This window comes from Tamandua tetradactyla, chromosome 2, assembly GCF_023851605.1.
Source record: "Tamandua tetradactyla isolate mTamTet1 chromosome 2, mTamTet1.pri, whole genome shotgun sequence".
NCBI classification, from domain to species: Eukaryota; Metazoa; Chordata; class Mammalia; order Pilosa; family Myrmecophagidae; genus Tamandua; species Tamandua tetradactyla.
In genome coordinates, this window is record NC_135328.1 from 189,165,597 (window position 1) to 189,730,270 (window position 564,674).

General features: G+C 40.0%; 8 protein-coding genes, 1 long non-coding RNA gene, 2 other non-coding genes and 5 pseudogenes across 28 annotated transcripts; 7 read left to right on the plus strand and 9 right to left on the minus strand.

The window, feature by feature from the left end:
* Positions 1-3,955: 3,955 nt before the first annotated feature.
* COL8A2 (collagen type VIII alpha 2 chain) lies at positions 3,956-28,891 on the plus strand. The gene is made up of 4 exons (XM_077150301.1): positions 3,956-4,069; positions 12,281-12,325; positions 23,651-23,850; positions 24,472-28,891. The coding sequence occupies exons 3-4, from the start codon at positions 23,667-23,669 to the stop codon at positions 26,388-26,390; spliced, it is 2,103 nt and encodes a 700-aa protein (XP_077006416.1). The 5' UTR covers positions 3,956-4,069; positions 12,281-12,325; positions 23,651-23,666; the 3' UTR covers positions 26,391-28,891.
* LOC143663783 (mitochondrial import inner membrane translocase subunit Tim23 pseudogene) lies at positions 14,715-15,875 on the minus strand (annotated as a pseudogene).
* A 1,078-nt stretch (positions 28,892-29,969) lies between the features above and the next one.
* Positions 29,970-35,533, minus strand: ADPRS (ADP-ribosylserine hydrolase). Its single transcript, XM_077150316.1, has 6 exons — positions 35,315-35,533; positions 32,516-32,612; positions 32,043-32,250; positions 31,757-31,941; positions 31,329-31,429; positions 29,970-30,799 (listed from the first exon to the last, which is right to left on the minus strand). The coding sequence occupies exons 1-6, from the start codon at positions 35,511-35,513 to the stop codon at positions 30,507-30,509; spliced, it is 1,083 nt and encodes a 360-aa protein (XP_077006431.1). The 5' UTR covers positions 35,514-35,533; the 3' UTR covers positions 29,970-30,506.
* A 758-nt stretch (positions 35,534-36,291) lies between these two features.
* Positions 36,292-40,203, minus strand: TEKT2 (tektin 2). Of its 3 annotated transcripts, none has more exons than XM_077150315.1 (10): positions 40,059-40,203; positions 38,971-39,186; positions 38,761-38,886; positions 38,360-38,565; positions 37,719-37,862; positions 37,511-37,625; positions 37,213-37,320; positions 36,923-37,066; positions 36,733-36,812; positions 36,292-36,562 (listed from the first exon to the last, which is right to left on the minus strand). In XM_077150315.1, the coding sequence occupies exons 2-10, from the start codon at positions 39,124-39,126 to the stop codon at positions 36,349-36,351; spliced, it is 1,293 nt and encodes a 430-aa protein (XP_077006430.1). In that variant the 5' UTR covers positions 39,127-39,186; positions 40,059-40,203; the 3' UTR covers positions 36,292-36,348. The 3 variants fall into 3 exon arrangements, with proteins under 3 accessions (XP_077006430.1, XP_077006428.1, XP_077006429.1); XM_077150313.1 differs by having other exon boundaries at positions 38,971-39,236; positions 40,059-40,202; XM_077150314.1 differs by lacking the exon at positions 40,059-40,203 and adding an exon at positions 39,734-40,043 and having other exon boundaries at positions 38,971-39,236.
* A 10,803-nt stretch (positions 40,204-51,006) lies between these two features.
* On the minus strand, positions 51,007-279,786 carry AGO3 (argonaute RISC catalytic component 3). 8 transcript variants are annotated; one of them, XM_077150308.1, is made up of 19 exons: positions 222,785-222,884; positions 198,788-198,852; positions 183,956-184,076; positions 177,487-177,695; positions 175,484-175,620; positions 126,466-126,600; positions 122,370-122,457; positions 122,100-122,247; positions 121,416-121,535; positions 106,573-106,695; positions 106,105-106,238; positions 102,305-102,489; positions 99,994-100,153; positions 97,442-97,532; positions 87,152-87,346; positions 85,769-85,903; positions 83,085-83,186; positions 65,171-65,370; positions 51,010-64,594 (listed from the first exon to the last, which is right to left on the minus strand). In XM_077150308.1, the coding sequence occupies exons 2-19, from the start codon at positions 198,835-198,837 to the stop codon at positions 64,486-64,488; spliced, it is 2,442 nt and encodes an 813-aa protein (XP_077006423.1). In that variant the 5' UTR covers positions 198,838-198,852; positions 222,785-222,884; the 3' UTR covers positions 51,010-64,485. The 8 variants fall into 8 exon arrangements, with proteins under 8 accessions (XP_077006426.1, XP_077006427.1, XP_077006421.1 ...); XM_077150305.1 differs by lacking the exon at positions 198,788-198,852 and adding an exon at positions 279,464-279,786 and having other exon boundaries at positions 51,011-64,594; positions 222,785-222,956; XM_077150309.1 differs by lacking the exon at positions 198,788-198,852 and adding an exon at positions 191,024-191,107 and having other exon boundaries at positions 51,011-64,594; positions 222,785-222,890.
* On the plus strand, positions 169,046-169,694 carry LOC143674510 (PRELI domain-containing protein 1, mitochondrial pseudogene; annotated as a pseudogene).
* LOC143674511 (actin-related protein 2/3 complex subunit 3 pseudogene) lies at positions 187,433-187,981 on the plus strand (annotated as a pseudogene).
* LOC143675205 (U6 spliceosomal RNA) lies at positions 247,969-248,071 on the minus strand. Its single transcript, XR_013171448.1, has one exon. It is a non-coding gene; the product is annotated as a U6 spliceosomal RNA (small nuclear RNA).
* A 6,275-nt stretch (positions 279,787-286,061) lies between the features above and the next one.
* On the minus strand, positions 286,062-320,622 carry LOC143674506 (protein argonaute-1). 3 transcript variants are annotated; one of them, XM_077150303.1, is made up of 19 exons: positions 320,390-320,622; positions 315,308-315,491; positions 312,889-313,009; positions 312,236-312,417; positions 311,694-311,830; positions 311,336-311,470; positions 311,094-311,181; positions 309,863-310,010; positions 305,828-305,947; positions 305,337-305,459; positions 305,070-305,203; positions 301,794-301,978; positions 296,183-296,342; positions 295,910-296,000; positions 294,760-294,954; positions 293,177-293,311; positions 292,474-292,575; positions 291,951-292,150; positions 286,062-291,708 (listed from the first exon to the last, which is right to left on the minus strand). In XM_077150303.1, exons 1-19 carry the CDS (start codon positions 320,412-320,414, stop codon positions 291,600-291,602), a joined length of 2,574 nt encoding a protein of 857 aa, XP_077006418.1. In that variant the 5' UTR covers positions 320,415-320,622; the 3' UTR covers positions 286,062-291,599. The 3 variants fall into 3 exon arrangements, with proteins under 3 accessions (XP_077006418.1, XP_077006417.1, XP_077006419.1); XM_077150302.1 differs by having other exon boundaries at positions 305,328-305,459; XM_077150304.1 differs by lacking the exons at positions 312,889-313,009; positions 315,308-315,491; positions 320,390-320,622 and having other exon boundaries at positions 305,328-305,459; positions 311,694-311,912; positions 312,236-312,341.
* Positions 320,623-320,768: 146 nt separating this feature from the next.
* Positions 320,769-330,183, plus strand: LOC143674512 (uncharacterized). The gene is made up of 3 exons (XR_013171088.1): positions 320,769-320,811; positions 322,227-322,350; positions 330,037-330,183. It is a non-coding gene; the product is annotated as an uncharacterized LOC143674512 (long non-coding RNA).
* On the minus strand, positions 324,095-324,224 carry LOC143675385 (small nucleolar RNA SNORA17). The gene has a single exon (XR_013171610.1). It is a non-coding gene; the product is annotated as a small nucleolar RNA SNORA17 (small nucleolar RNA).
* Positions 330,184-345,034: 14,851 nt separating the features above from the next.
* On the minus strand, positions 345,035-449,512 carry LOC143674514 (protein argonaute-4). 3 transcript variants are annotated; one of them, XM_077150319.1, is made up of 19 exons: positions 449,423-449,512; positions 423,925-424,038; positions 396,457-396,622; positions 393,918-394,038; positions 393,313-393,494; positions 392,996-393,132; positions 392,764-392,898; positions 391,182-391,269; positions 382,498-382,645; positions 382,147-382,266; positions 381,890-382,018; positions 381,520-381,653; positions 367,945-368,129; positions 365,892-366,051; positions 361,068-361,383; positions 360,791-360,925; positions 354,173-354,274; positions 353,712-353,911; positions 345,035-348,938 (listed from the first exon to the last, which is right to left on the minus strand). In XM_077150319.1, the coding sequence occupies exons 2-19, from the start codon at positions 424,034-424,036 to the stop codon at positions 348,830-348,832; spliced, it is 2,679 nt and encodes an 892-aa protein (XP_077006434.1). In that variant the 5' UTR covers positions 424,037-424,038; positions 449,423-449,512; the 3' UTR covers positions 345,035-348,829. The 3 variants fall into 3 exon arrangements, with proteins under 3 accessions (XP_077006434.1, XP_077006435.1, XP_077006436.1); XM_077150320.1 differs by lacking the exons at positions 423,925-424,038; positions 449,423-449,512 and adding an exon at positions 401,733-401,805; XM_077150321.1 differs by lacking the exons at positions 345,035-348,938; positions 353,712-353,911; positions 449,423-449,512 and having other exon boundaries at positions 354,168-354,274; positions 360,749-360,925; positions 423,925-424,051.
* CLSPN (claspin) lies at positions 449,432-481,186 on the plus strand. 2 transcript variants are annotated; one of them, XM_077150317.1, is made up of 25 exons: positions 449,432-449,783; positions 453,360-453,468; positions 453,986-454,434; positions 454,997-455,158; positions 455,834-455,911; positions 456,218-456,290; positions 457,914-458,022; positions 458,213-458,790; positions 464,657-464,848; positions 471,347-471,606; positions 471,850-472,028; positions 472,126-472,190; positions 472,753-472,949; positions 473,286-473,440; positions 474,016-474,242; positions 474,362-474,473; positions 474,811-474,886; positions 475,088-475,188; positions 477,216-477,380; positions 477,479-477,600; positions 477,850-477,977; positions 478,303-478,405; positions 479,017-479,099; positions 479,356-479,517; positions 479,835-481,186. In XM_077150317.1, exons 1-25 carry the CDS (start codon positions 449,754-449,756, stop codon positions 479,943-479,945), a joined length of 4,026 nt encoding a protein of 1,341 aa, XP_077006432.1. In that variant the 5' UTR covers positions 449,432-449,753; the 3' UTR covers positions 479,946-481,186. The 2 variants fall into 2 exon arrangements, with proteins under 2 accessions (XP_077006432.1, XP_077006433.1); XM_077150318.1 differs by having other exon boundaries at positions 449,432-449,777.
* A 10,525-nt stretch (positions 481,187-491,711) lies between these two features.
* Positions 491,712-514,572, plus strand: C2H1orf216 (chromosome 2 C1orf216 homolog). 4 transcript variants are annotated; one of them, XR_013171091.1, is made up of 5 exons: positions 491,712-491,871; positions 494,118-494,831; positions 495,418-495,587; positions 505,976-506,174; positions 514,327-514,572. XR_013171091.1 is itself a non-coding variant. In XM_077150322.1 (3 exons), exon 2 carries the CDS (start codon positions 494,123-494,125, stop codon positions 494,801-494,803), a length of 681 nt encoding a protein of 226 aa, XP_077006437.1. In that variant the 5' UTR covers positions 491,712-491,871; positions 494,118-494,122; the 3' UTR covers positions 494,804-494,831; positions 495,418-496,535. The 4 variants fall into 4 exon arrangements, 2 of the variants coding, with proteins under 2 accessions (XP_077006437.1, XP_077006438.1); XR_013171092.1 differs by lacking the exons at positions 505,976-506,174; positions 514,327-514,572 and adding an exon at positions 496,179-496,535; XM_077150322.1 differs by lacking the exons at positions 505,976-506,174; positions 514,327-514,572 and having other exon boundaries at positions 495,418-496,535.
* LOC143658282 (zinc finger and SCAN domain-containing protein 4 pseudogene) lies at positions 503,528-504,872 on the plus strand (annotated as a pseudogene).
* An 11,925-nt stretch (positions 514,573-526,497) lies between the features above and the next one.
* On the minus strand, positions 526,498-527,485 carry LOC143663799 (3-hydroxyacyl-CoA dehydrogenase type-2 pseudogene; annotated as a pseudogene).
* Between the last annotated feature and the right edge of the window lie 37,189 nt (positions 527,486-564,674).

Sequence of the window (564,674 nt, forward strand, 5' to 3'; positions counted from 1 at the left end):
AATGGGTTGAATCGAGGGGGTTCATTATGCTGCAGGAAGGGTCTCCATTTCCCTAACTCCATGGGAGGGACCTCTGGCAGCTGAAAAGAAGGAAGGAGTGCTAGACAGAGGGAAGTACATCCCAGGAGTTGTAGGAGCCAAAGTCCAGTCCCCTAGCAGGCATGGGGCAGGGGTGGGATTACCAAGAGCCTGGTTATTTGGAATTTATTAACACCACACCCTCTTCTCATAGCATTTCCATCCTGGAGCCACACATCTATGCAACCATCCCTCCCCTCAGCTTGGCAGTGGAGGGAAGGGGTTGCAAGAACGTTTCATCAGGGCTGTCCCCAGGCTCCAACCTCAGGGTGGTTGGAGCCCGGAGAGTTTTCTCATTGGCAGATCAAGATAGAGATTTAGAAGGAATGGGAGAATAATGGTAATGGCAATAATGATTACTAACATTTATTGAGCCCTTACTACGTGTCAGGCTTGTGTTAACTCCTTCATATGCACTCTGTTTTTTTTTAACCTGCCCACTGAGAGGCCCTCTAGCAAGAAGCCAGCTTGCCTGGGATCAAATCCCATCTCACTCACTTTTTTTTTTTTTTTTGGCATGGGCAGGAATTGAACCTGGGTCTCCAGCATGGCAGGTGAGAATTCTGCAAGAATTCTGCCACTGAGCCACTGTTGCACAGCCCCCAGTTCATCCACTTTTACTCACTCAGTGGGACCTGAGTGAGTCAGTTAACCCCTCGACGCCTCAGTTTTGCTATCCTCAAAGCAGGGACAAAATACCAGCCTCAAAGAGGCGGTGTCAGGCTTGAATGATTTAACCCATGTAAAGTGCTCAGAAAGGTTAGCTGCTATCATCAGGGACTTATTCCCCTTTTATAGTGGAGGAATTTGAGGTTTGGAGAAATGAGGTAACTTGTCCACAGTTAGAGAGATGCAGAACTGAGATCCAAACCCAGGTCTGCTTGACTCCCCAGCCCACACTCTGAGCCCCCAGGAGGATGCTAGTGGGTGTGGTTCATTTAACCACCACCCCCTATTTGAGACTCCTGCTCAGGCCTAGAACAGTCCTTGAATCCTCTTTGGCCAGCCTCTGATTCTTGTGGTTGAGGGAACTGAAGCCCAGAGAGGGGCAGCAATTTGCCCTTGGCCACACAGCAGGTGATCACATGCAGAGCTGACCCACTGGTATTCAGATATCACCCACTTGAGACAGGTCAAAGGTCTGCCCCTGGTAGTTGGGATGGGGAGCCTGGGTGAGTCCTGGGAGATACTGTGACCTCTGCCTCCAGGACACTCATGTGTTTGAGGTTTGCTAAGCAGATAGCTGGTGGGCAAGAAGGCTGCAGGTGCAGGTCGTGGCACAGCTGTCTCAGCCCTGGCTAGGAGATGGGCAGCTGGGGCCCACCTTGGGGTTGGATCAGGCAACAGGACAGGGCCCAGACTTGGTCTCCAGGGACTGATTGAAAAAGGAAGGCGTTTGGGACCTGCAGAGCCTGGAGCAAGGGAAGAAGAAAGGGAGAGGGCTAGGGATGGTGTGTGCCTTAGACAACTGGGCCCAAGGGCTGCAGAAAAGTCTAAGGAGTGAGTTAGGAGAATCAGGGGTGGGATCTTGTAGAGAATTGGCTGAGTTTGAGTGAGTTTATATTTGAGAGTGTCTGTGTGAGTGAAGCCCATAGAAGCCCCTTTCCCTGAGCACAGTGTGACCCCTTGCTTCACCAGCCCCTCCCCACTGAGCATCCTCCCTCCCCATCCCCCATGGCCCCCCACAGCACTAAATGCTCTACCTAGCTGAACTCATTTAAGCCTCACAACAAGCCTATCAGGGCTTTTTTAAACGAGGAAACTGAGACATCAGAAGTTGAGTAACTTGCTTAATGTAGTTGGTAAATAGTGGAGCTTGGATTTGAACCCAGATAGTCTATTTCCAGAGTTCATGCTTTCCACCTTTAGTCTCTGCTGCTAAGCTCCCACCTCCTCCCTGAACACTGAGCCTCCATCTGATCCCCATCCAGGGCCTGGTTTTCACTCCAGCTGGGGAGGGCCCCACCCCAGATCTCCAGCCCCCCACCCACACCTCCAACTCTTAGGTACCTGCCAAGCAGACCCCCTTCCCTTCCTCATGCAGTGCCCCAGTCTCATTTCCCCCAGTTTCTCTGGGCTGCCCCAGGCTGGGAGGCCAGACCCAAAGACCCCTGGCAATCCCCCCAATTTGATGGGTGGGATGGGAGTAGGCCCAGGCTCTGGAGGTGGGCGAGGTGAGAGGCCCCATTGAGGAGCGGAGGGCTGGTGTGTACCTTGGCAAGGGGACAGCAAAGTGGGAGGCCCGCGGAGGGCAGATAGCAGTGGGAAGGGACCAGGGGGGTGGACCTGACCCAGAGACAGGCAGTCCTAGGCCCTCCCTCATCCTTTCCTGAACTTGTCTGAGACTCGGCTCTTTACCACTTAAAAAAAAAAAAAAAAAAAAAACCCAAACTACACAGGCTTCACCCCTACACACCTCTCTCCTGGACTCAGTTCATCTGAACTTCTACCTGCTGCCCGCTGCCTCCCCCATCTCTCCTATGGCTGATCTTCTAACCTCTGTAGCCTGGCTCCTGCCCTATCCTGCCCCCTACTCCTCTTTACCACTGATCCCTAATTGTTGGTCCCAAAGGAAACTCTTCTGTGACAGCCAACTCTGTGGACCTCCCTGGCTTTCTAGCAACCTTCTGCCTGTGCCTCCTGAGACTTCTCTGCCCTCTTGGTTTTCTTCTCCTCTCCTCAGCCATGCCTCCTCAGTCCTTTGCTGACCCCTCTTCTTCTGCACGCCCTGCAAATGCTGTCATGCCGCACGCCCTGCTCTGGCTTCCTGGTCTCCCTGCACTGTTTCCCGGGGCTATTTTCTCACCCTCATGGCACCAGCCACCGTCTGTTCAAACTCTAGCCCAGAACTCTCACTTCCAGATACCTTGAAGTCCCATAGGTGCTTCCAACTCAGTGCATCTTATTGGCCTCCTTCCCCTGGGTTATCCTGTGCCCAATGCCTACCCAGAATCGTGGGCACCATTCTTGATACCTCCTTCTCCCTAGACTCCTCACCTCCACCTCCATCTCCAAATGCTACCTGTTCTGCCTCCTTAACTCCTTTCACACTTGACCCTTCCCTCCACCTCCACTGTCCACCTCATTGCACCACGTCAGGATTATCCCAGCAGCCTCCTCACTGATGTCACTATCTGTCTTCCACACAGCAGGCCGAGAGTTCGTTCTAAAGCACCAATCTGACCATTTCACTGCCTGGCTCCAGAGTCTTCCATGGCTCCCCATTTCCATGAAGACTGTCTAACCAGCTCTAGCCTGGCCTCCAGGATCCCTGAAGCATCTGGCCCCTGCCTGCCTCTGTGACCACACCTGACCTCTCTAAACCCTGAAAGTACCTTTCCCTACTAACTTCTCCTCCTCCTTGGCTTAGCTTAGGCCATCGTCTGCAGATGGCCTCCTGATTTAGGGGTCTCAACTGCTTTGCTGCCACTTCCCTACTTTGACCGCATCATGCCTTCCTTCTCAAGGCTGGATCTCCCCCTAGACAGGGCAGGGGCCCCGCGAGAGCCCCCTCTGGGCCCCAGAGAGACAGGCACTGGGTGAATGAGGGTGAATGGGGGAGTGAGATGCCCAGATCGTGTGTGTGTGTGTGTGTGTGTGTGTGTGTGTGTGTGTGTGTGTTGGGGGGGGGCATTTCAGAATGGGCCTCGAGGGACAGGCAGCTGTCCGAGGGGAGCTGGGGAGACGCGGCCCGGGAAGGCTGGGCGGGCGCTCGGGCTGGGCGGGGCGCAGGCCCTGGCGGTGGCTGTGGAAAGAGGAGGGCGGAGGCCCCGCCCCGCCGCGCCCCTCCCGCCTCCCGGAGCCCTCCCCACCCCGGCCGCCCGCCCACTCCCGCAGCCGCGAGGGGCAGCCGGCAGAGCAACGCGGAGCCCCGCCGGCGCGGACCCCGACGCCGCCCGCGGGAGCCGCCGACGCCCTCTCTCCAGGAGCCCGCGCCGCCTCGGGCCCGCACTCGACCGCGCAGAGAGGCTCCCCGCGGCCGCCCCTGCAGGTAAAGGCGGGGAGGCTGACACCGCGGCCCCGACTTGGGGGGCTCCGAGGGCAGGACCCGGCTATGCTTCCTCCACGACTGGACCAGACAGCTGGGCCGGCCAGACGCCAGGGTGGGGCCGGAATAGAGGACTCAGGCCAGGGGTCTGCGCGCGGATCGGGGAGCCTGTCCTGCTCCCCGCACTTCCTCCCCACCCTGTCCCCTGAGCTGCCTGGGTAGAATCCCAGTTAAAGTCCCCTTCTGCCTTCCTCTCCCAGGAACAGGACCTTCAGTATCAGGCCCTCCGGTTGGGATCCCAGCCATGTGACTCTGGACATGTCACTTCACTTCTGCATCTCACTTCCACCTGTAAAATGGACATAACATAGCCTCCTTCCGGGGTGCAGGAGGAGACAGGGGTGGAGAGCCCCAGGCAAGGGAGCCCCCTCAGCTCCCACCTTCTCTCTCTCCCCTTCTCTGCCATTTTAGGTTTGCTGGCCACCTTCCAGTTTCCCCCGTTTTCTGTCTCAGCACCCAAGTCCCTCTTCTTCTAGGTGCCTTGGCACTTCCTGGCCCCAGGTTCAGCACCTCCCCTCAGCTCCAGACAGACTTGTGGGGTGGGGGGTGAGGGGGCACTTGCCTGGCAAAGAGGGGCTGGGGTTCCAGGGCCCCAGAGCAGCCTCCCTGATATCTCTGCCCTGGGGCTGGAGACACACGGCCTGAGGAGCCCCCCCAGGTGGAGAAATGCTGTTCAGCCAGAGTTGCTGGGAAGGTCTGAGTTTGCTTGTTGAGTGTGTCTGTCCCTGTGTGTGAGCCTATCAGTGTGTATGTTGGTGGGGTTTGAGGGACAGACGAGTGTCCACCAATATGACACAGTTACTGTGAGATGGTCAGTGTGTGAGAACATTCTAGCTTTCTGTCACACAAATGCCACTGACTTCCCTCAGAGCACCCTGGCAACCCAGAAGTCCGTCCTCCTGTCTCATCTTCTGTGCCCGTGTTTGGTGACACGGGTCTGTCCCCTCCTCTCAGTGATCTTAGCAAAGGCCACCCAAGAGCCCAGTGGGCATTGAAAGGCCCCGCAGCTGTGAGGCTGGGATGGCTGGAGGGTTAGGCTGAGCCCGGATAAGGGACTGAGCTAAGATAGTGCTGACGCTATCGGATGGGGGGCCCTTGGCGGACATATTCTAGAGGCAGGAAAGAGGAGCTGGGGGTGTGGGAGAGGGAGCGGGGGGGCGGTGGTCTAGCTCAGGGCAAGCTCAGTCAGGGCATAGATGCTCCCCATGGCCTCCCCCCGGGGGGATGAAAACCACAGACGCTCAAACACACGGTCACCCCAAAACAATACGGTCATATGGTCACACGCAGCTATACTCACTCCTGCAGACAGTCACACACAATCCCACACCGACCCCAGCGTTCATTAGACACATGCAGACATACTCCTTTACCGCAACTGCCGAAATGATGATGGAGAGGCTGTCCCCCAGACTCCTCCAGACGGGACATGGAATATAAGCATGTCCCAGCCAGACACACTCAGACAGGACAACGCGCACACACACACTCACACTCAGACGCACGCTCACGGGGTCTCTCTCTCCTGTTTCGCTATGCCCACCACAGTGAAAATGAGCGTTTCTGCTCTTTGGCTCAGAGAAAGGGGAAAGAAAAAAAAAATGGAAGCAAGTGTGTCTGCTAGCAAGAGGGAGGGGAAGGATACCACCAGGGCTATTAGCCTCAGCCCTTCCACCCACTCTGGGCCGGAGCCAGACAAAAGGTTGGCAGAGCCCTGGTGTGCCTGCCCTACTGCCCCCCCAGCCACTCCTAATCTCCCCACTGGCAGGCACGGGGCTTTCCTTGTAGGGAAGTGGGGCTTCAGATGAGCTGGTCCCATTTGGGACCCGAGGGCTTTACAGAGCTGGCATGGAAGAACCAGAGATGCATAGCAGCCTTTCATACAGTGCCCAGCTGTGGTCTCTTCACTAGTGGGAGATGCCATGCAAGCCAAAATGGGGTGGGGGGCAATCAGAGGAGGCAACACGGAACAGGCGACTTCAGCCAGGGCTTTTAAGGAGGAGAATTTTGACAGGTGCAGGTAGTGGGAACGGTGACTGTGCAGGCTCTCCAGGCAGAGGGAGCAGTATAGGTGAAGGTGTGGAGGTATGGAGGTGCAGACTTCCTTCAGGAGACCTGAGTACTAGAGTACTGTTGGATCAAACAGTACTAGAGTACTGTTAGGGGAGAGAAGGGTGCAGGAAGGACTCAAAACTTTGAGGCCAGATTTCTGGAGTTTTGTCCACTGCCTCAGAATGCTTATGTTCTAGGGGAGCTGGGGAGCGGTGCAATCTGGAAATCACTCTGATTGCTCTGGGGTGGGGGTGGGGGGGATGGCAAGGATGGAGGGGGATGTTGGAGGCAGGGAGACCAGTGAAAAGGCTGGGCAGAGTTTGAGGAGGAAGATGATGAGGGCTGAAGTGGTGTGGTTGTCATGGGGATGAGAGGAAGGAATGGATGGGGAGGGGAGCTACTGGGCTGATTGTCTGTGGGTGAGGGACAGTGAGGGTGAGCCTGAAAATCTTGCACTGGGTAACTGTGGCCTGTCCCTAGAGGAAGCAGGTGAAGGGGAAATGGGGTTTGGACCCTGGAGTCTGATACACTGAGATGGTTGGAAGCTAGGGCTGGGTGTGACCATGAGTTAGGGGTAGCACCTGGGACTGCTCATGTATAGAAATCTGGGTGTGTGTGAAGCCCCATGTGCACCTGTGTGCCAGATGTCAGCCATGGAAGCCATGCTCCCAGGAAGGGAATTCCAGATCCTCTTCTGCCCCGTGCGCCTTTCCAGGGTGGGTGGGGTGTGGACCTCTGACCTTGAGTGGAGGCGGCAGGTGCAGTGAGGGGAAGCACTGGGCTTGGGAGTCAGGCAGACCCTGGGTAAGGGATGTCCCATCTCCTGGACTCAGTTTTCCCATCTGGAGTGGTCTTGCCTGCAGAGTGGTGAGGCATGGTTCCAGGTCACACATGTGATGGGACTATAGCACCTAGAGCTCTCCCCCAGACTCCCGATTCCTTCCACTGCTGTGGTTGGATACTGGGAGGAGACTGGGGCTGCTGGCTGTGCTTTGGACATTTTGAACTCTTGGATATTTTGAACTGGGGGGGTGACTCTCCCCATGCAGCCTGCATGGGGTCTGGAATTCCTAGCTCTTGGAGGGCAGAAGGGGGGTCTGTGTGTGGGTATGGGGGTGGTTAGTGCCTCACCCCCAGCCTGGCACAGCTGGTCCATCTTGTGGATGGGGTTCCCCAGAGGGGAACCTGCCTGAGTCACACAGCAGCCAGGGGCAGAATCGAGGTCAGTATTCTGGGCTCAGAGACCCCTACCTCTCAGAAGCTGCCCTCGCTGCTGGATCCACCAGGGACCAGGGGTGGAGGGAACCTCAGTACCCGAGGTTATCTGATTTCAGTCCCTCTTTCTGTCCCGTTGGAGGAAGGGTAACGATAGAGCTTATTAGGCACCTACTGTGCACCAGGTCTTATGTTTGCACAGTTCATTGTCCTTGTTACAGTTCTGCAAGGCAGGGTAGGTATTCCATTTAACAGAGGGGAAATAGAGGCTCAGAGAAGTCAGTAACCTGCCCAAGTGTCACCACAGCGGAGTGCCAAGTGGGACTCACTCTCAGGCCTGTGCAAAGGCATAGCTTGCGTTCTACCCAGTGACCTCCTAGGGAACTGCTCTCTCCCAGGTTTTTGGTCTTCGTTTGGTGGGGAAAGGAGCGAAAATGTAATTATTGAGTATCTACAATGTGCCAGGCATTTTCATACACGAGGTGTATTTTATTTGAGGGAGGGGGGCATTGGGGAATAGCAGGCAGGGGCTGGTCAGTCCCAGAGAGAGCCCAGGACAGTGAGGGCTGGCACGGCATCTTCTAGTATCTAAGACCCCTCTGTGGTCCCAGGTGGGCCTGGACCTGGTCTCTAGCCTCAGTTCTACCACTGGCTCCTGTGTGACTGCGGGGACTCCTTCTGTGAGTGCCCATAACCCCACCTATAAGATGGGCCTGCAGTGGTGGCCTGGCTGTCCCTACAGACTGTGGACAGGAGAAACCTGGACCGCGGACTGGAGAGGTCACTTTTCCTGGCCTGAAAGACCCCAGGAGACCGCCCCTTTGGTCTTCGTCCCCATCCAGTGTCCACAGCCCTCACTGCCTGGAAGTTCTCCCTTCTGTCTAGCCTCCCTCCCTCCCACCGTGGTGGCTGCTGGCCGCCAAGCAGCTCTGCGTGGGCCCTCCAGGCCACACTCCCTCTGACAGGGCGACCTCGGCTCAGCTCGTGGCAAACATTCTTTTCATAGTTCCTGAAGCACAGCAAATCCGGCTGCTTAGCCAGGAATGCAGAGTCCCCTCCTGCAGCAGCAGGGACTGGGAGGATGGAGGGAGCCTGTGGGGGTCAGGCAGGAGGGGCTGAAGGGAAGTGGAGGACCACCATACACACTGGGTCTCGGCTCAGGGGAGCTGGGCGCTGTCCTCATCAGCTCCAGCCTCACTCGGACAGACTCTTGGACCATCCAGCACTGGCTGAACTCGGGCAAGTGACTTCTCTCTGTGCCTCCATTTCTTCAACTGTAAAACAGGGTTTATAATACTGACTTCACTATTGGGACATATCATGGAGATGATAATTAAAAAAATGATAGTAACTATTTCTTGAGCGTCCCTATATGCCAAGCACTGTTCTAAATCCATTCTATGAAGTTAATTTATTTCATCCTCACCAACACCCTTTGAATTAGGAATTGTTCCTCTTTAATTGATGAAGAAGCTGAGGCACAAGCAGGAGAGATCATATACAAGTAAGAGAGAGGGCTGGGGGATGGACGCGTGCACTGTCAACCCTGTACGATTTCTAAAGTAAGTCTCCCAGCCCAGGGCCTGCCCATGGGAGGGGCTCAGAAAATGGGGCCCTCCCTCTCCATCTCTGGGAGGAACCTTTCATTCATCTCACGGCCATCAGCACCCCAGTTTGGAAAGCTGGAAACAGGAAGCCGGCCTGGGGCTGTGGCCAGCCTCTGTGAGAGCCCTGCAGCCCTCAGAAGCTTGGGGGCAGAGGGAGGGCAGACTGTCCCACCCACATCTGGCCTGGGATTTAGCCGGCAGTGGGCTCTGTGCAAAGGCGAGATGTCACGGGGCTGGGGGCTCAGGGAAGGGATTAGGGAGAGTGGCTAGGAGTGGAGGAGAAGGACACAGTCCCACTGAAGTTGGCTCAGGCCTCACCCTGGCACCCCACCCACCCTGACCTCCCATATTGTAGGACTTAGGGGGCCTTGGTCTGCTGGAGTGGGCTCCTGAGGCCCTTGGGGGAAGCTGCTCACTCTGCTCCCGGTGGTGCCTGTCTCCATGGCTCTGTGGGTTGAGGCGGTGTGGGGCGGTGTGGGGGAGATGCGGGGAGCCGGGCCCCTGGTTGAAGTCCTCAAAAGGGGGTTAGCAATCTCGGGGTTAGGCTGACCTGGGTTCAAAGCCCACCCCCTTTACTTCCTGTAACCTTGGATAATAGATGTCACCTCTTTGGGCCTCAATACCCCTCCTCAGTAAAAAGGGACATCAATTCCTGCCTTGCAGGGTTATGGGAGGGTTTGATAATATAATGCCAGGAGCGTGCTGAGTGCTTTGTCTGGTACGTTGGATTTAGAAATTATTATTAATGGCTGAGATGGATGGAGAAAGGGGGAGCCAGCTTTAGGTGGGCCTGGGGTCTCCAGTTTTTTATTATACATATATTATGGTAACACAGAGACAACATAACATTTCCCATTTTAACCACTTTCAAGGATACAATTCACGGGTGTCGGTTATGTTCGCAATGCTGTGCTACCATCACCACCATCCATTACCAAAACGTGTCTGTCATCTCAGACAGAAGCTCTGTACCCAATAAGCACTAACTCCCCATCCCCCAGAACCCTGTAATCCTCCTTCTCTCTCTCTGGATTTGCATATTCTAGGTATTTCATATACATGAGGTCATAATCGTTGTCCTTTTGTGTCTGGTTTATTTCACTCAGCATAATGTTTTAAGGTTCATGGAGGTTGTGGCGTGTGTCAGAACTTCATTCCTTTTCACGGCTGAATGATATTCCGTTGTATCTATATAACTACATTTTCTTGATCCTTTCATCTGTTGATGGACACCTGGGTTGCTTCCACCTTTTAGTTATTGTGAATAACGCTGTTGTGAACATTGGTGTGCAGATGTCTGAGTCCCTGCTTTCAATCCTTTTGAGCATATGCCTTATTTCATTCAACGTGATGTCTTCATACTTCATCCATGTTGTAGTCTGTACCTGAGCCTTGGTATTTAAGGCATTTCTCAGTCTGATCCCAGCCAGCTCCTCTCACCATAAATTTTCTATCTAGTAGAGAGGTTAAGAACCAAGGCTAAAGGATGCACGGTGGTTCTGTGGTAGAATGTTCCACCTGCCGTGTGAGAGACTCAGGCTGGATTCCCAGGCCAGGCACCTCCCCCCAAAAATGAGCCCAGGCTCTGGAGCCAACAGCCTAGTTTCAAATTCAGCTTCTATCTGTCATGAGCTGTGTGACCTGGGGCTGGTTCCTTTACCTCTCTGGTCCTTGGTTCCCCCATCTGTGAAAAGGGAAGCTGAAGTAGTAGCTACATCAGCGGGCTGTCTTGAGGATTAAATGAGATAACCCGTGCAAACCCCCAGAGCGGCGTCCGGCACATAGTGCATGCACAGTAAGTGCTTGCTATTTTCAGGTCATTTTGTTTATGGGTTTGCTTTGTTTTAATGATCCCTGTCCCCTGTAGGTTCAGGACTTGCCTCTGCTTCCTTGCACAGGCTGTTCCCTCCACTTGGGCTGATTGCTCCCCACCCCCCACCCCCCAATCCCGACCGGTTTAATCCATGTTCATCCTTCAAAGCCCAGATTCGACATAAGTCACTTTCCTTCCCCGAGCCTTGGTGTGGGGGTAAAGGTTGGGGCCAGAGAGGCTGGGGTTGAGCTGGGCTGAGGACCTCCTACCCAGGTTCCATTAGCCAGGCTGGGGCCTCGGGCAGCATCCTCATGACCCAGCCCCCAGGGTCATGGTGCTCAGAATGGCAGCAATGGAGGCAGGGCTCAGCTGAGTCCAGGAGAAGGCCTAGGAGCTGCTGGCTTCAGCTTCTGGCTGCTTTTGCAGCGAGAGACAGGGCCAGGATGTCAGAGTTTCCATGGGAGTGGGCAGAGGCAAGTGAGCAGCTGGAGGAGAGAGTGACGCGGCCGGTAGGCCTCCCTGCCAGGTGGGCTGGCTGGGCGTCCCTTCCCTGTCCTCTCGGGAGTCACGTCTGGGCCTGGACTACAGCTACTGCTCCTCTGTGTACAGCTGTGTGACCTGGACCAGAACTTGGGACATGACCCAACACTGTGTTTGCTTGAGACATAAATGGGGACCCTGAACCACTCAGGGCTCCGGCATCACATTCCCTCCCAGTATCTGTCCATGGCTCCCCTTTGCCTTCCAGAGAAATCCAGGCACAGCGTTCAAGCCTCCTTGCCATGCTGTCCCATCTTGGTCAGCTCCTGCTGGTCTTCCCCAACTCCATGACACTTGTGGCCTTTCCCTGTATCTGCCAAGCTACTTCCTACAGCCTGAAATTTTTTTCTTACATTGTCTGCTTTCCTGACTCCTACTCATCAAGTTACAATGTCCCTTCCTCCATGCAGCCTTCCAGGGGAACTCAAAGTGCAGGTGTGCTCCCTGCTCTGTACTCTCATAGCCCAGAGATCTTTGTCTGATCACTTGCTTGAAGCCCCAGGCCTTTTCAGGGCAGGACTGAGCATGGGGTTGAGCCATTTCTGTGTCCCAAAGCCGGTTCAGGAACCTTGCCAGCAGGGACCGTGGTACATAGTAGGGGCCACCCCAGCCCAGGACCTCACATACAGCAGGGACTTCTCCAGGATGGACTCTAGCACCCAGAAGGGGCTTCCTCAGTCTGGCCCTGAGTCAGGAGGAATTCCACCCTCCCAGGTCCCAGCACCCAGTGGGCACTGCATATGGGGGTGGAATGAATGGAGGTAGGTGGCCAAGTGTGGGGCACACACCCTTGCTCCAGAGGGATGGACACTAGGGCTGGGCCAGTGTTCAAGCAGGGGCTTCTGGGGACTGCAGGTTGAGGCAGGAGGACCCCCCCCCCCCCCGGCTGCTGGCATCTTCCTAACTGTTTCTTTCCTTTATCCTCAGGCCCTGCCTCTGCTGGGACCTTCTGAGGCCCCTCCAACCTGAAAGGTAAGCTGGATTTGGGGTAGGTTCCCTGATATCCAAGGGCTGAGGTCCTTGCTTGCGGCTGTTAAACCTGGCTCCCTCCCCCTGCATTGGAAGCTCCTTGTGCGCTGGGCAGCCCCATGCGCAGCCCCTTTTCTGAGTGACCTCAGCTCCCTGTGGCCTGGGCTTTAAAACCCCGGCCCAACTCGGAAGCAGCTTTCTCTCATTTGTGAACTATTTTGCCCCGACTCCTTGGCGCAGCCCCATGTTTGCTTGGCTGGGCCCGGGAGCAGTGGCCTAGCCATGCTCCCGCCAGTCCCCCTCCCTGCCTAGCCCGGCCCTCCTGCTGCCGCCACTTCACGGGGAAGCTACGGAGGCCCAGGAATCTTGGCAGATGTGGAGAGGCAGCGGGCGACGGGTGGCGCTCTGGAAAAGGGCTACAAATGCGAACCAGAAGGAAGGGCTGCAGGGGAGGCCGTGCCTGGCCTGGCTTGAGGCCTGGGGGTGGCTGGGGCTGGGAGACTCAGGCCCTCGGATGCCCGGGGTATTCTGTCCAGATCAGAAGCCCCAGGACTCTATGGAGAGTGGATGAAGGTTGACATCAGCCAAGGCCTGAGCCCTGTAGTGGGGAAGGGTCAGTTCCCCTGGCGGCCAGTCTGAGGACACATGGCCACCCTGGCTTCTGCCCACTGTCAGGCTGCTTCCGGCTCATCTGCCCCTGTCAGCTGTTCTTACCACTCTGGTTACTTTGTTGCCCTGAGATGCTCCCCTCTGGGAAACAGTGGGGTGTCTAGAGTCTCGGAGATGAGCAGAGACTAGGGACCTGTGATGTGGATTAGGACAGAGCCGTGGTGTCCTTGGGAGAGTCACTTGGCCCCAGTCACCTGTGGGGAGGGAGGTTTGACCCAAGCCCACTCCTGCCCCGAATTGCGAGGGACTCGGGAAGAGCCACAGAGAGAAAGGGGCTTCTTCCCCGTGACCCCTCCAGGTTTGGCTGGAGCTGGAGCACCCAGGCTGCGGAGTGTATGGAGCATCCCCCATGTGCTGAGCCCCAGCCCAGGATAGGGCGGGGGAAGAGGCCAACAGTGGCAGGAAACATTACATTACAAGTGTTGTTCATGCAGCTCGGTGCCCCAGAGGAGAGCTGGGAAGGCTGCTGGGAGGAGGAGGCCTTGGAGCTGGGTCTTAAGTGAGGAATAACATGAGTGCCTGGTGGAGAAAGGCAAAAAGAGTATCCAGGCAGCAGGATCACGCAGGCAAAGGCAAGGAGGCAGGTTCCCGGAAACAGTGAGGTGTTTGGGGTATCTTGATTCGAGGGTGCTAGGGTGGAGCCCAGGGATGCAGTAGGCTCCTCTCCCTCCCTAAGTATGGGTTTTAGTCCAAGGGTGAGTTTGTGGCCCTTCTCCAGGCTGCAGCCACGCCTACCAATGAACCCATGTTATACTCTCCAGCCTGTTAATCTTCAAGTTCCAGATTTGCAGGTTCGTGACACCTCCCCTTAGAAGCCCCCAGGCTTTATTACTCAGACTTTTTCTCTGTTCTCAGCTTGGAATATTCTTACACCCCTACCTCTATGGACATGTTGAACTCTGACTTGTCCTTCAAGCCTCCCCCTAAACTGAGGTCCTCTGTGGTCTGGGGGCCTCACCAGCAAGGGTGAGGGCTGTTGGGCCCTTTGAGTGGAATTGAAGCCTGGTTGGGCAGACAAAGTGGGCAGGGGTTAGCACTCCTGACCTGCCAACTACCTGGTTGATAACGGGACCTCCAGGCAGCTCTGCCCTGGCCTGACCACCTCCCTTCACCCCCCACTCCCAGATTCTAGGCAGCTCTTGGCTTTGGGGCAATCCCTGCCACCTGCAAATTTAAATGGGGGTGGGGAGAAGGAGCAAGCCATGTTAGAGACTCAGAGTGATACAGAGGGATGAAGTGCTCAGCCCATGGGCACTGGGCCCCCGAGTCCCTGCCCGCACCTGTGAGTCTGCGCAGGGCTCACCCAGGGAGGTCAGGGAGTTCTGACTTTGCATGAGCAGGTGTGGACCGTGAGTGCTGGCCTTCTGGAGGGTTCTTTCAAGAGACTAACAACCAGGCATTTATAGAGATTGGAACTCAAACAGGCATCTAGGAGCAAGGACATAGGCGAGGACAGAGAAAGACCAACAGAGACATAGTGATGGGCAGACAACGTGGGGCACAGAGATGCTTGAGACACATAAGCAGGCTGGATTCAGCAATGCAGGGATGTGCAGGAAGCGAGCCCTCCCAGGCATGGGGCACACCCAACGAGGCCTCCACGGCAAGCTCGTCACCTGCTGCCCCTTTACACATGCAACTTTTTAAAAAATTTTTTAAGTTTTTTTCAACATAACATACAAACACGAACATTCTTACCTATGATCATTCCATTCTTTTTTTTGTTTTGGAATTAAGACTTTGGGTCTGATTTTACCCTTTATTGGGAATAAAGAGCAACATTACAATTTAGGATCATCAAATGACAAACTCGGTGAGTGCTGACCACGAACTTGGCCTGAATTCTGGGAGTTACATTTTCCAGTTCAGGGCATAGCAGAGTGAACATGTGCAGGATCTTCTCCCAAGGAGGCAAGAAGCATATTACTCAGCCCCCAAAAGGAATGTGGCTCCTGGGAAGTAAGTACCAGGCCTGATAAACCATCAGTGATCTTCATTACAGCAAATCAGGACATCCAATTTTTCAAACTAATTGTAGGCAGAAGAGAGAATAAGTCCAGACTGACTTATAAATTGATCTGGATGACTACTAAAATGTCCTCCATTCCCGACTCAGCAAAATCTTCAGAGTGACTGTTGGAGCAAGGAACCTTTCATATGCTCCCAGTTATTATATAGTGCATAGAGGCTGGTAAGTGTCAGTCCTGCTAAACCACCTCGTGCTATCCCCCGAAGACCACCTGTACATTTGTACAACATGCCTGTCATGGTTCCAGCCGCCACTGTGTTAAGGTCATCTTCTGCACCTCGTGTCTTCTCGATGATGACACCAAATGCACTATAGAGCAAAGCTAGAGAACCTAGAGTATTAGCCCAAAGTGCCCCTTGCCTGGTCACCATATTCAAAATCTGTACATTTCTTGGTTTCGACCAGGCCATGGTTTGGGTTTCCTTCAATCCTAGTCGTAGACCATTCATTGCCCCAAATGCAGCCCCTGTCATGCAACACCCTCCAATAGTAAAGAAGGCAAGTTCAAATCTGCCCCGGGTTTTGTTAGCTCCAGTAGGTAAAATAAACTCATCTGTATCCTGCACAAGATAGCGAGGATCCACATTTAAATAAGGAGACAGAGGGTTCATACCAGTTAAAGGAACGCCGGCCAAATCCGCATGCGAGTAGCCCGCTCTGCCGGCTCCGAAAAAGGGGCCAAGCCCCCCGTAGTTTTGTTTCCGCTTCCACCGCCGCCCTCCATGGTGTGCCTGCGCCTGCTTCCAGCCGATGCCTCAAGCCGGGGTCGTCCGCTCGGCCGTTGCACCTCACTAACCGCGGGGAGACCCGCGTTGCCACCGCCTCCTTCACACGCTCGATCATTCCATTCTTGATATATAATCAATAACTCACAATATCATCACATAGTTGTATATTTATCTCCATGATCATTTCTTAGAACATTTCCATCAGTTCAGAAAAAGTAATTTACAAAAAAGAAAACAACTCATACATACCATACACCTTATCCCTCCCACTCATTGACTGCTAGTATTTCCATCTACCCAATATATTTTAGCCTTTGTTTCCCCTATTTTTTTTCTATACCCCTTACCACTTCCTTTCATTGATCACTAGCATGTCAATCTACTAAATTTATTTTAACATTTGTTCCCCCTATTATTTATTTTTAATCCCTATGTTTTACTCATCTGTCCATACTGTAGATAAAAGGAGCATCAGGCACAAGGTTTTCACAATCACACAGTCACACTGTGAAAGCTATATCATTATACAGTCATCTTCAAGAAACATGGCTACTGGAACTCAGCTCTACAGTTTCAGGGACTTCCCTCCAGCCTCTCTAATACACCTTAACTAAAAACGTGACATCTGTTTAATGCGTAACCTCCAGGAAAACCTCTCGACTCTGAAATCTCTGCCACTGACACTTTATTTTGTCTCATTTCACTCTTCCCCCTTTTGGTCGAGGAGGTTTTCTCAATCCCTTGATGCTGAGTCTCAGCTCATTCTAGGATTTCTGTCCCACGTTGCCAGAAAGGTCCACACCCCTGGGAGTCATGTCCCACACAGAGCTGGGGAGGGCGGTAAAGTTTGCTTGCTGACACCCACAACTCTTCACTCCTCCTGGTGTGTGTCCCTCTGATTGTTGGTCCCAGGGCCTTGCTGGGCCCTCATGGGGCTCTCTGCCTGGTCTAGCCCCTTCATCCTAATGGGTTTGCATGTACCGACTCGAAAGTAGGCCTCTCCTTCCAGGAAGCCACGTGAATTCCAGCATTCGTAGCTGGAATTTATCCTGTCAGCGCTAGGGAGCCACTGAGAATCCAAAGCAGGGGAGGACCGTGGGCAGAGCTGTGCTTTACAGAAATCGGTCACCTAGAGCAGTGCTGCCCGAAGCATGGACCGTGGCAGGCAGGGTCAGCGTCACCTGGGAGCTTGTTAGAAATGCGAATGTTGGGTCCCACCCTGCACCTATGGAGTCAGCATCTCCCGGGGTGGGGCCCAGGGAACCTATGTTTGACAGCCACCTCCCCCCCCAAGATGGTTCTGGTTCAGGCTAAAGTGTGAGGCAGTATATATAGGACGCCCTGAGGGAAACCGAGAAGCTGGGGGCTGAGGAGAGACTTGTTCATGGACTATTATGATATCCCAGGGGAGGATTTGGCAATTTAATTTACAAAACTAGTACTGAGTAGCTGGGATATGCCAGGCACTGGGCTCTGTGCTGGGAGAGTACAAGATCTGTCTTAAGCAGAGGCAATCAGGAAGGAGATGAAGTAACAAATATGAAAACTGTAGAGGAGACCAATTCCATAGGTTTGGATTGGGGGTTTGAGAGGAAAGAAAGTAAGGCTGCCATATACAGTTGCATGGACTGGTTACTACACAGGGCATCCAGGAAAATAGCGGATGGGGGCTGAGTCTGTGGAAGGAGGAAGTGCGTTTTCTAATTGCACCAGAGCATGGTATGGGTTAGATTCCTTAGTGCCCTGTAAGGAAGGAAGGGTCGGAATTCATGCCCAGATTTCTGGCCTGGTCACCTGGGCGAGCCGAGCTGGGTACCTGGGGGTGGGGGTGGGGGAACAGTCTGAGTGGTGGTATTGAAGGGACAGCCACAGGGGGATGTTCAGCTGATAGTTGAAGCAAGTCGGGCTCAGGAGGGTTTGTAGCTGAAGATGGATGTGGGAGTCCTTGGTGATGCCAGCTCTCGTGGGAAAAGCATCCGGAGAGGAGAGATGAGGCCTGTGCCAGCTACTTGGGGCAAGCCTGGGTCTGCAGGGTGGTAGAAGAAGGAAGCAGAGAAGAATCTGAAGGACAGCAAGGTGACAAGGTGGAGTTCAGTGCGGGGGAGAAGGGGCCACCTAGGTGGGTGGTGGAGGGCGGAGCCAGTGGCAGGTGGGGGTCGTTATTTCAAGAGGTTGCCTGAGAAGGGCCCGGAGGGAGGTGGGGGTGGGCTGGGGAAAGAGCAGGCTGGGCTTATGTGGCCATGTGGGTGGGGGTGGGGGGAGGGAAGGGTGAGTGTCAATAGTGTGAGGCCCCCTGTCCCCAGGAAAAGATGTGGGGGAAGGCCTGGGCCTCGGGGAAGCAGAACCCCCTTCAGGAAGGGGGCAGGAGAGGGCTTTCCAACCTCCCTGAGTTAGGAGGGGGGGGGTTGGTGTGCTCAGGAACCCCGGAGAAGCCTGGAGCAGCTGGACAGGGGGGGTTGGGCAGCATGACTGGGGACAAGGAGGGCAGCTCTCTCAGACCCACAGTTTGGAGATGGAGGAGGCCTTTCCTCCATCCTAGTCCTGAGCAGGTTGTGTGCTCCCTACCCTTTTGGCAGCAAATCACCTAAGGTGTTTTTGTTTTTGTTTTGAAGCAATAGAAGGGGAGATGTTGCTCTGTGCCAGGAGGGATTGCTGTTAGACTGAAGAGAGGACTTCCTGGCCATCAGGGATGCAGGACCCGGCAGCATATCTAGAGGGGCTGGTGGCTCAGATAATCTTAGTTACTCCTTATATAGATGAGGATACTGAGGTTCGGAGAGGTTAAGTTACTTGCCCAAGGTCACACAGCTGCTAAATAGCTATAATGGGATGCGATGGGATGGGGTGGGGTGACTGCCTAGACCTAGTAGGAGGGCCTTAGGGCCTCAGGGCTGGGCTCCTAATAATAGGGAGAGCCTAAGCAAGAAATGCTGCTCACCTGTCAAGGAGAGAGAGAGGGCCAGAGAGAGAAATGGAGTCAGGACCAGAGACCCAGAGAGAGAGCAGAGAGCAAGGCTGGGTGAGTGAGGAGACAGGAGGCACTGGGAGAGCACGCGGGACAGCCGGATCCCGCAGAAATGTCTCCACAACAGGAAGCGTCTCATAACATACCTGTGGTTTGGCCAGGCCCCGGGGCTGCCCAAGCACTCTCTACTGCTCCCTCAGCTGCAGCCGCCGCGTCTGGGGTGGGGGGGCGGCTTGGAGCAGCAGGAGGCTGCGCCAGGCTGTGTTCCATCCACCCGCCCCTGAGGGGGGGCTGCTGGGGCCTCCTTGCCAAGCCTGGGCTGCCCGGGCCATGCCAGCCACACTCCTGCAGGCCCAGTGGGGGTGGGAGGCGGGGGCTCCAGACCCCCTCCTTTAGGCCTGCAGGCCTCCCTTTTAATTTGGACCTCTAATAGCACATCTGTGAAATGGGATGGGATGTGGGCAGGTTTTTAAATTCCATGGGATCACCTGGACCTCCTATGTCAGTTGCCCTGGGTCCGGACCCTTGAGAGGTGGGCTTTTGGGATGGGCCACTGACGGCTGGTGCCCCTTGCCCTTCCCTCAGCCATGCTGCTGGGACCCATCTGTCCCCACCCTCTTGGTTCAGAGGCCCTGGAGCACCCCCCATTCTCTGCCAGTCTCCCTGGCCTCCCCGGGAGGAGGCCCAGGCTGCCACAGAAACACTGACTTGGACAAAATGCTGTTTTACGGGGATTTGTTGAAAAGGGGGGGGGAATCTGCGTTAAGGACTTGCAGCTGTCCAAACACTGTGTCTACCCCGCCGCCGCCACAGCTCAATCCCCTGAATCAGCGTCTCCTGTATGTGTCCTACCTCGGGCCCCGGGCCCCTGCCAGCCCAGCCCCTTTCTAGCTACCCTGGCTCCTGCTTCTGCCTCCCGAGAGGTCACGGGGCGGGGGGTGGGGCGTGATGGCCCCCCTTGCTTGGCTTCGAGGCCGCTCTCGGCCACCATTCCCCGTGGTGAAAACGAGGAACAAACGGCTGAGCAGTTCTGTTTGCCTCTCTTCCCGGAGCTGGTCAACTCAGCTCAAGTTCTCCATTGACTGAGGCCGAGGGAAAGCGCCGTCTCTTCTGTTCTGGCCAGGATGAGTCCCTCTGGGCCTGGGAAAGGGGCGCCCTGGGCGGGTCCGACGTGGGCCTGTGCGAAATATGGGGAAGGGACTGAGCTGTTGGTATCGGTTTGCTCTGCCAATTAGTCAGTGAATTAGCTCGTCAGACACTCTGAGCGTCGCTGTGTGCCCGCAGGGGGCTGTGCTGGGCAGGGGGTGGCAGGGAGAGCAGGCAGGGGAGCTGCAGAGAGAAATAAAAGCCACCATGGGGACCCTCAGCCCCGGGGAGCCCAAGGCAGGCCTCCGATAGGCGGCCCAGGTGTCTAAGGATCAGGAAGCATTAGCCAGGTGGAGAAGCAGGAGGGGCAACAGAATGCGCCAAGGGCTCAGGGAGCCCCAGGAGGCTGGGAGGGGAGGGGGAGGAAAGGGGGCGACATTGAAAGGGGAGGCAGGTGGGTATGCGGCCCAGAGGCCTCCAGGCACCCTTGGCTCTGAGGGGGTTGGGGAAGGCCCGACCTGTTCCACTTGGGTTGCCTCGTTACACAAGTCCAGGGGTGTCGCTTCTTTTTGCAGCCCCTCGATCAACACACCCCTTTGCACCCCCGTTTGCTCACATCTGCACCCTCCCCCCCCCACCTCCACCTGGCCTGGTGCATGCATGCTGGCCCTGCTGTAACAGGGAGCTGGAGTAGTTCTTCCCTTGTCAGACCCATGGGCTGGGTGGCTTGGGCTTGCCTCTCTCCCTCCCCCTCCCCCACTCCTCCATTTTGCCCCCCCCCCACTCCCCCCATGGCAGAATGTCATCATGGGCAAGAGTTCATGAGCGACAGCTGCTGCTCAAGCCTGGTCCCACCGCTGCGGCCACAGCCAGGTACATCTCGCTCTCCTTCTTTGAGCCTCAGGACTCGGGATACCAATGGCGCTCCTTTCTCAGGGCTGCTGTGGGGATTATGTCACATATTAACCGGAAAGCCTCTCTGAGGGAGGCTGGCGGGTGGCCGGCACTCAGCAGCAAGTCTGTGAGCCGTCACCCTCATCCAGGTGCTTGTCGCCCACCCCCAGGACACCTGCCCTGGGGCCCCGCATCAGGGCCCTGCTCGCCTCCGGGGGAGTGGGGGGGTTGCAGGCTGGATGGGGTGAGCTCAAGGGGCCACGCAGGCAGTCAGGGCAACTTCCTAGGTAATTAAGAAGGGATGAAAGGTGGGGAGCTCACTGGTGGGGCTCCCAGCTAGACTTGGGGTGCCCTGCAAGGGCTCCGCTGCAGTCCTCCTCGCCGTAGCACCCTCAGTGAGGCCTCAGTGCAGACTGGGAAGACTCCCCAGAGGCAGGGCTGTCCTGGGTTGTCTTGGGGCGGGTGTCATGCCCCTGGCCTTTGGTACCCTTGACCTGAAGCGACTCACTTCCCTCCTGCTTGCTGCTGCCCACTTGGCCCCCTGCACCTGTTCCCCCATCGCCGCTCTGAGTTCCCCTTACCCCAGTGGCCCCCGCAGTGCAGGGGGGGCGGGGGGCGGAGGCCCCAGCGGTAGGCTGCCTGGCTCTGGGTTATGATCAGGAGGTTTATAGCATGTGACCTCACTCCAGGTTCCTGATCTCCAAAACTGATAACACAATATCTGCCACACGCAGTTGTGTGGGGAGTATGCGGAAAAGACTCTGGACAGGGCCTGGCAATGTGCTGTATCAGCATCACCCACGCTTAGACCACGGCCTCATGGGCTCCTGGCCTCAGTCCCATCAGACGAGGCAGGTGGCCCAGGGCGAAGGCGGGCTTGGGAGAAAGCACTGATACTTCCGGGTCCAGCTGGCCTGGGTGAGATTCTGAGCCTGGGCTTTGTTTCTGCATCTATAAAATGTAGGAGAATAATCGCTTGAGCCTCATGGACTCATGGAGAAGATTAGGTGAGAGGAAGCCAGCAAAGCCCTGAGCGTGGGCCTGGCATGTAGAACCCTATAACTGTTCTGTTGAGGCTCAGAGAGGTTAAGTCCTTCCAAAAGTCACAGAGCAGGTTGTTGGCGGAGCTGGGATTTGAACCTGGGAGCTGGATCAGCAGCTCCTTGGATCTTCCCCAGAGCCCAGCATTCATTCTTGCAAAGCTCCATGTGGTACTGAACCTGGAGGGACTGTGAACTGCAGCCCCAGCCCAGCCCCAAGGAGGGGTTTGCTCCTCATGTGCAGCCCCAGGTGAGCACACCCACCCCACACTCACCCATTGCCAGGCACAGCTGCAGAGAGCCCTTGGGTGGGGTGAGGGGAGCTCAGAGCAGGAGTGCAAGGGCAAGTGGGACTTTCCCTGGATGTGAAGCAGCCCTGAGAAACAAGCACTCTTATCTGCCCCCCATTTAAAAAAATATACATACTATACAATTAACCCATTTAAAGTATACAATGCAAAGGTTTTAATATATTCACAGAGTGCAACCGCCACCACAATCAATTTTAGGACATTTTCATCTCCTCAAAAAGAAACCCCTTACCTATGAGTAGTCACTCCCTGCTTCCCCTAACCCAGCCGCTGGGATACCTCTGGCAACTACTAATCTACTCTCTGTCTCTACAGATTTGCTTATTCTGGACATCTCATACGAATGGAATCATACCATATGTGGCCTTTTGTGTCTGGCTTCTTTCACTTAGCATAATGTTTTCAAGGTTCATCTGTGTTATAGCATGTCTTAGCTTGCTCTTTTCTTTCCTTTTTTTTTCCTTGAATAATCCATTGTGTGGCTATTCCACCTTTTTATTTTATCCCTTCATCAGTTGATGGGCATGTGGGTTGTTTCCACTTTCTGTGTATTATGAATAATGCTCCTATGAATACTAGAATATGTTTTTGTATGCACATGTTATCTCATTTACAGATAACTTAGGCTCCCAAGAGTGGAAATCTCTTGCCCAAGCTCCCCCAGCTTGTGAGTGGCAGATCAGGGTGGCTGTAATTCCTCAGCCTATGCTTTCCCCCGAGCCAGGCCTAAAAAATGCTGTGACAAGGATAGGCCCGGGGCTCAAAGGAATGAGAAGTTAACTGACAGAAGGCTTCATGGGGGAAGAGGTGACAGCTTCTCTGGGCCTTGAAGGATGAATAGGAGTTTTCAGGAAGGCAAAGAGGGGAAAAATATTGCTGGCAGAGAAACAGCAGGTGCGAAGGCCCCGAACTGTGAGCTCCCCTAATGTTGGGGAGCTGTAAGGAGTTCTGTGTTACTGGGGCAAAGGGTTGGGGGTTGGGGGAGTTCAGAGAAAGAGGTAGTGGGAGCAGTGGGTAATGGGCTGGAGACACAGGCACAGATTAGATTTAAAAAGGTCTCAAATACCACACTATGCATCATGGATGTGATCCTTAATTAGTGCAGTGGGGCGCTTGGAAGGGCATCAGCAGAATTGGGAGTCAGACCCAAGTCAGATCCCAGTTCTTTGTGATTTTTGCTTTAGCTTTCCCATCAGAAAGTGGGAATACTACCTCATTAGGATGTCGTGAGGGTGAAATGAATTCATATATCTGAAGAGTACTTGTCAGCTAGCTGGTGGTAGTGTGGGTTATCTAAGGGGTTTTTGCAGGGGGTTGCCAAGGTCAGACTGGTGCTTTGGAAGGTGGGTCTGGCTGCAGAAAGTGACGGGCTGGGGGAGGCAGAGAGGAGGCTGTGGTCCAGGTGAGGCCATGGCCCAGGGAGGTGGCGGTAGGGATGGAGAGCCATGGGTGGATTGGGGAGAAGCTGCGGAGGTAGCTCTTGTGGACTATGGGAATTGCTTGAGAATGACATTTACATCTGATCATCTTTTTGAGGACCCCTGGGCCTGGTGTCAGACCAGCTGGGGACTGGTGTGTGATGGCCCCTCTCTGTTCCTCCTGACAGCACACGTGCAGACGCCATGCGGGGGACTCCGGCGCGCCTGTCTCTGCCGCTGCTGCTGCTGGCGCTGGGGAGTGGGCTGCGTGCCGCCGCTGGTGGCGGGGCTGGTGGGGCTGCTGGTTACGTCCCCATGAAGTACGCGCAGCCCATGCACAAAGGACCTGTGGGACCACCCTTCCGTGAGGGCAAGGGCCAGTACCTGGGTGAGCATCTCCACCCCGCGGCACCTCGAACCACCCCTGACCCCAAACCCCAGCCTCCTCCCCGGCCTCCATCAGATCATCCCAGGCCCCCGAACCTTCATCACAGCCCCACAATCCCCACCAAAGATCTCCCCACCCCCACTTTTCTTCCTTACGCTGGGCCAGGGCCTCCCATCCCTAGAGTACCTGGAAATGGGGTGCAGATGGCTGGCAGAGGTGGTCTTCAGATGGGGGCGGAGGAGGGTGGGGAGGCATTTGGGAAGTGGGACTCCCACTGGCCCTGGGCGGGCTGCTGCTGCCACCTGGTGGTTATTTCCCAAAAGGACATACAAGGATGAGAGTCTCACTCTCAGTTCATGGATAACCCCTGGCCTGGAGAGGTTTGGTGCTGGAAGCCCTGGGTGAGGCCACCCTGCAGGCCCCCAGATGTCCCCAGGGACACCCCCAAACGCCATCTTCTATGATAGCAGGGAGGGGTGTGCGGAGAGTGGGAGACCAGGGAGTCGTTTTCATGAGCAGAAACAGAACCTTGTACCCCAAGGTACCCCACCTAGTGTTGGGAAATGGGTCCCCTGCCCCACTGCCTTGACCCCTGACATCCCTCCCATCTCTCTTTCTCAGAAATGCCTCTGCCATTGCTGCCGATGGACCTGAAAGGAGAGCCCGGCCCCCCTGGGAAGCCTGGGCCTCGGGGGCCTCCTGGCCCTCCTGGCTACCCAGGAAAACCAGGCACTGGGAAGCCAGGGCTACATGGGCAGCCTGGCCCTGCTGGCCCCCCTGGCTTCTCTCGGATGGGTAAGGCTGGTCCCCCAGGGCTCCCAGGCAAGGCTGGGCCACCAGGGCAGCAGGGGCTTCAGGGGGAGCCAGGGATACGAGGGGACCAGGGCCTCCGGGGACCCCCAGGACCCCCCGGCCTTCCTGGCCCCTCAGGCATTGCTGTCCCTGGAAAACCAGGGCCCCAGGGGGTGCCAGGGCCCCCAGGATTCCGGGGGGAACCAGGTCCCCACGGGGAGCCTGGGCCTCCGGGTGATCGAGGCCTCAAGGGGGATAATGGGGTGGGTCAGCCAGGGCTTCCAGGGTCCCCAGGATTGGGGGGTGCTCCTGGACCTCCTGGCCTCCCTGGTCCAGCTGGCGTAGGCAAACCAGGTCTGGATGGGCTCCCTGGGGCCCCTGGGGACAAGGGTGAGTCTGGGCCTCCTGGGGTGCCAGGCCCCAGTGGGGAGCCTGGGGCTGTGGGCCCAAGAGGGCTCCGTGGAGTGGATGGTATAGGGGTGCCAGGGCCAGCAGGGGTGCCAGGGCCACAGGGCCCATCAGGGGCCAAAGGGGAGCCAGGGATCCGGGGTGCCCCTGGCTTAATAGGCCCCACTGGCTATGGGGTGCCAGGACTGCCAGGCCCCAAGGGGGACAGGGGCCCAGCTGGGGTCCCAGGGCTCCTGGGGGACAGGGGCGAGCCAGGCGAGGATGGGGAGCCAGGGGAGCAGGGTCCACAGGGTCCTGGGGGCCCTCCTGGACTTCCTGGGTCCGCAGGGCTCCCTGGCAGACGTGGGCCCCCTGGGCCTAAGGGGGAGGCAGGAGCTGGAGGATCCCCAGGAGTGCCTGGCATTCGGGGTGACCAGGGGCCCAGTGGCCTAGCTGGGAAGCCTGGACTCCCAGGAGAGAGGGGGCTTCCTGGGGCCCATGGGCCTCCCGGACCAACTGGGCCCAAGGGGGAGCCAGGTTTCACAGGTCGTCCTGGGGGCCCAGGGGTGGCGGGGGCTCTGGGGCAGAAGGGTGACCTGGGGCTCCCTGGACAGCCTGGTCTGAGGGGCCCCTCAGGAATCCCAGGACTTCAGGGCCCAGCTGGGCCCATTGGGCCCCAGGGTCTGCCTGGACTGAAGGGTGAAGCAGGCCTGCCAGGGCCCCCTGGAGAAGGGAAGGTGGGGGAACCCGGCATAGCTGGGCCCACGGGTCCCCCTGGGGTTCCTGGCTCCCCAGGACTCACAGGCCCTCCGGGGCCTCCAGGGCCTCCTGGCCCCCCTGGTGCCCCTGGGGCCTTCGACGAGACTGGAATTGCAGGTCTGCACCTGCCCAACGGTGGCGTGGAGGGCGCTGTGCTGGGCAAGGGGGGCAAGCCGCAGTTTGGGCTGGGAGAGCTGTCAGCCCATGCCACGCCCGCCTTCACTGCCGTGCTCACCTCGCCCTTCCCGGCCTCGGGCATGCCTGTTAAATTTGACCGGACTCTCTACAATGGCCATAGCGGCTACAACCCAGCCACTGGCATCTTCACCTGCCCGGTGGGTGGTGTCTACTACTTTGCTTACCATGTGCATGTCAAGGGCACCAGCGTGTGGGTGGCCCTGTACAAGAACAATGTGCCAGCCACCTACACCTACGACGAATACAAGAAGGGCTACCTGGACCAGGCGTCCGGCGGGGCCGTGCTCCAGCTGCGGCCCAACGACCAGGTCTGGGTGCAGATGCCCTCAGACCAGGCCAACGGCCTCTACTCCACCGAGTACATCCACTCCTCCTTTTCAGGATTCCTGCTCTGCCCGACATAACCACGGGGGCCCTGCTGCTCTAGCCTTCTCTTTAGTGGTAGAGAGACTTTTTTGGTTATGAAGAACCTCCAATTAATGAAAAAAAAAAAACAAAAAAAACCCAAAGGCTGAACAGAGGCGGCTGTGGCCTTGGCCAGAAGAGACTGACTCGTGCTCTCCCTCTCCATGCTGGCTGGGATGGTTTCTGGAAGAGGCTGGCCTGAGTTTCTCTCTCCAAGTGTCTGGGCAGCGTTGGGATGGTGTCCCCATTCCTGGCCCACCTGGTTTGGAAGCTGGGCCCCAGGACACGCAGCCCAGCTGCCCTGTCGGGAGTCCTGGGCTCTGGATGTGGCCATGAAGGCTGCTGCTCCTTCAGCGTGGAGTAGGGGGGACTGAGCGCCCCCATCCACCCGAGGCACACTCCCAAGCACTGCCCTTCCTGCTGGCTCCCGGATGGCACCTGCTCACGGGATGGAGCATGGCCTCTTTCACAGTCTTTGGCTGGGGCGTGTCTGGCTCTCCTGGGACTTTAGGCACATGATGATGGGTTTGTTTAGTTTTGTTTCCCTCCAGGGAAGAGGGAGAGGAGGGAAATCATTCAGGTGGCCTACAGTGGTGCTAGTGGTGATGCTGCGGCATCAGGCCTGCCCATGCCGGGTATAGTGTATGGCCCTCTCTGCAGGTGACTGGAAAGGGACAACCCCCTTTTGCTTCTCCAGCTTTAGCCACAGAGGGGGAGGGCTGTGGACCTGGGGCAGGATGGCAGCTCTTCAACCCCCTGTCCATCTCCTGTGCTGCCTCTACCAGCTCTGGCTCTATGCAGCGTAAGGACAGCCACACAGGCCCTAGGGACAGCCATGGGCCAGAAAGATCAGACCCTGGGAGGTGTTTGGTGCAGACCTTGGCACAAGGTGCCAAACCCAAGTGCTCCTCCTTTTGTTCCCTTTCACCTGCTGGAGGGTGAGCTGATTTTCTCATACAGAATTGGAAGGGGATCCTCGCAACCCCCGACACAAGTATCCCCAAGGCAGGAAGCCGCCTGTTTGGCCTGCTGAACAAGGTGCACGCAAGTTTGGGGAGGAGGAAGACTCCTGCTTGCTTCTCCTTAATAAGAACCGTCTGGCGGTATGTGTGTGTACCAGAGGGCTTAATCTGTAGGGGCTTCCTCTCCTTCCACCCTCTGGTTCCAATTTCCTGTTCTAAGCAGTATTAAGGCCCAGGAGGCTTATGGCTGAGAGAAAGGGTGCCAACAGACCCCTCTGGAATGAGTTGTTTCTGCCATTTTCCCCTGTCAGTGCCCCCCTGCAGGAAATAGGCAGGATCCTCTTCCCACCCCCTCAGCCCTTGGTTCAGGCTCAGTGTGGATAAAGCTGAGCAGATGAGGTCAGGGGTGGGAGGAGGGGGAAAGGAAGGCAGACATTCCTGTCCATGCAACAATGGACAGTTTCCCAGTGGCTCAAGGCGTCTCCCTCAGCCCTCACCAGGCTGACCCACTTCTGCGTATCAGGTGTGCACCGGGGTCATCTGACGTGAGATCTTGCTGAACTGCTGCAATTCTGGCCAACTTCAGTGTCCACGTTGAAAAAATGGAGGGTGAGCGCTGACTCTTGACACGCTGAGCTGTGGTTCCCTTGGGCCCCTTGCCATCCTCCTCCCCTGCCCACAACTTCTTGAAACAAAGCCGACTATGTGATGGCTCATTTTAACTTTCAAAAGGAGAAATGAAAGCCCAAATCTGCTCAAGCAGATTTTAAGGAAAGGTATTGGCTGGGGTTCTTGACATTTCTTGTTCCCCAACACTGAAGAGAACTAGTGAAGGAAAGTCTCAAGCTCTACCTGGTGGGGACCCTATGATCAACCTCCTCCTTCTCTCAGTCAAATGCAGCATGTGCAGCTGACGTTGTAGGGAGGGGTTTGATTGGCAGGAACTACTCTGCTCCTAGGGGCAGACCAGAGAACCAAGAGTACCAGGGAAGGCAGAAAAAGGACTTGTTCAGAGCTGAGTTTCTGCCAAATTTTATTTCTGAAGCCTTTAGGGAGATGTGGTTGGCATTTCTGAAATGTTTATGGGATTTTATTTCCAGGTGCCTACTTAACTGACTAGCTTTGGTAAAGTGTCAGGTTTTAACTATGAAAACTTAACCTTGTGCATTTTTATATTCTGATCCTTTTTTTTTTTTAAAGATTTAAGTTTAAATGTTTGCCATTAATAATTCACAACTTGGTATAGGAAGCTTAGTTCTCTACATACCTATTCTGTGCCCTGTATCAGCAGATTTGGGAAAAATGCACTTGGGAGTCAAAGAAATTGGGACTTCTTTTTGAAAAGAAAATCAACAGTATTACTGTATTGATAAAACCTCAATAAAACCTTTGTATAAAACAGCACTCTGATGAAAGTAACATTGATGCAGAGGTATCTCAGGCCTCTGCATTTCCCAGGGCACCCAGGGTGTTCTCTGGGGCTCTTTTGCATGCCCACTCTCAAGCGGCATGTATTCCTCCCCAGCTCCACAGGGCTGGGCTCTGTCAGCGCCACACCAGCAATGCTCTGTGATCCCAGGCTGCTGAGGCTCTGCACCAAGTAAACCCTGAGAGTCATTTTAAGAAACCAAAGGCAGGCAGTGGCTAGAGCTGGGAGAGATGGATCACGCTTCCCTGGAACATTCCTGCAAGCTCTCAGGGGTAGTGGAGCATGACAGCCAGCTCAGGATCCCAAGGTTCAAATTGCAACATCTGATACAAATTATAAATGAAACTTTGCTCCTGAAGAGGGGGTTAGTGCCAGGCCCAACGCTGAAGGCAGGGCTGGGGGTGCTGTCCTAGGCAGAAGGCACCTGTTTCACAGCCCACGGTACTCAGCAGCTTAGGGACCTGGCACAGCAGACCTGAACAGTTCATGTCCTGAAAAGTCCTGTGGGGTACCCCATCCTGGCTAAACCCCACCTTCGCTGGGAGCAGACCTGCCTGAGAGTCCCGAAACCTAGGCTAGCCGTAGAGCTGCTAACGCTTCTCTTCCACTGAGGCCGGGAAAGATGCTCAGAGAATATCACTGTAGTTTGAAGGGACATGTCCCCTATCTTTCAATTCTCCTTTTCTCATGATGGGTATTGTGGAAAACTTCTTGTGGGAAAAGGCCTTTGACAGCAGCCCAAGCTACAGAATGAGGCACACAGCACTCAGGACATTCTGAGCTGACGTACCCACTCCATCCATAGGTTGACAGCCTGGTTTCACATTCCAGGCTCAGCCAGGCCTGGACCCTGTTTGAGGAGCAACCTATGAAGGCAACAGGCACTGAGAGCAGGAAAAGCTGGCTTGTCCCTGCCCACTGCCTCTAGCAAAGCACTTGGCCCAGCTACCTGGGCCACCGAGTGATCTCCAACAGAAAAAACCACCAAGCAGGCCTGCTCTGCCCTTCCTGATCAAACAGTACAGCCAGGTAGAGGGAGAACTTTGAAGGAATTGGCCTTGACAAGATAGCAGCTCATCACCTTGGGTTCCTAGCTTCTGGGAGAGTATGGCACAGCTTGAGAAAGTCAAGCTGCTTAAGGGAGAAGAGTCCATTCATGGCAGAAGGAGAAACACAGAAAACAGTGGTGGGTATTTACCAAGAACTGTTTATTGCTCAGTGACTTCCACTGAAAGCTGTTAACAAGCCCCATGACAGCCAAGGACAGGTGTGTATCTAGATCAGCTAGAAGCAATGCCTGTCTCCTTGCCACAAACAAAACTGTTGCCTTGAGGGCCCCTGTCTAGTCAAAGACAGGATTTCTATAAACTGGCTAAAACCCAATAAGGAGAAATGATGCTACTGCAGATCATTTCCACCTCCCCAAAGCCCACATCTTAAAAGAAAAGGCCAAAAGTGTTCTTACAAAATAAAACCTTCCCTGGTCCTTCCATCTTCCAACTGAGTTGTTGAGTGCCCAAGGCTCTGCAGCAAGCCAGACACCCAGCACCGGGAGCCACCAGTACCTCACTTGCTGTCCCAATGACTTCCCTCTAAGAGACCCCAATCCAAACAGAGCACAGAGCCCCCAACTGCAGGGAGCCAGGATTAAGGAACCTCAGGGTTTCCAGTCTGAGCTGTAGTTGGTCCCACTGGCCATGGCAGAGCTCTCACAACTGTAGCCCTCACAGACTCTTCTGGAAGACTCGGTGAAGGCTCTGGGCTAGAACGTCTGTTTCCTCATAGCCCTCACAGCTCTGCTGCCAGCTCTCCGGTACCTGTTCCATCCCATAGTAGGCCCCAGCAATGGCCCCAGCCATGGTGGCAATGGTGTCTGTGTCCCCACCAAGTGAGATGGAATAGATGAGAGTCCTTTGGAGGCTATTGAAGGTAGAGGGGATCTCGGGGTCGGGCTCCATACAGCGCAGGAAGCAGTAGATGGCAGTGGGCACAGATTCAAAGGCAGCAATGCCATTCCCTGTGGGGAAGCCAGATTATTCGGTCTTGACTTCCACCCCATGTTCTCGGGTTTCTTCCACTTACCACAAATCAATACCCTCAGCTTCACACTCGGCTGTGGTTAAGATTACAGGCTCCAGAATCAGACTATTTAGGTTCAAATCCTGGCTCTACTGCTTACTGGCTGTGTGAGTAGGAAAGGTACTTGATCACTAAGATTCTCCTATCGACACTGTAGCCTACCCTCAGTGTGGAGAGGACTGCATGAGGATGAAATGAGATCATGTATGTAAAGCATTCTGCACAGTGCCCAGTATACAGGGAGAGTGCTACAAATATCACTGATCAACAGTAGCTAAAAAAACTGGCGGCTAGCTGCCAGTTCTGGGTATATTTATCTGTAAAGCTGAAGGTGCTGAGCTCACAACCCTGCACAGGGCAGAAATGTAACTGCAAGAGTGATTCCATGTTCCCCTTCCCTTCCTAAGCCCAAGGTGGGCCCTGAAGTTTGATGGGTGTGGGGAATAAATCAGTCAGAGTTTACCCACCTAGCTCAGACACTACTTCCTCTCTGGTCACCGAATCCTGCTCTAGAAGCTCTCCAATCTTCTTCAATCGACTGCAGTATGGATGCTCTTCCATACCCAACCTGTGGGTGCAGGGAGAGATTTCAGGGAGTCAGAGGCACCAGGAGGTGGAAAGAGGTGCACGGGAGAGTGAGGCGGGGATGTGGTCAGGCAGATACCCAAGCAGAGAGATGGACTAGCTTGACAAGGGAGGAAGTGGGAGAGGACTAGGTATGAGCAGGTCATTTTGTTCTCTGGGAACTTGAGAGCCTTGAAATGTACAACTGTGGCAAAGGGGCTTCGTCCTACCCTTCCACAGGATCTGCAACTAGTACCAGAGGACACCCCCTCCTCCAAGAATGCACACTGACACATATACTCGCAGCCCCACCCCCACTCCAGATACTCACTCCTTGGCATCCGAGAGGGCCTGGGCATCACTCTCCAACTCTTCCATGTGGCCCAGGAGCTGTTCGAGGAAGTGGTCACTGGATAAGTCACCCTGCAAAGCCAGGTGCACAGCCAGAGCCTGCAGGATGGCACCATTGTAACCCAGGGAGGAGGCATGTGTCAGCTGGGCCGAGAACCTGGCAAACTAGAAACAAGGCAGCAGAGGCAAAGACCTGCTATCACCAAACCCAGTCTGCAGGAAGGAGGGGGGAAGGCAACACCCTGCAGCAAGCCCGCCTTGAATACCTTCTGCACATCCTGGACACTGCTATAGGCCAGGGGGATGCCAGCTACCCGCATGGCACCTCCGTTGCCATAGGAGCCTTTCCCATTAAACTGGGCCCGGGCAGGTTCATAGACATCACGACACTTGGGGCTCAGGAGCTTCTTGAAGACAGTGACTACTCCAGCACCATAGCCCCTGTCAGGGTCTTTCTTGTATTCCTCAGCAAACCTAGGGGAGAAGAGGGAGACTGTTTAAAAGATGTCTCTCAGGATTGGGAGAGAGAACATCTGGCCGGTTTGGGAAAAGTTGAAACCTGGGGTTCGAAGGACCCTGCATGGTCAGAACTTCTAGCTTGGGAAGCTCCATGAGCACTGGAAACAGTATCCTGCTGAGGGCAGGGGTCGCAGACACATGTGGGCATCCTTGCTCTGGTCAAGGGGTGCAATGATTCTGCCCACTGGTTTCCCCCACCCTTAGACCATTGCCATCTCACCTGTGAGCCATGTCCACCTCATCAAAGGCCTCCTTGGCCAGCAGAGACTGCACCAGGGCCCTGGCCATGGCTGTGTCATCTGTGTAGTACAATGCTTCTGTGGAAGAGGGCAGAGGGAATGTAAGAGTGAGCTTCAGGGCTCTAAGGGTGAAGGCTGGGGCCTCCTGCATACTCCTTTTGTGGTTACCACATCTAAAATGACCTTGTTCCAGCCCCTCACTCCCACCCAGCTTCCTGGGTTCTGATTTTGAACAATTCCTTATCCTGAGTCAGTCACCATGTCCTGCTGGATTCTGAAGGAAAACCTTCCACTACCTTCTGGGTGAAAGCACTGCAGCTCTAGTCTTAATATGACCTACTTCAACTATCTCAAAGCTCACGCACACTCCTTACCCTCTAATCCAACCTACACATGCAGCCAGAGAGTTCCACCTAAGAGAATATCCTTTCCTCATATCACCCTACTGCTCAAAATGGCCTTCTGTTGCCTTCAAGATGAGGTCCAAATTCACTGCCTTGGCATTCAAAGCCCCTCACAGCCTAGCCCCTTCCTTCCTCACCCACCTTATATCCTACTGCTCCGCTACAATATGCTTGAAACCAGTCTTAGAGCTTGCATCAAGTCCATCCCGGCTGGGGGTGCCTCCCTTCCTCTACCCCACCCTTTTTCCTCTGAATGTCTGTGAACAATGATCTGGCATTTCTAACACAGCACCACTGGTTATGTTGTGACTTCTCAAATAGGCTACAAGCCTGCTAGGGCAGAGGCTTGGTCTGTCCTGTGTGAAGGAAGAGCCGGTTACAGAGAATGAAGCAGATTCCCTCAAGAGCTCCTTCACCATTCCTATCTGTTCTTCCACCCTCTCTCTGTGGCTCTCATGCCTCTACCTGCACCCTCCCTTTCTCACTGTTAGGTGGCCCCCACTGCCTACCTTACTAGAAAGAGACGAATGGCTACCTTACCCACAGCTGCACTCTCCAGTCTTCCTCCCCTCAGAGTCTCCCTTCCGGTTCAAATTGAAGCTCATCTGAACCAATTCCCCAGGGACCCAGCTCCTCCTCCATCTCTTCTCTTCTTCATACCCAGCTTCTCCCTCTGTGGTGAGGCAACACCTTTTCTCTGGCCACTGCAACCTGCTTTCCTCAGGGAACCCATTTTTCCATTCTCAGTTTGTGTGAGTGGGGCATGGAACTAACCTCACCTTCAGCCTGGTCAAAGAGCATTCCCCATTTCCTCCTCTAGAGATGGACATACAAACTAAGCCAAACCAATGAGACTCAATTGGGGACATCTGTTGGGATAACTGTAACCCAAATGCTGCTGGAATTGCTAAGTTAGGACCTGCCAATGGCCACACCATGGAAAAGGCCTGCCAGAGAATGAGTAAAGCCAACCCAGAAAAAAGCAGATTTGAGCAATGGAGAAAAATTGAGCCTGATGACAAGGTTTGAGATCCTGGATCCAGTTCTGCTTGAAGCCAGACCCACCTCCTTTTTGGTTATGCCAGCCAAGGAATTTTTTTTGCTTAGGCCATTCAGTTGGATTTTCTCCCTTTCATTCAAAGGGTCCTAAAATGAGCTCTCAACCTTCAACATGGTGTTTTCCAAAAAATCAAACTATAAACCATCCTTCTAATCTGTCTTCACCTTAATTCCAGCTCATCTCTCCTTCCCATCGTACTAAACCATACTATTTTCTCTTTTCCCATTTCCTCCTTAATTCACTGAAATGTGACTTCCAGGTTTCAAACTGCTACCTAAAATGCTTTACTTTCCCCTACTACACTTCTTGGCAGTATGTCACCAGAGACCAGTGTCATCTTGAAATTCTTTTTTTATTGTTGATACCCTCCTCTTCTGCATATTCTCCTCTCTCAAACCTGCTTCTTTCCCTAGTTCCTTTTCTGTCTCCTTCTTTGTCTCCCTCTTAAATATGGGTGTTCTTCAGGGTTCTATCTATGGCCCTTTTTTCCCTTACTATTCTACATTCTCTCGAAGAAGAATTACATTCCCTGCTTTACCTCAGATGTGATATCTGAGCTGAGATCTCGGTGATGAGTTGATCGTACAAGGGAAGGAAGGAAGGGGAGGGAAGATAGCTTTATAAGCAAAGGGTCTAGAGGAAGGACTTTCTGTGCCAGGACCACAGAAAGCAAGGCCACCAATGGTATATGATGAAGTTGGAGATGCCAGTGGGGGCAGGCCAGGCAGGGCCTGGAGGGATACCTTAAGAAATCTGGCTCTAGTCTAAGGGTAAAAAAATAACTTAAGTTTTATAAAGAATAGGACAAGATCAGATTTATGGTTTCAAAAGAGCACTCCCTGCTGCGTCGAGAATGGGCTGGAGATGTAGTGATTCACGAGAACTGAAGAATAACTCAGGTAATATCAGCATGGGGGTATGCGTTGGACCAGGTGTCACTAGGAAGGATGACGCCCAGATTTCTGGCTTGTACAACTGAGAGGATGGTGTTGCCGTTTCCCAAGAAAGGCGGCTAGGACGGCAGGTTCGGGACGAGACACATAAAGATGAAGTCCAGATTCGAACACGTTGAGGCCGAGATGCCTGTGGGTTATGTGAGGAATGGACATGTGTGTGTCATTCAGATCTGGCCCATGACACCCTCGCCAGCCTCATCGCAACAAACCGATTCCTTCGCACCGGGAAATCTCTGTTCCCCTCCCGGATCTCCCGGTCTCGCTTCCATCTCCCTCCCCGCGACCCCTCCTGGGGCCAGCTCTCAGCGTCTGGCCCGGCAAGGCCCGGTGTGCGTCCCCACATGCGCCTGGCCCGCCCACCTGTCCGCGCACTCCCCGGCGTCCCTGGGTCTGGTTCCAGGCTCTGGACATGACGCAAGACTGACGTCAAATGGACGGTGTCGTGCGCCTCATAGATAGCGCCCACGCAGTCTCCGAGCAGCGCGCCAGCCAGACAGCCTCGAAAACGGGACAGGGAGCGGGCCGCCCCAGCCGTTCCACAGCCCGCCGCCATCATCATCACCAGATCATGCCAGCCGCGCACAGATCAGACGCCACTTCCGGTGCCGCCGGCGCGGGCCCTATGACGCCATTCCCCAACCCCTCCCCCCCCGCCGCCCCACGGCGCCTCCCAGTGGCCTGGAGCCTTAGCGCTGCTCCTCGGCCCACAGCGCCTCCCAGAGGCCCTGAGGTGCGATGCAGCCCAGCTCCCCGCATGTGTGATGAGGGTGGACTAAGCAGCCGGTCTTGCAGCTGGTGTTGCCAGCCCTGGTACCGAGGCCCCTTTAGGGCAGCCTTCTGCTTTTAGCCCCATTCTCCCCACCTGTAAACGGCGTCACGAGGCGGTACAGCTACTGAAGTTTCCTTAGGGGTGGGCACTGAGCCAGACCATCTGGGTCACTGCAGCCTTACCTCCCAGGCCACCGTGTATCCTGCAGGCTGGGCCCTCCAAAGCCTCGCTATGTGCACCCCTGACTCCGGGCCCAGCCCTCCCAAGCAGCCCTGGTCCCCTTGCCCCAAGCCCTGCCACTGATATCCTAGTCCCCTTTGGGCCTACCTTAGGCATCTACAGGGCAGCAAGGGTCCAGCTTCACCCAGCTGGGGCAGAGCTGGGAACAGGCCCCACTGCTAGGCCTAGACCAAAGAGTGGTTCCCTGAAGGGAGGTGAAGTGACTGGATCTGCTCTGCCTTACATAGGAGGGCCAAGAGCCCTCACACTCCCTGCCGGCTACACACAGGCTGAGCAGAGAGCAGTCTGGCAGAGCAACCGGTATTTATTAGATTCAGTATTCTGCCATACCCCCCCCCCCCACTCCATTTCCCACCCAGCCTCTCTCTCCTTCCCCAGTCCAAGGCTAGGCCAGCTCCAGCTGGCGGCTTTTGAGCGGACTGAGGGTGCGGTTTGTGGTGCGGGTGAAAGTGTCCACCTCAGGCACAAACTTCTCAGCAGGCACGGTCAGCTTCCGACGGGTGTCCATACACTTGGTGTCCAACAGCATGGAGTTGGCCTTGCAGGTGATGTCAGCCTGCAGCCGGGCCAGGTGCTTGTGCAGGGCATCCAGAGCGTCCCTGCAGAGGAAGCATTAACAACCCCCCACGCTGAGTGAGGCTGGGAGGTCTGGACTGGACTCACCAGCCCTCAGGCAGGAAGACAAAAAGCCCAGGGAAACCAGCAGGCAGCAGAGGGCCCCCTGGGGGGCAGGTGTCTCCCCACCTTGCTGCCCGCTCCCCAAACCTACTGTGCTTGCGCCAGCTTCTGCTTCAGGGCAGCGATGGTTGCCTCTAACTGGTGAACCTCATCGGTGAGGCCATACTGCGCCTGGGGACGGAGGGGCAGGTTGGGGGTTTGAGGTCAGCCACACCACACTTAAAGCCCACGGGTCTGGGTGCTGCCCTACCTTGACGGGCTCTGCTGGGATACCCTCTCACCTGGTCCCGGCAGAGTTCCACATTGGGCCGGTAGGTCCTGGACTCCAGCCGGGTGTGGGATAGTTTCAGGTTCAGGTACTTTCTGCGCAGATCCTCCTCCAGGTGCCGGATGTCCTCCTGCAGCTCAGCAATCTCCTCCAGGGTCTGCCAGGGATAGCATAGGGTGGCTGGTCTCTACCACCTGGTCTCTGCCATGGTGCACCCGATCTAGGGCTTCCTGGCAGGGCCCTGGGCTCCTCATCCCACTGCAGGAACTCCGGGACCCAGGATACTAAATGGAGGAGGCTCACATTCTTCTCTTGCCACTTGAGCTCACTGTACAATTTCTCCATCTCCCGCAACCGCTTCCTGAAGGCAAATTCTGTTGCAACCCTCTGGGCTTCGAGCTCGTTATTGGTCTGAAGCACAGAAGTAGGCAGGGCAAGGGAAGCATGTAACTGCACAGCCAGGTGAAGATATTGCTCAAGTGAGGGGAAGAGGGGCCACGTGGGAGAACCAAGAGGGAACAAAGGAGAAGGGCTTGAGTGCACCCTTGCGCCATCCTGCTACTCCATTCGCCACTGGAGGAGCGGAGGGATGGTCAGTCACCTGGGCAATCGTTAGGGCAATGGCCTCCCTCAGCTCCGTGGCTGTTTTCATCTCAGCCTCTGCGTGGTTCTTGTTGAACTGGCTGAAGTCATCCCACTGCTGGAGTGTGGAGGAGCTGCAGGTGGCAGGGAGTTGTGGGGTCACAAGGGTATGGCCCGTGAGTCGGTGGCGGGAGGGAAGGAGAGACCGGTTTAGACGCTCTTCTTACCCATCAGGGATACGGGTGGGATTGACCTTCAGAGAGATGTTTGGGGAGTTGATGTTGAGAGAGAGGCAGCCCCTGTCGATCTCCAGCGTCTCCATTTTGCCCTGGTGGTCGGAGTTGAGCTGCTGTCGGGCTTCCTGCAGGAGGCTGGGGCAGGGACAGATGTGATCAGGAACCCCAGGACATAACCTCCATTGCACTGAAGGGAAACTGAGGCCCGGGGAGGCTGGGATGACCGTCCCCAGGAGAAGACAATGGGGGTGCTGCTGAGGCTGGGAAGAAGACCTTCAGACGCCAGGAGACACCAGGAGACACCCACGTGCATGCATGTACCCAGGAGGGCACACCTGTGTAGCTCACAGACACGCACAAGTCCTCGGGGTGGTGGCACTGGCCTTCTTCTCTCATACTCCCAATCAACTGATAACGGCTTCCGAGAGCAGGGTTGTGAGGCAGACTCTGAGGGCACATCTGGCCAGCAGAAAGGACGCTAGGCCCAAGTCATAGTGTTTGCCACGGGCACGGTGTGGGGACAAGGCAGCCTAAGAGCCAGTTACTCATTTCCCACAATACATGTGTGCCACATTCAAGACACACGGCCTTCAAGTGTGGATGGATGTGAAATTGACATGTCCCTCTCTTACCAGAGCTGCTCGAAGGCCTCGCTGATCTTCTGCTGCAAGGCCCTCTTGGTTGCATCAATGACCTCCACCTCTTTATGCAGCTCATCCTCCACCGAGTCCTTCACCACATCAATGTCTCGCCGGCTCTCCCGCAGGGTCAGGCACTCGATCGCCACGTCCAGAGGCAGGTTCTTAGCCTGCAGGTTTTGCTCCGCTGACTCCTTCATCTGGAGAAGACGGGGCACATGGCTGGTTAGCCAGCCACTGGAAGTAGCCGCCACCCCCTCTTTAGCAGAGAGTCCACTGAGTGACTGGGATGGACATGCCACCAATTACCCCCAGCAAGGGTCTCCCCAATGCAGAAGTGGAGAGGAAGGGGAGTCTTCACAGCAGCCTCCCCACACTCAGCCCTAGCTCCCTGCCTGTGTCAGGGCATCGATCTCAGCATCTAAATCCGTCAGACACTTGTCCAGCATTTCCTTCCACCGGTTGACAGTATCAATCCTCTCTGCCAGTCGAGTCCTATTGTCATGCTCATCCCAGATGGTCTGGAAGAGACAGATCCAGATGAGGAGGAGGCTGGTGGTTGGGGGCCAGCCCTTTGCCCACCCAACCGGGCTCGCATCCCCAACCTGGTTGTTGGTCTCATTGCGGAGGACACGGGCCTCCTGGCGGATCTGATGTGAAGCATCTCGCTGCAGCTCAGCATTGGTGGACAGCAGGTAGCTGTTCGTGTGCCAGTCGGGCAGCCGGAAGCGCTGACTTGGCTTGATGCTAAGTGTGGCCATGGCTAAGGGCCCAGAAGGGCCAGAAACCCCCTACGTTTGGTCCAAAACACCCACCTTCTTCTGGAGAGAGGGACAACCAAGTTGCAGAACACCATTCAAGAGAGCCTCTCCTAAGCAAAGAGTGCTATTAGCTTTTGCAAAAACAGGTTGTGTGATTCCCACATCCTGGCCCCTTTACTGGGTGTTCTTCATAGGCCTGGGGGGGGTGGGGAGGACGTTCCACTTGGCTGGGGTTGAGCTCCTGATCCCTTACACCCCTCCAAAGGATGTGCCCCATCCATTTTTCTCTAAGCCCCTTCCTATAGGAAGCCTTAGGAACAGCTCTTGTTGACTCAACTTTGTGTGAAGCATTAACTGTTTCCTCCCACCCAGCTGTACAAGGACACAAATCCCTGGGCCCTGAATGTCCTGTGGCAGGTACAGGGGGACAACGTGTGGTGTGAGTGTGTAGTGTCCAGCATGTACTGGGGGATTTGACTTTAGACTAGGTTGGCAGGAAAAATGGCCCTTTATCCAGTTTCCACCCCTGCCCCCAGCAACCAAGTCTTGTCTGGCTGCCCCTTTCTGCCCCCCCAGCCCTGGGCCTGGGACCGTGAGGAGACGGTACCCTATTCTCCATCCCGTGAGGGGACAGGCTAGCTTTGCAAGGCGGCCAGGCGCTGGCACGCAGGAGTGGGCGGAGCGCTGTCCCCCTCCCCATCTGACCACCTCGCTTCCTCCAATCTCTGTTGGGGGGAGGGGAGCGGTGTGTGAGGGGCCCCGGTGGGAGGAGCTGGGGTCAGTGATGACTCCAGCCGAACTCCTCCCTTCCCGAAGACAGTCAGCTTTGCTGCAAATGAATACTCGGGCTCTGGCGCAGAGAGGGTGGGTAGGGGAGCTGGGGCCTCACTGCGAGCCCCCCACCGCCCCCGCCCCTCACCTCCAAGTCTTACCTCCTTTCCCCGCTCGCACCTGGGCCTCCCGTTTCCAAGCTTCACTGTTGGCAAGAACCCCCGGTTGCTAGGTAACCGCCCCCTCCCCGCGCGGGCGCCCACGCGACCCTCTTGTTTCGCTTGGCAACCGCGGGCCGGGGGCGGGGCGGCCGGTGCGGAGGCGGGGCCCGGAGCCCTTCAGGGTAAGGAGGAGGCGGCCCGGGCGGCTGCGGCGGGGCGGGGCCTGGGGCGGGGCCTGGGCCGCAGGAGGCGGGAGGGAGGAGGGGGCGTAAGGAGAGCGTCGTCGTTTTATTTAAAAATGAAACTACCGTTTTGATGAAAGTCATACACCGACATGATTAAAGGTACGAACAATAAAGATCTCTCGCTCAGGTTCACTCCCACCAGGTATCTTCCCGAAACTTTATATATATGCATATGATTTTTATTCTAGTCACCCCGAAATGTGCATATGCTTAAGATTTACATATATTCCTATGATCCTGTCTTGCCCAACAAATTTACCCACATGCTTGAAGGCACGGAAGGAGTGATTATCGTCATTTGTAGCAGAGAGAACTGAGTAGCGATGCTCAAAATGCGACGATGTCAGAAATAAAATTAACAAGATAAAAAGAAAAAAAAAGAAATAAAAAATTCGACCATGTCATTTAAAAAGAAAAAAAATTTCCCACGGCGCCTTACCGCCCACTGCTGTTCAGGTATTGGAAACAGGCCAACATTTAGGCCTCCCAAACTAGTGAGTGCAGTGGACATTTCCGCCTTTCCGCCGGTGACCCGAGCACCTCGGAGGGATGAAACTGGCTCCAGGTGGTTACAGGGCCACTAGAAAAGCGGGGACAGAAACGCCTGGGTGGCTGAGCCCGGCTCCACACCGCCTCTAGCGGAGGCGCTGGAAATAGAGCAGGAGCCGGGGCGCCCCGCGGAGCTGGGCACTATCCTCCCCCCCATTTCACGGCCGAGGAAACTGAGGCGCAGAGCGGGGAGGACCCGTGCCCAGGTCACATAACTAACGAGCGGTGTCGCCTGGGTCCAGACCCGTGCGGCCTGGCCCCCAGAGGCCAAGCTCAGGTTTGACGGATGTCATGGTTAGGGACAGGTGTCAACTTGGCCAAGTTGTGGTACCTGTTCATCTGATTGGGCAAGCGCTGGCCTGTCTGTTGCAATGAGGACATTTCATAGGATTAGGTCATGATCACGTCAGCTACATCCACAGCTGATTCCATTTGTAATCAGCCAAAGGGGAGTGTCTTCTGCAATTAGTGATGCTAAATCCAATCATGGGAAGCCTTTTAAGGAGGACTCAGAGGAGACAGGTTCCATTCCTGCTTTGGCTGGTGAGCCTCTCCTGTGGAGTTCATCCAGGCCATCCATTGGAGTCATCGGCTTCACAGCCTGCCCTGTGGATTTTGGACTCTGAGTTCCTACGGTCACGTGAGACACTTTCATAAATTTTATATTTGCAAGTGTTCCCTGTTGATTCTGTTTCTCTAGAGAACCCTAACTAATACAACGGATGAAGAGAAAAAGGAGTTCCAGGAGAGTCCCTGAATTTGAAAGCCCCAGCAATTGCTGGGGAGAAGAAACGTAGGAAGCCAACTGCTAGGTGGGCAAGTGAGGATGAGGAGGCTTTCGAGAAGCCCTAGGGGCTCGTGGCGGATCCAGGCGCTGTCCACCAGGCAGTGAGAAACGCGAGCCTGGAGCTCAGCAGAAAGACTGAGACTAGAACATTCCCCAAACTTCCTTAAGTGGAAAATATTCCCCCCCACACAGAATATTTTCTAAACTCTAATGTATGTTGGCAAACTAGACCTGAATGGGGACTTGTGATATAGCTCTTGATACCATGTTTTCTAGGATAAAAGAAGACAAGAAGAAAAAAAGGTCTTGGATATATTAATTGCTGTAAGGAATGACCAATTTTCGGTTGATATGTTTTAAAAACATTTTACAACAGGAAGAAGTAAGCAAACATGGCAGAGCTGTGGTGGCGTTGGCATATTCCTCTGACTGTGGTGGCCCTGCTGATCGTGGCTCCTGGGATTCCCTCGAAACCCACCCAAGGGAGGAACAAGGTGATAGGACAAAAGGTCAGCCAGCTGATGGACTGGACCAAGAAAAACAGAGTGATAAGGATGAGTAACTCCAAGCTCTATCATTTTATACTAGATCCACGGAGAAACTACTCTGCGATTGTGATGTTTACTGCTCTCCAGGAGGTCAGACTGTGTGGAAATTGCAGACCTGCTGCTGAAGAATTTCAGATCTTGGCAAATTCCGGGCCACATTCCAGGGCATTCAACAAGATATTTTTTGCTCTGGTGGATTACGATGAATGCCCTGAGGTCTTTGAAACACTCCAAGTGAAGTCAGTTCCAACTTTCCTCCACTTCCCCGTTAAAGAGAAATTTACCTTAGGTGACATGTATCATTTGCAAGAAAGGGGTATCAGAGCTGAGCAAATAGCTGAGTGGGTGGTGGAGAGAACCAACATCAACATCAGAATCCAACGGCCTACGAGTTCTCCCGATCACTCCATGTTGGGGATATTTTTGGCTTTCATTAGTGGATTTGTGTATTTATTGCAATGGAATAGGAAATTTATTTTTAGCAAAATGTTTTGGGCAGTTTTAGCTTCGTGTTTTGTGACTGTAATGACTGCTGGTCAAATGTGGACTCCTATCCAAGGAGCACCGTACAGTCAAAGGAATCCTCGTACAGGACATGTGCATTACATCCATGAAATGAATTACTCTCAGTTTGTAGCAGAAACCTACATCGTTTCTCCGTTTAATATGTGCATTACCCTAGGAATGGTGATCTTAGATAAAGCTGCCACATCTCACATGAACCTTCTAAAGAGGAAGCTGCTGTGTATGATGGGTATGTGTCTAGTTGTAATATTTTTCAGTTGACTTCTGTTCTGGTTTGCTAGCTGCCGGAATGCAACACACCAGAGACGGATTGGCTTTTAATAAAAGGGGATTTATTTTGTTGGTTCTTCAGAGGAAAGGCTGCTAACTTTCCACTGAGGTTCTTTCTTACGTGGAAGGCACAGGATGGTCTCTGCTGGTCTTCTCTCCAGGCCCCTGGGTTCCAACAACTTTCCCCGGGGTGATTTCTTTCTCCATCTCCAAGGGCCCGGGCTGAGCTGCAAGTGCTGAGATGAGGAATGCCAAGCTGCTAGACTGTGCTACATTGCGTTCTCTCATTTAAGCACAAGCCAATTAAGTTAAACGTCACTCATTGCAGCAGACACGCCTCCTAGCCGACTGCGGATGTAATTAGCAACAGATGAGATTCACCTACCATTGGCTCATGTCCACAGCAACAGAACTAGGTGCTTTCACCTGGCCAAGTTGACAACTGAATCTAACTACCACAGCTTCTTTCCCTCTTTAGATTTAAAGAACCTAGGTATCCCTACAGCTTTCTGATGGATTGAAAAGGAGCTTAAAGATAGAGACGTGGAAATAAGAAATTTGAAAAAACATGAGTATATTGAAACAGAAAGATGTGAACTCATAACTTTTTTTAAGTGATTGAGATTTAACCAAAGGAGGCATGAAGTACCCTGATAATAACAGGCTATTTACTCTCAAAATTGGTGCAGTTTTGTGGTATGTATCTTTTCTGTTCTTCTCAATTTTCTACTCTCAGGAAATTTCATAGATTGCTAACTAGTGAATTTCCAGTATTAAAATCCCTAGAGGTACAACTCTTAGGTATTCAGAACAATGTTTAAAAGTACCTTAGTTAATCCTTGGCCACCTGACCTTACTCTAATATGAAAAATATCCTGACAAGTTATCTCACATCTAGCCACTGAAGGTAACTGCATTATCTTTCCTTGGATGTTTAATATTTGTACAGCCTGCTGTTTGGGTGGAGAGACCAGTTGTATTATGCTGTGCCCTAAAATTTTAAGTATCTTTCTTTAGAGTAACCTCCCAGTGCTTGGAGGCAAATAGAGCACTACTTCTCACAGGTCTTTCCTACTGAAACATGATACTATGCTTCTTGATAGTTTGTAGACATTACAAACGAATTAAACACTAGATTACATTTTTTCCCACAATTATTAGCTACTTCTTATTTGAAAAGAGTTCAGATAATTTCTTTTCCCTATTCTTGCATTTCAGGTGGACCCCTTCTAACAAAATAATGTTTCCTATTTTGGTGTTGACTTGAGTTTGGTGTTTAATTTGTCTGAGAGAAAAATAAGCATAAAGACAATTCAGAAGAGGTTACCCTTATCTGTTTAGGAATATGTTAGTCGGGGTTCATCCGAGAAACAAAAAACCCAGGAGATATAAATATTATGAGATTTGTTATAGGAATTGGCTCACGTGACAGTGGGGATTGACAAGTCCGAGTTCCACTGGGCAGGCCGCAAGTTGAGAATGCCGGTGAAGGTTTTCTTGGAGTCCCCAGTTGAAGCTGGTTGGCCAAAGCAGAGATAGCAATTCTTCTTTCTCACTGCTGAAGTCATCAGTTCTCCCTTTAAGGAGGTTACATGAGACTTCTGGCTGCTGAAGGTAATCTTGTTGATTGCAAATGTGAGCAGTCATAGGTGCCATCAACTCATGATTTACATCCACAAAATACCCTCACAGTAACCATCAGGCTGATGCTTGCTTGGCTGAACAACTGGGCACCACAACCTAGCCAAGTTGACACATGAACTTAACCATCACAAGGAACATGCTAAAATATCAAGTTATTTCTAATATGTAGAGATGCAGAACTGAACATCCTAAAAGCTGTTTCTTTCCCTTTAAGTGGAAAAACCAGGTACAAATTTGAAGACTTTTTTTCTTTATCTTTATCTTCCTTTATTCTGTCATATGTAGATAATCAAAGTTAAGTTCTAAACAGCTTACTAATGTGCTTCCCAAACTACAGTGAAGAGCTAAGCTGAAGTTTACTATTAAACCGAACATCCTTCTCTCTGGTAAATTGCTATTTTAGAAGTATGAGAAGAACTGAGATTGTGAAAATGTTTTTCAAACAATGACAATAAGTTAGTGCCACATTAGATTTCTGTTTTAAATTGGGTCTGGTTTTTGTTATTTAAGGGCAAATAACCCTCCTCCAAGTTAGAGTGGAAATTCTGAAGTTTTACAAAAGCATCGTTTGCCAAAGGAGTTGGGAACAATTGCCTCAGAGCAATTATTTATTTGTAATGGTGGTAGTGGAGTGGGAATCATTGACTGCTATCACTGTAATTTAGACATTTTTGTTCATTACTCCAGAGGAAACTTTTTTGAATGAAACATAACCACATACAAACACAAACATTCTTACCATATGATCATTCCATTCTTGTTATTTAATCAATAACTCACAATATCATCACATAGTTGCAAATTCATCATCATGATCATTTCTTAGAACATTTGCATCAATTCAGAAAAAGAAATAAAAAGAAGACAGAAAAAAATTCATATATACCATACCCGTTACCCCTCCCTTTCATTGATCACTAGCATTTAATCAACTAAATTTATTTTAACATTTGTTCCCCTATAATTTATTTATTTTTAATCCATATGTTTTACTTATCTGTCTGTAGGGTAGATAAAAGGAGCTTCAGACAAGGTTTTCACAATCACACAGTCACATTGCGAAAGCTATATCATTATACAATCATCTTCAAGAAACATGGCTACTGGAACACAGCTCTACATTTTCAGGCACTTCCCTCCAGCTTCTCCATTACACCTTAACTAAACAGGTGATATGTATTTAATGTGTAAGAATAACCTCCAGGAAAACCTCTTGACTCTGGAATCTCTCAGCCATTGACGCTTTATTTTGTCTCATTTCTCTCTTCCCCCTTTTGGTCAAGAAGGTTTTCTCAATCCCTTGATACTGAGTCCCAGCTCATTCTAGGATTTCTGTCCCATGTTGCCAGGAAGGTCCATACCCCTGGGAGTCATGTCCCAAGTAGAGAGGGGAAAGGCAAGGAGTTTGTCGTGTTGGCTCAGAGAGAGAGAGGCCACATCTGAGCAACAGAAGAAGTTCTCTGGGGGGTGAGTCTTAGACCTAATTTTAAGTAGGCTTAGCCTGTCCTTGGTGGGGTTAAGTTTCTCATGAACAAACCCCAAGATTGGGGGCTCAGTCTATTGCTTTGGTTGTCCCCACTGCTTGTGAGAATATCAAGAATTCTCCACTTGGGGAAGTTGAATTTTCCCCCTTCCTCTCCATTCCCCCAAGGGAACTTTGAAAATACTTTTTTATTCACTGTTCAAATCTCTCTGGGATTTATCAGGGCATCACTCTGGACAAACCTACAAAATCTCATGCCCCACTCAAGGTTCCAAGTATTATGGTGTTCAATTAAGCTGTCCACATAAGTTATATTGGGAAATGCACTAGTCAAAATATAAATTTTATACCAAATAAACATTTTTTACTTTACTTTCACACATAAGTTAAAGTTTTAAAATATTAATTACCATCTATTTTCAACACCCTGCAGTATTGACATTCCTTTGTTCTTCCACATGCAAAAATATTTTTTAATTTGTACATTTAGTCACTATCATTATACACTCTAGCATTCCTAGATTATACCATCTCAGTCTTTATTGTCTATCTTTTTTTTTTTTTAACATGGGCAGGCACCGGGAATCAAACCCGGGTCCTCGGGCATGGCAGGCAAGCATTCTTACCTGCTGAGCCACCGTGGCCCTTTATTGTCTATCTTTCCTTCAGATTTCATTTGTGCCCGCAGGCCTCCTCCCTCTGTCATTCTCACATTCAGCTTCATTCAGTGTTCTCACATTATTGTATTACAGTTAGGTAGTATTGTGCTATCCATTTCTGAATTTTTGCAACCAGTCCTATTGCACAATCTGTATCCCTTCAGCTCCAGTTACCCAATATCTACCCTATTTCGATCTCCTGATGGTCTCTGTTACCAACTGAAATTTTCCAAGTTCATTCACTAATGTCAGTTTGTATTAGTGAGACCGTACAGCATCTGATATTACAGATTCAATGCAATATCAATTAAAATCCCAAAAACTTACTTTTCAGAAATAGAAAAACCAATAACCAAATTTATCTGGAAGGGCAGGGTGCCCCAAATAGCTAAAAACATCCTGAGAAAGAAAAATGAAGTCGGAGGTCCCATGCTACCTGACTTCAAGGCATATTATGAAGCTATAGTGGTCAAAAACAGCATGGTACTGGAATAAAGATAGATATACCAACCAATGGAATCGAATAGAGTGTTCAGATATAGACCCTCTCATCTATGGACAATTGATCTTTGATAGGCAGTCAAGCCAACTCACCTGGGACAGAACAGTCTCTTCAGTAAATGGTGCCTAGAGAAATGGATATCCACATGCAAGAGAATGAAAGAGGATCCATATCTCACACCCTATACAAAATTTAACTCAAAATGGATCAAAGACCTAAACATTAGATCTTAGACCATAAAACTTTTAGAAGAAAATGTAGGGAAATATCTTATAAATCTTACGATAGGAGGTGGTTTCTTAGACCTTCCACCCAAGGCATGAGCACTAAAGAAAGAAAGAAATGGGAACTCCTCAAAATTAAACACTTTTGTGCATCAAAGAACTTTGTCAAGAAAGTAAAAAGACAGCCCAAACAATGGGAGACAATATTTGGAAATGATATATTAGATAAAGGTCTAGTATCCAGAATATATAAAGAGATTGTTCAACTCAACAAAAAGACAGACAACCCAAATACAAAATGGGCAAAAGACACGAACAGACACTTCTCAGAAGAGGAAATACAAATGGCCAAATGGCACATGAAAAGATGCTCAACTTCTCTGGCTATCAGGGAAATGCAAATCAAAACCACAATGAGATATCATCTCACACCCTCCAGAATGGCCATTATCAATAAAACAGAAAACCACAAGTGCTGGAGATGATGTGGAGAAAGAGACACACTTATCCACTGTTGGTGGGAATGTCAGATGGTACAACTGATGCTGCAGAAGGCAGTTTGGCAGTTCTTCAGGAAGCTAGGTATAGAATTGCCATATGACTCAGCAATACCATTGCTAAGTACCTACTCAGAGGACATGAGGACAAGGACGCAAATGGACCTTTGCATACCATTGTTTATAGTAGCATTATTTACAATTGCCAAGAGATGGAAACAGCCATCAACAGACGAGTGGCTAAACAAGCTGTGGTATATACATATGATGGAATATTATGCAGCTGTGTTTTAGCTTGCTCGCTGCCAGAATGCAATATACCAGAAACAAAATGGTTTTTAAAAAAGGGGAATTTAATAAGTTGCAGTTTACAGTTCTAAGGCCAAGAAAATGTCCCAAATAAAACAAGTCTATAGAAATGTCCAATCAAAGGCATCCAGGCAAAGATACCTTGGTTCATGAAGGCCAATGAAAATTCAGGATTTCTCTCTCAAGTGAAAAGGCACATGGCGAACACAGTCAGAGTTTTTCTCTCATCTGGAAAGGCACATGCTGAACATGGTCAAGGTTTCTCTCTCATCTGGAAGGGCACGTGGTGAACATGGCCTCATCTGCTAACTTCCTCTCCTGGCTTCCTGTTTCACGAAGCTACCTGGGAGGTATTTTCCTTCTTCATCTCCAAAGGCTGACTCTGGCTGGTGGACTCTGCTTCTCGTGGGTATGTCATTCTGCTCTGCTCTCTCTGAATCTCTCTCATTCTCCAAAATGTTTCCTCTTTTATAGGACTCCAGAAACTAATCAAAACCTACCCAAATGGGTGGAGACATGCCTCCACCTAATTCAGTTTAACAACCACTATTGATTAAATCACATCTCCAGGGAGACGATCTAATTACAGTTTCAAACATACAATGCTGAACAGGGATTAGAAGAAATGGCTGCCTTTACAAAATGGGGTTAGGATTAAAATGTGGCTTTTTTAGGGTACATACATCATTTCAAACCAGCACAGGCTATTTCTAAAAACAATTTAGCAAAAAGCGCATAACAATTTTGACCGAATCAGACATCATATTAGGCTTCAAAATCCTTAAGTCACTAATGTGTTTGCCTTATTTAAAATTATCCTTGTTAAAGGCAAATATTTTAACAGAGGAAAGTGCAAGATAAGTGTTATTCTATAATGGATCTTCACAGACTGTAGAAATTGTAGACATGATCAAAGTGACAGGATATTGGAAGTCAACTTTCTTCTACAGATAAAGCTTAAAAATTGTCTCCTTTATGATAATATTTTATCATATATTGTAAAAATGTTCACATCCTTTCCTGGTATTGACAGATTAATTTCCTAAATGCATCTGAAAGGTATGCAAATAGCAGCAGCCAAGAGGAATTTGTCAGATGATCAGAGAACTGACATGACAAGACCATGAACATCTATACTTCAAGATGTGGGCCCACAACAAAACCAAAACCAAAACCAAACCCAGTCAACAAACCTTGGGATTTTCCCTTCAGTCTACCACCTCAATTCTGTACATAAGTGTACTGTAAGTTCAGTGCTCTAAAACTCTTTTCTCTGACCAAAGTTTTAAGCAGTTGAGCTCTGTTACATACTTAAATGATTTGCCCAATTTAGCACATCTTTTTAATCGAGGCAAGAGGCTGATTAAGGTCTGCTTAGACAAACCATGGTGCTTTTCTGGCACTACACTTACCTGCACCTCAGCCTCTATGGTTTTTCAGAGCCTTGCTTCTGTGACACAGTTACATTTCCCCCACTTAACTATAGGAATTTCAGTAAAATTATTGATTTTACTTTTTCTATACCGGCATAGTTACTTAGCAAAAAGACGGCCATAAATGCAGTCCTCTTCAGGTTTGTCAAACATGTCACCGGACACATATAATTTCAAAACCGTCCATTAATTAACTAGTGCTTCTTTAATATCAGGAACACGATTCTTCGAGAACACAGTCCTGTTAGGTCTGGACAGTCTGGGGACGTGCAGCTGGGAGAAGACTGGGCTGGGACTACATAATAGCAGGAAGGGATTAGATTTCTCTGGTAGGGTCAAGAGAAATCATGAAGCGACAAGTTTTTAACATTTAAACTGGTCTGTTTCAAAACAGTGAGTAACACAACAAGGAATATGTCCTCAAAAGGAATTCTGGTACTGGAGGCCTCATCTCACCACTAGTGTTGCTTTGTGGGGCACTGTGGAGAGTCTGCCCCACCCAAAAGGGGCAGCGACTACTTGAAAGAATATCGGTCTCAAGTGGACAGACCTTATTTTCCAAGAGAAGGCAAAATCTGGATTTTTATGTGACTTCTGAGTTTTTAAATGTTGACAACCAATAGAGATACTGTAAATACTAAAAAAATAAAAATTAAAAAAAAAAAAATCCACAGGCCAAAACTGCTGTGCCTATTTGAGACCTCTCATTTTTTTGTCCAATACATTAATAAAATGGAGACAAGTGATAAACATGAAGTTGTACAGTTGTACAGTTGAGCACTGGTTTCTCAAATTTTCATCCCATGTTTTCCTCCCTGTTAAAACCTGGGTTGTGTGCCCACTTCTAGGCCTGTGAAAATTCTCCCGGTTCACTTGGTTCTGTTTTTTCCCACCCATTCTTAAATACCTTCACCTCCCGGTAGGGTTTGTGAGTCTGTCTTCTTGCCTCCGCTCCTTCCACTCCTCCCAATGTCTTTTATTTAGGAAGGGAAAATAAGAGGTAGGCAACCTCTTTAAAACCTCAGCTCCGTCCCCATGCCCAGCCTTATAAGATACTTTCATACATTATTTCATTTAATACCCCAACAGCCCTGTGAGGAAGGAAAAAATACTATTATTATTATTTTTTTAAGTACATGAAACTGAGATTAAGAAGCACTAAGAAAAACGCCCATAATGTCATGTAATCAAGGTTTGAATCGAGGACTTGGACTCTAAAGCCAAAATTCGTTCCACTGTATCATACCAGTTCCTGTCACCTGGGTCTAAAAGCTGTAATGATGATCACATAATACAAAGTTTGGAGCAAAGCTTTTTTTTTTTATTGCAGTTATTAGTGAAAGTTACACTTCAAACTGAAGTTAAGCAGCACTAAAACCATTCTTTTTTATTTATTTATTTATTTATAAAGGATTAAAAACAAATGCATCATAGAACCTTTCCAGTATGAGACGGGCAGAAAAAAGAGGAGTGTTTCTGCCATAGAACATCTTAGTGACAGTTTGGCTCAGAATTATACAATTTCTTTAACATTAAGATATTATAAGTGACTGAGCTGTTTAAAAACCCGGTTTTTCAAAAATTTCAATCTCAACCATAATCTTTTTAGTATTTTTTTTTTGGAAGATAATTTGAATGAAGGTAGAAAATTTATTACCAAATTTTAAATACTGAAAACAAACATTTTGTTTAAAAACTTTATTTGCTTTCTGCTAATCATAATTACAGTCTTAAAGGAGTTAAAATGACAACCAAATCCAAAGCCTGGCTCCCAGATACACAGTGATAGGATTCAGCATTTGGTGTTTTTAATTCTGGATACATGGTTACATATATATTATAGACTTGCCCATCCCCTGCCACCCCATTTAAAGTTTCAATATCCTTTTAAACAACTTGGCAGTCAAGTTTAGTATCATTAAGATCTTATTGGTTCCTAAAACATATGGAACTCATTCCATTTTTAACTGTTACTGTGCAACCAAATGTTAAGAAAAGGCTTGCTGATAAGCATTTTGAAATTCTGCAATCATTAAATAACTACAATAAATTGGTCTTACTCATGAAAAGCCAACAACAACAACAAAAATATAAGGCCAGTTAGCATAAGACAGGGGATAAGGAAGATGAGAAAGTTTTGAGCGTCTCATCATTTTACCATGCTGAAGCTGGGTATCAGTTGAAATATTTGGCAAGAATAGTTTGGGGAAGGAGGATGGAGAGAGAGGTTACTCTGATTTTATGTAATAATTCAATTTCAAAACATACTGGTATCAACCCTTCAAAATAGTAGTTCACATTGCAATACAAATAGGCACACATGGTCAAGATGGTTAAAAAGTAAAATTTAAAAGGCTGTTTGTCCATCTGCAAGATGTTTTGCAGGTGCCCCCACCCTCCCCACATGTCCTATATTTACATTTTATTCCTCAGAAAAGCCCCTTTGAAAAGAGTGCTATTTCCATCTCCATTATTGAGGGTTAAAAAAACAAAAAGCAGCAATCTTCTAAAGTGGGACCAGTTAGCAACACTTTGGAGTGTACATTTGCATGTCTATTGTGTGTAATACAGATGTTCTCTAGAGTGAGTTTTAGTCCACTGGAATGGTCAGATTACAATTTTAGTCCCTCCAATAGTAAAGAAACAACACTTTTTTCTATATAAACTTAGGTAATACACATAGTGTTATTATACACATAGAATATTTATACACACACTCATACACACATAAACACCACTGCTTCCCACAGCCTATGAATCATGGAATAACTTTTGCAGGGATCCATATACTAGTCCATGAGAATGATCTTAATTCACGAGACACAGTAATACTTTTATGGGTCCATAACTGAAGACACATTAAAGCTACACATTACAGCAAGAACTGTTTAGCGTATTCCTGATATATTATAATGACAGTGTTTTTAGCTATCGCACTTGACCAAAGCGGATTTATTGTTCATTTTTGAAGTATGAATCTCCTCAACTTTTTATCTTCAGTACTTGCAATTCTCATTAATTATCCTATAAAACCAAGACAAATACCACCTATGTTAGCAATGAATTAGGAAAGTGCACCTGCCTGCAACAGGGAGAGTTCAGCATCGACCGAGGTAAAAAAAAAAAAAAAAAGAAAAAGTTGAATGTATCCATACCCTGTGCACCCAAAATGCATCTTCTTAAAAAATCTTGTTTTTTGCAACAAGGAGTTACTTACACACCCTGTGATGGAGTGCCCTTTGTTATTTCCTAGAAACAGAAACCCTCTCGGGGGGAATGGGTAAACCTGTCGAAATGTAAGGTCCTGCCTATGCGCCATGAAGATGACTGGGTCAGAAACCAATATCTTCCTGATATCACCTGCAAGTGCTCAGAACTGAATTACAATGAAGACAATATTTCACTGTATTTTAACTTTTACAGGTACGTGATGCTTAGAGTTTGTCAAGTGAGATTCACAACTGTAAAGTGACAATGAGTGAAATAAGTACACTTTCTTAAAATGTAACCTCCTACTCCAAAAAAAGTTACCTACAATCTGCCAAGAAACAAGGGGATAACTACCTGGTTGTAAAACAGACTCTGATGCCAACAGGTAGCAAAAGGCAAAGTTACATTCTAAGTATCTAGTGATTTTTATCACATTAATCTAACTCAATATACAATTGCAGCTGCCATAGCACCACTAAAATGAGTTTGGTTTTTGAAAAGTTAAACTTTTGCCAAGGATTACTATGCAGAAAATTTCAGCCCGTGTGCTGGATAATTGGCAGGGGAGGAACAGAAGAGGATACATTTGCAGGTGAATGACACACCATACTAAGGCCTATATTTCTCTTATACCTGTTTCATAAAATGATTTATGGTAATTAAAGACACTTTCACAGAGGCAAACTGGGAAGGGATCCTTTATATAACAACATTCTATTACCTTGAATTTCCCAATAGCTTTTCTTTTGGCGAACCCAAGTGCTTTCACAAGCATTGTCTTATTCTTACAATTACCTTGTGAGGTAGGTGAGGGCAGGTTTTACACTACCAGTTTACAAGGGGAAATTAGGATCTGAGAGATTAAGGATGCAGAGCAAATCAGTGGTACAAGCTATGACTAAACTCCCAAGTCTGGCTCATGTTCTAGAGCCCTTTCTACACTCAAAGGCAACAAGTTTTCAACAGTTTTCCAGGAGCGATCCTTCAAAAGTTCCTGTATTTGAAAACACCTCATGTCTTCTCCCTTACAGCCCATGCTTAACCTAGGAAGTGGGTTGAGTTTTTAAAAATAATTTATATACAATTTTGCACACACCAAGAGGGTAGATGTGGAAAGAGAGCTCTATATAATTGAAGTCAGAATGAACTGAAATATAAATTAAGAGGAAAGAATAATCTGAGTATGAATTCATTCAATATATATTCTTCTATATTTAAGAAGCCATGTGTCAGAATGTCACAGATCTTTAAAAGTTTAAATCAGAGTTTGATCCACTAAAACTGAAGCCATATTGATTTCCCTTAAGAATATGAGGATTTCTGTTGAAGAGGATTACAGCCTTGACTTCCAAGAATGATTTTCTCTTATCTCTTTGCTATAACACAACACATTCCAGATGTCTATTCTATACACATAATCCCTCTATAGTTAGCAAAAATTTTTTTGCTAGAAATAATACCTGCAGCATTAACACTTTCAATCTTAATTCTCACTTAACTGAATAGGATTTCTTTGCATCTATGTGAACTAAAGTTACATTCTAAGGATCCTCATTTTATCTCTTTTTCTCTTTTACCCCCTTTTTCTTAACAGTGGGGGAAGGAATTGCACAATTCATAAATGGAAAAAACCCTACTTACATTACAAATCAGAATGGCGGCACTCAAGTAAATCAAAGAGTGGTATGTCAGAGGAAACAAACTTTAGAACACAAACCATGAAAATGTGTTAAAATGGTCTCTCAATCAAGCAATAACTTGTGGCATGTGATTCTCCTTCCTCAAGTGTTTAAAAAATTCCATTATTTATCCACAGTAGAATTCTACCTAAATTGCTTCAAAATTATTTTTTCTTTCTTTCTTTTCTAAAGCGGCAAGCAGGGTTGTACCCTGGGCTAAGAAAGGAGAAACTCCCTGCAGGAAAAAAACTATTGGAAGGTTTGGTTAGTGCTTGCTGATCCTGACTACTGAATTAGAAAAAGAGCACATGCACATTTGCTATGCCATCATCAATAATATGAGATCATTCCCTTTTGGTGAAACAGGGAGACATGCGCAGTTAATTATCACTGGTGAGCCAATGATCTTTCTGACCATTCAGGTCTGTTACCCAAACTTCTTGGGTAACGTTCTCTTGTTAAAATCCTTGGGATCTGTATCTATATATTAACCTGCTTGGAATATCTAGGCCAGGCAAAACTCCTCCTTTATTAAGATCCACCAGTGTTTCTCCCAAACCATTTTCTTTACAGGAAAGACTACCTAATCTGGAAAGCTCCTGCTTGGTGTTTTCTATGTAAAGGGGAAAGCTGAGAAGTTGTGTTGATAAAGTGTCAAGATTCTATTTTTTAAGGATAATCATTTAAGAATAATTACTTCATTTGCAATTTCCTAATTTCCCTAATTGATGAGAATAGATGCAGTATTGGGTGTGGGACAATAACATAAAATAAATTTAGATCACAGAGGAAATCTTAGATCGCTTCTGTAGTTTCAAATATCAACAGGTGCTCTTTTACTATGTGGCTGTAATAACTCAATAAATATTAAACTATTGTAAGGTTTCTGCCCAAAGATCCCAGCAAAGAAACCTTACACTCATTTCCCCCCAACTACATACTCTCACAGTCTCACTAGTCCATTTCTTTACCCTTACTTTTATTTCCACAAGTTCTACAACAGAGAAAAAGAGTCACATCTGCAACATTTTTGCATAAGGAGCTTTTCCTTCTTTGGTTAAAAAATATTATTAAAGGGCCAGATTAAGGGATTTTTGTTTGCTCTTCCAACTAAACGCCATGAAGGAAAGAGGAAAAGTTTCTCTTTTAAAGTTTTAAAGTTTGTCAGAGGAAACAAACTTTAGAACACAAACCATGAAAATGTGTTAAAATGGTCTCTCAATCAAGCAATAACTTGTGGCATGTGATTCTCCTTCCTCAAGTGTTTAAAAAATTCCATTATTTATCCACAGTAGAATTCTACCTAAATTGCTTCAAAATTATTTTGTCTTATTCTTACAATTACCTTGTGAGGTAGGTGAGGGCAAGTTTTACACTACCAGTTTACAAGGGGAAATTAGGATCTGAGAGATTAAGGATGCAGAGCAAATCAGTGGTACAAGCTATGACTAAACTCCCAAGTCTGGCTCATGTTCTAGAGCCCTTTCTACACTCAAAGGCCATGAAGGAAAGAGGAAAAGTTTCAGGCACTAAATACCAAAGTAATCACCTTCTCTACTCTCTGGCATGGCCTCTTTAACTTGCAACATAAAATGATAAATGTGCACACAGTCAATTATGAGAAAAAGTAAGTAAAGAAAAAAGGAAAGTCCTAATGACCAACACTCCCATCTATTTTCTACTCCTGACACTGTTCATGAGAGTTCTTTTTGGGGATCAACTATTACTGCACAAGTATTTCTTCAGAGGTGTACTATAAATAAAAAAAAAGTCACCAAGTAATTTACGAAGGTATTGTGCTTCTGATTCCAGGGACCTGGATTTGTGGAGCCAACTAGTCAAAGCAGCAAAATAAGTGGTATGTGCCAGGCTGCTATAAATTTTCCGAAGGAAAAAGAAAACACAGGAGTATTTCTACTTGAGACAGCCTTAAAAAAATGTTGGTCTACAAGAATTATATACCTGTCAACCTAGCACAATGTTGAAATGTAATTAACAAAACTATTAAAATGATAACCACTATAAATACCTTTAAAACAGAAAAAGAATTAAAAAGGGGGTAAATACTGGCAACAAAAATATATCTGACTGCTTGAAACATTTAGTTTTTATTTAGTAATAACAAATTCCTATAATCAGAGTACCAATATTCAATTAGTTCTTGCTGTGGGGGTGAAGAAAGTAGATTTAAAAAGTATATTATAAAGAAAACTAATTTAACTGGCAAGGAATGGTATGGTTATAATGTCTGCATGAAATCACATGCTAGTTCACTTTAAATTGCAAAATTTTACGTAATATAAAAATAACATTTTCCCATTTGTAACTGAAAAATTTCAATTCCCCCCCTCTCTGTTGAAGAATATAGTATAGTAAAATGTCATACATTGAGCCCCAATAATTTAGAATTTAAAACTCATAGGATGGGAAAATTTATCTTTTAATCTCTTACAGAAAAAAAATGGCTTAAACAAGCAAATTCATAGTGTAAAAATACAATGGAAATATTTTACCTGCTTAAGAAGAGTACATTTTTTTTCACGTACCTCTATAAAAAAAGTTAATTTGCCAATACAGTCTTGGCCTATTCACTGGGGAACTGGAGTGATCAAATATGCTTGAAATTAAGTCTATAATCATGCTTTTAACTTAATAGGCCTTCCAATTAATTCACATTCATAAGTTATTACTACTTAGTTAACATTTTAATGAACTGAAACACTATATTCATCAGCTTTTATCCTTGGCCCACCCTGGCCACTTCAAATTCTGTTTCTTCACTGATGCTCAGGAGTGTAAAATACAACTCTAAAAGTATTCTAGATCGTGTTAGCAAATCTTCCATATAATAATGGGGGGAAATCCCATTTCTAAATTAATTATCAGTGATTTCTGGATCATTCACTATTTGTCTTCCAGGTCTATAAAAATGGTTATTATAATCCTAATGCTGAATGATGTGATTATTTAAGTAACTTCAATGTAGCTAAAGTTTTTAACTTTAAGAAATATAACAATCACTTAATATTTGACACGTTGCCTGGAAATTGCAGATCAGGTAAAATAAATCCAATCAGTTAGTGTTAGTCATTTAAGGAAAAAAACCTAACTTGTAAAAATAGCCCTATCTCCCCTCCACAATTAGAAATGTCTCGAGACTGTCTTGAAGGCCCACTATATAAACATTAAACATTCTAAATTAGAAAATAGTGTAAATGGTTTATTGGTAAAAATCCATACTCTAGACTTTATGGAATTAGTAGTTTGGTTGGTACATTAATACTCCATCTTAATCTTTGCTAATATTACAAAGAAAAAAGAAAAAAGCTAGTAATGTCTATAAAAATAAAATACCTTAACCCAACCTCTAAGCAAAATATAAAAGTTGCACACAAATGCCAATAAATATAAACATCACAATAGAAAAATTAATCTTAAAAAAATAAACTCATAATTGCTATTAAGACATTATAAAAATGAAAAGGTTCAATTTGCATGTATGTTTGCAAACAGACACAATACACTCCAAACAATCAATATAATTTTACTATCATTGTTACATAATGCAGCATACAAGGTTACTGAGGTGTGATGTTTTTTGCTGTTAGTCTCTCCTTTTCTGGAGGAATGCTCACCAAATCCACAAGAATCGGTTAGGTGATCATTTACTGCTGTTCACTGTTTCCTATTCGAAGAGAAAATTGCTTTCTGGTAGACTGCTAAATTTCTAATCAGTATGAATGGTACTGCTATTATCCTTCCTTCTACTTATTTCCTCCAAAGCCCAATTTTGCATGTTCTATTTCTGATGAACTGACCATACTCTTTAAAATGCACTGTCATCATTTTTCATAGTTCCCTCACTCTAGAAAAAAGAAGATGAAACCATTAAAAATATTTCCTGGTGTCTAAAAGAGAAAATTCCCCAAAAGACAGAGAAAATCAATTTGCTTTTTGCTTTTTCTCTTAAGCTGATCTCAATGATGACTTGGTTCTCCCTTTATGAATAGCTTTCCCTTAATAAAGATTAATCAGAAATAGTTGCAGACAGATATCACAAAAGGGTCCATCTGTGCTGTAAAAAAAAAAAAAAGAGGAAAGGGAGCCTATGACATATAATTCCTGGCAAGTTACCTTTCCCTTTGGGCACTTGCTACTATATCCATAATCTTGATAAGAAGTTAAGCACCTTTGCTTTCTATGTGCCTTATAAGTTATCTGCTCTAACACATCTGAGAACTGAAAGGGATAACTAATTCTCTTAAAAAATGCTTTTAAACTTGAAAAAAAAATTCGGTGAGCATTTACCTAAATACTTCACTGAATAAAAACTTTCCTTGTTTCCCTTGAACCTATTTCAAGACAACAAGTAACATTATTTATATGAAATTGTCACACTCTTGGAGTTCTAAAATAATTTATCTTTAAAATTTTTAGCCTCATGCTATTTGAAAAATAAAAATCTACAGCACCGTCTTCTGAAAAGGCACTTTCTAAGAACCGCCTTATTTTAAAGAATGATTTAAAAATTTAATTCCGAGTTTACCCTGAAGAACATCTTTGCTTTACTGAGACCCTAACACAGATATGACATTAGATTTTTGTTACTTCGGAAACCGGTTTCAAAACAGAAGCGGGCAGAGTTCTTGCCTGCCATGCCAGAGACCGGGCTCGATTCCCAGTGTCTGGCCCATGTGAAAAAAAAAAAAAGGAGCCCAATAGCTGGATAGGTGATTTCACAAGATCCTAATTTTGTCACGCTGTTTGTCACCTGACACTGCAACAGGGTTTCTCAGTGGTAAATCCTAATCCTCATATTAAATTTATTATCCTTGTATCTTTAATTCAAATTAAAATCTTAAACTACCACACTTTAATGAGACTAAAAGTTTCTTGAGAGATAATCAACAATGTAAAGCTCTAGAGTACTCTTTGATGGGCAAAGTGAAATAAATAAATTCTAACTAGCAGTATTAAATTAGCACAAGCCTTGACCCTTATATCTTAGTTTAAAAAAATTATACTGACCAACATGGAAAAAATAAACTTAAATGTACCATTTCTTAGTAGGAAAAAAAAAAAATCAAAATAATTTTTCCCTTTGTTACATGTATAGATTTTTTTTTTTCTCCTGGGAGTTGGCCTAGTTTTTACTAATCACAGTATCATTTCTAACATTGCCACTGAAAAGAATGTCCTTTGTTTGGAAAGGAATTTTTAAAAAAAGTTTTTTTTTTTTTTTTTTTTTGTATAAAATGCTCGACTTCACATTTCTGTACTGATTTTTACAAATCTATTCTGGACCTATTTTCTGACTCCAGTAAGAATCACAAAAGTGCTTTATATGACCAAACAGGCGGGAGATAGGAAAATAAAGACAGACAAGGTTATACTGCCACTCAAGAAGGCCTCACTTGGTGCAAAGTCTCCCAACTACTATTACCTAAGCTTTAAGACATCCCTGGATTCTCACAAAGAATGAAAAAGACTCAATCTTCTTATGGATAAAAAAGCCATAATAAAGATGCTAGGTCAGTGATGTCTTTTAACAGCCTGATTGATAACTGATAAAAGGTAATTTGCAAGTTACTGTTGGGGCAATCTGTCTTTAAAAGTATTCAATAAGGGAACATAGAAGAGGATCAGTTAAACTAACATTTAACTCAGGTTTAATGATTCTGAGTAAAAATTATGCAGAACTGTCAGTGTGGCTTCTTGGCAAAATATTTACTATCAAGTTTGACATAGCAAAACTACAGTATTCTAGATGAATCCAAGTGGCTAGTTTATTGAATACAAAATTTCCTAAAAATCACCGTCCTTGGCAAATTTATGTCAGCCTCTGAAAAGACCCACTATGTTCCTTGAATTGGTCACTAATCTATCTGATTACTTCTGGTGAACTGAGTTCTCATGAACTCTGAGATCCCCTGTGAGCCATTTCTACTGTATGGCAACTCAATTCCTGTTTCCCTAGGTACATCTTAAGTCTGTCATGACTCTAAGTCTGTCATACTGAACCCCATTACAGAATATACAAGTAAACATTAGGCAGTGGTGGGTCATCAGAAAACCTGGCTTAGAAAACAAGTATAGGTCTTTAGAAGGCTGGGGGTCCCTAAACTAGAGGTAGAGAATGAGTATCAGATGCCTTCTAAAGACCCAGTACATTCCTGCTGGATTCCCTTCTGGACTCTCCTCTGGGAAGAGAAATAAATTAATAGATTATAAATAGGAAGAGTTCTATAGAAGAATACTTTTTATGAGAAACTTTTAAAAAGGGAACTATTAAAAAAAATAAAGGGCATCTGTACTTCTGTGAAAATATGCCACCCAGTACTAATGAGATTGAGGTACCCTCTTTCAAAATCGCCAGGAGTCAAAATCTGTATTTCTAAAGCAAAGAAAATATCCTGATATTAAATTGAAACGAAGATGCGGCAGCACTCTTTGTTATCTTGCTTATTTCATATCCTTAGAGTTATTCAGGAAATGAAAAATGGGCCTAATACTAGCTTTGATTCCTGTTCATCTCCATATCATTAAGTGCAGTAACTGTCAATCTCTACTTAAATAAATATAGCAGCTACAGTATTATAAATGTATGATCCTCAATGCCAGCAACTTGATACTGTAATATATACTTTACACAGACACATTTGCCATTAAGAATATACATTAAACTCCCAACTCTTCCTCATACGAAAATCATTTATGCCAGTTGCTGGAATTGATATTTGAAAGTCACTTTTTAAAGATATATCATGGAAAACAGCAGACCAAAATTTACATCAAAGTTCATTATATAATTTGTGAGCAAGGATAGGGGCAGAAAGGTCACTGTGAATTTTATGACCATTAATTTTAAGAAAACTTAAAAAAAATAAAAAAGACCAGGAATTCTACACTAGAAGTCCAACAGTAATTAAAACAAAATTTCAATGTTATTTACTGCTTAGCCTTTTATTTTAAAATTCTAAGGTTCCTTGTTTGCTATACCAATTTGTTTTGAAGCAAAATAGAATTATACTATACATATTCTTCCAAGTTAATCTATCTTAAACTAGCAATGCTAAATAGTTTAAGAGCACCTAAAAAGAAATGACTTGAAAGGTAAAGCTTTACATTAAGAAATATATATATATATGCGGATATATTTCCTCTTTAAAAAGTATTTCTAAATATTATTAAATTAAGGGCTTCACTCTAGCACACATGTGACTGACTGACTGAATACTGAATACGAAGGAAAGCAGTAAGTAGGGACAAGGTTTTACAATTCTTCCCTGGACCCTAAAGTTTCCCAAATGAATGTGTGCAATTCTCATTGATAAAGGAGGGTATGCTGCTTATCACAAGCAAGCATAAGCCAATTAAGTTTTTACCATCTAGGATACACTATTTCCTTCTCTTGCCCATTATTCTAATTCAGTGACATTTCATGTAAAAACAACAGACATGTTTTATAGGAATTTTTTTGGAGGGGAGGGAGAATGGTTGGGAGGAAAAAATGTATATACTATACAAATATTGTCTTATGTAAAGCACTTTGAAACAGTGTTGTAAGTTGCATTTCAGACACTTTGATATAATAAACATACAAAATACAGTACTTTCTTAGTTTTCTGGCAGAGGGACAGAGGATTTCATGCCGGTTGGAGGACACGGGCTCAGATTTTAGGCTCAAAATACAGTAAATTGGCAATTATAGTGGATTACAATAACAGAGAAACTAAAGAGCTAAATCTGTTAGTTTTCATGTGCAGATGGGAATTCTGAAAGGCTAAAAACAATGCCCACTGGAAACATTTTGTAGTATCTATACTCTGAATCAGTGCAAAAAAAAAAAGGAGTCAAAATGTAATTTTCATAGGTTACATGGTACAAAGCTCCCCTGGAATCCAATGTTACTGATAAACTCGGTTTTGACAGCTTTATAGTACTTTTTATATCTTAAAGTGGAATCAATAAAAGAAGTTTTACAAAGCTTTCTTCACATTTCAGTGATTAAACTACTTTAAAATGTACAAAGTTTTCACTTCCTTTTGTCACCAACACCCTAATTTTAAAAGGAAAGTTACACTGGTGATAAATTAGCAAAAAAAAAAAGTTTTGAAAATATCAACTTGCATTTTCATGATTCATTTTTAGTAAATGAAATGGGCATCTAGACAGTATGATTCTTCAATATACATGATATATTTTCAAATAATTTAAATATCTTCCAAACCTTAAGTTGCTTACTGTTATATTAAATCAAAAGTACTTCTAATATTCAAGGTCAGACTTATTTAGGCAATTTCATTTCCTTATGGTTTTTAAAAGACATATTTTTAACTTGAAAACTACAAAACTTTCCTTCTGAAATTAAGGCTATATTACTTTGCCCTTTTAAAACTATGGAGGTGCCTGTTCTTCCCACTATTTGTGGTACAGATGTCAAACAGACAAGCTTTCCTTTAAAACTGCTTATTGCACTAAAAGATAGCAAAAACAGGTTGTCAGTTTTAAAATAAACATGATTATATTTCTATAAAAGATGTTGCTAATATGTTCTATAATTATTAAAGCACTATTCTAATAAATATAAAAGAAAAGGAAGCTATACTTCAAAACACATACATATATGTTTATATATATATACACACATATATATAAAAATATATATATGAAAATCACATTAAGGTATGAGAGGCAGCAAGTAAACCAGCAAAAAAACCCCAACCCCCCAACAACCTGCTTTCCCTCTCTCACCCAATTTCAGAGGCCTCAACCCTACAGATTTCTAATTTTTTAAAATATTTACCTTTTATAAAAGCTCTAAGAGATTTCCATGTATAACCCATAGAAACAGAAGGCTTCAGAATACATATCACTTATCAGAGACAAAAAGTTACAACTTCTGACAAGGTTTTACAGCAGCTTTAACAAACTTACTAAAGAAAAAGAATAGGTTGCTATTGCTTATTTACACATTGCACAAACGGCAAATGTAAGTTCAGAGAGAGACACGCACATGCTCACAAAAACATACATAAAATAATTTTGTTTCTTAAGAAAGCAATATCAAGAGTTGAGGACTCAGAATTATGTATGAGACAAGAGACAGCAGTTGGCTAAAATAAAGGCATAGGATATGCAAAATAAAAATTAAAATCTAGTTTGCCATACTTCACATTCAAATGAGCCAAGATATATGAACATTTGAACGTCACTGGCAGCACTAGGTAAAAAAAATGAAGGTGATGACAGCAAGGGAGGTAGAGAGAGAAATAAAGGTATTGGTGGTGGAGAATAAAAGAAAAAGAAAGTTCCCCAAAGGAATGAATTATAAAAATATATACACAGACACATATATATCTATTATCAGTTATGATCTAGATATATATGAAATATGCATATATATATTTAAAATATACAGACACCTTTTACAAGAATACACAAATGCACATTAATTTTTTGCACACGTAATTGTGAATAATCTTTCTGATTATTCATGTAGGTGTGTGTTTTTAGACCATCATTTACTTTTTCTTTACTTTTTTGCAAAGATAGTTGTGCTGCCAAGCAACTTGAGGTAAAGGCATTAGAAGGGTTAGACTACAAGAAGTGAAAACAAAACAACTGCAATACTTCCTACAGGAGACTGCACAAAAAAGCAGTTGGCTGGTTTCATATTGCATAATGGTGCTGTGTTCCTTGATGAAGTAAACAATCTTCCTTTTATCAACATAAAGATCCCCCACACAGTGTTGATTTCTGTATGGCTGGAGGCATCTCCACTCAACTGACTCCACTGGAAACACATGTTGTACGTCCATTCATCTTTCGTTTCTTCCTCTCAAAGAATACACTTGGACTTTTTAAGCAAAGTACATTGTGCGTAAGGTATCTTGGTGAATCTGTACGGCCTTGGCAAGTGCTTGTGGATCTCGTCCATTGCTCTGTCCTGAAACGTGACTTCCTTCAGCACTGTAAGAGAAGCAGCAATAAACACAAAAACAAAACCTATTCTGATGCAATAACTCTGAAAATAGTATTTGTAGAAAAATTTTAAAATATTTAAGAATAGAACAGTATAATGAACCCCAGTCATTAACCAATTTTAATAATTATTAACTCAAGGCCAAGTTTGTTTTACTTCTCTCACCTCCCCTAAGACTATTTATAAGCAAATCTCAGATGTTATCATAATATTGTTTCATCTGTGTGTGTGCATCTTACTTTAATTACCAACAATCCCTCAAATTATTTTAGTAAAGCAACTAAATCACTAATATCATTATATTACTAATGAACTTAAATAGCAATTTACGCCCATTTCAGTGGAAAATCTTACCTGGGGCAGTTAGTTTCGACTTTTCATATAGGTCACTGGCCCTTCTAATAGCTTGTGGAACTTTAATTCTAAATGGCAGTATTTTATGTCAAACAAAGAGGTACATACTTACATAGAAGTGCTTAGAGAAATTTCCCAAGAAAATTCTAACATGCAGACCATATTTGGATTTTGGTGAGAATCTGTATTAGTCACAGCTGTTGTATTACCTGTCATGTTCTTTGTCCACAAGATGGTATCTGGCTCTGAATGCCACCAGGTGAGCATAATACGCTGGTGCAGGTATAGAAACAGATCGTGTACAGCGCACATAAGTGTGGCAGAGCTGGTAAGTTAGCAGCTGAAGCTCATCCGCAGTAAAGCAGTTATCATCCCATAAAACATGATAGTGTGAGGGGCGACTGGTACCCTATAGAGAAGACAATGACACATTCTAATCATTTTTAAACTCTTACTACCGGCACACAGCCCTACAGGAGGATACTAAAGGAAGAAATTGTGAGGATGAGTTTAGGGTTGCTTCACTAAGAGAGAAATACTGGAGCTAGGGCTTGAAGAAGTGAGTTTGGCCTTTCTTGGGATGGTCAGGGTAAGGAGACATCAGACAGAACAACAGCCTTAACAAAAAAGCACATAACATTTTACGGCATATTTGGAGAATAACTAATAGACTGGTATGAGCAGAATGTGGGGCATGAGGGGAAACTAGGAAGTTGAAAAGAATGGAATCAGACTAAGGCTTAGAAATCTGGACCTTCCCCTGCAGGCAGCAAGGAAAACACTGCATAGTTTTTATAACAGGAATGTTTTAGGTATGATGAGACTGGGTTTTATAAAAGCAATAACAGCAATAATATGGAGGATGGATTAGACATAGGAAGAGAATGAAAGCAGAGGCTCAAGATAGGAGACTTTTGTGTTAGATCCTGTGTTAGATAATGATGACATGAACTAAGGAAATGGCAGTAGCAAAGGAGAAAAGAAAAGAGATTAACTCATACTTCAAATATTTATGTGAGTACCATTTGCCAGACACTGTGTAAGATTTGGGGGACAAAATAAAAATTACCACCAAATCCTACCTTCCCCAAATTGTATGTTTTTTTTAATTAATTTAAAAAATTAAGAAACCAAATAAAGCATCAACATATATAATCAGTAATTCACAAAGCTGTATGTTTAAAAAATGAATATATATTTGTGCATTTACATGTTCAGTAGATATTTATTGAGCCACTCACTATGTGCCATTTCCTGGACTGGGTATGGGGCACATGGTAGTAAGTTAGACAATATTCCAGTGAGGAGAGACAAATAATATGAAACAAAGCCACCACAGACTGGGCTATAAAGAGAATTAAAATGTAGGACAGTGTGAAAGACTGGGTGGTCAGGGGGAGACATGTATGTGAGCTCTGAATGATAAGGAAAGCTGGTGAGATCAGAAGAGTTTTCAGACGTGAGAAGTTATAGGACAAAAGCCCTAATTATATGGAATTATTCATCCATCTCTCATAACCATTCTAGTCCAAACCACCACCATCTTTTGCCGCAATGTGGTAACAAACTCCTAACTGATGTCTCCCCAATACCACTCCTACTCTCCACTACAATCTGTAATCCTTATCTTGACCTAACAAACTCCATACGATCCAGTCCCAGCCTACCTCTATAATCAATTTACATGCTGCAGTAGCAGTCTCAATTTAGTTCTTTCAATGGACAAAACTCTTTCTACCAAAAGGGCTTGTACATCTGCCTCTTCTCCATTCTTGGCTTGGCTGACTCCTACTTATTCCTCAAGTTTTCACCTTAAACATAATTTCTCAGGGGAGCTTTTTGGGAGCTCCCAATGTAATCAGTCCCCCTACCCTTCATTTTTCTTTTATCATATTTATCACAATTTATAAATACATATTTTTTGGTGAGATTACTTACTCAATATGTTTCCCCCACATACCCAGAATCAACACTTATCTCCCAGGAGGTATACAATAAGTATCTGTTGATTGAGTAAATGAATAGCCTCTGCCTCCTGGGACCTTTACAGACCAGTAGGAAGGGGAGAAAAACAATAACATAGTTATAACATTTGTCTAATAAGTGCAACAATGAGGTATGCATAGAGCTCTGGCAGTTTGAAGGAAATAATTATTTCTTCTGGGGGAAGAAATAAAAAATGGCTTCTGGGAGGAGTTGATGTCTGAATTAAATCTTAAAGGATGAAGGGGAATAATTTAGGTAGGGAAGCAATATGTAAGGTAAGAGAGCAGCACGAGCAAGACACAGAGTTTTGAGAAACTACCTGAAAGTAGTTTAGAACAGTTGCAGTTCTGCTTTGTGTGCATGTGTGTGTGTGTGTGTTTATATATGTGAAAGAGAGAAGAGATAGTCATCTAGGAGTGGGGGGAGAAAGGGAAGGAAGAAGAAGCAAGAGTGGGAGAAAGAAAGACTGAAAGCTTAGCAGAAGTGAAAGAAGTAGGGTAGGGAATATGAGGAATTGAGTTTATATGTTCTCCTAAGAAGATGAGCCTTCACCTTCAGTGGATACTAAGAAGAGGAGTGATTTAAGAACTTATCTATGCTTTAATTCCTCTGATGTAGAACAGACAAATGGGGGTAAAAGTAGAAGGTAAAACTTAGGATCCTTTTGCAACTGTACAGGAAAGTGATAATGCTAAGTGGTAGAGGTAAGGAAGAGAAAAATGGATAGGCTTGATAGTGAGAAGGAAGAATCTATAGAATTTTGATTAGATAAGAGTGATTGGTGACAGGATGCAGTCAAAAAACAACTTCGAGGCCTAGAAATTAGGAGAAAAGTTTATCTGTAAAAAGAGATTTCAAAGTCACAAATACTATTTAAACTTGAAATTTTAAAGGGTGGATGGAAGAAGATAAACAAAAGCAAGACAAATCAGAAGGGAAAGATGACAGATAGGAGGAAAATGCGTAGGGGAAGCCAAGTGGCAGACGGGCTCAGTAAGGAGTGAGTGACAATCAGATGCGGCAGAGGTCAAGGAGCAACAGTGGTGGGAAGAGAAGGTGGGCTGCTACAGACTGAAAAGGGATGGCATGGGAAGTCTTTTGCTTTTCTAAATGCAAAAATGTTGTAGAAGTAAAATTGTACTAAGAAATATATGTGAATTTTAAGTGTGTAGAGTGATGAATTTTGACAACATGAACAGACCCATGAAACCAGCACCCAGATGAAGAAATCGAACATTAACTGTAGTGAGAAGTCCCTTTGTGCCCTCTCCTTTTCACTATCCCACCCACCCTGTCCCTGTAAGCCTGGTAATCTGATTTCTGACACCACAGATTAGTTTTGCTTGTTTCTGAACTATCTAACAAATGTAGCATAGATATTTACATATATATTGCAACATTCTCATTGTTGTATAATATTCCATTTTATGAATATACACTATTTATCCAATCTACTGGCCACAGGCATTTGAGTTGTTTGTACTTTCTGACCACTATGACTACTGATACTAGGAATATTATTGTAGATATCTTTTATTTTATTTTATTTTTTATTTAAGAAAACAAGCAATATACTTAGAATCACCAACAATGGAGGACTTAGTTAGCTTAACCATAGGCATATTTAAATAAAGTATTCAAATAATCATTGTAAAGCCTGTGTTTGCCGCAGTAAGTTTCATAAACCAATTTAAAATTAAGGCAACATCTCTCTCTCTCAGCCAACACGGCAAGCAAACTCACTGCCCTCCCCATCTCTACATGGGACATGACTCCCAGGGGTGTAAACCTCCCTAGCAACGTGGGACAGAAATCCTAGAATGAGCTGGGACTCAGCATCAAGGGATTGAGAAAACCTTCTCGACCGAAAGAGGGGAGAGAGAAATGAGACAAAATAAAGTGTCAGTGGCTGAGAGATTTCAAACAGAGTTGAGAGGTTATCCTGGAGGTTATCCTTATGTATTATATAGATATCACCTTTTTAGTTAAGATATATTGGAGAGGCTGGAAGCGCCTGAAAATGTAGAGCTGTGTTCCAGTAGCCATGTTTCTTGAAGATGATCGTATAATGATATAGCTTTCGCAATATGACTGTGTGATTGTCAAAACCTTGTGTCTGATGCTCCTTTTATCTATGGTATGGACAGATGAGTAAAAAACATAGATAAAAGTAAACAAATAATGGGGAACAAAAGTTAAAATTAATTGACTAGATTGAAATACTAGTGGTCAATGAAAGGGAGTGGTAAGGGGTATGGCATGTATGCGTTTTTTCTTTTTTCTTCTTTCTTTTTCTGGAGAGATGCAAATGTCAAAAAAATGATCATGGTGATGAATATACAACTATGTGATGATATTGTGAGTCACTGATTGTAACCATGTCAAGAATGTTTGTATGTCAAGAACAAGTGTATGTCAAGGATGTTGGTATGTTGGCTCATTGTTCATAATAAAAGTATTTTTTTTTTAAATTAAGGCAAAAAGGAAAAAATCTACATATTCAGATAGCAAAGTTCTTAAATTCTAAGTATTAAACACTAACTTAGATACCATTTGATCAGCTGTCAAAGGTGTGAATGCTCTCAAAATATCAAGTAGAAAGTTCTTATAAATATCTGCATTGTTATAGTAATGACCTACATTACAAAATATTTTCCTGATTTCAGGAAAATATGAAAATACAAATATTTTTACAATTAACAAATGGAAATCTTAACCACCTAAAATGGATGTCTTAGTTAGCTTATCCACAGGCATATTAAAAAAAATCTAAGTAATCATTGTAATGCCTGTTTTGTACATATCTTTTGGTAAGGAGATATGCACTTCTGTTAGCTGCATATCTCAGAGTGGAAATCCTGAGTCATGGGATATACATGTATCTAACTTCAGCAGATAAAGTCAAACAGTTTTTCTGGTAGGCTGAATTAAGCACCCCAGAAGAAAATATGTTCTTAATCTATTCCTGTGGTTGAAGATCCAGTTGTAAATAAGACCTTCTGAAGATGTTATTTTTAGATAAGGTGTGGTCCAAATGAATGAGGGTGGACCTTAATCCTATTACTGAAGGCCTTATATAAAGAGAAGGCCACAGGAAACAGCTACCTGGAAGCAATGAGCTGGAAGGCAATGGAACCTGGAAGGGAAAGGAGAAGATGCTGTCATGTGCATTGCTATGTGATGGAAAAGCAAAGGATCGAACATGCCCAGCTCCTGCGTGCTGTCTCCATGGCTCTCAGTGGTGTTGCCTGCCAGAGACTGCTTCTTGCTAGATCTCCAGAGAGAGCCTGAGAGCTCCTCATCACAGTCTATAAACTGGATGGCAAAATATTAATAAACAAAAAAAAGCTGTTGACTCTATGAGAGATGTTGTGGTTGAAAACAATCTAGATATTGATGGTTTTGGCTCATGTGAGGAACATTAGCCTGGCTCTACCTACCAACTCATCTCTGAAGAGCATATATTTGAGAAGTTACAAGCAATCACTGATGAGGACAATGACACACTTGATCGAGCCTAAGGACTAATAGACATGTTGTGCTGCCAAATCTGTTTGACAAAATCTATGGCAATGTCTGTTTGAGTAACTTAAACAGTGGCTGATGGCAGACTTTCCATTGATATGGGCAAGAACTCCTAAGCTAGAATAAATAAGAACATTTTCATGAAATAAATTTTAAAAAAAAGCCACGGACCCAAGAATTAGAGGCAGCCAGCCCCTGAACATCATAGTCTTTGGGAGAAAACATTGTTTTGCTGACCCATCAATTTTGGATTTCTCCTTATCTCAAAACCATAAGCAAATACATTTCTGTTTTTAAGCCATTCCATTGCATGGTATTTGTTTTAGCAACTGGGAAACTAGTCAGTTTTCTAAAGCGTTCATATCAATTTACACTCCTACCAGCAGAGTATGAGAGTTCCAGGTGTTCTATATCCTTAATAATGTCTGTGGGTTTTTTGTTTTTGTTTTTTCATTTCAGCTGTTCTGGTGGGTGTGTTTAGGCTATTCTTTTAAGAAGTTTGGTGACAAAAACAAAAACAGATATGGGGCATATTAAAAAAGAACAGCAGGGAGAGACTTCCAGGAAGATGGTGAAATAAGATAGGCTGTGTTCACCCCTGTTCTGTGGAACAACAAGAAAAGGGACAGAAAAACGACCAGGACTGCAATTCCAGGGTACGAGTGATCAGAGGTCTTCTACACTACATAGGTAGGTTCCTGGATGCAAAAGCAGAGAAACTGAGAGAGAATGGGTAAGTATGTTTAGTGGTGACCCTACTGGAGGCGGGTGGCAGTGTGCAGGGAAGTGCCGGTCCAAGGAAAAGGTCTGTCCCTCCATACCCGCCTAGCTTGGGAGATCTCCCTGCACACTCTGTAGCCAGAAGCTCCCTTGGGGATCTCGGAAGTGCTCCCAACTGCCTGCTGGGACCAGCCACAAGGCATGTCCTGGTTGGCTGTTGCCAGGGGCGGCTAAAATATCCAGCCCCATAGCTGCAAGCAGGAGCTGCAAGCAGGGGCCACCAGACCCATCCAGCTCATAAGTGGAGTCTCCAGTGAGGTGCACAGTGCTCATGCCCCAGCCCCAGAGTTAGCGGCTCTCAGCATGCACTGAGACCAGTGTTCCTAACAGGAAGTATATACGGTGGCCACCCTGCTCAGCCCACTGCAGCAGTTGGAAAGAGATGAGCCTGCGGGGAAGAGATGTCTCAAGGACACCATCTACTAGAAAACTGCAGAAGATGCAGTTTGGCAAACTGCCTATCTGCTTAGATTTTAACAGATCCTCAAGGAGAAGGGGAATTACTGACAAATCAAGTTCAAAAAAAGATCTTCAGTGCAAACTCAGGCAAGTGAAAAATGCTAGATAAGTGAAAGAAATCAACTTGCAAAATAACCTTATCAAGATAATCTAATATCCCAAATGCAGCAGAAAATCACAAAGCACATGAAGATTCAGGCAGATATGGCCCAAATGACCAAATGAAAACACCAGTGGGGACTTGGGATTTGGAACAACTAATCAAGGATGTTCATAATGACATAAAGGATATCAGGAAGACACTGGAAGAGCATAAAGAAGAATATGAAAGAAGAAATAGAAAAACAGCAGATCTCACAAAGATGAAAGACATTGTAGACCGAACTAAAATATACTAGAGACACACAAGAGCAATTTGAAGAGGAGGAAAAAAGGTAAGCGAGCTAGGAGTCAGGACAAGTGAACTCAAGTGTGCAAAAGATCAAATGACAAGAAAGATGGAAAAAATGGAACTGTGTTTCAGGGAAATGATGGACAACACAAAGAGCACAAATAAAAGAAACATAGGTGTCCCAGAAGGAGAAGAGAAGAGAAAGGGCCTAGGAAGTGTAGCTGAAGAGATAATGGGGAAAAACTCTCAACCCTTATAAAAGACATAAGTATGCAAACCAAAGAAGCCCAATGAACCTCAAATAGAATAAATCCAAAAAGGCCTACTCCAATACAAATTCTGGTCAGATTTCAAATGCTGAAGAGAAGCAGCAAGTCCTGAAAGCAGCAAGAGGAAAGCAATTCACTACATACAGGGGAAACTGCGTAAGAATAAGTTCGGCCTGCTCAATAGGCACCATGGAGACAACAAGGCAGTGGGATGATGATGATTTTTTTTTTTATTAATAAAAAAAATTAACTAACACAACATTTAGAAATCATTCCATTCTATGTATACAATCAGTAACTCTTAATATCATCACATAGATGCATATTCATCATTTCTTAGTACATTTGCATCGATTTAGAAAAAGAAATAGAAAGATAACAGAAAAAGAAATAAAACGATAATAGAGAGAAAAAAAGAAAAAAGAAAAAAAGAAAAAAAAACTATACCTCAGATGCAGCTTCATTCAGTGTTTTAACATAATTACATTACAATTAGGTAGTATTGTGCTGTCCATTTCTGAGTTTTTGTATTCAGTCCTGTTGCACAGTCTGTATCCCTTCAGCTCCAATTACCCATTATCTTACCCTATTTTTATCTCCTGATGGTCTCTGTTACCAATGACATATTCCAAGTTTATTCTCAAATGTCGGTTCACATCAGTGGGACCATACAGTATTTGTCCTTTAGTTTTTGGCTAGTCTCACTCAGCATAATGTTCTCTAGGTCCATCCATGTTTTTACATGCTTCATAAGTTTATTCTGTCTTAAAGCTGCATAATATTCCATCGTATGTATATACCACAGTTTGTTTAGCCACTCGTCTGTTGATGGACATTTTGGCTGTTTCCATCTCCTCGCAATTGTAAATAATGCTGCTATAAACATTGGTGTACAAACGTCTGTTTGTGTCTTTGCCCTTGAGTCCTCTGAGTAGATACCTAGTAATGGTATTGCTGGGTCGTATGGCAATTCTATATTCAGCTTTTTGAGGAACCGCCAAACTGCCTTCCACAGTGGTTGCACCATTTGACATTCCCACCAACAGTGGATAAGTGTGCCTCTTTCTCCACATCCTCTCCAGCACTTGTCATTTTCTGTTTTGTTGATAATGGCCATTCTGGTGGGTGTGAGATGATATCTCATTTTTTTTTTTTATTTATTAAAAAAAATTAACTAACACAACATTTAGATATCATTCCATTCTACATATGCAATCAGTGATTCTTAATATCATCACATAGATGTAAGATCATCATTTCTTAGTACATTTTCATCGATTTAGAAAAAGAAATAGCAAGACAACAGAAAAAGAAATAAAATGATAATATAGAGAAAAAAATAAAAATAAAAAATACAAAAAATATATAAAAAAACAGAAAAAAAACATACAAAAAAAAACTATAGCTCAGATGCAGCTTCATTCAGTGTTTTAACATAATTACATTACAATTAGGTAGTATTGTGCTGTCCATTTTTGAGTTTTTGTATTCAGTCCTGTTGCACAGTCTGTATCCCATCAGCTCCAATTACCCATTATCTTACCCTATTTCTAACTCCTGATGGTCTCTGTTACCAATGACATATTCCAAGTTTATTCTCCAATGTCGGTTCACATCAGTGGGACCATACAGTATTTGTCCTTTAGTTTTTGGCTAGTCTCACTCAGCATAATGTTCTCTAGGTCCATCCATGTTATTACATGCTTCATAAGTTTATCCTGTCTTAAAGCTGCATAATATTCCATCGTATATATATACCACAGTTTGTTTAGCCACTCGTCTGCTGATGGACATTTTGGCTGTTTCCATCTCCTCGCAATTGTAAATAATGCTGCTATAAACATTGGTGTGCAAACGTCTGTTTGTGTCTTTGCCCTTAAGTCCTTTGAGTAGATACCTAGCAATGGTATTGCTGGGTCGTATGGCAATTCTATATTCAGCTTTTTGAGGAACCGCCAAACTGCCTTCCACAGTGGTTGCACCATTTGACATTCCCACCAACAGTGGATAAGTGTGCCTCTTTCACCGCATCCTCTCCAGCACTTGTCATTTTTTGTTTTGTTGATAATGGCCATTCTGGTGGGTGTGAGATGATATCTCATTGTGGTTTTGATTTGCATTTCTCTAATGGCCAGGGACATTGAGCATCTCTTCATGTGTCTTTTGGCCATTTGTATTTCCTCTTCTGAGAGGCGTCTGTTCAAGTCTTTTCCCCATTTTGTAATTGGGTTGGCTGTCTTTCTGTTGTTGAGTTGGACAATCTCTTTATAAATTCTGGATACTAGACCTTTATCTGATATGTCGTTTCCAAATATTGTCTCCCATTGTGTAGGCTGTCTTTCTACTTTCTTGATGAAGTTCTTTGATGCACAAAAGTGTTTACTTTTGAGGAGCTCCCATTTATTTATTTCTTTCTTCAGTGCTCTTGCTTTAGGTTTAAGGTCCATAAAACCACCTCCAATTGTAAGTTTCATAAGATAATCTCCCTACATTTTCCTCTAACTGCTTTATGGTCTGAGACCTAATGTTTAGATCTGTGATCCATTTTGAGTTAACCTTTGTATAGGGTGTGAGATACGGGTCCTCTTTCATTCTTTTGCATATGGATATCCAGTTCTCTAGGCACCATTTGTTGAAGAGACTGTTCTGTCCCAGGTGAGTTGGCTTGACTGCCTTATCAAAGATCAAATGTCCATAGATGAGAGGGTCTATATCTGAGCACTCTATTTGATTCCATTGGTCGATACATCTATCTTTATGCCAGTACCATGCTGTTTTGACCACTGTGGCTTCATAATATGCCTTAAAGTCAGGCAGCGTGAGACCTCCAGCTTCGTTTTTTTCCTCAAGATACTTTTAGCAATTCGGGGCACACTGCCCTTCCAGATAAATTTGCTTATTGGTTTTTCTATTTCTGAAAAGTAAGTTGTTGGGATTTTGATTGGTATTGCATTGAATCTGTAAATCAATTTAGGTAGGATTGACATCTTAACTATATTTAGTCTTCCAATCCATGAACATGGTATGCCCTTCCGTCTATTTGGGTCTTCTGTGATTTCTTTTAACAGTTTCTTGTAGTTTTCTTTGTATAGGTCTTTGGTCTCTTTAAATTTATTCCTAAGTATTTTATTCTTTTAGTTGCAATTGTAAATGGAATTCGTTTCTTGATTCCCCCCTCAGCTTGTTCATTGCTAGCGTATAGAAACACTACAGATTTTTAAATGTTGATCTTGTAACCTGCCACTTTGCTGTACTCGTTTATTAGCTCTAGTAGTTTTGCAGTGGATTTTTTAGGGTTTTCAACGTATAGTATCATATCATCTGCAAACAGTGATAGTTTTACTTCTTCCTTTCCAATTTTGATGCCTTGTATTTCTTTTTCTTGAGGCTTGCTTTTATGAAACTTATTTCAGTAGCAGAGAAGCTAAGCCTAACTTATTACGCCTGAGAGCTACTTCCAAAAACCTCTTTTGTTGTGCAGATGTGGCCTTTCTCTTCCTAAGCCCAACTCTGCAAGGAAAACCATTACCCTCCCCACTACGTGGGATATTACATTCAGGGGTGAAAATCTCCTTAGCAATGTGGGACATAACCCAGAGATGAACCTGGCCCTGGCACTGTGGGATTGACAAGTGCCTTTCTGACCAAAAGGGGAAAGAAATAGAACAAAATAAGGTATCAGTGGCTAAGAGAGTTCAAATAGAATTGAGAGGCTATTCTAAAGGGTACTCTTAGGCAAGCTTCAGCTAGATATTTCTAATTGCCACAAACCCCAAAGTTAAAAAAAAAAAAAGAATTCATCTTATAACCAAGTAACATTAATGTGGGAAATCCTTCAGCAGCAACTCAAAATTTAAAATACAGAGATATTTAAATAAGAAGAAATAACATAATATCATAGTTTAATGAAAAGTTGTGCTCACAGAATTCCCAAACAAATACTGTCATTACTCTGCTTTAGGAGCATTTCTATTATAAGAAGTCAGAATGCAGTCATGACACTGCTATTCTACTGCTAATCAACATGGTCCTGGGAGGCCTACCTGATGCAATAAGACGAAGATATAAATGTATGGATATGAAATTAGGAGACAAAATTGTTTTTTCAGCTATATGATTTTCGATGTTTAATCATTTGAGGAATTTCCAGACTGTAATGTTTGAAAGAGTATCAGGGGTTTCCCAGGTGGGAAAGTTTAATAGTTCTATATTTTTTCTCCAGTACTTCAAGGGAATTTGCCAATACTTTTTAATAATCTGCCCAACATATCCTGGGATGCATCTGGGTATTACATCAAGCAATACAGAATTACAAAACTCTTATTTCCAAATGAATTCTTTTTGTGTGCTATAAAGTGTGAATTCTGCTGAAGTTTTCCTAAATTCAAGGCTTTCAAAAAGCTTTAACGAGAATGAATTCTCTGGTGTCTAATGTGTTGTGACTTTTGGCTAAAAGCTTTCCCATGTTCAGTACACTGATACATTTTTTTCACCTGTATGGATTCTCATATGTAGAGCAAGGGTTGAGAACTGATAGGTTTTCTCACATTCATTACAATCATAGGTTTTTCACATGTATGACTTCTCATATGTACAGTAAGAGATGTACTTTGACAGAAGGCTTTCCTAAATATATTACATTCATAAGGTCTATCACCTGTATGAATTCTTACAGGTACGGTAAGGGATGTGCTTCAAGAGAAGGCTTTTCCACATTTATTACATTCAAAGAGTTTTTCTTTTGTATGAATATATGATGTTTAATGAGGTATTATGTCTGCCAGAAGATTGCTTCACATTTATTATATCTGTAGGGTTTCTCCCTGATATGAATTTTCTCATGCTTGGTGAGATCTGATTTGCCACTGAAGGCTTCCCCATATTTCTTACATGTGTAGGGTTTCTCTCCAGTATGACTTCACTGGTGCTTAATGAGCACTGACTTCTGAATGAAAGCTTTCCCACATCCTTTACATTCGTAATGTTTCTCTTCAATATGGATTCATTGATGGATAACAAGGTTTTCTTTCTGGCTAAAGGCTTTTCCACATTCATTACACCGAAAGAATTTCTTTCTACTATGAATGTTCTGCTATGAATGTCATGAGGTATTGCTTCTGGCTGAACGCTTTTCCACACTGATAGCATTCAAATGGCCTCTCTCCAGTATGAATTTTTTCATGCCCAGAGAGATATGATTTGCTATTGAAGGCTTTCCCACAGGGCTTAGATGCATTGCATAGGATTTCTTTCTAGTATGATTTCTCTGGTGTCTAATGAGGCTGGACATCTGGATAGATGCTTCCCCATTTCATAAAGTTTCTCTCCATATGATGTTTCTGATGTAAGTTTCCCTTCTAGCTGAAGCCTTTTCCATGTTTACTATATTTATATGGTGTGGTAGTTAGATTCAGTTGTCAACTTGGCCAGGGTGAAGGTATCTAGTTCTGTTGCTGTGGATATGAGCCAACAGTACATGAACCTCATCTGTTGCTGATTACATCTGCAGTCGTCTAAGAGGTATGCCTGCTGTAATGAATGATGCTTAATTGGCTGGTGCTTAAATGAAAGAACTTAACGTAGCACAGCCCAAGCAGCTCAGCTTACCTCATCGCAGCTCAGCCCAGGTTCTTGGAGATGCAGAAAAAATCACCCCGGGGAAAGTTGCTGCAACCCAGAGGCCTGGAGAGAAGGCCAGTAGAGATCACCCTGTGCTTTCCCACGTAAGAAAGAACCTCAGTTGAAAGTTAGCTGCCTTTCCTCTGAAGAACTAACTAAATAAACCCCTTTAATTAAAAGCCAATCTGTCTCTAGTGTGTTGCATTCCAGCAGCTAGCAAACTAGAACATATGGTTTCTTCCCTATATGACTTCTTAAAGGTAGAGTAAGGGATGCCATTTGAGCGAACACTTTACCACATTCAGAACATTCATGCGATTTCTCTTTACTGTGCTTTTTCTCATGCTATGTGAGGTTTTTCTTCAGTGTAAAGGTTTTCCCACATTCATTACATTCTTTCTTTCCAGTGAATTTATTCATGCTGAAGAAGATCTGATTTGGGCTGAAGGCTTTCCAATATTTCTATCATGCTCAGGGTTTTTCTCCTACAAGATTTCCCTAGTACCTATTAAGATGAGACCTGGATGAAAAACTCCAGTATTAATTCTTAGGTACCTAATGAGGCTGAATTTATGATAAAAGACTTTCCTCACATCAATTACCCTGAGATGAGATAATTACAAAAATGGATGAAATTTCTTATATTCAAAATTGTCCTTTCTTACACAGCTTCTCTCATATTTAAGTATAAATTATGTTCCAAATACTTTCAAAGTATTTGGTGTGGACTTGAAGAATCAATATCTGTGTCTAGAGGAAACTTCTCAATTTCTTAGGTTTTCTGGCTTTTCTGTCAGTCTGTATTTTAGTGGAAAGGATGAAACTTGACTTGCAAGTCTTTCATGGTGCATCCTCATCTGTTTATAAACCTACCAGGCTTCTTCTGGATAATATCTCCTTTACATTTCTTCTTAAATCTTCCATGGCTCTTGTTAGAACTGGTGACTTTCAACTTGTAAACAGAAAAGTGACCCAGAATCTAGATGTTACTGTTGGTGGTCAAAGCAGTATCCCAGAATTCAGGCTGAACCCTCAGGATCCTCAGGGTTTTTTTTTTTTTTTTTTTAATATTTTTATTGGGACATCTTCACACAAATATAGTCCATACATGGTGTACAATCAACGGGCCACATTATCTTCACATAGTTGTGTATCCCATGATTGTTCTAGTTTGTAAGCTGCCAGAATGCAATATAACAGAAATGGTGTGGCTGTTTTAAAAGGGGAATGTATTACGCTGCAAGTTTACAGTTCTAAGGCCATAAAACTATCGAAATTAAGGCACTAACAAGAGGTTACCTTCACTCAAGAAAGACCCATGAAGTTCGGGGTTTCTCTCTCAGCTGGGAGGGCACATGGTAACAACGTCTGCTAGTTTTCTCTCCTGGCTTCTTGTTTCATGAAGCTCCCCCAGGGGCTTTTTCCTTCTGCTCCAAAGATCTCTGGCTGCATGGGCTCTGTTGATTCTGGTGGCTCTCTAGCTTTTTCCAAAATGGTTTCCACTTAAAGGTCTCAGTAAGCAACTCCACCTTGAATGGATGGAGACACATCTCCATGGAAACCATCTAATCAAAAGTTACCATCCACAATTGGGTGCATCACACCTCCATGGAAACAATAAAAAAGATTCCACCCAGAAATACTGAATAAAGATTAAAGGACATGGCTTTTCTGGAGGTACACAACAGAGTTAAACCGGCACAGCAATCATTTTTAGAACATTTCCATCACTCCAGAAAAAGAAATAAAAAGAAAACAGAAAAAAAACATACATTCCATACCCTTTACCCTTCCCCCTCATTGACTACCAGTATATCAATCTATCAATCTTTTACCCTTTACCGCCCCCATTATTTATTTTTTATCCTTCTATTTTTACTCATCTGTCCATACTCTGGATAAAAGGAGCATCAGACACAAGTACTGAGGGTTTCTGACGGATAGGAAGGATAAGATCTGCATAAAGAAGCTGGGAAGCTCTGAACATTGTCATGTCACAGGAGGTGCATCCTCCCTGTCTGCCCCCTCAGCCCCCTTGTAGGCTCAGAGAATCCTTCCCTGCAGTCTCCCTGGCCTGGTTTGGGACCGTGAAGCCCCAATAATGCAAGGAGTGGAAATCAACTGAGTTTCCTTTTGAGGTAATGAAAATGTTCGAAAATTGACTGTGGTGATGGCTGCACATATCTGTAAATAAACTAAAAACTAATGAACTGTACATTTTAAATGGGTGAATTGTATGGTATATGAATTATATCTCAATAAAGCTGTTTTAAAAAACGAATAGGAATTTTACCTCAAAATAAAACAAGGGGTGGGGGAAAATGGAACTGAGTTGTATTAATAAATAAATTCTAAAAGTGTCAAGAAACTATGGAATTTGGTCAAAATGTCATTAAAGAACCTGTTATTCACTGATAAAGTTAAAAGCAGTGATTAGAAAAAAATAAACTCTTACACTGGTTAGAAATGATTAGGTTTTAATTTTAGCTGGTAAAAAAGAAGACCCTTTCTTTTTATCTGAGAGAAGTGTGAAGATTCTAATAAGATGGGAAAAAGTGTAATCAACACAATCTTTAGTCCCTGCTAAGTATTCTTGGTTATTTGTCTACTAGAGCAGAGAGTTGGTGTATGTTTTAGTTTGCTAAAGCTGACGAAATGCAGTAAGCCAGCAACAGGCTGACTTTTACAATGGGGATTTATTAACTTACAAGTTTATAGTTCTGAGGCCAAGCAAAATGTCCAAATCAAGGCATCATCAAGATGATACCTGGATTCTGAAGGCAGACTGCCAGCACCCGCAGCTCCTGTCATATGGGAAGGCATATGGTGGTGACTACTAGTCCTTCTCCCAGGTTTCATTGTTTTCAGCTTTTGGCTGCTCTGTGTGCTTTCTTTCTGAGCTTCTGTGTCCAGAACTCAGCTTCTCTTAGGCTTTCTTCTTTGAGCTTCTCTCAGGCTTTCTTTTCTGAGCTTCTCTGTGCATTTTATCGTCTTATAAAGGACTCCAATAAGAGGATTAAGACCCATTTGGGGCATGCATCAACTGAAATAACCTAATTAAAAGGTCCCACCCACAATAGGTCTACGCCCAAGGAATGGATTAAAAGAACATGATCTTTTCTCCAAAGCATCACAGTTGCCCAAAGGAAAATTGGTCATTAAAGTTCCTGATTAAATACAGTGGAGAAATATTCCTGTCTTGAAGATTAAGATTAAGACCATTAGCATATCAATGGTCCCCAAAATTTCTAGAGTAAAAAACTTGTTTAATCAGCATTTACATAATTTATTTTAACAAAGAATCATTTATTCCATCTGTGCTGATATTTATTAAAAGCCACAGCACTAGTAAGCAGTAATATAGGTTCAATATCTAGAGGTAACATTAACTTTTGTTTTGTCAAGAACCTGAAATAGTTTTGGGCTATATCCCCTCGGATGTTCTGGGAATGTAGGTTCACTCTCTGCTGTTAAAATGTTTGAGAAGGACTGAATTAAACTATATATTCTACTTAGTATAGCTAACAAATTAATAAAAAAGATTTTCTGAAAAGACTGAAAATTATTTAACACCAGCACCACTGAAATGTCTGTAACTGTATAGTTGAGCTCTTTCATATGTTCAATATCTGCCAGTATGTCAAAGTTTTCTATGACCTATTATCATTAAAAAAGAGATATGTCAAAAGAACAATAATTTAAAGGTACTTTCAACTTTTTTGAAGTTGTAGATCAAATTAAGGAATCACTTTAGAGAGATTCATTATTTTATTTAAATGCAATTTTATTGAGATATAGTCACATACCATATAATCATCCAAAGTGTACACTCAATGGCAATACATATAAGAATAAAAATAAAAATGAAAAAGAACACCTAAAACATCCCATACCCCTTACCCTCCCCTATTATTTATTTTTTGTACTTATTGTTTTCTCATCTGCCCATACATCGGATAAAGGGAATGTCAGCCTCAAGATTTTCACAGTCACACAGAGTCACACTGTAAAAGTTATATAGTTACACAATCGTCTTCAAGAATCAAGGCTACTGGAATACAATTCAGCAGTGTCAGATATTTCCTTCTAATTGTTCTAATCCACTAAAAACTAAAAAGGGTTATATATGTAATGCATAAAAATGACCTTCAGAATGACCACTTGACTATTTGAAATATCTCAGCCATTGAAACTTTATTTCATTTCTCTTTCCCCTTTTAGTCAAGAAGGATTTTTCAATCCTATGATGCCAGGTCCAGGCTCATCCCTGGGAGTCATGTCCCACGTTGCCAGGGAGATTTACACCCCTGGAGTCATGTCCCATGTGGGTGGAGGGGAGGGCCATGAGTTCACCTGCTGAGTTGGCTTAGAGAGAGGCCATATCTGAGCAACAAAAGAGGTTTCATCGGGTGACTCTTAGGTATAATTATAAGTAAGTTTCCTAAGGGCAAGCCCCAAGATCGAGGGCTCAATCTCTCAAATTGGCAGTCATTAATGCTTGTGAGAGTATCAGGAATTTCCCAGGTGGGGAAATTCAATGTTCCCACATTTTTCCCCAGTCCCTCAAGGGGGCTTTGCAAATACTTTGTTATTCTCTGCCCAGATTACTCTGTGATATATCAAGGCATCACACTTATCGGTATGAACCAACAAGATCTCACTTTCTATTCAAATTTCCATGTAATTATGGTATTCGAATAAACTGACCACAGAAGTAAAATTAGTGTGCTACAAAACATATAAATTCTGCACCAAATGAACATCTTTTCCTTTGGTCTCATATGGAAGATGAAGTTTTAAAACACAGTCAATATCATTCTTTATCCTTTAGCCTGATTAACCTTAGTCCTAATCAGACTGAGAGTCATTCTTTTAAATTATGTATTTTCTCATATTTTCATTCTATGAAAATAAATACCTCTCATAGTAAGGGAAGGAAAGAAATTTAGTTAATAAAAGTTTCATCTAATTTCATGTGAGAACAATTTGGAATGCAAAGAAGAGTATTTCTTTTTCCTTTTTCTAAGAATTTAAAAGTAGACGTAAGAATTGAGGTTTTTTAATTAAAACATTTCATTCAAAGTGCAGGCTTACCTGTATTCCAGCATGGCTACAGAGGTAAAAATCAAACTCATATGGGTGTGTAATGTCTGTATCAACTGTTGTTCCAGCCGGGATATTGCCACTTCTTCCTACCTAGATTTGTTTGGTCAAAGTTTAAACAAACAAGAAAAAGGTAAAGAATGTATCTGAAAGCTTTTTTTAAAAATGTATAAACATATAGGCTGATCCTATGTTTCACTACTTTCAGCTGGAAATGTTACTTTAGCAGGCATTAAGAACAGATCTTATACTAGTTCTACCTGCTGGATACAAATTCCTATCCTTCCTATTCTTACATGTTGTTGAAAGCCAGAACTGATAAACAATGAGGAGTTATTTAGTCTCTACTACTGCCTAGCTGGGGGTTGCTCCCAATATAGGAGGAAGACAGTAAATAGTTTTTCAGGTTACTTTAAGTGTTCCAAATTTATGGTACCAGTGCAGAGCAGGTATTGTTAAATGTGTTTACTTATGAAAATGTGTATCTCCCTGGAGAACACTATAATATTATATTTTTAGAGAGAAAGAATGCTGACAACAATATCAATAGTCTCTATTTGTTGGGCATTTACTACTTCTAATCACAATAATCCTGCAAGTTAGGTATTATTCCCATTGTTTGGGGAAACCCAGGCTCAGAAATACAAAATAATTTGCCCAACAGCTCACAATAAAGGGCACATCTGGAAGTCATACACTGAAATAACTGTAAAGGCCCTACTCCTTTAATTTCATGCTATAGGTTTCAATATCTTATAAGAGAATAGGTATCGTGATTTTCCCTGAGTGGATATGATGTGACTAAAATGATTCACAATTCCTGATAATGAAAAGCTCCTAAGGAGAGACTTTCTTTTTTCTTTTCCCAATGAGACACTTTAAAATGCATATACATATATACCCATCTCTTCCGTATCCCCCACGACATTTAACATTATTAACTATAAATCATAGGCTTGTAAGGCCAGTAAATAAAAAACTATTTCAGTGACTCAGACATAATTTTTGTATAATTTTATGCAAATAAAGACAAAATTTTGTAAGAGATTACCATCAGGGAGTAGCTTAAGTTACAGCTGTGTGGATCAACCAGCTAGACTTTACCAAGCAAAAATAAAGGTTAACAGCTCATAATCTACTCATAATTATGTCTATCTTTAAAAATAAAACCCCAAAACTTAAATAGTAACACATAAATCATCTAATTAATACCCACAAAAAGTTGTATTCTGTTTAGAGGGGCAGTAAATACCTAGGTTTATATCACAGCACCTGCTAGTATGAGTTAAGGCATGTTATCTTTCTTTGCCTCCATTTCCTGTTCTATAACTTCTCTCCATCTACTATTAGCAGTATTATCTAGTAGTATTATCAAAGGTGAAAGAAAATCATACAAATGAAGACTGGCATGATTAATGTCAGATATTAATAATATTAAATCTAATTTACACTTGCGTAATCCTACTTTTAAAGAAACATTTGGTTTTCGAGGTACAGAAACATACTTAGCAATTCGGGGTCAAAAGCCTTTAACAACCTGGAGGCCATAATAGAACTGTAACTACTGCAATTAGACAGGTGGTACACAGCATAGTGGTTCAAAGCACTCTGGAAGTAGATTGCCTGGATTTTAATCCTAACTCTACCAATTATTAGCTTTGTAACTCCAGGCAAATTATTTAATCTCCATGTGACACAGTTTTCTCACGTATAAAATGGGGATAATAATAACTATCTCATAATGTTATGAGGATTAAATAAATTAAATTTATGAAAAATAGAACATTGTCTGCTATTATTTCAGTATTACCACCATCGCCACTATTACCACTACTCCTACAACTAGTTAATCTTTATTAGTACTTAGTTTATGCCAAACAATTTTCTAAGTGTATTATATATTTTAATTTATTTACTCTTCTCATCAACCCAAATAAAGTAGGCATTAATACTATCCATACCATGCCACAAAAGAAACAAGCACTAAGATTTTAAGTTAGTTGGCCAAAGAGAGGTATTTCTCTTTCTTAGTTCTTTCTATTGAATTATTTTCCCAAAGTGACACTAACACTTGCTTCCCTTAGGTTTCTCTGCTCCAAGATTTGCAAGGTGGGGGCAGTTAGGCAGGGCAATAGAAATGATAGCACGATTGCTAATTGCTTATACTGTACACAGGTAAGATCTATTTCCTTAGGTATTTATACCTCCCTTTCCTTGCAAATTATAAAATACATATTTATATTATAAAATGCAAACCTAATTCTGTGAATTTAAAAGGAAGTATTGTTTAAAAGGTAGACTACATGAATTTATCCTAACCCCTCTAGAAAGTTCCCAGATTTTACAGCAATTAAGTTTTGCAAGATATTTTAAAAATAGACTTCATTTTTTTTCTTTCGAACATATTGGAAAATATGAATACAAAGAACAATTTTAAAACTGTAAGGATTTCTGCATGATAACAAAAAGCAGAATGGGATTTTAAACTTTGGAGTGTTATTAGAAATTCTAGAAAGTTAAAAGTAACTTATCTTGAAGCTTCTATACTCAAAATCTGCTTTGCCAATATCTGCCGCTATATATTGGCAACCCTGATGTAGGCACGTGTCAAGAGCTCTGTGAACCATGTTTGATAAGGTAGGTTTATAACAGTAATGCAACAGATGTGAAATTACCCTTTCTGTTCTGTCAGCACAAAATAATCGAGTATGATGCCTCTTCTGAACTACGATGTAAGTTATTCCAGGTTGATAGTCTTTCTCCAAACTGATACAGGCTTCACGGATAGCTAGTAGTTCATAATATAATACCTAGAGGAGATGAAATAGAAAGATTTGATATAGTCAGCTATATAGTAAAATATATTCTTTTATGCACTTCAAAGTAAGATAATGATTTAGTCTTAGAACTTCTCAATTTCATTATTTCATAGCCAAATAATGTCTATATTCCATTGTAACTATTATCACAGAATAGTCTTAGCAATTAAAGCTTCTACATTCCTATCTCTAGGGAACATTTGAAAAAGGACATCTAATGAAGCATCAAACTTTGACTTCAGGAAATCTCAACAAGTTTTTTTTTTTTTTAGAGGTTTTTTTATTGTTCTATATATATATATACACACGCAAATAAAAGAAAGAAGAAGCAATGATTTTCAAAGTATGCTTCAAAGAACAGATTTCAGAGTTTGTTATGGGTTACCATCCCACTATTACAGACTTTTTCCCTCTAGCTGGAGGCTAGAATAAATTTTTTTTTCTTTTTTGTGAAAAATAACATACATACAAAAAAGCAATAAATTTCAAAGTATATCACAACAATTAGTTGTAGAACCAATTTTTAGAGTTTGGTACAGGTTACAATTTTAGGTTTTTATGTCTAGCTACTCTAAGATATTGAAGACTAAAAGAAATACCAATATATTGATTCAGCAATCATACCCATTTATTAAACCCTACTCTCTCTGTATAACTCCACCATCACCCTTGATCCTTCTATCCCATTTCTTAGGGTAATTGGGCTATGCCCATTCTAACTTTCTCATATTGGAAGGGGCTCTTGATAATATGGGATATGGGGATGGAACTAGTTGATGCTCTGGAGAGGCTGGCCCCTTTGCATTTCAGGACTTATCTGGTCCAGGGATCCATGTGGAGGTTGTAGGTTTCTGGAAAGTTACCCTAGTGCATGGAACCTTTGTAGAATCTTATATAATGCTCAAGCTGTTCTTTGGGATTGGCTGGAATAGTTTTGGTGTTTGGCAAATTATGGTAGGTAGCAATGTCTAACTGAAGCTTGTGTACAACTGACCTCCAGAGTAGCCTCTCAACTCTATTTGAACTTGCTCAGACACTGATACCTTATTTGTTACACTTTCCCCACCCTTTTGGTCAGCATGGCTCAACTTAGGGTGTTGGGTTTTTTTTTTTTTTTGCATAGGCAGGCACCAGGAAACGAACCCTCAACCTAAGGTTTTTAACTTCAGAAACAGATATCATATTTATAAACAAAGTAGCTGATTTAATTGTAGTATGATGAGATCCCATGGAACCAACCTGTCTAAACTGTCCTTCTGAAACACCATCCCGATAAAAGATAATACGAGTAGGTTTGAACCGAGTTGACTTATAAAACTGAATGAGAAGTTCCCGGACCATGGAGGCCAAGTCTTGGATGATCTCCTGTCGGGGTCTCTGAACTCTTACTGTGGCACAGTATCTGCTTGGGTGGGCATCCATACTACCTACAACCTAGGTTTGAAAAGATAAAGAAAAATGTAAATTAAGATAATCAAAACTACCTGGATTATGTTTATATTTGTATTTTATTATATGTAATTTACTATATAACACCGTTCACTTTGAGAGTAATCAAAAAGAGGTTATATCCAGCGAAGAACAGAATAAAGGCCCCAGTACAAAGTCAAACATTATTGTCCTGTAGGTAGGCTGCACTTTATATTTAACATTTGAATTCTAATCTATAGATATTGTTAGTAGACCTAAAGATTGAAGGAAAGAGAGACAAAAGCAGATGCATAAAAGGAATAAGAGGAAGAAAATAAGTAAAAAAAGATGACCCATTCAAACCCTTGATCTCTTTTCATATCTCTTCTACTTTAGCAATGCAACCCAGAAGCCATACTTAAAACTCTGGCATCATTTTAGAACTGCTAGCTTCATTAATTCTTTTAAAATGTTTTTTAATTGTGAAATAAAATATATATACAAAAAAGCAATACATTTCCAAGTACATTTTAACAAGTAGTTATAGAGCAGATTTTAAAGTTTGGTATGGGTTACAGTTCCACGATTTTTCATTTCTTCTTCTAGCTGTTCCAAGACACTGGAGACTATAAGAAATATCAATATAATGACTCAGCAGTCATACTCATTCGTTAAATCCTATCTTCTCTATCATACTACTCCTCTATATTTTGCTTTTTTTGTGAAAAATAACATATATACAAAAATGCAAGAAATTTCAAAGTACATTGCAATAATTAGTTGTAGAACAGATTTCAGAGTTTGGTATGGATTACAATGCCACAAGTTTAGGTTTTTACTTCTAGCTGTTCTAAGGTACTGGAGACTAAAAGAAATATCATATAATGATTCAGAAACCATACTGTATAAACCCCACCTTCTCTGTATAACTCCACTATCACTTTTTATCTTTTCTCTACTCCTTAGGGGTATTTGGACTATGCCCAGTCTAACATTTTCATGTTGGAAGTAGCTGTTGATAATATGGGACAGGGGGATGGAATGGGTTGATGTTCTGGAAAGGCTGCATTTCAGGATTTATCTGGTCCAGGGACCCATCTAGAGGTTGTAGATTCTGGAAAGTTACTCTAGTGCATGGGACCTTTGTAGAATCTTATATAATTCCCTAGGTGTTGTTTAGGATTTGCAGGAATGATTTTGGTTGGGGTTTGGCAAGCTATGATAGATAGTAATGTCTAACTGAAGCTTGAGTAAGAGTGACCTTCAGAGTAGCCTCTTGACTACCTGAACTCTCTCAGCCACTGAAATCTTATTTTTCATGGTCCTTTTCCTCTTTTGGTTAGGATGGCATTGTCGAAACCATGGTGCCAGGGCCAGGCTCATTCCTGGGAGTCATCTCCTACACTGCCATGGAGACTTTCATCCTTGATGTTATGTCCCACATAGGGGTAGGGTAAGGTTTCACTTGCAGAGTTAGGCTTAGAGAGTGAGAGAGACCACATCTGAGCAATAAAAGAGGTCCTCTGGAGGTGACTCTTATGCATATCTATAGTTAGGCTAAGCTTCTCTACTACATACATAAGTTTCACAAGAGCAAGCCAAAGGATCAAGGGCTTGGCCTATTGGTTTCAGTGCCCCTAATGTTTGACTCAGTATCAGGGGAATCCCTGATGGTAAGGTTTAATAGTACCATATTCTTTCTCCCATCTCTCAAGGGACTTTGCCAATACTTTTTGATTATCTGCTTAATATACTCTGGGATATAACCAGGCACTATATTAAGCTATAAAAGTTTAAAGGCTCTCATTCTGATTCTGGGCTCCCTGTGTTTGGATCGTTTAAATGATCTATCCGGACAAGCTGAGCTAGATTATGTGCTACAGAAAATTCAGGTACTGGACAAAATAAACCTTTCTTCCTTTGGTCTCAAAGAGTAGAAAGAGTTCTAAAATACAGACACTTTCCCTTACCCCTGTATTCTGAATTACGGTATTCCCGACTCTGTTGGCTTTGTTCTTATCTGTAAATATCAGGTTATGTTTATCTATCTATCTATCATCTATCATCTATCATCTATCATCTATCATCTATCATCTATCATCTATCATCCATCCATCCATCCATCCATCCATCCATCCATCCATCCATCCATCCATCCATCCATCCATCCATCCATCCATCCATCCATCCACCTATCAACATTCTCTCAAAATCCCGAAATGACAGTTACCATTTCAGGCTAAATGCAATTGCTATAAGAGCTTACAATCTAGGCTCCAGTTTTCTGATAAGTGTTTTCTAAATGAGATCATGCAATATTTGCTCTTTTGTTTCTGGCTTATTTTGCCTCACCAAATGTTTTCACAGGCTCATTCACATGGTCGCATGCCTCACAACTTCATTCCTTTTTGTAGTAGCACAATGTTCAATCATACGTAATACACCATTGTTTGCCAAACTGCTTCTCAGTCAGTGCATCTTTCAGCCACCTCCATCTACTAGGCCTTATGTATAACGTCCAAGGTCAACAGTCCAGCAACACTTTCAATTTTAGAATATTTCATTGTTCCCAAGAGAAAGATAATCAATAAACACACTCTAACCTAATAGAAAATCCAAACCTTCCCCTAACTCTTGTCCCTCCCCTCACTATGTACCCCTGGTACTGCTGCGGTACTGTTGATGTTTTCCTGTTAGACATAGCACATAGCATGCAATAGTATTTCCCCCTTATGTATGTGCAAGGGTTTGAGGGACTGGGTGCTTATGTGCATGTGTGCAATGCTCAGGAGGTGCAGGACATGGTTGTCTGACTGTATGGGCTAGTTGCAGGTATGGCCTGGGTATGAAGGGGAGCGCCTGCAGACCAGATGTGCAGGTGACCACCTGCATGGGGCAAGGAGGGGAAGGTGGGGGTCGAGGGGCTGGACGTAGATGTATGGGTCTCTGGAGGGGTAGGGTCGAGAATGTGAGCTTGCAGGGGAGAGGTGGGTCAGTCTGGGACAGGTCTGTATGCATGCATCAGGCAGGGATGCGTGGTGGGGTGGCAGGTGACGGAGCTCAGGTGTGTGGGATGCACAAGGAGTTGTGGGTTGTGGGGCAGAGGTGGCACACTTGAAGGCAGAGCTTCCAAGAAATGTGGCTTGGCTTACTTTCTTGTCCCCATCTCCCTGTGCACTCTTGAGGGTTCCGGGCCTCCATGTGGAAAAGGGTGCGCTAGGCTGACTGCACTAGCTGGACAGTGTCTGGTTTCTGTGTCTCAGTTCTTCCGCTTTTTCAACCACGGCCTCCCTATGTGGTGTAGAAGATCCTCCCAGGTCACTTACACCCTGGAATCACTCTCCCATTCATTTTTCTGTCATTTCTCTAGCTATTTCTTAGAGCAGGGGTGAACTCGACCTATCCTATTCCACCATCTTCCCAGAACAGATCTAGCTTCATAAATTTTAAAATCAGAATTTTCCCTCTTATTGCATTGCCCTAGACTTCTCTCTCTCCTAAGCCATCCCTCCTACTAAATAATGCTCTCCTATATTAATGATTCCTTTAGACCCCGAACTATCACCAATGCTAATAATCTATTAGCTCCTTCCTGTCTTCATTTCTTCCTGAACTCCATGGTTAGTTAACATTATATTCAGGTAACTCAGTTTCTTCATTACCTTGTTCTTTTGATGTATTCAAAACATTTTTGCATTCTAAGCTTCTATTCCTGGGCTGACAGGTACAAACAAATAATAACTTTAAAAAAAAACTCATGAATCTTTTGCTTTCCAACTTGGTGTGATTTAGGCATGCTAACTGTCGAACAACTGAGTATGTGTGAATCCTTAATATTGCTCATAGCAAACATAACTTTTTCCAATCAGCTCCTTTAAATAGTTCTTAGAATCTACTTTTCTACCTCAAGCTCCATCCTAGACACAAATTTTTATATCAAGAAAATGCTCACGAATCCTTAACTTCTTTCTGAATCAACATAACCATCTTACTGAATGTTTAAATCTCTACCTGTATTCCTTATCCTCTGTACCGTATTAGGATGTTATGCCAAAATAAACTCTTCTCCTCTTCTCTATCTCCTTTGGCTTTTCCTTATTAGTTTAATCTTCCCCATCCTACAAAAATATCCTTGGACTATGCTGCCTCCTCAGGGAATTACCCTTTTCTCCAATATCCCTTCATTATTAAACTCGATGAAAGAGTAGTTTCTTTTATGGCCTCTATTATCTGTCCTTCAAACTCCTGCAATCTGGCCTTAGCTTCACCTACTCTAATGAAATTAATTTCTCTTACATTGCTTGCATTCTAACCTTTTTCACATAATGTCATACACAGAGAATTTTTAGTTTTAAAAAAGACTTGGGATAGATATTGTCCCTATATATTCTGACATGCTGTCTATGCATCTACTGATAATAGTATTTCAAACAGACACTTTTTCTATTTCTTTTGCTTTACTGGTCCCAAAGTTAGAGTTGGTAAAATTCAGGCTGGTAAAAGAAAAGATACTGCAATTGTATGAGGTATTCTGGCTGTGACTTAAATTACCTATCTAAAGGCATATATTTATGTGTGTGTATATATATTTCTCCTTGAAACTTTCCTGCCATGGCTCCAGTAACAATGCTTTCTCTTAATCTCTTTATTTCACCATGCTTTTCTTGTTTCCTCATTTCAAGTCCCTTAGTCTTATTTATTTAGGTCAGTGTTTCTCAGTCCCAGCTGTGTTATGATCACTTATGGAGTGGTCAAGAAAAAGTATTATTATAACTATTATGGAATATTTCAAACATCTGACAAATCTAGTGGATAATAAAACAGAAGTCCATCCACCTATCACTCAGGTTGAACAAATACTAGCACTCTATTTCCTCCTCTTTACAAAAACAGTCTAAAAGTCTCTTTTATATCCCTCCTCCTAGATCCCATTCTCTTCCCTCCCTTCATGGAAATAACCATGATCCTCATCTATTTTATAATACATTTGGTACAAAAACCTTTACCTCAGATGTACCACCTGTAACAATATAAATTATTGATTTGTGGGTACTGTACTTCAAGAGCATTCATTCTTTACACGCAACAACTTTTTTTTTTTTTTTTTTACCATTAAGAAATATAGTCTTGAAACTATCATGAAAATGAAAATGGGTTTAGGCATTCAAACCCCAAAAAATTTTTTCATATAAATTATTTTAAAATAATAAAGCTTTTTTCAAATAGTCAGTTTTTTCCCTACTATCTTAATTCTTCTATAGGATTCAAATCATACTTAGTCACTGATTACATTGGTTTGAAACTGTTATGTACCCCAGAAAAGCCATGCTCTTTTAATCCAATCTTCTGGGTACAAACTTATGGGTGGGATCTTTTGATAAGGTTGTTTCCATGGAGAAAGATGTGGCCCACCCAACTGTGGGTAGGACCTTCCGATCAGGCTGTTACCATGGAGGTGTGACCCCGCCTATTTAAGGGGGGCTCTTAATCCTTTTACTGGAGCCCTGTGTGAAGAGAATAAAAGAAAACATAGAACTCAAAGCCAGCACAGAGGGCAGAGAGATGACACCAAGTGACACAGATGTTTGGAGATGCTAAGCCAAGAGATGAAATCCAGAGTTTGCCCTGTATAAGTTAAATGAGGACTCACAGATGTTTAGAGAAAAAGCCACTGGAACCAGAAGCCAAAAGCAATGATCTAGGAGCTAGGACCAGAAGACGCCAGTCATGTGCCTTCCCAGCTAACAGATGTGTTCCAGATGTGGATGGCTTTTCTTCAAAGTCAACATATCTTTCCCTGGATGGTTTAATTTGGACATTTTCATGGACTTAAAACTGTATATTTTTAACCTAATAAATCCCCTTTGTAAAAGCCAATCCATTTCTGGTGCATTGCATTCTGGCAGCTTTATCAAACCAAAACAGTGACTAAACATCAGCTGCATCATTTTTATTCTTACTTTTCCATTCAGGTTTCGTGTTCATATTCCTCATCCTTTTTAATATCAATCTTTTTCTTATTGATTTCTAAGGATTTATTTCCATTATGAATGCTGATCCATTACTAATTAGATGAATTAAAATTATCTATTAATTTTTTGTTGTTGTTGTGCATTAACAATTCTTTATTGGAGGCTCCAAGAATATGGGGTGATGCAGCAGGGTACACTAGAGGTTTAAGAACATAGGGAGATTGGTGAAGAACAGTGTGGCCCAGCCTCAGGATGCAAGCCAGATAATCCAAATTGGACCAAATTTAAATGACTTTTTCTGCAACTTTTTATTATCTATTAATTCTGAATATAGTATCTTGTATAGAAGTTTGAAAAAAATATAATGGTTTATGTATTTTGTCTTAAAGCTTTCCCATTCTGATGTCAAAAGGATATTCTTTTATACTTTCTTTTAAAAATTTGGCTTTTCACATTAAAATTTTTAACCACCTTAATTTTTATAGATTGTGTTGATGTAGGGATCGAATTATGTTTCCACATGGAAGCCAATTGTCCCCACACTATTATTTATGCTTTCCCTCCAGATCTGTAATGCTACCTTTGTCATATACCTAGTTTCCATATACATAATCTATTTCTGGGGTATTATATCCATTGTTCTATTTATGTATCAATATCATATTGTCTAAATTAGTATAGCTTTAGCAAGTTTTGTTATTTGGTCAGGAAAGTCCTTAGCCCCAATACCCCAAACCCCATTCTTCTTATATATAATTTACAGATTACTTTTGGGAGAAGAGACATTTTTATATACCAAGATACATATATTTTTCTTTTTATCTTTTTACCAAGATTCATTTTAAATATAATATTAAAATGATATCTTTTTATAATGCCAACTCTCATTTATGCACAGGGTGATTTTACTCCATTTTTAAAGCTCTTTTATGTCCTTAAATAATGCTTTGGGATCTTCCAGGTCTTATACATTATCTGTTAGATTTATTCCCCATCCTATTATGAATGGTCAGTCGTTTTTCGTTTTTTGTTTTGTTTTGTTTCCAGTTTTAGTTGGGTATTACAAGTGTATAGGAACAGTAGTGGTTTTTATGTCAATTTTCTGAATTCTCTTAGCTCTAATTGTGTGTAGATTCTTTGAATTTTCACACAGAAATCCTATCTCTGGGAATAACCATTTTATTTCTTCATTTTCAATTACCTAATTTCTTTGTCTTGGCTTACTGCATTACCTGCAACTTTCAGTACACACCTAATAGTAAAGATGAAAGGGGTCATCATTTTCTGGTTCCTGAAAATAGCAATTTTTCTAACATTTCAACAGAAAGTATGGGGTTTATATACTTTTTTGGTAGTTATACATTTGGTAGACGCCTTTTATTAGGCAAAGGAAGTTACCTTCTACTTGGAGTTTGCTAAATTTTCAAGCTATTTTAACAAATGCTTTATGTTACATCTACTGAGATGATCAAAGTGATACCAATGGCTGTGAAGGTTTGTTTATTGTACAAAGGGTACTTGGTAGAAGGGAGCTGAAATATGCACAGTCCATGTTCTGCAAGACTTCGGGCAGAGTTATCTCTACTCAGAGGGCCAGCCTTGGATTCTTTGCCCCTGCTTTAATCTGTTAATATTGGGGATTACGAAGATAAGATCCTGAGTTGAACCATCTTGGCTTTTTTAAGATAAACCCTACCTGAAGTCTTTTAGCTAACATCTCATTTTGGAATGTGATACCCACAACTGCAGGTAAGATTAGTCTATATTTTTCTTTTTCATTAGTTTACTGTTTTTGAGTGGTTTTGGTATCTCTATTATCCCTCTATTTCCTAGCCTCTTTTTCAGCAAGGTGGGTCATAAATTCTGGTTTAGTCACATGTCATTAAGACATGTAAGATAGGGATTATTTGTTCCTTAATAACTAATAAAGTGGATAAAATCAATCTATGTATATACCGTTTATATGAGACCAATCTAGAACAAAATGACAAAGAAAGACTGAAAATAAAGGGATGAAAAAGATACATATATTACATTATGCAATGCTAACTATAGGAAACTTTTGTACAACTTCCTCAATATTATTTTTTAATTTACTTTTTAAATTATTAAGACAGTTGGAGGTTTACAGAAAAATTATCCTCAATATTATCTTTAACTTTACTAATTCTTTAACTGTATCCAGGATAAATCTATTTAATATTTCAAAGACCAATGTCCAGGGTTTCTAATCGGTTCTTTTTTTTCATATCTAGCCACTAATGTTTCATTTCTGCTTGTTTTAGTCTTATAATTTTTTATCCTTTCTACTAGATGTTATTTCTTCCTTTACCTCTTTGAGGACCTAAACTTAATGTATCCTCAAGTTTTTTCAGAAGTACAACAGCATTTTTATTTCTCTAGAGTTGACTGTCTCCCAATTAATGATGCTGTTGTCTACATTCCTGCGTGTGCATTTTCTTCATGTGTTTCAGAATTGGGGTTAGCAGGTTCGCCTTTAGTGAGAGTTTGCTATTCTCTCTTTTTCTGCACTTATCTTTCCTGTCTAATGGTTTTGGGTCCCTGGGATCTCCCAGGATTCATTCTTGAATCATTTACTGTTGGATATCTTTAAGAACAAGCCACCTAATATATTAGTTTCTTAGGGCAGCTGTAACAAATTACCTCAAACTGGGTGGCTTAAAATAACATAAATTTATTCTCTCACAATTCTGGTGGCTAGAAGTGTGAAATCAAGGTGTCCACAGGACTATGTTCCCTTTGAAAGATTTAGAGATGTAACTTGGGTTGGAGCAACACAACTCCAAATTCTGCTTCTGTCTTCACATGGCATCTTCTTCTTGTGTGTTTGTGTGTACTTTTCTCTTCTTAAAAAGACACATCATTGGCTTTAGGGTCTGTTAAAGTGGCCTTACTTTAACTTGATTACATCTGCAAATATCCTATTTCCAAATAAGGTTACATTCATAGATACCCTAGCATTAGGACTTGGATATATCTTTTTGGAGGACACAATTCAATCCACTACACCTCGCCAGCAGGCAGACTGGCCTAGGTCCTCAGTGTGAGGCTGGATGTACTTCCTCTTGACTGCTTAAATAAACATTAATGAAGTCAGTGGTTCTTACCTGGGGGTGGCACCCCTGACTCCTGGGAGTCTGGACTATTTTGGGGGCACTTTGGTTGTAATGATGTCTGCATACCACCGTACAGGCTGTGTGCACTGTATAACTCCAGAAAATGACATGCCCAGAGACTACACGTCATTCACTGCTGTCTATATAAATGGCCCATACTTGGAATTGTGGTGTATATAAGCTGTACACCTATACATGATAGACCTGGACCCAGGCTACTGGCTTATAATGAATATTTTTCAGCTTCCTTTTTTAAAAAAGGACTTAGGGGAACCCCAACAAATAGTGAGTCTGGCTTCAATGGTATACTTGTAGCTTCTTTTATCCCAGAGGGTTGAAAGATGCTATTCACTTCTGCCTACTTCAAGACTTAGAGATCAGAGGCCTGAATCTATAGTCAATCTTACTGATTTGCTTTTGGGTTCTTCATCTGGTCCTTGGATAAGCTAATCTTAGTTTTAAAAGTGGCCATCTTAATTTTCTTTTTCTGTGTCATGTTTAATATTGTTATGTGTTTAGAACAAAGGAGACCATTATAATTATCTTTGCATAATGCTTTAGTTTTAACAATCCAATAAAATTATTGGTCCTTGAAAATGATAGTATCATTAAGTTTTTCACTTAACAACTCTAAAACTACTTTCATTAGCAAGGAAACAACACGAACTGTTTATATGTAATGCACCTTTCTGCAACAAAAGACACACCTGAAATATATTTTAAAAACTCTTACAAATGACAAAAAGTAGCAGAAAAATATACAGTCATGGAGAGGTCAAGTAGACGAATTAAAACAGGATACTGAATATTTGAATAATATAATAAAACTTGGTTTAAAAGATATATGGAACTTGTAGTCTCTAAATCAGAGAACAATCATTCTTTCCAAAAAACCCCATGGAACGTTTATAAAAGTTGGTTATGTGTCACACTACAAAGAAAATATCATTAAAAAGCTAAAAACAAAATGTTGATATTCATCTAAAATAAGCCTTCCTAATGACACTCACAGCAGCAATAGAAGGCTTCTTCCCATCACCAGCAGGTGGATGAGTAACATCTGCTCCCAAAAAGATGACTGGTTGCTGGAACACAGAAGGTCTTAAACACATTTTTTTAAAGAGTTAGATAATTCATTTTTTCATTATTCATTGATCTGTTTCACATAGTACAAACATAGCACAGAGGAGGTCCTTCATAGACAGTTTCATAGGGTTGAACTATTGGCAGCATTATCATCTTAATTCATCAATCCCTACCTAGTCAATGAAATAAAAGCTGTCACAAAGGGTCCATCCAATGTCTTACTCAGAGCAGTTTGCTGTATTTAGCAGTAGTGCTGGTGGTTGCAAAGGCAAATGCTACTAGTTTTCCCCATAAAAAGCACAAAATGATAAACGTCCTCATTAATTCACCAATTTTTATTGCACTTTCTTAATTTATTTACGTTTTAAACCTGTGTTATCACTCAGGAGAAAAAGAATAATTTTAGACTGGAAAGGATCATAGGAGTCTACTATTCCCCTTCCCTGGCCAAAAGTATAAATTTGAGTATCACATATTTACTAGTCCCTTACAGTACTTAGTATTTCATTTTAAAACACATCTTGTAAGAGTCTAAGGATCGTCTCTTAGTTCTGGGATTTGCTGACAAAAATCTATATTCATCACCTTTAAGAATCTCATCTCATACTTAACAGGATATGAAGCAGCATGGAAAAACTGGGAAAAAAAGGGTTTTTTTTTTTTTTTGGTCAGACACACATGGGTCTATCCTATGCCAATGTTTATTTGTGGTGCATATTAATTAAGAATCCTAACTTTTTTAAAGTTCCAGTTGTTTCAAAAGGGGATCTTTCCCACAAGTATATGCATACATTTTTAATTTAAGTTAATTTTTAAACATTTTTTATAGTGAAATATAACATGAATACAAAAAAGTGATAAATTTCAAAGTACATTTTAATAAGTAGTTTTAGAACAAATGAAAAGTATGGTATGGGGTTACAGTTCCACCATTTCAGGTATTCCCTTTTAACAGCTCCAAGACACCAGAGACTAAAAAGAAATATCAATTTAATGATTCAGTAGTCACATTCATTTGTTAAATCCTATCTTCTCTGTTACAACTCCTTCTTCTCTTTTAATTCTCCTCCCAATCTTTAGGGATATTTGGACAATGACAATTCTAACTTCATGTTGAAATATGGGGTAGGGAGATGCAACTGATTGATGCTCTTGGAGAGACTGGTAACTCTTGAGTTTCAGGGCTTATCTAGCCTAGGAACCATATGGAGATTATAGGTTTTGAAAAATAAACTCAGTGAGACTTTTAAAGAGTCTCAGATAGGGCCCCGGATTTTTTAGGGTTTACAGGAATACTGTTGGTTGGGGCCTGGTATGCCATGGCAATAGCAGCATCTCGTTGAAGCTTACATACCTCCAGAATAGCCTCTCAACTCTATTTGAAATCTCTTAGCCATTGTTACTTATTTTGTTACGTTTCTTTTCCCATTTTTGGTTAGGAGGGTATTGTTGATCCCATGGTGCTAGGGCCAGGTTCTTCCCTGGGAGTCATTTCCCATGTTGCTAGGGAGATTTACACCACTGGATGTCAAGTCCCACGTGGGGGGGGGGGGGGGAGGGTAATGAGTTTAATTGCAGATTTGGGCTTAAAGAGAGAGGCCACATCTGAGCAACAAATGAGGTTCTCTGGAAGTAACTCTTAGGCTTAATTATAGGTAGGTTTAGCTTCTCTGTTACAAATATAAGTTTCATAAAAACCAGCCTCAAGATCAAGGGCTTGGCCTATTAACTCAGGGGTCCTTAATGTTTGAGAGTATCAGGGATTTCCCAGGTTCCCACAGTATATTTTAAAGATGAAAATAAATTTTAGTGCTCAGTAAATGCTAATCCTTTCTCTATCCTTCCCTTTTTCCTCCCCATCATAGTGATATTATAGAATTAAGTCATATCATCCAGGACCATGATTCTGCCCTCCTATTAATTTCAGAAGAGCCAACTTCATAGCTACTTCCTCTTTCTAGGTTAGGATGTCTCATATTGCTTAAGAATTCGAGGGCCAGCCAATGATAACATATTTTGTCCCACTGACTGCAGAGGTTGATGTGGCTTACTTAATTGACTTGTCATATGCCTCCTAGCAGTTACCCCTGCTGCCCTTCACTTTCCGAGTGAGTAGCCCCATAAAACTAAGTTAAAGATGACTTTCAAATAAAAGAAAAATTTTTCAAGCTGGGATCTCCAGTGAGAAATAATTAAGGTTCTCAAAGTTTTAAAGCTTGTATTTTCTAGCTAGGCAAGAGGGACTTTGCATTATTAAATGAAAAAGAGGGAGATAAAGAAAATTTCACAAGGGAATTTCTTAAACTTGATAATACAAACTTTTAAAAATCTTTGCCAAAATGCCTCTTTAACTCTCATGGCAGGAATCACCAAAGCTCTCTTACACAGATCTTATAACAGTTGGTTATAGCAATATATAGAAAAATTAAGATACAAAAAATAACGAGTATTTTCATAAGTGATCAAGTTATCTTACCTCTGATGAGGGACAAGAATGTTATTGATCCCTCCAAGTTTAACATTTATCTTTAGGCACAAGTTTGAGAGAGTTTGAGGAGATGTTTTTATTACATTCTTGACTTGAACACACTGTGTAGCCATACCCAAAAGTGTGTCGCCTACACGTTTCACCTCCGCTGTGGAGCAAATGCAAATACTTCTAATTAGAAAGAAGGCCAAACCTTATTGAAAATAAAGTTACCATGTTTCCTCCCTTGAAATACCTTATTGAATTAAAGGACACCAACAATTATACTAATACTAAAACTATGCTGTTAAAATATACTGCCTTGAAGATCAACTTAGTACTTAGTGATAATTTTTCCAGTTTTCCTTTTATAAAAAAAGCATATTTTTATCTTCAGAAAATAGTATAACTACAATAATTTTAAAAATAAAGAAGAAAATATACATTGCTCTTTGTTAGCATTTTGTACTTTCTTCTATTAATTTTCTCAATGATATTATTTTTATGCACTTATAGTATTAGTGCAGCTTTCAACCTTACTCTCCTACCTTTAACTAAAAAAAAATAGTTAATACAATATAAAGAATAAAAATTACCTCTTCCTTTTTCCTTTTCTACCAGTATAACTATGATGAAGAGTTCAGAAAACAACTTCTTATATACAAAACCCTTGGAAAGTATTTTTAGAGAAAAATTCTGTTTTATTTTTAGGGTGCATGGTCTGGGAATCAAACCCAGGTCTCCTGCATGGAAGATGAGCATTCTACCACTGAAATACCTGCAAAATTCTGTCTTGCAATGTCATTTTCATCTAATAATATAGTATGGCTGTCTCAAGGCAATATATAGATTACCCTTAGTTGTTAAAACAGCAGTAGTTTATTCTGTTTAAAATGCCATAATGTATCTAACCAGTCATAGGCTGATCTATTTTTAGGTTGTTCTAGGTTTTCATTATTTCAAACAATGCTGCTATGAATAAAAATCTTTGTAGATTTATTATTATTATTATTTTGTACATCTGCAGGATAAATCTCCACAAGTAGAAGTGAGAAGTCAGAGATTATATACATTTAACATTTTGACAGATACTGACAAAACTGCCTTTCAGAAAAGTTCATTCATTCATTCAACAAATTTTAATGTGTACCTACTATATGCTAGTACCACGCTAGACTCTGGAAATACAATGGTGAGTCAACACAGATGCTGCCCCTGACCTCAAAGAGCTTGCAGTCTAGTCAGGGAAATAGGCTTTAATAAAATAACCATTCAAATTTAATACTACAATTCTGAAAGTAATATCAAGGAGAGGCACAAGGTCCTACGAGAGACCATGAAAGAGGGAGAAGTTGACATTGTCAGAAAGGTCAGATAAAGATTTCCAGAGCAAGGGATGACTGAAATTGAAATTCAAAAGAAATGTGCATTTACTTAGTGAAGGGTCGAGGATGTGATTTATATTCTTTGTTCATTAATCTAGAAGAATTTTTTTCCTTGTTAAACCTAACTGATCTATAGAAACATTTGAACTAATAATAAATTAGCCCTTTCTTGTTTTCATTTGATGCAATTATTTTTCAAATTCTATCGACATCCTTTTAATTTTGTTTATATTTTGTGGCATACAGAAATTTTAATTTTTATGCAGTCAAATCTACAATTTTTCCTTTGTGATCTCTTCTATAATTTCTGACATTAAATGATTACATTCCATTTGATGGTTTGAAAATTATATATTCTTTGTGTTTTTCCATGGTTTAATGATTTATATTTAACTTTTTAATCTTGCCAAACTTTATAATGTTTATAATAATAGTAGCTAAAATTTACTGAGGTGCTATTTTAGACTCTTCACTGAATCCTTACAATAACCCAATGGGTTTGGTATTATTAGTATCCCAGTCTCAAAGATGAGGAAACTAAGGCATAGTGTAGTTAAGAAAGCCAAAGCCATGCAAGGTAGTACAACTGGGAGTACCTGGATATTAAGAAACACAGCCTGATTCCAGAATCTGTGCTTTTAACTACTAAGTTATACTGATACTCAAATTGTCTTGATACCATTTCTATTTAATAATTCTTCTTTAACCATTGCTTTGTGATGCCACTTTAGCTACTTTAAATTCTTTTCAGTATTTCTTTCTGGACTATTTAGTTTGCTCCACTGATCTGTCTTTTCCTAGAGTAATAACACATGATTTTTAAATGCTATAGCTATAAAATAGTTCACTATTTTGAAGGTTTAGCATATGTTTTAGCATAGTTCTAAGAAGAGTATTAAGTACTTGAAGAAAATGCAGTCTTAAGATATCCTTACCATACACTGGCGTCTTCCCTGGCAGGATGACAATAATGAGCTGCAGCCCCGAGTAGGTGTTCTTGAGATGCCGGAACATGGGCTCCACACTGTCTGCCCCCTGTGCATATTTGCAGAAGCAAGGCTGGCCTTGGATGGGCATCCCTGCATCCTTAGAAATCTTACGCAGCTGGTCTGTGAAACCCCTAGAAGTAGAAACAATTAAAAATAAAATCATTGTCTAGTCATTAACATCTATCAAGTAGTAATGAAAGTTTGGGAAGAGAATGGAGGATGAAGCAGATATGTGTATTCCATAGTAAGAGGTCACCAAACTACGGATGGTAATAGGAAAGATGGATCAGTAATCCATTCTGCAAACTAAGAAGGCCACCATATAGTTACATGACATTTTGTGGTTTACAAAGGGCATTAGTAAGAGTGTGCTAGTTAACAGTTTAGCTTTAGAGTCAGCTTGGTGGGTTCCAATCCCAATCTTGCTACACACTAGCTATGAAATTTTAGGCAAATTATTTGTATTCCTCATCTGGTAAACAATTTCCAGAGTACAGTGTTGATGTGAAGATTAAATGAGATAATGCATGTAAAAGTACTTAGCATATTGTCCAAGGCATGGCAAGATTACAGTAAGTTTTAGCTATTGCACACTTTCCAATTTGATCTTAGCAAGATTCGTAAGAGGCAGGTCAGATATTATTTTCACTTCAAAGATCAGGAAGTAGAGTCTCAGGGACATTAAACAATTGGTCCAGGTCAAATTGTTAGATAAATGCAGAGCCAGAACTATGATCTGGGTCAGAATTTCTTTCCCCAATATTGTCTAACAAAAACTAGGATAGCAAGAAATATTATGCCCTCAAAGGAGATTTAAAAATATGAAAAAAAAAATTAAACAGCAAATGAGTCAGGCAGCACTTCGAAGTATTTTCATTTATACTGAAAAAAAAAACAACCCAAAGAATTTCATATTTAAACAAAATTCTGCATTTAGTCCAGCAAAAATGAGTAAGGGTATGGGGAGGAGGTGGTTAAAAAAATTTCTTTGTTTTTAAAATAAGTAAGGTCCTAAGTCAAGGATCTGAGCCATGTTTGCTCAAAAATACTCTGTTCCCCTCAGAACAGAGATTACGTTTATAGGAATTTCCTTATTAGTTTTTAATTCAAAAAGTATGAAATTAAATATTTTCAGGTATCCTAAATAAGAGCAATAGGCCTCCTGATTGAGACTTCTATTCAAGCCATGAATAACAAATGTAAAGTAAACAGAATGGATCTAAGCTTTGAAAAACAATTGGAGGTGTTTTCTTTGGCCTTAAGAGATCAATTAAGATAGCTGTAGCATTGTAAAAAACTTATTCTAAAATCCTGATAGCAGGGTGATAACTTTGGAGAAAAAATACATTATAACTGATCACTGAGCACAAATTTAGAGATTGGGAGTTAAAAAGGAATAAAGAGAGTTAAATAGGAAAAAACATCTTTAATTCTCAGATGAATAAGCAAGGTAAATTCTGAACTGACCTGGGATAAACTGACCTCTGTAATACTCAAAAATTACATTGTAAGCTATTAGTAGAGATTTGATTTAGACAACAACCATTTTTAAAAGAAAATTAGGTTCTAGAGGGGGTGGTTAATTTATACAAATAATTATAATACAAGGTAGAAAGTGTTAAGTGCAAATAGGGAGGTTATTTACAAGTTAGTATATTAATTTAGAGGGGAGAGAGATTATTTCCAGCCTGGAGAATCACAGAAGGTTGGGTAATATTCGGGTACAGAGAGTCTGTAAGAGAGCAGTGTGAGTGGAAAGGAGAAAAAATGCCAGAGAAACAGAGGAAATATAGGGCATCAGTTTCTTTGCCCAGAGTATGTAAAAAGGAAGCAAAGAGAAAAAACTTAAAGATTTCAAATGTCAAACTGATTTTGAATGTTATTCTTTGTCAGAGAGGCTTAAAAAGTTTGGGAGTAGGGGTAGTCACAAGTGGAGCTGGTGTTCTTTTGACAGCACAGCTCCTCAAACGAGGGTGAAGGCAGAAGCCCTTGAGACGGTGTGAGAGTCCCAAAGGAAGATAGACAAAGAAGAGGAAAAGAAGCCTGACAACGTGATAAAAAGGAACAACAAAGGGAAGAAAAGAGAGAGCATTAAGAAGGTAGTCTAATTATATCTAATGCTGCATATGCTTTGAGGAAAATAATGGCTGAGAAGAGACCACAAATAAGCACAAAGTGATGGACATAGAAGCCAAATTTTGGAAAGTAAGGAAGTGGAAAACAGGACTTTAACTACTTTTAAGAAACTCAATTGAGAAATAAGGAGAGAGGCTTGATAGCAGCTGAAAGGGAACCTAAAATTAAGAGAAATACATTGTTTTATTTTTTAGCTCACTTCATTTTTTCCAGCCAACATTTATTATTTTATTCATTTGTGCCACTTTGTTGGTGACTTAACTTTTTATATATTTATTTATTTATTTACTTATTAACAGTGAAAACCAAATTCTGGTTTTGTATGGAGATATATCTGATAAGAAAACTATTAAAAATCTTACATACCTATAAAATATTAGCCAACCTTAACCACAACCAATAACATTCATTTTCAACAAGACTGTTGGAATTTTCTATATCTATCGTGTCCTATGCATTCTTGTTTCTCATTCTGCAACAAACAGTTACTTTACTTTAGGGGAAAAAGTACTCTCTACCTATTTATATCACCAAAAAAGATCTTGAAATCAATCTTCAAGACAACATTCTAGAAAACACAATTCTTCTGTTTTATTTTTTTAAGGGGAGAGAAAAGCATGTTTTTGACTATGCTCAGAGAACCAAATGAGAAGAGATAGAAGAAATGAGAGACTTATGATTAAAGAAGAGATGGGATGGGAAGCGATCAAGAGCACAAAGAAACTGGCTTTGAATGGACCTGGAGGGAAAAAGGTAAAAATGGTAGAATTAATCTTGGAGTTGAAGAAGAACATCTCTTGCTTTGAACGGAAGGAAAGTAAGGTAACACAGACAAATAAATACTAAGAACATATATAGCCTCAACTTCACAGTCTAAATCATATTTTAAGTTTTACTGTTTATTTTAATAGAACAGAAGCTAAAACAAAATACAATCAAAACGTAGGGTTCCGAATTTCTTCCCGAGGAGCAACATTTTTTTCTCTTAAAAGTCTTTTGATCACAAGATTGGTCAGGTTGCTAAGACTGAAGATCAGAAATGGGGATGGGTGGCAGAACTACTGCAGGCTGAGTTATCTTCCTTATCCCATGCTCCTTAAATTTAAGAAAAGTGGAGCTTGGCAGCAGCTGCTGCTAGGAAGTTATACATAGACTTATTAAAGGAAAATAACAGCTGCAATTAATTGATTACTCACTTTATGCCAAACACCCTACATATGTAATCTTAATTAATCCTTGCCCTGTAGCAAGGCACTATTATCTGTATTTTACAAAGGTGAAAACTGAAGCATAATGAGATTAAGTAAATTATTCAATGTAATAAAGCTAGGAAGTGGCAAGGTGGGAATTAAACCTGACCTACCTGCCATCAAAAGCCAATCATGCTGCTGTTACACAACACGTTAGTGTATTAGGATATCTAGAAGAATGAACTGATAGCTTTATTACGAATGATCAATTCACAAATCTTGATCAAACTATTGAGGAGAAATTTAAAGGTTAAGTAATTAAATATACTCTATATATTAGAACATTAGCCAAGTATTTTAAACTCAAATACAAATTTAAATACAAAAAATTTCCAAAGCCAAAGTAATGGTAAGCCTTACTTCAATATTTCTTCTCTGCACTGCCTCTGTGTGGCAAAACAAGCTATAGCCCACATTTTGATTTCAACTCCTGTGTGGAACTGTTTCCCTCGCATGTCCCATACTCCGTGGCTTGGTGTTGCTACAGTCCTATTCTATAGAAAAAAACAAAAAAGAAATAACAAGGCAAAAGAGAATAAAAAAATTAACATACAACTTATTTCAATGAATTGAAAATAAGCATTTCAAATTGTTGAACTATTTCTGAAATTCTACATGCAACAGATTGTTCTAAGTCAGTATTTTTTATACTTTTATTATTAAAAAAACAAAAATTCTACTAAACTCAAATAAAGACACTCACCTAAAATAAAAAAGTATTGTTGGAACAATAAAACACTTTCTAAATTCCAGACTTAGCCAGGATGCCCTTTCCTCTGTATATAGAAATTGAATGTGTACAATTAAAAAAGCATCAAGAGTCTTTACCCGTCCTCCATACTGTAGCATAGGTGCTGGAAGTACCCGTCCGGTCACATGAGCCATTTCATCCCGAACTTTAAATTGAAACTCCTGAACAAATGGGTCGGTTTCATAGTTTGCACTTCTTACCTAACAACAGAAAAAGTTTGTAGTTCCACTCAAAATTCCAGAAAATCTCCTGCTTTACTCATTAGAACTCCTTTTTTTTTCTTCACTGCGTCAATGTTTTGCAATGTTGTTTTTTTTTTTTTGTATGCTGTATGTGTAATTCTTTTTCAATGTGAATATCCCGCTACTGCAGCACCATTTGTTGAATTTTTGTTTGCTTTTTCCTTTCTTTTGTTTGTTTTTTTTTTGGGAAGTGAGTGAGCTGGAAATTGAACCCAGGTCTCCCGCATGGCAGGCAAGAATTCTACCACTGAATTACCCTTGCACCCTCCTGCAATGAGCTTTTGTTAGTGATGTCCTAGGAGCAAAGAATTTCTATCTGGTGACCACAAGTCATAAGCGTACTGCAGAAAGTGTGTGAACTCGCTGATAACTTACACAAAATTTAAATGTATATATTAGGCTAACTCAAGAAATTTCCACTGCTTTGGAACCATGAAAATGGTAGTTTTATGATTCAATGTAATGTTTTGGGGTAGATGGTCCATAAATTGCAATAAATTCTCAAAAAAAATCTGACCTAAAAAGGTTAAGAACCTTTGATTATATAGGGTTGAAACATATACTATTAAAAATTATTTTAGGTTGAATGTGATAGCAAATATTGCAAAATGGCCACTAATAATCCTAAGGCATTTTTCCTAATGACTTATAAAACTTATTTCTTCCATATTTCTAGACAAAAAGTGACATATGATAAATGACAAGAAAATCAGTATGTTATAGGTTACAATTTTTATATAATACATCATCCATAACTTAAGAGATAAAAAAGTTTATTATATGTAGTATGATGTCAATTCCACTTAAATTGATCTATAGATTCAATGCAATACCAATCAAAATTCCAACAACCTATTTTTTTTAGACAAAATAGGCTAATACTTACTGCCTCTGAAGATCAAAATGACACTTCAGAAAAATATATAAGCACACCAACATTAGATCTCAATTCACTTTGAAACTACAACTTAAAGCAACAACAAAAATATAGATGAAAATAAACCACAGAATAGGATAGTTACAAAAATATATTATAGGCAGAGCACTTTTTATATGTAAGAATTTCTTAGAAATAATGATCATGATATCAATCGAAAAATGGGCAAAAGACAATCACAAAAATAAGTCAATACACATGGGAAAATGTTTAGCTTCACTATTGATTGAATAAAGCTAGTTTAGACAGGAAATTGTTGCTTTTTTTTTAACGACACAATATGCAAAGTTATTAACAAAGGGTATGTGGGATATTTCCATTCTAACTTAATCTCTTGGAAAGGGGGGGTCAATAATATGGAATAGGGGGATGGAACTAGCTGATGTTCCTGGAGAGGCTGGCCCTTCTGGATCTCAGTATTTATCTGGCCTGGGAACCATCTGGAGGTTGTAGGTTTGTGGAAAGAAACATGTGCAGAATCTCAGATAGAGCACAACGTGTTCTTTAGGGTTAGCAGGAACGGTATTGGTTGGGGTTTGGCATACCGTGGTAACTAGCAATAGCTAGCAAAAGATTGTGTAAAGAGTAAGCTACAGAACGGTATCTCGACTCTATATGCGAGTCTCAGCCACTGACATCTTTCTTTGTTTCATTTTCCGCCCTTTTGGTCAGTTAGGCTTGCTCTTGAGAAATTATTTCTGTAGTGGAGAAGCTAAGCCTCACCTATAATTATGCCTAAGAGGTACTTCCAGAAAACCTCTTCTGTTGCTCAGATATGGCTTTTTTCTCTCTAAGCCCAACTCTGCAAGGAAAATCATTATCCTCCCTGCTATGTGGGACACGACATTCAGGGGTGAAAATCTCCCTGGAAATAGGCACATGACTCAGAGGGATGAGCCTGGCCCTGGCACTGCAGATCAACAACACCTTCCTGACCAATCAGGGGAAAAGAAATGTAATAAAATAAGGTGTCAGTGGCTAAGAGAGTTCAAATAGAGTTGAAATGCTATTCTGGAGGTTACATGTATACAAGCTTAAGCTAGATATCGTTAATTACCATGGTCTGTCAAACTCCAACCAACATCATTTCTGTTAACCCTAAAGAACACATCGGGCTCTATAGGAGATTCTACAAAAGTTTCACACATTAAATTTACTTTCCAAAAATCTGTATCCTCATGATGGTTCCTTTAAGTACTGAAACCCAGAGAGGCCAGCCTCTCCAAGAATATCAACTAATTCCATCCCTATATCCCATATTGTTGATACTGCTCCTCAACATGAAAAAGTTAGAATGGGTATATCTCAAATACCCCTAAATATTGGGAGAAGGACCAAAGGAGAAAGAGGAGTTATAACAGAGAAGACAGGATTTAGCAAACGACTATGACTAGTGAATCATTATATTGATATTTCAGTGTCTTGAAGAAGCTAGAAGGAAAGACCTGAATTTGTAGAACCATAACCCATATTAAACTTTGAAATCTGTTCTATAACTAACTTTTTATTAAAATACTTGAAATGTATTGCTTTTTTGTATACATGTTATACTTCACAATAAAAAGTGTTTTTTTTTAAAAAGAATTTATTGTACTTTAATGATGACTTGGATCTCAGAGTGTAATTCACACCTTTAGCATGCTATGGTAACTGTTTTCAAAACTTATTCAGTTGCTCTCAGGGCAAAGCTCAAACAAGGTTATAAAAAGATGACAATTTTCAAATCTTTGAGTAATTATCCATTAAAAAAACCTACATATTCTAAATATGTAAAAAGTATCTCACTACGATAACCAGGAGTTGAATTAGGCACTAAGACTAAGACATTTTTTTTTTTTACATGGGCAGGCACCGGGAATCGAACCTGGGTCCTTGGGCATGGCAGGCAAGCATTCTTGCCTGCTGAGCCACTGTGGCCCATCCAAGACATCTTTTTATTCAAGTTTAATTACCATTTATTTTTGGTGTATTTAGTGCACACTAATAAGGTTAAAAAGAATAACAACTACTATTTACTAATAATGGCTATGTGACCTGTTTGATGCTAAGAGCATCACAATAAACATAAAAGGTAAGTCTTTCATAATCTTTATTTTACAGAGATAAAACTAAAGCGTAGTAAAGTTAGATGACTTGCTTAAAGCCATATAGCTAAGTAAAGGACATAGAAGATTGTTTTAGAATTCCTGTTCTCAATACTGCACTAGGCTTCAAGATGCTTTATGATAATAATAGTAAGTGAAGAAGCTAGATTTTGAGAACATACAGTAGTTAGTCTCTGAAGCCTGTGACTTTAGCCACTATACAATATTGTCTCTTTGAACAGTTAAGTTCTTTCTTTTTATTAATTAAAAAAAAATTAACTAACACAACATTTAGAAATCATTCCATTCTACACATGTAAGCAGTAATTCTTAATATAATCACCTAGATGTGTGATCATCATTTCTTAGTACATTTGCATCGATTTAGAAAAAGAACTAGCAAAACAACAGAAAAAGAAATAGAATGATAATACAGAGAAAAAAATAAAAACAATAAAAATAAAAAATAAAACATATATAAAAAAGGAAAAAACAAAAACACAAAGAAGCAAAAAAAAACTATAGCTCAGATGCAGCTTCATTCAGTGTTTTAACATAATTACATTACAATTATATAGTATTGTGCTGTCCATTTTTGAGTTTTTGTATCTAGTTCTGTTGCACAGTCTGTAACCCTTCAGCTCCAATTACCCATTGTCTTACCCTGTTTCTAACTCCTGATGGTCACATATTCCAAGTTTATTCTCCAATGTCGGTTCACATCAATGGGACCATCCAGTATTTGTCCTTTAGTTTTTGGCTAGTCTCACTCAGCATAATGTTTTCTAGGTCCATCCATGTTATTACATGCTTCAGAAGTTTATTCTGTCTTAAAGCTGCATAATATTCCATCGTATGTATATACCACAGTTTGTTTAGCCACTCGTCTGTTGATGGACATTTTGGCTGTTTCCATCTCTTTGCAATTGTAAATAACGCTGCTATAAACATTGGTGTGCAAATGTCTGTTTGTGTCTTTGCCCTTAAGTCCTTTGAGTAGATACCTAGCAAAGGTATTGCTGGGTCGTATGGCAAGTCTATACTGAGCTTTTTGAGGAACCGCCAAACTGCCTTCCACAGTGGTTGCACCATTTGACATTCCCACCAACAGTGGATAAGTGTGCCTCTTTCACCGCATCCTCTCCAGCACTTGTCATTTTCTGTTTTGTTGATAATGGCCATTCTGGTGGGTCTGAGATGATATCTCATTGTGGTTTTGATTTGCATTTCTCTAATGGCCAGGGACATTGAGCATCTCTTCATGTGTCTTTTGGCCATTTGTATTTCCTCTTCTGAGAGGTGTCTGTTCAAGTCTTTTTCCCATTTTGTAATTGGGTTGGCTGTCTTTTTGTTGTTGAGTTGGACAATCTCTTTATAAATTCTGGATACTAGACCTTTATCCGATATGTCGTTTTCAAATATTGTCTCCCATTGTGTAGGCTGTCTTTCTACTTTCTTTTTTTTTTTTTTTTAGCAGGAATTTTTATTCACCTTTGAATATTTTCAATTTTAAAATTGATATACTATTTTTTTAATTTTTTAAAATTTTTTATTTATTTATTTTTTATTAATTAACGGAAAAAAAGAAATTAACCCAACATTTAGAAAACATACCATTCTACATATGCAATCAGTAATTCTTAACATTATCACATAGATGCATGATCATCGTTTCTTAGTACATTTGCATCGGTTTAGAAGAACTAGCAACACAACCGAAAAAGATATAGAATGTTAATATAGAGAAAAAAATAAAAGTAATAATAGTAAAAACAAACAAACAAACAAAAAAAACCAAAAACCTATAGCTCAGATGCAGCTTCATTCAGTGTTTTAACATGATTACTTTACAATTAGGTATTATTGTGCTGTCCATGTTTGAGTTTTTGTATCTAGTCCTGTTGTACAGTCTGTATCCCTTCAGCTCCAATTACCCATTATCTTACCCTGTTTCTAACTCCTGCTGGACTCTGTTACCAATGACATATTCCAAGTTTATTCTCGAATGTCGATTCACATCATTGGGAACATAAAGTATTTGTTGTTTAGTTTTTGGCTAGACTCACTCAGCATAATGTTCTCTAGGTCCATCCATGTTATTACATGCTTCATAAGTTTATCCTGTCTTAAAGCTGCATAATATTCCATCGTATGTATATACCACAGTTTGTTTAGCCACTCGTCTGTTGATGGACATTTTGGCTGTTTCCATCTCTTTGCAATTGTAAATAACGCTGCTATAAACATTGGTGTGCAAATGTCTGTTTGTGTCTTTGCCCTTAAGTCCTTTGAGTAGATACCTAGCAAAGGTATTGCTGGATCGTATGGCAATTCTATACTGAGCTTTTTGAGGAACCGCCAAACTGCCTTCCACAGTGGTTGCACCATTTGACATTCCCACCAACAGTGGATAAGTGTGCCTCTTTCACCGCATCCTCTCCAGCACTTGTCATTTTCTGTTTTGTTGATAATGGCCATTCTGGTGGGTCTGAGATGATATCTCATTGTGGTTTTGATTTGCATTTCTCTAATGGCCAGGGACATTGAGCATCTCTTCATGTGTCTTTTGGCCATTTGTATTTCCTCTTCTGAGAGGTGTCTGTTCAAGTCTTTTTCCCATTTTGTAATTGGGTTGGCTGTCTTTTCGTTGTTGAGTTGAACAATCTCTTTATAAATTCTGGATACTAGACCTTTATCCGATTATGTCATTTCCAAATATTGTCTCCCATTGTGTAGGCTGTCTTTTTACTTTCTTGATGAAGTTCTTTGATGCACAAAAGTGTTTAATTTTGAGGAGTTCCCATTTATTTATTTCCTTCTTCAGTGCTCTTGCTTTAGGTTTAAGGTCCATAGAACCACCTCCAATTGTAAGTTTCATAAGATATCTCCCTACATTTTCCTCTAACTGTTTTATGGTCTTAGACCTAATGTTTAGATCTGTGATCCATTTTGAGTTCACTTTTGTATAGGGTGTGAGATACAGGTCCTCTTTCATTCTTTTGCATAGGGATATCCAGTTCTCTAGGCACCATTTGTTGAAGAGACTGTTCTGTCCCAGGTGAGTTGGCTTGACTGCCTTATCAAAGATCAAATGTCCATAGATGAGAGGGTCTATATCTGAGCACTCTATTCGATTCCATTGGTCGATATATCTATCTTTATGCCAATACCATGCTGTTTTGACCACTGTGGCTTCATAATATGCCTTAAAGTCAGGCAGCGTGAGACCTCCAGCTTCGTTTTTTTTTCCTCAAGATATTTTTAGCAATTCGGGGCACCCTGCCCTTCCAGATAAATTTGCTTTTTGGTTTTTCTATTTCTGAAAAATAAGTTGTTGGGATTTTTATTGGTATTGCATTGAATCTGTAAATCAATTTAGGTAGGACTGACATCTTAACTATATTTAGTCTTCCAATCCATGAACACGGTATGCCCTTCCATCTATTTAGGTCTTCTGTGATTTCTTTTAACAGTTTTTTATAGTTTTCTTTGTATAGGTTTTTTGTCTCTTTAGTTAAATTTATTCCTAGGTATTTTATTCTTTTAGTTGCAATTGTAAATGGAATTCATTTCCTGATTCCCCCCTCAGCTTGTTCATTGCTAGTGTATAGAAATGCTACAGATTTTTGAATGTTGATCTTGCAACCTGGTACTTTGCTGTACTCATTTATTAGCTCTAGTAGTTTTGTTGTGGATTTTTCCAGGTTTTTGACGTATAGTATCATATCGTCTGCAAAAAGTGATAGTTTTACTTCTTCCTTTCCAATTTTGATGCCTTATATTTATTTTTCTTGTCTAATTGCTCTGGCTAGAAGCTCCAACATGATGTTGAATAATAGTGGTGATAATGGACATCCTTGTCTTGTTCCTGATCCTAGGGGGAAAGTTTTCGATTTTTCCCCATTGAGGATGATATTAGCTGTGGGTTTTTCATATATTTCCTCTATCATTTTAAGGAAGTTCCCTTGTATTCCTATCTTTTGAAGTGTTTTCAACAGGAAAGCATGTAGAATCTTGTCAAATGCCTTCTCTGCATCAATTGAGATGATCATTTGATATTTCTGCTTTGATTTGTTGATATGGTGTATTACATTAATTGATTTTCTTATGTTGCACCATCCTTACATACCTGGGATGAATCCTACTTGGTCATGATGTATAATTCTTTTAATGTGTTGCTGGATTCGATTTGCTAGAATTTTGTTGAGGATTTTTGCATCTATATTCATTAGAGAGATTGGTCTGTAGTTTTCTTTTTTTTTTTCCTTTTTTTTTAAAATGTATTTATTAATTAAAAAATTAAGAAACAAAACAAAACATCAACATACATAATCAGTAATTCACAATATCATCACTTAGGTGCATATTCATCATTTCTTAGATCATTTGCATTAATTCATAAAAAGAAATAAAAAGACAATAGAAAAAGAAAGAAAATGAACACAGGAACGAAAAGAAAAGACTATACCTACCATACCCCTTACCCCTCGCTTTCATTAATCACTAGCATTTCAAACTAAATTTATTTTAGCATATGTTCCCCCCATTATTTATTTTTATTCCATATGTTCTACTCCTTTGTTGACAAGGTAGATAAAAGGAGCATCAGACGCAAGGTTTTCACAATCACACAGTCACATTGTGATAGCTGTATCATTATTCAATCATCCTCAAGAAACATGGCTACTGGAACATAGCTCTACATTTTCAGGCAGTTCCCTCCAGCCTCTCAATTACGTCTTGAATAACAAGATGATATCTACTTGATACATAAGAATAACCTCCAGGATAACCTCTCGACTCTGTTTAGAGTCTCTCAGCCATTGACACTTTGTCTTATATCACTCTTTCCCCTTTTGGTGTAGAAGGTTTTCTCAATCCCTTGATGCTGAGTCTCAGCTCATTCCAAGATCTCTGTCCCACGTTGCCAGGAAGGTCCAAACCCCTGGGAGTCATGTCCCATGTAGAGAGGGGTAGGGTGGTGAGACTGCTTGTTGTGTTGGCTGGAGAGACAGGCCACATCTGAGCAACAAAAGATGCTCTCTTGGGAGTGACTCCTGGGCCTAAATTTTAAGTAGACTTGACCTATCCTTTGCAGGGTTAAGTTTAATATGAACAAACCCCAAAACCGGGGGCTCAGCCTATAGCTTTGGTTGTCCACACTGCTTGTGAGAATATCAAGAATTCAACTTGGGGAAGTTGAATTTCTCCCCGTTCTCACCAGTCCCTGAAGGGGACTCTGCAGATACTTTTCCCCTCACTGATTGTGATTGGGACCTTTTGATTAGAGAGAGATGTGATCCATTCAAGGGGAATCTTTTTTTAAATCTATTTTTTATTTTTAAATTTTTAAAAATTTTTTTTAATTTATTAATTTAAAAAATTAACAAAAAAACATTAACATATCATTCCATTCTACATATATAATCAGTAATTCTTAATATCATTACATAGTTGCATATTCATCATTTCTTAGGATATTTGCATCAATTTAGAAAAAGAAATAATAAGACAACAGAAAAATAAATAAAACAATAACAGGAAAAAAAAGATTATACATAACATACCCCTTACCCCTCACTTTCATTTATCACTAGCATTTCAAACTAAATTTATTTTAACATTGTTTCCCCTATTATTTATTTTTATTCCATATGTTCTACTCATCTGTTGATATGATAGATAAAAGGAACATCACACACAAGGTTTTCACAATCAGAGTCACGTTGTGAAAGCTATATCATTGTTCAATCATCATCAAGAAACATGGCTACTGGAACACAGCTCTACATTTCAAGGGGAATCTTAATATGTTTTGTGGAGCTCTGTATGAAGAGAGTAACAGGCAGAAATCTTAGAGTTCAGACCTAACACAGAGAGCAGAGAGACAAACCCATGACACAGGTGTTTGGAGATGCTAAGCTAAGACATGAAGCCCAGAGTTTATCCTGGAGAAGCTAAATGAGGAGCCACAGATTCTTAGGGTGAAAGTCACTGCAAACAGGAACTTAGTGAACCATCTGAAACTAGAAGCTGGGAGAGAAGGACAGCACATGACATGATGTTCCTTCAAATGTGACAGAGAAAACCCAGATACTACAGGAGTTTTCTCAGAGTCAATCTATCTCTTTCTGGATGCCTTAATTTGGACATTTTCATGGCCTTAAGACAGTAAATTTGTAACTTAATAAATCTCCTCTGAAAACACGAGACCATTTCTGCTATATTGCATTCCAATAGCTTTAGCAAACCAAAACATGCCTACATTTCATTTTCAAATATTTTATTCAGTATCTAAACTCCCCTCTGGGTAAAATGAGAATTTTTTTTAATCCCCTTTTCTCCTCCCTATTGGAAGCTACATTCTTTCTTTTACAAATTGTCAAGGATGTTGAGATTTGTACATGTCTTCACTTGTGTATTATAATCACAGTAATGTCTTACATGTGTCCATGAAAATCAGTAAGCAATCCCTGTATTATTATACCTAAGTAAATATTCTTCACTGCTGAGCCAAGCATCCCACTAGGAGAATATTCCCTTTCTTTAGATATTCTAGAAACAGAAGATGCCTAATATCAATGTCTTGATTTTAATTTAGCTTAAAATTAAAAGGTGATCTTTTCTTATTCTGAAATTTTGGGGAAATGTCTCAGTTGAGTCACCAAAAACAAGGTTATGGTGTTGTTCAAATACAAATTTATAACATCTTATAAAAATATTCCTCCAGTCTGCATGCACTGAGCTTTTTTAAATAAGAAATGATTGCTGAATTTTAGCAATATCTTTTGATATATATATATATCAAGATAACCATTCCTTCTTAAAACAATTATGCTAATAACATTAATATCAAACATGTTGCCCTATCCTTGAATATAATTTACTTAATTTACGAATGCTAAAGAACTATTTTACTTTTGAAAACTTAAACCTGGTTGCTTAAAATAAATCTACCTTTGTAAGGTTTTCATTTTAATGATATGCTATATTTATAAAAACAATCTGTTAGTGTATTAGTTATATTTTGCTGCATAACAAATTACCATAAAAGTTCATATCTTAAATCAACAAAAATATCTTATTTCCCACAACTTCTGAGGACTGGGAATTTAGGAGTGCCTTATCTGATTGGATCCCTCAGGAGATTGCAGTCAAATTGTTGAGGATGCTTTCTTCTGAAGACTGAACTTTGGAAGAAGAATGGGCTTCAAGCTCAGTCAAATGGTTGTTGTCATTGCATGGACCACTTTAAAGAGTTTTTTCCTACATGGCATCTTGTTTCCCCCAGCAGAGGCTCTCCAGAACCAGCCACCAGGGCTCGGAGTTGCTGCCCAGAGGAGTAGGGAGGCATGAGTACGCAGCAGCTGTGAGAAGCAGCTCACCTGATAAAACTCCTGCAGTCGGTTCTTCTGCAGGCTTGGTCTTCCAAGGCGAGTCCATGTTGGCGGTGACCAGCAGGACAGCGGCGCCCCGACGGCTACTCGGCCCGCCACGGCTCTTCGGCGCTGCCCAGCAGGTCTCGGAGGCAGCCGCGGGCATCAGCCACGCCTGGGGGCGCCCCGCAGCCATCACGGTGGGTGGAGGGGCGGGGCTCGCGCAGCTGGTGCGGAGCCTTTAGATTCCTGCCGGGTAACCTGTAGTTTTCTTTTTTTGTAATATCTTTGCCTGGTTTTGGTATGAGGGTGATGTTGGCTTCATAGAATGAATTAGGTAGCTTTCCTTCCACTTTGATTTTTTGAAGAGTTTGGGCAGAGTTGGTACTAATTCTTTCTGGAATGTTTGGTAGAATTCACATGTGAAGCTGTCTGGTCCTGGACTTTTCTTTTTGGGAAGCTTTTGAATGACTGATTCAATTTCTTTACTTGTGATTGGTTTGTTGAGGTCATCTATTTCTTCTTGAGTCAGAGCTGGTTGTTCATGCCTTTCCAGGAACCTGTCCATTTCATCTAAATTGTTGTATTTATTAGCGTAAAGTTGTTCATAGTATCCTGTTATTACCTCCTTTATTTCTGTGAGGTCAGTGGTTATGTCTCCTCTTCCATTTCTGATCTTATTTATTTGCGTCCTCTTTCTTCTTCTTTTTTGTCAATCTTGATAAGGGCCCATCAATCTTATTGATTTTCTCATAGAACAAAATTCTGGTCTTATTGATTTTCTCTATTGTTTTCATGTTCTCAATTTCATTTATTTCTGCTCTAATCTTTGTTATTTCTTTCCTTTTGATTGCTTTGGGGTTAGTTTGCTGTTCTTTCTCCAGTTCTTCCAAGTGGACAGTTAATTCCTGAATTTTTGCCTTTTCTTCTTATCTGATATAGGCATTTAGGGCAATAAATTTCCCTCTTAGCACTGCCTTTGCTGCGTCCCATAGGTTTTGATATGTTGTGTTTTTGTTTTCATTTGCCTCGAGGTATTTACTAATTTCTCTTGCAATTTCTTCTTTGACCCACTCATTGTTAAAGAGTGTGTTGTTGAGCCTCCACGTATTTGTGAATTTTCTGGCACGCCGCCTATTATTGATTTCCAACTTCATTCCTTTATGATCTGAGAAAGTGTTGTGTATGATTTCAATCTTTTTAAATTTGTTAAGACTTGCTTTGTGACCCAGCATATGGTCTATCTTTGAGAATGATCCATGAGCACTTGAGAAAAAGGTGTATCCTGCTGCTGTGGGGTGTAATGTCCTATAAATGTCTGTTAAGTCTAGCTCATTTACTGTAATATTCAAATTCTCTATTTCTTTATTGATCCTCAGTCTAGATGTTCTGTCCATTGATGAGAGTGGCGAATTGAAGTCTCCAACTATTATGGTAGATGTGTCTATTTCCCTTTTCAGTGATTGCAGTGTATTCCTCACGTATTTTGGGGCATTCTGGTTCGGTGCATAAATATTTATGATTGTTATGTCTTCTTGTTTAATTGTTCCTTTTATTAGTAGATAGTATCCTTCTTTGTCTCTTTTAACTGTTTTACATTTGAAGTCTAATTTGTTGGATATTAGTATAGCTACTCCTGCTCTTTTCTGGTTGTCATTTGCATGAAATATCTTTTCCCAACCTTTCACTTTCAACCTATGTTTACCTTGGGTCTAAGATGTGTTTCCTGTAGACAGCATATAGAAGAATCCTGTTTTTTAATCCATTCTGCCAGTCTACGTCTTTTGATTGGGCAATTCAGTCCATTAACATTTAGTGTTATTACTGTTTGGATAATATTTTCCTCTACCATTTTGCCTTTTGTATTATATATATCATATCTGATTTTCCTTCTTTCTACACTCTTCTCCATACCTCTCTGTTCTGTCTTTTCGTATCTGACTCTAGTGCTCCCTTTAGTATTTCTTGCAGAGCTGGTCTCTTGGTCACAAATTCTCTCAGTGACTTTTTGTCTGAAAATCTTTTAATTTTTCCCTCATTTTTGAAGGACAATTTTGCTGGATATAGAAGTCTTGGTTGGCAGTTTTTCTCTTTTAGTAATTTAAATATATCATCCCACTGTCTTCTAGCTTCCATGGTTTCTGCTGAGAATTCTGCACATAGTCTTATTGGGTTTCCCTTGTATGTGATGGATTGTTTTTTGCTTGCTGCTTTCAAGATCCTCTCTTTCTCTTTGACCTCTGACATTCTAACTAGTAAATGTCTTGGAGAACGCCTATTTGGGTCTAATCTCTTTGGGGTGCGCTGCACTTCTTGAATCTGTAATTTTAGGTTTTTCATAAGAGTTGGGAAATTTTCAGTGATAATTTCTTCCATTAGTTTTTCTCCTCCTTTTCCCTTCTCTTCTCCTTCTGGGACACCCACAACACGTATATTTGTGCGCTTCATATTGTCATTCAATTCCCTGAGTCCCTGCTCATATTTTTCCATTCTTTTCCCTATAGTTTTTGTTTCTTTTTGGATTTCAGATATTCCATCCTCCAGTTCACTAATTCTAGCCTCTGTCTCTTTAAATCTACCATTGTAGGTTTCCATTGTTTTTTCCATCTTTTCTACTTTGTCCTTCAATCCCATAAGTTCTATGATTTGTTTTTTCAGACTTTCCATTTCTTCTTTTTGTTCAGCCCATGCCTTCTTCATGTCCTCCCTCAATTTATTGATTTGGTTTTTGAAGAGGTTTTCCATTTCTGTTCGTATATTCAGAATTAGTTGTCTCAGCTCCTGTATCTCCTTTGAGCTATTGGTTTGTTCCTTTGACTGGGCCATATCTTCAATTTTCCTGTTGTGATCCGTTATTTTTTGCTGGTGTCTGGGCATTTAATCAGATTTCCCTGGGTGTGGGACCCAGCAGGTTGAAAGGCTTTCCTGTGAAGTCTCTGGGCTCTGTTTTTCTTATCCTGTCCAGTATGTGGTGCTCGTCTGTCTGCGGGTCCCACCAGTAAAAGATGCTGTGGCTCCTTTAACTTTGGAAGACTCTTGCTGTGGGGGAGGGTCGCCAGCCGACGTGGCTTGGGGGAGTGCCGATCCAAATCTCCCAGCCGGCCCGGGAAGGAGGGAGGGAGGGGCTCCGGCCGCCAGCCGCCACAGCCCGGGGAAGCGTGCGCCTCTCGGGGACCTCACCGCAGCGGATTCTCTTAGCCGGTTCAGCCGTTCCAGAATGGGGTACGCTGTGTTTCTGTTCTCTGTCGTGGCTCCGGGAGCTGTTTTGTACTGTTTCTATTTCTTTAGTAGCTGTTCTGGAGGAGGAACTAAGACCCGCGCGTCTTACTAAGCCGCCATCTTCTCCGGAAGTCTGAACAGTTAAGTTTTAATAAATAAGTTAGAACAGCTAGTTATTAAGATTTTATAGACTAGAGATAGTGAGAGGTTCTAGTTTTTATAGGTTTTGGGAAAACTTTTATAATTTTGTTATAGTAGAAGCAGAGAAAAATTTGGATGAGGATCAGCCTGTATTTTTGTGATTAGATATCATGTAATCACTTCCATTCAGTCTTTATAAATTGTCTAAGAAATAAAAGGTCTTTTCTGTAAGTAGCTTATAAACGAAAGAGTCAGCTCTGCAATTCTTTTCCAACAAACTTTTAAAAGTGCTTCTGTTTTGAATAATTTTCTTATTTCTAGACTTTTTTCTCCTCAGCTTTGGGCAACTGAAATGGCACTCAAGAATGAGATGAGTCTGATGCTCTTTTATTTTTTGCTTTGTCTTATTCTATCAGTCTGCTGGGTAACTCTACTCTCACCTATTATATAGAATAATGAGACAGAATAGAGGGCACATAAAAGGCTTACTTGGCACTCCTACATGGTTGGGGCTGTCTTTTATTTCTTTACTCATCTCATACAGTTGCCAGTATGATACTGGGAGCCAAGCAATCCTAGAATGAGTGTCAAGACTTTTCACTATTGCTGGTCATAATATCTTGACTTTTCCTCCTTTTCCCCTCCTCTTTTAGGTGGGAGGTAACAACATTGCAGTTTATTAAATGGAAACATAAGTTCTGAGAGAATCTATTCTGGATTTAATTAAAGAGCTAAGGGTTAAATTAGAGGGACCTAACCCTTTTAATAAAACCCACCAAGGTCTACCACAGAACACTGCTAGATCATTTCCATGATCTTGTTTAATTCCGACAGTCCCTGAAACGGGCTGATAAGAACATGGTTCTTTAGCAACTTACCCTAATATGCTTTAAATTCTCATATTTAGCATTAAATACTAACCAATCTGCTGATTTCCTCTTGTCTATCTGGCGCAGATCTTGCCGTTGCCTTGATCATAGTGGAAGTCTGATTGTCTGTGAGCTTCTTGATACATCGTTGTCCTGCCACAATATTACAGACCTACAAATAGAAGAAAGTTTTGTATTAGACACATATCTTTTTTTTAAGCTCTCAGTGTAGTGCCAATTACATGCGAAATAAAATTTTAAAATCTACTTCATTAAATCTCTTATTTTTAAAAAATTTTTTATTGTGATAACATATAAATACAATATAAAATTTCCCATTTTAACCTCTACTAAATTCAAAAATACAACTTACTGGTCTTAATTACATTTATAATGTGCTATGATAACCATTATTCATTTTCAGAAATTTCCATCATCTCAATCTTTTCTTCTTAATATTGTATTAAGTAAAAAAAGGAGCAAACAATTATTTTGCAATATGATTATAGATAGGTAAAATGTGGATAAAAAGATTGAAAATAAGTGTACCAAAATGTTAACAGTGGTTTCAATAGAGTGGGAGGATTATGGATGAATTTTTTCTGTATTAAATTAAAATTCTAAAATCAGTTCAAACTAAAATAATTGTGACAGAGAATAAGGTAGGTTAAATGATATACAAAATCCCAAAGAATGATGAATAAGAGGACATTAATAAGCAACCTATATGTATTACTTCTAGTGGCAGGTAGGTATGTTTCTGCTCCTGCCCCACTTGCAGACAGGGGAGGTGTGGATATTTTAGCTGAAGAGTATACTTTTCTCTGAAATACTGTGCAACTGTTCTCTCCACAGTTTGGCCATTTTCTAACTGTAAAGGAAAGCTGAAAAAAAAAAGCACATATTATTAACTCAGTCCATTAAGAGCCAGCATAACTTCCAACCCACTAACTAGAACAAGCTGCCTCACATTACTATTGCTCTGACAAACACCAGCTTTTCTTACGTTTGATGACTGGCAGGCCTTCTTGTTACATTACAAACACGGTATTTCCTTCTCATTGTTCCACAATGAGTCACTTCAACCTTCAGACCTGTTCCCAACAAGAAAAACTGAGGTTACAGAACTGTCACATGTAAAAGTATTTATTCTTAGATAGCCTGTTCACTACTACAAAACTCAAATTCAGACAGAAAATCTGTGATATAGGCAATGTGATAGTAACAAGGACTTAATATAACATCTCTTATAATGGTTACAATTGTGATAGACCTAACTGCAAGCTTTTTCTCTACCCTATTAAGTTTTATATGTTAAAAAACAGAATAATAAAATTTGCAAAGCCCATTTCAAAGGTCAAAGTTCTCCATCAATGGAAAAAAAACAAACAAAAAAAAACCCTGTTTATAATGAATTCAGGTATTTATGCTGGGAAAGGAAAGGAAGAATGAAAGAACACTAGCCATACTTCTCAAGATATTCTACAATCTTCAAAGTGTATGATATTTGAATAGCCCCATCATCACATACTGGTTGAAGATCAGAATTTCATGAAGCTGAAGAAGGAAATCCTTCAAAGATCTATACAAAAAAATGCCAGGTCCCTTTAACAGTGGTGGAGTGACAATTTTATTGAAATATAATATAGCGAGTCTTTTCACAGTTCTTTTACTATAGACTATTGGAAGTAAGATGCACCAAAATAATTTCTAGAGCAGGGGCCGTCCCTTTTTATGGAGTCAGTGACCCCTCTGAAAATTTGATGAAAGCAATATACTCTGCACATACATACAATTAAGCATATGATTTTAGGTGTTCCTAGATCCCTGCAGCCCGTCTGAGATGATGGAATGTTTTATGTCTGTACTCTCTGATATGGTAATCACTAGCAACACGTAATTACTAAATATATGAAATATGGCTACTGTGACCAAGAAATTAAATTTTCAATTTTATTTAATTTTAAAGAGCTACATGTGGCTAGTGGCTATCATAGGCGACAGTGCAGCTTTGAAGCTACTTAAGGGAGATAACAAACAAACAGTGGCTACTGGTCACAGGTCAGCAACTCCATTTGTTCTGCCTAGACTCCAAAGAAGGAAAATCTAAAAAGAGGTAGATGAAGGAAACTCTTCTAGCTCACTAATAGTATTTATGGTTATTAGTCTTGGTATTATTAACCTTTTATATTGGTAATTTCTATAGTATAGTAATTCTCAGCTAGGGTGATTTTGCACAAGAGATATTTGGTAATGTCTAGATTTTGGTAATGTCTTTTTTTTTATTCTTTTGCGTGGGCAGGCACGGGGAATAGAAATATTTCTGATTGCCACGATTGGGGTGGTGCTATAGGCATCTGGTGGGTAGAGGCCAGGGATGTTGCTAAATATCCTACAATGCACAGGACAGGCTTCTCCCACCAAAACAAAGAATTATCCAGCCCAAAATGTCAATAATGCCAAGGTTAAGAAGCCCTGCTATAATGTAACATTTCCGTATATAATTATTAAACGCAATACCAAATTTTACCCATAGTAAATATTTTCTTTTGATATAACAGCACAAATTAAATGTTAAGTTGACAGAGTGTCCCTGTACTAGACTGTTTGGGGTTTTTCTTGAGAAGCACTTCTAACTGAATCAGAGAAAGAGTCTTTATTAGTAACTACCTTAAATTAAAAAAACAAAATTTCAGATTATAATAGTTTATTATGTTTCTCTACAAAGGAGACTAAGAAAATAAAATGCTATCAAGGGAGGGTCTTATAGGGAGAAAATGTCAACAATATGAAATAAACAAGACGGAAAATAATATATTTAGGATATTTAGGAGGAAAACGCAGAAGAATTTAAAACAAATTTCTGTTATCTGCACCACTTCGCAATTTTTTCAAGTATTCTCCTGAATTAAAAAAACATTAGTAAGGTTCTGTAAGCCTATCAAATTAGCTTTTACCAAAAATAAATTGGTATTTTTTAATATATATGGTATTTTTACCATATATTTCCCCTACTCTTTCTACTATTTACAATGAATTATTGAACAAAGAAACTACTCCCAAAGTTATTGATAAACATTTAAGAAGCAGTTAAACTGGAACAAAATTAATATACTAAGAAAATCTACTCATTACAGTATACTTTGCACCAATATTTAATAGCTACCAACAGACTCCTCATGACAGCTAAAATACATAACAGAGAACACATAACTTTGACTCTCTTGAGTTACTGTGTAAGAATACATGGTGTACTTTAAAAAGCCCTTTTTCCAAAAGAAACCCTCTTGACTTTGGGGAAAAAAAATCAGTTTGCCAATTAAATTCAACCCAGATTGTCCTACCACAAATCTAGGACCAGAGGCACCTAAATCAGAACAAAATCTAGGGGTTAGCAGAAAGTTAAAAAAATAAAAAAAATGGACAAGGTAATTCTCTGCCCAGGCCCTCCCCAAACCCTCCATCAACCAAAAAAATTTTTGGCTTTAATAAATCAAATATTTAACCTATAAACTTGGCTTTACCTTCACTATAACATCAACTTTATAATGCTTTCTAGTCATTTTTTCAGTCATTTCTTTTGGCCCCTGAGCAGTTGAAGTTAAGATCGAGTCCATGCTCTTCGGGCAGCAGTTGAATCCTTGTTCTGTACATCTTGTATTTTCTGTGATAGAGTGGTGACATGAGTTGATTGCATAGTTACCAAAAAATAATGTAGGTGACTTCATGATATATCAGAGGTGGTAACTAAGCAGCAACTCCACTGGAAACCATGGCATTTAGATGATCACATATTAATGGTAGATAATGCACTACCTCCCAACAATACTAACTGTGTAGTTAATACAGATTATGAAAGGACAATGGTATGGTTGCAAAACAGTTATATATAACAGTTTCTTATTTTGGCACTTGAGCAACTTGAGGTAAATGATGTTTATTTTCAAAGCAGAAAGTATTTTCCTTTTAATGTTTTATTACAAAGACTCTTCTGGTTACTGAATGGCAAAGAATGAGTGATTACTGGACCAAGCAGGATGTATTCAGCCACTCTAAGTGATTTTGAGAATCTGAAAGATGTTCAGTGAACACACTTGAATGCTTCATTCAAATCAGAAGCTGAAAATTATCTGCAATAGGTAAAATCTTAAAATAAAACAATTATTTCTGGCTCCTTAAGACAGAACACAATACAAGTAGAATTTATACTACTCATTCTCTTAATGTCTAAATCACAAAGAACAAAATACAGTGCACTCACATCTTATATGAAGGTTAGGTTCAAAAATCATGAACAAGGCAAGAATTGTGCATAATCAAAATTACCCTTGAAAAATCCCTGAAAATACTGATAAGGTACAGTGTATGTTAGTCTAGATATAAAACTACATATGTATATTTAAATGCATATAAAAATGGATATATATAGGTATATATATGGAATAAGTATATGCAAAATATAAATTTTAGAACAAGATTAAAATTATTTCCTTTTCTTTTTGGGAGACCATGAAGAGATGAATTTATGTGAATGAAATGTACAAATGATGTAACTCTACTGTAGCAACTTTAGCTACTAAGTAAAACAGGCAAGATCAATAGTCAACATTATAATAATATCCATTAAATAACTTGTTCCAACTCTAGAATGACATATGAAAACATGCTAGGTTCATATCCATAAATTTTCAAAGGAATAAAATAAACCTGCTATATTTAAAAATAAGGAAGTCATTATATTAGAACACGTTCAAACAATGTTTCCAGTTCTGGAGTAACAATGTTTTTGGAATAAGCTTCCTACCTTTAACAGTATTATACAAGCATTTTCCCATGAGACTCTATGATCTCTTCAGCTAGTAAGGGAAAGTATTAACAATAATTTAACTGCTTTTGATACTAATTCTATTACTTGGCATGCCTTTCATTCAAACAAAACTTAAGATGTTAATTGTGAATTCAAGGTAACATTTTGTAATTGATCTATATTTTAACTGGTGATGTGACATGAAAATGTATTAATTACAAAGAAACAATGCAATAAAAATTTGTTCTAACCATGTATTTTATAGTTAAGATGTTTCAAATGCTAATTAATTCACCTTTTATCTCTTTGGTGAATTTTACGCGATGAGAGTCAGTCAGAGGTCTTGGTTGCTCATCGATATTATGAATGTCAAGAACTTCACACATGAACTGAATTACAGGTTGTGCTTTGTAGAAGGCAGTGGCAGAAACTGAGAGAATAAACACAAAAAGTACAAATTAATTTTGTGCTAAAAATAGAGATACTTCACCTTAGGCTCCATGATAACTATCTGCAGAATTAAGATGATTCTATGTACATTTATATACATACATACACACACATATTATACAGATAAACATGTATATAATTTCCAAAATTAAGCAAAGATTCTATTTGACCTCTGTTTAATTGGAAGACAGCCACAAGAACCAAAATGCCAAATACTACAGTTTTTATAATCTATCTCTTTCACCACGGGTAACTGATTTATTCCATTCTCTACCACATGTTCAGAGAAGTATTCCTGGGTATGAGCTAACACCTGCCTATAAGAGGATAAGAAAAAAGGCCAGAGCTCCCTGGCATAAAAGAAGGTTAGATATTATTTCTTAAAAAGGTTTTTATACCATCCCTGAATATTTATTGATTCTATTGAGTGCATCTCCTGCCTTGGTACAGGTTTAAGAAGACAGTGAAATTTAATGCTGTTGCTGCCAATTCAAGTTATAGACAGTAACAGTAGGGGTTTCTGTTCAGTGCTATCAATCTACAGTCCATGATTTTCTAAAGTCAACAAGTGTAGGAACCAGGGTTAATGGAAAATCTGCGGAATTTGCTGGGAGCAACTGGCTTCAGAGTGGTGTCGGCAGTCAACTATGGAGACTGCTATCTGCTTAACTGGAGGACAGTCTGACAGGGAGAGAATGTTTGTTTTTTCTTAAGCCCCAAGGTCTTGTTAGCTATCTCTTGTATATAGAGAGTGATATACTGATAAGTAGGCACTCTGTTTTTTCACGAAATGTATGCCTGCTTTTAGTCACCTAAACCCTGCAGTATATAAGCAGGAACTAGTTAAGAATAAAGTTGTCTGTTGTCTGTTATGGCTAAGCTTCAGACTCCATGAACCCATCTGTCTCTTTCTTTCTTTCTTTCTTTCTCTCTTTCTCTCTCTCTTTCTTTCTTCCTTATCATTCCTTAATATTGTTCGAGCTCTGTTTCATAGGAAGCAACAAACAAGCGTATTTTCCTCTTTACAATTTTTTAAAAAGCAGTTTTGCTGAGATATATTCACATGCCATACTATCCATCCAACATGTATAATCAAAGGCTTTCAGCATAATCACAGAGTTGTGCATTCATCACCACAATCAATTTTAGAACATGTTAATTAGTCCCAAAAGAGAAACTCTATACCCCTTAGCAGTTCCCTCTCAGTCCCTCTATCCCTCCCCAGCCCTACATAACAACTAATCTAATTGTCTCTATGAAGTCATTTATATTTCATTTTCTATAAATGCAATCAAATAATATATACTACTTTGTATCTGGATTTTTTTCACTTAGCACAATGGCTTTAAAAAATTGTTACTATAATTACTATTTTTTAATTAGAGAGGTTATAGGTTTACATAAAAGTCATGTAAAAAATACAAGATTACTATATATCATCCTAATATTGACACTTTGCATTAGGCGGTACTTGGTTAAAACTGCTGAAACAATAATAAAATACTACCATTAACTATAGTCCACAGATTAAATTAGGTGTATTTTACCCTGTATAACACATTATTATTTTAAAAGTATTTTTATTACCAAATCTTTTTTTAAGTTTTAAAATATGTATGACCATTTATTTTCAACACCTTGCAATACTGACACTCCTTTGTTCTCATACAAAAACATTTTTAAATTTGTACATTTAGTTACTACCTTGTACTCTCTAAGCATTTCTAGATTATACCATCTCAGTCTTTATTGTCTATCTTTCCTTCTGGTTTCACATGTGCCCCCAGTCCTCCTTCCTTCTCACATTCAGCTTCATTCAGTGTACTCACATTATTACCAAATCCTTACACACCTACAATTTATAGAAGGTGTACAATGGTTCACAAGATCACATAGTTGTTTATTCATCACCATGATCATTTTTAGAACATTTGCATCACTCCAAAAAAGAAAGAAAAAACCCATACATCCCATACCCCTTACCCCTCCCTCTCACAGACCACTAGTATTTCGATCTACCCAATTTATTTTACCCTTATTAGTTTTTTTTCCATATTTTTTTACTTATCTGTCCACCCCCTGGATAAAAGGAGAAACAGACTCAAGATTTTCACAATCACACAGTCACACTGTAAAAGCTGTATCATTATACAATCACCTTTAAGAATCAAGGTTGCTGGAACACAGATCAACAGTTTCAGGTACTTCCCTCCAGCCACTCTAATACACCATAAACTAAAAAGGGATATTTATATAATGCATAAGAATAACCTCCTGGATAACATCTCAACTCTGAAATCTTTCAGCCACTGAAACTTCATTTTGTCTCATTTCTCTCCTCCCCCTTTTGGTCAAGAAGATTTTCTTAATCCTATGATGCTGAGTCCCGGAAAATCCCAGGAGTTCTATTCCACATTGCCAGGGAGATTTATACCCCTAGGAGTCATGTCCCACATGGTGGGGAGGGCAGTGAGTTCACCTGCCCATTTGGTTTAGAGAAAGAGGCCACATCTGAACAACAAAAGGTTTTCTAGGGGTGACTCTTAGGCATAAGATTTAGTAGGCTCAACCTATCCATTGCAGGAGTAAGTTCCATAGGGGCAATCCCCAAGATCGAGGGCTCAGTCACCGCCAGAGAACATCTTTTGTTGCTCAGATGTGGCCTCTCCCTCAGCCAACATGGCAAGCAAACTCACTGCCCTCCCCATCTCTATGTGGGACATGACTCCCAGGGCTGTAAACCTCACTGGAAGTGGGGGACAGAAATCCTAGAATGGGCTGGGACTCAGCATCAAGGGATTGAGAAAACTATCTCAACTGAAAGAGGGAAGAGAAAAATGAGACAAAATAGTGTCAATGTCTGAGAGATTTCAAACAAGAGCCGAGAGGTTGGCCTGAAGGTTATTCTTATGCATTATATAGATATCCCCTTTTTAGCTTAAGGTGTATTAGAGTGGCTAGAGGGAAGTGCCTGAAACTGTAGAGCTGTATTCCAGTAGCCAAGTTCCTTGAAGATGACTGTATAATGATAAAGCTTTTGCAATGTGACTGTGTGATTGTGAAAACCTTGTGTCTGATACTCCTTTTATCTATGGTATGGACAGATGAGTAAAACATATGGATTAAAAATAAATAAATACTAGGGGGAACAAATGCTAAAATTAAAAAATATATATACTGGAAAAAAAGAAACACCTTATTGGAGACATGGTTTCCAAATTAAATAGGCTGCCTTTTCATTTTCCTGGCCAAGTTCTTTGAAGTACAAAAGGTTTTAATTTTGAGGGTGTCCTCTTTATTTTTTCTTCCATTGCTTGTGCTTTGATGGTAAAGTCTTAGAAACCATTGTCTACCACGAGATTTTGAAGATGCAAGCCTACATTTTCTTCTGGGAGTTTTAAGGCTCTGTGTTCTAGTTCACTAGCTGCCAGAACACAACACACCAGAGGTAGACTGGCTTTTAATAAAAGGGGATTTGTTTAGCTAAAAATGTGTAGTTCTTCAGAGAAAAGGCAGTTAACTTGCAACTGAGATTCTTTCTTACGTGGGAAGGCACAGGGCGATCTCTGCTGGCCTTCATTCCAGGCCTCCGGGTTCCAACAACTTTCCCTGGGGTGATTCCTTTCTGCATCTCCAAAGGCCTGGGCTGAGCTCAGAGTGCTGAGAGGAGGTATGCTGAGCTGTTTGGGCTGTGTGCGTTGAGCTCTCTCATTTAAGCTTCCAGCCAATTTAATCAAACATCATTCATTGCAGCAGGCATGCCTCCTAGCCGACTGCAGATGTAACCAGCAACAGATGAGGTTCACATGCCATTGGCTCATGTACACACAGTAGAACTAAGCACATTCACCTGACCAAGTTGACACCTGAACCTAACTACCACATGTCCACCCCTTGTCAACTTGGTAACTACACACATCACCTTAAACGAAATTAAAGTGGCTGTGGACCTACAAATTTCAAAACAAATTATCTGGTGACAATAGGCAAAGGAGGACATTCACAGGATACAGGTTTTCATTTCCATAGGGAGAAATTGGAAGGAACACGGGAGTCACAAGACCCAAACAGTTCTGAAAACCTGCAGGGCAAACACTGTTGGATTTTAAAGTCTGAAAGTCATTTATCCTTCATCTTTAGAAAGTAGCAGTCCCACCCTTTCCAAGCACCTACACAGTGGCCTGCCTGTTTCTAAATTCACAGCAACAGAACTAAGCACCTTCACCTGGCCAAATTGACACGTGAATCTAACTACCACACCCTGATTCTACACCTTTAGGTCTTTCATCATTTTGAGTTACTTTTTGGATTAGGTATTGATAGGGTCCTCTTTCATTGTTTTAGATATGGAAATTCAGTTCTCCCAGCACCAATTGTTGAAGAAAAGACTACTCTATCCCAGTTGAATGGACTTGGTAGCACTGTCAAATATCACTAGGCAATAGATATGATTGTCTATTTCTGAACTCTCAATTCGATTCCACTGGTCAATATATCTCTATGCCAGTACCATGCAGTTTGAGCTCTGTAGCGTTGTAATATGCTTAAAGATCAGGAAGTGTAAGTCCTCCAACTTCATTGCTCTGAATTTTCAAGAGGTTTTTGGCTACTTGGGAACCCTTACCCTTCCAAATAAATTTGATAATTACTTTTTCCATTTCTGCAAAGTAAGTTATTAGAATTTTTATTGGGATTGTGTTGAATCTGTAAATCAATTTGGGTAGCGTGCCAGTTTGAAGGTATTATGTACCCCAGGAAAAGCCATGTTTTAATCTTTTTTCTTTTTTTATTACAATTGATGAAGCACATTTTAATAATTGTACTATTTACTATACTTCATATTTAGGGTTCACTGTTTGTGTAGCTCCATTTTTTAAAGTGGTTTTGAGATATATTCACATACTGTACATGCCATTCAAACTGTACAGTGTTTTTTATTATAACAGAGTTGTATATTCATTACCAGTCAATTTTAGAACATTTTGATTACTCTGAAAAGAAAAACCCCATACCACTTACATTTTCTACCCTTGCCCAGTCCTACAGAATCACTAATCTAATTCTAATCTAATTTGTTTTACAGAAAAGGATGTAAAAATACACAGCATTCTCATATATGCCCCTACTGTTGACACTTTGCATTAGTGTAGTAACTTTGTTACAACTGATGGACGAATATTAAAATATTACTGTTAATTACAGACCACAGTTTATGTGTTTTCCCAAATACTACCCTGCTATTAACAGCTTGTAAGTTTCATACATTTCTTATAATTCATGAAAGAACATTCTTATGTTTTTTAATCACAGTGCATTGTCTACAACAGGGTTCACTGTGTTACAGAGTCCCTTATTTTATCTTCTAACTTTCCTTCTGGTAACATAAACAACCTAAAACCTCCCCTTTCAAATACATTCACCAACATAATTCAGAGGTGTTAATTACACTCACAATAATTTGCTGCCATCACCACATTCCGTCTCTAAACATTTCTAATCAACCTAAACAGAAATTCTCCACAAATAAAGCATCAGCTTCCCTTTCACTACCCCCATTTCTATCTCCTATATTCTTCTTTTTAAATGCTTTTTATTGTTAAATATAACATATGTACAAAGAGAAGAAAAAAAGAAATGATTTTCAAAGTACACTTCAATAAGGAGATACAGAACAGATGTCAGAGTGTGTTATGGGTTACCATCCCACTATTTCAAATTTTCCCTTCTAGCTGCTCCAAAACACTGGAGGCTAGAAGAAATATATATTTTTCTTTTTTGTGAAAAATAACATATACAAAAATGCAATAAATATAAGAGCACGTTGCAACAATTTAGTTGTAGAACAAATTTCAGAGTTTGATATGGGCTGCAGTTCCACAATTTTTGGTTTTTACTTCTAGCATGTTTTAATCTTGATCCAATCTTGTGGAAGTAGCAGTTTCTTTTAATCCCTATTCAGCACTGGGTTGGAAACTTTTATCTCCATTTTTGAGAGAGAGCCAGAAATGACAGAGCCTACAGAAACAAAAGATGTCTCAGAGCTGACAGAAACTTCACAGCAGAGCTGGCACAGATGCAGACACGTGGAGAACAGAAACATGGAGGCCAGCAGACATTACCATGAGATGCTAAGCAACCCAGAATTTGGAGAGAGCCACAGGAAGCTAAGAGATGAAAGTCAGCCCTGGAGAAACAATGTGAGGAACCTCCACAGATACAGAGGCTGAAAGCAATGGAGCCCAGAAGCAAGGGACAAGCAAATGCCAGCTATGTGACTTCCTAGCTGACAGGGGTTTCTGACCCTTTGGCCTTTCTTGAGTGAAGGCAACCTCTTGTTAAGTGTCTTAATTTGGACCTTCCCTTTCCTTAGAACTGTAAACTTTCAACTATAAAATTCCTGTTTTTAAAGGCTGTTCCAATTCGGGTATAACATATTCTAGCAGCTTCCAAACTAATATAGGTAGAATTGACATCTTAACAACATTTAGTCTTCCCATCCATGAACACAGAATGCCCTTCCACTTACTTAGGTCTTTTAAATTTCTTTTAGTAATGTTTTGTAATATTCTGTGTATATGTTCTTTACATCCTTGGTTAAATTTATTCCTAAGTACTTCATTCTTTTAGTTGTGACTGTAAATATAAGTTTTTTATTGATTTCTTCCTCAGATTGTTAGTATATAGAAACTGATTTCTGCATGTTGATCTTGTATCATGGCACTTTGCTGAACTCATTTATTAGTTCTAATAGCTTTGCTGTAGATTTTTCAGGACTTTCTCTACATAGGCTCATGTCATCAGCGAACAGTGAACATCTTACTTCTTCCTTTCCAACGTGGATGCCTTTTATTTCTTTTTCTTGCCTAACTGCTCTAGCTAGAATTTCTAGCACAATCTTGAATATCACAGGTGACAGTGGGTATTCTTGTCTTGTTCCAGATCTTGGAGGGAAAGTTTTGAGTCTTTCAACACTAAGTACTATGTTAGCTGTGAGGGTTTTCATATATGCCCTCTATTATCTTGAGGAAGTTTCCTTCTATTCCAATCTTTCAAAGTGTTCTTATCAAGAAAGGATGCTGGATTTTGTCAAATTACCTATCAAGATAATTATGTGCTTCCCCCCTTCTGTTTGTTAATGTGGTGTATTACATTAATTGATTTTCTTGTGTTTAAAATCCCTTGCATGCCTAAGTTAAAACCCACTTGATCATGGTGTATAATTCTTTTAGTGGGCTGTTTGATTAGATTTACAGGTACTTTTTGAGGATTTTTTTCATTTATATTCATTAGAGAAAGTGGTCTGTAATTTTTTTTTCTTGTAATATCTTTATCTGGCTTTGGTATTAGGGTGATGTTTCAGTTTGCTAAAGCTGTCAGAATGTAATATACCAGAAATGGTAGGTTTTCACAAAGGGGATATATTAGTTTACAAACTTACGGTTCTAAGGCCATGAAAACGTTCAAGTTAAGGCACTGACAAGAAGATACCTTCATTCAAGAAAGACTGATTGTGTCTGGGGTTTCTCTGTCACATGGGAAGGCACATCTGCTATTCTTCTCTCCTGGTGTCTGGTTGCAAATGCCTCACTCAGCTTCTAGCATCTTCTGGGGTGCCCTCAATTTGCATCTCCAAATGTCTGTGTCTTGGTGTATTAGTTTGCTAATGCTGCCAGAAATGCAAAAAACTGTAAATGGAATGGCTTTTATAAAGGGAATTTAATGAGTTACAAGTTTATAGTTCAAAGCCATAAAAATGTCCAAACTAAAGCATCTAGAGAAAGATACCTTGACTCAAGAAAAGCTAATGGTCCAGAACACCTCTGAAAGCTGAGAAGGCACATGGCTGGCATCTGCTGATGCCTGCTGGGGCCTTTGGCTTCTGGTTTCAAAAGGCTTCCCCGTGGTTGTTTTCTTTCTACATCTCCCAATGTCTGGGTCTCATGTTGGCTCTGTTGCCTCTGAAGCTTTTTCCCTCTTTAGAACTTCCAATAGGCAGATTAAGACCCACCTTGAATGGGCAAAGATATTTCTCTGTGGAAATCACCTAATCAAAAGGTGCCACCAAGAACTGTGTGTGTCACATCTCCATGGAAACAAAAAAAAAGATCCCACCCAAGAATACTGAATTATGATTAAAGAACATGGTTTTTCTGGGATATACATCCTTTCAAACCAGCACATTCCACCCTCTGGACCTCCAAAAAGACATGTTCTTTCCATAAACAAAACACACACATTCATTACAATTTCACAAAACCTTAAACCATTTCAGTAACAATACAAATAAAAAACAAAGTCATAATGGTACAAAATCTCATCAAAGTCAGTTACAGGTATGGTCTGTCCTAAGACAAAATTTTCCTCTGGCTCTGGACCTGTAAAACTCAGAACAAGTTATCTGCTGCCAATATACAATGGAGGAACAGTCATAGGATAAATACTCCCATTTCTATAGGGAGAAACTGGAAAGAATACAAGGACCACTGGACACAAACAATTCCAGAAAACTATAGAGCACACTCCATTAGATTTCAAGGTCTGAGAGTCATTCATCATGAAGGTTTTAGAAAGTGGCAGTCCCACCCTTTCCAAGGATGAACACAGAGGCTCAGCTCTGTGTAAATGCTCAGGTATTGGCTGCAACCTTGAGGAATGCTGGGGAGACCAACTTTTTCTCAGTTTCACCCTCTCCAAACATCGGGGCAACACTTAGGCTCTTGGCCATCTCTGGGGCACACTCTCAACCTCATTCTCAAATCTCCTCTGAACAATGGGGTAGTAGCAAGGCTCACCCTAGTCCCCAAGGAATGTGCTCTACCCTATCTGACACCTGAGGCATCAAAACTCTTCCTTGAGGCAGAAGGCCCCCCTCTGCCTTAGGGGCAAACTTACCCTCTCCAAGTGCATTCTTGGTTCCATTCTCTTGGCCTGAGGTTTCCTGGCTTCAGACTTTTGCTTCTATGGTTCCGCCTTTGAAGTTATTTTTCCTTCAATTTGTTCCTTTTCTGTGCCTTTTAGTCTAGACTGCCAGTGGCTCTGCTTATACATATCCCACAACAACCTTGTTTGTTTTCTATGCAGTATAATGGGATCACACCAGAGAAAAGGACTTTCCACAAATCCTTTCTAGATAACTTCATCTCCAATCCAGGCTTTTTCTGAAATGGCTTACTGGTTTTATATTTTATGGTTGGTTAAATCCTCATGTGGGGCACCATTCTCTGGGGTCTCCCTTTCTGGAAGATCAGAATTTTCCAGACCATCAATTTCTGGCTTCTTTGTACCTAAGAGTTCTATTCTCAGCTTATCTCTTTCCTATTGCATTTTACTATGGGCTGCAAGGAGAAGCCAGTATGTTTTTTGCACATTTAGCTTGGAAATTTCCTCAGCTAAGTATCCTGGATTATTGCATTTAAATTTTAACTTTCATCCAATAGTAGTACTCAATTTGGCCAGATTATCTGCCATTTTTAAGCAAGGGTCCACCTTCCTTCCAGTTTGCATGTGTTAGCGCATCATTTCTGTCTAAGGCCTTATCAGAAGTATTGTTAGAGTCCATATTTCTACCAACAGGCTTTTCAAAGCATTCTAGGCCTTCTATATCAAGTTCCTCACAACTCTTCCAGAACCTTCCCCTTATCCATTCAAAAACCTGTTCCCACATTTGGTATTTGTAAATTGCTGCTTCCCACTTCACTGGTACCAAAATCTGTTTTAGCTTGCCAATGCTGCTGGAAATGCAATATTCTAGAATTGGAACAGATTTTATTAAGGGAATCTAATAAGTTACCAGTTTACAGTTCAAAGCCATAAAAATGTCCAAACTAATAACTCTGGGATTTATCATACTAACCTGGACAAACCTACAAAATCTCATACCCTATTCAAGGTTCCATGTACTTATAGTGTTCAATTAAACTGTCCATATATGTTAAATTAGGAAAGGCACTAGTCAAAATATAAATTTTGTACCAAATACACATTTCTTGCTTTAGTTTCACACAGAAGTTGAAGTTTTAAAACAAGAATGACCATCTATTTTCAACACTTTGCAATACTGACATTCCTTTGTTCTTCCTCATGCAAAAACATTTTTTTTTAAATTTGTACATTTAGTCACTATCATTGTACACTCTAGGCATCCCTAGATTATACCCTCTCAGTTTTTATCGTCTATCTTTACTTCTGGTTTCATATGTTAGGCCTTATTCTTGACAACTTTAACAAATCCCATCCTGCGGAACAGAGACCAGCATCCACAACTTGCCACAGACCTCCACAGTTCTTATTAATTAAAAAAAAAGAGAGATAGATAAGATTTGTAAGAGCATTCTGGATATATTATTCAAATCCAAAGTAGTTAGAAAAATTTTATACATTATAACATATTCATCTATTGAAAATGTGGGTATATAATTGGGCATAAAAAAGATTGGCTGGATACATACCAAATTTAAATTACATGTTCATATTGTTTAAGCTCTTAAAATAAGTCCATATTGCTTATGGGCAAATTTTTTAAAGTAAAGGAAAATAACTATGGTGAGGAATATACTTATGTTGCCTTTTCTTTTAGCCCTACAGGTGAAATTTCTTCACTGGATTACACTAGCATCTATGACTAATGTTTTTCAAAACACAGAGTTATAATTCCTAAATGAAATCTATATAGAATTATTTCTCCTGTTTAATTTTCTCTTCCAGTATTTCCCCCTACTACTGTTTATTCCATTATTTTCCTAATCATTTTACTATTTACTATTTCCTCTATAGAAAATGGACATGAGGTAAATGTCAACTTTAAGTAATAAAATGCTACTGCACAAGGTGGGTTGAAATCAGTAAATACTGTTTTCAATTAGGAGTGAATTTCAATAATGAAAGATCTGCTTTCCCTACCCCTTGGTCGAATTTCTAACATTTATAAACCCACATATACATTTATTTTTTAATAAATTCTTATCAGAGCAGTTATAGGTTTATAGAAAAATCATGCAAAAAGTACAAAATTCCCATGTATCTCCTTTCTCCTCTCCAGTTTTCCCTATTATTAACTTTTTGCTTTAGTGTGACATTTTATTCCTTCTACTCTTAATAAAAACTAACTTTTATTGAAAAAGTAGTATTTATGGTTAACATTTTAAAAATCTATTAATAAAATGCACCACATTAGTGTATTAAAGAAAATAAGCATACAATCATCTTCATAGATGACAGCCAAAATGCTAGCACCTTAACAAATACAACTCTTACTAGAAAGGAACTTCCTTAACCTGATAAAAATTAGTGACCAAAAATCTACAGTACGTAGCCTGGGTATGGAGAAGGGGACCTGCTCTGGCTGCACGGGAGGTTTCTCCTTCTTGGGGGTCTGCAGCAAGGAGGAAGACTCTTTTTATGATGGTCATCTCAAAGGTGATGACCCCAGGAAGGAGAAGGGCCTCGGTTGTGACTTTTTTCACCATTTGACAGTTCTACTCTTGTGTGGCTGCCACATGGTGTTCTTCCATTTACTTCTCAGACAGCATCAGCTACATCTCAGGGATCTTCAAATTCGACAAGGGCAAAGCCAAGACGGTTTCTGGCAACCCATACACGTCGGAGAGGTCCATAATATCCAAAAGCCTGTTTCAATTCAGACTCATTGCCACTGCTTCCAGATTACCTACATAAACTTTACAGTCCAATGGACAGGAATCATGATGCATTTTGAGATTTTGGGTTGAAATGCAGAGGGTCAAACCCACAAGCTTGAACAGATCTTCCTGTGCCCCTTTGGTATGGTTCTCACAGATGCTCTCCTCTACCAGCCATCCACAAAATGGTGGCCACTGCTTCCTACACTGGTAGTAGGTTCCAGCTTGAAAGGAAAATGTGATATCTCAAAGCTGTCAGCTAAACCCGTAGTTAGTCAAAGATGTAATACACTTACCCTCTGTTACTTTAGAGTCTTCCTGTACTCCTATCTATCTTGGGTGTGGTGGACTGAATTGCCTACCCCAGTTTGGACTTGTCTTTGTCTTCATCCATATACTGTTAGATGTCAACCCATGGTAAATAAGATCTCTTCAAGATGTTGCTTCAGGTAAGATACTGCCCAACTTAATCAGGTTAGGCTTTAATTCAGATCGTTGGAGTCTTTTCTAAGCAGAGGGAAACTGAGAAAGAAGGAAGTCATGGGAGGCAACTTGAAGCTAGAAGTCAATGGAAACCAGACAAGAATGTTCAGTGTCATGTGACAGAAAAGCCAAGGAATCCTAAATATTGCTGGCCAGCCAGAAGATACCAACCACAGGATGAAAGAAGCCTTCTTACCTCTGAAACTATAAGCCAATAGACTCTTGTTGTTAAGCCAACCCACTGTATAGTTTTTGTTTTATCAGCCAGGAAATCAAACAATGAATGTGTTGCCAGTACTTCCACATTCATATTTAGTTTCCTGAGGAACAGCCAAGTCGTCTTCCAGAGCGGCTGCACCATTCTACACTCCCACCAACATTGAAAAAAATTATGTATCTTTCTCCACATCCTCTCCAGCATTTGTAATTTTTTGGTTTTTTATTCCCAAAATGGCCATTCTAGTGGGCGTGAAAATGATATCTCATTGTGGTTTTGATTTGCACTTCTATTAGAGCCAGCAAAGTTGAGCATTTTTTCATATGTCTTTAGCCATTTGTTGTCCTCTTCTGAAAAGTTTCTGTTCATCTTTTCCCGTTTTTTGAATTCGACTGTTTTTGTTGTTGAGCTACAGAATCTTGTTATGTATTCTGGATATTCAACCCTTATCTGATATGTGGCTTCCAAATATTGTCTCTCATTGCATAGGTGGCTTTTATACTTTCCTGATAAAATTCATTGATGTGCAAAAACAAAACAAAACAAAAACCCCCAAAAAACAAACAAAAAACTATAGTAAATATAACTCTATATAACAGGAAGCCTTAACCAGCACAGTAAGACAAGTAAAGAGAAATAAAGGTAGGACTGGAAAGGGAAAAACAAAATTAATATTCTCTGCAATACAACTGTCAACATAGAAAACCCAACAAAATCTATGGACAAATGATCAGAATTAATAAGAAAGTTCAAAAGGTTGCCAGATAAAAATAAATTACATTCTTATACACCTGCAACAAAATTAAAATCTAATTTAAAAAAAGCACTTACAATCATAACAGAAATCATAAGGCACCTGAGATGAAATCGAAACAAAAGATGTATAAGACCTCTAGAAGTAATAAGTTTATTTTCTCTATTATTGAAAGATATTACAGAAGATCAAAATAAATGGAGTAATATACCATAACAAATGTAAATCACTCCCAAATTAATCCACAACTTAAAGCAATTTTAATCAAAATACTATCACACCATCAAGGTTTTTAAGTACTCCTTTCTACAACCCTCCCCACCAGAATGTGATACTAAATCAACACTGAAGAGCAATGAGACAAGTACACCCAAGACAATTTTCAAGAATAAGATCTGCCCTATCAGACATAAGATCTGCTATAATGGTATTCAAATCAAGAAACCCAAGATCAGTAGGACAAACTTAAAAGCATATCATACAATATACAAAAACAAATTCTTATTCAGAGATCTAGATATGAAAATGAAGCCAAAATACGGAGAAGAATATGTAGAATATCTTTATAATTTTGGAGGTAGGAAAAAATTTCTGAAGTAACATCAAGAACTAAAAACAAGACTATCAGGAAAAAAACATAAACAAAATTTAAAAAATTGTAGATGCTAGAAAAAGTGCAATATGTATAACAAAGGATAAATGGAAAGAGTTCAGATAAATCAAGAAGGTAAAACAGCAAAAAGTGGAAAAGATTAATGAGTAGGCAATTCAGAGAGCAGAAAACCTAAATGACAAAACACATGAAACGTCATTAAATATCTTATTTGTACTTAAGGAAATGAATATTAAACCATTAACCCACCAGTTTACACTCATCAAAACTGGCAAAAAATTTCAAGACTGCTAATACCAAGTGACAATTAGCCAATGGAAAAATACAAACTCTCATGCACAGATGGTAAGAGTATAAACTGATACAATCACTTAGGAGAACAAATGGTAAAATCTAGTTAATTTGAAGATGTGAATAACTTTCAACCCAGCTATTTCACAACTATATATTTTACATAATTCTAGAGAAATCCTATATGTGCAAAAGGAGACACAAATAAGAATGCTATAATAATGTTTGTGATAATAAAAAGAATGGAAATAAGCTAAATATTAATCAAAGATGCATAAATTATAATATAGTCATACAGTTAAAATTAATGGGCAGGACTCCCCACTACATGTCCACTACATGGGACATGACATTCAAGGGTAAAAGTCTCCCTGGCATTGTGGGAGATGACTCCCAGAGATTAATCCAGCTGTGACACTGTGGGATCAACAATTCCATCCTGACCAAAAGGGGGAAAAGAAGTGTAACTAATAAAGTATCAGTGTCAGGGAGAATTCAAATAGAGTCCAGAGGCTGCTCTGGAGGTTGCGCTTATACAAATTTCAGTTAGACCTTGCTACCTATCATAATCCGCCAATCCCCAACTAGGACCATTCTAGCCAATCCTAAAGAACATCTACGGCAATATATAAGATTCCACAAGGGTTCCATGCACTACAGTAACTTTCTAGAAACCTACAACCTCCAGATGGGTCCCTGGACCAGATACGTCCTGAAACCTAGAGGGCTCAGCCTCTCCAGAACATCAGATAGTTCCATCCCCTACTCCAAATTATCGACAGACCCTTTCAAGAGGAAAAAGTTAGAATGGCCATTGCCCAAATACCTAAAGAAGGGGACAGAAAGATCAAAGGTGATGGTGGAGTTATAAAGAGAAGACAGGATTTAACAAATGAATACGAATCCTGAATCATTAAACTGATATCTCTTTTAGTCTCGGTATCTTAGAGCAGCTAGAAGTAAAAACCTAAAATTGTGGAATTGTAACCCATGTCAAACTCTGAAGTATGTTCAACAACTAATTGTGGTGCTGTGCTTTGAAATTTACTGCCTTTTTTTTTGTATATATGTTATTTCTCACAAAAAAAAAGGAAAAAAAGTTGATTGTGATGATAAAAAAATATTTAAGCCTTCTAGTCTCCTGTATTCTAGGGTAGCTAGAAGGAAAAATCTAAGAGGATTGTATGGTAGCCCATGACAAACTCTGGGATCTGTCCTGAATCATCTTGTTGAAGTGCTTTGAAAACTATTGCTTTCTTATTTCTTTCCTTTGTATATATGTTATACAATAAAATAAAAAACTAAAACAAAACAATAACATTAAGAGAGAAACATCAGCTGACACCGGAAGAAAAATTCTTAAATGAATAGTGCTGCAGTCATCCTTAACCAGTTCATGCTTTTTATTATAGCGCAAAAGAGCTCTATTAAAAGGAAAGCCAATTCTACATGGTGATGCAAATAATTATAGTTGTGTTAGTCTCTGGTTAGTGTTATTAACTAATGGTTTCAAAGTAAGAGATTTATTTTAAAAAGAACATTTTCCTTTAACAGCGAAGCGGAAAATGGGATTTTGTCTATATAATTACAAATATGTAGATAAGAACTGAAAAAAATAATTAGTTTATTTTTTGGATATTTCAAAACATAGGAACAATTTTCTAAACTGTTTTATATGGATAAGCTTAGTCTGTTAGTGCAGTAATTCTGAAACCATTTCTGATTCTGTGTTCTGTTATGTATGATAAATTCTGTATATTCATTCTACTTACCCTGTGTCTTGAGATCAGATTTGAGATTCATAATATATATTAACACATTAAAGACTGAGAAATTTTGTAATAAAAAAAATGGTTGATGATAGCACACTTGTAGGAGAACATAGGTGGGGTATAACAAAACTTTAAAAACAAATAAAGAAAATAAGGCAGGAAAAAAATTAATAGGCAGGAGCCAGAGTTCAGAAAAACAAAACAGAAATAAAGTCGATATTATAAGAAGAATTCGGGGAAAAAAGAGTTATTATCAACTACTAAGATTGCCAGCATCTAAATAAGTATAGTACACAAGCAAGGACAAGAAATCTACCAAAATAGACTCGATGACTAGAATATCTGTGGGATAATTAGTTTTCCAATTCATAACCTGAACGTATCTCTGAATTTGCGGTCATTTTAATTTCTTTCATTAAATTTTTGTAATATACTCTAAAACTCTCACATACTTATTGTTGGAAATGCATACTTGAATTTTTTCACTTATAAACTGCTGGTTGCATTAAAAATTGATTCTTCTTCTTCTTTAGAAGAAAGAAAGAAGGGGCATTGTTAGAAGAAAGAAAAATGCATAGGTTTGGAAATCAAATAGATTTAGATTTTTAATGCTAGCTCCAATACTTAGTTATGACTTCTCTAAGTTTCTATTCATCTGTAAAATTAGAAAAATATGTAATTCTCATAGCACTGGGGTAAAGAGTCAATGCAAGGTACATACTCTTGCCTGGAACAAGGAAGGAACTCAATTAAAACAACTTCTCTCTTCTCATTTTTGAAATATTATTTATTCTTTCCATTTGCTGATTGCAAATCTATTGGAGTTTTAATTCTACAGAAACCACTTTGTCAACTTAAACTAAGTTTTTGAAGAGATTATTTGGGAGAATGTTCCATGATGAAGAGATTAGTTTTCTTAAGTTTGCTTTTCACTGTGTCAAAAGTAAGAATTTCTCCACAATGAGATATCATCTCACACTCACCAGAATGGCCATTATCAATAAAGCAGAAAACAACAAGTGCTGGAGAGGATGTAGAGAAAGAGGCACACTTATCTACTGCTTGTGGGAATCTATAATGGTACAACCGCTGTGGAAGGCAGTTTGGCAGTTCCTCAGGAAGCTAAGTATAGAATTGCCATATGATCTGGCAATACCATTGCTAGGTATCTATTCAGACAACATGAGGGCAAGGACACAAATGGACATCTGCACACCAACGTTTATAGCAGCATTATTTACAATTGCCAAGAGATGGAAACAGCCAAAATGTCCATCAATAGCTGAGTGGCTAAGTAAGCTGTGGTATATACATACAATGGAATATTACACAGTGGTCAGAGAGAATAAAATCATGAAGCATGTAACAACATGGATGGACCCTGAGGATATTATGCTGAGTGAGATTAGCCAGAAACAATAGGACAAATATTGTATGGCTTCACTGATATGAACTGACATTAAAGAATGAACTTGGGGAATTTCAGCGGGTAACAGAGACCATCAGGAGATAGAAACAGGGTAGATACTGGGTAACTGGAGCTGAAGGGATACAGACTGTACAACAGTACTGATTATAAAAATTCAGAAATGGATAGCAAAACAGTACCTAAATGTAGCACAATAATGTTAGTACACTGAATGTGAGAAGGATAGAGGGAGGAAGGCTGGGGGCACATATGAAACCAGAAGGAAAGATAGATGATAAAGACTGAGATGGTATAATCTAGAAATGCCTAGAACGTATAATGATAGTGACTACATGTACCAATTAAAAAATGTTTTTGCATGAGGAAGAACAAAGGAATGTCAATACTGCAAGGCACTGAAAACAGATGTCATTTGTATTTTAAAACTTCAACTTGTGTTTGAGACTAAAGCAAAAAATGTTTATTTGGTACAAAATTTACATTTTGACTAGTGCATTTCTGAATATAACTTATATGGGGAGGTTAACTGAACACCATAATTACGTACAACCTTGAATAGGGCAAGAGATTTTATAGGTTTGCCCAGTGTGATGCCCCAATAAATCCAAGAGTGATTTGAACAGTAAATAAAGAAGTATTTGCAAAGTCCCCTTGGGGCAATGATGAGAAAGGGGGGAAATTCAATTTTTCCCATTTGGAGAATTCCTGATATTCCTGTAAGCAGTGGGGAAAATCAAATCAACAGGTCAAGCCCTCAATCTTGGGGTTTGTTCATATGAAACTTATCTCCACAAAAGATAGGCTAAGCCTACTTAAAGTTAGGCCTAAGAGTCACCCCCAGAGAACTTCTTTTGTTGCTCAGATGTGGCTTATCTCTCTTTCAGACAACTCAACAAGAAACTCACAGCCCTCCCCTTCTCTACCTGGGATGTGACTCCCAGGGGTGTAAACTTCCCTAGCAATGTGGGACAGAAATCCTAGGATGAGCTGGGAATCAGAATCAAGGACTTGAGAAAACCTTCTTTACCGAAAGGGGGGAGAGAGAAATGAGAGAAAATGAAGTGTCAGTGGCTGAGAGATTTCAAACAGAGTCGATTTCAAACATCCTGGAGGTTACTCTTAGGCATTATATTGATATCCCCTTTTCAGTCTAAGGTATATTGGAGAGGCTAGAGTGAAGTGCCTGAAATTGTGGAGCTGTGTTCCAGTAGCCATGGTTCTTGAAGATGATCGTATAATGATACAGTTTTTGCAATATGACTGTGTGATTGTGAAAACCTTGTGTCTGATGCTCCTTTTATCTATGGTAAGGACAGATGAATAAAACATATGGATTAAAAATAAATAAACAATGGGGGAAAATGTTAAAAAAATAATAAAAGATGATACATGGGAAAAATCTATCTACTGCAAACAATAGACTATGGTTAACAGTAATATTTTGATATTCTTTCATTAACAGTTAACAAATATACCACACCAATACTATGGGCCAATGGGTGGGTGGGGGGGCGGAGGGATAAGGGGTATGGGAGGAATTGGGTTTTATATTTTATTTTTGTTTCCTTTCTGGTGTAATGAAAATGTTCCAAAATTGATCATGGGGATGTGTGCACAACTATGTGATACTGTGAGGCAGTGATTGTTTATTTCAGTTGGTTTGTATGGTATATGAGTGTATCTCAATAAAACCATATTAAAAAAGCACAAAAATTTCTATTAGGACACAGCAGAAAATAATAGATGTTTTTTTTAAAAAAGTAAATAATGCATATTTGTCATATTTATAATTACCAGGACTGCATGTACCAAACGAATTCAGGTCAAAATGAGTAGCATAAAATAGGACAGTAAATAGATGGTATGGCTGTTACCTGCCTCAATCACACAGGTTAACTCATATAGTAAGTATAAGATCAGAAATTATCAAGGGCACTTATTATACTTTTTGGTAATTAATGAGTATTTTGTCTCCTTTAGTTAGAGGTCATGTCAAACATCTCTGTATTTCTTCTATCATCTAGCAGAACATACATCATACTGAGCAAATGTTTATTAATTGATCCATTAAAGAAATGTTTGTCTTTTTTGTTTTAAATGTAAAAATAGCACATATTTACCAAAGTGAGTAAAACACAATAATGCCACTTAACAGATTACTATAAAGTGAAAATTCATGTAACCACTATTCAGATCAAGAACTAAATGCCAGTATGCCTCTTCCCAACCTGAACTTCCTCTCTCCTCTAAACATAACCATAATCGTAATTTTTATGTTAATTACTTCCTTTCTTCATAGATTTACAACTTAAGTACACCTCTCTAAATATCAGTTTAAGTTTCCAGTTCTTGAAACATAAGTAACTGGAAACATAAAACATGTTAACTTTCTGAGACTTTCACTGAGTGTTTGACTCATTCAAATTAAATGTAACTAGTTTCATTTTTAGTGCTATATAATATACTGTGAAGAAACATACAATGTATCTATTCAAGGAAGGAGGATATTCGTTTTGTTACCTTCCTTTGGCAATAATGTGCCATGCTATAAACATTGTTATACATGTCTTTCTGATGCCCACACATGATAAATTTCTCCAGAAGAAAAGGCTATTCCTAGGAGTGGAATTGCTGGGTCATGAGATATATCTATCTCTAACTTTCTTAGATAATGCCAAACTCTCTTCCAAAGTGGTTCTGACAACTGACCTCGTCACAAGCAGTGTTATGAGTTATTGTTGTGCCAAATTCTTAACAACCATTAGTATTATCACACTTAAAGTTCAGCCATTCTGGGGGGTGAGATCTCATTTTTGACAAATAACATCAATGTCATTACCACCCAAATTAAGACAGAACATTTTTCATCAGCCCAGAAATTTCTTTCCTATCCCTTTGTAATCAGTTCCTCCCCTAGCTGTCCCAGGCACTACTTTTATCTGATTTCCTTCAAAGTAGATTAATCAGTTTCAGAATTCCATGTAAATGGAATCATACTGTATTGACCATTACCATTTTGTATCTGGTTTCTTTTGCTCTGTTTAATTAGTTGAAATTCATTCATATTGTTATATTACTAATTTGTTATTTTTGATTGCTGAGTAGTATTACATTACATGACTATACCACAATTTGTTTCTCCATTCACCTGTTGTAGACATTGGTTTCCTGTTTTTAACTATTACGAATAAGCAAACACACATGTACAAATCTTTGCGTCGACAAATATTTTCATTTATCTTGGATAAAGTCTTAAGCATAGAATTGGTGGGTCATATGGCAAAGAATGTTTAATTTTAACAAAAACTGCCAAACTATTTTTCAAGGTGGTTATATCATTTTACATTGCTACCATTTTCAGTTGTTCCAAATCCTTGATAATATTTGGTATTGTCAGTCTTTTTAATTTAGCCAGTCTAGTGGTATGAAGTGGCATCTCAATTGGTTTTAATTTGCATTTCCTGGATGACCAATGATGCTGAGCATCTACTTAAGTGCTTATTGGCCATTCATATATCTTCTTCTTTGAAGTGTCTGTTCAAGTTTTTGGCCCACTTTTTTTTTTTTTTATAATGTTGTCTTACTGAGTTATATAACTGCTTCAGATGTTCTGGATAGAAGTCTTCTGCTCAGATACATTTTACAAATGTTTTCTATACCTGAAGCCCATCTTCTTATTTCTTAATAGTGCTGTTAAGGGGTAAAGATTTTAATTTACATGAAATTTTCAATTTATAAGAAATCTTTGCCTACTCCTAGCTCATAAATGTCTTTCATATTTTAGCCTAAAATCTTCCAGCTTTAGCTATCATATCTTGGGTTGGGATACATTTTTTGGGTTGGGTATGAAGGGGTAATATTTATTTTTTTCACACAAATATTCAGTTGTTTAGGCATTATTTATCTATTTATTTATTTTTGTTTTCCTCTGTCTATTCTAATATACTAGAAAATAAAAATAAAAATCTATATAATGATTCAGAATTATCTTTTTAAAATTTTATTAATTAAAAAAAATTACAAGAAACAAACATTCCCAACACATACACTCAGCAATTCACAATATCATCACATAGTTGCATATTCACCATCATGATCATTTCCCAGAACATTAGCATCAATTCAGAAAAAGAGATAAAAAGAGAACAGAAAAATATAACAAACAGAAAAAAAAAATTTTACAGGCCATACCCGTTACTGATCCCTTTTATTGATCACTAGCATTTCAAACTAAATCTATTTTAACATTTGTTCCCCCTATTATTTATTTATTTTATTTTTTTTAACTTTTTTTATTAATTAAAAAAATTAACAAACAAAACCTTTAGATATCACTCCATTCTACATATACAATCAGTAATTCTTAATATCACATAGTTGCATATTCATTTCATAGTACATTTGCATCGATTTAGAAAAAGAAATAAAATGATAATAGAGAAAAAAAAGACTATACATACCATACCCCTTACTCCTCGCTTACATTTACCACTATTTCAAACTGAATTTATTTTAACATTTGTTCCCCCTATTATTTATTTTTATTCCATAAGTTCCTCTCATCTGTTGACACAGTAGATAAAAGGAGCATCAGACACAAGGTTTTCACAATCACACAGTCACATTGTGAAAGCTATATCATAATACAATCATCATCAAGAAACATGGCTACTGGAACACAGCTCTACATTTTCAGGTAGTTCCCTCCAGCCTCTCCATTACATCTTGGATAACAAGTTGATATCTACTTAATGCATAAGAATAACCTCCAGGATAACCTCTCGACTCTGTTTGCAATCTCTCAGTCATTGACACTTTGTCTCATTTCACTCTTCCCCCTTTTGGTCGAGAAGTTTTCTCAATCCCTTGATGCTGGGTCTCAGCTCATTCTGGAATTTCTGTCCCACGCTGCCAGGAGGTTCCACACCCCTGGTAGTCATGTCCCACGTAGACAAGGGGAGGGTGGTGAGTCTGCTTGCTGTGTTGGCTGGAGAGAGAGGCCACATCTGAGCAACAAAAGAGGTTCTCTTGGGGGTGACTCTTAGGCTTAATTTTAAGTAGGCTTGACCTATCCCCTGTGGGGTTAAGTTTCATATGAACAAATTCCAAGACTGGGGGCTCAGCCTATAGCTCTGGTTGTCCACAGTGCTTGTGAGAATATCAAGAATTCAACTTGGGGAAGTTGAATTTCCCCGCATTCTCACCATTCCCCGAAGGGGACTTTGCAAATACTTTTCCACTCACTGATCAAATCACTCTGGGATTCATCGGTGTATCACTCTGGACAAACCAACAAAATCTCATGTCCTATACAAAGTTCCATGTACTTAAGGTGTTCAATCAACTATCTACATAAGTTATATTAGGAGATGCACTAGTCAAAGTATAGATTTGTACCAAATAATCATTTTTTGCTTTAGTCTCACACATTAGTTGAAATTTTAAAATAGTAAGTACCATCTATTTTCAGCACACTGCAGTAATGACATTCTTTTGTTCTTCCTCATGCAAAAACATTTTTTAAATTTGTACATTTAGTCACTAGCATTATACACTCTAGGCATGCCTAGATTACACCATCTCAATCTTTATCATCTATCCTTCTTTGTGATATCATTTATGTCGCAGCCCTCCTCCCTCTATCATTCTCATATGCAGCTTCATTCAGTGTTTTAACATAATCGTATTACAGTTAGGTAATTCTCTGCTGTCCATTTCTGAGTTTTTATATTCAGTCCTGTTGCAAAATCTGTATCCCTTCAGCTCCAATTACCCAATATCTCACCCTATTTCTATCTCCTGATGGTCTCTGTTACCAAGGAAATATTCCAAGTTTATTCACTAATGTCAGTTCATATCAGTGAGACCATACAGTATTTGTCCTTTTGTTTCTGGCTAATCACACTCAGCATAATGTCCTTAAGGTCCATTCATGTTGTTACATACTTCATCACTTTATTCTGTCTTACAGATGCCTAATATTCCATCTTATGTAAATGTCACAGTTTGTTTAGCCAACCGTCTGTTGATGGACATTTTGGCCGCTTCCATCTCTTGGTAATTGTTAATAATGCTGCTTATAAACATTGGTGTGTAAATGTCCATTTGTGTCCTTGGCCTCGTGTCCTTTGAGTAGAGACAGCATATAGATGGGTCCCGTTTTTTAATCCATTCTGCCAGACTATGTCTTTTGATTGGAGAGTTTAATCCATTAACATTCAGTGTTATTACTGAATGGGTAGTACTTTCTTCTACTGTTTTGCCTTCTGGGTTTTATATGTCATATCTAATTTTCCTTCTTTTTACCTTTACTCATAGTCTTCCTTTCTACACTCTTCTCCACACCTCTCTCTTCTGTCTTTGTATCTGTCTCTAGTGTTCCCTTCAGTATTTCTTGCAGAGCTGGTCTCTTGGTCACAAATTCTCTCAGTGATTTTTTGTCTGAAAATGTTTTAATTTCTCCCTCATTTTTGAAGGATAATTTTGCTGGATATAGAATTCTTGGTTGGCAGGTTTTCTCTTTTAATAATTTAAATATATTATCCCACTGTCTTCTCGCCTCCATGGTTTCTGCTGAGAGATATGCGCATAGCCTTATTGGGCTTCCCTTGTATGTGATGGATTGCTTTTCTCTTGCTGCTTTCAAGATGCTCTCTTTCTCTTTGACCTCTGACATTCTCATTAGTAAATGACTTGGAGTATGTCTATTTGGATCTATTCTCTTTGGGGTATGCTGCACTTCTTGGATCTGTAATTTTAAGTCTTTCATAAGAGTTGGGAGATTTTCAGTGATAATTTCCTCCATTAGTTTTTCTCCTCCTTTTCCCTTCTCTTCTCCTTCTGGGACACCCACAACATGTATATTCATGCGCTTCATATTGTCTTTCAATTCCCTGAGTCCCTGCTCATAGTTTTCCATTTTTTTTCTCTATAGTTTCTGTCTCTTGTCGGATTTCAGATGTTCTGTCCTTCAGTTCAGAAATCCTATGTTCTGTCTCTCGAAATCTACCATTGTAGGTTTCCATTGTTTTTTTCATCTCTTCTACTGTATTTTTCATTCCCATAAGTTCTGTGATTTGTTTTTTCAGACTTTCAGTTTCTTCGTTTTGTTCTTTCCTTGCCTTCTTTATATCCTCCCTCAATTCATTGATTAGGTTTTTGATGAGATTTTCCATGTCTGTTCGTACATTCTGAATTAATTGTTTCAGCTCCTGTATGTCATTTGAATTGTTGGTTTGCTCCTTTGACTGGGCCATATCTTCAATTTTCCTAGTGTGATTTATTTTTTGCTGGCGTCTAAGCATTTAATTACCTTAATTAGTTTATTCTGGAGATTGCTTTCACTTCTTTTATCTAGGGTTTTCTTGATGGATGAATTTGTTGTCTATCTGTTCTTTGACATCCCATTCAGTTTTATCTGGACCTTTAGATTAAGTTTTGTTTAACAGAGGAGAAAATTTCAGTTCTTGTTTTCTTGTTTCTTGCCCTGCTTGTGTGGTGCCTTTTGCCCACACACACTTAGGAGGGTCTACTTAGATATTATAGACCCCAGCCAGACTTTCCCAGACCAAACTGGCCTCCTCTCAGGAGAAAAGAGTCACCTGTGTCGGTTTTCCCTGAGGGTGATACCCAGCAGGTTGAAAGACTTTACTGTGAAGTCTCTGGACTCTGTTTTTCTTATCCTGCCCAGTATGTGGCGTTTGTCTGACTGCAGGTCCCACCAGCATAAGATGATGCAGTATCTTTAACTTTGGCAGACTCTCCCTGCTGGGGGCGTGGTGGAGACAGAGGAGAGGTTGTAGGCTGGTTTTAATCGCTTCAAATTACCAAGCCCTGGTGTCTGAATTCCTTGATGGAGGGATTCCACCTGGGTGGGGCATCACCCCTCCCCTGGGGAAGGCACAAGCTCCAGATAAGCCCCGAAAAGAACTCACTTCTGCCTATGCCTGGGGCAGTTGCAGCCTGAAAAGTCCTGCCACTGTATCCAGAGGCAGTCAAGCCTTTGTAGATACACAGCCACAAAAACCTCTGTTTCCTTCCTTTTTTTTTCCCCCCTTTTTCTGTCAGTCCTGCCCCCTTGGTGCCAGGGCAAAAATGAGCAACCTCCGCTTTGATCAGGTTCACCTAAGCTAGGGGCCTATTTTTACTAGTCAGAATTTGTCAATTAGTTCCACAATTGGCATTTGATTGTGTCCAGTCCCTGCTGCTGGTAAAGTTCTTTCCTTTCCCCTCTGGGAAGCGGCCTGTGGGGGAGGGGCGCTGGCCGCCGCAGCTTTGGGAACTCATGGTTCTGAGGGGTGCTCGCAGCCATCCGATCCAGGTGGTCCAGACTGGGGTACACTGTGTGTCCGGTCACTATCGTGGCTCCGGGAGCTGTTCTGTACTATTTCTGGTTATTTAGTAGTTGTTCTGGAGGACGAACTAAAATGCACACGTTGTTAAGCCGCCATCTTGACCCGGAAGCTCTTTTTTTTTTTTCGGCATTATTTATTTTAAAAAATTATACTTACCCTATTGAGCTATATTGGTCCCTTTCTTGAAAATTAATCAACTATATGGGTTGATCTATTTTGGTAGCTATCCTATTAATTGATATATATGCTTATCTTTACCTCAATATGACACTGTGTGATTACTGTAGCTTTATATCTCAAAACCACATAGTATAAGTCCCCCAAATTTGTTCTTCAAAATGTTTTTGACTATTCTTTGCATTTCCATAAATTTTAGAATCAGCTTGTCAATACATTAAAAAAAACCTGATGGAAAAACAAAAAGCCTGATGAGGTTTTTTTACTGGGACTGTGTCCATTCAATAGGTAAATTTGGGGAGATGGAGCATCTTAGCAATTTGAGTCTTCTAGTTAAAGAACATGATATACTTTTCTGTTTATTTAGATCTTCCTTAGCTTTCTCAGTAATGTTTTATAGCTTACATTGAAAGAGGGCTTGCTCCTTTCTTTAAATTTACCAAGCATTTTTTAACTGTATTATTGCTTGTATTTAAAATTGTGTTGTTTTTTTTTTTCACTTTTCCAGTTGTTAAATGCTGGTTTTGATTTTTGTTCATGGAACTTGTACCCTGTTGCTAAATTCACCTATTAATTTTAGGTTTTACTGGTTGATTCCCTAGGATTTTACGTACACTACTGTCTTCTGCAAATATAGTTTTACTTTCTTCTTTTAAAATATTATGCCTCCTCTTGTTCTTGATCTGAGGGCAAAAACATTCAGTCTTTTCACCATTTATGAAAGATGATATTTGTATGTTTTTCTTGAGGTTTTTTTATGCTGAAAATGTTTCATTTTATTGTTAATTTGTTTAACATTTTTATCATGAGACTTTTGACTTGAGTTTTCTGTCTGTTGAAAGTATTATATGAAGTTTCTCCTTCATTCTGATAGTGTGGTGAATTATACCAATTCCTTTTTTAATGTTAAACCACTTGTGGGACAAAAATTTCTTGATTGTGATGTATTATTCTTTTTTATATACTGCTGGATTCTATTTGCTACTTTTTTGTTAGGAATTTTTTGTACCCATGTTCATGAGGAACGTCTGTTATTTCCATGTAATGGCTTTGTCAGGTATCATTATTAAAGGTATACTGGACTCAAAAATTGAATGGGAAGTCCTTTCATCCTCCTCTAATTTTTGAAAGAATTTGTGAAAACTGATTATTGTTTTTCCTTCAAAGTTAGATAAAATCATTTGGATTCCTTTGTGAAAAACGATTATAAATTCAGTTCCTTTAATAGATAAAAGGCTACTGAACAGATACAAGGCTGTTCAGATTTCTCTTTCTGAGTCAATTTTGGAAAAGTTGAATTTGTCAAGGAATTTATTTAATCTAAGTTATCAAATTAATTAGCATAAAGTTGTTTATTATCTTTCCTTATTAATCTTTTAATTCTGAGGGATCTTTCGTAATATTCCTCTTTCATTCCTGGTATTGGTTATTCGTGTTTTCTATTTTCCTTTATTAGTCTTGCTAGGAATGTTTCAATTTTATTAATTCTTTTTTCAAAGTCCCAACTTCTGGCTTCATTCATTTTCTGAATTGTTTGGTTTCTAATTAATTATTTTTTGTTCGATCTTTATGAGTTCTTACTTTCTACTGAATTTGAGTTTAATTTTCTATTCTTTTTCTAGCTTAAGATGAAAACTTCGTGTGGTGGTTAGCCTCTAAAATGGTCCCCAGCAAGTCATGCCCCATGGAGACTCATACCTTTGTGTAATGCCCTCTCACATTGAATATAATTGATCTGTATAATGAACAAGATATTATGAAAATAGGAGAATGTGACTTTCATGCTAGGTCTTAAAACCATTGCAGCTTCTGTCTTGTTTTCTCTCATGGTTTACTAAACCAACTATGATGTGACAATCCTTAACCAAACTTAAGGAGAAGTCCATGTGGCAAGGAGCTGAGGTATCCTTCCAATAGTCAGTGCTAACTGGTTACTATGTGGCTGAGCCATCTTGGAAGGAGATCTCCCAGCCCCCATGAAGCTAGGATGATATCCTAACTGCAGCCCCGTGAAGCTGGACAATATCTTAACTGTAGCCTCACGAGAGAGACTCAATCAGACCCACCTAAGTAAGCTATTACAGAATTCCAGACTCACAAAAACTGTGTGAAATGTTTACTGTTGTTTTAAGTCACTACATTTTGGGAGTAATTTGTTTTGCAGTGAAAGATAATTAATACAGATGTGAAACAAGGCTAATCATTCATTTAAACGTTTATTAAGTGTCTACCATATGGGGATGTCATTATGGGTTGGAATTTAGAGGTAAATCAAACAAAGCCCCTGCTCTTTAAGAATAGATTCTGGATTAAAAGGGTAGAGTATCTCATTTCATTCCTTCCCCAAACCCTACTATAATTATGGTAAGGAATTAAAAAAAAAAGAAGAAAAAAAGGACATAAACCTAGAAGGGGAGATTAGGAAATTATCAATATTTTTGAAAATGAAAAGCAAGTGAATAAGTGATAACAAAATGAAATCCAAGCCAGCTGTGAGAAAAGTAAGAATTGACTGCATTTATACCATAGAATCCTCAAAAGGTACAAGAAGTGGCAATACTAATTACCTCTAAACTGGTGGTAAAAGGGAGATTGAGGTGGTGCAGAAAAACAAAGAGGAAAGCTCTTTGAGATGCAGAGCCCAGATCTGTTCCTAGCTCATCAATGTTGAATACTTCCCTCCATCATCACAGCATAAATCTGGATGTTTATTCTCAGGAAAAGGAAAAACAAATGCTCTCTGGTGAAAGGATACCAGACACAACTGAGGGCACAGGACTGTAGCCAAAACAAGGGATTAAAGGACCATAAACACATAAATATTTAAGTAGAAACTCCCTCCATCAGAATCCCCAATTTGGTTTTTGGAATATAGGCAGGAATTTGGAAGACTCGTTTTTGTTAACTTGGCCAGCCCAAAGCCCAAGAGGAAAGACCTAAAAATACTAAGATCACAGGTTCTATAGCATCTGCCCACTGAGATCTGCTATGACTGAGATCAAAGTCAACAATTCAGAGCCTCAAGTCAGTTTATTTTTAGAGCCCCACTGAATCGTGAGTAGATTCAATTAATAAACCAAGGACACTAGACAGCTGAGAAAAGCCTCCAAAATGGAAGAGATCAAAACAGACAAAAGGAAATCTGAAATAAAAACATAAGCATATGCTTGAAGAAGAAACCTCCAAAATAAAATTGTGCCCAAAGACCTAAGAGAAAATACTGCTTCTATGAAAGAAGAACAGTATGCTATCAAAATAATATTCAGAAAATAAAGAAGAACTATTAGAAATTAAAACCTAATAGCAGAAATAAAAAGTGAATAGAGGGTTGGAAGATAAAGTTGTAGAGTTTTTCCTGAAAGTGAAGAAAAACAAAGGAAGTAAAAAGACAGTGGGTGAACTCTTAAAATGGGTGAGTTATAGTATGTAAATTAATCCTCAATAAAGTTGTTCAAAAACTTCAATATTTTAAAAATTCAGAAGGAAAGTTATACACTTTCCTTTTTATACATGGTGTATAACTAATACACCATGGGTCACCAAGTTACCATGAGTCCTGAATTGTGCCTATCATAAGCCGGGTGTCTTCTGACCCACTAAGTCATAAATCTGGGCATGTACAGCAGCACTCTGTCATAAAATGTAAATATGAAATAGGGCCATAACAGGTCCTGAAGGCACAAGTAAGTTACATGAGGAAGTGAACCAAATGCCCATGGCCCTGCCACATTACATTATCCCTCCCAGACCAGAGCTACGGCCTCTTGGGGAGTTCCTTCCAGTGAATGACTGAGGAAGAGAACACTCAGGACTGGTTTACAGATGGTTGTGCATAATATGTACGTACCACCCGAAAACGGACAGCTATAGCACCACAGCCCCTTTCTAGGATGTCCCTGAAGGACAGTGGTGAGTGGAAATCCCCCCAGTGGGTTCAACTTCGAGCAGTGCACCTGGTTGTTCATTTTACTTGGGAAGAATCGGCAGGAGGTGTGTTGTATACTGACTCATGGGCTGTTGCTAATGGTTTAGCTGGATGGTCAAATGCTTGCAACGAACATGTTTGGAATATTGGTGACAAAGAGGCCTGGGGAAGAGGTATTTGGATAGACATTTCTGAGTGGGCAAAAACATGAAATATTTGTGTCCCATGTAAATGCGTACCAGAGGGTGACTTCAGCAGAGGAAGGGTTTAATAATCAACTGGATAAGATGACCGATCCTGTGGATACAAGCTGCTTTCCTCAGCCACTCCTACCATTTCCCAGTGGGCTTATGAACAAAGTGGTCTTGGTGGTATGGATGGAGGTTATGCATGGGCTCAGCAACATGGACTTTCATTCACCAAGGCTGACCTGAGTATGGCCACCTTCTGAGTGTCCAATCTATCAGTAGCAGAGACCCACACTCAGTCCCCAACATCGTATCATTCCCAGAGGTGAATAGCCTGCTACCAGATCACAGGTTGATTACATTGGACCACTCCCATCATGGAATGGGTTAGTGATTCATTCTAACTGGAATAGACATATACCCTGGATATGGGTTTGCATGCAATGCTTCTGCCAAAACTAACATCTGTGGACTTACAAAATGTCTTATCCACCAAAATGGTATCCTACACAACACTGCTTCTGATCAAAGAGCCCACTCGGCAGCAAATGAAGTGCAGCAATGGACACATGCTCACAGAATTCTCTGGTCTTACCATATTCCCCATCATCCAGAGGCAGGTGGATTGATAGAATGGTGGGATGGCCTTTAGAAGACCCAATTACAGTGTTACCTAGATGGCGATACCTTGCACAGCTGGCACATTATTCTCCAGGAGGTTGTATCTTCTCCAACCCCTTTGGTGAACTGATAAATCAACATCCATTCCATGGTATTGCTACTCCCATAGCCAGGATTCATGGGTCTAGGAATCAATGGAATGGAAATGGGAGTGGCACCACTCCTTATTACCCCTAGTGATCCACTAGGACAATTCAGTTTTGCTTCCTGTTTCTGAAACCTTGAGCTCTGCTGGTTTACAGGTCTTAGTTCCAGAAGGAGGAGTGCTTCCACCAGGACACACACTGATTCCACTGAACAGGCAGCCAAGACTGCCACCTGGCCATAATGGGCTACTCATGTCCCTGGATAAACAGGCAAAGAAGGGGATTACTGTTCTGCTTGAGGTGACTGATTCTGATTACCAAGGGGAAATAGGACTGTAACTACACAGTGGAGGCAAAATGTGTTTTCCTGGAATATAAGTGATCCCCTAGAGCATCTCTTAGTGCTACCATGCCCTGTGATTCAAGTCAATGGGAAACTGCAACAACCCAAATCAGGCAGGACTAACAACGGCTCAGAAATTTCAGTAATGAAAGTTTTGGTCACCTCTCCCAGCAAAGAACCACAGACAACTGAGGTACTTGCTGAGGGTAAAGGGAAAATGGAACAGGTAGTGGAAGAAGATAGTGATAATTATGAACTGTGACCATGAGTAGTTACAGAATCAAGGAATGTACTTGTATGAATATTTCCTCCTTCCTTTGTATGTTTGTATTTTTGCATAAAGCAAATATCTTTGTTTTCCTCTCCATCTTATACCTCTTACCATATAACATAAGATGTATTGTTCATGTTATAATATTTAAGTTATAGGATATCAAGTTTAAGAGTGAATATTACCCAAGGATTTGTATTCCTATTTTGGAGAGATCTGGTGTGTTTCCAGTTGTACGCAGGACAGTTGAGTACTGTTTAGGTGATAAAAAAAAAAATGTGTTATTGTTTTTTACTTAGAGATTAAGTATGGTTTGGGGTGATGTATATAACTGCCAAGTTGATAAGGGATGGGCTTTGATGGTCAGGTTCATGTGTCAACTTGGTCAGGTGATGGTATGCAGTTGTCTGGTCAAGCAAGCTCTGGCCTATCTGTTGCTATGTTGCTGTTTTGTGGACTTAAATCATGATAATGTTGGTTGTATCCACAGCTGAAGACATCTGCGGTCGGCTAAGAGGAGTGTCTTCTGCAATGAGTAATGTTTAATCTGATCACCGGAAGCCTTTTAAGGAGGATTCAGAAGAGACAGGCTGTTTCTGCCTTGGCTGGTGAGCCTCTCCTGTGGAGTTCGTCCAGACCTTACATCAGACTCATCAACTTCACAGCCTGCCCTGTGGATTTTGTACTCTGTGTTCCTGCGGTCATGAGACATTTTTACAAATTTTATATTTGTGGGTGCTCGCTGTTGATTCTGTTTCTCTAGACAATCCTAACTAATACATTATTTCTAACATAGAATTCTATATTCAGCTAAACTATCATTTATTTATTTATTTTTTGTATGTTATATGGCAGGGTCATATTTCATTATTTTTCCATGTGAGTATCCTGTTATTTCAGCACCATTTTCTTGAGTTTTTGTTTTGTTGTTTGTTTTTTGGGAAGTGCATGGACTAGGAATCAAACCTGGGTCTCCTGATGGCAGGCGAAGAGTTCTACCACTGAACTACCCTTGCACTCCCATAAATTTGTTGATATACTTTCCAACATGTAAGGTGTCTCAAAAATTTACCACCTGTGTACTATTTTCCAATGAAGTGTCTGAAAATTAAAAAGAGAAAGGATAGCCTGAACAATGAGGCAAGAAAAAGAAATACAAGGCATCAAAATTGGAAAGGAAGAAGTAAAACTCTCACTGTTTGCAGATGATATGATACTGTATGTTGAAAACCTGGAACAATCCACAGTAAAACTATTAGAGCTAATAAACGAGTACAACAAAGTGGCACTCAGAGTTACAAGATCAACACTCAAAAATCTCTAGTGTTTCTATACACTAGTAATGAACAATCTGAGGGGGAAATCAAGAAAAAAATTCCATTTACAATTGCAACCAAAATAATAAAATATTTAGGAATAAACTTAACTAAAGATAAAAAGACCTATACAAACAAACTACAAGAAATTGTTAAAAGAAATCAGAGAAGACCTAAATAGATGGGAGGGCATACCGTGTTCATGGACTGGAGGACTAAATATAATTAAGATGTCAATTCTACCTAAATTTACAGATTCAATGCAATACCAATTAAAATCTCCAAAACTTACTTTTCAGAAACAGAAAAAAACAATAATCAAATTTATCTGGAGGGGCAAGGTGCCCCGAATAGCTAAAAATATCCTGAAAAAGAAAAATGAAGTCAGAGGTCTCACGCTACTGGACTTTAAGGCGCATTATGAAGCTACAGTGGTCAAAACAGCATGGTACTGGCATAAAGATAAATGTACTGAACAATGGAATCAAATAGAGTGTTCAGATATAGACCCTCTCATCTATGGACAATTGATCTTTGATAAGGCAGTCAAGCCAACATACTTGGGACAGAACAGTCTCTTCAATAAATGGTGCCTAGAGAACTGGATATCCACATGCAAAAGAATGAAAGAGAATCCATATCTCACACCCTATACAAAAATTAACTCAAAATGGATCAAAGACCTAAACATTAGATCTAAGACCATGAAACTTTTAGAAGCAAATGCAGGGAAACATCTTATCAATCTTATAAAAGGAGGTAGTTTCCTAGACCTTCCACCTAAAGCATGAGCACTGAAGAAAGAAAGAAATAAACGGGAACTCCTCAAAATTAAACACGTTTGTGCATCAAAGATCTTCGTCAAGAAAGTAAAAAGACAGCCTACACAATGGGAGACAATATTTGGAAATGATATATTAGATAAAGGTCTAGTATCCAGAATATATAAAGAGATCGCTCAACTCAACAACAAAAAGACAGACAACTCAATTACAAAATGGGCAAAAGATATGAACAGACACTTCTCAGAAGAGGAAATACAAATGGCCAAAAGGCACATGAAAAGATGCTCAACTTCCCTGGCTATTAGGGAAATGCAAATCAAAACCACAATGAGCTATCGTCTCACACCCACCAGAATGGCCATTATCAACAAAACAGAAAACGACAAGTGCTGGAGACAATGTGGAGAAAGAGGCATACTTATCCACTGTTGGTGGGAACGTCAAATGGTACAACCACTGTGGAAGGCAGTGAGGCGTTTCTTCAGGAAGCTAAGTATAGAATTGCCATATGATCCGGCAATACTATTGCTAGGTATCTACTCGGGGGACATGAGGGCAAGAACTCAAATGGACATTTGCACACCAATGTTTATAGCAGCATTATTTACAATTGCAAAGAGATGGAAACAGCCAAAATGTCCATCAACAGAGGGGTGGCTAAGCAAGCTGTGATATACACATACGATGGAATATTATTCAGCTGTAAGACAGAATAAAGTCATGAAGCATGTAACAACATGAATGGACCTTAAGGACATTACGCTGAATGAGATTAGCCCGAAACAAAAGGCAAAATACTATATGGTTTCACTGATATGAACTGACATTAGTCAATGAACTTGGAGAATTTCAGTTGTTAACGGAGACCATCAGGAGATAGAAATAGGGTAGATATCGGGTAACTGGAGCTGAAGGGATACAGATTGTGCAACAGGACTGATTGTAAAAATTCGGAAATGGAAAACACAATACTACCTAACTGTAATACAATAATATTAGAACACTGAATGAAGCTGAATGTGAGAATGATAGAGGGAGGGGGACTGGGGGCACAAATAAAATCAGAAGGGAAGATAGACAGTAAAGATTGAGATGGTAAATCTAGGAATGCCTAGAGTTTATAATGATAGTGACTGAATGTGCAAATTTAAAACTGTTTCTGCATGAGGACGAACAAAGGAATGTTAATAATGAAGGTGTTGAAAACAGATGGTAATTAATATTTAAAACTTTAACATATGTGTGAGACAAGCAAAAAATGTTTATTTGGTACAAAATTTATATTTTGCCTAGTGCATTTCCTAATATAACTTATGTAGACAGCTTAATCGAAAACCATAGTACTTGGAACCTTGAGTAGGACATAAGATTTTGTAGGTTTGTCCAGAGTGATGCTCAGATAAATCCCAGAGTGATTTGAACAGTGAATGGGGAAGTGTTCACAGAGTCACGTACGGGGAATGGTGAGAAAGAGGGAATATTCAACTTTCCCAGGTGGAGAATGCTTGATGTTCTCATGGGCAGTGGGGACAGTCAAAGCAATAGGCCAAGCCTCCAATCTTGGGTTTTGTTCATATGAGACTTGATCCTTCAGGGGATAGGCTAAGCCTGCTTGGAGTCAGGCCTGAAAGTCACCCCCCAAGAGAACCTCTTCTGTTGTTTGGATGTGGCCTCTCTCTCTTGGCCCACACAATGGGCAACTCACTGCCCTACCCCTCTCTATGTGGGACGTGACTCCCAGGGGTGTGGGCCTTCCTGGCAACGTGGGACAGGAATCCTAGAATGAGCTGGAACTCAGCATCAAGGGACTGAGGGAACCTTCTCAATCAGGGGTGGCGGGTTTGAGCAAAATGAGGCAAAGTGGGGTGTCAGTGGCTGAGAGATTCCAGGTAGAGTTGAGAGGTTGTCCTGGAGGTTGTTTTTATGCATTAAATAGATATCACCTTGTTAGTCAAGATGTAGTGGAGAGGTTGGAGAGAACTGCCTGAAAATGTGGAGCTGTGCTCTGGTGGCCATGTTTCTTGAAGATATGATGATGTGTCTTTTGCAGTGTGACTGTGTGGTTGTGAGAGCCTTGTGTCTGATGCTCCTTTTGTTTATTTTATTGATGGACAAATAAAACATATGGATTAAAAATCAATAAATAATAGGGGGAACAAATGTTAAAATAAATTTAGTAGATTGAAATGCTGGTGGTTGGTGAGGGGGAGGTATAAGGAATATGATATGTATGAACTTTTTTCTGTCTTCTTTTTGTTGCTTTTTCTGAATTGATGCAGATGTTCTGAGAAATGATAATGATGATGAATATACAACTATGTGATGATAGTGTGAGTTATTGATTATACAACAAGAACGGAATGATCGTATGATAAGAATGTTTGTGTTTATATGTGGTCATGTATCATAAATAAAAAATAAATAAATCAAGAAAAAGAAAGGGAGGGGTAAGAGGTATGGTATGTATGATTTTTTTTCTGTTGTCTTTTTATTTCTTTTTCTGAAATGATGCAAATGTTCTAAGAAATGATCATGATAAAAAAAAAAGAGGAAGGAAAGGGGTATAGGAAACAGAGATCAATACAGTAGAAAGACAAAAGGAATTCCCAGGGTAACAGTATGATCCCAAGAGGACAGCAGTGTACCAAATATAAGGGGCATACTGAACCAGATGAGTAGAGCATGAAATGAATTTCATTCATTTCAGCTCAAAAAAGAGATTTGATGAAGACTGTTACTCAGATTCCTGCTGCCCTTATACTGTTCCTCTAATGGGAAGATAGTTTGCCTGGGTAAGACAGATCCAGATATCTTTACTTGGCCCAGCTTAACCATGTATTAATAAAATTTCTGCCTTGCTGTCTGAATCAGCTGATCTCATTCCAACCAAAAGAAATGCTTTGGTTCGATCTATTTCTGAGAGAACGTATTTGAATATTATAGAAACAAATTACTTACTCATCTTAGAGATCTTATACCTTAAAACTCAAATCAAACATATGAAGCAAGTAACACTAATACAGTGTTTACCAAATTACTTACTAGTAATCTGTTTTCCTTTCAAAGGAAGCATATTCAGTATGAATTATTACTCTAAAACAAAAATAAATTACAATTACTAAATTCTATAAACCATTTATATATTACAACTACCTCTTTTCTAGGAGCAAAATGAATAACAAATGTTTTATAGAAATGTATTTTTTACTGAAAAGCACAAGAAATCAAAATAAAGTTTCTCAACTCAGATGTCCTGGGTCTGAAATGTGCCAGCCAGGAATCTTGCTTCTTAAGGGATACAGTATAGAGCTATCATTACATTATGCGGGACATAAGCTTTGGATTCAGAATAGTTGATCTTTACCATGTAAATATAAGCAGTGTGACCATGTAAATCTTGTAACACATGCAACTTTGGTGGGAATTTGAATGAGATAATTAATGTAAAATATTTAGCATTCTATCTGATATATAACATGTGATCAATAAAAATACCTTTACTTAAAGGAGATATAATTAACAAACATTAGATTCACTGTGATGCCCTTAAGGACTCTTTTGTTCACTGTAGTACACTAGAATACAACAAAAATCAAAATACCATAAAAGCAAAAAAGAAACAGAAGTAAGGTAGTTAGTTCAATATTTTCACTCATTTTTCACAGCAGCATTATATTTTTTTGGCAATTTAAAAACAAACCCATGAACATTTTAGGCTTTATTTTCATTTCATTAAGGTAGTATAAATATTTTTTTCTAAAAAAATTACTATTAATCTTACTATTTCTTTGTTTCACAGTGGCACCATAAGTTATCTACAAACATAATTTGTTACACAAATAAACAAACTCTCCCATTTTTTCTTGAAACATGCAGCCCTTTTAGTCAATCTCCTCTCATACCAACCACCCTATTTCATACCCCTTGTTTCTTTCCCAAAGGGAACAACTATCCTGAAATTGGTCTGTTTTCTTCCCATCTATGTCTTTATAATATTACTGCATTTGTACATAACATGTCCGTATTCTTTTGCTATTTGATTTTCTCCCAAACGCAACAGTGGTTTGACTAACTCAGGTTGATACACACAGATTTGGTTAATTCAGTTAACTGCTGTATAGCACTCCACAGTATTATGTAACAATTTATGTACTGTTTATTCATTCTGCTACTGATGGAAATTTAAGCTGTTTCTAGTTGCTTTTTTTTTGCTATTACAAATAACGCCTCAAGCACATATGGAAGATATCTCTAAAGTATATTATAGATTTTAAGATATGCAAAATTTCAATTTTACTTCATTTTTACTAGATATTGCAACTGTTCTCTAAAGTAGTTGTACCAAATCACACTCCTACCAACAGCATGTGGGAATTTTTTTACTTCATCCTCACCAACACTTGGCATTTTATGACTTTAATTTTTACAAAACTGAAGGGTGTGAAATGATACTTAATTAATTTAATTTACTTTTCTGATAACTAAAGAATTTGAGAATCTTTTCATGTATGTGATTTTTGTGAATTTTGTTTTTTCCTCCTTTGTGAATTACCTGTTTTTCTATTGCTCTGTCTTTATATCTTGTAGAAGCTCCTGGTTATATGTACTGCAAATATTCTTCTAGTCTAACTTTGTTTATGGTGCCTTTTGAAATGCAGAATTTTAAAATTTTGATGTAGTCAAGTCTATCGATATTTTTCTTTATAGTTCATACTTTTTGTATCTTGTTCAATGTTACAGATAATCTCATCTTTTTTTCTAAAGTAATTTCCAAGTTTTGCTTTTCACATTTAGGCTGACACCTAGAAATAAATTTTATGTATGAATGCGGTATGAACCTAATTCTTTTTTTCATAGGGTTAACAATTGTACAAACACCATTTACTAAATATTCTATTCTTTTCCCATTGGTTTGAAATGCCACTTACTCAAACATTTACAACATTTCCATTTATAAAAGTTATTCTAGACTTTTCTAGAATAACTATTCTAGGCTTATTTCTAGACTCTATTCTGTTTCATTAATCTGTCTGCCCCTGTACTTAAAGCAGTGTGTTATAAATTGTTATTGTTTTATAATAAATAGGGCATGCTCTCCTTCTCTGTTCTTTAAAATTTTATTGCCTTTCCTTGGTCATTCAGACTTTCACATGAATCTTAATATCAACTTATCAACCTTCATAATATATTTGGTTGATATGTTAGTTAAAATTGCAGGTATAGATTAATTTAGGAAGAATTAACAGTTTATAAGATCAAGTCTTCTCAATAAGCATAATATATTCCATTTATTTAGGTTTTATTTCTTTCAGAAAAGTTTTATAATATTTTCGAGACTGCACAGAAAGCTTTTATTCCTGGGTACCTTTTTTTCAGTCTAAACTCTTGATCTCATCATATTTGTTAAAGCTCAACTCAGACATCACTCTTCTAAAAATATTTCTCTGACTTCCCAGGCTTATTTGGATGTTCTTCCTCTATATCCTTGAATTAATTTAGTCATTTTTTGCTCAATATGGCTAAGAGTTGAGCTAGACACTGAGGGTACTAAGGTGAACAGGATGGACAGTCCCTTTCTTCATAGAGATTTCATTCTAATAGGATACATAGAATGTGTATCTGTATCAGCATGACACATGTGCTATGGGAATACATAAGAGAAATACCTAACTCAAAATTGGGGAGGGCTGGAGAGGGGAGGAGGGAGGTTATCAAACTGCTTCTTAAGGAAGTAACATGTAGACTGAAACCTGTAAAAATAGCAAGAGTTAGCAAACAGAATAGCGACTAAGAATCATAGTACTGATATCCTTGTCTTGCTTTCGATTTTATTGGAAAAGCTTCCACCATGTAATGGTGAAATCATCGACTGAATCTGTTTCCTTATCTTGACAGATTTTTTGACACCATTTTTTGGGCTCTCATACTTCCTTTGATAATCATGACTAGCTCACTGATTTTTCTTCTTTTCTTAAATGCTAGTATTCCCCATGGCTTTATTCCTCTTTCTTGTTTTCAATGTTAACATTATTCCTAAGGATTATTATTCCTAAGGATCTTTCCTCATTTCTAAAGTTTCAAACATGGATTTATATACTGAGAAATCACAGAATTTTATTTTTAGGTTGTACCATTACATATTTTTAAATCTGCATTTCCTCAAGTTTTGTACATGTTAACAATTGGGCTATTTATACATTATGTATACTGCTAACTAACTAGCAACAGCAGATATTCCTCATTTTGAGTTGACAAGCATTACCATTCATACCTGGTAGAAATTCAGAACCACTGTTCTGAATGTGTGCTGGAGAGTATGCCTTTCATGGGAGCTACATTTATTATAGCAGTTACTATCCAGAAGGTTTGGGATTCTGAAGGTTGTTTCAAGGTCTGAATAATCATAAAATTTTGCAGACCAGGTGTGGTGTTTTCTTTTTTTGGGTTGTTGTTTGTTTGATGTGCCAATTTGGCTAGGCTACAGTACCCAGTTATTAATCAAACACTAATCCAGGCATTACTATGAAGGTATTTTATAGATATACTTAAAGTACATAATCAGTTGGCTTAAGTCAACTGCATAATCCAGATGGATCCAATTCAATCAGTTGATCGGACTGCTTGAGTCATCCCAGGAAAGAGAGAAGAATTTCCACCTGTGCTTCTGCCTATGCCCATTACTTCCAGCCTACCCTATGGATTTCAGACTTAACTAGCCAGCTTTTACAAATGTGTAAGCCAAGTCAGTCAGTCAGTCTGTCTAGCTACTGATCTATCTCACCTGATAGTTCTGTTTCTCTGGTTGATTCTTGACTAATATACCAGGCTTGTAGTTTATTTGCAAAAACAATTCCTTTTAGAAATTAATACAGCTTCTGGTCTATTTGTTTCCAATCAGTTCCATGTGCCAGTAATCACACCGAAAGCTATTCTGGTAATAGTTCTTAACCTATTTTTTTCAGCTCAATCCCTGCAATATATATGTTCCTTTCTCTCCATTCCACATTAGACCAGGCCATCATCATCTCTTACCTGAACTAGTGATTGAAAAAGCCTCCTAACTGGCTTCTCAGATTAGTTTTTTCTCCTCTATCTATTCTCCACACTGCTGCCAGAGGTCTCTTTCTGGAAAACAAATACGATCACGTCACTATCCTTCTTAAAAAACTTTGAAGTCTCCCTACCTAAAGGATACAGGTAAGTCTGCTTTTCTAATTTCATTAATTTATGTTTTTATTTCTCATTTCCTTCTATTTTCTTTGCATTTATCATTCTATTTTTTTCTAACTTGTTGAGATGAATGTGTAGGTCACTGATGTTTTAGCTATTCTTCTTTTCTAATAGGATTTAAGGTTTTAAATGTTCTCTAAGCAACTGACCCCATTGGTTTTGATATTTACTATTTCCTTTACTCTTCAGTTCAAAATATTTTAAATATATTTTGCCATTTCTTTGACCAATGGATAATTTAGAAATTACTTTTTTTTTACATTGTACATTTCACTGTTATTATACACTCTAGGCATTCCTAGAGAAATTACTTCTTAATACTATCTTTAGCTGGACTTCAAGTTCCAGTAGGAACATAGCAGCAATTTAAATCCAATATGTTCCACTTTTTTCCTAGAACTCACACAAAGCAAGGGTGTTTTTTTTTTTAAAAAAAAAAAGGAAAGAAAAGAAAACCCTATACCTTCAGTGAAACTAGGAAACAATGAAAACCCGAAAATGCCAAATTATAAGTAAATATGGTCCAAAGTACTTGTGATTAGTAGAATCTATGCATGAAGCCAGCCCCATCAGAGTATGGGAAAAGGACAATTAATATGGAAGGAACCTTTGGAAAAATTGCAAATTTTCATTCCCAGAAAGAGAGAGTTCTATCCTAAAGTGGAAACTGATGTTCAGAATTGAGATTGAATGGCAAAAATCTCAAGAGGAGGTAGAAGAAGGAGGTGCAGAATGTGTCTTGAGGGTGACTAAGGGGATGGTCTAGAAATGATAGGTTTCAGAAAGGACAACCCTTCTAAAAACACAGAAAACACTTACCTAATTTCTTATTCTGAAACTATTACAATAAGTTTAAAGACTAGTACAAAGAACTCCTGTATACCCTTCACAATTTAATCGTTAACATTTGTGCCAGGCACTTTAACTTTTTTTTTTTTTTGCAGAGGCAGGCACCACGAATCAACTCAGATTTCTGGCATGGCAGGAGAGAACTCTGCTGAGCCACCATGGCCTGCCCTGTGGCAGGCACTTTAAAAGGCAGGAGCTATTATATCCTTAGTAGTGGAAGCTAGTAAGGACCTGGGAGGATTCATGGCTGGTAGTTCAAAACCTCTCAAACCAGGTATCTTACTGAGAGACAAAGGAGGTGTGGCTATATTATGAAGGAAATAATCGACCAAAATAGCAGAGTACAGAGAAACCTAGAAAACTACTTTGCTCCTACTGTTCTCCCACTCCTTTCTAATAGGTGGTTTGGGAAAACCCATCTCATTCAAACATGAATAACAACAAAGTGATAAGTGATACAAAGATATCATAAGAAAAAAACAATGTTAAAGGACAGCACAACAACCTGACAAAGAAATCTCAACAGAAAAATATCACAAAGCAGGTGAAAATTATAACCCTACTTTTAAACATGAATTAAAAAGAAAATTCTTAATGCAGCTATAAAGAAAGATCTCATGGAAGTGATACTAGTCAAGGGCGGTAAAACAAGCACTGCAGAATTCAGGAAAGAAATGGAAGCAGACCAAAAAAAAAATCCAAAATGAAGACTAAGCTACAACGAGCATATGGCAAGATATGCAACACAGGAAGCAAAGTAAGGAGCACATAGGTTAGACATTTCTTTTAAATAAAATAAAATGATAGATTTTTTTAAAGATATGACTTGAGTCTATATTTTAAAAGGAAATTCTGGACTCAGCCCAACAATTCCTCATGGAGGCTGAGGCTCGGGCACAGCGTGGTGGTGAGCTACAAAGCTGGATGGCTTGCGCCGCATTACGAACCCAGGTCCAGCAACAGTGTGCCCCCTAGGCTATGCACCCCTGATGCTGCCTGGGTGCTGAGCCTGCTCTGTATGGACAATGGTGAAATATTTCTGGGGCCAGAGTGTCCTTCAGAGTTCCTGGGACCAAGTGTTTGCCAACTTCTGGCAGTGGCACCAAACTCCTATAGCAAACATGGCTTGACAGAAGACAGTAAACCAGGAGGTGACTCCCGACTAGAAACTCCTGTCTCAGCAACGCCTGACCAAGACCAACAGAATGGCTTGCTGGGCAGAGTGACAGTTTCCTGTCAATGTTGCTCACTTGGTGTACATCCTGGAGGACTCTATTGTGGACCCACAGAATCATACCGTGACCACCTTCACCTGAACATCAACCACTCCTGGCTGTGATGGTGGTGGAGGAACGATGTATTTACTATGTGAGCTAAGATAACTGCGGCTGGACTGAAATCTGCCAGGAAGCCTGGGTCTCCACTAGCTTATCTGGCATCTCTAGGGCTGTCCAGGAATTTAGTCTGGCCCAGTTTAAATGCAATGTGACTAAGATTATGAAGGGTTGAATACATCTTGGCCAACCTGCAAGGTAAAGGCCCTTCCAAAACACTTGTTGAGATGGCCAAGGAAGCCAAAAGAATGCAAAAGAGACTGCACTGCCAGCTACAGAGAAGGCCAAGGACCTTGCCATCAAGGTAGCTACCAAGAAACAGAAGTAACAGTTCATGTAGACAGGCTGGGTGTCCCCCCTCCCCCCCCCCACTATAGCACACCAGAGAAGCTAGCTCAGGTATCTGCCATTTCCCCATTGTACATTATTATTAGGTTGGGGGGGGTTGCGGTGGGTGTCCTGTCAGGCCTCTACTGAACTCCAGGCCCATTACTCACACCTGAACTGGGCTTACTTATTTCCCCACTAGGCAGCTGAGGAAACTGAGGCGTAGTGAGGGGCAGTGACTTGCCCAGGGTCACGGGCAGAATGCAGGTAAAGCAGCAATAATTGCTAGACTGTAAGCTCCATGAGGGCAGGAATCCTTGCCTTGTTCTCTGATGAGTCCCAAGTTCCTGGAACAATAACTTGGCACATAATAGGCACTTAATAAATATTTGTTGGATTCAGTTAGCCACCCCCCCCCCCCAAAAGGGGAAATTCTGTGTTCAAAGTGACCTAAAATGGTTTATACTGAAATAAACTCTAGTAAAACAAATGCAAAAAATACTTTTAGCACCCAGACAAAAAAGACAAAATAAAACAGGTCTCTCTAAGGAAGAGAAAATCAAGCAGGCATCATACTCTCATATTACAGAAGCATAACATTCAATGTTAGAAGACATGGAAATACTCAAGGAAAAAAGAAAGCCAATAATTTTATATCTAGCTAAGCAGTCCTTCATATATAAGGTTTAGACAAAAGGTTTACAATAGGTAAAAATTAAGCTCTTGGGCAGGCCACAGTGGCTCAGCAGGCAGAGTTCTTGCGGGCCATGCTAGAGACATAGGTTTGATTCCCAGTGTCTGCCCATGAAAAAAAATAAAATAAAATAAATTTAAAAAAATTAGCTTTTATCCACATAAGGCATTTCTGAAGAAACAACTTGAGGACAAACATGACAGAAAGAAATTTCAACAGAAGGGCTGGCATTGACCACCAAAACATTTAAATGCAGATCTAAGATTTAAATAAATGGGCATTCAAGTAACAGAACTGAAGGTAACTGTCACATGACTTAACAATGTAGGGATAATATTAAATAACTGAATGATAAGAGTAGAAAATACAAAAAGAATAAATTCACCAATTGCACATTACATGTGATAGAGTCAAATTCAACAGTCAAGTACTAAAAATTAAGGCAAATTTAAAGTGGAAAATTATAAAGAGCAGTAAAATAATGTTATAATGGCTAAAACTACGTAGTAAAGGAGAGGAAAGAAAAAAGGGAAGGAAGAAAATAGAGCTAATATAATTGTTGCTTTTCAAAGGAAACAAAAGACACTGCTTTAAGAAAGAGGGGAAGATGGGATTATATAAAGGTACAAATGTAAAAGTAATCAGTAGAGGAAAAAACACCATCCTGAATATCAGAACTATAATGTTAAAAGCACAGAAAAGAGCGCATAAAATTTCAAAAATCATATATAATCAGAAAACATGACATAAAATAATTGCACCCAGTTAAGATCAAACATGTATGTATGTCTTCCTTCCTTCCCTTTTTCCCTCCCTTCCTTCCATCTGCTACCTATCTACCTACATACCTGCCCACTAACATACCTACTTGGCTTAACTCATCCATTAAAAGAAAAAACTTTAGACTGACTCACAAACAAAAAACATCCTATGCCGAGTTGTCAAGATACACCTGTGATTCAGAAAGTATTAAAACAATTAAAGAAAAGCAAAAATTAAAGGATAGGAAAGGTTTGCAAAAATACAGATTGCAATCCTTTTATTAAACAATGTAGAGTTTTGGCCAAAAACTATAACAGGAGACATAGATAGTCACTTTATCATTGTAAAGGGTACATTCACAAAGAAGAAGAAACATATGGAGATATATATATATACAGGCTCTCAGTAATACAGTGATAATAATAATGTAGCAACTTTCAGAAAGAAGAAATTAGAGAAGATACAAAGAGAAATAGAAATGCTAACAATAAGAAATTTTAATTTATTTCTCCTAGTTTGAGAGAGTAAGTAAATAAAAAATAAGGACATAAAAGATCTAAACAACATAAGCAAAATGGTAGATCTAACGGATATTCATTGAACTCAACTCTTAACAGCAGAATATAATTTATTTTCGATACTTTTACAAAATCTGACCATATATTAGGCTATAATAAATACAGGAAGACTCAATGCTATAAAGATGCAAAGTTGCCCTAAAACTTTATAAGCGCAATGAGATCTCAATAAAAATAACAACCTTTCCTCCCCCAACTGCCAGACCCAAACAAGGTGTTTCTAAAGTTTATATGGTAAAAAATAATGCCCTAGAAAATCCTGAAAAGAGAAAATAAGAGGATACTAGCCCTATCAGACATTAAAACATACTATAATGCCTTAATGAAAATAGTGTTGGTACTAACACATACACAGATTAACTAATGGAAAAGAATAAAAACCCAAACTCAAGTACATATGGGAGTTCAATATACGACAAAGTCGGCACCTCAAATGAGTGGAGTAAAGGTCATCTTTTTAATATATATAGTATAGGAATAAATAAATAGCCTCCAGATAGAATAGTGGATCCATACCTCAAACTACAAGCCAGGATATATTCTGTACAGTAATTACCAAATAAGTAAATATGAAATTGGCCACAAAAATAATAAGAACACAGGTATCAGAATTTCAAAGTGGGAAAGGATTTTCTAATCGTGACTCACACTCCAGAGTCATAAAGAATATATATATTTATATGTATACACACACAAATATGTATGTATATATACAAATAAAGCCAACAGACATAGCTACACAGCAAACAAATAAACAAAAACTCCCAACACACCAAAGGTCAAAAGACAAATAATAACCTAGGGATAATGTCTGTAACTCATATCCCAGACAAAGAGATAATCTCCTTCATTTAGAAAGGGAACTCAGTAAATGAGAAGATCAAAAATTCAACAGAAAAATAGAGAAAGGACCTAAACAAATAGTTCACAAAATAAAGAAAAGATGGTCAAATGAAAAATAAAAGTATATAAGGAAGCTACTTCTTAAAAATCAGACTGACAAAAATCTAAGAGTTTGGCAAAAAAACCTCTCTTTAACATAAAATGTTAACTTCAGTGGAGGTATGTGCCGGTTTGAAACTGTTGTGTACCCCAGAAAAGCCATGTTCTTTAAGCCCGATTTAATATTGTAGGGTGGGAGCTTTTTGAATGGATTGTGACACACACAGTTGGACATATGACACACATTGTTGTGGGTGGGACCTTTTGATTGGATTGGTTTCCGTGGAGATGTGGCACACCAAATAGTGGGTGTGACCTTTTGATTAAAGGAGATGTAACTCCACTCATTTAAGGTGTGCTCTGATTAGTTTACTGGGGTCCTTTAAAAGGGGAGATATTTTGGAGAGAGCTGAGAGCCGACAGAGATGCAGACATTTGAGCAGACACCTAAACAAGATCATCTGGAAATGCAGAACCCAGCAGACATTGCCATGTGCTTTCCCATGAGGTGCTAAGCAAGCCAGAAACCAGAGTTATGCCCTGGAGGAGCAAAGTGAAGGCCCACAGATGCTTGGAGAGGAAACTACTAGAAGCAGAAGCTGGAAGCAATGGACTGTGAACAATGTCCAGGATATGCCAGCCACGTGCCTTCTCATGTGACAGACATGAGCCGTTCTTGAGTCAATGTATGTTTCTTTGGATGCCTTAGTTTGGACATTTTAATGGCCTTAGAACTGTGAATTTTTAACTTAATAAATTTCCTTTTTAAAAGCTGTTTCATTTCTGGTATATTGCATTCTAGCATCATTTAACAAAGTAAAAAAAAGGGGGGATCTGGGAATAACTCAGTATTAGATATTCATTTATGCTTGATTCATCAGTCTCATATCTAGAAATTTATCTTACAGATATATCTACACCTATATATCTAAATTCATATATATATGAAATGATGTTCTGAAATGGCAAATGATTAAAAACAACCCTACTTTATACCTAAACGGGACTGGTGATGTGTTTCCACAATGGTAGATGTAGCTGAAAAAATTTGGGGAACTGTATTGATCTGGAAAATTTCAGGTATCCTTGGAAGAACAGCTGTTTTCAAGTATGGGACATTAGAAAAGCCTGAGGTATCTTGCTATTCAAGAAAAGAAGAAACTATCAAAGACTAAGAAATTATCAATAGGATATAGGAGCTAACATGAAGCAGCTCTCACTGATTAAACAGAACTTGCACATAAAAATAATAATGAATACAAGTGACTGAAATATAAAGCCCATAAGTTCATAATGATATTTTAAAAAGAATGCCAAGAAAACAACAACGATGCAACTCAATGGGAAGTAATTAGGGCACAAACTCTGAAAATTGGCAATTAACTGGAAAGAATTAAGCATTTATTCTGACTTTCCTAAAAAATTTTATTTAAGGGTAACCAAATAGCCCTACTGAGAATGGAAAGTTCTTTATCTTACAAGAATTCCAACTAATGCAAAAGGAGTAACAGAATTAGAAAATTTACCAGTTGGTAATCCCTAGTGAAATAAATTATTCAGGTAACAAATTATCAATGGATGGAATATTTGCACCTGAAAGGCTGACTGGGAAATTTACAATGGAGAGATCAGAATGTCATGCCTGAATCTACTATTAATACTGACATCACTAAAGTTGGGACAAGTAGATACTATGTGCCTCCAAACAGAGTAACTATGAAAAAATTTTTAAGTTTTTTTTCTTTAAATTAGACTCTCAAAGAATTAGTAGTATATCATGTTAAACGGTTATTGAAATAATGGTAAGGGTCATGCATAAATAGTTCATTTATTTAATAAAGCTTCTAAATTTAACTTCTATTTTCAGGAAATACAGAGAGGAAGAAAGTAATGAAACTCAAGAAAACAAAAAGACAAATCCAGACTTTAGGATATTCAACAGGACAAGTGACCAAGTTACATCTATATATCTACATTCATATATATATATTCAAAAGTCAAAGGCATAAATGAGGAAAAAAGAAAAAAAGAGAGAAAGGGAAATGCGATGGTTAGAATAATTAAATGTGATGTGTATAACTTCTTCACATTTTGATTAGAATCAATTAACTGCAAAAAGACACTTCAGACAATCACAGAAATCTGATCATGGAGAGGGTATCTGAGGCTATAAATAAATGTGAAGACAGGATATATAAGAAAACATATTTTTAGAGCTGTATACTGAAATATGTAGGAATGAAATAACTTGTTATCTAGGATTTGATTTTTAAATACAGCAGTAAAGGAAGAAACACGGATAGATTAAGCAAAGGTAGAAAAATCCTCAAATCTGGATGACAGCTACATACACAGCACTTCAATGTACTATTCTCTTTACATTTGCCTGAAAATGTTCATAAGAAACTAAAGATGAGAAAACAACTAGTACCATATTAAACATCAGCAGCAGGCATAATACCTGGGGTTACCAGGACCAATACCATCTTACTTTAAAATATCTATTTTATAATGAAATGTTGACTTAGTTAAAATGACAAAAGCGAGTTATAAGAGAAGACTGCTCAGATGATCATGTCAGCACTTATAGATTTATTTCAATGTGTTTACTTCATGTTTAGTAATATTCCACCACCACTTACGTGTAAAGTCTTTCTAAATGAAATGTAATAAAAGTGTATAGGTTTTTCCAGTTTGTTTTAATACATGTGCAAATATTCCTTCAAGACACCAGTATATATAATTATATATCAAAATGTGTACATATATGTACACAGGGCATAAATAAATCAACTAACCAATACTGAATATGGCTCAGTTCCTTACCATCAATATTAAGCATCATTTTCCACATGGCAGGACGAACAGATTGATGGAATCCAAACCATACTTCCCTGCCTCCTCCCAGAGGGTGATCATATCCTTCTGGAGCTGAGAAAAAGGAACGCCCCACAGGTGTATATCTACAAAAATTAAAATGGCATGTTTATTTTGTGGCTCAGATGTAGCCTCTCTCTCTAAGACCAACTCCACAAGGAAAATCACTGTTCTCCCCCCCTACCTGGGACATGACATTCAGGGATGAAAGTCTCCCTGACAACGTGGGACATGATTTCCAGGGATGAATCTGCCCCTGGGACCCTGGGACCAACAACCCCTTGGGGAAAAAGAAGTGTAATAAAATAAGGCATCAGTGGCTAAGAGAAATCAAGTAAAGTCAAGAGGCTATACTGGATGCTACTTTTAAGCAAGCTTCAGTTAGTTAGTTAATCGCTATGGTTTCCTAAACCCCAACCAACATCACTCCTGTTAACTCTTAAGAACACCTAGGGATCAAACTGAGATTCTATAAAAGTTTCATGCACTAAATTTGCTTTTCTGGAATCTATAATTTCTAGATGGTTCCTAGGCCAGATAAATCCTGATAAATTCAGCCTCTTTAAGATTATCAACTAATTACATCCCCCTACCCTTTAGTGTCAATGACCCTTCTCAACATAAAAAAATTAGAACAAGCATTGCTAAAGATCCTATAGACTGGGAAAAGGACCAAAGGAATAGGAGGAGTTATAAAAAAAAAAGGTTTTAACATTTGAGTAAGACTGCTGAATCACTATATTGATATTTCTTCTAGTCTCCAAAGTTTTGGAGCAGCTAGGAGGAAAAATCTGAAATAGGGGAACATTAACCCATAACAATCACTCAAATTTGTTTTGTAACTACTTGTTGAAGTGTATGTTGAAAATTACTGCTTTTTATTTCTTTTCTTTGTTATATGTTATTTTTCACAATAAAAGACATTTTAAAAATGCATGTTTAATCCTTTCTTTCCCATATAAGAATTTAAATAATCTATAGACGTGAGACTGCAGCATATATCATTATTATCATAATGAAACTTATACATATTCCAAATCTGTGAAAGCAAAATGCAGCCATTCTATAAAAAAACTAGCATCTTTCTTCAAAATTCTCTATACTCAAAACTAATGTTAGTTTGAATGAAAATTTTTAAAAAATGAGCTTAAAAATTTAACAAGTCCAACCTTTACCAATCTTTAAAATGGTAAAGATTAATAATGACGGAAGAAAAAACTGTAAATATGTTTGCAAGACATAATATTTTTCTTTGAAAAGACATACTGATTATAAATACACATAGGGTACCAGAATGATTAAAGAGTAAAAATTTCTGCCCAAATTTAATACTAATATTGATGTTATTCAATAAACAATGAAATTATTTTTAAAACAAGGTGATTTAACTGCAGGAATATATCTGAAAATATATCAGTTATTCGAGATGTAGAGCTGAATGAAAGGGTTAGACATTTTTCTATAGCTATTTGAGATGCACAGCTAAGAGAAAGGGTTAGAAATTTTTCTACAGAACTTTTTATTAACATGAATTTACTTTTATTTTTTGGTATACTGTATGGTGGGGTCACATCTCATTATTTTTCCATGTGAGTATCCTGTTATTATAGCACCATTTGTTGAATTTTTGTTTGTTTGTTTGCTTGTTTGCTTGTTTTTGGGGAAGTGCATGGACTAGAAATCAAACCTGGGTCTCCCATATGGCAGGTGAGACTTCTACTAGTGAACAACCCTTGCACCCCTCAATGTACATTTACTTTCAAAAGTGAAGGAATTTTATTTAACTTACTTCTGTAAATGAACTTGTATGTATGCTATACTTGATCAACTGAAATAATCAAAATATACAACATGTTATGGTCAACCAAGGGAGGCTTGCACAACTCACTCTTGAGAAGAAAACCTCACCACTTAAAATTTAAAGAGGATAAAAAAAAGCCAGAGGTACCCACTTCATGGAGGGCAGATGTCGTAGCACCACATCAACAGCATGAACAGGATTAGTGCTGATTGGCTTGTCTAATTCCAGTGGCTCCGGCAAGGTACGTCCTGTCAGTACTTCATGAAGTAGGTGCCAACTCACTCGAGAGACAAATTTGATTGACACCTTGAAAGGTCGATCTTTTCCACCTTCCCCAGGTAATGTAACATCCAAATCTACCTATTGACGGGAGAAGAGCCAATTAGTAAATACTGAAAAAGATAAATACAATTGCTTAAATTTGATTTATAAAAATATTCACAAGAAAACAAGCCTCCAAATAATCTCAATGTCAACTCAATGAACTCAATAAAATTTAAATCACATAGTTACTCATGGTAGCACTATTTGTCATCACAAAATATTTGAAATTATTGAAAAGTCAAAACATTGAGGTAGCTATTTAAAAAGAATGTGGAAGAGCTCTTAGAACTGCCATGGAATAATTTCCAAGCCACACTGTTAAGTGAAAAAAGTAAAGTTCAGACGAGTACAAGTAGTATGCCACCTTTTGTGTAAAAAAGAAGGGGAAAATGAGAAACTATACATATATGGCCTACTTTGGCAAAAAGAAAACAGGAGGTACAAACCAGAAACGAAGAAATTGGCTAATTTCAAGGAATGTAAAGGAATGAGTCGGAAGGACTGAGGAGGAAGTGACCATTTTGAGTATATTTTTTGGTAAAGTTTTCACTTTTAGAAGTGAGTTAAAGTTTTAAATATTAAAAAATTAAAAACACAATCAACAACGATGAGGAGAGGGAAGAAAACTAAAACTGAATGAATGCAAACACAATTAAATGAACCCAAATGTATTTCAAATGAGTAGCATAACCACACCAAAATAAAAATATATACTAATTCAAGTAATGCTTAAACACAGTATACTGACTATACCGTCAGCTAGGGGTGTGGGGGAGTAGTGGACAGGAAGAACTGCAAACAAAATCAAACCTTGAACTCTTACTAGTAAATGTGCTTTATGTACTAGTATGGGTGTAGTAATTCAGAAGCTATTTTATATGTACTATATAGGATTGAACAAATGAGTAAAAATTGTGCTGTTTTAGAAACCCAGAGTCTAACCAAAAAAAGAAAGAAGATACAAATATGGAATGAGGGAAGGAAAAGAAGAATCCTGTGATGATAGAGTGGAACTGGAAGTATCAGTGCAAACTCATAATTTCATAAATTGTGCGCATTCATGCATGTGTGCATACACACATAAGATTTACTATATGTCATGTAATATTTATTATTTATTGTTCGTCTATCTACCTATTTACATTTTCTCACTCTATCAGTAAAGGCCATAGAAGCACAGTCACCCAGCAGCAACGAGTACATCCACCACACAGATTTTGGTTTCTAAACTGCATCCCCAACTAAAGAAATCAGAACTTCTTTAGAAATGGCCAGTTGCAGGGTTTCCAGCAGGGAAGACATAAAATGATACAGAAACATGTTGTGCCAGAGAGGAGGAAGTGCTCCAAAGAAAAAGGTATGTCATATTAACAAGGCATAGAGTAAGCACGAAGGGGCTCCCACTGGCCAAATTTGGGACAATATTAGCAGTTAAATAAGGATTAAAAAAATTGGGGTGAAGAAAAAACTCTTCCTTGTACAAAAATACCACTAATATATGTAGAAGGAATGACAGAATTAGAAATCACCATTATACACTAAAAATAATTTCAAGCAAGAGTCCTCACTATGGGTGAAAGTCTAATAAGAACTTTGTGTAACTCTATGACACCTAAGACCCAGAAATGGAGTGCTGCAGCCCTGAAAGTTAGCATAGGTACACACAATGACAGTTAAAGTAACCAAAGAAAAGATCAGATCTCAATTAGAGGGAACAACACAGTCAATGTGGCTGGGGCTAAGGTAAATCAGAATACAGGGTAAAAGATGATAGTGTATGTACTCTAGACCTTCACCTACTGTATGAGACCAAACGTATAGAGATTTATTATGTCTAGAACCTAAATTTTCTATAATACACAATCTAAATCAATCTGTCTGGATAGTTCATTTAAACAAACTCCTGGAGTCTAGAATGGGAATGAGGTTTTGTAATTCTTTATAGCTTACTGTAATACCAGGATACATCTCAGATTATGGTGGGATGATAATTAAAAAGTATTGTCCCTTGGGCAAAAGGAAAAAAAAAAGTAATTATTAAATTTTCCCATCTGGAAAAACCCCAAGTATCCTCTCAACCATTGAGGACTCCCAAGAAAATAGGCCAACCCCTTAATTTTGACTCTTGTCCTTAATAAAACGTATTTCTGTAGTGGAGAAGCTAAGAATACCTATAACAAGGCCAGGGAGTTGCTTCCATGAAATCTCTTTGTTGCTCAGATGTAGCCTCCCTCTCTCTAAGCCCAAGTCTGCAAGGAAAATCATTACCCTCCCCGCTGCATGGGACATGACATTCAGGGATGAAAGTCTCCCTGACAACGTGGGACATGACTCCCAGAGATGAGTCTCTTCCTGGGACCCTGGGACCAACAACCCCTTCCTGAACAAAAGGTGGAAAAAGAAGTGTAATAAAATAAAGCTAACAGTGGCTAAAAGAGATCAAGTAGAGTCAAGAGGTTATTCTTATGCAAGCTCAGTTAGATAGTGCTAATTGCAAGGTTTGCTAAATCCCAATCAACATCACTCTTGTTAACTCACACCTAGAGATCAAACTGAGACTCTATAAAAGCTTCATGCACTAAATTTGCTTTTCTGGAATCTATAATTTCTAGATGGCTCCTAGGCCAGAAAAATTCTGATAAATTCAGCCTCTCCAAGATTATCAACTAATCATATCCCCCTATCCTTTAGTGTCAACACCCCTTCTCCACATGAAAAAAATCAGAACAAGCACTGCCTAAAGATCCCTATAGATCGGGAAAAGGATCGAAGGAGAAGGAGGAGTTATAACAGAGAAAATAGGATTTAACACTTGAGTATAACTGCCAAATCACTATACTGATATTTCTTCTGGTCTTCAGTGTTTTGGAGCAGCTAGAAGGAAAAAATTGAAACAGTGGAACATTAACCCATAACAATCTCTCAAACCTGTTCTGTAACTACCTGTTGAAGTATATGCTGAAAATTACTGCTTTTTTCTTTCTTTTCTTTTTATATATGCTCTATTTTACATTAAAAAAAAAAAAGAATCTCCCAGTAAGATATTATCAACTATAAAGAAAAAAAGGTAACCTAGGGTGGGCCACGGTGGCTCAGCAGGCATAGTTCCTGCCTGCTGTGCCAGGGACCCAGGTTTGATTCCTAGTGCCTTCCCATGTGAAAATAAAAAAAGGTAACCTCACAGGAGAAATCTGGGAGATACCAACTTAACCAAGTGATAGAAGTTACTATCACCATTACTGTAACAGATACATATCATGTGCTTCCTCATAGGATGCAATGATAAGGGAAGAACACTTACGTAAATATTCCTGCTAAAAAATCATAACCAGAATCTAATAAAGAGGAAGCACTTGAGAACTACAAGAGGTAAGACAAAATAATTTGCCTATAATGTTCAAAAATGTTAATGTCATGAAATACAAAAATGGACTGGGATATTGTTCCAGAATAAAGGAAACTAAAGAGACATTTTGTCTAAATATAATCATGATCATGAATTGGAGGGATAAAATGCTACAAAGGACATCATTCAAACAACTGACAAAATGGGAATATGGATTGTTAATTAGACAAAAGTATCATATCCTGTTCTTAGTATATACACATTGAAGTATTCAGCATTTAAAAGCCATGATATATGTGAGCTACTCACTAATAGTTAAAGAAAAATAAGGAGTGTAAATATGTATCTCTCCACTAAGAGAGAGAAAGAGGAAGATACAAGGGCAAGATGGCAGCTTAGTGAGGTGTGGAATTTAGTTCATCCTGCAGAGCAGCTAGTAAATAGCCAATTACAGTACAGAACAATTGCTGGGGCCACATCAGTGACCAGACACACAGTGTACACCAGTCTGGACAAGCTGGAGAGAAAAGCAATTCATCACATAAAAGGGAAGCCCGATAAGACTGTGTAGATTTCTCAGTAGAAACCATGGGAGTGAGAAGGCAGTGGTAGGATATATTTAAGATTATAAAAGAGCAAAACTGCCAACCAAGAATTCTATATTCAGCAAAATTGTCCTACAAAAATGAAGGGGGGGGGGGCAGGCCACGGTGGCTCAGCAGGCAGAGTTCTTGCCTGCCACGCCAGAGTCCTGGGTTCGATTCCCAGTGCCTGCCCATGCAAAAAAAAAGTAAAAAGGAAAAATGAGGGGGAGACTAAAACACTTTCAGACAAACAATCACTGAAAGAATTTGTGACTAAGAGACCAGCTCTCCAAGAAATACTAAAGGGGACACTACAGGCAGACAGGAAAAAGCAGGAGAGAGAGGTGTGGAGAAGAGTGTAAAAAATGAAGACCATCAGTAAAGATAAAAAAAGAGAGAAGAAAAGAAAAAAACCCTAGATATTCCATATAAAAATCCAAAAGGCAAAATAGTAGAAGAAAATACTGCCCTTACAGTAATAACACTAAATGTTAATGGATTAAACTCCCCAAATAAAAGACATAGACTGGCAGAATGGATTAAAAAATATGACCCATCTATATGCTATCTACAGGAGACTCATTTTGGACCCAAGGACAAAAATAGGCTGAAAGTGAAAGGTTGGGAAAAGCGATTTCATTCAAACAACAATCAGAAAAGAGTAGCTATACTGATATCCAAAAAATTAGACTTCAAATGTAAAACAATTAAAAGAGGCAAAGAAGAACAATATGTATTTAAAAAGGAACAATTCAACAAGAAGACAATAACAATCATAAATATTTATGTACCAAGCCAGAGTGCTCCAATATACATGAGGCAAACACTGAAAGGAGAAATAGACATCTCTACCATAATAGTTGGAGACTTCAATTCCCTGCTCTCATCAATGGCTACAACATGTAGACAGAGGATCAATAAAGAAACAAGAGAATTTGAATAATACAATAAATAAATTAGACTTAACAGACATTTATAAACACTACATCCCACAACAGCAGGATACACCTTGTTAAGTGCTCATAGAACATTCTCAAGGATGGACCATATGCTGGGTCACAAAGCAAGTCTCAATAAATTTAAAAAGATTGAAATCATACATAGCACTTTCTTGGATCATAAAAGAATGAAGCTGGAAATCAACAGCAGGCAGAGGGCCAGAAAATTCATAAATATTTGAAAGCTAAACAACATATTCTTAAACAACCAGTGGGTCAAGGAAGAAATTATAAGAGAAATCTGTAAATATTTCAAGGCAAACAAAAATGAAAATACAAACATATCAAAATTTATAAGATATAACAAAGGCAGTGCTAACACAGAAATTTATTGCCTTAAATGCTTATATTAAAAAAGAAGAAAGAACAAAAATCAAGGAATTAACTGTTCACTTGGAAGAACTAGAGAAAGAACAGCAAATTAACCCCAAAGCAAACAAAAGGAAAGAAATAACAAAGATTAGAGCAGAAATAAATGAAACTGAGAATATGAAAATGGAGAAAATCAAACAAAACCAGAAGTTGGTTCTTTGAGAAAACCAATAAAATTGATTGAGCCTTAACTAGGTTGACAAACAGAAAAAGAGAGAGCATACAAATAAATAAAATCAGAAATGGAATAAGAGACATAATCACCCACACCGCAGAAATAAAGGAGGTAATGAGAGGATACTATGAGCAACTATATGCTAATAAACTAGACAATGTAGATGAAATGGACAACTTCTTAGAAAAGCACGAACAACCAAAACTGACTAGAGAAGAAACAGACGACCTCAACAAACCAATTACAAGTGAAAAGACTGAATCAGTTATCAAGAAGCTCCCAAAAGAGAAAAGTCCAGGACAAGATGGCTTCACATGTGAATGCTACCAAATATTCAAGAAAGAATTTGTACCAATCCTGTTCAAACTCTTCAAAAAAAAAATTGAAGAGGAGGGAAGGAAAGCTACTAACTCATTCTATGAAGCCAACCATCACCCTAATACTAAAGCCAGACAAAGATACTACAAGAAAAGAAAATTGCAGACCAACCTCTCTAACAAATGTTGATGCAAAAGTCCTCAACAAAATAATTGTAAATCGAATCCAGTAGCACATTAAAATAGAGAGAAAGAGATTGATAAAACACATGTGGCAAACATTAAAAGGACTGGTAAATCTGGATAAAAAGTATATGAGAGTTATGTCTATTATTCTTACAACTGTTACATAAGTTTGAAATTATTTCAAAACAAAAAAACTTAAAAACACACAAATGACACATTCACATATAAATGAATGGTAATAATTAAAATGTTAATAAACATACTTAAAAGGAGGCATTGCAAAAGTACAGCTTTCCAATATTGGAATGCACATCTTACCCCAGTAGTTGCCACAGGAAGTGGATTAGCTGTATAAAGGCTTCTTTTTCCATCATAAACTGGTCTACGATCCCCAAATATAGTTACTTTAAAATGCTGAACCATTGAGTCAACCACTTCCCTAAAGAAAGGGAAAAAAATCCACATAATCTTCTGCAGGAAGAAATACAAACTTTTAATTTTTATTATTTATTTATTTAGGGCATGGGCAGGCTCCAGGAATCAATTATTATTATTATTATTTTTTACAACAATTTTTGGCACGTTCAAACTCAAAATTCTAAACAATAATCATACATGATAAAGATTTTGCTTTCAGGAACATGACTTATGATACCAAAAATATTAGTTTCTGTCAAGGGATGACTACATTTCACAAAAGACAACAATGAATCCAGGAAATCATCTTAATCATTCTAGGCCACAGCTGACCTAAAAAATATTTTTAGAAATTGACCCAAAACCCCTTTCACCATCTATAAGTACTCCTTGACATAATCACCTCTCTTTCTAAAAGAGTTAGATGCTCTTACCTCTGATCAAACAGTACCTAATACATCTCTATTAAAACACTCCATTGTATGATAATTTTTACATATTTCACATATACTAGACTGCGAGATTCTTGAGAGCAATAAATACACCTTCCTTGCATTCTTTGTATCCTGCTGTTTTAGTTTATTTCGTTAGATTTCAAAGTCTGAGAGACATTTACAGAATGACATTTCATCCTCCTTGGGGCTTTAGAAAGTGGCAGTCCCATCCTCTTTATCGGCTTACGCAGTGGCCCTATTCTCTCCAAACACTGGGGTGACGCTGCAACACTGGGGTGTATGGGGAGACCATGTTTCTCTCGGCTCTACCCTCTCCAAGCATCAGGGCTGCATTTGGACTCTCTACAGTCTCTAGGGCACATGCTCAAACACCAGAGAACAATGCAGCAATCACCAGGCTCCTTCTAATCCCCACTTTATGTACTCTACCCTCCGAGGCCTGGGGCAGCAAAACACTTCCTGAGCAATGAAGAGGAAGGCCCACCCTCTACTTCTGGGGCAAATTCACCCTCTGCACATGTATAGTTGGGTCCACCTTTCTGGACCGAGATTTCCTGTCTCCAGATATCAGCTTCCATGGTTCTGCCTTTGAAGTAATTTTTCCTTCAATTTGTTCTCTGCCCCTTTTCATCCAGACTGGCAGTGGTTCTGTTTATACAGGTCTCGCAAGAAACTTGGTGGTTTTCCATGCAGTATACACAGATCACACCCATCAGACAATAGGACTTTTCATAAATCCCTTCTGGATAACTCCATCTCCAATCCTGGTTTGTCCTTATGTGGCTAACTTGCTACATGTTTGGTTAAATCCTCGTGTAGGGCCCTATTCTTTGGGGTCTCATTTTCCAGACCATCAATTTCTGGTTTCTTTGCTCCCAAGAGCTCAGTTCTCAACATATCTCTTTCCCGTCAAATTTTACTATAAGCTGCAAGGAGAAGCAAGGCTGCATTTTCCACATTTAGTTTGGAAATTTTCTCAGCTAAGTATCCTGGGTTATCACCTTTAAATTCTAACTTCTATCCAACAGCACTACTCAATTTGGCCAAATTCTCTGCCACTTTAAAACAAGGATTGCCCTTCTTCCAGTTTGCAATAATGCATAGGTCATTTGTGTCTAAGGCCTTATCAGAATTATCTTTAGAGGTCACATCTCTACCAAAAGTCTCTTCAAAGCAATCTAGGCTTTCTCTATGAATCTCCTCACAATTCTTCAGAACAGTCCCCTTATCCATTTAAAAAAAGGTTCAAACATGTTTGGTATTTGTAAAATTGCAGGACCCCACTTCTCTGGTACCAAAATCATTCTAGTTTGTTAAATGCTGCCGGAATGCAATATACCAGAAATGGAACAGCTTTCTTTTTCTGCACTCACACAGTCACACTGTGAAAGTTATATCATTATACAATCATCTTCAAGAAACAAGGCTACTGGAACACAGCTATACAGTTTCAGGTACTTTCCTCTAGTCACTCCAATACACCATAAACTAAAAAGGGGATATCTATATAATGCAAAAGAATATCCTCCAGGATAACCTCTGTTTGAAATCTCTCAGCCATTGACACTTCATTTTGTTTCATTTATTGAGATCTTGATGCCAGGCCGCACTGCATCCTGGGATTTCTGTCCCTCGTTGTGGGGGAGATTTACACCCCTGGGAGTCATGGCCATGCGGGTGGGGAGGGCAGTAAGTTCACTTGTCGTGATGGCTTAGAGAGACAGAGAAGCCACATCTGAGCAACAAAAGAAGTTCTCTGGGGGTGACTCTCAGTTTTTGAAAAAGGGTATTTATTAAGTTACAAGTTTACAGTTCTAAGGCCATAAAAATATGTATCCAGAGAAAGATACCTTGACTCAAGAAAGGCTGATGCATGTCACATGGGAAGACATGTGGCTGGAGTATGCTGTCCTTGTTTCCCATTCTGCTGTTTCTCCTCTAAGCATCTGCGGGCCTTTACCTAGCTCTGTGGGCCTTTACAACTCTGGATTTTGGCTTGCTTAGCATCTCATGGGAAGGAACATGGCAACATACGCTGGGCTCTGCATCTCCAAACGTCCATGTCTAGATATCTGCTCTGCCAGCACTTCAAGCACCTTCAGATGTCTGCATCTCTATTACAAGCTCTGAAGCAGCTGTATTTTCTCCAAAATGTCTCCCCTTTTAAAGGACTCCAGTAAACTAATCAAGACCCAACTTGAATGGGTGGGGTAACATTCCTGTCAAATTAAAAGATCACACCCATAATTGGGAGTGCTGCATCTCCATGGAAATAATCTAGTCAAAAGGTCACACCCACAATTGAGTGGGTCAATTTCCGTGAAAACCATCTAACCAAAGGTTTCCACCCTACAATATTGAGTCAGAATTAAAGGACATGGCCCTTGTTAGATACATAATATTTTCAAACCAGCACAAACCTGCTTTACTAACAATGTCTAGCCAATAAGGATATCTGACACCTCCATTTTTACCCAGCAAGCTTTTTTTTTTTTTTAACTTTTTTATTGTATAATACATATATACAAAGCAAAGCAAAGCAAAAAGTAATAGTTTTCAAAGCTTTCTTCAATAAATAGTTACAGGACAGATCCCAGAGTCTGTCATGGGCTACCATGCCATCATTTCAGACTTTTCTTTATAGCTACTCCAGAACACTGGAGGCTAGGAAGAATAAGTATTTTTTTTATCATCACAATTGACCTTTTTTTCTTTTTCATGAAAAAATAATACATCTACAAAAAAGCAATAAATTTCTTTCTTTCTTTTTTTCTTGCATGGGCAGGTACCAGGAATCAAATCCAGGTCTCCAGCATGGCAGGTGAGAAGTCTGCCTGCTGAGCCGCCGTGGCCTGCCCATTAAAAAGCAAGAATTTTCAAAGCACAACTTCCTCAGCTGAGTCCAAACCCAGGCACCACCAAGATGCTGGCTTACCACTCTGCCCTCATGGACTGAGACACCTGACTCATTGGAAACATGGCACTGTTACCTATCAGAAGTCAGTTTCAAAGAACCCACCCCTAGAAAGACAAAAGATACAGATACTGTGGATGAGGCCATCTATTACTTCAGAGCCAATGTCTTCTTAAAAAACTATGAAATTAAGAATGAAGTCGATAGGATCGTATAACGCTCTACATTCAAGTATCTAAAGAAACACCAAAAGCGTAATTTCAAAAGCCAAGGAGAGAAAGAAACTGGGAGTCTTACTATACTGGGAATACACTGGGAATCACTAATTTTCCCATTCCTGGAGAGCCTGGTTTCCCACTTAATGCCATTTATGCTAAACCTGTAATCCAACAGGAAGATGAAGTGATGAGGGCCTACCTACAGCCGCTAAGGCAAGAAACGGGACTGAGCCTTTGTGAGAAAATTTTTGACCCTCAGAACAATAAACCTAACAAGTGGTGGACTTGCTTTGTAAAGAGACAGTTCATGAACAAGAGTCTTTCAGGATCCAGACGGTAAGGGGAGCCTGGACAGCCATGCCGTCATGGCCAGGGCAGTGTTTCACAACTAGCCGTACACAGTTCCTTGCCTTTATTTCATAAAGTTTTATACAGAAAAGAGAAGAGAGTATATCTTTAGTTGAAAAGCTCTTTATCAAGAATTTGGGTGGGGAAATGGGGAGTCGGTTGTGGAAGGATGATTTGAAATTTTTTTTTCAGTATTAAGCTGGTGCATAATAATAATAAGCAATAATAAAGAAATTTCTAGCAAAAAAAATTTCAAAGTGTAACAATTAGTTGTAGAACAGATTCCAGAGTTTGCTATGGGTTACAATTCCACAATTTTAGGTTTTTACTTCTAGCCACTCTAAGATGCTGGAGACTAAAAGAAATATCAATATAATGATTCAGCAATCATACCCATTTGTCAAACCCTACCTTCTTTGTATAACTCCTCCATCACCTTTGATCTTTCTCCCACTCTGTAGGGGTATTTGGGCTAAGTTCAGTCTAACTTTTTCATGTTGGAAGGGGCTATCGATAAAATGGGGTAGGGAGATGGAATCAGCTTATGTTCTGGAGAGGCTAGCCCCTCAAGGTTTTACCTAACAAACATTTTGATCTTCTATACCGGCATGGGAAAATACTCAAGACTTAATCACTTTAAAAAATTACAGACTATGTAGAAAATTATACCAAAATATTCACAGTCAAATCTTTTTTTTTTGTAAAAACATATTTATAAAAGCCCTAATAAGATACATGGAAGGATGTGTACCAAATATATATAATGGTTATCTCTGGAGGGAAAGTGGATATGGGTATCCTTAATTTAATCAAAAGTATCTGTGTATACTAATGGGAGTAGACTCACATCATACTGAGATAGTTTTAAAATAATTTAAAAGAATAATAAAAAAAAAGATTAAAATCTATCCCAAACAGGGGAAGGGAGATATAACAAAGAATTTGGCCTTGCCCCCAGAAGAGGTATGGCCTTTGTCCCTGGTACCTGGGAGGTAACCACAAAAAAACTGGGATTTTCCAAGTGAATAGAATGTCTTTATTATCCATGGGCCTGTGGGACCATACTTGATAGCTTATGCTAACCAGGTGGCTCATGGGACCACACTTGAAAGTTTATGCTAACCAAGTAACTCATGGTAGGCTCCCAGTACCATGTGGTATTAGCCAGCTTTGGGGCAAGGGGGAGGCTGGAGAATGAGTTCAGTCATGTTGGCAACCAATAAATAATGAAGCCCCAGTAAAATCTCTGGACACCTAAGCTCTGGTGGCAATCCTAGGTTGGCAATCTTCTGTGTATATTATCACACATAAATTCCAGGAGGGTAAGATGTCCTGAGAATAATGGAAACTTCAAGTTTGGAACCCTCCCAGACTTGCCCTATGTGAATATTCCTTTGATTGTCCCCTATTTGTATCCTTTCCCTATAATAAACCATATCCATGACTCTAACAGCTTTTAGTGAGTTTTGTGAGTCTTTCTAGTGAGCTATCAAACCTGAGGGTAGTTTTGGAAAAGTGACATACTTGGTGTAAGAAGTGACCCTATGTGGATTTTCCCCCCTAACTTTGTAGTTGCGAAACTGGGAAACAAAGAATAAACAAATGATAATGATTACTGAATAATTATATAAATGTCTTTCTTTCTGTATTGTAGAACAGCCAAAAATTAATACCTGGAATTATTGAAACTCAACTAGTCTCAGTCCTATGTATACTATAAACTGGTCTTTCTAGCCTTGTCTCAGCCCTGTGTATACTCATAATTGTAACGGTCATTCTAACCTAGTCTCAGCCCTGTTTATACTTGATATTATAATGGTAACAACTCCATCCTCCCTTGTTTGAATCCATACAAACCCTAAACTCCTGAGACTCTGGGAGACAGATTTTTGGGCCAATAGGCCATGTGACCTTCTGCTTTATGCACAGCAATAAACTTTCTCTCTTTGAAACCCTGGTTTCATGGATTGTCATGGATATGTGCACTGGGCAGAGAACCCCACTTTTGTTTGGTATCAGTTGGACCCTAATTCCTCACAGTTAAGGTCAGAAGTCTGGGGCAGCCTGGAGGATTATGCCCATAACATCAGAGTTTGGCTAACTCCAGGCAGAGGAGCAGGAAAACGAGTATTTCTGGAACAAACACAATTAAGTTAACTTGATACCCAGAGTAATTTTCTAAATGGAACAAATTTTCTATTTCCCTACTTCTCATTTTTATTTTACTGAAACTACCAAGATCAAGTCTTTCTCCCCTTGGGGGCATAGGGTTAAAGGGGGAAAAATTCAACTTTCCCATTTGGAGAATTCCTGATACTCTCGCAAGCAGTGAGGACAACCAAATCAGCAGGCCAAACCCTCGATCTTTTTTCTTTTTATTGATAAAACCAAACAACATACAAACACCAACATTCTTAATATATAAACATTCCATACTTGGTGTGCGATCAATCCAAGCCCTCTATCTTGGGGTCTGTCCCTATGAAACTTATCCCTGCAAAGGATAGGCTAAACCTACTTAAAATTAGGCCTAAGAGTCAGCCCCAGAGAACCTCTTTTGTTGCTCAGATGTGACCTCTCTCTCTCAGCCAACATGGCAAGCAAACTCACTGTCCTCCCACCTCTCTACGTGCGACATGACTCCCAGGGGTGTAAACCTCCCTAGCAATATGGGACAGAAATCCTAGAATGAGGGGGATTCAGCATCAAGGGACTGAGAACACCTTCTCGACTGAAAGTGGAAATAGAGAAATAAGACAAAATAAAGTGTCAGTGGCTGAGAAATTTCAAACAGGGTCGAGAAGTTATCCTGGAGGTTATTCTTAGGCATTATATAAATATCCCCTTTTTAGTTTATAGTGTATGGAGTATGTTCTAGTTTACTAGCTGCCAAAATGCAATATACCAGGAATGGAATGGCTTTTCTAAAGGGGAATTTAATAAGTTTCTAATTTACAGTTCTAAGGCCAAGAAAATGTCCCAATTACAACAAGTGTATAGAAATGTCCAATCAAAGGCATCCAGGGAAAGATACCTTGGTTCTAGAAGGTAGATGACGTTCAGGGTTTCTCTCTAGTGAGAAGGCACATGGCGAACACAGTCACAGTTTCTCTCTCATCTGGAAAGGCACATAATGAACACAGTCAGGGTTCCTCTCTCATCTGGAAGGGCACATGGTGAACACAGTGTCATCTGCTAGCTTCCTCTCCTGGTTTCCTGTTTCATGAAGCTCCCTGGAAGGCATTTTCCTTCTTCATCTCCAAAGGTTGTTGGCTGGTGGACTCTGCTTCTTGTGGCTATGTCATTCTGCTCTGCTCTCTCTAAATTTCTTTTTTATTCTCCAAAATGTTTCCTCTTTTATAGGACTCCAGAAACTATATAAGACACACCCACATGGGTGGAGACATGTCATCACCTAATCCAGTTTAGCAACCACTCTTGATTAAATCACAACCCCAGGGAGATGCTCTGATTACAGTTTCAAACATACAGTATTGAATAGGGATTATTCTGCCTTTATGAAATGGGATTTTGATTAAAACATGGCTTTTCTTAGGGGACATACATCCTTTCAAACAAGCACATTCCACCCTGTGGAACCTTAAAAAAGACAGTGTTTTCCCCATATACAAAATACATTCATTCCATAACAATATCAGAGAACCTTAAACCATTTCAGTAGTAAGTAATATACATGAAATACAAAGTTAGAAACGTACAAACTCCTATCAAAGTTAGTTACAGGCATAGTCTGTTCTAAGGCAAAATTATCCTCTGTCTCTGGACCTATAAAAACTCAAAATAAGTTATTTGCTGCCAACATACAAAGGAGGAACAGTCACAGGATACATATACCCATTTCCATAGGGAGGAAGGAACACAGGGGCCACGAGAGTCAAGCAGTTTCGAAACCCACAGGGCAAAGTCCATTAGATTTCAAAGTCTAAGAGTCACCTATCTTCAGGGCTTCTGAAAGTGCAAGTCCCACCCTTTCCAAGGGCCTATGCAGCGGCTTGCCTGTATCCAAATGCAACCTTGGGGGACACTGAGGAGACCACCTTTTTCTCGGCTCCACCCTCTCCAAGCATCTGGGGCCACATCAGGACTCTGCCATCTCCAGGGCACATGCTCAAGCCCTCCATGTGGTGGCAGCCAGGCTCTCCCCAAACCCCAAGGAATGTGCTTCACCCTCTCCAAGGCCTGAGGCAGTATAACTCTTCCACTGCAATGAGGTGGAAGGCCCATCCTCTGTGTTCAGGGCAAACACACCCTCCTCAGGGGCTTGGGTGGGTCCGCTCTCCTGGCCCAAGGCTTCTTAAGACCTCAGCCTCCATGGTTTTGCCTCTGAAGTAATTTTTCCTCCAATGTGTCCCTTCTCTGAACCCCCTAGTCCAGACTGGCAGTGGCTCTGTTTATACAAGTCCCACAGCACTCTCTTTGGCTTTCTATGCAGTAGCCTTGGATCATGCCCATCAGATATAAGGAGTTTCCACAAATCCTTCCTGGATAACTCCATGTCCAATCCTGGCTTTCTCTGAAATGGTGACTGGTTCCAGATTTGGCCAAATCTTCATGTGGGGCGCTATCCTCTGGGGTCTCCCTTCCTGAAAGCCCAGAATTTTGCAGAACATCAATTTCTGGTTTCTTTGTACACAAGAATTCAGTTCTCAGCTTATCTCTCTCCTGTCACATTTCACCATCCGCTGCGAGAAGAAACCAGGCTGCACTTTCCACATTTAATTTGGAGATCTCTTCTGCTAAATATCCAAGTTCATGGCTTTTAAAATCTGCCTTCCAGCCAAAGCCACACGTCAATTTTGCCAGATCATCTGCCATTTTAAAACAAGGCTCATCTTCCTTCCAGTCTATAGTAACACGTACCTCATTTCTGTCTAAAGCCTGGTGAGAGGTATCTTTCGAGTTCACATTTCTACCAACAATCTCTTCAAAGCATTCTAGGCCTTCTCCATCAAGCTTCTCACAACTCTTCCACAATCTTCACCTTATCCATTTAAAAAGCTGTTCCAACATGTTTGGTATTTGCAAACCACAGCAGCAGCACCCCATTCTCCAGTACCAAAATCTTTTCTAGTTAGCTCCCTGGGAGGCATTTTCCTTTTTCATCTCCAAAGGTCATTGGCTGGTGGACTCTGCTTCTTGTGGCTATGTCATTCTGCTCTGCTCTCTCTGAATCTCTTTTTTATTGTCTAAAATGTTTCCTCTTTTATAGGACCCCAGAAACTTCTCAAGACCCACCCAAATGGGTGGAGACAAGTCATCACCTAATCCAGGTGAACAACGACACTTGATTAAATCACATCTCCAGGGAGATGATCTGATTACAGTTTCAAACATACAGTATTGAATAGGGATTATTCTGCCTTTATGAAATGGGATTTTGATTACTATATGGCTTTTCTAGGGGACAGACATCCTTTCAAACCAGCACAGAGTGGCTAGAGGGAAGTACCTGAAACTGTAGAGCTGTGTTCCAGTAGCCATGTTTCTTAAAGATGACTGTTTAATGACAAAGCTTTCACAATGTGACTGTGATTATGAAAACCTTGTGCCTGAAGCTCCTTTAACACATGGTATGGACAGATGGGTAAAAAAAATGGGTAAGAAGTAAACAAATAATAGGGGGAACAAAGGTTAAAATAAATTGAGTAGATTGAAATACTAGTGGTCAATCAAAGGGCGTGGTAAGGGGTATAGCATGTATGAGTTTTTTTTTTTCTTCCTTTTGCTGGAGAGATGCAAATGTTCAAAAGAATGATCATGGTGATGAATACACAACTATGTGATGATACTGTCAGCCACTGATTGTAACCATATCAAGAATGTTTTGTATGTCAAGAATGTTTGTATGTTTGTTTGTTGTTTATAATAAAAATATTTAATTAAAAAAAAAAAGATCCTTTCCTAGAGTGAACTTTACAACAAAGATTTGATTCAATGATCAACTTTTTGGTCCAAAACAAAATTCCAAGCCTATGTTCTATCACTGTAAGTTTGCTTTTGTGGCCATTAATATTAAGTCCAGTTTTCACAGGTCAAGTTTTGTAGATTTGTCAAGATATCTTGATTATTGTCATTTAAAAAAAATATCTAAAAGTAAACTGATGTGGTTTTAGCTTACAACTTTTATTTCATGTTAGGATGAAAATGAGATTGAAATCATAAGGCCAAAATATCTTGAGAATAAAAAATGACTTTTTTTTTTTATATCTAGCATACAGTATATTTTCCATAAATGTTCTAACAGTGGACATTGCACCTCAATGAACTGTTAGAATCTCTGTTGGAATATATCTAAAGTTGAATTCACCATATCTCCCTCAGGACAAATCTAGCTATCCTCCTGCTTCCTATTACTCTTTAATTAATAATGACAATATCTTGCCAGCTACCCAGATTCAAAACCTGGCTCATCTCTTCATCCAATTAGTTATTGATGCCACCTGTCTAGAGTATTTCTAACATCAGTCTTCCACATACAAATGAGTCCCCAAGCATTACTTTTATTTTAGTCTTTGAATACAAAAGGTTGAGTTAGTCATACTTTTTTTATTCATCACACATTATCATTTTTTTCATCTTATGGCTTTACACACCTTTTTGGTTTTGTTTCAGAAGTACTTTCCTAATACCAAGTCACAAAGACATATTGTATCTTATTAATTGTATAGTTTTATCTATGTACTTTGGTTATTAATCCATCTGAAGACCTTCCTTATAAATAGTATTACGTAAGGATCCAATTTTATTCTTCTCCACATGGTGAGCCAGTTTCCCCACATCACCTAGTAAACATTTAAAACTTAACTAATCACCTTGTAATGCTATTTTATTTTATTAAGTTCTCATACATAAATGGATTTGGCTCTGAATTCTCTATTTCATCCCACTGGTCCATCTGTCCATTCTTATGTCACTTCACTATTGCAAGGGTGATTTATCATGTTTTAATTTGTGGCATAGCAAGTTCCTTTACATTTTCTAAGTTAATTTGGATATTCATGGAAATTTTTATTTTAGAATAAATTTCTAAAGTTCCTCACCCTAGAAAACTATCAATACCATAAGGAAAGGAAACATACCTTGTGCCTTGCATACAGTAATTAATTAACAAATACCTGTTGGTTAAGAATATTCCCAAATAACCTAGACTTGGCAGACATGCCTAGTAGGCTAATAAAAAAAAATTTGTGTGTTAAAAGCTACTGATAACTTATAATAATGAATTAAATGAAGATGCAACCGAGAAGATGCAACTATATTGGGGTAATTATAAAATCTAAACACTTAGTTTTGAAAACTTCAACTCAAAATTAAAGGATCTCCCCATACAGCAACTGTTAAAAAAGTTGAAAAAGTGATTAGACTTGGTATAGAGATATTAATGAAGCTGATCTGGATAGGACAAAGGTAAATCAGAATACAGGGTAAAGGATGATATGGCCCATATTTTACCTTCTGTATGAGACCAAGGGAGAGAGGTTTATTAGGTACAATATTTATATTTTGGGTAGTGCATCTAATTTAATCTGTACAGTGAGTTTATTTGAACACCATAAGTACATGGTAATCAATAGGATGTAAGATCTTGTTAATCTGTCCAGGTTAGTGTAATGCCGCTTTATTCGAGAGTTAAGTTGGGCAGAGAATAAAAAATTATTTCCAAAGTCCCCTTGGGGGACTGGGAAGAAAGGAGGAAATATTCAGCTTTCCTGTCTGGTGAACTCCTGATATTCTCACAGGCAGTGGGGACAATCAATTCAATAGGCTGAGCACTTGATCTTGGGGTTCGATCCTATGAAACTTATTCCTGCAAAGGAGAAGCTAAGCCTACAGATAATTATGCCTAAGAATTACCCCCCGACCCCAGAGAACGTCTTTTGTTGCTCAAATGTACTTTCTCTCTCTAAGCTGATATGGCAGGTGAACTCATTGACCTTGACCCTATGCAGGACATAACTCCCAGGGGTATAAATCTCTCTGGCAACGTGGGGCAGAACTCCTGGGGATGAACCAGGACCCAGCATCACAGACTGAGAAAACCTTCTTGACCAAAAGGGGGAAGAGAGAAATGAGACAAAATAAAGTTTCAGTGGCTGAGAGATTTCAAACAGAGTCAAGAGGTTATCCTGGAGGTTATTATTCTGCATTATATAGATATCCTTTTTTAGTGTATGGTACACTGGAGTGGCTAGAGGGAAGAACCTGAAACTGTTGAACTGTGTACCAAAGCCTTGATTCTTAAAGAAGACTGTATAACTATACAGCTTTTACAGTGTGATCATGTGTTCGTAAAAATCTTGTGTCTGCTGCTCCTTTTATCCTGGATATGGGCAGATTAGTAAAAAAAAAAAAATTGGAAAAAATAAATACACATATAATGAGGGGATAATGGGTACAAAAATTAGGTAGATTGAAATACTAGTGGTCAATGACAGGGAGGGGTAAGGAGTATGGGATGTATGTCTTTTCTTTTTCTTTTTTATTTCTTTTTCTGGAGTGATGTAAACATTCTAAGAATGATCATGGTGATGAATACACAACTACGTGATGATAATGTGAGCCACTGACTGTATAATGTGAATAGACTGTATGTGCATGAAGATTTCTCAATAAAAAATATTTTTAAAAAAATAGGAAAAAAAGAAACCATCTCAATTTACCCACTGGTCTTGCAGAAAGGTCATAAGGTGACTACAATCCTCAAGTGAGCTAACAGTGCCATGTGACTACTTCAAAATTAATGGATGGACTCAGGTTGCAATAACACACATTTACGTTCCCCAAATAAGGCAGATACAGGACATTTCACATTCTGGAGTATTCTGTTCAATTTGGGAGAAATTTAAGAGACCCTAAAAAATGAAACTTAACCAAGGTAATCCTGATAGAAGTATGTGATAGGAGTAAAACTAAATCAAACTAGGAACTTTTACTCCGGAATAGGAAAAACTCAAAGGAAAATTACAGCAGCATCAGCTATTTTGATGCACTGTCAGATAAAAAACTGAGTAGAAAATCTATCTGTACCTGAGGGTAAAAGTAAGAAAAATAGTTAGAAAAATACAGGTAATCATATTTTGGGGAAAAAATTTCCAACATCTCCTGACTATCAGCAATGATCAAAAATGGGTTACACTATCCTATAAAGTATCTGAGTTCATTTTTTTTTTTTTTTTTTTTTTTTTAGACAGAGAGAAGGAAGGAAGGATAGAAGAAAGGGAAACATCTTTAAACATTATCTTGTTTTATTGTATTCTGTTTCTCCGTTTTTGTTACATGGGCTGGGGCCGGGAATCGAACCGAGGTCCTCCGGCATAGCAGGCAAGCACTTTGCCCGCTGAGCCACCGCGGCCCGCCCAGGGTTTCTGAGTTCATTTTTGATAGAACTTTTTTGATAACCAATTGTGGGGAAGGTACCAACTGAAAGAATGAATTGGATAATTTCTGAAATTCCCTCTAAGAGTAAAATTTAGTTAAGAGAATACAAAATAATGTAACACTCCAAATTTTAGCATGGTATCACATATAGAGTCCTTTGCGAATAATTACTCTGAATATGTGACAATTTACTTTAAAGTCTTAGGGGAAGTACAGTACAGTGGGCAACTGTAACACTCAAAAGTGCAAAACTTATGAATCAGCTTTCATGAGAACTATCATTTATTATCATGTTTCTTCACTTTAAATCCTTATCAACTGATATATTTAGAGTTTTAATGAAATTTTGGTGTACATGTTAACAAAATGACATATCCAGGAACTGCTAATTCTCATTCCTTACCTCAAAAGATACTATGGCAAAGGGTAGTTTATTAGACTTCTTATCAGGCAGGCATGGAACTAGAGAAAATAACTCTAGTAAATAGTAATAAATCCAGTCAACTGTAGCTGCAAAGGTGCTTATTATATTATGAAGAAAGTCTAAATTGGGAGACTGCCAATATGAGAAATCTTTAAAATATGTGGTAACAAATAGTACTGGAGAATAAATAAGTAGACATGAGTTTTTAGGCCCACTCTGCCATGAAACTGTTATGAAAGTTGCATGTCCTCTCTGACTTCAGTTCCTTTATTCATAAAAATAAGAAAATAGTTTCAGGCCTTTTAAGTGGATCAAAAGAGCTATTAGTGAAATATTTGGGGGCTGTGGGTACGGAGGAGAAGCAAATATGCATGATACCATTTTAATATACAAATTTAGGCATAATTATCTCACAAATATACTTTAGGAATTACACTGAAGTCTTCAAAACAAAATGGATACTTCACAATGCATTAGCATTAAATTTAACAAATTAATACAAAGAATGAATTCTATATTCTCTACACTGCAGTTCTGGAACACTAAGTCTTAAAATAACAACATGTGGGAGGTGAGTGATCTTCTATTCAAACGTAGACATTTCAGCAAAAATACTCAAGTGTACATTGTTAAACTGGTCTCTTAGCTTACAATAAGAAATAAATAAAACTACAGAACCAAAATATGGAAAATATTTTAATTTATAAAGCAATACAAAGAAAAGAAATTTAGGGAAAAAACATTTGAGTAAATGGGGATAAGAACTTCTAATCAACCTCTAGTGGTTTTCCTTTTGATTAACTTCAGACTACCAGGGAGGGAAGGGTTCTTGCAGAGCTCACTAAATGTATTTTTGTAAAATACATATATTTTACAAATTTTGAATTGAAAAATCCTTATGTTACTCCAAAAATGGAACCTACCTGAGTAAGTCAAGTTTTTATAAGGGGCTACATCCTACCTTCCCACTCTTACCTCAACCACCTCTTTCTACATTCTGGTACCAAGTCTTTTGACTCCATCATGCTCTGCTGCACAAACTGAAAAGTAAAATTTAATAGCGATTTCAGTAAGTTCTTTACCATCTGACTCACACAGCAGAAAAATGGTAGGAGAAGGAACTTTAATGTAAAAAAAGAGAAGGAAAAGAAGGTTATTTTTCAATTGTTACTGTAATTTCATGCTCATAGAGATCAATCTGTCTTCAACTCATTTTTAGTACCTCTTGATTCTCTGCTCCTTAAAGGTACAATGGGAAATGTTATTTCAGTCTATAGAAAGAGAAGACATTAAAGAATATTTTCTCCCAAAGTATCTATTCACATTAATTTATCACACACAGCTACAATAAATAAATTAATCCATTACTAGAGTATAGACAAGAGGCATTATAAAACAGAACTAACACAGCTGCTGCATTTCTTTGTATCCTGTCATTCTTTCATCTTATCATCATAGCCCTATGGTAAGTAGTACAAAAGGTAGCCAATGAATATTTTTGCATGAAGTAAAATTCGATACAGAATAAAGAAGAGTGAGGTTGTACTTAAGATCAAATTTTAATATTTTATAATATAAAATTTGAAGTATACCAGAACATTTTATTACAATCGATCTTGGTAATCATTTCACATGTGAACTATTTTTAATTCAAGTAGATAATCAGTTTCTCATATGCACGGACTTTTTAAAAATCATACATAAATATATTAGCTAATCCAGTGTAGGAAAAATGTCTAAGTATTTGCAAATAATTGACGGATTACTTTAGATTGGGAAATGAATTTTAAATCAACGTGGCTTACATTAACACTTCCTCTGGAACACTTCTCACTCAGCCCACCAATGACTTCTTTTTTCGAAAAAAAAAGGCAGTTTTCTTGAGATGTATGTGCATAGCATACAAGTTATCCAAAGTATAAAATCAATGGCTTTTAGTATAATCACAAAGTTGTGCATTCATCACAACAATCAATTTTAGAGCATTTTCGGTACTCCAAAAAGTAAAACCTCAGACCCTTAGCAGTCACCTCTCAATCCCTTCCTAGCCCTACATAACCACGAATCTAACTCTGTCTCTATAGATTTATTTATATTCACATTTTAGATAACTAGAATCATATAACATCTAGTACTTTGTGTCTTTCTCTTAGCACACTTTTTAAAAAAAATTGTTGTGTATATATATATATTTTAATCAGAGAAATTGTAGGTTTACATAAAAGTCATGTTAAAAATACAACATTCCCATATACCCTCTCTATCGTTGACTCACTTTGTTGCAAGTGATAAAAGAGTATTAAAATATTACCGTTAACTCTGTAAATAGTTTGCATTAGGTGTAATTTTTCCCACACAGCACCCTGACACTGAACCTATTAACAATTTCCTATGTTTGTGATAGTACATGAAAGAACATTCTTATATTTTTATTATTAATTACTGTCATCTTCCATAATTGGGTTCACTGTGCTATACAGGCCCATGTTTTATCCTCTAGGTTTTCTTTTAGTAACATACACGACACAAAATTCTCCTTTCGACCACATTCACACACATAATCCAGCGCTGTTAATGACATTTGTGAGAATGTGCTACCATCATCATTATCCATTTCCAAACATTTACAATCAACTTAATTAGAAATTCTGTTCAAATAAATTCACTACCCCATTCTAGTCCTGGTAACCTAACTCTAGATTCTAATTATATGAATTTGCTTATTATAATTAGTCCATATTAGTGATGTCACAGCATTTGTCGTTTAGAGCTGGCTTATTTCACTTAAAATAATATCCTCAAGGTTCACTTATGTTGTTGCATGCATTAGGACTTCATTCCTTCTTACAGCTAAATAATATTACATTATATATATTATTTTACATTATTAATATTACATTATATATATATATATACATACACACCAAATTTTGTTTATCCATCCATTCTTGCTTCTGTCTCCTGGCAACTGTGAATAATGCTCCTATGAACATAGGTGTGCAAATGTCTGTTTGTTTGCCAGTTTTCAGTTCTTCTGTGTATATACCTAGTAGTGGGGATTGTTGGATCATAAGGTAATTCCATACTGAGCCATATTTTATACCACCATATTGTCTTATACAGCAGCTGCATCATTCTAGATTGGCACCAGCCATGAATGAGTGTTCTTATTTCTCCACATCTTCTCTAACACTGGTAGCTTTCTGTTTTTTTAATAATGAACATTTTAAGAGGTGTGAAATAATATCTCACTGTAGTTTTGATTTGCATACCACATAACTAGTGATACTGAGCATCTTTTAACGTGTATTTTATAGGCATTTGTATTTCCTCATTGGAAAAATGTCTACTCAAGTTTTTTGCCCAATTTTAATTGTGTTGTTTGTCTTTTTATTGTTGATTGTAGTATTTTTTAAAATATATTCTGGATATTAAACCTACGCTGGCTATGCCAGAAATGGACTAGCTTTTAATAATGGGGAATTACTTTTAAATGTACAGTTCTAATGCCATGAAAATGTCCCAATTAAGGCATCAACAGGACAGTACTCTCTAAGAACTGGTTCCTGGCAAGTCTGGGGATCTATCAGATAGCAAGGCGCATGTGATGTCTGCTGGTCCTTCCCTCCCTGGTTTCATTACCTCAGCTTCTAGGTTCAGGGGCTTCTCTCAGCTTTCTGGGGCCTTTTTCTGTAAGCCTCTCTGAATTTCATCTCTTAGTTTCTCTGTGGCATTTATCCTCTTACATGGTACTTCAGTAGGAGGATTAAAACCCACCTTAAATGGGGTAGGTCATATCTCAATTGAAATAATCTAATTAAAAAGTTTCACCTATAGTAGGTCTGTACCCACAGGATGGATTAAAAGAACATGGCTTTTTGTGGGGTATGTAACAGATTCAACCTAGCACATGTGGTTTCCAAATATCTTCTCCCACTGAGTAGGCAGCCGTTTCACTTTCTTAACAAAGTCCTTTGAAGAGCAGAATTTTTTAACCTTCAGGAGGTCCCATTTATCTTTTCTTTCTTTATGTGCTTGTGATTAGGTATAAAATCTGTGAAACCATTGCCTGCCAAAAGATCTTGAAGATGGTAGCCTACATTTTGTTCTAAGAGTTTATGGTCCCAGTTCTTACATTTAAGTCTTTGATCCACTTTGAGTTAATTTTTCATATGGTGTGAGACAGGGTCTTCTTTCATTTTTTGCATACAGATATTCAGTTCTACCAGCAACATTTTTTGAAGAGACTATTCTACCCAAGTTGAATGGACTTGGCAACCTTGTCAAATACCAATTGGTGACAAATGCAATCATCTATTTCTGAACTCTCAATCTGATTCCATTGGTCAATAGCTCTATCTTTATGTCAGTATCAGGCTGTTTTGACCACTGTAGTTTGTAATATGCTTTAAAAGTCAGGAAGTAAGTCCTCCAACTTCTTTCTTCTTCAAGATGTTTTTGGCTATTTCGGGCCACTTGCCCTTACAAATAAATTAGACAATGGGCTTTTACATTTCTGCAAAATAGGCTATTGGAATTTTGACTGGAATAGTGTTGAATCTGTAAATCAATTTGGATAGAATTATCATCTTAAGATTTAGTCTTCCTACCCGAAACTGTTGAACTGTATTCCAGTGGCCTTGATTCTTGAAAAAGATTGCATAACTATATAGTTTCACAGTGTCAAACTGTGTGATTTTGAAAGCCTTGTGTCTGATTCTCCTTTTATCCAGACAATGGGCAGATGAGTAAAAAATTAGGAAAAATAAAAAGACAAATAATAGGGGAGGACAAAGGGTTAAAAAAGTTGAGTATATTGAAATACTGGTGGTCAATGAGAGGGAGGCAGAAAGGGTATAAGATGTATGAGATTTTCTTATTTTATTTCTTTTTCTGGAGTGATGCAAATGTTCTAAAAATGATCATGGTGATGAAAACAGAACTATGTGATACTGTGAGCCACTGATTGTACGCTGTAGATGAACTGTATGGGTGTGAAGATTTCTCAATATAAAAAAAACAAAAATTAAAAAAAAAAAGATTTACTCTTCTACTTCATGAATGCAGAATGTCCTTCCATTTCCTTAGGTCTTTCTGATTTCTTTTAGCAATGATTTGTAGGGTTCTTTATATAAGTCCTTTACATCCTTGTTAAATCTGTTCCTAAATATTTGCTTCTTTTAGTTTCTATTATAAATGGAAATTTTTTATTGATTTCCTCCTCAGGTTGCTCATTACTAATGTATAGATAACATTACACTGATTTTTGTATATTGATCTTGTTTCAGCCATTTTGCTGAACTTGTTTTTTAGCTCTAGTAGCTTTGTTGCAGATTTTTTTTGTGACTTTCTATATAAAGGATCATGTCATCAAGAAATTGTGGAACTTTTCTTTCTTTCTTTCCAATTGGGACACCTTTTATTTCTTGCCTAACCGCTCTAGCTAGAACTTGGAGCACACTGTTGAATAACAGTGGTGACAGTGGGCATCTTTGTCCAGATCTTAAGGGGAAAACTTTGAGTACCATTGAGTACGAGGTTAGCTGTGGGTTTTTCATATATTTCCATTACCATGTTGAGGAAGTTTCCTTCTATTCCTATCTTTCAAGTTTCTTATCAAGAAAGGATGCTTGATTTTGTCAAATGCCTTTTCTGTGTCTATTGACATGATGTGTATTTTTCCCCCTTCAATTTGTTAATGTGGTGTATTACATTAATTGATTTTCTTATGTTGAATCACCCTTGCACCCCTGGGACAAAACCCACTTGATCATGCATATAAATCTTTTAGTGTGCTGCTGGATTCTATTTGTATGTAATTCGTTGAGGATTTTTGCAAATATATTCATTAGAGAAACTGATCTGTAATACTACTTTCTTGTAGTATCTTTATCTGGCTTTGTATTAGGGTGATGCTGGCTTCATAGAATGAATTTAGGTAGTGTTTCCTCCTCTGCAATTTTCTGGAAGAGTCTGAGCAGGGCTGGGAATAATTCTTAGGATGAGTGGTACAATTCACCTATGAAACCACCTGGTCTTGGGCTTTTCTTTGATGGGAGGTTTTTGATGACTGATTCAATTTCTTTATTTGTAATTGGTCTGGTGAGGTCTTCTATCTCTTTTAGAACCAGTGTAGGGTGTTCATGTGTTTCTAGGAATTTGACCATTTCATGCAAGCTGTCAATTTTTGGCAAAGATTTGTTCACACATTTCTCTTGATTCCCATTATTTCTGTGGGGTCAGTAGAAATGTCTCCCCACCCTCTCATTTCTGTTTTTATTTGCATCTTCTCTATTTTTTCTTTGTCATTCTAACTAAGTTTATTTACTGATCTTCTCAAAGAATCAATTATGGTTTTGTTAATTCTCTCTACTGCTTTTTTTTGTTCTCCATTTCATCTATTTCTTTTCTAAATCTTTGTTATTTCTTTCCTTCAGGATTAGTTTGCCGTTTCTATTCTAGTTCTTCCAAGTGTGCTCTTAGGTAGTTAGTATTAGTTCTTTCTTCTTTTTTTAAAGCAGGTGTTTAGGGATATAAATTTACCTATCAGCATTGCTGGTATGTCATTTTCTCATTTCCATTCATCCTGAGATATTTACTGATTTCTCTTGCAATTTTTTCTTCAACCCAATGATTGTTTAAGAGTGTACTGTTTAAGAATGTGTATACGTTCTGTGAATTTCCCCATTCTCTGCTTGTTGTTGATTTCCAGCTTCATTCCATCACGGTCAGCAAAAGTGCTCTGTATATCCAACATGTGGCCTATCCTTGAGAACGATCCATGAGCACTTTAAAAGACTGTATATCCTGCTGTTTTGCAGTACAAATGTTCTATGTATGTCTGTTGGGCCTAGTTCATTTATGATATTATTCAAGTTCTCTGTATCCTTTTTGATCCTCTGTCTAGTTGCTGTAACTATTAATGAGACTGGTGTATTGAATTCTTCAACTATTATTGTAGACGCCTATTTCTCCCTTCAGTTTTTTGTTTGTTTTTTTAGATTAGCAGGCAGAAAATTTATTGAGAACACATGTGAAAGGACATGCAGGCACTCTCTCAAAGACAGAGATCAGAAAGATGAGTGGCCTCTCCCTTCAGATTTGTCAGTGACTGCCTCATGTATGTTGGGACACCCAGATTAGGTGATAAAAATTTATGATTGATATTTGTTCTTGGTGGAGTGCCCCTTTTATTAATATACAGTGTTCTTCTTTGTCTCTCATACAAATTTTGCATTTAAAGTCTATTTTGTCCAATATTAGTATAGCTCCCAAGCTCTTTTTAGGTCACTGTTTGCATGGGATATCATTTTCCAACCTTTTACCTTCAACCTATTTATGTCCTTGGTTCAATGGTGAGTCTCTTCTAGATAGCATATAGATGGAGCACACTTTTTTTTATACATTCTGCCAATCTGTGTCTTTTGAATGGGGATAAACTCCTCAATGTTATTCCTGTAAAGGCAGTACTTTCTTCAACCACTGTATCCTTTAAAAAGATGTAATATCTTATTTTTGCCTGGTTTTTTTTTTTTTTTTTTTTTTTTTAATCTTTTAGTTTTAGTTACCCTTACCGATAATCTTCATTTCTGTACTCTCCTACTGGTCTCCCTCTCCTTGTCTTTTCCTTTAAGCCTCCAGAACTCCCTTTAGCACTCTTTTAGGGAAAGTCTCTTGTTGACGAACTCTCTCAGTTTCTGTTTATCTGTGAATATTTTAAACTCTCCCTCATTTTTGAAAGCTTCTTTGCCAGATAAACAAGTCTTGGCTGGCAGTTTTTCTCTTTCAATACCTTAAATATAACATACCACTGCCTCCTCACCTCCATCATTTCTGATGAGAAACTGACATTTAATCTTATCATGGTTCCCTTGCATGTGGACAAATGCTTTTCTCTTGCTGCTTTCAAGATTCTCTTTTTATCTTTGGCATCTGACCTGATTTGTATGTGTCTCAGAGTAGGTCTATCAGGATTTATTCTGCTTGGAGTTTGTTGTGCATTTTAGACATGTATATTTATGTTTTCCATAAGAATGGGGAAATTTTGGCGATTATTCCCTCAAATATTCTTTCTTCTCCCTTTCCCTTCACCTTCTGGGACAACTTTGACACATGCGTTTGTGTGCTTCATGCCATCATTCAACTCCCTGAGGCCTTATTCAATGTTTTCCATTCTTTTCTCTATCTGTTCTGTTTGTAACATTTTGTTGTCTGTTCTAATTTGTCCTCTGTTTTAGTTCGCAGATTCTTTCTTTTGCCTGTTCAAATCTGCTGTCATATGCCTCTAGTGTATTTTAAATCTCTTCTATTGTGCCTTTCATTGCCTTAAGTTCTGTTATTTTTCTTTCATACTTTCAAATTCTTCTTTATGCTGACCCAGTGTCTTCTTAAGTATCTGTGTTAATAAGGATTCTCTAGGGAAACAGAACCAATGGGAGATATCTGTAAATATGAAATTTATAAAAGTATCTTATGCAACTGTGGGGATACACGAGTTCAAATTCTGTAGGGTAGGCTACAAGCTTCCAACTCCAATGAAGGCTTTTTGATGAGTTCCCCAGGAGATGCTTGCTGGCTGAAGCAGAGTTGAAAATTCTCTCTTCTGACTGCTGAAGTCATCGCTGCTCCCTTTAAAGCCTTTGATTGAGTAGATTAAATGTCTCTCATTGCAGAAGACACTCTCCTTAGTCAGTTGTAGATGTAATTAGTAATAGATGCAACCAACTTACTGATTATTTAACTTGAAGAAATGTCCTCGCAGTAATGGTTAAGCCAGTGATTGTTTGACCAGACAACTAGACACCATTACCAGACAAGCTGACCCATAAACCTAACAATCACGGTATCTGTATTAGTTAGAGTTCTCTAGAGAAACAGAATCAGCAGTAGAGATCTGTAAATATAAAATTTATAAAAGTGTCTCATGCAACTGTGGGGATGTAAGAGTCCAAGATCTTTAGGGCAGGCTGCAAACTGGCAGATCAATGAAGGTCTTCAACAGATTCTCAGGAGAGGGTGGCTGGCTGAAGCAGCAAGAGTGATTGTCTCTTCTGAATCTTCCTTAAAAACCTTCCTGTGATTAGAGTAAGTGTCACTCATTGCAGAAGACATTTCTCTTAGCTGATTATTTGCAATCAGCTGTGGATGCAGCTAATGTGGTCATGATTTAAGTCCATGAAATGTCCTCACAGCAAAAGACAGACCAGAGCTTGCCTGACCCAAGACAACCAGGCACCACCGCTTGGCCAAGTTGACACATGAACCTGACCATCACAGTATCTTTTATTAAGGAAATAATCTTTGATTATTCTGTGTCTTCTCCGAGTTTTAATTTGTACTTATGACTGATCCATATCTTCCTGTTTCTTAGTATGGCTTGTAATATTCTGCTCATGTCTAGGAATCTGATTATCTTGATGAGCTTACTCTGAAGGTCAACTTCTCTCTCTTGCCTAGGGGGCTGGCTTTGTGTTAAGGCTCTTTCTTCTCTGACACTTGGTCTAACTTTTTCTAAGACCTTTGAAATTGTTTATATTTATTTGACTGACTACATTTTTTCAGTTTTTCATCTGACCCCTGCCCTGGGTAAGTGGTATAATTTTTAAGATTGCATTATTTGTGCAATAGTTTCGCCCCATGAGAAAGTTTCCTTTCTTCTATTGCTTTCTCCAGGAATCTTGGTTTGTTTGCTTTTATTTTGCCTCTACAGGCTTGTTGTGGGTTTTTTTTTTCTGATGTTGTTTTTAAAGTCTCCTGTCATTGCCTCTTGGTCCTTTTGCCTGGTGGGCCAAGTCTGGGAGGAGGATCACTCTGGAGAGGACTTTTCAAGTCAGTATTTCACAGCTAAAACAGGTCCAGGGACCCATAAAGACTAGTTTCAAAAAGCCCTTGGATAGAGGGTCAGAAAAGATGCCCCGAAGCTTTCTTTCTTTTTTTTTTTTTTTGCTATTGTGAATAATTCTGCTATTCATGCTCTATACATCTCTATACATTCATGTACAAGTTTTTTGTGGACATGGTGGTTTTTTTTTTCTTTTAATGCTGAATGGTAGGGGTCACACTTCATTTATTTTCCATGTGACCACCCCATTATTACAGCACCAATTTTTGAATTTTGGGGGGGAGGGTGGGGAAAGTGTATGGGCTTGGAATCAAATCTGGGTCTCCCACATGGCAGACAAGAATTCTACCACTGAACTACGCTTGCACCCACCAAAGTCTTTTTGATGGATCAGTGAAGCTGTGCTATCCTGGCTTGCGCAGCAGACAGCTTTCAAACTGTTCTCCCTAGCCCTGTGGAAGCCCAATGGCTATAAACTACTATCGCCTTCACTCCTGTGGTCCCTGTCCAGGACACAGTAAAACAAGGGTTCAGAGCAGAGACCCAGCATTCTAAATTCACTGAACAAAAGCCATGATCAGTACTCAGCTGACAGTTCTCACACACTGTCAATGTTGGGAGGAGGGCTTCCATGTCTCTCTCTGTCCGCAGCAGACAGTCAGGGACTGGACCCAAGGCAGCTCACCTCAAGAGTGGGGGATAAGCACTGGCAGCAACCACAGAGCAAGTTACAGTTTTTTACCTCAGTTTCTCACCTCAGGTTCTCCGTCTCTTCGTTCCATTCATCCCTGGATGCTGCACGGTGCTCCCCTGACCTCTGGAACCCCACAACTGTTGTTTCAGATAGTTTCTGCCTGTCCACTAGCTAGTTTTGGGAGGAGGAGTGAGTCTGAGAGCACCCTATTCTGACATCTTCCCTAGAAGTTCTCTTTATATTCAATCTTGATCTGTTCTCCAATAACATCAAGGGTATTTTTCTTTAGCTATTCTGTGTCCACTTCTCTGGAGACACCTGTTCTACACTTCTTGGCTGCCTGCAGTGCAGGATGCTCACTGATGATTTCTTAATTGCCAGATGCAGTGGTCTCTTTTTAGCTCAACAATCCTAGCTTCCATACAGTATTAGCCAATGTGATCAATCCTTTGTTCCTTAAAATCATGGTCCCTGCCTTATCTTCTCTGAAACAGTTTCTACTTTGTCCTGGTTCTTTTACCTTTCCAATCTGTACATGCTTCACTGACAAATTTGAAACAATAGTATCTCCAGAGATCTACTGTCAGCTCTCTTATCTTGACTCAACCCACTTTCCCTAACTTGAACCTATCACCTACATGCTGACATTCACTCTCCAGACTGCCATCAATTGTTTTTAAATATAGACACTTCTCAATTGGCTTAAAAGTCTCTAATGGTTGTCTACTGTGTCTGAATTTACAAGTCTTGCTTAACATCTTTCATAACCTACTCCCTGGCTACCTTTTAGACTTGTTTCCAGCTTTTCTACTCATTCTGGCCTACTTCTGCTACAAACATTGTATACTTTTACTTATGCTCTCTCTAAAGGGAATATTCTTTCTCCTTACCCAGAGACTAACTCTCCAGCTCAGACACCATGGATGGTATCCCATCTTGCCTCCTACCCAAAAGCAGGAATCATTACAGTACTCTTTTATCACTGTACATAATGCCTATCTCACAGAACCTGTTACTCCATACAGACCATGAAATCCTTAGAGGGCCATGTCCTATTTATCTTATTTCCAGATCTTAGTACAGTGCCTGACACAAAATAGGGGCACAATAAATTAAATAGTTAATGAAAACAGAGAAGATCCAAAAGAGGTAGATTGATGTATGCATAGCAAAGATGATTTTAATTGGGCATTTGGTGCTGAAGGAATACAGATTATGTAACAAGACTAATTTTAAAAATTAAGAAATGAATGGCACAACACTACCTGATGGTTGCACAGTAATGTAAATACACTGAATGAAGCTGAATATGAGTATGGCTGAGAGAAAAGGGCAGGGGCACGAATGAAACCATAGGAAAGACAGAGGATAAAGACTGAGATGGTATAACTTAGGAATGCCTAGAGTAGACAAGGATGGTGATTAAACTTACAAATACAAAAACATTTTTGCATGAGGAGGAACAAATGAATGTCAACATTGCATGGGACTGAAAATGGGTGGTATACAGGAAAAGGTACAGTCAGTGCAAGCTAGGGTCTATAGTCAACAATAACATTGTAATATGCTTCCACTGAATGTAATAACGGCATTATGCTGAAACTAAATGTCAAAATGCAGGGGTGGGGAGGCATAGGGGAAGGGTGTGGATTCTTCGTGGAAGAAAAGAAAATATCTTCACATAGATTATAGTGGCAAAGGTATGCCTATTTACTTAGGTTGGACTGTACGATGTGCAAATAAAACAGTTTAAAAATGAACAGAGATAAACAAGTCTAGAAAAAATGCAGAGAAAACAGATGTACTATACACTGTCTGTAGGGAAACTGAGAGGTATAGCCCTTTGGAGGGCAGAATGGTGGCTCCACAGGAAGCCATATGATCCTGCAACCCCGTTGCTCAGTATATGCATGGAGGAACTGAGTATGGGGACATGAATGGACATTTGCACATTGATGTCTATGGTGACAGTATTCATGACTCACAATGGATGGTGGTGGCCTAAGGGTACAACTGAGGAACGGAAGGGAGAACCTGTGGTGTACACATACAACAGACTACTGAGCAGCTACAAGAAGGAATGAAGTTGTGAGACATGCAACCAGGTGAATGAACCTTAAGGACTATATGTTGAATGAAATGTTAGAAACAAAAAGGCAAATATCATGCCTCACTCATATGGACTAACTATAATATAAAAACTTGGTGAACTGAAGTCCAGAGCATGGGCTATCAGGTTGGGGCCTACCGTAAAGCCTCCTAGATTGTATGCTCTTACAGCAGTCGCACATATTCAGGAGTCGTAACTGTAATTTTTGAATTCTGAGATACTGAGTTCTTTGTGTATAACCTGGTCGTTTCCAGACACTTCAGGTATTTATGTGACACCTGAGACTGAGTCAGAGCTCTGAAACTATGAAAATCAGCCATACGCCATATTGGAATTGTTTAAAAAGCTGAAAAAGAGATCAGATTTCGACTAGAGATATGAATGAAACTGATCCGGATAAGACTAAAGTAAACAGAATAAAGGGTAAAGGATGATACTGTCCATATTTTAAAGCTTCAACTTCTGCATAAGAACAAAGGGAGAGACATTTAATTGGTGCAAAATTTATATTTTGGGTAGCACATTATCAAATTTAACTTGTATGGTCAGTTTGGCTGAACTCCAAAAGTATACGGAATCTTGAATACGGCGTGAGATCTTGTTGGTTTGTCCAGATTATTGTGATGCCCCAATATATCTCAGAGTAACTGGGGCAGTGAATAAAGAAGTATTTGCAAAGTTCCCGTGGGGGACCTGGGAGAAAAGATGAAATATTCAACTTTCCCATTTGGAGAATTTCTGATATTCTTGCAAGTAGTTGGGAAAACCAATCCAATAGGCTGACCACTCGATCTTGGGGTTTGCCCCTATGAAACAGATTCCTGCAAAGGACAGGCTAAGCCTACTCAAAATTAGGCCTTAGAGTCACCCTGAGAGAGCCTCTTTTGTTGCTTAGACGTGGCCGCTCTCTCTAAGCCAACTGGGCAGGTGAGCTCACTGACCTTACCCCAGGGGTAAATCTCCCTGGCAATGTGGGACAGAATTCCCAAGATTCACCAAGACCTGGCATCATGGCATTGAGAAAGTCTTCTTGACCAAAAAGAGGAAGAGAGAAATGAGACAAAAGAAAGTCTCAGTGGCTGAGAGAATTCAAAGAGAGTCAAAAGGTTACACTGGAGGTTATTCTTACACACTTTCCACATACTCTTTTTTAGTTTATGGTGTATTGGAGTGGCTAGAGGGAAGTATCTGAAACTACTGAGCTGTGTTCCAGTAGCCTTGATTCTTGAGGATGACTGTGTAACTGTATAGCATTTACACTGTGACTGTGATTGTGAAAATCTTGCGTCTGATGCTCCTTTCATCCAGGGTATGGACAGATGAGTAAAAAAAAAAAAAAGGATAAAAAAAAAATAAATAAATAATGGAAGGAGATAAAGGGTAAAAATTAGGTAGACTGAAATACTGTGAGTTAATGGGAGGGAGGGGTATGGGGTATGGGATATATGAGTTCTTTTCTTTACTTTTTATTTCTTTTTCTGGAGTGGTGCAAATGTTCTAAAAATGATCATGGTGAAGAATAAACAACTATGTGATGATCTTTTAAGTCATTGATTGTATAATAACGGGCTATATGTGTGTGGATATTTCTCAATAAAAATATTTTTTAAAAAAGATGATCTTAAAGTTAAATTTTAAAAAGTTAGTGTAGGATTTAGCATTATAATTCTAGTCAGAGTCATATATCTCTTAAATTAAGATAAATAAGTATCAGTTGTATTCTATCCTGGTAAAATCATATGATAAATTCAAATAATTGGTTTATATTCACTTGTTTGACTCAACCAAAAACAAAAAAAAACAAAAACTGGGCAACTTAAAAGTTTACTATTAGGGGACTGGTTAAACAAATGAAGTATACCCATAAAACGGAATTCTATATAGTTGTCATTACCATTTAAATCTATCCAAATGGACAGATGTTAGGAATAATACCTATTTACAAGTCTCTGATATTTAGACCATATATTTACTTATTAAAGTATTTTCAAATTTCAAACATATTATAGGAATATTAGCCAAAAAAGAATAATTTCTACTGAAAAATTTATTTGGTATTCTAAAATAATCTTGAGATATGAAATAATCATCATTTATTAGCTTTCCTCCCTTCCAAGAGAATAGCTAACAAGAAAAAAAACTTGCTTATATGGTGACATTTTGTATGGTACAGTTACCCTGAGATACTCAAATACTTAAAACTAAAACTGAAAGTAAGATTTTTACTGGCAGCATTGTCTGGGGTATGTCCTCTTCATGCAGACGTATACTCCCTTATAGATATGACACCAAAAACACAAAGAACAAGCATCACAAAATTGGGTATAATCAAAATTTTAAATGTTTGTGCTTCAAAGGACACAATCAAGAAAGGAAGAAAAGTTTTGCAAATCATACAAGACTTGTATCTGGAAATTATAAAGAACTTCTAAACTCAATAATAAAAAGAAAAACAAACCAATTTAAAAATGAACAAAGGATCTGACTAGAGATTTCTCTAAACAAGATATACAAATGGCAAAAAGCCATATGACCAACGATCTTATGCCTACACATATACACAAGAGAAATAAAAATTCATGTCCACAGGAGTACAAGGGTAGCTCAGTGGTAGAATTCTCACCAGCCATATGGGAGACCCAGGTTCGATTCCTGCCCCTTGTACCCCCCCCAATTCAACAATAACAGAATAATCACATGGAAAAAGAAGGAAATGTGACCCCCACCATACAGTATGCAAAAAAAAACCCACCAAAAACCTCATGCCCACAAAAAAAACTTTTACATCAATGTATACATCATGAATACCAAAATTAGTCACAATGGACTGAAATGTCCATCAACTGATGAATGGATGAACAAAATGTGGTATTTATTATGTCCACACAATGGAATATTACTTGACCATAAAAAGCAATAAAGTACTGATACCTGCTGCAACTTTGAAAACGTGAAGTGAAAACTTATCTGGTTTGAAGAAACCAGATAAGTGGTTGGCAGGGACTGCAAAGAGGGAAACAATGGGGGAGTCACAGCTAATGAGTACAAGCTTTCTTTTTGGGGCAAGAGAATACTGTAAAATTAGACTGTAGTGATGTTTGCACTTTGAGAATATACTAAAAGCTACTAAACTGTACACTTTAAATGGGTGAACCGTTTGAATTACAGTTTGATAAAGTTGTTACAAAAAATGCATGACACTTGGAGTACTACCCAACCAAAAACTAGGTCAACAATATTCTTACTAACAGCAAGAAAGAAGTTTCTTCAAACATTTTGCTGAGTTGACATTTCTATTTAAAAGCCAAAATGTTATCAATACAGATTCACTTTTTACTTCTAAAACTCAATGATCATTATTTACATTACAACAATATGCCAATCCACAAATACTTGGCATTATGTCATTAATCATAAAAACAGAGTAGTAACAGTAATCACAATAGTTGTAATAAGATAATACAAAAGTATAAATATATTATCATAAATAATAAATAATGAATATAAAGATAATACATTATATTAATGCAATTTAAAATAAGATTATATTTAATTAATAAAAGAAAATTGAACTAAAAAACTCATCACAATCCACTACCAACTACTTCAAGACTCCTTCAATTCTTTATGCATGCTCAAAATAGATCTTACAGTTATAGTCATATTATTATACAACTTTTTCCCATGTGTCTATTTGACCATTCAAAGACTTCGAATGACTACCTAACAGGCTGCCCAAAACTTAGCTCCATATATACTTAGTAGTTTGGCAAGTTAGCATAAAATCTGAAGTTAAAGAATTTATACTCTATGAATTAAAATTTCTAAAACTACTTGATTTGTGGATGAGATCACTTACTTGTAAAAACAAGTAACACTTGAAATTTGCTAATTTTCAAGTATGCTAATAAGCATACTCCTTGACTACATGATCATTTTCAATCAAAATCATTTAACAGGGAAAGAAAGGAAGGAAAGACCCCTATTCCCCTCAAAGCAGGGAGGAAAGGACAAAAAAAAAAGCGCACCAGAAAGTAAGTTTAAGAATAAATTTGGAGAGCAGGTGAGTCATAAAAATTATTCACAAGCATTTCCTGTTCATTCTGTCCAAGAAAACTCTCCTGACAAGAGAACAAGTAGAAACTTGTTTGAGTACAATAAATATATCATTCTATTATGGTTAATGTCATAGAACCAAATATTTCTGCATGTGGCATGTGAACAAGAGAAATCTCATGTGTTGATTAAAGTTTTAAAAAACTTAGCCCACTTACAAGAGAATCACTATGAATCTGTTCTAGTTTGCTAGCTGCCGGAATGTGATATACCAGAAATAGAACGGCTTTTAAAAAGGGAAATTTATTAAGCTGCACATTTACAGTACTAAGGCCGTGAAATTGTCCAAATTAAAGCAAATCTATAGAAATGTCCAATCTAAGGCATCCAGGTAAAGATACCTTGGAAATCACCTGCAAGGCAAACTCCATTAGATTTTCAAAGTCTGAGAGTGATTTATCTTCAGGGCTTTAGAAAGTGGCAGTCCCACCCTTTCCTTCACAGTGGCTGGATCTCTCCGAATGCAACCTTGGGGGACATTGGGGAGACCACTTTTTTCCCAGTTCCAACTTCTCCAAGCATCAGGGCTGTGCACCCAGACTTTCAACCCCTTCATGTGATGACAGCCAGGCTCTCCCTAAACACTAAGGAATGTGCTCCACCCTCTTCAAGGCTGGAGGCGGCACAACTTTCATTGTAAGGAAGTGGAAGGCTGACCTTCTGCCTTTGGGGCAAACTCACCCTCTCAAAGTACTTGGGTGGGTCCGCTCTCCTGGCCTGAGGCTTCTTTACTTCAGACCCCAGCCTCCATGGTTCTTATCTGAAGACATTTTACCTTCACTTTGTTCCTTTTCTGAGCCCCCAACTTGAGACTGGCACTGGTTTCTTTTATAAAGGTCCAACAGCACCCTTGTTGGCTTTTTATGCAGTAAGCAAGGCTCATGCCCTCAGACAGAAAGAGTTTCCATAAATCCTTCCTGGATAACTCCAGCTACAATCCTGGCTTTCTCTGAAATGACTGACTGGTTCCACATTTGGTTAAATCTTCACATGGAGCACTATTCTCCGGGGTCTCCCTTCCTGGAAGCCCACAGAATTTTCCAGCACTTCAATTTCTGCTTTCTTTGTACCCAAGAGTTCAGTTCTCAGGTTATCTCTTTCTTGCCACATTTCACTATAAGCTGCAAGTAGAAATCAGGCTGCACTTTCCACATTTGGAAATCTCTTCCACTAAATACCCAAGTTTATGGCTTTTAAAGTCTACATTCCAGCCAAAGCAACTAGTCAATTTTGCCAGATTAACTGCCATTTAAAAACAAGGATCACCTTACCTCCAGTTTACAATAACACGTGCCTCATTTCTGTCTAGAGCCTCGTCAGAGGTATCTTTAGAGTCCACACTGCTAACAACAGTTTCTCCAAAGCATTCTAGACCTTCTCCATTAAGCTCCTCACAACTCTTCCAGAATTTCCCCCTTATCCATTTAAAAAGCCATTCCAACATGTTTGGTATTTGCAAACCACAGCAGCACCCCACTGTTGGCACCAAACTGTTCTAGTTTGTTAGCAGCTGGAATGTGATATACCAGAAAGGGAATAGCTTTTAAAAAGGGGAATTCATTAAACTGCACATTTACAGTTCTAAGGCCATGAAATTGTCCAAATTAAAGCAAGTCTACAGAAATGTCCAATCTAAAGCAATAGGGAAAGATAACTTGATTCAATAAGGCCAATGATGCTCTGGGCTCTCTCAATTAGAAGGGCACATAGTGAACATGGCGATGTCTGCTAGCTTTCTCGCCAGGCTTCTTGTTTCATGAAGCTCCCCTGGGAGCATTTTCCTTCTTCATCTCCAAAGTTCTCTGGCTATGTGGGCTCTTGTGGTTCTTGTGGCTCTCTCTCTTTCTTCAAAATACTTCCTCTTTTAAAGGATTCCAGTAAACTAATCAAGACCCATATGCAATGGGTGGAGTCACTCCTCCTTCTAATAAAAGGCTAATACCCACGACTGGGCACACCACATCTCTGTGGAGATAATCTGATCAACTTTCCAACCTACAGTGCTGAATAGGGATTAAAAGAAATGGTTACCTCCACAAGATGGATCAGGATTAAAACATGGTTTTTCTAGGACACATAATCCTTTCAAACTGGCACAGTAACAAAAACAAACAAGCAAACAAACAAAAAAAGATGCCACAATTTATCCTAGTTTTAACCATTCTGGATGGGTTAAAATTAGACATTACTAAACTGCTGCATTTTGGCCCTTACCTGATTGGCTAATATTGAAAGGAATTGTAAAGTGCTACGCAGTGTCTTCTAACTTTTAAAATTCCAGTTGTTGAAGTTTAAGAACTTAACTAAACCACCAATTTCAGAAGTCCACCTATACTTTTAATTACATAGTCATACAGTAATATTAACAAAAGCTGAAAGCAAAAGCAAGTCTGTTAAAGACAATAAACATAGCAAGTTTTGCAGATGTTGATATAAAATTGAGTTTATGGCAATTAAAAATGGCTGACATTAACAGAGCATAAACTGAAGTATGTAATTTTTAGAGTCCCAAAGAGGTTTTATAGTGCCTATCAAAACCCAAATAAAAGGTTTATGATAAAATATTTCCACTGGAAACATCTAAATTGTGGATCTTTTGATATTACTGACAAATAATATAATAAAACAAAGTAACCTAAAGACAAAATGAAATTAGGGATGGCAACAGGATCATAAATTAAAGCCAGAATATATCACATAATTTAAAATGTATACTTTCCTTCAAATTAACTAATATGTTAATCATCTACACGTGAGACGCTATGGTAGGCAACTTCATTTGCACATAAATACACAAATATTCCCTCATCCCAACTCAAAAAAAAAAAAAGTTAAGTAGGGAAAGGAACATATCTAACAAAAAATTTTGTTCTAAAAAAAAAAAATTTTGTTCTTTTTTACCCAGTATTAGTACCACGGCCCCAGTCTCTCATAAACTTATCCGAAATACCAAAAAAACCCCATTTCTATTGCTGTCCCTCTAACCCCTAACACTCCACTCCCCACCATTCCCTAAATCTCCAACCATTTTGTTATCTCCAAGTAAATTCAGCTCAGAAAAATCTGCCTTAGACATTCCATCAGTTAAAAGAATACTTATATTAATAAATGTTTTTTAAAATGGAAATTTGACACAGAAGGGACAAGAGTATCCTTCATTCAAACTTACATATTAGCATCCAGTTTTGAGAAATTAAAAAATGGCAATTTGAATGAGAGTGGAGCATAGAGCAGTTTAAGTCCCAGTAACTGGTGACAACAAGCAGAAAGAAAGACACAAAAGGTAGAGGAAAGAGACAAAGATAAAATTTAGACTTACAGTTTTGTCAAAGATCCTAGGACAGAAGAGTAGAGTACTGAAAAATCTGTAGTTGGACATATGCTGTCCTTGTAATCTCCAGTTCTCTTTCTGTCCCCCACCAATGCACCCATACCATTCAACTGTGATAAGCATTTCATTCACCTCTATCCAGTATATATATAAATCATTGACACAGGACCAGGGTTACTATGATGATGATGATAAAAACATTCATTTTCATGAGCGGTTGTGTTAGAGAGCAACAAATAACAAAAATGCACTATAAATACCATAACAGAAGTATGCACCAAGTATACATGGTCATAGAAGAATGATACATGTCTGCAGAGTTCAAAAAGTTCGTCTAAAAAAATTATAGGAGAAAACAAAATAAACTAATACTAATCCTAATACTAGAAGTCATGAGGCATACAGTGAGGTGAATGAACCATGAGGACACTACACTGAGTAAAATAAGCCAGAAACAAAAAGACAAATACTGTATGGTCTCGTTTAGAAGAACTTGGGCCTAGATTATAAGCTCTTATAGCAGTCACATTTATCCCTGAGCTTTAAGTGTTATTTCTAAATTCTGAGATGCTTTACTTTATGTGTATAATCTGGTATTTTCCTGGTATTCTGGGTACCTGTGTGACAACTAAGACTCAGAGATGGAGTTCTGTAGCTTTGAAAGTCAGCATTCCTACATACAGCAACGATTCAGCTGAAAAAGAGATCATGCTTGAATTAGAGATAAGAATGTGGCTAATATGGTTGAGTCTAAGGTAAATCACAATACAGGGTAAAGGTTGATATAGTCTGTATTTTAGAACTTCACCTACTGTATGAAACCAAAGACAGACAAGTTAATTTTGTACAAAACCTAAATTTTCTGTAGCACACAACTTAACTTAACCTATCTGGCCAGTTCAGTTAATCAACCTAAACATATAGAGCCTAGAACTGGGAATGAGGTCTTGCAATTCTGTATGACTTAATGTAATACCCAGATACATTCCAGAGTATGTTGCACAGATACTCAAAAAGTCCTGGCAAAATCCCTAGAGGGACTGGAGGAAAAAAAAATGGAACTATTAAAGTTTACCATCTGGGAAATTCCTGATATTTTCTCAAACACAAGGGACTACAAAGTTAATAGGCCAAGCTCTTGATCTTGAGGCTTGCTCTTATGAAATGTATTTCTGTAGTGCAGAAGCTAAGCCTATCTATAATCATGCCTAAGAGTTACTTCCAGAGAACCAACTCTTTACTGTTCAAATGTGGCCTTTCTCTCTCTCTAAGCCCAACTCTGCAAGTAAAATCATTATCCTTCTCTCTACATGAGACATGATGTCCAGGGTGTTAAGTCTCCCTGGCAATGGGAAGTATGACTCCCAGGAATGAACCTGACCCTGGCACTGTGGGATCAACAATGAATTCCTGATCAAAAGGGGGAAAAGATATGTAACAAAATAAGGTATCAGTGGCTAAGAGACTTCAATAGAGTTGAGAGGCTATTCTAGAGGTTACTCCTTTTTTTCTTTTAATTTTTAAAATTAATTTTAAAATTAAAAAAAAATATGACAACAAAGAAACACAAACATTCTAAACATATGATCATTCTGTTCTACATATATAATCAGTAATTTACAGTATCATCACATAGTTGTGTATTCATCATCATGATTTCTTAGAACATTTGCATCAGAAAAAGAAATAAAAAGACAACAGAAAAAATTCATACATACCATAACCCTTACCCCTCCCTTTCATTGATCATTAGCATTTCAACCTAAGTTTATTTTAACATTTGTTCCCCTATTATTTATTTTTATTCCGTATGTTTTACTTGTCTGTTGATGAGGTAGATAAAAGGAGCATCAGACACAAGGTTTTCACAATCACACAGTCATACTATGAAAGCTATATCATCATATAATCATCTTCAAGAAACATGGCTACTGGAACACAGCCCTACATTTTCAGGCAGTTCCCTCCAGCCTCTCCATCACATCTTGACTAACAAGGTGATATCTATTTAATGCGTAAGAATAACCTCCAGGGTAACCTCTCTACTTTGTTTGGAATCTCTCAGTCATTGACACTTTATTTTGTCTCATTTCGCTCATCCCCGTTTTGGTCGAGAAGGTTTTCTCAATCCCTTGATGCTGAGTCTGAGCTCATTCTAGAGGTTTTCTCAATCCTTTGATGCTAAGTCTCAGCTCATTCTAGGATTTCTGTCCCACATTGCCAGGAAGGTCCACACCCCTGGGAGTCATGTCTCATATAGACAGAGGGAGGGCAGTGAGTTTGCTTATTGTGTTGGCTGGAAAGAGAGGCCACATCTGAGCAACAAAAGAGGTTCTCTAGAGGCTACTCTTAAGTAAGCTTCAGCTAAATATTGCTACTTGCCATGGTATACCAAGCCCCAACCAATAGTATTCCTGTAGACCCTACAGTATACCCAGGGCTCTATCTGAGACTCTATAAACGTTTCACTCACTGTTTACTTTTCAGAAACAGATGGTTCCTAGGCCAGATAAGCTCTGAAACTTAGAGATACCAGTCTTTCCTAGAGCATCAACCATTTGCATCCCCCTAACACATAATGTTGATACTCTTTTTCAACATAAAGCAGTTAGAATGCATTGCCCAAATATCCGTAAAGACTGAGAGAAGGACCAAAGGAGAAACAGGAGTTGTAACAGAGAAGATAGGATTTAACAAATGGGTTTGACTACTGAATCATTATACTGATATTTCTTTTTAACCCCCATGTCTTAGGGTAGGCTAGAATATATGAAATGATGGAACTCTAACTCCTGCCATATTTTGAAACTTGTTCTTTAATTACAAGATTAATTGTAACAATTACATTGTTACAATGTACTTTGAAATTTATTGCTTTTTTGCATATATGTTACACTTCACAATAAAAAAAAGTTAAAAAAAATAAATAATAGGAGTGGGTCAGATAGACAAGGGGAGAGGAGAGCATTCCAGCTAGGAGTTGCAAAATGTGGAAAGGACATTGGTGAGAACTAAACTAAGAAAGGTATGCTATTCTGTATGCAATGGGGAGCTAATTAAAGTTTTTAAAGTTGGGGAATGACTTAACCAATTTTTTGCTCTGAAAGGCAACTAAGCCAGAAGTATGGATAATGAACTAGAATAGAGAAAGAGAGATGTTAGGGAGGCCAATTAGAAGATTGTTATGACAGTCTAGATAAGATATACAGGTCTAAAACAAAGGGCATAGCAGTGTGGATGGAGCAGGGCCCAGACTAGGGAACAATTTTTGAAAAAGAAGTAATAGAACATGATGATCAAAAGGAGAAAAAGGAAATGGAAGGTCTATATTGGAAGTTTAGGTACAGAAAAAAAAATACATGAGTAGTATGAGCAAGAAGTGGGCACAGAGAGAGAGAATGAGTTGTTTTGACTAGCTGTATTTGAAGCACTTTAGGGACTTTCTGGTGTTAATCTGAAGCTCAGAAAAGAGACGGAGGCTAGATTAAGAATCATCTATTCATAGATGACAACTTAAGGTAATATCTGACTAGAACTCTTCCCATTAAGCCTGGTTTTGGCTCACATACCTGATTCTTTTCAACCATTGTACCTGCTAATGCTATCCTTTAAAAAAAAAAAAGTTGTCTTTATTAAATTCTACCAACTGTTTTAGATTAACTCAAATTATTTTCTTTTTCCTTTGCAAAATATTTCCTAATGTCTACTAAGTCAGAATCCTGGAGCTCTCATCTCATCTTTGCTATTACAACTGTTTTTGGGTAAGTCGCTTAACATTCCTGGATTTCAACTCTAAAAAGATATCCAATTAGCTAATCTTTTAGATTCCTTCCCAACTGTAATACTCTACAACTCCCTTCCTGACCTCACAAAGAACTCTGTTTTACATGTCAACTATAACATTCTTATGCATTTTTTCACGTTATCACAAAGTGTCTTAGTGTTCATTCACTTTCAAGTTGAACAGACATATTAAGAATTAGGATGGCAAGCCCAAGAAAAAGATATGAAAACTTCATGTTTTTATGTGTCCTATCTTTTCTACTAAATTACAAATTTCGTGATCACAAGAACCATCTGTCTTTTGAACCAAGGTTTCTAACAATATTTAATGAAGAAGAAAAGTGTGCGGTACTTGATAGCAAAAACCAAAATAATAAACTAAATATCATATTGTTTTCCAAATGTTTTTTTTTGTCCTTAACTCTTTTTTTTTCAAAACTAGTATATAACCTCCTTTTTGGTACACACGTTATGACAAACTCCTTTTATATTCTCCATATTTCACAGACCAGAACCAGTCTTACATATGGCATTGGGAAGGGACCTTGTTGAAAGTACACTGACAAATCGTTATATATCAATATGCTTGTTCCTATATAAGAGTAGGGAACAGACAGGAAATGAGGAGTAGAGGAATAGAAAGCAGAAAACCATGATAACTTCCATCTCTACCGACCACTGCTACCACCACCACAACCATCTCAAAGGGAAAATTAAGAAAGAGGTTAATAAAGTAGGGGTGGAATAGGAAGGAGGAAAAAAAAGGATAGACATATTACCTAGCAGCAAGAGAGAAAAGTTACTCAGGATGCAGAAGCTGATTTCAAGAGCACATAAAAATTATTTGAACTTTTCCTAGTATTGCAGGAAAAATATGAGTTCAAGTTAATAATGAAATAATTTCAGTGCAATTTGCAGATTTTTCCCACCACCACAATTCTGAAGTATAATCAATTTCAAAACCATTTAGCATGTGTTCTTGGCCAAATTATTATACATTATCATTGGTTTTCAGACATAGAAGGTAAACATGAATAATCAATAAAACAAAGACAATTATCCACAATAAATAATTTCTATAGCTTCAGGATTCTTACCTGTTCACTCTTCTAGGACACTTGTCTGGTTTAATATCTACCTCATAGAGGTAGACATCAATCTTTGGGATTTCAACTTGAAAACAGTTAGCCAGCAATTTAATGGGTTTGCCCATGGTGCCATAGCCAGGTCGTCTGGGCACCATGAGTAGGGGCTGGGCCCCAACGGGTCCTGTCAAGAAAGGGAAAAAGAAAACAGTAATGCTGTTAGAAGTTGCATTTGATTATCATCTCAATCAAAGAACAGTAAAATTAAAAGTACAGCTGCTAAGTAATTTAAGACTAGTGCTGAAAGACAGGATCATTCAAAACACTACCATTTCCTTCATTCCAATTTCCTCTCTTCATTTTTAAAAACTGTGTACATCTAGAAAATTGTTTTGAAATAAGGTAGAGAGAAGGGAGAACCATCACGCAAACCTAAGAAGCATAAGCGAGAACAAGACAGACCCAGAGAGTGTGAGATCAAAGAAAGTAGAAGGTAATAATAAATGAAAGACCAAAATTTAACGAAATAAAAAATAATATACAAAAATGGATCAACATCAGACATCAAGTAGAGATACGAATGAAGCTAATCTGGATAGGACTAAAGTATATTAGAAGACTGGGTAAAGAATGATATCCATATTTTAAAACTTCAACTTCTGTGTGACACTAAAGGGAGAAATGTTTATTTGTGGCAAAATTTATACTTTGGCTAGTGCATTTCCTAATTTAATTCATATGGTCAGTTTAACTCAATACCACAGTACATAGACTCTTGAATAGGGAATGATATTTTGTTGGTTTGTCCAGGTTAGTGTGATGCCCAATAAACCCCGGAGTGATTTCAACAGTGAATAAATAAGTATTGCAAAGCCTCCTTGGGGAATGAGGAGAAAGGGGGAAATATTCAACTTTCCCATTTGGATAATTTCTGATATTCTCTCAAGCAGTGGGAACAACCAAATCAATAGGCTGAGCCCTTGATCTTGGGGTTTGCCCCTGTGAAACTTATCCCTGTAAAGGACAGGCTAAGCCTACTTAAAATGAGGCCTAAGCATCACCCCAGAGAATCTCTTCTGTTGCTCAGATGTGGCCTCTCTTTCTCTAAGCTGACGCGGCAAATGAACTTACTTCACTGCCCTCCCCCACTACATGGAACATGACTCCCAGGGGTCTAAATCTCCCTGGCACTGTGGGACAGAAATCCTGGGGTGAGCTGGGACCCAGCATCAAGGGATTGAGAAAATCTTCTTGACTAAAAGGGGGAACGGAGAAATGAGACAAAGTAAAATTTCAGTGGCTGAGAGATTTCAAACAGAGTTGAGAAATTACCCTGGAGGTTTTTTTTATTATACAAATATTCCTTTTTTAGTTTATGGTATATTGGAGGGGCTAAAGGGAAGTACTTGATACTGTGGAGCTGTGTTCCAGTAGCCATGTTTCTTGAAGATGACTATAGAATGATATAGCTTTTACAATGTGACTGTGTGATTGTGAAAACCTTGTGTCTGATGCTCCTTTTATCTAGGGTATGGGCAGACAAGTAAAAAATAAAGATAAAAATGAACAAATAATACGGGGAACAAAGTTTAAAATAATTTGAGTACATTGAAATACCAGTGGTCAATGAGAGGGAGGGGTAAGGGGTATGGTTTGTATGAATGTTTTTCTTTCTTCTCTCTTTTCCTGGAGTGATGCAAATGTTTAAAAAAATGATCATGGTGATGAATACGCAACTATGTGATGATAATGCGAGCCACTGATTGTATACCATGCATAGAATGTTAGTATGTCAAGTTTTTACAATAAAAATAAAAAACAATCTGTAAAATCCTAGAACGAGCTGAGATTGAGCATCAAGGGATTGAGAAAATCCCTAGAATGAGCTGAGACTCAGCATCAGGGGATTGAGAACCTTCTCGACCAAAAGGGGGAAGAGTGAAATGAGGCAAAATAAAGTGTCAATGGCTGAGAGATTCCAAACAGAGCCGAGAGATTATTCTGAAGGTTATTCTTACGCATTAAATAGATATCACCTTGTTAGTCAAGATGTGACAGAGAAGCTGGAGGGAACTGCCTGAAAATGTGGAGCTGTGTTCCAGTAGCCATGTTTTTTGAAGATGACTGTATGATGATATAGCTTTCACAGTGTGACTGTGATTGTGAAAACCTTGTGTCTGATACTCCTTTTATCTACCTTATCAACAGACGAGTAAAATATAGAACAAAGATGAATAACAGGAAGAACAAATGTTAAAATAAATTTAGATTGAAATGCTGGTGATCAGTGAAGGGGAAGGGTGGGGGGTATGGTAAGAATGATTTTTTTTCTGTTTTCTTTTTATTTCTTTTTCTGATTAGATGCAAATGTTCTAAGAAATGATCATGATGATGAATATGCAACTATGTGATGACACTGTAAATTACTGATTATATATGTAGAATGGAATGATCAAAAGTTAATGTTTGCATTTGGTGATTTTTGGTATTTTTTTTAATTAAAAAATTAATAAATGTATATATATATATACTAAAACACACAAAAATAAATAAAATTAAACAACCTGTACTTTTATTGCCATAATCAGTTCTAGAACTCAAATTTCGAAAAAGAAAACTCCATGCTCCTTATACCCCCCTCCCTATTTATGACTCCTAGCATTGGTGTGGTACCTTTGTTAAAATTGATGGAAGAACATTAAGATGTTACTGTAACTACAGGCTATAGTTTGCGTTAAATATCTTTTCTCCAACATACCACCGTAGTACACTTCGAAGTTGTAACCTATATTTGTTCTAAGTCATGAAGAACATGCTGTATTTGTACTATTCAGCACTTTCACGATCCACAAGAAGGTTCACTATATTATACAGTCCCTTGCTTCATCCATTAGCTTTTCCTGTAGTGATACACATAACTGTCAGGTATCAGAAAATAAAACAATAACACAAAATGGATTCTGTGGCATGGGGGCCCCTTCAGCTTCTCTCTCTCAGCAGCAATTCTGACAAGACCTAACACGACAGCAAGATAGTAAGGACCAACGTGCCAACACCCCATCCGTCAGAGGCCAGATCAGATAGCTGTGAGTATGAAGTCATGATCTGTACCAGCCTGATATCTCCGGTTGATACCTGTGGCCACACGTCACCCCCACTCTCTCGCGCATTTTTCCTTTAAAACTACCAGTTGTCAGAAAGAAAGTTGGAGCCATTTTTCCTTTCCTTTCGCTGGCAGGTTTTGCTGGCTTCCACCTGCCTGTTCTCCCTTTGCTGTCTGTTTCTTTCTAGCAATAAACCCCATAAGCTTTAATTCGCTGTCTCCTAGGGAATCCTTTAACTACTCTGTGCCTAACACAAATGTTGCTGAAAATCTGGGAAGGAGGTCTGACTAAAGACTTAGCTTTCCGGCCCCTTGGGGCTACGAGACAGCCTTCCAGTCTGTCCACCAAACTGGTACAGTTGCTATGGTTTCCATGTGATTGACAACTTGAGTTTCCGGCTCAAACCATATTAATGTGACATCAGCTCACATCCACAGCATCCAAACGACTACAATCAATTTGGCCCTACATAAGTGATGCCTTTCTGCCAGATCCTTCCGTGAGACAATGTCCCGGTGACACCTTGGCCCACCTCAGTGAGCATGGCCCAAAGCCCAAGCTCAGTCTAAACTCTTCAGCTCTTTGAGCGTTTTCCAATGTAGCAGTCAAAAAAGACTTGCAGGACACCCTAGGCAAAAGACTCACACTTTCCTAACCCGTAACAACAAAATAGGGACGCCTGCTTTGTTGTTGCAATTGGATCTTGGATCTCGGTAAATCAGCCTCACCTCATGCTACACTGGCCCATAAGCCAGCAATGGAGCTGGCAACTTCTCTAAGCCTCCTGTCCATAGGGCCCCAACCAGAGTCAGTGCGTCCGAGATGCAAGTCCCTAAGGAGACTGTAAACCTTCAACAGAGCTGGAAACTGTCAGCTTCGAAAGGCGCAGTTAAACTTAAGTCTCCACAAGCAAACCTCCATAAGCCTCCTGCAAGCAAAATCCCTAGCATGTAGTAAACCTCCCCCTCCATATTAATAATTAGCAAATAATCATAGGTAACACCCTAACAGTTTCTAATCCTACCCCTATTGGATGTTTACTTTGTAATCTTAGTAAACTCTAAATAAAAAAGAAGATAAACAAACACTTATTTTTCTCTGCAATTTGGCTTGGTCACAATACCCTTTAAAACAACAAAAAAGTTGCCCCACAGCATGGCATTCTCGATTAACAAATAGTCTGAAAGTTCCTCCTCCCAAACTTAACAACCTTATTCCTCTGTGCTATTCTGCCACATGTTTCATGTCTATTTAACTGCTAACCAATATATTCGGCATGTTAAATATTTAATGTCTGTTTGTTAGCTAATGTGTTCAGTCTAATTATTAATTGGTAGGGTCCTACATTTATATAAGTCAAAAATTCATAACTGGTTACTAATTATAGAAATTATTTTAAAAAGGGAACCTTTAGGTTATATTAAAAATTAAAAGCATTTTGGTTATAAGTCTATAAAAAAGCTTTATTGCTATAACATAATCTATCCTCACTATAATTTAAATGAAAATACTACTATAAGAGAAAAATTGAGTGTGTTATTTCATCACATTTTTACAAAAAATGAAGATGGGATGAGATGGCATATCCAATTCTTCATTTATCCCTCCAAAAATATTTTTGTGTTTTTGTTTCCTTTTCAAATACTAAACTTTCTATCGATGTCTATATGCATTTTCAATGTATAGTCTCATACCTCTGGATAATAACAGCAAATAAGAATATTCCTAACGAGCTCTAATATCTTTCTATCTGTACAACCAATTAAAAAGTTTTCCCCAGGTTCCGGAGAAGTTGGCGGCTTAGTAAGACGTGCGGGTCTTAGTTCCTCCTCCAGAACAGCTACTAGAGAAGTAGAAACGATTCAGAACAGTTCCCGGAGCCACGACAGAGACCAAGAATACAGCGTACCCCATTCTGGAATGGCTGACTGGCTGGGAGAACCCGCTCCGGTGAGATCGCCGAGGGGCGCGGGCTTTACCCGGGCTGGGGTGGCAGGCAGCCGGAGTCCCTACCTCCCTCCTTCCCGGGCCGGCTGGGAGAATTGGACAGGCGGTCCCTTCAAGCCACGGCAGCTGGCGCCCCTCCCCCCAACACGCGGCCCCCCGGACAAGCTGGGAAAATTGGATCAGAGATCCCCAAGTCGCGGAGAACGGCGACCAGGGTCCCTTCCAAACACGTGGCTTCCCGGTCCGGCTGGGAACGGTGGATAGACACTTCCCCAAGCCGTTTCGGCTGGCGACCCCCCCCTCAGCGAGAGTGTTCCAAAGTTAAAGGAGCCACAGCATCTTTTACTGGTGGGACCCGCAGACAGATGAGCGCCACAAGCGCCACCTACTGGGCAGGATAAGAAAAACAGAGCCCAGAGATTTCACAGAAAAATCTTTCAACCTGCGGGGTCTTACACCCAGGGAAATCTGATTAAATGCCCAGACGCCAGCAGAAGATAACAGATCACGCTCAGAAAATTGAAAACATGGCCCAGTCAAAGGAACAAACCAATAGTTCAAATGAGATACAGGAGCTGAGACAACTAATGCTGAATATACGAACAGAAATGGAAAACCTCTTCAAAAACCAAATCGATAAATTGAGGGAGGACATGAAGAAGACATGGGCTGAACAAAAAGAAGAAATACAAAAACTGAAAAAACAAATCACAGAACTGATGGGAGTGAAGGACAAAGTAGAAAAGCTGGAAAAAACAATGGATACCTACAATGGTAGATTTAAAGAGACAGAAGCTAGAATTAGTGAATTGGAGGATGGAACATCTGAATTCCAAAAAGAAACAGAAACTATAGGGAAAAGAATGGAAAAATTTGAACAGGGTATCAGGGAACTCAAGGACAATATGAACCGCAAAATATACGTGTTGTGGGTGTCCCAGAAAGAGAAGAGAAGGGAAAAGGAGGAGAAAAACTAATGGAAGAAATTATCACTGAAATTTCCCAACTCTTATGAAAGACCTAAAATCACAGATCCAAGAAGTGTAGCGCACCCCAAAGAGATAAGACCCAAATAGGCGTTCTCCAAGACACTTACTAGTAAGAATGTCAGAGGTCAAAGAGAAAGAGAGGATCTTGAAAGCAGCAAGAGAAAAACAATCCATCACATACAAGGGAAACCTAATAAGACTATGTGTAGATTTCTCAGCAGAAACCATGGAAGCTAGAAGACAGAGGGATGATATATTATCTAAATTACTAAAAGAGAAAAACTGCCAACCAAGACTCCTATATCCAGCAAAATTGTCCTTCAAAAATGAGGGAGAAATTAAAACATTCTCAGACAAAAAGTCACTGAGAGAATTTGTGACCAAGAGACCAGCTCTGCAAGAAATACTAAAGGGAGCACTAGAGTCAGATATGAAAAGACAGAACAGAGAGGTATGGAGAAGAGTGTAGAAAGAAGGAAAATCAGATATGATATATATAATACAAAAGATAAAATGGTAGAGGAAAATATTATCCAAACAGTAATAACACTAAATGCTAATGGACTGAATTCCCCAATCAAAAGACATAGATTGGCAGAATGGATTAAAAAACAGGATCCTTCTATATGCTGTCTACAGGAAACACATCTTAGACCCAAAGATAAACATAGGTTGAAAGTGAAAGGTTGGGAAAAGATATTTCATGCAAATAACAACCAGAAAATAGCAGGAGTGGCTATACTAATATCCAACAAGTTAGACTTCAAATGTAAAACAGTTAAAAGAGACAAAGAAGGACACTATATACTAATAAAAGGAACAATTAAACAAGAAGACATAACAATCATAAATATTTATGCACCGAACCAGAATGCCCCAAAATACGTGAGGAATACACTGCAAACACTGAAAAGGGAAATAGACACAAATACCATAATAGTTGGAGACTTCAATTCCCCACTCTCATCAATGGACAGAACATCTAGACAGAGGATCAATAAAGAAATAGAGAATCTGAATATTACTATAAAGGAGCTAGACTTAACAGACATTTATAGGACATTACATCCCACAACAGCAGGATACACCTTTTTCTCAAGTGCTCATGGATCATTCTCAAAGATAGACCATATGCTGGGTCACAAAACAAGTCTTAACAAATTTAAGAAGATTGAAATCATACACAACACTTTCTCGGATCATAAAGGAATGAAGTTGGAAATCAATAATACGCGGAATGCCAGAAAATTCACAAATACCTGGAGGCTCAACAACACACTCTTAAACAACAAGTGGGTCAAAGAAGAAATTGCAAGAGAAATTAGTAAATACCTCGAGGCAAATGAAAATGAAAACACAACATATCAAAACTTATGGGATGCAGCAAAGGCAGTGCTAAGAGGGAAATTTATTGCCCTAAATGCCTATATCAGAAAAGAAGAAAAGGCAAAAATGCAGGAATTAACTGTTCAATTGGAAGAACTGGAGAAAGAAAAGCAAATTAATCCCAAAGCAAGCAAAAGGAAAGAAATAACAAAGATCAGAGCAGAAATAAATGAAATTGAGAACATGAAAACAATAGAGAAAATCAATAAGACCAGAAGTTGGTTCTATGAGAAAATCAATAAGATTGATGGGCCCCTATCAAGATTGACAAAAAGAAGAAGAGAGAGGATGCAAATAAATAAGATCAGAAATGGAAGAGGAGACATAACTACTGACCTCACAGAAATAAAGGAGGTAATAACAGGATACTATGACCAACTTCACGCTAATAAATACAACAATTTAGATGAAATGGACGGGTTCCTGGAAAGACATGAACAACCAACTTTGACTCAAGAAGACATAGATGACCTCAACAAACCCATCACAAGTAAAGAAATTGAATCAGTCATTCAAAAGCTTCCTAAAAAGAAAAGTCCAGGACCAGACGGCTTCACATGTGAATTCTACCAAACGTTCCAGAAAGAATTAGTAGCAATTCTCCTCAAACTCTTCAAAAAAATCGAAGTGGAGGGAAAACTACCTAATTCATTCTATGAAGCCAACATCACCCTCATACCAAAACCAGGCAAAGATATTACAAAAAAAGAAAACTACAGACCAATCTCTCTAATGAATACAGATGCAAAAATCCTCAATAAAATTCTAGCAAATCGTATCCAACAACACATTAAAAGAATTATACATCATGACCAAGTAGGATTCATCCCAGGTATGCAAGGATGGTTCAACATAAGAAAATCAATTAACGTAATACACCATATCAACAAATCAAAGCAGAAAAATCACATGATCATCTCAATTGATGCAGAGAAGGCATTCGACAAGATTCAACATCCTTTCCTGATGAAAACACTTCAAAAGATAGGAATACAAGGGAACTTCCTTAAAATGATAGAGGGAATATATGAAAAACCCACAGCTAATATCATCCTCAATGGGGAAAAATTGAAAACTTTCCCCCTAAGATCAGGAACAAGACAAGGATGTCCACTATCACCACTATTATTCAACATTGTGCTGGAGGTTCTAGCCAGAGCAATTAGACAAGAAAAAGAAATACAAGGCATCAAAATTGGAAAGGAAGAAGTAAAACTATCACTGTTTGCAGACGATATGATACTATACGTCGAAAACCCGGAAAAATCCACAACAAAACTACTAGAGCTAATAAAGGAGTACAGCAAAGTAGCAGGTTACAAGATCAACATTCAAAAATCTGTAGCATTTCTATACACTAGTAATGAACAAGCTGAGGGGGAAATCAAGAAACGAATCCCATTTACAATTGCAACTAAAAGAATAAAATACCTAGGAATAAATTTAACTAAAGAGACAAAAAACCTATATAAAGAAAACTACAAAAACTGTTAAAAGAAATCACAGAAGACCTAAATAGATGGAAGGGCATACCGTGTTCATGGATTCGAAGACTAAATATAGTTAAGATGTCAATCCTACCTAAATTGATTTACAGATTCAATGCAATACCAATCAAAATCCCAACAACTTATTTTTCAGAAATAGAAAAACGAATAAGCAAATTTATCTGGAAGGGCAGGATGCCCCGAATTGCTAAAAATATCTTGAGGAAAAAAACGAAGCTGGAGGTCTCATGCTGCCGGATTTTAAGGCATATTATGAAGCTACAGTGGTCAGAACAGCATGGTATTGGCATAAAGATAGATATATCGACCAATGGAATCTAATAGAGTGCTCAGATATAGACCCTCTCATCTATGGACATTTGATCTTTGATAAGGCAGTCAAGCCAACTCACCTGGGACAGAACAGTCTCTTCAATAAATGGTGCCTAGAGAACTGGATATCCATATGCAAAAGAATGAAAGAAGGCCTATATCTCACACCCTATACAAAAGTTAACTCAAAATGGATCAAAGATCTAAACATTAGGTCTAAGACCATAAAACAGTTAGAGGAAAATGTAGGGAGATATCTTATGAAACTTACAATTGGAGGCGGTTTTATGGACCTTAAACCTAAAGCAAGCGCACTGAAGAAATAAATAAATAAATGGGAGCTCCTCAAAATTAAACACTTTTGTGCATCAAAGAACTTCAACAAGAAAGTAGAAAGACAGCCTACACAATGGGAGAAAATATTTGGAAACGACATATCAGATAAAGGTCTAGTATCCAGAATTTATAAAGAGATTGTCCAACTCAATAACAAAAAGACAGCCAACCCAATTACAAAATGGGAAAAAGACTTGAACAGACACCTCTCAGAAGAGGAAATACAAATGGCCAAAAGGCACATGAAGAGATGCTCAATGTCCCTGGCCATTAGAGAAATGCAAATCAAAACCACAATGAGATATCATCTCACACCCACCAGAATGGCCATTATCAACAAAACAGAAAATGACAAGTGCTGGAGAGGATGCGGAGAAAGAGGCACACTTATCCACTGTTGGTGAGAATGTCAAATGGTGCAACCACTGTGGAAGGCAGTTTGGTGGTTCCTCAAAAAACTGAATATAGAATTGCCATACGACCCAGCAATACCATTGCTGGGTATCGACTCAAAGGACTTAAGGGCAAAGACACAAACGGACATTTGCACACCAATGTTTATAGCAGCGTTATTTACAATTGCAAAGAGATGGAAACGGCCAAAATGTCCATCAACAGACGAGTGGCTAAACAAACTGTGGTATATACATACGATGGAATATTATGCAGCTTTAAGACAGAATAAACTTATGAAGCATGTAATAACATGGATGGACCTAGAGAACATTATGCTGAGTGAGTCTAGCCAAAAACTAAAGGACAAATACTGTATGGTTCCACTGATGTGAACCGACATTCGAGAATAAACTTGGAATATGTCATTGGTAACAGAGACCAACAGGACTTAGAAACAGGGTAAGATAATGGGTAATTGGAGCTGAAGGGATACAGACTGTGCAACAGGACTAGATACAAAAACTCAAACATGGACAGCACAATAATACCTAATTGTAAAGTAATCATGTTAAAACACTGAATGAAGCTGCATCTGAGCTATAGGTTTTTTTTTTTGTTTGTCTGTTTGTTTGTCTTTTTTTTTTACTATTATTATTTTTTTTTCCTCTATATTAACATTCCATATCTTTTTCTGTTGTTTTGCGAGTTCTTTTCCTAAATCAATGCAAAAGTACTAAGAAATGATGATCATGCATCTATGTGATGATGTTAAGAATTACTGATTGCATATGTAGAATGGAATGATTTCTAAATGTTGTGTTAATTTCTTTTTTCTTTAATTAATAAAAAAAAGTTTTCCCACATTTAACCTTAAAACAAATTCAATGAGCTCACTATAGTTCCCAAAACATAATAGTTGATATATTTTAAAGTTCTTTATAATTTTAGAATATAAAAACAATAGAGGAAATTAAATAATGAATCTTTCAATCAGCAAATGCAATTTTATTCTGCTTAAGTATGTCTACCTAAATTTAAATAAACTTATTAATGAGTAAACTGATATTATAAATACATTCTCCAAATTCCTCTTAAAGTAGCCTTACAGGTTGCATAAACTGAGTAATGTACCTAACAATAAAAATACTCATATAAAATATAATGAAATTTAAAATATGCTAAGAATACATATATATTCTATTTAAAGAAATCAATTAAGCTTAATAAAAATATAAATGGATTTTTTATAACTTTAACTGAAGTTTAAAAAAATCTACCTTTTCTTACTCAACCATTTGTTACTTTTTGGAGTTATAATAACTTTATTAATGCCCGTCTGTTATGAATAAAAAGACAAATCTTAGCTTCTAAGAGTTTATATTCTACTTAAAAACATACACCTATTAAAGCTTTATATAAAACAGTGGTAAGAAAGGAATAAAAATACTGAAGAATTTAAAAAACAAAAAAAATTAAAAATGATCTAAAAAGCCCTCATAATAACACGTGTAAAACCTTTAAATAAGAAAGTAGCATTTAAACAAATAAAACTCTAAACCAGTTTTTTAAAAAAACTGTAACTTCATTCTGTAAATTAACACATTTCTAACATTATTTAGCAGTTAATAATATTGTTTAAAAATTTAAGTTTTTGCTAAATTAAACTGAAAAATTTTAAGTATATTATAAATAATCATTTATGTGTTCTAAGTATAAAGTATATAAATGCCTAGCCATATTCTAAGAACAAACATAAATTTCTTCCCTTCCTCCATTATTTTATAAACCTCTGGCTCTTCTTCTCTGCATAAATAGTATTATTAAAAGGAATTATATACAGGTTCAAAAGCTTTATAAATGCACTATCAAATTTACTTCTGATTATATGCAGTTCAAATAAATAAAAGCTATAGGTAACATAAGTATAAAAGGTGATAAAAAATTTTTAAAAAGTAACTTTTTTATAGTCATTATAAATTACAAGTCCTAAATAAATAAAGTAATAGAAAGTTGAGGGAAATAAATTTTGTTTATTATAGTCCTTTTTAATTAAAAGTTCTAAATGAATGTAAAAAGGTATAAAAAAGAAGTTTACAAAATTAAATTGTCTATCATAGAAACACTGTAAAGAGTTATAAAGAAGGAGTGTGCTGGTTTGAAAGGATCTATGTTCCCTAGAAAAGCCATGTTTTAATCAAACTCCCATTTCATAAAGGTAGAATAATCCCTATTCAATACTGTATGCTTGAAACTGCAATCACATTCTCTCCCTGGAGATGTGATTTAATCAAGAGTGGTTGTTAAACTGGATTAGGTGATGACATGTCTCCACCCATTTAGGTGGGTCTTGATTAGTTTCTGGAGTCCTATAAAAGAGGAAACATTCTGGAGAATAAAAAGAGACTCAGAGAGAGCAGAGCAGAATGACATAGCCACGAGAAGCAGAGTCCACCAGCCAGTGACTTTTGGAGATGAAGTAGGAAAAAGTCTCCCGGGGAGCTTCATGAAACAGGAAGCCAGAAGAAGCAGCTAGCAGATGATGCCATATACGCCACATGCCCTTCCAGATGAGCGAGGAACCCTGACCATGTTCAGCATGTGCCTTTCCAGATGAGACAGAAATTCTGACTGTGTCGCATGTGTCTTCTCACTTGAGAGAGAAATGCTGAACTTCATTGGCCTTCTTGAACCAAGGTATCTTTGGATGCCTTAGATTGGACATGTCTATAGACTTGTTTTAATTGGACATTTTCTCGGCCTTGGAACTGTAAACTAGCATCTGATTAAATTCCCCTTTTTTAAAAGTCATTCCATTTTTGGTATAATGCATTCTAGCAGCAAGCAAACTAGAGTAAGGAGTTTATGAAAATAAATTCTGTCATAATCAGTACTAACCAAAATTTAATAGGTCTGTTTATCATATATTTCAAAAAAAGGAAAGCATTTGTATCATGCTGAATACTCATACAAAACTAAAGTTAAGTTTTCTCTGTGTTCTATTAACATGAATTGTAAGCAGCCCCTTAATAAAAGGTATTCCGAAACATTTTTTCTTAATCATCTAAATTTTGTGTCTAAAATATTTTACATCAAAATAATATTCTTAGAGGGGAGGTGCCAAGGTGGTGGCTTAGCAAGGTGTGTGAACAGAACAGTTACTAAATAACCAAGAACAGTACAGAACAGCTCCTGGGGCCACGTTACTGACCGGACACACAGCGTATCTCAGTCTGGACCAGCTGGACCGGCTGCGAGCCCCCCCAGAACAATGAGTTCCCCAAGTCGGGGTGGCCGACGCCCCTCCCCCACAGGCGGCTCCCTAGAGGGGAAAGGAAAGAGACTTTACCAGCAGCAGTGGCTGAGCACAACCAAAAGCCAACTGTGGAATTAATTAACAAATTCTGACAACAGAAAATAGGCCCCCAGCTCAGGTGAAGATGGTCAGTGGAGAAGTCACTCATTTTTGCCCTGGCACCAAGGGGGTAGGGCTGACAGAAAAAGAAAAAAAAAGAAGGAAACAGAGGTTTTTGTGGCTGTGTTTCTACAAAGGCTTGACTGCCTTTGGATACAGTGGCAGGGCTTCTCAGGCTGCAACTGCCCCAGAGACAGGCAGAAATAAGCTCCTTTCAGGGCTTGTTTGGAGCCTGTGCCTTCCCTAGGGGAGGGGTGAGGCCCAACTCAGGTGGAATCCCTCCCTCAAGGAATTCAGACACCAGGGCTTGGTAATTTGAAGCCATTAAAACAGCCTACAACCTCTCCTCTGTCTCCACCATGCCCCTAGCAGGGAGAGTCTGCCAAAGTTAAAGGTACCACATCATCTTATTCTGGGGGGACCTGCAGGCAGACAAGCACCACATACTGGGCAGGGTAAAAAAAAACAGAGCCCAGAGACTTCACAGGAAAGTCTTTCAACCTGCTGGGTCTCACCCTCAGGGAAAACTGACACAGGTGACTATTTCCTCCTGACAGGAGGCCAGTTTGGTCTGGGAAAATCTGGCGGAAGTCTATAATACCTAAGTAGACCCCCCTACGGATGGGTGGAAAAAGGCACCATACAGGCAGGGCAAGAAAAGAAAACAAGAACTGAAAAAAATATCCTCTGTTAGACAAAACCTAAGCTAGAGGTCCAGAAAAGGCTGAACTGAATGTGAAAGAACAGACAGACAACAAATTCATCCAGCAAGAAAACCCTAGGTATAAGAAATGAAAGCAAACTCCAGAATAAACTAATTAATATAATTAAGTGCCTAGACGCCAGCAAAAAATAACAAATCACACTAGTGAAATTGAAGATATGATCCAGTCAAAGGAACAAACCAACAATTCAAATGATACAGGAGTTGAAACAATTAATTCAGAATATATGAACAGACATGGAAAACCTCATCAAAAATCAAATCAATGAATTGAGGGAGGATATAAAGAAGGCAAGGAATGAACAAAAAGAAGAAACAGAAAGTCTGAAAAAACAAATCACGGAATTTATAGGAATGAAAGGCACAGCAGAAGAGATGAAAAAAAAAAACAATGGAAACCTACAATGTTAGATTTTCAGAGGCAGAAAATAGGACTAGTGAACTGGAGGATGGAAAAAAGAGTAAAATATTTAGGAATAAATTTAAATAAAGAGTCAAAAGACCTATACAAAGAAAACTACAAGAAATTGTTCAAAGAAATCACAAAAGACCTACATAGATGGAAGGTCATACCGTGTTCAAGGACCGGGAGACGAAATATAGTTAAGATGTCAATTCTACCTAAATTGATTTACAGATTTAATACGATACCAATTAAATTCCCAAAAACTTACTTTCAAAAGCAGAAAAACCAATAACCAAATATTTCTGGAAGGGCACGGTGCCCTGAGTAGCTAAAAGTATCCTGAGGAAAAAAAATGAAGTCGGAGGTCTCACGCTACCTGACTTTAAGGCGTATTATGAAGATACAGTGATCAAAACAGCATGGTACTGGCATAAAGATAGATATACTGACCAATGGAATCGAATAGAGTGTTCAGAAACAGACCTTCTCATCTATGAACAATTGATCTTTGATAAGGCAGTCAAGCCCACTCATCTGGAACAGAACAGTCTCTTCAATAAATGGTGCCTAGAGAACTGGATATCCATATACAAAAGAATGAAAGAGGACCCATATCTCACACCCTATACAGAAGTTAACTTAAAATGGATCAAAAACCTAAACATTAGATCTAAGACCATAAAATTGTTAGAAGAAAATGTAAGGAAATATCTTATAAATCTTATACTTGGAGGTGGTTTTATAGACCTTACACTCAAAGCAAGAGCACCAAAGAAAGAAACAAATAAATGGGAACTCCTCAAAATTAAACACATTTGCGCATCAAAAAACTTCCTCAAGAAAGTAAAAAGACAGCCTACACAATGGGACACAATATTTGGAAACGACGTATCAGATAAAGGTCTAGTATCCAGACTCCATAGAGAGTCTGTTCAACTCAACAATAAAAAGACAGACAACCCAATTACAAAATGAGCAAAAGACTTGAACAGACACTTCTCAGAAGAGGAAATACAAATGGCTAAAAGATACATTCAGAGAAGCTCAACTTCCCTGGCTATTAGAGAAATGCAAATCAAAACCACAATGAGATATCATCTCACACCCACCAGAATGGCCATTATCAATAAAACAGAAAATGACAAGTGCTGGAGATGATGTGGAGAAAGAGGCACACTTATCCACTGTTGATGGGAATGTCAAATGGTACAACCTCTGTGGAAGGCAGTTTGGCAGTTCCTCAAAAAGCTAAATAAAGAATTGCCATATGACCCAGCAATACCATTGCTAAGTATCTACTCAGAGGACATGAGGGCAAGGACACAAATGGACATTTGTACACCAATGTTTATAGCAGCATTATTTACAATTGTGAAAAGATGGAAACAACCAAAATGTCCATCAACAAATGACTGGCTAAACAAACTGCGGTATATACATATGATAGAATATTATGCAGCTGGAAGACAGAATAAAGTTATGAAGTATGTAACAAGATGGATGGCCCTTAAGGACATTATGCTGAATGAGATTAGCCAGAAACAAAAGGACAAATACTGTGATATGAACAGATATGAACTGACATTAGTAAATAAACTTGGAGAATTTCACTGGTAACAGAGACCATCAGGAGACAGAAATAGGGTAAGATATTGGGTAATTGGAGCTGAAGGGATACAGATTGTGCAACAGGACTGAATGTAAAAACTCAGAAACGGACAGCACAATACTACCTAACTGTAACACAATAATGTTAGAACACTGAATGAAACTGAAAGAATTAGTGCCTAAGAGCCATCTCTGCTGTTGGTCAAATGTGGTCTCTCTCTAAGCCAAACTCTAAATTTCCCCACAACGTGGGACATAATTTCCACGAATATAAACCTGGCAACTAACAGCATGAAATACAACTGACCTTATCACAGAATATGGCTGGCCCTGGCACTGTGAGACATAAGCTCCAAAGATAAACCTAGCCCTAACCTGGATGAACTGACCAAAAGAGGGAAAAGAAACAGAGTTTCAATGGCTAAGAAATTTCAAATCAAGTTGAGAGGTTATTCTGGAGGTTAGTCTTATGCAAACTTCAGCCAGATATTACAAACTGCCACAATATGGCAAATCCCAACCAATAATCTTTCTAGAAACCCTAAAAAATATCTGATGTACTTACTAAGCTTGTTTTTCAGAAACTTAAAACCTCCAAATTATTTCAGTGCCAAAGAAGCTCTGAAACCTGAAGATGCTAAACTCTCAAAAAATAACAATTGATTTAATCAATTCATCCCTTTGCCTTACTCCCTTCAAAAACTGCTTTGAGCTAAGCCAAGGCATCCCCCCAATCTAATGCCAACTCTAGTCAATTTTATTAAAATAAAAAGGTAGGAATGTCAGGTATCAGAAAATAAAACAACATGCAAAATGGATTCTGTGGCATGGGGGCCCCTTCAGTTTCCCTCCCTCAGCAGCTCTTAAGACAGGACCTGATGTAACAGCAAGATAGTGAGCACAAACGTGCCAACACCCCACCTGCCAAAGGCCAGACAAGATAACCATGAGTGTGAAGTCATGATCTGCACCAGCCTGATATCTCCCGGTGATGCCTGTGACCACACGTCACCCCCACCCCTCTTGGCGCAGTTTTTCCTTTAAAACCACAAGCTGTCAGAAAGAAAGTTGGAGCCATTTTTCCTTTCCTTTCACTGGCAGGTTTTGCTGGCTCCCACCTGCCTGTTCTTCCTTTGCTATCTGTCTGTTTCTTTCTAGCAATAAACCCCAAAAGCTTTAATTCGCTGTCTCCTGTGGAATCCTTTAACGACCCTGTGCCTGACAATAACCTTCACCTTCTCCTTTCAGCCACAATTATATGTATGATTCAGTGCTATTTTTATAGTGCCATTATTTCTCTGAATATTCCTTCTGCACCTTTCTCTCCCTCTTCTCCTTCTTGGATTACCATAGTGTGCATACTGGTATGCTTGATGATGTCCCACAGGTCTCTTAGGCTCTGTTCACAAATTTGTATTCTTTTTTCTTTCTACTCCTTAGTATTAATCATTTCATTTGTTTTGCTTTCAAGATTATTGAGTTGTCTCCAATCTTTCTTCTGCCACCTCCAATCTGCTGTTGAATCTATCCAGGAAATTTTTTCATTTCAGTTACTGTGTTCTTCAATACAGCATATTTCTAAAGAGATTTTCATATTTTTCATTCATTTCTCATATCATTTAGTTCTTTCTTCATGTTTTCCTTTATCTCCTTTATCATACTGAGGATCATAATTAAAAAGTCTCTCTCTAGTAATCCAAGGTCTGGTCCTCTTCATTGGTGGTTTCTAAATTACTTTTTCTTTCAGATTGGCTATTATTGCTTCATTCGTTGTCTTGTAGTCTTTTGTTGCACAGGCTACACTTTAATATTTTTAGAGTGTTAATTCTAGGAATTAATCTCTAGATTATCCATTAAGTTTGTATCCAGCTATTGATATGACAGAGGTATTCTTGAATGCCAGGAACTAATTAGAACAATCAAAGCAAGGCTATAAGCACTTTTAACTGCCTTTGCAAATTAGTTTTGCTTTGGATGATGGTTTCCAGAATTTAGCCCTCCTATCAAGAAGACTGGCCCAAGGCAAGTGGGTATCAAGAAGATTGGCCCAAGGCAAGTGAGAAGTGAAGGGTCCAGTTTATCTTAACTTGAGCCTGCTTTTTCCCCCTGGGCTTAGGTTTGCTAGAGGCCTTAGGAATTTCAGTACCAGTGACCAGACCCTCTACTCCCTTTGAAACAGACTTCCTTCCCACTCTTGGGAAATCTCCTGAGTGACTCAATACAGGTAGTTCTTCACCCAGGCTGCTTCAACTTAATTGTTTTTCACACTGACCCAGCTGGCTGAAAGTGGCTTCTCTGTTTCAGGACAAACTCGGGGAGGGCAAATCTGAGACACATTCCCCAGCTCAGCCTCAAGTATTCCACCCAATATATTGGCACTGACATGTTTCAATCCCAGTATGCATACAAGGGCCATTCTGCTCCCTCTGGACCCACAATGAGAGTGTAAGCTGACTCCACCCTCATTGTGGAGGGGTTGGGCAGCAGAGATTTCTTCGATGGGTTTCTTCTATGGGTTTTGAAGCTGTCTTTACTTAATTCACCTCTTGCACAGTTAATGCAGGCCTCTGTTTTCTGTATATCTGAGGAACCTTCCTATCTTTAAGATTACTTTGCCCAAGGGGGATTGGGACAATGGTAACCTTCAGAGTTGGCCCCAAGCAATCTGAAGTAGCTGATAAAGGCAGAGATCTGGCATCAGACCACATGCTTCTGGAGTTTGGAGGACAGTTTTTTATGTCCAACCTGGTGCCAGCAAGCTATGCTAGAAGCCAGAGTTCCAGTTCCAGTCCATGAGGCTGAAAGAAAGGCACTGCAGCGGGGATGAAATTTAACAGTCTTTATTGCAATTTACCAGCCTGTTCCTCCCTGGATGCTACACAAAGTCTAGTTCCCCTAGACTTTGCAGTTTCAAACGGGTTCATTCAGACAGTTTCTTCCAGTTCAATAGTTGTTTTTGTGGAGGTACTGACTCCTGGAGCTTCCTACTCTGCCATCTCCCTACAATCGGTAAATGGTGGTCCATTTGTTAATTGGATTGTCTTTTGTTTCTCAGTCTATATGTAGATTTCTTCATATATTCTAGTTATTAAATGTTTATCAGATATAGATTATAATTGTTTCTCTCATTCTATTCTTGTGTTGCTTGTCCTTTTGATACTTAATCTAAAATCCATTGCCTAGTTACAAGGTCCTGAAGACATTTTACTATGTTTTTTTCCTATATGGTAAGAGATAGGAGACCACATTCATTTTTTTGTATGTGGATTTCCAGTTGTCCCAACACCATTGCTGAAGAAACTATACTTTCCCCACTGAATGGACATGGCAACCTTGTAGAAAATTAACTAGCCATAGATGTGTCTATTTATCTCTGGACTCTCAATTCTATTCCATTGGTCTATATGTCTATCCTTATGACAGTACCATAACTGGAGTTTTGTAGTAACTTTTGAAATCAGAAAGTGTGAGTCCTTCAACTTTCCTCTTCTTCTTTTTCTTTCTTTTTTTTTTTGTAGACTGTGTGGCAGGGTCACATTTTATTATTTTTCCATGTAAGTATCCCATTATTGCAGCTCTCATTTGTTGAATTTTTCCTTGTGAGTATCCCATTATTGAAGCGCCCATTTGTTGAATTTTTGTTTGTTCTTTGTTTGCTTATTTTCTGGGAAGTGCATGGACTGGGAATTGAACCTGGGTCTCCATGGAAGGCAAAAACTCTACCAGTGAACTACTCTTGCACTTCCAACTTTCCTCTTGTTTTTTGAAGGTTCTTCCACCTATTTGGAGTCCTTCACAATTTGATATGAATTTGAAGATCAGTTTTTCTATTTCTCCAAAAAATGCTGCTGGAGATTTTACAAGAATTCCATCAAATATGTAGATGACTTTAGGCAGTATTGACATCTTAATAATATTTTCTTCCAATTCATAGACAAGAGATATCTTTCCATTTATCAGTGTTCTATTTCTTTTAACAATGTTTTGTAGTTTTCAGTGTACAAGTCTTTCAACTCATTGTCAAAATGTATTCCTTGGTATTTTATTATTTTAGATGCTATTGTAAATTGAACTGCTTTCTTCCTTTAAACATTAATTAACCAATGTATAAAATCAACTGATTTTTGCGTGTTTTTGTATCCTGCAATTTTGCTAAATTCATGTGTTAGTTATAGTAGCTTTCTTTTGGATTCTTTAGGATTTTCTATATATATTGGATCATGTTATCTGTGAGTAGGGATAATTTGACTTCTTCCTTCACAATGTGAATGCCTTTTATTTCTTTTTCTTGCATGACTGTTCTGGCCAGAACTTCCAATATAGTGCTGAATATCAGTGGAGACAGTGGGCATTCTTGTCTTCTTCCTGATATTAGAAGGAAGGCTTTCAGTTTTCCACCATGGAGTATGATATTTGCTTTGGGTTTTTCATAAATGCTCTTCAATCCTTGTTTTGGTTTGCTAAAGCTTCTGAATGCAATATACCAGAAATGGAGTGGCTTTTATAAAGGGGATTTATTAAATTACAAGTTACAATTCTAAGGCCATGAAAATGTCCAAATTAAGGCACCAACAAGAGGATACCTTGTTGGAGGAAAGACATCTAGGTTCCTCTGTCACGTAGGAAGGCACATGGGGCTGCCCTTTTCTCCCAGCTTCTGCTTTCAAACAATTCTCTTAGCTTCTGGCATCTCCTGAGGCGTTTTTCTTCTGCATCTCCAAAAATCTACGTCTGAGCTTTCCCCAAAATGCTTCCCTCTTAAAGTAATCCAGTAAGCAGATTAAGACACATCTTGAATGAGTGGGGTCACATCTCCATGGAAACAACCTAATCAAAACGTCTCACCCAACAATAAGTCTGCTCCACAAGACTGGATTAGAAGAACATGGCTTTTCTGGGGTATATAACAGTTTCAAACCAGCACAACCATGTAGAGAAAGTTCCCTTCTATCCCTAGTTTTCTGAGTGCTTTTATCATGAAAATATATTGGATTTTACCAAATGTCTTTTCTATATCAGTTGAGATGAATGTGTGTTTTTATCCTTCATCCCACTTGGTCATGGTGTATAATACTTTTAATATACTGTTGGATTCACTTTGCCAGTATTTTGTTGTGGATTTGTGCATTTGTATTCATAAAAGATATTGGTCCATAATTTGCTTCTCTTGTACTGTCTTTATTTGGCTTTAGTATCAGATAGTGTTGGCTTCACATAATGAGTTAGGAATTGTCCCCTGCCCTCCAACTTTCTGTAAGAATCTGAGAAGGATTGGTGCTAAATCTTCTTTAAATGTTTGGCTGAATTCAGCAGTGAAACCATATAGTCTTGAACTTTTTTACTTTGGGAATTTTTTAATTAAAAAAATTTTTTTAAACATAACAACATACAAACACCAACATTCTTACCATACGATCATTCCATTCTTGGTACATAAACAATAACTCACAATATCAAATATAGTTGTACATTCATAACCATGATCAATTCTCCAAACATCTGCATCAATCCAGAAAAACAAATAAAAAGAAAAAAGAAAAAAATTCATACATACCATATCCCCTCTCCCTCACCAATCACCAGTATTTCAATCTACTAAATTTATTTTATCCTTTTGTTCCCCCTATTATTTAACTTTTAATTCATATATTTTACTCTTCTGTACATAAGGTAGATACAAGGAGCATCAGACACAAGGTTTTCACAATCACACAGTCACATTACAAAAGCTATATCACTATATAATTATCTTCAAGAAACATGGCTACTGGAACACAGCTCTACTGTGTATTTTCAGGCACTTTCCTCCCGCCTCTCCATTACACCTTAACTAAAAAGGTGGTATCTATATAATGCATAAGAATAACCTCCAGGATAACCTTTAGACTCTGTTTGGAATCTCTTAGCCATTGACATTCTATCTTGTCTCATTTCACTCTTCCCCCTTTTGGCCTAGAAGGTTTTCTCAATTCCTTGATGCTGAGTCTCAGCTCATTCTAGGATTTCTGTCCCGCGTTGCCAGGAAGGTCCACCACCCTGGGAGTCATGTCCCACGTAGAGAGGGGGAGGGCAGTGAGTTTGCTTGTCGTGTTGGCTGAGAGAGAGGCCACATCTGAGCAACAAAAGAGGTTCTCTGGGAGTGAATCTTAGGCCTAATTTTAAGAAGGCTTAGCTTATCCTTTGCAGGGTTAGGTTTCATATGAACAAACCCCAAGACTGAGGGCTCAGCCTATTGCTTTGGTTGTCCTCCTTGGGAAATTTTTAAGCACTGATTCAATTTCTTCCTTGTTATAAATCTGTTGAGATATTCCAATTTTTCTTGCAACAGATCAGTTTAGTTGTATGTTTCTAAGAATCATTTTATCTGGGTTTTCTAACTTGCTGACATAGAATTGTTTATACTACCCTCTTAAAATCCTTTACATTTCTAAAAGAAGTTATAATTTCACTTTCACTCCTGATTTTAATTATCTGTGTACTCTCTTTTTCATTATCATTCTGCCTAAAAGTTTGTTATTTTATTGATCTTTTAAAAAAACCAATTTTTGGTTTTATTTATTCTTGCTATTGTTTTGTTATTCTATATGTCATTTATCTCTGCTTTAATCTTTACTATTTCTTTCTTTCTACTACCTTCAGGTTTAGTTTGCTCTTCTTGCTCTAGATTCTTTAGGTACAAAGATAGGTTACTAATTTGTTCTCTTCTTTTTCAATGTAGGCACTGAGGACTATAAATTTCCATCTGAGTACTGTCTTTACTGCATCCCATAAGATTTGGTATGCTGTGTTTTCATTTTCATTTATCCCAAGATATTTCCTAATTTCCTTGTAATTTCTTTGATGAACCATTGGTGATTTAATAGTATATGGCTTAATTTCCACATATTTGTAAATTTTCCAGTTTTCTTTCCATTAACTGTAGGCATTAGGTCTAACTGGTTAATAGTGTTCAAGCCCTCAGTTTCCCTAATAATATTCTGTTCAGATGGTCTATCAATTATTGAAAGTACTATATTGAAGTCCCCAACTAACACTGTAGAACTATCAAGTTTTCCTCTTAATTCTGTCAATTTTTGCTTCATATCTTTTGGCATTATATTGCTGTGAGGTGCATATATGTTTATAATTGTTATATCTTCTTACAGGATTGAACATTTTTTGATATATAATACTTTTTCCAATCCCTTGTAATCTTTTTAAACTATTTTGTCTGACAATAATATAGCACTCTGGCTCCCTTTTGATTTTTGTTTTCATGGAATAGCTTTTCCACATTTTTACTTTCAACCTCTTTGTGTCTTTGTACCTAAAATGAGTCTCTTGTAGGCAGCATATTATAGATGAATCATGTGTTCTCATCAAATCTGCCAACTTCTGTCTTTTGATAGGGGAGTTTAATCCATTGGTATTTAAGGTAATAACTGAGAAGGATTTATTTCCGTCATTTAAGTACTTGTTTTCTGCGTATTTCTTGTTCCTCACTGTGGTAGTTAGATTCGTTTGTCAACTTGGCCAGGTGAAGGCACCTAGTTCTGTGGCTGTGGACATGAGCCAATGGTACATGAATCTCATCTGTTGCTGATTTACATCTGCACTCAGTTAGGAGCAGTGCGTGATGGAACGAATGGTGTTTGACTTTATTGGCTGGAGCTTAAATGAAAGAGCGCAACGTAGCACAGCCAAAGCAGCTCAGCATACCTCATCTCAGCACTCGCAGCTTACCCCGGGGAAAGTTGTTGGAACCCAGAGGCCTATAGAGAAGACCAACAGAGACCATCCTGTGCCTTCCCACATAAGAAAGAACCTCAGTGGAAAGTTAGCTGCATTTCCTCTGAAGAACTAATAAAATAAATCCCATTTTATTAAAAGCCAATCCATCTCTGGTGTGTTGCATTCCGGTAGCTAGCAAACTAGAACACTGACTTACTCCATTACCGCCTTTTGAAAAATTTATTTGCTTTTTTGAAGTGTACTATTTTGAGTCCTTATTCTTTCCTTTTCTCTACATTTTTTAGCTATTTTCTTAGTGGTTATCTTTCTTATTACAATTAATAACTTAAATCAATAACAACCTAATGTCAGTAATACACAAATTCTCTTCTCCTATTTATCTCTGTACCTCTCACCAAAAGTACAATGTAACACCTAATTTTGAATTTACCTATGTGGTTACCTTTACTGATGTTCTTTATTTCTCTTATGGCTTCTAGTCACGGTCTAGTGTCATTTTATTTCAATCAAACATACACCCTTTAGCATTTCTTACAGGGTAGTTCTTTTGGTAAAGAACCCTTTCAGCTTTTTTTTTTTTTTTTTTTTTTTTTGTAAATGTCTTAATTTCTACTCCATTTTTTACAGAGAATTTTGCTGGATACAGAATTCCTGGTTGAAAATTTATTTCTTTAAGGACTTTAAATAGGCCATCCCACTGTCTTCTGGTCTCCATGTGTTCTAGTTTGCTAGCTGCTGGAATGCAATATACCAGAAACAGAATGGCTTTTAAAAAGGGGAATTTAGTAAGTTGCTAATTTACAGTTCTAAGGCTGAGAAAATGTCCCAGTTAAAACAAGTCTATAGAAATGTCCAATCTAAGGCATCCAGGGAAAAATACCTTGGTTCAAGAAGGCTGATGAAGTTCAGGGTTTCTTTCAAGTGGAAGGGCACATGGTGAGCACAGTCCGAGTTTCCCTCTCACCTGGAAAGGCACATGACAAACACAGCATCATCTGCTAGCTTCTTCTCCTGGCCTCCTGTTTCATGAAGCTCCCTGGGAGGCATTTTTCTTCTTCATCTCCAAAGGTCGCTGGCTGGTGGACTCTGCTTCATGGTACTACAGCATTCTCTGCTCTCTCCGAATCTCTTTCATTCTCCAAAATGTTCCCTCTTTTATAGGACTCCAGCAACTAATCAAGACCCACCCAAACAGGTGGTGACACATTTCCCCCAATCCAGTTTGAAAACCATACTTGATTGGGTTACATTTCCAGGGAGATTATCTAATTACAGATTCAAACATACAGTATTGAATAGGGATTATTCTGCCATCATGGAATGGGATTTTCTTTTTCTTAAATATGGAACACTTCACGAATTTACATGTCATCCTTGAGCAGGGGCCATGCTGATCTTCTCTGTATGTTTTCAATTTTAGTACATGTGCCGCCAAAGCAAGAACAATGAAATGGGATTTTGATTAAAACATGGCTTTTCTAGGGGACATACATCCTTTCAAACCAGCACACCATGGTTTCTGGTGAGAAATCCACTGCTGATTTTATCAGGGATTCCTTGGAAGTGATGAGCCGCTTCTCTCTTGCTGTTTTCATAATCCTCATTTTGCCTTTGGATTTTGACAATTTCACTAAAAATGCCCTTATAACATCGATTAATTGAGTTACCTGGGTGTGCATATTCATATCTTTCATCAGGTTGGGGAAGTTTTCAGCCATGACTTCTTGAAATGCTTTTTCTGCCCCTTTCTCTAGCTCTCGTTTCTTCTAGGACTTTAATGACATGAATGTTGGAACCCTTGATGGAGCCCCACAGGTTCCTAAGTCTCTTTTCATTTTTCAATATTTTTTTCTTACTGCTCCTCACACCAAGTAATTTCAATTTTTTCCTTCAAATTCACTGATCCTTTCCTCTGCCTGTTTAAATCTGCTGCTGAATCCATTTAATGAGCTTTTCATTTCCATTACTATACTTTGCAGTTTCCAAATCTGTTTGATTCCTTTTTATAATTGCCATCTCTTCATTTTGTTAAGACAATATTTTCCTAATTTTTTTTAGTTCTTTGTAAATGGGTTCCTTTAACTAATTTAGGACAGCTGATTTAGACTCTTTGGCTAATATTTCCAACGTATGAGGCTCCTCAGGAATTATTCCTGGCAAAATATTCTTTTTTTTCCTGTGAATGAGTCATGCATTCCTGTTTTTTGTGTATGTTTTGCAATTTCCTGTTGAGATTGGACATTCTGAGTTAATGTTATTATAACTCTGGTAATCTTAATTCTCTCACTCCTCTGAGATAACTGGATTGTTGTTGTTGAGGACTGGAGCCATCTATTTGGAACTTTTTCAAACTATTTTTGTTTCCTAATGAGAAATGGAAAGTGGCATGAGGGGGGAAATATATAAGGTATCGTTCCTTTAAGACTTCTCTGCTGCTTTTACTTGAGGGGGGTTGGAGCAATGGCGTTTCTCACAGCCTCTCTTTTCTTTTTCAAGATTGTTTTGGCTCATCTAGATACCTTGTATTTCCAGATGAATTTTACAATCAGCTTGTCAATCCAATTTTTAAATACTGACTTTATATCCAGCTTTCCAAACTTCTGATTAGTCTTTTAGACTTTTCTGCATGTGAATTCATATCTGTATATATTTCATCCCTTCCAATTCTTATATATTTTATGTTGAAATTGTTTATTGGTTATAAATTAAGCGTGCAAATACTAGATTATTGGGCTTTACTTTAGGAGATAGTACCGAACTATTTTTTAAAGTGGTTGTACCTGTTCATATTCCTATCAGTTCCATATTTTCATCATTACTTGCATTAACAATCTTTAATTTAGTCATTTTGTTGAGTGTATAGGAGTTTCTCTATATATAGTTTTTGATGATAATTCAATATTGAACACCTTTTCATATGTTCATGTGTCATTATAGGCATTATTTGTTTTGAAATGCCTGTTCTGACTTCCCCTCATTTCTCCATTGGGTTGTCTGTCTTTTTTATTGATTTGTAGGGATTTCTTGTATATTATACATTTAGTTTTTCTACCTGTTATTTGTGTCGCAGGTAACTTTCCTCAGTCTGTGACTTGCTTTTTCACTTTCCTAAGGACAATGTTTGAAAAAAAAAAAAAGCTTGTAATATTAACAGTGTCCTGCTCATCATTTTTATTCCTTATGCTTGTTTTTGTTTTAAGAAACCTGACCTTATGCCAAAGTCATAATGATTTCTCCTTGTAGTTTGGTACTATTATGTGCCCCAGAAAAGATCATGTTCTTTTAGTTCATTTCTGTGGGTGCAGACCTATTGCGGGTGGGATCTTCAATTAGGTTTTCAATTGAGATGTGACCCAGCCCATTCAGGGTGGGTTTTAATCCTTTTACTGGAGTCCTTTATGAGAGGCTAAAAGTCAGAAAAAGCTCAGAGAGCTCAGAGAGAAACACCCAGAGAAGTCTGGAGAGAAAAAAGCCTCTGGAGAGATGAAGTCACTGAAAGCAGAAGCTGAAGGCAATGAAACCTGGGAAAGAAGGACCAGCAGATACCTGCCATGTGTCTACTCATGTGACAGAGGTGTCTCAGAAGCAGGCAGCCTTTCTTCAGAGACGGTATCTTCCCGTTGATACTTTAATTTGGACATTTTCATGGCCTTACAATTATAACTTGCAAGCTAATATATCCCCATTTGTTAAAAGTCTGCCTATTTCTGGCATATTGCATTTCAGCAGTTTTAGCAAACTGAAACACTCCTATGTTACCTTCTAGAACTTATTATTGTTTTGCCTTTCATCTACAATGTAGCTGAATTGGTAGATTCCAGGTACCATCTTCTGGAATCAAATTTTATATATTTTCATATGAATATCAAGTTGACTTTACATCTGTCCTTTCTTCATCACTATTCAGTCCCAAATTTGCCCTAAACCAAGTGTTCATATATATATATAGCTTTGTTTCAGGGCTCTGTATTTAATGTTCCATTGGCCTATTATACATCCTTATACCAATGCTGTACTGTGTTAAATTAAAATTTTATAGTAGGGTTTGATATCTGATAGTGCCAGTCCTACTATCATGTTATTCAAGAATGCCTTGGTTATTTTGGGCTCACTGTATTTCCACATATGTTATAGAATCAGCTTGTCAGTTACAAAAAACCAAAAACCTCTTGGATTTTGTTTGCACTGAATAATATAGATCAATTTTGGAGAAAAAGACATTTGTATAGCACTGAATCTACCAATGCCAGAACATACTATATCTGCACAGGGTACCCCCTGAGTACTGAGCAGGGTACTGGGTGTGAAGAAATAGCCTAAGGCTAGAGATAGAATCATGAGAAGAAAAGTACTTAGCACTCACACAGGTCTGGTAATAGCTTATGTTCCCACCACCCAGACTGGATAAACTCATAATCCAGGAGACACTGGGTAGGGTACTCAAAAATATACCTCAGCAGTGGGGAATAATCAGCCCTGCTCTGAGACCTGCTCCAGACCATTCTAAGGAATCATAGAAGCAAGACTGAAAAAAGATCAAACTGTTTCCACAAGTAACTTGACTGCATCCCAGAACAAAGTTTAAGAATATTTACAGAAATACAAAAATATTCAGCAGGTAGCATTTAGGATGTCAGGACATCTGATCAAAGATTACAAAGTTCCAATATAGATAAAACAGACCAATACAACAAAAAGAACTAAAGAGACAGAAGCATGTAAATATGGGAACTTCATATATGATAAAGGCCAACCTACAAATAAAGGAGAAAAGGAAGGATTGTTTAGCACATGGGAAAAGTAGCATATGAACAAAAATGAAACTGGATCCCTACCCATAGTAAAATCAAGGTGAAAAAACAAACCAACAAACGAATCTAAACATGAAAGATTAAATCACAAAGTCAAAACAAAATGTAGGTGAGTTTCTGTGCAACACTGGGTCAGGAAAGTACTTCTTAAAACCTTAAAAATACAGACAACAAGGTAAAAAGTTTCTTTCAAAAGGATTAATGTGATACATAAAAATTAAGGGTTCTATTCAAAGGGCTTCACAGGCAAAGTTAAGATAAATAACAAAATAGAAGAAATTTATAATGTCCACAACTAACAAGAGATTAATATTTAGAATACATAATCAATTCCTGCAATTAAGAAGCAGAAGAGGGCAACTTCAATAAAAAAAAAATCAGTGAAGGATATAAATAGCCAATGATATAAAGAATAAATTCAAAAGTTTAAAAAACATAAGAGGTATGTGTTGAAGAGTGCTTTGAAAACTATTGCTTTCTTCTTTCTTTGCTTTGTATATATGCTGTACAATAAAAAAGTTATAAAAAGAAAAAAAAACCCAAGAGGACCTGAACATCACTAGTAATCAGAATAATGTGAATACAAATAACAATATTTAACTTTATACCTATCAGAGGGGAAAAAATCTGAAAGCTAGATAATGTCAAGTATTAGTAGGAATGCAGGTTTATAGAAACCATCGTTATTTCTACTGAAAGTACAGAGGTGTAGTCCTTTCAGAGGGCAATCCAGCATCACTTCGGAAAATTACATATATACAAACCCACTGGCCCAGAAACTCTGCTACTAGATAAATATCTCAAAGAAATTCTCAAACAGGTAACCTACGCAAGGATGCTCAGAGTAAAATTATAAGTGCTGAGATATTGATGCCTTTGGCCCTCAGGTCAGCCAGGTGTCCCATGGCACAGCTGGAGATCTCTATTGTAAGCAGCCTCATTTACTTCCTGGTGCCATAATTTTCTATGTGTGCCACATCATGCATAATGTTGTAATACCATGCTTCCCTACAGTAAAACTCTCAGCTGGAACAAAGATTTACATGTAAATAAATGAAACTATAAGAATTCTGGAAGAAAATATGGAAGAATTTTTTTTTTATAATTTCAGTATGAGGAAAACCTAGCTAACTATCGGCATGAAACCCAGAAGCTATAAAACAAGACTGATACACTCTACTCTATAAAATGTTTAAACTTTCCATAAAAAATTACAAACAAATCCAAAAGACAAATGACAGGCTGGGAAATAAATGCACATCACATCATATACAAATTCTAATTTGTAAAAACTCCCAATCAATCAATAAGAAAAAAAAAAAAATCAACAACCCACATAGAAAAATGGGCAAAGGGTATACGCAGGTCACGGATAAGGAAGTAGACATAGCAATCAAATATATGTAAAGTTTACAATCTGTAAGAACTAATGTAATTAAAAGTAGAATGAGATATTTTTCTTCTACCAGATTGGCAAAGAACAATAAATTTAAGAAAACACAAAGGTAAATAAATTATTTATTGCTGGTGAATTTAAATTGGTACTTCTATAGTAGGTAATTTAAGAATATTTCAAAATTTAAAAAGCATAGATTCTTTGACTATTAATTCTGTTTCTAGGTATTTACCTACACAGATAACTTTCACATGTGTAAAATGACATTTCTACAAGGATATTCTTCTCTGCAGCATTATTTGGAGGATCAAAAGACAATGGAATAGGGCGGTGCCGGGTTTGATTTCCAGTGCCTGACCATGCAAAAAAAAAAAGACAATGGAATAGTAAATTAAAAGGGCTGGAATATTGTGCTTTCTAAAATACACTATCTTCAGTGTCTAGAACATTTGCTTGCATACAATAAGCAGTAAATGTATATTGAATGAATAAATCAATGCTCAACAAGGAATTAATAATAATGTTAAAACCATACAATGGAATACGTACCTATTTAAAATCAGAAGGCTCTTGACTATCTATAAAGACACATTATATGAAAAAAGCAGTGAAGAATAAGGTGTATATGTTCATTTGGGCAAATTAAGTAATATACATTTTTCCTTTCCCCCCTCTCTATATTTATACATAATTTGAATATCTTACAGAGCACTAATATAGTGGTAGCAATGATTACCTTCATAGAGGGGAACTAGAAACTTGGGGACCAAGAAAGGGAGGAAAGATTGATTTTCCCTGAACAGTCTATTCTGATACATGTGTGTATCAGATGTGATTTCTAAATCACACATTAGCTTATATGCAACCGTAAACAGGGAAATTATGCTAGTTTAATACAGATATTACATTGGTTCATATGTGATTTTCTTCAGCTTATTAATGTTTTGCATTACCAAGTAATAGCAGCTGAATACAAATTACACCAACAGAATACAATAAGCTGCAGAGGAATACACCGTTGTTCAGGATATCCATTCTTCCCTATGGTCTTCCTCGTGGCTCAATTTGGTCACATGCTCTGACTAGGGACTGCGTGTGCCTGGTTTTCCTTGAACACTGTTATATATTTTTTCACCTTTATTTCAATAATTTGGTAGCTGCAAACCTTCCTTACAATCCGTTTCATAAAGTTACCATAATCTTTTTTTTTTTAGTGGCTTAAAAATATCATTTTATGATGTTTGTGGATTCTCTGGGTTAAGAATTCAGAAAAGACACAGCAGGGACTGCTTATCTCTCCTCCACAATGTCTGGGGCTTCAGGTGGAAGGACTCAAAGGCTGGAGATGGCTCGATGGCTGGGGGCAGGAATCATTTGGAGGCATCTTCACTCACATGTTTGGCAGGTGATGCTGGTATAGGTTGGAACATCTGGCTGTTGTCCAGAACACTCACACATGGCCTCTCCATGTGGCCTTGGACTTCTTACATGGAGGCTGGTGGCTACAAAGATGAGTTTCCCAAGAAAACCTGGCAGAAGCTATATAGCCTTTTATGACCTGGCCTCAGAAGTCAGAAAGTATCTGCCTATCTCTCAGCTGGGCTCCCAGACTGTCCTTTGAGTGACATGGTTATCTTTTAAAAACATTTTAATTTAAAGCCCTATACTTTCTATTGTATATTCATTAGGATTTTTTTTTCCTTTCAGGATTGCACTTTTAATAACTCTGAGATATAATTTACATACCACTCATCCATTTAAAGTATGTAATTCAGTGAATTTTATCTGAGTCCTGTAATTTTCACCTCCCCAAAATAAAACCATGCACCCCACAGCAGTTACCTCCCCCTCCTTCTTCCATTCCTCCCAGTCCTAGGCTATGACCAAAATCTCCTTTCTGTCTCCATAGATTTGCCTATTCTGGATATTTCATATAAGTGAAATCATGCAATACGTAATCTTAGTGACTGGCTTCTTTCACTTGGCTGAAGTTTTTAAGGTTCATCCACATTGTAGCATGTCTTAGTTATGACAAATGGCATACAATGGGTTGGCTTAAATAACAGGAATTTATTGGCTCCAGGTTTTAAGGCTTGAGTAAGTCTAAACTTAAGACACTGGAAAGGCTGCATTCTCCATCAAAGCCTGTAGTGTTCTGGTGCTGGTTGCCAGCAATCTTTGGGGCTCCATACTTTTGTCTTTGCTATCCATCATATAGTCATGTCCTCTTCTTCCTGGCTTCTGTGACTTTTTACCATACAGTCCTCTCAAATTTTTCCTTCTAGCTGCTCTAAACTATAGGAGGCTAGAAGGTACAAATATTTTTTAATCATCACAATCGACTTTTGTGGTGTGTGTGAAAAATAACATATATACAAAAAAGCAATAAATTTCAAAGCACAGCACCACAATCAGTTGTAGAACATATTTCAGAGCTTGGCATGGGTTATAGTTTCACAATTTTAGGTTTTCACTTCTAGCTGCTTTAAGATACTGGAGACTAAGAGATTAATTTAATGATTCAGCAATCATATTCATTTGTTAAATCCTATCTTCTCTGTACAATGCCACCCTCACCTTTGATCTTTCTATCCCTCTCTCTAGAGGGGTTTGGGCTATGGCCATTCTAACTTTTTCACACTGAAGGGTCTGTCAATAATATGGGGTAGGGAGATGGCACTATCTGATGTTCTGGAGAGGCTGGGCCCTTTAGGTTCCAGGACTTATCTGGTCCCCAGGGACAACTCTGGGCTTTTTTTATAAAGCCTAAAGTAATCCATATTAAGGGCCACCCTGGTTCAGTCTGCCACACTTAAGCAAAAACAGTAACCTTCAAAAGGTCCTATTTACAATGGGTTCATAGCTACAGGGATGCAAATCAAAATTGAGAATGTGTTTTTTAGGGTACATAATTCAACCTATCATATACCATAAACATGTACTTCATTTTTTATTGTCCAGTAACATTTCATTGTATGGAATTACCATATTTTATTTATTCATTTATTAGTCAATAGACATTTGGGTTTTATCCCTTTTGGGGCTGTTATAAATAATGCTGCTATGAATATTTGTGTACACAATTCTGGGTGCACAAAAGTATTCATTTCTCTTGGCTATACAATATATGAGTGGATTGTTGGATAAAACAGTACCTCTGTGTATAGCTGTCTGAAAAATTGACACTGTTTTCCAGGCATTAGGAATTTAATGTGCTTGTTTATGCTGGCATTTTTATTAGAATTGTCATTATTTTTATTATGCTTTAGTTACAAAGTTGCATAGATATTTACAGATTGGCCCAAACCTGTTTTTTTCCATAAAGTAAGGTCTATTGGGACCCCATATAGCACATATAGCAGAAACACTTGAGTGTCCTTCTATATCCTTTTATTAAAACTTTTATTAGCATTCCAGGAAGATGGTGGAATAGGACAGAACGAGTTCAGCACTACTCCAATGAAAAGTTAGAGAAGGGATGGGAGGGCAAACTGGGATTGCAATTCCAGAGTGTAACTGACCTGGGACAGTCTTCTGCACCACACAGGGCAGCCTGTCGCAAAAGCTGAGGAACTGAGAAGCAGAAAACTGGAGTCTAATGCAGAAGCCCGGAGCCCACAGGAGTACATGGACGGGAAGATGGGGACCAGGAAGTAAACCAAGCCACATCCCTTGAACACAGTACCCTTACCAGTGCAGCCCTGCGACCCACAACTCAAGCCACAACCCACCCGCTTGAACCCCATCACCGTCACCACCCCCATTCCCTGTGTTCCAAGCATCCCCGCCCTGCCAATCCCTTGCGCTCATACCCACCTCACCACCCCACCACCCCATTTCAAGTGCAGCCCAACTCACCTCTCCTGCACCCCTCCCAAGCACTACCACCCCTCACTGCTCCCTGCAGGCTGTCACCAGTGCATAAAGGCTACCGGAGCTTATCTCCATACCCACCCCACACCCCCTGAGCCCTGGGCACAGGTACATCACCTTACGGTACTCCTAGACCCACGCATGCGCACGGCCCCAGTCATCCCCAACCCCAGTTCTGGGGCACATCCACCCCCACCCAGCCCATGCAGGCTTAACACCAAGGCCAACATGGAGGCTTAATGAGGAGTGGGATTTAGTTCGTCCTCCGGAGCAGCTAGTAAATAGCCATGAACAATACAGACCAACTGCTGGAGCCATGTCAGTGACCAACACACAGCGTACCCCAGTATGGACAAGCTGCACTGGCTGGGAGCCCACCCAAAACCGTGAGTTCCTCAAACCACGACAGAGGGGATAGGAATGAGACTTTACTAGCAGCAGGGGCTGAGCACAACCAAGCTCCAACTGTGGAATTAATTAACAAATTCTGACTACTAAAAATAGGACCCCAGCTCAGCTGAACCTTGAGGAAAAGCTAAGGTTGCTGGGTTTTGCCCCAGTACAGAGGGGGCAGAGCTGAAGGAAAAGAAAAAAAAAAACAAAAAAAAACCCAGAGGTTTTTTGGATCAGACAGCACAAAATACTTAAAGGGTCTGGGCCCTGAAGGAAAGGAGGGGACACATAGGACCTGGAGATACACACTGCAATGTACCAACTTAAGCTCCTGATTGGTAAACCCGAAGAACAGGGGTCCTGCTCTGAAAAGGAATTTTGTGTGTGTGTGTGTGTGTGTGTGTGTGGCTGCTGTTTGGATACAGCTGCAGGGCTTCTCCGGCTCCAAATGCCCCAGGTATTGGGCAGAATTAAGCTAGTTTGAGAGTCTGTCTGGAGGCTATATCTTCCCCAGGAGAGGGGTGGGGCCCAGCTCAGGTAGAATTCCTCCCTCAAGTAATTCAGACCCCAGGGTCTGGAAAACTGAAGGGATTAAAACCAGTCCACAAGCTCTCCTCTGTCTCAATCATGTCCCAGCAGGGAGATTCGGCTGAAGTTAAAGGTACCAAATCACTTTATGCTGGTGGGACCCCCAGGCAGACAAGCACCAGATACTGGGCAGAACAGGAAAAACACAGAGTCCAGAGGCTTCACAGCAAAGACTTTCAACCTGCTGGGTCTAACCTCAGGGAAAACTAAAGCAAGTGACTCTTTCCTCCTGAGAGGAGGCCAGTTTGGTCTGAGAAAATCTGACTGGGGTCTATAATACTTAAGTAGACAATCCTGAGGGGGTAAAAAAATAGGCATTATACAGGCAAGGCAAGAAACAAGAAAACAAAAACTGAAAAATTCCGATCTGTTAACCAAAACCTAAGCTAGAGGGCTAGAGTAAGCTGAACTGAATGTCACAAAACAGACAGACAACAAAGTCATCCAGCAAGAAAATTCTAGGTAAAAAAAAGTGAAAGCAATCTCCAGAATAAATAATTAAGGAAATTAAATGCCTAGATGCCAGCAAAAATAACAATCATACTAGGAAAATTGAAGATATGGCCCAATCAAAGGAACAAACCAATTCAAATGAGATTCAGGAGTTGAAACAATTAATTCAGAATGTTCAAAAAGACATGGAAAGCCTCATCAAAAATCAAATCAATGAACCGAGTGATGATATAAGGAAGGCAAGGAACAAACAAAAAGAAGAAATCGAAAGTGTGAAAAAACAAATCACAACATATGGGAACGAAAGGCACAGTAGAAGAGATGAAAAAAACAATGGAAACCTACAATGTTAGATTTCAAGAGGCAGAAGATAAAATTAGTGAACTGGAGAACAGAACATCTGAAATTCGATAAGCAAAAGAAAATACGGGGAAAAGAACAGGAAAATATATGCAGAGATTCAGGGAACTGAATGACAACATGAAGTGCACACATGTGTTGTGGGTGTCACAGAAGGAGAAGAGAAGGGAAAAGGAAGAGAAAAAATAATGGAGGAAATTATCACTGAAAATTTCCCAACTCTCATGAAAGATTACAGATCCAAGAAATACAGCATACTCCAAACAGAACAGATTCAAACGGACATACTCCAAGACACTTACTAATCAAAATGTCAGAGGTCAAAGAGAGAGAGAGAATCTTGAAAGCAGCAAGAGAAAAAAACGATCCATCACATACAAGGGAAGCCCAGTAAGACTATGTGCAGATTTCTCAGGAGAAACCATGGAGGCGAGAAGACAGTGGGATGATATATTTAAGATAATAAAAGAGAAAAACTGCCAATCAAGAATTCTACATTCAGCAAAACTGTCCTTCAAAAATGAGGGGGAAATGAAAACACTTTCAGTCAAAAAATTACTGAGAGAATTTGTGACTAAGAGACCGGCTCTGCAAAAAATACTAAAGGGAGAACTAGAGACAGATGGGAAAAGACAGGTGAAAGACGTGTAAGAGTGCAGAAATGTAAAAAGAAGAAAAATTAGATATGACAAATAAAATCCAAAAGGCAAAATGGTAGAAGAAAGTACTGCCCCTACAGTGAAAACTGTAATAAATGCTAACGGATTAAACTCCCCAATCAAAAGACATAGACTGGCAGATGGATTAAAAACAGGACCCATCTATCTGCTATCTACAGAAGATGGATCTTAGACCCAAGGATAAACATAGGTTGAAAGTGAAAGGTTGGGAAAAGATATTTCAAGTAAATAACAACCAGAAAAGAGCAGGAGTAGCTATACTAATATCCAACAAATTAGACTTCAAATGTAAAAGTTAAAAGAGACAAAGAAGGATACTATCTACTAATAAAAGGAACAATTAAACAAGAAGACATAACAATCATAATTATTTACACACCAAACCAGAATGCCCCAAAATACGTGAGGAATACACTGCAAACACTGAAAAGGGAAATAGACACATCTACCATAATAGTTGGAGACTTCAATTCACCACGCTGATCAATGGACAGAACATCTAGACAGAGGATCAATAAAGAAACAGAGAATTTGAATATTACAATAAATGAGCTAGACTTAACAGACATTTATAGGACATTACACCCCACAACAGCAGGATACACCTTTTTCTCAAGTGTTCATGGATCATTCTCAAAGATAGACCATATGCTGGGTCACAAAGCAAGTCTTAACAAATTTAAAAAGATTGAAATCATACACAACACTTTCTCAGATCATAAAGGAATGAAGCTGGAAATCAATAATAGGCGGAGTGCCAGAAAATTCACAAATACGTGGAGGCTCAACAACACACTCTTAAACAACGAGTGGGTCAAGTAAGAAATTACAAGATAAATCAGTAAATATCTCGAGGCGAATGAAAATGAAAACACAACATATCAAAACCTATGGGACACAGCAAAGGCAGTGCTAAGAGGGAAATTTATTGCCCTAAACGGCTATATCAAAAAAGAAGAAAGGGAAAAAATTCAGGAATTAACTGTCCACTTGGAAGAACTGGAGAAAGAAAAGCAAACTAACCCCAAAGCAAGCAAAAGGAAAGAAATAACATAGAGCAGAAATAAATGAAATTGAGAACATGAAATCAATAGAGAAAATCAGTAAGACCAGAAGTTGGTTCTATGAGAAAATCAATAAGATTGATGGGCCCTTAGTAAGATTGACAAAAAGAAGAAGAGAGAGGATGCAAATAAATAAGATCAGAAATGGAAGAGGAGACATAACCACTGACCTCACAGAAATAAAGGAGGTAATACCAGGATACTATGAACAACTTTATGCTAATAAATACAACAATGTAAATGAAATGGACAAGTTCCTAGAAAGGCATGAACAACCAACTTTGACTCAAGAAGAAATAGACGACCTCAACAAACCAATCACAAGTAAAGAAACTGAATCAGTCATTCAAAAGCTTCTCAAAAAGAAAAGTCCAGGACCAGACGGCTTCACATGTGAATTCTACCAAACATTTCAGAAAGAATTAGTACCAACCCTGCTCAAACTATTCAAAAAAATCGAAGTGGAGGGAAAGCTACCTAATTCATTCTATGAAGCCAACATCACCCTCATACCAAAACCAGGCAAAGATATTACAAAAAAAAGAAAACTACAGACCAATCTCTCTAATGAATACAGATGCAAAAAACCTCAATAAAATTCTAGCAAATCGAATCCAGCAGCACATTAAAAGAATTATACATCATGACCAAGTAGGATTCATCCCAGGTATGCAAGGATGGTTCAACATAAGAAAATCAATTAATGTAATACACCATATCAACAAATCAAAGCAGAAAAATCACATGATCATCTCAATTGATGCAGAGAAGGCATTTGATAAGATTCAACATCCTTTCCTGTTGAAAACACTCCACAGGATAGGAATACAAGGGAACTTCCTTAAAATAATAGAGGGAATATATGAAAAACCCACAGCTAATATCATCCTCAATGGGGAAAAATTGAAAACATTCCCCCTAAGATCAGGAACAAGACAAGGATGTCCATTATCACCACTGTTATTCAACATCATGTTGGAGGTTCTAGCCAGAGCAATTAGACAAGAAAAAGAAATACAAGGCATCAAAATTGGAAAGGAAGAAGTAAAACTATCATTGTTTGCAGATGATATGATACTATACGTCGAAAACCCGGAAAAATTCACAATAAAACTACTAGAGCTAATAAATGAGTACAGCAAAGTAGCAGGTTACAAGACCAACATTCAAAAATCTGTAGTGTTAAAAACTAAATGGCAAGATTTTCATAGCTAAATATAACTTCTCTAGAAGGAAACTGTTGCCTTCTGTTTAATTACATTAATTGAAATGTGTTTAAGCGAAATGTTTTCAGCATATTTTGTATACTAAAAAACAGGATTAGTATTGGGCCAATGGCCAAGAGGTAATATTACTACCATGTAGACTATTAACAGTTCAAATTGTCCCACTTTCCCCAGAATTTTAGAAACTAGAAGTCTGGGAGATACTGTATTAGATGTAGTTGGGTGATTCTAAGTGCTATAATTACTACTCATTTCTTGGTTATTGTGTAAGGTGGAACAAATGCCAAGGTGTAAAAGGAATATTTTTTTCTAGATGCCAATTTCATTATTAAACAGCTTGTTTTAAGCATAACATATCAGAAAGTCATGCCTTGTGTGTTTTGACATATATTTCTTTTTAAAACTAAATTAAATAAGATTTTGGAAAATGATTTGGAGTGCTTGTTGACCTGACCTGCAGGGGTATTTGAATGATGGTATTACTAGTAGATTCTAGCTCTCAATTCTAGTTGTAGAATAAAAGAATAATCTAGAATGTAAAAATTTGTTTGGGCACTTAGTCTCTGTTTTTATTATGCAGTTGCCTTCACCTTGACACACTTATTAAATTTACAAGTTGAGCAGATCTGTAATTTTAATTATTGTTGTTCCTGTAACAAAACATGCTTATGATAGTAATAAATGAATAGAAACATCCCTTAATGCTAACTATATTTTTCACTCACTTGAACTGTGCTCTTGTAATCATGTATGACAAAATAAAATTTGTAATAAATTTTAGCATGCAAAATAAAATTTATATCTATCCAAAAAAAAAAAATCTGTAGTGTTTCTATACACTAGCAATGAACAAACTGAGGGGGAAATCAAGAAACGAATTCCATTTACAATTGCAACTAAAAGAATAATACTTAGGAATAAATTTAACTAAACAGACAAAAGACCTATACAAAGAAAACTACAAAAAACTGTTAAAAGAAATCACAGAAGACCTAAATAGATGGAAGGGCATACCGTGTTCATGGACTGGAAGACTAAATATAGTTAAGATGTCAATTCTACCTAAATTGATTTACAGATTCAACGCAGTATCAATCAAAATCCCAACAACTTTTTTTTCAGAATTAGAAAAACCAATAAGCAAATTTATCTGGAAGGGCAGGGTGCCCCGAATTGCTAAAAGTATCCTGAGGAAAAAAAACGAAGCTGGAGGTCTCACACTGCCGGACTTTAAGGCATATTATGAAACCACAGTGGTCAAAACAGCATGGTACTGGCATATAGATAGATATATCAACCAATGGAATCGAATAGAGTGCTCAGATATAGACCCTCTCATCTATGGACATTTGATCTTTGATAAGGCACTCAAGCCAACTCACATGGGACAGAACAGTCTCTTCAATAAATGGTGCCTAGAGAACTGGATATCCATATGCAAAAGAATGAAAGAGGACCCGTATCTCACACCCTATACAAAAGTTAACTCAAAATGGATCAAAGATCTAAACATTAGGTCTAAGACCATAAAACAGAGGAAAATGTTGGGAGATATCTTATGAATCTTACAATTGGAGGCAGTTTTATGGACCTTAAACCTAAAGCAAGAGCACTGAAGAAAGAAATAAATAAATGGGAGCTCCTCAAAACTAAACACTTTTGTGCATCAAAGAACTTCATCGAGAAAGCAGAAAGACAGCCTACACAACGGGAGACAATATTTGGAAACGACATATCAGATAAAGGTCTAGTATCCAGAATTTATAAACAGATTGTTCAACTCAACAACAAAAGAACAGCCAATTCAATTACAAAATGGGAAAAAGACTTGAACAGACACCTCTCAGAAGAGGAAATACAAATGGCCAAAAGGCACATGAAGAGATGCTCAATGTCCCTGGCCATTAGAGAAATGCAAATCAAAACCACAATGAGATATCATCTCACACCCATCAGAATGGCCATTATCAACAAAACAGAAAATGACAAGTGCTGGAGAGGATGTGGCGAAAGAGGCACACTTATCCACTGTTGGTGGGAATGTCAAATGGTGCAACCACTGTGGAAGGCAGTTTGGCGGTTCCTCAAAAAGCTCAATATAGAATTACCATACGACCCAGCAATACCATTACTAGGTATCTACTCAGAGGACTTAAGGGCAAAGACACAAACGGACATTTGCACACCAATGTTTATAGCAGCATTATTTACAATTGCAAAGAGATGGAAACAGCCAAAATGTCCATCAACAGACGAGTGGTTAAACAAACTGTGGTATATACATACGATGGAATATTGTCATGGTTAGGGACAGGAGTCAACTTGGCCAAGTTGTGGTACCTGTTCATCTGATTGGGCAAGCACTGGCCTGTCTGTTGCAATGAGGACATTTCATAGGATTAGGTCATGATCACGTCAGCTACATCCACAGCTGATTCCATTTGTAATCAGCCAAAGGGGAGTGTCTTCTGCAATTAGTGATGCTAAATCCAATCATGGGGAGCCTTTTAAGGAGGACTCAGAGGAGACAGGTTGCATTCCTGCTTTGGCTGGTGAGCCTCTCCTGTGGAGTTCATCCAGGCCATCCATTGGAGTCATCAGCTTCGCAGCCTGCCCTGTGGATTTTGGACTCTATATTCCTACAGTCACGTGAGACACTTTCATAAATTTTATATTTGCAAGTGTTCCCTGTTGATTCTGTTTCTCTAGAGAACCCTAACTAATACAAATATTATGCAGCTTTAAGACAGAATAAACTTATGAAGCATGTAATAACATGGATGGACCTAGAAAACATTATGCTGAGTGAGACTAGCCAAAAACTAAAGGACAAATACTGTATGGTCCCACTGATGTGAACCGACATTAGAGAATAAACTTGGAATATGTCATTGGTAACAGAGACCATCAGGAGATAGAAATAGGGTAAGATAATGGGTAATTGGAGCTGAAGGGATACAGACTGTGCAACAAGATTGGATACAAAAACTCAGAAATGGACAACACAATACTACCTAATTGTAACGTAATTATGTTAAAACACTGAATGAAGCTGCCTCTGAGGTATAGTTTTTTTAATTATTATTTTCAAAATTTTTTTTTAATTTTTTCTATTATTGTTTTATTTCTTTTTCTGTTGTCTTTCTATTTCTTTTTCTAAATCGATGCAAATATACTAAGAAATGATGAATATGCATCTATGTGATGATATTAAGAATTACTGATTGTATATGTAGAATGGAATGATTTCTAAATGTATGTTGTGTTAGTTAATTTTTTTAATTAATAAAAAAAAAAAAAGAATTATACACCATGACCAAATGGGGTTTATACCAGGAATGCAAGGATGGTTGAACACAAGAAAACCAATTAATGTAATACAGCACATTTATAAATCAAAAGGGAAAAATCACATTATCATCTCGACTGATGCTGAAAAAGCATCTGACAAAATTCGATATTCTTTTCTGATAAAAAGATAGGAATCAAAGGTAACTACCTCAATATGATAAAGGGAAAATATGAACAACAACAGCAAGCACCATACCCAGTGGAGAGAGACTGAAAGCTTTCCCCCTAAGATCAGGAACGACAAGGATGCCCACTTGAATAATAGACGCCCAGTATTATTCAACATTGTGCTAGAAGTTCTAGCTAGAGCAATCAGGCAGGACAAAGATATAAATGGCATCCAAATTGGAAAGGAAGAAACAAAACTTTCATTATTTGCAGATGACATGATACTATACTTGGAAAATCCTGAGAAATCTACAGCAAAGTTACCTGAGCTCATAAACAAATTCAGCAAGGTGGTGGGATATAAAATTAATATGGAAAAATCAGTAACACTTCAATACACAAGCAATGACCTGAGGAATCAGTTAAGGAAAAAAATTCCATGCAAAATAGCAACTAACAGAATCAAGTACTTCGGAATGAACTTAACTAGGGATGTAAAGGACTTGTACACAGAAAACTATATAACAATGCTAAAAGAAACCGAAGGAGATCTAAATAGGTGGAAAGACAATCCGTACTCAGGGATAGGAAGGCTAAATATAGTTAAGATGTCAATACTACCCAAATTGATCTACATATTCAACACAGTACCAATCGAAATTTCAGCAACCTACTTTGAAGACTTGGAAAAGCTAGTTACCAAATTCACCTGGAAGAGAAAAAGACCCTGAAGAGCTAAAAACATCCTAAAAAAGAAGAACATAGTAAGAGGACTATGTTCTCTTTCCCGTCTAGGTGAAATTGGCATTTTGATTGGTATTGGAATTTCAATTGGTACTGTGTTGAATATGTAGATCAATTTGGGTAGAACTGACATCTTATCTATATTTAGCCTTCCTATTCCTGAGTACAGATTGTCTTTCCACCTATTTAGATCTCCTTCGGTTTCTTTTAGCAATGTTATATAGTTTTCTGTGTACAAGTCCTTTACATCCCTAGTTAAGTTCATTCCAAAGTACTTGATTCTATTAGTTGCTATTTTGCATGGAATTTTTTTCCTTAACTGACTCCTCAGGTCATTGCGTGTGTACTGAAGTGTTACTGATTTTTCCACATTAATTTTATATCCCACTACCTTGAGCTCAGGTAACTTTGCTGTAGGTTTATCAGGAAACACTCCCTGACTTTAAAAACTATTATAAAGCCACAGTGGTCAAAACAGCATGGTACTGTCACAAAAACAGAAGTACTGACCAATGGAATCCAATAAAGAGTACAGAAACAGACCACCAAATCTATGGTCAGCTGGTTTTGGACAAGACCTCCAAAACCACTGAAGTGGGACAAAATAGTCTTTTCAATAAATGGGCATAGGAGAACTGGATATCAATAGCCAAAAGAATGAAAGAGGAGCTGTGCCTTACACCCTATACAAAAATTAACTCAAAGCAGATCAAACACCTAAATATAAGAACTAGCAACATAAAGCATCTAGAAGGAAATGTAGGGAAACATCTTCAAGACCTAGTAATAAGAGGTAGGTTCCTAAACTTTACACCCAAAGCACAAGCAACAACAAAAAAAATAGATAAATGGGAACTCATCAAAACCAAATGCTTCTGCACCCCAAAAGCCTTTGTCAAAAAGGTGAGGAGGCAGCCAACTCAATGGAAGAAAGTATCTGGAAATCATATATCATACAAAAGTTTGAGATATCCCGTATACATAAAGCAATCAGACAACTCAACAACAACCCAATTATGAAATGGGCTAAAGATATGAATATGCATTTTTCTGAAGAGCAAATACAGATGGCTCAACAGCACATGAAGAGATGTTTATTTTCATTGGCTATAAGGGAACTTCAGATCAAGATTACAATGAGATATCATCTCACACCTATAAGAATGGTTACTATTAAACAAAAGGAAACTTCAAATGTTGGAGAGGATGTGGAGAAAATGGGACACTTATGCACTGCTGGTGGGAATGTATAATGGTGCAGCCACCATGGAAGACAGTTTGGCAGTTCCTTAGGAAACTAAATATTTAGTTGTCCTATGACGTGGCAATAGCACTACTTGGTATATACCCAGAAGAAATGGAAGCAATGACAGAAACAGACATTTGAATAATGATGCTCATGGCAACATTATTCACAATCACCAAAAGATGGAAACAAGCCAAATGCCCATCAACAGAGGAGAGGATTAATGAAATGTGGATTAATGGAAATATTATGGAATATTATGCAGCAGTAAGACGAAATGATATCCTGAAGCACATGACAAGACGGATGAGCCTTGAAGACATAATGCTGAGTGAAATAAGCCAGACACAAAAGGAAAGATACTGTAAGATTCCATTTTTATGACCATGGTAAATAAAATACAGAGTCTGTCACTAATACTGGTAGGGAGATGGTACTATCTGATGTTCTGGAGAGGCTGGGCCCTCTAGGTTTCAAGACTTATCTGGTCCAGGGACCCATCTGGAGGCTGTAGGTTTCTGGAAAGTTGCTCTAGTCAATAGAAAACTTGTGGAAACTTATATATTGCCCTACACTTACTTTAGGATTGGCTGGAATGGTCCTGGTTGGGGTTTGGCAAGTATTCAAGTTTGCTAGCTGTCAGTATGCAACATATCAGAAAAAGAATGGCTTTTTAAAAGGGGGATTTAATAAATTGCTAGATTACAGACCTAAGGGCGAGAAAATGTCCCAATTAAAACAAGTTTATAGAAATGTCCAATCAAAGGCATCTAGGGAAAGATACCTTGGTTCAAGAAGGTCGATGAAGTTCAGGTTTCTCTCTCAAGTGGAAAGGCACATGGTGAACACAGTCAGGGTTCCTCTCTCATCTGGAAGGGCACATGGCAAACACGGCATCATCTGCTAGCTTCTTCTCCTGGCTTTCTGTTTTATGAAGCTCCCTGGGAGGCGTTTCCTTCTTCATCTCCAAAGGACTGGCTGGTAGGCTCTGCTTCGTGGTGCTGCAGCATTCTCTGCTCTCTCTGAATCTCTTTTTTTCTCAAAATGTTTCCTCTTTTATAGGACTCCAGAAACTAATCAAGACCCACCCAAATGGGTGGAGACACGTTGTGAACTAATCCAGCTTAACAACCACTCTTGATGAAATCACATCTCCAGAGAGATGATCTGATTACAGCTTCAAACATACAGCATTGAATAGGGATTATTCTGCCTTTATGAAATGGGATTTAGATTAAAACACGGCTTTTCTAGGGGACATACATCCTTTCAAACCAGCACAGCAAGTTATGATAGGTAGCAATGTCTAACTGAAGCTTGCATAAGAGTAACCTCCAGAGCAGCCTCTCAACTCTATTTTAATTCTCTCTTCCACTGCTACTTATTAGTTACACTTCTTTTTCCCTTTTGGTCAGGACGGAATTGTTGATCCCAAGGTGTCAGGGCCAGACTCATCCCTGGGAGTCATCTCCCATGCCACCAGGGAGAATTTCACCGTTGAATGTCATGTCCCACATATGGGGGAGGGCAGTGATTTCACATTCAGGCATCTGGGCAACAAAAGAGGTCCTCCAGAAGTAACTCTTAGGTATACCTATAGGTAGGTTAAGCTTCTCTGCTACTTAAATACACTGCACAAGAGTAAACCTCAAGATCAAGGGCTTGGCCTATTGATTTGGGTGTCCCTAAAGTCTGACACAGTATCAGAGGATTTCCTGATGGTAAAGTTTAATAGTTCCAAATTCTTTCTCCCATTCTTCAGGGGACTTTGTCAATACTTTTTGATTATCTGCTTAATACACTCTAGTATGTATCCAGGCATTACATTAAGCTATACAGGATTAAAGGAACACTTTCTTATTCTGGGCTCTTTTAGTCTTTCAAATGAGCTACACAAATAGATTGAGTTAGATGATGTACTACAGAAAATTTCAGTTCCAGACCAAATAAGCCTTTCTATCTTTGGTCTCAAAGAATACGTGTGGTTCTAAAATATAGAGAATGTCTTCCTTACCCCTGTGTTCTGAATTATTTTAACCCCAACCTGACTGGCTTCATGCTTATCTCTAAAAACAGATACATACATACATGCATACATACATACACACACACACAAACACACACATACATATATACATAAATATGAAAGATCCTCTCAAAATCCAGAAATAGTAATTATCACTCAGGACTAAATGTGTCTGCTATAAAAGCTTACAATCTAGGCCCCTGTTTTTATAAGTATGTTCTAAAGGAGACTTGTTCTTTCGTTTCTGGCTTATTTTCCCTCACCAAATGTTCCACATGTTCATTCACATCATTGGCTTCATTCCTTTTTGTAGTGGCACAACATTCGATCATATGTATACACCATCATTCACATCAATCTACTTCTCAGTCGGTGCATTCTTCAGCCACCTGCATCATGGTACATCAGACATCATGTATAATACCTAAAGTCCACAGTAGCTAAAGTTGTGAGATGGAAAAGCTGTTGAAAGTCAAGTGTCCCAACGTGTAGTAAAAGTCAGTCAACAGTGAGAGAAAATGGAAGGTACCTGTACAGAGATGTTGAAATAAGAGATGGACTAGTTTGATACCTTGGGTTCCTGATTCAAATTGCTTCACAGGCAGGCCCAGCTGTAAACTTGCCTTTCCTGTCATTATTCAACCTTCCCTAGATTCCACAATCAATAAATTTCCTGCTTTTCTTAAAGAGGTTGGACTGTATTATGTGTGAATAGAATTGTTTAAAAATGAACAGAGAGACTTCCGGGTCAAGATGGCAGCTTAACAACATGCGCATTTTAGTTCGTCCTCCAGAATAACTACTAAATAACCAGAAACAGTACAGAACAGCTCCCGGAGCCACAATAGTGACCAGACACACAGTGTACCCCAGTCTGGACCAGCTGGACCAGCTGCAAGCACCCCCCAGAACCGTGAGTTCCCAAAGCTGCGGCGGCCAGTGCCCCTCCCCTACAGGCCGCTTCCCAGAGGGGAAAGGAAAGGACTTTACCAGCAGCAGGGACTGGGCACAATCAAACGCTAATTGTGGAACTAATTAACAAATTCTGACTACTAAAAATAGGCCCCCAGCTTAGGTGAACCTGATCAAAGCGGAAGTTGCTCATTTTTGCCCTGGCACCAAGGGGGCAGGACTGACAGAAAAAGGGGAAAAAAAAAAAAGAAGGAAACAGAGGTTTTTGTGGCTGTGTATCTACAAAGGCTTGACTGCCTCTGGATACAGCAGCAGGACTTTTCAGGCTGCAACTGCCCCAAGCAGAGGCAGAAGTGAGCTCTTTTGGGGGCTTGTCTGGAGCCTGTGCCTTCCCTAGGGAAGGGGTGAAGCCCAACTCAGGTGGAATCCCTCCATCAAGGAATTCAGACACCAGGGCTTGGTAATTTCAAGCCATTAAAACCAGCCTACAACCTCTCCCCTGTCTCCACCACGCGCCCAGCAGGGAGAGTCTGCCAAAGTTAAAGGTACTGCATCATCTTATGCTGGTGGGACCTGCAGTCAGACAAGTGCCACATACTGGGCAGGATAAGAAAAACAGAGTCCAGAGACTTCACAGTAAAGTCTTTCAACCTGCTGAGTATCACCCTCAGGGAAAACCGATGCAGGTGACTCTTTTCTCCTGAGAGGAGGCCAGTTTGGTCTGGGAAAATCTGGCTGGGGTCTATAATATCTAAGTAGACCCTCCTAAGTGTGCGGGGGGGAAAGGCCCCACACAAGCAGGGCAAGAAACAAGAAAACAAGAACTGAAAAATTCTCCTCTGTTAAACAAAACTTAAGCTAAAGGTCCAGATAAAGCTGAACGGGATGTCAAAGAACAGATAGACAACAAATTCATCCAGCAAGAAAACCCTAGATAAATGAAGTGAAAGCAATCTCCAGAATAAACTAATTAAGGTAATTAAATACTTAGACGCCAGCAAAAAATAACAAATCACACTAGGAAAACTGAAGATATGGCCCAGTCAAAGGAACAAACCAACAATTCAGATGACATACAGGAGCTGAAACAATTAATTCAGAATGTACCAAAAGACATGGAAAACCTCATCAAAAACAAAATCAATGAATTGAGGGAGGATATAAAGAAGGCAAGGAAAGAATAAAAAGAAGAAACTGAAAGTCTGAAAAAACAAATCACAGAACTTATGGGAATGAAAGACACAGCAGAAGAGATGAAAAAAACAATGGAAACCTACAATGGACAATGGTAGATTTCGAGAGACAGAACATAGGATTTCTGAACTGGAGGACGGAACATCTGAAATCCGACAAGAGACAGAAACTATAGGGAAAAAAATGGAAAAATATGAGCAGGGACTCGGAATTGAAAGACAATATGAAGCGCATGAATATACATGTTGTGGGTGTCCCAGAAGGAGAAGAGAAGAGAAAAGGAGGAGAAAAACTAATGGAGGAAATTATCACTGAAAATCTCCCAACTCTTATGAAAGACTTAAAATTACAGATCCAAGAAGTGCAGCATACCCCAAAGAGAATAGATCCAAATAGACATACTCCAAGTCATTTACTAATGAGAATGTCAGAGGTCAAAGAGAAAGAGAGCATCTTGAAAGCAGCAAGAGAAAAACAATCCATCACATACAAGGGAAACCCAATAAGACTATGTGTAGATTTCTCAGCAGAACCCATGGAGACTAGAAGACAGTGGGATGATATATTTAAAATACTAAAAGAGAAAAACTGCCAACCAAGAATTCTATATCCAGCAAAATTATCCTTCAAAAATGAGGGAGAAATTAAAACATTTTCAGACAAAAAATCACTGAGAGAATTTGTGACCAAGAGACCAGGTCTGCAAGAAATACTGAAGAGAACACTAGAGACAGATACAAAGACAGAAAAGAGAGGTGTGGAGAAGAGTGTAGAAAGGAAGACTATGAGTAAAGGTAAAAAGAAGGAAAATTAGATATGACATATAAAACCCAGAAGGCAAAATAGTAGAAGAAAGTACTACCCATGCAGTAATAACACTGAATGTTAATGGATTAAACTCTCCAATCAAAAGACATAGTCTGGCAGAATGGATTAAAAAACAGGACCCTTCTATATGCTGTCTCTACTCAAAGGACACGAGGCCAAGGACACAAATGGACATTTACACACCAATGTTTATAAGCAGCATTATTAACAATTACCAAGAGATGGAAGCGGCCAAAATGTCCATCAACAGACGGTTGGCTAAACAAACTGTGACATTTACATAAGATGGAATATTAGGCAGCTGTAAAACAGAATAAAGTGATGAAGTATGTAACAACATGAATGGACCTTAAGGACATTATGCTGAGTGTGATTAGCCAGAAACAAAAGGACAAATACTGTATGGTCTCACTGATATGAACTGACATTAGTGAATAAACTTGGAATATTTCCTTGGTAACAGAGACCATCAGAAGATAGAAATAGGGTGAGATATTGGGTAATTGGAGCTGAAGGGATACAGATTTTGCAACAGGACTGAATATAAAAACTCAGAAATGGACAGCAGAGAATTACCTAACTGTAATACGATTATGTTAAAACACTGAATGAAGCTGCATATGAGAATGATAGAGGGAGGAGGGCTGCGACATAAATGAAATCACAAAGAAGGATAGATGATAAAGATTGAGATGGTGTAATCTAGGCATGCCTAGAGTGTATAATGCTAGTGACTAAATGTACAAATTTAAAAAATGTTTTTGCATGAGGAAGAACAAAAGAATGTCATTACTGCGGTGTGCTGAAAATAGATGGTACTTACTATTTTAAAATTTCAACTAATGTGTGAGAGTAAAGCAAAAAATGTTTATTTGGTACAAATCTAGACTTTGACTAGTGCATCTCCTAATATAACTTATGTAGATAGTTGATTGAACACCTTAAGTACATGGAACTTTGTATAGGACATGAGATTTTTTTGGTTTGTCCAGGTGATTCCCTGATGAATCCCAGAGTGATCTGATCAGTGAGTGGAAAAGTATTTGCAAAGTCCCCTTCGGGGAACGGTGAGAACAGGGAAAATCTCAACTGCCCCAAGTTGAATTCTTGATATTCTCACAAGCAGAGTAGACAACCAAAGCTATAGGCTGAGCCCCCAGTCTTGGGGTTTGTTCATATGAAACTTAACCCCACAGGGGATACGTCAAGCCTACTTAAAATTAAGCCTAAGAGTCACCCCCAAGAGAACCTCTTTTGTTGCTCGGATGTGGCCTCTCTCTCCAGCCAACACAGCAAGCAGACTCACCACCCTCCCCCTGTCTACATGGGGCATGACTACCAATGTGGACCCTCCTGGCAGCGTGGGACAGAAATTCCAGAATGAGCTGAGATTCAGCATCAAGGGACTGAGAAAAACTCTAGAATGAGCTGAGACCCAGCATCAAGGGATTGAGAAAACCTTCTTGACCAAAAGGGGTAAGAGTGAAATGAGACAAAGTGTCAATGGCTGAGAGATTCCAAACAGAGTCGAGAGGTTATTCTGGAGGTTATTCTTATGCATTAAGTAGATATCAACTTGTTATCCAAGATGTAGTGGAGAGGCTGGAGGGAACTGCCTGAAAATGTAGAGCTGTGTTCCAGTAGCTATGTTTCTTGATGATGACTGTATAATGATATAGCTTTCACAATGTGACTGTGTGATTGTGAAAACCTTGTGTCTGATGCTCCTTTTATCTACCTTGTCAACAGATGAGAGGAACTTATGGAATAAAAATAAATAATAGGGGGAACAAATGTTAAAATAGATTTAGTTTGAAATGCTAGTGATCAGTGAAAGGGATCAGTAAGGGGTATGGCCTGTAAAAATTTTTTTTTCTGTTTGTTGTATTTTTCTGTTGTCTTTTTATTTCTTTTTCTGAATTGATGCTAATGTTCTGGGAAATGATCATGATGATGAATATGCAACTATGTGATGATATTGTGAATTGCTGAGTGTATGTGTTGGGAATGTTTGTTTCTGGTAATTTTTTTTTAATTAATGAAAAATTTTTTTAAAAATCCCTACAACCTACTTTGAAGACACACACACAATATATATATATACCGCCCACTAGAGTTGAAATGTAATTATATAGAAATACAAAGTACCATCTGGAATTTCCCTCTAACTCAAACTTTTCAACTAACCAAACTAAACTTTTCAACTAACCAAACTTCAGACAGAAAACCACATATATGTAAGGTACACATGGCTGTACATTGTTCACTGATCTAACAATCTACTGTGTACTAGCTGTTAGTTCAAAACTAAATAAAAGCCTACAGTAAATATGACCAATAAAAAGTAAGCACTAAAAAAATCAAAATCAATATAGCATATACTACAGGTTATTACCAAATAATGGATTTTCAGTGGGAACTTTAAACATTCATGGCAAACCTCATTTCAATGATTCTATTTCTAGGAATTTATCCTTAAGCAATCGCTGGACCAGGATACAAAGACATGTATATTAGCATATTACCAAGTTCTATTCAGAAAAATGAAAAAAATCTAAACCACCATCAGTGAAAGATTAAATAATAAGAGATAAAAGAAAATGTTAAGCACTCAGTAAAAATGGTTATATTATTAAATAAAATGTTGATTTTGAAAAATATGATAGGGGGATGAACAGACAGATGAATGTCTGGGGAGATTTACAAGGGAAAATTAACCATGGTTTTATCTGGTAGATGGGATCATATTATTTTCACTTTCTATTTTTTATTTTGCATGGGCAGGCACTGGGAATAAAACCCAGGTCTCCGGCATTCACTTTCTATTTTGTACATTCCTGTACTGTTTTTTTTTTAAGAATAAACATGCATTTTTTAGAATCAGAAAATAAATTTTCATTTTGAAATAAGTAAAACAGGGCTGATCTCAAAATCTGACATAATAAAAATGGCTGGGTTTATATAGTCCTCAAGTCCACAAGGCTGACTAGTAAACATCAGCATGGGACTTCAGTAACCTTTTAACAGCTAATTCAAGGTTCTACCTATTCATTCAATGAACCTGTACAAACATACTGCACTTATTACCATACTCATTATGTTTACTACTATATTCACTAAAGCTAAATAATCACTCATAGAACATTCAGGCTGTTGGAGGAGTAAATTTCTCACACGGCAGTATGGGGAAAATTTTTTTTAAGACATATTCCCCCTTTTAAAGAGGGGACATTACCCAAGAAGCCCTTAGACTATGAAAAAGCCTTGAGAATTGTTTATTTTGTAATTAAAGGTTAGGTAGCTGTGCTGGTTTGAATCTGTTGTGGAATCCCAGAAAAGCCATGTCCTTTAATCCTCACTCAGTATTGCTGGCTGAGGCTTTTGATTGTTTCCATGGAGATGTGACCCACCCAACTGTGGGTGGTAACTTTTGATCTGATAGCTTCCATGGAGTTGTGACTCCATCCATTAATCCTTTTAAAAAGAGGAAACATTTTAGAGAGTCTCTTCTTAGAGCCACGAGGCCGAGAACCACAGAATCCACCAGGCAGCAACTTTCGGAGATGAAGAAGGAGAACATCCCAGTGGGAGCTTCATGAAACAAGAAGCTGGGAGAGAAAGCTAGCAGACACGCCATATTCACCATGTGACCTTCTAGCTGAGGGAGAAACGTTGAACATCATAGTCTAAGATTTCTTTAGATTTGCTTTAATTGGGACATTTTCTCGGCCTCAGAACAGTAAACTAGCAACTTATTAAATTCCCCTTTTTAAAAGCCATTCCGTTTCCAGTATATTGCATTCTGGCAGCTAGCAAACTACAACAGTACCTTCCGAAAAACTGTGAGCAGCTAAGCAAAAATTTTAGAGTGATGTCACTCTCATGTTAAAAATACACAGAAAGATCAAGTCCTAATTTAGAGGTCAAAACAAGTTTCTTAAAAAAAAAAAAAACTGCACTGGTAAGGTATAAGCCTAATATGCAATCTATCTTTTAACCTTTCTTATAATTTAGAGATATACTAATGAAGTTATGTTGTTAGAAGATTTAGAAATCAGTTAAAATATATCAAATATTAGTAATGATAAAAATAATATTATGTAAGCCTATATAATTAGAAACATTTTCTTATAAAATGTGTTCCACAAATGAAAAATATAAAAAATCCCATGTCTATATTCTACAGATACCTTCTGATTTCCCAAGAACTTCCCAGTTTGGGATGGATGCATTAAAAATGGCTGAAATGAAACAAAAGAATTCTTCCAGATTGTTTCATTAAACCGATATTCTAAACTCATGCACACAATTTTTTATTGTAAGCAAACCACAAAAAGCCCACGTTAAGATATAAGAGAAACCATCAGTTTAGTGACACGGTTTTACTGACTCCCAATAATCTCTTTTTGAGCAGTAGCTAGCCAAAAATCATTAATATTAACAAAGATTATAGCAGGAAACCACAATAACTCCAAATACAGAAAGGCTGTTCATGTATCCTAACAGCATAACCATTATGGTTGAAAAACCACACAATGTTCTTTCTCTCGTCAGTTTTGTTAATGAGCCAAGGATGAGGGTCTATTGAGTGTCTGAGACAACTGAATTAGAAATAGGAACGTCTGGTATCCCAACATTCAGAGATTAAACAGGTTTGGAAAGGATACTGTTAGTACTTGATGGCAATATATACATTTTAGTATTTTAAATTCTCAGCTTTTATCTGGCTCATGCAAATCCAAATCTTGATTTAGTTCTACCTTCACATATATACAACTTTTATTCCTTCGGATCTGGGTCCCAAATGACTTTTTTTATTTTTAGTATTAAATAATAATAAATTAATAAAATTATTAAAACAACTAAATTCAAACAGAATTTAAAAGACTAAGAAAGAAACATTCTATTCATTTTTGCAGAGTTGAGTAAGACAACCACAATATGTGTCAAATCAATTTAAATATTATTAAGTTAGGGTAAATGTTTATCTTCTATTAGAAGGTAAGTATAATTCCTTTCTTCCTAAATGACTTTGCCTAAAAATACAGAGTAGAATTGCATGGTTCTGAAAAATACCTAGTCAGTTGAAGCGGTATCCCAATTTCTGCTCTCCTTAATATTTGAAACATAACATACACTCTTAGTTCAGCGATAATTAAACCCTAAAAAATAGGGTTTCATCAGAATTTCCCCCAACTAAGGAATCATAGGCACAGATGTTAACTACTGGTTACTGTTACTTAAAAACCAACTATGCCAGCTTTTTTGTTAAATCAAAGTTCAGGCAGTATTAAATCAGTAGAGAGTACAGTACATTCTTAGAAATCACTTAAAATAGTTCATGCAAAAGGGAAAGGGAAGAAAAGACAAATATTAACTTTTAGTGAACAATGATTGCCAAGAAATAATTACATAGTATTTGTTTTCTATGTCCTTTAATATAAATAAATTTAAGTTTTCTGTGTGTTCACATACAACTAGAATTTAAAACATCCTATCATAAGATTCCTGGAAGTCTCCACACAAAAGAAGAAAAACTTTTTTTTAAAGAGCCAAGACCCAGCACATTTATATCTAAAATTTTTTTAAAATATATATCATATCTGTCAAATTCTTGACTTAAAACTTAGTTGCACATTTTTCCCCAACAGTGCTTTCAATTTCAAGCGCAAGATAATAATTATATACAAGACTCAGGAAGAATGAAATTTTGTTTTTGCTGATGACAATCTTAAGCTAGTTATTAAATTACAGTCAAATCATGTATTAACTACTTGAAGTATAAAATTCATGGTTCAAGATGTCCAAGCAATGACTGATAAATCTAACTATGCCTCCCTAGATGTGAAGACAGCTAAATCGCACATACACAAAAATGAGGTAAAACTTATCTGTAGCTCAAGAATTCATAGGAGCAATTAACAAGTTAAGTTTTGCCTGGCTAGTTGTACTGATTGTAACTAGTCGGCAAGGTGGTTTGAATTCATAAGTACTTTCTATGATGATGCCCATATACGAAAACATAATTTCTCTGAAAAATCCAAATGGGAGGAAAACCCAGAAAATAATGTAAAGAAAAAAGTTTTGAAATATCTTCAAAGTTTTTGGATGATTAATAAAGAGTTTAACTTTCATGTACTGTTCTCCAGTCTTTACAACAGCACGATTATGTGAAAATCACCTAATGCCCCAACTCATTACACTTTCTGTACATTAAGTATATTAGTAAATTCAAAAAGCAAGAGAGCACAATTTCTAAAATACATAAATTAGTAATCAATTAAAACGTCAGAAATTCCTCATAATGTAGATAAAACTTTCAATTTTTAAAAAGATATGGAGAAGGTGAAAATGAAGCAGGCAAAACAGAAATGGTAAAAACTTATGAGAGAAAATTCTGTGTAACGTTGTAATATCACTCCCATCCCACCTCCACAATTTCTAAGTGCTTAATACACTCACTTGACAATTACACTCCTTAACCTAATCAACAAAGTTCTTCATTGTCATTTATGTCACTGTTTTCTTCTATATAGGTTTTTCTTATATCATACATAAAGCCTCACACAAACTGGCATAAGCCTTGTGAAATTCAAGGACTTGTGATACCATTACTAACAAGATACCCCCCGCCCCGAATACTCTGAAAATTTATAAATTTGTGATCCTCTGGATGAACCATACTTTCAAATTCAACATACAAAGGATGATCATTTAGTAAGCGAATCGTTATGTAACACCTATTTCATATCCTCCCAATTAATTACTTTAGAACTTGAAAAAGTGCTTTTCTTTTTCTAAAATAAGTACTACCCGTACTGCAATTTTTGTCACGATTCCTCAGGTTTTTTCCCCCAGAAAAAAAGCAGTTTTTCATACATTCCAAATTTCCAGGAATAAGACAACTACTTCTATAGGGGACAGAAAATGGAAATATATATATATATATATATATATATACAGTGTCAGTAATTTTAAGATCCACCTCTTCACATAAGCAGTGTTCCAGGCTGGCATGACATTTCCAAGCTCCTCGGGGACTATATACCACGCTGCCATCAGAAGATAACTCGGAGATGGAAGACATGACATCTTGCATTTGACGTTGCACGTAATACCTAATTCAAACTTATTCCTTATCCGTTATCTCAATATACCTTCACAACTACCTTTAAAGGTAGATAAGGGAGGTAGGTGGCTCGCCGCCCCCAGCCTCTATGGAACACACGCCCGTTAAAGGACACGCACAGCATTACATTTTCAACCGGAATACTAAATCGATGACAAACCCTCTAGACGCTAGAGAAAACAGTACACTGGGAGAAAAAAAATGTAATACCGCCTAGATAATCCCAAACTTAAATTTTAAAGCAGTTTCCCCTCCCGGCAGTTCTGCCAACTCAGTGGCCCCCGGAGAACTGCGGCAGGGTTGCGGGGAGGTCGGAGGAGGGGCTGAGAGGAAGCGCGGGGGGAGCCCGGACGGCGGCAACCTCGCGCACCTGGGCCAGGATAGAGAGAGCGACGATGCTCGGCCCTGGACACAACCGCGGTGACACCCGGCCCAGCAGCTCTCACTCACCTGCGGAGCCGATTTCCATTCATGGAGCTGGGGGGAGTGCTCCGTGCGAGAACGGCGCCCGCCACTGAGGGCAAGGAGGAGGCGCAGGAGGCGACAGACACCCTCAGTCGGCCTTAGGGCGGGGGCGCCGACGAATTCTCAGCAACCGCACTCCAAAAGCTCTCGTAAGGAAGGCCCGCCGTCGGGAGACAGCACCGGGCTAGGGGAGAGAAAGAAGCGTGGGGCAAAGAGAGGGGAGCCCGGTCCGGAACTTGCGTCGCCCGAGGCTGCTTACGCTCCCACCGCTCCTCCACGACTGCCGCACCGCCTACTTCCCCGGGGGCCGCCCCCGGAAGCCCAATGGCGTCAGTTCCGCTGCCCCTCCTCGCCCGACGTCGAGGCCGCGCCTCTCCCCAAGCCGTGCAGGAGGGACGTCGGTGTGGGTGCGGCCGGCGCGGAGGACGCAAGGGAGACGACGGGGAGTGGGCGAGGAGCCTGGGCGGGGCATCACGGCGGGGTTTGCCCGGGAGCCGGCAAGCGAGGCGGAGCCGGCCCTCGAGCTCTTCTCGCCTCCGCCAAAGACAACCCCAAGGGGCTGGACTCCTTGCGCGACCCTGGTGAGAGGCGCTGCTTGCCTGGAGTGACGCGATGGGTAGGGAAGCCCGTCCGAGAAAGGACCCGTACGAGTGAGCTTAGCGCTCTCTCCAGCGGAGCACTCTTAGGCGGACCCCCCCCCCTTCTTTCCAAATCCCACCCGCCATGGACGGTTTGAACTGAGCCTCTCCGTAGTCAAAGAACCACGATTTGAGCTCTCCCAAGTCCGTAGAGTTGCTATAAGCAATGGGGTAAAGGGGGGGAGGGGGAATGGAGGATTGTACAGTAGTTTGGGGAAAGATGATTAAGAAATGGAACGTTAGACAAACATCAGATCGAATAATTTCCGTGTTTAGAACTCTTTAATAGTACCTTGTCACACTGAGAAAATCCAAAATGCTTCCCAGGGCCAAAACGCACTGCGTTTGAGGACCCTTACTTTTAACCGGCAAACGCTTCTCTTTTCCTACTTGGAAGCCTCTCTGCTTTGGGTTCTTTGGGCCCCCTTTCACCAGCCCCTCTAGGCGCGCGCGGTCCGGGCCTTGGCTTTACACCTCCACTTAGGACGTCTGAAAGGCCGTTCCCGGACCACTACGTGGGGTGTAGGGGGTGGGTCGCCCCTGTTACTGCACTACAGTATCTCCTGAACTAACCCTACTCATTCTAATTGCTTACTAATATATTGTTTTGCCTCCTCCCATCTAGAATGTAAGCTTCGTTAGGGAAGCAGGGCCATCACATTGTCTGGCAAAGAGTAGATCCTAACTAAGTATTTTTTGCCTAAAACATACTATTAAGAATGAGAAATGACTCATGATTTTTCACTATCTCCCTAAACTCAAGTTCAAACTTCTTTTTTTTCCTAACCAAAATACATTCTTTTTTTTAAAGCTTGGGAGGAAGAAGAAAAAATCCTATTTTCATTTTCCCCTACTCCGATCTCTTGGGCCTGTTTCCTTATCTAAAAAACGGAGAGATTATATGCCTTACACAGTTGTGAGATTAGAAAAGATACATAAAGCAGAGAAAGCCCTCATGAAATGTTAGTGAATAACAAAAGTATTTACTACAGTTACCATTTTTAAGCACTTATTAGATGCATCTACCATACAGTAAATACTTAATAAATCGAGGGATTCAAAATGTTTGACTCTAATCCTGCCTCATTTTCTTCTTCCTTCCCATTCCTGCCCTGTGACTGATAATGCCTACCCCAGTTTTACAATATCAGTTTAAATGTCACCAGATGAAATATTGTATCTTAAAAGTTATTTTCAATCCTTGATGTACACAATGCAAGTTGTACTAGCAGCATGTGACAGGATAAATGCCAATTCTTGTGTGTCATACCCTCAATCCCGATTCTGGATCTGGTTCCAAAATGATTCCAGGATTTTTCAGCTTCTCCCGGAATAGACATGGTGATGAGCCACTGTCTTCTTTTTTGACACTAATCGAACAGGATTTGTACCCCTTAATTCAACCCAATTTAATAAATATTTATGATGCCTTCCCATTTACTTCAACTATCCAGAGACACCAACTCTTTAGAGGTGGTGAAAGAAAGAGGTTACAATGATTCTGCCAAAGGCAAAGCTGTAAAAAGGTTCTCCGCCAACTCTCCACACCCCAGTTTTTGGATAACCTCATTCCCAATGGAGTCTGCTCTTAAGGGCATAGAGCAGGCTCTTTGTGTATCTTGTTCACTGCCAAAGCCCTAGTGCTCGAACAGGCCCAGTGCCTGGCATTCAGTATACACTGTTAGGTAGATGAATGAATGAATAGTGAGCTTCAAGAATGGAGCTTAGGAAGCATGCTAGCACTGGCTGCTGCTCTTAGAAAAATTATAAAATTAGTACAGAAATCTCAGGAGCAGGGAAAACAGTGCCCTCTGAAAGTTGAGCTGCTTCAGCAGCCACCAAATACCCAAGGCAAACATTCTTAAAGGATAACACAAACAGCATGAACTAAGAAAAAAAGGCAATAAATGACTTCAAATTAATAAACTGGATATCAAAATTTAAAACTTGATGGAATATTATGCAGCTTTAAGACAAGATAAACTTATGAACCATGTAATAACATGGATGGACCTAGAGAATATTATGCTGAGTGAATCCAGCCAAGAACTAAAGGACAAATACTGTATGGTCCCACTGATGTGAACGGACATTCGAGAATAAACTTGAAATATGTCATTGGTAACAGAGTTCAGCAGGAGTTAGAAACAGGGTAAGACAATGGGTAATTGAAGCTGAAGGGATACAGACTGTGCAACAGGACTAGATACAAAAACTCAAAAATGGACAGCACAATAATACCTAATTGTAAAGTAATCATGTTAAAACACTGAATGAAGCTGCATCTGAGCTATAGGTTTTTGTTTTGTTTTGTTTTGTTTTGATTTTACTATTATTACTTTTATTTTTTTTCTCTATATTAACATTCTATATCTTTTTCGGTTATGTTGCTAGTTCTTCTAAACCAATGCAAATGTACTAAGAAATGATGATCATGCATCTATGTGATGATGTTAAGAATTAATGATTGCATGTGTAGAATGGTATGATCTCTAAATGTTGGGTTAATTTCTTTTTTTCCGTTAATTAAAAAAAAAAAAAAAGAGAAGGGATAATTGGAGATGAAGGGATACAGACTGTACAACGGGACTGGATATAAAAACTCAGAAATGGACAGCACAATACTACCCAATTGTAATGCAATTATGTTAAAACACTGAATGAAGCTGCATGTGAAGTATAGGTTTTTTGTTTTTGTTTTTTTTGTTTTTTTTTTCTTTCTATTATTGTTTTAATTCTTATTCTGTTGTCTTTTTATTTCTTTTTCTAAATCGATGCAAATGTACTAAGAAATGATGAATATGCAACTATGTGATGTTATTAAGAATTACTGATTGTACATGTAGATTGGAATGATTTCTAATTGTTTTGTTAATTCTTTTTTTAATTAATAAAAATAAAAAAAAAAACTAAAGGACAAAAAAAAAAAAAAAATTTAAAACTTTTTCTCTTCAAAATGAAAAGGTAAGCCACAGACTGGGAGAAAATATTTGCAAAACATATCCAACAAAAGTCTTGTGTCTAGAATTCATAAGGAATTCACAACTCAATAGTAAGACAAATCAATTTAAAAACAGACAAAAGATGTTAACCAACTCTTTATCAAAGAAGGTACCCGGACAGTAAATAAGCACATGAAATGATGATCAACATCATTGGTCATTAGGGAAAGGCATAAAAAGCAGTGCACTCGGGAATGTCAGGTAGGCAGCTGCCTACTAATAAGACCCCAACACCAGCTAATGAGGCTCATGAACTCACAGTGCCTATCCTACTATTATTCCTAGGTTTCCTGTATTAGGTAAGTCATCATCACTGACGGAGAATAACTGGACAGAAACTTCTATATCCTGTACTTTTCTATGGGCTAAGGTTAAATCAACTTGGCACTTGAGTTCAGATCTTTTCTTGTGGGCCAACAGTTTCTATAAAGCAGAAAAAAAGCCACTTTATACACTTCCCCAGTTGCAGCATGACACAATATAGGACATAGGGCTTTGCAGAGAGAGCTGAGGTTGATGGCCAGCTGACAACCTGCTAAAGTCACTGACCCTCTTTGAGCCTTAGCTTCCTCCTCTGTAAAAATCAAAGTACCTACAAAGTTCAGATACTGCTGGATGCCTACCTAACCCAATAGCCCAATCCCTGCTTTCTTGCTAGAAACCATGACATCTTTCTAGTCCACATGACTCATTAACATCCCAATTAGTCAGAGCCACTCTTATTTGCTTTGCCAATGACAGAATAAGAGTGGACAGATGACCCATTACTAGCAAGTAAGACATGAGGTCATATCTGCTGGAGCCTCCTGGGAAAGGTTTCCTCACTTTTAAATGAGACCCTGGGAAAAATTGATTCTTCTGCTGCCGAGCATTGTTTTGTCAGAATTTCTTTTCTGAAGTTATGGCAGCCACTTTGGAACCATGAGGTAAACAAACATGAGTAAGACAGAACACAAGATGGCAGACCAAAAAGAACCTGATTCCTTGATGTTATTACTGAGCCAAGGAAGAAATCAACCTTGGAACCATATTAAATCAGGATTTTTTGTCTCCTTATTTAAGCCAGTTTTTGTTATGTTCAATTGAAGGCAAGGAAACCTATAAACTACTACATATGATTGCTGTGAAAATGCATTTAAATAAGATAACAGATACTGTAACAAAACACCAAGCCAGGTACTTTTCCAGCTCACTTCCATTAATAGGTCATATCCCTTTTCCAAAAACCTGGCTGGGAACCCCAACTGTGTGTCTTTTAAGAGAAAGTTTCCTTGCCTTCAGAAGGTGTGGGAGAGGGACCAAGGACTCTGTAGAAAGGTCCCTCAATATTATTTTGTCCCCACAAAAACTGGCAAGAGGATGGTGGTGAAGCTCCTACAGTGCTGAATAAGAGCAGGAAATGTGTTCCTGCATGGGCAAGCCTCAGTGACCTAAAGACCTTGATGTGGTATCCTAGGGAAGGTTGTTGTGCAAAATGGAGGCCTGCTAACTGCACCCTCACGTTCCAGCAAGTCCAGTCTTCCAGGTACTCCCTCTTGAAACAGCTGCTTCAAAGGAGGGCTTCTGTCATGCTGTGTGCAACTTAAAAGCCTACCAGGTTTCCTCAGCCTATAACCAGAGGAACAAACATCTGGAAAGCTAAAAACAGAATTCAATACCATTTTCCATACCAGCAGCATAGACACAGACCACCTGGGGTGGTCCAAACTCTGAACTTGAAACTAGCCTTCTTGTACCTTTCCTACAGCCACTAAATCCTAACTGCCATGAAATTCTGGGGTCTAAGATTCCCAACACATACCCAGCCTTACTCTGTTCCAAGGCAGCTGCTAGACAAGAATGTGCTACAGTTAACTTTGCCATCCAGGGATTCGAGGACAAATCTGAACCCCAAATCTTGGGTTCTAGGCCTGAACAATCCAGATCCTGGGCTCTCATCATTTTTTTGTTTTGTTTTTCCTGAGTAGCTACCATCAGCCAAACTCCATTCTAAAAGAGAGATTTATAGCAAAATTTCTCCATAATGGTCATTCTCCCATTCCCTCTGCTAAATACTATACTTTGCTTTACTCAGGGTCAATTAAGTCATATTTCAATTGGGAAAAATTTGCTCCACGTTCCAAATTGCTCTTCAAGTTCAGCCAACCTCTCTAGTACTTGCTGCAGAAAAGCAACAAGGAGCTAGCTGGCCTTTAAAAAGCATCTCCCAAGCAGATCTGGGAGGTAGTAGCACAGGGTAGTTCTGCAATCTGAAAAGTCACAACACGTGGCCTCCAGACAAATGCTAGGCCCACTTATGCACATGCTGGATGCCACTAAAGGTTTCTCACTAGGCCCTCTGCCAGAATCCTTCTCTGAGCCATCTTCCCCTAATACATAGAAATGACAATGCTCTAGCAGTGACAAGGAAGAATGTTAGAATTACATGTTTGACAATGGTACTTCCTGTGTAAGGTTCAAAACCGTGTAACCTCCATGAATGGGAAAAGATGGTGGCAATCTGGTTAAGTAAGTTTTCTGCTTACCTGAAGATTCAGGAATGCTGAATCCATGCCATGCATTCAATAGCACTTCTTGGTTTATCCCCTCTGTATTCATGATCCACAGATTTCTAGCTCATTTAAATTCTATCTGCAAATATTGACTCCTTGGTATATGCTATGGTCCTGAGATTACAAAAATGAATAGAGTGAAGTTTCTGCTTTTAGGAGTTCACAGGCTCTAGGGACGATGGTCATGGGAAAAAAAAAGAAAACTGCTAAGTGCTACAGAGTCTACTGCAACACCATCCATGATGTGAGTTAGGAACAAAATTATGTCTGCTTACTTTATTCTTTCACAAACTCCTCCTGAGGATATGATGAAGCTGGAGGTAGGGTGGTTGTGGTAAAAAAAAAAATTGGAGGTCCTACTCTTGACATTTATTTTTTTTTCCAGTGTTCATTTTCAAGAAATACTGGAGAAGGATCTAAGTCAAGTAGTTCAGATCCTAGAGAAGATGGGGTATAGGATGGTAAACTAAAAAAATACCTCCCCCTCTGCAGCAGTTCTTTTTAATCACTCCCTTCTTGGACCCTATGCCATGCTCTTGATTTTTCTCCCACCTCATTAATCAGTCAACAAAAATATAAGGCAACTACTACTAGTCATTTGACTACTTCCTTTCTCCATGCCTTAAATGTGTTTCCTACTTGTACACTATGTTTCTCCTGTTTTATTTTTTTTTTTTTTGTAGTTTTGCCTGAGCTCCAGACCTAAGTGTTTACTGGAAACCTTCATCTCATTGTCCCACGGGAACCTCAAAACTCAGTCTACATGAGGTTAATCTTCCTTCACAAAACTCACCACCTTTTTTCTAGTCTCCCTCCGATCTTGCCTAAAGAAGTGTCCCAATGCGCATTTGCTCAAGTAGAAACTTGGGTCTTGGCCTCTACTCCTCTTTTCCCCTCCCATCAGCCACTGAGTCCTCTTAATTTTATCCTGAGTGTTTCTCAAATCTGTGCTTTCCTCCCTTATCTTCATTCTATTGCCTGTTCCAGTCCCTCATTATCTCTGTCTTATACCAGGGAACCATCTGGCTACTCATATCCCCGACCAGACTTTAAGCTCCTTAAGGAGAGAGATACCGTTTTTGAATTGTATTTGCTCCCTCCCCACAAAACTGCTGGATACAGTGCTTTGCATCTTCGTTGAATGAAGAATAAATGGAGGTCTTGTGTACAAACCAGGTGAACATCTGCAGTTTTAACACTCTGAAATTTGTTTTATCCACTTTCATCCTTTAAAAGTGATGATTCTGCTCTTATAACAATCTATTATTCTGACCTAAAACCTATCAGAGATATAATTAATCAAAACAGCTTTGCTCTGCTGGTAGGAAAAAAAGAGAGAGAGAGAGACCGCACTTTAGAAATAGAAGCCACTGTTGTCTTTATAAAACACAGAATTGTGCTGCTGCTGTTGCTTGCTTCAGAAGGAACTGTACATTACAGCTGCTGGGGTAATTTCACAATGGACTAGACAAGGTACAGCTCAAAGCAGAACACAAACACAAGTCTCAAAGGGAAACAAATGCAAACAAGTACACAGCTTTGGGGCTCCAGGGACATCTCCCCATCCATGCTGGACTTGAGAGGCATAAAAAGTTTAGAAACTAAAACAAAACCCAGAGTAGTCACACATACCCACCACATGGTGCAACATCACACACCTATCAGGTTGGCCTGTGTGCACAGGAAAGTAATTTCATTTTTCCTTATTGCTATTACACCAGGAGACTCAGTGCATTTGACATATTGTCTTTACCTGCACAATCCTTGGAGGGTTTATTTTCCTTTTTAAAAGAAGGAAATCTCCCTTCCCCACCCCCATTCTGTTTTTGTGTTGTTTTTAGCCCATTCCCTCCATTCCTTTCCTTGAGCTCCCAAGCAGCAGCCAGAGTTTCTAAGTCAGTAAGAATAGAGTTAGGGAACAGCACCAACCCAGCCTCTCTCCCTATTCAGGGAGATGGCAAGTCCTAAAATGAGGGGGGAAAGAGAAAACAAGAGAATCCCTTATCCCCAATCAGCTTAAAAGGCCAAATAAGAAAGAGTGCCCTGCATTTCCCATCCATAATCAGACTTTTTAAGAAGGAAGGCATCCCAGCTACCATCCTGGATTGACCTAGGTGCAGTAAATAAATAAAAATAACTTCCCCTGATGCAGTTTACAAAACTGCCTTTTGGTTAGATTGAGATGAGCTTTCTACCCTGATGGGGAAGGAACTTCCAACCTTCTCTGTTACACATGATGCCAGGTCTATAACAATGTCCCACAAACTGTAGATATCCCACAGGCTAGCTTATGAAGTCAGTGTCCCCTTGGCTGCCATTTTGGGTGCTGGCCTCATTCACAGAATTTTGAACAGAAAAAGAAAACTATCTAAGAACACTGTTACTTAAGCAAAGAGGAGGCCATGGAAGAATTATCTAGTAGGTGGAACAGAGGCTTTTTAGAGAGGTATCAAACTTTTAGGTACCTTCTTCTCCATCTGTATTTTTAAGCCTAAATTCCCAGCAACAACAGCTCTAAGCTCATACCTAGAGGCCAGCAATAGCACCTCAATCACAGCTGGGTCAGGCTGGGCTGGAAGAAGAATTCAAATTCTCTCCTTCCTCTTCTCTTCACTGTCTTCTTTACATATTTCCATCTTCTAAGCCCCCAACCCTGGATGTCCAAGTACCTCAACCCTAAAATATCCTCAGAAAAAGGAGGCTCCAAGTAGAAAGAAAGGGAACCACATCCAGAAAAGCAATAAGGAGAAACCAGTCTCAAGGAGTAGATAAATGTGGAAAGTGCCAGAAGCCCTCCTTGTTTGTATTTCAGTTGGACAGGCCTGCTGCCTTGCCCTAGTATAAGACTAAGGGCGGGCCAGCCCAGAGAGAATACCACTGGGTTTGGGCAACAGGTTCTTGGTCTTCTGTACCCAAGGAGCTAAGTCTGACCTTGCCAGTTAACAGTGGGATCATTATAGCCATGCGGAGAATTCATCATCAAATAGGCAGACAGGCAGGCAAGGCCAACAAGCAAATGAATGAGTAGAAAAAAGGAAAAAGAAGTTAGGGGAAGACGGGAGAGGCAAAGAAAGGCAAAACAGTGGAATGAAGGGAGCAAGAGAACTGTGAATTAAGAGGATGAGGCTGGGGTTCCCCCAGCACTTCCTCAAAGCTTGGGTAAGAAGCAACGCTTAAAGCAAATCCAAGCAAGCCAAAGCTTGCTGCCAATACCACTTCTTAACCAGCATGCACCACCATTCAAACAAGAATAATCCTCAATAAAAAGGGAGTTTTTCAAGTCTCAAAGTTAAAAAAAAAAAAAAGTCAAAGCAAGAAGTAATTTTCTTGCTATTGCTCAAGCTGCTCCACTTGCTTTTATTTCTTGGATGGCATGTGCAATGCCAAAAGAGCTAAAAATGCATTTCATTCCCCAGCTCAAAACCCAACTGGAGAGAGTGAGCCAAAGAGAAAAAAGGAGAGAACACAAACTTTTTGCTAGGAGTAGGGGGCTGCTACCTGCTCCTTATGGACATTTGCAAATGCTGGTGAATGACTGGACCCTCCAAGAATAGTGCCCTGATCCCAGCTCTAAAATGCACCCAAGAAGAGCCCACTGTTCCCGGAGAGCTCCCCTTCCCAAAAGGGTGACTAAACACGAAGTAGACAGGATATGAAGGCAATGGACAGGGCAGATGGAGTGTTAGCATCACTCTCTTTAGGCACTTGTGTAAGGAATGTAGGCTCTCCAGCGAGCTGCCCCCTCCTAGAGCCCTCTGTTCTTCAGCTGGGCTTGTGCCCATGGGACAGCCCATGCTGTAGCCAGTAGGTAAGAAGTAAAGGAGGAGTTACTCAACAGTCCTGATGCCTTCTCCATAATGAATGTTTGTGCTACGTTTTGTGAAGTCGCTGAACAATGTAGCCAACCAGAACAGAACCTGGGATAAATTGTTTTGCATAGCAAATCTGGGTCTGTACAAGGGTGCTAGGAAGGGGAAAGAATAGCTGTAACAACACAGGCCAGGGTTCAGACTGGCCTTTCTTCGGCTAGCCTCCAATCCTGGGCTAGGTCTAAAGTATCATGGCTTCAACACCAGATTGGAGCAAACCCAAGCCAAGGTTCCTCAAAAAGAGGAATTTCCACATTGTAGTGGCAACTCTCCATCCGAAGCACTGGGGCAGGAAAAAACAAAATAGTCAAGGGAAAAGGGGGCCTTGCCTCAAAGCCAGTGGGCACCAAGCTAGAACCCCGTGCCTCTCCAGGCTTGGAGACCAAAAAAAAGGTCCATGCCATCCACTCACATGCCCAAGTGGGAAACCAGGAAAAATTCATTTGTGTAAACAGAAGCAATAGGGAGAAGCAAATCCCCCAGCCCATCCACAGGATGTGCTGGAATCTGGGATTAGCTAAAGTGTCACAGGACAGTCCAGAGAAAGGACAGATGTACTTGCAGGAAAGGGAGTAGGGCAGTGCAGTGGAGGGAGCCTGCAGCGAGAAAAAGGTATTATCTGCACAGAGGAAGAAAGGAGCCTAAACTCCACATGGAGAGATAGCCATCCCCAACCTAGCTAGGCCAAAGAACAAGTTAGGTACACAGCTCCTTCTGATGGCTCAATGTTTCTGGGATGTAAACTCAGTGGGCACAGAAGGGATATCCAGATTTTGGCAATAGACTCAAGTTATGGTATAAAAATAAGATTTCGTTTTCTCTCTTTTTTCTTATCTTAGACCTAAGGATCTTTTGTTATAAGATACCCCAATTAAGAAATATTGAAATATAAGAGACTTGACCATCAGAAATAAAAAGAAGCCAAGAGTGAGAAATGCTTTGAGAATAACTCCAGACCTGGCCAGGGTGGAAACGTGTGGGGAAGGGAAGAAAAGGAAGCATTAAGTGGAAAGGCCAGGGGTGGATCATCTCAGCAGCTCCAAAACTTGTCATGTATGAAAGTGCAAATGTCAATGGATTTTAACCATCTTGGGGTTGTGATCTTTTTAAAAGCTTAATGAAGGTGGAAGTCAATTCCTTCAAATGCAAAATAGCTGGCCCTCTGGCAGGAGGCTTGTTGGGGTAGGGGTATCTCTTCCCACCTACCTCCTCTGCCACCCCAACCCCAACCCCCAAAAGAAAGGTACAAAAGGTTGCAGTTCTGCAGCATTACCGTTACAGGGAAGGCACTGGTTACCCACCAGCAGGCGGAAGGAAGACAGGGTCGTGTCACTTCAGAGCTAAGTGCCATAGTGCCTTAAGTCTTACTAGGGGCTGTATGTCTGTGAGAGGGGAGGTATATGGTGGGGCAGAAAAGGCAGAGAGAAGAATTAGGGCAAAGGGAGGTGGCAGCTGGGGGAGGAGCAACCAAAACCATTAGCATTAAAAATTTTCCTACAAACTGGATTCTAAACCCATTAAAACATCTAGTATGCTAAAATATTGATCTGGGTCTTGTTTCATTTTTCTTCATAAACAAATCTAGACCTTTTCTGATTAAGGCTCCTAAAAAAACCTTCCCTCCTCCCACCCACTTTCCCAAGCCCCTCATTTTCCCATCTAAAGTATCAAATCCAAACCTACCAGCTTTTGTCCACAGGGCTGCAGAGCCGACCTTACCAAGCTGTCAGGCATGAGTCTTTAGCACTGTGAGTCACGAGACACCTGTGTGTGTGGTGGGCACCGGTACTGCCCTTCTTGGTCCAGTGGGATCAGGGCCCGATGACAAGATGGGGTGAGGGGTGGAGGGCATGAGGTGGATGTCAGAGATTTCTGGCTGGTGGTCTGGCTTGCTGGCCCTTTTCCCCACCCTTTCACTCCCACTGTAGAAGAAAACAAGGCCTTCTACATTCCTCCCTACCCCACCCCCCTCTCCTTCCTGCTTCCTCTGGATTCAGGCGGCACAGCTCCTGGGGCTTGGAAAGCTTTCTTCTCTTCAGTGAGGTAACAGCGTTCTGCCTTCAAGCAAAGTACATGGTGCGCAGAGTATCCTGGTGAACCTGCACAGCTTTGGCCAGGGCCTGAGGGTCCCGCCCATTGCTCTGCCCCGATATGTGGCTCCCCTCTCCACTGAAAAGGAAGATGAAATAAGGGCTTCCTGGTGGACTGAGCTGCTGCCAATTCCCTCACCCATCCCTGGGGAGACAATTCCCATAGAACTTTAAAAAAACACACAATTTGGGTTCAGGCAGATGAATCCAAGGACACCAAACTGAACCAATGCCTGTAGTTCCTTCTACCCAGGAGGTGTTGGAAGGGACTGGTACAGGAGACTGAAGCAAAAGGCAAACCAGTCTGACCCTAAGCCTCACCTGTCATGCTCCTTGTCCACTAGGTGGTATCGTGCCCGGAAAGCCACCAAGCGGGCATAGTAGGCAGGTGCTGGGATAGAGACGGAGCGTGTACATCGTACATAAGTGTGGCACAGCTGATATGTCAAAATCTGGAGCTCATCCGCTGTGAAACGGTTGTCATCCCAAAGAACATAGTAATGGGATGGTCGACTGGTGCCCTGGGAAGACAGGAGGGTGAGGGGCCCCCGGTTTGGCAGAGGGGATAGCTGATGATAAGGAACAGGATTACTGTCAAAGAGTATGGCTAGAACGGATGACCCACCCATGAAAAGGCAGCACAAAGCTACCTGGGTCATAAAATACCCTTCTTTTGGGCAACCTGCCCAAGATGTTCAAAGTGCACTTCTGTTCAAAGTACACTGAGGGCTTATGAAGAGAACAAGCATGATTTGAATGCCACTCAGTCGATATACTCTGGAGGCAGTGATAATAATCAATTAATCTTTGACCCATTAGAAACCTCAGGACATAGCCCAACTACCTGGATGCCTGCGTGGCTACACAGATAGAAGTCAAACTCAAATGGGTGAGTGATGTTGGTGTCCACAGTGGTCCCAGCTGGGATGTTCCCACTCTTCCCAATCTGTACAGAGACAAACACAAAAAAGATTGCAAGACCTGCTGGGCCTTACTAGAGCCCTGCCTCAATTCTACACTGACTCCACCAGAATCCCCAGAGTAAAGCAGAAGTTGCTGTTCCCAGAGGGTACTGAGTCTTAATATATTGGGCTTCTGAAGTTATAAAGTCCTTTGCTCAAGTCCTGGTTTTTCCATTTATTAGCTATGCTATTCTAGCAAGTCATTTAACCTCTCTGAGGTTAAACTGGAGATAATAACAGTACCTACCTCACAGGACTGCTGTGAGGAAGACGCCTTGTACAGTATCTGGCACAGAGAAGTTCAATAAATAGTAGTTCCCTTTCCCTTCTCTGGGAGCTGGTCTATATATGGGGTCTAGGCCAGAGAGCTCGGAGGAGGAAGAGGAAGTAGAAGGGCAGGAGGGGAGAAAGAGGAAACTAAGGAAGGATGGTGGTAAAGGAGGAAACACAAGAGTTCGGGGGAAAGAAGGGGCTAGGGAGGATGGATAGGCAAGGACTAAATCCCTAGCTTTTATCTCAAGGGCTTTTCTCCTACCAAGAGAGACAGGTTGGCGGTGTGGATGACTTCCTCAATCCCTTACTCACTCGCTCATTCTTGTCAGCACAAAAAAGGCGGGTGTGATGGCGTTTCTGGACCACAATGTAAGTAATCCCAGGCTGGTAATCCTTTTCCAGTTTGATGCAGGCATCACGAATGGCCAGCAGCTCATAGTGGAGGATCTAGGCACAGGGTAAGGCGGGAGATAAAGAGACACACAGCTCCTCTTGAGTTCACACCCAACTTTCTGAATTAAGGGATTGCCACTTGTAATATGGCTTTTTGCCCAGATAGTAAGCTGATACTAAACCATGGGGATGACAGGCTCTTCCTGCCAAAATCACCCTTAAACTCAGTTCACCTGGTACATTCCAGTAAAATCTTGGCTAGGAGTCACAGCTTCAGGAAAGAGCACTTACTGGTTCCTATACATAGAGATGTAACATCAAGACAGAATCAAGGTTCAGAGATAAATCACTAAAACGTTGATATCAGAATCAAGAGGATAATGGAAGTTTTCCCTGTGAGCTCCAAGAGCAGGCAGGGTTTGGACCACAGAGGAGGGCAGACAATTCAGAAAAGGATTCAGAGGGAGTAGATGAATTCAGTCCTACAAAGAAGCAAGGACTAGCTAAAGAAGCTGCCACACGTAAAGTAAATAACCATACTCAATAGTTGCATGTGGTCTTGTATAACAGATATAGGGAGGCCAAACTGCATGGAAGAAAAGGGTAAGATTTGGAATCAGAACTTGTTTCAAACCTAAGCTATCCAGTTCTATTACACTGAGCAAGTTATTAACCCCTGTAAGTCTCATTCTCTCCACATCTATTAATGCTAGTAATAAGACCTGCCCCACAAAACTGTATTGAAGACTAACATAGATAATTAGGTAAAAACCTAATAGGAGCTTAATAACTGCTGAAGGCTTTGCAAAGCAGTTCAAACTTTAACCCAAGGCTATGTAAAGCCACTAAATATTTCTGAACAGACAAGTGAAAAGATAAATTTGTTTGGCACTTTAGGAAACACTAAACAACTTGGAGGCAATTGAGCATAATAATTAAGAGCATGAACTTTGGAATCAGACCAATTTGTCTGAATCCTAGCTCTACCACTTATTAGTCTGGGTGACACTGAAGAAATATAACAATTCTAAGCCTCAGTTTCTCTTCCTGTCAACTGGGAATAAAAATAGTAATAATTACTTTATAGGACTATTGTAAGCATTAAATGGAAGATACATAAAGTGCTTGGCACAGTTCATGGCCACATAAAAGGTGCTCAATAGACAGTAGTTATTATTACTAGGAAGTGGTAGTGAAGCCTTAGCAGTGTGAATGAATAAAAGGAATATATTAAGAAGGAAGGTCTATCACAGTTGTTGTCCAAGTGTGGACTCCAGACTAGTAGTATCACCTAGGAACTTGTAAGAAATGCAAATTTTAAGGGTCCACACTAGACCCACTGACTCAGAAATTCTGAATGCAGAACCCTGTGAACTGTTTAAACATGCCCTCCATTTGCTCCCTCAGAAGTAGTACCACCCAGTGCCAACAGCTTAGAATAAGTAGCAGCACCTTGCCCACTCGCCTCAATGTGCACTTTCTCCACCTAATGTGGGTCGTACCTGGGGGAGCTGGCCTTCAGGGACCCCATCACGGTAGAAGATGATGCGGGTAGGCTTGAAGCGGGTAGACTTGTAGAACTGGATTAGCAACTCACGCACCATGTACGACAGGTCTTCAATAATCTCCTGCCGTGGTCGCTGCACCCGTACAGTAGCACAGTAACGACTGGGATGGGCATCCATGCTGCCTACCACCTAACAATGAGAGGCAGAATCAGATCCCCAGACCTGCCACTCTCCAACACAATCAGCCTGTCAGTGTGGGGAAAGGGTTCTTAGCAAGAAAACTGCACAACTGAAACAGCAGGGATTAGGACTCAATGAGCCCTGGGTTTTAATCTATTCTATCATTCATGTAGAAGTTATTTAATCCATCTGATATTCTTTTTCCTCCTCTCAAATGGAGGTCAGAATACCTGCTTGCAGTGCTGTTGTGGTACATATAAAGCACCTTGCACAGGGCCTAGCCCACAATCAAATTGAGAAATTTGATTTCCCTGCCACTTATAGGGAGGGCCATGTGAAGGTTTGGCACTACTACCTCAGAGTGACCTTATACAGCCAGAAGTTGGTCCTTTTTCCCATTCAATTGCTAACCTGCCCAGGAACATGGTAAGATTATTATTGGGGATGGTGGAAGCAATATCATTTTCAAAAGGGACAGTGGTCAAGGCATAGAATGGATGGCCACAAGGAAAAAGAGGGATAAGCATAGTGTAGGATTTCCCTACACTTATTGAAATAAGACCTGTCTGCTTAGAGAGATGTGAGAGTTAAGGAAACAGAAGTAGGAAGGAAGACCTGACCCCAGCAATTTGAAAGCCCCCAGGGCAGAGGGAACATGAAGTCAGGAGGGAGACTGGAGAGACATATACTAGCTAGACTGGGTATGAGGAGGAAAGGACCAGAATAGACAGGGGAGAAACAGCACAGAGTCAAAATGACAGAGACTAGGCCACGTTTCTGGCCACAGCCTATACTTTCACTGCTCTGCCTGGAAAAAAGACCCATACTGAGTGAGTTTTGTAAGGATACCAAAGGAGTGGGTAAGGCAGATAGTCAGCAGAAAGGACATCTTTTGAAGGCTCAATTTTGTGGACTCAAAGCTAACAGGAGAACATTATAAAGTAAGTTGGAGAATATCACTCACTGCTGTGATAGAGGGTTTTTTCCCATCCCCTGCTGGGGGGTGTGTGACATCTGCTCCAAGGAATATCACTGGTTGTTGAAAGACAGCAGAGCTGAGCAAGGAAGAAAAAACAAATGGTAAGAAGTTGGGCCTTGTCTTCCCGGGACCATCCTGGCACCCACTTTGGTCCTCTTGCCCTTGTATCTGACTCACTCTACCTAGTCAAGGTTCTGTCTCTTCATCAATCCCCAGCATCGTACCTTTGCAAGGAAAAATGAGAAACAGAGTTCATACCGCTGGTGTGGGACTAGGATGTTGTTAATGCCACCAAGTTTGACATTGATCTTGAGGCAGAGGTTAGACAGAGTCTGAGGCGAGGTCTTGACCACATTCTTCACCTGCACACACTGTGTGGCCATCCCCAAGAGCGTATCTCCAACTCGTTTCACCTCAGCTATGGGCATGGAGAGAAGCAATTAGTGCATTTAACAAACATTCGCTGACTGTCTATCAGATGACAGGCACTATATGGGGTGCTTGGAACAAAATGGTGACCAGAAACACACAGGGTTCCCATGCTTATGGTATTTAGTATCTAGTGACTGATTTTTTAAATGATGAAAATTATAATAATGATAAATGCTATGAAAGAAAACTTCATGGAGCTATGAAAGCATATAATAGGGGGTAATAACATAGTCAAAAAAAAGATTCTTAAGTAGGGAATGACTGAACTGAAATCTGAAGGCAGCAAAGGACTCACAAGAGTGGAGGAGTTTGGGAGACAGCATTCCAGGTAGAGGGAAGAGCATGCAAAAATGCAGCCTTGTGGGAGATAAGCTGTGTTGAAGAAATTCAAAGGCCACAGTGGCTTAAAAGGAGAACAAGAGGACCATGGCATAACAGAAAGAATGTGATCCTTAGGCTGATCTAGGGAAGAGATGAGGGTAGCTTACATTAAGAAGGCTGTATCAAGACGGAAAGAAACAAATGGATTAAAATGATATTTAAAGGATTCAGTTATGGACTGGATATGCAAGTAAGGGAAAAGAAGTTTTATGGATAATTTCTGAATTTCTAGCTTTTGGAATAGGGTAAATTCTTTTTGAGGGGGTGCAAGTGTAGTTCAGTGGTAGAATTCTTGCCTGCCTTGCAGGAGACCCGGGTTTGATTCCCAATTCATGCACTTCCCAAAAACAAACAAAAAATTTCAACAAATGGTGCTGTGATAACAGGATACTCTCATGGAAAAATAATGAAATGTGACCCTGCCACACAGCATACAAAAATAAAAACAAAAAATTATTTTTGAGACATTTTGAGTTTGAAGTGCTTTTTGGCCATCCCAGTTACAGTATCAACTGGGTAACTAGATATAAAAATGGAGATGCAAATTCATGAGATGATGTAGGTACAGGTAGTAATTGAAGGCATGGTCTTAGATGAGATCATCAAGGAAGATAGCAAAGTGAAAAGAGTAAAGGGCTTAGATCTGAATCTTGAGGAACTTCCAATATTTGCAGAACACGAAGAAGATGAATCTTCAAAGGATAAAAAAAAAAATCCAACTAGGAGGAAAATGAAGCCAGCACTGTATCATGAATGTCAAGGGGAAAAGAGAATGTCTTAAGGAGAAGTAAGTGGTCAAATGCTGTTAAGAGATCAGGTAAAACGAAGACCAGAAATGTCCTTTTGATTTAGTGAGACAAAGGCAAAATTTTAATATATACAAGCAAAAACTGATTTGGTCATATATGGTATGAAGGAAGAGATGTTAGGATTAATGAAGAGTTTGCTATGTTTTCAAAGGAAAAGACTTGAGCATACATATAAAAGCTAAAGGGATCATTTAAGAGAAATGGAGTAGTTAGTAGTAAACCAGTGCTCATGCAGAGAACATTCAGAAAAGCCAAATAAAATAAAGAAATCATCTTCTGAAAGCAACAGAGAGCTGTTGAGACAATGGGAAAGTCTAAAACTCCAGAGATTGAGAATTTTCTGCAGGTGCTTTTACCCTGGGTACATATGCTGATTTAGGTGTGAGCAGTGGCTGAGGTTTCAGGCTTTGCACCAGCAGAGGGCCAGCAGAGGGAAAGAGAAACCAACAGGATTTCTGGTAGATATGGACTCTAGTCATAAACATGAAAGAAAATATAGAATAGAATCTTTGTGACACTGGATCAGGTAAAGATTTCTTAAACTGGACACAGCAAGTATTAGCCATAAAGAGAAAAAATGATAAACTGGTCTATGGTGAAATTTTAAAATTCTGCTCAACAGAAGATGGTATTAAGAAAGTAAAAAAGTAAGTCAGAGTGCAGGGAAGATAGGTGCAATACACATAAATTTCAACAAAGGGATTATATAGGGCACCTAAAAATCAGTAAGAAAAGGCAGATACATCAACAAAAAAGGAAGACTTGAAATACTCTGCACAAGAGGCTAAAGTGAAATATCCAAAAGACATAAAAAGATACTCAACTTTATTAGTCATCAAGGAAACAATGCAATATCACTAAACACCCACAAGAATGGCTAAAATGAAAGAGACAATACAAGTTTAATAAGGATGTGAAGCATCTGTAATTCCAAAAACCGTCACAGAAGTAAACACTGATACACTGAAATTCCACTCCTAGATACACACCCAACAGATACGGACACGTATATTCAAAGGGTTGTTCATAGAAGCAGTATTTGTAACGGTTAAAAACTGGAAACAACCCAAATATGCCCACTAACAGTAGACTGGGTAAATAAATTGTGGTATATTTATATAACAGAAAAACTACAATAGTAAGCATGGACAAATAACTACATACAGCAGGATAGATCTTACAAATATAAAGTTGAGTGAAAGAAGCCAGACATAAAAAAAGTATATACTGTATGATTCCACTTATATAAAGCTGAAAAACAGGCAAAGCTGATCTATGGTATTTGAAGTCAGAACAGTGATTACCATTCATGGGGAGATTATAGTAAATGGAAGTATGGCTTTTGGTTATGTTATGATATCTAAACTGGGTATTGGTTACATTGTTGTATTCATGTTGCAACAATTCATTGAGTTGCATGTGTAAGATCTTATATGTAAAATTTCAATAAAAAATTTACATTAAAAAAGCCAATAGTATCAAATTAGTTGAGAGGAAGGAGTTGACTATACTAAAGACAGGATGAGGAATGGCACCAAACAGAAATAGGCAAATGAAGCACTGACTGTCTACAGTGTCAAAGTACCCACAATGCCAAATGAACCTTTCCTCGTCTGTCACAGGGAGGATTCCTCTCACCAGTCTTCCAGGAGGGAGGTTAAAGGGTCTTTAGAAGAACCTGACCACTCCTCTTATTTGGTAAGTTAACTCCTAGGAAGATGGCCCCATTGTCCAGATGGTATAACCAAGGAGCAGTATATACAGAAGAGATCCAAGGTCCTAATCAAGGTATGAAGCTGGAGTAAAGGGTAGTATTCCTGAGGCGAGGGAACGGAAACGTCTCTGAGTAAGCACTGCCTTCCCCAAGCATGTTACACAATATTCCTGAGATAAGCCAAAACAGTGGATTCTCCTTTTACTGGAAGGAATCAGAAAAGGTAGTAATCACTCAAGTCAGTTAGTCCTCCTAACAATCTCCCCTATCTTCCATACAAGGGCCATCAATTTAGGGTACAACAAAGACATGGTTTGGAGACCAACCAACATCCCTCTTAAGTAATCACTGAGTATCATGTCAGTGGAAAACTCCACCTCAGGTTTTTATGTGCAGAGGGAAGAAATTTTCAGAGCAGAATCAGATCCACTCCATATTTAAAATAATATCAAGCAAGGTAGTAATTGGTCTTCACCTGAGTAAACTAATTCCTAGAGGAATCCAGAAAGAGGCACGTTCACCCTCAAGAGGGATGAAAAGAGGTGGTTTCAAGGAATAAGTCACATTTAAAGTGGGTCTTGAAGAATGGAGAATGATAACTTGAATGATAATTGGGAAATAAGAAGGAGAAGAGTATTTAGATATTCCAGGAAAATGCAAATGATGGGAACAAAACTAGAGATTGGAAAGCACAGATGAGGACATTCAAAGTGTCTATTATGTGCCAGGCACTGAGCTAGATGCTGCTTTTTATATAATTAATTCATAAGGCTCAGAGAGGTTAGGTAACTTACCTAAGCCAGTAGATTGGCATAGGCAAACTATAATCCATTTCTGTCTAATTACAGAAACAGGGATCTTTCACTATTTTGTAGCTTAAAGGTAGTTAAAGAGAACAATACAAGATAAAACTGAAAATGTTAGATTAAAATCAGGGCCCTCAAAACCTTTTATGTAGTTGTGAATGGGAACCAGTGAAGGTTTATTTGGTAGTATGGTTAGAAAAAGTCTCCTCTGCTAACCTATCCAAGAAAGATTTAGGAAGAAATGTTAAAACTAAGTTGGAATAGTATACAGGTGGCAGCAGGGGATACATTATAAGAAAGATCACTAAAACAAAAAAAACATTGGAGGGGCAGGCCACGGTGGCTCAGCAGGCAAGAATGCTCGCCTGCCATGCCAGAGGACCCAGGTTCGATTCCCGGTGCCTGCCCATGTAAAAAAAAAAAAAAACATTGGAGGTAAAGCAAAGAAAAGACAGATTGCTTCCAAACTTTGGATAAAGGTACCCAGAAGCAATGGTGATGCCAACAGAAAAAGAGAAGGGTTTACTGTGGTAAAGAATAAAATGACAATTACTGAAGAAATGGTCTGCCAAAATACTGTATAAGATCAAAGACTACATTTGTTTTTTTTTCACCAATGTATACCAGGATTTAGCACAGTGTCTGACACATAGTAAGTGATCAATAAATTCTTACAGAAGGGGGAAAAGACTGAAGGAACAGACAGAAGTTGCAGATAATTCAAATTGAATCGATTAATTAACGAATATAAGGTGATGACTGAAAAAATGGAGAATTTCACTAAGATGTAAAGAAAGATGAGAATTTTAATAAGATGTAAAGCAGAAAGAGTGCACAGAAGACAGAAACCTGGGGAATTCAATGCATTGGGAGGCATTATCAAGGAAATATCAAATTAAGGGGCGAAGAGAATGTAGAAAGGCCACCAGTGACTCCTTGAGGAGGGGGTTTGCCAGAAAAGTAGATTAAAGAAGCTAAGGAATGAGTGGCTGGTGAGGAAAACAGAGCACAGAATACAGATAACTCATTCAGAAAGTTTAAGTAGAAAAAAAGAAAACAGAAAACAAAAGTTAATATAATGGGCTCTAGAATGGGGAATCTGAAGATGTTTGAGAGTTGAAGAGTATGAAATCCCAAAGACAGCAGTATGCAAAGGAAATAAAGAACACAGAGGGTTGGCCAACATAAGAGGAACATCTCTTCCTTTCAGGCAGGAGAGGTAGAGAGGGAAAGTGAAGTACAGAGAAAAGTGCTGAGCCAAAGAGACATGTAGTTATGTCTACTATTTAAAAAAAAAAAAAGAGAGAAAGAGGAAGAGAACCTCTCAAAAAGGCTAAGCCAATCCCAGGCAACAGAAGACTAACAGAACCACCCCACATTCTCTTGGAGGGAGACACACAATGACGTGACAGACAACATACACCTAAGGATAGAAATCTGGTCTGACCCTTCTCTGTACGTGGCCCACATTGGCAGAGCATGGAGAACAGAACACAGAGGAGCGCAGTAAATGTTACTGGGGGGGAGTGTGGGCAGGTAAGCAGGCTCTAGGACAACACAATGGCTCATATAGGTTGATATCAACTTCCTTCCATAAGGGAAGCCTGATATTAAGGAATAGCACTGGCCAGAATCATGAATCCACATTGAATCCTCCCTATGAATCTCCAAGGAGCTACCCTGAGAAAAGTCCCATCACCATTATCCCTGTCCCAAGAGAACTGTACCATACACTGGTGTCTTCCCTGGCAGGATGACAATAATGAGCTGCAGCCCCGAGTAGGTGTTCTTGAGATGCCGGAACATGGGCTCCACACTGTCTGCACCCTGCGCATATTTGCAGAAGCAAGGCTGGCCCTGGATGGGCATCCCCGCATCTTTGGAAATCTTCCGCAGCTGGTCTGTGAAGTTCCTGCAGCACAAATATGGTCATGCGGGAGGCAGTCAGTGCCACTTTAATACCACTAATTTAATACCTCCAACTCAGGTGCCCCGGACTATGAGAGGCACAGAAGGATTCTAAGATGAATGAGAAATGATCACGGCCTAGTGGGAAAAAACAAAACAAAACACATATGTGGTTGAATAGGATAAGACAGAGAATACAAAGCACTCAGTGGTACAAGCAGAGAGCTGAGGGAGTCCAGAGAAGGGACTTACATGAATTCTCAGGGACCCCACCTTGTCCCACTGTAGTATCCAATTTCTGTGCTCTGTTACATGTCCTTAGCAATAAACAGATGCCCAAAAGGAAAGCCTCTCTGCTCAAAATAAAATAAAATGAGGTTCTTACAATGTTGGGATCATATGATATACACAGTAAAAATGAGCTCCCTCTCTCCACCCTAGTGGTTCTCTGAAGGCTGAGAGCCAATCATTAACCAAGCTTCTTTCCTTGGGCTTTAGGACTTTCCCCTAGAAATGGTAGACAAAGTTGGAAGAGAGGATACACATGCAGATTAAAAAAAAAAATCAAGCCACATAAATAAACTGACAGGTAAAGCTAACAGACTGAAATGAGCAATAGGAAATATAATTTACCAAATACTGCATTTAGATTAAAAGCAATAATGTATAACTCAAGAATGGAGGCAATTGCTCAGGGGGGTGTTATTATATAGCATAAAAATATCAATATGATGGATTAAAAAACATTTAGTAAAAAATGCATATTTTTCATATATTTAGTAAAAAATGCAAGTAGGATAAATACAGCATGATACCATTATGTAAAATTTAAAGTCATTTATATGCATATAGGTATATAACAATATATAAATTTGATAGGAAGGTTATAATAATACCTAACAGGGGCTGCATCAGAAAGGAAGAATGGGACTAAGATGGAGGATTTAAAGGAATTTCAAATTCATTGGTAATATTTTACTTACTCTTTAAAAAGGATAAAGTAAATGTGACAAAACACTGGATGGTGGATACATGAGTGTTTGCTATATTATCCTTTACTTTTTTGTATTAATTTTTTTCAAAATAAATATTAGAATAAAAATCATATAACCTAACCACTGGTTCACATAAATAAATAATAGAGTTTTGATGGACTACTCTCAGTAGTGCTGCCATTTCTATGCCTTGCACACAGCTGCAGCGTAACCCTAAAAAAGCCAATGTTACAAGTTCCTGCTAATAGTGGGTCTCTATTCCCCGGAAAGTGGTATTCCCAATCTTCTCTTAAATGCCAAATCATACCTGGCATATTGACTCCAAAGCTGGGGAACATGAAGTGTGCTGAGAGAGTCTAGGATAGGGAAAGTCTTGAAACCCTGTCCTAAAAGTGATATTGCTGAGGTAATAGGGCTTCTTTAACAAAAACAAAAAATCTGAAAGTTGAAACTAGGACTCCCTCATCCATCCTCAACTATCAGTTTTTCCAACTCAACACTATAGCCACCTTCATCTCTTTCCCCTCTTATCTTACTGGAACAGATGCCCTTTCCCTGTGCTCTGGATTCCATCCTCTCGTACACCCTTAGGGACTTTGCGCCTTCTACTTTCTAATTTCTCTGAATTCTATTTTTAGCCAACTGCTTACCATGCACATTCTCCCTGGACAATCCTACTCACTTCCTTGGCTGAGGAATCCCCAAACTGTATCCTTAGCCCAGAACCACACATCCATCTAGTACCACCGGTGCAGTTACACAAGCCACTGTTCTTCACCCCTATCTAGGGTCACCGGGAGAAGAGAATGTCTAATGAATTGACCCATTCCAACTCAGATTTTTGGTTTATCACTTTTTTGTACCCCAACATGTACAAAACAAGTAGACTGTTTCTCAAAAGAAATGGGCAAGGAAGGACATGGGAGTCAAGGAGAAGCATATAGAGGATAGGACTTTCCACAAGGTGACTGAGGCACAAAGGGGGAGAGCTAGAGCTCCAAGGAGAGTCTTTCCAATATTGTTAAGGGCCAGCTCTCCAATGCCAGGCCTAGACCAGGGACAGCCAGGCCTAAACGGGACTTAAATCCCCAAAAAAAAAAAAACAGGAAAGAGGACATTTCAGAACTCATTTAAGAGAAACTACAATTGTGATGATGACCCATGACCAGATGAATCCAACAGGGCACACATCTCTGTTATCCTCATTGCTGCCCAAAGTGATCAGCTCTAATGACTCTTCCTCATCCCCAGGGTACAATGACCCCACTCCAGAGCCAGAGAGAATCAGAAGCTACCACTTCAAAAGATGGATTTTGTGGTATTTAAATATATCTCAATAAAGATAAAATACTTTTTTTTAAATGGCTACAGGGAAAGGGTCAGTGAATTCTGTACTTACTCATGTACTCACACTTAAGACCATTACTCCCTAAACTTCTGATCCTTTAAGCCACTTGGCTAGTCCCTCAGCCACATGTGGCTCAGAGGCCCTTTATAACTCATATTCACCTAATTCAGGTCACTTGGCCCTGACTGAACAAATCCCATACACAGGAGAGGATATTTCAGAAGACCAGTGAGCAAATTGCTCTTACTTGTTTCCAATTAGGAACTCAACTTTGAAGACTCAAGATCTGATTTGATCCCAACTCTGATACTTTCTTGAAATGTAAACCATGGACAAGTTACTTAACCTCTTTGAGCCTCAGTCTCCTGAAAATGGAAATACCATCACCTACTCACTGCGAAGATGAAATGAGAGAACATAAATTAGGCACTCAGTACAATATTGGCATAAATGTTAAAGTCATCACTACAACTATTTACTACCAATGACAATAATTTTAACAATAACTCAGACCCCTCTTAGGAGACATATAACCTGAAACCATGGTCTCTGACGGCCCTTTTTCCAGATTCCTGACAACATTTGGACAGAAAAGGGATAGAAGTTTGAGCCAGAAAGTGCAAGTGAGGCAGAGTGTCAACAGTCAGAGAAAGTAGACTATACATCAAATTTGGACTCTTTTAGAGTGGGAGGATGCTGGGCAATTTTGGAGTCCTTCCCACCCTTCTACCCACACATGCAACCCTCCTTACTTGAGCACCTCTTCTCGACACTGTTTTTGGGGTGCGAAGCAGGCGATTGCCCAGACTTTGATCTCAATCCCATTGTAGAACTGTTTTCCCCGCATGTCCCAGACACCTTGATTGGGTGTGGCAATGGCCCGGTTCTGGGAATAGACAGAGGGGGCGCCCAGGTGAGCCTCAACAGAGCCAGGTGGGTGGGGAGCAAAGGCCCCTGGCTATACAACCCAACCTCCCACATAAACCCCAGAGATGTTGTCTGGCCCTGACCCTGCTCACCCGGCCGCCATACTGCAAGATGGGCGCCGGCAGCACTCGCCCCGTCACCTCCGTCATGTCATCCTTCACTTTGATCCCAAATTCCTGGATGTAGGGATCTAGGTTGTAGCTGGCATTCTTCATCTGCAGGGCAAAAGAAGAGGATCTCAGGAGAGCAGCCTCTTGGCAATACTGCTCACCCCCTGGGTCCCAAGGAAAGAGTCCTGAAGTGAGGCTAAGGGTGGCAAGGAATAACCCTGAAAAAGAGGGGAAAGTGGAAGATGAGGGAAAGTGAGAATGGATAACACTGGGACAAAACACAAAAGGAAAAAAAGAGATAGGAAGCAAAGTTGCTACAGGACCAAGAAGCAAAAGGTGTCCTAAGGAGTCCTGGATACCAAATCCAGACCTCTGTTTTCCTGAGAGTCCTAACGGAACAGAAGAGCATCTACACTACCAAGGACCCCACTGACTGAACAACTGAGCATGTGTTTCTCTGCAGCACCACTGACCAGGCGGCTGATCTCCTCCTGTCTGTCCGGAGCCGACCTAGCTGTAGCCTTTATCATAGTTGAAGTCTGGTTGTCGGTCAGCTTCTTGATGCAGCGCTGCCCAGCCACAATGTTACAGACCTGAGGAAATGAGAAGGACAAGTAGCACTGGCTTGAGTGCAGTCTACCCAGGATCCCACAGTAGAGATCAGCCTTGGGGAAGAGGACTGCATATATATACATTGCTCTTGAACTTTATATATACATTGCTCTTGAATTTTACTTGACAGGTAAATTAGAAAATATCTACATGCAATATAAAAGGCAGTACAGGGGTGAACGAGTGATTCAGTGATAGAATGCATACCAGCCATGAGGGAGACCTAGGTTTGATTCCCGACCCATGTACTTCCTTCCCCCCCAAAAAAGGCTGTACAGCCATTACATGAGCTTGGGGTCCAGAGCCAGATCTGGGCTTACATTCTGCCACAGCTGCTTAGTAGTTATATAACTTTGTGCAAGTTACTTAATACTTTTCAGCCTCAAGTCTTTTATGTTAAATGTGGAGAAGACTAATATAGTGCTTCATATGGAGGTGAAAACATATAAAGCACTTAAAGGGCTGAGCACAGTTCTGTGACACAGTAAACACTTAATAAATTGTCCCATAAAGAATTATTTACCAAAAGTGCAATGTAGAGTTGTTCTGAATACTAAAAACTCAATATACACAAACTAGATTCCCAACATAGTAGGCTGTTCTCCAGTGGTGACAGGCTATCAGTTGCTTTACCATGTAAGCCACCAGGACAAGGCACTGGCCCCAAACTCTTGAGCTCTGGCTATAGACGATCACTGAGTGCAGCCTACAGATATCCTTGTCTCTGCTGGCTGACATCTGTGTGAGGAACATCTTGCTACTCAGTTTCTTTCTTCTGGGCCCAGAAAACACCATGGGGATCAGAAAAGGCTTTCTAGTGATACCCAAGACTTCCAACGCCCAATATGCTGCGCTCAGGATATAGTGTGAACAGGAAGCCTTGTGACAGGGTAGAGCCATTAGGTTTGAAGACTCGAGTTTGAAACGCAGCTTTGCATTTCTGAGTGATATTACCTTGGGCAAATCCCTTAACCACTCTGAGAGTCTGCTTCTTTAATCGCTAACGTGAGAAAAATACTAGTTATCTCATGAGGTTGTTGTGCGGCTTTAGATGAGATAAAATGAATAGCGCTCATAAAGCCAATACTCTAAAGTACTGGTTCCCTTTCTAACTCCCAGAATTCATGCTCAACAATGGGAGGGAAAGCCAGGACAAAAATAATTGTCCTCCAAAGACTACACAACATAGTCAATTCACTAACAAAAATCTAGTTGTCGGAATCTGTGAGGTTGCTCTCTTGAAGGAACATTGAGGTGGTAGTATTCTCTACAGATGATTTCAGATACAGAATCAATTCTAGCAAAAGACCAAAGCAGAGAAGAGATATCAGGAAATGAACAAATTAATTAGCTCATACATTCATTGGTCTAGATAACTATTTAAGGAAGACCTAAGCTCTGTATTGGAGGCACTGGCTAGTTCTGGTTTCCAGCTGCAGGGATTCAAATAGTCCACACTGATATGCTCCTTAAAACCCTCCAATTAGTGCCTTTCACAATTAAAAGAAAATCATACCTGGCCAATAACTGGAACACTCATACATTGTCCTCCAAAGAACAATGCCCTTTAAGAGAGCAACCTCATAGATTTCGACAACTAGATTTTTGTTAGTGTATTGACTATGTTGTATAGCCTTTGGAGGACAATTGAATTGTAAAATGGTGCAGCCACTTTGGGGAACAGTCTGGCAGTTCCTCAAAATGCTAAACACATAGTTAGCATACAATCCCACTCTTAGTTATATATCCAAGACAATTAAAAACACAGGTCCACATGCTCATAGCAACATTATTCATAATAGTTCAAAAGTGGAAATAACCCAAATGTTTATCAACTGATAAATGGATAAGCAAAATGTGATTTGTGCATACAATGGAATATTATTCTGCCATGAAAAGAAACAAAGTTCTGATATATGATGCGGAATGGATTACCTTAAAAACATTATACTAAATGAAAGAAGTCAAACACAAAAGGTCATATATTATATCATTCCATTTACATGAAATGTCCCAAATAAGCAAATCCATAGAGAAAGAAAGAAGATTGGTGGTTTCCAGAGGCGGGGGGGAAAGGAGTGGGGAGCGATTGCTAATGGGTTTCTTTTGGGGGACATGAAAATGTTCTGGAATTATATAGTGGTGATACTTGTGCGACTCTGTGAATATACTAAAAACCACTGAAACAGTATGCTTTAAAAGATATGGCATAATTTCTATAAAACTGTTCTTTAAAAGCAAAACCCACATGGCCATAATATCCTCCATGACTTGACCCTGTGCCTCTCTTCAACATCATCCACAACTTTTCCCCTCTTACACTACATGCCAGCCGCTGTAGCCTTCTGTCTATCCCTGAAAAAGCTCCAAGTTCATTGTTTAGGGCCTTTGTATTTGCTATAACTGCTGCCTGGAAGGCCCACAGATTGTTATAAGACTTGTTCTATATCCTAATTTGGAACTCGGCTGAAATGTCTCCTAAAAGACACCTTCCCTGACCACAATAACTAAATTAGTTCTCTACCCTCCACTACACTTAGCACTTACCAATAACTGAAACTATCTCCTCTGTCTATCTCTCCCTCTTCTAGAATGTAGGCTCCATGACAGCAGGGACCTTATCTGCCTTGTAACCTCTTATATCCCCAGCACCCAGAAGGGTACATGACACATAGTAGGAGCTCAATAAATATGTATTAAATAAGCAAACAACAATAAAAATCAAGATATAAGTCACCAGATAAATTATTCACTTTGGGAACTATTGTCTGGTGAAAAGTCGTATTAAAATGCTAACAAATCTCAGCTTGTAGAAGGTATTACCTAAAACCTGTCTACTTAACTGGGATTGTCCCTAAAGAGTTGTATTTATATTTCAGAGAACATATTGCCATTATTCCACATTCTGTATGTCAGTAGCTATTCACCAACTCAGAATCCTTGGGTTTTAGAATCTCCTCTCCCTTTAGCCTAATTCCCTGGTTAGTTCTGAAATCCCAGATGATCACAGAAAGTTGGAGCTTTCGTCCCAACTACCTGACTCCTGATGCTAGAACAAAGTAAGAGGGTAGTCTAGGCCAATGCTTTTCAAACTATAACATGCATAATAAATCCCTTCGGTTTCTGCTAAAATACAGATTCTGATTCATTAGGTCTGGATAGAGCCTAAGATGCTGCAATTCAAACAAGTTCCTAGGGGATGTCGATGCTGCTGGTCCATTTACCACATTTTGAGCAGCATTGGGCCAGACAATGAAGCAGTCACCAGTAGTTTCTCATTACACATTTTTGCTAATCAAAACATTCTGGCTAATCAATAGCAAACCAAATACAATGATTTTGCATTTGAAGTCAATAACTTAAATAGCATCATGACTCTTTTTTTAATTGTAGGATTTCAAAAGTTTGCTGAAATATAAAAGTATGACAAACCTTGGGGCTAAAATTTTTCAAAGGAAACCACCAATCATTGGAGAAAAAGGATTTACATTATGGGTAACATTTGTCATTATTCTCTGCTTAATGAGGGACACCTGTATCTCCAGGTCATTTAGGATTCCCCGCTCCAGACAAGTAGGGAAAGAGGAAAGAGAAAAAGTATGGGTATCTGAAATCTCTATCCTAAGCTAGCTAATCACTTGTTAAACAGTAAATGCAGCTTGCACTCTGCCTGGCAGCCCTGAAAGAACATGAAAGCAGGAAGAGGCTGAGGAGAGAATTTACAGATAAAAATGAGGCCTACATTTCATACCATAACTATCTACACCTCTCAGAATACCATTTTTACAAACTTTAAAATGGGGATGAGAGGATAAGAATGAAGAAGAGACCTCTTAATGATCAGTGTGCAGGGACAATGCCTGTTTCCAAGACCAACAATAACTAGGCAGCCTCACCTCTAGGGGTAGGTAGGTATGCTTTTGTTCCTGGCCAACTTGCAGGCAGGGCAGGTGGGGATACTTGAGCTGAAGGTTATATTTCTGCTTGAAATACTGGGCCACTGTGCACTCCACAGTCTGTCCACTCTCCAGCTGCAAGGGAAACCTGTTTGGGGGAAGGGAAGGAGGTGTCATAACCCAGTATTCAAAACACCAGTCTAGATCCACAACCATAAGAAGCCCTGAACTTTGTCTCATCACTACCCAGCCTCTTCTCTGTGTACTGCCCACTCATGGAAAAACAGGCAATACAGGATTCCAAGGGAAAAACCAAAATTTGAGAGGCACGTTCCACAAAGGTCAAAACCACCTCTGACTCATCTGTATTTCTAGTGTCCAACAAAAAGACTTGAACACAGTAAGCAATCACAGCCCTGGATATTTTGAGATTAAGATGGGGATGGAATCAATCACAGCTTCCCAAAGATCAAGCCCAGCTTTCTTTATTAGGAGGAAGAATAAATTGAGAGAGATCCTAATATTCATAGGAATCATGCCTATTCTATAGTAAAGGCCTGTTCTATAGTAAAGGCCTGAAGGGGAAACGTGGAGAGCAAGAAGTTAAAAATGGTACAGAGAAAATCTCCAGATGGTTCCTGGGCCAGACAAGCCCTGAAATCCAGAGATACCAGTCTCTTCAAGAGTATCAACCACTTGTACCCCCCTACCCCATAACGCTGACACCCCTTTTCAACATGAAGAAGTTACAATAGTCATTGCCCAATTATCCCTAAAGATTGGGAGAAGGATCAAGGAGAAGGAGGAGTTGCAATAGAGGAGATAACATTTGATAAATGGTTATGATTACTGAATCATTATACTGATTTGTTTTTAGTCTTCAGTGTCTTAGAGCAGCTAGAAGGATACACCTGAAATTATGGAACTGTAACCCATACAGTCTTTGAAATTTTTCCTATAACTAGTTGTTAAAATGTACTTTGAAATTTATCATTTCTTTATTTATATGTTATATTTCACAATAAAAATGTTTAAAAAAAATGGTAGAGAGAGTATCAATGTATCTGGGCAGGTAGGGGAGGGATGCCAAATTCCAACAGTTTATCCGCAAAGACAGGGCCAGTGCAAGGTTCATTTTGAGGATTGAAATGGCAGAGGGTGAAGGTGGGGTTGTTGAAATCACAGCCCTCTTCCACCAACAGAGTATGGCTCAGTAGCCCTGCCAACTTACGTCTGATGGCTAGCAGGGCGGCGGGTAACATTACACACACGGTATTTCCTCTTCATCTGTCCACAGTGGGTCACTTCCACCTTCAGGCCTGCGAAACACACACTGTATGCCAGGGTTGGAATAGGCTGTTCACGTGCCCAAGCCTGAACTCTCTGAATGTATATCCCAAGGGCATGTCCTCTTAGAGCTAAAGATTTTCTTTTTTAGCACTGTTTCCCTTCCCGGCCTGGTTGGAGCCTCACCCTTGATCTCCTTGGTGAAGCGAACACGCTGAGAGTCCGTGAGGGGCTTGGGCTGCTCATCTATGTTCCTGATGTCCAGCACCTCACACATGAACTCAATCACCGGCTGTGCCTTGTAGAAGGCAGTGGCTGAGACTGTAGGGACAAGGCAAAGGATAGCTGAGCTCAGGTCCCATATTCCAGGATAAATGGAGGCACTGTTCTTTACACCCTCTTCTTTATAGGGTAATGGGATAAGGGAGGTCCCAGGGCTGTAGGGATTAGACTAGGAGTATGGTTGCAGAGCTGGGAGGGAGGAGGCTGGGAGTGTGGTCACTGGGCTCAGGGTGCCCCTGGTTCCATAGCTCTCCCCACTCACCATCAATGTTGAGCATCATCTTCCACATGGCAGGGCGCACAGACTGGTGAAAGCCGAACCAGACCTCGCGCCCACCCCCCAGCGGGTGGTAGTAGCCCTCAGGCGGTGAGAAGAAGGAGCGGCCCACAGGGGTGTACCTGGCAGGGACAGGCAGAGAACTGGTCCCTCGGGCACAGGCCCCCACCCTGTGAGGCATCCTGGGCACGGAGGAGCCCTGGCCTGGAAGGCAGGACACCAGGGCTTTAATTCCAGCTCTGAAACTTTACTAGTTGTGTAACTGACCTTGTGCAACTCTCTATCCTCTCTGCCCTGCAGGGGCAGACGGGGTAAGGACCAAAGAGTTCTAAGAGGAACAGGGGCAGGGCTTTAAACCATCTACTTGTTTACGAACATTTGCCTGGCACAGGGCTTCACGGCACTTTTATTTATTTATTTATTTTTGAAAGTCACATAATGAGACCCTAATATGTTGCTCATTTCCCTCCTCCCCGCACAGCAGTTCTGCCAGCACTAGTAGCCCAGATACTAACTATGCTCAGTACCTCATGGATGCCAGGTGCCTCATGGCCACATCCAGGGCTTGCACGGACTCCAGGGGAACAGGGATCTGGCCGCTGACCAGGGCCTCATGAAGCATGCGCCAGCTCACAATGGCTAGCCACTTGATGGAGACCTTAAAGATTCGATCCTTCCCTTCCCCAGGGATGGTCACCTCAAAGTCCACCTTCAGGAAGGCAAGAGAAAGGGGTGAAGGACTATCATCTCTTTCCCACAATTTGGTATTCCCTGTTCTACTCCCTCTGCCCCATGAATCTGCCATGATTCTGCCCCTTGAGCTGACCAGGGCTCACAATGAAGATCCCAGAGTAAAACCAGCTATCATCACATGCTAGGTACTCTAAGAAAGGAGGCCCTGTCTTCAGTCTCCTTGGCTAACTGCTTCTGTCCCTTTAAATCACAACTAGCAGGAAATCCTTTAGGTCTATTTAAAATCTAATGTCAGTCTGGATGAGACCAGGACAGGCACATAGTAGTCTAAATAAACATCAGCACCTACCCACCCCTCACTCTAAAACAGTTTTTCAGCACAAAAGATAAAAAAGGAGCTCTGGACCACCAGACTCCAAACTGGTTTATATGAGCTCTGTCCCACCCTAGGCCACTGACAAAGGCCTAGCCTGACCCCCAACCTTACCCGTTCGTTGCCAATGGGCAGTGCTGTGACAGTGTAAATGTTCTTCTTTCCATCATATACGGGCTTGCGATCACCAAAGATCTGAGGCTTGAAATGCTGGACCATGTATTCCACCACTTCCCTGTGGGGGATAGGAGTGGCCTGTGGAAGCTGAGAGACTACCACTTCAAGCTTCTGGAAGCAATTCTAAGTCCAGGCAATGTTCCATCAGCTATACTCACTAGTAGCTACTTGAATCTCATCTAGATAGTGTTTCTCAAACTTCGACACTCATGTGAATCACCTAGAGGTCTTAAGAACCACAGATTCTGATTCAGTAGGTCTACAGCAAAGCCTGAAATTCTGCTTTTCTAAATGCTCCCAGATGAAGCTGTTGGTCCTCAGATCACCAGGGTTTTAAGGACCTAAAAGAGTGGGTGTGAGTACCTTCTGAGCAGTGGGGAAAAGGGCTTAATCCTAGGGTCGATCCAGAATCCAGGATGCTTCCCTTACCAAACCCCAAGCTGATACAAAAAACGGTAGATGAGAAAGAGATCTGAATAAAGTGTCCAAGAAGAACCCAGTCTCTTCCATCTCCTTAAAGCCCTTAGTCCCATCCTACTCCCTTTCCTCTCCATTATCACTTTCTTAACTTTACTTCTGGTCTTCTGAAGCCTAGATATCAGAGTGTTCATCCATACTTCAAAATCCCAGCCCACCCAACCATCTGACCTCTCCCCTTACTGAACCAAAGCCCTTCTAGACAAAAAACACTCAAAATGGAGATTGGGCACAACTATAAACACATGGTTTCAATCCCAATTAGCCTTCAGCACTACTGAGCAACCTTTTCATGTCCCTGACCATCCCTCACAGATTACGTTGTACCTTTTCCAATATCCTCTAACCCCAAAGTCCATTCCTGCCTCTCATCAGGAAGTAAACTCTGGAAAGAGGAAAGTATAGTAGGCAAGGCCACCCTCAAGTTCCCAGACATACACACAAGCAAAAAAAGATATAAGCACTCATCTTTTCCTCCTTTTCTATCATTGTTGAACTGTGTCCCTTCCATACAAAATTTTAACACATATTAAAATACATTCAACTTTACTCATTAGAGAAATACAATTTAAAATTAGACCAAGATACAGTTTACTATCTATTGGAATGCTCACAAATCAAAAAATTTGATAGACTGGATTGTTGCAGATACGGGGAATAAGCACTCTTGATATATTGCTTAAGGTAGTATAAATTGGTACAACTTACTTAAAAAATTTTGGCTTTACTTCCTGGCCCATGCACCCCCCCAAAAAAAACAATTGGCAATATCTCAAACTTTTAAACTGTCTGTGCCAGCGTTCCACTCCTAGGAATTAATTCTACAGATAAATGCGCATTTGAGGACAAAAATGTATCCATATAAAATAATATTCAATGCAGTTTCATTTTTGTAACAGAAGTTTAGACACAATCTAAATAGTCCTCAATAGATTTATTAAGCTATAATATATTCAATGGAATACCTATAGAGCTACGCAAAAGAATGAGACAGATCTGTACTTACTGATATGTATCATTCTCCAAAATACATTGTTCGATGGAGAAAAGCAAGGTGCAGAACATCAGACCCTTCATGTGGTGGGTTTTAAAATAATGCTAAATATAAATACATGCACTGCACAGAAAATGCTCTGGAAGCATACTCAAAATGGTAATAAATGGCCCTGGGGAGAGGCACTGGGGGATTGGAGGATAATATTTGTAATATTTGATTTTTTTTTTTACATTGCATATGTATACTTTTTTAATAATAAGAAGAGAATTTTAAAAAGAAACATTGCTTCTTCTGTATAACGCTAACTCCTCCAACACTGTAACCTATAATGTCCTCCTTCAGCAAGGACATCCCACTGTCATTCCTCACTCCCCTGCCTCCTTCTTCTCAGTTTATACAAATATCCATGCCTGGTTCTTAACAAGTTTTCATTCATTCATTTCAACAAATACTGAAATGTGCTAGACACTGTGCTTGAACTCTATAGTCCTCTCTAGCCAAAGTATTCCCTCTCTCCCCACTTCAGTGCCAAGCTTCTGAAAAAAGCTATCTGCTGTCCTTACCACCTCACCTCCTATCATTTCTTAACTCACCATGGTCAAATTACTAGTCCAACTATTTACTGAAACAGCTCTGGCAAAAATCATTTATTATCTCCTAAGAGCCAAATCCACTGACATTTTTCAGCATTTATCTTACTTTACCTTTGATGAAACCTGAAAATGCTAGCTATCTCCTTCTTAAAAACTTTCTTGGATTTGGTGATACCAACCTCAACTAGAGGTTTGTTTTTACCTCTCTGGCCCCTCTTTCAAGGTTCTGAGACTCAGGAAAGTCAAGACTCCTGGGCTTGTTTGGTGATTTGGATATATGTTCACTTACCGATTGACTCTGCGGGGACACTTATCTGGCTTGATGTCCACCTCGTAGTGGTAGACGTCGATCTTAGGGATGTCCACCTCAAAGTAATTGGCCAGGAGCTTGATTGGTTTCCCCACAGTGCCGATGCCAGGCCGATGAGGTGCCTGGAACACCTGCTGCAGGGGGGGCAGGTAGGCACCCGCAGCTATAAGACAAAAAGGTTGGTAAGGCAAAATTCTGGAAACCTCCCCTTTACGATGCTGAACGGAGACCGCACAAGGCCTTCCAGAAAAAGAACAGGAGAGCATCTGGGAAGCCCGTTTCCTGCCTATTCCTCTCAGCTAAGGGCTTCTACTTTTTTCTTTTTTTGAATCTCTCGTCAGTCAGGAAAACGATCCCTGTTATCTATCTTAAATTCATCCAATGAATGTGTAACAAATTCCTGTTACATATTAGGCAGAAGGATTAAATCTGGCTCTCGGTAAACAAAACCTTTTCTTTCTCCTACTAGATTAAGACACCTGCCTCTACCAGGTATCTAGAAGACCAAGAATGCCCTATTCTCTTCCATCCAAGTGCTCTTCTCATGCACTGAACATCCTGAATACAAGGTGGCATTATCTTTTAAGGGTCTTCGGCAACGTGGGCAGGAGGAAGAACCAAAGGATGCCATGTTGTGGGAGGGAGGGGTGAAATAGGATTAAGGCAACCAAGAGGCTGAGGTTGGAGAGAGAAAAGGAGAAAAGGCTAAAAGGATAGAGTCTGGAGACTAAGGAATGAGAGAGGTTGAAGCAGGGAACCAAAGGAGACCAGAACTTGAGGTCACACCAGAAAAAAGCTTAAAGTAAGAGACAAGGAAAGGAGGGAAAATTGGATTTAGGTGCTGGGGCAAGGAGCAAGGCTGCAATTAGGGAGACTAATGAAGAAAAAGCTGGCATGATGAAATGCTAAAGAACGAAGATAGGCAGAATACAGAAGATTGAGACAAAAGGAGGTTACAGTTAAAGGACTTGGGAAGAAGCAGCAATTAGAATGCTGGAAAAGGAAATGCTCACTCTGGGAAGGAGAATATAAGATTTTCTGCAGTCTCTTCAGCTTATATTTAGCTGACCCCTCTATGCCCCACAGCTTCTCCCACACAGAGGGTCCAGACAGTAGCAGAAGAGATCAATTTCAAGAAGAGGGGCCCTTGGGAAGGGACTAAGTCTGGGCCAGCTCCAGCTCATTCTCCTCAATTGCTGCCAGCCTGGTTGCAGCCCATCTTATTTCCCAACTCAGAGGAAAAAAGAGGAAGAAGGGTTACAGCCTAAGAGAAGCCTTTGTCTTCAGCTACTATAATCCTGGACAGCAGATTACCAGCCAAGGTGGGAAGAGAGAGGGAATAACCAGCCCAGAACCTTCCATTACAAGAGCTCTGCTTTCACAGTATGCCAGGCTGCGGGGATGGGGCGTACGCTTAGCTGGGGGGTCAGGAAGAGGTCAGAGAAGGGGCATAATTTCTAGAACTGAGCTGCTCATGTCTTCTTACCACCTGTCAAGCCCAGCCCCACTCTGAAGACCGAAAAATGGAGGCCCAGTCGGGGAAGGCATGGACCATAAGGCAACAAGGCTTTCAGAACTTGAAGGAAGAGTAAGTCTAACTACTAGCCCCTAGCTAGCCCCAGAAAGAGTTGGACAGAAATTGCACACAAATCCACAGATGGACAGACACACATAGATAGACACACAGACCTAGACAGTCTGCTTTTATACACACCCCTCACTGACATAGACTGAGCTCTTCAAAGGCAGAGTCTGTGTCTATCTTGGTCACTGTTCAATCTCCTGTGCCTGGCACAGGTGTTCAATATACAAATATTAAATGAATGAACAAACATATTCATAGACACCCCAAAAGAACACACGAGCATTCACAACACATAAGCACAACACCTGCAACTGCCCAGAAACAATGATAAGCCCCGTACAAGACAAACATACAACCCTGTGGATGTAGCCAGTAAGAGACACCGTCCCCATCTCTAAGTTCTTAGAGTCCATTCATCTCCTTCAGTCTTCGAAGCTGAATAAACGTTTAGGGCCTTGGGAGAGAGACATCACCTAGAGCTGAGAGTTGGATGGAAATGATGGGGGATGGGACAGCACACTAGCCTCAAACAACAGCACTCTAGTCCCAAAGTCTTCTCTACCCCAGAAATAGTATTACACACCAAATTTAGTCTCAGAACACCATCCACTCAAAGGAGGATTCGGGAAAACAGGAGATCCCTCACCTCCCTCTATCTCTGAACTCAGGAAGGCAGGAGAAGGCGGGAACCTCTCTCCTATCCCATCCCCCTGCACGCCTTATAGCTGTACAATATCCCCCTCACCCCACCCCCAGCGTTTAGTCTGAAAGAGGGAGACACTTCCCTTCAGACCCAGACAGGGACAGACGGCCACTTTGTGATGCAGATGAGGGCCCCAGCTCAGAGGACAAAGCTTGGGCCTTGGGGAAAAGGGGCTGGGCCCTTCCCTGCAGACAGAAACAAGGAGGGAGGGTCCCTGAAAAGGACACTCCCCCTCCCCCAACCCCAACTAGCCCAGAGAAAGAAAAGTAACAGAGCTGAAAGCCTTGGCTCAGGGAATCTTTCCCTGCAGTTCAGAGTCCCACATACTTCCTATTCAGACTACCTATTCAAAAGATACAAACTCAAGGCTAGATAAGTTGGCAGGTAAACAAATCCAAAAAGGATGTGTCCACATATGAATATATAACCACATATAAGATTAACCATATATGTTCACACTTGAGCATGATTCAATTCAATTAACAAACGTGTTCTGTGTTAGGGCCTATGCCAGGCACATCCACTGGTTCCACAGATAAATCAGTGCTTCTGCCCTCAGGGAGCATCCGGTTCAATAGATATGCTTGGAACACACAGTAGGCATACCTGGGGATAAGCCCAGTGAGGCCAGTAACAAAGCCTTTGTGTATTGTGTTTTTGAGCCTCCTCAGGACAAGACTTCAAATCCCAAGAAAATTCTCTGGTGGGGAGGAAGCAGTTATAGGGTCCTTCCAGCCAAAGCTTTCAGACTAACTTTCATTTACACCAGTTGATGAGGCAAAGCCTGTTCCACTAGGCTCTTCTGAAGGCTACCACAGACTCGAGACACCAGGATCTACCCCCTTTCCTAGAATCTTATTTTCTGTTAACAAACAAAAAAAAAGATTTTTAGTCACTCCAAAGTCAATTAGGAATTTACCAGCAGTCTGATGTGGTGCTAGCTTCCAGAAATCCATTTGGACCTCTGTGACCCATCCCTTTTTCTAGTCCAAAAGTGGTCACAAATGGGATCCAGCCTAGAAGACCAGGGGCACTCCTCAGATGGGAAGAGGGGCCTGAGGGAAGGAGAAAGTAGTTTCTACTGATGTCATTTGCTCCCTGTACTCTATTTCCATACTTTAGCAGTCACCAACTGCTTATAGACCACTGAATACAAGACTTGAGTTAGTTGACAGAAGCTATTTCCTTGAAGGAGTAAGGGGTAAAAGACAAAGATCCTTGCACCAGAAACATAATGAGGTTCCTTTTCCAAATAGAAATCCTATTCCCATCTCTAGATGGGAAGGAAGTGAATCCTAAAGGATTCCCGGGTCCAGACTGCTCATCCTCCCATCACAGGTAAGAGACCTAGGACACAGAAGGTGCCAGCACACAGCAGCCCATCCTGGGGACTCCAGGCTTCTTGGGAAAGCCCTGTCTCGGTTTCTCTCTGTTCTTATATCCCTTTCTCCCGAGTGCCTGTGAATAAGGAGAAGTTAGAGCTATCACCTGGGACTCAGCACACCAGGGTACAGGCTAAAAACTAAACCACCCTAAACAACGTGTTTGTGGTCATAGGCTAGCTGGGCAACCTTGGGTCCAATGACATGGTCCTGACAGTTTCTGGGAAATGGAAAAAGAAGGAAAGACTACAGATCCAAAGATACCCAGTAGTGGTTAGAAGTCATGAAAATATTGCAGTATAGGAAGAGATCAGGCAATCACTTCAAGAGACATTTCAATGGAAAGATCATTATCCCTGTATTAAAACTCCTATTCTACTCAATTTTGGTCCAGAAACTCATTCACAATGCAGACAACCCCTTCCAGGTATACCTGGTCCTAGTCATAGTTTCTCTGTAATTAAAATCTTTCTAAGGCCTATCTTCAAGGAGAACCCGCCCCATCCCTCTTCCCTGAAACACAGTCTCAGTCCTGGTCTTTTCTCACACCAGTGGCAAAGAAAGGGACATTGGCACTTTCCCCCAAATCACTGTTGGAAAACTGAGAGCGAGGGGCCAAGTGCAAAAAGACCCTAAGATTAAGAGAGGACTATTTCCATTTGTCCTCTGCCTACATAACGTTAGAGATGCACCCCATCAACCCGTGCTCCTTTTTCCTAACCAAACCAGAACTAGGTGGAGTGGGGTGGGGTGGGTGGGGTGCCTCAGGCAGCCACGCCCCCATATCAGGCAGCCCCTTCCAGCTGCCATCTCTGCGCATGCTCCCGCGCCTCCGCTTTGGTTCCCCAGACTCACCGGGGGAATCCCGTGGCTGGGTCCCCACCCACCGCCCCCTGACCCTCGCCCCCGCGTCAAGCCCGCCTGGGGCGGAGCTCAAAGCCCAGCTCGGGAGCCTTTTCCCAAGAGACACTAGCCCAACCCAGGCCAGCTGAATCCCCGCCCCCCGCATGCGGCAGCTCCGGGCCCATCTGTGTGTTCCCCCCTCCTCTCCTGAATACCTGGAGCCCGCCCTCTGCCACCTGCAGGGCCTCTCCCTAGGCCTCCCCGGATTTCCATGAGTCCTTCCGTACCTTCAGGCCCTTCTCACAGATTACTTCCCATAACCAGGACTGCATACAGCCTCCTTTTACAAACGGCCCCCTATCTCGGAGCTTTCTTCACAAGGTTCTTCCCCGGAACTGCACATAGCCCCCTTCAAACTGGGCCCCCTATCCCATGAGAGTCCCTCTCCTCACTAAAGAACGCTCCCCTTGCTCGGAAACCCCACTCCTCACGCAGGAGCCCCCTGGTCCTTGGAGCATGCATCGCCCCCCACTCCCAGGGGCCCTTACCTGCTCCCGAGGGTCCCGCTTCCATCCCATATACCCGTGCAGAGGTCAGGCGGCCCGGAGACTGTGGAGTCCAGCGTGAGGGGCCTAAGTACCCTGCACTCTCACAGCTCGGGCTCCCGGGCCGGGCTCGGATCCCCCCCCAAGCCCGGCCGCTCGTGCCTCCGCCCCCGCAGCCTCCGTTGCCTCCGCCGCGGCGGAGCCTGCAGCAGCTCCCACTGCGAGCACCCGGCCAGCTGTCAGTGCGCAGGCGCAGCCGCCAGGCCCAGGGGGCGGACGGGAACGAGTCAAGCGGGGCGCTCCGACGGCAACAAAGGCCAATGGAGAGGGGCGGGGGCACCGGGGGGGGGGCGGGAGCACGGGGGACCCGAGGCAGCGGCCCCTGGCGGTCACCCGTCGCTATGCAGCCCGGCAGGAGGGCTCCGGTACAGGAATCGCGGAACCGCGCAGCGGCATAAATGGGGTAGGGGTGGGTAGAAGAGAAAGGAGGGAGGCATCCCCGCAGCAACCTCTAGCCCCATACCTCTTCCTCAAACAGTACCTTCCAAACCTACACACAGCCCTTCCTTCATACAGAGCCACAAGCACATTACAGGGACCCCACATACACCCAGTCCCCCCTCAAGCACTTGAACGCCCCACCATCCAGGAGCCCTGCCTCCCACCTCTCCTCCCAATCATCCTCATCCTTCAAGCCTTGGCTGGAAAATGACTGTCTCCGCGAAGTCTTTCTTCGTCCCTAGTCACTGAACTCATTGACGCCACCCTCTCCTCCAGGCCGTGTGCTGGACGCTGAGACCACTAATACGAAAGAGACCCTGCCTCACAGTCTCAACTTAAGTACGGCTATAGAGCTCTATCTGCGGGATTCAGGAGGCACCTGCCTCCACTTTCTCATCTATAGCTCTTCTGAACTCTGCCAATTTGCTTCTGCCCCCGCCCCTTCCCAACGTCACCTAAATGACTTTTTGCGTCGAAATCCAATGATAATTTACAACTCTTATTTTATTTCTCTGCAGTATCTGACACTGTGCCTATTTCTTTTTGATCCTTCTCCTTGGCTTCTACATTTTCTGAAGTCCCCTATTGCCTAATTCCTTTCCAGATTCCTTCAAGAGCCTCCTCTTTCTTTTGCCTCACTTAGTAACAGTGTTCACTGTGCTTCCAAATCCAGCTCTCTTCTCATTCCACTCTCCACTCTTCCCTTGAGGGTCTCATCGACTCTTTTGGCTCAACTCTCCTCCCAAACCTCCATCTCTAGCCATGACTCAGACTCATACATCCAAGTGTCTGCTGGACAGCTCCACTTGAATATCCTACCAATACTTCCAATTTAAGGAATTCAAAATGGAACTTTGTCTTCTGCCACCCAAACGTGCTTGACCTGTGTTTCTTGTCTCAGTGAGTGGCAACTTCATCCTAGAAAGGACAGTTTTTTTTCTCTCTCTCTTTCTCTTGTTTCTTTCCCCCATTCAGCTGTTTACCAAGTCCTGACATGTTCACCTTCTCTACTGCTCTCACTTGATTCTCCTGCCATCCTGAGGACCCTCTTGCTGGTGCAGACTCATCATATCTTGCCAGAAGTATCAAAACAAATTCCTTGCTAGCCATACACCTTCTGGGACCTTTCCTCCCAAAAAGTCTACTGCTGATAGGTGGTATGAGATCCAGCTCAAAAATCATTCTCCCATATATTCATTCAAAATGTATTTTTTGGTGCTACTTTTACACTAGATTCTTTGCAGAGGTCTGAGAACTTAAGAGATGGACTATATATAGTGCCTACCAATGAGATTAATTTCTGACATTCATCAGAGCATGCCTTGCTTCTCTCCAGCAGAGATTCTGAAACAAGCATCAAAATTACCTGGAGGGCTTGTTTAAACACTGATTGCTGAATCCCACCTCCAGTGTTTCTAATACAGTAAGACTGAAGTGGGTCCCAAGGATGTGCAAGTTTCCAGGTAAGGCTGATGTTGTTGGTCTGTGATTACCTTTTGAAAACTACTATTCTGTAGTATATACTAATGGTTAAGAACAAAAACTTTAGAGCCACACTTTCTTGATTTCGCTCCTGGTCCTGCCATTTACAAGCTGTGTAACATTGGACAAATCACTTAACTTCCCTGTGCCTCAATTTCTTCTTCTGTAAAAGTACCTATCTCACTGGGCTGCTGTGAAGATTGAATGAGCGAATACATATAAAGACTTCAGAATACGGGTTGGAAGATGCAAGCAAAATGTTAGCTACTATCATAATCATTGTCTGCCTCCCACACTCTAAGCATAAGCTCCTAAAGGGCAGGGACCAAATCAGATGCATATCTGTCCTCTTCAGTGTATAGCACAAGCTGTGCCTAAAGTAATTAGTAAATATGGGTTGACCTGAACCAAACAGATTGCATCAAAAACTCCTTACAACAGCCTACCTGGCCATCCCATAGATCTGCCCCATGTTTTCACAGTACTTGGACAGAACACGCCCAGGGACTATCCCCATCCCTCCTCAGCATCAGACCCCTCTCCAACTTCTACAGCTGCAAGCTCAAGGACCATCTTCTCAGCCATTCCCTGCTTCCACAAACAGCTAACACCATTTTTTGGGTCCTCATTGCCAACTAACCATGAGTTCCCAGATCCTGAGATCTATTCTGTTGAAATGAAGTCTTCCGTCAACTGCCTAGTCAACCTGCATGTAGGGGCCTCCTACACCTATCTCTTTCTGGGCTTCTATTTTGACTGAGAAGATTGCAGCCCTAAAAGGCACGGACCACTTCTTCCACAAAATGGTGAAAGAGTAGCAGGAGGGTACCCAGCATCTCTTGAAGATACAAAGCCAGCACAGCAGCCACACCCTCTTCCAGGATGTGTAGAAGTGGTGGAGTAAAACACTAGATGCCATGGAAGTCACCATGACCCTGGAGAAGAACCTGAACCAAATCCTTATAGATCTGTATGCCCTGGGTTCTGCCAACAGAGATACTAATTTCTGTGACTTCCTGGAGAGACATTTCCTAGATGATGAAGTGAAACTCATCAAGAAGATGAGCAACCACCTAACCACTTTCTGCAGGCTGGCAGGCCCACAGTCCAGGCTGGGTGATGATCTCTTTGAAAGGCTCACTGTCAAACATGACCAAGAGCCTCTGGAACCCAGAGGACCCCTCAGTATTCCTTGGGCATCCAGGCTTCTGCCTGAGCCCCTCCCTCCAGCCTGGAGGCATCTTTTTTTTTTTCAATGATTCAAAGACAAAAATTTAATGAAAATTAGTTAACTAGGAATATAATAATTCACAGGGCTAAATAGTTTACATGGGAGGCATTTTTTTAAACCAACGACCTTGCAGCCCTCTAACAAGCCATGAACCAAATGTAAAAAGTAAAGCTATTTGCAGGGAAAAAAAAAATCCCAGAAATAGCAAGACCCTTGCCCTGGTTTAACTGAGCTGGGAGCTCAGCATCCAAAAAGAAGGGTTTAAATCACCTGCTGTGAATGTCCAGCCTCATATGAATGTCCTTTCCTCATTGAGGAAAGGCACTGGCCACTATTCTCACTCATCTCCAGAGTGGCTAGTGGAGTCAAGCCTGACCCTGGCCCATAAAGGTCTTCCTGAAGAGTATCTCCATTATCAGGAATTTCACACCTGGCTTGACAAAGTGGTAGACATAAGGGAAATCCAGAAAACTTTTTTTTTTTTTTGGGCTGGAGCTGTGAGGCTGCCAGCATTCTGGGGACTCATGGTCCAAGAACACTCAGTGTAGACGGCGCCTCTTCCTCTCTGCCACCCGTGACACAGCTGGGACACAGCAGCCACAGCTGCAACGCCTACAGGGTAGGGGGAAATCCAGAAAACATTTTGATGTTTATGCTGACAAACTTCTTCCAGCAATACTTAATGTACCTTCCCAGAAATCTGTTGGATCCCCTGTTTTCAAATCAATTCTCACATGTCAGTCTAATGCTAACCCACATCAAAGGGCCACTGCTGTGTTGGCCAGAGCCCAGGTCTTTCCATCTATATACCTTCTCCACACCCAGAGTTTCCTGGCTCCAAAACTTCAAGAACAGCCTAAAAAAATGTGCATCCCCATCTATATTTTCCTCTTTTTAATATTAAAAAAACTTCCTGGTAACAATGAAATTAACATAATTAATAGATAAAAAACAAATTGTATACCCTATTATTAGGAAATGAATCATTAACAGCGCATCATCCCTTTTATCTACGGTAAACATATTTCTTACATATTCTACGAAATAGTTTTAAAAATCAAAAATCATGAATAATGGAATTAGTAAATATTAGCTAGTTCTTTGAAAATACATAAAACTGGTAAGATTTTTTAAATTACTTTTTAAATTGAGGTAGAATTGATTTACAATAAACTGCACATATATTAAGTGTACAAACTGATCAGTTCTGCCCTATGTATAAGACTGTGAAACTATTACCATAATCATGATAGCAAACATATCCATCACATCCACATTTTAAAACTTATTACAGAGTTTAACAATATAAGGGAATTATGTATGTAATTATAGGCTAATGAATTTAAAACCGTGAGTAAAATGCTAAGCAAGGATACGAAAGCAAAAACTGAGGAACAACTAAAGAGGACATGGAAAAAATTATCGAAAATGACCAAAGAACGTCTCGCCCAAAAGGTTCACCATTATTTACAAATATTCCTGAAAGAGATCATTCTGTTCCATGCTATATGACAATTCTAGAACAAAGAGGGAAGGGGAGTTTTCTTAATTTGTTCATAATGGCTGATAAAGAGTTGGATCTTTTATCATGATTATATTACGAAAAAGAGATCTCAGGAATATGGATGTAAAAATCACAGGTAAAATACTAGCACATAGATTTCTACAACAGACTAAGAAAAATTATAATAGCAATAATTAACATTATAACAAGCTTACTGTGTTCCAGGCACTGTTCTAATTAATGCATATTAACTTATGCAATCCTCACAAAAACCCTGAGGCATAATAGAACAGATGAGTGGGCATGGGGTGAGAAGAAATAGGTGAATAACCAGTAGGCAGGTACTGTAAAAACAGAGACATAGAGGGGATAAATAACTTGCCCAAGGTCACATGGCTTGCAACTGGCAGAGGCAGACCCTGAACCCAAGCAGTAAGGTTCCAGAGTTGACACTCTTAATTACTATACTATATGACACTAAAAGAATAGCATATTTGTTTCCTGGCCCATGTACCCAAACAACAACAAAAAGAATAACATATAACAAATACAAGGGTAATTTAGGTATGGTGCAAAAATAAGGAAATATCTTAATACATCATACTTATAGATAATAAAAAATAAATATAATTATAATATCTAATCAAAATACTAGATAAAATGTAATACATTCTTCTAATAAAATAAATAAAATCACTCATCCTTAACATGATAATGAAATATGTTTTTTGTTTTTTTGTCATGGGCAGACTCTGGGAATTAAAACCAGGTCTCTGGTATGGCAGGCGACAATTCTGCCACTGAACCACCACTGCCCCACCCTACAGTATCTATTTTTAAATAGTGGAGAAGCAGTAGATACTTTCTCTTTAAAAACAGGAACATTCTCACTAATACGATTTTAATATTGTTTTGGATAGCCAGGAGAATAAGATATTTAAAAAAGAGAAATAAATGATGGTAACTATATAAAAAAATCTTTATTGTAGATGATTAAATTTTATAAGAAAATATGCATTCTTATTAAAATTAGTAAGACTGATTGAAAGAAAGACTCAAGAAAAGAAACAAAAAATGTGTAGCATTCAATGCTGTTACCAATAATAACTAATTAGGAACTATAATGACAAAATGTCTGATTCCAGATACTTAGAAATGAACTTCATGGGAGATGTTTGTGATCAACATGAGAAAATCTACAAAAATCAATAACAAAAAAAAAAGCCAAAGTTAAGTGGAGAGAGAGAACAATTCCCTGATCAGAAAAACCAATTAATGTAATAATGTCTGTCAAACTCTTGCTGCTCCAGCCCAAAGTTCTGAGGACTAGTAGCAGGTATCCCCACCCATTTACATGGGTTGAGCTCTGGAAATACAAAGATACAAAGATGTATTCAAGCCAGTCCCCAGCAATAAACGGATCAGTGCTGTCCAAGACAGACAGCCTGTGAGCACATATGTAATTTTTAATTTTCTAATATCAAATTATAGAAATTTTAAAATATGTAAAATTAATTTTATATATTTTATTTAACCCAATATATCAAAAATATTATCATTTCAATATGTAGACATATCTTTTTTTATATGTCTTTGAAATCTGATGTGTATTTTGTAGTTGTAGCATATCTCAAAACAGACTAACCACAGATCCAAGTGCTTAATACATGTGGCTAGTGGCTACCAGACCGGACAGTACAAATGATAATTTCAATACATCTTTGAATATAATGGCAGAAGTAAGCATGGGTGCCATAGGAACTAAGAGGAGATAATTAGAGCAGGTTTCCTAGAAGAGATGCCTACTTAAATGGACCCAGGAGGATGAGCAGAAAACAGCCAGGCAAAGGAAGGCTAGGGAAAAGGTATACTAGGAAGCATTAGTGGAGGATAATTAGCAGAGCACATATGTCAAGAACTATGAGTAATAATATTCTAGCATAAAGATGGAAGCCAGAAGTAGTGAGAAGAGGCTAGAGAAGTACACCATGCCCACTCTGCCTACTCTCGCCCTAGCCTAAGCCAAGGGAAGGGCAGCAAAGGTGACTGGAGGAGCTGTCCCTGGTTCTGACACCCAAGGCATATTCACAGAGTATTCCATCCAGAGTCACAGTTCATTTCCATCCAGGGTAGAACTCAACTGACCTCAGTAAAGCCTATTTCCCTGGGTCTTCTGTAGCACACATGGAGGCCCTAAAACTGTAAACTCGGCCTGGCATAACAACAGAGCCCAGAAGCTTTGGGGAAGCTGCCCTTGAGTGGATGAAGAATCATAGGAACATCCACTCAAGGACACTAAAGTTTAGGGTCAGGTAGGACCAGGAAAGGAGTCCTTCCTGAGACAGAAGTAGCTCTACCATACCAAATGAATCCCAAAGACGTTGGGGTGTCCTATCCTGACATAGAAAATGTTAACTAACAACTCAAATTTTCACCCAGAATCCACTTGCATAGATGTTGCCAAGCTGCTGGTTAGTAGAAAGGGTAGGGGCAGCAACAACTCCGATATACTTTCCTTCACTCCACTAATCTATGAGGGGGCTCAAGGGAAACATGTTTATAATAAATATCGCCTCTGTATATCAATGGGCAAGAAAAAAACAATCTGCATAAACAGAAATAGTTATCATTAATTCATAAGAAAGTCAATGTAGAATAATGAGGCACCATTCTATATTCATTAATTTAAAAAATTATTACATATTCAATGATAAAGATATTGTGATAGAACTAGTACAATAGTATTTTATACCAGTATGATCCTTTGGAAAGCAATCTGGCAATATGTATCAGCAAGATAATAGTGTTTCTGCTTTTTTATTTATAATTCTACCCAGTTATATAATAAAATACTTGGAATCAGACAAACCTCGCTCAAATCTCCATTCTACCACATGTGACCTTCAGCAAGCCATATTCTCACCATAAACTTTAATTTCCTCATCTGCAAAAAATCTCGTAGGGTCATGGGGGAATTAAATTAATCTCTGAATAGCAAATGCCAAGCACAGAGCTTAGCACTTATAGGTGCTGAATATGTGATAATTCCCTTTTCTTCCTTGCCCTCTGCTCTGGGGGCAGATCCTTGATTTCTTTTCCTTCCATATCATCTCATTCATTCTCATGGCTTTACCTTCTTTTAATCTTTTAAAAAAGAGAAAATAAAAAAAGGAAAGCAAATTAGTTACATGCCTTAGTGTGCTGGTACTTGTATCCCTATCTCCTCCTAGGCTGGCTCCAGGAGCTGCCCCCAATAGGCTTCTGATATGAACAAGTCAGAGTTTGGTGGTGTAATTTCCTCAGAGAAAACATGAGAAGAGGAGCAAGTTTAGCAAAAAAGATAATGAGTAGAGTTTTTGACATGTTGAATTTAGGGTGCCTGCAAGATAACCTACTATAGAAATATCACACATGTATGGATATATGATATGGAACTCAGAAAAGTTTCACCTAGAGATCTATATTTGAGAGTTACACGCACAGAGATAGTAACTAAAGCTACAAGCATCTTTGAGAACCCTCAAAGAGTCTGTGTTGCATAAACAGAGAGTAGAACAAGGACAAACCCTAAAAAAACACCACTTAATTCATTTCCCCACGTTGAAATGATAATAAAATCCTGCAGATCTCACCTCTTAATATCATTTAATCCTCTACTTTTCCATATCTCTACCACTAATATCCAAGACCAGATCACCTCTGGCCTGGATAAGTTCAACAGTCTCCTAACTACTTCTAGCTCTGCCTTCTTGGACCCATTCTCCCACTGCATCCAGGGTGAATGAATGTAAATATTCATTCAACAAACATTTACTAAATGCCTATCAGTCAGTGAACAAAGCAGACATCATCCTGGACTTCAAACAGCTTATAGTCTAGCAGGGGACACAGAAAATAAAGTAAAAGAATAATATATTTTGAGATAAGTGCTATGAAAGAAAAGAACAGGTTTCTGTGAGACAATAAAAAATGGAGGCGGTGACTACTTGACATGAGTGGTTAAGAAAAGTGGAGGTATTTTTTTTAAAGGACAGAACTAAAATAGTGGTCAATGGCATGAGCAGTATTCTAAAGACCCTTCTATTATTTAGGACAAAGTTAAAGGTAATGATTCACCCTCTAAATTTTGGTAAACTTATATGGTAAAACTTTTTAAGAACCTAAAAGTATAGAATTAGAGCATATAAGTTTCAAACTATTAGCTAAAAGGCTTCTACAATGATAAAAGAAACTGAGTTAGTAGTTAAAAATCTTCTGACAAAAAAAAAGATATCGAGTAGTTTTACAAGTGAGTTAAAGGAATAACAGATAATTTCAAACTTATACAAACTTTTCCAGAGAGTAGAAGATGGAATATTCCCTGAGACAGTATAATCTCAATACTAAAACTAAAAAGGATTGTACAAACAAAAAAAAAGGAATATTACAGGCCAATCTCACTCACAAACAAGATTATAAAAACTCTGAACAAAATAACAGGAAAACAAATCTAGTGATATCTTTAAATATATAGCATATATTTATATTTAAATTATATTCATATACTCATGACCAAATTGAATTTATCTCAAGGATGCAAGAGTGATTTAACATTAGAAAATCTATAAATTTCAGATTAAGGGAGAAAAATAATATGACCATCTTATCAATGCAGAAAAATTATTTAATGAAATTCAGCACCTATTCATGTTAAAAATAAAAAATCTTCTAGCAAACTAGGAAAAAGGGAGTTTCTTAAACTGTTAAAAGGTATCTACCAAAACCCTGCAACAAACACTTTTTAAATTAATATTCTATTGTGAAAATGTTCAAATGTACACAATATTACAGCCAATTGCATAATGAACTCCATATACCCATCATCCAGATATAACAATAACAAAATATGAACTTTATTCTTAATAGTAAAACATTAAAAGCATTCTTTTTAAGATCAGGAACAAGACAAAGAGGCCCTTGCATCTGTAAGCACTGAACTGGAGGTCAAGTCAGCATAGTAGCGCTTGTTGCCAGATTTTGGTTTCCAGGCTTTCTCATGGCTGCACTGCGAGAAAAGAATTCAAGAGCACAACACAGACAGAGCCAGTAAGTAGAAAACTTTTGAGTCAACATGCAGAGAAAGAGCACGCAGGCACCCTCACAGGATGATAGAGGCAAGAGGCCCCCAACATTGGGACCATCTGCTTTTATTGCTTTGCTTCACTTACTTCCTACCTGCTTCCTTGTTCTAGATCCTTCCTCCCACCCTCCCTTCTCTGCAGGGCAGTGCCTGGTGATAGACAGTGTATTGGGTGGGTCAGCTGGTTTCACCCTTCTCTGCAGGTGACTGACTCAGGTGAGGCTGGGCTGCTGCCCAATGTTTCCCCGTAAGTGAGTAGCCTTCAGGCAGGGTGTCTATGCCTGACCTTGATTAACTGTCCTTGTTCAAGGGCTCCTTCACAGTTTTTGTCTCTCCCCTCTCACCCTGTTCTAGCCTGCCTCAGCACCAGAGGAAAAACAAAAAGTTACTAAGACTAAAAAGGAAGAAATAAAATTGTTATTATTCACAAATGATATGATTGCCTACAAAGAAAACCCCAAATGATCTATAGACAAATTGTTATATATAAAAGAGGAGAATTTAGCAAGACAGCTGGAGATAGATTAGTATTTTTAGAAATACATTGCATTAAAAAGGTAAAAACTTACAACAGCACCAGAAATAAGAAGTCACTGAGGAACAAATTTGACAAAAACTGCGCAACACCTGTATGGAAAATTATAGAATACTTATATAAATGGAGAGAAAAGCTCTGCTTCTAGTTAGGAAATCTCATTAATGTATTCTCAAATACATCAGGGCAGCAGATACAGTGCAATCACAATAAAAGTTTCAACAGGTCTGTGTAAGTTTGTGAGGTAAATAAGTTGAAAGCTTATTTTTTAATTTGTATAGATGAACAGAGGCCCCAAGAATAGCAAAGACACTTCTGAAGAAAAAGAATAAAGTTTTGGAATTTGTCCTACCAAATATCCAGTCTTATTATACAGCAGTGGTAATTCAGGCAGTGGGGTAGTGACTAGTGGCTGGTGCAACAGAATAGAGCATCTGGAAACTGACTCAAACATGTGTGCAAACTGATGGTATGACAGAGATGACATTCAGAACACTAGGTAAGGGACAGACTAATCGATAATAGGACTGGGACTACTAGTTATCTAAATGGATAAAAATAAAATTGGAATCCTACCTTATCCTATGCACAAATATCAAAACCTGACAGAATAAGACTTAAAGACAAGTCTTGAAAAATGTGGAGAAAAAAACAAGAAACCTTGAGGTGGGGAAGGATTTCTTAAGCACAAAGATACACTAACCATTTTAAGAAGACTGTACGTTCAGCTGTGTTAAAATTAAGAACTCAGGCTCATCCAAAGACATCAGAATGGAGTGCACGGGTAGTTCAGTGGTTAGAATGCCTTGCCTTCCATGTGGGGGACCCGGGTTTGACTTCTGGACTATGCATCCCTGCCCCCCCGCCCCCCCCCCCCCAAAACACAACAGAATGAAAGTGAAAAGACAAGACAAAAACTGGGAACAAATAATTGCAATACATATAACCTTCAAATGATAAGTATCCAATATATACTGAGAACGCCTACAAATCAATAAAAAAGCAGGCAACTTAATAGGTAAATTAGGCAAAATTCAAGAGTAGCCATTTCACAGAAGAGGAAACATGAATGGTGACAAAATATATAAATAGGTGCCCAATCTCATTATTTATCAGGAAAATACAAAGTAAGACCATAATGGCATCAATTTCCCCCACCCACTAAATTGGGCAAAAAGTAAGGATGTAGTGTAATAGGAACTTTTAGATAATGTTGGTGAGAGTAAATCGGTACAATCCATTTGGGAAAAACATCTATTTTATTAAAAAACACACTATTTTATAAAGTTGAAGTTGTGTATACCCAAGGGACTGGCAATTGCACTCCAGAGATACTTTATCATTTTCCAGGAGTAGACATGCACAAGAATGTTCTTAACAGCACTGTTGGTAATAGCAAAATATTGGAAACAACACTAAATCCACCCATAACAGAATGGATAAATAAATTTTGAAATAGTCACACAATGGAGAAAAGTGAAAACAAATCACAGATACACACAACAATATGAATAGATCTCAGAAACATGATATTAAGGGACAAAAAAAAAGTTGAAGAATGTATATAGTACGGCTCTATAAAATTAAAAAATAGGCACAACTAATACATATTTTGGTTTAATGCAATATTGTTTAAGGATACGAACAATATAGAAAAGCAAGAATGGTAAACCCCAATCTCAAGATGGGGTTTATATTTGAGAGGGGGGAGAATGGGATTGGATTATGAAGAAAAACACAGAATACTTCAAAAGGTAAACTTTTTAAAAAGGTCAAGATAATATTTCCTCTTTTTTTTGTAAACTGAATGGTGGGTACACAGGTGTTTGTTATATCATCCTTCTTTATACCATACATATGTGCTATAAATATTCTTTTGTAACTCTGTGTGACCATAGGCAACTAATTTAATCTCTCTGTGCCTCAGTTTTCTCATCTGTAAATCAAGAAAAAATAGAAGACCCATCTTAGAAGGTTGTTGGAAGAATTTAAATTACTTAATACATATAAAGTGCTCACAACTTAGCATGTAAACATTCATTTAATGCTTATTTTCAGTGCAGCACTCCTGGCCTCAATTATACCTAATGTTTCCCAGACTGAGATTCTCCGTTCTATCCTCTCCAGAGAATAAAATTTAATCTTCTATCACATTGGATATAGCAGAGATGGGCATTCATATGATTCATAAAGTTGGAGAGTATCTGGGAGTTAATAGATTTTTACCATTCTTTCACTCTACCCTGTTTTCAGTCTCACCTTCTTCTCTGTCCAGAGGCTCTTGGTGTCTCCATTTCCTAACGTATATGTGTCTCTATCTGCGTGTGAGAGAGAAAGTGGTAAGAGAGCGAAGGAAGGAGGTCTGCAGGAAAGAAATTGGTTTGCTTTTGGCTTTCTCCTATGTTATTTCAGGATTTAGCTTTCTGGGATGTGCTAAGTCAGATACCACTGGTTCATAGACTTTCCAACTTCCCAAAATTTATCCATTCTCTCTGCCTCCATGATCTATGTTCTTATGGGTTTGTTCCTTAAAAAAAAAAATCCATCCATGGAGGAGACCCAGGTTTGATTCCCAGACAAAGCATCCCCCCCCCAAAAAAATCCACTTGTTATTGTTTTTCTGATGTTGCTGGAAGAAACAGAGTAAATGTAGGTGTGTAATCTACCATCTGTATCCAAAAGCCAGGTCTCATTCTTAAATATGGATGTGCTGGTTTGAAACTATTATGTATGCCAGAAAAGCCACGTTGGTCTAATTCATTCTTGTAGATGCAGACCTATTTTGGGTGGGACCTTTTTTTTCTCTTGTACTCTGTATGGCAAGAGTCACATTTCATTGTTTTTCCATTTGAGTATCCCCTTATTGCAGTACCATTTATTGAATTTTGTTTGTTTGCTTGTTTGTTTGTTTCTTTGGGAAGTACATCAGCTGGGAATCGAACCCAGGTCTCCTGCACCGCAGGTGAGAATTCTACCACTGAACTACCCTTACACCCCCTGAGTGGGACATTTTGATTAAATTGCTTCCATGCTATTGTAACCCACCCAATTCAAGGAGGGTCTTAATCATTTCCTTTCCTCTAGCTGAGAAAATCTACAAGCTAAATGTGGAAAATGCAGCCTGGCTTCTTCTTGCAGTTTATAGTAAAATGTGAGCAGAAAGGGATAAACTGAGAACTGAACTCTTGGGTACAAAGAAACTAGAAACTGATAGTTTGGAAAATTCTGAGCTTTTGGAAAATGAGCCCCCAGAGAATAGTGCCCCAAGTGAGGATTTAGCCAAACATGGAAACAGACAGCCATTTCAGTATAAGCCAGAATTGGAAATAGGGTTATCCAGGAAGGATCTGTGCAAAGTCCTATTATCTAATGGTTGTGACTCCTGTATGCTGCACAGAAAACTTATAAGCTTGTTGCGGGATCTTTACAAAACAAAACCACTAACAGTCTGGACTGAAAGGGAAAGAAAGGGGACAGATTGAAGGAAAAACTACTTTAAAGGCAGAAACATGGAAGCCAAGGTCTGGAGCTGAGACCCCTTGGGCCAAGAGAGTGAACCAACCCATGCACTTGGAGAGGGTGAGTTTGCCCCAGAGTCTACTTAAGGAAGGCTGGCCACCCTGTAGTTCAGGAAGAGTTTTGCTGCCTCAGGCTTCAGAGGGTGGAGCACATTCCACAGGAATTGAGGAGAGGCTGACCACCACCCCACTGTTTTCAAGGGGGTGAGCCTGTGCCCCAGAGATGGCAGAGAGTCCGGGTGCCACCCCAAGGCTTGAAGAGGCTGGAAGCAAGAACAAGGTGGTCTCCCCAATGCTTGGATATGTTAAAATCCTCATCCCAGTGTTTGGAGAGCACAGGGCTGCATCATAAGCTCCTGGAGAGGATCAGACAGCCACTCTCTTAAGCCCGTATATAGAAAGTCATCTTTCTGTAGATGACTCTCAGACTTCGAAACTTAATGGAGTTTGCTCTGCAGGTTTTCAGAACTGTTTGGGATCTCTGACCCCTGTTTTCCTTCCAATTTCTCTCTATGGCAATGGGAGTATTTATCCTATGACTGTCCCTCCTTTGTATATTATAAAAAGAATAACTTATTCTAAGTTTCACAAGTCCACGGCCAGAAAAGAATTTTGCCTTAGGATAGACTGTGCCTGTAATTGATTTTGATGAAACTTTGTACTTAATATTGTTCATGAAATGATTTACGCTTTTGCAATATTGTGATGGAATGAATTTATTTTGAATTTAGAAAGAACATGTCTTTTTGGGTCCGGAGGGTGGACTGTGCTGGTTTGAAACTGTTAGGTACCCCCCAAAAAAGCTACATTCTTCTAATCCATTCGTATGAGTACAGATCCATTTTGGGTGGGACTTTTGATTAAATTGTTTCCATGGCGTTGTGACCCACCCAATTCAAGATGAGTAATCCTTTCCTGGACTCCTTTATGAGAGGGAGCCTGAGAGAGAAAGATAAGAAACACCCAGAGATATTTTGGACAGAGCTGATATAGAGAGGGAGAGATGAAACCAAGGGAAGGATACAGAGACAGAGAGAGAGAGAGAGAGAGAGATGCCCCAGATGGGGCTGTGGGAGGAGATCCACAGGATACATAGAATTCATAGAGGTGTCACAGGAGAAGCAAGCAAGGACACATGGAACCAAAAAGCAATGGAGCCTAGGGGCTCCACACAGACGTCACCATGTGCCTTCCCAAGTAACAAAGAAACCCTAGGGGCCAGCAGCCTTTCTTCAGAGTCAAGGTATTTTCCTCTTGATGCATTCATTTGGGCATTTTCATGGCCTTAGAACTGTAAATTTATAACCTAAAAAATCCCTTTTGAAAAAGTCAACCCATTTCTGGAATATTGCATTCTGGCAGCTTTAGCAAACTCAAACAAAGAAGCAGTATAGAATTGTAGTTAAGCCCATATGCCCTAGAACAAGACTGCCTGGCTTAATATCCCACCTTCAAGCTGAATGGCATTTGTTAAATTACTCAAGCTCTCTTTTCTTCCATTTTTTCAGCATTTATAAACTAGAGGTTATAGCACCTACTTCATTAGTTGCTACGAAATTTAAATAAATTAATATTTGAAAGAGCTTAGACCCTTGTCCATAACTGTGTAATTGCTCAATAAATGTTAGCTATTATTATTTGAGGAATGTCTCCAACGTAGAAGTCAAAGACCAAAACAAACAGTAAACACGATTCAAGAGAAATAGAGAATAACCAAAGACAAATGCAAAAAACCCTCCCCCTCAAATTGCAATTACATCCTCAGAAAAGAAAGATACTGTATTCCATTAAACAAGAGACTATAACAGGAATAATTTAAATTAAAGGAAAATATTAAAATAGTAATTTAAAATTCATAGATTCAAAGATCTATTAAAAATTCAAAGGTCATTTAAAGATAAAGCTGAGGAAATTATCCTAGAAAGTAGAACAAAAAACAGAGATGGGAAATAGAACAGAAAATAAAAGAAAAATCAAAGGAACCATTCATTAGGTTCCACATATGACCAACAGAATATCCCATTCAGGAGAGAAGAGAAAAAATGGAGAAGAGGACATTATCATAGAGCCAATGCAAGAAACTCTCAGAACGAAAAATCATGAATTTCTAAAGGAAACGTTTTATGCTCAGCACATTGAGAGGGGGTAAAAAACACGTAAGAGCATACCATAACTTTCAAAACTTCAAGACAAAAGAGATCTCAAAAATTCCTATCATAGCACTCAGTATTCCTTTTTTGTTATCTCTTGTTTTGTCTGTTTTATATGAGGGTAGGAACAAAGTTTCACCCTCCTCAACAGACACGTCCAGCACCTAAACCGGCGCCTGGAAAAGACCAGGTGCATACTATTTGATGGCTCAACCCTGTACAATTTTGGAAAACACACAAATCCTTCCATAAACCCTGAGAAATCCCCCATTATCCATAGCAGGCATTTAGGGCTAGCAAAAGCATTGCATCGATCAGACTGATGAATCTCAAAATACCAAATATCTTTAGTTTTCATTATGCTTTGAAGGAAAGAAGCCAGTCTTTGAAATTAAAAAGACCTAGACTCGGCTCCTGGCTTTTACATTCAAGCGGGTGACCATAAGATTACTCAACCCCTTCAACAAAAAAGCAGCGACCACCAGGCATGGGGGGAGGGGCGCATGCAAAGAACGGGTACTTTAGAAATAAGTAAGATAGAGTCCCTTCCCTCCGGGGTTCATAGTGGAATGGGGAGACCTCAAGAAAAAGAACCACTGCCACTGCCTCTGAACCGGTAGGTTCCTGGCCCTCTCGAGTCCATTTTCCACACCGCTTGAAAATGCTCTTGCAAATTGGCACACCCAATTAGACCGCTTGCCTGGTTAAAGTCCTACAACGGCTCGCCCAAGCTCTCAGGAAGGCCCCAGTCCTTAGTTCTCCATGACGGCCACCCTGGACGCAGCTTCCTCACAGGTCTGTGAAAGGCAGGGCCACGCAGCCACATCTGCTGCCCCCTATACCCGGGAGACCTCATCCCTCCAGGGAGAAACGCGAGAGGCTTACACCTTGCGCCTCGCCTGGCCTGCCACGTGGAAGCGCTTCAAGTAGGGCACAGCCCCATCTCATACTGAGTATCTGATTGGTGAGCGTGAAGGAAGGACCGAGCATGCGCGTCCTAGCTCCGCCCCATTTCAATTTTTACCTGGGTTTATCAGCTGAAAGCTTGTATTCTTCTCCTCCCTCCCCCCATTGACGTATCACTGATATTCACAAAGTTGCGCATGTTTGTGAAGTGCATGAGCTGATGAGTTTTGACATAAGTATACACAAATGAAGCCATCACCATAATCTCGATAAAGAGCATACTTAATCCTCCCCAAAGTTCCCACCTACGCTCTTATAATCCTTTTTCTTTCTTCCTCTATGCTTTCTCGGCTGCAACCACTGATCTACTTACTGACTCCCTTGATTAGCTTTCATTTTCTAGTAGTTTAATTAGTTGGGGTAAGTTTTTTTTTTTGCCTGGCATCGTTCACTCATAATTACTTCAGGATTCATCTTTGTTTTGAGCTTCAATATTCTGTTGCTTTCTATTGCTGAGTAATATTCCACTGTAGGTGTGTATCACACTTGGTTTTATTCATTTATATATTGATGAACATCTGGGTTGCTTCCAGTTTGGGTGTATTTAAATCAAAACTTCTATGAATATTTGTATCTGGCTTTTTGGGGACATAATACTTATATTTATCTTGGATAAATATCTAAGAGTGGAATGGTTGGCTCTTATGGTCAGTGCATGCATACCTTTCAAAGAGAAATTTAAATAGCTTTTTAAGAAGCAGCCAAATTGTTTTCCAAAGTGATTACATCATTTTCATTCTCACCAGAAGCGTAGGAGAGATCCAGTTCCTCCACATTCCTTCCCAAACACTATATTATTGGTCTTTTTTATTTTAGCCCTTTCAGTGGGAGTGTGGTGGTATCTCACTGTGCTTTTAATTTGCATTTTCCTAATGATAAATTATGTTGAGCATCTTTTCTACTGCTTATTTGTCATCTGTTTATTTTAAGTGAAGTGTCTGTTCAAATCTTTTACCCACTTTTTAACTGGATTGTTTGTCTTATTATTGCGTTCTAAGAATTCTTAATATAGTTTAGATACAAGTCCTTTTTCAGATGTATGTTTTGCAAATATTTTCTTTCAGGCTATGACTTGCTTTTCATTTTCAAAAGTGTCTTTTGAAAAGCAAAAATTTTTCATTTTAATAAAATCCAATTTATTAATTTTTTTCTTTTATAGTTCATGCTTTTTGTGTCATATTTAAAAATCTTTGCCACACTCAAGGTCCCTAAGATTTTTCTCCCATGTTTTATTCTAGAAGTTTTATAGTTTTAGCTCTTACACGTAGATCTATCATCCATTTTGAGGTAATTATTACATATTAGATGTAGGGGGCAAGTTCCTTTTTTTTTTCCTTTTGGTACATGGCTACTCAATCATTCCAGCACCATTTGTTGTAAAGATTGTCCCCATTAAATTGTCCAGGCACCTTCATTGAAAATAAATTGGCCATTTATGTGTGGGCATAGGTCTGGACTCGATTCTTTCCCATACATCTACTTCTTATCTGTCTTGATTACTGTAACTTTATAATAAGCCTTGAGATAGGATAGTATATTAGTAATCTATTGCTGTGTAACAAATTGCCACAAATTTAGAGGCTTAATACAACATGGATTTATTATCTCATAGTCTCTGGGTCAGGAGTTCAGGCATCAATCTTAAGGTTTCAGCCGGGGTTGGGTTCTCATCTGGAGGCTTGACCAGGGAAGGATACATTTTTCAGCTCACATTGTTGATAGCAGCATTCAGTTCAGTATAACTGTATAGCTGAGAAATTCAGTTCTTTGTTGGTTATAAGCCAGAGGACACCTTCAGCTCCTAGGAACCACTCACAACTCCTTGCCAAAAGTGGACTTCCTCAACATAGCTCCTTTCTTCAAAGCCAGAAAGGAGAGACTCTAAAGTGAATCTGCTAGCAAGACAGAGTCTTACCTAACGTAACGTAATCATGAAAGTGACATCCCATCACTTTTGCCGCATTCTACTGCTTAGAAGCAAGTCATGGGTTTCATCTGCATTCAAGGGGAGGGGATTGCACAAAGGCATGAAAGCTAGGAAGCCAGGGTCATGGAGACCACCTTAGAGTCTGCTCACCACAGGTAATGTAAGTCTTCCAATCATGTTTTTCTTTCCAAAGTTGTTTTGCTACTTTAGAAAAAATTTTAGAATCAGCTTGTAAATTTCTACTGAAAAAAAAAACAATAACGTGCTGAAATTTTGATTGTGTTAGCTCTGTAGATCAATTTGGGGAGAAATAACATCTTCACGATATCGAGTCTTCTGATCCATAAACATAGTTTATTTCTCCATTTATTTAGGTCTTCTTTAATTCCTCTCAGCAACGTTTGGTAGTTTTCAATTTGCATATCTTTCTCCATGAGGGAAAGCCATGGTTATACTGTGCTGTGACTGGGTGGGCAAGTATTTTAAATAAAAGGGACTATTAGCACTTCCACTTGCCCTCATATCTAAGTATGTCCTCTTATTGTCTGGTCAGCCATAAAGCTAACATCTTGCATTACATCCATTTATCTGATATCTGTATCTTTCAGTTGATACTGAAATGGTGCAAGGTCAAGGGTATGATTTGTTAACCCCCTAAAACCTCAACATCTTCTCCATCTGACTGGTGAAACCTCCTTCTGTTTCAAAATTTAGCTCAAGACTTCCTGCCTTCATGACAACTTCCTGACATTACCTCCCATGTGTCCCTGCTCACACTTCCTGTAGTGCATGTGCAACACTTTGCTGCTCTCCTTTGTTGACATAGTGTCCCTTCTTCTCCCTCTAATTATATACAATCTCAAAACCATAAAGAAAAACCATACTTTATTCTTGTAGCTCCATTGCCTAACACAGTGTCAGGAAAGCAGTTCAATTAGTGCTTGCCAAATGAATTGCTATGACCACAAAATGACATGATTTCTGTCTTGAAAAATAACTGTTCATTAAGTAATGGTTAAATTAATACCAAATCTTATATGCATTAAGATTATAACTTCATAAAAATGTGTGTGCATTGAAAGGTAATATGTAAAATAAGCTGCCATTGTGGTTGGGATCTTTTTTTCTTAATAAGAAAAAATAAACTCTTCATTATTCCTAATGTCTCAACCCCACCCCACCCCCCAACACACATATTGGGGTGGGGAGTTATTGTTACATGGAGCACTGAAACTCTGAGGGCAGCTAAGGGAAGTAAATTGGAGAAAGCAGGATTAAACATAAGAGGAACCAAGTTCAAATGCCGAGATCAAGGTTTTGGATCAGGGTCAAGGAAAGAAATCACAGAGCCTGCAGTTCAGAGTTAGATAAGACAAGATCACAAAGAATGTTTAAGTACTCTTTCCTTAAATGTCTGTGGGAGTCTGTGGATTTCATTTGTTTAACATACATTAAAAAGCCCCTATTATGTGTCAGATACTATGTGCTGTTTTCCCAAAAATAAATCAAAGTCCTAAAAAGGATAAATAATACAAAAATAATGCAAGCCTATTATAGTAAAACTGCTATTAATCGAAGACAAAGAGAAGACCCTAAAAGCAACCAGAAAAAAGGGGACAATTACTTTCAAAGGAGGTGATAGCTGAATTCCTAACAGAATGGAAGCTAAAAGGCAATAGAATAACATCTTCCAAGTGCCAAAAGAAAAAACTCATCAAACTAGATTTCTCTTCCTATTAAAATTGTCTTTCAAAACTTTAGACAAAATAAATATTCATAAAAACAAAAAGAGGGAACATTTCATCAGTAGTTATATTAAAAGAAATGCTAAAGGTAGTTTTTCAAGCCTAAAGAAAATGAGACTAGATGAAAACAAGGAAAGCAAGAAAAAGACGGATAACACAATTGAAAAAATGAGAAAAAAATGAAGAGGATGTATAAACAGCCAATAGTATATAAAAAATGTTCAACCTCATTAGTCATTAGGGAAGTGTAAATTGAGATACTGCCACACTCCCACCAGAATGCCTACAATTAAAAGGACTGAAATATCAAGTATTAGCAAGAATGTGGAACAACTGGCACTCTCATACAGTGCTGGTGAATATGTGAATTGCTACAGCCACTTTGAAAGTCTACTCCTGGGTATATAACAACACAATTGAAACCAACCAACAAACAAAAAAAACCATATAGAATAACATGGTTAATGGATTGTAACATGTTCATACAAAGGCATACTATACAGAAATAAAAATGAACAAATTCCTTATACATGCAACAATATGGATGAATCTCACAAACATAAAACTGAGTGAAAGAAGCCAAACACAAAAGAATACATTCTGCAGGGTTTCATTTATGTAAACTTCAGAACAATCAAAACTAACTAGGGTGCCACAAGTGAATATAACGGCCAGATCTCTGGGTAGAATGGAAGCAGTGACCAATAAGAGGTCTCAGGGTCTTCTGGGGTGCTGGTAACCTTGTTTTACAATCTGCATTAGAGTTATGTGGATGTGTTTGCTTTGTGAAAATGTGAGCTATGCACTTAAGATTTGTATACGGTACTTCATGTGTAACATACATAAAAACGTTCCAAAGGCTTTACAGTGATAAGCTGGTTTCCCACTTCTGCCCTTCAGCCACTCAGTTCCTCTCCCAGTTTTTTCCACTGTACCTTGGGTCTCCAACTTCCTTCAGGTCCTCCCTCCATCAAGAGCCTTTCTTTTTCCAGTATTTCCAGTTTCTCTCTCTATTGACTCCTTCCTCAGTGTGTAAATATGCTGAAATCACTCCCATTCTGAAAACAATCTCCTCCTCCTTTTCATTCCAGCCAACATCAGAATTCATGCTTTCTCCTTACATCTAGTCCACCAACAGAGGCAGATTCTTCACATCTCTAGTCTGCATCCACTTCCTCTAGCCACAGATATTGCTCTCACAAAAGTTACCCATGATCTCTTTGAAGCAAATTCCAATAGATGCTTTTCAGATTCTATACCAGTATTGGATCATCAACTTCTTTCTTCTTAGTAGCTTACATCTAAGTGCTTCCGAGTATTTAAATATATTATCTCATTTACTCTTTACAACCTCAGAATATAAGCGCTAGTATTATCTCCACTTTACAAATGAGAAAACTGAGGCTAGGAAAAGTTAAGTAATTTAGCCAATGTCACATAACTAATCCCCTATCTTTCGTATCCTTGATAAACACTTCCTTTTGGGTTTCTAGGACAACTGTTTCTCTTTTGCCTCTTTGGCCATTCCTTATCCTCCTTTGAATATGCCTCTTCCTCTGACTGCCCTTAAAATATTTGTGATTCACAGGACTCCATGCTTCTCATCTCTTCTCACCCTGCATGATCTCCATGGATGCACATTTGAGTGATTTTGATTGCTACCTATTACTGATGGTTTATAGATCTTTTTTTCTCTAGTCCACATTCACCAGCCCTCAAATCCAGCTTGTCCAAAACTAAACAACTTCCTCCTTCCCACAAATCTGTTTTTCTTGTGCTCATCTCTCAGTGGAACTATTATATAAGCAAGCCAGAAACCTGAGTCTTCCTAACGAGTCTACCTCCTTCCCCCCCATTCTCCATATCCACTCTGTCACCAAGTTCTTTCTATTTTTAGAATATCTCTTGTGTTCATCTCTCCCCTCCAACGTACTGTCACTGCTCAGGTTCAAGTCTCATCAACTTTTGCTTGGGCTATTGCAATAAAACTATGTAACTTCCTTGTCTTCAGCTTCAACTTACCCACAACACTATTGCCAGCATAACAAAAACAAATAAGACTCTGCTATTCTTTTTCACCTATGGGAAAGAATCTAAACTCCTTAAAACACCATGTAAGTCCTATCCTGTCAGGAACTGGTACCTGCCTCTGTACTTGTCCAACATTGTCACCTCTATTCCTTCCCTCAACCCTTATAGTCTAAGCATACTAAAATTACTAAAAATTATTTGTAATTTATCCGAACAAATCATGATCTTTTCTCCCTCTGTGCCTTTGCCCATGACCAGAATTCTTGGAATGCCTTTTCCCACCTTGTCCATTTATAAATCTCTTGGTTACTCTTTATGAAGCAGCTCAGTCTTCACTTCCTCTAAGAAGCCCTCCTTGATTCCCCAGGCTGGGTTAGGGACCTCTTTAAGTGATCCCAAGTCTCCTTGTATACATTTCTTATAGCACTTAAAATCAAAACTTTTTCTATATGTATGTCCCCCCTATAGAGAACCCCTTGATAACCAGAACTTGTATTTTTCATCTTTGTATTTCCTAGCACATAGTAGGAGTTCCAGAAATGTCTGTTAAAACTAAATTAATTTCTTTCCTTCTCTAGTCAATCTGTATATTATATATCTGTAACATAATATTTGTCACATAGTAGCTAGTTTTTCTCCTACCCACCACCGCCACCACCCCTGCCATCTGATTTTGTCCCTCTTCTCTTTAAAGACTTGCCCTTAGCTTCTGGAGAATAAAGTCAACACAGAGAAAATTAGAGCCAGGAGATGGAGGGGAAAGAGACAGAAGAGACAGATTCCCTGTGATTGTGCTGATCATTCCGTAACTCCCCCTAGTCATTGGCCACCCCCTAAAAAAACAACACAGACGTAGGCACACGAGCCATTCCTGGCTACTGTAACATCTCCCTTCAGAGAATGTAATCAAGGATGGATGTGAATATGACACAAGTCAGGGAATGGGGATGAGGGAGGAGGAAGGCCATTTGGCCATACCTGAATCACACAAAATAATGGGTTTCTCATAACAAAGAGGGTTTCCATCACCCAAAGAAGGAGCAAGGGAAAGCATTTCGATAGGCAAGTTTGTAGATACCATAATCTACTTACTCTAAGGGAACAGTGTGTCTGGAATTCTCTCATCCTCCTTGTCCACCTGGCAAACTCCTTCTCACACATCATGATCTACTCCAAATTCACCATCACTGTAAAGACTTTTCTGACTCCCCACGGTGAAAGTTGTTTCCTCTTCTAAATTCCCCATGGTATTCTGTAATTTTTGTGCTCAGCAGCAAGTGTAATGAAGTTAGATCTGGATTTAAATCCTAGCTTTGCTGCTCAATAACCAATATATACTTAACTTCTTTGAACATTCCTCCTCATCAGTACACTGGGGATACCACCATCAACCCAAAGGACTATTGCTGGGATTGAAGATATTGGTAAATAAAGTGATTGGCTTATAGTAGGCATCCAGATACTGCTAATCTTGTCTCCTCCTCCATCCCACCCATGTCTATTAGAATGAATTCTTTGAAGAATTAAGTTTTTACTGTTCTATGTCCCCAGCAGCTGACGAGCTTGGGATGTAGCCAGTTTATGATAAATGTTTTTTGATGAATGACAAATATGGAGAAGAGAATATTGTGTTGATCAGTAAAAACAACTACCTTGTAGTGGAGCTCTTTGTATGTAGGACTTGCTCCTTGGCAAACCATAAATTTGCTGAGGATAGGGCCTCATTATACAAATCTCTGCATCATCCTTGTCATGTCTTAACAAAAGGGCTTTGCTGGTAAGAATTTGAATAAAGATATATGAGACTGGTTAGCTCCAGGTTGGGCGAATTTGGGCAACTAGGGGCTTTTCTCCTCCAGTCCAGTTTTATGTAGTATGTATCCACAACCATGTGCTATTATAGTGTACTTCATATCTATTAGACAATTGACAAGAAAAACAACTTTTGGCATAAGAATGCCAATTTATTCCTTTTTGGACACATGAACACAAAATATCCCTGCAGGCCAACAAACAAAACCAAACAAAACAAACATTGCAAAATTTAAACAGCCATCATCATCTTATCTCAACACGGGGATAGAACTCCCTCCCTTAATAGTTTAGAAAGTACCTCGTATTGCTAGAGACATACATCCAGTCCAAATATAGTAAAATACATTTTAAAACATTACAAGTCTAACAATTATAGAAACAAAAATTACACCATTAGTTAAATGCAAACATTTTCAGCCACTAGACATAGAAAGAGCATGAATATGTCAATAGCAAGGGATAAGAAAATTGTTAATCAATAAGATGATCTTTCCTTTAATTTTATAAGGAAAAATCATTGGAATTGAAATGGTATTGATATAGTGCCCTCTGTCTCCACTTTCTTAAAATGAAAGCAGAGCTACCACCTTACTATTGAGCAAGAAAATCTTACAGCAAATCCACAGAAGGTTGCTAGAGCGGACAGAGAGGGTGAGCTGTGTTAAACAGTGTATCTATACAAGTATTACCTTTTCCCACAGGAAGGGTAGGCAGCTAAGCCAGGTCAGTAAGCTCTGATATAGACTGGGCACCAGATGCTAAAATACAGACCATATAAAACATGTCTGCTTTAAATCATCACCTTTGGAAGCAACAAATAGAACTTACAGTAAGAATGAATATGTTCTGCTTGCCCAGACAGATGGCTGCATTCAGCCAGTTAGTTCACTTTATAAACCATTCAGAATTAAACCGCTAACGGCAATAACAACAAAACATAATTGGTTCAACATCTGGGTCTTCACCACTCTTTTAATAGCCCCACTCCTCCCCAAAATTGTTACTATTTAACATTGCTACATTTAAATCTTTCACACTATATGACACAGCCTGAACAGGCTGCATTAAAAAAAAAGAAACAAACAAACAAAAACACCCTAAAACTACTTCTAGAGAATGCACACCTCCCATTGATTGACACATGCATAAACAATAACGATTCGGTCAGTCCCAAGGGGTTATTAGTCAAATTGTCAAGCCTAATTAAATTTAAACTGCATTCAGACTTGCTTGCAACTAGTATTGCTGCAACTCTGATTCTGCAGTGATCACCTCCTACAGATTGACCCCTCAGCAATATTCCGATAATTCTAGTTCTTCCATATTTATTTCCTTTTGTCCCAAATGAAAGCATTGCACCCTTCATGGTACTGTTTTCATATAAAAATAGGCCTCCCGGCTTTTCCTCCACCAACACTCTGATTTGCCCCAGTGTACTGGGACTGACTGAGGTCTCACAAACTGTATAGTTTGAGGTTGAGCATACAGCCCAACCACAGGCAAGCGAAAACAGGGCTTCCGGGCACTCTGCTTTGCTCCCTGCTCCAAACATGCCAGGAAATGGTGAGAAGTTTGAGGCTTCTTCTGTGCGTTATTAACAAGCAAGTCCGAGGCACTCAAGTTCAGGTGTGGTGCCTGCTGGCCAGCCAGCCAGCCACCAAGAGTTCTTCACATCCTGGACTCTAGCGAGTCCCCCTTCTCCTACATAAACTTTCAACTCTCCTCCTCTTGGGTCCAGAATGGCCATGCTGAAGGGTAGTTTTCTGTGCTCTCCCTGAACAAGTGTGAATAAAAGCAGCAGCCAGTCCCTCACCAACATGTCCTGATTTGTGTTATCCAAGTGAGGTATTAGAAAAAAAAGGAAAATCTTAAGAAATTAGCATCTGCCATCTCTTCCCTCCTGCCTATGTTGTGCCTAGGTAACAGAGCTTGTGTTCATTCCACTCTCTGCACAGAATAAGAACATCTGCACTCATCTCCATGAGCTACAAGGACCCAACAAACATTATAAAATTCTCTCAAGGACCAGTCTCAGCAAACACTGGTGGTGCCACTGATCAACAGCACATGGAAATGTAAACTTCAATGTATTTACAAGCTTGTTTAGAAGACTGATGAAAAACAGTGTTTTATATTGCTGGGATTTTGAGAAGGCTAGTTTAAGAGATTTGGACTGGCTAATGAGTTCAGGCAAACACCCTCCACCATTAGATCCAGTGTTCCCCCACCAGCAGTTTCCGGACAGAGGAGGCAAAATTGTTTTTTATAGCATTGTGTCAGCTGCTTCCTCTAGCACCTTCCTCAGCCATATGGAGTGTAGCTCCGGACCCTTTATCCCCCTCTCCTTCTCTCACTCCTGAGGTTCCAGGAAAGAGAATTACAAGTCAGTAAAAATTGGGCTAGGAAACACTGGTTAGAACTACCAAAACTCTATGTAACTGTTGTCCATTCACAAAGTATTATCTACAGTAAATACAGAATACATTTTCCCCTATATTTTAATTGATGCTTGCTTTAGATCAACTCCCTTTGTCTGGACAAGAAAGGAATTCTGTTTCCCCATGAGTGGAATCCAGAACTCCAAAAAAAAAAAAGCAAACTTTTCTCCACAGTTTCAGTTTAATAAAAGGAAGGAAACCCCACCAAGTGCATTTCAGGTTAAAAGAGAAGCAAAAAAATTTGCACTGCAAGTACTTATGTGAGTAACCTTGATTCCAAGGGAAAAAACTGGTACATTTTTGCAAATTGCAGCATCATTCAATGTACCTTAAGGATTGGCAAAGCCTATCCAATAAGGAAGCATCCTGGTTCTAGCTTATTTTAAAAGAAAGTGACAGGACACCAATTGTGACTACAAAACAGGTAAAAATTATTTAAAAAGGCATGGATATATATGTCTTTTCTGACCGGTTTCAGAAATTGCCAGATTATGATATATAAGAAATAGCTGATAAAATCATACCAAAATCTCTTCTAAAAAACTACACTGTGAGGGGGGAAAAGAGGAAGACCCTTAAAAAATGTTTATTGCCAAAGTTAACTTTCTATGAGAACAGTTTAAAAATCATTTAAATCTAATAAACCACACAGCAGCATAAAATGGGCACTTTTGAAAACTTGGAAAAATACTAAAAGCTGATTTTTTTCAAAGAAGGGGAAACATGAGTACTTTTACCATGGCAGTGTTATCTGTCACCATGACATGCACTACACCTGTTTATGTTACACACTCACAAAAGCCAACCAAATAAGAGAACTGCCTGTCTGAATCTGCAGCCAAATATAGTGCAATTGCCTGGCAGCCTGTACTTGCACCAGCACAAGTCTGCAGAGATCAATAAGATAAAGTAGTAAAATTAATAAAACTTTGTAAAACTTGCAAAAATTAATGCTCATTAAAGGCATTTACAGTGGTGAAGTCAGAAATCTCCATTAAAAAGTCTATGGACCCACACGATTAAAGAGTTATGCTGTACTGAAGTAGATTGTTTGGTTTTTTTCTCCCCCACTTAGGCATATGCCCCACTCAATGAATTCAGAAAAGAGGAATAATTTTCTCTTCTAAGACTGGAGGGATGCGGTGAACACCACCACAGCTAGCAAAATAGTCCATAGAAACCTTTCCTGGAAAGTCCTTTAGAAAGTTCAGGCTGATCAGCCTTGTATGTTGAGGTAAAAATTCAGTCCAGTGCATCAGAAAAGACAATCTATGAGTATCTATTACTTTTTTTTAAAAAAATGGCTCAAATTTTTTGATGCATCAGACAGTGCTGTGAAGAATAGATTCAGTGCAACTATTTTGAGCTGCTGGTAGAAGACCACCTGAAGTCAACTTGGCTCTATCTAGAGGCTGTAGGCATTTGAAACAGTTTGAGGCTGCATGGGGTGCCAGATCGGTTGAGTTCTTTTTCTGAGAATCTCAGGCAAAATACATGGTGTGCTGAGTATCGTGGTGGATCTGCACCGCCTTAGCCAAGGCCTGAGGATCCCGGCCGTTGCTCTGTCCTGACACGTGACTGCCTTCGGCACTGTAAAGAGAATAAAGCCAAATACCAGGTATAATGAAAGATCACATCAAACGTCACGTTTCAGATATCACAAAAAGTACTGGATTCAAAAAGCCTTGACTCCTTAACTCATTAGTTATGTCTCTCTAAACTGGAGTTTGCACAAATGAAAAATGTAACATTACTTATATAATGAATTGTTGCAAAGGGTTAAATAAAACCATGTCTTCAAAGTCCCAAATCTTTAATGGGGCCTATATAAGAACTTCCACTGCCTGTGTGTCTGGTTCATTCTTCCTTACCCTTCAGCCTTCAGTCAAATGTCATTTTCCCTAAAGAAATCTTCTCTGACTCCAAAGTCCTGGTCAGAGCCACCCGGAACATACCTCCATAGCATATACTTTTCTTTCATGGTACTAAACACAAATGAAGTTAAATTATTAAGTGCATAATTATATATTTGCCCATTGGGATATAAACTCCAAGAAAGCAGTAACTTTATCTTATTCACCACTCTATCCATGGCACCTTGCATGTAATATAGTTTCAATAAACATTTGCTGAATGTATGAATTAATATGCCTAGCACAGTGCTGGTACACAACAGATTCTTAGCAAGCACTACTGTGCCACCAGTCTCTTCTTGCTTTCCCCTCACTAGCTGTATGACCTTGGATAACTAACAACTCCTCTGAATTTTGGTCTTTTGAGGTAATAATAGCAGATTCTGAACATACCTCTTAAGGGCACCAGGTGATTGACATAAAGGTCTTAGGAAACTTTAAACTCCCATACCCTTTTTAACTTCTCTATATTATTATCATTACCCTTGTCATCTAGGCACAAACTCATAGTTATCTCTTATTTCATCCTCTCCTCTGCCACTTGCACCCAACTAACTGTCAAGTCCTGCCTATTCCAACCCAGGAATAACTCCTTTTTTTTTTTTTTCACATAGGCAGGGACCGGGAATCGAACCCTGGTCCTCTGGCATGGCAAGCAAGTGTTCTTGCCTGCTGAGCCACTGTGGCCCACCTGGAATAACTTTTTTTCATTCAGCAAAAACAATCTCACTCTAATGTACTTTTTCAGCTTCATCCCTACTGTTTCCCTTTAATATGCTCCAGCCAAAGAAAACTTACTGTTGCCCAAAAATGTCACTTGCTTTCCCTCCTTTGTGTATGTAATTCCCTCTGCCTGGAAAATCCCTTCCCCTTCTTTATGTTATTTCATTTTTATTTATTTATTAATTAAAAAAATAAGAAACAAAATAAAACAACATAATCAGTAATTCACAATATCATCACCTAGTTTCATATTCATCATTTCTTGGAACATTTGCATTAATTCAGAAAAAGAAACAAAGACAATAGAAAAAAAAATAAAACGAACATAGGAAAGAAAAAAAAAAAGATTATACCTATCGTACCCCTTACCCCTTGCCTTCATTGATCACTAGCATTTCAAACTAAATTTATTTTAACATTTGTTCCCCCTATTATTTATTTTTATTCCATATGTTCTACTCATCTGTTGACAAGGTAGATAAAAGGAGCATCAGACACAAGGTTTTCACAATCACACAGTCACACTGTTACAGCTGTATCATTATTCAATCATCCTCAAGAAACATGGCTACTGGAACACAGCTCTACATTTTCAGGCAGTTCCCTCTAGCCTCTCCATTACATCTTGAATAACAAGATGATATCTACTTGATGCATAAGAATAACCTCCAGGATAACCTCTGACTCTGTTTGGAATCTCTCAGCCATTGAGGAAATCTCTCATTTCCCTCTTCCCCCTTTTGGTCAAGAAGGTTTTCTCAATCCCTTGATGCTAAGTCTCAGCTCATTCTAGGGTTTTTCTCAATCCCTTGATGCTGAGTTGCCACTCATTCCAAGATCTCTGTCCCACGTTGCCAGGAAGGTCCACACCCCTGGGAGTCATGTCCCACGTAGACAGGGGGAGGGTGGTGAGACTGCTCGTTGTGTTGGCTGGAGAGAGGGGCCACATCTGAGCAACAAAAGAGGCTCTCTTGGGGGTGACTCTTAGGCCTAAATTTTAAGTTGGCTTGACCTATCCTTTGTGGGGTTAAGTTTCATATGAACAAATCCCAAGACTGGGGGCTCTGCCTACAGCTTTGGTTGTCCACACTGTTTGTGAGAATATCAAGAATTCAACTTGGGGAAGTTGAATTTATCCCCGTTCTCACCACTCCCCGAAGGAGGCTTTGCAGATACTTTTCCACTCAGTGATCAAATCACTCTGGGATTCATCGGGGCATCACTCTGGACAAACCAACAAAATCTCATGTCCTACCTGAGATTCCAAGTACTTATGGCATTCAATCAAACTATCTACATAAGTTATATTAGGAAATGCACTAGTCAAAATATAAATTTTGTAACAAATAAACATTTTTTTGCTTTAGTCTCACACAGAAGGTGACATTTTAAAATATTAATTACCATCTATTTTCAGTACCCTGCAATAATGACATTCCTTTGTTCTTCCTCATGCAAAAACATTTTTAAAATTGTACCTTGTACATTTCACTATTATTATACACTGTAGGCATTCCTAGATTATCCCCTTCTTTAGAGAGCTAAATCTTGCCCATCCAGCTATGAAATTTTCTCTGAGTGCTTTTCCACTGATGTCCCATTGCACTTTTATCTATACTGCTTTGGGCTAATTGTCAGTTTCACATTTGCCTGTACTGTCTTCCATCCTGAAACATAAAATCCCCACAAGCAGACACCCAAATCAATAGGCCATACCCTCGATCATGAGGCTTGCTTTTGTGAAGCTTATGTAGGTAGCACAGAAGTTTAGACTACCTATAGGCATGCCTAAGAGTTACTTCTGGAGGACCTCTGTTGTTGCTCAGATGCGGCCTAAGTCTCTTTAAGCCCAACTCTGCAAGTGAAATCATTGCCCTCCCTCCTACGTGGGACATGACATCCAAGGGTGAAAGTCTCCCTGGCGACGTGGGAGAGGGCTCCCAGGGGTGAATCCAGACCTGACATCATGGGATAAAAATTACATCCTGACCAAAAGCAGCAAAAGAAGTGTAATTAATAAAGTATTAGTGGCAGAGAGAGTTAAAATAGAGTCGAGAGGCTACTCTGGAGGTTGCTCTTACACAAGCTTCGGGTAGACTTTGCTACCTATCATAACCTGCCAACCCCCAACCAGGACAATTCCAGCCAATCCTAAAGAACACCTAGAGCAATTTATAAGATCCTGCAAGGGTTCCAGGCACTAGAGTAACTTGCCAGAAACCTACAACCTACAGATGGGTCCCTGGTCCAGATAAGTCCTGAAACCTAGCCCAGTCTCTCCAGAACATCAGATAGTTCCATCTCCCTGCCCCATATTAGTGACAGACCCTTCCAATATGAAAAATTTAGAATTGCCATAGCCCAAACAACCCTAATGAGAGGTATGGAAAGATCAAAGATGATGATGGAATTATACACAGAAGATAGGACTTAACAAATGAGTACAAATACTGAATCATTAAAATGATATCTTTTTTAGTCTCCAGTATTTTAGAGCAGCTAGAAGTAAAAACCTAAAACTGTGAAATTGTAACCCATGTCAAAGTCTGAAATATGTTCTACAACTAATCGTGATGCTGTGCTTAGAAATTCATAGCTTTTTGTATTCCTCACAAAAAAAGAAGGAAAAAAAAGTCAATCACAAAAAATTGTGATGATACAAATGTATTTAAGCCCTCTAGCCTCCTATATTCTGGAGCAGCTAGAAGGAAAAATCTGAGAGGATCATATGGTGGCCCATGACAAACTCGGGGATCTATCCTGTAACCACTTTTTGAAGAGTGCTTTGAAAACTGTTGCTTTTCTATTTCTTTGCTTTGTATATACATTATACTATACAATAAAAAAAGTTAAAAAAAAAAAAATCCCCACGAGCAGGAAACATATCTTACTCACTTAGTATTTTTAGTACCTAACACAGTTCTGGGCACACAGTCAATAACTAATAAAAGTGTTGAATGAATGAACATATATTACAGAATGGAAGGTACAAAGCCACAGCTGGGCATCTTCCTTTATAGCATATCTTCAGCCCTTACAGAAATAGACTTGCAGTGGAATGTCTACTATTTAGCAGCTGGGTTCAGACTTGGGCAAGAGCCCAGAAACTGCTATACTTCACAGATGGTCATTTGGAAAAGAAAATTAATGCAGAGAGCTTGTTTGGCTATTTAATAGTAGCTCACTAACAGGTCAAAATGTCTGATTCTCTTAAGATCCCTATTTGGGGGTAAGAATGGCCTCATACCCCATCCTGTCCTCCCCCACAGGTTCACTCTGGCACATTCTTCCAGATTGCATTAAAAGCAAAGTGAACTGGTAAGGACTCCTCCTTCTTGCATGAGATGGAATCTACAGGCCTGTGACTGTTCTATCTAGAGCCAGGGTGTTGTGCTGACCAGTTTTTGAGGCTGCTCAGGAGCTGGGCAGAGTTGAAATATATTTTGGTTCTATGGGAAAATCATAGGCAGTTCCAAATTAGACTCTTTTCCTTGGGCGGGCTTTAGACAAACCATACAAGTATAAACAAGCCCTGAGCATTTATTGGACTAAAAGTCACATTATAAGCTCTCAAAGGTACATGCAAGTTTATTTGCTCTTTGCAATTTATACCCTAAAAAGAAATTTTTTCAATTTAATTGCCCAAAAAGTTATTTGAAGTCATTCAGCTTTTTAATACACTGCTAAAAGAGACAGAAAGAGATTTTATTGTGCCTGAGAAACTTGCCTGTCATGATCTTTATCCACCAGATGATACCTTGCCCTAAATGCTACAAGCCGGGCATAATATGCAGGGGCTGGAATAGAGACTGAGCGGGTACACCTCACATAAGTGTGACATAGCTGGTAAGTCAGTAGCTGGAGCTCATCTGCGGTGAAACAGTTGTCATCCCACAACACCTGGTAATGTGAAGGACGGCTGGTTCCCTGAAAAGAGAGTTTTATGCTTAATATATCTCTGACATGGGTTGCCTACATGATAGGAGAGAACTGGAACCTACTCTCTTAAACTATGAAGTATTTCTACCTAGCATGCCTATAAGCAGATACCTAAACCAAAGAACAGTTTTAGGATGCATGCATTAATGAAGTTCTGCTCAGTATTTAAGAACAAGTCTACTCAAGCTGGTTGCTGAATTTGCAAACATCTCCTTATCAAGTAAAGATCTGGACCATCTTCCAAGTTACCTGAATTCCTGCATGACTACAGAGGTAAAAATCAAACTCAGATGGATGTGTGATTGTGCTATCCACTGTGGTGCCCGCTGGTACATTGCCACTTTTCCCTACCTGCAAAAAAAAAAAAAAAAAAGTAAAGAAAGGAATGAGTCATCAAAGTTCCAAACTGTACTCAGACCATTCTTTTAAGTATTAGCTGATAAGAAGCTGGTGAATTGTTTTTAAGTGGAATCTTGAATATCAGTTTAATTCAAGATATTGAATTCCTTGTAACTTTCCCTATCCCAACCATTTCATTCTTAAGTATTTTCTCAAACAAATACCCTCCAGGGTCTCTCTAGGAGAATATAGACAAAGAATTATTTAACCTGTGGCTTTAGATACATTATTGTCATCTATTTACAGAAGACACATTGGTATGCTCACAGAGGAAAAAAATGGCATTTAAGATGGATAAGCTTCCTGACAAAAAACTCAGTTTTAGTCCTCTCTTGGAGTAAAAAATATTTACAACTTTCAGTAAAAAATGCAAACAAAGGAATCTTTGAACTAGTCCATCAGAGTCAGCAAAACTTATACTTTTCTGGGATCAGTAAAGGAACGTAAGTCACTGATACATGCATTATCAGAAAGAAAGCACAGAAACAGGCATCCTGAAACCAGAGCTTCATACCTAGCCCTGGCCTTATATATCTTGTATAAAGGATTCATACCTTGAATAGGCAGAATATCTTTGGGCCTGAACTAATCATCTAGAAAATTAGGAGAGGAGTTTAGACAACCTATAAGATCACTTATACTTTTAGAATTCTAATTTTTTTTCTACAGCCAAAACTCTAAAATCAAACTTCTAAGAAGGCAGAGAAGGATACTGCAGAAATGCTTTTGCAAGGAAAGGAATTAAATCTTGCCATTTGGTCAATTTTCACCCTGTTCTGTTATATCGCAGAACAATACAGTATTGTTCATTAGGTTGTAAAGTAGGTTCAATAGTATGTATGAGGAAGTCTTAACTATATAGACACAAATTTGACTGAAGTTTTTTTGGCTCTGTTATAACTACTGCTACCTTCAATTTCAAGATAATACACTGATAACATCGATGTGTCTAGAACAATCTCTTTCCATCAAATTCATTTGTGAACTTGGGTATCTAGCTGGACAACATATAACTGAGTTATAATGGTTCCAGTATTGTATGTCAGTCTCCCAAAGTGCATTCTTCAGGAATATTAGTTCTTCAGGAAGCATTTAGGTCTTTTATAGTCAAAAACATTTGAGAAATGCTGAGTTAAAAACCAAAGTTAAAAAAGCTTTTATACTGTATGACTTCTCAGAACCTTTATTTAGCAATGCATAATCTTAAAGAGGGAGACAGAGTACAGAGCATTTCCCAGACTTATTTGACTATGGAACCTCCTTTTTTTAATAGTACCTTTTGGGACCTATAGATGAGAGTCTAAAGCAGTGATGCCCTGGGGAAAAGGGGAAGCCAGCCATATTCAATTCTATAATAATTGCTTGAGCACTCACGTGCCCTCTGCAGCAGATGCTGGGGGTCAGAAAAAGTGAGAGAGAGAGAGAGAAAACAAATGAACTTACCCTCCTGCCTTTAATAGGAAAACCATATATAATGCAATGTGATAAGGGCACTATGGAAGGCACTGGGAAAAGCTGTGGGGTGAGATGGGGGGAGAAATATTTAAGCCATGATTTACACAATAAGTACAGGTTGAAAAGGAGGATGAAATGAAGACTAGAAACACCCCAAATAACCCTAAACTTGGGAATGGATAAACTGTGATACATTCATACCATGAAATACTACTCGGCAATAAAAAGGAACAAACTGTTGTGACACACAATAACTCGGATAAATTTCAAATGCATTATACTAATTAAAAGAAGCCAGACTCAAAAGGCTGTATAATTCCATTTATCTGACATTCCTGAAAAGGCAAAACTCTAGGGACAGAACAAAGAGACATGCTTGCCAGAGGTTGGAGGTAGGGGAAAGTTTGGCCACAAAATGGCATGGGAGAGTTTTTTGGTGTGATGGAGCTGTTCTGTATTTTGATTGTGGCAGTGGTCACACTACTAAATGCATTTGTCAAAAGTTGCAGAACAGTATACTAAAAAGTTAATTTTTCTGTAGTTAAATGATATCTCAGTGAATTCAATGAATAATGGGGACTGAGGTTGGAATTGATGAGGTCATTCCAGGGATAAAAATACACAGTGATATATGGAAAATGGAAGGGAAATGAGTGTATGGTGAAAGATTTACTAAAATGCTATGTTTTCACTATCTGGGGAAAACACTGAATACTATAGGAAAGTATATGATAGGCAATGGGGAATCCTTGAAGATTTCTGAGCAAGGGAGTGGCACCATAAGATCTGTATTTTAAAAACCTAGCCCCTTTTGTTGCTCAGATGTGGCCTCTCTCTCCAGCCAACACAGCAAGCAAACTCACCACCCTCCCCTTGTCTACGTGGGACATGACTCCCAGGGGTGTGGACCTTCCTGGCAACGTGGGACAGAAATCCCAGAATGAGCTGAGATTCAGCATCAAGGGATTGAGAAAAACTCTACAATGAGGTGAGACCCAGCATCAAGGAGTTGAGAAAACCTTCTCGACCAAAAGTGGGAAGAGGGAAATGAGACAAAGTGTCAACAGCTGAGAGATTCCAAACAAAGCCGAGAGGTTATCCTGGAGGTTATTCTTACACATTAAGTAGATATTACCTTGTTAACCAAAATGTAATGGAGAGGCTGGAGGGAACTGCCTGAAAATGTAGACCTGTGTTCCAGTAGCCATGTTTCTTGACGATGATTGAATAATGATATAGCTTTCACAATGTGACTATGTGATTGTGAAAACCTTGTGTCTGATGCTCCTTTTATCTACCTTATCAACAGACGAGTAGAACATATGGAATAAAAATAAATAATAGGGGGAACAACAACAACAAAAAGTCTGGAAGCAATGGAATTGGGAACAAGGAATAGCAGACTCCAGCCACATGCCTTTCCAAGCCACCCTTCTTTGATTCAAGGTATCTTTCTCTAGATGCCTTAATTAATGGTCTTTGAAATGTAAACTTGTAACTTACTAAATTCCCTTTTTAAAAGTAAAAAAAAAAAAAAAAAAGACAAAACACCTCGTCCTGCTAGCAGGGTTGAGGGTGCCCTTGTGAGGGGAGAATGTGAGGGAAGAGGGAGACACAGAGGAAGGAGTCTCCTATAACACAGGAGCTCTGCCTAAGGCAGGGGGAACACACAAGAGGAAGGATTGATACAGAAAATATTTCAGGGCAGAACAGAGAGAGCCATTTAAAGGTAACTCTGAAGTTTCTAGCTTGGCTGACTTAATATACAGTGATGCCAAGTAAAAGAATATAAGGGAAATAGGAGGAAGAATAGGTTTTGGATGAAGATAAAACAACAAGAAGAAGGTTTAGACGTGTTTTGTTGAAATGCCTGTGGTAGATTATGTCACTGTTGCCAAATATTCTGGTTCCCTCCCTACAGTGCCCATCCCTGGAGGAGGATTATATATCCTCACCAAATTAACTCAGGAGTGGCACGTGACTTGCTCTGGCTGCTAAAACGTGACCTGCAATGTGTTACTGCTGGGCAGAAGCTGGAAGAGTTAGCACGTGATTTGCTGTGTATCTGCTCCCCTCGGCCACAATGACTGGGAGTGTTCCAGAGAGAAGCCTCTCTGTCTCCTAAGATCCAAAGGGAGGACAACAGGGTCACAGCTGCAGCAGACCCACGATGGATATGTAATGTGAGCAAGAGGTAAATCTCTGTAAGCCACTAAGATTTTCGTGTTTTTGTTACCGCAGCACAACCTTGCCTAACTTGATGGAAACAACACAGGGCACTTAAATAAATACGTCTGGTAAGTAATTGGAAGTGCAGGTCAGGAGCTGCAAAGAGGTTTGGGGCTGGAAATGCTGATTTAGGAATCTACAAGTAAATAAGTGAACACAGAAAAGTAGGTGAGACTAAGGAGAAAGAATCATAGTCAGGAAGAGAAGAGGGAGACGTTTGAAAGGCAGGAATTATCAGTGTTTAAAGGGTAGAAGGAGGAAGAGGAGTAAAGAACACCTGATTCTAGAGATGGATATTGGAAGTTGCATTGCTAAGACTGATGAAGGAATAGCTGTCTTAAATGTTGCAAAGAGGTCAATGTGGGAACCTGACAAGTTATCCTTGGGCTTGACTGAGCAAGTGATAGGGAGGACAATTTCAGTGGAGTCACTGAAACAGAAGTCAGGCTATAGAAAATTGAAGTATGATGTGAAAAGGTAGAAACAGAAAGTAGAGTGATTTTTTTTTTTCTAAAAGTTTGGTCATGAAAGGAAGGAAACATAAACTGGCAGGTAGATGGAGGTAGAAATGTGATGTTTTATTGGGTAGACTGAGGAAGATAAGCAACTTTATAGAGTGAGGAGGAAGTAATAAAATGGGAAAGATTGAAATTTTAGAAAATAAAGGATAATTAATAAAATTAATGAAGTGAGTTTCTAGAGAAGACAGAATGTGTTCACACCCAAAAACAGGTCAAGGGGAAAAAAACATAGGTGGAGAGAGAGAAGTCTCAGATCTGAGGAAGGAGAAAAGAAAAGGTGAAGATTTAACTAAGATTGAAAGTAGGGAAGAGGAAGCTGAGAAAATCTATGCTTTCTAGGTTCTATTTCTTGGGAGAATTAGAAGATAGGACTTTGCTGGCAATGAAAGCATCATGGATGGGGAGGGGACTTGTGAAGGGTATAAAAATTTGAAACAGAAGCTACATGCAGTAGGATAAATGAAAGAATTGCCAAACAGCATCAAAGGCTTAGCTGAGATTTCCTATCAAAAATTTGTAATATGGTTCATTATCAAACAAAGGAGTTTTTCTAGCAACCCCTATCAACCTAAGAGTAGAAGCAAAGGAAATGGACAAATGACTGATTGGCAAGAGGAGTGTTTTTTTAGTAGAGAACTGAGGATGTTGGTGAGAGTCGGGGCAGGGACGGTGCAAAGTAAACCCAGGACTGTAGCTGTCAGTTTTGACAGTTAGTAGCACTGGATGGTAAAGAACAAAACTATGCCATTGCTTGGGGCTTTAGAAAGACAATCCAGGTCCTAAAGCCACATAGATAGCAAGTTGACAGAGAAATGGAGAGTTGAAGAGCTGGCAGGATGTTTTGTGCCCAAAGCTCAGACAAGAGTTCAAAGAATTTATATTAACAAAGTCTAAGAAATAACATTGAAGTACATTATAATAATATTCTCTCATTGATTGTTACAAAAGTATTACACTGATACAAAATGTTAATGGGAGCGGGTGTATAGGAACTCTGTATTTTGTGCATGACCTTTCTGTAAAATCCACAACTTCTCTAATAAAAAAATTTTTAAGAAATATTATTGAGTGAGGATTTGAACAACTTAAAACACAGAACTTTGAATCGGAACCGATTGGTGGACCTGGGTCCCAAGGAGAAAAGAACTTCAGTTCTCAAATGATTCAGAAAACAAAAAGAAGCAGCTTAGCCTTGTGTAAGGATGTAGTACACTAAGGGTGTACTAGAAAATAATGAGAGTGACTCACAAGATTAGGCAACAGAAGGATCTGGTCTCTCTGGGGTTGAAACAGGGAGGGGCTGGACAAGATGAAGTAAGGTCATAAATAAGACCAAAGAAGTGAAGTGATTCAACTTTAGGTACCTGTAACTTTTTATATATAAATATCAGATTATAAATAGACAGATAAAAAAAATCTTTTATCAAATTCTGGGAATTATGCCCAAAGTTAAAACTGATTTATTAATTTAATCCTACAATGCTGTGAAGTAGGTATTGTTGTTAATCCAACTTTTTTTTTGTATGCTATATGGTGGGGTCACATTTCATTATTTTTCCTTGTGAGCATCCTGTTATTGCAGCACCATTTGTTGAATTTTTGCTTGTTTGTTTGTTTTTGCTTTTTTGTTTTTTGGGAACTGCATGGACCAGGAATCAAACCTGGGTCTCCCACATGGCAAGCGAGAATTCTACCACTGAATTACCCTGCACCCTGTTAATCCAATTTTTTTAATCCAATTTTAATGATGAGAATATTGTGGCTTAGAGAAGTTAGATAACTTGCCCATGGTTAGGAAGTGTAGCATCATAAGCATTCAAAATTTGTACCCCAGGAATCCCCTGCACCGAAGTAAAATAATTTGGAAGAGAAATCCTTCTGTATACATTAGAACCCTGGCAAAGGCACTGGTAGAAAAAGTGGCAAATGGCAATAAAGTCCAACGAGATAAGCCTTCCCCTTGGAAGGTGTTTGTATCACCATAATGTACCTGGGATGTATCTGACCTCCTAAAACTCTAGAAATCAGCCTTTCAACAAATGGTGCTGCAATAACAGCCTTTCAGTCGCATAAGAGAAATAGTCAGTCTTGAATATTTCTTTATTTATTTTTCAGAATTGATCATCTATGCTCAACTGCAGTTGGCATATTTTTTGATCATTAGTCACTTCATATATATATTCACGTATATATTCATTCAAAAATATATATGAATACCCACTCAAAAACACATTTGTGGCAGCCTTGTCATATGTCTTCTTACCCTTTCTGTTTTATCTGCACAGAAGAGTCGTGTGTGGTGTCTTTTCTGCACTACAATATAGGTTATTCCTGGCCGGTAATCTTCTTCCAAGCTAATACATGCCTTTCGAATTGCTATTAGTTCTGGCCAAGCCACCTAGGAGTTAGAAATGGAATTATGTTTAACTGACAATTCTCCTAGCATCTCTCAGGTCTGATTTACTCAGGGTAGTAGATGAGAGGACACGCAACCAGACTCCTAGAAACCCCAAGGCACAGCCATAGGCTCATGAGAGTACCTGTTTCATTTGTCCCTCAGATACCCCTCCACGGTAATAGATGATCCGAGTGGGTTTGAAGCGCGTGGATTTGTAGAACTGGATCAGGAGCTCTCGAACCATGTTTGTAAGGTCCTGGATTACCTCCTGACTATAGAGGAGCTCCTGGGAGATCTCCTGACGGGAGGTCTGCACCCGGACAGTGGCACAGTACCGGCTGGGGTGGCCATCCATACTGCCAACAACAGCGGCAATGGAGGGCTTCTTCCCGTCCCCCGCTGGAGGGTGTGTGACGTCCGCTCCTAGGAAGATGACGGGCTGCTGGAATACTGAGGGCCTGCTCGGATTTAAGAAGACATCGCATTCAGACATACAGATGAAAACTGGTGGGGTTAGGAGACTCACCAGATGCACTAAAAAAAATACAGTCTTTTAACAGAGAATCAAGACTTGTGCCCTTTGGGAGAGAAATTTAAGGCCCACTGAGTATCTGTGTAATACTGTACAATGAATCTGAACTGATTAAAGTGAACATGGTTCTTCTATAATTCTAAGAAGGGAAGATTAAAAAAAAGAGGACCTGACCCCAATTTAATAAAATCTCTGTGTGTAAAGGGAAAACTTTCTTAGCACAGGCTGTCTTAAGATCTTGGGATTTCTACAACTGATACAGAACTGCAGAATGTACAAGGAATTGTGCTAAGGAGTTAGGATTTAGCAAATGATTATTACTACTGGATCATTATATAAATATTCCTTTTTTTCCTTTCTTTTTGGTATATTAAGAGTAGACAGAGGAAATACCTATAATCTCTGAACTGTGATACAGCTGCCTCGATTCCTGAGAATGACTGTAAAAGCCCTTACCTTCTGCCGTTGTTCATTATTTTTACTTTAGAAATTGGTAATGGCAAATGCTTAATGCTGATGGAGGAACTTGAGTCAGCCCTTAACTGGCTCCAGCCCAATTTCACTCCTTTACATTTGTAAATGGTTTCTGCTTACACTTGCTTTTGGAATTGTAGTGACTTCATCTCCCCTTGTTAGAATCCATTAAAACCTTGAACCCCCTAGACTCAGCGAGACAGATTTTGGGGCAGGTAGTTCACCCACTTTTCTGCTTTACACCTAATAATAACCTCTTTCTCTCTTCAAAACCCCAGTGTCTGAGGAATTGGTCATTTGAGTGAATCCAGCAGGGAATTCACTGTTTTTGTCCAGTATCAGAATGGCACAAAAACCCTGGTTCTTTTTAAGATGTGAGACTGAGGGAAGAGAACCAAGTTTATTTCCTTCTTTCCTTTATTTTCTCTATAGTATTTATCACTTTTATTACTTATTTTACTTATTTATTTTGTTTATTGTCTATTCCCTCCCCTACTAGAATGTAAGCTTCATGAGGGCAGGAATTTCGTTTTGTCTTGGTTCACTACTGTATTCCTAGTGCCTAGAACACCGCCTAGCCCAAAGATGACATTCAATAGACATTTGTTAAAAGGATGAATTCACTTGCATGATAGGTTCAGGTTATAACTTGGCCAGGTGATGGTGTTACTGGACAAATGTGGATTCTTTTGCTGGATGCACTCAATAACAATTCTTAAGACACCGGGGTTTCAAAGAGAGAAAGAGTTTATTGCTAGGTGTGTAGTGGGAGAGCAGATGGCCTAACAGCCCAAAATATGTCTCCTTGAACCACAGTAATTCTGATAGCTTTATTAGAGAAAAGGATGGGCAGTGTTTAGGATAATGAACATAGTGGCCCCAGATAATGTGATTAGAGGTGATCTGATTATTGAGCATGTGCAGATTGATTACATGCTTAGTCACAGAATGCATGTAAGAAAATGGTAGAATGAGGTATAGGTGATTTATAGATTAAAGTCTAAGCTACTGCACATGTCAGGTGGGCCCAGTCTCAGTTATCAGGATAATTTTGGATTTGGGGTGGGTTTGTTCTGGGCTGACCCAAGACCCTTCATTAATAAGCATTAGGGGCTGTCTTTAGTGATTACAAGACTCTAAAGTTGAAAAACTGGATAACTGGGTACAAATGAAGGTTAGTCACAAAATTTTTACAATTACGGGGCAGAAGATAAGGGCTATACAATCATTATCAGAGATCAAAGCAGCTGGATTACAATTTAGAGATTTTAGGAATTTCTCTCTGTCTACTCCAATATACCAGAAAGCAAAAAGGAATATCTATATAATGATTTGGTAATCAAAATCATCCCTTAAATCCTGATTAAATGGTGCCCAATAGTTCTGTTACTGTGGACTTAAGTCATCAGCATTTGAAATTCATCTATAGCTGATTACATCTGCAATCACCGAAGGACAGTGTCTTTTGCAACGGAAGATGTTTAATTTAATTAGCTGGAGGCTCAAAAGAGAGAGGTCAGAAGAGAGATCAGCAGGTCAGACCTAAACTTGGAGATGCAGAAGAACCGCCCTGGGGAAAGCTGTTGGAACCAAGAAGCCAGGAGAGAAGGCCAGCAGACATCACCTTGAGCCTTTCCATGTGACAGAGAAACCCAGATGAAAGCTAGCTCCCTTTCCTTTGAAGAGCTGTACATTTGTAACTAAATAAATCCCCTGTACAAAAGCCAGTCCATTTCTGGTGTACTGTATTCTGGCAGCAATAGCAAACTAAAACAATTGTTTGGTACTTAATTCTCTAAGGAATTAATGAGAAAAATACCATCCATATTTCTCTTGCAAGAGCTATGCAAAAAAAAAAAATGTTGAATGAACTTTGGTATGAAGTTCTTTAAATTCTTAAAGGTAGGATTTGGGATTGGGATTGTGACTATGAATTCTTACAGCATGATCTAGAAGGCATTTCAAATCTGACAATCTCACATAATAGGTACAAAGATGAGGCTCCATGAGGGCAGAGCTTGTGTCATATTTAACTCTCTATATCAATATATAACATGGGCCTAGCACAGAACAGTTAATAGCAGCTGTTATTTATATGACATTTATATCATATATATCTATAACACAATAATAACTTCCATATACCACACGCAAGCCACTGTCTTAAGCACTTTTTATGTGTAACATTTAATTAACTCATAAAAATTGTATGAGGGTAGTAAAATTATTATCCCAATTTTCCAGATTTATAAAATGGGACATAAGAAGATGAGTAAATTGCCCAAGATCACACAGCAAGGAAGTACTAAAGCTAGAATCAAAATGCAGGAAGGCTGACATCAGAGTATGCACTCTAGCCACCAGGCTATCTTGCCACAAATTGTCTGGGGAAAATTAAACAAATATTATTCGATAATAAATAAATTTTATTGGAGAGTTAAATGACTCCAAACTTGAAGTTAATTACCCATTTTGGCCTGTATATCTCTTCACCAATGCTGTAGGAAGGATTTAATTAACTAAAGGTTGCATTCAATAATGAAAATGAGAATCATGATATGCTAATGCAACAGTAAGACACTCACTTTCAGTTCTTCTCAGGTAGGGCCCTAATACCACAGCCCTAAATTTTAAACTTTCAAATTCTTTTCATATACAGGATTTCACATAAAAACAACTTTTTAGAGTTGACAAGGTAAATAGTCTCTCCATAAATAAGGAAACTGAGGCCCAAAGACATTACAAATTCACAAGGATTAAAATAATGAATTTTACCTTAATTAAAAGAAATTATTTCTTTTCACTAAAAAAAAAAAATCACAAGGGTGGCAATACTCAAGTCTCCCAACTCCCAGCCAGCACTTTGTATATAATATCAGGGTCTCACCTTGGGGTTTGGTTACTCTAGAGTCATTCTAATAAATTTAAATTTCTAAGAAAATCCTATGGGAGAGGACAAAATTTCTTAGCAGAACAAGAAAAGATTGATTGAACTTTATCTCATTAATGTTAAGAACTTTTGTTCATCAAAAGGCAAAACAGCCCAGGAGAAGATATTTGCAACACCTATATCCTAACAAGGACTTGTATTCAGAAACCACAAAGAAGTACTACAAATTAATGGAAAAGACTGACAACCCAAACTAAGAAAACAGGAAAAGGACTTGAACAGGCCCATCACAAAAAAGCATGGCCAAATGGCCAATAAGCATATGAAAATGTGCTCAACATCATTAGTCATCAAGGGAAGGCAACTAAAACCTTAATGAGATACTACTACTTCCAGCCAAAATGGCTAAAATTAAATGGCTGATAAGACCAAGTGTTGATGAGGATGTGGAGCCAATCAGAACCCTCAGTGGAAATGTAAATTAGTACAATCACTTGGAAAACTGACAGCATCTATTATGCTAAATATATGTGTTCTCTATAACTCAGCAATATGACTCGACTTACAGGCATACACAGGAGAAAGAATGCTTAAATCCACCAAAAATTGTACAAGGAATTGTATAATCAGTATATAAGAAATCTATCAATGGTAGAATAGATTAAGAAACTGTGTTTTATTTATTTAATGGAATAATGCACAGCAATGAAAAACAATAACTATTACTAAATGTAACATGAATAAATCTCTCAGATATAATGTTGAGCAAAAGAAGACAGTCCCAAAACAGTACATGCTGTATGATTCCAGTTTAAGTTCACAAACAGGCAAAAATCTATGGTGAGAAAGGTAGGAATAGTAGTTTCCTTTGGGAATTATCTATTAGAGTGGGCCAGAAGGAAGCCTGAGAGGGTGCTGGAAATGTTCTGTATCTTAATCTGGGTGGTGGTTACATGGGTGTGTAAATATGTAAGAAAAGGTAATCAAGATGCATACTTGGGATCTGTGAGCTTGACCACAAATTATGTTGTCAGATCCTAATAAAAAGGAGAAACAATTAAGAATCTTACCTTTGATGAGGTACAAGCACATTGTTTATTCCCCCAAGCTTTGCATTTATCTTCAGGCAAAGGTTGGAAAGAGTTTGGGGTGAGGTCTTCACTACGTTTTTTACCTGGACACATTGAGTGGCCATGCCCAGAAGGGTGTCTCCAACACGTTTCACTTCCGCTATGAAAATAAATTAATTTGTTCAATTAAAAAATGCTTAAATATGCTAATTTCTAAGACTAAACAAAAAACAAACAAACAAGCAAACATGTTAACATTTACAGAATGCCTACTTAAGATTTCAGGATGATTATGATTATCGAGTTATATAGATATTCTTTTTATTTTCCAGTATATTATAGTAAACACAGGGAAATACCTGAAATCTTTGAATTGTAACGCAGCTGCCTTGATCTCTGATAATGATTGTATAGCTTTTATCTTGTGCCCTTGTGATTGTAAAAGCTTTGTGATTAACCCTCACTTGTTTTTCAAATTCAGAGTCTTATAATCACTAATGACAGCCCCTACTTTTTATTAATGAAGGATCCTGGGTCAGCCCAGAACTAACCCACCCCAAGTCCTCAGTTACCTTGAGAACTAACTAGATCTAAGCAAAACAGGTCCGTTTGACATGTACAGTAGCTTAGACTTTAATCAATAGGTCACCTATACCTCATTATAAAACTAAAAATCATGCCCATCATCATATTAAGGTTGCCATTTTCTTACATATGTTCTGTGACTAAGCATGTAATCAATCTGTGCATGCTCCGTAAAATTACGCACCTCTAATTACAGCATCTGGGGTCACTGTGCTCATTATTCTAAAACTTGCCCATCTTTTAATGCTACAAAACTATCAGAATCATTGTAGTTTAGGGAGAGAATTTTGGGCTATCTGATCTCCTGTTTCACACATAGCAATAAACGTTTTCTCTCTTTGAAACCCTGGTGTCAGGAATTGGTCATATGAGCACATGCGCAAAAGAATTCACTGCTTTTATCCACTAACATATATGCTGGCTAGATGCTTCTCAAGTATCAGTCCTTTCATCTGCTAAACCCCCAGGGCTATTTAAAATATTTTCAAACTTTTTTCAATTTGGGCAGACCCTCCCCCTCTCCTTTCTTTCCTTCTGTAGGCCTTGAAACCAGTCTGCTTCTTTTATTTGTTAGTGCTGCCTGCCCTTGAAGTTCCTTTTCCCACAGGACTGGTCTGGCAAAGGAATCAATCTTCTCACCTCTAACTCCTCCCTCCAAAGAGCATCAGCTCTTTGAATTTTAAAAGATTCCCCCTGCCCCCCACCCCCCCCCCCCCCCAAATATAGGAATAAACAGAAGGTAACAAAAGAAGCAAACAGAGAGAGGGTTGAAGAAATTTGTTAAAAGTCTAGCTGCTGGCCTGTGGTGCTTCAACCCTTTACTTAGGTGATAGCCAAAAGAACTTTGTATCATTCTTCTTAAAATGGATACAAGCTAGGGTGGGCCGCAGTGGCTCAGCAGGCAGAGTTCTCGCCTGCCATGCCAGAGACAGGGGTTCCATTTCTGGTGCCTGCCCATGCAAAAAAAAAAAAATGATACCAGCTAAACAAATTGGTTTCTGGAAGTGGCAGGCTCCCCCATTCTTCCCCTGTCTGTTATTCCTCAGTGATTTTCACCAAACATTCCAATTCTCTCTATATCTGGGCCAATGTTGGGATCACACTGCATTTCCTGGCCATCGCCACTCCCCTTATCCATGTGGGGTGGGGCCATCACAGCTCTCTGTGGCCAAGGAGTAACAGATGTTAAGACTCCCCAGAGCTCCCTTTTTTTCCTGCTATGGGGCCAGAAATATTCTAAATAGTGGCTACTCTGACAACCTGGGTCCCAGAGTAAGAATGAATGATGACACAGAGCAGAACTCCCAGTCTACCCTCAATGGACAAAGCATTGGCGAGAAATAAACCTTTGTCACTTTGAGTCACAAAGAGGTTGGAGTTGTTTGTGACTGTCATAACATAGCTTTTCCTAACTGTTCACTTCTATTATTTGAAGTCACCCTCATGCAGCATTAAACAGGGTCCATACCATATACTGGTGTCTTCCCAGGCAAGATAACCACTATTAGCTGCAGGCCCACATAAGTCATTTTCAGATGCTTAAACATGGGCTCCACGCTGTCTGCACCTTGTGCGTACTTGCAGAAACACGGCTGACCCTGGATGGGCATTCCTGCATCTTTAGAGATTTTACGTAGCTGGTCAGTGAAACTCCTGTTAAAACAGAACCAGTGTCACAGTGCTTTCATTTCAGAGTACGTTTAAAATTTTAGCCATTCATTTCCCTTTAACACACTTCTCTCAGTTCTGCCAATTCTTAGCCAAAATTAAAAACAAACAAATAATAACAATAAAATCTTTAATTGCCAAAAATAGACTGGGCAACTGCATCTCTGCAATTATAGCAGGGAATAATCTGTATTATTAAACTACCAAATTACTGTTTTTAATTCCTTAAAAAAAACTTTTTATTTTAAAATAATTTCAAAATTACAGGACAGTTTCAAAAATAATATGAAACCCATACAGAGAACTCCAACATAACCTCCACCCAGATATCTAGATCCACCAATTTTTAACATTGTGCCACACTTGCCATATCATTCCATGCATCTATCTCTCATTTTTCCTTCCTTCCTTCCTTTTTCTTTCTATCTATATCTATCTATCTACCTATCTATCTAATCTTTCTACCATCCATTTACTTATCTATTTTCCAAACTTTTGACAATAGGTTGTATACATCATCCTTGTTGAACACTTATTACTTCTTATGTATATTTCTAGGAACAAGGTTACTCACTTATGAAGCTGCCTTAAGCACAGTTATCAATTTCAAGATATTTAACATTGATATAAAGCTTATATTCTATATTCCAATTTATTTTTTCATATGCCCAATAATGTCCTTTGGGGTATTTTTTCTTCCTATTAGATCCAGCCCAGGATCATGTATTGCTTTTAGTTATCACTGTCTCTTTAATGACTTTTTTTTAATTTGTGGAAACATATATACAACATAAACTTTTCCATCTCAATCACTCCCAGGCATATCATTCAGTGGGATTAATCGTATTCAGTGTTGTGCTAACCTCTCCATCATCCATTGTAAGAACTTTCCCATCACTCCAAACAGAAATCCTGCACTCATTATCTATAAATTTCCCATTCTCCTCCTCCCCTCCCATTGTCCATGATAACCTGTGCTGTACTTTCTATTTCTATGAATTTGCATGTTGTAGTTATTTCATATAAATGGAATCATATAATATATGACCCTTTATACCTCACTTATTTCACTTGACATATCTTCACAGTTTATCCATGTGGTAGTATGTATCAGAACTTCATTCCTTTTTATGGCTGAATAATATTTAATTGTATGTCTCTACCACATTTTGCTTATCCACTCATCTACTGAGGGACATTTGGGTTGCTTCGACCTTTTGACTATTGCGAGTAATGCTGCCATGAACACTGATGTACAAATATCTGTCCAAGTCCTGCTTTTCATTCTTTTAGAATTAAAAGAATCACCTAGAAGTGAGATTATAAGTCATATGGTAGTTCTATGTTTAACTCACTGAGAAACTGCCCAACTGTTTCCCACGGTGACGGCACCCATTTACATTCCTGCCAACAATGTATGAGGGTTACTACATCTCTGCATCCTTGCCAACAAACAGTTTCTTTGATATTATCCTTCCTAGTGGAAATAGTTGTAGTTTTAATTTTCATTTCTTTATTGGCTAATGGTGTTGAGCACCTTTTCATATACTTATTGGCCATTTATATATCTTCTTTGGAGAAATGTCTATTGAAGTCCTTTGCCCATTTTTAAATTGTGTTGTCTTTTTGTTGCTGAGTTAATAGGAGTTCTTTATATATTCTAGATATTAAACCCTTATCAGATATATGGTTTCCAAATATTTTCTCCCATTGTGTAGGTTATCTTTTCATTTTCTTGATAATGTCCTTACAAAAGTATTTAATTTTGATGAAGCCTAATTTATCTATTTTTTCCTTTTGTTGCTTGAGCTTTTGGTGTAAAGTCTAAGAATCCATTGCCTAATACAGATGATGTTCTAATCATCTATATAATCATCTCAACATCATCTAATAAAAATGTCCCTCTATATTTTCCTCTAAAGCTTTATAATTTTAGCTCTTATATTTACGTCCTTGATCCATTTGAGTTCATTTTCTTAAAACTTTTTTTTGTGTGTGTGAAATATACGTAAAAAGAAAGGAAAGAAAAAGCAAAAAGTTTGTTATGGGTTACCATTCCACTATTTCAGATTTATCCTTCTAGCTGCTCCAAAACACCAGAAGCTAGAAAGAATATCAATATAGTGATTCAGCAATTATACCCATTTGTTAAATTCTATTTTCTCTGTTATGCCTCCTCTTTCTCCTTTGATCCTTCTCCCAATCTACAGGGGTCTTTAGGCGATGCCCATTCTGACTTTTTCATGTTGACACAAAAGAATAAGGGATGTAATTAATTAATAGTCTTCAAGAGGCTGGTCCCTCTGGGTTTCAGGATTTTCCAGGAACCCTTTGGAAATGATAGATTCCAGAAAAGCAAACTTAGCGCATGAAACTTTTATAGAGTCTCAGTTTGAGGCTTAGGAGAACTTGAGAGTTAATGGAAGTGATGTTGGTTGGGATTTAGCAAACCATGGCAATTAGCACTGTCTAACTGAAGCTTGCATAAGAGTAGCCTCCAGAATAGTCTCTTGACTCTATCTGATCTCTCTTAGCCACTGATGCCTTATTATCTTACATTCTTTTCCCCATTTTGGTCAGAAAGTCGTTATTGATCCCACAGTGCCAGGGCCAGACTCATCCCCAGGAGTCATGTCCCATGTTGTCAAGGAGATTCTCACCCCTGAATGTCATGTCCTTGTAGAGTTGGGCTTAGAAAGATGCCACATCTAAGCAACAAAAGAGGTTTCCTGGAAGCAACCTTAGGCCTCATTATAGGTAGTCTTAGCTTCTCCACTACAGAAATAAGTTTCATAAGGGCAAGCCTCAAAATCAAAGGTTTGGAAGCCTCTTTGCTGCTCAGATATAGCCTCTCTCTCTCTAAGCCCAACTCTGAAAGGAAAACCATTGCCCTCCCCCCTACATGGTTATAAGCCATTGAGGGGTGAAAATCTCCCTGACAACGTAGGGCATGACCCACGGGGATGAGTCTGGCCCTGGCACTGTGGGAAGGACAATGCTTTCCTGACCAAAAGCGGGGAAAGAAGTGTAATAAAATAAGGCATCAGGGCAGTGCATCGGTGGCTCAGTGGCAGAATTCTTGCCTTCCATGCTGGAGACCTAGTTCAATTTCCGGAGACTGCCCATGCCACATACACTAAAAAGGCATCAGTGGCCAAGAGAGATCAAATGGAGTCAAAAGGCTATTCTGTAGGCTGCTCTTTTGCAAGCTTCACTTTGACAGTGCTAACTGCCATGTTTGCCAAACCCCAATCAATATTACTCCTTTTGACTCTTAGAAATACCTAGGGCTCAAACTGAGACTCTCTAAAGTTTCATTCACTAGGTTTGCCTTCCTGGAACATATAATTCCTGGAAGGTTCTTACTCATATAAATCCTGAAACTCAGGGACCAGCCTATCCAGGATTATCAATTAATTACATCCCCTTATCCTTCAGTGTAGACATTCTTTCTTAAAATGAAAGAGACAGAACAGGCATTGCCCAAAGATCCCTATAAATTGGGAGATGGATTAAAGGAGAAGGAGGTATAACAGAGAAAATGAGATTCAACAAATGAGTATGGTTGCTGAATCACTATATTAATATTCCTTCTAGCCACCAGTGTTTTGGAGCAGCTAGAAGGAACAAATTGAGATGATAGAATGGGAGCTAATGACAAACTCTGAATCTGTTCAGTGACTACTTGTTGTAGTGTGCTTTGAAAATTATTGCTTTTTTCTTTCTTTGCTTTTATATTTTACAACAAAAAGTTCTTAAAAATGTAAAAAAAATCAACGGTTTGGCCTATTTTCTTGAGTGTCTCCAATGGTTGACAGGATACCTGGGAAAGTTTAATAGTTCCATTTTTTTTTCCTTTGGCCCCTCAAGGGACTCTAATACTTTTTAATTATCAGCCCATCATAATCTGAGATGTATCTTGATATTACATTAAGCTAAACAGAATTACAAGGCCACATTCCCATTCTGGACTTTAGGAGTTTGGGTTGTTTAAATGAGCACCCAGACTGATTTAGATGTGTGTTACAGAAAATTTAGGTTCTGGACATAATAAACCTCTCTGCCTTTGGTCTCATATAGTAGGTGAAGGTCTACAGTACATACGTTTTCATCTATTATCCTGCATTCTGATTTATCTTAGTCCCAGCCAGATTGGCTTCCTTTTTATCTCTAATTGGGGTCTGATCTCTTTTTTGGTTTATTTAACTATTATTGTGTATAGTTATGCTAACTTTCATGGCTGCAACACTCTATTTCTAGGTCTTAGGTGTCACAGAGATACTCAAAGTTCCAGGGAAACATCTGCTGATACACATGTAGCTCAGTGTCTCAGAATCCAGAAATACATTTACAACTTCAGACTAAATGTGGCTGCTATAAGGGCTTACAATGTAGGCTCCAATTTTCTTATATTTTCTAAGAGACCTTAGCATATTTGCTCTTCTGTTTCTGGCTTATTTTGTACAACACATTGTCTCCAATGTTTATTCTGTTCATTGTGTGCTTCTTAATGTCCGTCCTTTTGGTAGCTGCACCATATTCTATCATATAAATGTATCACAGTTCGCCAGTCTGCTTCTCAGTCATTGTTCCCTTCAGCTCTCTCCACATATTGGGCATCAAGGATAATGTCCAAAATAAACAAATCATGTCTTACAGTATCCTCATGTGGTTGTACAATTAGCAGCACTCTCAATTTTAGACAATTTTCACTGGTCCATAGCAACAAAGAACCAACAAACACAGCATCACCAAATATCAAAGCAAAACTATCCCTTATCACTTGTTTCACTCACCCCACCCCAATTAGTTGCCTCTGTTGGTGCTGTTGATGTCTTCCTATTAACTACTGGCCATAGCATGCATTTTTAGTTTTTCCCCTATACTTTTCTATTATTGACTGTTGGTCTGTATTCGACCTTTGAAATAGTTCGTGTGAGAACTTACTTATAATTGTAGATTTAATCAGAGGGATACATGGTACTATAAATCCCCTTTCAATCATATTCATGTTTGGTATGGCAGTGTTATTTATAACATCACTAATTAGTTACCATCACTTCTATCCATTCCCTTGTATTTAAGTTTAACCTCATTGGGTAGCCTGCCCCCCGTCTCTAGCTTTTCTGTACCTCTAGGTCTGCTATATACCACAGGGCAACCTCTGAGATTACCTCTTATCAGAGTCACAATAGCAAAATCATACAGTATCTATCCTTCTGTGTCTGGCTTATCTCACTCAGCATTATGTCCTCAAGGCTCATCCACATTGTCATATGCTCTGGGACTTCATTTCATCTTACTGCTGCATAATATTCCATCGTTATGTATATACCACATTTTGTTTTTCCACTCGTCTGTTGATGGGCACTTGGATTGTTTCTATCTTTTGGCAATTGTGATAGTGCCACTATGAACACTGGTGTGCAAATGTCTGTTCATGTCACTGCTTTCGGCTCTTCTGGTATATACTGAGTATCGGTAATGCTGGGTCATAGGGCAACTCAATATTTAGTTTTCTGAGGAAATGCCAAACTGTTTGTCACAGCAGCTGCACCATTATAATTCCCATTCACAGTGAATAAATGTTCCAATTTCTCCACATCCTCTCCAATATTTGTAGTTTTCTGTTTGTTTCATAGCAGACAATCTTACAGATGTGAGGTGATACCTCACTGTAGTTTTTATTTGCATTTCCCTTATACCTAATAAAAATGAGCATCTCTTCATGCGCTTTTTAGCCATTTATATTTGCTCTTCAGAAAATAGTCTCTTTATAGCCACTGCCCATTTTACAATTGGGTTGTTTGTTCTTTTGTTGTTGAGCTGTATAAGTTCTTTATGTGCACAAAATATCAAGCCTTTATTCAATACATGGTTTCCAAATATTTTCTCTCATTGAGTTGGCTGCCTCTTTGCCTTTTTGAAAAAGTCGTTTGAGGCACAGAAGCTCTTGATCTTAAGGGGTTCCATTTATCTATTTTTTTCTTTCATTGCTTGTGCTTCAGGTGTAAAGTTTAAGAAAATACCTCCTATTTCTAGATCTTGAAGATGTTTCCCTGCATTTTCTTCTAGCAGTTTTGTGCTACTGGCTCTTATATTTAGGTCTTTTAATCCATTTTGAGTTAATTTTTGTAAAGGATGTAAGGTAGGGGTCCTCTTCCATTCTTTTTGCCACTGATAACCAATTCTCCCATGTCCAGTTATTGAAAAGACTATTCTGTCTCAGTTCAATGGATTTGGTGGCCAGATCGAAGATCAACTGTCCATAGATTTGGTGATTTATCTCCACACTCTCAATTTGAATCCATTGGTTGATACTTCTATCTTTGTGTGAGTACCATGCTGTTTTGACCATCGTGGCTTTATAGTAAGCTTTAAAGTCAGGAAGTGTTAGTCTTCCCACTTCATTCTTCTATTTTAGGCTGTCTTTAGCTATTTAGGGTCTCCTTCCCTTTCAAATAAATTTTATAACTTGCTTTTCCAACTCTTCAAAGTAGTTTGTTGGAATTTTGATTGGTATTGCATTAAATCTGTAGATGAATTTGGATAGAATTGATATCTTAACATTCAACCTTCCTATGCATGAACATGGAATGTCTTCTTCCCATCTTTTAGGTCATTTTTTATTTCTTTTAGCAATGATTTGTAGTTTTTGTATATAAGTCCTTGACATCCCTGGTTAGGCTTATTCCTAGATACCTGATTCTTTTGGCCACTATTTTGAATGGAATTTTATCCTTAATTGTCTCCTCAGATAAGTCATTACTTGGTATAGAAACATTACTGGTTTTTGTACATTAATCTTGTATCCTGCCACTTTGCTGAATTTGTTTATTAGCTCAGGTAACTTTGCTGTAGATTTCTCATGGTTTTCTACGTACAGGATCATGTCACCTGCAAATAACAAAAGTTTTACTTCTTCCTTTCCTATTTGGATACCTTTTATTTCTTTCTTCTGTCAAATCACTCCAGCTAGGACTTCAAGTACAATGTTGAATAGTAGTGGTGACAATGGGCATCCTTGTCTTGTTCCCAATCTTAGGGAGAATGCTTTCAATCTCTCACCATTAAGAATGATGCTGGCTATAGATTTTTTCATATATGACTTTTATGATATTGAGGAAGTTCCCTTTGATTCCTACCTTTGATGGTTTTTATCAGGAAAGGATGCTGTATTTTGTTAAATGCTTTTTCAGCATTAATCAAGATGATCATGTGCTTTTTTTTTTCTCTTTTGATTAGTTAATGTGCTTATTACATTGATTGATTTTCTTGTGTTGAACCACCCCTGCATTCCTGGTATAAACTCTACTGGGTCATGATTTATATTTCTTTTAATGTGTCATTGGATTTTATGTGCTAGTATTTTGATGAGAATTTTTGTGTCTATGTTCATTAAGGACATTGGCCTGTAGTTTTCCTTTATATGGTTTTGGTATTAGAGTGATGTTAGCATCATAAAATGAATTTAGGTAGCATTCCTTTTTCCTCAAATTTTGGGGGGAGTTTGAGCAGGATTGGTGTTAGTTCTTTTTGGAATGTCTGATAAAATTCCTCCTGTGAAGCCATCTGGTCCCTGCGCTTTTCTCTTTGTGAGTCCTGAGATTTTTGGTGACTGATTGAATCTCTTTACTTGTAATTTGTTTGTTGAGATCTTCTATTTCTTCTCGAATCAGTATAGGTAGTTCATGTGTTTCTATGAATTTGTCCATTTCATCTTAGTTGTCTAGTTTTGGCATATAGTTCTTCATAGAATTGTCTTATGATTATTTTTATTTCTTTAAGATCCATGGTAATGACTACCAGTCATTTCTGATTTTGTACATGCCCTCTCTCTTTTTTTGTCAGTCTAGCTAAGGGTCCATCAATTTTACCGATTTTCTCAAAAAAACAACTTTTAGATTTATTGATTTTTTCTATTGTTTTTTGTTGTGGTGGTTGTTGTTCTACAGTTCATTTATTTCTGCTTTAATCTTTGCTATTTTCTCTTCTTTCATTTGTTTTAGGGTTAGTTTGCTGTTCTTTCTCTAATTTCTCCAAGTAAACAGTTAAGTCCTCGATTTTTGCTTGTTGTTGTTTTTTAATACAGGCACTTAGGGCACTAAATTTCCCTCTCAGCACTGCCTTTGCTGCATCCCACAATTTCTGATATGTTGTATTCTCATTTTCATACATCTCCAGATACTTACCAATTTCTCTAGCAATTTCTTCTTTGACCCATTGAAATTATTTAAGAGTGTGTTGTTTAAACTCCATATATTTGTGAAAGTTCTGGTTCTTTGGTGATTATTAATTTCCAGCTTCATTCTGTTATGGTCAGACAAAGTGCTTTGGATAATTTCAATCTTATTAAATTTATAAAGACATATTTTGTGTCCCAGCCTATGATCTATCCTGGCGAATGTTCAATGTGCACTAGTGGAGAATGTACAACCTGGTGTTTTGGGGGGTGTAACCTATATATGTCTGTGAGGACTAATTCATTTATCACATTGTTTAGGTTCACTATTTCTTTGTTGATCCTCTGTCTGATGGATCTATCTATAGTGGAGAGTGTTGTGTTGAAGTCTCCTACTATTATTGCTGAAACATCTATAGCTCCCTTAAGTTTTGCCAGTGTTTGCCTCATGTACTTCGGAGATCCTTGGTTGGGAGCATAAACATTTATGATTGCTATTTTCTCTTGGTGAATTGCCCTTTTATTAATGTGTAGTGTCCTTTGTTCTTATGATGTCTTCACATTTAATGTCTATGTTATCTGATGTTAGTATAGCTACTCCTGCTTTCTTTTGGTTACAGCTTGATAGAACATCTTTTTCCATCCTTTCACTTTCAGTCTACTTGTATCCTTGATTCTAAGATGCATTCTTGTAAACAGCATATAGATGGATTATTTTTTAATCCATTCTGCCAATCTGTATCATTTAATTGGTGAATTTAGCCCATTAACATTCAAAGTTATTATTGTAAAAGCAGTTCTTGAATCTACCATCTCATCCTTTCGTTTTTATTTATCAGCTCTCTATATTTTTTCCCCTCTCTCCCCTTTTACACATTAAATTATTGTTACTGGTACTCTTCAATTCTTTGCTTCCTCCAAACCTCCATCTCCTGTCTTTTTTTTTTTTATGCTAACAGGACTTCCTTTAGTATTTCCTGTAGGGCAGGTCTCTTGTTGACTAGTTCTCTCAGTCTTTGTTTGTCTTTGAAGATTTTAATCTTTCCCTCGATTTTGAAGGATAACTCAGCTGGGTAAAGAATTCTTGGCTGGAAGCCTTTCTCATTCAGGATCTATAATATATCAGACCACTTCCTTCTTGCCTCCATGGTGCCTGTTAAGTGGTCCAAACACAGTCTTATGTGTTTTCCCTTGTATATAGTAGATTGCTTTCTTCATGCTGCTTTCATGATTTTCTTCTTGTCTTCAACATTTGACAATCTGATTAGTATGTTTCCTTGAGTAGGTTTATTTGGATTTATTCTATGTGGAGTTCAGTGGGCCTTTTTGATTTGAGTATTTATGTCTTTTACAAGGGTTGGGAAGTTTTCCCTGATTATATCTTCAATTAACCTTCCCAGCTCTTTTCTATTTTCCTTCTGGGATACTAGTGATTCTTATATTCATGTGCCTCTTTTTGTCCGTCATTTCCCTAAAATCCACTTCCATTTTACCATCTTTCTTTCCATTTGCTTTTTTGTGCATTCTAGTTCAATTGTTTTGTCTTCTAGCTCATTCTTCCTTCTGCTTCTTTGAATTTTCTATTGTGTGTCTCTACTCCATTTCTAATTTGGTCTATTGTATCTTTTATCTCTGGATATCTGCCATTTTTCTATTTAATCTTTTCAAATTCTTCTTTATGCTCTTCTAATGTCTTCCTGATATCCTTTATTTCTTTATAAATATCCTTGAGTAGTTGTTCCATATTCTGTATCTCCTCTGGTGGCTGGGCCATTTCTACTTGGCTCCTCACATGTTCTGTGATTTTGTGAAAATCACAAAACCTTAATAAGGTTATTTTGCAAGTTGGTTTCCTTCACTTGTCTAAAGTTTTGAATTTACTAAGTTTGCATTGAAGGTTCCCTTTCGCACTTGGTTTGTCAGTAATTCCCCACCAAACCAAGCTCCAGCTATCATGTATGGGGTACAGTTCTACTTGAGGGTCTATAAAAGGTTAGGCAGGGGTGCACAGGTAGTTCAGTGGGAGAACACCTGCCCACCACACGGAAACTCAGGCTTGATTCCCAGACCATGTACTCCCCCCAAAAAAAAATTAATCATATTAAAACAAATATTAAAAAAAACAAACTTCAACAAAAGCAGGCCCCAAAGTCAAAAGCAAACACCCCAAGATAAATTGGGATGAACTCAGACTAGTGCCCACAGAAGGCAGAGAAAATAAAAAATAAATAATAAATTTAAAAAAGCAATAAAATATAAAGTATATACAAATAAAAATCTAAAAACAAAAATTAAACAATTAGAAAAATATATATTAAAAAAAAAACACCTAGGTAGGTAGAGTTTGCTGGACTGGACTTTCCACTTCTTCCCAGCAGGTGGCCTCCTGAAATACAGCCTCCCCTCAGGCCCACTTCTCCCAAACTGCAGTAGCCAGTTGGAAAGATGGTGTGCATGGCTGGGGAGCTGCTCCTGGCCCACAGCAGTGGGAAGGCTAGTCCTGGCCCAGAGGATGGGAGCTGACCACAACACTGGGAAAGCAGCTGATCTGCAGTGCGCAGCACCAGCCGGATCTGCCATTTCCTACACCTGATGGGACAGCCACTCACTATGCCTGACTGGGCGACTGCCCCCAATGCCCAGTGGCATGGCTCTTCATGGTGGATGGCTAGGCATGCCTCTGGGCTCCCATGGGAGCTGCCAGCTTCGGTGCCACTCAGAGAGCTTTCTCTAGCCAGCAGCTGAGGCAGACTGGAGTGCAGGAATCGTCTGTTCCCTCAGATCCACATTTCCATGCATGCCACCATCCGCTGTCAGTAGGGATCACAGCCAATCAGATCTGCCCTGCTCTCCTTGTTCTGATCCCCCTGCCTCTGTCCTCCTGAAGAAACACTGAAGATGCCTCTTCAATCATTCACCCTCCCCAGGGCCACAGTCCTGGTCATTCTCTCCTGTCCCCTATTCTATCCCACAGAACAAGGGTGACTTAAGTTTACCCCACTCCGCTATCTTCCTGGAAGTCTTGAGTTCACAATTGCATATGGTGTGAAGTAGGGCCCACTTTCATTCTTTCGCATGTGGATTTCCAGTATTTCCCACTAGTTGAAGAGACTATTCTTCCCCTAATGAGTGGACTTGGCTCCCTGTCAAAAATCAATTGGCTATAGATGTATGGCTTTATTTATGTGCTCCCATTTCAATTCCATTGGTCTATATGTCCTTTTTCCAGTACCACACTTTTTTTTATTACTATTGCTTTATGAAGAAGTGTGAGTCCTCCAACTTTGTCCTTCTTTTTCAAGATGTTTTTGACTATTTGGGTTCCCTTGCCCTTCCATATGAATTTGATGATTACCTTTGCCATTTCTGTGAAGAAAGCTGTTGGAATTTCAAATGACAATGCATAAAATCTGTAAATAACTTCAGGCAGTATTGACATTGTAATGATATCAAGCTCTTCCAATCCATCAGCATGGAATATCTTCTCATTTATTTAGGTCTTCTTTAAATTCTTTCAGTAATGAGTTGTAGTTTTCTGCATACAAGTCCTTTACATCCTTGGTTAAATTTATTCCTAGATAGTTTATTCTTTCAGTTGCTATTATAAATAGAATTGTCTTGGTTTCTTTTCCAAATTGTTTCTTGCTGGTATATAAAACACCAGTGATATCTGTGTATTGATCTTGTACTCTGCCACTTTGCTGAATTCATTATTAGTTCTAGTCGCTTTCTTGTAGATTCTTTGGGATTTTCTATATACAGAATCATGTCATCTGTGAATGGGATAATTTTATTTTTTATTTTCCAATCTGGATGTCTTTTATTTCTTTTTCTTGCCTAACTGTTCACTTAGACCTTCTAGGACAATGTTGAATATCAGTGGTGAAAGTGGGCATCTTTCTCTTATTCCTGATCTTAGAGGGAAAACTTTCAATCTTTCACCATTGAGTATGATGTTAGCTATGGATTTTTCATATATGTCTTTTATCATGTTGAGGAAGTTTCCTTCTATTCCTATGTTTCTGAGTGTTTTTATCAAGAAAGGGTGCTGTCAAATGCCTTTTATGTGTCAATTGAGATTATTTTTTTTCCTTTCATTCTATTAATGTGGTGCATTGCATTGATTGATTTTATGTTGAACCATCCTTTCATTCCTGGGATAAATCCCACTTGATCATAGTATTCATTCCTTTTGATATGCAGTTAGATTAAATTTGTTAGTATTTTGTTGAGGATTTAGCATCTATATTCAAAAGGGATATTATTCTGTAATTTTCTTTTCCTGTGATATCATTTTTAATTTTTAAGTAATTATGCCTCAGCTGGGTCCCAGGTAAGTAGAACAGTATTCCTATTCAAAGACTTTTAAATCTTTAAATCAATGTTTCTGAACCGAAGAAAAGTAGGGTCAAAATTTTACATAATAGGTATTTTGTTAAGTCTGGTACTGGAATACTATGGTGAACTTATGCTCAACTCAGAACACAAAAACATGCTATCACAAAATCAGTGCATTCTGGCATACATTCAAACTTGTAACATTTGTTTCAATAAATATATCAAAAGAAGTCATTACTTAAAAAAAGAAAAATTCATTTTTAAGCTTTAAATTTTGAATTTAAGAAGTAAATTCAACCTATGTATAAAGCTTTCAGAATAATTTCTCTTGTACATTTGTCATAAATTTAAAGGATTCCTTACTTTTCATTCCAGTTCCCTTTTCTTGCCTTGATTTTTCCACCCTTCTCACTAAATTCCTTTATGTAGATAGCTGTATCTGTAAAATGTGAATCAATAGTCTTGGTTTGACCCTGCACTAAAACAAACTCACTAGTAAATTTAAATAATGTAAAATAAGCTTGTTTTTTAACTTAGGTGAAAAGATACAATTAATATCAAGGGAATTGAGCAGTGGAAACTTCACACAAGAACTCAAGAATTTGCTAAACAGGTACTCCTTTAGGCTTGTTAGTCACAAATTTCTGCTCTAAATGCAAGGAAGCTGAAGCAGATACTTAATGTAATTCCAAAAGTTCGAAATTCACTATAATACAAGGTCCTTTTCATACAGCCAGTTGGAGTCACTATAGGAGTCAGAGATTTAGTGCCAGTGTACACAGCACATTCACATCAAAGACGATACTTTCATGTCTGGAAGGAATATTATTGAGCTGAAAATATGAAGATACTCACTTCAGTAAATCTTCCCTACATTGTTTCTGAGGCGCAAAACAAGCAACTGCCCAAACTTTAATTTCAATGCCAGCATAAAACTGCTTTCCTCGCATGTCCCAGACACCCTGGTTGGGTGTGGCTACAGTTTTATTCTTAAAAAATAAAAAATAAAAAAAAAAGGAAAGAAAAGAGAAAAGACATTACAATCCAAGGCCATTTTAATGTTGATGAGGAGATAAACAAAGTCTGTTTGGGTATTAGCCAAAGACAAAAAAGCAATAATGAGCAAAACTAATGGTAAATTCACCGTGGTGTAGTAGGGATTCTGGATTATGCTATATGTGACTGGTTGTGGAAGAAATTTAAGAGAATTTTTAGAGAAGCTTACCCGGCCTCCGTATTGCAGCATTGGTGCTGGAAGCACCCTGCCTGTGAGCTCTGTCATTTCATTGTGGACGACAATACCAAATTCTTTAAGGTATGGATCAGGTCCCCCCACCATGCTGTTACTCTTCACCTAAAGAACAGGAAAGCCTGCACATATAAAAACCAAAGAGTAACTGGGTCCCATCAGGAGTTTTCTATCATTTTGCTTTGTTTTTTCACCTTACACCGAGCTTATCATGAAGACCATGCCTTACTGACCAGTCTGCTGATTTCTTCCTGTCTGTCAGGGGCAGATCTCGCAGTTGCCTTGATCATTGTGGAAGTCTGATTGTCTGTGAGCTTCTTTATGCATCGCTGTCCTGCCACGATGTTACAGACCTACCAAGAAGCAAAGAGAAATGGGAATGTTTATTTTATATCTTAAGCTTTTGCCAAACTGTATCTACACACTCCAGTTCCAGAAAAAAATTAAAATTCTGTTATATATCAGTTATCAACCCAGAATATTTTAGAAGTTAGTACTAAATTCCACCACTAGTTTATAATGCAGCTTTTCAAGCTCATTCAAGAGGTTGGCGGATTGACAAGGGAAAATTTAGTTTGGCTTACCTCAAGTGGCAAGTACGTATGTTTTTGTTCTTGTCCCACTTGTAGACAGGGAAGATGGGGGTATTTCAGCTGTAGGCTATATTTTTGCTTAAAATATTGAGCTACTGTACATTCCATAGCTTGACCATTTTCTAGCTGTAAAGGAAAACTACAGGAGAAAATATCTTTTTAGAAATTTCAAGGTCTATTTTTTTAAAACTAACAAACAGCCTACCAATATTTTCTATCTTGATTAGTTACTTAAAAAAACAAAGGTCCATCTTTAGTTGAGTGTTTTCCCTTGTCATTTTAGAATCTAATTAGAACAGTAATTCCATTGGAATTTTCCATGTTTGTTGAAGCTGGAATGAGAAAACTCCTAAATTACAAGTTTTATAAAAATTTATAAAAAGAAGAAGCTGCAGAATCAGAATACATATAGGCTCACTAGAGTCAGTTAACACCCAAACAGATACAAATACAATCTCTTGCTGGCTTCTTAAAGATGCTTAACTTCAAATTAGGACTTGGAATCACCCACATAGGATTTTGTTCCTTTAAGAGAGCTTTTAGTAAAATGATGCAGTGTATTATTGGAGCCACATTTTCTGATCTCTATACCAGGAAAAATATATGTGGATTTGGAGGCAATAAGACTAAACACACGAAATTGAGAATGTGCCAGAATGGCTGGTATAAACTGGAGAGCATGATCTAAAAGGCTTTCTTTATTTGACTCGTCTAGTGGGTGAATTTGCTCCCAAATACTTGGTATAATGATTTCGTTAATGTTCTTTCTTAATTGTTATCGACACACAAAGTAACAATGCAGTGAACATTATCTATGTGATATTAAATTCTGTACAAAGACTGTATTGATCTATAAATCTACATATTTTTGCAGGGTCATGAAAATTAATTAAATAATGAAAAAGCCACAGTTCTTCTTGAAACAAATGTTACAGTTTGCAATAGTCACTTCACGAGGTTTTGGTAACATTCTTTTCCCTAAGGAAAGAAGTCAGTGGTTTATGTGAACAACAGACGGAGTTTCATCTTGTATCTCAAGAAATTCATGCAATGTGTACATGAGGTCATGCTCAAGAACTTACTCAAGTTAGATTGAATTAATATACCTCACTTAGCCAGGTCATCCCAAAACTTCAACTACCTAGAACAAAGTCCTCCAGGTGATTTGGATGCACGCTAAATTTTGAGAATTGAGAACCACTGATCTAAAACAAAATCAGACTAAAATAGCAACAATAACAACAAAAGGTTTCTGACTTCCCAGGAAAATGGTGGAGAAGGGATCTCCAGGACTCAGTCCTCCCACCAAAGCAACTATTTAACAGGCAGAAACAACTATTCTGACACTCCAGAGGCCAGAAGAACACTGTACAGCATCCAGGGAAGAGTAGGAGGAAGAGGCAGATAAATTACAGCAAAGAACTGTAAATTACCCTCTCTAAACAGTGGTTACTGGTGCCCATTACCCACTCCTGCAACAGCCACTACAGGGGCAATCCATGGCTAGCAGCTGGTGACAGAAAGGGACCTAAAAATCCTTTTCCCCAAGACCAGGAGTAGGCATGATTGATTGCTAATCGGGGCTTTGGATTAGCAAATTTGGATGTCTGATTCTGGACTCTGAGGGCAGCTATTGTTTCAACTCAACCCAGACAAATGCTGCAGTGGTGGCAGTCATTATTTCAACCCTCCCCAGACAAGGGTGCAGGTGGTGAAGATTTAAAGATGCAGTGCTTCCTCAGGGCTGCAGGGACAGTTTCCTGAAGGGCTGCATTTGCTGGACAGGCCAGGAAAGCTCAGTGTTGAGGAACCATTGGAGAAGATTTTGAAGACCTTCCTGATCCCCTCCCCATGGTGCTTTGGAGCCAGTCAGCAGCCCCCTTCATGGATTCCTGACCGTGCTCTGGCTGGGAAAGACTGACTTGGGAAAGTCCTCTCTGGGGTCACTCTCTCCAAGAATTGGCCCTCCAGGCAAAAGCAACATGAGACAATGAAAGGAGTATAAAAAACAATCTGGGACAAAGGTCTGCCAGCATCAAATACCTGGGAGAGGGAGGTCTGTTTCCTGGGAAGTAGAGGGTCAGCCAAACTCCTGTAAACAGGGGAACTCCAAAACAACTCAGGCAAAAGCCCAGGACAAGAAGAGGCCCAGAAAGACAGAGAAAACACTGCATACTGCGTTTGTCTTGGGCAGATTCTCCTGATAGCAGGTCTGAAGCTCAAGAAAATATGGGTCTTATCACCAGTTGGTTACAAAACCAAAAACAAACATCCCAAGGAGTAAATCTAAGAGTTAACGTTTTAATATTTTAAAATGTACAGTGGCCAACAAGAGTACAAGACAAATAAAGAAACAGGAAGTGATGGCCCATCCAAAGGAAGAGGTTAAAAATGCAGAAAATAACAATGAAGATGACAAGAATGTGGACATACCAAACAAAAGCCTTAAAAAAAATATTCATAAAAATGCTCAAGGAGATGAAGGAAGTACAGAAAAAGGACTAAAAGCTATTAGGAAAACAATGAATGGGCAATATGAGAGTCTTATTAAAGAGACAGAAATTTTCAAAAGGAACCAGAAAGAACTACTGGAGCTGAAGACCACAATAATTGAAATGAAAAATCCACAGGAGGGTTTCATGACCAGACTGGAGCTGTCAGAAGAAAGAATTGGTGAACTTGAGTGCAAGACACTTGAAATGAGTCAGAGGAGCAGAGAGAAAAAAAGAAATATTAAATGTGAAAACAGACCAAGCCAGCAATGGGACACTATCAAGTGCAGCAAAACATGCATTATGGGAATCCCAGAAGAAGAAGAGAGAAAGGGGCAGGAGGAATGGTTAAATAAATAATGACAGAGAACTTCCCAAACTTAGCAAAAGGCAAGAATATGCATATCAAAGAAACTCAGAGAACACCAAACAGGATAAACCTGAAGAAAGATACATCCCATCAAATATTTATAAAACTCCCAAATGCAAAGGACAAGGAGAGAGTTCTGAAAACCACAAGAGAAAAGCAATGTGTTATGTACAAGGGAGTCCCAACTAGACTGAGTTCCGATTTCTCATCAGAAACCATGGAGGCAAGAGGGCAGTGGGTTGAAATATGTAAAAGTTCTGAAGGGAAACAACTGCCAGCCAAGCATTTTACATCTGGTAAGACTCTTTTTCAAAAATGTGGGAGAAATTAAGACATTATCAGATGAACAAAATCTGAGGGAGTTTTAACACTAGACCAGTGCTACAAGCATTGCTAAAGGAAGTTCTTCAGACTGAAAGGAAAGGACACTAGACAGTGGTTCAAAGCAGCATAAAAAAATAAAGACCTGTGGTAAAAGTAACCATTTGGGTAATTATAAATGCCAGTACTATTGTACTACATTGTTTGGTATGTAATGCAACTTTTTACTTTCTACAGGTACTAAAACACAAATGCATAAAAAAGTGTAATAAACCTAAGTTTTTTGATATAAATGTATAAAGATATAAGTGGTAACAAATACCAAAAAAAAAAAAAAATGGTGGGGGGAAAGATATGCCTGAGTTTTAACAACCACTGTTATTGTGAATATGACTTTATTTGGAAATAAGAGTATTTGAAGATGTGATTAAGTACCTCAAGATGAGATCATCCTGGAGGTGGACCGTAATCCAATGATGGATGTTCTTATAAGAGACTGAAAAGAAGACGTATAGAAACGAAGGGGGAAAAGCCATATGAAGATGGAGGCAGAGATTGTGGTGGTGTATCTACAAGACAAGAAATGCCAAGGGATGCCAGGAGCTCTCAGAATGTGGAAGAGGAGAGGAAGAATTTTTCCCTAGAGTCTTTGGAGGGAGTGTGGCACTGACACTCCTGGCCTCCAGAACTGTGAGATGATAAATTTTTGTTGTTATAAGCCACCAACTTAATGGCAATTTATAACTGTAGCCCTAGAAACTAATATAACCATCAATATATAAATGGTTAAATAAATGAAGGCACATCAATATTCTAAAAAAATGGTGGGGGGCAGAGGGATATAGGAAGAACAAATGTGCATGCTATTGAAGGTAAGTTGGTATCAAATCAAATATGATTGTTATATATTTAGGATGTTAAATTTTTTTTGACTTTTTTTCTTTCTCTTCTGTGAAAAATAACATATATACCAAAAAAGCAATAAATTTCAAAGCACTGCAAAACAATTAGTTGTAGAACATATTTCAAAGTTTGATTGACATGGGTTATAATTCCATAATTTTATGTTTTTACTTCTAGCTGCTCTAAGATACTGGAGACTAAAAGAGATAACAATTCAGTGATTCAGCAATCATATTCATTTGTTAAATCCTGTCTTCTCTGTATAACTCCACCATCACCTTTGATATTTCTATCGCTCTCTTTGGGGGTGTTTGGGCTATGGCCATTTAAACTCTTTCATGTTGGAAGGGTCTGTCATTAATATGGGGTAGGGAGGTGGAACTATCTGATGTTCTGGAGAGGCTGGGCTCTCTGGGTTTTCAGGACTTATCTGTCCAGGGACCCATAGGATGTTAAATTTTAACCTATGGTAATCACAAGGCAAATAGATGAAAAACATATCCAGATAGAAGTGAGAAGGCACTCAATATTGTACAGTAAGCAAAAGCAAATAAATATAAAATAAGGAAGTGGGGGACAAAAAATGTATAATACTTACAAAGGCTAAATAGAAAAAAATGGCAGAAGAAATGCCTATATTGTCAGCAGTAACTTTAAATGTAAATGGATTAAACTCTCCAGCCAAAAGGCAGAGATTGGCAGAATTGATTAAAAAAAAAAAAAAGGATAACCCTTGTGAAGCATGCAACTAGACAAATGAATCCTGAGGACAGTATGTTGAATGAAATATCAGAAACAAAAAGACAAATGTTATCATGCCTCACTTATATGGACAAACTATAATACACAAACTCAGAGACCTGAAGTTGAGAGCATGGGCTATCAGGTTGGAGCCTACTGTAAAGAGTCCTAGATTGTAAGCTCTTATAGCAGTCACATCTATTCTGGAATTGTAACTGTTATTTCTAAATAACAGTTTATGAGATGCTGAGCTACTTGTGTATAACCTAGTCATTCCCTGGAACTTTGGGTATTTATGTGACACTTAAGACTCAGAGTTAGAGCTCTGTAGCTATGAAAGTCAGCATTATTCCATACAGCATCTGTTTAAAAAGTTGAAAAAGTGATCAGACTTCAACTAGAGATATGAATGAAGCTGATCTGGATAGGACTAATGAAATCAGAATACAGGGTAAAGAATGATATTGCCTATTTTAAAACTTCAACTTCTGTGAGGAAGGAGGGGATGTTTATTTGATGCAAAATTTATATTTTTGGTAGCGCATTATCCAATGTAACTTATATGGTCAGTTTATTTGAACACCATAATTACATGGAATCTTGAATAGGGAGCGAGATCTTATCAGTTGCACAGGTTAGTGTGATGCTATGATACATTCCAGAGTAATGTGGGTAGAGAATAAAAAAAGTACTTGCAAAGTCCCCTTTGGGGACTGGGAAGAAAGAAGGAAATATTGAACTTCCCCATCTGGTGAAGTCTTGATATTCTCACAAGCAGCAGGGACAACCAATTCAATAGGCTGAGTCCTCGATCTTGGGGCTTGCTCTTACGAAAATTATTCCTTAAAAGGAGAAGACAAATCTACTTATGATTATGCCTAAGAGTCACCCGCAGAAAACCTCTTTTGTTGCTCAGATGAGGCCTCTCTCTCTCTCTAAGCCAACTCAGCAGGTGAACTCACTGTCCTCCCCTACTATGTGGGACACGACTCCCAGGAATGTAAATTTTCCTGGCAAAGTGGGACAAGACTCCCCAGTATGAGCCAGGACCCAGCGTCATGAGATTGAGAACGCCTTCTTGATTAAAAGGAGGAAGAGAGAAATGAGACTAAATAAAATTTCAGCGGCTGAGAGATTTCAAAGAGTTGAGACGTTATCCTGGAGGTTATTTTTATGTATATCCCTTTTTAGTTTATGGTGTATTGGAGTGGCTAGAGGGAAGTACTTGAGACTGTTGAGCTGGGTTCCAGTAGCCTTGATCCTTGAAGATGATTTCATACCTATATAGCATTTGCAATATAACTGTGATTGTGAAAACCCTGTGTCTGATGCTCCCTTTATGCAGGTATGGACTGATGAGTAAAAAAATAAGGACAAAAATTAAATACAGTATAGGGGGGCATAAGGGGTAAAAAAAAATTGGGTAGATTGCAATGCTAGTGGTCAATGCTGGTGGAGAATTAGAAGTAAGGTATATGGGATGTATGGTTTTTTTCTTTTTTCTTTTTATTTCTTTTTCTGGAGTGATCCAGATGTTCTAGGAATGGTCATTGTGATGAATACACAACTATGTGATGTTGTGAGCCACTGATCGTGTACTTTGTATGGACTGTATAGTGTGTAACGATATTTCAATAAAAATATTGTTTTAAAAAGGCATGACCCAATCATATGCTGTCTGCAAGAGACTCACCTTAAAATCAAAGATATAAGTAGGCTAAAGATGAAAGGATGGAAAAAAATATACCATGCAAATAATAACCAAAAGAGAGCTGGGGTGGCTATACTATTATCTGGTAAAATAGACTTTAAGTAGAAAACAACTACAAGGGACAAAGATGGTCATTACATATTGATAAAAGGGTCAATTCAACAGGAAGATGTAACTAATATAAATAAACATGTAACTAACAGCAGAGCTCAAAAAAATATGAAGCAAATACTGACAGATTTGAAAGAAGAAACTGACTACTCTATATTAATGGTAGGAGACTTTAACAATCACTGTCAAAAATGGATAGAACATCTAATCAGAAGATCAACAAAGGAAGTACAGGAATTGCATGAAACACTAAACCAACATGCTTAACAGACATATAGAACACTGCACCCAGTGAAAACAAAATAAACATTCTTCTCAAGACACATGCATCATTGTCCAGAATAGACCATGTGCTGGGACACAAAATAAGTCTCAATAAATTACAAATTTCTGAAATCATATAGTATATATTCTCTGACTGCAACAGAATGAAGCTAGAAATCAATAATAGAAGAGAAATGGAAAGTTCACAAATATATGGAAATTGAACAAATACTTGTAAACAATTTATGGGTTAAAGAGGTAATCAGAAACAAAATTAGAAAATATCTCAGGGTAAATGAAAAGACAATACACCAAAACTTATGGGATGCAGTGAAGGCAGTGTTGAGAAGGAAATTTATAGCTCTAAATGCTCTACTTACACTAAAAAAGAAGAAAGTTCTCAAATCAGAGACCTCACCTCAAAACTGGAAGAAGTGGATAAAGAAGAGCAATCTAAACCCAAAGCAAGAAATAACAGCTGTAAAAAGGATGAAGTCCTGATACATGTAACAACATCAAGGATTCTTGAAGACATCAGGTTGAGTGAAGTAAGTCAGACACAAAAGGACAAATATTGTATGATCTTATTGATTTGAATTCATTAGAATAAGAAAACTCATGGAGTCAGAATCTAGATTCCAGGTTACCAGAGGATGGGGTGGGGACAGGGAATGGGAAAGTAAGGCTTAAAATGTACAGGGTTCCTAAATGGAATGAAGGAAATATTTTGGTAGTAGGTGGTGGTGACGGTAGCACAACATTGTGAATGCAATTAACAGCACTGAAATATATATCCGAACGTGGTTAAAAGGGGAAATGTTAGATTGTATATATTGTAACAGAATTAAACAATTTTAAAGATCCAGAGAACTACGCTCCATAAACAGTGAACCGTAAGTTAAACTGTGGGCTTTAATTAATAGTATAATAATAAAAATGTGCAATTATTGATTGTAACAAATGTTCCACACTAATGCAAGGTGTTGGTGGTGGGATGGTATATGGGAATCTTGTTTTTTATGCATGATTGTTCTATAAACCCACAACTTCTCTGATATAAAAAAAGGCTTCCGAGCAACCAAAATAATGTAAAGTTCAAGTGTCTTAAGATGACACCTTTTACTTGGAAGAGCTAATGGTTAATTTGTATGTCAGACATGATCCCGATTACAAGAATAAAACTTAAATATATAGTAATTTAAAAAGCATTTTCATCTCTATTTCCTCATTTAGGCCTAGTTTGTAGTGGATTAGATGATAGAAGATTAGAAAAATGAGATTGGGGAAGTGGAAAAGAGTGTGCTCTTGAGGGCACACCATACACACTGACAACTGGAAAAAGTGACACTAGCAACAAAGGAAGGGGGAATATCTACCCAGAAACCCAAAGCAATATATGTCTTCACATGACAAGTTTATATGATTTATAAGCCTTAATAGACACTCCAGGCTATATATCAAAAATTACAACAGTGTAATAAAAGATGCTTATATTGATGACTGCATCATTAAATAAAAGTTAGCCTATGTTTATCATGCTCTGTTTAAGAGGTAAATTGAATTAGAGGCAGGAAATGTTTTATAAATATCTTCATTAAAATATTTAATACATTTTTTTTAAAGGTGTTTGTTGGTGCTTACAACTAAAGATCTCAGTGCTCTTGGAAATTATTAGTGCAGGATACCAATTTCTCTAATGATGATAGTAGCATCGTGTGTTACCAAAAATATAATGGTATAATTTTAGCTGTGGTTAACATACGTTTGATGACTGGCTGGCCGTCTAGTTACGTTACAAACTCGATACTTTCGTTTCATCTGTCCACAGTGGGTCACCTCAACTTTAAGACCTGAAGTTAAAAAAAAAAAAAAAAGCCAACACATCAATATTAATTAAAATCATAGTGGCAAAAAAAGATACATATATTAAATGTTGCCTTGAAAAAGGCATCACACTGGCCCTGGCACTGTGGGATCAACAATGCCATTCTGACCAAAAGGGGGAAAAGAAGAGTAACAAATAAGGTATCAGTGGCTGAGAGAGTTCAACTACAGTCAAGAGGCTATTCTGGAGTTCACTCATAAGCAAGCTTCAGTTAGACACTGCTACCTATCATAGTTTGCCAAACCCCAACCAAAATCATTCCTGCCAATCCTACAGAAACACCTAGGGCATTATATAAGATCCTACAAAGGTTCCACGCACTAGGGTAACTTTCTAGAAACCAACAACCTCCAGATGGGTCCCTAGACAAGATAAGTCCTGAAATCTAGAGGGGGCCAGTCTCTCCAGAACATCAGCTAGTTCCATCTCCTTACCCCATAATACAGCCAGCTCCTTCCAACATGAAAAAGTTAGAATGGCCATAGCCCCAATACCCCTAAAGAGTGGGAGAAAGATCAAAGGTGATGGTGGAGCTATACAGAGAAGGTAGGGTTTAACAAATGCATATGATTCCTGAATCACTAAATTGATAATTCTTTCAGTTTCTAGTATCTTACAGTAGCTAGAAATAAAAACCTAAAATTGTGAAACTGTAACCCATATCAAACTCTGAAATCTGCTCTACAACTAATTTTTGCGATGTGCTTTGAAATGTATTGCTTTTTTGTATATACGTCATTTTTCACAAAAAAGAAAAAAAGTCGATTGTGATGATGAATGCACAATGATATGATGATATTGTGAACCACTGATTTGTACACTTTGAACGATTACGTGGTATGTGAACATATAATATATAGATCAATAAAAAATTTTAAAAAGGCATCACATTGCTCAGGGACAAAATTTGCAAAGATATATGGACAATTTCATCATTTATAGGCAAAAAGCCTCAGCCTAGAAGAACTTAGGACCCAGACAACTTTATCTGTTCATCTTACTTGAACTTATTAATTTATTCAATAAATATTTAGTAGGCATCAACTATATTCTGGCACTTATCCTAGGGTCTGGTGACAGCCCTCATAATGCTTAAATTCTAGTGAGAGAAGATAGCTAAGAACAGGATAAGACATTCCAAAAGGAGAATAAATTAACTTGTGTTATTTTTATTAAAATGGAAGGTTTTAAGTAGGTAAGGGTAACAGTTACTGAGTGCCTGATACATGCTAGATACTGTGCTAGAAGCTTTAAAAACCTAATTGCATTTAATGCTCACAATGCTGTAAGACACATGCTATTATATTTATAGATGAATAAACCACGGTAGTTAAGTAATTTGTTCTAGGTCCCATTGGCTATGCTGGGTTGGAAACTCAGGTCTGTTTGACTCCAAAGCCCATGCTTCCTCCACCATCCTGAGCTGCCTCTCCGAGACTGCATTAATGCAAATACCTACCTCTAATTTCTTTGGTAAACTTGACGCGCTGGGAGTCTGTTAGAGGTTTGGTCTGCTCATTGATGTTCTGAATGTCTAAAACCTCACACATGAACTCAATGATAGGCTGAGCCCGGTAGAAAGCAGTGGCAGATACTGAGAAACAGAGAGAAAGGACACTTTGCTTCAGGGAAAGGGAAAGGACCAAAAAAGTCAGCCAAAAGTATAACATGTAAAGAGAGTTTCATCATACCATCAATATTGAGCATCATATTCCACATAGCAGGTCTCACAGACTGATGAAAGCCAAACCAAACCTCCCGACCCCCTCCCAGGGGGTGGTAATAGCCTTCAGGAGGTGAGAAAAAGGACCGGCCCACTGGAGTGTACCTGAGAAAGAAGAGTTTGCATGTTTCACAATAAAAGCTTGAAAGGTCTTTCATTTCACCCTCAACTTTGCAAACTGAAACCAAGTTTGAGCTGTGGCTTATGCATCATTTCAATGGCTCCAATGCAACCTACCAAAAATGTCTGACATTTGTGGGAAAGAATACAAACCAGGGTACTAACCTCATTGAGGGAAGGTGTCTTGTGATAACATCAAGTGCTTGTACTGAGTCATCTGGGACTTCATTTAAATGCCCAGCCAAAGCTTCTAAAAGCAACTGAAGGCTCACAACTGATACCCACTGAACAGACACTTTAAAGGTTTGGTCTTTACCCTCTCCTGGAAGGGTCACCTCCATATCAACCTAAGGGAAACATACATAGAGAAAGACACACTTTTAAAGGCTGGGGGAATGATTCCAGGAATCATCAAAATGCAGAAGGATGTTTATTTAACATTTTCTGTAATTGCAAAACATTGGAAACAACCTAGGTGTCACCAATTGGGGAATAATTTAATATGGAATATTCTTTAAAAATAAGGGATATCTAACGGTGTAGAAATGGAAAGAGCTACCAGACATTGTTAAGCGAAAAATACTCAATTCATCTTCCATTATTCATTAACTAAGGATCATGAGAATCTGGATAAAATAACACAAAGTTATTATCACTATGAAAAACAATTCTAAGAACTCAATAGTATCAGAAAGGGAAACATGCTTATCATATGTAATTACTACTAAATGACTTACATCTAATAAATGTATCTTGCTATTAACACTCACCCTATCCCGTCCGATTGGTAGTGGATGTGCCGTGTACATGTTTCTTTTCCCATCATATCCAGGCTGCCTATCACCAAATATTTGCATCTTGAAGTGTCGCACCATTGTATCTACTACCTCCCTTAACAGTAATGGAGATACTGGCAGTTAGCTTGGAAAAATAGTGAACAGTAAGGAAAGTATCACCAAACCTATCAACAGCTAAATTCAGGTCAAAACTACTCAGAAGTGGTGGGCCACAGTGGCTCAGCAGGTGGAGTTCTCACCTGCCATGCCAGTGACCCGGGTTTGATTCCCGGTACCTGCCCATGCAAAAAAAAGAAAAAAAAACTACTCAGAAGTAACAGCTAAAGTTACAATTGAACCAGTAATTTGAACAATTTTAAGAAGTAGCAACAAGTTAACAAGAGCAACTACAAGATAAGAACAGAAGCAGAGAATAAAAGGAGAGAGAAAAAAAAAAGGAAAGAGAGCATGAAATTGATGGCATCCACTCAAACTCCTGCTTTCTAAAATTCTCTTCTATAAGAAACACAGAATGACCAATCTTAGGTATCTGTATAAGTTTGACATGGATGCTCATCATCAAATGATAGTTTGTAATCAAATCAATGCCCTTACATATTGGAAAAGAAACCAAGCAGGAATTCAGAAATCTGAGAATCAATCATCCTAACCTGTATCACATCCAAAAGAGTAGCAACCCCTTTGCCTAAAGCTGGTGATTTATTATTCTGTATTCTGTTTTTGTTTTATTTCACAGTGCCCCCAAATATCGTAGACAAGGGAGTGCTGTGAAATCATATATATATTCTATTTCCAAAAAGTTTCTTTCTTTTTAGATTAAAAGCCTTTCTCTCAATCAAGTATGCATAACTTTACTTAGGTGTTCTTGCATATATGAGAGATCACCGTATGCATACCCTGAAATAAATGCAACTGCAGGGAAACTGAAGTATACAGTATGGACAGACCTGGGATCTGTGAGATTTTGTAATGCTAGAGTGAATAAAAAGTCAGGAGCTATACATGTGCAGTCTTACCAACATTAGTGAGCTCCATGCACAGAAACTGTATCTTAAAAGCCAAAATATAACACAACTAGCTAATGCCATGAAATCTGCGGTAAAGTTACATGTTTACAAACCAAATCATGTAACTGAAAAAACTGATGGAGAAATGTAGTATCATATACTTCCCAAAACAAAAGCTAACTTAAGAATTGCATAGTCTTACACTGGAGAAGGGTAATTTCTCACTTTATATTCTTAAATTATGACTACAAAAAGTTTTATAGTTAGGAACATATTTTCACCTCTATCCTCACTTAATATCCACAACAATCTTATAAGACAAGTGGGTAACTATCAGTCCTCATATTAAAGAGAGGAAATAGGGCGGGCCACGGTGGCTCAGCAGGCAAGAATGCTTGCCTGCCATGCCAGGGGACCCGGGTTCGTTTCCCGGTGCCTGCCCATGTAAAAAAAAAAAGAGAGAGAGGAAATAGAATTAAATGTATTAATTAAATTAATTAATTAAAGAGAGAATGGGCAAGTGACTTGCTTCACAATTATTATGTGGCAGAGTTGGACATGTTCATCCTTCCATATCTGTTTCTTCATTTGTAAAATGCTGATGACAATAATAACACCTACCTAAAGCCTAGAACAATACCTAGCACATGGTAAGCACTCACTAAAATACTTGTTGAATGAATCAATGTTAACCATTACTACTACTTCTACTACTATTGATCTTTCGTTTAGTAACTACACTATATGGCCTCCTCACAGGAGATTGAACTATACCAGAAAGCCAAAGTATTGATTTATAATGAGAAAAAAAAGCCATCAGCACAAAAACATTTCACTTGATGGCAAGAGCATCCTTTGGAAAGTAAGAATCTTAATGTCAAAGACTGCTTGAATATTACTACATGGAATCAGAGAAAAGGAAAGTGGGTGTCCTCAGAACATTGTAAGAATATTTGCTACTGGACATTTTTGCTGTAGAATACTTCACACTTGTTGTATTTCTGCCATACAGATCACAATCCTTATATCATTTCATCAAAACTCCTCTTGGACAAGGCTAGAAATAAATAGAGTTTTTCTCTGAGCTTACTTTTATCAATAGTCCAAGATAATTCACCTGCCCTTATACTTACATTTTTCTTATATCCACCTCTAATCCTTAATAATAAAATAATAAAATCTGAATTTCTAGATAGTTCTATTTGTCATAGACACTAATGTTTTCACCTCTTTTATATATTTCTGTTACCCGTGATCAAGGAAAGAGTAACCCTTCTTCTCCTTCATTCTGTACTTATTTACTGATAGAACAATGATGCATCCCACATCTGAAGAGTCTCTGGAGGAGAGCGAAATATAAGAGAACCTGCCATCAAGAGACTTACCTTTTTTAGAGAAAAATAATACCCCTATCTTGAAAGAATTTAAAGAACAATATGATATATAATAAATGAATTGCATACATTTAAATGCATGAAGCCTTTTTTTTTTTTCCTAATCCTTACCTGTTGACTCTACGAGGCCGCTTTTCTGGTTTAATATCCACATCATAGTGATATACATCTATTTTAGGAATCTGAACCTGAAAATGATTGGCTAAGAGCCTAATTTGTTTTCCAACAGTTCCAAGGCCAGGACGACGAGGGGGCTGAAACAGGCTGGCTGGAGGTCCTAAGGAGATTGAAAGACATTTTATATGCTATTTGGTCATGAAGGATAATATTTCCTCGACGATGATGATGACAATGATAACTATAATTTTTGAGATCTTTGTAATTCACGGACCATATTCTGATATAGAGTTTGGAGAGTTTTGATCTAGGTTATCTAGATTTCTAAATATTTTTCCATGTTGCTGGTATTTTGAAAATGAGGACATGGAAATTAGATAGACAGACCGATGAATTCTTCTCGGATGTACGCTTGTATATTAAACCTTTCATGAGTATTGTGGCTTTATGACAAGGCTTGCAAACTTATATGCATTTTTAAAATAAAACCATCTTTAAAGTCTGGTATCCATCATCATGCTCAGGCTAGAGATTATCCATTAATTCCAAATAAATTAGGCTGCATTATTCTAGGTTATGCAGACAAGAGAGTTTAAGCAATAGCTATATTTATCAATTTACTTGCTGATTTTAATAGTGAAACAATGCTAAACCTTCTTGTCTATAATCTGATATTTTTAGAATCTGGACAATCCAAGAGTTTCCTGGTCAAAAGCTCTAGTTCATTTTCTCAACAAACATTTATTAATTTATTACATGCCAAACCTGCACTGAGGACTCAAGAGGAAAAAGAAAGAATCCCTGCCTTCAAGGAACTTAAAGTCTAGACAGTGGTTCTTAACCAGAGGAGATTTTGCACCCCCAAGAAACATTTGGCAAATGTCTAGAAACATTTTTGGTTGTCATAAATGTGGGGTGCTATTGATATCTAGTGGGTAGGGGCCAGAGATGCTGCTAAACATTGTACAATGCACAGGAGTCTCCCACAACAAAGAATTATGCAGCCCAAAATAGCAATAGTGCTGAGGTTGAGAAACTCCAACAGACAGCACACTTTCCAAACTATTCCACTGATGGTCCACATGATGCTACTTCAAAAATTAAAAAAAAGACAATAAAACTTCCATTAGCTTAAAAAAAAACTTGCATATTCTCTCCCCTTCTTAAAATTCTGATGCACATTTTTATATTAAATTCTCTAAAAGTCACGTAATAAATAAGCCTGATAAACTTTAACTCATCATTTATTCAGCTGATTTTTCCCTAGAACTCTTTTCTTTTTTTTAATTTAAATTGCCATCTACTAATATCCAGAAAAAGGGGGTTTTGTGGAATGCAGTTTGGGATATACTGGCCTAGAAAAAACCTTATTCTCTTTTGATGATAATATCTAGTGTATATTGACCTTAAAAATAAACATATTTTTGGCTATAAATAGGTGTCAAGTAAGGTGGGCTATGGTTACATTAGAAAATTACAACATGTCTTCTTACCATAATGACTCTTCACTGAGAGCAAAGAAAATTCACTAAGGAAGGAAAATTTTGAAGCAAGAAGCTGCTCTATTTTCATAACCCTTAGGAAGATTAGAGAAAACACTTCAATAAAATTTGGGTCTATTGTTGAAGATCACCTTATACTAACATATTTCATATATTAAATTTGATCGTCCATTCTTCTCCTAAACTCTATTCATCCTTCAAAACTCAGGTAAGATGTGACCTTGGAAAGCCTTTTGTGATTCACCCAGACTCGAGAATGCACCCTATGTGTTCCCAAGACACTCAGTATGTGGGAGCACTTAGTACAAGTAAGGATAAACCACTTGTTAAATTACCATCTCCTCCACTAGACTGTAAGCACCTGGAAGAAATGGACTACCAGTTCATCACTGTCTCCCCAAGACCTAATTCAATTACCAGCATATTGGAGGAATTCAACAAATGTTTAAACATTACTGATAAGCCTTGTAGCAATTCCAGAAAAAACTAAACAGGAATTTAGTTGTCCCTAATATCCCCAAATTGACAATTATTGTTCAATAAAGCAAAAGCACATAATTTATACTAAAAGTATTATTATTGCTTGGAGTTGAGTTCTGCTTCTGGTATACAAGGGATTTACACTGGGTGTGATAATATACTTAAGAACAAGGTAAGAGATAAATAATAAATACTCTCAGAGGTGATAAGCATGCTGAATTGACCCGATCAATTAGGTTTATACATAACCTAATCCTGCATATTCCAAGATATACTTAATCATTATATCATAAAGCTGGATTTCTTGCTCAAGGATATATGATTCTGATTTAAATCATAAGTAGAATCCAGGTTATCTAACTTTCAGTCCAGTGCATTTTTGGCCCCCCAAAACTTCACAATCCTATGACAATTAAAACCCTCTGAAGTACTTGCAAAGGCAGAGGAATTGAAAGAAAAGGAATTAAAAAGTTGAGAAAAGTAAATATTGCATATTGCTTTTCCTTGGCAAGTGAGAAAAGTCAGAAGGTTGAGTGATCATTTCTTTTAATAAGTTTAGAAGGTTTATTTAGAAAAGCATGTTCTAAAGTTTTACATGCCAAAAACTGGTTTCCTTGAACTTAGCAAACTGTCTCTTTATGTGGCAATAAACAGTGGCTAAGGCTTTTGAACGAAATGGCCTGGTTTGAATCTGGGTTTCAATACTCCTTAGCTGCAAAATGGGGGGCCATTTCTCAGCTTCTCAGTGCCTCAATTTCCTCATCTATAAAATGGGAGTGATATTAATAGCATCTTATCTCATAAAGTTATTGTGAGGATTCAATGAGATGATATATATAAAAGGCTGAGAGCAATGCCTGGTGATAGTAATCACTCAATAAACATTAGCTATTATTATTGCACCATGAAAATGTTATAGTTAGTGCTCAAAGGTCCCTAGGCTTTATATTGGGAGCAGCCCCAAAATTTAGTGATGAAGTCAAAATGAAATCTTGAGAGCTGGAAACAAATGTAAGTAATATAGAATGGAAGAGGTCAGCTTTAAATGAAGAAGAGGGCATTAGATTAGAAGTCAGATGATCCAGAGTTTGATCCTTATTTCACTATTCAGCCTTGAGACCATGATGTAGTCGCTTAAGCTCTCTGAATCTCAGTTTTCTTATTGGTAAAATGGGGATAATACCTGCCTGGCCTATCTCACAGAGGATCAAAAAAAGGTATCATCAATAACCAAAATAGGTGTGTCCTAATTCATTATATTTCTGAGCTGTTGTCAGAAATAGAACCAGGGTTGGGAGCAGAAGAGAGCAAGACCAAGTACGCTTCAGTGATTCTTCAGTGGTGAGGACACGAAGCATGAGATAGGTATGTTGTAACAGAGAAGTAGGAATGCTTCTCTAGGTTTCAGAACAGCCTAGATGAAATATCCCACAAGATTACCAACTCCCTTTGTTCTGATTCCATGCTCAGTAAGGCATTAATTAGGTTTCCAAGGTATTATAACACCAAAAAAGGGAGTTTGCTAGACAGCAGATAGGAAAACATTCCAGCAGACAGGAAAGAGCTATGTGACATTTTGGATTACTCATTAGTGTTTTAAAACATGTTGGTGAGAATTAATTTTCCACAATCTGAACAATCCTGGGTAATAATGTGCAAAAGCTAAATATCAGAAGAAAAGAAGAGACCCTGGGTTCTTTCTGACACCATCCCATTGATCCTTTCCATGAAATTCAGCTTCTGTATTCAGTTACATAGTCTCTTTTGATATCAGCTAATAAATGCAACAGTTGCTTCAATCATAAGTTACTAATAGGAAAGGGAAGGAAGAAACATTTTTTGAGCGTCTACAATGCACTAGTCTCTACAATGTCTTTCACATACATTATCTCATTTCATTTTCACAACAACCTGAAACACATAAGTATTATTATTCTCATTTTATAGATGAGGAAATGGAAGTTCAAAGGAAGTAATTTGCCCGAGGTCATATACTATTAAGTTACTAGATTGGATTTGATTGGAAGTCTGTAGCATTCCTAAGGACTTGATCACTCCTTTAGTCAGGGGATGTATCTGAAGTAATCTAGCATAATACACGGAGGTTTACCAAATAGTATTAGTGTGCCAAAATAGGTTATTTTTAAAAGGCATATGAAATTTGACTTTGAAAGCTTTAAAAAATACTTTAAGCAGCAAATTAAGGTGGGGTTTAACTATTCAGCTATGCAAACAAATTCTAAATAAACAAACCTGTAAAGTTATGAAACTCAAATGGTAAACTGAATTTTCTATGCACTAAACAAAATGAAATACTCCACAACTAAATTCACTAGATAGATGAAGTTTGAATATTAAAGTTAATTCCACCACACCCCTAAACCCTGCCCTACTTAGCCAAAGCACCAAGTAGCCTTTTGGGGCTCCAGGTGGGAGAATCAGGCTTAAATTCACAGGGCACTTATAACACCCTGGAATGGTTCCTCTAGTTTGGGCAGAGATGGGGAGACAACCAGAGGCCAGTCATATCCACAGCAAATTACAGTATCCTAGCACTTTCTCCTTTCTTTTGATGCTCACAACCACCCATAACCCAGTTAGAAGAAAACTCGGGGCATTAAGGCTTGTGCTTGAGTGGGCTGGCTGGTAACTCTCTGCAGTAAGTGGCTAGCCCAGATCACTCTGCGACTGTCACACAGCCTGACAGATAAACAGACACCGGACCACGACCCGCGAGATTTCAGGCCCTTTGAAAAAGGTTGGGTACTTTGCTCCCTTAGCCTTCGAGGGTCATGAGAGGAGCTTGAGGAAAGTTCTTCCTCTTATGCGGGCTCTGGACCGTCTGCCGGTGCAAAGAAAAATAGGGGTGCGGCTCAAAGCCAAGAATACTCCTGGGAGTAGGTGAGGGTCCCTGGCCGGTACGGGTCAGGCTTTCGCTGCACATGCGGTGTCCTCACCACGACCCTGGAGCACAGACCACCTCCCTGAGGTGGGGTCCTACCTCCCCTCCACCCGGAAGCGCGGGTCACCTTCCCTGGCCTCCCTCCCTTAGACCTCGCAATCTGGCCCTTCTTCCAGGCTGGGGTGCAGTCCCCGCCCCCCGGGCACAGTCAGCTCCCCGCGCCTTGTGCAATAGGGCACAAGTTCCCTTCCCCGAGGCCTGACACCCCGAACCCGGGTGAGCACAGGCCGGCTGGACGGCGGGACAGCGAAGTCCCGCACGCCCGCACGCCCACCCGCGGGCCCACAAGGTCCGGGGCCCGGCCCCCGCCCGAGCGCGCTCCTCACCGGGTCCCAGCGCTTCCATGGCCGCGGCGGGGGCCGCCTCGCCCCGGTCCCCGGTGCCTCCCGCTCCGGGCCCCGCCGCCGCCGCCGCCGCCGCGTAACGCTTGATCTCCGGAATATTGGCGCCGGAGGGGCGCCGCGGAGACGCCGGCGCTGGGCAAGGGGCGGCGGCGGCGCGCGGCCCGGGGACAGGGACCCGGCTCCCGCGGCTCTTCCGGCCTCAGCGACAACAAAAACAATCCCCGCCGCTGCCGCCGCTGCCAGCGGGAGCCGGAGCCAACGCGCGCGCCCGCCGGGCGGGGAGGGGGCGCGGGGCGCGCGCGCCCGGGGTCCCGGCTCGCGAAGGGGGCGTGCGCGTCCCCGGATGCGGGGTCCAACGAGCCCGACTGGGGGCAGGGGGCGGGGTGAGGCGGGGACGGGCGCGCGCGCGAGGGGGCAGTGCCCCGAGGACGTCTCGGGCACGCGCCCGCCCGCCCTCACTGCCCGGTCTGCCCAGGGCGGCCATCCCTGCTGCAGGGGGCTCCGTGCGATCCCCCCAATGCTCCTGATACACAGTGCCGCGCAAAAGATCTGGATTCTAATCTTTGCTGATCCACAGACACACTGCCTCACTTCTGTCCGTGCAAAGTGTCCTGAGAGTCATATCAGGTACATCTTTCCTCCCACCCCAGGTCACTTCTTCCGCCCGTCTGTGGCTGGGACCGAGAACCCTAGGATCACCTCATACTCAGCACGTCCCCTGCTGTCTCCATGTCTTCATCGCACACCACATGTCCGGCTGCTCTTCCCTCCCTGTGAGGTCTGGAAACACCAGGAGAACGAACTCTGATGAATGATGCATTCTCTGCTGGTTCCAGGACATGCACCTCAGGTCAGCAAGTTACCAATCACCTAGGGAGAGTCTTGCTTCTCAGGTGTCTTCACCTTAGCTGCTAGGAGCGGAGAGAGCAGCTTCCCCTCCAAGGCAGTATGGCCAGCCCGGCAGTCCCAGCATCACTGGGGCTTCTAGACTTCTAGGGGGAGAACATAGGACTACAGGCCAAGAAGCAGTTTTAGCTGGTAGAAGCAAGGAGCCCTGTGTTCACTAGTTAGAAAGGAACAGGCTGTATGTGTCGTGAGGCATTCACTTTAGCACTTGCAGGTTTACAGCCAATTAATTTTTGTCATTACAAAAAGATTAAATGACATGTGCCTTGCCATGGTGTGCCTTTACAAATTTTTGTCATTACAAAATTTGGGGCACCACCTGTAACCACTGTTAAGGTAGGAATTATTAAGGTAAGTATTTGTACAGATGAGGAAACTGAAGATCAGGGAAGCTAAGTTAAGCTTTGCCTTAGGTGACACAACAATGAAGTTTGGAAAAAATGGCTTTCAAAGACTTGCATCCAATTTCCGGCTGGTTCCATCTCTGATTGCTGTAGAATTTGTCTTTCAATCTAGTGACTAAATTCTAGTCTACTGGCACCATATTCCTAGTTCTTTCCAAGGTATCTCTCTGATAAAATAGGTGTTCACTGGAAACAGAATAGGGGACAGAAGTTTTGGCTGGGAGGAGGTATCCACTAAATAAACTGACCAATTCACAGCTAAGAGGATAAGAAGAATCAACTGGGGTTCCTTAAGTTCTCTGTTCTAGTTTGCTAGCTGCTGGAATGCAATTTACCAGAAACAGAATGGCTTTTAAAAGGGAGAATTTAATGAGTTGCTGGTTTATAGTTCTAAGGCCGAGAAAATGTCCCAATTAAAACAAGTCTATAGAAATAACCAATCAAAGGCATCCAGGGAAAGACACCTTGGTTCAAGAAGGCCGATGAAGTTCAGGGTCTCTGTCTCAAGTGAGAAGGCATGTGGTGAACACAGTCAGGGCTTCTCTCTCAGCTGGAAGGACACATGGCGAACATGGCATTGTCATCTGCTAGCTTTCTCTCCTGGCTTCTGGTTTCATGAAGCTCCCCGGGAGGTGTTTTCCTTCTTCATCTCCAAAGGTTGCTGGCTCGTGGACTCTGCATCTCATGGCTACATCGTTTTGCTCTCTCTGAATCTCTCTCTCCAAAATGTTTCCTCTTCTATAGGACTCCAATAAACCAATCAAGACCCACCCAAATGGGTGGAGACATGTCGTCCCTTAATCCAGTTTAACAACCATTCTTGACTAAATCACATCTCATTACAGTTTCAAACAAACATACAGCATTGAATAGGGATTATTCTACCTTTATGAAATGGGATTTATATTAAAACATGGCTTTTCTTAGGGGGCATACTTCCTTCCAAACCAGCACATTCTCCCACCGTTTAAACTTCGATAAAGCTAAGTTCTCCCACAGTTTAAACAGTGCTGATGGCTTCCAGCCTGGTTGGAGGCCAACTTCATCACCCCCACTCACCAATAACTTTTTCCCATATTCTATTTGGCACCCTGAGCAGAGACCATAGCTTGTTCTCTGGATTGGAAATAGTGTAACCATTTAGCCTCAGAAACTTCAATGATAAATGTCTGTACCCCATAGTTCCAGTAGGGACCTTAAAGTCTTATTCTTTAGTCTCTCAACCCTGTCATTCTTGACCACTCTAATCATCTTCTACATTCTCATTCCAAACCTCACTCACACTCAAGCACCCACACCACCCTCCTGAAAACCTTTCTTACCAAGACCTCCGAAACTGAAGTGTTGTGCTCAGTGAACTCCCCTAAACCTCTGCCTGTTCAGCAAGTCCTCCTTCTACTTCCGCCAGTGCCAGAGAGGAAGCCCTGCCCCAGAATACCACTTCCCTTGTAGCTCTGATGATGGCTGCACCTTGTTCCATATCCCATGTACTGCAAGGATAGGGTGAGGGATTGGTAAGCAATTAGAAATATTTTTGCCCCAACTGCAGATCCCAAACCTTGAATCTTCATGTTAAAACCATGCCTTTAAGAAGGATCAAAGGAGAAAGAGGAGTTATAACAGAGAAGTTAGGATTTAACAAATGAGCATGACATTTGAATCATTATATTGATATTTCTTTTTAATCTCCAGTGTCTTGGAGCAGCTAGAAGGAAAAACCTGAAATTGTGGAACTGTAACCCATAACAAACTGAAATCTGTTCTAAAACTGCTTGTTAAAATGTACTTTGAAATTTATTGCATTTTTGTATATATGTTATGTTTCACAAATATATATATATATATACCACTCCTTTATCCTTTTGCCAACTGGCCAGATCAACACTGTGCCCCCTTTGGTGTTAGAATTAACTCAGCTCCTGGTCTTATGTCCCAATCCAGCTCTGACCCCTGCTACACCGTAAATCCTTAAAAGCAGAGCTGATGCCTTATTCTGGTGTTCATACTTGTGTCTCTACTGCCTAATACCCTACCTGGCACCAAGTACCTTCTTCAGGATATTTATGATATGGATGAATGAATGAGCAAGTAAGCGAGTGAATGTGTAAATAGTGGGAACTAGAAATGATCTAGTGGCAAGTAAGAGGTAAAAAAAAAAAAAAAAAAAAATCTGAGTCAATCTCCAGCTTCTCCAGAGCACAGATTTTCAAGTTAGACAGTCCTGGATTCAAATCCCAGTTCCATTTATAAGAACCTTGCTTCATCTACTGCTCAAGACTGTTGTAAGGAGGAAATTAAATGACACATGTGCATACTCCTGTGTATCTGGCAGAGAGTAAGTGTCTAGTAAGTACTAGTTCTCCTTCATTCCTCCTAGCTAAAAAGTACAATGTGACATCTCTCTGCTCCCCACCACATTGTCTCACTGTTCCTCAAGAGATGGGGGAGCTCAACATCTCTGCTTGTCCAAGAGAAGGAGGTAGAGCTGTCAGGGACTGTACATGTTTATGCATCCTGTGCCTGAGCCACCTGAGGACAGAGACTTGGCTCACCCCTCTGGGTGCCAGGGCCTGGCATAGAGAACATGCTCAGTCAAGATTTATGAATGGAGCTGAACTTCTCGAATGTGTCAGTGATCCTCTGGGGCCAGACTGCCCTAGAGAGAGCCTGGCTAGCAGTTGCTGTGCCAGAAGGCAGAGCTCCAGCCACCCAGGCTGCTTGTATCACTTCAACCTTTGGGCTGCTGGTTTCTGTCAATGGTTTCATTCCCCGGCCTCTCTTCACACCAACTTCCCACAAAGCCTGGAGCGTAGAAGTCAAGGAGAAGCTTCTTTGCGGTTTAAAAACAAGGCCAAGGGCTTCACTCTTCTTTAGCTCAAGAACCTCTTGTTTAAACAAAAATCTTAAGTGGAAGTTAAATTGGAGCCATTCTAACTGTCGGGGACAAGGATCCACATTGAACATGACTGAACCAAGCCAGAACCCCAAGAGCCAGCAAGCACCTGACTACCACATTGAATTTCTGTTACACCTGCTCTACCTGGTAGCCTTGTTCTTTTGCATTTTTAAATATATACTTCATGTACCATTTAAGTGTACAATTAAGTGACTTTAGTGTATTCAGAAGGTTGTGCAACCATTACCACTATCTAGTTCCATAATGTTCATCATTCCAAAAGAAAATTGTGGAACCATTAGCAGTCACTCCCCATTCTCTTATCACCCTAGCTCTAGGTTATGACTAATCCACCTCTGTCTCTATGACTTACCTATTCTGGACATTTTATATAAATAGAATTATACCATATGTGGCCTTTTATGAGTGGCTCTTTCACCTAACATAAATTTTTCAAAGTTCACCCGTGTTGTAACAAATATCAGTGTTTCATTTTAAGGCTGAGTAATATTCCATTGTCTGGATATACCACATTTTGTTTATCCATTCATCAGTTAGTGAACATGTGTTTCCTTTCCACTTTTTGCTTGTTATGAATAAAGCCGCTATAAATAATTGTATAAGTTTTTGTGTGAACACAAGTTTTCAGTTCTCTTGGGTGTATGCCTGGGAATGAAACTGCTTTGATAAATGGTAACTGAATATTTAACTTTTTGAGAAACTGACAGTTTTCCACAGCAGCTGCACCATTTTACATTCCCACCAGCAGTGCATGAGGGTTCCAATTTCTCCACATCCTCACCTACACTTGTTATTTCCCGCCCCCCCCCTTTTTTTTTTTGATAATAGCCATCACAGTGAGTGTGAAGTAGCATTTCTTTGTGGTTTTGATTTGCATTGCCCTAATGGCTAATGATGTTGAATATCTATTCATGTGCTAATTGGCCATTCACTTATCTTTTTAGGAGAAATGTCTGTTCAAATCTTATACCCATTTTTAAATTGGGTTATTTGTCTTTTCATTATTGACTTGTAGGACTTCTCTATGCATTCTAATACAAGTCAATTATCAGATATATAGTTTGCAAAATTCTTTGAGTTCTCTTTTTGGTTTTTTTTTATGGTGTTCTGGGAAGCACAAAAGTTTTTTATTTTGATGAAATCCAACTTATCTACTTTCTTCTTTGGTTGCTTGTGCTTTTAGTGTCATATCTAAGAAACCACTGTCTAACCCAAGGTCACAAAAATGTATTCCTATGTTTTCATCTAGTCCAAGTTCATAAAGATTTATTTTTATATTTTCTTCTAAGAGTTGTTTGGTTTTAGCTCTTTTTCCATTTTGAGCTCATTTTTGTATTTGGTGTGGGGTATGGATCCAAACTCATTCATTTGCACGTGATATCCATTTCTCCCAACACCATATATTGAAAAGACTAGTCTTTCCTCCACTGAGTGAACTTGACACCCTTGTCAAAAATCATTTGACCATAGATATATGGCTTTCTTTATGGATTCTCAATTCTTATCCATCAAATAGCTTAAAAACTAAGAAAAAGAAGGAAGAGAAGCAAGTCCCCATGTGGTGGTGGTGGTGCAATTAGATTCTCTCCTTGGACTTATAGTAAGGGGGTAATCTTGAAGGCAGGGACTTGCTTCATTCATTCTGCATCTGCAACATTTAACACATAGTATAGAATCTTTGTAATCACACTCTGGGACAATCAACCCATAGCACCTACATATGGCCTCTCTACCATGGTGTCCTCAGGGCAGTCAAACTTCTTACATGGAAGCTCAGAACTCTAGTAAAGTGTTCCAGTGTGTAAGGTGCAAACTGCATAGCCTTTTATGTCTTCACCTCAGAAGTCAAATAGTATCACTGCCACCGTTTTCCTTTGATCAAAGCATTCACAGGCCCACCTATATTCAAAGGGAGGTAAAGACCTACTTCTTGATATAAGGGATGTCAAATAATTTGTGGCCGTGTTTTAAAACCACCAGAGTTGCTGTGGTCAGAGGAAAAGGAAGCTTAGAGGAAAAGAAGAAAGACTAAAATTAAAAGAATTTGGGGATTATTCAATGCCTAGCTTCTCTTCTAGCCAGCCTGTCTGGTAGAAGGAGATGTTCTACTTAAATGAGAGGGAAGATCAGAAGTTCTGTTTTGAACCTGCTAAATTTCAAATGTCTACTACATATTTTAAAAGGGGTATCAAAGAGGCACTGTATATATAAGTCTGAGTTTCAGAGGCCATATCTGTCCTGGAGAAACAAACTTGGGAGCCATTAGATACAGGTAGTGTTTTTTTGTTTTTTTTTTTTTTTATTAATTAACGGAAAAAAGGAAATTAACCCAACATTTAGAAATCATACCATTCTACATATGCAATCAGTAATTCTTAACATCATCACATAGATGCATGATCATTGTTTCTTAGTACATTTGCATCGGTTTAGAAGAACTAGCAACACAACAGAAAAAGATATAGAATGTTAATACAGAGAAAAAAAATAAAAGTAATAATAATAGTAAAAAAAAAAGACAAACAAACAACCAGACAGACAAAAATAAAAAAAACAAAAACAAAAACAAAAACCAAAAAAAACAAAAACCTATAGCTCAGATGCAGCTTCATTCAGTGTTTTCACATGATTACTTTACGATTAGGTATTATTGTGCTGTCCATTTTTGAGTTTTTGTATCTAGTCCTGTTGCACAGTCTGTATCCCTTCAGCTCCAATTACCCATTATCTTACCCTGTTTCTAACTCCTGCTGGTCTCTGTTACCAATGACATATTCCAAGTTTATTCTCGAATGTCAGTTCACATCAGTGGGACCATACAGTATTTGTCCTTTAGTTTTTGGCTAGACTCACTCAGCATAATGTTCTCTAGGTCCATCCATGTTATTACATGCTTCATAAGTTTATTCTGTCTTAAAGCTGCATAATATTCCATCGTATGTATATACCACAGTTTGTTTAGCCACTCTTCTGTTGATGGAGATTTTGGCTGTTTCCATCTCTTTGCAATTGTAAATAATGCTGCTATAAACATTGGTGTGCAAATGTCCGTTTGTGTCTTTGCCCTTAAGTCCTTTGAGTAGATACCTAGCAATGGTATTGCTGGATCGTATGGCAATTCTATATTCAGCTTTTTGAGGAACCGCCAAACTGCCTTCCACGGTGGTTGCACCATTTGACATTCCCACCAACAGTGGATAAGTGTGCCTCTTTCTCCGCATCCTCTCCAGCACTTGTCATTTTCTGTTTTGTTGATAATGGCCATTCTGGTGGGTGTGAGATGATATCTCATTGTGGTTTTGATTTGCATTTCTCTAATGGCCAGGGACATTGAGCATCTCTTCATGTGCCTCTTGGCCATCCGTATTTCCTCTTCTGAGAGGTGTCTGTTCAACTCTTTTTCCCATTTTGTAATTGGGTTGGCTGTCTTTTTGTTGTTGAGTTGAACAATCTCTTTATAAATTCTGGATACTAGACCTTTATCTGATATGTCATTTCCAAATATTGTCTCCCATTGTGTAGGCTGTCTTTCTACTTTCTTGATGAAGTTCTTTGATGCACAAAAGTGTTTAATTTTGAGGAGTTCCCATTTATTTATTTCCTTCTTCAGTGCTCTTGCTTTAGGTTTAAGGTCCATAAAACCGCCTCCAATTGTAAGTTTCATAAGATATCTCCCAACATTTTCCTCTGTTTTATGGTCTTAGACCTAATGTTTAGATCTTTGATCCATTTTGAGTTAACTTTTGTATAGGGTGTGAGATATGGGTCTTCTTTCATTCTTTTGCATATGGATATCCAGTTCTCTAGGCACCATTTATTGAAGAGACTGTTCTGTCCCAGGTGAGTTGGCTTGACTGCCTTATCAAAGATCAAATGTCCATAGATGAGAGGGTCTATATCTGAGCACTCTATTCGATTCCATTGGTCGATATATCTATCTTTATGCCAATACCATGCTGTTTTGACCACTGTGGCTTCATAATATGCCTTAAAGTCAGGCAGTGCGAGACCTCCAGTTTCGTTTTTTTTCCACAAGATGTTTTTAGCAATTCGGGGCACCCTGCCCTTCCAGATAAATTTGCTTATTGGTTTTTCTATTTCTGAAAAATAAGTTGTTGCGATTTTGATTGGTATTGCATTGAATCTGTAAATCAATTTAGGTAGGCTTGACATCTTAACTATATTTAGTCTTCCAATCCATCAACACGGTATGCCCTTCCATCTATTTAGGTCTTCTGTGATTTCTTTTAACAGTTTTTTGTAGTTTTCTTTGTATAGGTTTTTTGTCTCTTTAGTTAAATTTATTCCTAGGTATTTTATTCTTTTAGTTGCAATTGTAAATGGGATTCGTTTCTTGATTTCCCCCTCCGCTTGTTCATTACTTGTGTATAGAAATGCTACAGATTTTTGAATGTTGATCTTGTAACCTGCTACTTTGCTGTACTCATTTATTAGCTCTAGTAGTTTTGTTGTGCATTTTTCCGGGTTTTCGACGTATAGTATCATATCGTCTGCAAACAGTGATAGTTTTACTTCTTCCTTTCCTATTCTGATGCCTTGTATTTCTTTTTCTTGTCTAATTGCTCTGGCTAGAACTCCAACACAATGTTGAATAATAGTGGTGATAGTGGACATCCTTGTCTTGTTCCTGATCTTAGGGGGAACGTTTTCAATTTTTCCCCATTGAGGATGATATTAGCTGTGGGTTTTTCATATATTCCCTCTATCATTTTAAGGAAGTTTCCTTGTATTCCTATCTTTTGAAGTGTTTTCAACAGGAAAGGATGTTGAATCTTGTCAAATGCCTTCTCTGCATCAATTGAGATGATCATGTGATTTTTCTGCTTTGATTTGTTGATATGGTGTATTACATTAATTGATTTTCTTATGTTGAACCATCCTTGCATACCTGGGATGAATCCTACTTGGTCATGATGTATAATTCTTTTAATGTGTTGTTGGATACAATTTGCTAGAATTTTTTTTTTTATTTTTTTTTTATTAATTAAAAAAAGAATTAACAAAACAATTAGAAATCATTCCAATCTACATGTACAATCAGTAATTCTTAATAACATCACATAGTTGCATATTCATCATTTCTTAGTACATTTGCATCGATTTAGAAAAAGAAATAAAAAGACAACAGAATAAGAATTAAAACAATAATAGAAAGAAAAAAAACAAAAAAAACAAAAAGAAAAAACCTATACCTCACATGCAGCTTCATTCAGTGTTTTAACATAATTGCATTACAATTGGGTAGTATTGTGCTGTCCATTTCTGAGTTTTTATATCCAGTCCCGTTGTACAGTCTGTATCCCTTCAGCTCCAATTATCCCTTCTCTTTTTTTTTTTTTTTTTTAATTAACGGAAAAAAAGAAATTAACCCAACATTTAGAGATCATACCATTCTACACATGCAATCATTAATTCTTAACATCATCACATAGATGCATGATCATCATTTCTTAGTACATTTGCATATGTTTAGAAGAACTAGCAACATAACCGAAAAAGATATAGAATGTTAATATAGAGAAAAAAATAAAAGTAATAATAGTAAAATCAAAACAAAACAAAACAAAACAAAACAAAAACCTATAGCTCAGATGCAGCTTCATTCAGTGTTTTAACATGATTACTTTACAATTAGGTATTATTGTGCTGTCCATTTTTGAGTTTTTGTATCTAGTCCTGTTGCACAGTCTGTATCCCTTCAGCTTCAATTACCCATTGTCTTACCCTGTTTCTAACTCCTGCTGAACTCTGTTACCAATGACATATTTCAAGTTTATTCTCGAATGTCCGTTCACATCAGTGGGACCATACAGTATTTGTCCTTTAGTTTTTGGCTGGATTCACTCAGCATAATATTCTCTAGGTCCATCCATGTTATTACATGGTTCATAAGTTTATCTTGTCTTAAAGCTGCATAATATTCCATCGTATGTATATACCACAGTTTGTTTAGCCACTCTTCTGTTGATGGAGATTTTGGCTGTTTCCATCTCTTTGCAATTGTAAATAATGCTGCTATAAACATTGGTGTGCAAATGTCCGTTTGTGTCTTTGCCCTTAAGTCCTTTGAGTAGATACCTAGCAATGGTATTGCTGGGTCGTATGGCAGTTCTATATTCAGCTTTTTGAGGAACCGCCAAACTGCCTTCCACAGTGGTTGCACCCTTTGACATTCCCACCAACAGTGGATAAGTGTGCCTCTTTCTCCGCATCCTCTCCAGCACTTGTCATTTTCTGTTTTGTTGATAATGGCCATTCTGGTGGGTGTGAGATGATATCTCATTGTGGTTTTGATTTGCATTTCTCTAATGGCCAGGGACATTGAGCATCTCTTCATGTGCCTCTTGGCCATCCGTATTTCCTCTTCTGAGAGGTGTCTGTTCAAGTCTTTTTCCCATTTTGTAATTGGGTTGGCTGTCTTTTTGTTGTTGAGATGAACAATCTCTTTATAAATTCTGGATACTAGACCTTTATCTGATATATCATTTCCAAATATTGTCTCCCATTGTGAAGGTTGTCTTTCTACTTTCTTGATGAAGTTCTTTGATGCACAAAAGTGTTTAATTTTGAGGAGTTCCCATTTATTTATTTCCTTCTTCAGTGCTCTTGCTTTAGGTTTAAGGTCCATAAAACCACCTCCAGTTGTAAGATCCATAAGATATCTCCCAACATTTTCCTCTAACTGTTTTATGGTCTTAGACCTAATGTTTAGATCTTTGATCCATTTTGAGTTAACTTTTGTATAGGGTGTGAGAGATGGGTCTTCTTTCATTCTTTTGCATATGGATATCCAGTTCTCTAGGCACCATTTATTGAAGAGACTGCTCTGTCCCAGGTGAGTTGGCTTGACTGCCTTATCAAAGATCAAATGTCCATAGATGAGAGGGTCTATATCTGAGCACTCTATTCGATTCCATTGGTCGATATATCTATCTTTATGCCAATACCATGCTGTTTTGACCACTGTGGCTTCATAATATGCCTTAAAGTCAGGCAGTGCGAGACCTCCAGTTTCGTTTTTTTTCCACAAGATGTTTTTAGCAATTCGGGGCACCCTGCCCTTCCAGATAAATTTGCTTATTGGTTTTTCTATTTCTGAAAAATAAGTTGTTGCGATTTTGATTGGTATTGCATTGAATCTGTAAATCAATTTAGGTAGGCTTGACATCTTAACTATATTTAGTCTTCCAATCCATCAACACGGTATGCCCTTCCATCTATTTAGGTCTTCTGTGATTTCTTTTAACAGTTTTTTGTAGTTTTCTTTGTATAGGTTTTTTGTCTCTTTAGTTAAATTTATTCCTAGGTATTTTATTCTTTTAGTTGCAATTGTAAATGGGATTCGTTTCTTGATTTCCCCCTCCGCTTGTTCATTACTTGTGTATAGAAATGCTACAGATTTTTGAATGTTGATCTTGTAACCTGCTACTTTGCTGTACTCATTTATTAGCTCTAGTAGTTTTGTTGTGCATTTTTCCGGGTTTTCGACGTATAGTATCATATCGTCTGCAAACAGTGATAGTTTTACTTCTTCCTTTCCTATTCTGATGCCTTGTATTTCTTTTTCTTGTCTAATTGCTCCTGCTAGAACTCCAACACAATGTTGAATAATAGTGGTGATAGTGGACATCCTTGTCTTGTTCCTGATCTTAGGGGGAACGTTTTCAATTTTTCCCCATTGAGAATGATATTAGCTGTGGGTTTTTCATATATTCCCTCTATCATTTTAAGGAAGTTTCCTTGTATTCCTATCTTTTGAAGTGTTTTCAACAGGAAAGGATGTTGAATCTTGTCAAATGCCTTCTCTGCATCAATTGAGATGATCATGTGATTTTTCTGCTTTGATTTGTTGATATGGTGTATTACATTAATTGATTTTCTTATGTTGAACCATCCTTGCATACCTGGGATGAATCCTACTTGGTCATGATGTATAATTCTTTTAATGTGTTGTTGGATACAATTTGCTAGAATTTTATTGAGGATTTTTGCATCTATATTCATTAGAGAGATTGGTCTGTAGTTTTCTTTTTTTGTAATATCTTTGCCTGGTTTTGGTATGAGGGTGATGTTGGCTTCATAGAATGAATTAGGTATTTTTCCCTCCACTTCGATTTTTTTGAAGAGTTTGAGGAGCGTTGGTACTAATTCTTTCTGGAATGTTTGATAGAATTCACATGTGAAGCTGTCTGGTCCTGGACTTTTCTTTTTAGGAAGCTTTTGAATGACTGATTCAATTTCTTTACTTGTGATTGGTTTGTTGAGGTCATCTATGTCTTCTTGAGTCAAAGTTGGTTGTTCATGTCTTTCCAGGAACCCGTCCATTTCATCTTCATTGTTGTATTTATTAGCGTAAAGTTGTTCATAGTATCCTGTTATTACCTCCTTTATTTCTGTGAGGTCAGTAGTTATGTCTCCTCTTCCATTTCTGATCTTATTTATTTGCATCCTCTCTCTTCTTCTTTTTGTCCATCTTGCTAAGGGCCCATCAATCTTATTGATTTTCTCATAGAACCAACTTCTGGTCTTATTGATTTTCTCTATTGTTTTCATGTTTTCAATTTCATTTATTTCTGCTCTAATCTTTGTTATTTCTTTCCTTTTGCTTGCTTTGGGATTAGTTTGCTGTTCTTTCTCCAGTTCTTCCAAGTGGACAGTTAATTCCTGCATTTTTGCCTTTTCTTCTTTTCTGATATAGGCATTTAGGGCAATAAATTTCCCTCTTAGCACTGCCTTTGCTGCGTCCCATAAGTTTTGATATGTTGTATTTTCATTTTCATTCGCCTCGAGGTATTTACTAATTTCTCTTGCACTTTCTTCTTTGACCCACTGGTTGTTTAAGAGTGTGTTGTTGAGCCTCCATGTATTTGTGAATTTTCTGGCACTCCGCTTATTATTGATTTCCAACTTCATTCCTTTATGATCCGAGAAAGTGTTGTGTATGATTTCAATCTTTTTAAATTTGTTAAGACTTGCTTTGTGACCCAGTATATGGTCTATCTTTGAGAATGATCCATGAGCACTTGAGAAAAAGGTGTATCCTGCTGTTGTGGGATGTAATGTCCTATAAATGTCTGTTAAGTCTAGCTCATTTATAGTAATATTCAGATTCTCTATTTCTTTATTGATCCTCTGTCTAGATGTTCTGTCCAATGATGGGAGTGGTGAATTGAAGTCTCCAACTATTATGGTATATGTGTCTATTTCCCTTTTCAGTGTTTGCAGTGTATTCCTCACGTATTTTGGGGCATTCTGGTTCGGTGCATAAATATTTATGATTGTTATGTTGTCTTGTTTAATTGCCCCTTTTATTAGTAGATAGTGTCCTTCTTTGTCTCTTTTAACTGTTTTACATTTGAAGTCTAATTTGTTGGATATTAGTATAGCCACTCCTGCTCTTTTCTGGTTGTTATTTGCATGAAATATCTTTTCCCAACCTTTCAGTTTCAACCTATGTTTATCTTTGGGTCTAAGATGTGTTTCCTGTAGACAGCATATAGAAGGATCCTGTTTTTTAATCCATTCTGCCAGTCTATGTCTTTTGATTGGGGAATTCAGTCCATTAACATTTAGTGTTATTACTGTTTGGATAATATTTTCCTCTACCATTTTGCCTTTTGTATTATTATATCATATCTGACTTTCCTTCTTTCTACACTCTTCTCCATACCTCTCTCTTCTGTCTTTTCGTATCTGACTCTAGTGCTCCCTTTAGTATTTCTTGCAGAGCTGGTCTCTTGGTCACAAATTCTCTCAGTGACTTTTTGTCTGAGAATGTTTTAATTTCTCCCTCATTTTTGAAGGATAATTTTGCTGGATATAGGAGTCTTGGTTGGAAGTTTTTCTCTTTTAGTAATTTAAGTATATCATCCCACTGTCTTCTAGCTTCCATGGTTTCTGCTGAGAAATCTACACATAGTCTGATTGGGTTTCCCTTGTATGTGATGGATTGTTTTTCTCTTGCTGCTTTCAAGATCCTCTCTTTCTCTTTCACCTCTGACATTCTAACTAGTAAGTGTCTTGGAGAACACCTATTTGGGTCTAATCTCTTTGGGGTGTGCTGCACTTCTTGGATCTGTAATTTTAGGTCTTTCATAAGAGTTGGGAAATTTTCAGTGATAATTTCTTCCATTAGTTTTTCTCCTCCTTTTCCCTTCTCTTCTCTTTCTGGGACACCCACAATACATATATTTGTGCGGTTCATATTGTCCTTGAGTTCCCTGATACCCTGTTCAAATTTTTCCATTCTTTTCCCGATAGTTTCTGTTTCTTTTTGGAATTCAGATGTTCCATCCTCCAATTCACTAATTCTAGCTTCTGTCTCTTTAAATCTATCATTGTAGGTATCCATTGTTTTTTCCATCTTTTCTACTTTATCCTTCACTTCCATAAGTTCTGTGATTTGTTTTTTCAGTTTTTCTATTTCTTCTTTTTGTTCAGCCCATGTCTTCTTCATGTCCTCCCTCAATTTATCGATTTGGTTTTTGAAGAGGTTTTCCATTTCTGTTCGTATATTCAGCATTAGTTGTCTCAGCTCCTGTATCTCATTTGAACTATTGGATTGTTCCTTTGACTGGGCCATATTCTCAATCTTCTGAGCGTGGACCGTTATCTTCTGCTGGCGTCTGGGCATTTAGTCAGATTTCCCTGGGTGTTGTACCCAACAGGTTGAAAGATTTTTCTGTGACATCTCTGGGTTCTGTTTTTCTTATCCTGCCCAGTAGGTGGCGCTCGTGGCACACGTTTGTCTGCGGGTCCCACCAGTAAAAGATGCTGTGGGTCCTTTAACTTTGGAAAACTCTTGCTGTGGGGGAGGTTCGCCAGCTGAAGCGGCTTGGAAGAGTGCCAGCTGGCCCAGAGGTCCGAACGCGGGGAGGGTCGCCGGCCGCCACAGCCCGGGAGAGCGCCCGTCCAAATTTCCTAATCGGCCCGGGGCGCCAAGCCTGGCGGGAGGGCGCCAGCCGCCGCAGCCCGGGAGAGTGCACCGTTCCCAGCCGGACCAGGGAGTCATGTGTTTGGATGGGACCCCCCCGGTCACCGTTCTCCGCGGCCTGGGGATTTCTGATCCAATTCTCTCAGTTGGTCCGGGGGGGCGCGCATGGTGGTGGCGCCAGCCGCCGCGGCTTGAGGGGACCGCCTGCCCAATTCTGCCAGCTGGCCCAGGAAGGAGGAAGTGAGGGACTCCGTCCACTTGCCGCCCTGCCCGGGGAAGCCCGCGCCCCTCGGCGATCTCACCGGAGCGGGTTCTCTCAGCCAGTCAGCCGTTCCAGGATGGGGTACGCTGTCTTTTTTATCTCTGTTGTGGCTCCGGGTGCTGTTCTGTATCGTTTCTACTCCCCTAGTAGCTGTTCTGGAGGAGGAACTAAGATCCGCGCATCTTACTAAGCCACCATCTTCTCCCCAGGTAGTGTTTAAAACCACTGGGCTTGGATGAGATCACCAAAGGAGTGAGCGTAGAAAGAGAAGAGGACAGAAAACAAGACTCCTGAGTCATTTCCACATTTGGAGGTTTGCTGGATAAGGAGAAGCCATCAAACTAGCTGAGAATGATCAACCAATCTAGTAGAAGAAAACCATGACAGCGGGTTATCAAAATTAAGGGAAGAAAGTGTTTCAAGAAGGAGATGGCTAATCATGCTAAAAGCTTCCCAGAGGTCAAATAAAAGAAGGACAGAGAAGTGAACTGTCCGCGACTTCTCGCTCAGCCTCTGGTCCCCGGCCGGCGGGTGAGACAATGAGGAGAGACAGAGAGACGCAGACAAATCCGCGCTGGTGAGAAACACAGATCCAAGACACGCAGCAGTTGTAAGCACAGACCTTTACTGGAGTTAAGCTTGCATTCTCTGTTACAGGTTCCGCGCGGGACAAGATGCCCCGCGGGGGAACAACCTCTATGCGGCCGTCAGGTACGGCTCCCTGCGGGTCGTCTCCACCCACCCCGTCCGGGTAACCTCTTATATACTGTGCCCAAACCCAATAGGTTAGTGCCACGTATACAGAGGTGATTGGAAGATAGGGTTGGTGGGCGTGTGCGTCATTTGCGGAAGCAGGACGAAAGCGCCATCTTGGCTCACTCGATGGGCGGGGGGAACTCTAGAGCAGGCTGCAGCGTGTCCACTAGGCCAAACCCGGAAAGCGGCTCTCTACATCTCCCCCTTTTTGTTTTTATAAGAGGCATGGTCCGTAGACCGTATTCTTGTACCCAGTGTCTCTATTGATGATGGTGCTCCCGTGGGCCTGAGTGGCTCACAACATAGTTTGGTGCTTTGGGGAGTCTGGACTAGGCTCGCGTCATCACACGACGGAGCCTCTGGCACCGACCAGAATGCTCACCTCATATAGAGACCGGAGAGTCCGTGAACTGGATACCACGTGACTCCTCCCTGCAGTGCTTCGCCTCGCAACTGGGTCAAGCGGGGATTATGAGAGCGACAGCCAGGGCATAGGAAACGCTGCGGAGGCCTCGGTGCAATGGCTAGAGCCAAGCCCAGTCTGGCCAGGACTGCGGCCGCAGCTCCACCGTCGAGGCGGCTAGGCGCGCAAAATTAACAGCCTCTGGTGCCTAGCTAAACACGGGTAGTGGCCAGGGAGCCTGCAACAAACCTTGCTGACAAGAGCTTTGCCCCAGGTGATTCAGACGGGCTATCTATCGAGGAGGGACGCACACCCACATTTGACTGGGAAGACATAGCTAACATGGTAGAAACACGTAGTTGCTGCTGTGTCTGGAACAAGCGTTCTAACAAACATTTAACAGTGACTAAGCCCACTAATAGTCCCACTGCCACGAGAATCCAAGTAGTCAAATTGGGCCAAGAGAACCATGAGGTGACTCGGTTCCACAGACTTTGTACAGTCTCGCCCAGTTTGGAAAGGTCGAAGGCAACGGGGGTTATTAAAACTGGTCCCCCTTCTAAACAATCGAAGGGTGACCGGCGCTTTCGTTGCTATCTCGTCAGTCGCCGCCGTCATCAGCAGAGTTGGAGGCCTGATCTGATGGTTCAGGTTGAAGGCTTGTTGGTTTTTTAGGCAACAGCTCCGTGGCCTCCTCAGGCGATGTCACGGTTCTCACCAGTCTTTCCGGAACCCACACTGGTTGACGTCCTGGCTCCTGGGGAAAAACACAAACAGAGCCTCTGGCCCAGCTGAGCACTGGGTCAGGGCCTTGCCATTGTCCTGACAGGACATCCTTCCAACGGACTAGACCTCTATGTGGAGGACTCGGAGTAGTGTGCTGAAGAGCAGGTGTCATTCCTAGTGAATTTTCATTTAAAAAATTGTACGTAAACAAGGCTATAGACAGTTGAGCCTTTGGGGACAGGCCGTGACCTATTCCCCCTTTCTGTTTCTTTAGTAAGTCTTTGATGTCTAAGATGAAAATAGACCAATGCTCTGGCAGAGCTGAGAGAAGGGGCAACCCCATCTGAACAGGTCCTAAGGACTCCATGCAATTATTAACGGCTCTTAAATCATGTAACAATCTCCATCTGCCTGATTTTTTCTTTATGACGAATACGGGTGTGTTCCAAGGTGATGTAGAGGGAATGATGTGGCCCTTTTTTAACTGATCTGACACTAGAGTGTGTAATGCTGAGAGTTTTTCCTGTGCTAATGGCCACTGAGGCACCCACACCGGGGTACTGGTCTTCCATTTTAGTTTTATAGGTGTGGGTGGGAATCTCCCCTCAGTGGCCCCTAGGAAAAACCCAGGCCTCGTCTGTCAGAATTGGAGACAGCTTGTATAGGCCTTGCGCGCCCGTGCAATGAGGCTCCTAAGCCTTTGCCGGGGACATATCCCATTCCTTTTAACAAGCGCTTAGAAGTTGGAGAGCAGCCACTGTAATTACCTAATTCGGCCACCAGAGGGAGCCCGTGGTGAGGGTTTTTGGCGAGATCACCAAAACCATTCACCGGAAGCCGCCGCGTCCCTGCAGCAGGCGCTGGCAGGGCGGAAGGCTGCGTGGGTGAGACAGGGGGCCTCCCCCAATCGATCAGCGGAGGCGCGTCTGCACCCTTGGTCTCATTACTATCTGACTCCGAGTCAGAGTCGTCCGAACTAACGTCTGACTCTGGCGGCTTGCAAGTTGGCGGCTCACTCTTACAGGAGCCGTCCGCAGACGAAACTGACTGAGTTTCTTGGAGCGCGTGCCGTGCCTGCAGCAGGGCGGAAGACGGACTTAGGCCTGCAGCATTCTCCGCCTCAGGGCAAGCACGGACGGTTTCCCAGATAGGGACCAGGATCGGGTCCATACAAAGGCCCGTCCGGCGCGCCCGTTCTATGTCATTACCAAGTTTTAACCAAGAAGGCAGACTGAGGCTACCGGAATGGGCGAACCAAAGGGCAAAAGCAGCAATATCGTCAAGGAACCGCAGGAGGGAACTCTTCTTAACTGAGATGCCCCGCTGCTTCAAAAGGGTTTTTAAAGGGGGTAATAAAGGTGAACTTCCTGACTGCCCCATGCTTGCAGTCGGCACTGTCTTTAATCACTCGGAGAGCTCTTCCGAGTCACTGGGGCTACCTGAACGCCCACAGCCCTTAACTCTCACGTAATAGGAAGCACTTACCCTCTCACGTTGATCAGGCGTGGAGGTTCCGCCGTGAACCCGAGAAGCACGTCCTCACCAGCTCGGGGAAAAGCAGCAGAAGAGGTTCCCCGTACGGGCCACCACTTGTCCGCGACTTCTCGCTCAGCCTCTGGTCCCCGGCCGGCGGGTGAGACAATGAGGAGAGACAGAGAGACGCAGACAAATCCGCGCTGGTGAGAAACACAGATCCAAGACACGCAGCAGTTGTAAGCACAGACCTTTACTGGAGTTAAGCTTGCATTCTCTGTTACAGGTTCCGCGCGGGACAAGATGCCCCGCGGGGGAACAACCTCTATGCGGCCGTCAGGTACGGCTCCCTGCGGGTCGTCTCCACCCACCCCGTCCGGGTAACCTCTTATATACTGTGCCCAAACCCAATAGGTTAGTGCCACGTATACAGAGGTGATTGGAAGATAGGGTTGGTGGGCGTGTGCGTCATTTGCGGAAGCAGGACGAAAGCGCCATCTTGGCTCACTCGATGGGCGGGGGGAACTCTAGAGCAGGCTGCAGCGTGTCCACTAGGCCAAACCCGGAAAGCGGCTCTCTACAGTGAACATTGGATTTGGTAAACTGGAAGTCAATGGTAGTTTTGACAGCAGGATTTTCTGTGGAAGGGAGAGGTTAAAAGGCTGATTGGAGTGTTTTGAGATCGTAAAAGGTAAAGAAGTAGAAAGAGCAAATATAGACAACTTTTCCAAATGTTCTTGTTAATAGCAGGAGTAACTGGGGTGGTAGCTGGAGAGAGATATGGTATTAAGGCAGGGTTTTGTGTTTCTGTTCTTGTTTGCATTTTTTTTTTCTTTATTGAAGCAAGTTTTTTTTTTCCTTAACTTTTTTTTATTGTATAGTATAACATATATACAAAGCAAAGAAATAAAAAAGCAATAGTTTTCAAAGCACTCTTCAAAAAGTGGTTACAGGATAGATCCCAGAGTTTTTCATGGGCTACTATACAATCCTTTCATACTTTTCCTTCTAGCTGCTCCAGAATATAGGAGGTTAGAGGGCTTAAATACCTTTTTATTATCACAATCGACTTTTTTTCCTTCTTTTTTGTGTGAAAAATAACATATATACAAAAAAGCTATAAATTTCAAAACACAGCACCACAATTAGTTGTAGAACATATTTCAGACTTTGACATGGGTGACAATTTCACAATTTTAGGTTTTTACTTCTAGCTGCTCTAAAATACTGGAGACTAAAAGAGATATTTAATGATTCAGCAGTCAAATTCATTTGTTAAGTCCTATCTTCTATGTATAATTCCACCATCACCTTTGATCTTTCCATATGTCTCTTTAGGGTTGTTTGGGCTATGGTAATTCTAAATTTTTTATATTGGAAGGAACTGTCACTAATATGGGGTAGGGAGATGGAACTATATGATGTCCGAGAGAGGCTGGGCTAGGTTTCAGGACTTATCCTGACCAGGGACCCTTCTGGTGGTTGTAGGTTTCTGGAAAGTTACTCTAGTGTCTGGAACCCTTGTGAAATCTTATATATTGCCCTAAGTGTTCTGTAGGATTTGCTGGAATGGTCCTGGTTGGGGGTTGGCAGGTTATGATAAAAGGTTTACCTGAAGCTTGTATAAGAGCAACCTCCAGAGTAGCCTCTTGACTCCATTTGAACTCTCTCTGCCACTGATAATTTATTAATTACACTTCTTTTGCTGCTTTTGGACAGGATATAATGATTGATTCCACATTGCCAGGTCTGGATTCATCCATGGGAGTCATCTCCCAAATCACCAGGGAGACTTTCACCCCAGGATGTCTTGTCCCAAATAGGGGGGAGAGCAATGATTTCACTTGCAGGGTTGGGCTTAGAGAGACTGGGGCCACATCTGAGCAACAGAGGTCCTCCAGAAGTATCTCTTTGGCATGCCTATAGGTAGTCTAAACTTCTCGGCTACCTACATAAGCTTATGATCAAGGGCATGGCCTATTGATTTGGATATCTCTAAAGTTTGACACGGTATCAGGGGATTTCCTGATGTCAAGGTTTAATAGTTCCATATTCTTTCTCCCCTCTTGTTTGCGTTTTTAAGATAAGCGATACTAAAACATGAGCATTTGCTAATGGAAGTCTCCATGAGAGAAAAGGAAATTGATGATGCGAGAGAGAGAGAATTTGGTCACTGAGAAGGCAAGAGGGTTTGAGGAAAAAAGAAGGAAATATGGATGTTGATGCAGATAAGGAAAGTTGGTAGATTCGGTGGTAGGAAGATGATGTGTAACCATGTGATCGCTTCTGTTTTCTTGATGAATTATAAATTGAGATCATATGAGAATGAAGGAGGAAGAATGGATTGGAATTTGAAGGGAGAGGAAAAGGTCATATTGGAGAGTATGAAAACAAAACTATAAGGAAAAAGCAGCAGTACTGCTGGGCAGTGTTGAGTTCCCTTTTAATGGTTGGTAGTCCTAAATTTCAGTTGGGACAGTGCAGTTGTGTGATTTTTCTGGTCATGTCCAGCTACTCAGATGCAAATATGAACTGCTCCGTTGGGTTTAGGGGTAGTTAAGAGAAGTGTTAGTGAAAGGAAAGAATGACAAGAGAATTAAGAATATTTACAAGATGGTAATTACAATAATACGCCATGAAATCCAGACTGGGGAATTAAAAAATGAAACATGAGGGGAGTGGGATAAGTAGTGAAAAGTATGATGGTCGATAGATTAGAGGGTTCCATGAGGTTCTGACTTAACACTGGGAGATCTATTTATATCATTTCCTACAGTAGCAGAATAAGGGAGAAAAATCATATGATTATCCCTACAGATGTTGAAAAAGCATGCAGTAAAATCTCACACTCATTCCTATGTAAACATACACACACATAAAAAAAACTATTAGTAAATGCAAATAGAAGGAAACTTCCCAAATGCATTAATAAATGTAAATAAATGAGCTAATATATGTAAAGCACTTTCAACAGTAATCAGAAAACAGTATACAGTAATATAGTAAACACTGTAATAACTTTAGCTATTATTATTGCTATTATGAACCTCTTTCCATAACCTGATTAAAAAAAAATACCTACTGGAAACCAAAGGCAAAGAACTGAACTTGTAAAGAGAGATTAATGTGATGGGAAGGCCCATACCATAAACCCCACAGAGGCAATTGTCAGGAGCTTTAAATAGGTATGTGAATGCTATATACAGATGTGTACTATTAAATTAAATACTTTAAGTTAATTAAATACAGATGTATATTGTTAGGTTAAACATGTTACTGTAATATATACAAGCCAGGTTACCTGTGCAAAGAAGCGGCATATAGAATAACTGAGAAAGTATTTGGAGAGTTCCTTAGTCTCCATGAGACTTACTTATACAAGCTGTTACATCTTGGTCCCCTGGCCAAGGTATTTTCATGAGACACGAGAGATCAGCTGCAGAATTTCTCTTCCATGATGTCTGACTGTCTGCAAAATGAAGCATCTCTAAAAAAAACAAATTGTTTAGGTAACACATTCATGCATCTGGTAATTGAGGGTCAATATACCAAATTACCTGTTACAATACATATTGGCAAACTGAAAACCTCACTAGAATAAAGAATATGAAAAGCATGACAATTACATCTTCATTAGTCAACGTTCTATTGGTGTATTTACTAGTGAGAGATATGACAAAGAGTCAAGGTATAAATATTGGAAAAAGGAGACAACACAGGCATTCTTCACCGATAAAAGATGCTGCCTAGAAAATCCAAGCAAATCAAGCCCCCTTCAGGGAATGGTGAGAACGGGGAAAAATTCAACTTCCCCAAGTTGAATTCTTGATATTCTCACAAGCAGTATGGACAACCAAAACTATAGGCTGAGCCCCCAGTCTTGGGGTTTGTTCATATGAAACTTAACCCCACAAAGGATAGGTCAAGTCTACTTAAAATCTAGGCCTAACAGTCACCCCCAAGAGAGCCTCTTTTGTTGCTTAGATGTGGCCTCTCTCTCCAGTCAACACGACGAGCAGTCTCATCACCCTCCCCCTCTCTGTGTGAGACATGACTCCCAGGGGTGTGGACCTTCCTGGCAACCTGGGACAGAGATCCTGGAATGAGCTGAGACTCAGCATCAAGGCATTGAGAAAAACCCTAGAATGAGCTGAGAATTAACATCAAGGGATTGAGAGAACCTTCTCGACCAAAAGGGGGAAGAGTGAAATGAGACAAAGTGTCAATGGCTGAGAGATTCCAAACAGAGTCGAGAGGTTATCCTGGAGGTTATTCTTACGCATTAAGTACATATCACCTTGTTGTTCAAGATGCAGTGGAGAGGCTGGAGGGAACTGCCTGAAAATGTAGAGCTGTGTTCCAGTAGCCATGTTTCTTGATGATGATTGAACAATGATATAGCTTTCACAATGTGACTGTGTGATTGTGAAAACCTTGTGTCTGATGCTCCTTTTATCTACCTTGTCAACAAAGGAATAGAACATATGGAATAAAAATAAATAATAGGGGGAACAAATGCTAAAATAAATTTAGTTTGAAATGCTAGTGATCAATGAAGGCGAGGGGTAAGGGGTATGGTAGGTATAATCTTTTTTTTTTTCCTTTCCTGTGTTCGTTTTATTTCTTTTTCTATTGTCTTTTTATTTCTTTTTCTGAATTAATGCAAATGTTCTAAGAAATGATAAATATGCAACTAAGTGATGATATTGTGAATTACTGATTATATATGTTGATGTTTTATTTGGTTTCTTAATTTTTTAATTAATAACTACATTTTTAAAAAAATACATGGAACTGTACAACACAAACATTGAACCCTAAATGAAACCACAGACTATAATTAATAGTACAAGTATAAAAATGTGCTTTCACCAATTATGACAAATGTACCACACCACTGCAAGATGTTAATAATAGAGTGGCATTTGGGCAACCTATATTTTATGCTTGATTGTTCTGTAGACCCACAACTTTTCTAATTGACAAAAATGTCAAAAGGCACACACAAACACAGCACACACATGCACCTGCTCCATACTGCCACAATTCAGAGTCTTGATCTCCATTTTCAACTTTTGAATGTTGCTATGTATTTTAAAAGTTACCCATCCCTTTTCCTCCTTCCATTCTCCCATTTCAGTTAAATCACAATTTTTTTTTTTAATTTGCTGCCGAGGCCCAACAATAGTATTTGTTCTGAGACTCTCCCCTGTCCTCTCCTGTGATGGACTTTTGCTTATTGAATCCCATACTTCCTCTTTCTGGGATGATTCCCTTATTTACACAGAGCACATCCTTCAGGAGCTACCTGAAAAAAGAGTGCAAGGGAAGTAAATTTTTTAACACTTTTCATATGTGAAAATGTCTTTGCTCCATTCTCACCCTTAACTGATGGTTGGAAGTACAATTCTGGGTCAGACATAATTTTCCTCCAGAATGTTGAAGGCATTTCTCTATTATTTTCCAGTGCTGCTGCTGAGAAGCTGATGCCATTCTGATTCTTGATCCTTTCAATGTAACCTGTTTTCCACTCTGGAATTTTTTATAGACTCTTCTCATTATCCCTGGTGTACTGGAATTTCAAAATAATATACCTGGCCATGGCTCTCTTTCTTTTTAATTTTTTTTATTCATTATGCACTCAGTGAATACTTGTATTCTAAAAATCCTGTTCTTAATTTCCATACTTTTAATTAGATTATTTAATTGATAATTTCTCCTTCTGTTTTCTCTTTTTCCCCTTTCTGGAAGTCTTATTAATTGATTATTGAACTTGCTAGATTCAGCCTCTTAACTTTCTTTTCTGAATTTTTGTTGTTGTTGTTCTCTTGTGGGAGTCTTCCCTCAACTATATCTTCCAATACTTTTGAATTTTAAGCAATTAAACTTTTAAATTTTCAGCCATCATATTTTTAACTTCCAAGAGCTCTTTCATGGTCTCATGTACTTGTTTTATTACTTAAGTCTTCTTTTGCTTATGAGGCTCTCAACTATCATTTCTTCTGCTTCTGTACAGATTTTGTTTCCTTTGATTTCCTTTCTGCAGGTGATCTGTTTCTCATTTTGGGGGCTTTCCTTACAAGTCAGTTGACCTTTGATTACCCACTCAAATTTTAGAATGAGGCATTCAAAAGTTGACTGGAATTTTTGTGTTTATAGTCGTGGCTTATTTTTTGGTGGGCTTCATTCAAGCTGCTATTCGGGTCCTTTCACTGGAAAACCAATCCTCATATATCTAGATTTGTAGGCTTTTCTCTTGGTCTGGTCAGTTTCACTAAGGCAGATTCTTCAATCTCCAGAGTAGGAGATGTAATCTGTGCTCCTGGTCTTCTCAGAGCTGAGTGGGGGAAGGAGGCTGAGGGTATCACAATTCAATATACATACTTCCATTTAGTCCTATTTGAGCAAAGTTCTCTATAGAGTGCAAGGAACTGTAAGGAGGACAGTGGGCTAGAATGGATTGAACAAGGAGAGTGATGAGAGATAAAATCAGAAAGGAGGCGATGGGCATACGGACAATTAGGGCTTTGGAAACCATTTTTATGGTGGGGTGCATGGTCCAGGAATCGAACCCGGGTCTTCTGCATGGCAGGCGAGCATTCTACCACTGAACAACCCATGCACCAGTGTAAACCATTACTAATGCAATTTTATTGATATATATTCACATACCATATAATAATCCAAAGTGTACAATCAGGGGTTCACAGTATCATTATAGCTGTGCATTCATTATCACAATCAAATTTGAACATTTTCATTACTCCAAAAATAGAAACAAGAAAATAAAAAAAGTAAAAAAGAACATCCAAAACATCCCATACCCTCATATTCTCTTATTATTTATCTATTTTGTCTTTATTTTCTTACTCATCTGTCCATACACTGGGTAGAGGGAGTGTCAGTCACAAGATTTTCACAATCATACAGTCACACCTTAAAAGCTAAATAGTTATACAATCAATTTCAAGAATCAAGGCTATTGCATTACAGTTCAATAGTTTCAGGTATTTCCCTCTAGCTACTCCAATACACCAAAAACTGAAAAGAGATATTTATATACTGCATAAGAATAACCTCCAGAATGACCTCTCAACTTTATTTGAAATCTTTCAGCCATTGAAACTTTATTTTGTTTCATTTCTCTTACCCCTTTTGGTCAAGAAGGCTTTATGATTCCCAGGATGCCAGGGACAGGCTCATCCCTGGGAGTCATGTCCCATGTAGTGGGGGGAGGGCTATGAGTTCACCTGAGAAGTTGGCTTAGATAGAGAGGCCATATTTGAGCAACAAAAGATGGTCTCTGGGTTACTTTTAGGCATAATCATAAGTAGGCTTAGCTTCTCTTTGTAGGAATAAGTGTAAACCATTTTAAGACCTTGAGCTTTTGCTTCTAAAGTAAGTGGGAAACCACTAAGGTGCTTTGAGCAGAAGTAACAGGAACTTTACTTGAGTTTTAAAAGAATATAATAGATTGTAGGAATTGAAGCAAAGATGGAAGCATAGAGACAAAGTTACAAGACTATTAGGTTATGCAGTGATCTAAGTGAATGTTGATGGTGGCCTGAGTGAAGGTGGTAGCTGTGGATTTTGGATATGTTTTGACAGAATTTGCTAATGGACCAAATAAGAAGCCTTAAGGATGATTCCAAAGTTTCAGTGTTGTCACTGCCCCAGTATCTGCATCTCTGTGACTGAAGGTTTTCCTCAGGAATGCAAAAGGAGAGCCTCTCTGACAGTGCCAACAGTAGACTAGAATTCAACTCCAGCTCTTGATTGGCAAACCTGGGGAGTGGGAGTCTAGCTCTGAAAAGGCTTTTTGATGTGCAAAATCACATCAAAAATCAAATCAAGGAGTTAAGGGGGGGATTTATATCCTCTCCTTCTTTATAGAAGACATTGGGCGAACATAAAGAAGAACTCAAAAAGTTTGAAAAAACATATCACAGAACTTATGGGAATGAAAGTCACAATAGAAGAATTGAAAAAACAATGGAGACCTATAGCAATAGATGTGACGAGGCAGAAGAAAGGATTAATGTACTAGAGGAATGAACATCTGAAATACTTCAGACAAAAGAAAATATAGGGAAAAGAATGGAAAAATAAGAGCAGAGCCTAAGGGAATTGAACAACAACATGAAGCCACAAATATACATGTTATGGGTGTCCCAGAAAGAGAAAAGGAAAAAGGAGCAGTAAGACTAATGGAGGAAGTAACAACTAAAAATTTCCCATCTCTTATGAAATTCATAAAATTACAGATCCAAGAAGTGCAGCATACTCCAAACAGAATAGATCCAAATAGACCTTACTAATCAGATATTTACTAATCAGAATGTCAAATGTCAAAGACAGATAGAATTTTGAAAGCAGCAAGAAAAAAACAATCCATTACATACAAGGGAAGCTTGATAAGACTGTGTGGATTTCCCAGCAGAAACCATGGAGGTGAGAAGGCAGTGGTATGATATATTTAAGATTCTGAAAGAGAAAAACTGCCAACCAAGAATTCTGTACCCAACAAAACTGTCCTACAAAATGAGGGGAAATTCAAATATTTTCAGACAAACAGTCACTAAGAGAATATATGACTAAGAGACTGGCTCTACAAGAAATACTGAAGGGAGCACTACAGGCAGATAGAAAAAGATAGGAGAGAGAAGTCTGGAGAAAAGTGTATAAATGAAGACTAACATAAAGGTAAAAAGAGAAAAAAAAGATGTGACATATAAAATCCCAAATACAAAATGGTGGAAGAAAGTATTGCCTTTACAGTAATAACATTAAATGTTAATGGATTAAACTCCTTAATCAAAAGGCACAGACTGGCAGAAATGGATTAAAAACCAGGATCCATCTATAAGCTGTCTACAGGAGACCCCCTTTAGACCCAGGGACAAAAATAGCTTGAAAGTGAAAGATTGGGGAAAGATATTTCATGTGAACAACAACCAGAAAAGAGCAAGGGTAGCTATAATAATATCAGTCAAATTAGATTTCAAAAAAGAGACAATGAAGGGCCTTATGTATTAATAAAAGGAACAATTCAGCAAGAAGACATATCAAGCATAAATATTATGCATCAAGCCAGAGTGCCCAAAAATACATGAGGCAGGGCGGGCTGCGGTGGCTCAGCGGGCAAAGTGCTTGCCTGCTATGCCGGAGGACCTCGGTTCGATTCCCGGCCCCAGCCCATGTAACAAAAACAGAGAAACAGAATACAATAAAACAAGAAAATGTTTAAAAATGTTTCCCTTTCTTCCTTCCTTCCTTCCTTCTATCCTTCCTTCCTTCTCTCTGTCTTTAAAAAAAAAAAAAAAAAAAAAAAAAAAAAAATACATGAGGCAAACACTGACAACACTGAAGGGAGAAGTAGACACCTCTACCACAATAGTTGGAGACTTCAAAACACCACTCTCATCAATGGATAGAAAATCTAGACACAGATTAATAAGAAAACAGAGATTTTGAATAATATGATAAATGAACTAGACTTCACAGACATTTATAGCACACCCCAAAAGAGTAGAATGCACATTTTTCTCAAGTGCTCATGGATCATTTTCAAGGATAGATCATAAGCTGGGTCACAAAACAAGTCTCAACAAATTTAAAAATATTGAAATTATATAAAACACCTTCTTGAATCATAATGGAATCAAGTAAGAAATCAATAACAGGCAGAGGGCCAGAAGATTCACAGACATATGGAGGCTAAGCAACACACTCTTATACAGCCAGTGAATCAAGGAAGAAATTACAAGATAAATCAGCAATCAAGGCAAAAGAGAATGAAAACACAGCATGTCAAAATTTATGAGATACAGCAAAGGCAGTACTGAGAGGGAAATTTATTGCCCTAAATGCCTATATTAAACAAGAAGAACGAACAAAAATGAGGAATTAACTGTTTACCTGGAAGAACTAGAGAAATAACAGCAAGCTAAACACAAAGCAAAAAAAGAAAGAAAGAACAATGATTAGTGCAAAAATAAATGAAATTGAGGGTATGGAAACCACAGAGAAAATCAGCAAAACCAGAAGTTGGTTCCTTGAGAAAATCAATAATATCAATGGACCCTTAACTAGGCAGATGAGAGAACACATGCGTGAGAGACCCACACAGAGAAAGAGACAGAGACAGAGGATGCAAATAAATAAAATCAGAAATGGAAGAGGGGACATAACAACTGACCCTGAAGAAATAAAGGAGGTAATGAGAGGACACTTTAAGCAACTATATGCTAAAAACTAGACAACATAGATGAAGTGGACAACTTTCTAGAACGGCCATTGTTGATTTGAGAAGAAACAGGTGACTTCAAAAAATCAATCACAAGTAAAGAGTGAATCAGGCATCAAGAAGCTCCCAAAAAAGAAAAGCCCAAAACCAGATGGCTTGACAAGTGAATTCTTTCAAGCATTCAAGGAAGAAGTAGTACCAATCCTGCTCAAACTTTTCAAAACAATTGAATTTTTTTGAAGAGGAGAAGTGACCTAACTCATTCTATGATGCCAACATCACCCTAATACCAAAGCCAAAGATACTACAAGAAAAGAAAATTGCAGAACAATCTCTTTAATGAATATGGATGCAAAAATCCTCAACAAAATACTTGCAAATTGAATCCAGCAGCCCATTAAAAGAATTACACACCATGACCAAGTGGGATTTATTCCAGGTATGCAAGGCAGGTTCAATACAAGAAAATCTCAAACCATATACAAAAATTAACTCAAAATGGATCTAAGACCTAAACATTAGAGCTAAGACCATCAAGGAACTTTGTCAGGAAAGTAAAAATGCAGCCTATGCAATGGGAGACAATATTTGGAAACCACATATCAGATAATGGTTTAACATCCAGAATATATAGAGATTCTACAATTCAACCACAAAAAGACAAACAACCCAGTTAAACATGGTCAAAAGACAACAGAGACTTTCAGAAGAGGAAATACAAATGGCTAAAAGGCACATGAAAAGATGCTTAACTTCACTGACTATTAGGTAAATGCAAATCAAAATCACAATGATGTTTATTTGGTACAAAATTTATATTTTGACTAGTGCATTTCCTATTATAACTTATGTGGACAGCTTAATTGAACACCATAAGTACATGGAATCTTGAGTAGGGCATGAGATTTTGTAGGTTTGTCCAGGGTGATGCCCCGATAAATTCCAGAGTGATTTGAACAGTGAGTAAGGAAGTATTTGCAGAGTCCCCTTGGGGGAATGATGAGAAAGGGAGAAAATTCAACTTCCCCAAGTGGAGAATTCTTGATATTCTCACAAGCAGTGGGGACAACAAAAGTAATAGGCTGAGCCCCCAATCTTGGGGTTTGTTCATATGAAACTTAACATCGCAAAGAAAAGGCTAAGCCTACTTAAAATTAGGCCTAAAAGTCACCCCCAAGAGAACCTCCTTTGTTGCTCAGATGTGGCCTCTCTCTCTCAGCCAACACAACAAGCAAACTCACTGCCCTCCCCTCTCTACGTGGGACATGACTCCCAGGGATATGGACCTTCCTGGCAACATGGGACAGAAATCCTAGAATGAGCTGGGACTCAGCACCAAGGAGTTGACAAAATCTTCTTGACCAAAAGGTGGAAGAGAGAAAGGAGACAAAATAAAGTATCAATGGCTGAGAAATTCCAAACAGAGTGGTTATCCTGGAGGTTATTCTTACGCATTAAATAGATATCACCTTTTTAGTTAACGAGTAACAGAGAGGTTGGAGGGAACTGCCTGAAAATGTAGAGCTGTGTTCCGGTAGCTATGTTTCTTGAAGATGATTGTATAATGATACAGCTTTCACAACATGACTGTGTGATTGTGAAAACCTTGTGTCTGTTGCTTCTTTTATCTACCTTATGGACAGATAAGTAAAACATATGGATTAGTAATAAATAAATAATAGGGGGAACAAATGTCAAAATAAATTTAGTAGATTGAAATGCTTGTGATCAGTGAATGGGAGGGATAAGGGGTATGGTATGTATGAATTTTTTTTCTGTTTTCTTTTTATTTCTTTTTCTGAATTGATGCAAATGTTCTAAGAAATGATCATGATGATGAATATACAACTATGTGATAAAAAAAGAATGTTCATACTGTATGTTGATTGGTTTTATTAATCAAAAAAAAAGAAAACCACACTGAGATATCATCTCATGCCCACTAGAATGACCATTATTTAAAAAAAAAAAAACAGAAAACAACAAGAGCTGGATGTTGAGAAAGAGGCACACTTACTTTGGGATTGGGGAAAAAAAAGAGGAAATATTAAACTTCCCAATCCGGTGAATTCCTGATATTCTCGACAATAGCAGGGATAACCAATTCAATGGGCTGAGTCCTAGATCTTGGGGTTTGCCCCTATGAAACTTATTCCTGTAAAGGATGAAGCTAAGCCTTCTTATAATTATGCCTAAGAGTCTCCCTTGCACAGAGAACCTCTTTGTTGCTCAAATATCTCTCTCTCTAAGCCAATTCAGCAGGTGAACTCACTGCCCTTCCCTCCATGTGGGACATGACTCTCAGGGGTGTAAATCTTCCTGGCAACATGGTACATAACTCCTGGGGATGGGCCAGGACCCGCTATCATGGGAATGAGAAGATTTTCTTGACTAAAAGGGGGAAGAGAGTAATAAGTCAAAATAAAGTTTCAGTGGCTGAGAGATTTCAAACCGAGTCGACAGATTATCCTGAAGGTTATTCTTATGCATTATATAGATATCCCTTTTTAGTTTATAGTGTATTGGAGTGGCTGGAGGGAAGTACCTGAAACTGTTGAGCTGTGTTCCAATAGCCTTGGATTCTTGAAGACAATTGTATAACTATATAGCTTTTACAATGTGACTGTGTGATTGTGAAAACCTTGTGTCTGATGCTCCTTTAATCCAGGGTATGAACAGATGAGTAAAAAAATAAGGATAAAAATAAATAAATAATAGAGTGGATAAATGTCTTTTAAAAATTGGGTAGATTGAAATATTAGTGGTACATGAGAGGGGTAAGGGGTATGGGATGTATGAGTTTTTTCTATTTTCTTTTTATTTCTTTTCCTGGAGTGATGCAAATGTCTAAAAATGATCATGGTGATGAGTACACAATTATGTGATGATATTGTGAGCCACTGATTGTATACTTTGGATGGACTGTCTGTGTGTGAAGATATCTCAATAACAATATTTCAAAGGACAGATGATTTATCAGAAATGGAGGCCAGAAGACAATGGAAATGGCATCTTTAAAGTGTTGAGAAAAAATGCAAAAATATGCTTCAAAAATTGAAGGTAAAATAAAAACATTTGCAGATAGACAAAAACTGAAAGAATCTGTTTCAGGCAGACTTACATTACAAAACTGCTAAAAGAAGTTTTAGAAGGCGAATGATACCAGATGGAAGTTCAGATCTACAGTAAGAAATGAACAGCACTAAATCTAGATCAATATAAAAGACTTGTTCAAACACACACACACACGTATGCATACATATATTCTGTGAGTTCCTTGAAGGTATGTATGTGTGTGAAATGTACTGTGGGACTTAAAGAACTTTTGTAATTAAAACATATGACAAGGGGGCAGGCAATGGTGGTTCAGTGGCAGAATTCTCGCCTGCCATACTAGAGACCTGGGTTCGATTCCCAGAGCCTACCTATGCCAAAAAACAAAAGAAAACAAAAACATATGACAAGGGTTCACAGGCCAGGAAGTGGGAAAATGAAATTATATTATTGTAAGATTTATCATGTTATTCATAAACTAGTGAAATAGTAGTTTAAGATAGAATCTGATAAAAAGTATAGAGATTGAATCAGTATTCACATACCTCTCAACAACATAAAAACATCCTGCACAAGATAATAGCACTGCGGAATCTTATAAAACATTTAAAAAACATTAACACTAATCATTTTCAAACTCTTCCCAAAAACAGAAGAAAGGGACTACTTCCTAACTCATTCTTTAGAGCCAGCAGTATCCTGATACCAAAGCCAGATAAAGACAGCACAAGAGGAGGCGGGACCAAGATGGCGGCTTAGTAAGGTGCCTGCGTCTTAGTTCCTCCTCCAAAGCAACTACTAGGTGAACTGAAACAGTGCAGAACAGCTCCCGGGGCCACGACAGGGAATGAACACACAGCGTACCCCAGTCTGGACTGGCTAGTCTGACTGCGAGACTCGGCTGCGGTGAGATCCCCGAGCGGCGCGCGATTTCCAGAGCAGCGGCAGCTGTGGCGGCCGGAGCTCCTCCCTCCGTCCTTCCCGGGCCGGCTGAGAGTCTCAGAGAGGCAAGTTTCCCAAGCCGAGGCGGCCGGCGCCCCTCTTTTGCAGGCAGCTTCCTGGTCCGGCTACGAGTCTCGGATCAGAGGGCTACCCAAGCCACGGTGACCCTCCCCCATGGGCGGCTTACTGGTGCGGTGGGGAATTCCACAGGCCGCGGCGGCCGGTGACCGACGCCCCTCCCCCGCAGGCGACTTCCCGGTCCGGTGGCGAATTCCCCAGGCCCGCTGCGGCCGGCGACCAGCCACAGGGTCCCCTCAAGCCGCGGCGGCTGACGCCCCCCCCACGCGCGGCCCCCCGAACCAACGGAGAGAATTGGATCGGAAATCCCCAGGCCGCGGAGATGGGTGACCGGGGGGATCCATTCCAAACACGTGAGACAAACGTGTGCCACGAGCGCCACCTACTGGGCAGGATAAGGAAAACAGAACCCAGAGATTTCACAGAAAAATCTTTCAACCTGTTGGGTACAACACCCAGGGAAATCTGACTAAATGCCCAGACGCCAGCAGAAGATAACGGTCCACGCTCAGAAGATTGAGAATATGGCCCAGTCAAAGGAACAAACCAATAGTTCAAATGAGATACAGGAGCTGAGACAACTAATGCTGAATATACGAACAGAAATGGAAAACCTCTTCAAAAACAAAATCGATAAATTGAGGGAGGACATGAAGAAGACATGGGCTGAACAAAAAGAAGAAATAGAAAAACTGAAAAAACAAATCACAGAGCTTATGGAAGTGAAGGATAAAATAGAAAAGATGGAAAAAACAATGGATACCTACAATGATAGATTTAAAGAGACAGAAGATAGAATTAGTGATTTGGAGGATAGAACATCTGAATTCCAAAAAGAAACAGAAACTATCTGGAAAAGAATGGAAAAATTCGAACAGGGTATCAGGGAACTCAAGGACAATATGAACCGCACAAATATACGTGTTGTGGGTGTCCCAGAAGGAGAAGAGAAGGGAAAAGGAGGAGAAAAACTAATGGAAGAAATTATCACTGAAAATTTCCCAACTCTTATGAAAGACCTAAAATTACAGATCCAAGAAATGCAGCGCACCACAAAGAGATTAGACCCAAATAGGCATTCCCCAAGACACTTATTAGTTAGAATGTCAGAGGTCAAAGAGAAAGAGAGGATCTTGAAAGCAGTGAGAGAGAAGCAATCCATCACATACAAGGGAAACCCAATAAGACTATGTGTAGATTTCTCAGCAGAAACCATGGAAGCTAGAAGACAGTGGGATGATATGTTTAAGTTACTAAAAGAGAAAAACTGCCTACCAAGACTCCTATATCCAGCAAAATTGTCCTTCAAAAATGAGGGAGAAATTAAAACATTCTCAGACAAAAAGTCACTGAGAGAATTTGTGACCAAGAGACCAGCTCTGCAAGAAATACTAAAGGGAGCACTAGAGTCAGATACAAAAAGACAGAAGAGAGAGACATGGAGAAGAGTGTAGAAAGAAGGAAAGTCAGATATGATATATATAATACAAAAGGCAAAATGGTAGAGGAAAATATTATCCAAACAGTAATAACTCTAAATGTTAATGGACTGAATTCCCCAATCAAAAGACATAGACTGGCAGAATGAATTAAAAAACAGGATCCTTCTATATGCTGTCTACAGGAAACACATCTTAGACCCAAAGATGAATATAGGTTGAAAGTGAAAGCTTGGGAAAAGATATTTCATGCAAATAACAACCAGAAAAGAGCAGGAGTGGCTATACCAATATCCAACAAATTAGACTTCAAATGTAAAACAGTTAAAAGAGACAAAGAAGGACACTATATACTAATAAAAGGGGCAATTAAACAAGAAGACATAACAATCATAAATATTTACGCACCGAACCAGAATGCCCCAAAATACCTGAGGAATACACTGCAAACACTGAAAAGGGAAATAGACACATATACCATAATAGTTGGAGACTTCAATTCACCACTCTCATCAATGGACAGAACATCTAGACAGAGGATCAATAAAGAAATAGAGAATCTGAATATTACTATAAATGAGCTAGACTTAACAGACATTTATAGGACATTACATCCCACAACAGCAGGATACACCTTTTTCTCAAGTGCTCATGGATCATACTCAAAGATAGACCATATGCTGGGTCACAAAGCAAGTCTTAACAAATTTAAAAAGATTGAAATCATACACAACACTTTCTCGGATCATAAAGGAATGAAGTTGGAAATCAATAATAGGCCGAGTGCCAGAAAATTCACAAATACATGGAGGCTCAACAACACACTCTTAAACAACAAGTGGGTCAAAGAAGAAATTGCTAGAGAAATTAGTAAATACCTAGAGGCAAATGAAAATGAAAACACAACATATCAAAACTTATGGGATGCAGCAAAGGCAGTGGTAAGAGGGAAATTTATTGCCCTAAATCCCTATATCAGAAAAGAAGAAAAGGCAAAAATGCAGGAATTAACTGTCCACTTGGAAGAACTGGAGAAAGAACAGCAAACTAATCCCAAAGCAAGCAAAAGGAAAGAAATAACAAAGATTAGAGCACAAATAAATGAAATTGAAAACATGAAAACAATAGAGAAAATCAATAAGACCAGAAGTTGGTTCTATGAGAAAATCAATAAGATTGATGGGCCCTTAGCAAGATTGACAAAAAGAAGAAGAGAGAGGATGCAAATAAATAAGATCAGAAATGGAAGAGGAGACATAACTACTGACCTCACAGAAATAAAGGAGGTAATAACAGGACACTATGAACAACTTTACGCTAATAAATACAACAATTTAGATGAAATGGACGGGTTCCTGGAAAGATGTGAACAACCAACTTTGACTCAAGAAGAAATAGATGACCTCAACAAACCAATCACAAGTAAAGAGATTGAATTAGTCATTCAAAAGCTCCCCAAAAAGAAAAGTCCAGGACCAGACGGCTTCACATGTGAATTCTATCAAACATTCCAGAAAGAATTAGTACCAACTCTCCTCAAACTCTTCAAAATAATCGAAGTGGAGGGAAAACTACCTAATTCATTCTATGAAGCCAACATCACCCTCATACCAAAACCAGGCAAAGATATTACAAAAAAAGAAAACTACAGGCCAATCTCTCTAATGAATATAGATACAAAAATCCTCAATAAAATTCTAGCAAATCGTATCCAACAACACATTAAAAGAATTATACATCATGACCAAGTAGGATTCATCCCAGGTATGCAAGGATGGTTCAACATAAGAAAATCAATTAATGTAATACACCACATCAACAAATCAAAGCAGAAAAATCACATGATCATCTCAATTGATGCAGAGAAGGCATTTTACAAGATTCAACATCCTTTCCTGTTGAAAACACATCAAAAGATAGGAATACAAGGGAACTTCCTTAAAATGATAGAGGGAATATATGAAAAACCCACAGCTAATATCATCCTCAATGGGGAAAAATTGAAAACTTTTCCCCTAAGATCAGGAACAAGACAAGGATGTCCACTATCACCACTATTATTCAACATTGTGTTGGAAGTTCTAGCCAAAGCAATTAGACAAGAAAAAGAAATACAAGGTATCAAAATTGGAAAGGAAGAAGTAAAACTATCACTGTTTGCAGATGATATGATACTGTACGTCAAAAACCCGGAAAAATCCACAACAAAACTACTAGAGCTAATAAATGAGTACAGCAAAGTAGCAGGCTACAAGATCAACATTCAAAAATCTATAGCTTTTCTATACACTAGTAATGAACAAGCTGAGGGGGAAATCAAGAAACAAATCCCATTTACAATTGCAACTAAAAGAATAAAATACCTAGGAATAAATTTAACCAAAGAGACAAAAATCCTATATAAAGAAAACTACAAAAAACTGCTAAAAGAAATCACAGAAGACCTAAATAGATGGAAGGGCATACTGTGTTCATGGATTGGAAGACTAAATATAATTAAGATGTCAATCCTACCTAAACTGATCTACAGATTCAATGCTATACCAATCAAAATCCCAACAACTTGTTTTTCAGAATTAGAAAAACCAATAAGCAAATTTATCTGGAAATTGATGCATCTCAATTGATGCAGAGAAGGCATTTGACAAGATTCAACATCCTTTCCTCTTGAAAACACTTCAAAGGATAGGAATACAAGGGAACTTCCTTAAAATGATAGAGGGAATATATGAAAAACCCACAGCTAATATCATCCTCAATGGGGAAAAATTGAAAACTTTCCCCCTAAGATCAGGAACAAGACAAGGATGTCCACTATCACCACTATTATTCAACATTGTGTTGGAGGTTCTAGCCAGAGCAATTAGACAAGAAAAAGAAATACAAGGCATCAAAATTGGAAAGGAAGAAGTAAAACTATCACTGTTTGCAGACGATATGATACTATACGTCGAAAACCCGGAAAAATGCACAACAAAACTACTAGAGCTAATAAATGAGTACAGCAAAGTAGCAGGTTACAAGATCAACATTCAAAAATCTGTAGCATTTCTATACACTAGCAATGAACAAGCGGAGGGGGAAATCAAGAAACGAATCCCATTTACAATTGCAACTAAAAGAATAAAATACCTAGGAATAAATTTAACTAAAGAGACAAAAAACCTATATAAAGAAAACTACAAAAAACTGCTAAAAGAAATCACGGAAGACCTAAACAGATGGAAGGGCATACCGTGTTCATGGATTGGAAGACTAAATATAGTTAAGATGTCAATCCTACCTAAATTGATTTACAGATTCAATGCAATACCAATCAAAATCCCAACAACTTATTTTTCAGAAATAGAAAAACCAATAAGCAAATTTATCTGGAAGGGCAGGGTGCCCCGAATTGCTAAAAACATCTTGAGGAAAAAAAATGAAGCTGGAGGTCTTGCACTGCCTGACTTTAAGGCATATTATGAAGCCACAGTGGTCAAAACAGCATGGTATTGGCATAAAGATAGATATATCGACCAATGGAATCTAATAGAGTGCTCAGATATAGACCCTCTCATCTATGGACATTTGATCTTTGATAAGGCAGTCAAGCCAACTCACCTGGGACAGAACAGTCTCTTCAATAAATGGTGCCTAGAGAACTGGATATCCATATGCAAAAGAATGAAAGAAGACCCATATCTCACACCCTATACAAAAGTTAACTCAAAATGGATCAAAGATCTAAACATTAGGTCTAAGACCATAAAACAGTTAGAGGAAAATGTATGGAGATATCTTATGAATCTTACAATTGGAGGCAGTTTTATGGACCTTAAACCTAAAGCAAGAGCACTGAAGAAGGAAATAAATAAATGGGAACTCCTCAAAATTAAACACTTTTGTGCATCAAAGAACTTCATTAAGAAAGTAGAAAGACAGCCTACACAATGGGAAACAATATTTGGAAACGACATATCAGATAAAGGTCTAGTATCCAGAATTTATAAAGAGATTGTTCAACTCAACAACAAAAAAACAGCCAACCCAATTACAAAATGGGAAAAAGACTTGAATAGACACCTCTCAGAGGAGGAAATGCAAATGGTCAAAAGGCACATGAAGAGATGCTCAATGTCCCTGGCCATTAGAGAAATGCAAATCAAAACCACAATGAGATATCATCTCACACCCACCAGAATGGCCATTATCAACAAAACAGAAAATGACAAGTGCTGGAGAGTATGCAGTGAAAGAGGCACACTTATCCACTGTTGGTGGGAATGTCAAATGGTGCAACCACTGTGGAAGGCAGTTTGGCGGTTCCTCAAAAAGCTGAATATAGAATTGCCATACGACCCAGCAATACCATTGCTGGGAATCTACTCAAAGGAATTAAGGGTAAAAACTCAAACGGACATTTGCACACCAATGTTTATAGCAGCGTTATTTACAATTGCAAAGAGATGGAAACAGCCAAAATGTCCATCAACAGACGAGTGGCTAAACAAACTGTGGTATATACATACGATGGAATATTATTCAGCTTTAAGACAGGATAAACTTATGAAGCATGTAATAACATGGATGGACCTAGAGAACATTATGCTGAGTGAGTCTAGCCAAAAACTAAAAGACAAATATTGTATGGTCCCAATGATGTGAATCGACATTCGAGAATAAACTTGGAATATGTCATTGGTAACAGAGTTCAGCAGGAGTTAGAAACAGGGTAAGATAATGGGTAATTGGAGCTGATGGGATACAGACTGTGCAACAGGACTAGATACAAAAACTCAAAAATGGACAGCACAATAATACCTAATTGTAAAGTAATCATGTTAAGACACTGAATGAAGCTGCATCCGAGCTATAAGTTTTTGTTTTGTTTTGTTTTGTTTTGTTCTTACTATTATTACTTTTATTTTTTTTCTCTATATTAACATTCTATATCTTTTTCGGTTGTGTTGCTAGTTCTTCTAAACCGATGCAAATGTACTAAGAAACGATGATCATGCATCTATGTGATGATGTTAAGAATTACTGATTGCATATGTAGAATGGTATGATTTCTAAATGTTGGGTTAATTTCTTTTGTTTCTGTTAATTAATAAAAAAAAAGACAGCACAAGAAAAGAAAATTACAGATCAATATCTCTTATGAATATAGATGTAAAAATTCTCAACAAAATACTGGCAAACTGAATCAAACAGTATATTAAAAGAATTACATACCATGACCGAGGTTGGTTCAACACAAGAAAATCAATCAATGTAGTAAATAAATATTAATAGACTGAAGGGGGAAAACCACACATTATAGCAATTGAGGCAGAAAAAGCATTTGACAAAATCCAACTCACTTCGTGATAAAAACCTTCAGAAAACTAGGAACAGACAGGTACTTTCTTAACATGATAAAGGGTATTTATGAGAAATTTACAGTAAATATCATATTCAATGGTGAAGCCCTGAATGCTTTTACCCTAAGATCCGGAACAAGACAAGGATGCCACTGTCACCATTGCTATTAAACACTGTACTGGAAGTTCTAGCCAGAGAATCAGGTAAGAGAGGGAAATAAAAGGCTTCCAAATTGGAAAGGAATAAGTCAAATTATCCTTATTCATGATCCTACATACAGAAAATCACAAAGAATCCACAAGACAGCTACTAGAATTAATAAACAAATTCAGTAAAGTTGCTGGATACAAGCTAAACATGGAAAAGCCAACTACAGAAGTCAGTTGGGTTTCTATACACCAGTAATAAATCTGAAAAGGAAATCAAGAAAACAATTCCATTTACAATAGCATCTAAAAGAATAAAATACCTAGGAATATATTCTAACAGAGGTGAAAGACTTGGATACTGAAAACTACAAAACATTGCTGAAAGAAATTAAAGTCCTAAATAAACAGAAAGAACTTGTATTCACGGGTTGGAAGATTAAGTATTGTTAAGATGTTAACACTGCCTAAAGTGATCTATAAATTCAATGCAAGCCCTATCAAAATTTCAGCAGCATCTCTTGCAGAATAGAAGAGCTAATCCACAAATTCATATGGAATTCCAAGCAGCCCCAACTAGCCAAAAAAGTCTTGAAAAAGTACAAAATTGGAGGGTTCACTTCCACTTTGCATTGGTGTGGTACATTTGTTATAATTGATAAAAGCACATTTTTATAATTGTACTATTAATTACAGTCCATTGTTTAACTTAGGGTTCACTGTTTGGGTTGTGCAGTTCCATAAATTTTTTTAAAAAATTCTATTCTACTACCATGTAGATAATCTAAAATTCCTCCCATTTTTACCACATTCAAATATATAATTCAGATGTGAATTATATTCATAATGTAGTACTGCAATACCACTATCCATTACCAAAACTTTTCCATCAACTGTGGTGGTTGGGACCATATTGACCCAGAAAAACATTTTCTTATACTTAATCCATTCCTGTGGGTGTGAACCCATTGTAAATAGGATCTTTTGATAAGACTACTGGAGTTAAGGTGCAGCCCAACTGAATCAGGGTAGATCTTAATCTTCTTGCTGGAATACTTTTTAAATGGAATGAATACAGAGAGAGAGAGAGAGAGAGAGAGAGCGAGCCAGGACACATGAAGCTGAAATCAATGAAACCAGGAGGAGAAGGGAGAGACCAGCAGACACCACCATGTGCCTTGCCACCTGGCAGAGGAGCCAAGGTTCCCTGGTAGGTATTCCTCAGGAAGAAAGTATCATCTGGATTTGAACATTTTCTCAGCCATAAATGATAAGCTAATAAATTTCCATTGTTAAAGCCAACCCATTTTATGTTATCTACTTTAAGCAGCTTAGAAAATGAAAATACCATCTGATTGGGGGAAATTGAATCCGAGAAGAAAGAAGTGACTTCTGCACAGGTACGTGGCTGATCAATGGCAGAGCTAGGAGCTGAACCAGCATCTTTCTAATGGCAATGCCCATGCTTGTTCCATTACACCTTGCTGTGCCTTTGACTCATTTCTTATCTGGGTTATAGCAACAATCTCTCATTGCTTTTCCTGTCTCCAGTGTTCTCCATAGCCCATTCTCCAGGCTGAAGCAAGCCCAACTTCCTAAAACACTGCATTGTACACCTTAACTCAACATTGGCTGGTTTTTCTTTGGTAATATGGGTGTAAATTGTTTGATTTGGCATTAAATGGTGGAAGGAATCAATTTGTTTGGTGACCTTAGGCAAATCATCTTCGATTACAAACTAATCCAAGCCAATTTGTTTACTTATTAATTATATAATAATAATAAATATGTATTTATTGATTCCTGAGTGGTTTTTTGTTATCAAGGGGAGGAAGGCAGATAATAATTTCTAACACTGAGAGATGAACATGTGTTCATTCCCCAGACTTTACTACCAAATCATGTGTTACAATGGAAGCAAGTCTCAGAATTAAACCTGCCACTTGATCAAATATTTATTAACAAGCAGGCAAAACCAGTCATACAACTTGTAGACTTGATGAAATTCCAGCTCTTGGCCCATTTAAGCACTCTGCCAAGCACATTGCATGAAAGGTTTCTTTATGTAACAAGAATATTCTAGCACCAGGATCAAACTAACCCCCTAGTCAGAATAAGGTATCAGGGGAGAAAAGGACTGAAGAGTTCCTAGCCCTTAAAACCACTCTGAGAAATATTGTTGCTAGGCCCACTAGATTCTCATATCTTGGTCACGAAGGTTGGAGGATCCACGTACGATATTTCTAGCCAAATCACATATCTTGACACCACTCATTTTACCCATAAAAACTATATTTGACATCTAGCATCTAGCCACATCTAACTGCTCTTTAGTGCTGACTGGAGATGAAGGTGGTTGACATTATTGCAATAAGTGCTACTAGAACGTGGACTATTGATTGGAATTTCTCAGATACTAACCACTTCTAGAGTTTGATATTTCTTATTAGGGTACTTCAAGTGTTACAAATGGTCTCCAGGTTTTACACTGAAAGTAGCTCACACACATGTATATTACACTTTCTAGTTTGAAATATTAAAAGTAAAATATAGACAACATAACACCTTCCCCTTCTGGGGTTCACTTGTTTAGATGAGGAGAAAGGATGAGCTGATTTCTAAAGTTTCTCCCAGAGTTGACTTTTTATGATTTTATAAATTAATTTTATCTGGGTTAATATCATGGGAAAACTTGCTAATAATTGCTAGAGGGTCATTCAGCATGAAAACCTCTTTTCTAGAACATTCCCATATTTTCTTCAAAGGATCTTTCTTTCCAAAATAGCACTTCTTTCCCCTCGCCCCTGTTCTAGTTTGCTAGCTGTCAGAATGCAATATACCAGAAATGAAATGGCTTTTAAAAAGGGGGAATTTAATAAGTTCCTAGTTTACAGTTCTAAGGCTGAGAAAATATCCCAATTAAACTAGGAATCTCCTCCTTTCGTCAAAATGTTTCCTCTTTTATAGGATTTCAGTAAAGTAATCAAGACCCACCTGGAAGGGGTGCAGACACATCTCCACCTAATCCAGTTTAACAACCATTTTTCATTGAGTCACATCTCCAGGGAGGTGATCGAATTAAAGTTTCAGACATACAGTACTGAATAGGGATTAGAAGAAACAGCTGCCTTTACAAAATGGAATTAGGATTAAAACATGGCTTTTCTAGGGTACATACATCCTTTCAAACTGGCACAACCCCCAACCACATTATCACTCTCTAACCTTTAGCACCCTTTATTTTTCTTCAAAGGACTTATCACTGCCTGATCTATTAAATATTTATCTACGTATTGTCTATTGTCTATCTACTGCTACAAGAATGTAATCTTCATAAGAGTTTATTCAAAACAGTATCACTTGGCCTGGCCAATTTTCAGGTGCTGCATAGCACCAAGATATAGCAACTTAAAACAACCATTTATTTCTGTAATTTTGGCTGGGTTTAGCTGGGCGATTCTGCTGTCTCACCCTTGGTCACTCTTGTGTTTGCATTCATATGGAGGCTCAGTAGGGCTGGATGGTCCAGGATGATCAGGTCTGACCGTTTGCTGTTGGCTGGGATGTCTTGATTCTCCTCTATGTGGTTCATTCAAAAGGATAGCTTGGGTTTCTGAAATGGTGGTGGCAGTAGTTTAAGATAATGAAAGTGGAAGCTACACAGCCCCTTAAGGCCCAGCCTCAGAAGCCACACAATTTTACTTTCACCATATGCTGTCAACCAATGTAAGTCACAAGTTCAGCCCAAATTCAAGAGATGGAGAACAAGATTCTGCCTCTTGATGGGAAGAATGGCAAAATCACTATGTAAAAGGGAGACGACAGAACGCCATGATTATTCTCACAATCTTCCACAATGATCCACAATGATCCTTTGTTGTCATTCCCTAAAAATCTTATCATCATTCCTGTCTCCATGCCTTTACCCATTCCATTTTCCCTGCCTAAAATAGTATCCGTTTTCTTCTTTGCCTATATAAACACGGACATAAACATCAGTTTTTCACTGATGTTTAGCAACCATGGCCCCACCCTTTACTGGCCCCACCTTGGCCAGTAAAACCTTAGTCATTATAACAACTGTGACAAATCCCCTGATTGAATACCAGTGGCAAAATCACCTTTTGGCCCATAGTGGATACAATATCGTTTTGTCTAGCTGTACCCCAACTATCCCCCCCATGACTTCCTCATACTGATCTACTTTTAGTTTCCCAAACATAACATGCTGCATCAAGCCTCTACACATGCCTTGCATGTCTTCTTCTCCCCACGTTGGCCTGCAGAATTCCAATTCATCTTCAAAAATCAGTTCAGGGATCATCTCTTGCTGACTTTCCCAAGGTGAAGCCATTTGCCCCACCTCAGGCCCCCAAAGCCACTTGATTTTAATCTGGTGATATAAATTCAGAAAACTTTCTACTAGTAGATCTATCATTCCACCACACAAATCAATATTAAAAAGAAAGTCTGAAATTACATGTCTATGAAATAATAAGCTATGAAATTTAACATGCTTAGCTCATCCCAAAGTTGTTCCATTTATATTTGCTCTTCCATTATTGCACACTCTTGTTTGCTTGCCTGTTTCCAACCCAGCAATGTGAAACTCTTTGAGAACAAGGCTGTATTTTATTTATCTTTATATTTTCAGCATCTAGAATAGGCTTAAAATAGGTGCTCAAGATTTCTCAAATAAGTGGATGAGTATGTTATGGGTACTTTAGGTTGTGGCAAAGGACATTCTGCACACAAAATAGCTGATGGGAAAAGGCCCTGGTACTTTTTTTTTTTTTTAGGCTATGATATTTTAATGATTCAGTCAGCAATTATTTATTAAGTGTCTACAATGTGTCAGGTCCAGTGCCATTTTTAAAGGTCAGGGGTTAACTATAGTAAGCAAGAAAAATAGCCCTGGCCTTCAAGAGGGCACTTTGCAAAAGAAGCTTTTTAAATATATAGAAAAATGGCAAGGGGTCGTTTTTAAAAGCAGATACTTGGAGAAAATAAGCATTTCATGCCACCAAAGGAAACTTTAAGTAACTCTGAACAATCTTAAAATGAAAAGAAAATGGTTTTAGGATGGAGTGGCTGCTAACCATGGATGGATTGACATGACCAAGACATAACACATGGTGGCGCTGCTTCCCAGGGATGAAGATTAAAAATCCGTGTTTGGTGATTCTAGAGGTTTTAGGACTTTAGAAAAGCAAGTCGATCTCAAACTTGGTTCAGAGGAATAACAGCACTAGAAAATAAACATGGTAGGCTTTCTCAATTTGCAGAGAAGTTGAAATAAAAGATACAATTTAGTTAATTTTCTCCTTCCAAACTTTCTTAAGCCTTTGGGGCCTGCATTTGATTGTGTACCAGTGAGCAAATAAAAATAGAATACTTTGGAATGGGCTGAGCATGTTAAGTTCCATGGCTTATGATTTCATGGACATGTAATTTCAGTATTTCTTTTTAATATTGATTAGTGTGATGGAATGATAGATTCTACTAGCAGAAACTTTTCTGAATTTATATTACTGGATTAAAATCAGCAATATTGCAAAGCATTTCCTACAAATACCATACTTTCAGGTGCTCTGTCAGTTAAGCCAATCTGAGAATCATGAGCTGATCCAAGGTCTGTAAATAAGACAGCAGGGCTCTGAAAAGCTAAATGACTTACATAAGGCCATAAAGTCATCTATGGGACAGGCTCAGGCTAATCCCTTTAAACACTACAGATCTTTCCCTTGCAGCCACCTTCCATCTCCATCAAAAGGTACTCTAGGAACTTCAGCTTCCTTTCTTCACCTCTCATTCATTACTCAACCAATTACAAACTGCCTTCTATCCCCACACCCACCAATAAGATCCTATCATCATCCTCTTTTCCTCTCATGTCTCACTCTATCCACCTTTATCCTTTTATTATTAATTTCTACACTGACGATTCCAAAATATGCATCTATAGCACTCACTCTCATATTTAGAGGGCTAAGATTTTGGGGGCGCTGACTCCGTGCCAGAAGTAATTATAAGTCTCATCTTATTACTCTTCACAGTAACCTTGTGATTTAAGTAATACTGTTACCTCCATTTTAGCAGATGAGGAAACTAAAGGCCTTTAAAAAGCTAGTAACGGGGAGTCACACCCTGTTCTGACTTCAGGGATCCTAGAAGCCATCCAAGAGAACTTGCCTGAGTAGTCTCTGCATTTTCCCTCCTTTCCCTGCTCTAGTTTCCCAGTAGCATTTATTATTGTCTGAAATTTTATTTATGTCTATTTATTTTCTGTTCCAAAAGGACAAGCACTTTGTATTATTTACCAATAGCTATTCTCTACCTTGAGCAGGCATCAAAATCATTTCAAAAGCTTGTTAAAACCCACAGTGGTGAGACTTCCTGCCCCCAAAGTTTCTGATTCAACATGCCTGAAGTGGGGTCTGAGAATTGCATTTCTAACAAGTTCCCAGATGATGCTGATGTTGTTTGTTGGTCTGGGAACCACACATTGAGAACCAAGAACATCCCTGGCTCATGGTAGGGGAATCAATAAATATTTGTTGAATGTACTTGACATATATTATTCTTCCCGAATTCTCTCTCAAAAGTGTATCTTCAAATCTCTCTGCAACTTGTGAAAGAAATTTTCAACTCCCTAATGAAGTATCCAGCAAATGTCAAACTTGTCTAATCATTTGCACCTCAAACCTACTCTGCTTATCTCATAATCACCTCTACTCTGTCTTCCAAATTCAAAATTTTCAATTCTTTCCTTTCATTCCTCCATCTAATCAGTCTCCAAGTTTTGTTGATTCTACCAATAAATGGCTCTTAACTATAACACCCATTTCCCAGCACCTTAGAAAACTTGGAAGAGGGAACCAGCGGAGAGGGTGACCAACCATCCCAGTTTGTCCGGCAGGGTCCCAGAGATGTGGGAGTTTCAGTGTTAAAACTGGGAAAGTCCTGGGCAAACTGGGACTAGTTGGTCATCCTACTGGTGGATAGAACTGTGAGTGGGAGAGGTGGTAGGTGTGGTAAATAGGCTGATTTTTCTTTCCTTGCGCTCTTTGTTCTCCTCATGGTGCCCTTCGATGGCCTAACCCAACCTGAAGCCTGACCACAAGATGGAGTAATGCAGTGCCGGGAGGTTCATTTTGCTGTGACACAGGGCAGGAGAAAGAAAGGACAGGAAATGGACCTGGAGTAGCAAAAAGATAACCAACCTACTGGCAAAACTGGGATTAGAATTCTCTGGGATTACTGTGACTCCAAAGCTTTTACCTTTTTGCTTTACAGAAAGATTGAAGTGGGATGGATGACAAAGATAGTCTTTGCTATGTGAGCAGACCACAATGTTTCTTTTCTTTTGTGCTCCGTGGCATGAATGTCATACACAAGAAGGGGCAGACGGAATATAGCTGGCTGAAGGGCTGGAGCAATTGGAGAAGTCCCCCAGAGGTGCCTGGACTCCCGCTGGAAAGATTCAGAACACCACAGGAGCCCTGGGACCTCCTCCCAGCTCACTAACCGCCTGGAGGGCTCACTCCTCAAATTGCGCTGGATGGGAGTGGCCGAGCTATGGCAAGGGTCAAAGGTCAAAGATCACCACTGGCTTGTTACCTTCTTGCAAGGCCAGAAACCCGATCTCCCGATACTTTAGCGCACCTTCACCCCAGCACCCGCTCAGCTGACAAGACGAATCGCGACCCGCCAACCCGACCCAGATTATACTACTCGGAGGCGCTTAGTGATTGGTAGGACGGAGTGGGGGGCAGAGACTCCGAAAGCCTCTTTCCGATTGGTGCAAATCATCGAGGGTGGGGCTTCCACTCCGGCTGGGCGCGAAAGCTCGAAGCGGGCAGCATAGCTGAAGACGGCTGGAGCGGGTACTCCCAGACAAGGAGCCGGAAAGCTGCTTGGTCCAGAGCACAGCGCTGTGGTGACTGGAATCATGACGGGAGACGTGGCTCCTGAGGTGAATGTATGTACGTCCCTCCATCCGGGCTGTTGAGGCCCGGCGCCGAGGGGCGGGGAGGGGCACTGATGGAGACTAGCAGAGCCGGGTTCGCCTGGCCTGGAGGACTACAACTCCCGGCGTGCCCCGCGGCCGGCTCGGCGGCCCCGGGACTCTGCGGGTTACTTTTCCGCGGGCGGATTCCTGCAGTTCCTGGATTCCCGCTCTCCGGCTTCCGGAGTCTTTGCGGCGCCCCTTGCCTGCAGCCAATTGTTGTCTAGCGCTTGCCCATCTCTCCTCCACCTGCCTCTCTGCTTTGGCGCGTTTCCTGACGCGGTTGCTTTTCCTCTTAAATCGCCCCAAAAGAGGAAGGCCCAGGCCGAATAGGGTCGCCAGAGTGCAGGGCAGGATTCTCGATAGAGGCAGCGTTGTTGGGAAGTTTGAGATTTGAGTCTAGAAGGGGCCTTTGATGTCCTCGCGCGCTGATGTCACCCTAAGCCCTCCCTCCCTCTCCCCCCGTTCTCCGACTAGGCCCGCTGTGGGGAAGGAGCGGTTTCGAGCCTTCCCGATTGATGGCTGACTTTTGGGCTTAAAAACTACATTTCCAGATTCCTACTGTTTTCTGGGGTGCAGAATTTAAGGCGGCAAAACAAAAAGAAACAATAAAAACCCCTCTGGCTAAAATATCTAATAGTTTTTAAATCAAAATTAATTCGAAACATTGATAATGTGTTCCTGACCAAATGGGGGAAAAGAAATGTAATAAAATAAAATTTCAATAACTAAGAGATTTTAAATAGAGTCGGGAGACTGTTCTGGAGGTTACTCTTATGCAGGCTTCAGCTAGATATTGCAAAATGCCATGGTATGCTAAATCCCAACCAACAGTATTCCTGAAAACCCTAAAGAATACCCAGTACTCTGAGACTGTATAATAAAGTTTCACTTACTGAGTTTGCTTTTCTGAAACCTAAAACCTCCAGATTGTTCCTATACCAGCTAATCCCTGAAACCCAGAGGTACCAGTCTCTCCAAGAACATCAACCAGCTGCATCCCCCTACCCCATAAGGTCAACACCCCTTTTCAACATGAAGATTTTAGAATGGTCATTCCCCAAATAGCCCTAAAGTTTGGGAGAAGGTTCAAAGGAGAAGGAGGAGTTATAACCCAGAAGATAGGATTTAACAAATCAGTATGACTATTGAATCATATTGATATTTCTTTTTAGTCTCCAGTGTATTAGAATAGCTAGGGGGAAATATCTGAACTTGTGCAAGTGTAACTCAAATCATACTTTGAAATTTGTTCTGTAACTACTTGTTAAAATGTACTTTGAAATTTATCACTTTTTTGCATGTTATTTTTCAAAATAATTGTTTTTAAAAAAAGAACAAGAAACCCACAAAAATCAAAATTAATGCAAAAAATTCCATGATTTGATAATTGAACAAAATATCAAATAAAGACAAGATCCTCCCTGCCTCACTCACCTTACCCCACCTCATTCTCCTTACAGTAATCCAGTCCCTGATTTCAGTCCAATGAAATTTTATTTACAAAAACAAGCAACTGGGAAAAAAAAAACAAAAAACAAGCAACTGACCCCATGAGCCATAGTCTGCCATTTTGATACTTTAAAAGATATTGCATTAAAATATTATTTATCTTGATTACTGAGTTTTTCTGGTGTGTCACCATCTCCTCCTGCTTTTGTTGTAGCAGCTGCTGCTAGAAATTGCCTGGAATGGAAAAGATTAAAAGCTTTATCGTGTACAGCGCTGTGTGGTTATCTAAACTCAATTTCTGCATCTGCAAACAGAACTAATCCTTTTTGGATTGTTGGAAGGATAATCAGGATTTACCTCATAATTCCCAGTGATTCCTCAGTGTGTTACATTTTGTCATTATTTTAATAGGTGTATCAGACATTGAAATCGATTTAATAGTTATTTGAGAGGTAAGGCCTTGTGCCCTGTTACATTACAGATGTTAATATTTTCCCCCTTTTTAAGAAGTTTTGACTTAGAGCCCTGAGAACACTAAGGAGGTAGTAGACCTGGCTTCTGGGGTCTGCTTTGTCACTAACTGGTCAAGTCATTTAATACACCTCTCCTTAAGTTTTTCTAGTTTGTGACTTTTTAAAAATAAATTCCTAAACCTATACAGACTTAGAGAGACTGATACAATGAACCCATCACTCAACTCCAACACTTTTCAAATCATGGCCAGTCTTGTTTCTCCTATACCCTTACCCACTGCCCCCTATACCTGATTACTTGGAAACAAAACCATACATCATAGCATTCCATCCACATATTTCAGCATGCGTCCCTAAAAGCTAAGGGCTGTCTTAGTTTACTAGGGCTGCTTTAACACCACAGACTGTTCGGCTTAAAGAAGAGGAATGTACTGTCTCATAGTTTTGGAGACTATAAGTCCAAAATCAAGGTGTTGGCAAGATTGTGCTTTCTCTGGAGTCTGCAGCATTCTGGTGGAGGCTTGTTAGCAATCCATAACTATCTCTGCCTTTGTCACATTATCATCTATCTCCTGTCAACTGTCCACATTTCCACTGCTTATAAGTCATACTGGATTGAGGCCTCCCCTGATTCTATATGATCTCACTATAACTAATAACATCTTCAAAGATCCTTTTTACACATCAGTTCACATTCACAGAATGGGGAGTTAAGATTTTGTAGGGGATGTGATTTATCCCATAATAGGGCTTTCTGAAAAAACATAAATCACAATTAACACTAAATTTTTAATTGCTAAAATTGAAATTTTAGAATTGCTCCTTAATATTAAAACTCTAGTTGACTTACATTTTTTTCAATTTTGTTTGAATCAGGATCCAGACAAGGTCTGTATGTTGCAATTGTTGATAAATATCGTAACTCTATTTAATCCCTCTCTTTTTTCTTGCAATTTTATTTGTTAGAGAATCTGTATAGTTTGTCCTGTAGAAGAGTTTCCTACATTCTGAATTGCATCTATGTGGTGTTACTTAACATGTTCCTCTGTCCCTATATTTCCTTTAAACGAGTAGTTTGGCTAGAGACTTGATCATATTTAGATTTTATTGTTTTGGCAAGAATGTTTCCTAGGTGGTATTGAGTACTTCTATCAGGCAGCACATAAGTCTGGTTGTTTCTCTTGTTTTGTCATGTTAGCCACCCTTGAGGATCATTGCCTAGTTCTGTTATTTGAGGGAGGGTTGCTAAAATTCTGGTTGTCTAATTCTATCACTTCTTTTTTATTGATTAGCTAGGATATTTCCCTAAGGGAAAACTTCCTCTCATCAATCATTTTTGTACACAGTGAGGAACTGTTTACACAGGAAAACCATAATAAATAACTGCTTCCTTTCATTTATTTACTATTATTAAAAATAAAGTGTTGGTTCTATAGCATCCTTCAAAGGTGACCAATGAATTTTTATTTGTTTTTGTCCAGTACTTCTTAATGCCATGCCTTCATTGAACCATTGCACAAGTTTCTTCATTACTTCTGATGTTCCCATGACGATTTGTGTATCATTAGGTATTGGTGCTTTCTGTCACCTGCTGGTTAATGTAAAGTATATTTGCATTCTGTAGGTTCACCTAGAAATCAATGATCCAAAACTGATTTCACATGAAGAGGCAGATAGTCCCTCAGACAGTGGACAGGGCAGCTGTGAAACAGTGGGGCCCTTGAGTGAAAGAGGTTTGTAATATCTCATACTTTTATTTTCAAGAATAGAACATAGAGTCCTATGCTATAAGTAGATTGGATTAATTTCATTATTCTCCTGATTTGTTAAATTATTAATGCACTAAGCTTATTGTTTGTTTGTTATAAAAGCAAAAAAACATTATACCTCTTTGAAAATATCTGTATTATATTATTGAATGTATAGCATGTTTAGAAATTACCATATTGCCTAGTTGAACACATTCATCCTATAATAAAGGGATTTTTAACACCTGTCAGAAGGATTAGAACAACTTGACACATTGTAAATATATATAATTACATTTCTCAGCAAGAGGCATTTTTCCAGGGAAAATGTTTTTCAAAATGTATTTTTAGAGTTTCTTTGCTACATTCAGTTCTTAGTGGTAGTTACAAAATATCACAAGGTAATGTCTCACTAGTATAATTGCATGTTTTTGAAAAGTGAGGGAACAAGGAGGAAGGACAAATGATTGTATACCTTTAAAAAGAATTGTGTTTCCTCCAGATTCAGATGAAGAGATTTTTGTGAGTAAGAAACTGAAAAGCAGGAAAATATTCCAAGACAGTGATTCTGAAACAGAGGATAGAAATGCCTCTCCAGAGAAAACTACCTATGAGAGTACAGAAGAGGAAAATAAAGAGAATGTATATGCTGGGAAAAATGGAAAACCCAGAAGAATTTACAAAACTTTGGCAGACAGTAATGAAAATGACACTGAGGAGTCTTTGTATTGGGAAAATCTTAAAACCCAAGGGATACCTTGCTTTGATCCAAGTCTCCAACCTGAAAAATCTGTGGACTTTACACTTGACAGACAGATTGTAAAAAATCCCATATGTCATAAAGAAGGAACAGGAGGAAAAGCAAAAGTAAAATCTAAGAGAAGACTTGAGAAAGAGGGGAAAAAGATGGAAAAAATTAGGCGGCTAAAAAAGAAGGAAACAGTGAACGAGGTACATTTTAAAGAATAATTTGCTATTTCTAAGGCAGATTAACATTTTAGAAAATTTGCTTTTAGTCCTCAAGTTTGTCCCTACGCTCAGAGAATATAACTTTGAGTTGATTGCTTTGCACTGGAAGTTATGGGTTATATGATTTAAACTATGTAGGTCTCATTATCTGTTTTGGATACTCAGAAGAGACCCCCAAATAAATGGGTTTGTGATTTTCTTTGTTAGCACATACAGTAATTCTTTACTGCTTGTGAACTGATAAAAAGTAAGTTTCAGAGGAGAATTTTTATGCATCTATCAGTCAAGCTTTATAAACTAGTTGGTTAATAAGTTTTTTGTTTTTCAGAAACTATTTATTGGTTAGTTTATTTTGGACGGTTACATAAAATCGCAGCTTGAACTTCAAGGGATAACTGTGGGTTACATTGTTCTAGAATGCCACATAACTTGTCTGCTGATGCAACGTGGGCTTTTTCTGGCCTAAACCAAATTGCCATGTGATGTTTTGAAATACTGCATTTTTAAATGACTGAATTGTGCTTTTTCTTTATGTACTATTCAGGAAGCTGATGTGAAACAGCCATTTAATGACAGTGGCTGTCTTCTTATGGATAAAGACCTTTTTGAAAGTGGGTTGGAGGAGGAAAATAACTCTCCGTTGGAAGATGAAGAATCATTAGAATCAATAAGGGCAGCTGTGAAAAACAAAGTGAAAAAGCACAAGGCAAGTAAAGGATGATTGCGGACAGAGCTAACCAGCTGCTTCTAACTTTTGCTTTATTTTTTTATTTACAGTTGGAACCTTATTTTTTTATAACCTGAAGAAAAGCATGTGTAAATTGATTTGAGGTTTTCAGTTGTTAATTTTGGAAACTTGCAGTATAAGTGATAGACATGCTAACTTGTTCAGAAACTAGTACTTTGCTATTGCCTGTTTAAGAATAAAAAAAAAAAGAAAGAAAGATACATTATGTTGTGGTAAGAAGCAGGTAAATAATAGGTCAGATGTGTGAATTTTATAACCTTGTGACCTCTGAGAATGAACCCTCTAGGAAGGAAATCAAAGAGAGGCCTCAGTCAAAAACATCGTTTCCTTAGTGTCTGGAAGTATAATTGTTCTTCCTAAGGTTTTCTTTCACTTCCTGGGAGTCATTATCCCTCCTTGGAGAAAAATGTAAGAAAGAGGTATAAGAAATGAGGATCCACGCTCCATTTGAGACATCTAGGTTATTTTTCTAACCATTTTTGGGTACTGTATCTTTCAAAATTCCTCTTTGATAGTTACTAATTTTTTACTAATGTAGGATGAAGTGTTGCTGAACTATTAAAGCAGTCAAGAAACATCCACTTACATTACTTTAGTTTTTGTTCATATTAATCAACTTGCAATCTCTTTTAGAAAAAGGAGCCATTGTTGGAGAGTGGGATCTATTCAGTTGAAGAAGAAAGTGAATTATCAAAAGGCACCATGAGGAAGGTAAGTCGAGCCTTATGTAATCATGTAGACTTTGATGTCTTTCCCATGAGATTATGGGCTTCTGTGTCTATTAGAGTATTTTTCTGGTACCCAACTTACTGCTTTGCACGTAGTAGGGACATATATAGATTGGATTGAATTAATTCTCTGAGAGTTGCGAATAAATGAAATCCTTGAGTTTAGATTGTATTGAGTTCATTAGTATTTACTATTCCATCATCTTATTTGGAGGGAGCAGACTCTTGAAGGATGAATACCTTTCTGGAAAATACCACTAATGTAATCTCACTTTTTGTTTTCTTTAAGGAAAGGAAGGCAGCCAAGTTAAGTAAGGAAGCGTTAAAAAAACTGCATAGTGAGACTCAGCGCCTTATTCGAGGTAATACAAACCTGTATGGTAAATTTTTTTTTCATATTTACATTTTTATTCAATATTTCCAAATATATACTTTTAAAAGGGGGGTTGTGAGGGTAGTCCAATGGTAGAATTCTCGCCTGCCACGTGGAAGACCCAGTTTGGATTCCCGGTCCACGCACTTCCCACAAAACAAAACAAACAAACAAAAAACAAAAATTCAACAAATGGTACTGCAGTAACAAAATACATGGAAAAATAAGGAAATGTGACCCCGCCATAGAGCATACAAAAAAAAAAGTCTAGATTCTTACACCAATTATCTCAAATGAGACCATGCAAAATAATTCAAAATATGTACAGCAATCATTTGCTTCCCTTCTGTGTCTCTGTTTTACACAATGATGTGATCAACAGAACTGAATGGGATGTGTTTGCTTGGAAAAAGTTACCTATTTATAAAACATGTAGGACAATTTGTACCTCATGTCTACAAGTCTTAATTTACAATACTAGTGTTTTTCTGTTTTTTATTTGAGTGGCACATGGGACTGAAAAACTTACCTCTGCAATTTTATGCACACACCACACAAAAAACACAAATGATCCTCTCAATAGACTTTATTATCTGTAGTAGTTTCAGCTGTTCAGCTTGAAAATATTGGCTTATTCTCTTAAGATAAATACATTTCCTTAGGGCCTTTCCTCTAAATTTGCTAGACTGAATTCCAGAAGAATCCCCCCTGAATTTAAAGTGTGACTACTGTAAATATTCTGCTGCATTATGCAAATAGAAAACCTTGGAATGCTGCTAGTTGCATCAACTAAAGACAATCATTTGGTAAATGGCACTGAAGATCCTGACCCAAGTGGTACTACTTGATCCAAATGTTTCTGACCAAAGAAAATTATACAATGATATCTATAGGCTAACATTTTAAGAGATGGTTGATATCAATACTGTACATATTTTACATGTCAAATACATAGTTCAAAAGTTTATAAAATAGGATCATGCATTATTACCTCTAAGAATATCATATACTTGTATTTGGGGGATTCCTCTTGAATATGATATTCTTAGAGGTAATAATGCATTTCAAATGGAAGCAGTCTTATTGTATAGTAAATTTTGTAAGCTCAATTTGAATGTTGGGGATTGATTTTTTTTAATACTCCTAATATACATTTGGATTATAATATCGAGTTTAGAACTGATTTGGTGAATGGACACTGTCCTAAATCCCTTGGAACTTTAGTATAAACTGTAGTTCAGAACTACAGTAGAGGTAAAAAAGAGGTTTTTTTCTTAAATGGGTGTCTGTGGACTGGCTGTATCAGGATCTCTTTGGAAGATTTTCAAATATAATCATTCTTAGGCCCCACAGAGAGTCTGAGTCAGTAGCTTTGAAGTGGGGTCTAAGAATATATATTTTTAAAAAGCTTCCTGGATCATTTTTATTTCACAACCAGGTTTAAAAAGCTACTGGTCTTTGGGGAGCTCTTTTGTATTTATCTCCTGCCTTTGTTGAACTGGGGATTTTTTTCTGATGATGGCCTTGGCTGTACCGTTTGGTTAACTGAATATGAAGTGATATTTTCAGAACATACAGTACTTGTATTTGCTTGTTTTGTTCCATTTTATAGAGTCAGCACTTAATCTTCCTTATCATATGCCTGAGAATAAAACCATTCACGATTTCTTCAAACGTAAACCCCGACCCACCTGCCGGGGAAATGCCATGGCACTGCTGAAGTAAGAACCCTCTTTCCTTGTGATTATACTTTTCTTAAACATTCAGTTTTGTAGCAAACATCTGGAGTGAAAAATTTAGATTTCTCACTCCCTTAAAACTGACTTAACTGATTTTCATTGTGCGCTAAGGAGTGAGAATGTTTAACATTTAGGATAATTTTGAAGTCCTGCTTATTTTTCCCTTCTCCAGGTCATCTAAGTATCATTCAGGCCACAACAGAGAAATCATAGACACTGCAAATACAACTGAAATGCACAGTGACCACCATAGCAAAGATTGTGAGCAGACAGCAGGCACGGAATATGAAATGGAAGTTAATCCGCTTCCTACAGTTTCACAGGAACCCCAGATTACTACTGCATCAGATGAGTTTTGCAGTAAGGATTTGGTGGGAAGTGAAGAGGTGGACATTCAAGAGAAACAGAAGCAGAATAATGCTAGACCTTTACCTGGGGACAGCGCAGTGGAGCAACTGGAATCCAGCTTCCTCATGAGCAAGGAGGGCAATGAATGTCAGGCTGGAGGGCTTGTGGTGCTTGAACCTCAAGCCTTGGAGAGAGAAGAAGGCCTGAATGGAACAGAAACAGACCGAAAGGTGAAAGAGCCTGGACAACGAGCTAAATTAGCAGCAGCTGTGCCACCTGAAAAAGGGAGACGATTCGTTCTGGATAGACTTAAGCAACTGGGAATAGATGTTTCCATTAAACCTCGACTGGGTGCCGATGACAATTCTTTTGTGATACTTGATGAACCTGAAACCAACCGAGGTAATCCTTTGAATTGTGGGATGTCTCCCCTGAGTGATTTATCCTGGAAGCTTTCAATTATTTGCACTGTGACGTCAGGGATACAGGAGAAACCAATACCTGCATGCATGATCTTATTCAACAAATGTACCAGATACAGGTAGAATCTCATTTTAATGAATTTGATAGGACATCAGAATTATCTAAACCTTGTTTAAAATGGAAGCCTGTTGATAGTTGATAATATACGAAGTAAGTACATTGCTGTTTTGTTGTGTTATTGGGAACTTACTTCTACCCTACCAACCTGAAATTCTAAGTTTTTCTATGATCCTATGTCAAAATATTAAGATATTCATAAAAACATTGAGTTTAGCACAGCTAAAGAGTAATGTTTACATTCAGTAAATTGTTTGCAAACCGAATTTTTTTTTTCAAATTCAACAAATGTTAAACTGCCTGCATTGTATACAAAATGCCAGAGGGCATACCAAGATAAAGCTGACATTTTCTCCCACTTATGATGCTTATATGCAAATAATAAGTAAGAGAAAAAGTGGTGAATGACATCTACAATGAAGGTGTTACTGATAATTGGGAAAAAATTAAATAATCTGAAGAAAAAGGAAAGGTATTCTTTGCTAGAAGAAACATTTGGTATAAACTGCTATGGGAGTTCAGAGAAGAGATAAATGTGTGGTGAAAGGAAGGCTTGAAGAGCAGGTGCATGTAATTTCTTCTTCACTGTCTTTCTTTTATACTATGAATAGGGAGCGTGTTCTGTCTTTTTCTTACTCTATCCCCAGTGTTTACACAGTGGAGAGCACAACTGTAGGTATTTGTATTTGTTGAATGAATGAATGAGTCTTCAAAATTGAACTCAAGTAGTACCACATTGGTAAGCTACCCTGACTCTTAGGTAGAGTCAGGCGCTCCCTCCTCTGTGTCAACACTGTATGTCATGGTGGGTAAGAGCTTAGGTTCTTAGCCAGACCAGGCTTTGACTCTGGGTTAGCTCTGCTACTTAATCTTTTACTTGTGTATGTTATAAACCATCTTTTTTTTTTGTATAATATAACATATATACAAAACAAAGCAAAAAAAAAAAAAGCAGTAGTTTTCAAAGCATTCTTCAGCAAGTAGTTAGTTACAGGACAGATCGCAGATTTTGTCATGGGCTACCATACCATCCTCTTAGATTTTTCCTTCTAAGCTGCTCCAGAATATAGGAGACTAGAAGGAATAAATATTTTTTTTACGATCACAATCACTTTTTTGTGTGAAAAATAACATATATACGAAAAAAAGCAATAAATTTCAAAGCATAGCACAACAATTAGTTGTAGAACAGATTTCAGAGTTTGACATAGGTTGCAATTCACAATTTTAGGTTTTTGCTTCTAGCTGCTGTAAGATACTGGAGACTAAAAGAAATATCAGTTTAATGATTCAGCAATCATATTCATTTATTAAACCCTACCTTCTCTGTATAACTCCACCATCACCTTTGATCTTTTTGTCAAGCTCTTTAGGGGTATTTGGGCTATGGCCATTCGAACATTTTCATGTTGCAAAGGGCTGTCACTAATATAGTGTAGGGAGATGGAACTATCTGATCTGGAGATAGGCCCCCTAGGTCCCTCCCAGCTGGGTCCTCTAGGTTTTAGGATTTATCTGGTCCAGGGATGCGTCTGGAGTTGGAGGTTTCTGGAAAATTACCCTAGTGCCTAGAACCTTTGTAGAATCTTATATATTGCCCTAGGTGTTCTTTAGGATTGGCTGGAAAGGTTTTGGTTGGTGTTTGGCAAGTTATGATAGATAGCAGTGTCTAACCAAAGCTTGCGTAAGAGTGACCTCTACAGTAGCCTCTAGACTCTATTTGAACTCTCAGCCACTGATACTTTATTAGTTACATTTCTTTTCCCTCTTTTGGTCAGGATGGAATTGTTGATCCCACAGTGCCAGGGCCAGACTCATCCCTGCGAGGTATCCCCCATGCTGCCAGGGAGACTTTCACCCCTGGATGTCATGTTCCACATAGGGGGGAGGGCAATGATTTCACTTGCCCAGTTGGGCTTAGAGAGAGTGAGCCACATCTGAACAACAGAAGAGGTCCTCCAGAAGTAACTCTTAGGCATACCTATAGGTAGGCTAAGCTTCTTTGCTACCTACATAAGCTTCACAAGAGTAAGCATCAAGATTAAGGGCTTGGCCTATTGATTTGCATCCCTATAGTTTGACACAGTATTAGGGAATTCCCCGATGGTAAAGTTTAATAGTTCCATATTTTTCCTCCCATCCCTCAAGGGACTTTGCTAATACTTTTTGATTATCTGCTTAATATATTCTAGGATGTACCCAGGCATTACATTAAACTATACAGGATTAAAGGCTCTCATTCTTATTCTGGGCTCCCTGTATTTCAATTTGTTGAAATGAGCTATCCAGACAGGCTAAGTTAGATTATGTACTACAGAAAATTTAGGTTCCAGACAAAGTAAGCCTTTCTTCCTTTGGTCTAAAAAAAGTAGGTGTTGTTCTAAAACATAGACAATGTCTTCCTTATCCCTGTGTTCTGAATTACCTTAATCCTGACCTGATCAGCTTCGTTCTTATCTCTAAATACCAGGCCATACATATATAAAACAGCCTAAGCCATCTTTTTTAAAAAATGGAATAATAGCACTATTTGACTCACAGGGCTATCATGAAAATTTGTGAGAATAATGCATACAAATGGATAGTATAAAGAAGCGCTCAAAGAGTGCTTCTTACATCAAGAACTCTCCATTAAACAGCTTATTGTTGACATATGCTAGGTCAGTTTCTTGGATGTTAAAATATGCTCAGTGACTCTGTAGATTGAATGGATGGACTTTGTGAAAGTGGAGAGGACATTTTTAGGAGGGTCAGAAAGAGCTGTGCCTGGTTCATATTGGGTGGATGTGTAAGTTAGTTTGACCAGACCAGGAGATGGGGTGAAGGGCTTTTGTAACAGAACTAACTAGCTCCATTAGCAAAGAAGCTTGAGAATGAGCTATTGCCGAGAATGCTGAGGGCATATTTGTTATATGGGACAAGAAGTTATCTAAATAGTCTCAGACTAAGAGTCAGGGAAGGGAAGAAACATTTTTTGAATTCTTATTTTATCAGACACCTCCAAATTGTGTTCTCTGTCACTAGAAGTTGTCTAAACAGTCCTGGACTGAGTGACAGGAAAAGGATGAAACTTTTTTTTTTTTTTTTTTGGAGTAGCTGCTATACTAGTTATGGATAGATTCCTTATTCATTATCTTTATTAATTTTCATAGACCTAGATGTTATTTTGCAAATGAAGAGACCGAAGCTTGGAGAGGTTGGGTAATTTTTCAAACATTACATTTGCTTATTAAGGGGCTTAGCACAGTGCCTGGTACACGGTAGGCACTTATTTTGAACTTAGAACATTATTTCCTTTAGGAATCATATTTTAGATAAATGTTGGATTCCCAGACCAGCGTATTCCATGATATACCTGAAATTTAGTATCAACATTCATTTCATCCATGCAATAAACTTGGATTTAGCTCTGGGTTAAGTTTTGAGACCCTGTACTCAAGAAAATTAAAGTATAGTAGGAGAGAGAGGTAGGCAAACAGACCATTACAATACTGGATGGTAATCGCTGTTATCAAGGTATGCGCTTGTGGAGTATGCATTGGAAGCTTAGGGCAGTGGCACTTCACTTGGACTGAGAAGTAAGGGGAGCCTCTGGAAGGAGTTAATTGATACCTGAACTGAGTCCTGAAAGCCGACTAGGAGATACCAAGGAAGAGGTGAGGAGGGCTTTATTAGTGGAGGGAATAGACCTGCAAAGGGCACGGAAACAAGAAAACACAGGGTGTTCCAGCTGGCTGAAGTAAGATTGCTAGGGGATTGTTGACCAAGGGTGAGCAGAGACCAGGATGCAGGACTTTGAGGCCATACTAGGAGCTTGGACTCGCCTTTTGTTAGCAGAGGATCATTAAGAAGTATTTTTGCAAGGGAAAATTAACCTGTCACATAATCATTTTAGCAAATTCAATCAGGTGGGCGCTGTGGCAGATGCATTTTGATGGGATTAAGAGTAAAGACAATGGGACAACTGTTTCCTTATCCTGTAGAATACGGTTTACATGACAAAATGCATGTAGTTTTAACTTTTGGGGTGCCAGAAATATATTACTGGCAGTAGGATAGGAGATAAGCCCTACCCTTATTTCCTCTATTTTCTGGGCTGTGAGCAGTGAGAATGAGAGCAGTCTTAGATTCAGACTTCTGGTGGAGACTTGAGCTGGGGCAAAGACTTTTCACTTAGAGAAGAGACAAAAAATGCTGGGAAAAAACTGATGGAGGTGAGGCTGTGAATGGCATTCTAGAATTAGGAGTTTTAGCATGTGGTTGAGTCACATAGTAAAGGACAAAGAAAGTGGGTGCTTCAGTGAGTTGGTAGATGAAGAACACTGAGTGTCCTAGCTTTTGTAGATATGAGCAAAACCATCTCCTGCCTCACTGTTGTTTTAGGTCCTGAGTAATCTCCCTATCGATGCCATTTCTTGAATTTTTTTGCCAGTGATAACCTGCCTATTTCTGTTCCCTTTCTGCTGCTACCACCAGTTGCTTCCAATCTTAGTACCTTACTGAACCACTATAAAACAGAACACAGATTTATAGCTTCTCTCTCTCCTCTTATGTTTGTAATGTAAACATGCAACTCCTTAGAGTTATGTTTTTGATGCTAACAATATTAGGGAGTTAGTTCTTCTCTTTTTCTCCTAAGTCCCTTGAAAGAAAGAAAAACTATCTGAAGATGCTGATAACAAAACTACTAAAGTGTGATTCAAGTGCTTTTTTTTTTTTTTTTTTTTATACATGGGCAGGCACCAGGAATTGAACCCGGGTCCTCGGGCATGGCAGGCAAGCATTCTTACCTGCTGAGCCACCGTGACCCGCCCTCAAGTACGTTTTTAATAATTTAACCAAACTTGCAGTATCATGCATATCTGACCATGGAAGAGAGGAAGGGCCCATGAAGATATCTGGAGTCTCTGAGCCCCAAAGGAGGTTTTTCTCCTCCTTTCCTTTCTCTTTATAACTGCTAGCTCTTCTTTATACCTGCCAGCCCTTACACTGCCAGTGTTAAGTAGAGTGAGCAGGGGATGGTGCCAGGCAGCAGCTGACTGAGGGAGAAGGAAATTCTGAGCTATAGCTTTGGGGAAGATGGAAAAGAACCCTCTGGCCATTAGACCACTGTACTTACTACCCACAGAGGATATATTCCCATTATACGCAAGTTGAATGTGTGGTTTTAGGGGATATTCTTGTGTAACTGTACTTGTTAAATAGCTTCTCTCACTAAAAAACTTTTTCTAGTCCTGCTCCTGAGTTGCATCATTGACCAGATTGATCATTTTTTTGCCCCCTTTTTTTTCCAACCTTGCCCCTATTTAGTAAGGTTGCTAATAAATAGTGAAATGTTCAAAATAGGGACTAGAAAAGAAGAGACTGAAACCCATGAAAATTAGGCTTTTGAACAATTGGGAATTATGATATTTGTTTCTACCAGTTTAATACTTTTTTTTTTTTTACAATTACACATATTTAGAAACCTCAGTTGTAAATATCTATTTAAAAAGTATGATTTTTAAAACATATCAGGGAAGAACAATTGCAGCACTCCATCAGTACAGGTTAAAATTGTGTGAATTTGATACGAGCTGTTAGTAGCAAAGGAACTTGGGGTTTCTTTTTGTGTCGTCCCCCCCCCTCCTGTAACTTGGTTGGAATTTATTTCGTAATCCTTGATTGGCGTCTTAAAGGAAAGAGTTTAAGTATCACAAACTGACAAACTTGTGGCCTTTGGGTTTAGAGCTGGAAGCCCTGAAGGAGCGTTTCTGGAAGCATGCTAATCCAGCAGCCAGGCCCAGGGCTGGGCCGAAGGTGGAAGTGAGCATCATAGTGAAAGAGGTGGGCACAGATGGAAAAGAAGAGCTCAAGGCAGGTGTGGTACCTGTGACTCTGACAGCTGAGAAGCTGGATGGAGCAAGCCATACAAAGCCAGGTATTTGAGTCCGCAGTTTGGGGGGTTTTGCTTTGTATCTGATGGGTCTTTATGGCTCTTGAAGAGCCTACAGTGAAAAGTTGTAGAATCTTTTTCCTTGGAGATTTTGGACATTGGACAGCAGTATCTCCTCTCACATGATTCACATGTAGCATTGCTAAAGGGGTGGGCACGATGGCTTTATTTCTTTAAATAATGTTTGTCTTGTTAGGAAAGCAATAAATAAATCTGTTACAAAAAAAATACATAGACAAAAACAAATGTGTAGAATAGATGTAATATGTCCACAATCCTGTACCAAAGACAACTATTATAACCATATTTATGTATTTATCCTTTTAAACTCCCTTCTTCACATTCATGTTTCTGTTTATGTCTTTTTAAATGTGATCATAGTGTGCATTCTGCTTACTCTGCTTTTTTAATTTAATGACATGTTAGGGACAATTTAGGGGCAAGTCTTTTGTTCCACTCCCCCAATACAGTTTTATATTTGTTTATCAAACAGAAAAAAAATTAAAACACTGAAATATATAAAATGGAAAATTAGTTTCCCTGTCGGTAGTTGTTTCTTGTGTGTCCTTTTAGGAATACTTATATGCATATACCACTCTGGCTGTGACACTTACTCTTTGCCAGGCATTGCTGTAGGTGCTTTATATGTTTTAACTCATTTAGTCCTCCCAACTCCATAAGGTAGATGATATTAGTATCTTCATTATATATATGAAGAAACTGAGATACAGAGCATTTAAACAACTTGCTCAGGTTTACACAGCTCATAAGTAGTGAACCAGCAGTTTACCCAGACCACCTAATTCCAGAGCTAATACATACCCCATTTAAAGAGCTCCATCATTCCCCTACACCCCCATATACCCAGATCCACTAATTTTAGCATTTTGCCACATTTGTCATATAATTCCATCTTTTTCCTTTCCTCTCCCTGCCCTCCTTCCCTCTCTCCCTGCCTGTCTGTCTAGCCATCAGTCTATTTTCTGAACATTTAAGTGCAGATTGAATGTATTATGCTCCGTGAACACTTAATACTGCCATCTACATTTCCTAAGATATTCATTTAGGTCACCACGTTAGCTACAATTGTCAGGTTCAAGAAATTTACATTGATGTAAAGGCTATAGTCTATATTCCAGTTTTTTCATGTTTCCCAATAATGTTCCTTTGAGCATTTTTTCCTCCCTTACCAGGATCCCATCCAGGGTCACGTATTGCACTTAACTGTCATTATCTTTTCAGTTGCTCTTTCTTTCTTTTTAATTGTGGAATATATATGCAACATAAGCTTTCCCATCTCCACCATTTCCAAGCTGGCCATTCGATGGGATTAATCACATTCACAATATTGCATAACCGTCAACACTTTCCATTATTAGAAACTTCACCTCTCCTTGAACAGAAACCCTACACCATTATGCATTAACTCCCCATTTCCCCTCCCCCCCCAAACCTCTGTTCTAATTTTTGTCTCTATAAACTTGCATTTTCTCAGATATTTTCATTGTAATTACCACAGGGCTTAAACTAATATCATAAATCTATAACGATCTCATTTGCTTTGGCTTCAACTTGACTTCGATAGTAAATACAAACTATGTTCCTATACCCCTCCGTCCTCCCATCTTTATGTAGTTCTTGTCACAAATTACGTATTTATACATTGTAAGTCCAAAGTCATTGATTTATCATGACATTGCCTTTTAGGTTCTGTATGATGTAAAAACTGGAATTACAAACCAAAATACAATAGTACTGGCATTTATATTTATCCCTATCATTACCCTCACTGGAGATCTTTATTTCTTCATGCAGCTTTGGTTTATTGTCTATTGTTCTTTCCTTTCAATCTGCAGAACTCTTTTCAGTATCCCTTGTAGGCCCAGTCTAGTGGTGATGAACTCTTTCAACTTCCGTTGATGTGGGAATGTCTTAATCTCTCCCTTACGTTTTTTTGGCATGGGCAGGCAACAGGAATTGAACCCAGGTCTCCGGGCGTGGCAGGTGAGAACCCTGCCTGCTGAGCCACCGTGGTCCACCTTCTCCCTTACTTTTGAAAGACAATTTTGGTGGATGTAGAGTTCTTGGTTGGCAATTTTTTGCCTTCTATACTTTAAATATGTCATCCCACTGCCTTCTTGCCTCCGTGGTTTCCCATGAAAAATCAGCACTTAATCTTACTGTATGTGACACATTCTCTCTTGTGGCTTTCAGAATTCTCTCTTTATCTTTGGCATTTGACAGTTTGATTATAACATAATGCAGTGTAGATCTATTTGGGTTTATCTTGTTTGAAGTTTGTTAAGCATTTGGTGTGTGTATTTGTTTTTTTTTTTTTTTTTTTTTGAAATTTGGGGAGTTTTTAGCCATTATTTCTTTGGATATTCTCTCTGCTCCTTTCTCTCTACTCCTTTTGGGTCTCCCACCATATATTAGTATCCTTGATGATGTCACATAGGTTCCTCAGGCTCTGTTCACTTTTCATTCTTTTTTCTTTCACCTCCTTAGACTGAATGATTTCAATTGTCTTATTTTCAAGTTCTGTGATTCTTTCTTCTGCCAGCTCCTGCCTGCTTTTGTACTCCTTTAGGGAATTTTTAATTTCTCTTAGTGTATCTTCAGTTCTGTTTTGTTTCTTTTCATATTTCCATATCTCCATTAATGTTCTTTTTGGGTTCGTCTGTCATTTTCCTCATTTCCTTTAGTTCTTTGTCCATGTTTTCCTTTAGCTCTTTGAGCACATTTAAGACCATTTTTAAAAAAGTCTTTACCTGGTGTGTCCCAGGTGTAGTTCTCCTCATTGATGGTTTCTGATGCTTTAATTTTTCTCCTTTGCCTGAGAAATTGCTTTCTGTTTCTTTTTGTGTTTTGTGGAGAAATTACTTTCTATTTCTTTCGGTATTTTGTAACCTTTTCTTGAAACCTGGACATTTTGATATTTTAGTGCGTTATCACTGGAATTTAGACTCTGAGGCATCTGTTTCTTAAGATTGTATTCAGTTAGTGTCATGACAGAGCTTTCCTTGAATGCCTGGTGCTAACAAAGAAAAAAGAAGGAAAAAGAGAAAATACCTTTCCCGGTCTTTGCAGATTGACCTGTTGAGTGCCCTCCTTAAGAGATTACTTATACAGTGAGTTTAGAGACTAGCTCCAAGCCAAAGCATAGAGGACTCCCTGTTAGGCACTTGTGCATGCACTTGTGGCATGCACTTGTGGCCCTAAGTGTTCCCACTTTTACATGCTTTCCTAAAAAACCATTTTCTCATAGTCCTTGGCACTGTGTTGTGTGTACTACAGCCAGCAATCCCTTGCCCTAGGCAGCATGACTCTACTGCAGTGTTCTGTAGTAGAGCTCAGTAAACTGCCTTGTACATGCAGGGCAAGTTCTGGAATTCTAAGTCTCTCAGGTCACCACCAGACTTGTTGGGACAGACATATATGCTTCCAGTCTGATGGTTACTCTGCTCCATTTGGAACTGAGACCAGGAATCTGCACTGGGAATGTGGACTGACTGCATGCCAAAGCCAGTGAGAGGCAGGGGAAGACTAGCTAGGATGCCACGATATCCTACCACCTTTTTTTTTTTTGGAATGGGCAGGCACTGGGAATCAAACCCAGGTCTCCAGTATGGCAGATGAGAACTCTGCCACTGAACCACCATGACCCGCCCCCTGCCACCACTTAAATAATCTTTTTTTTTTAATTTGGCGCTTGCCCTTTTACTGCAGGTTTTTTTTTCTTTCAAACATTTTTTACTGTGAAAAGTAACATAGATAACAAAATGATAAATTTTGAAGTACATTGTAACAAGTAGTTATAGAACAGATTTCAGAGTTTGGTGTGGGTTACAGTTCCACAATTTCAGGTTATTCCTTCTAGCTGCCCCAGGACACTGGAGACTAAAACAAATATCAAAATAATGATTCAGCAGTCATACTCGTTTGCTAAATCCCAACTTATTTGTTATAATTCCTCCTTCTCCTTTGATCCTTTTCCCAATCTTTAGGGGTATTTGGCTGTGCCCATTCTAACTTTTTCATGTTGGAAAGAGTGTTGACAATATGGGATAGGGGGGTGGAACTGGTTGATGTTCTTGGATAGGCTGTCCCCTTTGGGTTTCAGGACTTACTTGGCCTCGGAACCATCTGGAGGTTGTAGGTTTCTGGAAAGTAATCTTGGTGCATAAAACCTGTAGAATCTCAGGTAGAGCCCTAGGTGTTCATTAGGGTTAACAGGAATGGTTTTGGTTAGGGGTTGGCCAACTTTGGTAATTAGCAAAATCTAGCTGAAGCTTGTGTAGGAATAGCCTCTCAACTTTATTTGAAGTCTCTTAGCCACTGAGACATTAGTTTTTTTAACTTTTTTGTTGTATAGTATAACATATATATAAAGCAAAGAAATAAAAAAGCAATAGTTTTCAAAGCACTCTTCAACAAGTAGTTACAGGACAGACCCCAGAATTTGACATAAGCTACCATATGATCCTCTTACATTTTTCCTTCTAGTTGCTCCAAAATATAGTAGGCTAGAAGGCTTAAATATTTTTTATCACCACAGTAAATTTTTTTCTTTCTTTTTTGTGAAAAATAACATACGTACAAAAAAGCAATAGATTTCAAAGCACAACACCACAATTAGTTGTAGAACATATTTCAGAGTTTGACATGGATTACAATTCTACAATTTTAGGTTTTTACTTCTACCTGCGCTAAGCTACTGGAGATTAAAAGAGATATCAATTTAATGATTCAGCAGTCATATTCATTTGTTAAATCCTATCTTCTCTGTATAACTCCACCATCACCTTTGATCTTTTCATCCCTCTCTTTAGGGGTGTTTGGGCTATGGCCATTCTAACTTTTTCATGTTGAGAGGGTATGTCACTGTTACGGGGTAGGGAGATGGAACTATCTGATGTTCTGAAGAGGCTAGCCCTCTAGGCTTCAGGACTTACCTGGTTCCAGGACCCATCTGGAGTTTGTATGTTTCTGGAAAGTTAAACTAGAGCATGCAACCTTTGTAGAATCTTATATATTGCCCTAGGTGTTCTTTAGAATTGGCTGGAATGGTTTTGGTTGGGGTTTGACAAGTTATAATAGGTAGCAATGGCTAACTGAAGCTTGCATAAGAGTGACCTCCAGAGTAGCCTCTAGACTCTATTTGAACACTCAGCCACTGATACTTTATCAGTTACACTTCTTTTCCCTCTTTTGGTCAGGATGGAATTGTTGATCCCACGGTGCCAGGGCCGGATTCATCCCTGGGAGTCATCTCCCACATTGCCAGGGAGACTTTCACCCCTACGTGTCATGTCCCACATAGTGAGACCTTATTTTGTTACATTTCTTTTCCCCCTTTTAGTCAGGAAGGTGTTGTCCATCCCATGGTGGACACCCCTGGGAGTCATGTCCCCTGTTGCCATAGAGACTTTAACTTCTGGATGTCATGTCCCACATAGGGGGTAGAGTAATGATTTTCCTTTCATCATAGAAAGAGATCACATCTGAGCAATGAAAGAGGTTTTCTGGAATTAACTCCTAGGCATAACTATAGGTAGGCTTAGCATCTCTGCTACAGAAATAAGTTTCATAAGAGCAAACCTCAAGATCAAGTCTTAACCTACTGACTTGGGAGTCCCTAATTTTGAGACAGTATTAGCAATTTCCCAAGTGGTGAAGTTTAATAGTTCTGTATTTTTCCTCCAGTCCCTCAAGGGACTTTGCCAGTACTTTTTAGTTACCTGTAGACTTTTAACTGTTTTCTGCCAGTTCATGCTGGTTGTTCAAAGATTTTCTGGGGGTTGTAGCCTTGAAGCATCTCACTCTGCCTCTTGATCAGGGCAGGGCCCAGTAGAGTGCCTTTGAGGTTTTCTTAAACAACTACATAATTTTCCAGTGTATGCATATAAAATATGATCTGTTTAGCCATCCTCATATTGGTAGAATTCTTGTTTGTTTCATTTTTGGCTGATTCATACAATGTTGCATCCTAGTACCAGATATATATTTGTATATCTGAATGAAAGATTCCTTACAGTTGAATCATTGAGTCAGATTTTGATATGTATATATCATCTGTCCTTCAAAAAAGTTGCGCCAATTTGCACTCTAAATCATAGTGTATAGGAGTTTCTGTATCTTCTGGTCAATAATGTATATTATCAAACTTTCTAATTTTTGCCAAACTATATGGTATCTCATTATTTTAACTTGTATCTCTTTAATTAGAAGCGATGTTAAGCATTATAATCTCTGAGTAGTATATTATCCCAGGGTATAGGACTTTAATTATGGAAGTTTTCTTTTACACTTCAACTCAATGATCCCCATTTGTAAAATAACAAAAGCCTAGAGTCCAAGGTCTCCGATTTTCCTTTTGGAATGTAAACTGGAAAATTTAGGGAGTTGCCTAAAATGCATAGTTAACGTTGTTGTATGTAGTCGGTCATTATGTCTAAAGCATCCACACATATTCCTGTTCAGGTGAAAAACTTCAAGTGCTGAAAGCTAAACTGCAAGAAGCAATGAAACTGCGAAGGCTTGAGGAGCGCCAAAAGCGCCAGGCATTATTTGAATTGGATAATGAAGATGGGTTTGAGGAAGAGGAGGAGGAAGAGGAAGAAATGACAGATGAATCTGAAGAAGAAGGAGAAGAGGAGGAAGAGGGAGAATTAGAGGAAGAGGAGGAGAAAGAAGATGAAGAAGAGGAGAAAGGAGAAGAGGAGGAAAAAGTCAATCAGGAGGTTTGTAGCAATTGTATAACTTTTTAACCTTTTTAATATCTGCTTCCAAATCATGGTTTAAAAAAAGGAAAGAGAAAATCAGATTTGAATCAGCATATAATAAACATATTCAAATTATATATTTTAATAGTAATACGGCATTAATTCTAAAGGCATATGCAGCAATATCTTGGGGGGTGGGGCAACGTATTTTTAAAATTTTTGACTTTTTTGTTGTTGTTCTTTGTACCTTCATTGGCAAAGATTGAAGAATTCCTTCTTAGTAGTGAAGAAACAGAAACCAGAGATGAAAAAGAAATGGATAAAGAGAACAATGATGGCAGTAGTGAAATTGGCAAATCAGTCAGCCTCCTGTCTGTTCCCAAGCCTCTCTCATCAGATTCTTCCTTACTTCTATTTAAAGACACCTCTTCCAAGATGGGGTAAGCAATTCTCTGAGGAAAGGTAAGATTCCTTTGAATTTGCCCCTCTAGTTAGAAGCAGGAACAGATACTCAAACACTACTTTCTCATTTTACAGTTACTTTCCTACAGAAGAAAAGTCAGAAACAGATGAAAACTCAGGCAAAAGGTGTAACAAACTGGGTGAGTAGTGATCCTATGCAGAACTTGACTTTTCTCTGCTTCTTCAGCTTTGATACTTAAGGACTACAATTGCGTAAAGTTCCATTTTTTGAATCCTGGTGACTTTTCTCCATCTTACATGTGTCCATAATAGGGATTTATGAATTAGAAAATTTTTCTTGGTCCATTTTTTTAAAACTTCCATGCAGTTTCTTTATAGTTGACCGTGGACACATAGTAGGTCCTTACTGTGTATTGACTGAGTGAACCATGAAGTATTTCTATCACATGTAGATCAAAAAGAGATGTATAAATGATTGGATAATGGAGACAGTGATCATAGGCATAAGATAAGGTGAGAGAAAGAAGTGAACTTCAGGTGTCACTTAGCTCAGAGTGATAAACCCTGACTGCATAATGCTATCTCAATACTGTAATTTACGTTCAACTTAATGTTTTGAAACATAATTTGAAGCACTGGCCTGTGATTTACCTGACAGTTTCATTCTCAACTCTTTTTTTCCTAAAAAAGTCCATCTTGTTTCTGAAATCATACACATAAAAGTTATTTCTCTTTCTTTAGATGAAGATGATTCATGCTCATTGCTGACAAAGGAGAGCAGCCATAATAGCTTTGAGCTGATTGGCTCCACAATTCCATCCTATCAACCTTGCAACAGACAGACAGGCCGGGGGTCCAGTTTTTTCCCTGTAGCAGGAGGCTTCAGATCTCCTTCCCCTGGACTATTCCGAGCCAGTTTGGTCAGCTCAGCTTCTAAGGTATGATGGTAATGGTTTTCTAATCTCCTCCTTTTGCTTCCCACATGGCTAAATAAAGTGTGTCCACGCCAACCAACTCCCACCACGTTGGTACTGAGCTTATGTAGTTCAGTTTGAAAGATCCACCCCCTTTTTGTATAAAAACAAGCTTCATCCAGTATTCTTACTCTCTTGGAAGTATTTTTCTTTATGCTTCTCTTGGCTACGCATTGTCCTCCTCAACTGCAGTTGCCTGAGAGTAGATTAAATGTTCCAAATAGCAACTTCTGTTGTTGTCATGACGGTGAATGACATTTGTAAAATGTTTTGTTTTTGTTTCGTTTTGTTTTGTGCCAGAGTTCAGGAAAGCTGTCTGAGCCTTCACTTCCCATAGAGGATTCCCAGGATCTGTATAACGCCTCCCCAGAGCCCAAGACACTTTTCCTAGGAGCCGGAGACTTCCAGTTCTGTTTAGAAGATGACACTCAGAGCCAACTGTTGGATGCAGATGGGTAGGTAGTTTTATGTTTCTGTGGGTGGAAATGGTGCTGGGTGCTGCTTAATTTTGTTTAAAAATAAAGTGAGCTTCTGTCACTCCATCTGTGCTTTCTCTTCTGAGAAAGAGAAGGTGTACAGACCATTAGTATTACATTCTACAAGTTTGAACAAAGTCTCTCCAGAAAATAAAACGTAAATAGCTCTTGCTGGCATTCTGATCCTTCGATCTCTGCCTTAGTTGGAATTCATAGGTCTTGTATTGAAATCGCAGTAAATGTCCCTGTATCCATCCTACCACATTATGATTGTTGGTAGGATTGAGAATGACCTGTGGTACATTGCATGATCTTGATTCCAAGCCCTACTCTAGCATTATCTGAAGCCAGAAATTACCCTTCATCTTTGAAATTGTATTTAACCTTACATAAAACTCCCCTCTCTCATTAGATTAGCACAAGGCTGTTAAAATCTTTTCTTTTCTGGTTTGAATTCAACCTCGAACTTTGTTGTTATAAAAGAGTTCAGAGTTTTTCACCCACTATTTTGCTTTTTCCTGGAGAATTTCTTATACTATTCATGGTCCTCGTAGTTTCTTAAATGTGAGGAACCACAGGAATCAGTACCAGGCTTTGAAGCCTCGATTGCCACTGGCCAGTATGGATGAGAATGCCATGGATGCTAACATGGATGAGCTGTTGGATTTATGTACTGGCAAGTTCTCATCTCAGGATGAAAAACCTCTATCCGAGAAGAGTGACAAGAAAGAGAACATGGAGGAACTTCTGAATCTTTGTTCAGGAAAATTCACTTCTCAGGGTAAATATCAATGAAGCACATCAGGCTCACAACAGAATTGTATTTAACTGGCATGTCTTTAGATGGTTGGGAAAAACTGTCATTCCTTAATGATAAAGCTTTTCCTTGTTGTGATGTAGATGCTTCCACTCTGACTCCATCAGAGTTAAATAAGCAAGAAAAGGAAAGCAGCTCTGGTGACCCAATGGAAGAAGCACTTGCTCTTTGCTCAGGCTCCTTCCCAACAGACAGGTGAGTCTCAGTGATTAGTAGGAACTTAGGAAGGCCCAGTCTTATATAAATCCTGGAATTAGGTTCTCTGGGCTTGGTGGTAATAGTCATCTTAGGGGTTTCATATCTTGAGAGGCTTGCAATGGATTGAGTCATATTTTGCATAGTAAGGAAATTATACTTACTATGCAAAATTATACGATTTAGCTGGTGGAAAACAAGGGTAAAAAGACAAGCTACCTTGTTTGCTGGTGCTTGAAGAATTGTTGCTGCTAAGAAGATCCTTTAAATTCTTAACTGAGATAACTGCTTGTAGTTTGCTTTCGATGACTTATTGAACGGTTGATTTGCATTTTAGGGAAGATGAAGGTGAAGAAGAGGAATTTGGAGACTTTCAGCTTGTCCCAAATGATAATGAGCTTGATAGTGATGAGGTGAGTATGAAGGGAACAAAGTAATCATAACTGAACTCAGATTTTTCTTTTTGTATGAGTTCTTGAGAATCCTAAGTTTAGCATCTTATCAGAAGTGGTTTCCTAGAATGAGGTATTTTGGCAGAGTTTATAAACTCTTATTGTCAGCTGAGGACGCGTTTTATTCTGTGTAACTCTGGGTATGATGCTGTGATTTTGCAGGATGAACACAGTGACTCTGGTGATGAAGATCTGCCATTGAAAAGTCTTGAAGATGATGAAGAAGAGCTCCTGAAGCAATCCGAGAAGTTGAAAAGGCAAATGTATGCTTCGTGGTCATTCCATTCAATTGTTAGAAAGTTCTCCAAGTAGTTGAATTTTATCTCTTCTCCTTTTTACCTAAATCTTCTGGTCCTGTTTGCTTCTTGTGATTAACACAAACTAAACAAAATCTTTCTTCCACATAACTTCCCATGAGTATTTGGAGATGTTCATGTCCTTCTCAAGTGATTTCTGTACTAAAGATCTGTGGTCCTGCAGTTGCTTCTCACATGACTTGGCTTTCGGACCCCTCATGTCCTGGGTGTTCTCTTTACCCTCAGGTGTGGTCTTGACTTCTGAATGTGGTGGTAGAATTGCATCCCTTGTTTGGGATATCTGCTACTTACAACATAACCTAAGCTCATAGGCACTTGGTCAACTCTAGATCCTGAGGATCTAATAGACAACCTAAAATTGTCTGGGTTTTTTCACCTATGAATTACTGTCATTCCAGGTCTCTCTCATCCTCATCTTAGGCAAATGACCCCCTTTATTTTTTGAGTGATTTGTTGTTGCTGTTGTTCTGATCATGAAAATAAAGCACTTATTTTAGAATGTAGAAGAATACAGAATTATTTAAATTTAAAAATCAGCCATATCTACCATTCTGAATATATGTGAAAATGTTAATGGTGGTTATTCCCTTTTTTATGCATATCTTTTGTATGATTGAGATCATGCTCCATTTATAATTTTTTGTTGTTATGCTGTATGGCGGGGTCACATTTCATTATTTTTCCATGTGAGTATCCTATTATTGCAGCATTATTTTGTTGAATTTTTGTTGTTGTTTGTTTGTTTTGGGGGAAGTGCATGGACTGGGAATCAAACCCTGGTCTCCTGCATGGCAGGCGAGAATTCTACCATTGAACTACCTTTGCATCCCCTCCAGTTTTTCTTTGTATGTACAACTTTGCATGTTGCTTCCCACCTCTCTTAACATATCTATAAGTATTTTCCCATAACACTAAAAAAGCTTTATAAAGAAAATTTTGATAGGTATTCATATTATATTGTGTGTGCATGACTTTTGGAACTCACACATAGGATATCTACTAATCACTATTAGATTTATATTGCTGCTTTTAGCCTATCATTTCATTCTATTAGGGTCAGTTTTGGGTTCTAATCTGTCACCTGTCAAATTAAGTATCCCTTACAGCTTTGGGTTATCCATAGATTTATCTGAGGGAGTGATTCCTAGACCTTATTTAACTAAAGCACTCTTTGTTCAAATGAAGTCTTATAAAGAGTGACAGGTAAAAGTTGAATTGTTCAAAGAGTGTGGGGGTGGGTGAGAAGATTGGAAACCTTAGTCAGTAGTCCCTGAAAGAATTCCCCAGGGACCTTAGAGTAACTTGGCTTAAAAAATTTTTTGTTAAAAATTAGCCTTTAGAAACCATCAAATTCTTGCCTCTTATGAGCATAGATAAAAGAACTTTGAACCCAGGGTGACAGCAGATTTGTTTTCAAGGGGATCTGATGTGAGAAAAAGTAACTAGCACTGGTCTTGATGATTAGGAACTCTGCGTTACAGAAATTCCTTTAATTTAGGGGTCAAGATTTGATGGGCTATAGGAAGAGCTGGTCTATCACCTTTCTATACCATGCTATCTCTGGTTTGACTCCTAAAGCTGGTGTGCTTAGAAGCAAACAAAAATAGTTTGGTCATTCAGCAGATGTGTTCAAATATTTAGAGAAGGTTGAGTTCTGGCTTTAGAGTCACCTAACCTAGGTTGATTCCAGGCTCTGCTACCTCTCAGATGTGTGATCTACGTTGGGCAAGTTGTTTAATCTCTACGAATCTCAGTTTCCTCAACTGTAAAATGAAGGGACTAATAGTACCCACTCTTGGAATAATATGATAAATGCCTGTAAAATGTGATAGACTTTTTAATATTATTAAGATGCAGTATTATAAATGTAAGCTTATTATTATTAGAGTCTCTGCATTCTGCTTTTCTCATGGCTTCCTATTCTGTGTGTATATTCATTGCTGCATTTTCAAATCTTCTAAATTGTTTTCCAGGAGACTGAACAAATACCTGGAGGATGAAGCCGAGGTGTCAGGGAGTGATGTGGGAAGTGAAGATGAGTATGATGGGGAAGAGATTGATGAATACGAAGAAGATATAATTGATGAAGCACTTCCTTCTGATGAGGAACTGCAGAATCAAATCAAGAAAATACACATGTCAGTATCCCAGCAAGCCCTTCTGAGGAGTGAGGTGTATCTTAAGTCAGGCCCTATATCCAGCCCTGGTTTTGAATACCTTATTTCTCCTGTTGTAGGAAAACCATGTTGGATGACGATAAGCGACAGCTACGTTTATACCAAGAGAGGTACCTTGCTGATGGGGACCTGCACAGTGACGGTCCTGGGCGAATGAGGAAATTCCGATGGAAGAACATAGGTACCTCGGTTGTTGTCTTTAGGAGCAAGTGGGTACAATGTACATGCTTGTCCAATTTCAGATGGCAACTGAAAATCAAAACTATAACAGACCATGGTGGCCAACTTGGCTATGACCATTGTTTTCTGTTAGTGTTTTGGAAAAGTTTATTCAGTATATGAGAAATGATAAGGGTTCATTTTCTGTCTGACCAAACACCCTCTCCAGTGGGGCTTGCAGAATGCTGATAGCCTTAACTCTTTGCTTTAGACGATGCTTCCCAGATGGACTTGTTTCACAGAGATTCTGATGATGATCAGGTTGAAGAACAGTTTGATGAGACAGAGGCCAGATGGAGAAAGGAGCGAATTGAACGAGAGCAGTGGCTTCGGGACCAGGTAGGAAGTCCTCAAGAGCACTACTTAATCTCACCCTAATTTTGAGGAGAGGACCCAGTCACTTAGCCTATCGCGATAGAGTCAGAACTCTTAGCAACATATTACTGGTCTTTTCAATCCTTGAGTTTCCTTTTATGCTTTGCGGTAACGTTATCCTGAGCAATTCTCTTCATGTTTATTTGTCCAAAATAAGTTTTTTCGTTTGAGGCAACAAAAAGAAAAACAAATTATATCCTGGGTACTCTAGCTTTACAACCCAGGCTATACTAGCTCTTTGAGGAATCAGTACACTTTTCTGTTTATGCTGTATGATTTTTGTTTTTAGGCACAGCAGGGTAAAATTGCAACTGAAGAAGAAGACATAGGAGAAGACAGTCAGTTTATGATGTTAGCCAAGAAAGTTACAGCCAGAACGCTACAGAAAAAGGGTGAGCACTCAGCTTTCCTCAGGATCTGACCCCCTGGATTGTTAGTAGTGGGGCCTTAAATGCAACTCTAGCCTTCAGAGACTGTTGAAGTTTAGTCATGGGCCTGTGACTTATATTGTCTTAAAGAGGCACCACAGAGATGGGGAGAGACATCTTAGATCTTAGATCTTAGACTTTTGGACAATAGAAGTTGTACTTGGGAGTATATGTAGCAGGTTTTGCTGTATGTTCTAAGGCAGCTCAGAGTAATAAATTCAATAAATTCTGGCTTCTATATTTAATTGCCCAGGATTATGTTCCTAAATGTTAGAGCTGGGATTTGAACCTAGGTATATCTAACCTCAGAGCTGAAGCTCTTAAATACTATTCCACACTTACCACTACTGTCTTTCTTGTTGTTAACTATTAAAAATTGGTTGATCAGTTCAACTTAGTTGGCTGTGTTCTTGGAGCCACTTCTAATAGTTTGAGAGTCACCATGATAAAAATGATCAGTGTTCCTATGGCTTTAGCTTACTGGTTTAGTTACAAGATTCCTTATTTTGTGTAGATTTAAAAGTACTTATATCCAGGTTTTCCTAGAACTGGCCTTTCTCTCCTTTTCTCTTCAGCCAATCGCACTGTGGTTATTCAGGAATCAGAGTCTTTATTTGGAAACCCTTTTGAAGTCGTCAGATTGGGGAGTGCCCGCCAGGTTGGTTGGGGACCTTGTTAGTTCAGGCTCGGTCGATGGGTTGGTCGATGGGTTATAAAGGCCCAGTCGAACTAAGGGAATGATATTCTCTGTCATTAGGGGAAGGAGTTGGCTGTGGGAAATGGAAGTAGATGTTAAAGGAGTCTGCTATTTATTTTCTACCTGAATTGGGTAGGAATATGTCCTCACAATACCTGGAAAGGCAGAGAGGAACTGGCACTTGGGTTTTGATTTTGAACAACTCTTCTTTCCTCAGCTGAAGACAGGCTCACTGCTAAATCAACCCAAAGCTGTGCTTCAGAAACTGGCTGCCCTCTCTGACCTCAACCCTAGTGCTCCCCGAAATTCAAGAAACTTTGTCTTTCATACACTTTCTCCTGTCAAGGCTGAGGGAGCAAAGGAATCTTCTAAGCGTCAGGTATGGAATTTGAAAACTGATTTGGTGCCTTTCAAAAGCAGAATTTATTAATTTATTTTTAATTAAAAAAATATTGCTGGCCAAAAAACTTATGCTACAATTTTGAAATCCTACACTCCCCAGTTAGGTACAAGGGGGATTACTGTCCCTACTAGGCCATCAGCTTTTAAACTTGCCTGAAAATTTATTTTTCTTTGTTTTTTTGGTTGTTAATCACCCATGATTTAACAATGAGTTGCTTAAGAGCTAATTGAAGGTAAGTATCTGTATGAGGCTGTTGATCTTGAGCTGACCCTGATACCCTCTCTGCTTTCTAGGTGAGGAGAAGGGGCCCATCCTTAATGACATCCCCTTCACCTAAGCGCCCCAAGGCAGAGGATAGCAATTCAGGATTGAAGCAAAGCATATTCAAATTCTTGGAAAGCTAACACCATCAAGTTTACTGCCTGCACCTATTTTGAGACTGCTTTGAGAAGTTCCTGAAGGTCGGAATTGATGCTTATCTGATGATCCATCCCTTCCTTCATAATCAGTGCATTAAGAATTGTGGATGGAGATTCTAGTTCTTTCCTCTGCATGATTCTGGCCATCTCTTTCCTAGTATTATTTCCTGGTTAACGACTAATCTTAATTCTGCGGAGTTGACAAATATTGATTCATGAGATACTTGGATAAAGTCTCACCTCCTCCATTAAACACTTTTTATCCTAGCAGCTTCCTGGATGTTACCTGTTTGTGATAGGTAGATAAAGGACAAGGCGGAAGAGGAGAAGAAGGAGGAAGAAAGAGTGTGGCATTATGGAAAATTACAGAAAGCGGTGAATCTTAGTACCACAGTAACTCCTTCACATCTGTAGGAGCAGCGCAGTGAGAGAGACTTCTTAGAGGACCAAGGAATCAATCAGATCAGCTATTATAATAGTCTTGCCCTCCTGTTTTCCTGTTCACCTCTTCCCAAGCAGCCTCAAATTTCCCATTAACATTTGTTGCCTTTAAAATAAGGGCTCAAACTGGTACCTAAGTCAGTAAGGCCTTGACCCTAATTTTCTGGAGTGTAGGGCTGAGGATATAGGTCTCTATGCAGTGCCTGTCCCCATGAGATATTCCATGGGGCAGAAACATCTCTCCTGGGACTAAATTCTCAATTTTGAAACACTGTTGCTCAAGGACCTCTTTTCCTTCCCATTCTGACAATAAGAAATATAACCATTATTTGTTGCATTTTTCTGTATTGAGTTTGTTGCCCTGACCAATCAGAGGACATTTAAATATTTCATTACTTATTTGGAGAGAATACTATCTTGGAGTTTAATCAAAATTTAGTTGAAATACCATGAAGCTCTCAGAATTTTTGACAGATTTTTTTTTCCCTCCAAACTTAACATTGATACTGCTTTAGAAAAATGTTCAATGTGAATTCTATGGTTTCATATTCAGATCTGGACTTGGGAAGTTGGATGAGATTATCCCAGTTTTTTACTGGGAAATGGAGAACACCAATTTAACTGATGAAATTAGGGTATAGGTTTTCTTCCCTAATATTCAAAATGCTGACTTGGACAGAACTCAAGTTTGTATATTTGTAATCTTGTAATGGGGATAATGTGTATAAAGATATTTTTAATGTGTATGTAGTTTTTCAATAAATGCCAATGCCCTGAAGGCAAGATTTTCTGTCCCGCTTGAATGTGCATTCTTAGGTCAGCGCTTGTCTAAAGTTGCGGAGCATTTCGCATTCAGGTTTCTCCCTGCCAGGGAAGCCTTCTGGATCTGGAGTGAAAATTGCTGTAGTTGTCCCCTTCCTGGCTTTTCAGCCCGAGGAATTGATCAAATTAACTTACCAAACGGTTTCTGTTCAATTCAGGTGAAGAGAATTTACCTAAGTGGTCCCAGTCCCTCTGATTGGCACTTTCTTGGTGCTTCATTATAGTTTTAGGCTTATGATGCATTATTGCCCCTCCCCTTAGGCTCTCCAAGCAGTGCCCAAGGCTAAACAGTCCTTGCTGGGCAAATGAGAACTGGGAAGGAGGGCTAGCTATTTCTCCCCTCTTGTTTCCCCAAATGTCTTTTTGGGGGAAAGATAAAGAAGAGGTTTTGGAGCTAATCAATTCTGAGAATAAGAAAATCAGTGCTGAGAAATCTGGGGAACAAATCGTTCCTATTCTAGGCTCCAGGAGAAAGTACTCTAATTGGAGAAAGAAAAGCTGAGTCTTAAGCTCTGGGTCAACTTTCCTCATGTTATTATAGCTTCCATTAGGCAAGCTAAGCCTTGACCTTGGTGACAGGGTTGAAGTGGTGAGTCGTGGCAACCTGACCTAGATGCCCTGTATGCAAAGCATTGAGCCATTAGCCTCAGTTATGTTCAGTTATAAACCCAAGGCCTGTCACTAAAACTCTGGCTACAGTTCAGCTCCACAGGCTTGGAAATAACATACATGAGGGATGAGAGCCCAAGAGTCAGGGCAATAAATAAGTGTGCTCTGGGTCTGTCCTCTTCCTCTTCCATGTTCCCCACACTGGAGTAGGGCAAAGGGTATTTACTTCATTAAATCAGTCTCTATCTCATCCCATTAATTCAGTTCACAGTTGCACAAGCTATCCTAGGGTCTCCTCCATAAAACATCAGATTATATTCACTGAAGCTTGAAAGAGGTTAGAGACAAGGTACTTAAGCTCCCTATGGAATCCCTCATGTTCCAGCTGCTTCTCTACAATCTTTCCCCCACTTTTGAGAATTTCTAATGGCTCAGGCTGGAAGACATTTTAGTGGATGTTTTTGGTTTCCATCTCTTGGAGTTACATCACATAACTATTAAGGCTTTCTGTCCTCAGTCTTGTGTATTTGAGGATCGGGGAGAATATTTTGGGAAGAAATACTGCCATGGTGTTATTTGCTTATATTATCCTTGAGACAGTATTGTATCTTCTACGTTTGTATCCAGCTTACTCCATGGTGCACAGCTTGGAATATAGTAGTTCCAGTAAATGTTGAGTGAATAATACCATACCTTTCTGAACCTCCATTTATATCTATAAAATGAGAATGGTAATTCATGCCTGTCTCAGTGGCTGTGAGGCTGAATTTGGAAAATGTGTGTGAGTACATCGTGCCCACTGCTACTCTGCATACATAAGGAATTGCCGGTATCACTGTTGCATCATGTTTTGTGGACCAACCTTTAATGGCCTGTTGTCTTATAAGCATCTCTAACTTGCTCTAAAAATTTGATTTTCCTTCCCTATAAACCTGCTCCTCTGCTGTGGTTCCTATTAAAGTAGTAGGTACCTACCCACCCAGACTGGAAATGTGAAGGGCATTCTTTTTTTTTTTTTTTAACTTTTTTATTGTATAGTATAACATATATACAAAGCAAAGAAATAAAAAAGCAATAGTTTTCAAAGTACTCTTCAACAAGTAGTTACAGGACACATCCCAGAGTTTGTCATGGGGTATACCATATGATCCTCTCACATTTTTCCTTCCAGCTGCTCCAGAATATAGGAGGCTAGAAGGCTTAAATTTTTTTTATCATCCCAATTGACTTTATTTTTTAGAAGAATAACATATATACAAAAAAGCAATAAATTTCATAGCACAGCACCGCAATTAGTTGTAGAACATATTTCAGAGTTGACATGGGTTACAATTTCACAATTTTAGGTTTTCATTTCTAGCTGCTGTAAGATACTAGAGACTAAAAGAGATATCAATTTAATGATTCAGCAGTCATATTCATTTGTTAATCCTATCTTCTCTGTATAACTCCACCATCACCTTTGATCTTTCCATCCCTCTCTAGGGATGTTTGGACTATGGCCATTCTAACTTTTTCATGTTGGAAGGGTCTGTCACTAATATGGGGTAGGGAGATGGAACTATCTGATGTTCTGAAGAGGCTGGGCCCTCTAAGTTTCAGGACTTACCTGGTCCAGGGACCCATCTGGAGGTTGCAGGTTTCTGGAAAGTTGCTCTAGTGCATGGAACCTTTGTGGAATCTTATATATTGCCCTAGGTGTTCTTTAGGATTGGCTGAAATGGTTTTGGTTGAGGGTTGGCAGGTTATGATAAGTAGCCATGTCTAACTGAAGCTGGCATAAGGGCAACTTACAGAGTAGCCTCTTGACTTTATTTGAACTCTCTCTGCCACTGATACTTTATTAGTTATACTTTTCCCCCTTTTGGTCAGGATGGAATTGCTGATTCCACAGTGCCAGGGCCAGACTCATCCCTGGGAGTCATGTCCCACATCACCAGGGAGACTTTCACCCCTGGCTGTCATGTCCCACGTACGGGAGAGGGCAATGATTTCACTTGCAGGGTTAGGCTTAGAAAGAGTGAGGCAACAAAAGAGGTCCTCCAGAAGTAACTCCTAGACATGGCAGTAGACAGCCTAAGCTTCTCTGCTACCTACATAAATTTCACGAGAGTAAGCCTTAGGAGCAAGGGCATGGCCTATTGATTTGGGTGTCCCTAAAGTTTGACACAGTATCACGGGATTCCCTAATGATAAAGTTTAATAGTTCCATATTTTTTCTTCCATTGAAAGGCATTCTTGACACCTTTTTTCCTTATCCCTATTATCAATCTCCAAGTCCTGTTATTTCTACTTCCAAAATGCATCATGTATCAGCTTACTTCTTAGTTCCAGCTCCACCCTAGTCCGAGATTCTATCATTTCTTTGCAGGGTACTTCAGTAGACTCCTAACTAATATCCCCACTTCTGTTCCTGTTTCCCTTCCATCCATAGCAGACAATGGGTGAACTTAGTAAAACAGAAATTGGAGCATGCCATTTCCCTGCTTAAAACCTTTCAATGCCTTCCATTGCACTCAAAATTCAAACTCCTTCTAGCTTACAGGGCCCTCCGTGAAATAGTTCTGCCTCCCAACCTCCATCTGTTCTCCCTTTTCTCATTACTCTCAGCTTCAGGGTTGTCCAAAGTATCCTTACCTGTTCCTGGAATGTCCTTCCCTCCACCTTCTCTTTGTCTGGCTAGTGTGTAATTTTTCAGATGTCAACTGAAATCTAGTTTCCTCAGAGACACATTACTTGACCACCCTACCCCTTTCTTAATGAGGTAACCTCAGTTTCCTGTTTTTTTTATTTCAGATCTTTTAATACAGTTTGCCATCTTAATGTTTGTTTTTGTTCTGCTTCCCCCATTAAACTGAAAGCTCTGTGGAAGCAGACATTTGTCTGTTTTGTTAAAAAAAAAAAAATTGTGCTTCAGATAGCACAATGCCTGGTACATAGTAATTGTTTAATAAATATTTATTGAGCAATGAGTGATGGGAGGCCTGGAAGAGCCAATGGTGAAAAACTTGGAGCTGAACTGCTTACCTGGGGCCCTCCAGTGTTGCTTCTAGAAACCTTATAATGGAGTAGAATAGAAGTAGTTGCTATGGGAGATGTTGAGACCTTGCTGTGTAATTTATAAGTGGCAAGACCTTGGGTAAGTCATTCTTTCGGAACTTTTTTCCTCAACTGGAAAATGAAGCTAATGTGAAATGGCTTGATTTAGCTCATTGGATTATGGATAGAGTCCAAGTTGCAAATTAATGGTGAAAGTGATTGTGCACACTTAAGAGGCTGCTCTAATGCTGTGTCACCCACTGCTGCGTAAGGGGTGGGACTGGTGCCTCATTATCCCCTGGCTGAGTGGGAAGGAGAGGATGGACCTCAACAAAATTCCATAACCCACCAGCCCTCAGACCTCTCCCAGGAGCCAGTGGTGGCTTGCTGTGTGCCTGAACTCTAGTAGCAAACTGGGGAAACAGACACAGCTTTGTGTTCGGCTGATACGGCTCACATTTTACTTTGAGACCCAGATGCCACACCTCTCTATCCCTAGCGATTGAATTGTCTTGGTTTGTGCTATCCATGACCTCCCCATCCCCTTTCTTTCCTCCCTCCTCTCACCTTGAAGGCTTTTCATTTTCAGCTTATTGATTTAGTTCTTCCCTGTGGTGGGTATATAATGGGAAAAAGGGGTTTGAAGGAGCTACAGCCTGAGGGTGATGAGAGGAAGCTTTGGGGTTGGACACTTGGGTTCTTTCCCTTCATTTTACAGGGAACCACAGCCTGGAATGAGACAGGGCTCTGGTCTTCTTGATGGCTGGTGGGCTAGAGTGTGGGTGAAGAGACAGCTCCCAGCTGCGGGCTAGAAAGTGGGCCCAGTCCACGGGGTAGAAAGTGCTGGGGCAGGGTTGGGAGTCCGAGTTGTGGTTTTCCAGCCCTCGTGTCTTTCTAAGAAGCTGAGGGAAGGGACTACCCACCCTTCTCTTTGTCTTGTCTAATTTAACTTACGTTATTTATCAAAGAGACAGGTTATTTGGAAAACCAGATGGACCCAGGCAAAAATCATCTGTGTTTTCCAAACGTGAAAAATTAGATTCTGGGGGCCAGGAGGGAAGGCGCACGCGCGCGCGTGTGTGTGCGCATTTGGTTGGAAGGGAGCAAGGAGTGGTGAGGGGGCTTTATGTCTCTGTAGGTAGACCCAGAAATTGCTCCATGACATACAGGCCTCTCCCCCCTCTTTTTCCTTCAAGTTTTTTTTTTATGATTGGAATCTAAATGAGAAAACTAAAATCTTCATGTTGATGTCTGGGAGTGCTGTGAGTTTTAATTGGCCAAGGGTGAGATACATCGGGGCCATAGGAGAATAGCAACTGACAGCTTTCTCTGTCTCTCCAGCCCTTGCCCCCTTCAATACAGTGGACAGGTTAGCGAGACATGCAGGGTTCAGAGAGGTTTCTGGAGCAGAAATCACCTTTGTCCCTTCAATCTTTTTGTCCCAGAACAATTGCAGCAGATAGGGAAGTTAGACATTAGGGAAGAGCTTAATTACCCTTTCATAACTGCCTGATGGTTGGATGGCCAAAAAACACGGGGATTAAGAGCCGTCTAGCCATTAAATATCTGGAGAAGGAGCTACCCTAGTATCCTGGGGGACAATGTCTCACTGGAGCAACATCTCGGAACCCAGGCAGTGACATTATGAGGAAGGAATTGAAGCAGGAGGCTCTGGAGGTATGCCCTTGGCTGCAATAGAGAGGAAATGTTCTGGTGAAAAGCAGGGAGGGAACCATCCGTCTGCATACACATGTGCAAACACAGAGAAAAGAGCCAAGGCCTCTTTGGCCTGAAGAGTCTTTGGCAGCAGTGATAGCACTTGTCCCATCACGAGTGTCATTTTTTAAAAAATCGTCATTGGACTGTGAAAGCCACTTAACTTGATCTCATCTGAATAATCTGGGTTAATACTAGCTTCACAGTTGGGAGGATTAACTAAAAAACATTTGTGAAGTAGCTGCCTCAAGGCCTGGTACATAGTAAATATCCAAGAATGCTTGTAGAATGAATGAATCCATGAATCCCATTTCTGAGGGTCTGTGTACACCCAAGGCACTGAGGCTTGTGATCTCTCCCACGGAGCCTGGAGCCCAAGGCGTGATTTAACCCTTTCTTTTAACACACCTGCAAGGAGTATCTGGTGTGTGAGGTGGACACTGTGGATACTGAAGGCATCACCCCATCCCCCTTCCATGAAAACCTGTTGGCCCAGCTGCTGTGAGTGCTGTCTTCAGACTGACAGCCTGCAGTGGTCAGCTCCTTCAAGGATTGCCTCAGCAGCAGAGAGCCCCTGGCCCAAGGTCCTGTCCCTTTCCAGCACAGTTCACGTCCAGTACCTGCAGGAGTATAAAGGCCTGATCATCTTGACTCTTCTTGGGACAACTCTGAAGGGCCCTTCCAGCTTCAGGGCTCCTTGTGGGGTGGGCTGTGGCTGTCACTGCCTACATTGTAGCTCCACTTCTTCATTTACCCATTCCTTCCTTCCCCTACCTTGCACAGATGTTGATCTCAAGAACAGTCCTAAGAAACGTCCTGCACGCCAAAATGTCTCAGCGGAACCCAGCCTGCAAGTGGGCTAGTCCTGGCAGCAAGGTTTTAGGACAGGAAACGACCAAGTCACCAAGTTGTACGCTTAGTTTTTCTCCAGAGGTGTTGTTGCTGACTCTTTATGCCCACCAGAGGGCAGCAGCAGCCTAGTAACCTGCCCGCAGAGGCTCAGAGGAGTGGGCTTTGAGCCTTTGCCCTACGACACGCCCCTCCCCACCAAGAGCTTTAGGTAGGAGCCATCCCTTGGTGTGTCTACTTTCCTGTCTAAGGGAAGAAAACTTTCTAAAACTGTCTAGACCTTGGTTTTTCCAGGATCCCCCCCTCCCTGCTCCCCAGCCGTGAAAGGCCAATCAGTCTTCTTACTACAACTCCATCCCCCTCCCCAGCTGGGCAACCTCCTCGCCCAACATCTCCCACCTCTCAAGATTACCACCCACAATAGATTTGTTTTCTGTGTGACAAGGTAATTATAAGCTTGGTGCCAGGAGGCCCAGGGGCCAGTCTGAGGATGGTCACTTCAATTTGGCTCTCCCTGTTCCACTAACATTATTGATTTTTAGTTTTATTTATTATTTTTGTGTGTGCGATCCAGCCCCAGTGAGATGAGGTATGGAGGTGGGAGGACAAGAGCAAATTTATTCTTGTCACAATTTAGCTTCTTGAAAACACCACCCACCTGAGATTGTTTATCTGCTAGTCTTAATATCTTTGTTTGCTTGACTTCATTCTATCCCCTAGTCCCCAAAGTTCTCCCAAAGATTCTTCTGGAGATTGGAAACAAAATGTAGGTAAAGAGACGGTCTGGGAAGAGGAGTGGGGACAGGAGGACAAGGACAGTACCTTATGTTAGCAGCCATTAGCATCCAGCAGGCCTCTAGTGAATTTCCATTACCTGTCGATTATTTCTAACTCCCTGCTTCTTTCACAGCCCTTCCTTCTTGAGGCAGTCCTCAAACCTGCTATGCTATTTGTCCTTTTTTTTTTCTTTTTTCTTTTTCTGCATCAGTTTCTCAGGGTGTGAAATGGGTTTGAACAAAAATCTGAGCAGAAAGCTTTCAAAGTTTGAGATTGGGTGCAGCCAATTCAAAGAGCCGTGACTGTCTGAATTTCAGCTACTAAAGGCCTCCTATAATGCACTCTACTTCCTTGGAGAAGAGTAAGGGCAAGCTTTACAAATGGGAGGGGGCGCTTTGAACAGCGGTGAGTGCCTGGAGAATCAGCTGAGGCTGAGGGCCATTTGTGGGGCCGCGTTCCCCCAGCCCATCTTCTCTATGCATGCCAGGAGAATGAATAAATCATTGTTCAGGGGCGGGATGCAGCTGCCGGGCTCCTCCTCTCGGCACATGCCCCGACTGCAGCTCCTCCATTGAAGACTGCTAGAGCAGAGCTGTTTATACACCCAGCTCCCCAAATCCTATTGGGGCCTCCCCCTCCGCACGAGCCACCGGCTCCAAGCCCATTCAGCCTGGCCCTTTGTGTTGAGGGTTAAGTGGTTACATGTGGGGGGCACCCAGAAAGGACCTGTCAAGCCCTGAAAGACTGTCCTGATGCTGTGCCCTCCTACTGATGATGAATGGGGTGGGTGGAGGAGAGGTGGGCGGCCGGAGGGCATGAGGATTATGGAGCCCATGGAGGCAGCTGCTAGGAAGGGGGTGGAACAGGCATCCCCTTCTCTCATTTCTCCTTTCGTTCAGCTCCTCCACCCAGCCCTCTCCCTCTGTTATAGGCTCTGGAATGCCATCTACCTCAGGGCCTTGGAAGAGTGGGTCAAGAGGGCATTTACCATGTTTTGCTGTGGGAGAAAGTCTACACTCTCATTCTTCCAGCAAATCCAAACACCCTGTTTCTCCTTTATCCCTTAGGAGGGGAGAATTTATCTCCTAGGTTCATCTAATGCAATGTATTTGAAATTGCCATTTTTAAAGCTCTGAGGAGCTTTAAAAGCTTCCTCAGAGGCCCCTCAGCAGCCATTTAGGATGGAGAGGTTCAGGGGAAGAGAGGAAATCTCAAATTGGGTGTATTGCAATGATTTTCCTTGGGTGGGTGGGGAGGGGAAAGATTCCAAGCCTTCAAAAGAAGAAAGTTTTAAAACAAAGGTGTGGCCCTTCCTGGCGATGTGGGACAGAAATCCTAGAATGAGCTGAGACTCAGCATCAAGGGCTTGAGAAGACCTTCTAGACCAAAAGGGGGAAGAGTGAAATGAGACAAAATGTCAATGGCTGAGAGAGTCCAAACAGAGTGGAGAGGTTATCCTGGAGGTTATTTGTACGCTTTAAGTAGATATCACCTTGTTAGTCAAGATGTAACGGAGAGGCCGGAGGGAACTGCCCGAAAATGTAGAGCTGTGTTCCAGTAGCCATGTTTCTTGATGATGATTGTATAATGATATAGCTTTCACAATGTGACTGTGTGATTGTGAAAACCTTGTGTCTGATGCTCCTTTTATCTACCTTGTCAACAGATGAGTAGAACATATGGAATAAAAATAAATAATAGGGGGAACAAATGTTAAAATAAATTTACTTTGAAATGCTAGTGATCAATGAAAGGGAGGGGTAAGGGTATGGTATGTATAAATATTTTTTCTGTTTTCGTTTTATTTCTTTTTCTGAATAGATGTAAATGTTCCAAGAAATGATCATGATGATGAATATGCAACTATGTGATGATATTGTGAATTACTGATTATGTATGTAGAATGGAATGATCAAAATAGGAATGTTTGCATTTGGTGTTTTTTTGGTCTTTAAAAAAATAAAATAAAAAATACATATAAGAAGAAAAAAAGAAAAAAAAACCCTCTGTTTTGAGGTACCTCCTCCTCATTTAGCAACTGAGAAAAAAAAACCCAGCCATATCGGGTGTGGGGGAATGGATGTGATCACACTGTCATTCCTAGGTGGACTAAGTGCACTTGACCTTTAAGAGGCAGTGGGGAAATGGAGGAAAGAAACAACTAGGTCACCAGCTTCCTAGGCCTTTTTTTCCTGAGATGAGCAAGCCAAATGACTTTCCTTCTAATCTGCCTTAAGGGTTCTCTTGCATATCAAAGGGACCCCTGGGCTGTGTCTGATCTTGGGGAGCCTGAGAAACAACAAGTACAACTGTAAGTATTTAACCATTTCTGGGCATATTCTTTTTTATTTAATCCTAAAGGGTTAAAATGACTTGCCTAAGTTCCCAAAACCATGTGAGAAAGCTAACAGATAATATGAGCTCGGGAAAAGAGAAGAAACCAGTTAGCAATGTAGCTTGTACTCCAGGACTTGGTTCTGATGTGGCACTTTGAGTACATCCTCAGTTATCTTCCTGCAGCCCACAGGATGAAACCCAAATTCCCTGCACAACTGGTCCAGTTTACCCTTCAGCGTTGTTTCCTACCTCCATTTTCCCCACACCAGCCTCCTGTTCCCTAAATACACTAAATATGCATCCTCTCACCTTCTCCCCTTTCTGTAGTGAGCAGACTCATTCTTCCAGGCCTGCCTCAAATAACACCTCTGTGTGAAGCCTTTCTTTACCCTCCTTTGCACTCATTGCATTTGCCTCCTAGCTCGGTGGCAGGACCCATCACATCGCACACCCCACTTTTCTGAGTCTGTAACCCTTTCCAAGCTGAAAGCTCCCCAAGGCCACAACCAGGTCTGATTCTGCTCTAAATTACCGTGGCAATAACTGGCACAAAGTAAGCTCTCTAAACCGTGGGCTGAATGCGAATGCGTGGGTGGGAAGTGGCATGACCTTTGAGGTGAAAACGCTTCGATCCTACCCACCTCTTTCTTCGTAATGAAGAACCCTTATATGCCTATCCTATTTCCTGGAGTGGAAATTCCTCTCATCTTCCCTTGTCTCCTAGCCTGACACCCCACTTCGGGGGCCGGACCTTATCCCCAGCCCTTTCCCAAGGTGGATTTTTCCTCTCTCCTCTTAAAACGTAACTGGAGAGGTAGGTAGCCCGCAGAACGCGCCGAGGGCCCTGAGGCTGTTGCCTTAAGGATTTTCCCTGCAGCGCGAAGCCACTGAACTGTTCCAAACCGCAGGGGTGGTGACAGGATCAGACTTTCATTTTGAAAATATCACTGTGTCCGCAGTGAGGCGAAGCGGTGCAGTGAAAGCCCTTAGGAGATAAACCAGACCTGGGCGGTCGGGGAAAGACAGCCGAAGGGTGGGGGGCTGCGGTTCCGGCCCACTGCGCAGAGGCGCCGCTCAGCGGAAAGCCGAACCGGCCCACGTGGACCCGGCCGCCCCGCCCCGCCGCGCTGACGCCGCCCCACTCCGCAGTCTGGGCCTGGGGCTGGCCGCGCCGCCCCGCAACTCGCGCCCCGCGCCCCTCGCCCTAGCCCACGTGGACGCCCAGGCCGAAAGACACCCCCACCCCTCGGCCCGAGTGGGTTCCCGTAGGTGGCCGGGGTGGAACCAGAACCCGCCGCGCCGGGGCGGGCTCCTCTCGGCTGTGAGTTGGGGCCCAGAGGGGGAGGGATTGCGGCCCAGCCGCGGGAGAGGGGGAGTTGAAGCCTCCGCCCAGCTGCCTCTTCTGTAGAGGTTAGGGAACGGTGGTCTCTATCCTGTGTGTTGGCGGGAGTGTCCCTCTCTGGTAAGGCCAAGCAGGAAGGGAGGCCCCCTGGGCGCCCCCATCCTTACAGAGTCCCCACCCCCATCCCGGGCAGATTGCGGATTAGTTCAGGGAGAGGCCTGATCCTGGGGTATCTGGGCTCCAATTTTGCCATCTCTGATAAAACGTGATCCTTAGCGCCACCCTCACTCATCCTAGCCTGCTTTATGGCCCAAACCTAGGAAAAATAAAAATTTTGCACAAGGAAAGATTTCCAGGCACCTTCCAGCGAGCCTTTCGTAAAGGGATGTATATGTGGTGGGTGGGGGTGGGGGATGGTGAGGAGGGGATGCAGGTTACAAAGGGATCATTACTCAGGACTTGTCCTGGCTACTGGATGTGGGGAGGGACCCTGTCCACCTCTAGTACCTGTTGTGCATATAGTATCCCGCACTCTTAGTGATAATCGTCAGTCTCTCTAATCCCAGTAGTAAGTGATCAGAAGAAATCGCTTGTCAATTCAAACCCTAATTTGGGTAAAAATCAGTTATTGGAAAAGGAAAAGTGATGTGGCATGGCCACTCTCCAGGGCCTGTGGATAGAGCAAACCAGAGGCAGGGACACAAGATGTAGTCATGTTCCAGGGGAACTGGAAGGGAAGTGGGTGAGCTCAGAGGAGAAGTTTGTCAATGGGGGGATTGGGGGGGGCACCCTGGAGCAGAGGTGGGAACTGAAGCCAGCTCTTCTAGTCCTGGGTAGTCAGCAGTAGACTCCTGCCACCATCATCCTGGGCAGGGAACTCCCAGGGGAGTCCCTGCTCCCCTATTCATTCACTCAGCAAGCATGGATTGACCAATTTGCTAAGTGCTAGACTCTGTGCTGGGTCCTGGGGATGTGATGGAGAACATCAAGGAGCAAGCAGCTCCTTGGGGATCCAGATTTACAAGGTACCATTACAAGATAGTTGAAAAAACAGTTACATAAACATTTATTGATTTTCAACTATGTGCCAGCAACAGGAAGCAAACATGGATAGTACAGTGTGTACCCAGGGCAGTGGGAACCCAGAAGAAGGCATAATTAACTGTGGGGGTGGATGAGTGGGAGGGTGGTATCAGGGGAGTCTTCAGAGAGGTGAAGATAATTGGAATTGAGTTTTGAAGTAGGTGAAGGAATGTGCTGGGTGGAGAAGGAGAAAGCTTAGAGGGAAGAGGAGAATATGGGCATTGTAGGCCAAGCAAATTGCTTGAAAAAAATATGGTGTGTTCTGAAATCTCTGGGTAGTTTGTTGGGGGAGGGCCAGAGTGGCAAGAGGCATGTCTGGAGAGGTGAGCAGAAGGTGGATCAAGCAGGGTCTTCTTGGCCATGTAGAGAGGTTTAGCAAGAGTTTAGTGAGGGCGCAGCTGCAGTGATCATTCAAATTTATATGTTTAACTGGAGGCAGAGAGATCAGTGAAAAGTCTGTGTCAGTAATCCTAGGAAGAAATGGCCTGAACCAAATGAAATTGTGAGGAGATACATACACATACTCACACACACACACACACACACACACACACACACACACACGAAGGTTTTTAAAGAGGAAGAATCATGAGAATTGTGTGGCCAATTCAATGGGGGCAGGACGGAGAGTGAGGGGTCCAGGTTGCTCCAGGATTCTGACTGGGGTGACTGAATGGGTAGTGGAGCCATTTTGCTGAGGACACTGAAAAGAGGGCTGGTTTGGATGAGTAGAATTTGGAGAGCCAAATTCTAGGTTAAGGGGTGTCTTTGACAGTTAGATAGCAGCTGTAACTGGACTGGAGACATATGGATGGTTTGAAGCTACAGCAGAGGATGAGGTCATCTGGGGAGAATGCAGTTAGAAGAGAAGAAAACCTGCTTTGGAAGGCTGAGGAAAACCTGCTTTAAAAGGCTGCCCATTTAAAGGATGGGCAGAGAAGAACCCTGTACTGGAGACTGAGAAGGAAGATTCAGAGAGGGAGGAGAAAAACCATGAAGTGGGGCTATTATCAGGGTCAAAGGAGAGGGACTAAGAGCAGCCAGCCTCATGTTTGCCACTTTGTCTTGGCAGCTGCAGTAGCATGACTTCAGTCATCCCACCCCGTCTTGCTGTGACTCATTCCTCTGCTTCCCCCTTACAGACCAGATGTTTGCCATTCAACCAGGGCTAGCTGAGGGGGGCCAGCTCCTGGGGGGCCCACCTCCTGGGGTATGTCAGCCTGACTTCCAACCAGACAGCAACTCCAACTTCGTGGCAAATGTCAGAGATGCCAATGAAAACTGGCATGGGATGCCAGGCAAAGTGGAACCCATCCTGATGGGGAGTTCCCCTGAGTCACCCTCTGACAACAAGGCCTTCCAGGACCTCGAGGAGGAGATCCGTAGTCCTCCAGAAGGGGCAGAGATCCCCAGGGCTGAGCTTGAGAAGATAGTTGGTGGCAGCACAGTCTGTTCCCCACTGGAGGACAACGGCTATGCCAGCAGCTCCTTGAGCATTGACAGCCCTAGCAGCAGCCCTGAGCCAGTCTGTGGGACTCCTCGAGGCCCTGGCCCTCCAGATCCTCTTCTGCCTTCAGTGGCCCATGCAGTGCAGCAGCTTCAGGCCCAGGAGCGCTACAAAGAGCAGGAGAAGGAAAAGCACCATGTGCATTTGGTGATGTACCGTCGCCTGGCCTTGCTCCAATGGATCCGGAGCCTGCAGCATCAACTGGTTGACCAGCAGGCCCGTCTGCAGGAGAGCTTTGATACTATCCTTGTCAACCGAAAAGAACTTATCCGTTGTTTCCAGCAGGGGGCAGCACCAACCCGCCCCCAAGACCAGGGCTAAGGGTGTAAACTCCCGCAGGTGTGCAAGGGTATGTGTATATATTTGCAGGCATATGTGCATGGTTGTGACAAGTAAGTATATGATTATATGCTGGCATGAGTGAGTGCGTATATGCCATCATATTGGGTAGATATGCAAGTAGGTGCAGGTATGTGTGAATAAGCACCTTGTGCATGAACTTAAGTATGCTGTGGGTGCACATGTACATGCATAAGCTAACTTAGTTGCAGACCTATGTGTGAGTATGTAAGAGTGAACATATGTATATGTATAACACGTATGTAACAGTAAGTTTGTATATACATGCATGGACAGGTCCCCATCAGTGTGTGTATATGTTACAAGTAAGGATGTATATGCAAAATGTGGTATATGAGTGAGTTTGCGTGTGCAGGCTTGTTTTGGGTGTACATGAACGAGCCCTTGTATGTCCAAGTCTTAAGTGCAGGGGTGCATGTATGCAAGTGCAGGCATGTAAAAGCATGTATCAGGAGCATGTGTATTTGCAGACAGACATATGAGCAGGTATGGGCAAATATATATTCAAATGCATGTGTGGGACATCTTTCTGCACCCTGTTACCTATGGCCCACCTCAGTTTTTTTTCTTCACAGGGTTCCACTCTTTCGTGAAGAGAGAGGGCTAGCCTGCTGTCATTTAATCTGAAGGTTGTGGCTGATCCATTCTCCTTCTCCTCACCCATCCCAGACCTTGTTCTGCTAAGGCTGTTGTTCCTGATGGTGGATTTGTGTAAGAGGTTTGATGCCAGCTTCGGCCTACCACGGTAATTTGGCTGAGATGTTGTCAGGGCAGTTGGCAAAGAATTGATATCAGTAAGGGGAATGGGAGGTAGTGATGGAGAACATGGCAGAGGTGGGGGTGGGGTGCCAAAGGAGGAGATGGGAGATTGTCCGTCTTGAACTCTGCCTGTAGATACATGGAGGATGGGACTGGGAGAGATGCCAGTGCAAAACTCTGTGAAGAACGGAAGAATGGCAAGTCTAAAATATCAGCCCCAAACAATCTAGACTTCTCCACTGAGAAAGGAGCTGTTGAAAACCATATTAATTTAAGCTTCTGATAAAAAGGAATGTGTGTTTATAAGTTTGTAACAAGTGTTACAATGTGTTATAAGTTAATGGACAAGATGTTCCAAGAATATTGGGAAAAATTTCTCTCTCTGTGCCTCTGCCTCTCTGTGCCTCTATGGCTTTAGCAACATTAGATATCAAATTGGTCTGCTCCATTTCCCTGAAATCAGACTGAGTCAGGAGGAACCAGAGCTCAGTTTTCCAGGGTGGCAGAAAGGAGTGGCAGAAAGCCTTAGGAAGCTCTTAGAATACTCCTTTTGATCACTGCCTGGTCTTTTAAACAGGGGTGGACAGGCTCCAACAGAAGCCCCATGAGGTGGAGAGTGTGTGAGTCCTGGGGAAAACCAAGGACTATTGTAGCTAAATTCTCTCTTTCGCTTCTGGGAGCCAAGAGAATCTAAAATCGTGGTGGGTGAGCAGTGGCATAAAGGAAAAACACTGGCCCTCAATCTCTATACCTGTAAAATGTGGGACTTCTTCGTTACTATCTCCAAAGAATTCCATCCCTGAGAAGTGGGCTGAAATGTATATGGAATGGAGTGGGAACTTAGTGTCTGTAGCTTTTACATGTTGAGTGTGAACCTTGCCTCTGGACCAACCCTAGATGAATAAACTGGACCAGAGAAATAAATTTCTTGAGTATGTGTTTCTTATTCTGCTTGTTGTCTGGTGACCTCTTTTCCACTTTACTTTTTGAGGCTTGGGAGGTGAGGGGTGGGGGTGGGGGTAGAGACACTGGGGTGAAGGAATTTGGATTCCTCTGCCTGGCAGTCTGATGGGGGTGAGAGGTCTCTGTTTTCAGGGGCTTCCCAGTCTGATGGGGGAGACTTGGCCTCTGCCGGGAGAACCTCAGATGGGATGGAGAGTCTTGATAGCCACTATGGAAGAGTCCATGAGCCAATAGGGACTCCCTTTTCAATCAGTTACCTAAGACATTAATAATTCTTGTCATCTCTACATTTGACACTTAAACAGAACAATATTGAACCCATTTTATTAGCTAAATTTGAATCATTTTATCCATGGAAATTTCTAATAGTTAGACAACATCAAGCCCTCAGAAGACAAGATGGTGAATTTCCAGCAGGGAACCCTTTCCTGTATATGTAAAGGCGCTCATGACACAACCAGTGGTTAAGAGCACAAACAAGGAAATAAGACCCCCTGAATTTGCATCTTGACTCCATGGCTTTCTGTCTCTGTTGTCAATTAATTTCTGCCTGCCTCAGTTTCCTCATCTTGTTTCCCATGTGGCAGCAAACTCATAGGGTTGTTGCTAGATTAAGTGAGATAAATGCATGTGTAAAATATTTAGAGGAGGGTCAACCCTGGGCCAGGTGAGCCTGCCCTGTCCCCAAAGAGCTTTTATCTGTGCAGGTAGATGAGACATATCCAAAAGACTAATGTACAAAGCCTTCCAGGCCCAAGAGAGAAGGAGCCAGAGCTGACCCTCTGTGCAGGAGCCAGCCTTAGACTTCTGTACCCGGAAGGTTGTCTTAGAATCACTGGGGTGGGGATTTCTTAATTCTGGGGATAGTGAGGGTTCAGGCATTAGAGAGGGGTTGGGCCAATCAGTCACCTCACTCCCCTCAACCACCCTCCTGCCAGAATGAAATGCCATGACCAGGAGCAAGGAAGTCTAACCAATTTGGAGGTGCTGCATGAGGAGTCTTGCTGTGTATGGGGAACGAAGGATGAGATTAGGCCAAAACCCAGAGACCAATAGAGGCAGGACACCCAGCTGAGACCTAAGCAGACCCCGAAGGACTGCAGCATGGAAGGGATTGGCTGGGAGGTAGTGTTGGACTGGGGAGAGAGAGAGGGGCTGGATCTATGAGAATTTTCTCTCCAGGGACCCCAAATAGGTCATCCCCAGCAAGTTTGGGGGCAGGAAGTGAGCTGGAAACTGAGGAAGAATGTAAAGAGTTGGGGGATAAGAGGACCTCTGAATATGGTAGGTGGGCTTGCCAGTCTGGCACATCAGGACTCTGTCAGTGGCTGGCTGTGAGAGTTCTAAGCACCATCTGCCCCCAACCCCATCCTCATCCTGTGTCTCCTACAAGTCTCACCCAAAACCCAGTATTGGTGCTTTCTCATCACCGCATGAACAGGGTAAAAAGAGGGAATGAAATCTGTGAATGCAGTTCAGGAAGGCTTCCTGGTGGAAGAGGAGCCTAGAGAATGAGTAAAAATTGGGGCAGTAGAGGCTAGTGGTTTCTAGTGCAGACTGAACCCAGATGTTTTGGATCCTGAACTTACTACTATGCCTCACTTTTTTTAATGCAATTTTATTGAGATATATATTCACATAACATATAATCATCCACATTGTACAGTGGCTCACAGTATCATCATATAGCTGTGCAGTTGTCATCAAATCGATTTTTGAGCATTTTCATTCCTTAAAAAGAAAAGAATAAAAGTCAAAAAGAACACCCAAAACATCCCTTACCCCGCTCCCCTATTTATTTATTTATATATTTATTTATTTTTACTCATCTGTCCATACGCTGGATAAATGAAGTATCAATCACAGTCACATGGTCACACTTTAAAAACTCTATAGTTATTAAATCATCTTCAAGAACCAAGGCTGTTGGATTACAGCTTAACAGTTTCAGGCATTTCCTTCTAGCTACTTCAGTACACCAAAAACTGAAAAGGGGTGTCTATATACTGCATAAGAATAACTTCCAGAATGACCTCTTGACTATATTTGAAATCTCTCAGCCACTGAAACACTTTTTTTTTTCATTTCTCTTCTCCCTTTTGGTCAATAAGTCTTTCCAATCCCATGATGCCAGGGCCAGGCTCATCCCCAGGGGTCATATCCCACCTTGCCAGGGAGATTTACACCCCTGGGAGTCATGTCCCACAGGGGGGGAGGGCAGTGAGTCCACCTGCCAAGTTGGCTTAGAGAGAAGGGCCACATCTGAGCAACAAAAGAGGTTCTCTGGGGGTGACTCTTAGGCATATCATATGTGCCTCACTTTTCTTAACTGTAAAATGGGAGCAATATTAGTACCTCTCTCATACGGTTATATATGGGTTACATGAGTTTAAATATGAGGAGGGCTTAGACATGAGCCTGGCTCAGAGGAAGTAGTCCAGCTGTGTTATTATCTGACTAGAAGAGGTCAAGGAGGCCACCAGAGGTGGACAAGGCAGCTGACTGTTGTGCTGTATATTAAGAAGTACTGTAAAAGGGCCTTGGGTCCCAGAATAATTTAATGGATACAGGTAGTGAGAAGAGTGTGAGATGCAGACCAGGTCTGGAAATCACACTTGTATGCATGTGCGCTCCCACCAGGTAACCCTCAGGCACCAGACCACACACCAATGCATACACACATACACACAATCTCACTCACAAATGCATGTACATGGACGGAGACTTGACATACATGTTCTTCCCTCTTCCCCTTACTCCTTTCAGAAAAAGACTGCACCTGGCCTGGGGTATCTCCACGCTGCAGCAGCCCCAGTTGCCTTCCAGACCTGCTGCTGTTTAGGAAGTGTGATCAGGTCTCCTCTTCAAGCCTAAAGTCTTCTCTATACAAACCATATCTTTGCTCAGGTCCTCTTCCACAACCCTCCCCCCAAATTCCCAGCCTCGGAATCTGCCTGCTGTCCCCATTTACTTTTCTCACCAGTAAATTTGAGAAAGAATTCATCTGATTGAGGAACTGGCAGAGGTGGGGAGTGGAAAGGGTGGAGCTGGGCAGAAAGGGGTTCATGGTACCGAGGCCTCAGATGTCAGAGCCAGTGGAGGAGGGGCTGTGTCCCCGACGGCCCGCACTTCTCCCCCAGACACCGGGATAGAAAAGCGGCCTGGCTGCTTGGGATGAGAGCGGTCCGCGGGACTGGGGCGTGGGAGGCGGGGAATGGGGCGCGAGCTGGGGAAGAGCAACAGAGTGGAGCCCGGCCTTCAGCTGGTGTTCAGTGGTCCCTGGGCGGGGCTCGTCCCCCGAAAGGCGCAGACAAAGGGGCGGGCTTCCGGGACCCCAGCGCCGCCTGGAGCCTTGCGGTCCCCGAGCGCCGCACAAAGCGAGGGACCGGCAGGGCCCAGCCCGCCCCAGGCGCCGCCCCGGCACAGGATTGCTGATCCGCCCGATTCGGAACGACGTTTCCTGCGCCTAATCCCAACAAGCATGAAAACGGCTGGGGCCGACCAGCCGGCAGGCCCTTTGTCGCGGCCCCTCGCGGGACAGCTGCAGCCAGGATCCCCTCCCCCTTTTGTGTCCCCTCCCCCGCGCCCCCCTCCGCGCGCCCCACCTCAGCTGCCTGGAAGGCCGCGAACCGTCCTAGGGCTTTCGCCTCCCGCACTTGGGCGCACAAAGCGGACCGGCGCCCCTAATCTGGGGGAGGGGGCGGATTAACCCCAGGGTCTGCAGGGAGAGGCGGGGCCAAGGGGGGGAAAGAGCGAGGGCGCTGCGGGGTATGGGGGCGGGGAGTGTTTGTGTATGATGTGGGCGTGCAATTGAGAACAGGTTGTGAGACTGGCTTTGTGGGTGTGCACGTATGAGTGGGTGCGAGTTAGCCGGCCGAAGGGGAGTCGAGTTGCTCCACATGCTCTCTGGACTCCTCTCTAAACTACTTTGAGTACCAGCCTCCATCATTCAGTATTTACCCAGCTCTCATGGCGACAAATCTATCCTTATACCCTGATGCTCCCCTGGGCTCTGCTGGGACCTCTTCTCTTCACACTCCTCGTAGAGTTCTGGTCCTCTCCATGCTTCAATTCCCACCTATCCTCAAGACTCTCAGATCTCTGTCTCTAGGAGGGCCTCTGCCTTCAGCCCCCACCAGCATATCCCACTGCCCACTGGACACCTCCACCTGGACCACCCACTAACACCTCGAATTTCCCATGTCTGAAACTGATATTCTCCCCACCCATAAACCTGCACCTCCTCCATCCACGGAAACCACAGTGAGCTTCGGATCACCCATGTCTCTCCTCAGGCCCATTCGTCACCAAGTCCTGTCCATTCCACTCCTAAACACCTCCCCAGCCCATGCCCTCCTCTCCATTTGGACTCCCACCATCTTGGTTCAGACATCATTATCTCTCAGCTGGTCAACTGGACCGGCTCCCAGTCTGGCCCCATCACCATCCATTCACCACACGGCACTGGAGTGGGCTTTTTAAAAAAGAGTCAGCTTTTAAAAGACAGTGTTTGGCGGTTCCTCTGAAAATTAAACCTAGAATTAATTACCATATGATCCAGAAATTCCACTCCTAGGTACAAACCCAAAAGAACTGAAAGCAGAAACTCACACAGATATTTGTACACCAATGTTCAGAGCAGCATGACTCATAACAGCCAAGAGGTGGAAGCTACCTGTTTTAGTTTGCGAAAGCTACCAGAATCCAATATACCAGAAACGGAATGACTTTGAGAAAGGAAATATTTTTAAGCTGCAAGTTGACACTTCTAAAGCCATTAAAATGTCCAAACTAAGGCATCCAGAGAGAGCGATACCTTGATTTAAGCAAGGCTGGTGTGTCCAGAACACCCCTGTCACCTGGAAAGATATATAGCCACGTCTGCTAGCTCTCTCTCCTGGCTTCTCATTTCATAAGGATTCCCCAGGGGCATTTTCCTTCTGCAGCTCCAAAGGTCTCTGGCTGTTTGGGCTCTGTCAGCACTTTCCAAAATGGTTTCCTCTTAAAGGACTCCAGTAAGCAACCTCATCTTGAATGGGTAGAGGGGATACACCTTCATGGTAACTACCTAATCTAAAGGTACCACCCACAATTGGGTGGGCCACATGTCCATGGAAACACTCAAAAAGATCCCACCCAGCAATATTGAATGAGGTTTAAGGTACCTGGCTCTTTTGGGGTACAGGACAATTTCAAACTGGCACACTATCCAAATGACCATCAGCAGATGAATGGATACACAAAATGTGGTATATACATAAATGAAATGTTTTCTCAGTCATATAAAGGAACACAGTTCTACAGTATGGATGATCCTTGAAGATATTATGTTGAATGAAATTAACCAGACACAAAAGGACAGATACTGTATGATTTCATTTATGTGCAATACCTAGAATAAGCAAATTTATATAGAGAGAGGTGGGTTAGTGATTACCAGGGATTGGAGAGAGGGGAAAGAGGGAATTATTGCTTAATGGGTACAGAGTTTCTATTTGGGATGATGCAAAAATTTTGGTAATGGTTGGTGGTGATGATAGTACAATATCTTGACTGTAATTAACATCATGAATTGTAGACATGAAAGTGGTTAAAATGGGAAATTTTGTGTTATATATTTGTTACCACAATAAAAAAAAAAAAGACAACTATAGCCATATCACTCCTCCAACTTAAGACCTTTCCAAGGCTCTCTAGTGGCTCAAGTTGCTTAGCTTGGCTTGCAAGGGCTTCTCTGAGCTGGTTCTTGCATCCCCTCTGGCCTTTTCTTTCCCCGGAGTTCGGTATTCTACAAGTTCCTGTCTGGTCCACAAACACTTTCCTTTAGAACCTTCACGGGGCACTGCCCCTTTCAGGAAAGGGAATGAAGTATCTCTGACTAGTCTTGTTGCTCATATAACCATCCTTCACAGCCCATTGTCCAGGGGACTACAAAGGCAGTGCTTGATTCAGGGAAGCTTGACCCTCCAGAGCATTGCCCACACCAAGCCTGACATTCACAGAACATCTGGGTTCCTCCTGGGCCTGAGAACACATACTGATGAGAGCCTGTCCCTCCTTAGGCTTGCTTAGGCTTTAGAGGTCACACCAGGCCTGTAAAATCCCCACCTAGACCTCAAGGTGTCTGAATTCCTAGAGATGCTGGTTATCTGTGTCTCTTTCCCCAGACCCTTCATCATGGATCACATCCCCAGAGAGTCCAGAACCCTGCAGGATACAAGCATGTCTGTGCCAGGTCTGCTTTTGTCATCATTGTCACCCAACACCTATCGCAGGCACTGCCTGAACATGCCTCTGAGATGCTCTTCACATCCCCGGCTTGGTCACAGATAGGAAATTCCTGCATTCAACAAATATTTATTACTATCTACATATGGCAGGCCCTCCACTAGGCACCAGGGACCCAGATGAATCAGACATGGACCCAGCCCACAGGAACTTCACAGTCTGTCAGGGGAGACAGACCCAGACCCAGATAATGAGGGCGCAGTGTGATGAGTGCTAACAGAAGTCTGCACATAGTGCTATGGAAGCGCTTTCTGAAGCATGTTCCAGTAGGTGCCAAGTGAAAGATTTCTGTGATTAAAGGAGCTTGAAAAACAATGGGTTAAGCAATGTTAACTGGGTTTCTTTACTGCAAGACTCTTCAGGTCTTTATTGTGCCAGTATGTGTTGTGAATTCCTGGGAGGAGGGTAGAGGATACAGAGGGCTTCTCAAACGTGTTTGAGCATGGAACCCTTTTTTTCATGGGTCACATACAGATTCAGATGAGATGAACCCGGTACAGAAACAAAGTCACACTCTGACCAGCATTTAACCCGGGATCATCCAGCTCAGAGGGTCAACCCAGGAAGAGACTGCAGTCTTTAAGTGTCCCCATTTGTTAAAACAAATCTCCTGGATTACAAGTCAGCACAGCCTGAATCCTCAAGGTTGAGTCTCTCTGAGAAATCTTGCTAAGCATGGCTTTGGATCTCAGAAACTCCCTTCAACATGACCCATCCAGGAATGATTCTGGGTCAGACACTCCAGAGCTTGAACCCACCCAAGGACCTGGTGCCTGGAGGGAGAAGCAATCTCTAAATTCTAGGGCCCTCAGCTCAGCTTATAGCAAACTGACAGTGGCTCATTTGCAAGACATGGACTCAAAAGACTCCATAAGGTATTTTTCACTTGTGGCTGTAGCCTGAAAAGCACAACAAGGAAGAAATTATTTCTCAATTGGTCCTGGAATAGTTTGCCATGAATGGGCGCTGCAGAAACATGTCCACTTCCATAGAGAAATGAGACTCAAGTGGAAGAAATCTGGAGAAACTCATGGAAGATCTCACAGATGATTGCTTGAAATCACCTTGCCTTGTCCATGTCCATATGTAAGGACATGAAATCTTCTTCTCAGAGAATATGCCCTTGAGAAAAGTCATCTTTCATCTCATGGAACAAATGCCAACAGGAGCCTCAAAAGAAAGCATAAGAACAGCCTTCCAGGGTCCCCAAAATATTTCTCTTCAAACAGGACAAGGAGATGACCATCAAGAAGACAGTAGCAGCATTGCTGTGAACACCAAGGAAGTAAATGACAGCATTACTAGTTAAAACAATTGAGCACCTTTCCTAGTTATTATTCAGGAAGATAATAGCCACCAGCCTGAAGAGAGGATGTTTCTTGGGAGAATGTGCAGAACTCCAGAAGAACAGTGCTTGGTTCCTCCAGATTCCAAGAAGAACCCCTAGGAGGACCTTCTTATCAAGATGTCCATAAGGAGATGGAATCACAATATCTCCCCAGGCCAGGACAAGCCACCCCTGAGCTTGTCCTTCCCCAAGCCACCATAGAGCCTGTCCCTACTGACCAAAGAAATGAGGGAAAAACCAGGTGTGGGGTAAACCAAGAAAGAGTCCTCGGTTCCCCCAAATCATACAGATGTTAGGACTGTCCCAGGATTTTTAGATATTTCTCTCCACTAAGAGCCCACCAGAGAAGACACAGGAACTAGAGGACCATTTGTTTGTGCTGAGTGCCACAAAGGTTTTTTCCAGACATCAGACCTACACGTGTACCAGAAGATTTACACAGCGGAGAAGCCCTTCCAGTGCAGGACATGTGGAAAGTCCTTCAGCCACAAAACCAAACTGTGGGCTCACGAGAGAATCCACACTGGAGAGAAGCCCCATGTGTGTTCCCTTCGCCAGAAAAACTGCTGCCAGTCATCTTCATACCACTGCCTTGTGCACACCCACCAGAAAATTAATCTCAAAGGCAATTCTGTCACACCAGAAGCCTCCCCAGCTGCTGTCCCCACATAAGCTATATGTTATAATTATCTGGTATACCTAATATTTCCTACAAAATGATAATTATTTTAATTGGAAAATAGATACAGATTGGTTGCTTGGGTAGAATTATTAGGTTCTCTACCCTCCTTTATTATGCAATATACTTATTCAAAGATTAAATTTTCCAGAGGAAAACTTTAGATAGAAAAAGAAACAAAATGAAGCAAACCAAAAAAGCAAAACCAAAACAAAAAAACAAACAGATTCAGTGTTCCAGGGATGACATCTGGGGAAACACATTGCTGTAGGAACTAGAGAATGGAGAGACTCATTCTGAGTGTGTGTGTGTGTGTGTGTGTGTGTGTGTGTGTGTGTGTACCTGTGTTGGGAGGGAAGGAGGGGAGGACACCTTTCCTGATGGAAAGAGTTCACAGAGGCGCTGATACTGTCTTGGAGGATAATTACAAGGAGGTGAGGACAATAAAACATCTCACTTGTCTGGAGGCAGACAGATGCATCAAGGTCCTTTGTGGTTTTCATGTGTATGGGAGTAATTAATGGGTGCTGATATGGAAGTCCAGGAGCCATCCACTGAAGAGAAGGGCTCTGTGCCAGGGCCCCTAGTCTTCATTATGGAAGCCACCAAGACTCCCTCAAAAGACCCTCCCTGCTTAATGTCAACTGAATTTGGTACTGCAGGAGTGCCTTAGCAACATGAGCTAGGCCCCAGATGTGCAGGTCTGTGGGGGTGCATGTAGACCCTGGAGAAGAAACCCGAAGCTTCTTTTCTCTAGGGGGTGTGGGATTGCTGGGTTTAAGAAGAGAATATTAGAGAAGGACTGCAGGAATTGTTCTTTGGATGACTTTTGGTTTACTCTGAGGGAGAAGATACTTGTAAGAAATACAAATAGGTTTCCGGATCCCCACTCCATTTTCATGATTGCCCTATACCTAAGCTCACCTCCATCCCATCACTATATGTGTTAATTTGAAGCTGTTGTGTACTCTAGAAAAAGGCCATGCTCTTTTAATCCATTTCTGTGGGTGCAGACCTGTTGTAGGTGGGAACTTTTGATTAGGTTATTTCAATTGAGATGTGATCCATCCATTCAATGTGGGTCTTTTATATGCAGAGATAAAACCAAGAGAGCTTAAAGAGAAGCCCCAGAGAAGCTGAGACAAGAACAAACCCATAGAAGCAGAGAGAGAAAATCAATGAAGCCAGAAGCTGAAGGCAATGAAACCCAGGACAGAAGGAATAGCAGATGCCAACCATGTGCCTTCCCATGTGGCAGAAGTATTCCAGAGGCTGGTGGCCTTTCTTCAGAGAAGGTATCATCCTGTTAATGCCTTAACTTGGACATTTTCACAACCTTAGAACTATAAATTTGTAAGCCAATACATCTCCATCGTAAAGGCCAACCCATTTCTGGTATATTGCATTCCAGCAGCTTCAGTATACCAAAACACCATCTCTCATCCAAGAACCTTTCCTTTCCTTGTTCATCCTCAGACCCATCATATCCTCACTCCTCCACATTTCCATCATCATATCATTACCCCCTTTCCCATGTCATCCTAATCCTGTATAATCCTATCCATATCTCCTCCCAGTCCCCCTTCCCTTCTTTCTACATGTAACTGCCACCTTCAGGTTTAACCCGTGCTGTGCTCAATGCCATGATCTCCATGACTTTATTTCTATTTTCATCCATGTACTATTTCCATTCCTGTAGCTGGCTCATCCTCATCCCATTCTCAACACCTTCTTTCCCAGCTCACGTCTCCATTCCAGCCCAAACCACCCTAACAATAACAAAATGATAAATAATAGCATACTCATAGAGCATTTACTTTATGCCAGGAAAGGTACTGCTTTTGGTGTTAGTCATGTAGTAACTCATGTAATCCTTACAATAACCTAGGAGATAAATACTGGCATCATTCCCATTTTATGGATGAAGAAATTGATGCCCACTGAGTTGAGCAATTTGCCTAAGTTCACATAGTTGGTAGAAGCAAGGCCAAGAGTCTAATTCAGGTGTCTGGCTGTAGAGTCCCATCATCTCCCACTCCACATTGCCCTAGAGCCACCCCACTTATCTGTTTAACCAGCTTCATTTCCTCTTACCCGCATCACCATCCCCTTCTCCTTCCCATTACCTTCTTGTCTCAAACATGCTACTCCCACTCATCCTATGCCTATTTCATCCTTATTCTGTCATCACTAGCCCCACCCAACCTTTGAATCTTCCTCACCCCTATTCCCCAAAACCCATTCTCATCCTCTTTAGAAAATGGGCTTTAGAGGCCATCTTCAAGCTTACTAGCTCTGTGGCCCAGAGATAAATTCACTTAATCTTTTGGAGTCTTAGTTTCCTCATCTGTCTAGGGAGTCAGAAAGCATGTACCATCTACTTCACAGAATTGTCATCAATTGTCATAAATAATGCTTTTGAAACAACTTTGTACATTGCAAAATATTTTGCAGCCAACTGTGACATTATTTATTTATTTGTCTTGATATTATTTTTTACCCCTTCTAGAGACAGATATTTTTATTTCAGTAATGATCCATTTGTTTCCTAAATAGTGAGTCACACTTTTGGACTGGTTTGGAACTAATTTTTTTTTTAACATAGAACAATAAACACCTTTATTACATGAGCTAAGATGCAAGGGAGGAATTATTTGCCTTTCTGGGCCTTGATTAAACTGAGTTTAGTGGAGGCTATTGAAGTGGTAATATTTATTGTTTGTGTTTATTAATAATTTAAGAAGGTTGCTTTTATTAACAAGGTTCACGGTATTTTCCAAGGGAGGTCCTGCCTTTAATATTGCCAAAGGCTGTCTTTAGTATTCCTAAAAGTGGAATATTGGAATGAAGATGATCTAGGACAGATGAGATGGGAACGGAGAATGAAGATGGAGAAATGCATGGAACGAAGGTGTAGAGAAGGAATATGGTGGGTGGGGATAGAAAAGCGAACATGGATATGGAGATCCCATTTCACCCTCACAATTCCGATGGGCAATTCCTCTGCCATCCCTGTTTTACAGGTAAGAAAACTGACATTTTTTTAGGTGGGCTCAATCTCTGGCAGGTCAGACTACCCGGACACCATTCCCTAATCTCACATTCCTTTTCCAGTCTCCACCAGAAAGAAACAATGCTGTAGCTCTCTTGCCTGAGAAAGAAGCTCACCTCCAACAAATTAATAGGCCAAGCCCTTGATCTTGAGGTTTGCTGTTGTGAAGCTGATGTATGTAGTGGAAAAGGTTAGTCTACCTGTAGGCGTGCCTTAGAGTTACTTGAGGAGGACCTCTCTGGTGCTCCGATGTGACCTCTCTCTCTCTAAACCCAACTCGGCAAGCGAAATCATTGCCCTCCCCGCTACATGGGATATGACATCCGGGGGTGAAATTCTCCCTGATGGCATGGGAGATGACTCCTAGAGATGAGCCTGGTCCTAGCACTGTAGGATCAACAATGCCATCCTGACCAAAAAGGAGACTAGAAGTGTAACAAATAAGGTATCACTGACTGAGAGAATTCAAGTACAGTTGAGAGGCTACTCTGAAGCTCACTCTTATGCAAGCTTCAGTTAGACGTTGCTACCTACCATAACTTGCCAAACACCAACCAAAACTATTCTAGCCAATCCCAAAGAACAGTTAGGGTGTTATATAAGATTCTACAAAGGTTCCATGCACTAGGGTAACTTTCCAGAAACTTACAACCTCCAGATGGGTCCCTGGACCAGATAAATCCTGAAATGCAGCGGGGCCAGACTCTCTAGAACATCAGCTAGTTCCATCTCCCTATCCCATATTATTGACAGCCCCTCTTAACACAAAAAAGTTAGAATGGGCATAGCCCAAATACCACTAAAGAGTGGGAGAAAGATCAAAGGTGATGGTGGAGTTATACAGAGAAGATAAGGTTTAACAAACGAGTATAACTGCTGAATCATTATATTGATATTTCTTCTAGTCTCCAGTATCTTAGAGCAGCTAGAAGTAAAAACCTAAAATTGTGGAATTGTAACCCATACCAAACTCTGAAGTTATTTTTCACAAAAAAGAAAAAAAATATTCCTGCTAGCCTCCAGTGTTTTGGAGCAGGTAGGAGGAAAAATCTGAAATAGTGGAATGGTAATCCATTAAAAACTCTGAAATCTGCTCTATAACTACTTGTTAACATGTACTTTGAAAATCATTGCTTTTTCTTTGTATATATGTTATATTTAACAATAAAAAAAAGTTAAAAAGTGTGGGCCATGGTGGCTTACTTGCAGAGTTCTCGCCTGCCATGCTGGAGACCAGGTTCATTTCCCAGTGCCTGCCCCTGTAAAAAAAAAAGAGAGAGAGAGAAGTTCACCTCTAACCATAAAGGGTTCTCTAAGCTGGAGAGCATCCCCACAGACACACCTGGGTGGGGAGAATGGTGTCAGTGGAACTTAGCAGGAAAAGATGGAAATTGGCCATCGGAATGTAAGGGGAGGGAGACACAATAACAGGTGCTATACAATGCTCTAGCTGACTGCTTTCTTTTTCTTATGGAAAGTGAAGGTACCTCTTATTCTTATACCTGGGCCTGGAGGATCCTTTCCAGAATTCACAGATCATTCTATTCCTCCTCCTGCTGCCATCCTCCAACTCTGTAATTGAAAATCTGAATTCATTCCTACCCCTAAACTCATCCAGATGGGAGCAAACTCTTCTGAGTTGAATTTTTGGCTCTACCCTGCCTCCAGTTTGCCTCAGGTACAATCCCACTTTCATTTCCAAAATGAAGATTCTTATATATGGGACATTCAGATACCCACTTGATACTTAATGAGATTTTCTGGTTTGGAGGAGTCAGAATGATTACGTACCCATTTACCAGATGAGAAGATTGAGGTAGGGGGAGAGGAAAGGGGCATTTTTCTAGCTTACCTGGGAATGGCAAATTATCAGTACCTTGTCTCTTCATCATGTTGAGCATTTTCCAAATCACTTCCACCCCTGTTGTTTCACTATGGATTAGGTACAATCAATCTCATTTTTCAGTGGAGAAGCTACAGCCAAGGTCAAGCAGCATTAACTGTGGAGACTGACCTTGCGGCCCTGAGTCCATCACTCAGTGAGACAGGAATGGTTAGGGTCACCACAGCCTTGTCAGAGAAGGGTACTTACTCTCAAGGGTTCCTCACTATTAGCAGCCCATGGCTCTGCTCTTTATTTTATAATAACATCCCCTTCTGCTTGCTCAAGAGGTTTTCAGCTTACAGAACGCTTTTCTTCTCTCAGCTCATTGTTTTCTCATGGAAACTTTAAGAAGTAGGCGTCTGTGTGGCAATTTTACAGAAGACAAAATAGAGACTCAAAGAGGTTAACTGCCTTGTACAAAGTCAGACAGCTTGGGACAGAGCTTAGGGCCTGGTTTATCCAAATATTCTACCACCCAGGCCTCCAATGAATCCCACGGCAATGCAATGTGGCAGGATTAAAGGAATGCCCTGAAGGGTGTGTGTGTGTGTCTGTTAGCCCCGTGGGGTTGCTAGCCCAATGGGGGTACCATTTGGATAATTCTTTGAGTAGGACTATTCTAGGCAATGCATTTGGGGGGGGGGGCGGTGCATGGGTCAGGAATCGAACTCAGATCCCCCACATGGCAGGCGAGCATTCTACCACTGAACCACGCATGTACCCTAGGCAATGCATCTTTGATCCCCAATACAAAATACCAATAGCATTGCCGACCCAATTATTGAAACAAAACATATCTTTCATATTTTAAAAAGCCCCATGTGGGGGTAGCATTTCCCTCCCCTCCACCACCCCATCTCCACCTTTGCCACTTAGAACTGCAGAGTAGAGACTCAGCTTTGGACACTGGACCCCTTCTTATAGTCCCACCCCCTTCCACCCTCCTTCCCAACCAGGGCAGTCCCAGGATTCTTTCCTCTTGGACGCTCTTAGCAAGAGTCACTGAGGCTTGAGCCCCAGCCTGCCTCTGAGGCCTAAGGAGGCTGTTTCTTTAAGAGGCTGGTTCCCAGGACCTAAGGGTGGTGGTAGAAGGAGAGGAGGAGAAGGCCCCTGCAGCCCTTACCTAATCGCCACATTCTGCATTATTACCCGCCTAACTCAGCGTGCTTTTAAATAAAATATGCAAAGATTTCCCTCTCAAATGATCTCCCCAGGCAAGCTAGCTCAACTCCAGCTTGTTAATAGAAAAAATGCAAATAGGGTCCCCCACCCCTCTCCTCCAGCCCCTAGGCTCTGGACAGCTAATGCGCTTTTCTCCTTTCTGGGAAGTTCACTGTTTCCATTGAAAACCATTTTATTAGTGGAGTTAGGGGGCAAAGGGTATTAGAAAGGAGGAAACATCTCAGGTAGGAGCCTCACCTGGAAGTCAGGAGAGATGAATTGCAGAAGTTTGGAGAAATCGCCCTGTTGTGGAGCCTGCCTCTTTCTGAGCTTCATTTTTCTCCTCTGAGATCTCAATTAACCCTTCCCAGAGCTGTTTTGAGGCAGAACCGAGAGAAAGACAATGAGCCTGGCTACTTGGTAGTTGCACCTTTCCACCTCACACCTATGTTTTGGAGGAAATGGGGATGAACAAAGCTCTTGAAACTCACAGTCTATCAGGAAAAAAGATTAGCTTTTTTTTTTTTAATGTAAAGCAATTATAGGCCACCTTAATCAAGCAATCAAAATCAGCATCTTCATAATGGGACAAATGGACACCTGCCTCCTGATGAACGACACACTATCACCTGGTGTTCCTGCCCAAAATGCGGAAACTGAGGAATGCAGAACCAGGAGGAAATAATCAGGCAAACCCAAATTCAAAGTCAGGCACACAACAGCTGGCATGTGATCTCCAATTTATCAATGTCATGAATAAAGAACTAAGTATTCCAGATCAAAGAGGATTAGAGTAAGGACAACTAAATGCAATGCATGATCCTAGATCAAATACAAGATTGGGAAAAATTACTGTAAAAGACATTATTGGGACATTTGGTAGAATCTGAAAATGGATTGTATTAAAGATATTTTATTACATCAATCTTAAATTTCTGAATGTGATCATTATATTATAGTTACATAGAAGAATCTTCTTGTTTTTAGACAATATATAAGCAACTGTTTAGGAATAAAAGATCATGAGGTTTGCAAGTTAGTCTTAGTTCAAAGAACGAAAGAGGTGAATTTATTAATTAGGTGAGAGGTTTAGGGCTTTTCATTGAATTAACCTTTTACCTTTTCTTGGGCAAATTGTAAGTCTGAAATTTTTCAAAATAAAAAGTTGAAAAAGACACAGGCAGGTATAATGGGCTTTTTACGAAATGATATTGTAGGTATGATTTTTAAGTCCTTGTCTTCTAGAGACACTTGCTAAATAAAACATTTGCACATGCAATGAAATGATCTGCATTATTTGTTTCAAAATATTGCAAGACTGGCTGTGAGATGGTAATTGTGGAAGCTGGGTGATGAGAGTATTCTGTTTGTTTGCTTGAAATTTTCCATAACTAAAAAGTTTGTTTTTAAAGAGAAGCAATTGCAAGAAATGTGGTGTCAGAAAAGAAGTATAGGTCTAATAGGGGAACAGCATTTAGTCAAGGGGGTTGGGGAAGGCTTTCTTGGAGAGAGGGGTGTGTTTAAGCAGAGACTTTGAGGGAGCCCAGAGTGGGCTGAGCAGAGGTGAAGTAGGTAGTAGCTCTTCAGGCCAAGAGCCCAACATGTGCTAGGGCGAGAGGGAGCGTGATGGAACCTGAAAGAAGTACGTTGGAGAGGAGAAGGCAGGTGAAGCATGGAGAGAGATGGGGCTAGAAAGGACCTTATAGGCCTTTGGGATTTTATGCTGAGGGTGACGGGGTGTATAAATGGGGAGGTGACAGGCTCAGATTTACGTTTGATAAAGACCACCCTGGAGCTGGGCAGGCAGCTAACAGGGGGGTATATGGTAAGGGAGAGTTAGAAGTTCCTTTCCTGTAAGTTGGATCTGAATCACCTCTCTCACCACAGTTTTCCTAACCCTTCCTTCCCAGTTCCTTCTGTCTCTTCCCAACTAAGGGACAGTTTCTGACTCATCCCCAAGGCCCTGATGCTTGCCATCCACATCTCCAATTCCATTCCCCATCACCATCACAGGGAAGCAGTATGGCTGGTGGTTAAGTGTTCGGAGTCTGCAGCCAGGCACCTGGATTTGGATTCTACCTCTGTCCCTTACTAGCCGATGACCTTGGACAAATTTCCTTATCTCACTTTCCTCATACATGACATAGGAATGATATCATTATTTACTTCTCAAGGAGCTCATGAGGATCAAATGCACAGATGTGTGTCAAGTTCTTAGAACAGTGCCTAGCCCATAATAAGCATTCAATAAGTGTTCATTGTTATCATCAATATTGACAACCGATTTTCTACTCCATACCCAGTACTGTCCTCTGGAAAGATGTGGATGGATGGAAAGAGTAAAAAAGACAGGCTCTCTGTACTTAAAGTACTCACTGGGCAGATAGAACACAGATCAGAAAGAGTAATTTCAACTGAATTGATAAGGCCCCGATCAAGATGGCAGAGTGAGACACTTCAGGGCTGCATCACCCCAAAGAAGCCTTGAGTAACCAGCAAGAACTGGCAGAAACATCTTTCTCAAAGCTCCAGAGAATAAAAGGACTGCAATAACAGGGTGCGCACCAAATAAAGAAAAAGTCTACTTAAAAGTAGTAGAGGTATTGGGCAGGTAGTAGGGGTATTGCCAGAGACCTGGGTTTGATTCCTGGTGCCAAAAAAAGAGTAGTAGAGGGTGCACAGTTAGTTCAGTGGTAGAATCTTGCTTGCCATGTGGGAGACCTGAGTTTGAGTCCTGGCTCATGCAGTGCGCCCCTCCCCAAAAAAGTGGTAGAATCTTGTGTTGCCCTGGCTGACGACCCTCCCCTTTCCCCTTCATCCCTTCCTCTGCTCAGCCCAGAGCCAGCCATGATCCCAGAGCAGAGTCCTGATCCTGGTTCCAGAGGGAGCACAGAAATCCTCATGCACATACTGGGAGCATGTATGTTGGGCCCAATCTGTCTGTGGTGGCCTGAGGGACCCACCATCTTAGAACCTTCCTTGTGTGTAGAAGGTAGTTCCCAGGGCTCTCCAACAGAACACTACAGGAGAACAGTCAAGTTGTACTGCCAAGGTCGAGGTATTGCTGGCTGCAGGACATACATTGCAGTGTCTGGGACCCAGAGGAACTTTTTCCTAGGAAGAAGGGATTGCATTCATGTAAACAGGGGAATTCCTAAGACTACCCATACATGTCAAGACAAGACACATAACAGAAAGGATCAGGGAGGCCCCTATACTTTGGCCTGGAGCTATTCTCTAAACTCATTGTATGGACAAACTGTAGGAGAGAACCGCTTGCAAGGGTCATTTTGCAATACTGACAAAAGTGTTTCTTTTTTGCCTTCTTCTTTTTTTTTTCTTTTGTTAGCTCCTGGCATTCAAGGAAAACTCTATCATACAACTAGCTAGGATACAAGCTAAGGGAACAGATGCTTCAGAATCGAAATTCTAGGAATAACACATTAAAATATCAAAATGTCCAAGTATCAACAGAAGTTTACAAAACATACAAAGAAACAGAAGGAAATGGCCGAGGCAAAGGAGAAAACGCATTAGAAACCATCAATGAGGAGGACGAGACCTGGGACATTTCAGACAAACACTTTAAAAAATGATCCTCGGGCGGGCCGCGGTGGCTCAGCGGGCAAGAGTGCTTGCCTGCCATGCCGGAGGACCCTGGTTCGATTCCCGGCCCCAGCCCATGTAAAAAACAAACAAACAAACAAAATATAATAAAATAAGAAAATGTTTAAAGATGTTTCCCTTTCTTCCTCCCTTCCTTCCTTCTATCCTTCCTTCCTTCTCTGTCTTTCTTTAAAAAAAAAAAAAAAAAAAAAAAAAAAAAAAATGATCCTCACCAGACCCACCCATGGCAATGCTATAATCGAATTGTTGAAAGCCAAAGATAAAGAGAATTCTGAAAGCCACAGGGAAGAAACAACTGTGTCACAACCTCAACGAGGTTAAATTATTGAGGATTTAATGTGGGAATTTAATATGGGAAACCATGGAGGCAAGCAGGCAGTGGGATGACATATTGAAAATACTGAAAGCAAAAAATTGCTAACCAAGAATTCTATATCCAACAAAGTTGTCTTTCAAAAATAAGTGAGAGAAATACTGCCTAATTGTAATGTAATTATGTTGGAACGCTGAATGAAGCTGCATCTGATCTATAGTTTTTTTTTTGTTTTGTTTTGTTTTCTTTCTCTTATATATTTTTGTACTTTTTATTTTTATTTGTGTTTTCTCTGTGTTATCACTTTATTTCTTTTTCTGTTGTCGTGCTATTTCTTTCTCTAAATCAATGCATATGTACTGAGAAATGATGACCATACACCTATGTGATGATATTAAGAATTACTGATTGCATATGTAGAATGGATTGATTTCTAATGATGTGTTAGTTAATTTTTTTTAATTAATAAAAAAAAAAAAGAGAGAGCATCTCAAGGAAATTTTAAAAAAAATAAAAAATAAGTGAGAGTATGATTGTCAAGTCATTATTTTGATATTTCTTTTAGTCTCCAATACCTTAGAGCAGCTAGAAGTAAAAAACCGAAATTTGTGGAATTGTAACCCATACCAAACTCTGAAATCTGTTCTACAACTAATTGTTGCAATTGCTTTGAAATTTATTGCTTTTTTGTATATATGTTATTTTTCACAAAAAAGAAAAGAGTTGATTGTGATGATAAATGCACAGCTATATGAGGAAAAAAAAATCAATGTAATTATGCACTGCATTAAAGAAGAAAGAATTTAAAATTAAAAAAATAATAAAATAAGGGAGAGATTAAGACATTCCCAGATCAACAAAAGCTGAAAGAGTTCATCACCACTAGACCAGGCCTACAAGGGATACTGAAAAGAGTTCTGCAGGTTGAAAGGAAAGAACACTAGACAATAGATCAAAGCTGCATAAAGAATTAAAGATCTCCAGAGAGGGTGATGACATGGGTAACTATAAAAGCCAGTACTATTGTATTTTTGGTTTGTAACTCTAATTTTCATTTCATACAGGATCTAAAAGGCAATGTAATGATAAATCAATAGTTTGGGACTCCTAATGTATAAACGTAATTTGTGACAAGAACTACATAAAAATGGCAGGGGGGACGAAGGGGTATAGGAACATAGTTTGTATTTACTTTTGAAGTTAAATTGGAACCAAAACCAATGAGATTGTTATAGATTTAGGATATTAGTTTAAGGCCCTTGGTAACTACAAAGAAAATCAGAGAATATGCAAACTCATAGATACATAAATTACAGTACAGGTTGCTAGAGAGGATGGGCAGGGGAAAATGGCGAGTTAATGCGTAATGGTTGTAGGGTCTCTGTTTGGGAGAAATTAGTAAGTTTTTATGGATGGTGGAGAGGGTACTGCAAAATTGTGAATGTAATTAATCCCATTGAATGACATACTTGCAAGTAGTTGAAATGGGAAATTTATGTTGTATAAATAGTCCCACAGTGAAACGAAGGAAGGAAGGAAGAAAGAGTCACTAGGAGACAATGACAATTAAATATTAAATGCAATACATGGTCCTGGAAGGGATCTAGGAAGGGAGGAGAAAAGGCTCAAAGGTTATTATTGGGACATATGAAAAAAATTAGAATATAGTTTGTACAGTTTCTTAAATTTGATAACTGTACTTCAAATGGTTACATAAGTGAATATCCTTGTTCTTTGGAAATATATATGGCAGTAATAACTGTCCAAGGAACATAATGTATATAAACTACATTCAAGTGTTCTGAAAATGAATTGATCAATAGATGGATGGATAGATGGATAAATGGATGGATGGATAAATAGAATGGTATGGCAAATGTGACAAAATGTTAAGATTGGTGAATCTGGGTTTTTGGGGAGAAGTAAAAATATGTTTGAATTTTCTTTATGAGGTTTGTATTATTTTTATCTCTCCTGTAAATTTGAAAGTATTTCAAAATAAAAAGTTAAAAGAAAGAATAGTGTCAAAACACTGTATTATTGTATCATTTACAAAATGAAATATCTGAGAATAATTGGGAATTTCGAATATCATATGACTTTAACCATATTTTAGAACAGATAGATTAAAAACACTCAAAGGAAATACACGGAAATGTTTATAGTAATTACCTCTAGATGGTGATATTTAGGCATGCTTTTACATTTTTAACACTGCATTTTGTTTTCTTCCCCAAATATCTAATAATATGCATGAATTACTTTATAATGGGAATATTTCCATCTTATTTTGTTGAAAGAAATATTGCTTTTAGTAAAAATGAGTGATGGTGAATATGATTAGCCATCAGGGAAATGCAAATCAAAACCACAGTGAAATACCATTTCATACCAACTAGGATGGCTAGGACAGAAAAAACAGATCATAACAAGTGTTGTCAAGAATCTGGAGAAATGGGAATCCTTTTATACTGCTGGTGGGAATGCAAAATGCTGAAGCTGCTGTGGAAAACAATCTGGGAGTTCTTCAAAAGATTAAAAATATAGTTACCATTCAACTCAGCAATTTTCTCTCCTAGGTATATACCCAAGAGAATGGAAAACATGTTCACACAAAAGCTTGTACACAAATGGTCATAGCAGCATTACTTATTTATAATAGCCCAAAGTGGAAACAAATCAAATGTTCAACTGATGAATGGATAAACAAAATGTGGTATATCCATTCAATAGAATATTATTCAGCGCTAAAAAGAAATGAGGTACCAATCTATTCCGCAACGTGGAGAAACCTTAAAAACATTATACTAAGTGAAAGAAGCCAGACACAAAGACCACATTGTGTGATTCCATTCATATGAGAGGTCCAGGCTAGGAGCATCTAAAGAGACAGAAATTAGATTGGTGGATGTTTAAGGTGGTGAAAATGTCCTAAAATTGATTGTAGTGATGATTGCACAACTCTGGATATATGAAAAACCACTGAATTGTACATTTTAAATAGGCGAATTGTACAGCATGTAGCTTAAATCTTGATAAAACTTCTAAAGTGTTGCTTGTCTTCTGGTTCTCTCTGTGTACCATCCTAGGAAGGGAAATGCAGGGCCACTCAAAAGCTCCACACCCTCTCACCCAGCAGAGACTCCTCCCCATGGTGGGCAGCCCCAGCCTCCATCCACAGCCTTGGCTCTGTCCTCCAGGCCCCTGACTCAGTCTAGGAAGGCAGACCCATCCAGCTCTGCATGGATGCTCATGTCATCCACAGACTCTAGATACATAGAGCCACTGGTGACCATAGCAAGGAAAGACTCAGTAGATTGATGGAGATGGAAGCCTGGTTGCACGGACCAGTGGAGGGAGCAGAGGGTGAGGAAGTCAAGACAGTAAGTGCCAACCCCATAACTTCATTCACAAGTGATTGAATTCACTTTGATAATGGACGGATGACACACACGTGGTAGGGCACATCATGAATGAGATGATATGTACCACTGCATTGTACACTTGAAAGCACTTAAAAAGGGACATTTTGGTTATCTATATTTGATCACTGTAAAAATTTTTGTCAAAAGGGCTTGCCACAACCTCTGTCCTTGTGAGAGTGGCGTCACTGACTGTTGCCCGGGCCGGTCAGGCCTAAGTAACTCCAGGCAATCCCAACTCAGCATCTCGTGCACACAGCTGATGGCACACCAGTCATCAGAGCTCTGGCACTAAACTAACTCTGTCAGTGATGTGGTGCTTGGTAAGTCACAGTTGAAAAATGAATTACTTATGGTCAGTGACTATTACATAAGTAGTTTATACCTATTGCAAAAATGTCCACAAGTGTGGCAAAATAACTCAAGTTCTGGTTTTGGAAGGCTTGGCCTCTTTCACTTGGGTGATCTGTGCCTTCTGGGAAAAAAAAAGGAAGAAACTGAACTCGTGTCAGTAGACTTGACAGTGGTGACTGGAAAAAAAATACAAGAGTGGTTATACCACTGAGACCGTGCTGATGGCATCTTAAGATTGCGCAGTTTACAGCTGGCACAACCGGACTGGCCGCCCTGAGTGACAGTGTGGATTAGAGGAATGTGGACGCACCTCCCAGTGTCCTGAGAAACACGCAAGGAAGGGCTGGACTTCTGTGGACACCAGGATGGGGACTGGGATATTGTCAGTTTGAGTATAACCTTGAAGACACATGTGGTCATATCAGGGAGTCTCCAGCTTCTTTGCGGGCTGGTGTGTAGTTACTGGACACAAAGGCCACACTGTCCTCAAGCTGGTGAGGGCAGAGGAAGGGCTTTCTCTCTAGTGCTGTTTATACAACTCCCACTAGAGGTAGCCACTCTTCCGGAGCTGATGGGAGTGTTGGTGTGGGCTGAGAGGGCTGGAAGGGGTCCCGAGATGCTGACGTTAGAGGCAGCCCAGCCATTCCCTTGTCCAGTTGTTCCGCTCAGCCGTCCTCCCACTGTCCCAATTCTGGGACTGGGGAAGGAAGACAGCCCAAGGGGTTAATGGCTCCATGGGTCCCTGTGACCCCCATGTGTGCTGGGGAGGGGGAGAGAGAATTTGTGAGCCTTCCTAGGCTATAGTTAGGCCTCTTCCAGGAACCAGAGCTGGGGCTCCAGAGATTCAGAGTCTCACTAAGTATCTGCTCCACAGCTGGGCTCGCTGTCAGGTCAGCCTCCCTGCCTCGATCTTGGTTCTCCAATTCTCTCTCTCCCCACCGCCAGCTCTCCTAGCGACAAATCCAGCAGGGCTGGCCTGGAAGGAGACAAGGCTGGCTGGGTTTCCTGCAGGCAAGTTTGTAAACAGGGCAAACCCAGAGGAAAAGGCAACCCCATTCCTTCCCCCAGGACCCTCCAAGGCACAAACCACTCCCTTTTACTACCTCCCTCCCAGGGGATCCTTTGTGGAAATGGAAGTTGCTGGGGTGAGAGCCAGAATGGAGTAAGCCACCGGCTCTTTATTAAAAGAATGTGTGTGTGTGTGTGTGTGTGTGTGTGTGTGTGTGAGGAGAGAGAAGTGTGCTGAAAAATGAATGTGTCTCTTTTCCAATTTCCCTGCATCTCCCACCTCCCAGCCCTGCTCATCTGTGCAGGTGGACCCCAGGCTTGTCATTAAGTCTCTCTCTCTAACACCTCTGCAGCTTCTATGCCCCGGGCCCCTCTGCCTCCCCCTGCCCCTCCTCCTCTCGGCTTCAGCTGCACACTCTCACCCAGCAAACTTGAAGCTCTGCTTCCTCCCACCCCTGCACCCCACCCCAACACCAGCCCTTCACAGGAGAACTTCACCCAATGCGCTGGGCTTCCAGACAGGAAGAGGAGGCGGAGGAAGGAAAGAGGGAAGGGGGCAGAGAACATAACTGAACCTAGAAAGGTCAAGCTTTGGGATGAGAGAGTTTTTCTGACCATCTAGTCTTTTGTTTATTTGTTTTTGAGGATTAAAATTTTATTTCTTTGTAAAATATTTATCAGTAGTAGTTTTAACAGTGCTTGCCTTCTCATCGAATAATTTATGATATAGAGCTACCATCTTTTCTATGATGTGGAACTGTCATATTCCTAAGTTTGGATGAGCCTCCAAAATTTTATCTTTTGCACGTTCAATGTCATGAAATGTCTTCAAGAATTCCTTTAATATGAAGCTTCTTGCCCGAATCACTTCCTCTGAGACATCTTCATCCTTTTCATCACAACCACTTTCCTCATTTATGTCTGTAAGTCACTTCATTCAGTTCCTCTGGCTGCCTGTCTAAAGTCTCTGCACCAGCAGCAGTGTCAACATTCCCATGGTCAGCTCTATCTTCTATAACTCCAATTCCACTCCTCTTGACTCCTACAAGCACTACTGTGCAAAACAAGGACTATATCTAATTCTTAGAATCTGGGGGTGAACTTCACCACAGTATCTTTATCTGAACCAACAGCTTCACCAGATAGCTTAAAAGTAATCAATGCATGCTGACTTCTGAAACAATGAAACCAGCCTCTACAGACAGTAAAATGTTCTTTTTCAGTCTCCTTGTAATAAAACATTTTCTTTCAATGTAGCAACTAACTTGAACACTTTGGCCTGAATGCTAATTAAACTTGTCCATCTATTCCTTTTTTTTTTTTTGCATGGGCAGGCACCGAGAACCGAACCCGGGTCTCTGGCATGGCAGGCCAGAGCTCTGCCTGCTGAGCCACCATGGCCCTCCCATCCATCTGTTCCTATACTCATCTACAGACTCCTGCCTACCTGCTTAACTCTCCCTTCCTCTCTCTCTCTGTGTTTTTCTGGGTTGTTTTATTCGTCGTTCACTGGTCAAGTCTCTGTCAAATAGAACTACAAGACAGTTAGGTATTATATTTCTTATATTTACAAATAAAAAAGTTTCCCAGGTTCTACTTTTGGAAATGTTTACTTTTGCCCGATACTCCCCACTCATGCTTCCATTTCCTGCCCGGAGACAATGTGTATCTCTCCCCCTTCTCTCTCTCTCTGTCTCTCTCTCTGGACCCCTGCTCCACCCAGCTCCACCCCTGATATTACTGGCTTCCCTTTTTCACTAGTACACAAATTTCTTCCTCCTCATCCTCTTGCAGCACCTGCCTAACTAATACCCGAGTAAAAGAAGGATAGGGAGAGAACACAGAGATGGTTTGAATTGAAGGGGACTGGCCCAGTGAGGGATGTGGGAGATATTTCTCCAGGAGCACTCAGAGCTGCTCCCTCTACTGATTTCCAAAAAATCCCCTGCAAATTTTCCCTACTCTCTTTCCCCAAGCCATCTCCCATTATGCTCCTCCCCAACTCCTCATGCCACCTCGAGTCCACGGATGTGAACTTTCTCAACCTGTTCCCCTTCAATTCAAACCATCTCTGTGTGCTCTCCCTATCCTTCTTTTCCTCATGATTCTGATTTCTCCTTCTTGGAAAGGCCAACAACTCCTTGGAATTTAACCCTGGCCTTCTCCAGCCTTTGTGAGGCATCTTTTCTTTCCTACATCTTCAGAGTCTCCTGCCTCCACTGTTTCCTTCCCTTTCCTTCCACCCCTTTATCCCACTACCGCTAGCCCAGTCTCCTCTCTGCAAGATCACACTTCAGACCGGAGATCCCAGCTCCCTCTCTCTACCACCCCCTACATTCACTCTTCAATTCACTACAATTAAGCTTTTGCCCTCATTACTTAGTGAAACAGCTCTCTCCAGGGTAACATATGACCTCCAAGCCTTCAAATGCAATCGTTTCCATTTGGTCCTTATTTCACTCGTCCACAATGCAATATTTAATAAGAAACAGTTGATTCCCTTTCTTGAAACTTTCTTCTCTCTTGTCTGCTGGGACTTCACTGTCTTCTTTGTTCTCGTTCTTTCTCTGTAAGAATTTCTTCCTAGCAGTTCTGCTCAAGATGGCAGATTGAGTTTGCATTTTACTCCGAAAACATAGAAACACAGGATAGATTTTTTAAGTTAAAAAAATATGTAGCTGAGCCTCAAAGTAACAAAGGTAAAATTTCAGATGCCATAACGACTCTGTGGATTCCTTGAGCGGTATGTGGATTCCTTGAGCGGTATGTGGGAGCTGAAGCCATGCAGCAAGGAAGGAGCTGAGATCTAAGCCTCAAGGCCAGGCTTTCAACATTAGCTACTGGGGCAGCAGCGAAGACTATAGACTAGAATTGGATTCCCTACCTAAAACGGAAGCACGTCCTGTCTATTAATTTGGATTTACAAAGCTCTGTACTGCCCATTGCCTGTGGGGTGTGGACAGAAGTGGAACCCAGCCATACAGCCCAGACTATGGGAGGTATTCACGTTAACCCTGAGACATCAGAACCCCTGGCCTGTGCTATGTGTGAGTGGAGAGCCACAATTCTGTACTATCTACCTAATGTAGAAACCTCAACCTCAAAATAGCATGAGCCCAAGATAAATATTGATCCAGGGCCAGTGAACTCCATCGGTCAAAGGAAATCCATAACCTATTTCACAACCAGGGTATTTGTGGAATCCTACACCAAACAATTTCCCAGAGGGTATGTTCACAAATAAAAATTACAAGACAAATAAGGAAATTTAATGCCATTAGAGATAGTCTGCAAAGCGTAGATAACAGAGCAATCTGATAAGGCTTTTAAATGTTGAAAAAGAGGAAGAAAATAAAATACATAAACATAAATAAAACTATAAAAAATTAACAGTTGAATTTGAAATACATTCTAAAAATAAAAACTGGAGACTTTGAAAAAATAATTCAATGGATAAGTTAGGATCCATTAGGAGAGAGAATTACTACTAATTCTCCAGAGTTGATGAATGATATGAATTATCAGATTGAAAATAAACTTAGTGTCCCAAGCAAGATAAATTAATGTAAAGTCACAGCCAGCATGTCACAGTGAAGCCACAGAATATTAAAGAAAAAGAGAAAATTCAAAAACTACCATAAAAGAGGATATATGACATATAAAAAAATGGCAATTAGGCTAACAGTAGACTTCTCAACATCAACAATAGGAGCTAGTAGGAGGTAATGAAGAAATATCATCAAAACACAGAGAGAAATAGCCATCTACACAGATTTCTATACCTGGCTAAACTGTCGCAAAAAGGTCAGTGCAAGATAAAGATATTTCAATTACAAAAGCACAAAGACAGACCCTTTCTGAATAAATTCTTAAAGAATGTACTTCAGCAAGATAGAAATTAAACCCAGAAAGAAGATGTGGGATTCATAAAGCAATAATGTTTATTTTAGATGTTTCCATATATCCACATATATATATATATTTTCACAATCACCCAGTCACATTGTGAAAGCTATATCATTATACAATCATCATCAAGAAACATGGCTACTGGAACACAGCTCTACATTTTCAGGCAGTTCCCTCAAGCCTCTCCATTACATCTTGGATAACAAGGTGATATCTACTTAATGTGTAAGAATAACCTCCAGGATAACCTCTCGACTCTGTTTGGAATCTCTCAGCCAATGACACTTTGTCTCATTTCATTCTTCCCCCTTTTGGTCAAGAAGGTTTTCTCAGTCCCTTGATGCTGAATCTCAGTTCATTCTGGGATTTCTGTCCCACATTGCCAGGAAGACCCACACCCCTGGGAGTCCTGTCCCATGTAGACAGGGGGAGGGTGGTGAGTTTGCTTGTTATGTTGACTGGAGAGAGAGGCCACATCTGAGCAACAAAAGAGATTCTCCTGGGGTGACTCTTAGGCCTGAATTTAAGTAGGCTTGACCTAGCCTTTGTGGGGTTAAGTTTCATATGAACAAACCCCAAGACTGGGGGCTCAGCCTATAGCTTTGGTTGTCCAAACTGCTTGTGAGAATATCAAGAATTCAACTTGGGGAGGTTGAATTTTCCCCGTTCTCACCATTCGCCGAAGGGGACTTTGCAAATACTTTTCCACTCACTGATCAAATCACTCTGGGATTCATCAGGGCATCACTCTGGACAAACCAACAAAATCTCCTGTCCTACCTAAGGTTCCATGTACTTATGTTGTTCCACCAACTATCTACATAAGTTATATTAGGAGATGCACTAGTCAAAATATCAATTTTGTACCAAATAAACATTTTTTGCTTTAGTCTCACACACAGGTTGAAATTTTAAAATATTAATTGCCATCTATTTTCAGCACCCTGCAGTAATGACATTCCTTTGTTCTTCCTCATGCAAAAACATTTTTTAAATTTGTACATTTAGTCACTATCATTATACACTCTAAGCATTCCTAGATTATATCATCTCAATTTTTATCGTCTATCTTTCTTTGCGATTACATTTATGTCTTAGGCCTAATTTTAAGTAGGCTTAGCCTATCCTTTGTGGGGTTAAGTTTCATATGAACAAACCCCAAGATTGGGGGCTCAGCCTATTGCTTTGGTTGTGTCCACTGCTTGTGAGAATATCAAGAATTCTCCACTTGGGGAAGTTGAATTTTCTCCCTTTCTCACCATTCCCCCAAGGGGACTTTACAAATACATTTTCATTCACTGTTCAAATCCTTCTGGGATTTGTTGAGGCATCACCCTGGACAAACCTACAAAATCTCATGCCCTACTCAAGGTTCCATGTACTCATGGTATTCAATTAAGCTGTCCACATAAGTTATACTAGGAAATGCACTAGTCAAAATATGAATTTTGTACAAATAAATATTTTTTGCTTTAGTCTCACACAAAAGCTAAAGTTTTAAAATATTAATACCATCTATTTTCAATAGTATAGTGACGGTATATACTGCAGTATAGTTACATTCCTTTGTTTTTCCTCATGCAAAACATTTTTAAATTTGTACATTTAGTCACTATCATTGTACACACTAGGCATTCCTAGATTATACCATCTCAGTCTTTATCATATATCTTTCCTTCTGATTTCATTTGTGCCCCCAGGCCTCCTCCCTCTATCATTCTGACATTCAGCTTCATTCAGTCTTCTAACATTATTGTGCTACAGTCAGGTAGTATTGTACCATCCATTTCTGAATTTTTTTTTTAATTTTTAAAATATTTTATTGACGAAGCAAAACAACATACAAACACGAACATTCTTAACATATGAACATTCCATACGTGGCATACAATCAATGACTCACAGTATCATCACATATATTCATCACCATGATCATTTCTTAGAACATTTGCAAGAAAAAAGATAAAGCTCATACATACCATACCCCTTACCCCACTCTCTCATTGACCACTAGTATTTCCATCTACCCAATATATTATAACCTTTGTTCCCCTATTTTTTCTATACCCCTTACCACCCCCTTTCACTGATCACTAGTATTTCAATCTAGTCAATTTATTTTAACATGTGTTCCCCCTAGTATTTATTCTAATCCGTATTTTTTACATACCTGTCTATACCGTAGATAAAAGGAGCATCAGACACAAGATTTTCACAATCACATAGTCACATTGGGAAAGCTATATCATTATACAATCATCTGCAAGAAACATGGCTACTGGAATACAGCTCTACACTTTCAGGCACTTCCCTCTAGCCTCTCTAATACACCTTAAACTAAAAAGGGGATATCTATATAATGTGTAAGAATAACCTCCAGGATAACCTCTCGACTCTGTTTGAAATTTCTCAGCCACTGACACTTTATTTTGTCTCATTTCTCTCTTCCCCCTTTCAGTCGAGAAGGTTTTCTCAATCCCTTGATGCTGAGTCCCAGATCATTATAGGATTTCTGTCCCACACTGCCAGGGAGGTTTACCCCCTGGGAGTCATGTCCCATGTAGAGAGGGGAGGGGCAGTGAGTTTGCTTCTTGTGTTGCCTGAGAGAGAGATAGGCCACATCTGAGCAACAAAAGAGGCTCTCTGGGGGTGACTCTTAGGCCTAATTTTAAGTAGGCTTAACCTAGCCTTTGTGGGGTAAGTTTCATATGAACAAACCCCAAGATTGAGGGCTTGGCCTATTGTCAAATTCAACTAATCTAACATTGACCTAAAACTTTCTGTTTCCAATTTCTTCATTTCTCTCAATAAAGACCTTTTGAGCCTTTTCTCCTCCATTATTAGATGCCATCCAGGATCATGGATTGCACCGAATTGTCATGTCACTTTACTTGCTCCTTTTATTTTAAAATTTGGAAACACAAAAACAAAATATAGACTTTCCAAATTTAAGCACTTCCAAGTATACCATTCAGTGGGATTAATCACAATCACAAAGCTTCACTACCCTCAATACCACCCATACCACAAATAGTAACCAATCACCAATTATGCATTAGTTCCCCATTCCCCCTCTCTACTCTCTCCCTTCAGGGCTGCATGCGGACAGCACCATCCAGCCGTATGACCTCTCCATTGAGGAATGGGTTCTCGATGATGGCCCGTACCAGATGAGCATACTCAGCAGGATCACCCAGACGACTGGGGAAGGGCACCTGGCTGGCCAAGACATTGTGTACCTTGTCTGGGAGGTTGGTCAGCAGTGGGGTATCAAACAGGCCTGGAGCAATGGTCATCACCCGGATGCCCATGGGGGCCAGATCTCAAGCAATAGGCAGTGTCGTGCCTACTATGCCCCCCTTGGAAGCAGAGTATGCAGCTTGTCCAACCTGGCCCTCAAAGGCAGCCACACTGGCAGTGTTGATGATGACCCCACGTTGGACTCCCTGGTCTGGTTCATTCTGGCCCATCTCACCAGCCACCAGGCGAATCACATTGAATGTGCCTATAAGATTCACACTGAGAACTTGCTGGAACTCCTCCAAGGAATGGGCCTTTCTCTTCTTTAAGAGAAGGCCATTGCCATTCCTGCACAGTTGACTGCCACATCCACACGGTCAAACTTTTCTTTTGCTACAGTGAGGGCTGCTTGTACATCCTTCTCTGAGGTTACGTCGGTAGGGGTGAAGGTGCAGCTCTTGCCTAACCTCTTGGCCTGGGTTTCCCCATCCGAGTTGGGCAGGTCCAGAAGCACAGCAGTGGCCCCCTGCCTCACCAGACGCTCTGCCGTAGCCAGACCTAGGCCCGAGGATCCTCCGGTTATCACTGCTACCAAGCCCTTCACACCCCGACACGCAGCAGCCATCTTGCGCGGAACCCCCCCATTTCTGAATTTTTGCAGTCAGTCCCGTTACACAATCTGTATCCCTTCAGTTCCAATTACCCAATATCTACCCTATTTCTATTTCCTGATGGCCTCTGTTCTTAACTGAAATTATCTAAGTTCATTCATTAATGTTAGTTCATATCAGTGAGACCATACAGCATTTGTCCTTTTGTTTCTGGCTAATCTCACTCAGCATAATGTCCTTAAGGTCCATCCATGTTGTTACATATTTCACAACTTTATTCTGTCTTACAACTGCATAATATTCCATCATATGTATATACCACAGCTTGCCTAGCCACTTAGTTGTTGATGGACATTTGGGCTGTTTCCATCTCTTGACAATTGTAAATAATGCTGCTATAAACATTGATGTGCAAATGTCTGTTTGTGTCTTTGCCTTCATGTCCTCTGAGTAGATACCTAGCAATGGTATTGCCGGGTCATATGGCAATTCTATACTTAGCTTCCTGAGGAACCACCAAACTGCCTTCCACAGTGGTTGTACCATTTGACATTCCCACCAACAGTGGATAAGTGTGCCTCTTTCTCCACATCCTCTCCAGCATTTGTTGTTTTCTGTTTTATTGGTAATGGCCATTCTGGTGGGTGTGAGATGATATCTCATTGTGGTTTTGATTTGCATTTCCCTGATAGCCAGGAAAGTTGAGCATCTTTTCATGTGCCTTTTGGTCATTTGTATTTCCTATTCTGAGAAGTGTCTGTTCAAGTCTTTTGCCCATTTAGTAATTGGGTTGTCTGTCTTTTTGTTGTTGAGTTGAACAATCTCTTTATATATTCTGAATACTAGACCTTTATCTGATGTATCTTTTCCAAATATTGTCTCCCATTGTGTAGGCTGTCTTTTTACTTTCTTGACAAAGTTCTTTCGTGCACAAAAATGTTTAATTTTGAGGAGTTTCATTTATTTATTTATTTCTTCAATGCTTGTGCTTTGGGTGTAAGGTCTAGGAAACCGCCTCTTATTACAAGTTTTATAAGATATTTCCCTACATTTTCTTTTAACAGTTTTATGGTCTTAGATCTAATGTTTAGGTCTTTGATCCATTTTGGGCTAATTTTTGTATAGGGTGTGAGATATGGATCCTCTTTCATTCTTTTGCATGTGGTATATATCCACATGTATTTTAGAAAATTCCTTCTTCATCTCCTTTACAGGATTCTCCTTCTCTTTCCATTCCTTAAATATTGTTGTTCCCTTGGACTCACCCATCATCCTCTCTTTTATTTTTTTTTCCAATTCTACTTGGGCAATCATATCCACCCAAATGGTTTCAACTGCCTCTGATGGCTCAAAATACTTTTTCCTCTAGTCTTGACCTTTGGGCCCACATATGCAACTATCTACTGGATATCTCTACCTGAATGTCCTAAAGACTCCTCCAATGCTTCATGCCTCAAACTAAACTTACCCACTTCCCCAACCTTCCCAGGTACTCTAGCTCAGTAAATGGCACCAGCACCTACTCAAGGGCTCAAGTTAGACAACTGGATATCATCCTCAACTTCTGAATCCAATACTTTACCAGGTTCTCTCCATTTTACCTCTAAAATGTTTCTTAAGCCCATCTCTCCATCCCCAATTCATTGCCTTGATTCAGGCCACCTTCATCTCCAGCCTTGTCTGCAAAGATTAAACAACTGGCACAGTGCTTGCAGACAGTGATTACTTAATAAATGATAGATATTGATTTTTCAAATTAAATTTCCTAAATACTTTATGAGGTAGGTTCTACTGTTTTCTTTGTTTTAGTGACGAGAAAACTGAGGCCCATGGAAACTAAAGTCGCAAATCCAGTCACACAGCTTTCTGATTCCAGAGTTCAAGGTCTTAACCACTGTGCGACACTGCTTCATTTATCAAATGTTGTTTCATTCTTATGCAGAGTTGTTTATTTCCTCTTAAGACCAGAAGTTGATTAAGTTAGGGACTGGATTTTATTTGTTTCTGTGTTATCAGTGGATATATTCTGAGTCGAATCTGATCGAGAGCTTTGAGAATAGAGTTGATGTTGGGCAGGTACCTATAAGAATCAGTTGTGATGAGACTCGTGGGTAGGAGAGTGTTTGTGAACCAGATATTTCCAGGAGCTTATGAATGTGGAGTCATTTAATGAGTGGGGGACCTGAGGAGCCCTGACTGGAAGCTTGAGACACTAGCCTTGCCGTTGGTCCACCTTGGATGGTCCTTCTGGCATTTTGTGGTGGAGGAAGCTGTTGGGCAGTGTAGAGAAGGATGCAGGGGTCTGTGCTGGGGTGAAGGGGCCACATCGTGAGTATACACACTCTTCACAGGACTGGTGGATGGAGAAGAGAGCAATTTTGGGCTCATCCCCTAGGGAGAAAAAAGTTCATGATCCCAAAGCAAAGTACACGATGTTAGTTTCTTAGTTTGGGCAAATGTACCATGATAGCATAAGATGCTAACAATGGAGGAAACTGGGTGAGGGGTATATGGGAACTTTTTATACAATCTTTGCAATTTTTCTATAATTCCAAAATTATCCCCAAATAAAAAGTTAATTAAAAAACAAAAAGTAAGGTATAGTTGAACTGACAGCTGGACTCCCAGAAGAGCCCAACTTCTGAACAGAAAAAGGCAACCTTCTATTACCCTCGGACAAGCTACTTCCTGTTCTGAACTTCAGTTTGTTCTGCAAAATGGAGAAATATCCTTTTTCAGTGTACATGCTGGGGATGTGATGATAATGAAATAAAAGAAGGGATAGGCAAGAGGTCAGATCACGAGCAGAGCAACTGAGATGCAGAAGACCCTAGATTTAGCTGGGAACTGGTATGGGGAAGCAAGTCCAAGCCTCAGCCAGAGGCAGTGGTGGGGGTTGGATTCAGTTCATTCCAACTCACTGGATATTCTGGCAGATGATTCAAGTCCCCTGCTTTGGGGCAACAACTCCTGGTTGGAGTTGTCCTGGTGGACAGCTTGATGGAGTAGAGATAGGCAGGGACTAACACTTCCTCAGAGAAGATGCCCCCCAAGCCCTGGGCCCTAGATGACTTACCTCTGGCTCATCCTGCCCTCATGGATCTCTTGGGAGAAATGCATGGTTCAAAGGAGACTGAAAGGGCCAGAGCCCAGAGTGTGGTCTCGGAAGACAGGTCCTCCCTCCTTCATCCTTGGAGGCAGGCAGACAGGCAGCAGCTCATGGCCAGAGGGAACAAAGTTTTGGGCTGGAGGCAATGAGTGTAGCTGGGCTCTAGAGGGTAGGGGCTCAGCATTTCTGTACATCTGGGCCCTCCTCTGCATTAATTACCTGCTGACTTAGTTTGTGCTGCTCTCCCTTTGTGCTATTTTAATTAAGAGAGATCTCCTCTGAGCAAACCAGCTACTGTGTAAGTTGTCAAACTGTCAGCACATGCAAGGAGGGGTGCCATCGGGACATTAAGCTCGGGAACTACTGATAAGCTCTCCAACTCCTCAGCACAGCTGAACCTCCCCACAACCCTCTCCAGTAGTAAGAATGGGCAGCAGAATGTCAAGATCAAGTACTTGGCTTTGGGCTCAGAGAGACTTAGATTTGAACTTTGAGTCTGCCCCTAGTTTGCTGCAAGATTTTGAGCAAATTACTTAACCTCTCTGAATCTTATTTTCCGCATCTGCAAAATGGGACTAGCAATACATAGCATGAGGATTATGGTAGATAATGTACATAACATGGTTCACCTAGTGCCTGTAGAGCTTGATAAATATGATTTGTCATTAAGCCAGTTTTCCTGGTCAGTATAGGATTCCCTGCTAGGGCCTTTATAAGATCATTATGGTCAGAGAGGAACCTCTAACTTAAAATGCATGGGAGAAATCCCACAGTTCTCATTACTGGCTTTCTTTCTTTTCTTTTCTTCTTCTATTTTCTTTTTGTGTGTGTGTGTTTGTGTGTTATCATTCTGTGTTCAGTGAAATCCTTGCTTTCTCAGGAGCTTTGCTTCCCAGCTCCCACCCAGCAAATCATTAGGACCCTGGATGCCCTCTTCCTCCAGTTTCCTTTCTTTTATAGCAGATCACAGGGTGGGCTGAGCATTTTCCTCAAGGTGCTTTAAGTTTACACGTAGCTACCCTCACTGAATAAATGAAGAAATGAATAGATGAAGGGGGGAAGGCTTTAAGGAAGAGGAGACAGTTGAACTGGGTCCTAAAAGACAAGTGGGAGCTGGTAGGGTAAAGGGAGAGAGGGAGGCCGTTTCTGGAAGAGATAATACCATGTCCAAATATTCAAAGGCAAGAGAGAGCATGCTGTATTTGAGGAACAAAAAACAGTTTAGCTGAACTGAAAAGACATGTAGAAGAAGGGGGTACATATGAGGCATGAGGCTAGAGAGGAAAGCTGAGTCTTAACACAGAGGGCTTTGTCAGGCCTCTTTCAGGTTGCAGAGATTATCCTGTAGGCAACAAGAAGCCAATGAAGGACTTCATGCAGCAAAAGGATATAATCAGATTTGTATATTAAAGGGACCTTTGGATGAAATATAGATAGTAAGCTAGAAAAGGTAAAAGTAGGTACAGGGAGCCCAGATAGGAGGGTGTTGCTTTAGTTCAGGTTCAAGAGAAACAGACCTCCCTTCTTTTGACAATCTTTAGGAGGTAGAAGATACAGAATTAACATTGGATACGGAAAGTCTAAGAAGAGAGCAAAGAAAGGAGAGGCCAATCAGGGGGGGTCAGAGAGGCCAACCACATCCAGAGCTGCTGAGAGAGATCTCAATACAAGGACTGAGAAGTGGACAAGTCCCAAAGAGATGGCTTGGGGCCTTGGAGAGAAGTCGTGGGAGAAGGGGAAAGAGACACGTTGCGGTGATTTGGGAAATGGGGGAGTGGTAAAAGAAGGGAGAGAGTTCATGGAGCCAACTTTCAAGAAACTCGGCACTGAATGAAGAGAGAGAGAAAGAAAGTAGAAGGGAACATAGGATCAAATGGCTTATTTATTTTTTTAACTATAGAATGCATATGAGCATATTTGTATGTGAAAGAAAGGATCTAGCTGAGACCAAGGGACCAAGGATACAGGAGAAGAGGGGATAGTTGAAGAACCATTTGTTCCAGAAAAGGTGGGAGGCTGTGGGATGCAGAGCATCTGTGAGCAATTAGCCCTGGACCCTTCTTCTGAGATGGAAAGTGGCAAGGATGAAAGCAAATACAAGTAGGTTTCTATTGAGGGAGGGGGAGTTCAGGAAGATGGTGCTGATGGTCCCTATTACGCTGTTTATATTCTCTGTGAAGAAAGAGATGAGGTTATATGCTGAGAGTGAAGTTAGGAGTTGGTGGGATTATGGGCTGGACAAGAAGGTTTGAAATATTCATTATGGAGAAGGATAGAGGGAACCAACTGGGAACTTGTGAAAGGCTTTTGTGCAAGCCTGAGGCTGGATGAAAGAACAACAAACAGATACTGCTCCTTGGATAAAGTTCTTCTTTTCCCTGAACTCAAAGTTTTCACTGTCCAGGAGGGGACTCATATGTGCACTGCTCACCTGCGGGGAATGCTGTGGTGAAATGAGGAGGCGAGATGAAAGGGGCTTGGGGAAGGTGAGTTCGTACAGACATCCGATGAGAGGTACTTGAGGGCTGCGGTACTGGCTGGGGGTGGATGAGTGAGGACTCTTCAGGATCAGGATCTGTGGCTCAGAGGAGACCCATGGTCTGCTTGGGAGATCCTTGGCATCTGGAGAGAGGCAGACAAAGTGATAGGGAAGAAGTCTGTTCTTCCAGCCCTTCTCCTCTCCCTCTACCTCTCTGCTTTGGCCCCAGACAGACTGATTCAGTGAAATCATTTGCTAACTGAGGCATCCTTCCTGGGTCGTGGATGCCAAATCAATTTAACCCTCCTTGGAAGGGTTAAATTGGAGGGCTGGAAGACTCTCAGCTTAATTTTGTGTGTAGGCCTCTGTGTGTGCACACCTAAGTAGGAAGTATGAGTCTGTTGGTCTGTGAGAGTATATGTATAGCTTGTATGTGTATAGCTATGTATGGGAATGTGTAGACAGCATGCAAGTATATGTTAGACTATACATATTTGTGTGCACCTGTAGGGGAGTATGAGTGTGTCTTAATGGATTCGTGGACCTGTGTGAACACATGTGCCCAAGCTACAGCATGAGCTTCTATATGAATTTGTGTGTGGAAGGTTGATGGTGAGAGCCTCTGCATGTGTTTGTGGGGTATTGTGCGTGTATGTATGAGAGAGGCTGTTTGTCAACAACAATAATAATAAAGATAATATTACCTAATATTTGTATCATTTATATTTTTACGGAGCATTTAGGTATATTGCTCATTTAAGTCTCACAACCTTGTGAAGGATGTAGGATAGAATATTCGATAAAATCCACAAATGTTTAGTGATGTCTGCCATGTGCCAAGTAGTGTGTTAGAGTGTATGTGAGCCTGGGGTGGGAATGAGGGTCTATGTGGCTATCTCAGTGTGGAGGGTATGGACATGGGCCCTGAAGCACATCCCGTCACAGTGTCAACACCCCCATATCTACTCACATCAAAAGGTGAAGGGGTTCCCATTTATCAGCACAAGTGAAGCCTGTTAGCCCCAGCTCTTTGATTATGCACACGGAGAGGGAACAAGGGACACCCAAGAAGAGTTTGGTCATGTCTGACCCTTGGCCAAGCCTTCATTCTCCTGTACCTTCAACTTGCATCTTCTCCCTTCTCCTGATATGCTAGATCCTTCTTTTAGCCTATGAAGTTGCTTAGATCTTCTCCATTCCAAAATGGGCTTGACTCTCCTCAAGCTATCGTTCAAACCCTCGCCTTCTCTTTACTACCTGTTTTGGTTAGCTTAATTGCAGTTTACCAGAAATAGGCTGGCTTTTAACAATGCGGATGTATTAGCTTTCAAGCTTACAGTTCCGAAGTTGTGAAAATGTCCAAATCAAAGCATCATCAAGATGATACCTAGATTTCTCTGTCAGATGGCAAGGCACATAGCTGTGTGCTGGTCTCTCCCTTCTCTTCTGGACTTCATTGCATTCAGCTTCTTACTTCTGTGTCTTTCTCTCTGGGCTTCTGTGTCTTCTCTGTCTGTTTCTCGAATTTCATCATTTTATAAAGGACTCCAGTAAGAGGATTAAGACCCAACTGGGGCATGCCTCAACTGAAAGCTGAAAGGTACTTATGATAGCTTTACATCCACAGGAATGGATTAGCTTTAGGAACCTGACCTTCTGGGATCCATAAGCCTCCAAAACATCACACTACCAAAATTCCCAGAAGAGTTGAACCCAATGAATACATTTCCTCCCCTTCCATTCTCTCCTCAACATACTGTGCCATGGCCTCTGCCCAACCACTCTTGATAGAGCTACCAATAAATACAAATGCCAACACAATGGCATTCCTCAACCACCTGTCAGAAGCATTTGCCACTGTGGACCCTGCTTTTCTCCTGAAACCCATTCTTCTCTTAACTTCTGTAGCAATGTTTTCTGCTCCTCCTTGTCCTCCTTCGTGATACCTCCTTCTCTGTCTTGTGCTCTCTTCCTCTGTTCACATTTTAAACACTGGCATAGACTTCATTTATGTTTTCTTTCCATCTATGAGAACCCTGATCTATGACTATGGTGGATTGAATTATGTACCCCAGTTTAGACATGTTCTTGGTCTTGATCTGCTTTCCTGTTGTGTGAGCCCATTGAAAATAGAATCTCATGAAGATGTTACTTTAGTTAAGGTATAGCCCAACTGAATGAAAGTGGGCCTTAATTCAGATTACTGGAATCTTTCATAAGAAGAAGAAATTCAGACATAGTCAGAGAAAGCTGAAGAGAGGAGCCAAGCCAGAAACTGGAAGTCAATGGGAGCCTGGAAAAGAAAGGAATGGATGTCAGTATGTGACAGAAGCCAAGGAACCCAAGGACTCATAGGTAACCAAAATGCTACCAACCCTGAGAAGAAGCAAGCCTTGATTTGGGCTTTTGACCTCTGAAACTGTGAGCCGATATATTCCTCCTGTTTAAGCCACCCAGTGTGCAGTATTTATGATAGCAGCATGACAAACCAAGGCAATACCCTTTAAATGCTGGTGTGGACTTTAACTCTCTTCCCTTTCCAACTATGAGAAGTTTTATCTATGCCCAAAACATTAACTTCTAATCATTCACCAGTCTCTGTCTCCAGCACAGATAGCTCATCTGTAACCTGGATATTTTTATGCTGTTCCTGTTGGATGTCCCACTTCCTGCCTTCCTCAAAGGTACATTAACACAAAGAGTCTAAAGCTGGTTTCATCATCTTGCCCCTAAACCTGTCCCTCCTTGTCTTCCTGACACCACCAAAACACCAGTTGTTGCCTAAACCAGAAACCTGGGAATCATCTTCTATTTCTCTTCTTCCTCTCCCCACATTCTCGTAGGTGCCAAGTCTTGTCTATTCTAACACATTTAAAATTTAACCGATGCTGATTGAAACCCTACTAAATGCCCAGTGCAACCTCAGAGTAACCCTATGAGTTCGATACTATTATCTGTGTTTTATAGATACGGAAATTGAGAAATTTATACATCTTGAAAATTCCATCTTTTCTATATTCCCCAAGCTATTGTAATCACCTCTCTCTGTATGGTTCCCTCACTAGACCAAGAGTTCTTTGAGGCCAGGAATGGGGTTATGCTCCAGTGCACTGGTAAAATGACTGGTACCCTGTGGAACCTCAGTAAGGGATCATTGGTTGAAGGAAAGAAGGAAGGGACAAAGGAGGGAAGCAAGGAGAAAGGGAGGAAAGGAGCAAGGGGAGGGAGAGAGGGAGGGAGGGAGGGAGGGGAGGCAGGGAAGGAGGGAAGGAAGGAAATAAGAGAAGGAGGAAGGTTGGAAGAGAGGGAGGGAGGCAGGAAAGCTCCTGCATTCACCAGCGCTTCTATCATTCTCCTCTGATTTTGAGGCCCATTGTTTTACAAAGACAAGTGTGGGAGAGCAATTAGGGAAACCAATTTTGACAAGATCCCCATTTAGATACTTTATACTAATGACAACATTGTCTAGCAGGTATTGAGCACTAATTGTATGTCAGTCCCTGTGCCAAGCACTCCATTGCATTAATTTATGTAACCATCACACCTATGCTATATGAGGTCTGTTTGATTGCTCACCTCGTTTTAGATATGAGAAAACAGAGGATCAAAAAGGGTAAGTAACTTAAGGAGCTAACAAACAATAGAACCAAGATTCTGTATTACCCCCTCTAGAGGCTGAAGGCTGCAACTATAGAACTATTGCAATTTTGCAAGTGTATTTCATATAAATAGCTTGAAAATAATGCCAAATGAGAAAGGGTGGGGCTTTTATTGTGGTGGAGGGGAACTGCTAAATTCCAGAGTTAAATGTAAAAATGTCTATAATTCTAATAATGTCACATTGGTTCAGATTTGTGCTGTCTATATTTTATATACTTATTTATTCCATAGAATTCTATGCAGTAGGACTTATTGTTCCCCCTTTTCAGATGAAGAAACTGAGACTCAGAAGGGAAGTGGCTTGCCCTGAGGTTGAGCCAGGGCTAGCTCTCAAATCCCAATCTCTTCCCCTCCCAGTAGTTTCTGTAGCCCTTACTTCATTTTAAGTCCTCACAAGTGCAAGGTCTTATGTTCACCTGAGATCCTCAGGCAGCTCAGAATGACCCAAGTTTTATGGAAGGGAGTTTGTCCCATCACCAGCCATCAGGTCACTCAACATGAGCTAGACATCGCTGCAGGAGACAGATTGAGAAAGGGAACCAGATTTCACGCAAACATCCAGCGACAGGCCAGGGTGAGCCCTTGGACAGGCTGCCAGTAGGGAGGGGACCAGTTAGGCAGCATCTTTGAGCTCTGGCAGAAGGTAGTGAGACGTATCTTTCTTCTTTGGGTCCTCTGAAGAAGGAGGGATGAGAGGTGGGAGGATTTCTAGCATGGAAAAGCAGGGGGCCCAGGCAAGGATGATTTTGTAGGATTTGGGCAGGAGGTTCCCTATGTGTTTGCCAGACAGACTAGCAAGATGCCCAGTTGCATTCCTATGAAGCAAACGGTTCCAGATGGAACTTCAAAGGTGGGTGGGAGTGGGAGGAGGGAAGCGCACATAGAGAGAGTGTTTTCACTGAGCCTGGCGCAATGCTAGGCCTGGCACAACTAGGTACACAAGCATGTACGAGGGCAGACTCAGGTGTGAACGTCCGTGTTAGAGAGTGCGATGCCATATGCAGGGTCAACTCCAGCTCCAGAAGAAAGGAGGGGAGTCCCAAGTCTTCTCGGTCACTGGGTGAGGACTCTGGGTCCACTCCCACCCAGCCTTATTCTGCACCCTGCAGGAGGCATCAAAAAAACAGATAACACCATGTCCATCCCGGCGTGTCCTGGCTCATGGCATCCTTCGACTTGCCTTGCCCTAGTGTAGGTCATCACAGAGCCCCCCCCCCCCAATGTTGCCTGACACCTCATTAATGGTATTGCTGAGCCCATTAAGTTGATCTTTCCCCTCTCCTTTGTCTCCCAGCTCTCAGCTGTCGCCTCAGGCAGCTCCAGAACCGAGGATTCCGCAGAGGTTGCTATCAGTGCTGCGTCACACATTCAGAAAGACCCGGAAGAGCTGGGGAAAATCTTTTGCCTTTCATAACCCCCAGCCTACCCCAAATGATGCATGTCTTTAGGAAACTCTTAGGTCCTTACATTTCAAGTGGCATGAACAAGAGCCCTAAAAGAACTTCCTAATAGGATATGGTGGTAAACCGGGAAGAGAAGGAAAAGGAGGAAGAGGAGAGAAAGGAGGAAGAACTACAGAAAAAGTGGGAATGGAGGAGCAAAACCACATCCAAACCCATTTTCAAGACAATGCATATAAGAAAGGAAACCATGGCAAAATCTTTCTAAGGACTTGGGTTGAATCTCTTAGCTGAACTCAAACCAAAGGCTTGGCCAAAGAGTGTGATTTGTATTAAAGAACCCTTCTTCTCACAGACAAAATGTTAAGTGAAAGAAGTCGCACACAAAACAGTATGTACTGTATAATTTGATTTATGTGAAGGTCAAAAATAGATGATACAAATCTGTAGTGATAGAAGTCAGAATAGTGATTACCTTTGGGCTGTATTGATTGAGAGGGGGCGTAAGAGAGGTTTTTAGGGTACCTGGTGTACATACACTTAGCAATTCACGGAGCTTTACATTTCAAAAAAAATTTTTATTAATAAAACCAATCAACATACAATATGAGCATTCTTTTTTTTTCATCACATAGCTGTATATTCATCATCGTGATCACCTCCCAGAACATCTGCATCAACCCAGAAAAAGAAACAAAAGGAAAAAGGAAAAAATTCATATAAACCATAGCCCTCCCCCCCCACCGACCACCAGCATTTCAATCCACCAAACCCACTTTAACATTTGTTCCTCCTATCATCTATCCACTTTCAATCCATATGTTTTACTCATCTGTCCACAAGGCAGACAAAAGAAGCATCAGACACAAGCCTCCCACAATCACACAGTCGCATTGCGAAAGCCACATCACCATACAATCATCTTCAAAAAACATGGCCACTGGAACACAGCTCCACATTTTCAGCCAGTTCCCTCCAGCCTCTCCCTTACACCTTAACCAAAAAAGGTGATATCTATTTAATGCATAAGAATAACCTCCAGGACAACCCCTCAACTCTGTTTGGACTCTCTCAGCCATTGACACCTTATCTTGTCTCATTTGTCTCTTCCCCCTTTCGGTGGAGAAGGTTTTCCCAATCCCCAGGTGCTGAGTCCCAGCTCATCCCAGGATTTCTGTCCCACATTGCCAGGAAGATCCACACCCTTGGGGGTCATGTCCCACATAGACAGGGGGAGGGTGGTGAGTTTGCTTGTTGTGTTGACTTAGAGAGAGGGGCCCCATCTGAGCAACAAAAGAGGTTCTCTTGGGGGTGACTCTTAGGCCTAATTTTAAGTAGGCTTAGCCTATCCTTTGCGGGGTTAAGTTGCATATGAACAAACCCCAAGACTGGGGGCTCAGCCTATTGCTTTGGTTGTCCCCCCGCTTGTGAGAATATCAAGAATTCATAGAGCTTTACATTTAAGACTAGAACACTTAACTATAAATAAATCATACCATAAATAAATAAATAAATAAATAAAAGCCCATTCCTTACTCTTTTCCCTCTGTCTAGGTCTCTGGCTATTTCCTTATTTTTTCTTCTGACAAACAGGAAATAATACAAATAAACATCTAGCACCATGTCCAGCACATAATAGGCACTCACGAAATGCAAATTTCCATCATACACCAGTGCACACCATATTCTGGGGCACTGAAGGGCAGTGGCCAAAGTTGACCTGGGCTCCCTCCCCACTTCCCACCCACGGAGCATAAAACCAGGCCCTGGGAACAGAAGGGTGGCCAGGTTTTGGTGAAGACAGGTAAAAAGCAACGTTCCCCACCCCCAGGAAAAGAACACAACCCAGCAGAAACCCCGAATCATAATTAAAAGATGCCCTGCAACTTTCTCGGCAGCATAAATTTTGAAGATGAAAGTAAATGATTAAAATAATTAAACACTTCAAGCTGACAAGCTGGAGCACAATCTTGCCAGCGGACGTTTGTCAGTAATTAGCTAATTAATCCTGGCGCAGATTATAAACCATAACAAACCAGTCAGGCTGAACAGAGCCGGCTGCTCAGAATTAGACTTTTAAAAAAGAGGATAAGGGTTGGGGGAGGAGGGAGAGAATAAGGGGGAAGAAGGGAAAAATAAGAAAAAGACATGGCATTTGTCATCAGCCAGGCTTATCCTACCAGACAGGGTGGGCCCAACCTGGGGAGTGGGGTTCCTAGACAGTCCTGGGCCCCTATGCTAGAGACCCAGTATCTCTGGGACTTCGAGCAATATGGATACTGGGAAGGGTGAGGGGCAGGACTCTGTACCCTCTGGACCCCAAACCAAAAGGAACAGTGGCAAGGAGTTCAGGTAGGAGGTGATAGCCACATCAGGTAGGTACATCATTATTCCATTCAGCAAGGGACCCCAGTAGTGGCAGGGATCCTATTCTTACAGAAAGTAATGACAAGATCCAAGTGGGGTATCAGGGTCTGGCCGAGCCGTCTGGGATCAGAGCAGTCTCTAGACTAGTACTACCCAATAGGCTATAATACAAGCCATGGATGCAAGGTTCATATGTAATTAAGTAAAGTAAAAAGAAACAGGTGAAATTAATTTTAATGATATATTTTATTAAACCCACTACATCCGAAATGTTATCCTTTCAGCATATAATTAACATAAAAACATTATTCGAGAGACATTTTAACATTCTTTTTTTCTGTGCCAAGTCTTTAAATTCTGTAGGTATTTAACACATACAGCCATCTCAATTCAAACTAGTCACGTTTCAGGTGCTCAAGAGCCACATGTGGTTAACAGCTACCACGTTGGATAACTCAGCTTTACACATAAAAAACAGTGGGGAAGTAGGATCCTAAGCTATGGAACAATCTGCAGGAGAGTAGGAGGCAGGCCAGAGTGATATGAGTGCCTCATTGTCTGTCTTTAGCTTTCTGATCATTCTCCCACCTGGCTGCTTCTTCTGTCTATTTCCTCCCAATCAGCCTCGGTTCAAGGGTCTCCAAGACGAAATCTCTGGTGAGGACAATGGAGAAACAGGACAGAATGCATTTCTGTCCTGGTGCAAACACATGGGGCAGGGCAGTGCTACTGCTGCTGCACAGAGTTGTGCCCTGATCTGGGACAGTGAGTGCTTCTGTGCACCCATGTGTTTCAAAGACTGCGCTGACCCTCAGAGCCCCCTGCAGCTGTAGCCCTTGGGAAAAGCTCAATTTCTTCATAATAATCACATCAGGCAAGGGAGAAGAGATGGCACATTTCACTGTAGTGGAATGTTCTGTAAATACTGTCAGATGGAATCTATCACTTGGAAAATAATCAGGATATTTTTTTTTCCCCTTAAACTTTCCATTTTGAAATGATTACAAACTTATGGGACAGTTGCAAAAATCACACAAAACCCAAAAAGAGACCGCCAACATACCACCCCAGAAACCCAGATCTACCGATTTTAATATTTTTCCACATTTGCTATATCATCATATTGATCTATCCATCTATCAATCAATCCATCTATCAATTTTCCAAACATTTGAAAGTAGGTTATAGACATCATGTTCCTTGGATACATAATACATCCATGTAGATTTCCACCAACCACGCACAAGTGTTCATGTTTCTCCACATCCTTGCCAATATTTGGCATTTTCTGTTTTTAAAATAATAGCTATTTTCGTAGGTGTGACGTGGTATCTTATTGTGGTTTTGATTTTCATTTTCCTAATGGCTAATGATGTTGAACACAATTTCATATGCTTATTGGTCAATTGTGCACCCTCTTTGGAGAAATATTTATTCAAGCCCCTTCCCCATTTTTGAATTGGGTTGTCACTTTTATTTTTGAGCTGTAGGAGTTTTTATCTTTTCTAGATATTAAACCTTTATCAAATACATGGTTTCTGAATATTTTTTCCCGTTCTGTAAGTTGTCATTTCACTTTCTTTTTCTTTTAACTTTTTTTTCTATATTAAAGAAGTTATGGGTTTACAGAACAACCATGCATAAAATATAGGATTCCGATATACTGCCCTATTGTTAACACCTTGCACTGGTATGAAATATTTGTTACAATTGATGATAGCATGATTTTATAATTGCATTATTAACTGTAGTGCATGGTTTAGCTTAGGTTTTACTATTTGTATAGTGTAGTCCATGGATTTAAAAAATTTTTATTCTGTAACCATATACACAATCTAACATTTCCCCTTCTGACCATGCTCAGATGCTGTTAATTATATTCACAATGTCGAGCTATTATCACCACCATCCATAACCAAAACATTTCCATTGTTGCAAATAGGAACCCTGTACATTTTAAGCCTTAATTTCCCATTCCCTATTACCCGCCCCATCCCCTGGTAACCTATTTTCTAGATTCTGACTCTATGAGTTGGCTTATTCTCATTGTTTCAAATCAGTGAGATCATATAATATTTGTTCTTTTGTGTCTGATTTATTACTCTCAACATGATGCTTGTAGCGCAATTTTAAATGGTGAGAAACAGCTAAAGGACTCCACGAAACAACTGAAGAATGGTGAAAGACCTAGTTTGCACAGTGTTCGCTGGCACTGAAGCTATAACCACATGCAAAAACAGCAGTATGCGCATCGACAGCAGATACAGGAGACTAATATAAAGGCAAGGGTAGAACTTCCCCATTGCACAAAATGATTCTATCCTTGAAAGGAAACATAAACAATATGGTCTGGTTCTTTCTGGACCCATGTATGATTATTGAGGCTTTGGACAATGGGATAGACTATGAATTCCTTTTTAAAAAAATATTTTTATTGAGAATTTTTCACATATGTACAGTCCATGCATGGTGTACAGTCAGTGGCCCACAATATCATCACATAGTTGTGTATTCATCACCATGATCAACTTTAGAACATTTACATCACTCCAGAAAAAGAAAGAAAACACATACCCATACCCCTTATCCCTTCTTCTCATTGACTAGCAGTATTTCAATCTACCCAAAGTCAGTAGTAACGTACCTCTTTTCATTCTGATTTTAGTTATTTGCATCCTCTTTCTTTTCTTCTTCGTCAATCTGGCTAAAGTTTTTTTTTTTTTATCGATCTTTTAGAAAACCAAGTTTTCATTTTGTTGATTCTCTCTGTTGTTTATATATTCTCTATTTCATTTATCTCTACTCTAATCTTTATGATTTCTTTCCTTCTAATAATTTAGGACTTCACTTGCTGTTCTAGTTCTAGTTTCTTTAGGTGTGAAGTTAGGTTATTGATTAGTGACCTTTCTTCTTTTTTAATGTAGGCATTTAGAGGTATCAATTTCCCTCTGAGCACTGTCTTCATTGCATCCTACAAGTTTTAGAATGTTTTGTTTTTCATTTTTGTTTGTCTCAAGGTATTTTCTAATTTCTCTTGCAATTCCTTCTTTCACCCATTGGTTATTTAATAATAGGCTGTTTAATTTTCACTTGCTTGTAAAATTTCCAGTTTTCTTTCTGTTATTGATTTATGGCTTTATTTCACTGTTGTCCAAGAAGATACTTTGTATGATTTCCATGTTTAAAATTTATTGAGATTTGATTTACGGTCTAACATATTGTCTAGTCTGGAAAAAGTCCCATGTGCACTTCAAAAGCTTACCAATGTTGTTTATCCCTGCTTATGGCTTTGAATTACTGTCTAGTATCCTTTTTTTTCAGCTTGAAAGACCCCTGTAGCATTTTTTGAAGGGAAGGTCTTCTGGTAATGAATTCTTTCTGTTTTTGTTTATCAGTAAGTGTGGGGACACTGCGGCGATAGGGCAGAGCCGACTGGGACAGGCCCTTTCCAGGAGCATGCATGCGACCCATGTTGGCGGCAGTCTGGCAGAGCAAGGGAGGAAACCGGCTCTGTTCACTTTTATCCATTATATTTTCTATCGGCTCCTCACACTGGATAATTTCAATTGCCTTGTTGTCAGTTTTGCTGATCCTTTCCTCTGCTTGTTCAAATTTGCTATTGAATATGTCTAATGAGTTTTTCATTTCAATTACTATATTTTGCAGCTCCAAAATTTCGATTTTGTTCCTTTTTATACTTTTGATCTCTTTTTTTCAGACAATATTTTCCTAATTTCTTTTAGTCCTTTGAATATGGATTCCTTTAGCTCATTGCACACATTTAAGAGAGTTGATTTAAAGTCTTTGACTATAGTTTATAAGTATGACGATCCTTAGTAATTTTCTCTGGCAAATTCTTTTCTTCCTGTGAATGGGACACACCTTCTTGTTTCTCTGTGTGTTTTGTAATTCTTCTTTTTTGAGGAGAACTGGATATTCTGAGTATTATCTTGCTATAACTCTGGAAATCTAGTCCTCTCACTCCTCTGGGATTGCTAGTTTTATTTGTTTGTTGTGGTTGTTGAGGGCTGTAGCCATCAATTTTTGCATTTTCCAAACTATTTTTATTTCAAACAGTGAATGGAATGAGAGAAAAAACAAACAAACTAGGTTCTGCCTTTTTAAGAATGCTTTGCCACTTTTGCCTAAGGTGTGTTGGAACAATGGCCACCGTGAGAGCTGGCTTCCCAGTGATCTGAAGTAGCATATCAAAAGCAGTGATCAGCAATCAGATTCCACACCCACGGATATGGAGGACTACGTCCTTATAACATATCTTGGCACCAGCAAACTGCAACAAGACCCTGAGTGGCAGTTCCCACTGCTGCCTGCCATGCAGATGGTTATGGCAGGTACTGTATGGAGGGTGAAATTCAGCAATATTTACTGCAATTTACCAGCCTCTTCATCTAGCTAATTCCTGGATACCACACAGTGTTTCATTAGATTTTAGAGTTTTGAAATAGTTTATTCAGACAGATTCTGTCAATTCAATAGTTGCTTTGATGGAGAGACTGATTCCTGGAACTTTTGATTCTGACATCTTCCCACAATCTTCCTGTTTTGTTTTTTTTTTTGTAATTTCTATATCTTTATTGAAATTTTTATTTTACTCATGCATCATTTTCCTGATATTTTTAGGTCTTTTTCTGTCTTCTCCTTTAGCTCTTTGAACATATTTAAGACCATTAAAAAAGTTACTTGTCTAGTATGTTCAAAATGTGGTCTTCTTTGTTGATGGTTTCTGATTATCTTGCTGCTTTGGATAAGCCATCATTTCTTATTTCTTTATATGCTTTTTAATCTGTTGTTGCACACTGTACATTTTTAACATTTTAATGTGTTAAGTCTGGAATTTAGTTTCTGAAGGGTCTGCTCTTTAAGTTTGTATCCGGCTAGTTGAATGACAAAGATTTCCTTGAATGTCAGGAACTGACAGAAACAAACAACAAACTAACAAAAAACACCTTTCAAGCCTTTGCCGATTGGCTTTGCATTGCCTAGTGCTTCCGTTCAGAGCTTATATTTCCAAATAGTGAAGCTGAATAACAGCCTAAGGCAAACACAGAGTCCTCTTTCTTCCTTTCTGAGCATGTGTTTTGTCCTGGGCCTGTGCTGGTGGCCTAGGAATTCCCTCATTTACATGGATCCGAAATGCCTCCTCTGCTCCCTATGAAATAATCTTTCCTCCTGGTTCTATTTTATAAAGCTGGCAATCCTTTGCCCCAGTCCACTGTTATTTGAATGTTTCCTACTCAGAATTAGTAGGGGAAATACTGGGATGGTGAGCTAGAGGTGAATATCCTGATTCAATCCTCATATTGTCTCCAGATAGATTAGTACACACATATATGCCCTCCAGTATGCGTATAGAGGTTACTCTGATCCCTCCCAAACCAGTACCATGAGTCTACACTGAAAGCACAGGAATGGCTCTATATACCAAGTCAGGGAGGGAGTGGGGAAAAGCCAGCATTGGTATCAGGAGGTTATCTTACTTATTTTAAGTTGCTTTTATCTTGATTTGCCCAGTTACTATGACCCCTTAACTGTTTTTCTGGAGCTCCGAGTAAGATGGTTTTGCCAGTGGACAAAGGATTCTATAGGAGGCAGTACCCTGACCATCTCACTCCACCATCCTGGTGATATCACCAATTGGAATGTTTTCTGAAGTGAAGATCAACTGCTTCTCCTAGACAGAGAGCAATCCATCTTCTATCACAAGCATGGCTAACACTCTGAACCCAAATCAAATTTCTCAGAACCCAAATCAAAACCCTGATAATAGTGAGGGAGTAAAAGGACACAGCCTGTGGACCAATGGCACAATTTTGTTGATGTGTCCACTGCCATTTGTCCCCAATGCCCAGAGGAGAGATCTGGAGTGGGGAGAGGAGGGAAATGAGAAAAGGTGGGTTCTGCAGGGCCTTAGCCACAGCTAAAATGGCAGGACAACGGAAGTCACTTTACTTTTGAACTGCACCACGAAAAAAACAAACCTCATCCTTGTTGAACCAAGCCTGTGTCTCTGCTCGTAGGAAGAAGGAGAAAAGCACTTTTGCTGTATGCAGAAAGATCCATATTTGACTATACATTTTGGCCAGCAGAACCTTGCCCACAAGTGAGCAAAGCAGGTGCCTAGGGCCAAGGGAGGTGCACAGAGAATCTTGTTGCAGTTCAGGGCTCAGGGACACTTAAAAAATATTTTTATTGATGAATAATATACAAACACAAACATTCTTAAGAAACAAACATTTCATACATGTTGTACAATTGATGGCCCACAATATCATCACATAGTTGTGTATTCATCATCAGGGACATTCTTGTGACCTGGGTTAATCAGGGGGAGATCAGCTTATGCTGAGCCTGTAGAAATGGGGAGGAATGAGAGAGCAGAGAGAAGGAAGAAGGGCTTTTTTTTATTTTTATTTATTTTAATTTTTTTATTAATTAAAAAAAGAATTAACAAAACAATTAGAAATCATTCCATTCTACATGTACAATCAGTAATTCTTAATAACATCACATAGTTGCATATTCATCATTTCTTAGTACATTTGCATCGATTTAGAAAAAGAAATAAAAAGACAACAGAATAAGAATTAAAATAATAATAGAAAGAAAAAAAAAACAAAAAAACAAAAAACAAAAAACCTATACCTCACATGCAGCTTCATTCAGTGTTTTAACATAATTGCATTACAATTGGGTAGTATTGTGCTGTCCATTTCTGAGTTTTTATATCCAGTCCCGTTGTACAGTCTGTATCAAGAAGGGCTTTTTGAAAGAAGAATTTGATTTGCTTTCATTCACATAGTTCTTTAAAGTTCTCAAAGTTGTTTTTCTCTTGTGTAATACCATTTCATCCTCACTGGATGAAAGGATCCCAGAAGTACTGTCTCATTTGAGAGGCAATGTAGTACAGTGATTAAGAGTACAGTCTTTGGGTTTCTGGTAAAATGTGGCCCGTGGGATATATGCAAATTCATCTGCTCCCTCAACAGATTTCAATAAAATAAAAGTAAAGGCATATAAAAGAGGCAGTGGTGGATGACAAATATCAACACATTTTTTGGGAGAGGGCAAGTGGATGAAGGGGTTGGCAGAATTGAGAAGTGCTATGCAAAGTGCTACAGCAAAGGATGCTAAAGAAAAGTCAGCCAGTTTGACATTCTAGTCCAGGGAAAGATCAGAAATTGGAGGCAACTGTCGTTGCAGAAGATGGGAGTGAGGCATGGGGCTGAGAACAACAGAATAGGTTAGAAGTCTGTATAAGAGTTATGTGTATTTCCTTATCTTATACAGACAAATGATTACATCTTCCATACCTTGTCGGAAGCCTAGGGATTTTATTCTGTTTAAAAGTAAACAAGATAGGCTTCAGCCCAGAAACACTGGGGACAGCAGAAAGTAGGGAAGAGATGTCACAGTGAAAAGAGAAGACCTGAGTAATAATCTAAGGAGGGAGACCCTGTGGCCCATGAGTCAGGACATCTAGAATGCTTGTGGCCAGTTGTATAATTTCTCAGGTGGAGACTGGTGGATTCTTCACTGGAGAAACTGAGCAGAGAAAATACCTGTAGATATTGCAAGAGAATGAATAGAAAACCGTGAGAAGGGATTAACACAGAAATATAGAAGAAAATTTCTCAGAGCTAAAACATGAGTTTCCAGAGTGAAAAGGCCTACCAAAAGTGTAATCTATAATAAATAATTAGGCCCACACCAAGTCTCACTGGCATAAATATTAAGAATGCCAAGGATAAAATCTTAGAAGTTTACAGAGAGAAAGAACAGGTTACACACAAAAGATAATGTAGAATCATGAATGGCAATACACTTCCCAACCATCACGCTGGAGAAGTGCCTTCAAAATTCTAAAGAATTTTTATGCCCAGCCAAGCTACAAATCAACTGTCAAGATAGAGTAAGGAATTTTCAGAAGTGCAAGAGCTTGGAAAAAAATTCACTTTCATGTATTCTTTCTTGAAGCTACTAAAGGATGTGTTCCATCAAAATGAAGGACTAAACCAAGAAGAAAAAGATGGGATCCAGAAAAAAGGGGATTCAGCCCAGAAAAATGACAAAGGGGATTCCCTGAACAACTATTGCACAGAATACATTGCAACAGGTATATATTGAGCAGGAAGATGGAAGGCTTCAGAAGGGATGTCTCCAGGAACAAAAGGGAGAATTAATAGATTATCTTGATATGTTTTATTATGTGGAGATAAGCATTTAGAAGGTTCTTACTTTCTGTTGGAAAGTTTAGGAAATATTGATTTAGCTAAAAATTGTGATATAACTTATATTGGGAGGATGGAAGGAGAACTATGGAGTGGGGTGATATAAGAAATATTAAATTATCATCTTCTATAATAAATCAAGAACTAGCATTATAGGTGTATTATTTAGATATTCAGAAGTAAATATCAGTGGACACAGCTAAAACGAGCTTAAATGGTTGCCTTGGGGAGTGGGACTTGGGGTGGGGTATTGACTGCTGCTTTTTGTGATAAGACTTGTAGAATTAGTTGGCCTTTTAAAACCTTGTACATGTATTGATAGGCTTTTCAAAAAGTCTTTTTTATCATCACTTTTCTTCTTTTTTGATATACTTTTTTTTAAAAAAAGAATGAAGGCTGTGATTCATATTTCTAGAGGATTAAAAGTAAGATTAGAATGCATGGATTAAATGCAAATTCCTCACTGATATGCATTGACATTAGCGAATGAACTTGGAGAATTTCAGTTGGTAACAGAGACCATCAGGAGATAGAAATAGGGTAGATATTGGGTAATTGGAGTGGAAGGGATGCAGATTGTGCAACAGGACTGATTGTAAAAATTCAGAAATGGCTAACACAATACTACCTAACTGTAATACAATAATGTTAGAACACTGAATGAAGTTGAATGTGAGAATGATAGAGGGAGGAGGCCTGGGGGCACAAATGAAATAAGAAGGAAAGATAGATGATAAAGACTGAGATGGTATAATCTAGGAATGCCTAGCGTGTATAATGATAGTGACTAAATGTGCAAATTTAAAAATGTTTCTGCTTGAAGAAGAACAAAGGAATGTCAATAATGTAGTGTGTTGAAAATAGATGGTAATTAATATATTTAAAAACTTTAACGTATGTGTGAGACAAGCAAAAAAATATCTATTTGGTACAAAAGTTATATTTTGACTAGTGCATTTTCTAATACAACTTTTGTGGACAGCTTAATCAAACACCATAGTACTTGGAACCTTTTGTAGGGCATGAGATTTTGTAGGTTTGCCCAAAGTGATGCCCAGATAAATCCCAGAGCGATTTGAACAGTGAATAAGGAAGTATTTGCAGAGTTCCATAGGGGGAATGGTGAGAAAAGGGGAAATGTCAACTTTCCCAAGTGGAGAATTCTTGATATTCTCTTAGGCAGTGGGGACAGTCAAAGCAATAGGCCGAGCCTCCAATCTTGGGGTTTGTTCATATGCAACTCAATCCTGCAAAAGATAGGCTAAGCCTACTTAAAATTAGGCCTAAGAGTCACCCGCAAGAGAACCTCTTTTGTTGCTCAGATGTGGCCTCTCTCTCTCTCTCGGCTGATACGGCAAGCAAACTCACTGCCCCCCCCTCTATGTGGGACATAACTCCCAGGGGTGTAGACCTTCCTGGCAACGTGGAACTGAAATCATAGAATGAGCTGGAACTCAGCATCAGGGGATTGAGAAAATCTTCTCAACCACAAGGGGGAAGAGTGAAATGAGACAAAATAAAGTGTCATTGGCTGAGAGATTCCAAACAGAGTCGAGAGGTTATCCTGGAGGTTTTTCTTATGCATTAAATAGCTATCATTTTGTTAGTCAAGATGTAATGGAGAGGCTGGAGTGAACTGCCTGAAAATGTGGAGCTGTGCTCTGGTGGCCATGTTTCTTGAAGATAACTGTATGATGACACGGCTGTCGCAGTGTGACTGTGTGGTTGTGAGGGCCTTGTGTCTGATGCTCCTTTTGTCTACCTTATCAACAGACAAGTAAACGTATGGATTAAAAATAAATAAATAATAGGGGGAACAAATGGTAAAATAAATTTAGTAGATTGAAATGCTAGTGATCAGTGAAGGGGAGGGGTAAGGGGTATGGTATGTATGAATTTTTTTCTGTTTTCTTTTTATTGCTTTTTCTGAATTGATGCAGATGTTCTAAGAAATGATCATGATGATGAATATACAACTATGTGATCATAGTGTGAGTTATTGATTATATAACAAGAATGGAATGATCATATAAGAATGTTTGTGTTTGCATGTGGTTATGTATCATAAATAAAAAAATTAATTTAAAAAATGCAAATTCCAAGACAGTAGGGGTATTTGTCTATCTGTTCACTGCTATGTCCCTGGAGCCTAGTATAGTAGCCACTCAATAAATAAATATAATGCGCACTTAATAAATTCTATCTATTGTTGTCCTTTGTATTTGTCTTCAGGGCAGAGCCCTTCATGTTAGAGTCACAGTCCTGTTTCTCATCATGCACACATAGACACATATGCATGCATGTACACAGGTACGCCTCAGAGCATGACTCTGCAAGGCAAGCATTTCACTACCCTGTTTTACAGATGAGGAGAGTGAGGTCATATAGCCCATAAATGGAACAACCAGCATTTCCAATCTAGGTCTTCAGAATTAAAATCTGGTGCTCTTTCCTCACCGATTAGGAGTTGCAGAGCTATCAAAGTTCAGAGCTGAGAAATCCTCTAAATTTAATAGAAATGACAAATGGATCTTTTTGGTTGGAAAAGAGGAGGATTTGTGTTATGGAGGAATGTATGGTTACTTTGGAGATGTGAAAGTTTCTCAGATCGTGGAGAAGGGCCTTGAATATCAAGTGAAGGGGCCTGAAAATTATTCAAATGCAGATGAAATAGGCTTTTTCAGAAGCTTCATTTGGTAGCAGTAAGCAGAGTGCACTGGAATGGGATCCTGAGACAGGAAGACCTCTTAGGAGACTATTGTGATGAAATGATGATGTTCTAAACTGGGACAATGGAGGCAGTGGCAGAAGTAATAATCAATTAAATTGATAAATTGCCATTCAGATTAATCAGAAAAAAAGGAAGAAGATACAAATGACCAATATTGATGTCAGGAATCAGAAAGGGGTTATGTTGCTACAGAATAAATAGATAACTCAAATATCCTTACATCTATTAAAGAAACTAAACTTAAGGGAAAGAGAGGATGTGCCTATAACTAGCTGTTGCTCATTGCTACAAATCTTGGCTTTGAAGGTAAACATCCAGCTATATTCAAAGATTAGCTTAGACTAGTTTGAAGTAGGTTTCCATTTCTTGGCAATCAGAAGAATCTTTATTAATCCAGGTTTGTGAAGGTTGAAGTTCCAGGAAAATGCAGCCAGTAGCATCTGTCCGTGGTGCTGACCAGGTGCCTGTATTCACTGCATCAGTCTCGGGCTAGAGCCACAGAACTCATTCTCAACACCAGGCACCGAACACGCCATGTCTTCACTTCTGACCACAATCCCCATCTGCTTCCACAGCCTCTAGGGGTCAATATCAGAGCCTATAACTCTTAGTCAACTTTCCAAGTTTGGGGACTCAATAAAATGTTCCCCTCTGGTTGTAGCATCAGAGACCTTCAATTGTCCTGCAGTGCCCAACTCAAGCAAGGCTGAGGCAGCCCTGGATAAGCTCTGGTGACAGATGGCCTGAAGAACTTAAGGCAGAAGGCCAGTCATAAGTAGACAAGTCCAGACCCCCAGGGGGCAAGTCTGGCAAGATCAAGGCAGGAATCAGAGCCACTGTCAACTGGGCAGAGCTCCAGTCTTGGAAGGACAGAAGAGTAAACTAATGAAGGGAGCCTGTCATGTGGACAAGTTACAATTGGGGATAATGGAAGAGGCAGCAGCCTGGAAGGCACAAAGTTGCCCAGGGATTCCCCCAGATACACTGTGCCATGCTTAGTATGGTACTTCCAAGTCCAGACAGATTTGGGATTCTGATGGATCTGAGCTTGTCTCATTTTCATGCTGGAACTTCACTCCTCCAAAGGCAACCCAATACTGTGAGCTGAACTTCATTGGAGACAGAACTGCTCCAGGTCAGGGAAAACACTGAGGCTCTTAATTTCACTTGCACATAACACTCAAATAATTAAAGAGGGGTAGATGTGTGATCAACCAGGGAAGATGTCCCAGAGCAGGTGCCTCTTGAGGACAGAGGAAAGTCAATTTCTGACTTCACTTTCGACTTCATTTTTAGCTCCTATTGTGCCAGTGACTGCAAGGTACTTTTATACACAATTCCTTATTTATTCCAAATAATTCAGTTAGAAATCTGGGAACTAGGGTCCAGAGGGGAAAATGACTTGCCCAAGGTCACACAGTCAATATGGGGTAGAGTCTTTCTCTTTCTATTGCATGGCACATGCTCCAGGCTGAATCCGGTACTTACTCACTCACACTGGACCCTCCAAGCAGGCATTCTCTTTCAGAAACGCCACCAGTCCTTCCATCAGCTGCATCTAGCCAAGCTGAATGATATGTATACCAGCCGTGCCCTCCTTCCTTGATCAGCAGCAGCTAGAGGAGGAGCTATGGGCACCCATTAGGCCTATGGGTTGGAGTAGTGCTGGAGACTTCAGGTGGCAGGGATAAGGAGGAAATCTCTCCGGAGGAAGGAAGCTGGTAGGAATGGGGGTGGGAGAGGACTGGCTCCCTGCTGCTCCCAGAATGATTCTCACCTGCCAATCGATGGCTAGAGATACACGCACGTGCTAATCAGCTCCATTGACACATGCAGGCTGGGGCTACAATCCATTTTCACATGGAATGGTAGATCGATTCCTCATTCTCTGCAGTTCCCACAGCAGCCACATCACGCCATCCATTCTTAAGAGGCTGAGAAGCTGGTTAACTCTCTGTAACGCTGCCCCTCTGTGAGCTTTTGCCTTCTCTACATTCCCTCTTAGATGCAATATAGTTCCCTAAACCATTGCCAGGCAGAGCAGTATAGTGGAATTCTGGGATGGGAGCATAACAGGCCTGGGTTTCAGTCTCAGTTCAACAGTTCTCAGTGTGACTATAGAAAAGTCACTTCAGCTCCTCTAACTTCAATTTTCTCAGCTAGGTCATGGGGATGAAAATTTCAGCTCTGAAGTGTTTCTCTGAGGATCCAATTATATCTAATGAATGTGAAGATGGGAAACACTTCAAAGGGTAGCTAAAATAAAGCATAGGCTGCTAGACCTAAAAGAATAGGTTCTTCCCCTAAACATTGGCCCAGTCACTCTCATCAACAACCCTTCCTCTTTCACCCCAAACCATTTACCTTTGAGGTCTGACAATTCTAGGAGTGCAATTCTGTCAACATAGGCCTAGGAGAATTCCTTTCCTCTCTCAGATTCTATTACGTAAGAAAAGGCATCTCCTGGGCCCTTGTTTTCTTGGTGTGGTCAGACCTTCAGGGGGGCCTCTAAGTTCTGGAAACTGAACTTAGAAGAAGCAGAAATGAGGCAGGAAGAAGTTGAACTCAGCCATCCCACTCCATCTGGGTTGAAAAAGAGTATCATATAGGGCTCTGGGTTAATTTCTGTATTTACTTCCTACTTTCAAGAATGAAATCTCACCCATATTGACATGTATTTTACCAGCACTTTTCAGTTTTATTCAATCTCAGGAAACAGGACCATGTTGAAGAGATAGTCTTCATATTTTCCCCAGTTATATCCAGAAAGAGGGACCCTCAATGTCCGGTCATCTGGCATTAGATGATTAGACAGGGGCAGGAAGGAAATTTGCCCTAAGCTTTCTGACTTCACGTGTGCATGGGAGGAGAGGCTTCCATTTTGAGACAGGCATAATAATACAGTGAAATTAGGGGAAGCCAGTCTGTGGAGAGGAGAGTGGAGCTGACATGTAGAAAAATATAAAGGAAATAAACCATGAGACCTTAGGAGAGAGCGATGGGGAGAGTTAATACCTGATGACTTTCTAGTTCCAGGACATATCAACTGTGCTTCATGGGATAAATAGAGTTCTGTGAGTTTCTCCTGTGTCCTTCCAACATACACAACCCTTTATTAAGTGGCTTGGTAGTGGTGGTGTTTTTATTCCTTGCAGCCAAACAACCCTCTACCAAGAACAGACCTCAAGTGTGCAAACGTTGTTTTCACAGTTGTTGTTGTTTTTAAACCACTTAGAGTTAATGGTGACACATTAAGTGGGACAATTACCAAACACTGAATTAGAAACAGCTTGGCCATGGAACAGATCTTCCAAAGTACTCCTGAATTAGCACCTGCACACTGTACCCTGGAGTTAGATTGCCATTCATTCATTCAAAAAATATTCAATAAATATCAAGTGGTTACTATGTTCCAGGCACCATTCTATGTACTGGGAACACAATGGGGACCAACGCAAACAATGTCTCTGCTCATATGAAGCTTACATTCTACTGAGCTCATTTTTTATTTTCTCTAAAATGCAACCATTACAGTTTGGAATAATGTATGAAAAGTGCTTAGGACAGTGGCTAGTACGCAGTAAGTGCTCAATAAACATCTGTTGAATAACTTTTAAAACACATACCTAGGATCTAATATGTCCTAGAAACTGTTATATGCTCTCTTCATATATTAATTAACTCATTTATTTCTTACATTATTCTTATGAGGCAGCTACTGTTATTATCTCTGTCTTACAGATGAGAAAACTGAGGTATGGAGAAGTTAAGTAACCTGCCCAAAATTTCACAGTTGGTAAGTGGCTAGAACTGGAATTTGAACCCAGGCTGCTTGATGCCATCATCCATGTGCTTAATCGTCAGATCATGCTGCACTTCAGGACAAATGAATGAAATCCTAAGACAGGGGTGAATCTATTCCAAGATGATACGACTATATATGCCCAGCGTATAGAATAGTGCCTGGCACATGACAAGCCTTCAGTAAATCAGTATTCAGTGAATGATCACCAGCCAAGTGGTCACAGACGAGCGATTGAGACTCAAGTCCACTCCATGTGCATCCCCTTTAACCAAAGTCAAATCTTACTTCCCCTGGTCTCTTCTGGGCCCATTTTCCCAGATGAGGGCCTGGAGCTGAGCAGATCTAATCAGCTTATAAGAATCAAGAGCCTTTCTAACCATCACTGGCACCAGAGCAGTGCATAAAACTGAGCCCAAGGCAAGGGAAACCGGGTAAAGGATATATTATAACTCTCGATATTATCTTTGGAATTTTCTGTAAATCTAAAAATTATTCTAAAATCTAAAATACATAAATAAATAAACTTATTTAAAAAGTAATTGCTTGGGGTCAAGGGTAGTTCAGTGGTAGAATTCTTACCTGCCATGCGGGAGACTGGTGTTTGATTCCTGGCCCATGTACTCCCCAAACAAACAGCAAGCAAGCAAACAAAAAATTCAACAAATGGTGCTGCAATAAGGGGATACTCACATGGAAAAAGAAGGAAATGTGATCCCCACCATAGAGCATACCAAAAAAAAAGGTTAAAAAGTAATGGCTTGTTTGCTTTCATTTTAAATTGGTTTATGAAACTTACTATGCAAACACAGGTTTTACAATGATTATAAGAATACTTTATTTAAATATGGCTATGGTTAAGCTAACAAAGATATCCATTTTTGGTAGTTCTAAGTATATTGTCTGTTTTCATAAATAAAAAAATTAACAGCAACAGAAAAGATACAGTGAAAAAAGTTAAAAAAAATTAATTAAAAAAATTTTTAAAAATGACTTGGTTCATTCCCAGGTTTCAGCACCAAAAAAAAAAAAAAGGAAGAAAGAAATAATGGCTAACCTTGAAAATTAGAGGTACCAATCTGTCCCAGAACATCAACCAGTTGCATTCCTGTAGCCCATAATGTTGCCATCCCTTTTCAACACAAAGAAGTTAGAATGGTCATCGCCCAAATATCCCTGAAGATTAACAAAATTATCAAATGAGAAGGAGAAGTCGTAACAGAGAAGTTAGGATTTAACAACTCATTCTGACTATTGAATCATTATATGGATATTTCTTTTTATTTTCTAGTGTGTTAGAATAGCCAGAAGGAAATACCTGAAACTGTGAAACTGTAACCCATACTATACTTTGAAATTTGCCCTATAACTACTTGTGAAATTATACTTTGAAATTTATCACTTTTCTGTATAGATGTTACATTTCACAATAAAAAATATTAAATTTTTAAAAAATTTTTATTTTTAAAATATTTTAAAAATATTTTTATTGAGAAATCTTCACACACATACAGTCCATACATGGTATATACTCAGTGACTCACAATATCATCACATAGCTATGTATTCATCACCATTATTATTTTTAGAACATTTGTATCACTCCAGAAAAAGCAATAAAAAGAAAAAAGTCACACATCTCCTACCCCTTACCTCTCCCTCTCATTGACCACTAGTATTTCAATTGACCCAATTTTTACTCTTTATCCCCCTATTATTTATTTATTTATTATCCTCAGCTTTTTACTCACCTGTCCATATCCTGGATAAAAGGAGCATCAGACACAAGGTTTTCACAATCACATGTTCACATTGTAAAAGCTATATAGTTATACAATCATCTCCAAGAATCGAGGCTACTGGAACACAGCTCAACAGTCTCGATACGTCCCTCCAGCCACTCCAATACATCATAAACTAAAAAGGGGTATCTATATAATACATAAGAATAACCCCCAGATAACCTCTCGACTCTTGAAATCTCTCAGCCACTGAAATTTTATTTAAAAATATTTATTAAAAAAGAGAATCATGCTTGGTAGGTAAGGATTACATTGGAGTTCTCTGTATTGTTGTATAGTTTTTGCAACAGTTCTGTTAAGCTTGAAATTATTTCAAAATAAAAAGTCTTTTGGAGTAAAAAAAAAAAAGCAATGGGTTCCTGCACTCCATACCCTGATATTCAACATCCTTTATGGGCTGCCCCTTGCCAAGCCCCTGTCACCCCATCCCACTGTCTTCCTACAATTCCTTGAGGATGCCATTCTGCCGAAACCTCAATGCCATCACACTGTTTGGAACGTCCTTCTTCACACCCTTAAATTTCCAATCTGTCTTCCTGGTGAGTCCCTAACCAGTTGTATCTGTTTGTTAAACACTTGTGTAGTACCTAACCACATTCTAAGCACTTAACAAATGTTAACTCGTAGTTTTTACAACTACCCCGGAAGGGAGGTGCTATTATTAACCCATTTTAAAAATAGAGGGATTGAAACACAGAGAAGTTAAATAATGTGCCCCAAATCACACAAAGTTGGGATTCAAACCCAGGTTGTATGGCTCTGGGGCTTCAAGCTCTGAGCCAGTACGTTAGGCTGCCTTCTCAGCTTTCAGAGTTCAGCTCAAATGTCACCTCCTCCGGAGGTCTTCCTTGATTCCCTCCACGAAATTCCTCTCCTCCTTACTTTATATTCATTCATTCATCCATTCGAATCCTCATCCAAATATATTTATGGAATGCTCACTGTGTCCTAGGCATTCTTCTAAGCACGGGGAATATATCTATCTACAACAGCTTGTATAATCCTATATTGAAATTACTTGTTGATTTATCTCTTTTCCCCTGTGGGCTACTCCTTGTGGGTGTTAGTCTTTGTAATTCCTTTAGAACCTTGAGTAGTACCTGGCATTTGGTTTGTCCTTAGTAAACGTGCTTCATAGGAGCAAATGAATAGTTATCAGAATGGTGGTGACAGCGATGACAACATCAACCATTTAGATGAATCTGGTATGTGACTATGACAATGGGGGCTAAGGGCCAGGTACACTGTTACATTTGAGTCCTGGGCCAGGAGGCTCCTGGAGAGATGACAAGATCCTTCTTCACATAGACCAAGCCTTCATTGTCACTGTGATTATTTCTACCATTGTGTTGTGTGATGCTACAGTGTAGCAGGTGACCGCAGAAAGCTGGCCTGCCACGCAGAAAGCATCAGGGAAGAAAATGCTCTTAGAGGATGAGCAGCAGCAAGGAGGATAATGAGGCTTAGGACAAGCTTTCAGCCTGGAGTTTCAGGATCAAGGCCCATTTGCATCTTACTCCTGACTCCACAACCCAAAGCCCCAGTCTTTGTAAGGGAGGTGGGTATAGAGAGGTGGGGTGTTATAGGGCAGAAGCCAGCAAATTAAAGAGCCCGAAGCAAGAGATATCATCAACTTCTTTGGATCAGAGCCTGAGTAAGTGATGTCAGTCCACCCAGAGTGTTGTAGAAGTTGGATTTAGGGTGAGAACGGGAAAGAGACAGATAAGGCAGGGATTAACATGGTCCTAAATTCCTATGTAGTTCTCAAGCCCTGGGAGAAAGTAGATCAGGCTTCCTGGTTCTAAATAATCTCCTTGGGGACCAGAAGTCAGATGGCACAGATGAAATTTCTGATGTTTGTGCAGAATCCTCATAAAAGTCCTCATGATTTTTCCCTAAAGGATTCCAGGATCACTGTATTGAATGTGTTTAGGCTTCTTGGGCCACTGGCATTCTCCAAAAGTCATTATGTTCGTTCTCCTGCCTCTGGGCAAGAGGTTGAAATAATTATAGATAGTAAATAATAATTGCTTGCCAGCTATGTGCTTGATGCAGTTAGTATAGACGGTACAAAGCAGTAACTAGTCTCTGACCACGGATTGGTTTAATTCTTCTGGGGCTGCACACAGGAAGAGTGTTGTATTTTTGGCTATCAGCAGATGTGACTGTCCTGGTAACTGGGGGCAATGCAAGGAATTAGAAGGTGTCATTTTTCTGAAAGCTCCTGGGATGCCAGAGCCTGTTGCTGCTGAAGCGGTTAGGCCTGCTATTTGTGTTTTAGGCCACCTACACAAAATCCCAGAGGAGATTTTCCACGGAGAAATCTTCCTCTACAAGTGGAGAGAGCAAAGCTTGAAGTGGAAGGCGCAGTCACTAAAGTTTATCTAATCTCTCGGCCCCTGATTTTCAATGTATCCCTCTTCCCCAGGATTGGTGCCATTTTAAAGCTTTCCAACTGAAAGCCAAACTTCTTTTTCCCTAGGTCAGTAGTGGGGAAGCAGGAGAGAGATCTTGAAATTTGAGAATGTTTGTATCTGTCCTGGGTCTATTTCTCTAAGTCTCTGCTCCTGTCACCTCAGGGGATCCTGGGCCAAAATGGATATTGCCTTCCAGGGTATTCATTCTAAATCTGTGTGGTTAACTCATTTTCACTTTAATTTTTCTCCGGCTACCCCAAGCACATCCTCATCCATCCTTGGCTTTCTTTCCTCCCTGGCCTTTCCGGTTGAGGCTTTGATGGACTGCTTTCCCTCTTCTCATGGTCTGGCTTGGTACCTTGCTGTATTAGTTTCCTAGGGCTGCTGTAACAAATTACTACAAATTGAGTGGCTTAAAACAGCAGAAATTTATTCACTTACAGTTCTGGAGTCTGGAAGTCTGAAATCAAGGGGTTGACAGAGCCATGCTCCCTCCAAAGACTCTAAAGGCAGATCTTCCCTTGCCTCCTCCTAGCTTCTGGTGATTGCCTACAATCCCTGGCATTCTTTGGCTTGGAGACACACCATTCCAGAGTCCAAATGCAGCAGCAAAAGCTAGAGTTCATTCCACTAATCCTTCTTTTGTTAAGTTTTCACAGAAATTCTGGCCAACCAGAATCCTGGTTTTGAGAAAAAATAAATTTAATGAGAAGAAGAGCTGATTGGGGCAAGGGATGGACTACTTCCATCATCACATGACATTCTTCCTGTGTGTCTCTGTGTCCCCGTGTCTTTCTTATAGGACAACAGTCATTGTTAGGGCTCACCTAAATCTGGTATGACCTCATTTCAACTTGATTACATATGCAAAGACCCTATATTTAAATAAGTTCACATTCACAGGTACTAGAGTTTAGGACTTGAACACATCTTTTGGGGGACACAATTCAACCCACAGCACCTGCCTTTCCTCTGGCAAAACCCTCCTTGGGCCCAACCTCTCCTGTTATGAACTTTCCTCTGGAACAGCCATAGGATTCCCAACTTTGGTGGATGGCTCTGATGGGTACTTCTTATAGGCCATTGCTTGGCCCTTTGCATAACTCCTGAGAAGCTTTGGAGTTAGGATAGCTGCCATTGAATATGGTGCTGAATAATAATAATAATAATAATAACAACAATAATAGCATTTATTGAATGTATACTGTATGCCAGACACTAGACTAAACACTTTGTTTCTTCCCATTTAATCATCACAATAAATCTTTGAGGTAAGTACAGTTGTAATCATTCCCAATTTTATATGAAACAAAACTGAGATTCAAAAATGTGAGTGTCTTGGTCAAGATCTTACAGGTAGTAAGTGGCAAAGCCAGAATTCAAACACAGGCTTGTTTTACTTCCAAATCTAAGCTTTTAACCACCATGCTGCACTGTCTATCTGAATTGGAGAATGTAACTGAACTTCCTGGGACACTACAAACAGCACTGATAAGCATAGAAACCATCTTATGGACATCCAAGACATATATGTTTGAAAGAAAGGCTTCTGACTTGATTCAGAAGATACTAAATAAAAATGTTATGAGGAAAGATGTACATTCAGACAAAAATAGAAGTAGATACCATGAAGGCCAAAGATATGATATAGAAAGGTGCTTTGTAGAGAAGGAGGAAGCCGGTAATTTATATGCAAAAAATTCTGCTTGGAGGCACATGAAAATACGCTCAGCTTCACTAGCTATTAAGGAAATGTGAATCAAAACCGCAATGAGATATCATCTCACACCTACTAGAGTAGTCACTATTACACAAACAAGCAACCAAAAGTGTTGGAGAGGATGTGGAGAAATTAGAATACTTATTCACTGTTGGTGGGAATGTAAACGGTACAGCCACTGTGCAGGATGGTTTGGTGATTCCTCAGGAAGTTGAGTATAGAGTTGCCTTACAATTAGGCAACCCCACTACTTCGGATATATCTGGAAGATCTGAAAGCAGGGATGTGAACAGACATTTGCACACCAATGTTCATAACGGCATTATTCACAATTGCCTAATGATGGAAACAACCCAAGTCCATCAACAGATGAATGGATAACCAAAATGTGGCATATACATACAATGGAATATTATTCAGCAGTTAGAAGGAATGATGACTTGAAGCTTGAGACAACATGGATGGACCTTGAGGACAATATGTTAAGTGAAATAAAGTCAGACACAAAAGGACAAATATTTTATGATCTCACTGGTATGAACTACTTATAATATGGAACTTCATAGACATTAAGAACAGAATATAGATTACCAGGATATAGAATCAGGTTAAAGAATGGGGAACAGTTGCTTAATATGTGCAGAATGTTTAACTAGGTTGAACTTAAACGTTTGGAAATGGGCAGAGGTGATGGTATCTCATTATTGTGAGAATAATTAACAGTGCTGAATGGTGTGTGAGGATATGGTGGAAAGAGGAAGTTTAAAGTCATGTGTGGCTCAGCAGGCAGAGTTCTCGCTTGCCATGCCGGAGACCCAGGTTTGATTCCCAGTGTCTGCCTATGCAAAAAATAAAAATAATAATAATAATAAAATAAAGCCATGTGTGTCACCAGAAAGAAAGGTGGAGTTTAAAACAAGGGAATGTATAATATAGCGAATTTTGCGTGAACAATGTCCATGATGAACTGTACAAATATAAAAATGCTTCATGAACGAGAGCAGAAGTATGCCACTGTTGAAAGGAGTTAATAACAGAGGAATATATAGAAAAAAATGTGCTACTGCAAATTTTGGCCTATAGTTAAGTGTAAAATTTAAAACTCTATCATCAACATTAACAAATGTACTACACCAAAGCTATGGGTCAATTATATGAGGAGACAAGGAGTATGGGAGGATTAGGGTTTTCTTTTTTAATTTTATTTGTTTTCTGGATTAATGCAAATGTTCTAAATTTGATCATAGGACTTTATGCAAAACCATATGATGATACTGTGAACCAGTTATGTATACTTCAGATGATTTCTATGCTGTCTGAATATATCTCAATAAAATTGCATTACAAGATTCTGCGTACGGTTTCAGGTGTTTAAATCATTGATAAAGTATGGATGATAAAAAACAGACCTTGAAATATATACCCAACCACGGATGGACAACCTCAGAGGTACCATCATGGCTGAGAAGGGGAGCCCTGACTTCAGTATAGAAGACCACTTATGCAAAAGACCAAAACCTTAGGTGTACTGGGGACTGTTCTAGAGGAGCAGCTAGTATAGGCAATATGCAACCAAGGAGGCAAGGGAAGCCCTGAGAGATGAAGCCAAGGACAATTAATGGATATCAGGCATTGAATGTTAAGACCAGCCAAGAGATGGGGCAAGGGGGAAGCTAAAGTTACTGAGGGTCCAGTCAGAAGATGCTGTGTGAACTAGCTATGTCTGATAGAAGCAAATGTCGCAGCCAGAGTAGAAGTTTGAGGAGAGGGATTGTCATTCAATCAGCCATGTGTCATGGTCAGGTTCATGTGTCAACTTGGCCAGGTGGTGGTGCCCAGTCATTTGGTCAGGCAAGCAATGGCCTGTCTGTTGCTATAAGGACTATTCATGAACTTAAATCATGATTATATTGGCTGTATCCATAGCTGATTACATTTATAATCAGCTAAGGGGAATGTCTTATGCAATGAGTGATGCTTAATCTAATCACTGGAAGGATTTTAAGGAGGATTCAGAAGAAACAGTCACTCTCCCTGCTTCAGCCAGTGAGCATCTCCTGTGGAGTTCATCCAGACCCTTCATTGGAGTTGCCGGCTTCACAGCCTACCCTATGGATTGGACTCTTCCATTCCCACGGTTGTCTAGCCAGCGTCTCTTGAGAGTTCGTTGAGAAACTTCATCAGAGTTACTAGCTTGTGGCCTGTCCTACAGACCTTGGACCCTTACATTCCCATGGTTGCCCAGTCAGTCTCTCCTGAGAGTTCATTGAGGACCTTCATTGGAGTTATCAGCTTGCGGCCTGGCCTATATACCTTGGACTACATTCCCGCAGTTATGTGAAACACTTTTGTAAATTGTATATCCACGGATATTTCCTGCTGATTCTGTTTCTCTAGAGAACCCTAATACACCATGGTTCTGGCAGATGGTACCTTGCTCATATGAGACTGCATACAGTCAAGCTGTGGACTGTCTTAAAAGTGCTGACTTGCATCTGACAATGGAAAGATGTATCTTGTTCAAAATAATCTACTAGAAGGAGTGGGATGTAAACCATATGACAAGAAGCTATACACCTGTAATGGGTGTGACTTTTACTCTACAATACCCATGGGTAAAAAGTACCACATTTTTCTATAGTAGATAAATCTTATTTGAGCCCTCACTTGCCCTAATGGGCAAGAAATTCAATTTCAAAAATATTTTTCAGGATTATCTCTCTCACTAGGTTCACACAAGAATTCTGATCACTATAGACTGGCTAGGATCAGTTATCCTAGAAGCAGAGCCTGAGACAGGGATTCTTTTTCAAGTGATTTATTAGGGGGAGTGATTTCTGGAGAAAGGGTGGGAGAGAGGATAGGATAGGGAAGAAAAATATAGTAAGAATTTGGTCTCAGTTGATTCTACAAGAAATATCTGGAGCACAAACTTTAGGGCAGAATTAGTCTCTCACTGAGGCAAGGGAGTCAATCTTTTGTATCCTTGTGTCAATTAATTGTTGATCAAGGTGGGATATACCCTCCAAGATGAGTGGGATGGCAATTTTAGAAAAGAGAGGGCAGCTGTGAATTATTATCAATCAACATGTACATCAGCTTGGGTGTGTGTGCACTGATAGGTCCACTACAGTCCAACCCTTGTACCAGTCACCTCCTCTTGCCTCTCACATTAATTCACTGTTTAGGTACAATTTCTCCAGGATTATGGTTGGTCAAAATGTCTGAGGAAGTGGAGGGTTACTGGAATGAACTATCGCCTTTGAGCTGTAACCAATGTTCATCAGCAACCTCTCCCACCACTCATATTAGATCCCTCATACCTTTGGCTTGCCTGGCGAGTTGACCCAGATGATCATTTCCATGGAGTCCAGTCTCCCGGTCACCAGACCCTTAGCCCAGGTCATGGTTTCTGTAATTGCCTATTTAAAGTTCAACTGGACATGGGAATACAAGAGATTCCCCAGTGAAACACTT

Excerpts from the sequence above, each read along its gene's own strand:
- COL8A2 (XM_077150301.1), top strand. The coding sequence starts at position 23,667 with ATGCGGGGGACTCCGGCGCGCCTGTCTCTGCCGCTGCTGCTGCTGGCG. Across the intron at positions 23,851-24,471 it reads GGGCAAGGGCCAGTACCTGG|AAATGCCTCTGCCATTGCTG; the intron begins GTGAGCATCTCC and ends TCTCTTTCTCAG.
- ADPRS (XM_077150316.1), bottom strand. The coding sequence starts at position 35,513 with ATGATGATGGCGGCGGGCTGTGGAACGGCTGGGGCGGCCCGCTCCCTG. Across the intron at positions 32,613-35,314 it reads GCCGGGGAGTGCGCGGACAG|AAGCATTGTACTACACAGAT; the intron begins GTGGGCGGGCCA and ends CCTCTTCCACAG. Across the intron at positions 31,430-31,756 it reads GCCCTCTCGGATGCCAAGGA|GTTGGGTATGGAAGAGCATC; the intron begins GTGAGTATCTGG and ends CTGCACCCACAG.
- TEKT2 (XM_077150315.1), bottom strand. The coding sequence starts at position 39,126 with ATGGCCACACTTAGCATCAAGCCAAGTCAGCGCTTCCGGCTGCCCGAC. Across the intron at positions 37,321-37,510 it reads TTGCCCTAACGATTGCCCAG|ACCAATAACGAGCTCGAAGC; the intron begins GTGACTGACCAT and ends TCTGTGCTTCAG. Across the intron at positions 36,813-36,922 it reads TGGAACTCTGCCGGGACCAG|GCGCAGTATGGCCTCACCGA; the intron begins GTGAGAGGGTAT and ends CTCCGTCCCCAG.
- AGO3 (XM_077150305.1), bottom strand. Across the intron at positions 87,347-97,441 it reads AGAAGCCTTCTATTGCTGCT|GTTGTAGGTAGTATGGATGC; the intron begins GTGAGTGTCATT and ends TTTCAAACCTAG. Across the intron at positions 85,904-87,151 it reads CAGAAGGACAGTTTAGACAG|GTATTATATTATGAACTACT; the intron begins GTTGGTTCCATG and ends CATCTCCTCTAG.
- LOC143674506 (XM_077150302.1), bottom strand. The coding sequence starts at position 320,414 with ATGGAAGCGGGACCCTCGGGAGCAG. Across the intron at positions 292,151-292,473 it reads GTAGCCACGCAGGCATCCAG|GGCACCAGTCGACCATCCCA; the intron begins GTAGTTGGGCTA and ends CTGTCTTCCCAG. Across the intron at positions 291,709-291,950 it reads GTGGACAAGGAGCATGACAG|TGGAGAGGGGAGCCACATAT; the intron begins GTGAGGCTTAGG and ends CTTCCTTTTCAG.
- LOC143674514 (XM_077150319.1), bottom strand. The coding sequence starts at position 424,036 with ATGCTTCATTTTGCAGACAGTCAGACATCATGGAAGAGAAATTCTGCA. Across the intron at positions 396,623-423,924 it reads AGATGTAACAGCTTGTATAA|GACCTCCAGCCAGCCTGTTT; the intron begins GTAAGTCTCATG and ends CAATCTCCTTAG. Across the intron at positions 392,899-392,995 it reads TATGATGCTCAATATTGATG|TATCTGCCACTGCTTTCTAC; the intron begins GTATGATGAAAC and ends TCTGTTTCTCAG.
- CLSPN (XM_077150317.1), top strand. The coding sequence starts at position 449,754 with ATGACGGGAGACGTGGCTCCTGAGGTGAAT. Across the intron at positions 477,601-477,849 it reads ATTCCGATGGAAGAACATAG|ACGATGCTTCCCAGATGGAC; the intron begins GTACCTCGGTTG and ends TCTTTGCTTTAG. Across the intron at positions 479,100-479,355 it reads GATTGGGGAGTGCCCGCCAG|CTGAAGACAGGCTCACTGCT; the intron begins GTTGGTTGGGGA and ends TTCTTTCCTCAG.
- C2H1orf216 (XM_077150322.1), top strand. The coding sequence starts at position 494,123 with ATGTTTGCCATTCAACCAGGGCTAGCTGAGGGGGGCCAGCTCCTGGGG.